Source organism: Lagenorhynchus albirostris, chromosome 4 (genome assembly GCF_949774975.1).
Source record: "Lagenorhynchus albirostris chromosome 4, mLagAlb1.1, whole genome shotgun sequence".
Classification (NCBI taxonomy): Eukaryota; Metazoa; Chordata; class Mammalia; order Artiodactyla; family Delphinidae; genus Lagenorhynchus; species Lagenorhynchus albirostris.
The window spans coordinates 21,145,603-21,722,318 of NC_083098.1; the positions used below are offsets into that span (position 1 = coordinate 21,145,603).

General features: G+C 43.0%; 3 protein-coding genes and 1 pseudogene across 5 annotated transcripts; 2 read left to right on the top strand and 2 right to left on the bottom strand.

The window, feature by feature from the left end:
- The first annotated feature begins 7,905 nt into the window (after positions 1-7,905).
- MGST2 (microsomal glutathione S-transferase 2) lies at positions 7,906-57,210 on the top strand. Of its 3 annotated transcripts, none has more exons than XM_060147675.1 (5): positions 7,906-8,024; positions 12,347-12,446; positions 35,826-35,896; positions 37,772-37,874; positions 38,355-38,484. In XM_060147675.1, exons 1-5 carry the CDS (start codon positions 7,988-7,990, stop codon positions 38,482-38,484), a joined length of 441 nt encoding a protein of 146 aa, XP_060003658.1. In that variant the 5' UTR covers positions 7,906-7,987. The 3 variants fall into 3 exon arrangements, 1 of the variants encoding a protein (XP_060003658.1); XR_009540239.1 differs by lacking the exons at positions 7,906-8,024; positions 12,347-12,446; positions 35,826-35,896 and adding exons at positions 46,436-46,505; positions 51,946-52,108; positions 54,513-57,210 and having other exon boundaries at positions 37,845-37,854; positions 38,355-38,474; XR_009540240.1 differs by lacking the exons at positions 7,906-8,024; positions 12,347-12,446; positions 35,826-35,896 and adding exons at positions 46,436-46,505; positions 51,951-52,108; positions 54,513-57,210 and having other exon boundaries at positions 37,845-37,854; positions 38,355-38,474.
- Positions 10,969-11,329, bottom strand: LOC132519198 (ribosomal biogenesis factor-like; annotated as a pseudogene).
- Positions 44,534-477,193, bottom strand: MAML3 (mastermind like transcriptional coactivator 3). The gene is made up of 5 exons (XM_060147673.1): positions 475,941-477,193; positions 225,083-226,591; positions 54,866-55,105; positions 50,545-50,629; positions 44,534-46,065 (listed from the first exon to the last, which is right to left on the bottom strand). Exons 1-5 carry the CDS (start codon positions 476,418-476,420, stop codon positions 45,071-45,073), a joined length of 3,309 nt encoding a protein of 1,102 aa, XP_060003656.1. The 5' UTR covers positions 476,421-477,193; the 3' UTR covers positions 44,534-45,070.
- Positions 259,117-260,593, top strand: LOC132519199 (Golgi apparatus membrane protein TVP23 homolog B-like). Its single transcript, XM_060147115.1, has one exon. It carries the CDS (start codon positions 259,117-259,119, stop codon positions 259,699-259,701), a length of 585 nt encoding a protein of 194 aa, XP_060003098.1. The 3' UTR covers positions 259,702-260,593.
- Positions 477,194-576,716: the final 99,523 nt, after the last annotated feature.

Below are 576,716 nucleotides of genomic sequence, written 5' to 3' on the forward strand. Positions count from 1 at the left end.
AGTGGACTGTTCTAGGGTGCAGTTATTCCAGCCCATCCAAAGATATCCTGGGTGGCTGGCTGGGTGCCTGTTCAGTGACTAGCTGTGTCTCATCACAGCTCATCTGGAGCAGTGGTCTGGGTGGAAACGCACTGCTTCCCGTCATTCTGCCTTACTTCCCTTTCCCTCGCTCTTGCCCTGGTACCGTGCTGTCCAAGTAAAGCACCAGCCTTTAAGCCTTGCCTCGGGCTTTGCTGCTTTCAAGAGCATGGGCTAAGATACTCACCACAACCAATCTGTCACCCAATCCCACTGATTTATTCTTTTAAGTATCTTTCTTATCCATTCACTTTTCTCCATTCACACCGACATTCCCCAAGGCTGGGCCACACCTCCTCTTGCCGGACCACAATAGATCTTCCCAACAGATCGCTTTAGATCTACACTAATAGTTCTCTCCCATCAGTCCACACTGAAGTTAGAGTGATCTTTTTGAAATAAATCTCATCGCCAAACCTCCCAGCCTAAAACCCCTGCGTGGTTCCTGATTCTCATTCTAAACTAGGGCTTTTCCTCTGCAGCATCGTTGACATCTTGAGTGGGAGAATTCTTTGCTGTGGGGCTGCCCTGTGCAGTGTAGGATATCTACTCCCCAGATGCCAGTAGCAGCCTACTCCCAGTTGTGACAAGTAAAAATGTCCCTGGAGGGGAGGGAGGCAAAATCGTCTCGGTCGAGAAGCTCTGGTCTCAAGTAAGCATTCCTGACATCCCCCTGCGTGGACTGGCCCTGGCTCACCAGATGCCACCCTCTCCCAGGTCTTTATGTAACAGCCAAGGCTAGACTTCTCTCAGCATCCTCTGAACCATGCCAGGGCCTTTCCCTATTCAGGCCTTCTTACTGCTGTTCCTCAGCCTGGAACGTTCCCTTTTCTCCTGCCTATCCACCCTCGACACACACACCTGCGCAGCACTCATCTGGCTCACCCTTTATCATCAGTCCTCGGCTAAAACGTCACTTTTGTGAAGGCTCCTCTGGCCTCCCAGACTAGGTTAGTCCGGTGATGCATGCTCTCATGGCATCAGCGACTACGCACTTAACAGCATTCATCACAGTGATGGTGAATTAATTAGCCTTGGGAAGCCCTGTTAATGCTTTCCTCAAGCCTCTGTAACCTCCACCAGAGCGTGATGCTGTCATCTTGCTCAGCCCTGTATCTCAGTACTTAGCACAGAGCTTGGCGAGTGGTAGGTGCTCAGCGCATTTGGGAATGAATGAATGAATGAACGGACAAATACTACTTACGTGTATTCTTGAGAATCTTCACATTCCTTTCTTTCCTTGCTTTAGATTTTCCTCTGTCACTATGAAGCGGGACTCTCACTGCATGTGTGGGTGAAAGCCCCGTTCTCTGATGTTTTATCAGCCAAACTCTCTGACTGATCCTGAGAATCTTTCCAGACCCTGCTCAGCTCTTTGACCTGCTCCTCTACAAAGAATTTATGTAAAGTACTTTGCAGAGTACTTTTAAATTTTACTAAACTATTCTAGAAGCCAGAGGTACATTGAAGGATCAAAGTCCAAGATGTGGTATTTGATTCCTCAACATATTTACCGAAAGATGGAATCTCCGGCTTCCCTGGTGGCTCAGTGGTTGAGAGTCCGCCTGCCGATGCAGGGGACACGGGTTCGTGCCCCGGTCCGGGAAGATCCCACATGCCGCGGAGTGGCTGGGCCCATGAGCCATGGCCGCTGAGCCTGTGTGTCCGGAGCCTGTGCTCCGCAACGGGAGAGGCCACAACAGTGAGAGGCCCGCGTACCACACAAAAAAAAAATAAATAAAATAAAATAAAAATAAAAAGATGGAATCTCCTCTCTTGGCTGCTTGTCCACCAAATGGGACTTCTTTTGTCTTTTCTCACCTCTCATTCCTGACTACCTCCTGCAGGGATGCCAAATGTGACGTGTTGCATCCTGTTTTGGACCGTTTCTCAATGGAATGTAAGCCTTTAGGGCAGAGTCTGTGTTTGGCTTGTGTCTAGTTTTAACCAGGACTAAGGGTTAAATTCTGGTCATTTTACATTTAAGCACCAGTGGGTTTTGTTCCTATCACAAGCTCTTGCTGGGAGGTGTCAATATGCTGATTTCTGAAAACCTGGCATTTTTTAGGGCATCCTTTAGAAATGATTCTGGAAAACACTGTCTGTTAACTGACTTGTTCCAGTTTTGCTGATGTGCATTCTCAGGGCATGTGGAAAGCTGGAGGAGGAAGTTTAACTGAGCCGGGAGGCTGGCCCATGGTGACGCTCCAGCTTCCTCCCAAGGTTGCTGAATCCCTGATTTCTGGCAACCCTGGGATTTACTCCCCCTAGTGGTTTGACGAAATATAACTTCTCTCGATGGAAACGACAAACTTTCAGCTATGACTCCCAGCTCTGAATGTGTGGCGGCTCAGAATCTTCCGAATGCAAATCAGGGATGAAAAGAGATGATAAGCCGATGGGTCCTCTGAGAAGGGGATGGGAAATCGGATCATGGAGGTGGGAGACGCAGAGAGCAGAGGAAGCTGTTTTGTCTAAAATTCTGGTCCCAGAAACTGCCAGAGACTGAAATCCCGAGGATGCTTTGCTAACGAAGTCCCAGCAACAAAGGCGAGAACCAAACACAATCTAAGGTAAAGCAGGAGGGATAAACAAGAAGAAAGAAAGGAAGAGAAAAGGAAAGTGAAAACCAGGCATCCAATCTTTGAAATTCCTTATCCTCTTGCTAAGGTAGCAGAGCAAAGCAGTCATAGGCCTTCATGCCTAGGTTCGTGTCACGCTAGGGTTTTCCTCTTTGGGGGTGATCCACTAGCATGTGGGACCCTGTGGCAGCTGACTACTGTGAGAGATGTCTTTCTCTCCCGTTATAGTGATAATATCCTGTTAACCTCAGCGTCTCTTCTTTCTAGTTTAAAAGTAGCAACCCCATGCTTGTGGCTCATCTGACTGCATGGCGATGGCTGTTGAATACAGGCGAAACACAAGACCTGGATTATCTACAAAATACAAGCCTACCCCTCACCCATCACTCCTAAACAATGATAGACACAGGCTTTAGGGATATTAACTCGGGGACAGGCTTGTGAATTGGACGTGGCCAGTTACCCAGAAATATGTATACTATATATATGTATGTAGGTATGTGTGTGTGTGTGTGTGTGTGTGTGTGTGTGTGTGTATATATATATATATTCTTTTTCAGATTCTTTTCCATTATAGGTTATTACAAGGTATTGAATATAGTTCCCTGTGCTATACAGTAGGTCCTTGTCATTTATCTATTTTATATATAGTAGTGTGTGTCTTTTAATCCCAAGCTCCTAATTTATTTTGTTATATTTCTTCTTCTGCAGGACATGACTGGGCCTTTGATCTGATAGATGGGTGTCTTGTGAGTCATGTTGGCCCAGGCTGGGCTGTGAGGCAATTACCATGGTTTGGCGTGTCAGCCCCGTGGCAGATTTAGTGCCACATTTCAAAGGCCGAGCTGCTTTTAACTGTTTGCTCTTAATCTGCGACCTTTTGTGTTTTCTCATCGAGAGGGGGAATAGCTGCCCTTTCCTAGGCTTTAACAAGCCCCAGAGAGACAGGAGGGGAAGCCACAGTCCCCCCTTTTTCTGAAGTAGCCCAATCACACTGCACCCTCTGCATGCTAGATTTCTGTCCCACCTACATAGGATAGGATGCCTAGTGAAGGGACCGGGCAACGCACGAGAGACGAACTAACATTTACGCCTTAAGGACAAGCCAAAGAGAAACGTCGTGTTTTAGTTCAGAGGAGGCGAGCTCTCTTCCTTTCGTGTGTAGAAATCTCAGTAAGTTTTCGGAGGCAGTAGCTGGCCGTGCTGATGTCACAAAATCCAAGAGATTTCTCAGTTAAATTCGTGTCTATTTCAAAAGCGCCTTTGGTGATTCTAAAGTGAGAACTGCCAAGTCTCGATGGACATCAAAACCAGTTAGCGGGCAAGTACTGGTGGATCTGATGAGGAATTAGCTGGGACACCGGCTCCAGCCAGACTGCTCTCTACTGAGACCTCGGAGCACCCCTTCTCCCCCACCTCAGCCTCGATTTCTCTCCTGTGTCTGTCTTTTCCTCCTTCCTCCACCCAGGCACCCCCAAAGTCCTGCTGTGGAAATCTCCCTCCATTTCTCCCGGGCTGCACCCTGAGGCCCCCAGGATCCCGTTCCTCCCACCCTCACCTCTTCCCTCCTGCCACTGCAGAACCTGCCATACCCGTTCCTCTTCCTTCCTGGGCTCCAAGGACACCCACTTTGGCTTCCACCAGCTGCTTCATTCCCCCAACCGCACCCCAAGATGGTGTGTGATCGTTCCTCTTTGGGAAGCAGTGAGATGGTGCGACTAGACCAGCTTCCCAAAGCTCTCTGGGTCGCAGTGTCCTTACCTATAAACTGAGAATAATTTACAACCTCAGAGCAGTGTTGTGTGAGTTATATGAGCCTGTGGATGCTTAACCAACATGAAACTGATGTTCAAAAACGGATCCCGAATGAGGCCTAGCAATCTGCGTGTTTATATCACCTCAGGTGATGGTGGCAGGTGGTGAGGACCTCACTGAGAGACACTGGTTAAGACGGTGGTTCTCTACCTTGACTGTGCACTAGAATCATCTGGGGAGTTTTTAAACAGTTCAGGTGCCTGGGTCGAACCTGAGATCAATTAAATCAGAATTGCTTTTGGTGGGGAAAGCTAAGCGCCAGTATTTTTAGTGAGCCCCGGGTGATTTCAGTGTACAGCCAAAGTTAAGCACAAGGGCTTTGGGAGCAGCAGGGCTGGGCTATACTGACCTTGGGCCAGTCACTAACCCCTGAGCCTCCGTTTCTCCATCTGAACAATGGGAATAAAACATTTGCTTCATTGTTGATTAGGCAGATTAGTTGAGACATTTCTGCATGGGGCCTGGCACAGTGCTCGAAACTTCCCTTCTGTCGAGTGGAATTGGGAGCTGGGGTGGTGGACATCAGAGCCCCTGTCAGACTGAGGTCCGTCCAGGGTGTCTCAGCCCTCTGGGCCCAGGGTCCTCCTGCCTTTTGCTGCTGTGGTCCCAGAAAGTATATATGAATCCAGCTCTGAGCATGGCCCACAGGGAGCCTGGCTTCTCTCCATGGGGGTGTGGGCAGGGAGTTTTTGCCAACAGCCCTCTTTTAAAAGTGCTTCATTTCAAATACTATTTGGTTTAAAAAAATTTACTAATGATTAAGCGAAGAGGCAAATGAAGTGTTAATTCCTCTCGTTCAACTGCCAATATGCAGCATGTTACCTCACTTATGGGTTACAATTTTCTTTACCGTGAAGCCACCTGAGAACATGGCCACCATTTATAATGTTATTTTTGTAAGAATATGTGCCTTGAGATCCAAACATTCAGTTTACAAATCCCCTTTGGAGACATGAGGGTAGAATGTGTGTGTGTGTGTGTGTGTGTGTGTGTGTGTGTGTGTGTGTGTGTGTGTGTGTGTGTGTGTGTGTGTGTGTGTGTGTGTGTGTGTGTGTGTGTGTGTGTGTGTGTGTGTGTGTGTCTGCGTGGGCTGGGGCTTGTCAACAAGAATTTCTAATTCCCCTCCCCGGTCCCTAGATCCTGCTTTACTTTATCCTCTCCCAAGCCTTATGTACACTTAAGACAACTCAGGTTCAGACCTATTACCGTCAAGAGCCATTCTGAAGCAATTCAAGTGCTCTGTTTCCATTCTGGGAAATTATAACGGCATCCTGTGATCATTGCTGCTTTGTACCGGGCCCTTCCGTACAAATAGATCTTGTCTCTTCTGCGTCCACCAGGCCTGAGGGCATGGAGGGGGCGGCAGAGAGACCTCGTGGACGCCCTGCCACGTGCCCCGTTCTGTGCTGTTTGCATCTCGCGTGTTATTTCATTGTCATCAGACGGACCCTGTGTGGTTGGTCCTATTATTTCCCTTTGAGAAAACAGGTCAGGGGATGTTTAGCGACTCGCCAACACCATACAGGGACGTGAGCCTAGATCACTAGCTCAAAGCTTGTGCTCTTCTCACTACACTACCCTGGGGACTCATCTTTAGTTTCCTCTCCTTTCTGCTCCCCTTTTGTCTCTGCCTTTGAGCCTGGATGGGACATTCCTGGTGTTGGATGGCTGTCAGTTTCTGCCCGAGGCTTGGTGTAACCTGTAATACTCTGCCCTGTGCCCTGCCCATCCCAGGGCAAAGGGCTCTCCAATGTAGGAAATGCCTTAGCACTCTGTAGCTTAATTTCCACACCCAGGGTCACAGAGCAAAGTGCTCCAGCTTCTGAAGGGGGAGAAAATGTTCTGCAGGACCGCTGCAATTCCCTGAATTTTTGCAACATGTAGGCTGGGGCATACTTTCTCAAGTTTGGTTAATCTGAGCTTTGTTTGCTGCGTCGTTAAGGTGTTTTCAATTGGTCAGGACTTCCAGCAAGAGAATGAAATAAACACTAGGCACGTGGAAACCCTTTTCTGGGCTAGTTTTCAATCAGGAGTATTATGGTCCTTGATAATTGTGATCACTGACGGTTTCTGGGCATCCTCGGGCAGGTGGTGTGTTTTCTGTCTCTCTGTGGCCAGGCCTGTTGGCAGCAGAGACGGCTTGCCGTAGTACCAGTGGAAACCAGGACAACAAGCTGTCGTTTTTTGGAGGGACAGGGATAGAACACAGAGGGTGAAGTCAGGGAATAATTGGGGGGGATGCAACTGGTCTGAGAGAACATGTCTATAGTTATATATCTTTTCATCTATCACCAAAATTATTCAGAAATAGTTACATTTAGAGTTTACATTTCATAACAACAGTTCTTTCACATGGTTTGGGGTTGTTTTTATATTACCAAACTTTTCTCTGGTTTGCCTTATCCAGAGTATAATTTTGGTAACAAACACTGATTAACTAATAAGCTAAACTCTCACAAACTCTTGTAGTTGTTTTGAGTTTATATAGGGAATATAAACCTTTTAAAAACATTTTACTAGGGCTTCCCTGGTGGCACAGTGGTTGAGAGTCCACCTGCCGATGCAGAGGACACGGGTTCGTGCCCCAGTCCGGGAAGATCCCACATGCAACGGAGCAGCTGGGCCCATGAGCCGTGGCCGCTGAGCCTGCGCATCCGGAGCCTGTGCTCCACAGCGGGAGAGGCCACAGCAGTGAGAGGCCCGCGTACCACACACAAAAAAAAGTTCTCAGCACAAGAAAAAAACTGTAATTATGTGAGGTGATGGGTGTTAACCTAAACTTATTGTGGTGCTCATTTTGCAATATATACATATATCAAGCCATTATGTTGTACATCTGAAACTAAAACAATGCTATATATCAATTATATCTCAACTAAAAAAAATTATGGTCACCACGATGATGGGAGAGTTGGGGTGACAGTGGGAGGAAGCCTGGCAGGGGGCTTAGGGCATTGTTGGAATATGCTGGACACGGGTTCAAATCCTAGATCTTCCATTTACTAGGGAATAAAGTTAGAATCGGCTTAAATTAGCATGTTAATCTCTGTGGGGTTAAATAAAATCTTCCATCGCCTCTCTTTTCCCATGGGAGGTGGGAAAGGTCTCATCAAGGCCTTGGAGCCAGGCAGGGGACTAAGGAGTCCAGACTTTGGAAGAGAAGGAGAGGGAATTGTTTTTGAGCTGGCTGAGACGGGTTAGCCGCAGGTGCTGAGGCTGGAGGGCTAACCCCGCAGGTCAGGTCGGAGCTTGAGATCTGAAGCGGGTCGGGGAAGCTGTGCCCAATCCAGGTGAAGATCTTTGACAGACAGCCTGGACCCGCCTGCCTCTCTGATTCCTGTTCCAGGGCAAAGGTCACACAGCCGCTTGAACCTCCCTTTTTTTCTCTCTCTCCTTTCTCAGCTCTGTTCGCCTTATAAGGAAGGTCAGCCTTGCCAAGTCGAAAGTGCCTTTGTTATCTTCCCCTCGATTTCTGCGAATAGTCCCGTGAACCAGAACTTTGCACATGAAAGATGGCTGCTCTCTCTGTCCTCTCTGCCTGTCAGCAAAGTAAGCGTCCCGGGGGTGTGTGTGTGTGTGTGTGTGTGTGTGTGTGTGTGTGTGTGTGTGTGTGTCACAGAGGGAGCGTTTTGGGGTTTCTACTCACTTGCTGGTGGTCCGTGGGCTTTGCAGAGCACGCTGTGCTCAGGGTCATCGGTGCCCCCTTCCCTGGGGACAGGCAGAGATTTGGAACATTCCAGGGATTAGTTCTTCCAGTGGGGATGCTGTGGGCCTTTGAGCCCAGAGATTCTGCATCATCTGTAGTTACAACCCACAGCCCAGTTCGAGTGAGCATTAGAAATGCGGTAACCTGGGGGAAGTGGGCTATAAATATTAATCTGGAGTGTTCCAAAGGTAACATTGTACCTGCTTATAAATCATGGCTGTGATTTCTTGAACCCCGATCTTTTAATTACTGTGTGTTTCTTAATAAGCTGGGTATGGCAGGTATGATTATCAAGTTAAAAAAAAAATCTCCTGCAAAAATATGAGCTTCAGATTAAGTAATTCATTCTAAATTTTAAAGTGCCTTCCCACTAGGATTATTCAGTATCCTGATTGCCTGGTTAAATAGAGGCGGCTTCTCCTCTGGGGTCACTTTTGCTCAATTCATATTATCTTAGGCATGTGCTTCCTTAACATGCAAAATGGGAAAAAGGGTCTGAGCCTTGGTGAGCACGACTTATGAAGAACACGTGTTTCTTTATTTTCCCAGTGTGCTTGTACCAGGAAACGGGGCAGAGCAGCGGACGTCTCAGCCCAAGCACGGGGCACCACGGTTTAGGATAGATAAAGAGTCTGCACACACACTCAATGGCAGACTTGCTAGCCAGTCTGTTTTGTGAGTTTATGAAAACATTATACCTTAAAACACATGTTTTGTGGTTTGATTTACCGTCTTTTCTGGAGTGAAGCAGGATGCTTATAGCCAACTAAAGCAGCACTTGGGTCTGAAACGCCTTGTGTTGACCCTCTACACGTAGGCACGGTCCACCCGGTGTGTGCCCACGTCCTGGCCCTGCAGAGAGCACAGGGGCAGCTCCACGGTTGCCCCAGGCTGGCATAGCCTCTGCCATCCCCACAGAGAGGTTCTGTTTGCTGGTGGGTGCAAGGGATGGTGTGAATTGCAGTCTGAAGTTCAGGCAGCTGAGTTGGGAAGGGGAGACGGGGCCAATGGTGGTTGGTGATAGATAGGGGAGAGAGAGAGAGGGAGGGAGTTGGCATTAAGAACCAGAATTCGCTGCTTTAGCGAAAGTCTGGTGTTTACAGAGGTGAGACGCCCTGTGCTATATAGTAGAAGCAACTCAAGGCTTGAAAACAGACTTGTATCTTCTGGTCCAACCACTTACAAGCCGGGTGCCCTTGGCCGGGAAAATCTGTCCTTCGGTGTCCTCATCAAAGAGGGTTAAACAGGACACTGGGTAGGAAGTGCCCACCATGGTGCCTGGCCCAGGGTTGGTGTTCAACACAGTCACTTCCAGTCCTTGGCTGCTTCCCCACAGAGAGAAGCTTCTGGTGGATTGAGAGGCAGCCTTGCGGTGAAGAAGCCCAGCTGTGGCTGGGCTGAGAGTGGGGGCAGGATGAGGGGTCTTGATTCACTTTCCCCAGCACACGTGTCCCGCTGAGGCCCCTGACCTGAGACTCCTTGGAACTGGAGCTGATGCAACTGAGTCCTCCTTCCTGGGGCTGGAGGTGGTCGGGGTCTTCCATTTACTGAAGCTCATTCCTCACATTTGCTGCTGCTCCAGACAGATGCCGACCAGGTGCAATGAACAACCAGAAAAAGCCAGCCCTGCAAAGCTTTCACGTATTCGCCTGAATTTTGAAGCTCTAGGTTCTGGCGCCGTTGCCAATAGAAAGATCTAGGAGCACACGTCTTTCATCGTTTCCATTTTATCGTGAAAACCAGAAGCCTTGCCCGGTGTGCTCTCTGAGGCTGCGGAGCACGTCAGAAGCAGTGGTAGCAGCAGGGTCCAGTGTGGCCAAGCCCCACTTTTCCCCTCCATAGATAGACCTCCTCTTTGGCTCCAGCTGAGGCCGTGAGCCACTGGCCTCTCCAGCTTTATGCTGCCTTGAAAAGACTTAGCCCAGGGTTGGAAACCGTCAGTGCCTAATCCCACACTTATCTTCAGTCTACTCTCCCAGACTTCAGTGATATGACTACAGTTTGAACGAGAAAGAGGCCAGTCCACACTTAGATGTTCAGCTGTAGCTTCTAAATCAGGACCAACACTTTATTTGCAGCAGAGGGGAATGAAGGGGAAGGAAAGTAGCCGGCTGTGAGAGGCTTACTCGACCAGGTTCAGTATTTACTGACTTCTTGTTGGAGGGGAGATAGTACCATGATTCAGGAGGAAACACATGGCCCCTAATACTGTCACACAGTGAGAGACTGAAGCTGCAAACTTGGTGTGGAAAAGGAAATTATTTGTAAAACATTAGCAAGTAGGAAATGGATATCAAGGTACTAAAATAAGGGAGACCAGAACAGTGTTGGAGAGAAACTGTGAGAAACTGAAACTGGAAGAAATAATCTGAAGGGAAATAATAGACCCCAGAAGTTAACTACGGGGTAAAACGAGGGAGATAAGGACAGGAGGTGAGAACTATTTACAGAGGAGGAGGTGTGGGTCTGAAAGTGAAAGAGGGTCACAGAACTGATGATCAGAGGCAGGTGATCCCAGGCATTGGGGTTTCATAATCTAATGTATTTTCCATGCAGCAAATGCAGAAGAAAGTCATAATCATTTCATAATAGGGAAGCTGAGTCCTGCAGGGAGCCATCATCCCCAAGTTTTCTTGTGATCCCCCCTTCCTGTCCTTCCTCACCTCCAGGCAACTACTGATCTACTTTATGTCACTGTAGATTAACTTGCATTTCTGAGAATTTTATACAAATAAACTTATACAGTAATACTTTTTGGCGGGTCTTGCCTCTTTCATTTAGCATAAATTTTTGTATAAAACATTTAATTTATTGGTCTTTTGGGGGAATTCAGTGCATCACCAGTGTATTACTACTGAGCCATTCATCTTGTAGCTTCATCAACATTAACTGGTTCGTTTTCATGACACTGCTGAGGAATCAGCTGTTTCTGCAGAGGTTCAAGAGAAAGGCCTTTTGAGAAGTGTGCACGTTCCTTTTGTATATCTACGAAAGCTTTATTCACTCAGTTATCTTTTTCATCATTCACAATGTTTATCTTAAGATGAGTGGTAACTGGTTTTGCTTTATTTTTAACCTTAAAGCTTTTTTGGCTGGCTATGTGGAATACATTCCTGGACTTCTGCCCTCTTAGTTTGTCCTTGGCCATTGTCAGACCTCCGATACCCCTCGTGCAGCTGCTCAAGTTCCAGGTGACACCATCTACACACACCTCATTCTGCATAATTATTCTGAGATTCATCCATGTTGTTTCATTTATTAATAGTTCATTCCTTTTTACTGTTGAATAGTATCCTGTTGTATGGACAAAGCACAAATTATTTATCCACTCACTGTTGATAGACATTTGTGTTAGTCGGCATTCTCCAGAGAAACAGAACCAATAGGATACACACACACACACACATACACACTCTCACATATCTATTTTAAGAAATTGGCTCATATAATAGTTGGGGCTGGTGAGTCTGACATTTGCAGGGTGGATTGCAAGACTGGAAATTCCAACAAGAATTGATGTTGCAGTCTTGGGTCCAAAGGGAGGCAAAAATCTCTTCCTCTTTGGGGGACCTCAGACTTTTTTCTTAAGGCCTTCAGCTGATTGGGTGAGGCCCACCCACAATATGGAGGATCATCTGCTTTACTCAAAGTCTACTGATGGAAATGTTAATCATCTCTAAAAAATACCTTCACAGCAACATCTAGACTGGTGTTTGACCAAACAGCTGGGCACCATGGATAGCCTAGTTGACACATAATCTTAACCATCAGGGAGTTGTTCCTAATTTTTGGTTATTACAAATAAAGCTGTTGTAAACATTTGTGGACGGGGTTTTTATGGATGTATGACTTAATTTCTCATGGGAAAATTCTAGTTGTGGAATGACTGAATCATATGGTCAATGTATGTGTAACTAAAAAATTCCTTCCAAATGGTTTTCCAAAGCAGTTGTATCATTTTACATTCCCACCAGCAGTGTGTGAGAATTCCAGTTGATTTTGTATCTTCACTTGTCCGTCTGTCTTTTCTAGTTGGTATGATCTGTCTTTTTAATTTTAGACATTTTAATAGGTATGTAGTGTATCTAACTGTGGTTTAAACTTGCATTTTACTAATGAATAATGATGTGCCACATGTTTAATATTCGCTCCTCTTTACTTGCAGGTTATTTCGCTTTGCAGGCAGGAAAGGCGAGATCAAAATACAAAGTCACACCCCCAGCAGTCTCTGGGTCACCAGAGTTTGAGAGAATATTTCATGCACAGTGAGTAATGCTTTTCCCTTCAGGGGTATGGATCTGCCACATACACACAATTCCTAATTAGGGGAAAGATACGCAGAGAAGATATGCCATTATAACAAACCACTCTTCGTGGCCAAGACCCTTCTCATGATCCTTGAGGTTTGAAGTAGGCAGTGCATGGAGTTTCTACCCACCTATATTACAAATTCAGAGGATACATTTACAGAAAAGGCTGGGATCTTAGGGGGGATTGCTATATGTCTCTAAGTGTGGCAGTTTGGTCCAAGAGCCTGGAAGGGGCTCCCTGAGAGTTCAGTAGCCTCATGTTGGAATAGTTATGCTATCAATTTTCTATCTGAAATCTTTACTTCTTCCTCTCCACTTCAAAACAGAGGTAGGTCAGTGTTATCCTCTGCCAATAACCCATTTCCTAAAATCAGAAACCTATAATAATGAGAAAGCTTTCTATTTCATGTGTATTCATAGTTTTTTTTTTTTTAACATCTTGTGCTCCTTGCCTTTTCAGATCCACACAGAATATTCCACTATAAACACCATGAATTTGCCTGATGCAAGATGCTAGGGCTCCCTTTACATTTAATCCCCCAAACCCGGTGCTTTTAAAAACATTGCACATATCACCATTTATACATTGCTTGGTTCTTTTGTTAATAGTTCGGGATTTTTCATGTTTGTTCATGAGTGAGGTTGGACTATAATTTTTCTTTTTTTGTTTGGTCCTTGCTCATTTTGATATCAAGATTATGTTAGCCTCACAGAATGAATTAGAGAATTATTTTCTCAGAGTTTTAATAAGATTGGAAGAGTGTGTTCCTTCAAAGTTGTTAGAATTTACCTATAAAATGATCTAGACCAGATGTTTTTCTTGTGAAAAAAAATTAAGCTATGAGATTTGATTTCTTTAATGATTATGGAATTACTCAGTTTTTTTTATTATGTCTTGAATTAGTTTGGGTCAGACATGGCCCTTGAACTGTGAACATTGGTCTCTTGTCCATCTAATTGCTCCAAGGAGGATGGCACACACTATTTCCCTAGGCTTGAAAGTGTGATGAACTCCACTGGTAGTACAAGAGATAACTTTAAGAGGTGCATAGGCATGTTTCAACATTTTTAAAATGTGGTAAGAATGTGTAACTTGAGCTCTACCCTGTTAACAAAATGTTGAGGGTATAATATATTACTGTTGACTAGAGGTACAACGTTGTACAACAGATCTCTAGAGCTTATTCATCTAACTTGGCTGAAACTTTATGCCCAAGGTATGATTTTATTTTTTTAATTAAAAAGTTTTTGTTTATTTATTTTGGGTTGCATTTGGTCTTTGTTGCTGTGCGCGGGCTTTCTCTAGTTGTAGAGAGCAGGGGCTACTCTTCTTTGCAGTGTGCGGACTTCTCATTGCAGTGGCTTCTCTTGTTGTGGAGCACAAGCTCTAGGTGCGAGGGCTTCAGTAGTTGTGGCACACGGGCTTAGTAGTTGGGGCCTGCGGGCTCTAGAGTGCAGGCTCAGTTGTTGTGGCACGTGGGCTTAGTTGCTCTGCAGCATGTGGGATCTTCCTGGGCCAGGTCTCAAACCCGTGTCCCCCTGCATTGGCAGGCGGATTCTTAACCACTGTGCCACCAGGGAAGTCCCCCAAGGTATGATTTTAAATAACATTGGACCACATGATGAGAAAGTCATTTCCACTGTCTTTGAATCTTTGTGTTATATCAAGTGGAAAGTATTGATTTGGTGCTGGTATGTCCCACATCCCCAAATATTTATTTTTATCAGGGTAATACATGTATGTAGTCTGAAAATAAAGTGAGGTTACAAGCCTTATAACAACAAGTAATTCTCCTTATCCCCAATCCATCCCCAGAGACAGCCATTGGCACTCCTTTTGACTACTACTTTTGGTATTTATTTCCATATTTCTAAATACTATGTGTTCACTGCTATTTATTGATTCACAAATTTTAGACATTATCAATTGACTTCCTTTTATGGCAGAAAAAATTTCATGCTCCTCTGTTTCCTCTTTTCCTCACTTCATCCTTCCAGAAAAGTTATATCACTTCGTTGAGTTAAATCAATGTTTATGTTGTTGTGATTAAGTAAATAATGTTCAAAGCTGAATCAAGTAGTATACTATGGTTACATTTCCTTCTTGTGTAGTTTTTTGCTTTACATGGGGTTAATAATTGCCTCTTTGTTTGTTTGCTTAGTTTCATCTCTGAATCTTCAGCAGAACTGAAAATTTCCTCTCAGTACATTTAAATACATTAAGTAAGCTAGTAATACCACTTGTTTTTTCCTTGGAGTCATTTGTGCTTTAGTCTTCCATATTTCTTCTCCAATCTGGAGGTTGCACTTTAGATCTGTTACGTAGCTGTCATCCCACAACTTCCTGTCATCATCCTAGGAATTTCCCTTATACCCTACTGATTTGGATCACCTGTTTCCTGGATTTCATATTATCCTATGTATTGGTTTTTCTCTCTCGTTTTGGTGGAGCACATCCTCCAGACAGTTCCTGAGAGAAGGGGAATGGTAGGTCTTGACACTTCTGAATATGCCTCTGTTTCTTTGTTAAAATCCTTACCCTCAGAATTTCGAAAACATTGTATTCATTATTATCTAATTTCCACTGCTATTGTTGAGGTGTTCTGTGCTGTTCTGATGCTTTGTTTGGAAACTGTAGAAGCTTTAGGGTCTTCCCCTGATCCCCGGCCTGAGGTGTTACAGTGCTGTGCTTGCTCAGAGGCATTTTTCTTCACTATGCTGAACCCTAGAGGAGTTTTTTTCACAGCCTGAAAACTCATACCCTTTTGTTCTAGAATATTTTAAAATATTGTTTACCCCTAAATTTTGTCTTCTTATTTTCTCTGTTCTTTTATTCTTTTTAAAAATATTTATTTATTTGGCTGCACCGGATCTTAGTTGCAGCACGTGGGATCTTCGCTGTGGCCTGTAGGATCTTTTATTTATTTTATTTTATTTATTTATTTAAAAATATTTATTTACTTATTTATTTGGTTGTGCTGGGTCTTAGTTGCGGCAGGTGGGCTACTTAGTTGCAGCTCGCCAGCTCCTTAGTTGCGGCATTTGAACTCTTAGTTGCAGCATGCATATGGGATCTAGTTCCCTGACCAGGGATCGAACCAGGGCCCGCTGCACTGGGAGTGGGAGTCTTAACAACTGGACCACCAGGGAAGTCCCTCATTCTTTTTTTTAAAAATAGATTTATTTATTTATTTATTTTTGGCTATGTTGGATCTTCATTGCTGCGCACGGGCTTTCTCTAGTTGCAGTGAGTGAGGGCTACTGTTCATTGCAGTGCGCGGGCTTCTCATTGTGGTGGCTTCTCTTGTTGCGGAGCACAGGCCCTAGATGTGTGGGCTTCAGTAGCTGCAGCATGCAGGCTCAGTAGTTGTGGCTCACGGGCTCTAGAGTGCAGGCTCAGTAGTTGTGGCACACGGGCTTTGTTGCTCTGTGGCATGTGGGATCTTCCCGGACCAGGGCTCAAACCCATTTCCCCTGCACTGGCAGGCAGATCCTTAACCACTGAGCCACCAGGGAAGCCCTGTCCCTCATTCTTAAAATATATGTTAGTCGTAAGTTGACCTCCTGGACTGATCTTTAGTTTTCTTTCATCTTGAGTTTTTCATCTTCTTGGACTTTTGTTCTTTCAGGGAATTTCTTGAACTTCCAACTTTTTACTGATTTTTTAAAAAATTCAAATATGAATTTAATTCCTAAGAATTAATTTTTATTCTTTGATTGTTGTTTAGTTCTTGTTGCTGCTGCTGTTATATCATTCATTTCTTGTCTCATAGATGCAGTTTATTCTCTTCTGAGGATTTTAATGATTTTTTAAAAAAAATCTTCCTTTATCATTTCTGTTTCTTCCAAGTTCCTTCTTACTTTACTATTTTGGCCTTTGCCTTTAATTTTTATTTGTTATTCACCTGTTAAGTATTTTTTGAGCACCTCTATGTATTAGGCACTGTTGGGAGATAGTAGTGAACAACTCCAACAAAGATCCTTGCCCTCTTGAAGTTTATCTTATAGCCAAGGAAGACAGAAGATACACAATAAGCAGATAATACCGTAAGAAAATAAGATATTGTGTAAGAGGGTGGTGTTAAGCTATACAACAAAAACGACAGCATTACACAGGGACGTGGGGGAGGGCTGCTGGGGGGTGAGCTAGAGTGGGTTGCAGTTTAAACAGAGTGGTCAGTGTAGTCCCCACTGTGAAGGTGGCACTTGAACAAAGACTTGAAGCAGGTGAAGGAATTAGCCATGTGGCCATGTAGGGAAGATGCTCTTGAGATAGAGGAAGTAGCCAATGCAAGGACTTTAAGTGGAAATGTGACTGGTGGGTTAGCAAAGAAGTTAGTGTAGCTGAGAGAGGAAGCTGGCAGAGAGTGGTAGGAGGGAAAGTCAGAAAGGTAATGGATGACCAGACCAGGCAGGGCCTTGAAGGCCATTGTAAGGACTTTGGCTTTTTCTCTAAGTGAAATGGAAAGTCGTTACAGGGTTTTAAGCAGAGGAGTAACATGATCTTGTATTTTAAAAGGATCACTTTGTCTGTTTTGCAGAGAATAGACTGGGCGCATTGGTAGAAGCAGAAAATTCAGTTAGGAAGCTACTGCAAAAATTCGGGTGAGGGATAATGGCGACTTGAACCAGGAAGATAGCAGATGACATATGAGATACGGCAGATTCTGTATATATTTTGAGGGTAGAGCCAATAGGATTTCAACAAATATGGAGTGTGAGAAGAGTCAGGAACAGCTTTCAGATTTTTGGCCTGAGCATCCTGAAGGATGGAATTGTGATTAACTGAGTCAGAGAGGGCTGCAGGAAGAGCAGTTTTGGGGGGAAGACCAGGAGATGGGACTTAACGCTACAGCTAAGGAGAGGCTTTAGACACTGTGCTCTACTAAGCTATTTGGATCGTTTGTTATTGCATCATAAACTGGCTAATATGTTGTTGCTTACACATCCAAGCAGAGATAGAGAGTAGACAGTTGGATATACCAGTCTGCATTTTAGCAGGGAGATCTGAACTGGAAATATAAATTCAGGAGTCATTGGCACATGAAAACCATTTAAAGCCAGGACACTGGATGACATATTTAAGGGCGTGGGTATAGGTCAAAAAGAGGAGAGGACCAAGGACTGAACCTAGAGCCCTCCAGCCTGATGAGGCCAAGAAAACAAGGGTCCAGCAAAGAGATCTGAGCAAAAGAGACCCTAGAGGCTTTACTCAAATGTCAGGTCATTCTTGATTGGCTATCTGTGCAATTTAAGAAAGAGGCACTAGGGAGAGAACTGGGGGCTCTGTGTGCAGAGATGGGGCTTACTGAGAAGGCAGCTTCACTGAAGGGTGATGGATCAGGAGGCAGCCTTCTTCTGGGGGGACCCCAGGTGTTGGCATCTGTAGGTCATCTTTATGGGACCGTTAACTTCCTCTAGGAAAAAAACCTTTAACTCCCCTGTGAGGGAGGAGGGAGTGAAGGGTGAGGGAGGAGGGTGGGTATATTAGGCCTGCCTTCTAGTAGTCTGACAGTGTGGTGGGTGAAGGAAGGAAGCTTCTTCCACTCTGCAGTATGTGAATTCGCACTATGATCGGTACAGAATTTTACCCTCACGCTCCATTGTTCTTGGAGCCCCCAGAGATTCTCTGGTTCAGTTTCTCCAGACAATAATCCTCCCATCTCCTCTGATGGAGGAGTAGGGTGGGGCTCAGAGGTGGAGCAGAGCCAAAGGCCTCCTTCTACAGTCTTTCAACTAGTTCTTCTGTTTCAGCCTTTGGCCTCCAAGGGACCTGGGCCCTAATTGCTGAGCCTCTTGGGTTCTGAGATAAGGATTGTCTCAGTCTTTTTTTTAATTTGCCGTGCCACGTGGCTTGTGGGATATAAGTTCCCCCACAAGGGACTGAACCCGGACCCTCGCCAGTGACAGTGCGGAGTGCTAGCCACTGTGCTGCCGGGGAATTCCTTGTCTCAGTCTTCACTGCTTCTTCCTCCTACAGGCACGTAGCTTCAGCTTTCCGCACTCTGCCAACTCAGCTATGGTTCCCCTTGTGCTGGTTTTCCTTCAGAAATTTGCTACCATCTCTCTTCCACTGCTGTGTCTGCTCCCGTTCTCTCTGTTCTTGAAGACTTTCTATCTATTTTTTATTCCTTTACTGGCATTTTAGTGAGGTTTCAGGAGGGAGAAGAAACAAACACGGGTTCAATCTGCCATGTTTAGCAGGAAGTCCTTGGGATGTGTTCTCGACACCATCTGGACACCCATTTCCCCCCATTCAGCAGAGGAAGGGTCTCATGCTCAGAGTCTCCAGCAATCAATAGCATCTAATAAGAATCTGACAACTTTCTGTTTTCATGGCATTTATTTTTATACTTATCTTTTATTTAGAAAGTTACACTCTTACATCACTACCGCAAGTGGGAACAATTTCATTTTTCCGAATTTGTCTGAGTCAAAAAGAAGTTGATTAATACAAAAATAATAAGCTAAATTTTTGACAGTAATATATTAATGTTTGGAGTTTGGGAGATACCATACTATTCATACAAATGATCACAGGAGGAAATTCTGCATCTTCTCACTTTGTCTTTCATGTTCTGAGACTTTGTTGGGGAGTGTTGGATTTCCAGCAGGCTAGATTCTTGGGTCACTTCTGGTTCTATGTTCACATAGTTTTCACAGATTTGATTTTCTTTCGAGTTACTGCTCTCTCCTTCCTTTTCTGCATCTGGACGCCTCTTGTCCTGGAAATAAAGGTGGACACCATTTCCAAATATTTCTCTTAAGTTGCTGTTTATAAGTATCCAAATCCAATTTCCTTGTTAGATGTGTTTTGTTTGATTACTCATGGCAGAACAGAGAGGGGTTAAAAAATAATAGCCAATATTAGAGTGGGGTGGGGGATTTGGAGCCATAAAATACCTTTAAGGTCACAGTATAGTTGTCCTGGGTTCTCTCTGAAGGGTGGATGGGAATGGTCCTACTCCCTTCTCTGAATTTCTTCTTGGATATTCCAGGGCACTAGCCCAGTTCTTGCCTTAGGTTCGAAGGTTTACGATGAACTTGGCCAGATCAGAGAAGATTCGTGGCTGATGAAGCCATTTCGACTTTATCTGAGGTAGTTAGGGCAGGAGCCCCTGGGATAACCGGTTTATTCCAAAGCCTACTCGGCTACCTATTCTCTTTTTCAGGGAAGGCTCCCTTGGGCTCTGCAAATCCCCAAGAGGGAATACACTTTCTTTTCTGGCTCTTCTGCACCAAAGCATTGAGTCCCTTCAGCCTCCCTTGAAGATCTTATGGCCTCATGAGTAACAGAAACGCTGCCTCTTCCCCTACTCTTGCTCCTGCTGCTTTGCCCTAAGTGTAGTCAAGAAGCCCGCTGTTATGACTAATTCTTTCTTTGAGCGGAATTTGACATCTCATAGCAACCACTTCAAGATCCCTCTGACCACCCCTGAAGTCCCTGTTTCCTGTCCGAGGGTCGCCTCAAGTTGGATACTTACCTGTCAAGCAGCGAGGATTATTACGGAGCCAGCTTACCCGAGTTACTAGCCCAGGGCCCCTTCTCTAGAGGCCCCATTCACTTCCTCTTCCCTTCCTCCAGGGAGGGCATTAGAGGTGACTCTTTCTAGAGTTTTGCAGTCTTTTGCCAGAATACACTCTTTGAAATTATGAAAATAGCAGCTATAATTTCACGGAGGGCCATTTCTTCATGGTATTGCTAAGGTTAGAAAATTCTATCTAGTCTAATTTGAGCACTTTGATCCCTTTAGATTAAAGGCTTTTATAAATTTAAAAAGTAGATCCAAGTAATAAATTGATCTTGTTGTAATTTAAATATATTTCCTCTGATTCTGTCCTCACCGGAAGAGAAGAATAGCTGCTGATGACCTCACTCTTTTTCATACACTTGAGGACCATTATTAAATGTCTTTCATCTGCTGTATTTTGAGGCTAGGTAGCAGAAATTCAGCTTCTTTTTTCAATCATTAAAAAATTTGGTTGTTCTCTTCAGACTAAAATTGTTCATATTATTTCTAAACCTGGAGCCTAGAAATGTACCTAGTACCCCAACAATGGTTCCATCAGTTCTGGGTGAGGTAGAAGAATTGCCTCTTACTTCTTTCTTGTATGTACTCTATTTGCTTAATGCGGAATCATTAAGTTCCTGTTCCAGAATTAACCTGCCACAAGGCACAAGTAAACCCAATCGTCATGAATCTGAGAACTCTTTAGAAATGTTAGCCTTTTCTTACTCTACTAGAGTTCTTCTTTTTCTTCTTCCTTTTTTTTTTTTTTTGCCATTTACTAACTCCTTATAGTCACTTTGAATCCTGAAATTAAAACTGTTGACCATAATACATGCCTAAAACCTATGGAGAAAAGGAAAATTCACAATAGAGTAATTTTTCAAATATTCTGCAGCACCAGGATTATAGTAATGTGAGTCACCTACTTTTGTAGTAAGTACAAAGATGATAAATAATAGAGAGACAATAAACACATCTCCATTCTTATTACAAGTGTACTGATCTTAGGCATTAGCTGAAATCCCAAGATGTACTTTTTCACTGAGTTATAAAGGGCTTGGGTTCTCCAAGATGAGAGAGTGACTAAACGATGAGTCTTCACACTCCACCCTCCTCTAAAGCCCACCTTGTATCAGTCACCTGGGGCCACTGAAACAAAATGCCATAGACTGGGTGGCTTCAATGACAGATATTTATTTTTCACAGTTTTGGAGGCTGCAAGTCTAAGATCAAGGTTCTGGCTGATTCTATTTCTGGTGAGAGCTTTCTTCTCTTGCCTTAATGTGTCCTCACATGGCCTTTCCTTGGTGGAGGGGTGGGAGAGGGAGAGAGGGAGAGGAGAGAGAGAGAGAGGGAGGGAGAGAGTCAGTCAGTCTGGCAGGTGTCAGAGAGCTCTCTGGTGTTTCTTCTTATAAGGGCACCAATCCTATTGGATCAGGGCTCCACACTTCTGATCTCATGTAACCTTAATTACTTCCTCACTCCAAATACAGCCTCACTGAGGGGTTAGGGCTTCAGCATGTAAGTTTTGGAGAGACAAACATTTAGTCCACACCACCCCCAAACAGCTTCTGTCACACAAGCTGGGTGATTCTCAGGTAGTCAGGGGACGAGAGGCAGCTAGAATTGGGATGAGCTGCAAGCCTCACTCCCTCATCTCCCCATCCTGTTCCTTATCAGCAGTACCACTGAAGTGCTAGTTAGATTTCATGCCCTCCTGCCATTAGCAGCAGCCTCCCTCCTGTGTCCCAGAGGGTTACTTGACAAGGGACAATTTAGCTAGTTACAGGTCTATATAAAAGGATTAGCTCCAGCAACCTCTCATCCCCAAGCCTTTTCTGAGCATATTAACCTGTTGCTCTGACCCTCCAGCCAATGTAATAATCCAAAACACTTCTTAGGGTCAAAAGCCAGCAGACCAAGTCTGGGTCTCTGTTAATAGTGCAAGTAGCTCATGGAGGTGTGCAACCTACTGGTGGTGTTTCAGAACAAGTCACCAAAACAAAAGAAGAAAAAGGAGCAGCAAAAATCTTGAACGAGGGAAACCTCCTTTAAGTTGCCTTGTCTGCTTTTTATTTTTAAAAGTTGTCATACTCTAAGCATGGCATTAGAGGTGTCCTCCGGCTGTCCAGGTTTTCCTCTATGGGAAATGGTTCAGATTTTCTATGAACGTGATTGTCATAAGCAAAGTTTCATGTTGAGTGCTTACGAGAAATCTATCAAATGGCAGAAATATTCAGAAGTGTTTTAAGGCCAAAGATTTCCCAAGTGATGTGTACACATTGAGGGGCACACTAAGGACTCTGCTGTGGGAGTGAGGAAAACATTGGAGCTCCTATTTATATTTACTCTTAAAATATCATCTTTTAATTTCTAGTTTGTGTTTGTTTTATAATGTACATGATACTCTTTTCCAGTCGAATGTATCAACTGTGCTAATGGATCAGTCCCATATTCCCAGTGGTTTAATGTAACGGAAGTTTACCGTTTTTCTTGCTCACGTCAAGTCCTACATGGGTGCTCCTGGTTAGGTGCCCTTTCACATGGTCATTTAGGGGCCAAGGCTTTTTCCATCTAAGGGTTTTGTCCCCATCCGGGTCCTCAGCATTCTCTCCATGCAACCAGTGCGTGGGGTGAAGGGAGCTTGGCACACCAGCTGCTTAGCCATCTGGCTCAGAAGTGACGTATTTCATTTCACTTACTTTCCATTGGCAAGAAGTAGCCCCACTAAGATCCCAGGAGGCGGGGAAGTGTATCCCTGACTGGGCAGCTACTGCACAGCACCAACTTCACACCACCCCTGTTGTCAGCCAGCCGCCTCTGCTATAGTAGGACGTGCAGATATTTTTTATTGGGGTTGTACAATTAAAAAAAGTCAGAGACTAGGGTTTTAGGCACTGCCAGAACACAATATGATTCTTTCTTTTCCAGTATGGGCTGCGCTTTATAGTACATACACTTAATGACAGAGATAGGGCCCAAGCAGTACTTAGTTTAGAACTACCTTCACTGCTCCCAGCCTTCGGGTCCAGACAGGGATCTGCAGTGGTCACATGTCCTGAGCCCCCAGGCCCAGGCTCCCTTGGAGTTGGGGACGGACGATGGGGGCTTTCAGTGGCTTTAAATATTCAATCTCCATTGGCTCCACTGGCCCATCTTCTAGGGTGACCCACTCTTGCCAGTTTGCCTGGAACTTTCCCAGTTTTAGCACTCCGATTTCTGTGTCCCAGGAAATGCCTCTGTTCCAGGCAAAGCCCGGATTGTCCTGGTTTAAAAAATCAAAGTCCCCTGTTCTGAAAACCTGTTCAGTCCAGGGCAAACCAGGATGGCTGGTTGCCCCACTGTTCTTCCAGTAAAGATTCTTTCTGTTATTACCCCTGGGTGGAACTTGAGGCCCATGGTGACATCTGCCTATAACAAAAGAGAAGCTTCTCCCTTATCTTTTTATGGGAAGCTTAAATATCAAAGAGCACAGGATTATAGTGCAAAGAGGGCTCTCACAAGGGAATGAGTAGACAGACTCATTTTCCCTCAGCGCGGACACGCAGGAAATGGGGCGATCCAGCGATGGTCAGAACCAACATTACCCTCTGTTCCCACGCAAAGGGAAACTGACACAGCTGCTGCCAGCTGATTTCTGTCCCATTTCTGTCCCCTAGATTTCTCCTGAGGATCTCCTATAATATAATCTGCCTTCATGTCCAAAAAGAGATCATCAGTTATTTTCACTTTGGTTTTCCTGGCGAAGTGACTGTAATTAGTCACTGCTAGGATTGTGCAGGACACATTTTCAGTGTTTGGTCCCCTTGAGTTAAACAATGTCTGTGGACAGCTCACTGTGAACAAGCTGCTCTGGAGCACATCCGGGCGTGGACCACTTAACGGTGCTGTGGGGTCTGCAGGGACCCGAAAGTGCTGGTGGTGGAAGGACATGGTCACGTGGTGGAGGAGGTGCGGGAGGTCAGACTGAGCAGCCGGAATGGGATTCCAGTTATTTTAAGGCCAAGCAATACCTGGTGTCTTCAGCAGGCAGCAGCAGGGAAGACCGTTAGCAATAGCAGGGCCCCAGGCTGGCTGTCAGAGAATTATTTTCAATCTCTGAAAGGTGATAGTGGGACACATCTTCAGGGCTTAAGGCGGGTCGGTAAACAAGGGACCAGGAGAAAAGTACAACGAGTGCAGCTGGGACAGGAGGTCAGGGTGAGACCAACAGTGACTAACGGCTTATAGGGGACAAAGAGTCTCATTTCTTAGGAGAGGAGGGTGCAGAGATATGGTACTAAACTGCCCACATCCACCAGGCTGTGCCCTCTGGGAGCGCAAATGCAGTTACACTCACATCCCTGCCTGAGTCTCCGTGACTTCTAACCGCTCCCCCGGGACCTCGGCACCCCTTTCCTCCATCTTCTCAGTTACTTCCTGGAGCCCCTGGGCACGTGGGCAGGGACAGCTCTGCTGCCTAGCAATTGAAGTGGGGAGCCATGCCACTGCCGTGCTCCAGTCCTCCGGTCCTGTGAGTTCGGGATCCCTCCCCAGGTCCTGGAGTCTTCCGTGACTGCTCTCCGGCTGCTCTTTGGTCTGTGGCAGAGGGAGGTGAGGGCTGTGGCTCTCTGCAGCTGTTTGGCACTTCTGTCTGAGGCATAGCACTGCAGGCATCTGGAGTTTCACCAGTCCTTTCATGAAGACCGTCCTTCAGCTTTCAGCCTGGTCTCCACTCAGGTGTGAAACCCGTACCCTGGCTTGGGCAGGGGTGGGAAAGACCCCAGAACATCCCTCCGTTTTCCTCATTTCCTCTTTCCTCACTCTTGCTTGCCCAGAGGACTTCTTCCTCTTGCAAATAAGAGACACAAAAGCGCACCTGCATCTCAGTGTGTGTGGACGGATGCCCACAGGGGCCACAGACCCAAGGTTCTGCCTCTGCCGCTCAGTTTGGGCTTGGCTGGGATGCTTTTATATAATATCATCTGCCCCACATGCCTAGCCAAGGCTGCTAGTACAGTGGGGAGAAAAAACCTTCTAAATAGTTAGTCTTTATGAAAAATAATACGGACTGGTTTTGAGGGTGATTTTTAAAAATTGTTTTATTTCTTTCTTTTGGCTGCGTTGGGTCTTTGTTGCTGCGTGTGGGCTTTCTCTAGTTACAGCGGGAGGGGGCTGCTCTTCGTTGAGGTGCGGTGGTTTCTCTTGTTGTGGAGCACAGGCTCTAGGCACGTGGGCTTCAGTAGTTGCAGCATGTGGGCTCAGTTGTTGCAGCATGTGGGCTCAGTTGTTGTGGCACGGGCTCTAGGGCGCGCAGGCTTTGGTAGTTTTGGCCCGCGGGCTCAATAGTTGTGGCTCGCGGGCTGTGGAGCGCAGCCTCAGTATAGTTGTGGCGTATGGGCTTAGTTGCTCTCTGGCATGTGGGATCCTCCTGGACCAGGGACCGTGTCCCCTGCATTGGCAGGAGGATTCCCAACCACTGCGCCACCAGGGAAGTCCGAGGGTGATTTTTTATTTTTATTTTTTTCGAGGGTGATTTTTAAAAAAAATCTCATCATGGATAATTTTGTGTCGTGCTGTGGAAGAACTTACCCCTTAAATTTTGGGATAATTTAAGGTGTTTTACAAGACTAGATAGAAGATGGGACAATTGTGTTTTGTTTCCAAAAAGGATAAAACTCATAGAAGAAGACAAAGGGGATAATATCCTTGACATTGGGTGTGGAAAATAGAGCAACCTTCTGCTCCTGTTCTCTTTTACTTCATGGAAAACAGGTCCATGGATTTAGCCGAGGAAAAGGAAATGTTTTTTAACATAGCTGTAATTATTCTGACTGTTCGCATTTGTAAAGTATCTTTTCACTTAAGCTACCATAGGAACTCACAAACTTTAAAAGACGTTGGTAAAAAGGCAACCATCAGAAACAAAATAATGCCAAGGACAGGAAATGGCAGAAAGACAACACTCAGTTATTTCCCTAAGAATGAGAAAGTTGTGGCTATGGTTTGTGAGGTATCAGTGTCAGGCCCTGGACAAGATATTCCTTAGGTCATTCCAGTGGCCTTTCAGGCCTTAAAGGCAACAGTAAAAAAAAATGAAGAGGAAAGCATTTGGCATTCGTATTCTGCATTTCTGGTGTGCCAGGGGTCTGATGGTCGCTCTTCTGGCTCTTAGAGAGCTGAGTGGGTGACGTTACCGTTGTCATTACCGGCTCAGGGTTAGAAAGGTCCACCCGTGCTTCTGACTCTGCACCAGCTGTGGTCTATATATGAGCGCTGAGTTATGCAGTTAGTTATGAAGCTTCCTTACCCAGCTTTAAGAGATGGCTGAATGATTAGCAGGGAGTTTTTTCTAATGTAGTTGAGTCAGAAACTAATAAGGTTGGGTTAACCCATCCACAATTTCCTGTAGATTTATGGAGAATGAGGAAAGAATTATGCTTTGTAATTAGGCTTTCTTCTCCTTTTTTTGAGTTAGAGATTTTTTTCAGATTTATTGAGGTATAATTGACAAATAAAATTGTAAGATATTTAAAGTGTACAACATGATGTTTTGATAAACGTATAATTTGTGGAAGGGTTTCCCCCACTGAGTTAATTAATACATCCCTTACCTTACATATTTACCCTTTACATATTTAGTCTTTTTTTTTTTTCTTTTTTTTGGTGAGGGCACTTAAGTTCTACTCTCTTAGCATATTTCAATTATACAATAAAGTGTTATGAACTATAGTCACCATGTTATATATTAGATCCTCAGACCTCATTCCTTTAATAACTGAAAGTTTGTACCCTTTTACTAGGCTCTCCCTATTTTGCTCACCCTCAGGCCATGACACCTACCATTCTACTCTCTGTTTCTGTGAGTTCACCTTTTTTTTTTTTTAAAGATTCTACATGTAAGTGATACCATGCACTATGATACCATGCACTATTTGTCTTTCTTTATCTGGCTTATTTCACTTAGCATAAGGCCCTGCTGGTTCATCCAGTTTGTCGCAAATGGCAGGATTTCCTTCTTTTTAAACGTTGAATAATATTTCATTACATATAGGTATATCACATTTTCTTTATCCATTCATCCACAGTTGGATACTTAGGTTGTTTCCATATCTTGGCTACTGTGAATAACACTGTAATCAAGATGAGAATACAGATATCTCTTCAAAATGGTGATTTCATTTCCGTTGGATATATACACAGGAGTGGGATTGCTGGATCATATGGTAGTTCTAGTTTTAATTTTTTGAGGACCCTCCATACTGTTTCCATAGTGGTCGCATCAGTTTACACTCCCATCAGTGGTGTATAAGGTTCCCTTTTCTCCAAGTTATTGCCAGCACTTGCTCCTTGTCTTTTTGATAATAGCCATTTTAACAAGTGTGAGGTGATATCTCACTGTGGTTTTGATTTGCATTCCGCTGATGATTAGAGATGTTGAGCACCTTTTCAGATACCTGTTGATCATTTATGTCTTTGGAAAAATGTCTTTTCAGGTTCTCTGCCTGTTTTTTAATTGGGTTATTTGGTTTTCTCTGCTGTTGAGTTGTATGTGTTCTTTGTGTATTTTGGGTAGTAACCCCCTATCAAATGCGTGGTTTGCAAATACTTTTTCCCATTCCATAGATTGCCTTTTCATTTTGTTGGCAGTTTCCTTTGCTGTGAAGAAGCTTTTTAGTTTGATGTAGTCCCACTTGTTTTTTGTTTGTTTGTTTGTTTTTGCGGTACACGGGCCTCTCACTGTTGTGGCCTCTCCCGTTGCGGAGCACAGGCTCTGGATGCGCAGGCTCAGTGGCCATGGCTCACGGGCCCAGCTGCTCTGCGGCATGTGGGATCTTCCCGGACCAGGGCATGAACCCATGTCCCCTGCATCGGCAGGCAGACGCTCAACCACTGCGCCACCAGGGAAGCCCTATTTTTGTTGCCTTTGCTTTTAGTGCCAAATCCAAAAAATCATTGCCAAGGCCAATGTCAAGAATATTTTCCCCTATGTCTTCTTTTATGAGTTTTATGGTTTCAGGTCTTATGTTCAAGTCTTTAATCCATTTAGAGTTGATTTTTGTGTGTGGTGTAAGACAGGGGTACAGTTTCATTCTTTTGCATTTGGCTGTCTGGTGTTCTCAACACCATTTACTGAAGAGACTATCCTTTCCCCATTGTATATTCTTGGCTCCTTTGTAAAAACTAATTGACCACATATGCATGGGTTTACTTCTGGCTCTCTATTCTGTTCTATTAATCTATGTGTCTGTTTTTTATGCCAATACTATACTGTTTCAATTACTACAGCTTTGTAATATAATTTGAAATCAGGAAGTGCAATGCCTCCAGCTTTGTTCTTGTGTCTCAAGATTCCTTTAGCTATTCATGTTCTTTTTTGGGTTCCACATGAAATTTAGGAGTTTTTTCTATTTCTGTGAAAAATGCCACTGGAATTTTGATAGGAATTGCATTGAATCTGTAGATTGCTTTGAGTATTATGGACATTTTAACAATCTTAATGCTTCCAACTTATGACCATGGAATACCTTTTCATTTATTTGTGTCTTCTTCAATTTCTTTCATCAAGGTTTTGTAGTTTTCACTTTACAGGTCTTTACCTCCCTGATTAAATTTATTCCCAAATATTTTATTCATTTTGATGCAATTGTAAATGGGATTGTTTTCTTAATTTATCTTTCTGATAGTTCGTTGTTGGTGTATACATACACAAATGATTTTGTTTGTTGATTTTTTAAAAAATTTATTTATTTATTTATGGCTGCATTGGGTCTTTGTTGTTGGGTCTTCGTTGCTGCGTGCAGGCTTTCGCTAGTTGTGGTGAGCGGGGGCTTCTCTTCGTTGTGGTACGCAGGCTTCTCATTGTGGTGGCATCTCTTGTTTCGGAGCTCGGGCTCTAGGCACACAGGCTTCAGTAGTTGTGGCACATGGGCTCAGTAGTTGTGGCTCATGGGTTCTAGAGCACAGGTTCAGTAGTGTGGCACACGGGCTTAGTTGCTTCGCGGCATGTGGGATCTTCCTGGACCAGGGCTCGAACCCATTTCCCTGCATTGGCAGGTGGATTCTTAACCACTGCTCCACCAGGGAAGTTCCTGTGTGTTGATTTTCTATCCTGCAACTTTACTGAACTTATTAGTTCTAACAGTTTTTTGGTGGAATCTTTAGGGGTTTTTATATATAATGTCATCTGCAGAGACAATTTTACTTTTTCCTTTCTGATTTGGTTGCCTTTTATTTCTTTTTCTTGCTTAATTGCTAAGATTTCCAGTACTGTGTTGAATAGGAGTGATGAGAGTAGGCACCCTTGTCTTGTTCTTGAGTTTAGAGGAAAAGTTTTCAGCTTTTTATTGTTGAGTATGATGTTAGCTGTGGGCTTGTCATACATGGCCTTTATTATGTTGAAGTGTGTTCCTTTTATACGCAGTTTATTGAGAGTTTTTATCATAAAGGATGTTGAATTTTTGTTTTGTTTTGTTTTTTTGTTTGTTTTTTGCAGTACGCAGACCTCTCACTGTTGTGGCCTCTCCCGTTGCGGAGCACAGGCTCCGGACACGCAGGCTCAGCGGCCATGGCGCACGGTCCCAGCTGCTCCGCAGCATGTGGGATCTTCCCAGATGGGGCACGAACCCGTGTCCCCTGCATCGGCAGGCAGACTCTTAACCACTGCACCACCAGGGAAGCCCAAGGATGTTGAATTTTGTCAAATGCATTCTCTGCATCTATTGAGATGGTCATGTGATTTTTATCCTTCATTTTGTCAATGTGGTGTATCACATTGACTGATTTGTGTATGTTGAATCATCCTCGCATACCTGGGATGAATTCTGCTCAGTCGTGGTGTATGATCCTTTTAATATATTGTTGAATTCAGTTTGCTAAAATTTTGTTGAGAATTTTTGCATCTATGTTCATCAGGGATATTGACCTATAATTTTCTTTTCTTGTAATGCCCTTGTCTGGCTTTGGTGTCACAGTAATGCTGGCCTCACAAAATGAATTTGAAAGTGTTCTCTCCTCTTGTATTTTTTGGAAGGATTTGAGAAGGAATGGTATTAACTGTTGTTTCAGTGTTTGGTAGAACTCACCAGTTGTGGTCCTGGTCTTTTCTTTGTCAGGATGTTTTTGATTACTGATTCAATCTCCTTACTAGTAATTGGTCAATTCAGATTTTCTGTTTCTTCATGTTTCAGACTTTGTAGGTTGTATATTTCTAGGAATTATCAATTTCTTTTAGGTTGTCTACTTTGTTGGTATATAATTGGTCATAATAGTTTCTTATGATCCTTAGTATTTCTGTGTGATCAATTGCAGTGTCTCCTCTTTCATTTCTGATTTTATTTATTTGAGTCTTCTTTTTTTTCTTCTTGGTCTAGCTAAAGTTTTGTAAATTTTGCTTACCTTTTCAAAATATCAGTTTTTAGTTTCATTGATTTTTGTCTTTTTAGTCTCTATTTCATATTTTTTCTCTAACCTTTGCTTTTTCCTTTCTTCTACTAAGTTTGGGCTCAGTTTGTTCTTCTTTTTCTAGTTCCTTGAAATGTAAATTTAGATTGTTTATTTGAGATCTTTCTTTTTTTCTTAATGTAGGTATTTGTCACTGTAAACTTCCCTCTAGAACTGCTTTTGCTGTACTCCATAAGTTTTTGTATATTGTGTCCCCATTTTCATTTGTTTCAAGATATTTTTTGATTTCCCTTTTGATGTTTTTCTTTGACTCGTGTTCAAGAGCATGTTTTTAAATCTCCACATATATATGAATTTTCCAGTTTTCTTCTTGTAATTAATTTCTTGTTTCATACAATTGTGGTCAGAGAAGATGCTTGATATGATTTCAATATTCTTGAGTTTATTTATTTTTTGATCTATCCTATTCCATATGCACTTGAGAAGAAATGTCTGTTTTGCTGTTGTTAACTGGAATGTTCTGAATATGTCTGTTAGGTCTACTGGTCTAATGTGTAGTTTAAGCCCAATGTTTCCTTATTGATTTTCCATCTGGATGGTCTATTCATTGTTGAAAGTGGGGTATTGAAGTCTCCTACTCTTATTGTATTGCTGTCTGTTTCTCCCTTCAGATCTGTTAATATTTGCTTTATATATTTAGGTGCCCTAATGTTGGGTGCATAAATATTTACACTTGTCATATCTTCTTGATGAATTGATCCCTTTGTCATTATGTAATGACCATCTCTATATCTTGTTAAAGTGTTTGACTTAAAGTCTGTTTTATCTGAATCTCTTTTAGGCAGCATATAGTTGGGTCTTATATTGTTTTATCCATTTAGCCACTGTGTGTTTTTTTGATTGGAGACTTTAGTTCATTTACATTTAAAGTCATTATTGATAGGTGTGAACTTACTATTGACATCTTGTTAATTGTTTTCTGGCTGTTTTGTAATTCCTTTGTTCCTTTCTTGCTCTCTTCCTTTGTGATATGATGATTTTCTATAGTGCTATGCTTTGATTCCTTTTTCATTATCTTTTGTATATCTACTATAGACTTTTTTTTTTTTACTATAAACTTTTGCTTTGTGGTTACCAAGAAGCTTACATAAAACATCTTATATTTATACAGTCCATCTTAAGCAGATAGCAACTTAACTTTGAATGCATTCAAAAGCTCTATATTTTTACAGTCCTTCCCCATTTTATGTTTTTGATGTCACAAATTGATATTTTTCAATATTGTATAGCTATTAATAAATTATTATTGTTTTGTTTTTAATACTCTTGTCTTTTAACCTTTATCCTAGAGTTGTAAGTGACTTACCCACCATCACTGCAATATGAGAGAATTCTGAATTAAATTATATATTTACCTTTACTGGTGAGTTTTATACTTTCATATATTTTCATATTAGTAATTAGCATTCTTTCATTTCAACTTGAGGACCTATATTTTTTACATATGTCAGTATTTTTATTAATTTTTAAATAAAAATTTCAAAGGTTACTTTCCATTTACAGTTGTTACAGAATATTGGCTATATGCCCCATGTTGTACAATACATCCTTGAGCCTATCTTACACCCAGTAGTTTGTACTTCCCACTCCCTGACTCCTCTATTGCCCCCTCCCACACTGGTAATCACTAGTTTGTTCTCTATATCTCTGAGACTGCTTCTTTTTTTGTTATATTCACTAGTTTGTTGTAAATTTTTAGATTCCACATGTAAGTGATATCATACAGTATTTGTTTTTCTCTGAAGACCTCGCTTTAACATTTCTTATATCAAGTCTAGTGGTGATGAACTCCTTCAGATTTTGTTTCTAAAATTCTTCATCTCTTCAGTTTTGAAGGACAACTTTGCAGGGTAGAGTATTCTTCGTTGGCAGTTTTTTCTTTCAGCGCTTTGAGTATATCTTCCCACTCCCTTCTGGCTTGCAAAGTTTAAAATTGCTTCTTTGTTTGCTATGGTCCTGTGACTTGTGAGTGCAAGCTTCGTTGGCTCTCAGAGCTAGGTGATTTGGAGGCCGGTCCCTCAGAGAGAAGCTGCAAAAGCTGGGGTGCCAGATGTGTGTACAGACTCCTTCCAGACAGATGCTGGCGATCTGGTTTTATCAGTGGAGCAAACTGAAGGAAGTAGGCAAGAGAAGTGCCCATGAGCTCCCCTGGGCTCCAGAGAGGATCTCAGCTAGCCCTTGGATATGTGCTAAACTAGAAGCTGGGTCTCCAGGCATCAGCTTGTAAAGTATGCAGTCAAACCCTTTCTAGAGAAGGACTGGAGACAGGAGTTTTTGCCTGCTCCCTCTGCACTGAGCCCTGGAGGCTTAGCTGTACTGAGTGTTCATGTGCTCCGTTAAGAATTGCTTCTTTGTTTGCTGTAGTCCTGTGGGTCTCATGGATGCAAGCCCCACTGGCTTGCAGAACTAGGTGTTTTGGGGACCCAGCTCTCAGGTGGAAGTCTTAAAAGTTGGAGTGCTAGATATGCAATCTAAGCCCTTTGCTTCTCCCCCAGGGAGAAGCTGGGGGTTGAGGATTTTCTCCTGAATGTATTGTGCTGTGCCAGGGGTGGTGTTTATGATGAGAGTGTGTCTCAGCTTCTCCTGCTTATTTCAGTGTGGCTACTATTTATTTATTTATTTTTTGGCCATGCCACACGGCTTGCAGGATCTCAATTCCCTGATCAGAGATTGAACCTGGGCCACAACAGTGAAAGTCTGGAATCCTAACCACTAGGCCACCAGGGAACTGGCAGTGTGGCTATTTTCTTATTCGCCTGATGTGTAGGAGTCATTCAGCTGACTTCTGGATTTCTTGCCGAGGGAATTGCTCTGTGTGTATCTGTACATTCAGTGCATCTGTGGGAGGAGGGAAGTTTAAGAGCCTTCATGTCACCATCTTGGTCACAAAAGAAAAGAAAACAAAACACCTTTTTTTTCCATTAAGAAAGAAAAGAGAAAAAAAAAAGGGAAGAAAAGAAGGAAGAATCATTCATGGTGACCTGGGTTAGAAGACTCAGCCTTCAAGAACCAGAATCAACTGTTTCTGGGTCAATTGCCTCATAACCTTACATACTTAAGCTGTACGGCTTAAGGAAGCATGTAGGATCATTTCTAATCCTGTAGACTATGACTCTTCCACCAGGATCAACTCAAAACCTCATTATGAATTACATTAAAGTTTTTTTTTCTGGTTGTGATATTGTCAGGAAAGAGCTCAGCCAACCTAACCAAGATCACTTGGGGGTGTAGCACAGGAAGGAAGATGAATATAGTTCATCTTTTTTCCTTTTGCTAGGTGCAGATGAATTAATTATAGTTCCCAGAGAAGCATTCCCTTTCGCTTAAAATAGTGTCAAATTTTCCATCCAAGTCTTCTATGAATAGAAGCTATTTGACTTGACATTAGGACAGAGCTTTGGAATCTGGAGATGACACAGACTACCTCTGTTTCTCTGCAAGGCATCCATCAGCTTGGGTTCTCAGTCTTTAGTTTTTTTTTCCTCCATAAAATGGGAATGAAATACACTCATTCATTTATTTCAGGAGGCTTTAGGGGAATTATTTAAAAACCATTTTTAATGTGCTGAGTAACTCAAATGGAAGGCAGTAGATGCAAGGGAATTCTGGGGAAGAAATCCATTTCATATGAATTGAGTTATTTTTCTGGGTTCTTTAGATAAGATACAGAATGATCGTTAGGCTCGGAATCAGGACCATCTCCAGGCCTGTCTTTTGGAAAAGAGCTACACTTCATTTCTATTGCTGGCAACTTACATGTAGGAGAGTGATTCTTAGCCCTGCTCTGAGGTTTAAAAAATGTTTGAGTCCCACCTTGAAAGACTAATTTTACCTGTAAGGACATTTATGCTCTTTAGGTTAATTCTTATAATTATTTTTGTAAGAAGAGGGTGCACATGTACCTATAGATGAAAACTCACTGCTTTGGTTTATAGTTTTTTTCATAAAGTAACCCACGTCTTTATTTTCTTCCTGCAGACAAAACTGTGTGGAGTTTTACCCAGTATTTATGATTACATTGTGGATGGCTGGATGGTATTTCAACTAAGGTAAGTTTAATGACGACTATGGTCCTTACAACTATTAAACAGCAGATACGCAACCAGACATCTACTGATCCTGGAAGTTGTTTTAAACAAAATAAGCACTGTCTGTTTGCATCCAAGGACACTGTGCTGCAGATAGGCTAACTTTGGCGTCATTGCAATTTAATTCAGTGATTTTTTAAAAACTTGGAACAAACTGTACGTGGGGGAATCCAGAATGAATATGACATGCGATTTTGTCTTCAAATCTAATATGCTAAATTCTAATTTATTTGCAAGAACAGAACACAGAATTAACAGTTCACCCTAATAATTATAGCTAATATTTATTGAATACTTACTTTGTGCCAGGTACAGTTTTTTTTTTTTTTTTCCTTGCGGTACGCGGGCCTCTCACTGCTGTGGCCTCTCCCGTTGCAGAGCACAGGCTCCGGACGCGCAGGCTCAGCGGCCATGGCTCACGGGCCCAGCCTCTCCGCGGCATATGGGATCCTCCCGGACCGGGGCACGAACCCGTGTCTCCTGCATCGGCAGGCGGACTCTCAACCACTGCGCCACCAGGGAAGCCCCAGGTACAGTTTTTAAGTGTCATGCATGTATTATCTCATATGTAGGATTTACCTTCCTCTGTGGCAGTGTCTGTAATTCATTCCTGCTTTACAGGTGAGGAAACTGAAGTACAGAGAGGTTAAGTCGTTTGTCCAACTTAACATTCCCCAATGTAGGAGAAAAGTAGCTTTCGAGTACAGAGCAGGGTTTATAGGTATTTGACCCAACAACCCATGTACTTTTTGTTAAAAGTTTCCAAGGATGTAGTGCTGCTACTACTGTATGTGGAAACTCTATAAACATCTGCTTTCCATTTGAATGGGGTATCCTTGGCGAGCTGAGGGCTTTACCCAAACTCTGCCCGCCCCTTTCACGGGAGCTCAGACTAGCATCAGCTACCTTATTTGGAGAAATTCAATCCCTTTTTCTTTCTAATAACTCTCGTGGCCTCATTTGGGTTTGACACTTGATTGCTACGATTTAAATAACCCCCAATCTAGCTGGTTTTTAAAGGCAACCCTATCACCTCCCCTCCTGTAATTTTTACTGTCAACTGAGAAATTTCAGCTAAAATGTCCTCTAGAGAATGACTTAACTTTTTTCTAACTTACATTTTTATCCCTTACGGGCAAGAATGAAGGCGGCAGGCCCTTGTCAGGTGAGACCACATTCACAACTAATAACAAAAGTGCCTTTTGATAATGGGGCTCGGCCTCTGCCATTTGAACCTTTGGATTTCACTGTGATGGGCTGAATGAGGCTGACCGCCCATTTTCTTCCTGCAGACAAAACTGTGTGGAGTTTTACCCAATATTTATGATTACATTGTGGATGGCTGGATGGTATTTCAACCAAGGTAAGTTTAATGACGACTATGGTCCTTACAACTATTAAACAGCAGATACGCAACCAGGCATTAAAACGCTAGCGTTTCCAAAATAGTAGGGGAGAAGACACGACAGCCTCTTGCATCCCAAATAGCTGGGCTAAATACCAGGACATCTACTGATCCTGGAAGTTGTTTTATACAAAATAAGCACTGTCTGTTTGCGTCCAAGGACACTGTGCTGCAGATAGGCTAACTCTGGCGTCAAAGGATATCTTGGGTATCTTGTTGTAATTTGCACTCTTTCTTATCCAGAGTAGGTTGCCTATTAACTGCCTTGAACAGTTCTCATTGGATTTCTGGGAGTAATGGATTAGATAGGGAGTTTCTAAACCGCAGCGTGCTCAGAACCTCTCCCCTTCCTCAGAGGCCAGGTGGCCCTTCCACCCTTTCTCCTCCTGTTCTCATCCTTCGGGGCCCAGCACAAGCGTCACCCCCTCAGAGGGGCCTTCCCTGACCCTTCCTAAAGGTGGCCTCCTCCAGTTTGTGGCGGCCCATCCTCCTTCATTACCTTCACAGCACGTTCAAGTCTATTTTTCTTCTTGTTTTCCCCTTTGTTGTCTGTCTTTGATGATAAACTCCATAAGGGCAGGGAGCTTGTATCCTTTTCACAGCTAACTCCAGTCCTTAGAATAATACCTGGTATATAGTAGAAGCCAAAAAAAATGTTTATGACCTAATAAAATAAAGAACTTCATTTTATCCAGCATATCGGAGTCCCACAGACAGACTTCTAGTGTTTCTAAGAGGGCTCTGGTAATTTACATCTGTGAAGTGCCGAGGAAGACAGAGGGACCCTAGTGTAGGGAAGATATTGAGAGTTTTCATTGGACTGGATGGCAGAATACAACCCCACATTTTACCTTTCTTTTAGGTAAAATTTGTATTTAGTGAAATGCACAGATCTTAAGTGTACCATCCGATGAGTTTTGACAAGTGTATACACCTGTGTCACTCAAATCCCTATCAAGATATGGAACGTGACAACCACTCAGAAAGTTTCCTCAGGTCCTTCCCAGTCCCCTTCAGAGGCAGACAATGCTCTGAATTTTTAAAATCATAGTTTAGTTTTGTCCATTCTAGAACTTTCTATAATTGGAATCATAGTATGTACTCTTGTATAATGCTTCATTCACTCAGCAAAATATCTTTGAGATTCACCATGCTGTTTGTTTCACCAAGTTGTCTGTTTCTTTTCCTCGCCAGTGGGCCTCTGTTGTATGGTTATCACAGTTTGGTTATCCATTCTCCTGTGGATAGATTTCCAGGCTGTTCTCAGTGTTTGGCTATTATGAATAAAGCTGCAGTGACCATTCTGTACAAGTCTTTGGACATGTGCTTTCATTTCTCTTGAGTAAATACACAGGAAAGGAAGGAATTGCTGGATCAGAAAGTAATGTTTAGTTTTATAATTCACTACCAGAACTTTTCCCAAAGTGGCTGTATCATTTTGCATTCCCACCAATAATGTATGAGATTCCAACACCCCCAATATTTTATGCTTCAGTCTATTTAAAATTTCGCCCTTCTGGTGGGTGTGCAAGTGGTGTCACCTCGTTGTGGTTTTAAATTGCAGTTTTGCTGATATTGAATGATGTTGAATAATGTTGAAAAAATTTTCATGTGCGTATTGGTACATTTGTTTATCTTGCTATGTGAATTTTCTATTCAAATATTTTGCCCATTAAAAACATTAAGTTGTTTTTCTTTCCTTATTGAATTGCCAGAGCTCTGCACACAAGTCTTTTGTCAGATACACGTTCTGTGACTGTTGTCAATTTTCACACCGCGTTTTGAGAGGCTGCCATCATGTTCTGTGTCTTTTCTTTTTTTTCTCTCTATAGTTTTTTGATACTTGTCTAAGTCTGATGTACATATATGTCCATCACCAGTATTTCTGCGGATACTCAGAAGCTGCTAAAAAAAAGGTAAGGAACACCCAAGAATTGTGTGTTTAGACAAAAAGTAGCAGGATGGAGTCTATATATTAGCTTCCTGTTCCTGAGAGTAATACAGCACTGATGGCTATGACGGCAGAAGTGATCTACGTTGCCTGAGGCCAAGTCTCATCAGGTCCTCCACAACTAGGTGTGAGACAGGAAATTGCAAGGATAAAACTATACACTAAGTGTGCACTCTTTTGACCACCACACTTTAAATCCTTGCAAACATTTTGCACCATCTCCCAAATTTACCAAGGAAATAATCCCTCCCAGCCTTGATAGTCCTTTGAGTGTTTAAAAGGAGCCACTTGACCTCTGTGGCTAGGCATCCTCTTTAATTTATCTGATGAATCAAAATTGTCAACTGGCAAAAACATGGAAGTTCTGGGCAGTGTCCACAATGAGAGTTCTGCCCCAGGCTCCCCAGCTTCATCCCTGTAGCCCAGTTTATTTATCACCTCTCTCTCTCTCACATCCGCCTGCAGGATCACTGGCTTCCAGTTGAGTCTGGGGGTTTTGGCCTTGTTGACTGTCCTAAGCACCGTGGGGATTGCAAACAGCTTTCTGGATGAATACCTGGACTTCAATGTTGCCGAGAAACTGAGGTACTTCTAACGTTCCCCCCCTCCCTTTGCTCAAACGCTTGCAGAAGATGTTTCCACTCTGAAGGTTAGATGGTGCCACTTGTTCAATTAAAAGAAGTAAGTCTCCTTTCTTTTTGAAATGCTTTGTAGAAACATCCCCTTTAGATTTTCCTGTTAGTTTAACGACTGAAGTTTGCTCTGAGGGGGGAGGATCCGTAGCATCAGTGGAAGTGTGTTGAGCCGTGGTTTTAGAAGCACATGCCAAAGTCATGACTGCCGGTGTAGGGAGAAAGCAGCCTGACCTGTCTGTGTCTAGGGCTTTCCGTGGACCACTGCCATCACTCACCTCTAAGACTGCTTCTCTCTTGATGGGACGTTCCAGATAGATGCCGATAAGGCAGCTGAGCCCACTTCATTAGTTGCAGGAATGCAACAGTTGGTGAGGGAAGTCAGGCAAACACATCAAGTAGCCAGAGAAGAGAGTCATCAACTAACAGCACAAAACACATCTGGCTGTGAAAATGGACTTTGTAACGAACAAAGGAAAAAAAGGGTCTGTCATTTTTAAGAAACCATCCAGAGAAGTGTGCTCAGGGAATATCTTGCCCCTGGGCAGGGGAAGGAGGGTCATGGTCATGGCTGGAGAGCCTAGGCTGGGTTCCACTGCACTTCCCGTGCCACGCGGGGCTGGGGGCCTGCTGCTGTTGGACCCTGATGTGCAGTCACTGTCTGGCACAAGGCAAATGACCCTTCTTCACTTTCTTCATCTGTAAAATGGGAATGAGTCTTCAGGGACCTTAGCAGAATGGAATTATGAGCATATATAACTTTTTAGCATCAGGAAAAGCGCTCTCTGTAATTTTTCTAAAGAAAGTGTGACAGCCTTGAATCTGGTGTAGGCATCTCCAAGAAACTTTTTATTGGGCCTTTTTTGGTGTGTGGGTACAAAGGCAGTTACAGAGGCTATGAATAATAGAGAAAAATAAAGGCATTAAAACACTAGCGTTTCCAAAATAGTAGGGGAGAAGACACGACAGCCTCTTGCATCCCAAATAGCTGGGCTAAATACCCTGGAGTACACTGAGAACGACCAGTCTGGGAATGGGGTATCCGGATATCAGCCCAGTTCCCCCACTCACTGGCTCTTTGACTCTGGATAAGGCAGCTCACCATAGAGGTTGTGCAGCAAAAGAAGTGTAGACTCCAGGGCCACTCAGCATGAATCCTGTTCTACCATTCGCTGGCTATGCTACCACAGCCGTGTAGCTCTCTGCCTCAGTTTTCTTCTCAGGTAAAATGGGGCTAATATTTTAAAATGCTATGATTCTCTGGTCTTTTTACTTTTTAGTATTTCAGTCAGTTATAGTGACTCGTATTGTGACATTTTAGTTGTTTTACACATTGAAGACAATAAAGGAAGAGAAAGTGCAATTTTTTTTTTTTATTTTCATGGAGAACTTAAATTTAATGTGTCCCGCCAGGGGGTAAAGTGCAAATTTTTGACCATAAAGCATAATTACTGCAAACTCATTATCCTTTGGAAGTGGGAAAAAACCCACAACTTTCCAAATCTTACACTTGAGAATTTTTAAACAATTTCTATCTTGCATTTAAATTGGAACTATTTAAAGATGTAAACTATAAACACATACACACACACACACAAAGACACACTCACAGAGTTTGGTTAAACAACATGTGGAAAAAAGAAGATGGTCCCACCCGCATATCAAAGCTTTTTATCTTTAAAAATATCTGAACTATAGAATTTATTTCCTTTGTTCCAATTCTATTGTCACCAAGGCAACCTCTTGACGATTTAAATTCCTATAATTTGGTTACAGGGAGCAAACGTGTTGGCTAGGGAGATGTGGGCTTCTGATCTGACATACATTTTTTTTATATATTAGTAAATTGACTGATTTTACAGGGAGCAGACGTGTTGGCCAGGGAGATGTGAGTTTCTGATCTGACATACATATCTTTTACATATTAGTAAATTGACTGATTTTATTTTTAGAAATCAGATTCCTTGCTTCAAAAAGTCAATGTTATAAACAAAGGGATGGAGAAGAACTTTTCTGCATTAAAAGATACCCTTAAGAGTCATAAAACCCAAATGGCAATGTGGGATCCTTGATCAAATCCTGGTTAGAAAAAAACAGCTATGGGAGACATTTGGCACAATTTGAATAAGGAGTGAGAATCAGATATTAGGGAATTAATTGTGTTAGGTGTGATAATGATGTTGTGTCTAGGAAAGAAAATGCCCTAATTCTTTGGTGAGGTATGCTGGGAGGTTGAGGGGTAAAGTGACTGGGCATGTACAGCTTACTTTGAAATGGTTCCACAAAATATGTATGTGAAGCCTATACGGTGAAGTGTTAACAAGTATCAGATCAAGTTGGTAAGTGTATAGTTATTCATTGTACTATTCTTTTTTTCTGATTGTGTGAAAATGATTGTCATACAAGTTTAAATATCTGAGGCAAAGTTAAAAGCTAAAGTCAGGTTCTCAGTAGCTCTGAAGAGTTTTATGTTGAGTGCTGCATCCTTGACTTGGGATCTGAGGTAGGGATAGAACCATAGCATTAGCTCTGGCCCAGCAGCTGTCCTAGACGTGGCAGGGACGCTTGGGGCCCAAGTGTGTGAATGTTGCCCTAATTACCTCCGCTTGTTATGAAATGAAACAGGTGTCTGTAGTAACTTGTCCAGAGAACACCAGCATGGAAATATAGTGTCCTTAGAACTTAAAATGAAAAATAAGTTAGAAAGATAAAGGACTGATTACACAAACAAGCAGCCCTGCTCTCTTCCAAGGTATTTTTCCTCTCGCACTTTGCAGGATTGGAAGTAGAGGAGGTGTGGCCAAAAAAGTCTTTAATAAGGAAAAATATCAGGTCATTTGTTTTTTATCCTTTTTCTCTAGATACAACCTTCCTTGAAAAGAATGGTTAAAGGCAGAAATAGCTCCTTTAATGCTTTTGAATGTGCCTTAACTTTCAGTGATAAAATACCTCCTCCTTACGGGGCAAGTGCCTAGTGACTTCTTGGAAAGCTGTTTATTCTCCTTCTTCCTCCGTTATACACTTGCTGCGCTGGGACTTTATAAAGGTCAACACGATTATAAATAAGAAACCATTTTGAAGGAGAATGGTACTCCATCCATCCAGTGCAGTAAATAGAAATATGTGGTTTTGCCTCATCAGGACGAGGAGCCCTTCTCAGACTTCATGTTTTTATTCTGTTGTCAGCCTTCCCATCCCCACCCGCGAATCAGTTCATTTTTGATCTCATGTCACTGAGCCCATATCACTGGGACAAAGCCCAGTGTCACATTGTTTTCTACATGGTGTTATTTGTCAGCGCGTCTGGAACCACAGCCCACCATGGGTAGGGCTGGCCTCTTCTTCCATAGTCAAGTTCATTCTTTCTCTTGGTTTGTACGTATCAAAACTCACCTTTGCTTTGGATCTATTTTTGATGATGACCTTATTCTATTCTTGTGGCCTCTTTTTCTGCTTCACCCAGACAGTTTTGAACCGTGTTGCTTTACCATGCTTTTTAAAGTTTGACGGGAAGACTTAGGTCAGGTCTTCTAGAAGTGGAGTGCATTCACATGTGTGTGATTTGTCACCGAAGGGCTCCCAGGAGGGGAAACTGAGGGAGTGGGGGAAACAGGGCAGAAAAAGGCAGGAAGCCAAGCAAGGGGGCACCTTCTGGCAAAGTCCCAGCCTCTGCCTGATCCTGCAGGGGACCTTGGGACAGAAATGCTATCTCAGGGTTTGTCCAGGCAAGTTAACTGGGCTCTCATGCTCCTGGCAGGTCATTGGCTAACGTCGGTCTGGAGGGCTGTAAACTTCTAAGCACATTCAACTCTCTGTGGGTGGTGCTGGCCAGACTCTCTTCTTTTACCTTTGCCACATCTCCTGGAGTGCAAATTTAGAACATTTTAGTGGTGTGGTGGAATTAAAAAGGCTGGGAATGATTGATCTCCACTGTTACTTAAATGTTTAAATAATGATATAAAAATTTTGAGACAAGAACTGCAGTTAATCAGTTAAAACCCAGGCATAATCCATCTGCTTAACTAAGGCTGGCGCTCCAGTGACAGTCCTAAAATACACTCAGCTTTGGATTGGTTCAGATAATGATCTTTTATTTGTTTTTTTCCTTAAAAGTGGTATGTCAACATCACTTCATTTCTACATTTCAGAGTTCTGTACATTTCTTAAAAGGAAATAAGCAATGCTCAATGTACAAAGTAAAAACAGAAAACTAGAAAAATCTGAATCAAATGGAGGAAGTTGCCCGAGGTCATACAGTACAAATTAGTAATATGATGTCATCTGAAGTGCAATACCACTGCTGGGATGATGAGTTAAGGAATGAAATAAAAATACTCTATTTTAAACAAACAGTATATATATATTTATATGTATATTTTTTACAGATAGTAGACCCAGTGATATCTGTCATATTGTAAAAACTTATTTACAAATAACTTTTTTTTAGACATTACATATACATCAGCACCGTAGTAAAAACAAAAACAAAACAAAACCACCTTGTTAAAATCTACCTCTCTATGTAGTTGGTCCCAGTACTGAGCATTCGGAGGAAGCTTTAAAAAGAGCATGGAGTGGCCCTCCCCCTCCATCACCACCTCCAGTTTCTCATCGTTTCTTATACATTTCTTTCCTGTACCTTTCAGAAAAAGGTAATTATATATTCTGTGTCTTCTCATTTGTTTACTTTCTTCTGTTTGTTTTTGGTTTTCATCTGTTTCCACTCAAGAGTTTCCCTGGCAGTGTCCCTCCCCACACAGGGAGTTCACAGTCAGCCTGCCCCCCACCACCTCTTCCCAGGGGTGGCCCACTTGTTCTCCATCCTGCCCCTGGCTGAGTAGGGCTATGACCTTGGTACTTGGCGAGCAAGCCAGGGGCAGTGTTTGCCTGCCTGCCGCCTTTCTGTATCCTCTGCCCCAGCTCTTCATTCGAACCCCCTTCCTTCCCAGGACCCGCCGCCAGTGCAGCCAGTCCGGCTCCCATGGCTGGGCCGGGGCTCTGATGTGGCGAGTTACATGTGAGTGCGCAGAAGCGAGCCTGCCTTTTGGACGCGGAGGGAGGGGGTGGCGGGAGGAAAGCTCCCGCCACTCCCACTCCCTTAGGACAATGGTTATGCCACGCAGCCTCCAGAACGTGAGTGGGATGGGAGGAAAGACAGATGAGATCAGCTTTATGACAGTGGAGGTTGTGGATCCCTTCAGACAGACTTCAGTTAGGGCAGATTTGAGTGAATTACCAAGAGAACGACCGTACAGAACTTCAGGAGTGGATCGCTTTGCCCACAGGAAAGGAACCATACCTGCTTGCTTTCCATTATCAAAAATGTGTGAAGTGGAGCAACTGATTTTTCAGTTCCTCAGTTTTCAGGGTGTGAGATTTGTCTTTCTGGTGAGTAGGGATGAAGGGCCAGGCTGACTTTAGAGCATCACCCCTAGGCTTTTCCCAAAGGGAGCCAGAGCCAGCGATGTCCAGGCCAGTCCTCCCTGGTATCCCAGAAGCATAGAGTGGCCCACTTAGTTCCAGGCAGAGAAAGGAAACTCCAGTGTCACCTTTGCATTTCAGGCATTGTCTAAGTTCTTCTTGCACCTATTTCCCCTCTGCCCGGGCTCCCTAAAGACAAAAACTTCATTTCTTCTTGGCTACTCTGCAAGGAAGAGCAAGTGCAGGCTGGGGTAGAGGCGAGGAGGAATAAGGGCAGGGACTGGGGAGAAAGGCAGCCGTGCTAGCGGACACAGAGTGTCCAGCCGGGGCCTCTCCATCCTCGGCCTCCAGGAGTAGATGGGAACTGCCAAGATGCGTTGGGTCCTGTCGGGTCCTCAGGAGGCTCCAGCTCAACGCCCCAGAGTGACGGCCACCCTGGTCACCAGCAGAGGGCTGCCCGCCCGGGACTGCCAGGACCCTTCTCCAAGCTCACCCTGTGAGGCAGTCGCTCTAAAATTCCTGAGGGTCATCACGGGCAGGAGACAGGCCTGCAGGATCCTGTGTCTTCCTGTGACATCTTCCTGTGACCCAATAGCATGTCTTGAAGCCTGACGTCTCTTTGTAGCCGGAGTTCAGCGCCTTTCTGACATGTGCTCTTGGCTTGTGCCACCACCCAGCAGGCTCCGTGGGACTCTCAGTCCCGCGCTCTCTCTCCTTTGTGTCTCCAAAGCTACAGCCTCTGGACCAGGGCCAGGAGGGGCTGATGGCCACCTCGGGTCAGGCAGCAGTCTGTCTTGGCCAGAGCGGCTCTTGCTGGGCCGGACAATCGCAGGGAGGGCCGAGCAGAGGGGCTACGGAATCATCTTCCCCACCTGTCTATGGTGCGCCCCCCTCTTTCGCAGCGGGATTCGCAGAGCGTCTGTCTTGATTGCTGTGTGAAAATCAGGTGAAATGAGGCCCGGCGGGGCTGTGGATTGGCACCTGGATCTTCCACTGTCAGCCGGCTGCAGTTTTGCTCAGATTACGCAGGTCAAATAAACAAAAAAACAAGGATGATGCAACATCCTGTTTCTCTTTCACGGCTGAAGCTTTAACCACTAGAGTTGTGGCTGCTGGGGCCCCTCTTGACTAGGGGTTTCCGAACAATTCATCGAGCTCCTGCATCCACTCGTCCCCTGGCCCACCTTTGATGATGGCGTCCACGAGGTCGGCACTGTCCGAGAGGCTGGGGAAGGACGCCCCGGCTGCGTCGCCACTGTAACTGTATGACAGGTCCTGAGGGGGGTTCCGCTCATAGCCTTGGCCCTGGCTGCTCGAGGCAAAGCTGCCACTGGACATCTGCTGCTGTGCCGGGGGCTGGCTGAACGCTGGCATGCTGGGAACGCCCTGGCTTAGGCCAGACATGACCATTGGCCTGGCCTGGCTGGTGCCTTGCTGCCCCGGGAGCGGTGGCATCATCTGCCGACCCATGGCAGCTGGGTTGAGGGTTCTCACCGTGCCGGTGTTCGCATCCACCACCTGGCTCAGTCCCTGTGGGAAGTGTTGCTTGGTCAGCCTCGGTTGGCCAGCTTGCAGTGGGTAGCTGGCGCCGTTGTTGAATGATGCTAATTCTCCACTAGTCCTCCCAGGCATCCCCTGTAAGCTCCTCTGTTGCCAGCTCTGTGTTCCCTGCTGGACCGTTCCCATAATGCTTTGCAGCCTCGGCGGGCCCTGGGGCCTGGGCAAGGCCTGGCCTACCGGCCCCTTCATTTGCTGGTGCTGCTGGGTGATGGCCGAGTTCACCAGCATGCTCTGACCAAAACCACTCACCATCCCAACCCCTTGCCCCGGGGTGGGCTGCCGCGGCCCCGGGGCTTGGTTGTGTGGGATACTCATGCCGCTTTGGTTTGGGTGCTGCAGCAGCTGGGTCATTCCTGTGCTCGTACTGTACATTCCCGGTTGGCTGGTAGGTGGGGTGCTATAAGGCGCCAGCCCCATCTCCGACTGGGCTGCTGCAGCCATTGTCCCTGGGTTCTGGGAGGGTCCCAGTCCCATCATGCCTGCGTTCTGTGCCATCAGCCGTGAAGTTCGCATGCTCTGGAGGGCTGTCTGGCTTCTCACGGCTGCTAAGTCCTGGGGAGACCCTGCAGGGAGAAAAGGACAGACCCGTTCACTCGTCTCTACAAGCAATGTATGGTAGGTAACAAGTTGTTGGACTTTTCTTTGGGACTGACAAAATTCTTTTAGATGAAAGGAGCTACTCATAATAAATCCTTAAAAATACCAGAGTATTATTTTTCTGACTGTAACATATGCTGATTGTAAAAAATTTGGAAAATAGTGAAAAGCATAAAGATGAAAATTAAGGTCATTCCCATCGTCCAGAGATGACCACCGCTAACTTACATTAATATATAAACAGACACATGAAAACTGGGACCATGAAGTACATAGGCTTTTGTAGTTGACTTTTCTATTTGATATACCCTGATATTATTTTTGTTCACATTTCAGAAACAAATCGTTTCTCACCCGTCTTGATAATGATGCCATCCTCAACCAATAAGATACCATCTTTTTGGAGGTGAGAGGAAATTCACCTCCTGGGCTAAATTAGGCAGAAATGGCTGATCACTTTGCATATCCTATTTGTGAAGTGGAATATGGTTCAGCAGAGAATACTATCAGTAAAGGCCATTAGGCTAATTTCCCCTAAGACTTGAGTAGGATTTGAGAGGTTAAAGGCTATCGCTTCTGCTAAGAAGCTATTTCGACAGATGGGACATTTCTTGGAACCACTCTGTAGACTTCCACATGCTCCAGATTCTCTGAATCATAATATGTCGGTGCGAACTGGCCAGCTTCCTGAGTTAGAAAAAGAAACCATCCTCCTACTTGCTACTTGGCAATGAACTTTATGCATTTCTCCAACAAAGGCCACTCCTTCAAATCAGCAATGACCACTAAGGCAGTTTTAATGACGCTGCTTAAAAGTTGACCAGAATATCAATGCCAAGTCACTCAACCCTAACTAGACATTTGAGTGAGTCCTTCTTTACACGTTTCCGGGAAATTTCTAAACCAGTCAAGAGAATAGAAATGTCACCCTTAGAACCCGTCAGTGTTGTCAAGGGCTAGGAGGTGCACAGAAATGGATTTTTCTGTGTCCCTGCTAATGATTAAGTCTATGAAAAAAAGAAAAATAGTTTTTTTCCTGGACATTTAAAAAAGGTGCAGCATGGGAGCCAATCGATACTATAAGCAAATTTGATCCTACCTGGAACCTGGATGAGAAACCAGATGAGAATAGTGTAACCTTATTAAGCCTGGCACCTTGGCAGATAACTGAAGTGTGTTTTTGTCTTCCTGATTGGGTTATTGATTTCTGGGCAGCAAATATGTCTCCATATTTTCTTTCTTTCTTTAAGAAAGAAAATTATGAGAATTTTGATTATGACAAGTTTTTGTGGCTTGAGATCAATATCATGCTGAATTGAAAAATGAAATGGTTACTGTGGGGAAAGCAGAAAGATCTGGGGGGAGATCCCTAGAAACGTTTCAATTTTTTGTTTTGAGCTTAATTGTATCTAAGTGGAGTTTTAAAAAAAAGTTCCTGATTAAACACTGGATGGTGGTATATATTGCAACTTGCAATCTTGTTATGAAGCTTTGTGACCTTAACAACTAAATTTGTATTGACTACATGGCCAATCTGATCAACTGTGGTGAAATGGGTTATTGAGTTGCTTATAAAAAAATTTAAGGGAAAAATATTGCTGACTCAGAGATTGATTGGATAGACCCACTTTACATAAAACAGGCTGCTGGAAACAGATGAAAGGACTTTCATATTTCGGACATTTTTGTTGTAACTTAGAATAAATATGTTGAGGGATTAGATATTGACTGGACTAATTTTGTGAATGAGAAATAGTTTCCTTTCTTTAGAGGGCAAAAATGCTGCAGTGCCTCTTAAGAAGTATTGAACCATTAATCCAAGCCAACCTTTATTTTTACTTGGTGTCCATGACTACACTATCCAGATGTAGTTCTTATTAAAAAAAAAAAAAAGGACCTTTTAATATCAGCAGTCAGCACCATATTTTCAACCTAAGAAAAACAAAAAAACCTCATATTAATCTGGTTTTATGAACTTGGGTGATTTTAAATATACAAAGGAAAAAATTCAAATGCCTTCAAAGAATTAACGTGTCTTTATCTGACAACTACATATGTTAAACAATGGACTACTTTTTCTTCTTTTTTATTTTTGTCTAAAACAGATATTACTGTGAGATACTGTAGTCAAATTAATTTTCTTGTCTGTTGGTTAACATCACAACGTCAAAGAAAATTTTCCATATTCAAACAGAGACAGTAACGTGCAATTGTTTCCCTAAAAGGGTCTGTGTTCTATTTTCACTCACAAGAAGTCTATATTTATGTAAAATAAGCTTTTCCCCTAGGCATGTAACATTGCCCAGAGACACAGAACTCAGCAAGAGAAAGTGCGTCTTTAAAACCTTTGAAAACTGTAGTGGTCAGTGGACCTGTAGGTCTCAGACAAATTATTCCTAACAGAACTTCTCTCCAAGGACAATATTTTTTATCTATCAATCAATTTGCTGTTTTCCCAGATACATAACATTATGATATCTAGGATGTCAGTAAAATTACATGAAAATACAGAAGAAAAATTTAAAAGTTATCATATCAACCAGCTTAGGAAACCTAAAATGTCGCTGGTTGTTTGGCCTAAGTGGAGCTAAGTTTTCTAGGTTGATTACCTGTGATTTGGGGTTTTAGAAAAGTTCAAAGAGTAGAACTTTTAAATTGGACCCAAACCATTCAGAATAACTCATAACATAGAGGAGTTACTAAATTTTGGTGGGCCCCTGTATTCCAAAAAATAATATATGGGTTATGAACCTAGAAAACTCAAGGGACACAATACCAGGTTTATCAGATTTAATGGTTTAAATTAGTTCATAATACAAAGCACCAGTTCCCAAAGTATGGCCCCGGGCCAGTAGCAACAGCAACTGTGGGGAAACTGTTAGAGATGCAAATTCTCAGGCCCTGCTCCAGACCTACTGAATCAGAGACTCTGGGGGTGAGGGCGGGCTTCTGTTTTGAACCAGCTGTGCTGGTGATCTGATGCAGGCTCAAGTCTGAGAGCCACAGGTACAAAAGAGGGCTCCGGGTCTGCAACAAAAACTACGCATGTAACAATGACTATTTCCCACTCCTCCCCACCACTGACCAAGTGAGAAACAGAATTCTTCAAAGAATATTGGCACTAATTTAGTGCACAGAACAAACTCCCTTTGTCTTTCCCTGTGTCGAGTCCAAAGGGATCTGAAGTGATATAAATGTCCCAGGGATGGGAGGGGGTGATAGCGGCTCAAGCCCCAGGGGGTCCATAGGCAATCTTCAGGGAGATCTGGCCGTGAACATCAGTGGCTTTCAGACTCCTTAAGCCATAACTCACAGTACATACACATGTGGGTTTAGGACAGAAACAAAAGTTGCCCTAATTATGATACACTCCAATCATTTCTATTATTTCGTTAAAAAATGTTGGTTGTGGCCAATCATCTTCACAACCTACTTGAGTGTTGCAACCCAAAGACTGAAAAAGGCTACCCTAGATCACAGAATTTTCACCCACAGTCTATGGAAAAGGGTAACACTTGTGAAATGATCCACAAAGTTTGTATTTATTTATATATATGGATATTTCTGTGCAAGGGGCTTCATAGCTTCTGGCAGATTGTCAAAGCGATAGGTAACATTTGAGAAATTAGGATGCATTGATCTAGGTCTTCAAAAAGGACAGAGGACAGGAATGAGGATTTCTGCTGCTTCATGACCCCTGTGGCCCCCTGAAAACTGTGGATGAGATTGGGAAGGGTCCTCAGGCTCATCCTCCACCCCATACAAGACCCACAGGGGCTCCCATCTCTAGATGGGAGCGATTGATATTTGAGTGGACCTTCTACTTTACAGAGAAATGGCAACGCCACACAAACAGTGCACCCATTGCTCCTGGGGCCATGATTCAGGATTTGTGCAAAGGGCGGCAGGATCAAGAAAGTCCAATCAAACTCAAGTCCCTATTTGTCTTCTATGTTCAGCAGAGATTAGTGGTTGCCGAAAGCCAGATTCTTTTACCTAGGTTGCTGGAAGTGAGGGCTTTGGTCAGCTGACCTGCTGGGATTAGCAAGAAAGATGTGACACGGGATTCCCCCCACTCCTCCCCATGGCCACTGAGATGACGACCCAGACGTAAACAGGGCTGATACTAGGTCAGTCGGCACCAGTATGTCTTTGCTGGTTGTTAAACCACCGAAATACTTCCGTACCTTTGGTAAAGAACAGCTGCTCCAGTCCCAGTCCCACCGCCACCCCGCCCCCCCCCCGGGCCCACCAGGACCTCTCTGGGGCCCAGCGACCCAAAGGTTAACGCCTGGGATTCTGATTGGTTGGCATCATCAGTTCTTAAATATTTTTAATATTACCTGGACACAAACACAGCAGCCGTGGCATTGTCACTGGCTCTACATTCACTTACACTTGCCCACTGGAAGGGATACAATGGCAGAGGTGTGCACCGGCCTCACCTTGAAACTGGGCGACCTGCTGCACTGGGTACGGGTTGCGTGGCCGCTGGAGGTGCTGCCGGGGTAACTGTGGCGGCTGCAGCTGCTGAAACGATAGGACAAGGGGGGCCGGGGGGGCGGGGCGGGAGGAGGCGCACAGTTAGATCTCCTGGCTGTTCTGAGGAAGGGGTTTTCAAAAACTGAACTCTGTACTGAAGAATAACACGCATACAGGTCAGGGCACAAGCGTGCAGCATCCGTGCCCCGTGCGACGGACTTTCACAAAGGAACACGCTCGTGGGTCGAGATGCAGAATGCTGCTAGAAGCCCCTCCTGCCCGTTCCCAGCCACTGCCCTTCACCTGACCCGTGGGCACGCTATCCCAGCCTAGCAACAGGTTAGTTATATCTGCTTCTGTGCTTCAGAGAAGTGGCCTGAGACAATGTACTTGAGCCTGTTTTCTGGGGGACTGGCTTCTTGCGTTCGTCGCGTTTGGGAGCTCCATCCACGGTGATGCCTGCAGTGGGGTCCATTCATTCTCACTGTCGAGTAGTATTCCCCCCATAAGAACATCCCACGATGTCTTTGCCCGTGCTACTAGGGGTGGCTGCTTAGGCTGCTTCTGGCTTTCGGCTGTCAGAGGCCCCTCTGCTGCAAACGTCCTCGGTGAACATCTGTGGCCTTTCTGCTGTGTGGACCTGATGGCTTATGAGGGAGGTGTAGCCAGGGAGGCAGTTCTGACTTTGCTTTTCCGACGTCAGCCTGCGTGCTTTCCTCAGCACGGTGGGTACCGAGCTCAAACGGACAAGCAGCTAACTTTTAAGGACCTAAAATAGATGCTTCGGGTATAGGAAGATGGGATTCTCAGGGCCTATAAAAAAAAAGGCTCATTTTATTCCCAGGAAGCCACCCTGCCTGCAAAACACATCTCCACAAGTCAAACATACAGCATTTACTGCCTTGAGGAAACCGCGTGGGGTTCCACGTACACCAGGAGCCAGGAGGCCCGCGTTTTAGTTTTTCTTCTTCCAGTCACGAGGCTTCTGCACTGCCGGCACTGTTACCAATATACAGGGAAGGCTATTATGATCATTATCGTGCTGTATGTGAAAAGGGAGAGAAAATAAGAGTGAGGTGGAAGGAGCAAAGAAAGGGGTTTTCGTTCTGGGTCTGCCATCAAGTAGCTGTGTGACCTTCGGCATGTCATCTGGCCTCCTCTGCAGCTGTGGAATGTGCATCAAGCACCTCTCATCTGCGAGGGCTAGGAAAGCAGACAGCGAGGGCCCCGCTCTTTACAGTGTTCATTATAAAAATAACACACATTGACCACTTCTTAACCCATGTGTTTATCTCTATTTTTTCCTCTTGTTTTTGTTCCTGGGCAGCTCTATAATTTTCTTTTTCTTTCTTTTTCTTGACAAGGCCAGCCAGCACGGGCAACCAAAGAAAAGAAGGGCCTCTGTTCACCCCATCCTGCGGTGTTTTGCACGAAACCGTTGCAATGAATTAATTGTATAGACACAGCGTAGACAAGAAACCATGCTAATCTTTTAGGCAGCAATCTAAGAACATTCCTGAGAGTAAGGTGAGCATTTAAAAGCTTCTCAGAAGTCAAACTTCCCATATTACGTAAGAATTTAACTGTCCCACTTAAAACTGGGCATCAGCCCTGGGGTAGCCTGGGGGAGTCAGGGGGCCCAGGTGCCAGTCCTGGCTCTGCCCCTCTCTAGCTCTGCGATCTCTGAAAAAAATCATGTAAGCTCCCTGGCTTCGGTCTCCTCGTGTGTAAAATAAAGGGACTCCATGATCCTCAATGTTTCTTTCAGATCCAAAATTCCAGATTCCGTTGAACCTTTGTGAATGGGTGGGATTTGACACGCTCTGTGCGCTTGAGAATAACGCATTAAATGTTAATTCACACCTGCTTTCAACTTGCTCTGTTCTGATTTCTAAGTCCACTGAGAACCATTTGAAAGTTTCCAAAGATACGCAAGATATCCCCAGTCTTTCTGTTTTCCCTCACATGTCCTTTCCGGAAACCCAAGTGTTCCCAGTACGCTGTTGGCAAAATTGAAAGTGTTAGGATGCTTTCACTGCCGCTGCAGGGACCAAGGAAATCAGCTTGGCGTTGATATGGCCACATTCAACCTCAAAAGTGTAGGCATCAATAAGCACTTTCCCCAGGTGCAGGTGAGATGCTCCATCCCTCTGACCTACTTCTGGGCTAGTCCCACAGGATGGCCGGCACGTGCGGCTGCAGCTCGTACACTACCTTCTGTGACCCCAGGGTCAAGTGGCAGATCCACACCTTGTGCAGTTTCCGAAGGGTTTTACACGCATTACTCATGCTGAGCATCAGGAGGAAGGCTGGGAGATCAGGAAAACCTTATGTGGCAGATGAGGAGACAGGTTAGGTGGCTTTTCCAAAATCATACCATAAGCAAAGGATGTGACCCAGAGTGAACTGTTCTCTCCTTGGTCCCTCTTCAGCTCCCGGAACACACAGTCGTTAAGGAATTATACTCTTTTTTTTTTTTTTTTTTGCGGTACGCGGGCCTCTCACTGTTGTGGCCTCTCCCATTGCGGAGCACAGGCTCCGGACGCGCAGGCTCAGCGGCCATGGCTCACGGGCCCAGCCGCTCCGCGGCATGTGGGATCCTCCCGGACCAGGGCACGAACCCGTGTCCCCTGCATCGGCAGGCGGACTCTCAACCACTGCGCCACCAGGGAAGCCCTATACTCATTTTTTTTGCAGTTTCCCATTTCCTCATCTCTTCTGAGGAGCCCTATGTCTGTCTTTCCGTGTCCCGGGTTCTGAGGGGTCCCGCACTCTCTCACCTCATGGTCTGTGGGCACCATCCTGTGAAAGCAATGCTCCCGGTCTCCCGCCTTCCCCCTCATTCCCGGGGCTGGCTGACCTTTCCAAGTGAGGACACCCCTGGGCTGGCACAGCTGAGTTTGGCCTGGTTACCCCGACTCCCCTTTGGGTCTTGGTCACAGCACAGACATCGAAGACCATCCCTCCAAGTATCAGGCACACCTGAAATTTCCTGGGATTGGCTGAGGGGCGGATCTGCAAAGCCCAGCTTCCCCTCGGCAGCTCCATTTATCACTGTCTGAGAGATACGAGCATGGCTCCTTGTCACACACCTTATGCAGGGTGAGAGGGATAGAGGTTTGTTTGTACAAGAGCTGCCGGGAAGCTGACTGACCTCAGTAAAAAGGGAGATAATTACACAGCTGTTCAAGAACAAAAGCGAACAAGGGAACATAAGTGAACTGTGCTCAACAGTACAATTTTTCTATTTGGGGGATGACTGGTGTTACTTTGAACTGCTGCCCTTGGTTACTAAGGACCTCGACGTGTCTCGTGTCCTACACAACCTCTCCTATAGATATGGTGGAGGATGCTTAATACATTTCCAAAATTCTGATCCTATTAGAAACATTCTAGAAGGGTAATTGTGGGCCTTGAGCCTTAGATGACAGCCTCACGTCTCCTATAATAGAAGGGTGAGACGTGCTGGATAGGCCCCCACGGGAGGCATCCAGGGACTCCTGGGGAAGTCCTCAGGCCTTTCCCGAGATAACACGAAATCAGGCACGGGCAGCTCGAAAAACAAAACACACTGGAACTGAGAAGAGTAGCCCGCATGGAAGGCTTTCTTTCAAAGCTGGAGGAATTATATATGTCAAGGGTTGTCAAAGACGCCTAAGGCAAAGCTTTCTCTGTGTTAGGCCTTTAACTCAAACATTTCCTGAGCTGTGTTCAAAGCTGCTGGGAATTTTCTCAAGTTTGCACCCTTTCTGTGACCCCGAGTTCAGGTTTCCAGGTAGTTCTGTGGGCCCTATTATTCTGCTATTGTTCCTGTTCCATTGTTCATGACCAATTCTGTAAGAATTCTTCTCAATCCCTCCTTCTGACACTTTCCTCCAAGAAGCAAAGTTCTCTGAATTATTTTCTTTTTTCTTCATGCTGGAAATGCCAGAATTTACGAAGCACGTGAGCCAGCCCCCTTCCACCCTCGCCCCCCATGCTGATTCTACAGACCCCTGTACCAGAAGCCACGAGAAAAGAGCCAGACTTGAACTGAAGAACGGTCTCTGGCAATTGGGTCTTCAAATGGATGGCGGAAGCCTGTCTTTTCGGAACAAACTAATTCATTCGAAGAAAAAGCCTAACTAACGGAAAGGTCTACATTCTGCAGGTTCTTCTGTGATCTCAGGAAATGCTGGCCTGTGAATTTCTTGATGAAGGACATGAACTGAGACTCCCTCACAGACACCAGGCACTGAATAAGCGTTTGCCGAACGAATGGATCACACCACGGGCGTGAGTTACCTGCTCCGCCAGAATCTGCTGCTGCTGCTGCCTCTGCTCCCGCAGGAACTGTTGCTTCTGCTGCCCCATCAGCTGGGCCCGCTGATCAATGAGCATCTGCTTCATGAGGGCTGCCTGGGGCTGGCTGCCCAGGAAGCTGGGCCCTGCTGGACCAGCTCCGGAGACCATGCCGCCAGAGCCCGGGGGTACGGAGGACTGCATGGGGCCCGTGGTCCGGGGAAGCCCGACCGGATGCTGCTCCTGGAAGGACAGGAAGAGAAGAGAATGCAGCCACTCCACCTCTGAAGGAAAGCACAGGGGTTAGGGGGATGGGGTAGGGCCCGGCTTAGGGACCTACGGGATCCCGAGAGGCACACATTACATTTCCATAAAAAGAACCCAGTGGTCCTCAAACCTGGCCTTACCACAGGTGGGATTGGAGAGGCTACAGGGCAACAGTAATAGAGCACGGCTCTGGGAAAATCTGAGACCCGGTCCAGTCTGTTTCTGATGGGACTGGCTAAGGAACAAGAACCGCATTTTCAGCTAGCAATCTGTAAGTCTGGAATGAGGCATCCTCACCTTACCTCTTCATCCTTACTGCCTGCCTGGCTAAACTGCGCTTCTTAGCTAGTAGGAGAGACGTTCACAGAAGACTGCTGGAAGTGATTCATCAGCAGATTGCTATTTGATGAAATTCTAATTAATTGTGACATTTGAAAGCTTTAACATGTGTAAAAAAAAATCCTGCTAGTGAGAATTGTTGATGGTGAGAAGTAGGAGTGTGTTACCCTGACCAAAGATACGAAATCTCCCAACATCTTTAAAGACAGAATTGGGTCTCAGGTGTCTGGGATAACTTAAACGCGGGGGGTTGAATTGGGTCTCTTGATTCTATAATTATGTGTCCGTCAGTCAAATCAAATGATGGCAACTTTTAAGGACTGGTCCTTAAGGAACAGGAGGTAAAGTGTTAGAGAACTCCTCACACACAGCCCAAGCCACTACTCGGAGACTGTACTCAGAGGGGAAGTAACAGCCCGACGGTGTAGACCATTGGGGAAAAGCAGCTGATGGGAAAAGTAGGTTTGTGACCGTAAGATGTACTTTCTCGATGCTTTCTTTCCTGTTCGCTCTATCAAGCATAGCTGGTAATGGCAAAGTATTGTCTGAACATTTCACAGAAAGGTTTCTTTTAATTCACTGAAGTTTCAAGTAATTAGTCTGAACAAAGAGAAGCTGCTGAGAGGTACACAAGTTAAATGGGTATACGTGTAAGGACATACACAGTCATATCATGAGGCACAATTATGAGACTTAGATCATGAGAAACGAATGTGAATAACTCTACAGTATTTACATTTTTGTATCCAGTTAAACTGGATTAAAAAAATTTCCTCATTGTAAAATCTAGATATTCATTCTTTTTTTCCACACTGGTTATTATTTCCAGTTATATGGGGTGAAGGGAATTAAGACTACACTGATGTCTACAGGCAAGTGACTACCTTAAATGGATGTGTATAGTTATCACATTTTATTTGCAATGGTATTTCCATCATTATTAATGCATTCCTTCATTAATGCATGCCACTAGCCTGCTCTGTGAACAACATGAATTTTATCCACCTCTTCTGAGCCATCCTATATGAAAAACAGGGTGCAGTCAAACTGGATTTTAATATTTGTCCTCTTTTTGCTTTGCTACCTCTTCAGTGTTGGTACAGTCAGTCACGTGGGCAGTTTCCTTTCAAAACAGAGAGTCGTGTTTGACACAACTCCTAGAGACGCAGCCCTGCATTGCAGCCCCCATAGCCTGGGCTTGTTGGACCCCCCTTCCCGCTACTGTGTGGAGCTCAGCCATTCACGTCCTTCTTTCCAGGTACACCGAAACCCACATCTTCGGTGTACTCTTCGTCCCTCCCATCAGCACCCAAAGAAAACAAAACAAGCAAAACAAACAAAAAAACCAAACAAAACCCCTTTACTCCTCTCATCTGGGAAACAACAGCTCAAGAAGTTTTGGTTAATCAGTGCGGTGGCCCAGGTCACACAGTTAGCAAATGGAAGAACCAGAACTTGCAGAACTGGAACACTGACTTTGAGTCTAAATTCAGTATTCCTTCCACAAGCATAGGCCTTTCCCAGACGACGGGTCCACGGTGCCAAGCATGTGCCTAAGAATTGCCTGTAGACTAAATATATAGTATGTCTCCCATAAATATACTGTGTTCTATTTTTCAAATGGTAAGTGTGGTGTTACTGAAATTAAAACTTCTTGTCTTTGTGTATTTTCTCTGTACATAGACAATTATTAGGTAGAGAGCTATGAGATATTAATAATAAAAAGACCTTATACTCAGCAATGCCTGGAACTTTAGGCCACCAAAAAGTTTACTTTATGACTGACCCCTGCAGAGGTCAAGATATTTCACTCTTTCCTTTTCCCCCCAAACTTGCCACCTGTTTTCCAAACCCTTCCTTCCAATGGGATGAAGCTGTTTCTTGCCACCTTTGGAGACAAATGGCTGACTGACTTAACACTTTAACAAACGAATTCACACGGAAGTGCAGATAGTTGACCAATCAGTGAAAATACAGATATACAGTTTTTTCTGTGTATTTCAGAATATTTGATATTTTCCAATTTTGATAATGAGGAGGGAGTTGGAAAGAAAATGAGACCCAAGGGAAGATCAAGTTCTCTTTGGCTTGGTTTTATGAGAGGACTGGTCTGGGCTGGCCCCGTTTATCTTTGTACACTTTGAGATATTCTTGTCCTGTGAGACTAGCCCTCAAGTACCTGGTGAGCTTGCCCAGGAGCCATAAGTAGTGATGGGTTGCTCTCCCAGCCTTCTCTCCACCCAGAAAGAAAGGGAGAGGCAAATGAGGTGAGGATGTAGATTCATCTAAGCATATCTAGTCCCTGTCTTCCTAGACCAAAAAGAAATACAAGTCCGCCACTTTTCAAGAGTTCAGTTTACGCCACTCCCCTTTTATGAAACACCTACACTAGTATCTGTTTTTAGTAACTGGAAGAAATCTGAAGAGGATTTTCGCTTTTACAAAAGAAGGTGAAAATGTAAGACAGCATTCAGTGTTTGTTTTGCAGAGTGACTGTAGAGACAGCAGGCTCCTCCAGTAACAAGCGTGGCAACACCAAGCTCCTTCCCCAGGAGCCACGCTCAGCAGCTCAGCACCAAGCTGCCGTAGCTTTGAACTGTGTGAGCATCTGTGCTCTCTCTCTATTTACTTCGCACATTCTTAGCAAGATGTGTCCTAAGGTGCTTGCTCTTCACTGTAAGCCATTTCGGCTTAGGAAAGGTTTCATAGGAACGCTCTGCTTTCAGATGGGGCGGGGTGTTGCTGAACTTCTAAAGCCAGTGCGTAAAACCCTTCCCAAAGGGATAGTCTGATTATTACCTCCCAGGGTTATATATGTCCCCCAATGGTTCCCTCTCAAAGATTTTGCCTTCAGGTTTCTCACCAAAGACCTGAAGACCGAGAGGCAGGAGGGCTATGTGCACTTTTGCAGGACTGCCCTCCCTATGAAACATTTGTGAGCCTAGGTTGAGCTCTGCTGCATTCAACCGCGGGTGAGTGACACCCAGAGCCCCAGCCTCAGGTGTGTGTGCCAAGTGTGAAGACGTGCCGAGTGACACCTTACAAATGGAGCTGGCTGAGGCCATTAGCTGATGCACATGACATGGTGGATTTTAACCCCCCCCCCCCCCCCCCGTCTGAGAGGGCTTAATGAGCATTAGTCTGTCGAATTTCAGAATTTCAAGCCCCCGCTCTTGTTTCTAAGGAGGACACACACTGTGCGTGCAATCAGAGAAAACCAGGCTGGGCTTTCGTCACCAGAAATGTAATGCCTTGAAGCCAAATGATGCAGTATTTTTAGTTTTAATTACTAGCTTGTTCTCCACTCCACCCCCTGCCCAACGACCTCTCTTGCCTTCTACCCAGAATCTTAATTCAGCCTCTTCCTCTCAGAAATCCAGTTGACTACATAGATCTTCATTACTCCCCAAACCTCTCACTCTTTAGTAAAATAAAGGGAGGGGGAAAAAAATCAAAACCAACGAACCTATTTTACATATCTTCTCTTCTAGGGAAAAGATCTGAGCAATTTTCTAAGGGCTGGAGATAGGTCAGAGGTGTAAAAAACACCCTACTTCCCTCAAAGAGGCAGTTTTTACTTCAAAAAGCAGCTGTGGTAAAAATCTCTCAAGAGTAGCCATCTGTTTATTTATAAATCTGTGCGTAAGGAAGCTTTATTTTCTCTTACGTGTTTTCAAGAACATGCCTCGTGTTTGGGTAAGAGGGGCCGGGGTTGCTGGCGGTGGACCAAAGACTGCTGGCTCCTTGGAGGGGGGAATTGCAAGAGGCTTCCGGCGGTGACTGGGACTGGGGTGCAGGGGCTTAGTGGAGAACTGGCTGGAGGATGCTCGGGGCTTCGGCGTTTTTTCAGGTGCTTGCGTCGGGGGAAACAAGGAACAGCTGCTGTTCCTCCTCGGCCCCAGCAGATGGTGGTGTCAGCCCGGTCCTCGCCGCCAGCCCGCCCGCTCGCCCGCGCGGCGTGTCCCCCCCGCCCCCTCTCCCAGCCTGCAGATGGCTTAATCAGGACTCGCCTTCCTCCCCCACCCGGTCCCCCCGGCCCCGCGCGTCTGGGCTAACGCTACGAGCGTGGAGCCAGGCAGTCAAGTGTTACTGCGTATAGCAGGTAGCCTGGCAACTGAGAGCATAATACCGAGCAGATGGTGTGCGCACGGCGTGATGGACATCACACACGACAGCCTGAGACAATCCAGGAATTCCCTGGTGACTCGAGGCCCTCTTTACACAAAATGAGTTCTCTCTCCATTGCCGTGTATCTCTGGGGTTATCTCCCTCCTCTCTCCGACTGACACTGAACTGGTTTCTTATTACCGACCTTGCTGCCAGCCCGAGGGGAGGGAGATTTCTCGTGTGGGTGGGGGAGGCCGTGGAAGGAAACGGAAGGGCCGGGAGATGGAGGAGGTGATGGGGGCGTTGGCGACCCAAGAGGGGAGGGACAGTGGCGTACCCCAGACCCAGGGGCGGAGTGTCCGAGAGGGTCAGCGTTCTCCGTAACCCGGGCTGCACAAAGCCTGCGCGGTGAGGGCCGCGCCGGGGGGCGAGCCTGGGCTTAGTGTCTTTGCCATCGCATGGCTTACGAACAGCCTTAATGAAATTTAGGATTTTACTTAAAAAGCCCCCTGGGGCGTAATTTAGCCTCTCGACTCGAGCGTATATGCTTACAAGTCCTTAGGGGGCTCTAAGAAGTCAGGAGTGAGGCCCGTGCGCCCCTGCCGGGGCCGAAGATGCGTCTCCGCGCAGGCGTCCTTAACAAAGAAACCGACTAGGCGGTCTGGGCGCGGGCAGGGGCAGCGGAGGGAGGGCGTGCGGCGGCCGAGCCGCTCAGGGGCCCCGAGATCCTCGGCCTGCGCGCTGCTCCGCAACCTGGGAGGCCGCTGCGCGCTCCCCGGGGCGCATTTCACCTCCCCCTCCCCGCCACGTCGTGTGGGCCGGTCGCCGGCAAGGAAGTGGGAGCCGGAGGGCACTGGGGGGAGACAGGAGGGTAGTTCACGGTAGGAAGAAGTAAAATTAATACATAAACAAAAAGCATGTCCCAGAAGACAGACCTGTGCTATTCACACACACTGAAGTGGATCAATTAAAAAAAAAAAAATCCAGCCCCAGTGGAATTTTGCCTAGATTCTATACAACAAGCCACTTCTCTGTCCAACCTCTCACCACTGTCAGGGGTCTTCTCCTGCAAAGGTACTGTTCAAGTTTTAAGTTTCAGAAGGAGGAAGTCTTTTCAAAGGTGGAAGCTGACGTTTCACGCAGCACCTCACACTTGTTGGGAAGTTCAGTACATTCATGTCAGAGAATCCGACACCCACTGCAGAGCCGGCTGGAGGCATCCGGCTGTGACAACCTGGGGCTCAGGGTGGTGAACTGGCTTCCTGAGGCTCAGGGGGCCATCTGACCTCTGGGTCTCAGTCCCCACCTCTTCAAACGGAAATCCTATCCATAGGACTCCTCCCTCGACAACGGAAACTTTGGAGATAAATAAGCTATAGAGGGAAAATGGCTAAGAAGGTGCTAAAACTTCTTCCAATTTAAGTGTGGGCTGTTGGGGAACCATGAGGGCTACATCAGGGGTTCTCAAAGCGTGGCTCCAGGACCAGCACCTGGGAGCTTGTTAGAAATGCAAATTCTCAGGCTCTGCTCCAAGCCTCCTGAACCAGAGTCTTTAGGAGCAATTTAACATGCCCTTCGATAATTACCATGCCCCACGTTTTGAGACTCACTGGGCAAATAATCCTGGTTTATGGGCACTGACTGCAACCTGGGGTATCAGCGCTCTCTGTGATTAGATTGCAAACCCTGCACTTTCAAAAGCAAGTTAGAGTGCTGAGTTACGTAAGTTTCTATTGCCAATTCTTCTGCATTTGGAACAGAACTAATTTTCAGAGGGCTGTGCAAGCAATGTAAACTCAAGAATTCCGAAAGGAGCCTATGCCATGATTCTTCCAGAAAGGTCGGTGCTCCTGTAGCTCTGCTCCGGAGGCACAGCCAAGAGCAAGGAAGGGGTGAAGCCAGTTAAACTCCCTCCCTTACTCAGGGAGGAAGCATCAAACATCACTAGACTTCCTGTCCCCTGGTCCGCTATAAGGTAGGAAAGCTATGATTTGAGCAAAGTCCCCTCCTCAAACAAGAAGAAGACCAGAAGCAACAGTGGAAGAAGGCAAGTGACACTTATGGGGCACCTACTGTATGCAAAACACTCAGCTCAGTGTTTTCTCCGGTGTACTTAAAACTCATTTTGCTGATTAAAAAGAATCCGAGTCTCTTGAGAGGTTAAATAACTTGCCTGATGTCCCACAGCTGATGGTGGTCTTTGGGATTCTGACTTTTCCACTGACCAGAACATGCATCTGGTCTAAATTGAGCAGACCACCCAAGAGGACTCTGGAGTAATGAGAAATGGGAAGGGGTGGGGGGGAGAGGAATGGGCATAGAATAAAAAGGTAGACACTCTATTGGGATCAAAGGATGAAGCTGAAAGAGCACAAAAATATACATCATTTTTTATATGTTGCCTGATACCCCAAATTAGGATGCCTCTGTGGTATCAACTTTGACATTTAAAGAAAGGGCATAAGATTAGACCGTTCAACCAGAAATGGAAGGAAGAAACAAAATAAAACAAAACCTTAGAATTCTCTTTGAAGTTGATCAAGTGTCAGGGCAGAAACTTGGTTTCAGGATGGTGGCTGCTTTTACAGACTTTCTTTGTGCTTGTCCAGGATAATTTTTCAATGTGGGTTTGGAGAGTTGCTTGTAATAAATTCATAGCAGAGCCCCAATAGGCCCACCTCAAGATAATCTGCTTCTTCAGCAGATTATTGAAGAAATTTGGATTAAAAAAAAGTGTTTTATGATGTGTAGTGGCTGTGTTGCCAAGACAGTTGAGGTTTGAGGCAGTTTACCGATTTAGGAAGCTTATCACAGACAGGGCAGTAACTTGGGGCCCAGTGCTAAGCCTGCTAAGTGGGTTCAGAAGAGATCTTTGTTCGGCTTCTAAGAAGGAGCAGTTTACATTGGGGGAAGCCAACAGGCTTGGGTAGAGACTCAGCTCCATCGAGGGTCCAGTGACTGGCACGTAACACATAGCTTGTTATCACTATTATTGCTATAACCTCTTGATTATGCAGCTTTAGAAAGTCAGGGGGAAGGAAGTGCTATGGCTCTGCTTCTAGCTTAATTCCTAAGATAATGAGGTCTAAGACTTTAAACTTGGTTTTCTTTCTAGATTCTCAGTGAGCAGGATGGATGGCATTCCTACCCAGACTGTTGTGGCCTCTCCCGTTGCGGAGCACAGGTTCCAGATGCGCAGGCTCAGCGGCTGTGGCTCACGGGCACAGCCGCTCCGCGGCATGTGGGATCCTCCCGGACCAGGGCACGAACCCGTGTCCACTGCATCGGCAGGCGGACTCTCAACCACTGCGCCACCAGGGAAGCCCTCTACCCAGACTTTTGACTCTTTAACAAATGCATGTTTTGCTGACTTTGCCCCCGATCACGGGGAAAATTTAAAAATATTCTCTAAAAGTATTTTAAAAAGGCAACATTCATTTTTAACACTCACAGGCAGCCATGTTAATATTCTGATGTGTCTCTGTGTTTCTTCTCAGCTCCCTACCCAGTGCAGTAATATATTTTCCATGCTCATGATCATGGTATATACATGAGTGTACCACTATTTCTTACTAAGTAACATAGGAGAGGTAGAAAGTTCCAGCTTTCCAAATGCTTCTAAGCAGTAATTTTCTGGTAGGATATTACCTTATGGCAACATTCCTGCAAGGTCTTTAGGTTTCTGTTATGAGGCTCCCAGCATCAGCACAGAGCTAGGTCCACGGTTGCAACAGAATAAATATTTGCTGAACTGAACTAATGGTCTATGATGAATTGTAGCTTAGACCAAGATCAGGAATGACCAGAGAGAAAAGATAACCCTTGTAATGGACTGCTTCTCCAAGCTACCAGAGCTTCTGCTGAAGATGAAAGAAAGGGTTAAAGTTGCTGGTCCAGAGTAAGATGGGAGAGTGCCATCAGCCACAGGAAGGTCAGTTTTTCAAGGACTTACTTGGAGGTAAAAACAACAAAAATACCATTTGTCCTTATCAGTGCTTTGAACATAGTTACCATAGGTTCCTCCAGTGGAAACACAACTTTGAGAGTTATGCTTTTCCTCTGCCTTTGATGTAAATTATAGAGTCCTTCTGATCCCTTTGTTGTGATTAATTCCACCACCAAAGCAACTCTAAACTGGTTAGAAGTTCATTAGTGTGCAACAATAGGAGCTTGATTAAATAAATTATGGTACATCCATACCATGAATGCTAGGCAGCCAATAAAAATCATGCCTTTCAGATTATCTAATCAAAAAAAAGCTTACAATATACAGTGAAGAGGGGAAGAAAAAGCAGTTATTAGAATAGTAGCCATAGAACAATCATGTTAGGGGAGGATTTTAAGTGATTTTTATTTTCATACTCTTTCAAATTTTCTATTATGAACATATTACTTCAAATAAATATTAAGTCTCATGCTCTAAAACTCTAAAGTCTTTAGATTGACAAAAAAAAGAAAGAAAAGAAAAAGGGCCTATTTACTTGGTTTCAAGGAGTCCACAGTTCTGATGTGGAGTGAGGATCCCTTAGTTCCTGAGCAGCTCATGGCATCTTTGAAGGGGACACATCTCTGGGCCTTCCACCAGGAAGCACCTGACTGTGCCTGGGGAGGGGACTGAAGGCTTCCCAGAGGAAGCGATGTCTCGGAATGGCTCAGGTAACCAAGAGGGGAAGGGGTTCCAGGGTGGAGGGGCAGAATGATCAAAGACTTGAGTACATCATACCCTGAAATTCCATTTCTAAGGACTCGTCTCCTGGAAATATTCATAGCTTTGTGCAAAGATTTATCTTGAATAGTGTGCATGGTTTTGAGTAGCAAAAAAAAGAAACAACCTAAATGGCCAACATTTAGAGGATTCATTAAACTGTAATACAACCTCCCTGCCTCCCCGAAAAAACCCCCCAAACCTCATTAAGATTATTTAGGCTCAACAGACCAGGAATGGAACGTAGCAAGTTTGAGAGGGGCTCAGGCTGTACCCGGGATCTGGACTATTTCCACCACTCACACTGTGGAGTGTGCCACAGACATCCTTAATGGGGTAGTTCTCCTGTCAAGACCTGGACATGGCATGAATGTGAACAAACTGGGTTTGGCTCCAGATTCAGTAACTAGGCTAGCTTTTCGTTGCTTCAACACAGAGCCCCCAAGTGCCAGAGAAGGCTCCGAGGGGACTGACATCTTCCAAGAATCCTTTGGGCCTCACCCTGCTCTCTGGGGTTTTTCTCCATTCTAGACTCGAAATCACAGAGCAGGGGCAGAACCAGCCCAGCCTTTAGAGTTTAAGAACCTGCGAGATGAGTGAAGACCGCTGTTGACCTGTATAGGCAGCCTCCTCCACAGGGCTTAAGAAAGCCCAGCCCAGGGGCTTGAAACCTGCCCCACAGAGGTGGATACCGCATCTGCCCGCATCCAAGTGACCACTGTCCCGACACGACTGCAAGTGGTTTGTCAGTGGCTCCAGGAACTAGGCTTTTTACCCAGACGCCTGCTGCCTTTGTTTCCCCCTTGATTTAAAAATCGAGAGGGGGAAGAAGGAGTCTCAGCTGTCTTCAGCCGAGCTGCTGGGAAATCTTCCCTCCCGAGCTACTGTTCCCCCATGCTGTACCTTTCTCTTTCATGGCCCCTTCCCCCCCTCCCCTTTCTGATGAAGTCATCACAGCCAAGACTGCATAACTGCTGCAGAGACCTGTCTTGTGTTACACTGGGAGTCAGGCCAATGTTTCCGTTTACAGCCAAGAGCACCACCATGCTGGCCGAATGGCGCTCTCTGCTGCGGCCACTACAAGACAGGAAGAAGGGAAGGAAGGCTTGGAGCTGGAGGGCCTGCTGTGCAGAGAAGGCTTGGGCACATCCTCCATGCTGTCCATCAGCCTTGGGAGCGTGGCTCAGGGATGCTCCATCTGAATGCCTGGGAAGAGCCACTTCCCACAGAGTGGTCCCCCTATTGCCCCTGGCCCCCAGGAGACGCTGCCGGAGGGAGGGTCCGTGTCAGCCTGCTCTGCTGGTTTTCTCACGGTTGAACCTGTCTGTGGGCAAACAAGGTGTGATCACAGCGAGGCTCTGGAGGAGGACAGCCCCCACCACAGCCCCGAGAGCAGAGCTAAGCCAGCTGTCGTGGTGGAGTTACGGGAGGCCATGAGGAAGGAGAAAAAAGAGGAGGAACATTTAGAAATCTGGGGTTGGTGCTTTACACACTTAGAGATTTGGGCTGAGAACCAGGTTCTTAGAGTAAGCAAGTCTAGGACAGGGGCTCACACTGGGTCAGGGAGGGCCAATGGGCACGTGGCGATGGGGGGCCACTGACCCCTAGGCCTTACATCCACGATGGTCTTCCAGTTCAGATCATCAGATATATTCTTTTTTTTTTTTTTCTTTTGGCTGCTGCGTGCAGCATGTGAGATCTTACTTCCCAGATCAGGGATCCAACCTGTGCCCCCTGCAGTGGAAGCATGGAGTCTTAACTACTGGACCACCAGGGAAGTGCCCAAGATCCTTAGATATATTCTTCACACAAGGTTTTACAGGGGGTCACTGAGAAACCCTGATATGATTGAAAGGTACCTCCTATTTTATGGCGTAAGTTGTGTCCTGTAACTAGATCACACTGCTCTAAGTACATTATGAATTAATATTCTTTGTTAAGTCCTGTGTTTATCTTGTGAATGATATAATTACACCAGACTGCGTTTTTTTTTAAAATAAACTTTGCTTTCTTTTTTTTTTTAAATAACTTTTTTTTAAAAAAAAAGATACAAAAGACACCAAATAGCCAAAGGGTCTAGAGGGAAAAAAACAGAGCTGGAGGAATCAGACTCCCTGACTTCAGACTATATTACAAAGCTACAGTAATCAAGACAATATGGTACTGGCACAAAAACAGAAATATAGATCAGTGTAACAGGATAGAAAGCCCAGAGGTAAACCCACGCACCTATGGTCAACTAATCTATGACAAAGGAGGCAAGGATATACAATAGAGAAAAGACAGTCTCTTCAATAAGTGGTGCTGGGAAAACTGGACAGCTACATGTAAAAGAATGAAATTAGAACACTCCCTAACACCATACACAAAAATAAACTCAAAATGGATTAGAGACCTAAATGTAAGACCGGACACTATAAAACTGTTAGAGGAAAACATAGGAAGAACACTCTTTGCCATAAATCACACACAGCAAGATCTTTTTTGATCCACCTCCTAGAGTAATGGAAATAAAAACAAAAATAAACAAATGGGACCTAATTAAACTTCAAAGCTTTTGCAAAGCAAAGGAAACTGCAAACAAGATGAAAAGACACCCCTAAGAATGGGAGAAAATATTTGCAAATGAATGAACGGACAAAGGATTAATCTCCAAAATATATAAACAGCTCATGCAGCTCAATATTAAAAAAACAAACAACCCAATCCAAAAATGGGCAGAAGACCTAAATAGACATTTCCAAAGAAGACATACAGATGGCCAAGAGGCACATGAAAAGCTGCTCAACATCACTAATTATTAGAGAAATGCAAATCAAAACTACAATGAGGTATCACCTCACACCAGTTAGAATGGGCATCATCAGAAAATCTACAAACAACACATGCTGGAGAGGGTGTGGAGAAAAGGGAACCCTCTTGCACTGTTGGTGGGAATGTAAATTGATACAGCCACTGTAGAGAACAGTATGGGGGTTCCTTAAAAAACTAAAAATAGAATTACCATATCACCCAGCAATCCCACTACTGGGAATATACCCAGAGAAAACCATAATTCAAAAGGACACATGCACCCTAATGTTCACTGCAGCACTATTTACAATAGCCAGGTCATGGAAGCAACCTAAATGCCCACTGACAGACGAATGGATAAAGAAGATGTGGTACATATATACAATGGAATATTACTCAGCCACAAAAAGGAACGAAATTGGGTCATTTGTTGAGACGTGGATGGATCTCGAGACTGTCATACAGAGTGAAGTAAGTCAGAAAGAGAACAACAAATACCGTATATTAACGCTTATACGTGGAACTTAGAAAAATGGTACAGATGAACCGGTTTGCAGGACAGAAATTGAAACACAGATGTAGAGAACAAATGTATAGACAGCAAGGGGGGAAAGTGGTGGTGGGATGAATTGAGAGATTGGGATTGACATGTATACACTGATGTGTATAAAATGGATGACTAATAAGAACCTGCTGTATAAAAAAATAAAATTCAAAAATTCAAAAAAAAAAAAAGAAAACATTTGAGATGCCTCTGCTGCTGTAAAAAAAAAAACCTTATTGGCATTTCTTCCGTTTGTAAATACACCTGGTGACTTCAAAAAACAAAAGTGGTCCAGGTCTTTTGTTAACTTTGAGAAGAGTTGGGGACAAACTGGGATAAAAATAGCCTTAGAAGAAGTATGGGCCTCAAAGGGACTTTCCTCCATCACAGTGGACACAGCTACACACACACACACACACACACACACACACACACACACACACACACACACACACACACACACACACACACACACACACACACACACACAGTAACCTAGATAAAGGAAGCTGGAAGCAATTAGAAACCATCCTTTCCACAGATCTTAAACTTTTCACTCATTTTACCAAAACTTCTCTCAGGTAGCGTGATTCAGCAGTGCTTGGCATATAGCAAGTGCTCACAAATGTTTGCAATCATTATCATCAATATTAATAATAATGAGGAATTAGAAACTTTAGGCCGGGCCTATATGTTCAGCTCATATTCTGTTCTTTCTTAATGGTCAGATCAGTTCCTCACCCTTCCGGAGAAAAAAAATCCCTGTTCACAAATGACCACCTTTCGCTTAGGATAAAAATTAAGTTGGTAACTAAATATGGAACTAGACCCTGGAATGAGGGTGAAGTTCACGAGAAACTTTCATTTTCGTGAGGAATAAATCCATTCGTGTCGGCAACAGCAATAGAGGCCTTCTAAGATGGGGGTTATGGGCCACATATCTTTTGCCCCACATCCACTCTAAAAGCCTAAGTATTTTTGCTTAAACATCTGGAAGGTATCACCAGTTTCCTATTCCTTTCTACCAGAAGCTAAAGCCTGGTCTGACCCCCTTACCATAATGTCATCACAAATGCCCACCCCTCCCCACTTTCCCCCAAAGTTTCTTGTGTTAATTCTTCCTCTAGTTTAGCCAGCTTAATACCCCCTCTGTTCTGCTTCCCAGATCCGGTCGCCTCCTTTACAACGTACAAGCGATTCATGTACACACTTCACCTAAACCTGCACAGCTCCTTTAAGAGCTTCCACAACTGCATCTTCTCTCCAAGTTGACTGCTCCTAGGAGATTACAATCAGAACAGGAGGGTCAGGCTGATTGATGCTGGAGTAGGACCAGCAGATCTAACCTGCTGCTCAGGGTATCTATCAACCTGGGAAAGCTTCCCCAAGCCTTGAGGAGCCTATTTCTGCACTTACTTTTTACCTTTTGACCATTTCTCTAATACACACTTAGTTCTTTTACGTTGGTCCAACTAATTTGCTTTACTTCCTCCTCTTTATCCTCCCCCTGTCTTCATAGAGAATTTCTCAATCAGAAATGATGAAATCCTTCCAAGTCAACCAAACCTTTTCTGGAAGCTGAGATGGAGTATAAATGGCTGGAAGCCTTTATATACAGGGGTGGGGATGACGAACCTCTGAATTCAACTTTAAGTCTGTCTCACGTCCCCATCATGTGACACACAGGAAACGCCAGCGAGAGTAAGATTTCCTTCTTTATTTACCTTAGGTTCTCATTACTGAAGTTTACTTTTTATGTAAGGCCCAGTGAACACTACCTCTTAATTCATATTTAGAAGCATGTAAAACAGGCTGACAAGGCCAATCTTTCATTCCTTTTTGGATATAGTCGTAGAGAATTTCCCAGCAAAGAAGGAAGCCACTGAGTCCCCATTAGCCAGTAAACATAAGTCCTCAGGAGTGGATGTCCATGTACAGTCCTCCCTGTGTATCTTCAGGGGGTACCGGGACCCCGCTGCGGATACCCATATCCACGGATCCTCAAGTCCCTTATATAAAATGGTGTATTTGCATATAACCTATGCACACCCTCCTGTGTACTTTAAATCATCTCTAGATGACTTATAATACCTAATACAATGTAAATGCTATGTAAATAGTTGTAAATACAATGTAAGTACTATGTCAATAGTCGTCAGGCACAGCAAATTCAGGTTTTGCTTTTTGGAATTTCTGGAATTTTTTTTCTGAATATTTCTGATCTGTGGTTGGTTGAATCTGCAGATTCGGACCCCGTGGATTTGGAGGGCTGACTATACAGAATGCTGAAAGATATCTCACAACATGGAGGGGTCATCCCCTGCCACAGGGCCCAGCCACGTCACCACGGAAACACCTGGGGCTGTTGCCGGGTCCCCCTCGCTCTTAGCATGACCCAGAGGCTCACTGGGGACAGGGCCCCAATATATTCCATAGTCAGATGCACAAACACCCTGGGTAGGAAGCTAGAGAGGTCTGGAATACTCTGATTCACTTTCTGCTAAGGGACTCAGATACGGAAGGGTGACGAGGTAAGATATATTGCCAAGGCTGCTAAACTAACGGAAGTTCAGGGATCTGGTTCAAGAACGTGGAGCCTTATGCCTGTCACTGGACAGCATGGCACAACCCGGAGTCCCATTTTCAGTTCAATTCCCAGGTCTCAGAATTGATTAGTCCTAGAGAATCCTCGGCCACAGGTAAAACCAACAAACCAACCAACAGAACAAAAACGCAAACAACTGACTTGTTTAATCAAATACCAAAAATCCATGGGCACGGGTTGTGTTTACAACTTCACTTTGATTTTATGTGCAGTAGAATACCACAGTTCCATGGCCAAAATGGAAACCCACCCAGAAAACAAGCATACACCACAAACCCTCCACCCGTAGCTGGAGCTCTGGAACATCATGTGCGGGATGTATAATTTGCCATTAAAGTTTTCTTTCAATTCAGATATAAGATCCCACTTTTAAAAAAGTTTTGATTGCTCCAGGAGTCCACAGGGCCCTCCAGCACCCCAGCACAATGGCAGGTGTTATGGGTGGAATCTAAGAGAAGGGCAGCCGTGGCCTCGGTGCTGGAGGGATACTAAAGTCCCAGAGGAGAGACAAAGTTCCCCTTCATTGAAAAGCTCAAGGATGATCCCAGCCTGTCGAGGGTTAGACTGTGGCTGTGCCCTGGTTCCACAGGATTTCCACAAAGCCCTCCTGGTCAGACCTGGGATGGTCAATTACACAGTGGAAAGGGGGTGGAAGGGGACACAGGACACAGGGGTTCTAGGGATTGTTTGACCCAGGGAAAGTCACTGAACATCTCTGAGCTTCATATTCTCCTTTATCAAATGAGGACACCTGCTCAGGTGAGCTCTCAGGGTCTATCTGCCCTAAAATTCTCTGGGAGGAGCTTTAAGGATAAGGGGGGGACTTGACTGGGAGCCTCGATGTTAGTGTAGATTTGGATTTGAGGGAGCAGAGAAGGAGGGAGGAATAGCCACGGGCAAGGAGGGAGGTGGCCGTACTCAGGCCCCAGCCAGCCGAGGTGTGTGCTGGGACGTGAGGGAGAAAAGCCTCGAGGGGCAGGGTGGGTCTGACCACGGACAGGTCTGAGTGCCGCACAGACATGTGACCCAACAAACAGCCAGGTGCCACAGTAGGCTCTTAGAGGAACTAAAACGATAAAATCAGGTAAGGCAGAGATTAGAATGGGGCTGGATCAGAAGGAAGAAAGTGGGGAGGCAGGCTTGGGAGAAATCCATCCAGGACCTGAAGGGGAGGCGGCCGAGAGAGACTTTGTTACTGACAGTGGGAACTGAAGAGTAAAGAGTCAAGTTTAACTGCAAGGTCTATTTCGACAAGAATAAGAATTCACACGCTCTTTGCTGAATGCAGATGTCTGGGGTCACTCCCTGGTCCACTGGCTCCCACCTCCTCCTGTTCACTCCCTGACCTTTCTCTCACTTGGCCCTCATGTGGCTACTGGAAATCTGGCAGAGATAGAGATCCCTGCTTAAAATTTGAGTGGCTGTATCAATTTACATTCCCACCAACAATGCATGAGGATTCCCTTTTCTCCACACCCTCTCCAGCATTTACTGTTTGTAGATTTTTTGATGATGGCCATTCTGACCAGTGTGAGGGAAATTGATAACAGCCACTATGGAGAACAGTATGCAGATTCCTTAAAAAACTGAAAACAGAACTACCGTATGACCCAGCAATCCCACTATTGGGCATATACCCAAAGAAAACCATAATTCAAAAAGACACATGCACCCCAATGTTCGTTGCGGCACTATTTACGATAGCCGGGACATGGAAGCAACCTAAATGTCCATCAACAGAGGAATAGATAAAGAAGATGTGGTACATATATATACAATGGAATATTACTCAGCCATAAAAAGGAACAAAATTGGGTCATTTGTAGAGACATGGATGGACCTAGAGACTGTCATACAGAGTGAAGTAAGTCAGAAAGAGAAAAACAAATATCGTATATTAACGCATATATGTGGAACCTAGAAAAATGGTATAGATAAACTGGTTTGCAGGGCAGATATTGAAACACAGATGTAGAGAATAAACATATGGACGCCAAGGGGGGAAAGTGGTGGTGGGATGAATTGGGAGATTGGGGTTGACATGTATACACTGATGTGTATAAAATGGATGACTAATAAGAACCTGTTGTATAAAAAAATAAAAATCTATTTAAAAACAAAACTGAATGTAAATCATTCCACAAGGAACATTCACTTCCTTGTTCTCCCGACTTTTTAAAAACTGACTTTATTTACATCTGGATTCAGTACAGGATATTTTAAACACAGCACCTGGCTTTTAACCAGGAGTAGGATGGTAGGTGTATACCTTCAATATTTTCAAAGCCCTGACAATATATCCTGGGGATGAAAATGCCAAACAATAACAGGAAATATGCCCAAAACTACTTGGAGAAGAAGAAACCTTTTCATTTTTGTGCTTCCTTACCTGGTTCCCCCAACTTTCTATTTCCTGCTAAGTGTTTCACTTAACTTTTTTAAGAAGGCCTGATGAAGAATAATGAACGTTAGAATAATAATGAAATGATAATAATGAAACCCAATTTCATTAACCCAATTAAAGGGTTTTAATGACAAGTAGAATTCGTAACAAATATGATAACTAAGTATTTCCACCAAGGCTGTTAGTGGGTTTATGCTCTCTGATGGATTTTTAATTTTTATTTATTTTTTATTTTTTTGGCTGTGCCACACAGCTTGAGGGATATTAGTTCCCCAATCAGGGATCGAACCCAGGCACCAGCAGTGAAAGCGCTGAGTCCTAACCACTGGACCGCCAGAGAAGTCCCTCTAACAGATTTTTTGAGAAGTCAGCAAATCACTCTGAGTGTTCATGCTAACCGTTGTTTGCAACACAAGTGGTGTGATATATTTTCAGAAGATAGTTAATGTTTTATCTATCCCACTGATCTTTTAAATCTCAACTGGAGATGGGAGTAAAAATAATTTCTAATAACATAGTTAATCTCTAAGAACCCAGTCAGGCCATTGCAAATTTATGATTGAAGAATACGTTCGTGGCTCCAGGTGAAAACATGCTTTATTCTCAGCGACTTGGAAACTAGGTGTCTCCTCTGAACAAATGAAAAATCTCCTTCTTGAACAGCTTCCTCCCCGGTATTGAGAGAACGCTGAGGAGAAGCAGGCGCTCTGGTCTACAGCGCTCTGAAGTCTCCACGGGGCTCTGGAAAACGCACTGCTGCTACCTATTTGTTCTGTCTTCTAATCTGAGGGCGGGGCCGCAGATCTCCCCAGCTGCCTCTCCTGCTCGCTCTCGCTGGGCCCCTCGTTGCCGTGGTCTTTCCCACAGTGTCTGAAGGAACAAGATTCCTCTGACGCCTGACACCGGACCTCTGCAAGCAGCCAATTTGTTTTTCTCTCGCCTGCCCCTCCCCCTGCCCTCTCCCTTTCTATTATAGCAGATTCTTTCTGTGCATCCACCAAAAGTAATGTGTCAAACTATGATTATGTTTTCTTTCATTAAACAACTAGAAGAGAGACAGATTGCTTTCCTTCCTTTGACCAAGTAAAGGTAATAAAAGGCCCAGGGAGAGCAGAGGTGGGAGGGGCCTGCTGTGGTCTGCGGTCCCAGGCTAGGCCAGCTCTTGTCGGGAGTTCATCTGAAGGAATTCTGGGCCACCCGTTCCCTATTTTACTCAGTGGCCAAAGGCCAGCTGCAGCAGGCGCTCACGGTGTCTGCATTCTGAACGGCTGAGTCTGTGCAGCCTGCAGCCCTCTCGGCTTCTGTTCTGGGGAGAAGCAAAAGGGGTGAAAATAGAGGGAGGCCCTGCCCTCCAGATGTGCAGGGAAATCACTACTTAAAATATTGTTTCTGGGGCTTCCCTGGTGGTGCAGTGGTTGAGAGTCCGCCTGCCGATGCAGGGGACATGGGTTCGTGCCCCGGTCCGGGAAGATCCCACATGCCCCGGAGCGGCTGGGCCCGTGAGCCATAGCCGCTGAGCCTGCGTGTCCGGAGCTTGTGCTCCGCAACGGGGGAGGCCACAACAGTGAGAGGCCCAAGTACAGCAAAAAAAAAAAAAAAATATTGTTTCTGTATGATGGGTTGCTTTTGAAGGGAGTTAGTAGGTGGGGAAAAAAAAATCCATTGAAACCCTTAACACTTACTACCAGATCCATACTATCTACGCTGCTGAGAAAGGAAATATAACTTGGGAATGTGTGTGTTGAGGAGAAGGGTAGAGAGCTTAGGGAAATTCTCTCTCCTTTTACACAGGGATTTTTCCTTCAAGTGTCTCTATCCCTTCAGAATTAGAGAATGATTTGGGGGGGGAAGAACTTTAAAAATTCTGGTAGGCTAGTTATTCCCTGCAGACATGATTTTACCATGACACCTGTTAGGTGCACCAGGAATGCACGTGTAGAGCTTGGTGGGCCTCCAACAAGGACTCACAGTAACACCGGCCTTCAGTGCCTCGGCTTCCCTCCACTCATGGGCTCTCTGTAAGAGTGCCTCCGGCCCTTTATTTTTTTAATTTTATTTTATTTTTTGCGGTACGCAGGCCTCTCACTGTTGTGGCCTCTCCCGTTGCGGAGCACAGGCTCCGGACGCGCAGGCTCAGCGGCCACGGCTCACGGGCCCAGCCGCTCCGTGGCATGTGGGATCTTCCCGGACCGGGGCACGAACCCGTGTCCCCTGCATCGGCAGGCGGACTCTCAACCACTGCGCCACCAGGGAAGCCCCTCCAGCCCTTTAACTTGTCAGGGGGCTCATTGAGAGGGAGTCCTTGGGAATTGAGACTCAGATCACTTGGGCCACTTCCTAGGTTGGGGTTCTGGTGCTGGTCACCACGAGTCTCTCTGTCAATTACTTGATCACTTTCCTTTTAGGAGCTCCGGAGAAACAGGACCACCCCTCAAAACAGAGGCACTAAAGCCTTCAATACCAGGAGGAGGGGCTAGAAGCCGAGAGGAATGGAAGTCAGGTCAAAAACCACTGGAGAAAAGGATATCTGGGACTGAACTGCAAAAACAGGCAAAATGCATCAATGCAAATGATTGCAATTGAGGGAGCAAGATGCAGTCGGAGAAGAAATCAGGCTGAGAAAAGTCCAAGAACAGACCCTGGCTGGCAGACAATTCCATCTCCGTCCCCAAAAGCAGGACGAGGTTTGGTTTGGAGAAATTCTTATCCAAAGCTGTGCTTTCTGGTGCCTATACCTTTGCGGGTTAAAGCCTGAAAGCACTATTGGGGTGACATTTCTTATTTTTCCTTTACTCCCAATGCAAGTAGCTTTGGAGAGCCAAGCAATTTCGAGCAAATGCTTCGGAGGTTTTAGAGAGTGGAAGGGCAGGGGAAAAGTCAGGAAGGTCTTAGCCTGACCAGATATTTTGTCGACAGCCGTTTTCAAGGCCTGCAAGCTCACCCCAGCTTTGTGTTGCTGGCCTCAGAAGATAGCTTGTCTTGGGGGCCTCCCTTTGTGTGAGCACCGTTTAGAAGATCGTGTGTCACTGGCCAGCAGAGTATGGGCATGATTTGTGGCTGCTTGAGCCCTGGAAGCCCCAGAGGGTACCTCCTCCTTCCCGTCTGGGCCCTCCAAACTGTCATCAAAAAACCCCAACAGTTCTAAACAGAGCTCAAATGGAACAAATAATTTCTTCTTCAGGAAAGATTAGGAATTTCTTCATATTGGGGAAAAACAAAGAATGGTTTATAAATGTACAGGTACTATATTTACAATGATATGATTCACCCTGATTATATAAAATGAAAGCAAAGTTCATATTTGACCTGACACTTCTGCTTTTTGGGTATCTTTGCCTTAATACCAAATTTTAAAATATGAAACATACATTCATGCTAGAATACTAAAAAAGGTTTCCACTAAGACAAATGGCTACTCAAGCACCATGGGGCCAGGGTATAGCTTTGGTGGCTTTAACATAGATATTTGCATGTATTCCCTTCCTAATCTGTTTTCTCACAGTGAAAACCTGATTTTTTTGTTGTTGTTGTTTGTTTGTTTTGAGGCAAAAGCCCAGCCGCAGGAGCAGCTCGTAAAGTTCACCACAGACACAGTACTCGTGGCAACAGGAGCTGTTTCTTTTGGCTTCTGAGCTCTGGTAACTGTCAAGGGTGGGGGTCACCGATCAGAGAAATCTGGAAAGACACGAGTCTGTCAGAACACGTGAAAGCACTTGACACGGAGGCCACATTCGTGTTGCACAATTTGCATGAACACTTCTGAACAAATTCTGTTTTCACATGCAATTCACAGACCCGCAGCGGCAGGGCTAATTGGTGAGGTTGCCACTCAAGTGTGGTACTGAACAGGGGCTCTCACTACACGGATGAATAATACAGAGTTTTGAGCAACTCGGTAATTATTTTACAGTTATTTTGCATCACCAGCATTCCATTACCTCTTTGTCCCATTCCCCCCACCAGAGTGGAGTTGAATAAGAGAATCCACCCCCCTCCCCCCAAAAAAGTGAGACTCATGTTATTTGAAATCAGCTTAAGAATAGGAAAAGACATGGCAAGGAACAGCTATCATTTCATTAATATGGACGGATTATTCATGTCACTAGAGTGACAGTGAATCTGATTTTACCCTGAAGTGCCAATAGGATGCCAAACACAGCCGTGAAAAAAAACACTAGAAACTCTGGACGGTAGCATGCTTTGGAATTCATCTGCGAGAATTCCAGTCCTCCTAGATAAGGTAGCTCCTGGCCCACGTGATATTTCAGTGCTAAGTGGGAAGGAAGAGAGGGTTAAGATTCCCTGGGTGCACCCCTCGCCCCCCTATACGAGAAAGAGAAGGGAAGGTAACAATTCCCCAGCCCCTTCCTAGGTGGCATTAGAAGCTTGAGAAACTTAACCCGGGCAGGCCCTCTCCTGTGGTTTACTCTCCACCTCCAATAAAATCAATGGATTCGGAGGGAAGGAGAGGCCGTCCTGCTGGAGGGTCACTAGTTCTCCTTCTGCAGACCATCCAGCATTTGCTGCCTCTGCACTAAATGCAAACCAGGCTGCCTGTAGAAATAGTCTTTGGTGCAGTTTTGGGCTTTCTTCCCCTTTGTTCCTCGGAGATATTAAGCCCTATATCCTCTTTGACTCTGAGTTACTGATGGGGCTGTGTCTAAACCATGTTGCATCACGTGGTGAAATCTGACACACTGGGTTCCCCCTCCTCCATTGTTCACTCTGTCTGACCTCAGTGCAGAGCCTACCCTGGTGCAGCTGAGAAAAACAGACATTTAAAGAGGCAGTTAGGCTCTCTTTGGGCTCAATTCGCTTCTTTTTCTTTTTCACCTAAAAATGGTCTAAGACTACTGTAGTTTTTTTTTTTTAACAGTTCACTGAATGAATAAACTTTTTTTTTAAGTTTACTTAATTTATTTATTTATTTTTGGCTGCGTTGGGTCTTCGTTGCTGCGCGCGGCCTTTAGTGGCGGCGAGCGGGGGCTACTCTTGATTGCAGTGCATGGGCTTCTCCTTGCGGTGGCTTCTCTTGTTGCCGAGCACGGGCTCTAGGCGCGCAGGCTCAGTAGTTGTGGCACGTGGGCTCAGTAGTTGTGGCTCCCAGGCTCTAGAACACAGGCACAGTAGTTGTGGCACACGGGCTTAGCTTCTCCGTGGCATGTGGGAATCTTCCCGGACCAGGGCTTGAACCCATGTCCCTTGCACTGGCAGGTGGATTCTTAACCACTGTGCCACCATGGAAGCCCTGCTGTAGTTTGAATTTCAAAAGTCAGTGATACATTTTCATCCTGGCATTTCCCATCAGCCAATCTCATCACTACCACCACTACCCCCTATCTTTTTTTTTTTTTTAATGGAGGTGAGAGGAGGTTTGGGAAGAAGGGTTTTTGTTTTGCTCTCACATTTCTGATTTCAGCCTTAGTTGAAAATGATTATCCTTTTGTGGGCAGTAGGAGCAGAAGTGTCGCCTCCTGGTTGGGACAGCTAGCAAGCTGTCTCCTGTGATCCAGTCATTCCTTTTGCCATGTTAAAGACTTTCAGACCTGAAAATCAGCCCAAGTTTCAGCCTCTAAGTCTGGATCTGGCATGGAGTGTAGGCAAAGGACGAGTCTTAAGTGGAGGTAGGGTGGGTAGTTACCCGTAGATATGATTTGTCAGATAACAAAATGCCTCTTAAAGATCTCTCTTCCAGGTCTCAATCTCAGTGTAACATTTTCATCTATGTGTTTAGGTTTTCTAGAAGATTGCGATGATACTTAACATATTACTGAGAGCGATATATATATAACCCACACAGCCCCTAACTCTAGAGAGTTAGGTTCTAAGGGGTGACACACAGGACTGGTAGGTTCAATGAACCCCGGGGTGCCAGGGGACAGGACCTTGCGCCTGGCAGGAGGGAAGGAAAGGACACTGAAATAAACCCAGCCCAGTTAGCCGTTTTGCCCACAGCAAGTCACAGAGTTACAATGACATCTGTGACCTCTAATCCACAAAGGATCCATTCTTACTTTTTGTAGTGCCTACATGCAAGGTTATAGCCCCTTTGTTAAAGAAAGGTACACATTCAAGCAGAGACTTCCACGGAGCCCGCATGAGAAAGGAGGCCTGTACTGCATTTATTACTACTGCGCTCTGGGTCCAGCAGTAGAAATCTGAGGCTCACAATAATTAGCCTGACTCTGAAACACAGACTTGTCTCCTCCCTTGCCCATGACTCAGAGATTCCAATTCTAACTTTCCTTGCAGGTAGGGATTGCAGCAATTTCTACAAAATGGTGTAGATGGCTATCTTTAGGTTCTCCCTAATATGTCGTATTTCATCAACTCTAAGACTCATAAACTTTAAGGCACACGTTATGTTTTTGGTTTTTTGGGGTTTTTTTGCAGTACGCGGGCCCCTCACTGTTGTGGCCTCTCCCGTTTCGGGGCACAGGCTCCGGACACACGGGCTAAGCGGCCATGGCCCACGGGCCCAGCCGCTCCGCGGCACGTGGGATCTTCCCGGATCGGGGCATGAACCCGCGTCCCCTGCGTCGGCATGCGGACTCTCAACCACTGCGCCACCAGGGAAGCCCGGCACACGTTACGTACTGCTAGAAAGAAAGAAGAAAAGGTACGTACGAAACTATGGCAGGTCACCAAGTGTAAGGTGCATCCTGATTTCAGAGATGTAAAAATGTGTATCTCAGGCTCAAGGGGAGATGGTACTTAGGCCCACAGGTTACGTGGGCCCAGACTTGGGCCTAGGCTCCTGTAGAACCAGTAGGACCAGAGTGGTGGTCACTCCTCCACCCACGAGTGGCGTCCACCCTGGACTTAGCCATGCTCTCTCTGTGCTCACGGCCCCGTCTCTGAAAAAGGGTGAATGACGACACCCACCCCCATCCTGTTCTGTGGGAACGAGGGGGGAGAGTGGCCGCGGGGTCACCAGAGCTTCGGCCGCCAGTGTTTCCCTCTCACGGCTTCATTCAGAGCAAGACTTGGAACAAACACCTTCTGTATTTTTCTAAATGATAGTTAAAAAAAAAATCTTTACCACAATGCATTGCACATATTTCTTCCAAGAGAGCATGTGTATAGATAAGAGGTAGCACGGCCAGTCAAATAAACCCAGGGCTAGCACCGAAATAATTTTAGTTCGATTCTAGAAGAAAAACGCTAGGGGAGGGTAATAATTTTAAAGGAAAAAAATGAGCCCCTACATTTAGAACCATAGTTCTTCATCCTGCTAATGCTTATGGCCAGCCGTGGCTTCCTTGTGGTGACAGCGGGATGAGCTAAAAGGAAGAAAGAAAATGGAGCAGCAAAGCTTTTGCAGGCTGGAGTGATTTTTTTATTTTGGACCTATCTGCTAGGTCAAGATAATAGGATACAAGACAAACCTGAGGAATTTATTCTTCCTGTCTTCAAAAAGACTTACTGCAGTCTTGAATCGTATTCAGGAAAGGGCTCAACTAGTAAAAAACAGATTTATAGAAGGACTGGGTGCCACACGACTCAATTTCTAGTTTCCTTCCTTCCTTCCTTCTCTCTTTTCTTCCTCCCTTCATTTGTTAATTGTGGTAATACTCGATACTCCTTCATGTATCATTTCAATCATTTAAAAATGTACAATGCAGTGGCTTTAAGTACAGTCACAACACTCGTAACCGTCACACTATTTCCAGAATTTTTTCATCATGCCAAGGAGAATCTGTGTACCCATTAAACAGCCTTCCTTTCTTCTCTGTTTATTTTTGCTACGATCATTTTCACTGCTATTATGGGTATTGATACAAATTTGGAAAGGAATGTGACAAAGGCAAAATGGGAAAAGTCCCGATCAAAAAGTTTTAGAAGCTGGTAAGAGAACTGTTATAAACAGGGCTTTATAACCCAGGGTCTAAAACTTACTGTGAAATTAAATGCCGATTTTACCAAATGACTAAAGGGGAAGAATCCGTATTGGGGCAATTGCAGGCCTTTTATGCTACTGACCTACACACTTCCCTGAGGCTGAGGTCAGAAGCAGTATGTTTGCATGGCTCCTCAAGCCGGACAGATACTAAACCATCAAATCCTAGCCCTGTTCACTTCTGTCCGTACATCGTCCGTCTCTCCTTCGTTTCACGTGTCCAGCTTTAGTGAGCAGGTGTGATACAGGTACCAGATCCAGTGCTAGGCATTGTGGCTAGAGACACACAGGCGCTGGCCCACCCCCAAGTAACTCCTACATCAGAAGGGAGATGATTATGGAAACAAAGAATTATGTAATGAGCAAAACACAGATGAGGGAATGAATAATTCTGTCCTTGGACTGGGGTGCAGGCAGGAGGTGGGATTGAAAATCCTCGTCACCCAAGGCAAACTTAACATACCTCCTGTGTGATTGTACATTAATATTTGATACTGTTACACAGTTATAAATATGGATGTATAGGCTATGTATATAATATGTTCAACTATAACGTTAGTTGAAAAGCAGACTATAAAATAGCATACGCCCAATGACTGCTACTGTGTTAAAACTTAAACACGTGTATAATGTGAAACGCATAAATATGTCGTGTTAGGTTGATGAACTTCGGGTGTTTTTTTTTTTAAATTTAGAAATGTAAACATCCTCTTATATTAATATAACATTCATTTCCTTAAAATTGTTTTTCTTTTTGATTATTAATTTATCCACCATAGAAAAACTGGACAACCCAGAAAAATATAAAACAAGAAAGCAAAAGCATTGGTAATCTTTATCAAAAAATGATAATCACTTGGTAATTTTCCTTCCAAAGTATTCAGTCAAATAAAATAAGGATCATATTATTTCATTGTATGGCTGTGTTATCATTTATTTCACCAACTGTCTACTGTTGGACATTCAAATCATTTTCAGTTTTTCACCATTTTAATGCATGCTGAAATGAACACTCTTGTCCATAAACATTTGTGCATATCTCTGATTATTTCCTTGGGATAGCTTCCTAGAGGTACAAGTCCTGTGTCAAAGGGCATGAATATTTTTAAGGCTCCTGTTTTAGAACATATTCCCAAACTGCTTTCTGGAAAGATTTAAACTATTTACACTTGCATCAGGAATACACAAAGGGTCTCTGTATTACACATTACATTCAATTTTTTAAAATGACCAATTGCTCCAGGGCAATTATGATTCTACGTGTTTCCTCCCTAAGGAGTACAATGGAAGATGCTGCAAATAAGGTTAATTTATAGCATGTTATCATCTCAGCTCTTCCCTCAGTTTCTTTGCCTCTACCCAAAGCCTGGGGAGTAGGCCTGGTCAGGCTTTGCTTTCGTCAATCAGCATGCTGACAGCAGACGCCTTCTGCCCGGCCTCTTCAGGGTGGTAAATGCCTGGGTGCCACAAACACTATTCCTGGGGGCTGTCACCCGAGATTCTTCAGTTGTCTGCTCAGAGCCAAGGCCCCCGTGTATCAGAGTGAAAAGGCACGTCTTTTTTCCTGGAGTTGGCTCGGCCAGCTGGCCAGCACCGATTCTTATGAATGACAGCTGGTCTGCTGTTCCATGTTTCAACAGCCCTAAGCCAGGATAACACCTGTAGGCTCTGAGAATGAAAAGTGCCTGGAATGACACTGGAGAAAGGCTGCTTTTGTTATCTGGCTTGGACATCACACTACTTTAGCATCTTGGATCAAAGATAACTGTGCCAATAATGAGGGCAACCGATCAAGTTAGAATCTACTGCTCGGTTACAACTGCAATTGATTTGATTCAGGGTTTCAAATAACTTTTTTGGTTCCCCATATGTGGTTCACTACAATAATGAAAAAAAGAAAGAGAGAGAGTAAGGTTTTGTCTGTCAGTACCCGATAAACATCGATGCACATAACAAAGAGACACTGGGTACTTCTGATGAAACTATTAGAGGCTAGGAAGTTCTACCGAAATTTCTGGTTGTCTGAAGTTCAGGCAGTGCATCAGGATATGACAATAATTAAAATAGCAAAAAAAAAAAAAACAACCCCAAACTCTTAGCTCTGTAATTTCCAAGTCAATGTATTTAATGGACATTGTGGGGTCCAAAGCTGGTTGAGAACAGTTTTTGCAAGTTTGAAGTTAAATTTCTATTTCTTTAGAACTTACGTTGGGATACTTTTGGTGGTCTGAGAATAGATACAAGTGTGAGAATGAGAAATGGAAAGTTAACTTAAAAGTTATTTGTTCATCTACATAATTCATCAGAAAAGCTGCACATAAAAGACGAAAAAAAAAAGCAGCTTTCTGTAGACTATTGAAGCATGTGGGTTTGTCTCCGGAAGAACGTTCTTTGAGCTTTCTAATCCCAATTTATTCGCTGTTTTAGTATGTTTTAAAAGTAACACTCCCCCATCGTGAAAAAGTTGATGATTTTGAAAAATATGATGTGTGTTGATAAAGGGTTGTTCACTTTAAAGTCTACCATGGTGTTGAATGAAATGGATCTCTAATTTTGAGAAGATTTTTATTATGCCCCTCAATACAAACTAAAGCCAGAAGTATGTGGGTCTATGTAAAAGAATCACATTTGGCTGAAAGATGGCCTTAAAAAGTCGTCCCTCAACATTCCCATAGAGTAGCCCACAGACTATACCTGGGAGTAAAGCACTCCAAGCCTAGATCTCAAATAGACCCAGACGTACCAGCTAAATCTAACCTCAAAGGGAAGCTGCCTTGGAGAAGGTGGGCTGCAAATTCAAGCTACTGGTAATAAAATATTCCTGGAGATGACTTGGATGCATCTAAGCAGTTAGGCTGTGCTGAGCCGGTTTAGGTTCCTGCCCGCATGGACCAGCTCTTTGCTCACTGTACACCCCTTCCCCACCTGCAACTTTTCGTCTGGACTCCGTCAGCGTCTGACAGCTTGGCACCCGTGAAACAGCTGTGACTAGGAATATCAACATACAATATTCTTGAGAACCAAAGTAATTCTGAGAACCAGGTAACTCAGAAACAAACAATTCCCTCAGGAAACATCCAGGTTTTTGCAAAGCCCGAATCCCCTGCCCTTCTCCCCAAGGTTTTTTTTTTCTGGGGCAGGCTTTCTAGCTTTGCAGGACCTGATATGAATGCGTGACTAAGTCTCCTGCCAGTACGGCTCTACCACCAGCAGCTTGGAAGCAAATTCTCACGGCAAAGCGATACTCACAGCGGGACGATAATGAAATCAGCTACCCTATGTCCCCCTGCCCCTTGCACTCCAGCCTTAGACTCATGCCCCTGAGGATGGTGCTGCCATCTTGCTAGCCTGATGTCTGGCCCAGGGGGTCATCCTAGACTCTTCCTTTCCCCTCTCATTCTCCAGGTCTACTCCGTTAAAGAATCTGGTAGCTTCTATCTCCTTTATATCATCCCACCTGCTATTTCACTGGTCCATGTCATCAACACTTCCCTCGGGTCACTCTGTTAGTCTCCTCATTGGTTTTCCATTTTTCTCTCTTGTTGCCCTCCAGCATACCCTCCAGCTACCCAGCCACGAGGCGAATCTCTCTGATGATGCTTGTACTACTCTTCATCCCGCCCCCAGCCCTTAACTGCACGCAGGGTAACAATCATATTCTTCAGCAGGGTGTGCTTCGCGACCTAGCTCTCCAGCCCCATCTGTTGACGGCCCCCATCCTACCACCCCGCAATGCTAACTCTGGCCTTACCAAACTACTTCTATTTGGCTGAATGTGTCTTGCGCTCTCCGATCTGTGTCCTCTGCGCCAACCCCCCTCCTTTCATTCTTCACCTGGCTAACTCCTTCTCATCCTTGAACGCTGAATTCTAATACCACGCGCGAGAAGCATTCCCTGTCATCAGCTCGGCTGGCTGCTTCCTCTGTGAGCATCCAAAGCACCCTCTGCTTTTTCTCCGTTGGCCTCCTCATTGCCTGGGTTAGGATCATGCACTCACCTGTCCATCTCCCCTGTTAGGCTACGAGTCCCTTGCCAGCCTGCACCTTTGTACTCACCTGCCTCTTGCAGTGCCCATCACACGGCAGGCACTCAATGAGTGAGTGAATGAATGAATGACAGAAAATAGGTCTGTGATTAGCTCCTTCATATAACCTTCTAAATTCCCTCTCAACCCCTCCTCAGGTCAACTCTGGATAATAACCTTTTTTTTTCGTCTTGGGAGAGAGCCGTCCGCTCCTATCTAAACTATAGCTCTCAGCATCTACGGAAGAGAAGGTGTTTTCCTACCTGGCAAATGCCTGTGTACAGATTACTGTATAAAAGAAAAGAACTGAGGAGGCACTGTGGGACCTAAATACATCTTCTAAGGTTTTTTTTTTTGACAATATTGTAAGACGTGCCCACTACAGCTGATGGCTATCTATCTGTGTGTGCAAAAGTGGCCAGAAAGACTGACGTGTTCCCAACTGTTCATTTGCTACCAGACACATAATTTGATCTGCGTCTGAAACCTCCACTTGTATGACCTGCTGTTGCCTTTTGAGGTTAAGTTCTTGACATAATGGTTACTTCCATGTTCCTTTATCCTCTCCTGCCATGTATGACTGCAGGATTAGGCTGGGGTGTCATCAAACACTTCTTCTGGCCCTTTCTTGTTTTCCTCCTTTATTTTCTATCAGCAACTTTCCCAGGACAGGCTTTTCCACATTCTTACCTATGCCATCTGATGACTAGCTTGTCTCTTCCCCAAGTTCCTCTAGACAACTCATATTTCCTTGAGGCTTTCCCTAGACCATAATGAATTTTCATGAAGATTGCCAGCCACTGACAAATATACCAACTGATATCCCTGTTTCCAAAATATCAATCACACATTCAAAGAATCACTGAGCTGGAAGGGACCTCTAGGCAGCGCTGCACCTGAACTTCTCTTGATGAGAATCTATAAGACATTTTGTTAGATGTTTGTCCATCCATCCATCTGTGAAAAATCACAGTGATTGATTGAGAGATTGGTTCTAAACTGAACCTAATGTATTTGGAGACAGATGTCCAACATATCACAGTCACCCAGAGGGAACCTTCTCGCCCATATGATTCCTCTTCTAAACTCTGATGTTCAAACTGACGTTTGAGGGGAAGAGAGAAATGTGTCCAGATAGAACTCTCAAGCTGGATAGTAGGGGGCACTGCAGTTATGACAGAAAGAGGAAAACCACAGCTGGAGAGCAGCCAAGTAATTCCTCTGGGGAAACAATATCAAGAGGTTTGGGGACTACCGTGTGCTGCCTTGAGCATCAGCAGAAACAACACACACTTGGTTGAACAGGGAGATGCCCTGGGGGTCCCACCATACATCCCTCTCTTCCTGGGGGCCCAGTCTTCTTCCTCACCTTGCACCAGCAGCATTTCTGCCCAATTCTCCTTTTTTTTTTTTTTTTAAGATTTATTATTTACTTATTTATTTTGTTTATTTTTGGCTGCGTCCGGTCTTAGTTGTGGTATGCGGGATCTTCGTTGAGGCATGCGGGATCTTTTGTTACGGCACGCGGGCTTCTCTCTACTCTAGTTGTGGTGCGTGGGATCCAGAGCATGTGGGCTCTGTAGTTTGCGGCACACGGGCTCTAGTTGAGGCGTGCGAGCTCAGTAGTTGTGGCGCGTGGGCTTAGTTGTGGTGGTGCGCGGGCTTAGTTGCCCTGAGGCATGTGGGATCTTAGTTCTCTGAGCAGGGATCAAACCCGAGTCCCCTCCATTGTTAGGCGGATTCTTTACCACTGGACCACCAGGGAAGTCCCTCCCTAATTTTCTAGCTACAGCCTAAGGGCTGTAGCTCCTGTTCTAGGTGTGGGAAATCAAACCTAGGTCTTGCCATAAATTATGTTAGCACATAGGCAAATTGCCTTCTAGATTATAAAAAGAATTAGGAGATGTCAGAGGCTATCTCTAGGATTATTGGACCATTTTATTTTGTGTTTTCTTTACCTATATTTGTACTTGCCATATTTTCATAAGAAGTATACATTATTTTAATATTTGGGGAAAAGAAAAACGATGAAAGTTAAAACTTTTTTTTTTTTTTTTGCTTCTGTGGTGGTAGAAACACTGCTGATGTTGAAATGAATGAATGAATAATGTGAGACTAGAATGAATAATGAAGCCTAGAGTCAAGGCGATAGCTCACTTTCGCACGGGGAGTAAAGGTGAACATGCTATTGATGTCTGGCAAAACTTTTGGACAAAAGATTAAACACTTAATTTGTGAAAATAAATTAAACAAAGAATCCACCTTCTGCATTATTTCTTACTGTTGTTAATCTGTTAGAGTGGAGGCATGCCACGTATATAACGTACCTCAAACCAATGTGATATATAACGGTGTCTCTCATGATGACTTTTGGACAAAAGAGAAAAAGGGGCAGAGAATTCAAAGGTAGGTTGCTTGGAAGCTGATGGAAATCCTGGGTCCTACTGGTGCCCAGATGGTGTCAACCCAGAAGGAGTTCTCTAATGGGGAGCTATAAGGCATTGCCGTTGATCTGGAACACAGGTATGATGGAAGCTGAGCAGATGAGCTCAAAACTCTACCCGTGGAGTTTCTGAGATGCTGGAAACTTGAGGAGAAACTCAGCTCAAACTTAACAGAGCTAACTGTGGCAATGAGGTGAAAAAAATCAGCTACACAAGTTCAGGATGGGAGGTAGGGCAGTGGGTTAAATAGAATGTGAGCTTTGGACAGTCTGCTGAGTTCAAATCCCAGGACTTTGGATAAATGACTTAACCTCACTCAGCCTCAGTGTAGATGGGAGAATTAAGGAAAGTAGTGATGGTACAGCGATCCACAAGGTGCCTGGCTCATGGGCACAGGATGTGCTCAATAACCGGCAGCTGCTATTAGCACAATTATTAAACATGGTCTGAGGAGTCTGTCGTATGCAGAACACGAAGGAGTTTCACTGCCCACAAGAGTAGTGAGAACTGACAAAGTGACGAGGCTGTAAAGCAAGGGAATTCGACATCATACCACTATAGCCCATACTGATCAGAAGCCCTCTGGAACATACTGTTCAGCTCAGGACACCATGTCTTTAAGAGAGACATCAGGAGGCTGTAGGGTGTCCAGTTGTGTGACATGATAGGGAGAAATAGCTGAAGGCACTAGAATGATTTCGTAAGGAAAAACGAATCTGACATGGGTCACGATAACGCCCTTCTGATACTTGAAGTGTTCTTATATAGAAGAGTCAAGTTACCCTGCTGTTCTAGAAGACAAAGCTCTGAAAATCGTCAGCAGCGTTTGCTTAACAAAAGGGAGAACTTTTCAACAGATGTGACAGAGGAACAGATTGCCCGGTGAAGCAGCAAGTTCTCGGTCACTGCAACTGTTCAGAGAGAGTCTGGGTGGGCGTCCCTTAAAGGGAGATGAGAGGGTTTCACAACGGCTCCCCTTCTTCCCCTGCTCTCCTCCAGCAGCAACTGCCTCTATTACTCCCCCCACCTGGCTCCCTTTTGTCCCATTAATTACTACCAGGTAAATGGAGAGTCTCCCGATTCCCAACTTTTTCCACTAGGGCAGAGAAGGGACATTCTCATGTCCAGATGCATATTCACCCCACAAGTGTTCATTGGTAGCCGCCTGCAGGTCAGGACCTGTGCTACTTGACAAAGGCAACAAAGAATGGAGCCAGCATGCGCCCAGGGAGCACGCAGGCTGGTGAGAAAACAGACCCCTCAACAGATGCCCGGGAAGGGGTGAGGCCCAGTGCAGTGATACAGATCAGCACAAGGGGCCCCGGAGGCACAAAGGCAGTTCAACTAACCCAGCCAGACTGGGGCAAAAAGGGTCAAGGAGGGTTTTCTGGGGGGGGTAGACACTGGAAGCGGTGCAGAGATTGGTCAAGGAAAGTAACAGAGGCAGCGGGAAAAGAAGAGCAGAGGGAAGGAGGTAAGATACAACATCTCCTGTGTCGCTGGACTGGGAAGTACAGAGCATGGGACAGGAGGAAACGGGGCTGGAGAGTTGAGCCCAGACAGTCCCCCATGGGTTTCTTTTCTAAAAAATTTTATTTATTTTTGGTTGCACTGGGTCTTTGTTGCTGTGCGCAGGCTTTCTCTAGTTGCGGTGCGGGGGCTTCTCATTGCGGTGGCTTCTCTTGTTGCCGAGCACGGGCTCTAGGCGCGTGGGCTTCAGTTGTTGCAGCACGCGGGCTCAGTAGTTGTGGCTCGCGGGCTTAGTTGCTCCGCGGCATGTGGGATCTTTCCAGACCAGGGATCAAACCCCTGTCGCCTGCATTGGCAGGTGGATTCTTAACCACTGCGCCACCAGGGAAGTCCCCACCATGGGTTTCTAAGGGCTCGCAAGCCACATGCACAAACTTGCACCACACACAGGACTCCTCCTCAAGCTGCAGAGTCCCAGCTGGTCCCTGCCCTCTAGGAATTATTGTGCAATTGTTTGTTTCACACCCTTAGGTCTGCTCTGCTCCCTGCGGGCAAAAGCCTTGTTTACCTCCTTCACTGTTATATTCCCAGTGCCTAGCCCAGGTACCTGGCACATAGTAGGTGCCCAATAAATATGTTTTCACTGAAAGATTGGGAAAAGAAAGGATGCAACCTCACAGGATTGTTGTGAGGTTTCTCCACGTTACTATGTATATCTTGTTTTGAGCAGCCCCTGGCCCTAATACTAATAAGGGAGAGCTGTTATTATTATGACTGTTACTCATTAGTGTTTCCTTTTCTCCTGTCTGGTTGGCTTTGCAAGCCCACTGCTTAGTACCTTTGCTTTTGTGGCCACCCGTGCTGAATACATTTTGATGAGCAATGGACTTTGCCAAACGATAAGAGCCCAAAAAGAAATCCTCAAAGAACAGAGAGTTACGGAAATATTTAGTATCATAAACACAAAATGACATGTGAAGGAGACAGTTGAGAGATTGGTTTCCTCCATGGGATCCTCAGGCCTATCTTTGCATTTCTTGGAGAGAAGGTGCACGCGTCAGACAAGGCTCCTCGGCCAGGCTGATGGCTAAAATGTGTGCCCCCAAAGTGGCCTCTGGGTAAGAGGCAGGTGGAACACTGGGAATAGACAGGCTCTGTAGACCCCACTGACTCTAACAAACGTCTGAAGGGAGTCTGATCTGGTGGGGTGAGGGCAGGCACGACCCCATAGCCTCCATAAGGAGGGCAGGAGTTGGGGGGAGGTGCTTATTTGGTGGTCCAAGGCCAAAATCCAGGCTTCCTCACATTCCTCTGGCTTCTCTGGAGGTAGAGTCTTCCTGGTCTGTGGATGGCCTGGGATTGGCTGATCTTAGTTATAGGGAAACTGAGCAAGGGTGTTTGGTGTACACTACTGCTTCTGAAGATTCATGGGAAACATAACTTTCTCTGAGAATCCAAGGCCTTATCCAGGAACCACGATTTAACTGTTTAGGGTCTGGTAGAAAGGTCAGTGCATCCCCTGTGGACACGAACTTAACTCCAGAGGGGAAATTTTTCCTTTCACAGGTCTCCTGTGAGCCCGGGAAAGAATTTAACATTCTTCTCCTTTCTCAAGTCTCAAAAGGATACGTTCCTTAAAGAAAATCCTGGATCCCTCTCCTCCCCTCAATGACTAAGGCCCTAGGCAAGGTTGTAGAAGAGTCTGGATTCTGTGAGAACATGTACGGAGCTGCCCTGAGTCTGTTGCTGTGTGGCCGTCTGTTTAACCAGGTACAAGTATGGGGCTAAGAGGCGCACGGAATTAAAACATACCTGGTATAGGTCCCTGTACCTGAGCTTCTGGTCGGATGTTGAATCAGGAGAGAAAATGAAGCCTGGTGTTCAAAGCTCGGGTAGGTGGAATAACTTGGACTGCCCAAGTCACCACAATTAATTAATCTAACTGAAAAAACCTGTTCAGTACTGGCTTTAAGAAAATCATGTTGATGCTGCCCCTGTTTATTTGCTGAGTGCTGGGCGGAGGGGGTATATTTAGCCGCAGTGTGCTTTTGCAGTATTGCATCTTGCAGCTCAACAGGAAGTATCTGGAGTCACCGCTAAAGATATCGCTGCATGTTCAGAAATTTACAGGCAGCTGTAAAAGTGGAGCTCTGGTGGTCAGAGGGCTGGAACAGGCCCCCTTTCAAATGAGAGAGGCTGCGGAATTGAACACTTGAATATACCAAGTTCATGGCAGGCGGAGGGCACCTGACAGGCTAAAAATACCCAAGGTGGCAGCACTTCTGTTGCTAAAATAATACTGAACTGATATACTCCTTTTCTAAACCTACAAAGAAATGGGTGAGGGGGGAGAGGGTGGGCTCTGAGATTCCCAAAAGGGGGTGAGAAACCATGCCAAAGTGAAGGAAGTAATCTCCTACCTTTGCCACTTTTCAAAAATAAATAGCTTCCCTAAGTAAACTGAAGCGGCAGTAATCAATACGTTATTTTTTAATAACGCAGGACAGAAATGGTAGCACGAAAAAGACATCGCGTACCTGGATCTGTAGTCCTGCTGAGAAGCCACCCTGCTGACAAGCTAACCCTTTCCGTCTTGGTCAGAAACCATTTACTTTTAAACGTCATTTTGCCGGACTCCCTCATCAGCAACCCTACGTCCTGCTCACTAATGCCCGGCTGGAAAGGTCCCAGCTTACTCGTGTCCCGTGCCTGGCAGAGCTACTTGCTTGAGTACGGACAAGGGTGAGTATGTGTGACAGAGCAGGCCACTACCCCTTTCCAGAATGCCCAGTGGATCCAAGCACAAGTTCACATTCATTCTTTCAAGAACTTCATTCCTAGGACGTGGCTTCACCTCCCCAAGTCTCAATTTTTTTTAAATTAATTTTTACTGGAGTATAGTTGTTCTACCATGTTGTGTTAGTTTCCGCTGTACGGCAAAGTGAATCAGCTATACATATACATAGATCTCCTCCCCTCTTTTGTGGATTTCCTTCCCATTTAGGTCACCACAGAGCACTGAGTAGAGTTCCCTGTGCTATACAGTAGGTTTCCAAGTCTCAATTTCTCTTTCCTAGAATGTGGAGCTCAAACAGCACCCTGATGACCTACTAAGGTTGTCGTGGAGATAGAACAAGCTAATGCAGGCGAGAGCATTTTGTGAATCTCAAAAGCTGGAAGCTGGATGGAGGATGTGTTTGCTGTTGTGATTGGGCATTTACTGGAAAGGCAGGGAAGGAACAGCAACGTCTCGTGTGATTAGAAAGCGCCGTGCACACAGACTGTGTTCTCCTGTGGGATGGGGCCATCTCAAGCAGGTAAAAGCAATGCCCACATCCCAGCTCAGAGCAGCAGAGGGCACAGGATATTTTCTGCTTGCTTTCAACCTCGACTTGCTTCCTCGTCATAATCGCTGGCTCTACTCTTGTTTCAGGAGCTGCTCCTGGGTGGCTCGCAAAGCAGGGCTGGGCCTGGAGTCATTGGGAAGCAGGGACCGAAGCAGATGTGGGCCCAGCCTTGATGTGAATGGAGCTAGGTTATCCCCAGGGCCTCCCCGGGACTGGTCCCCCAGGCTGGTTAGCTCTAGCTGGGAGGACGAGAGATACCCATCTTCTCTGAGGCAGCCCCGCTAACAGCTGCTGTTTAGACATCACCTAACCGAGGTGACTGAAAAATATACAGGGGTGTTGTCTAAATCTGGGAGGGAATATTAAAAACTGAAATTACTTGTGGTGTTAGGATGGTGGGATGATGAATGCTTCCTTTGCCTCTTTCCCACACTATCTTTTCCTTTTCCTGGCTGCACCAGACAGCATGTGGGATCTTAGTTCCCTGACCAGGGATCGAACCCGCACCCTCTGCACTGGGAGCACAGAGTCTTAACCGCTGGATGGCCAGAGAAGTCCCTTTCTCACACTATCTTAATGTTGTTAGTCTTTAAAATAAAGAAGGAAAGGAACTGTAATTGGAGTTGTAACATTTTATAAAATGGCATCTGGTTACCCTGATTTTGCCTTTACTGGGCTTGAAAGTGCAAAGTTAAAGAAATGCCACATAGGCTAAAGTATTTCAATGTAATCATTATATTTTCACCCTCTAAAATATTTTAAGGGTGGCCTCCTTCACTTCAAGGTACTTTTTGGAGTATGCAGTAAATGGCAAAGGGAGTGAGAGGTTTAAAAATTGGAAATCATATCATAGCTTTTTAATTTGGAAAATGCTTTGACATCTATAATCTTTTCAATTAATGAAGGAAGGATGAACTGTTTATTGAGAACCTACTATGGGCTGAACATCGGGCTGAGTGTCGTGTATTTCCTCTTCGTGCATCTTTTTCCCTATTCTCCTACCCCAAAGGGATCATCACTGGTTGCTTTGTAAGGCACTCAGCAGTGACCTTGCTTCATGCATGATTTTTTTTAAGCTGTAGGTGCCAAAATAACGGCAGTGGGGGGAACTTCTAATAACTTGGGGTTCCTCCAACGAACAACAATAAACCATTACAAAATAAAGCCTGGCACCTTAGGGCAGACCTTAGCTGTTTTTCCAGGGGACAACAATAAAGGGGCAACTTCTCAATCCCTCTGATTTTTCTGCACACCATTTCCTCTAGCTTGATTTCAGAAATCATTCACTCTATTTGACAAGGAGGTACATGGAGATAAGGTGAGGTGAAGGTTCCGGTTGCAGGGCACCCAGCAGAAGAGGAGAAGAATGGAGGAAACAACCAAGGTTTGCTGGTACACTGTCTCCCTGGACCCTGGCTCTATAACCAGTGGAGCTGGTGAGCTTCACAAGATTTTATGTGTGAGGCTGACCTAGTTACTTACTTTCTGTACTTCAGAACAGTAAGTCCCCTACATACAAACCTTGAAGTTGCGAAATTTCAAAGATGCGAACGTGCGTTCCATCAACGACAGTCATGAGTGAAATTGCAGCTTGCCTTGCATCTCCTGTTGCTGACGAGCCTTCAGCTCTACCGTCTCCCACCTCCTCTCCCTCCTCCAGTCATAACTCTTCTTGCCTGTTCACTCGATGCCAGCCCCTGAATGCCAGCTGTGGTACTGTACTGCTGTACTTTTCAAGGTACTGTACTGTACGATTAAAAATGTTTTCTTTATTTTTTATGTTTGTTTCTTTTTATGTATTGTTTGTGCGAAAAGTATTATAAACCTATTACAGTACAGTACTATATAGCCGATTGTGTTAGTTGGGTACCTAGGCTAACTTTGTTGGACTTGCAAACAAACTGGACTTACAAACGTGCTCTCGGAACAGAACTCGTTTGTATGTAGGGGACTTACTTGTATACATATGAAACACTGGACGTAATGATACACGGTCCTCCCTCCCTCGCAAAAATGTCTTGGGTACACAAATGTCTTGGGTACACATAACAAGTGTACACATCACCGTGATTGCCCATTTCATTAGCATACAGATTTGGTCACTTACATAAACCAATTTATCTCTTTGCCTCCCAAAGAAACAAACACACAAACAATAAGACATCAGCTCCGCAACTTTCCAGTTGGTGCAGGTGATTAATTCTAACCTAAAAACTCCACTCTGGGTCAGGCCCCCCATCCATCCGTTCAGCTCAGCACTGAATCTCTTTTGGAGGCACCAAGGGACAAGTTGAGGGACATGTGAAGGAAGATGGCTGTCAATGTTGATGTCAACCTCAGATGGTTAGGGCCATGCACCAAACCATTGAGTTTTCTCTAACATCCCTCATCATAGACCTATCATCCATGAAATTGGTTTAAGCCATTTTAAAAATAGCTTTGAAATAGCCCTGGTGGCGCAGTGGTGAAGAATCCGCCTGCCAATGCAGGAGACATGGGCTCGAGTCCTGTCCTGGAAGATTCCCACATGCCGCGGAGCAACTAAGCCTGTGCGCCACAACTACTGAGGCTGTGTGCCACAACTACTGAAGCCCGCGTGCCTAGAGCCCATGCTCCACAACAAGAGAAGCCACCGCAATGAGAAGCCCCTGCACTGCAACAAAGAGTAGCCCCCACTCACTGCAACTAAAGAAAAGCCCGGGCGCAGCAACGAAGACCCAACGCAGCCAAAAGTAAATAAATAAATTTATTTTTTTAAAAAAAAGCTATTTGTAATTCTGGCCTTACCACATCTTAAAGTTAATGAAATTAGGGACTTCCCTGGTGGCACAGCGGTTAAGAATCCTCCTGCCAATGCAGGGGAAACGGGTTTGATCTCTGGTCTGGGAAGATCCCACATGCCGCAGAGCAACTAAGCCCGTGGTGCCACAACTACTGAGCCTGTGCTCTAGAGCCCCTGAGCCACAACTACTGAGCACGCATGCTGCAACTACTGAAGCCCACGCACCTAGAGCCTCTGCTCTGCAACAAGAGAAGGCACTGCAACGAGAAGCCCGCGCACTGCAATGAAGAGTAGCCACCGCTCACCACAACTAGAGAAAGCCCGCGCGCAGCAACAAAGACCCAATGCAGCCAAAAATAAATAAATAAATACTTTTAAAAAGTGCTGCTTAAAAAAAAAGTCAATGAAACTTCATAATCTTATGAAACCTGCCATGTAAATCAGTGATGCTATTTTTTTTTCTTTTTGAATTTGCCTCTTTCAAACTTCAGGGTGGTCCTCCTGATTTGTCTTATTACATCAGGATTTGGTGAAAATGTCCGTGTTGGCACTCATCACACACTTGGTAATTTAAAAAAAGAATCTGATTACATACAGCTTCTCTCAGTCTTTCTGTACTGAGACAGAAGAATCCAAACTTTAACATTTATTCTCACATAGTATTTTTTAAACCAAAGTTTCTTAACATTGGTCTGAGTACCGCAAGTCAGCCACAGATGGGCGTGACATGGCATGCAAAGTTGTGTGTGCACATGCTTGCTGTTCTCTCTGAGATTCTCAAAGGCTTCTGTGACTCCAAAAAGCTTACGGACCACCACCTTTGATCACTTGTTCCTTTCTGAAGCTTCTTTAGTTCTGGTTAGCTATTTCTTGAAATACAGTAGCCAGAATGGCATGTAAGGTTCTAGATGAGGACTGTCAAAATTCTGAACAAGCTTATTTTGTTATATATTTGTAATCCTTCACCAGATAATGTCTGTTATTTTGGTGGGTTTTTCTGGCCGGAGTAGCTGCCCCTGTATCCATGTCTTCAGACAATGGTACAGAAGGACTCTCGTGTGTTTTCTGAACGGAATCCCATATCTTGGGATATTATCATACCATTAGTGCAACCTAATTTGGATCATTTTCCCTAGATACACTGCTTTCCGTTTCTCCACACTGAGTTTCATCTGCTGCTTATCTACTTCTCAGCTGTAGAACCAACAGATCTTCTGGAATTTATATAATGTGGGTTTGAGTTTTGGTTGTGATAAAGTGTCCTCTGCAGACCTGCATATTCTCCTGTGTACTAAATCACTTTAAAATAAGTAACCAAGTCCATGTGGCAGAAAGAACTTACTGCCCCCCAAACACTGTGCTCCTCTGTCCACAGTGAAGAGTCACAACTGGGAAGGGGGCAGCCTGGCAGAGACCACAGTTTCCAGAATGCCTTGTGTTTAGCTAGGGCCAAAAAACTGGTTCTGGCCAGTGGGATGTAATTGGAAGTGAATGGTGTCCCTTTGGCCAGAGTTGTTTAAGAAAGGGGGTGCCTTCTCCATCACCTCCCTCCCTCCACTTGCCAACGGGATACAGAGGACTCTGGGAACTTGCTGAGGACAGAGGCCCAAGAGGGAACAAACTTGTGTTCCTGTGTCACCATGTGAAGAAGAGCTACCCTGGTGATCAAGGACACCCACATCAGACTGTTAGGTGAGAAATGAACATCTGTTGCTCCACTGAAATGTAGGGGGTTTGTTTATGACAGCAGATAATATTCAGATAGGCCACCACTCAGACTATTTCCATCCGTGGAAAGTTCCATCTCTCTCTCTCCTGTATTCAAAGGTGTCTATATCATTTCCCCAACCACAAGAAAAAGGTCCTCTTGTAAAATCCTAGTGTGTAAAACATTGTAATAGGTTTTGCAAGATACCATATCAAAGGTATTTTTTTAAATAAATTTATTTATTTATTTTTAATTTTGGCTGCGTTGGGTCTTTCTCTAGTTGCGGCGAGCGGGGGCTACTTTCTCTTTTGCTGCGTTGGGTCTTTCTCTAGTTGCGGCGAGCGGGGGCTACTCTGCGATGCGGTGCTTGGGCTTCTCATTGCGGTGGCTTCCCCTGCCACGGAGCATGGGCTCAGGCACGCGGGCCTCAGCAGTCTTGGCACGCGGGCTCCAGAGCACAGGCTCAGCAGCTCCGCGGCATGTGGGATCCTCCCGGACCAGGGATAGAACCTGTGTCCCCTGCACTGGCAGGCGGACTCCCAACCACTGCGCCACCAGGGACACCCCAAAGGTATATTTTTTGATAGTCTTATGCCACAGGTTTAAGTGATTTGCCTGAATCCAGGTTCTAGTAAAAGGTAACATATCTGAAAAGTATTTTTGATTCTCTGAAAACAAGTTGCTTTATACTTCCCACATGTCAGTATTTATTATTGCTCAGATTAATCTGGCCTTAACAATATAACAGTGAGCGCTGTGCCAGTCAAGTATAAACACCCGGTTGTATTTACATGTATAAGTACCTCCTTATGAATGGTAAGTAACACCAGATCTTTAGGGCTCCCTGGTGGCGCAGTGGTTGAGAGTCCGCCTGCCGATGCAGGGGACGTGGGTTCGTGCCCCGGTCCGGGAGGATCCCACATGCCGCGGAGCGGCTGGGCCCGTGAGCCATGGCCGCTGAGCCTGCGCGTCCGGAGCCTGTGCTCCACAAAGGGAGAGGCCACAACAGCGAGAGGCCCGCGTACCGCGAAAAAAAAAAAAGAAACAGATCCTTAAACTGTTCTACCAATGCTTATGAAATACAGCAATATCAGTGTGAATTCTGATCCTACTCTTAGTACCACTATGAGAGAGAGAAGGTGGCCTTGGTGGCCAAGGTGGAAACCAGCTCTGCTGTGGTGTGACTCGGTCCTGGCAGATGGATGGGTTTGGGTCGAGAAAATCAGGGCCGGAGAGCTACTGCGGTGCCTTTGGACCACCAAGCTGGACAATCTCCCTTCAACAACCTCTTTCCCCTCAGGTCAACAGTGTGTTTCCCCCCTCTTTTCTCCCAGGTGGTAATATAGGGCAAGAGGGTTTACATTCACCTGGCCTCTGTCAGCATTGACACAAGTGTTCATGACTATGGGAGTGGAAGAAGGGGAGACCCGGGTTGTGGTTAGGCCCAGTCCCGGCTGTGGCTGCTTTGGTAAGAGTGTGGTTTCAGGAAGAATATTCCAGTCTTTTTCCGAAGCTCACCTCCTGATGAATTCACTAAAGGAATTCCAAGTCCCAGCAGAAGCAAAGGCCCTACCATTAGCAAAGGCTTGGAGAACTCCGAGGTTGGAAGAGAGCCCTTGGGTTCTGAGGACTCGGCCAGGAGCTGGGGGCAGGCGGGTGGGGGTGGCTGCTGAGCTGCATGGGGGCAGCCCTTCTCTCACAGAGGGTGGGCACCTCCCTCACACTGGAGGGGCTCTGAGGCCCCTGAATCCTGATGTAGCAGCAGGTGAGGTAAGTTGAAACACGCTCTGGAGGACACATCTCAGGAACATGGAACACAAAAAATGCTGCTTTCATTAAGTGTACTTTCCTGTGCACGTTGTGCCGTAATCCATGGGAGAAGGCCATCTGCACGACAGTGACACTCTAGTTGACTGAAACGAGACTTTTCTAGGAAACCCATTTTGAGTGGTGTATCTTACACGAGGTGAATATATTAACAGTATAATCACCAGGAAAATTTACATGTATATATGATGCTTATCAACGGTCAAGAAAATCTGAGTGCTGAAGACCTTCCACGTCAAGGCTCCTTTTCTCAGGAGGATTCAGAGACATCCTGAGAAATATTTTCATTATCTCTGAATATGAATAAAGTAAATAATGGTACTGGGGAAAAATCTTTGGACCCTTCTGGCTTCAACGGGCTTAGGGTGGAAGCTCTCAGAGTCTAGCAGTTATTCCTACGGATGAGGAAGGAAAAGACCGTCCCCACTTTAGTACTTAACTCACTAAGGACTATCTGTTCGTGTCCCTGGTAACAAGCCCCTTCCGAGGTCCTAAGGGACCCGATATAGAGGGTGGAGGAAGAGAGACTGGTCATGGTTGGGATGAAGGACGGGATAGGATCCTGATGTCAGAAGGCCAGGCAGGCACTCAGTTGAAAAGTTGCTCTTTGTTGCATATCTAACAAACAGAAGGGCCGCAACCCCTCTCCTTTAAAGAGGCTCTATTTGGGGAAGGTTTTGGGCAGCCGTCATCTAGACCGATTACGCGCTGTGATGGGTCCAAGAATCACTTTCGCTCTTCGAAGGTTGAGCCTCATGTGCTGGGCTGATAGGCCTGTGTATAAAGAGCTCTCACAATCCAAAGGGACTCTTTTTGCAGAGTCCGTCCTAACGATTCCATTGTGCAGCCAATTTAAGACCAAATGCATAAACAGAATGTCAAACAGTGAAGAAGACCTTCCCTTCCCTGGAAGAGGAAAAGGATTCTGTGAGCATTGGTGCCCATGCTCCAGTACATTCTGCCCGTCAGCGGACACTGGGAAGAAGATTCACTCAAACCCAAATCATTATTTCCTGTATCAGTAGCTGGGGCTATAGGATGTGAAATGATGAGTAAAATCACTAGTTAATCTACATACTGTGCCTCCAGAGTTCAGCTGTTGGGAATAATTTTCTGGTTGAGGAAACAGAAGATGTAAAAGATTTCTCGGGGGCTCCTTAGTTTTATCAGAGTCCAAATTTCCCAGCCTAGGCCAGAGTGTCTTCATTAGGTGGTTCAGAGAGACCATGGGTACCAGAATCAGCTGTAGGTGCTTTGGAGATTCCAGGCTTGGATCACAGACATCGGGCCCGAGAATCTTCACTGTGAGCAAGCTCCCTCACCTGCTGATCCTTTTGCACACTGAGGTTTAGGAATCACTGCTATGTCTTTAACTTCCCCTTGCTCTTTAAAACAAGCAAACAAATGAAAAAAAGGACATTACAGTTCTTCAGGTATAGTTCCTGCTCAGCCAATTCACAGACATTTTAAAGAAGTTAGCGTAACATTATTGGCCTGCCATTAACTTTTTTTGTTGTTGTTGTTGTTGTTGTACGCGGGCCTCTCACTGTTGTGGCCTCTCCCGTTGTGGAGCACAGGCTCCAGACGCGCAGGCTCAGTGGCCATGGCTCACGGGCCCAGCCGCTCCACGGCATGTGGGATCTTCCCGGACCGGGGCACGAACCCGCGTCCCCTGCATTGGCAGGCGGACTCCCAACCACTGCGCCACAAGGGAAGCCCCCTCCATTAACTTTTACATGTATTATAGCAGGCCTTAAAGAATAAGCTGTCCCAAAATGGAATGGGTTAGTGAATTTTCCATCACTGGAGGTGTTCAAGTAGAGGTTGGAGAACCACTTAGCAAGGATACTGTAGAAAGGATTCAAGTGTCAGTAGAGGGTCCCAGTCCTGAAGTAATGTATTACATTTCCTCCAGCTCTATAATCCTATGATAATATTACAACAAAACCAGCTTTAATATATCAAATACTATATTTTCAAAAGTCTAAGTGTACACTCAGAAATTTTACTGGTAGCTTGTAAAAGCAGCAAGAAAACCAGTCTATAAATCTGAAGTCCAGAAGCTGAGGACAGAACCAACAACAAACATGGGGATTCTTAGCTTTAATTCTAGCTCTGAAACTTACTGGCTGGCAGGGTGCTCATGATGACAAACAGATAAAGGACAAAGAGTCCGTCATCCTCACAATGGTCTACACATCCCAAGCATCCCGATATCTGATGTCACGGAAATGACTGCTGAGCCTTTTCACCCTTCATCTTGGTGTTCATCAGATCATAGACCTTAAATCCCTCCCAATGCTTTAGGTTCTTCAACCCTAGAGAAGGCTATCACTAAAGGACCAGGGAATCACAATCCTCGCGAGGATAAATGCCTGCCCGTGCTGGTGGATGGAGCGGTTTTCTACCACCCTAGCGTTTATTCTTCACTGTTCAGGAATGTGTATGTGTGCGATCATTGCTACTACACAAGAAGAATGCCGGCAGAGGTGGGGGTGAGGGTGGGGTTACAGTTAGCATATTACCCAAAGGCTCAGTGTAATGGGAACAGAAGTAGGCTTGTGCCAAACAGAATAAGAGGGGGACCCTGAGGTTCCCCAATTAATAACACCAGCGATTCATATGAAGCGCAGAGTGCCTTGGTGGAGCCGGAATGATTTGCTAAAACCATTTACAGGTATCCTCTTGATGAAATGACTGCCAAAGCGCCCACCCTTCAATCCACGTCGTATGGACTGTACACAAGCACCTTGACAGATGTGGACCTCAGACGTGAAAAGACCACCTTGAGGTGATGGCTAAGAAGAGGAACGTTCAGCTTGATAGAAATTACGATGACAGGACCACTGTGAAGCCACATATATGGATTCTTTCCAATCGTGCCCTTTACTTCTGAAACGCTTTTCAAGTTTTGGAATTTAAAACAAACGGAATCCAAAACCGCACCTGGCCATCCTAGCACTGTGGTTGGTACCCAGTAGGCGTTCAATCCATAGCTGTGAAAAGGATGAAAAGAGCGAGTGAATGAATGAATAAGTGAATGGATGAATAAGTGAACAAATGAATGGAGAGACAATAGTAGATTCCAAAAGTAATTAGGGCTCAATCCTGTAGCCCACTTCTAAGAATGACAGCCTTTTAGAAGATGCTGGTATTTTAGCTTCAGAGATTGCTAAGTATAATTTTGTGACGTATGAAACAGGATTTCAATTCTGCTTTGTTCCTGAATGATCAAGACAGAAAGACTCCTAAGAAGGGAAAAGAGGCAAGGGAGGGGAGGATGGCAGGAGGAAAGTCATGCTGAAGAGCTAATTGAAGATTTCTACTAGTAATTTTTAAATCTTAAGAGATGAACTGCCTAAGCCATGATAACTGAATTCAGTGCAAATGCTGGTTGTAGGATGGCTTGAACTGCTACGTGATATTTTATTGAATCTTCACACTGCAAATTTTGGGGAAATTAAGCTGTTTGTAACTTACTTTGGAGGAAAGAGAAATAATGTGCATGTAAACGTTAGCCAGGTCGATGACCTGTCTTTTGGTGCAATTTGATAGCTCCACCTGGGATACTAGCCAAACTCTCTTTGGGGAAAGACCTACTTTTAGAATACCAGCAATCTCCAAATCCATAATGGTGAATTACACGGGTCTGAGAATAAGAGGAAAAGCCACCATGACTAGAATGAAAGGATAATGCAGGGGGACTTGGGCTTCTCCGGGCTGCATGGTAGATGATTCTTTGGGTTTTATACTGCTCCTTCCTCGGCCCTGAGAACTCTTAATCCTATTTTCATTGCCCTAGTAAACCGGTAAATATTTTCCCCTCCTAGACTGCAGTTACTCACACAATAAACAGGTAATAAACATTTTACTGCCCTAAGCAAACTTCTGCTAGGCAGGCAGTCAGAAGAGAAAAGCCTGTGCAGAGAGTAACCCCCTACAGGATAAACTGCGGGGGGCCAAAGGATGTGAGTAACCCTTTTAATGTCCTACACCCTCTCTGGGCTCCAGGAGAGTGACTAGGAGCTGCTGGGGTACATTAGCCGGCCCCCGGGGTCTGGATTCCTCTCTGCTTGATGCCAGTAGGGAAGATCTGATTTCACCAAAAGGTAATTTAGTTGCCATTTCAAAGCTCTGTCTAGCTAAATTAAGGATGAGGAATGAAACTGGAGTTTACAATCTCCCAGGTGAAACCATGGGCGGTGAGGCTGGAAAACCAAAGAAGTGACAGTTAGCAGCTGACTGAAGTAGTTCTGGCAAGAGAATGATTCTGTTCAATTTCTGCTTGATCTCCAGTTTGCATGCTATTTTCCAACACATCCTGGTTTCATTGTGACTGTTTACATCCTCCCCCGATATCAAATCAAATAGTTGTTAACATGTGTTGACTCTGTGAAAGGCACCGTGGACATCCTTTGGCATCCTGTTTTTCCACTGTACTTAGGGTTCCCTCAAAAGCCCGTTACCTTCAGCTTAGTTGAGAGCATCTTATAGTTCCAACTGCATAGGAAATATTTCAGTTTCCTTTAACCTTGAAGGTATAGCTTGCAGCTATTAGAAGACTCGGCACCTTTCCCCATCTCAGGGAAATAAGGGCAGAGCCAAGGAGAATATGAGAAGCTCTGTTTCTTCCTCTACCATTTAACTTATTTATGGGAGATGAAAATCTTACTTACATAAATATTTTCCACCAAATAGCATGCCAAATGTGAATGTATTAACCCAAGGCAAAATGATAAACGGATCTGCATAAACAATTTTCCAATTCATCTAGGTTGAAAGAATGATTATTTCGTAAATCAACAGTTCTTTGATATCATTTGCAGTTAATTTATGGTATTTTGCTCTAATTTTATTTTGGAATATTCATTTTTGTTGTATTTTATGGCAGAAGTGTTGCGATTTGTCTAGCAAGAACTAAAACATGCTGACATGTCTAAAGAGATCTATTTGAGGTCAGATCACATCCAGAGTGGCTGCTGTCTTGCCTACAGGACCCTAGAAACCCCACACCCACTTCTGCTTTTGTTTTTCTTTTGAACCTTTCTTGAGAGGGTCAAGGAAATGACTCAGCAGATAACAGATTAGAAAGCACTTTGAAGATGCACATTGATAAATAAAAGAAAAATAAAGAAGCTACTGGCCACTACTGGAAAAAGTGCAGGGTGCTGCCAGGCTACCAGCCATTCTGGCAGAGGTTTTCCAGTAGAGTCTTTCCCTGAATTGTGCTTGAATGACTCCTACAAAAGCAGGATGGAAATACACCCAAAGCAGATATCTGCAAAGTGGAGCCCTTAAATCCCCAAACAAAAGGCACAAACACTGGATGGCAAAGCATAGGTATAGTCAGAAGCAAAGGGGAAGAGATCACAGGTGGACCAAGGATCCAAGTCAAGGGGTTTGTGGAAAAAAGGGGTGGGGTGGCTAAAAAAGCGACTAACAAAGAGCAGGAAACAATCCTTCTGTTTGATCGGCATTAGGCTGATATTCTGTGTCCTACTTTGGTTCTGGCATTTACAGAATGACATGGAGAAAACTGGTGAGGACCCAGAGACCAGCAACAGCCATGATTCAAAGGATAGAAAAAGGGGCCTCAAAGTGAGATGAAAGGAATTGGGTTGTTTATCCTGGAGCAAAAAAGGTTAAGAGGTGACAGAAACAGTATTCAAATACAGGAAGGGTTTTGGAGGGGGACTGACCAGCTTCTCCACGTGCAGGGAGACTGATGAGAGGTAACAAGGGGCTTAAAAAGAAAGTTGGGATAGCTTCATCCACCAGAGGCCAGACAGCAGAAGCAAGAAGAACTACAATCCTGCAGCCTGTGGAACAAAAACCACATTCACAGAAAGACAAACAAGATGAAAAGGCAGAGAACTATGTACCAGATGAAGGAACAAGATAAAACCCCAGAAAAATAACTAAATGAAGTGGAGATAGGCAACCTTCCAGAAAAAGAATTCAGAATAATGCTAGTGAAGATGATCCAGGACCTCGGAAAAAGAATGGAGGCAAAGATTGAGAAGATGCAAGAAATGTTTAACAAAGACCTAGAAGAATTAAAGAACAAATACCTAGAAGAATTAAAGAACAAACAAACAGAGATGAACAATATAGTAACTGAAATGAAAAAGACACTAGAAGGAATCAATAGCTGAATAACTGAGACAGAAGAACACATAAGTGACCTGGAAGACAGAATGGTGGAATTCACTGCCGTGGATCAGAATAAAGAGAAAAGAATGAAAAGAAATGAAGACAGCCTAAGAGACCTCTGGGACGACATTAAACGCAACAACATTCGCATTATAGGGGTCCCAGAAGGAGAAGAGAGAGAAAAAGACCCGAGAAAATATTTGAAGAGATTATAGTTGAAAACTTCCCTAACATGGGAAAGGAAATAGCCACCCAAGTCCACGAAGCACAGCAAGTCCCATAAAGGATAAACCCAAGGAGAAACATGCCAAGACACATAGTAATCAAATTGACAAAAATTAAAGACGAAGAAAAATTATTAAAAGTAACGAGGGAAAAACAACAAATAACATACAAGGGAACTTCTATAAGGTTAACAGCTAATTTCTCAGCAGAAACTCTACAAGCCAGAAGGGAGGGGCATGATATATTTACAGTGACGAAAGAGAAGAACCTACAACCAAGATTACTCTACCTGGCAAGGATCTCATTCAGATTCGACAGAGAAATCAAAAGCTTTACAGACAAGCAAAAGCTAAGAGGATTCAGCACCACCAAACCAGCTCTACAACAAATGCTAAAGGAACTTCTCTAAGTGGGAAACACAAGAGAAGAAAAGGACCTACAAAAATAAACCCCAAACAATTAAGAAAATGGTAATAGGATCATACATATTGATAATTACCTTAAACATGAATGGATTAAATGCTCCAACCAAAAGACACAGGCTTGCTGAACGGATACAAAAACAAGACCCATATATATGCTGTCTACAAGAGACCCACTTCAGACCTAGGAACACATACAGACTGAAAGTGAGGGGATGGAAAAAGATATTCCATGCAAATCAGAATCAAAAGAAAGCTGGAGTAGCTATACTCATATCAGATAAAATAGACTTTAAAATAAAGAATGTTACAAGAGACAAAGAAGGACACTACATAATGATCAATCCAAGAAGATGTAACAATTATAAATATATATGCACCCAACATAGGAGCAACCTCGATACATAAGGCAACTGCTAACAGCTATAAAAAAGGAAATCGACAGTAACACAATAGTAGTGGGGGACTTTAACACCTCACTTACACCAATGGACAGATCATCCAGACAGAAAATTAATAAGGAAACACAAGTTTTAAATGACACAATAGACCAGATAGATTTAATTGATATTTATAGGACATTCCATCCAAAAACAGCAGATGACACTTTCTTCTCAAGTGCCCACGGAACATTCTCCAGGATAGATCACATCTTGGGTCACAAATCAAGCCTTGGTAAATTTAAGAAAACTGAAATCATATCAAGCATCTTTTCCAACCACAATGCTATGAGATTAGAAATAAATTACAGGGAAAAAAATGTAAAAAAACACAAACACATACAGGCTAAACAATACGTTACTAAATAACCAAGAGATCACTGAAGAAATCCAAGAGGAAATCAAAAAATACCTAGAGACAAATGACAATGAAAACACGATGATCCAAAACCTATGGGATGCAGCAAAAGCAGTTCTAAGAGGGAAGTTTATAGCAATACAATCCTACCTCAAGAAAGAAGAAAAATCTCAAATAAACAATCTAACCTTACACCTAAAGGAACTAGAGAAAGAAGAACAAACAAAAACACAAAGTTAGTAGAAGTCAAGAAATCATAAAGATCAGAGCAGAAATAACTGAAATAGAAACAAAGAAAACAATAGCAAAGATCAATAAAACTAAAAGCTGGTTCTTTGAGAAGATAAATGAAATTGATAAACCTTTAGCCAGACTCATCAAAAGAAAGAGGGAGAGGAAGGACTCAAGTCAATAAAATTAGAATAGAGGAAAAAAAAAAGTTGGAGCATGTTCAGTTGTTTAGAAGGAAGAATTCAGGGAAAGGCAGGATAAGTACTATATGCAGGCTAATATGGACCTTGGACTTAACATGTCCAGAACAGAATTTCTGTTCTTTTTCCCCCCAACTCCTGACACTCATGACGTCTCCTCTATTTCAGTAGACAATACCAACACCGACCCTGTTGGCCAAGGAAAAGTTCTAGGAATCATTCACATGTCCTTCTTTCCCTACCCACCCCAATCCAGTCCTTCAGCAGATCTTGTCAGCTCAACCTCCAGAACAAAGTCTGAATTGGCCCACTTTTCAAACTGCACCACTATCTTCCCCATCCAAGCCATTAGCATCACTTGCTTGGACTCAAGCCGGGAGGATCCTTATATCCTCCTTCAATCCATTCTCCATAGGGCTGCTTTTTAGAGCATAAATCAGACCATGTTGCTCCCCTGCTCAGCACCGTCCAAAGACTTCCCATCACACTTAGAATAACTCATCCTCTTTACCATGGCCTTCAAGGCTCTGCATCACCTGGCTCCTGTCTACTGCCGGGGCCTCATCACCTCCTCCATCCCTGTCTTCCTGCTGCTCACTTTAGCCACACTGACTTCCTTGATGTTCCTCAACAAGCCAGCCTCGTTCCATCTTTGCACCCGCTGCTTCCTCAGCCTGGAACACTCTTGTCTGACCTCTTCACTCAGCTGGCTCCTTTTTGTCAATCAGGCCTCAGCTCAAGTGTCACCTCTGCAGGCCTCCTCCAGCCACTAGCCATGCATAGTCTGAGGGTGGGGACTTTATCTTTTTCCCAATGGTGTCCTCAAGCCTCAAACAGGTACCTGACGCATTGCAAGTAATGCAATAAATATTGGTTTAATAAAGGATAGGTTGACTATAAAAGGAGGTTGTTATATCCCAAGAGAGCTGGAGATGAGAAAAAGAAACTGCTGTGAATGGACTAGATGATGTTTTGGTCAGAGATTCACAGGGCTGTGTATCTTTGAAGTGGGGAGGGGGCCTAGCCTACTCCATTGAGGTCCTAGAGAAGAGTAAAACCAGTGGGGCATCATCCTTACTAGGGTCAGGGAATTTTAGGAGAGTTTCCCTGAGCAAAGGAAAAAGCACTGAGGGCTGACCTTGGGTCTTGGAGGACAGTCACGGTGGAAGGAGAGAAGGATGGGGATGTAAGATCCACTACCCCACTCAAAAACCATTGAGCTGGATCACCCGTTAGGATGAATTGAGATGTCTATTTCCTTTTTACTTCATAAAGAGTCATGAGAGGCTCAGCTGCTCCCTTACTCTTCCTGAAAGTGAGTCCACAGCTCTGCTTCCATAACATTTATAAGGCCCTAGTGATTTTAAGTTACCATAGGAAATGCTGTGAGTCATCATAAATCTACGTCACATCGTCTACTTTTTAAAAAAAATTTTTATTGGAGTAGAGTCGACTTACAATGTTGTGTTAGTTTCTGCTGTACAGCAAAGTGAACCAGCTATATATATTATATATATATATATATATATATCCACTCTTTTTTAGATTTTTTTTCCATATATGTCATTACAGAGTATTGAGTAGAGTTCCCTGTAATACCGTAGGTCCTTATTAGTTATCTATTTTATATATAGTAGTGTATATATGTCAATCCCAATCTCCCAATTTATCCCTCCACATCTCTGATTCAGAATTGGACTAAGGAGGGATGGGAAGGACCACTGGAAGACATGGTTGCAAGATTTCTGTAGGCCTTGCATGCAATGACTTTCCATTGCCCCAGCCAGTTAGCCAAGGCTTTAAGATCAGGGTCAATAGTTTCAATTTTATTTTTGCTCTTAATGTCCCGGAAAAGCTGAGGGCAGCCTTTGACGGGGGTGGGCGGGGGAGGGGGAGCTGTGTAAATGTTAATGATTGATTGACTCATAGACCTCACAGAATGCAGACTCTCGCAGGTTTCTAGTAGGCTTTGCTGCCCTTCAGTTCAAAATTTCAAAGTGTTATAATCAGGTGGCTGATAATAATTGAAGATAACTGAAGTAAATTTAGAAATTTAATTTAAAGAATACTTTATGACACCCCCCCCAAAAAAAAACCCTCCAAGTGGTCACAATTTTAATTTTGTTTTTTAAGGCTTATAGCCCTGATTGTTTCTATTTAACATTGTTTCTAAAATGTTTAAGAAAGGCCAGTGAAATCTCCTTAAATTTAGAAATACGAGTTAATATCTGCTGTCTATTTCAAGAAGTATTTCTTGGGCTATATCCGTATCCTGGGATCTGCTAGCAATACATATAAGCATAGGATATGATGACAGACTGGAACATGGGCTGGATTCTTTATAAATCAATAACTGGAGGAGGGACGAGGGACTGTCTGCTTTGGTGATTTCATTTTTAGCCACAGCTGGCCGGATTGCTTATTGGAAAATAAAAGTCCTGGCAGATTGAGCTTGACAATAACCAGGCTTGACTACATTGGCCCCTTCTCCACTCTCTGCAATTAGAATGAGTGGAGGAGGGGAGGCCGACAGGGAGAGACTTCTCCCCTCCTCTGTCACAGATCCGTCTTAGTTTATTTTGGAGGGCACAGGCCATATGTCGCCCATGTAAAGTGCTGTCCCCTGTCAGCTCGTGGACTCTGCTGTTTTTGTGCCTCCAGGCCAGCTGAGGTGCTGCTGTTTCAGACTTCCAAGCTTCTTAAGAAGCACATGAAAATCGGGAGCCAGGCTATCCAAAGCAGTGTCACTATCTGCATTTAAGTAAAATTAAATAAAAAATTCAGTTCCTCAGCGGTACTAGCCACTTTTCGAGCGTTCATAACCACATGTGGCTAGTGGCGACTGCCTGGGACCATGCAGATAAAGGACATCTTTTATATCCCAGAAAGTTGTATCACATGGCCCTGATCCAGAAAACTCACTTGGTGCCAAGAGGCCCCTTCCTTCCTCTGTTCACAGCTACTGAAATCTTCACACCTTCGTGGTGATGAAGAGAATTGGGTCTCTTAGAAGTTGAGAATTTTCTGGGTGCCATGCATCTATGTAAAATGTGGGTACCACAAATCTGTGACATAGCTCAAGGAACCTCAAACCAAGGACTCTGAACGAACCTCAGATTTCTCAGTGGAAGCCTACCCTGTGCTTTTATTCTACCAGACTGAGAAGGCACATGGAACGCTTTACCCTGTGTTTGCTACCTTTTCATTGTTCATCACCTGTGATCCCTGACAGAGATGCATTTCATCCTCTGTGGGGCTCTGCATGTGTCTCCCTTTTCTGATGACGAAGAACTACGGAGGCTCTGAGAATTAACCTGTGCTTCTAGGGCAGTCACTGAAATCATAACTTCGATGCTCAGCAATCACTACAACTGGTTCCACTAACTTCTTACCCATAATGCCTTAGTCTCTGAATGCTGCTTGCATTGCATATTATGAATTCTAAGTTCTTAATTTACTTACTGCCCTCAAAATGCGTTGTACATCATCATCAAAAAATAAAGTTGCAGAAGAAAACCTAGAAACACCCTAGGACTTCCCTGGTGGTGCAGTGGTTAAGAATCCACCTGCCAATGCAGGGGACAAGGGTTTGAGCCCTGGTCCGGGAAGATCCCACATGCCACAGAGCAACTAAGCCCATGCGTCACAACTACTGAGCCCGCGTGCCGCAACTACTGAAGCCTGCGCACCTAGAGCCCATGCTCTGCAACAAGAGAAGCCACCACAATGAGAAGCCCGCGCACCACAACGAAGAGTAGGCCCTGCTCGCCGCAGCTAGAGAAAGCCCGCGCACAGCAACGAAGACCCAACGCAGCTAAAAATAAATAAATAAATTAATTAAAAAAAATTTAGAGACATCCTAAAACATGAAGCAATATAACACACTCTTTCCAACTTGGATCAGAATTTATTCTGTACAACTCAGTTGCTGAACTTTTGGGGTGTGAACAGTAAATGGGAAAGCCCTTTATACTCACAAATTGATATAAAACTGGGGAGTTCTACATTTTGCAAGGTTGAGGTGGGGTGAATAAATTTGGTAAACTTCAGGGTCTTGACATCTGATAAACCTCAAAGTCCCAATTCTACTACTAGATTGGATTTATGGTAAGAGCTTGATTCTAATGATTTTGAAGCACTCATCCATAGAAGCTGCGTTGCACACCCATTATGGCTATTTTCTCTGCACAGGCCTCATTTGTTCCCCTGCATTAGGCAGGATTAGCTATTATTGTTCTAATGTCATAGGTGGGCACACCGAGGGAAAAGACTCACGCCACCCCACAGGCAGTGAAGTTTGGTTTTACTTCCAGGACACGGAACACAAGGCAAGCTTATTTCATGTCTAGACCACGTGGTATGGTGATGCTGCCTTTTCTGCAAAACTTGAGAAAATATCTGGCCCCCAAAGGTCAAGGCAATTGCGTACAACGAACAGCAGAAAACGGTAACGATGACAAAATCCCTTCACAGCATTTCCCCCACGTGGCAGCACCCCGTTTATGTCATTTGATTAGATAATATATTCGATTATCCCTTTGGTCCAACGGAAGCTGAACCTGACTGGAGGCGGGAGGATGCTGAGTCCCAGGGAGAACCGCACTGCAGAACACGAACATTGAGATCATGTGGTGGGATGTGGGAGGGAGAGGGAAAATGATGACACTCCAAATTAAGGCTAGATCCATATGCCCAATTCATAAATCAGCTTTAAAAAATAATCAGGCAAAACATTTTTTGGAAGAATTTAAGTGACTTGCAGGCCAACCTGGCATAGTGAAATTTAGAGGGCACGTTTTGAGGGCAGTAAGTAAATGAAGAACTTAGAATTCATCATACGCAATGCAAGCAGCATTCAGAGACTAAGGCATTATGGGTAAGAAGTTAGTGGGAACAGTTGTAGTGATTGCTGAGCATCGAAATTATGATTTCAATGACTGCCCTAGAAGCAAAGGTTAATTCACGTGGACACAGAAACAAGTGTTGGCTCACATACCTCTGTAGAAAAGACTTGGACGGCTCTCCCCATCTTAACAGGCTCTCAGGAAGGGCGGTACACAGGCTAAGTGGAGGTGAGCCTTCCTCACGCCTCTTTCAGTCAGTCTGTACCGGCACAGTCCAGCCCAGGAGCACCTGTGGGCTGCCCTCTTTTATTGTGGAGGAGGTGGCCAGGGCCCAGTGGTGTGTGTGCCTGGAACCCACAGCATCTGGGGGAGAGGCTTCACTTTAAACAGAGGTCTCTGCTGTCAACCCCTCAGCTGTTCGTGGCTGGAACATGTCCGGGGCTCAATTCTGAATCATTTCTTACCTAAAAGCAGTCTTCCCCTCTAACTTTCAGATGGGGATTTGCGACATCCCAAGTAGGGCCTTACAGTTTTATTTGCTGCTCTTCCCTAGGCTCCAAATTTGGCTGTAGGCTGCCTATTTCCAGTGTCTGGGAACCTCAAGAAGGGAGCAATGCATAAAACCTCCAGCTAATAAGAATCCTTCCCCAGGGCTTGGCATTTAGCTGCAGCTCCATCAGGCATTTAGAATTGGGGGGGGGGGGGAAAGGCACATGCAGCCTCCCTGAGTCCAGGGGCCTTAAAGACAATGTGTTCCTTATAAGCCCGTTTGTGCTCCGACTAGCTGTGGCACAGGACAATGGACACGTGTAGCCTGTTGTTCCTATGTAAATGCCACGTCCAGGGCAGTCTGCATCCGGCAGATGGCTAATTTCTCTGCTCTAACCTCATTTCTCCAGTGTTCCTGTGTTGGTGTGATGTTCTGCCCCTGGAGTCAGGTCCTAATGGCTGTCAAATGTTCAGAGACAAAAGTGGCGTCTACACATCATTCCTGCAAAGGCCGCGACTGGCTGGGAACTGTGGCGGCGGCGGGGGCAGCGGCTGTAGCCCAAGCTGCGTGGTGGGCGGCACCTGCCAGTGCCGGGCTGCTCAGGGCTGGCTTTTCTGCATCTAAGTGTCAAGTGCAACACTTTCTTTTGTTATCGCCTGCAGCCCCTGGACCCCAGCGTGCTGAAAGCCCTGTGTCTTTCCGTTGGGATCAACAGCCACTTCCTTAACTGCTCCTTGCTAGCTCACACGGCCTCTTGGCATCCGTCTGATCGTGCACATTTGGGCAGGGCCAGGAGAGGGCTCACTGGCCTCGTCACAGATTGGGGGGTGGCGGTGTGAACCCGTGGCCCCTCGGAAGCCCCGCTGCAGCGAGCAGACAGGTAATCCTCCTAGCCGGGGACCCTGCCCGTCAGCGGTGGATGCGCATTCATCTTCAAATTATGTTGTGTGACAGCCTGGGCTGCTAAACACCATTTTAACATGCAGATTGACTCCTCTGAGCCTCTTCATTATGCATGTAGCGGTCTGTTTTCAGACTAACCAGCATGTCAGAGAGGCCCGCATCCTTTTTCCACCTGGGGGGAGGAAACAGCTCACTGACTGTCGGCGGGGGGGGGGGGGGGGGGGGGGGAGCCATGGATATTAAAATGCATATGTTTACATTCCTGAGCATCCGCACACAACCGCTCTCCCTGATGCAAGAGAAGCCGGAGAAGAAAAGACAGGACTCTTGATTCTGCCATTCTAGGGCAATGGCCATGCAGAACAAGGTGCCTGTGTTGCAGACAGGAGCCAGCTAGGCAAGGCCAACCCGATGCCCACTAGCCCGCCTGGGTACATCCACACAAGACCTCCCCTTATCGACACAGACCCCCTCCCCGTTCTCACACACACAGCCTGAAGTATTTTAAGCAGCACACTTGCAATTTCCTGTTTCTAAAACCGTCCTGCATCTCCAACGGCATTCCAAAGGATCTTGGCGAGTGACAGGATGAGCCGATTAAGAGCGCACGAGCACAGGGCCTGGTTAGGAGGCTCCGGGGTTACCTAGGAGGCTTGGGGACCCCCTTACCACCCCTTCCCTCTACTCTACCTGGTGCGATTCACTTCCACTTGCTAAGGATACTTCCCTATGGCCCTAGGCTGCTACTGCATGAACACTGATGTTTTCCTGTGTGTGTGTGTGTGTGTGTGTGTGTGTGTGTGTGTGTGTGTGTGTGTGTGTGTGAGAGAGAGAGTGTGTGTATCTCCTTTCTCAAGGATCTCTTTCCCTTCCTTAAAAAGGAATCACGTTTGCATTGCTTTGTAAAATCCTACCTGTTCCTATTCAGTCCCCTGGTGTGGTATTTTGTCCATTTTTCTAGGGTCTTACGCCTTCACCCGGGTATGCCCTGGCCAAGGCAGCAGCCCCCTTCTTTCACCTCCGATCAGCAGGGGCTTCCAAAACTGGGGATTAAGGGGCTCCCCTGCTTCATTTCTTTGTTGCCACCAGAGACAGATCCTGGACAGGCTTAGAAGGCTAGCTTGGACACAAAAGCTTACGAGCCCAGGGCTGACACCTGGCTTCCTAAATGACAGCCACCCTGCCACATGCCTTCGGGGTGGGGGGGAACGGAACCCATTGTCTGAACTCCATCCTGCCCCTTAGCTTCTGGGTCCTCCCAGGCATTGCCAGATCCTGATATCAAGAGCATGGATGAAGTTTTGCTATTTACATGTTTAAAATATTAAACAGCAGAGTTCATTTTAGTAGGGCTCTGGGCAGAAAATAAAACTGACAGCAGAGCCGTATTCCGAATTCCCTTGGAAAGGTTGTGAGTAGGAAGAAAATGGTTACCGATGAGTGCCCTGGGCAGTAAATGCGGCTTTTTATTTTTGTACGGAATACGGTGATCCCCACTGACAAGAACAGGTTGCATGTGGTTGCTGGGCTGTTGCTCGGCTGGTGTCACACTGTACAGCATTGTTTGGAAAGACATCCCCAGCAAGAACAATATGGCTACCCAGCGCCTGAGGTGATGTGTACAGAGATCTGTGCCCTTGTTCACATACCACCTCCCTAAAATTTTTTTTTTCCTGTGATAAAGCAAATGGATTTCCTGAATTTAAAATGCTACTGAGGGTTTTTGGTCCTGGAACTACGCTGGGTTTTAAGAAAGCCCCTTGACTGACAAATGAGCACGTGCCAACTTGTGCTCTGCAAGCTTCTCGTACCTGTGAGAAGGAGGGTTGTGAATCTCAATTCCCATAGTTACTTGCCAGGTGGACCTGGGAAAGTCACTAAATCTTGAATTTTAAGTTGGTGGTGGTGCAATGGGTAAAATGCATGGTGTCCCCCACCAAATTCATATGTTGAGGTCCTAACCCCTAGGACCTCAGAATGTGACTGTGTTTGACATAGGGCCTTTAAAGAGGTAATTAAGGTTACATGAGACCATTAGGGTGGGTCCTAATCCCGTATGACCGGTATCCTTGTAAGAAAAGGAGTTAGGACACAGACACACACAGAGGGAGGATCTTGTGAAGACAGTGGAAGAAGACAGCCATCTACAAGTGAAGGAGAATGTCTCTCAGAAGAAATGAACCCTGCCAACACCTTGGACTTCCAGCCTCCAGAACTACGAGGAAATAAATTCTCTCGTTTGAGCCACTCAGTCTGTGGTCCACTGTTACTGCATCCCAAGCAAACTAACACAGGGGCGATGAGTACTAATGTACCTCAAGGATGTGAGAAACAATAGAAGGGGAAAAGGGGCATTTAACAGTATTTTGGGGATTTCAAGCATCATTTTAGCTGATCTATTTTAAGAAGCCCCGTAAATCTCAGCCCAGATGCTACTTTCACAGAGATTAGGTGGAAATTGGGTTGTTTTCTGTTGGCAAAATACCTGCAAAAGACTGGCCGCTCTTTGGCTTCCTGTTCTTAAGGCAGAACTGACATCTTGAACTGAGAAAATGCTGTGAAGGACCTCGCTGGCCCTTCAAATAAATCTCTAGATTTTTGTTTGAACCAATCAATCGGTTCTCCAAGGTATCAGCTGGTAACAAACACATCTGTCAATACGACAGTCTTGCGGTCCCTGGGCAGGTTGTGTTCCCAGCAGGAAGCACGGCTCAGCAGTTACTTATATTTGGAAAATGGATAACCGAGGATTATGTGTTTCAAGAGGTGAGGCTGAAGTGGGGTCCAGGTTAATGCTAGTACAGTTTCCACTGGAGAAAGAGAGCACCGTCTATTGATTTCAGGGAAATGATACGTGTTCCCAGCCTTGCTTTCCAATATCCTCCTTCTCATCTGTGTGGGGCCATCCTCCGGCAGCGTCTGAACACCCTCTGCCTTCCAGAAGCACCCCTGCCAACTGTTGCTGTAGGAAGTGCTGAATCATGAGAGCACGGTCGGAGCAAAAAGAAATATTCTACGTCTAAGAGAAACACGGACATGACTTAATTGGGTTTGCTGAGTTTTCTCTCCCGGGCTACAGGCACCACTCAGCTGAGCCCTCCCCATTCTGTATCCCCACTCAGGCCAGTATCCCGCAGGGAGTTTCCTTACACTTCACTTACTCATTCTCAGCCGAACAGACACAAATGTTAATGTAATTCTGTGTCCCTTAATCAAATACAAGTCCCCTCCTGGAACAGGGAGACCTACAATTTAAAGGAACACTGGTTAAAGATCATCTGATATCTTTGTTTAATATTCTTTTTTGTTGAATTCACTGAGTGTAGCCTTTTCATATCATAAGACACCAGAACCAAGGAGGAAGCACCCCTTTCTAAATTGTTCTTCCTCTTCTCTGTATTACACCTCCTCTTCTTTCTTCCAAAATGCCATTTTCCAAGTCAGTAAGCTTATATAAATCCCAAGTCACACTACTTTTCTAAACTATTTTCAAGTCCCTTTTCTGGGATTTAATATCTCCTATGATAACCAAAAGTAGACACAGAATAGCATTAATGTTTTCCATGTTATTTTAAGTTTTCTATATTATTTTTTCTTTTAACCCCCAAGCATCCTATTGGCTTTTTAAATTGCTGCTGGATAGCAGACAGATATTTTCCCCAAGTTATCAGCCATGACTCTTAAATTATTTTACTATGAGTTCAGAGCCTATCAGAGATGATGAGAAGTTGAAATTATTTTCCCCAAAGTGCATTATTTGACACTTAACCAAAATGGATTTCATCTGCTGTCACACTACCCAGTCCCCTAGTTTGCTTAGCTTTGCCTGAAGTGTTTCATAGCAATCCTTAATTTTTTATTAACTGTGCCAATTCAAAGCTTCCTACTTAACTCTCTGCTTCAGAGCTTTTGCCCTCCACTCTCTTCACACTTTTGGAAATCAGTGCCTTTTAAAAGGTGTGGAATGAAGCACTATTTGGGTAGATGCTATGCTAAGGGATACATAAAAGATCCCAACAAATTAATGACAACACACCTGAAGGTCAGGCTCCAGAGTAAAATTCAACCTCAAGAAGCACCTTCATTCCTATGCTGAGAAGAAATGATCCTAAAATGTTTCCCCTTTCATTGGGATATTAAATTAAAAACTCAGATGGGGGGACTTCCCTGGTGGTCCAGTGGTAAAGAATCCACCTTACAATGCAGAGGATGCGGGTTCGATCCCTGGTCAGGGAACTAAGATCCCCACATGCCGCAGGGCAACTAAGCCCACGGGCCACAGCTACTGAGCTCGCACACCTCAACTAGAGAGCCCACGTGCCGCAACTAAGACCCAACGCAGCCTAAAATAAATAAAAAATAAATCTTAAAAAAAAACCCAAAACCTCAGATAGGAATCCTAGCAGGGAGCTAATTTTCCTGTATAGCCACCCTCTCTTCTGTCCTCCTTTGTGGTGGCAGCCGGGGGCCTGCCGAACACTTGTCTTCCTATCCCACTTCACAGCTCTTACTTCTTTTAACTGAATAGAAACTAGGATCAGTGAGTTCATTAGATGCTCTTCCATGGTTATTTCCTGGTTTCTTTTCTCAGATATTAAGAGAACGATAAATATGTTGCATCTTGTCACCAATTCTTTACTCCAAGTTGTCTCTAATCCTTTCCGCTACACAACCAGAAGAGGAACTAATAAAATGAAATCCTCCAACTTCAAAATGACCATTAAGAATATTGCTCTTGGGCTTCCCTGGTGGCGCAGTGGTTGAGAATCTGCCTGCTAATGCAGGGGACACGGGTTCGAGCCCTGGTCTGAGAGGATCCCACATGCCGCGGAGCAACTAGGCCCGTGAGCCACAACTACTGAGCCTGCGCATCTGGAGCCTGTGCTCCGCAACAAGAGAGGCCGCGATGAAGAGTGGCCCCCGCTTGCCACAACTAGAGAAAGCCCTCGCACAGAAACGAAGACCCAACACAGCAAAAATAAATTAATTAATTAATAAACTCCTACCCCCAACATCTAAAAAAAAAAAAAAAAGAATATTGCTCTTAAACTGGACTTCCCTAGCGGTCCAGTGGGTAAGACTTTGCCTTCCAATGCAGGGGGTGCAGGTTCGATCCCTGGTTGGGGAGCCTAAGGTCTCACATGCCTTGCGGCCAAAAATCCAAAACATAAAAAGGAAGCGATATTGTAACAAAATTCAACAAAGACTTTAAAAAATGGTTCACATCAAAAAAATCTTTGGAAAAAAAAAGAATATTGCTCTTATGGAAACAACCAGAGTGTCCATCAATGGACAAATGGATAAAGATGTGGTATATGGAATATTGTTCAGCCATGAGAGAGGAGGAAATCTGGCTGTTTGCAACAACTCAGACATACCCAGAGGGCACTATGCTAAGTGAAAGAGGTCAGACAGAGAAAGACAAATATTGTATGATCTCACTTATATGTGGAATCTAAAAAAGCTCAACTTGGAGAAACAGAGTAGAATGGTGGGCAGTGAGGAAATGGGGAGTTATTGGTCAAAGGGTACAAACTTCCAGTTATAAGATTAACAAGTTCTGTGGATCTAATGAACAGCTTGGCAATTATAGGTAATAATGCTGTATTATATACTTGAAAGTTGCTAAGAGAGTAGATCTTAAACATCCTCACCATAAAAGAGAAATGGTAATCACCTGAGGTGACAACAGTGTTAGCTAATACTATGGTGGTAACCATTGTGCAATATATAAATGGATCAAATCAACACGTTGTACACCTTCAACTTACACAATGTTATCTGTCAATTATGTCTCAATAAAGCTGGAAAAAAAAGAATGGGGCTGAGACTACTAGTTGCCTGTCAAGTATCCATTTCCCCCATTTTTAACTGGTCCCTCTGCTATCCAGCTAAAAGACATAATATCCAATCTCCCTTGCAGATAAAAAGTGGCCAAGAAACTAAAAGTGATGTAAGTGATGCAAGTAAGTAAGATGTAAGTGAGTTTGGGGAGATCTTCTTGGAGATTTCCTTCAAAGAGGGCATGCATTCTTCTGTCCCTGGAAGTTCTGCCTGGAACTCTCATGTGATGGCTGGAGCTCTAGAAGCCGTTATAGACCATGAGGGTCACAAGTTAGGAATGGAAGAGTAGAGAGTTGGAAGAAACCTGAGTTTTTGATGGCTTTGTGGAGCTGCCATACTAGCCCTGGACTGCATACTCCTGTACTTCCTATATAAGAAAGAAAAATAAACTTTGCTATTTTTTAAGCCACTATTTTGGGAGTGGGGAGGTGAGGGTGAGGGTGGGGGTGGGGAACCTCTGTTTTTGCAGCTGTATCTAATTTTTACCGATTCAGAAAGAGTTGGCTTAGGTTTATTTCATATAACCAAGACCTTTTAATGCTAGAGTGTGGCCTTAGAGATCATCATGTAAAATCCTTTTAAATACAGCCAATTTATTTCATTTGTTGAGTCTACTATGTGAAAGTCAGTAGACTAAGTGCCATAGAGGAGGCAAAATGCTGTGAAATATGGTTTTCCTTTAAAGGAGCTTTCATCACACAATTGAAAATAGTATAAGGCAGAATATGTCAAACATCGTAAGATAGGAACGCACAGTGTACTGCAGAAACATTGGGAGAATTACAATTGATGAGGAGGCAGGATGAGTGGTCCTGAACCAGGGAAGGCTTCACAAAAGGTGTTTGAACTGAGCCTTGAAGAGGGGTAGCATTTCACAGCAAGGGTGGACAGAGGGAAATACAATCTAGACAGAGGGAGCCGTGTGAGCTAAGAAAGGTGAAGAGCAGGTGAATCCAGTCTGGGTAGGAATTGTTGGTGTCCTGGTGTGAGCAGATACAGGAGGATGTAAAGATGCAGCAGGGGTAAGGCCTGGATGGGAGCTTGGAATCTGAGTCTTGATTATCATGTCAGTTTTTATTTTAGTCTGTAAGTACTGGGAAGCCATCAAAGTTTTCTGCCCAGAGAAGTGATATATCATCAGTTTTTTAAGGGAGTCTTGGAAACAGGAAATATTGGAAATGAGAGAGGAGGTTACTCCAAAGATATTTTACAACCTCAACGAGGGCAACGTTGTTCAGAAAGGAAGGGGGTGATGCAAAGGGCATGGAAGGATCTGGATCTCGGGGCTGACGCTGACTGAACGTGGGTGACTGAAAGGCTTTGAAGCTATTAACCAGACTTCGAGGAGGCCAAGCTTGAGGCACCAGAATGATATTCTCAGGAGAAGTCCAGCCGACTGCGGGAACGCAGGCACATGGGACATTCAGACCTTGTTTGGAAGCTCAAGTGGAAAACTAATTATTCAGACTCTCAACTAACGCGCCCTGAAGAGGCTGGAGGCAGGCAGGGCGCAGTGTGGGATGAAGGGCCACCCACCTAGCCTGAGCCATTAGTTGACTCTACTCTAGTGACCAATGGAGAGAGAGAAGGTCCACATCTGGAATGAAGCAGAGGGCTCGGGGTACAGAAGGAAACCTAGAAGGCACGAGTCCCAAAGAGACGACTGAACACACACGTCAGCAGGTGATGGAGTAAGTGAAGCGTGGGAAGAAAAGCGAACGGCAGGCAGGCCTCTGGCGAACTCACCATTTCATTTATGGTTTATGGGGTAGGTAGAACAGGAAGAGGTCAATGAGGGAGACCAAGGGCAAGTGGCCGGAGCGGCAGGAAGAGAACGAGGAAATGCAGTGAAGACGGCTTCCTTACAGAAACCGCGGGGGCTGTTAGAGAGGGTCTGGGCCATGGACTCAGGGGAGCTTGGTGTGGACCCCGGATCCACCCTTTCATGCCCGGGTGACCTCAGGGAATTTAGGTGAACTCTGCAAATCTCAGTTTTATCACGTGTAAAACCGGGGCACTGAAAAATACTAACTTCTCAAGGTGTGGTGAGAATTATAAAAGGCTTAGTAAGAGAATTATGGTAACAACTTGAGGAATACAAGTCAAGGAGAACAAACTAATAATAATAAAGAAAACCTCAACAATATATTCTACTCCACCACCTTTTAAAATTTTCACAGTAATTGTTGTTTTCTTGATGTGTAGATAAAACCACTTTTTTAAATTGTGGAAAATATACACAACAAAATTCATCATTTGAACCATTTTTAAGCATACAGGTCAGATCAGTGGCATTAGCACATTGACAATGTTGTGCAACTATCACCACTTTCCATTTCTAGAACATTTTCGTCATCCCAAATGGAAACTCGTTACCCATTAAACTACCTGCTTACTCTCCCCAGTCACTGGGAACCACTATTCTACTTTCTGGCTCATGAATTTGCCTATCCTGGGTACCTCATATCAATGGAATTGTACAATATTTGTTCTTTTGTGTCTGACTTATTTCATGTAGTATCATGTTTTCAAAGTTTTCATCCATGCTGTGGCATATATAAGAATTTTATTGTTTTTTAAGGCTGAGTAGTAATTCCATCATATACCATTTGGGTTATCCACTTATCTGCTGATGGACATTTGGGCTGTTACCATCTTTCGGCTATTGTGAATAACATTGTATCTGAGTAATTTTTTAAAAATTTAATTTAATTTTTTTTAATACAGCAGGTTATTAGTTATCTATTTTATACATATTAGTGTATACATGTCAATGTACCTGAGTAATCTTAAATTAAAATCTTCTTAATCAATCAGCTTTTGACTAAGTCCCCACAGCAACAGGGAGAAACCTGAAAAATTTTCTAGTGTCCCCTCTTTTTTTGTTCTGGGATTTTGGCAAAGGAGGTTATGTCATTTTAAATCACCATATTGATGAACATTAAACAGAATTTTTGAATAGAAAACAAAGCTGACATCAAGACATTAAATCAAGCTTAAAGACAGTTCTGCTAGAAATTTTGCTTACATTTCTTCTTAACTCTTAATATGTACTGAATTTCAAAAGTTTTGTAATAGAACTATCCTTATTGTTACATAAATCTTTAGTCTTATCCACTGTCCTCAAAGATAAAGGTATCCTTTAACCCAAACAGACTATGTCATTGACTTACAAAGTTATAGATAAATTTTCTCTAAAGTTGCATGATATAAGTGTTCCCTTCAGTGCATTTATTTATCTTTTAACACTATTAATTTCAAGATGAGAGTCAAGGCAACTTGCTCATAATACAGGGATATTCACCTCCTGAAGGTAGCCATTGAGCTGTTTGGCCACAAGGCACATTATTCCAAAACCAGTATTATTCCCAGAACCCTGAGCATATATTACAGCGTTTCTAGTGCATTGTGTTCTAGCCACATGTTCTGTATTGCTTCTTCACCAACTTAAGCTACTGTTAACAGCCAGCTCCCTGGATTGTTATAGAAGGTGTTCCTTCCCACAGCAGCCACTGGAGACAGATGGCCACAGCGATTACGGAGGCTCTCTCTGCTGGAGAGTGCTGGATACGCTCTGGAAAGCTCTGAACTTAGAGCTTTTCAGTATTTGGGCCAATGCATGTTATAGGCTAGAGAAGCATTAATACAGACAGTGCTACATAAGCTTTTGCTGCTTTGAACAAATGAATTCAATTCGGTCATTTATTGAGGACTTGCTAAGTTTCAGGCACCGTGACAAAGGCCAAGCATTCAATTCTCATGGCGATAAGGAGACAGCAGAACAAAAACTGTCACATACAAAAGGCGGAGACTCAGGCGAATAGTATATGAAATCTGAAAGCGACCTAAGAGGTCATCGACTCAAAGTCCTCCCTTAACAAGGAGCATATTTAAAACAGTATAGATGATTTTGGAACAGAGATTTAAGCTGATGTCTTAACGCCAATTCAGTTTTTTAATACTTAAGAAAGAAATTTTGTTTGACATTTATTTATTTATGTCCTTTATAAACTAATATGCTCTGAATTACAAACATTCTACAATAAATACTCTCTCACAACTCTACAGAGTTTAAGTGAATTAACCAAGATCATACAAGCTTTTCTGTTCTGGTCTGTATTTTCAGATAGAAAGCATTAAAAATGTCACATACTTTGTATGTGTAAGTCACCCAGACAGCAGTAAGACGAATGCAATGTACTCAGTGCCAGACTATGCCAAAAACTCTTCTTTTTCTGTTTACAAGATTTTTAGAAGCTACGCACACTATTAACGTTGCTTTGGATGGTGGAATTGTTGCTCTGGTAGAACAGTTTTCTTTAAGAATGCTAATAAGGATGAGTGGCATTACCTCACTGGTAGAATCCATTCTTATTTATCCAAAGAAAGGATATGCATTTATTCACATAAAAGCTACCTCTTATACTATATGCTCTTGGGTCATCCCTTCCACCAGCCCACCTGACCTAAACTGAAGAGTTATAGATTCATGGAAAAAGCACTAACCCCACCTGCTCGTATCAGAGATGTGAACATGAAGACACGAGTGGCTGTGGGACCTCTCAGTAGAGGACCCTTACTGATGCTAGTTTCCCTATTCTCCCTTTTGGTATCGGTACCCCAATTTCCTCTTGGGGAGCCATCTCCACTAATGCCTGTGGAACCACCAGGCAGGTGCCCTGTTCTCCTCTTACCAAGGTGTCTGCATATGATCCACTGGCCATACAGACACTCTCTCCTAAGTCTCTGAGACTCAAGCAAATGGATACAAGGATGGAAAACACCTGGAGTTGACTCATTCTGGCAGCGGCATCCTAAAAGCCTAAATACCACTTCCTGTGAAAAGAGCCCTGGAGTTGCCCTTCTTCTCATGCTTTTCCATGGTTCTCCAGCATTCTGGAATCTGTGAGCTACCTAACAGCTTTCCAATCTTTTTTTCGGCTCTGGTTCACATGAGTTGATTTCTACTGCCTTCTCTACTGGAGAATCCAACTTACATACTGAGTTCAGAAATGCTGATCTTCAGCCCCAGAGGGTATTGTACACATTCTTCTACAATTTATTTACGTGTTATCAGCGAGCATCTACAGGTGCGTGTTGCATGTTCCAACTATAGTGTCCACCGGTGGGGGTACAACCAGTAATAGAAGACTAGTACTATAGCTGTGCAGTGAGAATACATTACTTTTCTAATTAGAAGGAAGAAGAAAAAACAAATAGCGCTGCACACCTTGGCTACTCATCTTTTAACGTTAGCCAGAACTTCCTGTCGGAAAGTGCTCATGTACCTAAGGCACAGTCCTACCTGGGTGACTGATTTGTGCCTATGAGCCCTGGGCTCTATTATGGTCCCAAAGTAACACGTAAATCGTTACCAAGTAAAGATTACATCGTACTTCCTTCATTTAATGTAATGTATTTTCTGGGAAAATTAACAACATTCATGATCCCTATTCAAGTTACTTCAATAAGATGAATCAGAACACCATGTTTCCTTCAAATGCCAGATAACAGACAAAGGCATCACATATCTTTGGCCAAAGAAGGATGCTCTACCTGGGAAGGCTGTCCTTCTTTCTGACTTGGTGTGTAGTACCACACCAAGGGTCACGTGCAGAATGGTGCAGAGGCTAGTAAGCTGGCTGGATCAGCAAAATCAACCCAGACAACAAATGGGGTGGCTGGTGTGTCCTCACACTCAAGTTGACTGTGCACTGAACGCCCGGGTGCCTTACTCGCCTCTCTCTGTTCCTGGCCCTGCCTATATGTCTATTCACAAGGCTTTGTGTAAGCATCCCGTCATTTCTAACCACTTCCATCTCCATGTTGGCAATTCCTTGGCTCTATAATGTGAACCCCAATGACTTACTGAGATGGCCTCCAAATTTGCGCTTCTACTTGGTCTGAAAAGCTCTCTTCCAGTTTTCGAAAGGACCTATTGGAAAAACGCTAGCCTCTCTGATCCCAGTTTTGTGGCAAAAATGTAGCTTGAGGGAGCACATCTGGATTCTATGCGGGAGGAGCACATCTGGATTCTATGCGGGAGGAGCACATCTGGATTCTATGCGGGAGGAGCACATCTGGATTCTATGCGGGAGGAGCACATCTGGATTCTATGCGGGAGGAGCACATCTGGATTCTATGCGGGAGGAGCACATCTGGATTCTATGCGGGAGGAGCACATCTGGATTCTATGCGGGAGGAGCACATCTGGATTCTATGCGGGAGGAGCACATCTGGATTCTATGCGGGAGGAGCACATCTGGATTCTATGCGGGAGGAGCACATCTGGATTCTATGCGGGAGGAGCACATCTGGATTCTATGCGGGAGGAGCACATCTGGATTCTATGCGGGAGGAGCACATCTGGATTCTATGCGGGAGGAGCACATCTGGATTCTATGCGGGAGGAGCACATCTGGATTCTATGCGGGAGGAGCACATCTGGATTCTATGCGGGAGGAGCACATCTGGATTCTATGCGGGAGGAGCACATCTGGATTCTATGCGGGAGGAGCACATCTGGATTCTATGCGGGAGGAGCACATCTGGATTCTATGCGGGAGGAGCACATCTGGATTCTATGCGGGAGGAGCACATCTGGATTCTATGCGGGAGGAGCACATCTGGATTCTATGCGGGAGGAGCACATCTGGATTCTATGCGGGAGGAGCACATCTGGATTCTATGCGGGAGGAGCACATCTGGATTCTATGCGGGAGGAGCACATCTGGATTCTATGCGGGAGGAGCACATCTGGATTCTATGCGGGAGGAGCACATCTGGATTCTATGCGGGAGGAGCACATCTGGATTCTATGCGGGAGGAGCACATCTGGATTCTATGCGGGAGGAGCACATCTGGATTCTATGCGGGAGGAGCACATCTGGATTCTATGCGGGAGGAGCACATCTGGATTCTATGCGGGAGGAGCACATCTGGATTCTATGCGGGAGGAGCACATCTGGATTCTATGCGGGAGGAGCACATCTGGATTCTATGCGGGAGGAGCACATCTGGATTCTATGCGGGAGGAGCACATCTGGATTCTATGCGGGAGGAGCACATCTGGATTCTATGCGGGAGGAGCACATCTGGATTCTATGCGGGAGGAGCACATCTGGATTCTATGCGGGAGGAGCACATCTGGATTCTATGCGGGAGGAGCACATCTGGATTCTATGCGGGAGGAGCACATCTGGATTCTATGCGGGAGGAGCACATCTGGATTCTATGCGGGAGGAGCACATCTGGATTCTATGCGGGAGGAGCACATCTGGATTCTATGCGGGAGGAGCACATCTGGATTCTATGCGGGAGGAGCACATCTGGATTCTATGCGGGAGGAGCACATCTGGATTCTATGCGGGAGGAGCACATCTGGATTCTATGCGGGAGGAGCACATCTGGATTCTATGCGGGAGGAGCACATCTGGATTCTATGCGGGAGGAGCACATCTGGATTCTATGCGGGAGGAGCACATCTGGATTCTATGCGGGAGGAGCACATCTGGATTCTATGCGGGAGGAGCACATCTGGATTCTATGCGGGAGGAGCACATCTGGATTCTATGCGGGAGGAGCACATCTGGATTCTATGCGGGAGGAGCACATCTGGATTCTATGCGGGAGGAGCACATCTGGATTCTATGCGGGAGGAGCACATCTGGGTTCTATGCGGGAGGAGCACATCTGGATTCTATGCGGGAGGAGCACATCTGGATTCCGACTCCTGCTGCTGGCACCGCCAACAGCCTTTACTCCTCAGTGGAGCCGGCCAAGATTTCCTGTCCTCACGCTGCTTAATAGACTGGGGTCAGGTGCCAAGAGGTTGCCTGCCCCGAAGACTTCTTTTCTGAAAGAAGGTAAGAATTGGTGGCAATAGATGATCTTATTTGCAAAGCAGAAATCGAGACACAGATGTAGAGAACAAATGTATGTGTACCAAGGGGGAAAGGGGAGGGGGTGGGAGGAATTGGGAGGTTGGGATTGACATATATACACTATTGATACAATGTATAAAATGGACAACTAATGAGAACCTACTGTATAGCACAGGGAACTCTACTTAATGCACTGTGGTGACCAAAATGTGACGGAAAGTCCAAAAGGAAGGGATATAGGTACACGTATAACTGATTCATTTTGCTGTACAGTAGAAACTAACACAACATTGTAAAGCGACTATACTCCAAGAAAAATTAATTTTAAAAAAGAAAAGAAATAAACAGCATAAGATTAAAAAAAATTGGTGGCAATGACACCTAGAAACTCCCCAATAGCTGAATTTTTCAAGGGAAACAATCACTCTGCCTTACCAATGTAGTTATCTCTCTTAGAAAGTGACTGAGACTGAAGTTATATTGCTTCTTCCCCAGGGTTTAGAAAGGGCAGCTCCACAAAGTTAGGTGAGAAAGCACAGGGGAATCAATGGAAGTTCTGCTTCATACCTGTCAGGTATGTCAATAATCCATCCTGAAATTCAGGAAAGCCTGAAAGACCGTCTCAATGGAAATGTCATTAATAGTAGTAATAAAAAAAAAAGACTAACCCAGCCACAGCCCTATCACAATGCTGAGTTTCAGAGACATTTTACTGAAGAGGAAAACAAGCAAGTAAATTTGGATGCCCCTTAAAATGTAGACTTCTGGCTGTCGTTTTGTAAAAACAAAACTATATAAGGATGTTGACTAAATTTGAATTCAGTGGAATGGGTCATGCTTTGTGTGTCATGCATCTTATACACGAAATGTCTTTGAATGCATTTTAGCGAGTGTTAAGGGTGAAATTAGAATGGTTTACAAATCGGAGGCAATTTCCTGTTAAACTGTCAAAGCTATTTTGTTCTAGGAGCTTCTCGGGAATGTTTAAGGCACTACAGTTCTTGTGCTCTCAAGAAACCGAAAAGTGGAAGAAAGATTCAAAGTCACAGTTTCCAGGAAGGAATGGACTCTGTTTTTTTTTTTCTCCATGCTACAGACTTCTAGGCGTCAGGTTGACAAATCTTCCTACCACAAAGATGCAGTGTCTTGAAAGCTGCAGGCCAGCAAGGAGCTTCCGTCCTTTTAGCAGACCCTCTTGAATGAAGTTTCAAGCTGATACCACTTATGACATGTGGTAGTGTTGCTGTCGGGATGTAAAACGCTTCTGGAGGATCCTAAATTACTCCAGGAGAGAGTGGTCCACTGTGTTCCCACGTTTGTAAGTGCTCAGAAAGGCACCCACAAATACATTCTCTCCTTCTGTCTTCCACAGGCAGACACACCCACTTCACGCACCTACCTACCTGCCCCCATCATAAGTAGGACTGTAACTTCTTCAGCACAGGTGTATACAATGCCGGCATTTCGTAGGGTAAGATTTAGGTACCACTGGAAATTTCTTCCCTGAGATTGGAAACTAGTTTCTTTTGGGCAGGCAGTTTGAGGTGAGGGTTCATCAGACGTAGAAATGTAGGGGCTTTTGTTTTTTGTTCTACAATGCCTTTTCTATAAATTTTTTTTTACAAACAAAGGATAAGATCCGTCTGTGACATTCAGTCAGATTTGTTGCGCATTATAATCCTTGGTTTACAGACGTGACGGACTATTACGACGCTTTAGGAAGTGCTGCTATCTGCTGGGGCTCTAGAGAGAGGAAAAACTTTGAAAAAAGAAGATACTTTACGCTTCACATGTCTGACGAGGGTGTGTGCGGCCAATTTACAGCAGGGGCTTAATATATTTTTGATGAACATTGCTGCAATGTGGCACCCAGGTTAAAGAGAAAACAGCTATTTTGTAATGACAGCAGTAGATTCTGAAGTGTAGCCCAGCTGGCACAAAGATCCTACGTGGGTTTTAAGAGATGCTACCGTCTTCTCAGGCTTTTCAGAGGCAGTTAGAAGTCCTCCAGGCTAGAGGACCCTATCAGAGTTTTCTGTGGGTGTGAACTCTGTGGCTGCAACCTCTAGAGGAATTAGTCCATTATGATGGAAAACCTAGGTATATGAATGTGTTAAAGAAACAAACAAACCATCATGGATTTACAGGCCATGGTTTAGCTCACCCTTCCAGAAAATACAGCAAATACTTCATATTAGAATAATGAGACTTAAGGCAGCGGGTAGTTCCATAATGCTCTATAGCAATTATAAAAAGGTTACAATATATATGTTTTAAAGTGATCACACATCAAAAGAGGGAGATAAATTAAGAATATGAGATTAAGAGATACACACTACTATATAGAAAATAGGTAAGTAACAAGGATTTACTGTATAACACAGGGAACAATATTCAATACCTTGTAATAACCTATAGTGAAAAATAATCTTAAAAAAAAACGGAATCACTTAGATGTATACCTGAAACTAACACAGCATTATGAATCAACTATACTTCAATAAAAAACAAATCAGAAGAAGGGTATTCACCAAAGCCAAGCATAATGCCTGGGACATAGCAAGAACGAATGACTAAACGAATAAATCTGAATGAATGAACGAATGAATGAATGGCGATTAGCACAAAGACTCAGTAGTTAGGTTTCACAGATCTTATTTTACACCTAAGCACTGGACTTGGACCCAGAAAACCTTAGGTAGATTATTTAATTTCCCTTATACGCTATTTCCTCATCTGTAAAATGAGGTTAGTAATTCACAGGATTGTTGAGATGCCTAAAAGTGTAATGTCCAAGGGCCCGGCCCCTGCATGTGTTCCAGATGAGATTGCTTACTGAAACTGAAGCTTTCAATTTGTTCTTGTCATTGAAGAAAATAATATCTATGTCATGTGAAACTTTATAGTTTACTTCAACTAAAGTTTGTATTATTTTAAAATCATAAAACCCACGATAAGATATACACACATAGACATGCTGATGTTTATAATTAGAGTCCACGTAAGGGGTGGTGCTGGCCCTCTGGGCTATGAACAGGTCAGCAGGATCATGGTGTGGGAGCGGTCCTGGGGTCAGGAAAGCGGGGTGAGGGGCCATGGCTAGGCTCACTTAAAGCTAACAACTTCCTGTGGCGGTGAAGAGATAAATCTAGAATGTGACACTGGACAACTGACCCAGGTTCTTCAAGTCAAGGGGGTATAATAAAAAGGAGGCAGGGGGATATACGGCTCCAGGTTTATAAAAAGGAGACTTAGACCAAATACCCCATTCTTGGTGGCAAGGAGCACCCTCCCATTCTTGGCAGCAAGGGCACTGCTGGCTGGCCAGCAACTGTGCGGAGAGGTAGAGATTGAATTCAGGTGGATTTGGAATTTGCTTTAAAAATACTTCAGCAGCAGGGCTTCCCTGGTGGCGCAGTGGTTGAGAGTCCGCCTGCCGATGCAGGGGACACGGGTTCGTGCCCCGGTCTGGGAAGATCCCACATGCCGCGGAGCGGCTGGGCCCGTGAGCTGTGGCCGCTGAGCCTGCGCGTCCGGAGCCTCTGCTCCGCAACGGGAGAGGCCGCAACAGTGAGAAGCCCGCATACCGCAAAACAAAACAAAACAAAAAATTCAGCAGGAGGAACAAAAGAATAAATGAAATAAATGTGCTCCCCCCACCCCCGCCAAGAAAGAGACTTAAAGATTTAACACCCAAATCCCACGGGTGGACTCTGGATCATGACCAACCATAAAACCAACCATAATAAAATTCAAAAAAGCACACAAAAAACAACCAACCATAAAAGACATTTTTGAGACCATGTTCATATAGACCAAGCAATGATTGATAATTTTAAGTGTGATAATGACATTGTGGTCACCTAAATATTCATATTTTAGACATGAATATGTATATATACAGTGTAGGGCAAAGTGACCTCAGGTCTAGGACTTACTTTAAAATACTTCAGCACAGGGGACCTCCCTGGTGGTCCAGTGGTTAAGACTCCGTGCTTCCAATGCAGGGGGTGCAGGTTTGATCCCTGGTCGGGGAACTAAGATCCCACATGCTGCATGGTATGCCCCAAAATAAAATAAAATAAATAAACTACTTGAGCACAAAGAAAGTGTGCAGGGATTAGTGAAGGAATTGTGGCAATATCTTGAAAATTGAATTGGGGTGGCATATATGTGGGAGTTCATTGTGGTAGTCCCTCAACTCTTGTTTCATTTAAAACTTTTCATAATGAAATATGAAAAAAATAATTTACCCTTTTTGGGACTTGGTCAAAATATTTAGAGTGAGTGGTATGCATTAGGTCGATTCATATGAAATTACCAGTTTTGTAGATCAGAAACCACTGTACATCAGCAACTTCATATGGTCCAACCCAACCCAATCCACAGACTCCCAAAGCACCTTTCATCTCTGACAGTCTATCCCTAATCTTAGACAGATCGAAACTCTGCACACAGCTCAGTATCCAAAGGTGTTGGAAATTACAGGGATGGGCAAAAAAGTTAGACAGTTTGCTAACCACCTTCAATAACTGCTTCTATTACAACTGTATTGCATTTGTTCGTATTGAAAGGCACGGGCCCAACTAGACCTGGGACGAAGCTTTGGAATTTTCCTTAGTTCCCTTACATGGCAAGAACTTACCTGCCTACAGGAGCCTCTGCATCTACCTTTAAAATGTGGATAACAATGCTACTTTGCTCACAAATTAATTCAAGCTATAATGATGTGTTTAAAGGGGCCAGTTAAAAATTTCTCTTTTAAACCTCTCAGAAATACTGAACACAGGGTATGAAATATAAGTAAAAAACCAAAAATTTCCTTGTCTTTTGTACCATACGTCTTCTTATCGTAAAGTGGAAGGGAAAGATAAAGTCAGCACAAAGGCCGTAGCTGTTACCTGCCTTGGCTCCTTATGGTTGGGCCTGCTAACCACTGGTCATGGTGTGCTTTCCTGATGCTATTTACCCCAAGTAGCCCCCTAGTACAAGTTATCACATCACTCATAGTCTATGAGATAAGACAGATGAGGGCCGGTCCCACCAAAATACTGCTTCCTCCGAGTATAGAAAGTGGAAGCCCTCAGAGACTGACATTCTGCCGATTTCTAAATTTAGTCCAGGTCTCACCTCCAAAATTAAAGAAAGTAACAAAACTACTTTTGGTAATGTACTTTAAAATAGGGAAAGTTCTCCAATTTAACTAGGATGTATAAGTATTCCGTTTAAATCCTGATCTACCGGGCCCATTTGTGACTTTCACCCATTACATTTTGTAATTTTTTAATATCTAATAAATTTATCTCTTTATCTGAACTGGGCAGATTAAAGGCAGCTGAATCTCTTGGCCTATAAGTCATCAGCTTAGGCAGTTAAAGTTTTGAGTTTCTTTCCCCGGCTTTCTTCTCTGTACCATGGATAATAAGAGCATTCTGACCCCAGCCAGCCTTACTGCAACCCTGCTCTCCAAGGTTTAAGGATTGGGTGAGAACATTCAAAAGCATGACCTTTAGTGTTCGTAGTGGAGTAGGGTCATTTTTGTGTGTGTGAAGTAATAATTAAACGACCCACTGCTTCTAAAGTGAGTCACTTCCATGAGTTATAACCATTTCTCTTTGTTTGGGATCAACAATTCCTCAAGTGATTCTTGCAAGGAAACCGCCGCCCTGGATGCTATACATCAACCTAATGCTACAAATTGTCTAATGATCAAGGTGGCTCTTCTACTTACAAGGTTAAAGCAACTCAACTCAGAAAATAACTGGACAAATTTTCACAGATAAAGTGTGCGTGTGCGTGCGTGTGCGTGCGTGTGTGTGTGTGTGTGTGTTAAGGAAACAGATGGTTAATTTAAACCCTGGGCAGTGGGAGGGAAACTCAAAAATCCAAGGAAGGCAGTTAACTGAACTCTTTTTGTCCTCATATGACAATATATTATCATGTTCATGTAAGGAAACTGGAAATGAAGCTTATAAACCAGAAGTAGGATGAGACTGGGGTGGGGGAAGGGAAGGAAGGCAGGAAGCAGTTTGAGTCTCATCTTTTCTCCAGGTTGAAGGGATCCACGTCTTCTGTTCTCTAGAAACAAAAAGACTGGACTTCTGAATCAGGCAGTCCCCTGCTGCATCAATGAGGACCAAGCACAGCTACAGCTGATATCAATTGTGGTACTTTACAATTATTTTTCCAGAGGGAGGGCTCCCAGTAAGCCCTGTGACTCATATTTAAACAGAAGCAAATGTACTTCAATATTTACCCTCTCAAGTTTCAGGAGGAATAAGGGAAACAGGAGAAAAGCGGGAATATGAGACCAAATATTTATACTACCAAGGAAAACGTGTAAATCTTTGTATAAAACATAACTGCACTGTAAAAGATTGTATTACTTCTTCCACCATATTAAGGAACATATATTATTATAGTATTAAACCTATGCCAAACATTATTTTCATTTTGGAAAAGAGTAGCCGGGCTAGTTCGTTCAGACTTTAACAGCTTGTACTTTCTTTTTAAAATGTTACATGCACCACCCACAGTAAATATTCTTAAATGTTTCCTGATGCAGGTTGATGAGTACAGTGTTTTTTGCTTTGTTTTTTTTTTTTTGCAGTACGCGGGCCTCTCACTGTTGTGGCCTCTCCCGTTGCGGAGCACAGTCTCCGGACGGACGTGCAGGCTCAGCGGCCATGGCTCACGGGCCCAGCCGCCCCGCGGCATGTGGGATCTTTCCGGACCGGGGCACGAACCCGTGTCCCCTGCATCGGCAGGCGGACTCTCAACCACTGCGCCACCAGGGAAGCCCGAGTGCAGTGTTTTAAGAGTCGTCAGAACTGGAAGAAGGCCATTTCTATGTCTAGGTTTGCTTAATGATCATCTGTGCCATCTTCCTTGAAAAGGCAGAGTCCCAGAGTACCCAGAGAAGAGTCACACAGAAGCTGACACTGCGTGGTCCCAGTAAAGGCAAATTTATAAAGATGTGGCTTTTCCAGGGTCTCAACTCTAGTATACGGGAATACCTACGTACTTAGTATTCGATTTGATGACGAGAAGAAAGAAAGATGAAATGGACAACGAGGTACATAACTCACTGAAAATTATAAAGCTTCTTGCTCAAAGTTTTATGGATCAGAGAGATTTTAAAAAGCGAAGAAAAAAAGAAGTGCTGCACCCCTTCAGTTGGACCTTAGTAACAAAGGAGGCCTCCTTCACAGAAGACTGCGCACCTAAGACAAAGCAGAAAGAATCCCAGAGGCCTCTGATTTGTTTTTATTTGAAAACTCAAAGTCTGCTTTAATTTTTGAAAGGAATGGAAGATAATGACCCCAAATATGGTAGACTAGTTTTACAAACAGGCATTTGCCCAAAATGAATAATAATTTTTCATGATGAGTTGTAAACAGCCCTGATTTCATTTATTTTGCAACCAGTAATCCTGTTGAGGAGAGACAGGGCTGGCAAATTGTTTGAATTATGTGCAATGTTTTTGGCCCTTACTTGGAAAGTTGGAGGAAATCCTGGCTGAGAGAAAAAATAAGATGACATTTGCATGCTTGTAAAGAGCTGCTTCCAGGTGGGAAGATTTATTTTCAGGGATCTGGTTTGGTGCTTACGGGGTTTCGGATGTGCCTGGGCCTGACGGACAGATCAAGTGGAATCTGCTTAGTTCCTAGAAATAAGCAGGCTTCTAAGGGACCTAGGAGCCCGCTATGGGATAGGCCAGTTTCCATGGCAAAGTCCACCTTTAGCACACGGCTCTGACCATCACCAGACCTCTCCCTGGGAGGGCACTGAGCATTCTCCTGAGGAGAGCTGCCGGATAAAATACAGGACACCCAGTTAACTTTGAATTTCAGACAAACAACTTATACTAACACAAATACATACTAAAATTTGTTTGTTTATCTGAAATTCAGATTTAACCGGGCTTCCTGTTTTTTGTTTGTTTTCTAAATCTGGCAACCCTACTCCCCAAATAAGGTACTTTGCCACAGGGCAGGGTTCAGCAGCACTGCTTCTGGGAGTGTTGAAGCCAGAGGCGGGAGCAGGGGCAGATGTCACAGGCTCAGCAACAGTGGACTTTCCTCCTTGGAAAGGAAGGCCATGATCTGTCAGAGTGAAGACGGTAAACGTGAGGATAGATTTTGACTTGGGTCAGCATCCAAAGGAGGCCCAAGTGTAAGAGAGCAGGAACAGGGTGTGTGTGTACACATGTGGGCACACATGTCTGTGCATGTCCACATCTTGGGAAATTCCAGGCAGCAGCGATGCTTAGTAACAGGAGCAGAGCAGATAACTAAAGTGGGAAAGTTGTTCAATGAGAAGAAAAGATGTGAAATAGGAAGGAGTACAGTCTTGTAAAGAGTCAATTCCCAAGTATAGGCAGGTTGCAGCTGGTCTAGGCTCCCCAGACGCCCAAGTGACCTGGGCAGAAGGGGGCCAGATGAACAGACAGACTGCCCTCTTCAGGATGGCGCTGGGGGTGTGGTTCAGGGTGCTGTGGTCTGGCTATTTATTTTTTATAAATTTATTTCTTTATTTGTTTTTGTTTTTGGCTGTGTTGGGTCTTTGTTGCTGCGCACGGGCTTTCTCTAGCTGCGGCGAGGGGGGGCTACTCTTCGTGCAGCGTGCAGGCTTCTCATTGTCGTGGCTTCTCTTGCTGGGGAGCACGGGCTCTAGGCATGCAGACTTCAGTAGTTGTGGCATGCGGGCTCAATAGTTGTGGTGCACAGGCTTAGATGCTCTGCAGCATGTGGGATCTTCCCGGACCAGGGATCGAACCCGTGTCCCCTGCATTGGCAGGTGGATTCTTAACCACTGTGACACCAGGGAAGCCCGGTCTGGCTATTTCTTTTTTTTTTTTTTTTTTTTTTTGCAGTACGCGGGCCTCTCACTGTTGTGGCCTCTCCCATTGCGGAGCACAGGCTCCGGACGCGCAGGCTCAGCGGCCATGGCTCACGGGCCCAGCCGCTCCACGGCATGTGGGATCTTCCCGGACCGGGGCTCGAACCCGTGTCCCCTGCATCGGCAGGCAGACTCTCAACCACTGCGCCACCAGGGAAGCCCCGGTCTGGCTATTTCTAAACACCAAGTTTCTCTTTTGCTAAACAACAAGTTTCAATCTTAGGTCTCAGATCAGCATCACACTACTTCCAAATCCCAGCTACCAGTGATGGGGAGAGCTCTAACTCTAGCCCACTGGGATCCAGCTGGTCCTGGATGGGGTGGGTAGAGCGCAGGACAGAGAAGCCTCAAGATATCCTACAACTGGGAACATTTGGAATGAGCTGGTTGGTTCTTAGCTGACTAGAACCTCCTACTGGAAGATCACACAGTTGGCTCTCTGTATCTGAGGGATCCACATCTGTGGATTCAACCACCTTTGGATCTCTGTGGTTGGTTGAATCTGCAGATGGGGAACCCAGGGATACGGAGGGCCAACAGTACCTTGTCATTTTATAGAAGGGACTTGAGCATCCGAGGACTTTGGCATCCGTGGGGGGTCTTGGAACCAGTCCCCCGAGGATACTGAGGGATGACTGTATACATCTTTTATTGTGAATCTTTCCCCCTGCATCTTTCCCCCCAGAGTGCCTGGATACAGCTGGGTCCGTGTCTGTCATAGTGTTTCTTTCTCTCTCCTTGATTCCCTATCTCTCCTATCCAGAGTTTACTGTTGAGTTTGTTCACTATTTTCCCATGAACAACTCAATTCTTTTTGCCCTCTGCTATGCCTGTCTTCCCCTCATTACCTTAGCTTTGGCTTACTGGTTTTCCTTTTGTTCATTCATTCTCTGAATAGTTTTCTATATTTCCCTTGACTCAAAATATTGGGATAATACAAATTGCAAAAAAATATATATTCTTTTAGAAAATCAAATTGAGTATAATTGTTTGTTATAGGACCAGAGTCTTCCAGGTGGGGCTGTCTTATAACCTCTGAGAGATGGATGGAAGTCAGAAGAGTGGGGTCCAGTCCCAGGTCTGCTGATGGCTCAGTGTGGGTCTCCAGTCAGTCAACCTCCATTCCTTCATTTTAAAAATGAAGATAGGGCTTCCCTGGTGGCGCAGTGGTTGAGAATCCACCTGCCGATGCAGGGGACACGGGTTCGTGCCCAGGTCTGGGAAGAGCCCACATGCCGCGGAGCGTCTGGGCCCGTGAGCCATGGCCGCTGAGCCTGTACGTCTGGAGCCTGTGCTCCGCAACGGGAGAGGACACAGCAGTGAGAGGCCCGCGTACCAAAAAAAAAAACAACAACAAAAAACTGAGGATAATCATTCCTCCTTAACAGGACTGTTGAGAGTATTAAATAAAATGCATGTTTATACATTAAATATAAGCACTTGTAAAAGTGCTTTGGAAACTGAATAGCACTTTTCAAATGTAACGTATTATTATCTAAATGACAAAAATGTCTTATGTCTCATTGTACTCTACAGCAAGCAGTGTTAAATGAATATATATTATAGTACTTAGAAATTATACAAGTACCCTTCATAAATATTCCCCTCTCAAATAGCCAGATTTGTGGCTTTTCCAAGATACTTAATAATATGAACTGGTGAGTGCTCTATGAAGTTTAGGGACCAATTTAAAATGCAGTGCTGCCAGAGAGTTTCCAAAAAAAAGTTTCCAAAAGAAATGTTTTTTTTTCTTAAACCGTAGTTTACCATACTCCTTCAAATGTTATATAGCTTACCTTTTTTTTTTTTGGAAAAAAATAAAGATTTTATAAAGCAAAACAAAATAAAAACAGAAGCCCTATTATGAAGTTCTAAGAGTTGTACGTTCTTTTTCCTAGGCCTATCATCATAAAGAGAATTGTTGTCAGCAGGTGTTTGGGAGATGTGTAAGTTAATGACTGTGTTTCGCTATCAAAGCAGTGGAGAGGGCTAATTAGTATTGGGAGTCTGGCTCTGGTGGAGGTTGAGATGTTTGGTGTATACGAGGTGGCAGCTGAATGTCACCAACGCTGCCACATGTGTCCACTGTGCCTCCTTTACTGCAGTTCCCCCAGAGCCATGATGAAAATAACAGCTAACCCTCTAAGCACTTTACAGGTTATAAAGTACTTAGGTATATATGGGCACACACATATCATCCCATTATATCCTCTCTAAATTCCGTGAGTAGGTCTTACTCCTCACAATTTCATAGAAGAGGAAACAGAGGCCAGCACTGAATACCTTGCTCAGGGTCACACAACTGGTGAGTCCAGGGCCAAATCTCAACTTGGGGCCTGGGCTCCAAATTCGACACTGGTTCCACTGCACCCAGGTCACGTGACGTAGGTACACAGGGTGTGTGGGGATATGATAGAATCTCCATACGCAGCGTGCAGAAAAGTGTCGCAGAAAAAGCTGGGGATCAGGATACCTGACGTCCTGCCTCGGCCCTGGCCCAGAAGAGCTGTGTGCCCAAGGGTAGGTCTCCTCAACAAGTTGGGCCTTTGCTTTCTCTTCTGACGAATGAGAGGTTTAGAGCAGCGCAGTCATTCTCAACTGTTTGTAGGGTCTTGGAGAGTTGGCAAGCACATGAAATTCAGCTATAGACTCTCCCCTCAGAAAAATGCACAAACACAAACTCGCTGACAATTTCAGGGCATTCATGGATCCCAAGAAGACTAGATGGCTTTTGGCTAGTTGATTTTTAAGGTCTGTTTGTGCTCTAGAATTCTGTAACATATCCTCTTTCTACAAACATGGTAATTTAGGTATGCATTATGGTCTCGTCCGTGTGTGTAAGTTTAAATGGTGCTACACTAACATGTTTACTTTTGTCCTGGAAAAATGTATGCTTTTGGAAATCAAGTTTTACTGAGGTAAGGCCTGAGATTTGACTTAGGAAGAAGTGTGACTTTAGAAGTAGGGAATAATGGGTCTAGAACATTGTTATTTAGTAATGATAAACAGCAATGTGTTTAAAAACAAATTTATTATAGATGTGAAGTTCATTTATTTCTCACTTACTTATTGACTTACTTATTGACTTACTTTATTTCTCACTTACTTATTGACAATTCAAATGTTGATTTGAATTGTATTCAATCCATAGAATAATTCGGGAAGAATTGACTTCTTCACAATATACAGTATTTCCATTCAGGAATATGAAATTTATCTCCATTCATTCAAGTCTTCTTTTATGATTCTCTAATTTTCTTCATATAGTTCCTATTCATTTCTTATTAAGTTTATTCCTGGGTAACTCAAGTGTTTAATTATTTCTGTTTCTGAAATCACTGCAAAGTGGCCTTTTTAAAAGGAGGGTCCTGATTAGCTAAATTGGGGTTAGACTATGAGAACACCCAACAGAACTTGACAAGCTAGAAGTCATTAGTAATTAAATAATTTCCATCTAAAAACTAATTGGATTAAATTAACCCATTTTAAGGTATTATTTCTCAGACAAGAAATGTCCAACTGCTATTCTTTTTTTTTTTTTGCGGTACGCGGGCCTCTCACTGTTGTGGCCTCTCCCGTTGCGGAGCACAGGCTCCAGACGCACAGGCTCAGTGGCCATGGCTCATGGGCCCAGCCGCTCTGCGGCATGTGGGATCTTCCCGGACTGGGGCACGAACCCGTGTCCCCTGCATCGGCAGGCAGACTCTCAACCACTGTGCCACCAGGGAAGCCCTAACTGCTATTCTTATATTACCATCAATGACTATCCCTAAGATAGTCATTTCTCACTTACTTATTGACTTACTTATTGACTTACTTATTGACTAAGTCTTCCAGGTGGGGCTGTCTTATAACCTCTGAGAGATGGATGGAAGTCAGAAGAGTGGGGTCCAGTCCCAGGTCTGCTGATGGTTCAGTGTGGGTCTCCAGTCAGTCAACCTCCATTCCTTCATTTTAAAAATGAAGATAGGGCTTCCCTGGTGGCGCAGTGGTTAAGAATCCTCCTGCCAGTGCAGTGGACACGGGTTCGAGCCCTGGTCCGGGAAGATCCCACATGCCACAGAGGAACTAAGCCCGTGCGCCACAACTACTGAGTCTGAACTCTAGAGCCCGAGCCACAACTACTGAGCCCGCACACCACAACTACTGAAGCCCGAGCGCCTAGAGCCCGTGCTCTGCAACAAAGAAAAGCCACCACAATGAGAAGCCCGTGCACTGCAACAAAGAGTAGCCCCCGCTTGCCGCAACTAGAGAAAGCCTGCGCGCAGCAACGAAGACCCAATGCGGCCATAAATAAATAAATAAACAAATTTATTTTAAAAGAAGCGTTAAAAAAAATATGCGGAAAAGAAAGATCATTAAATAGATAAGTGTTGGGAAAAAAATTTGAAGGTAGATCTGGACTCACAACTACACCAAAATACATGTTCTGGAAAGCATATAATTAACTGTAAAAAATGAACTGTAAAAAATGTTTAAAAAGTCAATATTTAATGATTTTGGCATTGAGTCTAGGTATAAAAATAACTAGAAGTTACAAAAGAATAGGTTAATAGTTTTCTTTACATAAATATTTTAAAACTTTAAAAAATAAGAGGCAGATTAAAAACTGGGATAAAATATTTACAAAAAATGCAAATTTTAATATGAAAGTTTTTTTTTTTTTTCTTTTCGGTACGCGGGCCTCTCACTGTTGTGGCCGCTCCCGTTGCGGGGCACAGGCTCTGGACGTGCAGGCTCAGCGGCCATGGCTCACGGGCCCAGCCGCTCCGCGGCATGTGGGATCCTCCTGGACCGGGGCACGAACCCGTGTCCCCTACATCGGCAGGCAGACTCTCAACCACTGCGCCACCAGGGAAGCCCAATATGTAAGTTTTGAAAAACAAGAAATATCTCATTTTAAAAATGAGGAACAGGTATGAATAGAAGACAATTTATGAATGAAAAATATAATTTAGCCAATAACTCTTAACAAAGATGTTTAATCTCATTAATGATTATACAAATGCAAATAAAAATATCAAAATATATTTTTTACTATTATATTGCCAAAATTTTTTAATATTCATAATTCTTAAAGCTGGAAAGAGTATGGAGAGAGCTCACTCAGATCGCTGGTATATATTGATAAAATCTTTCTGAAAACCAATTATGCAACACATGTCAAGATCCCAAAAAGTTGTTAATAACTTCCAACCCAGCAATTCTTCTTCTAGGAATCTATACTATAAAAATAATCAGAAATTCCACTGAAGATTTGTTTATAAGGATGTTCGTAAACAAAAACGGTAAATAAATAAAATGTTCAACAATCAGAGACGGATTAAATTTTAAATAATTTATGGTATAGTCATACCAGAGGAAATTATACAGGCATTAAAAATCATGTTTTATAAATAATGTTTAATGACAAAGAAAAAAGTTCTCAATAAGCAAAAAAAGTAAGATGTAAAGCCGAACGCTGCCTGATTTAATGCTGAATATATCAAAGCCTTATATTAGTCATATGTGTGTAGAAATGACTAGAATGAATTGCTTCAAATGATGTCAGAGAGACCATCTTGGATGGTACAATTATGCATGATTTTTAAAACACTTCATGTGTATATTTTTTAAAAATTTCTAAAATAAACATCTTTTTAGCATTAAAATATAATGTAAAAAGTAATTTGCTAAAATTTGCCACAATAATTTAGAAAGACAATATATGCTCAATGACAAATGAAACTATATGTTTCATCAGCTGCTTCCATAGCTGTTTCTGCCACTTATTTGCTCTATGACCCTAAATAAGTCACTTATCTCCCTCTAAGCTTTGGTTTCTTCAGGCTAAAAATAGCTACCAACAAGACCTTCCATATGGAAAACTGCCTTGCCAACTGTAAACCAACACACACATAGAAGCTATTATTACTAGTTGTGTGTGTGTGCGTGTGTGTATGTGTGTGTGTGTGTGTGTGTGTGTGTGTGTGTGTGTGTGTGTGTGACTGAATTTAGAACTCCAACCTAAACGGACCTTGCGGATTAAAGCAAAAATGTACTAACCTATACGTGAGAAGCCTCGGTCGAGAAAAATCTTAAAATGAAATGTACATACTTGTGTTCTCATACGCAGGAGCCATCTTTGGTCTCGTGTACAAGCACATGCTGACCTGTAACTACTGGCTTCGTAGCCAGGAGAGGAGTGATTGATCACTTCAAGGGTTATGGGTGGAGAAGATAAGAGAAGGATCCAACCCAGGAAGGGCTGAGCTCAGACTCCACAGGATACATCACCCTAAAACACCTGGCGCCTTCATGACAGAAGTGACTTGGGGTGGAGCACACCTAGTGTTCAGCCTGGGGTACAGCAGGTGGAACACAGTCTGTGGCCCACACTCCACTCTCCTTTCGAAGTGAGTAACTTGGTGTCAAATAAATTGGGAAATAAATACAGAGGGTTGATTTTATTATTAGCTTGACAAAGGAAAAAGGGCTCTGGGCATGAAGGATGCGTTCCAAGTTTGATATTTTTTCTTAACAAACGAAACACATGACCGTGAATTTTAGCCTAGCAGTTTCCATGTTCGTGGTGAGGGTAGACAGGTCTGATTCACAGCTTGGGTTAGGAGACAGTCAGGATTGAAGGGCAGTAGGTAGAAACGTATGCTTCTCCACTCACGTCCAGCAATTCCTTTCCCTCACTTTCTCCTCTGTCCACAGGCACAAAGCTGAGGAGAGCTACAACGTACGGTGTGTGGAGAGGGACAAGTCGTCCATCTGTCACAGAGACTGTGCAATTTTCCCTGCTTTTCAAGCTGTGTTCATAGCACAACGCTGAACTCTACTCATCCATCATTCATTCATCCAACTATCCATTCATGTATTTATTTATCCATCCATTCATTCTTCAAACAGCTGTGTGTGCCTGCAGGCCCCTCCCCCCTCCAATCTCTGGTGGCCTCAATATTTTCAATGAACATACATCAGGGTACAAGGGAAGGGTGTATATCACCGGCCTGTGGCCAACCGCTGTAGGCACCACACCACTTCTAAGCCCTGTTATTTGATTATCACCATCTTTATTGGCCACAGAGGGGAAGGGATATTACAGCTCTGTGGCTTTTGAGAGTTCGGTCCTGAGTGAACTGCCAAGCCTCAGCAGCAGCTCCCAGATCACAGTGCGGAGGATTTTTATGACCGCATCTCAGTTCTCACCAGAAAAGGCAAAAAGGAGGAAGCAGGTGACACATCACAGGATACACAGCAACAGAGAAGCCCAACAAAGCCAAATGCTAACCATCCCCCTCTTACCTTTGTGTTCTCTCCCTCCCACTTTCCCTGTCAACCCTCCCGATATCCCCTCCCAAACTGTACTCCAGAAGAATTTAAATTGGCTCGAGCTCAAAGAGAAGGAAACAGAAAACTGAGTATTCACTATATTCCGTGCCATGCTTTTTTTTTGTCAACATGGATCGCTGAGGCCACCCTGGTGTGAGCAACTCCTGAGCAGAGGGGGTGTGCATATGGGTGAAAGTACGTGTGTGTGGGATGAGCCAGAGGCAAAGGCACAATGTGTGTGTGTGTGTGTGCGCGCGCGTGTGCGAGAGAGAGAGAGAGAGAGAGAGAGAGAGAGAGAGAGAGAGAGAGAGAGAGAGAGAGAGAGAGAGAGAGGGAGAGAAATAGAATGTCGGTGTGTGATTCCCCCCCTTTCTAACCATGGAGCCTGAGAGGCACTCCTCTCTCAGAGCAATTACTACAAATGATTTATGTGGCCAGTCAAGAGGGCCTGCCAGGGTTCTTATTTCATCTCCAGAAAAAGGAACTCTGCTGGAATGTTATCAGGGAGCTTGGGATTAAACTGACAGCTGCCTTTTGTTTTCCCTGTGAAACAGCTTCTCCTTTGGACTCTGGCGTTTGGCTTCTACACTGACAGCCAGAACTCAGTGGAGGCAAAGCCCAGCTAGAGAAGGGCCTCGAGGGAAGGGCACCATTTTTAAATGGGAGAGGCTTCTCTCTCTCCCTTACGGTATTTATCTTGAGAGGATGTGTTTGTAGCTGCTGCTTTTAGGAGGCAGTCTGGCTCATGGGGATTGGAATAGGGCTTCCTTTTCACTGTACGGAAATATCCACAGCACTAAACCCCTCTCCTCTGTTTCCAGTGCTCATTTAGCCGGAGAGGAAAACAAAGGTCCCTTCCAATTTAAGTTATTACATGTGACCCTGGTCCCTGTCCTCTGCTAGGGTGGAGCACGGTGACAGGGCCTGGGGTGTGACAGGTGATAGGGCATGAGGTGTAAAACAAGGCAGGACTCAAAGCACTCAAAGTACATACAGGCAGGAAGATTCTACGGACAAAAAGAGGACAGAAGCCGTATGTGTTCTCACCCTCTGGCTCCCAAACTTGAACAGACCACTGCAGTTTTCATAAATCCTCAGTTGTGGCTTGGTTGGCCACAGTCCCCCTCTCACATTAGCTTCCCCACCTCCTCGACTCAACCTGGTTTATAAGGTCTTCACACGGCTTTGCTGGGTGAAGGGAGCAAAGGGGCAGTCAGTCACTGGGGCCAGTTAAAGAAACACACACACACACACACACACACACACACACACACACACAGAGTGATGGTCCAATGACTGCATAATAAAGCTTTGTAGATAAATAATAGTAAATACAAATTAAGGAAACTCTTAAGACATCAAGGGAAGAGTGTGGTAAAAAGAGGTTGATGGGGGCGGGGGGTGAGAGCTATAAAGAGAAGGGATATAAAGGAAGATTAAGGATTATAATAAAAGACATGGACTGTAAAATCATCTTTATAATCTTATATTCCGCTGTGTCTTTATATGCAGTTATTCTATGCTAAAAATACGCTTTTTGACTTGTGATCCCCAGATCTCATTTTTACTAAATGTTCTGCCAACAGGTACTGTGTAATGCTCAAAACAAACTTAATTTTTATCAAATAATATACATCTGTATAGGTCTTCACAGCATATGCTAACAGCGTGGTGTGTTCGGAGATCAGAGTGGATCACAGGGAAGGGAACTAACATTTATGGAGGGCATATTATGTGTCTGGTATGGTGCTATGTTTTCTTCTAAATATTTCCTCCTTTATTTTTCACTGCAAGTCTGTGAGGTAGGTATATTTATTCTCACTTTACAAATAAGGTTATAGGTGCCAAGGGAGATTAAATAACTCGCTCAAGGATATACACCTAGTGTGGCAGACACTATTAGCTGCCCAGCTAATATTCCTTTTACTTTCTTCGTTAAAATACTGATTGTATTTGAGGAGGGACTTCCAAGCTTCCCTTGCAGCTAGGGTGGTTATGTAATGCAGTTCTGGCCAATGAGATGCATGGAGAGGATGTTGGGAATTTGTGATTGCCGCCCCCCCCCACCCCTTGTCCCTTTCTTCTTTTTCCTCAGCTTCCAGAGTGCAGGCGTCAGGCTGGTGGTAGAGATACTATCTTGTGACTTGAAATAACAAGTATTAGGATAAAAGCCACAGACTTGGGGTGGAAAGAGAGAAGGAGGTGGGAAATATCTGACATCACAGATCAGTTGCATTTCCTCTCATCTGGCTTCTTATTACATGAGGAAAATGAAACACCTTTTTTCTTTTTTTTATATTAACCTAGTGCTTCTTGCACATAGACAACTGTGATCCAAGGGGCAAAGCTAGCATTAGAACCTAAATCAAATCTCCCTAAGGACATTGGTCATATTATGATACTATGATAACACCATCATACTATGATACACTGTGTTTCCAGAGTGCCCACGGTCTAGAAAAGCCTAGGACAAGGGGATGGCTGGATTTCTTCAGTTTGTAAGGAGTCTCATAGCTTAGGTACTTCTAGTTCCTTAGGCTCCTCTTGAGTTTGGGCCTGGATCTCTCTCATCTTCCGTAAACCAGGGAAATCTGATTTATGTTACCTGGGATAGCTCTAAATCTCACTGCATTTCTTAAGAGTATTCTGATGCACACCCACATCACTATGGCAGCCCCAAGTGGAAATACTCCAGGACGTGGGCCTTGCCAAGTAACCCTGACAGTTTTATTTTGATGCGTATAGAAACGGTGTATTCCTTAGAAACAAAGGGTCACTCATGAATTGCAGTTAAGCGTGGCAGGTTGAATACATGTTTATTTCCACTCCTTTTCTACCATACCTCCTTACACTCCATAAAAATGACAAAAAAGAGATGTTTTTTGAAAGAGCAAAACTCTGCATAGAGTGGATAGGGAAGGAGCCAAAAGCAGACATGAGATGTCAACATAATTTTGGAAACTGGAAAGCAGATGAATGAGTGGTAACTAATTTAGCAGAGCAGAAAGAGCCGTAATCTAAACTTTCAATGGGGGAAGCTAAGGAGAGGGAAGCCAATGTATGTTAAGAACCTTAAAAAGCTCAGGAATTGGAGGCACCAGATAGTTCTGATGATGGGGTGTAAATGGGGCTAAAAACAGGAGGGTTGGTTGAAAGTCTGTATAAGAAGCATGAGACTCTGAGACCCTTTTCCTACTGCACATGGCCATGTGACTGTTTCTTCTCCAGCCTGAAAGGGTTGGTGGCTTCCTCTATGAAGCAGCAGAGGCAGAGGGGTCTGGCACTTGGACACAAAGCACAGTTGAAGGTGGGGTTGCTGTACTGGAAATAAGGTAATTAAGTGGAAACTTCCACGTCACTGGTGAGATAAGCTTCCCCAACTCCAAACCCTTCCTCCACTTGCCTTCAAGAACCCTGGCAGCATCCTTAAAAAGTCTACAAATAACAAATGCTGGAGAGGGTGTGAGAAAAGGGAATCCTCCTACGCTGCTGGTGGGAATGTAAGTTGGTGCAGCCACTATGGAGAACAGTACGGAGGCTCCTCAGAAAACTAAAAACAGAGCTACCATATGATCCAGCAATCCCACTCCTGGGCACATACCCAGACAAAACTATAATTCAAAAAGATACCTGCACCCCTATGTTCATAGCAGCACTATTCACAATAGCCAAGAAATGGAAGCAACCTAAATGTCCACCAACAGATGAATGGATAAAGAAGATGTGGTACATGTATACAGTGGAATACTACTCAGCCATAAAAAGGAACTAATGCCATTTGCAGCAACATGGATGCAACTAGAGATTATCATACTAAGTGTAGAAAGTCAGAAAGAGAAAGACAAATACCGTATATCACTTAAATGTGAAATCTAAAATATGGCACAAATGAATCTACCTACAAAACAGAAACAGACTCATAGACACAGAGAACAGACTTGTGGTTGCCAAGGGGAAGGGGGGAGGGAGAGGGATGGACTGGGGGTTTGGGGTTGGTTGATGCAAACTGTTACATTTAGAATGGATAAACAAGGTCCTAATGTATAGCACAGGGAACTATATTCAATATCTTGTGATAAACTGTAACGGGACAGAATATAAAAAAAGAATGTATATATGTGTGTAACTGAGTCCCTTTGCTGTACAGCAGAAATTAACACAATATTGTAAATCAACTATACTTCAATAAAAATAAATAAATAAAAATTAAAAAAAAAAAAGAACCCTGGCAGCCAGTCTTACATCTCCTAGACAGAAGGTCAGCATAGTCTTCTCTAGGGAAATTAACCAGCCTAGGAGAAATGACTGATAGATCTTGGATGCCCCATGGCTGGGTTCCAGGCCAATCATCACCACTTGAAAGTCTTCACATATAAACACAGGACTCCCAGTTAGACTGTTAATACTTTCCTCATAACAATGAATATATAGGCAAGAATAACCACACATTTGAGGAAAACCTCTGACACAAAATCCAGACTCCAAATAAACAAATGAAAAAGAGAAAATAAAAGCAAAAAAGAGAACATTTAAAAAACTATTAATATATTCTCAAGAAAAATGCATTGAACCTATGAATTAAGAACAGGATGGGGCTTCCCTGGTGGCGCAGTGGTTGAGAGTCCGCCTGCCGATGCAGGGGACACGGGTTCGTGCCCCGGTCCGGGAAGATCCCACATGCCGCGGAGCGGCTGGGCCCGTGAGCCATGGCCGCTGGGCCTGCGCGTCCGGAGCCTGTGCTCCGCAACGGGAGAGGCCACAACGGTGAGAGGCCCGCGTACCGCAAAAAAAAAAAAAAAAAAAAAAAGAACAGGATGGTATAAGAATAAGCATTTAGAAAATTAAAACAGAATTTCTATAAATTAAAAACATGGTAGCAGAAATAATATCAAAGTAAAGTGTGGAGAGATAAGTTAAAAAAAACTTTTGAAAAGTAAAACAAAAGTCAAAGAGATGGAAAACAGAAGAAAAAAGATACGAAAATAGGGGCTCAGTCCAGAAGGTACAACATCCAAATAGTAAGTCCAGAAAGGAAGAGGAGAAAACAGAGTGGGGGAAATTATCAATGAAATCATACAAGAAAATTTCCCAGAACTGAAGGACATGAGTTTCCATACTAAAAGGGCCTAGAAAATTCCCTGAACAATGAATACAAAGAGAGCCATAGTAGGGTACATCACTGTGAAATTTCAGAAAGCCATGAATTTTTAAAAATGCTCTAAGTGTCCAAAGAGTGGGAATTAGAATGGCAATGGACATTTTGACAGTGATCTTGGAAGCCAGGAAAAAATTCATTAAGTGCTCCAAAATTCTTCCTGAGAGTTATTTATAGCCTAGAATCCTATATCCGGTCAGATATGAGAGAAGAATAAAGCTGTTTTCATATATGCAAGGCCTCAAAAATTTACCTCTCATGTAAATTCGTGAGTTCTTAGGCAGTGATTAGAGGATACACTACACTAAAATGAGGACAAAGCCAAGCTAGAGAAGACTTGGGATCTATGAACACTGGATCCAACACAGGAGCAAGGTGAAACGAAGCGGGGAGATGCCAGCTCTGCAGCAGCCTCAGCACCAATCCAGGTGGGGGCGGAAGGATGCAGACCTCCAAGAGGAATGACTCCATGAAGAAGTGGATTGGTTTCCTGATGTTTACAGATGTATCAAGAGGAGATCTACACTGCTGATGAAGGGTCTATGAATGATTTAAGGACAGGAACATAAGAAAACTAAGCAAGCAAATAAAGCAATAGAGCCAATAACTGCAGGAAAAACAAGAGATGTACGAGATAAAAGTGTGATCAAAGTCCACCATTTGGCTCAGCTGTGAATGACATTTATCGAGCCATAACACACACACACAATACTGGTTTCACCAAAAGTTGTGACACAATGGTCGTTAGGAAGGGTGAGGAAGATGGAGCATGTTTGAGAGGTTGAAGGAGTAAGTGAGATAAATCCATATTTCCCATGGTAAGGTGTCAACAGGTAATAACTAAAACACAATAATCAAGAGATAACTGTACAAACATGTCATTTAAAAACACAGAGGTTCAGGACTTCCCTGGTGGCACAGTGGTTAAGAATCCGCCTGCCAATTCAGGGGACACGGTTCGAGCCCTGGTCCGGGAAGATCCCACATGCCGCAGAGCAACTAAGCCCATGCGCCACAACTACTGAGCCTGCTAGCCACAACTACTGAGCCTGTGTGCCACAACTACTGAAGCCCGAGTGTCTAGAGCCTGTGCTCTGCAACAAGAGAAACCACCGCAATGAGAAGCCCACGCACCGCAAAGAAGAGTAGCCCCCGCCTGCCGCAACTAGAGAAAGCCCGGGTGCAGCAATGAAGGCCCAACGCAGCCAAATTAATTAATTAATTTTTAAAAAACCACAGAGGTTCATACCAGCAGAAACAGCTAGAATATGTTAAAACTTGGGGGAACAGCCATCAGGAAGGGAAGAGGGGTAGGGTAGGGCTACTGCTTTCCATCATAGCAGCTGTACAGAGCTATGTGACCTCTCAAATTATGAATCCATGTTATCGCGATAAAGATACTACTGAAAAACAAAAGAGCTGACTAGTTATCACCGAACACTTAAACACAATGAAGGTGACTGAGTGTGTCTAATTCCCTCAGGCTTTGGAAGCCATCCTGAGGGTTTTTCTTGTCCCAGGGGAACATTTCAATGCTAGTAGCACTGCTTCCTACAAACCGGTGCCTAAGCTTCTCTGAGTCCTGGCTTGTGGCTGCTGTGTAGATATGACCGCACTGCAATGAACTGTGCTTCACATCATTTTCGATATGGCTCTGAAAGCTGAAAGGTGGGTGGTGCGGCTCCCCCTAGATTTGGCAAGCCAGAGTAATAATGTAGTGCTCGGGGGGCTCTCAGACCTGCTGGGAGTTTCCTGAGGACCTTTTGGATCCCAACTGATCTGAACTCCACGACCCTCCATTGGACTGTTGCCAAATGAGGCCAGCGGCTGGCCTTCCCTCCCCCCTCCAGTCAAGGAAGGGGTCAGGGCCGGAAGTGATCTAGGGACTGGAAGACAAAGGGAGAACTTCTACAGAGAGTCTTCTATGTGATTCCCGTGGCTCTGTTATTGAAAATGAAAGAGTATCATTAGGGTTTAGAGTCTAATGAGGCAGCATTAGATAAGCCAAGGAAAAGTCATTGCATGTAAAATATGATTACTTGGAGAAGAAATGCACTTGGATTTGGACCACATGAGAGCCAAAACCTAATTCTGATGAAGTGAGAATAAAATTCTGGCTATAAGCAAGGCAGACTGGAAAGCTGGAAGGCTCTACTTTTCAATGAAAGACAACGAGGTCTATTCTATAACTTTGCGCCCACTTAAGTGTCCATAAGATGGTTGGCTTGTAAATTCAGAAGTAAGGGACGGTAAAATCCCAAGGTGCACTGTGCTTGCGAAAGAAAACTCTTTAAGGACCCAACCACTCATCTTAAGACAGGTAAAGACAGCCTGTTGAGTAATAATAGGCAACATAATTATTGAGCGCTTATAAGGTGCTAGACTCTGTTTTAAGCACTTTATAAATATTTGCTTATTTAATTCTCAGGACAGTTCTATGAGATGTGTACTATGATGTATGTATGCGAGGAAAGAAGTTTCCATTTTATAGAAGGGAAAATTACAAAGAAATTAAGTAACTAGCCTAAGATTACAGGTAGTAAGTGGCAGAGTGGAATTCAAACCCAGACTCTTAATTTACATCATCTCTAGAAATGGTCACACTGAATGATAATGATAAAGAAATGCTAAAATGGTAGGAAAAGCTATTTTGCGTTAATGGTGCCTCCTTTACAGGTAATATTTTTTTACAGGCCACGTTCTCTTTATATGGATCCCAGCTCAAGCTGCCAGAATTCCACCAGGATAAAGTTAAGTTTCACTTCAACACTGCACTTTTCTCTAAAGATGAGTTTCAGAAATCAGCTCTGGGCTCCCTCCCTTGCCTACAATTCATCTTAGACTTCAGAGATAAACAGTAGCTTAAGCAGCAAGACTGCACCAGTAAGGATGACATAATAAATAATACTTATAACATTTGAACCCCTGTGTCACTAGAAAAAAAACACACTCTTTATCGAACGGTAGAAATATATCTGTGCATATGTTCACCTCAGCCCCAATATAATTCTTTTAAGTCTGCCAAGCTCTGAGACCTAGAAATGGTGAGTCATTCGGGAGGGAGGGAAGAAAGGTGGGGGGGAGCAAAGATAAAAATAGAGATGTTGATTGCATTGTTCCTAATTCCCTTTAGCTCAAACAGCCCCAGCCTGGGGAGTCAACGGCAGGGACAAGAGGACACGAGAAAGCAAGAGGCACGACGCTCTACGGGCAGAGCAGAGGACGTGCAGGCGGATGCAGACGGCCACATCAGTAACTTCACGTCACAACCAGACCAACAGCATCGAGGCTGTGGTGTGAGTTCAAAAACAAACAAGTGGAAAGTGCCGAGGGATAAAATGGGCTCAAATCGATGAGCGGCAGTGTCGCTGACCCTCTGGTAAAAGGCTGCCTTTTGTAAGAAGCCCCTGATTGGGGGGAATGGGGCCTGCAGACCGCGAGCCTCAGAGGCCAACTTACAGCGTTCAAACAAAGTATTGTTTCCTCCGGGGTATAAGGCTTACTGTGATTCCAGACATGTCGCCATGGCAGCAGTGGGGGAGGGAGGGAGAGAGGAAGGAACAGATGGGGGTCACCAAGGTCCCAATTCTCATGCAAGGGCCCCATGCTCTCCCCTTTCCCCTTAGGGGGTCCAGTGTGGAGCTGCGTCTTCTCTCAGTACTCCACGGACGTCAGTGCAATTCCATTTAAGAGATCTTTTTGAGGGCCTACTATGTGTAGGTCTTTCAATTCTAATTAATATTAGCTCCGCTGAAAACACCCTACCTCTACTTGATTATGGAAAACTGAAACGGGAAAAAGGCCTAGTTTCCACACCCTCAAAGTTTGTCTTTTCCTATTCCCAAACTTATAAGGAGACATAGGTTAACAATACACAGTCATATACATGGAATATAATGAATGAACGTATATGAATTTGATTGTGGTCCCCAAATGCTAACCTTATATTTCAATCAGAAAGAATGAGGTAGTCCTTTAGCATCCTTAGAGTTACTGTGATGGTCTTCCTCTAGTTTCTTGACTGCAGGTGACACTGCTAGGTCCATCTTCTCAAAACATACCTACCTACGTGATGTAACCCTGACTACCTTCAGTGATGATCCAAAATTATTAGCTTGGAATTCAAGATCTGCTATAGCTGGTCCCCATCCTACCTACTAATTTTCCTCTGTCTCAAATGTTTCCATGTTCTTGGAAGGGCGTAATAGGTAGAATGAATAAATAAGTGAATGAATACATAAAAAAGAATAAAATAGGGAAGCAAACCTCACAAAACTCATTTCCATCTCAATCCTTTGGCTCATGCGGTTACCAGAGCTCCCCATCAACATTATGTTTTCCTGGCTTTCATCCATCCAATTTCCACCAAGGTCTAGTTCATATCTCAAAGGGTCCTTAAACTTAACATGATCCAGATAAAACACGTGATCTCCATCCTCTGTATCTCAGTGACTGGAGCCTTCATGATCAATCTAGTTCAGAAACCTAGGCTCCGTCTGAGAGAAGCATCTTTCTCTCTCAATCCCCATTTCAAAATACTGCCAAATCCTTCCACTGTCACCTCCTGAATACATCTCAACCCCATTCACTTCCCTTTGTCTCAATATCCAATCACTCCATCACTTCTATCAGTCTTCAAATTAGAGAATTTAAGTCTACTGGCTCTATCAGTTCTCTTGTGGTCAGAGGGATGTTTTCAAAATGCAAGTGTGATATCACACTCTTGCTTAACGCTCCTCAGTGGCTTTTATGGCTCTTAGGACAGTGGGTAGAATCCATACAACGGGCCCTGAAGCAACGTGACCCCGGCCTATCTCCCAGCCTCATGCCACCCCATTATCCTCTCTGTGGGGCCTCCTGGCAGCTCCACTTCTCGCCATCTTGCCACCAGCTTGGACTTCACTACTCTATCTCTCCCAGAGGAAATGCTCTGCCCTCCGTCACACTCCGCCCCACCTCATCTGCTGGCGCAGTGGTTCTCACACTTCGGGGCCCATCACAATCACCTGGAGGGCTGGCCAAAACCCGGAATGCTGGGCCCCACTCCCAGTTTTTGATTCAGTGGGTCTGGGGTGGGACCCGATCATCTGCATTTCTAACAAGTCTCCAGGTAAGGCTTTTGCTGCTGGTCCTGGAACTACATGTTGAGAATCACTGCCCTAGTTACCTCCTACTGGTTTTCTAGATCTCTGAGAAATCTCCCTTGTCTGTTTTGCCCTTCACTAGGCTATACATGTTCACGGCCATCTATACATTTCCTTCCCAGCGCTGGCCTTCCTCCTGGGCTTTAATTATGTGTCTGTGTGATCATCTCACTAATGTCTACCTTTGTATTGGACTCCTGTGCATGGGGTTAGGGACCATGTCTGTATTGTTCAGCGTCCTGTCCCCAGCGGCTACTGAGTACCTGCACATAGTGTGTACTCCACAAGTATTTGCTAAATGTAGACTAATCTCTTCTATGACGTTTCCTTTAGTTAACTGAGGTCATACTGCCGTTCCTTCTTGTGCTGCTTAATTTTATGTGTTGAACTGACTGGCCTAAGGGACTCCCGGATAGCTGATAAAACATTATTTCTGGGTGTGTCTGTGAAGGTGTTTCGGGAAGAGATCAGCATTTGAAACAGACTAAGTAAAGAAGATCCCTCTTACCAATGTGGGTGGGCATCATCCAGTCCACTGATGGTCAGAATAGAACAAAAAAGTGGAGAAGGGGCCAATTCACTCTCTTTACCTTGGCTGGGACGTCCCTCTCTCCTGCCCTTGGACTTTGACCCTCCTGCTTCTCGGGTCTTAGATTCCGACTGGGACTTAGACCATCAGCCCCCCCGATTCTCAGGCCTTGCGACGGGGACTAAATTATACCACCAGCTTTCCTGGTTCTCCAGTCTGCAGATGGTATATTGTGGGGCTTCTCGGACTCCATGATCATGTGAGGCAATTCCTATAATAAATCTCCTCTTACATATGTATCAAAATCTATATCCTCTTGTTTCTTTTCTCCGGAGAACCCTAATATACTTCCTATGCATGACGATTTTACTTATAAGAAGCCCACCTCACTTCAGAGTTGACATACTCTAGAGCTTCCCTAGAGTAGGAAAATCATCAAATACTGTCGAATAATACCTGATACCAATGTCAGAAGCAGAGAAGCTGCTTACAAAACATACTAATGCCTGTTGTGAGGCCCACTTTGAGATTGAATTAGGCAGATACCCAGATATACTGCATGAATGACAGCCATCAACTCCCACCACGGCCTCCTCCAAGGCCAGAGAGAGAGACATCCTGCAGAGAAAGAGGCAGACTTGGTGTCTATGCAGTGCCCTTTGGTTTCTTGCCTAAGAGGCTCCTCCAGTCTTGGTTTCTTATCAGCAAAATGGGGATAATAATAGTACTTAAGCCTCATAAGATTGTTGGAATAATCAAATGGGATGTTATATGGAAAGAACTTAGTGTAGTGCTTAGAATGTAGCAAATACTCAAAACTGTTAGCTGTTATTATGGGTTGGTATTACAGCAGCTTTGGCAATCTGGGTCTTTTAGGACTAGTCTAATTTCAAATATTCTGTCCCAAGGTCACATTTCTTGACATTTTTGGTCTGGAAAACATGGTTGCACGTATCTTCATATTCATATACTATCTTGTATTTGACTGAATTCAGCAAACATGTATTAAGCGACTACTGTATGAGGTCATCTGGCTTGGCATCCATCAGAGGTATTCACAGACGAGTAACAATCTGATGGGGGAGGAAACATAAATCACCGGCTAAAATGTAAGGCAGAGTGAAATAGACATGAGATGGAGGTACCTATAAAAGTGTACAGGTATGGAAAGGAAGGTCAGATCATTTCTGACTGAGGTGGTATCTGATTGGACCTGAAAAGTAGACAGTGATCCTGATGAGCAAAGAAGCAGAGCGTTTGGGGCCATTCTGGGCCAGTGGAACATCATTAGCTGAGGCTCCGACACCCTGAAGTGCATGGCTCACTCAGGGGAAAGAGAAAAGAACAGTGCGCCTGCAGAGATGAGAGACATAGGGAGAGGGAGAGAAAGTTGGAAAGATATTTGGGGTCAGAATGTATATAATGTTGTTGTTTTTTTTTTAATTTTATTGAAGTATAGTTGATTTATAATGTGTTAATTTCTGCTATACAGCAAAGTGATTCAGTTATACCTACATACATATACATGTGTGTGTATATGTATATATACACACACATATATTCTTTTTCGTATTCTTTTCCATCATGGTTTATCACAGGATATTGAATATAGTCCCCTGTCAGATTATATATAATCTTGAACATAATGCTAAGAAGCTAGTATTTTGTTCCATGGGTAACAAGGTTCCAACTGCCTCATCTATATGACTCTTCCTTCATGTGTTACGTTTTTTCTCAGGTTTGGCTTACGGTAGACCGGTGTGATGTCTACAATCCTTTGATTGGCTAGATTTGCAAGGCTAACCGCCCATTTGCCTTCTGGGGCATTTGGGGTATTTTCTTTCGATTGGGCTATACTGCCAACTGGTAAGTGGTCATGGCTTTATTTTCTAAACGCCCAAAGGTTCTCAGAGATATAATAAATTGTGAAAGCCAGATGAGCCCAAATATCTAGATATAATTAGGTAGCTTTCTTACAAATTCTTGACTCGGATTTCTCTCCACTCTAACCCTACCGAGATGCAAAGCCTTTCTTCAACTGGTTCTGAGTGTTTACATTTTACACTTTGTCAGAGCTGGGGGACACAGAGAGTCCTCCTCTAGAGCTGTCTTCTCACGTGTTGAAGAACCTGTTCATTTTCTTCTGTTCTGACATGTCTGATAAGATAGGATTTTGATGCCTTGGGCTTTCTCACTTGGTCAATGTTACTGTGCTCAGTACTCCAATACTCAAACTTTCTCCCTCTCTTTCACCCCTAGAATAACAGAGAAATTGCCTTCTTTCCATCCGTATGACTGCCACACGAGAGGAAGGCGGGTATGATGAGTGCTGCCATGTCAGCAATGCAAATCTCCCACCTGCCATTTTTCTGATCAGGAAAACGTTTGTCAGACACTTCACCAACTTTGAAGAACTTGGCAATAAAGCAACTGTTACACAAACGGCACAGAGAGCTCTGCTTTTCTTTGAAAGAGACTGCTTTTGAAGGAACATGAAACTGCAAAAATATCAGCTTTGATGAAATATAACTTCAAGTTAAATGTGTTTTAAAGAAAAGAAAAAAACTTAAGAGGAACATAAAGTAGTTTTAAGACTGATGTTGAGCTATCCTATCACTCATTTTACTGGGAATTTATAAGAGAAAGTATTTCTTCCAAAGTCACAATTTTCTCCAGGTTATTTCTTCGAACATTTACTCCAGATTTAGTTATTGGGAAAAAATTCCTCATACTTATCCTCTATTTCATTAAACCAAAAATCCAATCTCAAGTTGTTCTCATTCTCACTCTTCTTAAAATATTGGGATCATAGGTAGTTTTATATTCTACCTTATTTCATTTATTATATCAGGGCCACTTCCCCATGTTATTAAACACTCTTCTAAAATAACAGTTTTGAAATATTCTTTCAGTTGAATGTATCATAATGTATTCAATGAACCCCCTACTTTTGGTCATACAGTGCTTTTTTTCCCAACTTTCACCACTATAAATAATGCTGCAGTGAACATCCTTATATATACAGAAGTAGAATTGCTGGTTCAGGGGATAGGAGTACTTTTGAGGACTTCTCTGCATACTGCTTAACTGTTCTATGCCCATCTCCCATGTGGAAAATGTTTGGTGACACCGCTTGAAGGTTCCTATGAGAAAACCCATTGTCAAATCAACTGGATGCAACAACTTCTATTATCAAAGTAAATCTACTGCTATCATTATAGGAATGCATTATTTTGTATGCTTGCCCGGAGCTGATCACTGAGTTTCAGTTTCGTCAATTAGATGTACTATCTATTGCAAAGGTTGTCAGACACATGTATTAGGCTATAAGATAATCTAAGTAAGCAGGGCCCAGCTGCCGGGCCTGTCCTTCTACCACCAATCAGAACAGAAGAGTCAGGGAACCTAGTCTGGCTGTTAGAACCCACCCTTTCTGAGTTCAAAGCCTGACTCTGTGCTGGTAGCTGGATAACTAAACCAGGCTCATTTTCCTCCTCCATGTAAAGAGGAGAATAGATAATCCAAAGGTAGAGGATTCATTAAATAAATTATGATACATTCAACTGAAAGAATGTTGCAAATAATAGTGCCTAAATTCAAAAGAACGCATGAGGATTAAGTGGGATAAAACACTTAGCACGGTACCAGCTGAATGGTAAGCATCCAGGAAGTACTTATTTTTCAAAATTATTAATTCCACGCTCACAATTACCTACGGAACTTCAGTATTTGGAGAGTAGATGAAACCAGAAATAAACTGTCTATTTGGGATCCGAAGTTTCTAAATTGCACACAGCTTCCTTAGTCCTGTGTGTGGCTAAGGCAACTGAAAGTCAGATCATCATCACGGTGGCAAACGAGGGAGTTGGGGCCCTAGAGACAGACGGAAAGGGCTGCGGCTGGCCATGCCTCCCACTCTGTGCTCATCGTTGAGTTTCTAGTGTGAGTTCTTGGCCCCAGGCCTCCTGCCGGTCCCACTCTGGCTCTCTGGGCAACAGGTTTACTGGAGGAAGAATCAGGCCTCATGCTTCTCAGTCTCAGGAGTCTCCTTATTGGCCCCAGGCATACATACAGGCAGAGCGTTTCTGCCGGGGTAAATGTTCTCCACACCTAAGCACAGTATCTGCTCCGTCAGAGGCAGGGCTTCCTTTGAGTCCATTCCTTCGTTTTGCTGACCACAAACAAAAAGGAAGCAGCTGCAAAAGTACACACAGACATCAGGATTTCGGCAGGACGGCTGCCTGCGCTGGGGAGTGCGGACCCACTTCAGTGATCTGCTCCACAGTCCAAGCCCTAATCAGGCAGGAAGCCAGGAGTCCTAATTTCAGTCCCAGTGAAGGAGTGGAAAAGAATCAATCAGAACTCTATCTGCTTTGCTTTTGAACTAAATCAATGCCATCACACACCATCTTTACAGTGATGCAGGAAGCACAGCACTGATTCTGAAGAACAGAAGAAATGATGGTCTATTACCTCTCCCTGAAGTGCTCTGAAATCAGGCAGGGTGATGGGTGTGGGCATATTCGCCTTGATCCTTCCTATTTAGCTGCAGGTGTAGAACACGTGCAGGGAGGGAAAGAAACCATAGTTTTTAAATGAATGAAATGGACCAAACACAGGGGAACACTTGGACATTTTGTAGTTTTGTCTTTGGGTGTTAAGGAACTCTTAATACTGGCTTAGTCCTTCTTAGAACATCAATAAATAATTCCTCATCATTCAAGTCAGCCACATTTTAATAACTGTACTTTGTGATTCTATGAACATGACAGTTGTCAGGAAAAGATTAAGTTTGACGCAGCAGGTTACGTAATGAACCACTGGCAAAGCAGAAAAGGAACCCAGAACTCTAGCTGGGAATCCTGAGATGAACTGGGACTGCTAAGGCCACCCCTCCACCCCAAAGGGAGGGCCTTAACCATTTCGCCCACCCTCTAACCCTGAACTCTTTCATAGACACACACACACACATACATACACACACACACACACACACACACACACACAGTGTACCACTGGCCATGGCAGCCCTGGCAGGTACAATTAAGATATCCAACCACGTCTGCCGCCGCCGAAGTCACACCTCTCTTGGGTCTTCAGTTTCATGTGTCTGTGTGTGAGGGTTGGCCTCCCCTGTCCTTGGCGTTTGGTGTGGGCGGCTCGTAAACCCATGGCCCAGGCAGGACCTTCACTCTACCCTGTGTTCAATTAATTAAACAATGAGACCACTGGATTGAGGTGTTCTGATACCTTAGCAGCCTCTGTAAGCAAGCAAACAGATACCTAAGCCTGTGATGCCTCAAGGTTAAGAAATCAAAACCTAAGGACAACCAATTACAGCCAACCGGGCTTTCCCAACTAAGACGGACGTAGAAGCTATAGCCAGTCAAAGAATTTCCTTCTTTTGCCTCCGCCTTTTCTCTATAAAAGTCTCTCCCCAGCTCCTGTCGGTGCAGCCCGCCTCACAACTTCTGGTTTGGTGCGTCCTGATTCGAATCCATTTCTGCTCAAATAAACTCTGAGACATTTTAATATGCCTCAGTTTTAACACCTCCTTTACCCTGCTCTACTTCTTATTTTTCCACAGCATTTACAACATTTACAACTAACATACTATATAATTTACAGTCATTTATTATGTTTAATGTCTGCTAGAACATAAGCTGCGTAAGGGCAGGAATCTTTATCTTTTTCATACACAGATATGTTTCAAGCACCTAGAAGAGTGGTTGGTACACAGCAGGGACTCGATAAACATTTGTTTAATGAATGAATGTTTATTTGCCATTAGAATCTAATTAGAATTTACATCCTAGTTAAACAATTGCTAAGTTTGCAGCCCAAGACCTGTTCATCTCTTTGAAATATTTACCCCCAGCCTCCATCCCTCAGGCTCAAAGCTGCTCCTGGCGTCCACAAAGCACTGAGCTCTGACACTGCCAAACAGTCACTGTCACTCGGTGAAACTGAGGAGGAAGTAAAATATTTACGCAAGCAGAAACTCGGGGTGGGGGGGTGGGGCGGCAGAAGTCTGGGTTGTTTTCACTTAACTAAGGATGCCTGTTGACTTCCCACCCCCATCTTGGTATTTATTTCAGAAGCAAAACAAGCCACTGTAGGACTTTGATCTGTGATTCAAGAATATTCTGGGTTTTTGTTAAATCTGCAAATTGCTTACATTGCTACTAACTCAAATGAGAAAAGATTCTTGCTTAAATGGCTCTCCATCCTCAGAAGGTCTCACACCTTTGTTTTCAGTAAATGTTTGAGAATGACCTTGAAAGTATGCAAGAGAACAGACGATAAAAAATAAACGCATACTGAAGCTGGGTATCTTTCAGGTTCTCCCAGTCGCTGAGAGGTATAATTAGGGCAAATAGATAATTTTTTGCCCGAACCAGAAGTGGCATCAACAGGACTTCTTGGGCAGATTCTAAATATGGTTTATCTTAGGTACAAGCAGCTTCTGTCACTACAGAGGATGGGAAAGGGCCAGCAACGATTAGTGCCTCTGAAAAGGTCAAAAGCATTGTGGTTTGCATCCCATTCCGTTTGAATTCAAGGGTCAGCGGATCAAAATATTCATATCGCCAATTTACGCTAATTTCACTAGTTTGTAAGTATTAGGCAAGACTGTTCAATCAATGACCTAGCAAATTAATCTATTTCCCCCCATTAGTTTCTGACTCTCCAGCATGACAATATCAGATACCCTGTTAAAGCAAAGGCCCCTCAAGCTGTGCAACTGACGCCTTCTGATTCCTCCTCCGAGGCCCATCTCTCTCCTAACCGTCCCTCCCAGCACGATGCCCCCTCCTCCGCTCCAACCAGGCCCCTGTTTTCCCGTTCTTTCAGTACAATCAGAATAAGTGAAAGAGGACCCTGATGTTCCAGAGGGACCAGGCAGTCTGAAAAGGTACGTCTTCAACATCATTAGCAGTTCATCTTCTAAAACCTCAGGGCAGCCCCTAGGCAGCCCCTCCTGCAATCCCCCTCCCCCCTCTCCCCCGCCACCCCTCTCTTTTGGTGTCGGCTTATCAAATTAATGAAGCCTATCTAGACGGGAGGAAGTTGGGGTAGAAGACCAGTGGCTTAAGAGCAATTCAATGCAAGCCCCTCCCCCCTTAAAAAAATAATGGGGGAAAAATCAGAATAGCTTTCTCAGAATGGGAGGAGGAAAGGGGAATGCAGCTGGGCGTGGGGTAGGAGGTTGCCACGACGGTCTCCGAGTTCCCTGGAGGAGGAGATGTCTATTTACTCTCCCCGATGAACATTTGCATGTTAAAAAAGCGCAGTTCCTTTGTGGGCAGGATTTATCTGGGCCGCGTTTCCGACTTGACAGCAGAGTGGAGGGTGAGGACGCCAGGTAAAGGATAAAGCAACTTCCCTCTCACCTTTTTATAAGACAGTCCCCTCTCTCACACAGAGGTTCAGGGAGGCCAGGGTGAGATTTCTGCGACCCTCCGCAGCGGCTTGGCGGGCGGCAGAGGGCAGATCCCACCCTCCGGTCGCGGGCAGCGTGGGCTGCGGGCTCCGGGCGCAGGCTGTGCCATCAGCGCCTCACCTGCCCTCAGATCCGGGGAGGAAGCATCTCTCAGCGCGAGGTACAAAACACATCAACATCCCTCATCACGTCACTGACCTAAATATAGACAATGACTTCAAGGGGAAAAAAAAAGTTGCACATTCTTCTATACCTGCAAACGCTGCAGAGCTCTTCAAACAAGCCCTGGCAATGAGGAACAATAGATAACCAGTCAGATGTGAAGGGAGAAGGGGAGAGATGGGTGTTCTAGAACGATTGCTGTGATAAGGCCATTAGAGTTGCTCAGCTCAACATCAATCCTCATTTGTAACCCGGGGTCCCGATATCACTCTGGGAGTGGTTTTGTGTCCCTGGCAGCTTCTCCACCGGGAGCCCTGCTGGAGGAAGGGGGCATGTGCCATGGGTCTGCCTGGCTAAGCGAGGCTGGTCTTTTCACTGTGTAAGGCAGGTCTCTGATTCAAAGAAAAAAGGCCACTTGAATGAGAAGTGTTTCCTTCCCATTGGGGAAGAGCACGTGGTGTCAGTTTCTTTGTCGTTCTTGAGCAGCCTTCCCCAGAAGCCACTTTTAGCCATCCCCAATCCCAGCCTCCACTTTAGCATCCCAAGTCGATGCCCTCTTCCACATCATTTTTTTTTTAAGTTTATTTATTTATTTAATTTTGGCCGCACCGTGTGGCAAATGGAGCTTCCCCGACCAGGGATCGAACCCGTGCCTTCTGCATTGGAAGTGCGGAGTTCCAACCACTGGAACACCAGGGAAGCCTTTCCACATCATTTTAGGCAAAACCTTACTAAGGACTTGGGAAAGCTGGCATGGGCTAGCTCACTTTTTACACCACGAGGGGTGTCAGGAAAGATTACTTTTCCCTCACGGTATGAACCTGCATTGGGTAGAGTCTTTTAATGCCATGTTGATAAGAGTGCTTGCCTTTTTATTAACTTGGGGATTATTCACTGGCTGGGTGAACAGAAGGGCCATAGTAGAAGCTTTTATGAACACGAATCCCATAACTAGGGACCTTGGGAAAGATATCTGAACAAATGTTAAGTATGGATGGAACAGTGTCATCAGCAGTTAGGACACAATTGTGGGCAATCAATCGCTAAGGAGAAGTCACATGTCTCTCACATATTTCTGTTCCCTCAGTCAACTATCTGCATAAGAACAGCCTGCGTGGAGGCTTCCCAAGTGTAACATAATTGCCTGCTGTTAGAGAACCAGCAAGCCACTTCAGGCTTAAGCCGTTCACAACTCCGGTATTTCTGCTGAAACACAAACTCCTGCTCTTTCGTGTTAGCAAAATGTCCACACGTAAAGCCATCAGTTTGTTTCTTCAGAGAACACATCCATGTGTTCTTGATAGGAACATATTATACCATCATAAAAAGAGCTGTATCCCTTGGAAAAATAATAATGGGAAATAAAACACATCTCATACAAGATAATATAAGGATGCTAAAGACACCACTACAAATGAAATAAAATAAAAACAGTGGAAGAATCCTAACAAGAGTTGAGAACAAAAAGAAAGTAAACCAGAAGCTCTAATTTAAAACAGCAACGATGAAGAAAAGGTCTTGGCAACAGCAGACCTGTATTTGCCCAAGGTTAGTACAATCTCTGTGCATGACAGTCTGGGTACCAACATCTCTGTGGTTTCCCTAGCACAGTGAATATTCCGGTGCTCACCGCTCTTCTAAAAGATGAGGCTGAACCAGAGCAAGGAAAATAGGGGAGCTACACGTTCTCAGAATGAAAGGTACCCGGAGGGTGATGGAAAAAAATGGCTCTGGATTTCAAATACCAGTTTTAGGTCACCACAACCAGAACAGGAATCTAGCTGTTTTATGATGTGTAACAGATTCCCAGCAATGTCCTTCAGGAACAAAGACTGACCGCTGATGGTTTCTAAAAAGGAACTGGGGACCGGGTTCAGGTGAAGGTGCTGGGAGATCCTGACACAGTAACAGGGAAGTCTTCAGAAAATTTGCCTCTACTGGGTTTTGGCTTCCCTACATAGACCCTTGGAAATACACTCTCTCGGATAAGTGCATGCAATTAAAAATTACCAAGGACTAGAGGGAAAAAAATAGATAATAATTTGGTCAAGAAGAAATATGCCCAGAGTCATTTTTTTCCAATCCAATATCTTTGTTAATTAAGCATTTTCCAACCTCTGCTGAGAATACTAATAGTAATCTAATACTATGCTACTCATTACTAATAAAACATATTTATGAAATGGAAATATAATGTGCCTATTTCCAAACTGTGCTTCTAAATGACTTACTCTAAGCCACAATTTAAAATGGTTTGAGAAATGAGTCTTTAATAAAGAATTGATGAGGATGATGACTGCTGATAATAATTCTATTTGGTGAGATTACGTGGTTTGCTATGGCAATGTGAGCTGAGTTACTGCAAGGAACTAATATAGGGACATTTAATTGATGATAAATATAGTGGTGGTACGTCAACTCTTGAAAAAGTGAGCATGTAATTGAAGAATCCAGCATCATCTTGTCTGCTGATTACGCTGCCATTACAGGGCTGTCAGAATGTTATTTGTCTGACATATCTGCACACAGTAGGGATATAAGAGGTGAGAGAATAAGCACCTATAATTATCCCTCAATGTGGGATCCTATATGCAATTATAGTTAATCATAAACCCAATAACATTTAGGAAAAAACAATTATAGTATGGCTCAGGATAGAGCCATCATGGTGTTTGTAATCATCAGTAAAGTGGATGTTCAGCATGGTTAGAAAGCCTTGACACTAGGGCACGAGCATATAGCCTGAGCTTTTTAAAGGGAGCGAAGAAAACGAACCACTGAAGCTCACTCCTTCGTTAATGATATTACTCCACCAATAGGTCAGGGTGTCTTGACTTGAGCAAAGCATCGGATGTAACTTCTTTCCCCATCCCTTTGAACAAAGAGTAAAGTATAGGAGCAGAACTGTAGAATATTGTATTCACATATAATCTTACTAAACACCAGACACTGTCTGAGACAGTGGAAAGCCACAAAAAACAAAACACTCTCTATCAAGGAGTTGAAAGTCTAGAGGGGCCAAAAAATGAACAAGCAGTTAAAGCCAACATAATCAGTGATAAATGTTGCAGTAGCTGTGTGAAAACAGGTGCTTCACGGAGATGAAAGGTTGAAAGTGGGCCAGAGAAGGCTTTGCAGAAGAGGCATTTCTCTTTTTTTAAAAAAAGTTTATCTTAATTGTTGATGAATTATGGTCTTTATTTATAATGTCAAAATAAAACAAAACAGATGTTGGCTTCAAGGGTTAGCTGTGGGGTGGAAACCTCTGGTGTGCCCCCAGCTCCATGATCCCAACAGAGCTTAAGAGGTGATTCTTTTTACTTTTTTACCAGAAATACTTTTATTTTTGTTTTTACTCTTCTTAACTCTGTTCATTTGTGCAGCATTTTTCTTTTTTCCTTCCAGTTTTATTGAGATATAATTGGTATACAGCACTGTATGAGATTATTATATAGCAGAATGATTTGACTTACATATATTGCGCAAATGGTTACCATAAAAAGTTTAGTTAACATCTGTCATCTCATATGGATACAAAACAAGAAAAAAGAAAAAAGTTTTTTTCCTTGTGATGAGAACTCTTGGGATCTACTCTCTTGACTTTCAAATTACCATACAGCAGTGTTAAGTATAAGTCCTCATAATAATGCTATTTGCAGCAACATGGATGGACCTAGAGATTGTCATACTGAGTGAAGTAAGTCAGAGAAAGACAAATATCATATGATATCGCTTATATGTGGAATCTAAAAAAATGGTACAAATGACCTATTTACAAAACAGAAATAGAGTCACAGATGTAGAAAACAAACTTATGCCTACCAAGGGGGAAAGGGGGGGAGGGATAAATTGGGAGATTGGAATTGACACATACACGCTACTATATATAAAATAGATAACTAATAAGAACCTGCTGTATAGCACGGGGAACTATACTCAACACTCTGCAATGACCTATATGGGAATAGAATCTAAAAGAGAGTGGATATATGTATATGTATAACTGATTCACTTTGCTGTACAGCAGAAACCAACACAACACTGTAAATCAACTATGCTCCAATAAAAATTTAAAAAAATTTTTAAATAAAAAAGAAATCTTTCTGAAAAACCGTATAGCCATTACGTTGTACGTTACATCGCTAGTTCTCATGGATCTTATAACGGGAAGTTTGTACCTTTTGACCACCTTCGTCCAATCCTCCCCGACCCCTGAGACCTCGCATCCACCTCTGGTAACCACAAGTCTGTCCTAAGAGGTGATTCTTGAGTTAAGCATTAAAGGAGGAGTAGAAGTTTATGAGTCACAGAAAACATGGCCAAAGCCTCCCAGGCAGAGAACCAGCATGTGTGAAGACAGGAAGAACATGTGTGCTTTGAGGAACTGCAGCAGCGGGTCTCAGAGGATGTTTTGGGGGGATGGGGATGTTTGGAGATGAGGCTGCCAAGGTTGACAGGGGGCAGATGATGGAGTTGGAGGATGTACCCTGGGGGGTCTAGATTCTCCTGCGTGGTGATGGACAACCACCCCTGAAGGAATTTTGCTCTCTGTTTACATTAGTGATTTGTGTAACAAGCAGGAAGGATGACAACTACAAGGAAAAAGAATGAATTTTACCAGGTCACAAAAGGTAAGTATTAATACTTGAACACACAGATTCATAAACACTAATTTCTCTTGTACTGCATTAGGAAAATCTTGTCTAAATGTGGTTTCTATGAAATTTTTAATTGATGCATGCACCTTTAGGCTGCAGACAAGGTGTGATAATTTTTACTGAACTCTGTGTTGGTCAAATGACATCTGGGGTTTTGTATACAGATCTGGGAATCTCATTTTTAAAAAGATAGCACATCAGGGGCTTCCCTGGTGGCGCAGTGGTTGAGAGTCCGCCTGCTGATGCAGGGGACAAGGATTCGTGCCCCGGTCCGGGAGGATCCCGCATGCCGCGGAGCGGCTGGGCCCGTGAGCCATGGCCGCTGAACCTGCGCGTCCGGAGCCTGTGCTCCGCAACGGGAGAGGCCACAACAGTGAGAGGCCCGCGTACCGCCAAAAAAAAAAAAAAAAAAAAGATAGCACATCAGAAAGAGGACAGGCTTGGTGACAAAGGGTCAGATAATCATGCTAATATAAGGAATAGTGGAAGGAACTGGGAATCCAAGTTGGGAAAAAGAAGATAGAGAAATATGAAAGCTTTTTGTTAGTTCTCTAAAGGTTGCATATGAAAAGAAGGGTAGGTTTACCCTGTGTCAACAGAAAAACAAGGTGGTGGTTATGTGGAGATAGATTGCAGCTGAATGCAAGGAAGGACTTTCAGATCATTCCATATCCAAAAAATGAAAATGGATGACAAGCCAGGACTCAACAGTTATCCTGACAAAGAAGAGTTTTAGAGGAGATTCCTGCTCTTGGCCAGAGGCTGAGCTGGATGACCTTGACCAAAATTTTGATGCATAGATTCTGTAAAATGGCAATACATCCCGGCTCTCTCAGATATCTGTAATTTCAAAATAACTAATGATCCCATGCCATTTACATCTCTGGAAATCTAGTTCATGTTAGAATAATTACCAACTGTTTTTGCACATTGCGCCAGTTTTTGAGGAGGGTAAAAAAAAGAAGACATGATCCTATCACCTCTTCTGTCCTCAAGGAGGCACGCAACATGATTCTATGCACAGTCACTGACCTTTTATGAAACTGGGGCTTGATCCCAACTTGTCACTAATTTGGCAGCAGAAATCATTCAGAACTAGTTTTATTAGCAATGGAGCTTATAATGGCAACTTGAAGATATGAAGGGCTCCCTTGAGTTATAAAAAAACAAAACTATAAAAGTGATATTGAAAGAGTGTTTAGAGCGTATCAGGCACTCCACATTCTGGCTGGTACGCAATAAGGAGACTATCAAAAAACAGAGAAGTTTTCTTTTCCAAATTTGTGCTGAGGACACAATGATGATCACCCAAATCCCTCAGAGACTAGGGGGAGGTTTCAACTTTCATAAGCAAGGGGCCATCAATGAGGTCATGGTGAGAAGGTTTCCAATTACTTGCTGCTAAACCAGTAGAAGTATCAATTTCATACACCAGAGATCCATTTCCACCTATTATTTATTATAAACTCCTCAGGGTAAAAATTAACTTGAGACTGCTGTTTTAAATTTTTAAATGATTTTTAAAAGCCCAAATGAAGGTCTTTGATTCCACTGGGGGGAAAAATAATCAACATTTAAAATCTTAAAATGAAAAATTTGAATGAACCAAACATTTTAAGATGTATTGACACCAGGTTCCAAACCCAAACCCAAGGTCCTGATTAGAGCGTTTAGAATTATTGGCTTCCGTCTCACTGTGGTCAGTTTTCCTGTATGATAAATACACTACTCCCTGCTTATTAATAAAGGCATGTTACATAGCAACTTCTTCTATCACTGACCAAGAGGCTGTGGCCTTCCTGATTCCAGTGACCAAGGTGACAACCAGAACAGTACTTCTCACCTGACAAAGGTACCAGATACATGTACACACTGGAGAGTAGCCTTAGACCCAAGCCCAGGATCGCCCTCTCCTGTGTGTGGCCAAAGCCGGGATTCTGAGCATGTGGCCAGGAGACAAAAATCAATCAAACCGAACATGATATCCTGAGGAACAAAGGCCAGCACCGTCCTGGGGACTTGATTTCCCCACATATTTTAAACAGGATTGTTTTCCTCCAAATGTGCAGGAGGCTTGAGGGAGGAGGTGCATGTAGTTTACTGTCTGTACCTCTCATCCCCCTAGAGAGAGAAGAGACAGTAAATACAGCAGGAATTTCGCCTGGTACCTTTTTATGAAATCTACAGCCCCAAAAGGAAGGATGTGCAAAAGGTATTACTTAAAAATAATTTTTTTATAAAAAAGAGAAGACCTTCAGATTAAAGTGAAACACATAGAAAAGCAGAGGTCCACGTGATCCCATAGTCTGTGGAAACAAATGATTTTAAAGGTTATGTGGCAGTAAGTTTAAGTATCTGATATTTGGATGTATCATCCTTCCGTGACCAGCATGGGTTCTTCCTCTTAAATTTTAAAAAATAACCTTGGAAGAAAGGAGACACGTCTCCCTTATTTCTAGTTAAGAAAAACAACAACAGGTCAGAGAGTATAACAGTAATTTATGATTTTGCTGGTGTATTATCCAGTAATAAGTGCAACTTGAAACTGCCAATTATCTCATGAGAGGGGTATTACCTTCCCGTTCTCAATGACTCCTTCAATAAACGAAGGTTCAGCGCACTCACTCTTCCTCATGTCACCAGCAGCTTTTTAGCCGCAGAAATATGCCAGGGCAGCACAGAGGGGGAAAAATCCAAAACAATCAAGACACAGACACTCAAGTCAGCCCAGCCTCTGGCTCGGGAAGCCAGAGAGGGGCCGGAGGAAGGCAGAGAAGGCCAGGGGGAGGGGGGCTGCGGGGAATCGCCTGGAGCGGTCGGTAGGTCACACACATGCGGTGCTCGGCAGCAAACTCGGTTTACAAAGAGACATCTGTTCCATTACTCCAATGCATTGTGGCTAATTACATCCTGGCCCGTCTGTGAAATGACAGCCACTTATTCTCCAGTGAACCGTAAAATCTGTACATGTTCGATTTGGGGAGTGAGAGCGGCGTGTGGAGGCTGGAGTGCGAGGCGAGAGAAAAGAGGAGAAAACCCAAGAAATAAGGTTTTCTGGCAAGACGATCCCGGTGGAAAGAAGACGAGGAGAAACAGAGTGTTTCGACGCCCCAGGTTTAAGAGGGAAGAATTTGCTTTCGCGGCTGTTGCTTTTCCTTCCTATTCAAGGACGGCAGGGCCCAGGGCTGGTGGGGAGAGTCCTCCATCACCGTTGCCCGGGGTTGCGGCTTGGGGACAAACCCACTTGCCCTTTTGCTTGTGTCCCCAGGGGCAGACCCAAGAGACGCAGCTGGTCGTAAGCAGGGTGAGGCTGCTGATGGGGTCAGGTTGGGGGTCCTTCTAGAAGCTCTTGAGAAAAGGGAAGAGCTGTATCCATTCTCACTCAGGGAACCTCCACATGCACCCCCTGAGAAGAAAGGGTCTTTGATACACTGTGGGTGGGGCTCGGTTCCCTGAAGAGTGGGAAGAAATCTACACGAGGATTTTTAAGAGGAAAAATCAGTGAAAGAAGCTGGGGGGGAAAAAAAAAAGATGCTCCCTCGTGCTTTTGGTTGACATAAAAAACTTTACCCTAACAAAGATCTCAAATTACTTGGGTAACTTGGTGACAGGTACAAGGGAAACAAATGGAAAGTACAGCACAGTGCCATTTTGGAATCAGGCTTCAATCCACTGTGGGTTTTAATAGGAAATTTACCTCCATTCCCACACGAAAGCCTTCTGCCAGAGGATTTACACACTTCTTTGGGAATCTGTATTCAACAACTGACGATAGGGGTTTCTAGTGTGGTTAAACATCGATCTTTTCTTCCGCTTGGAACAATACTATCTTCTGTGGATCACAGCTGCCGGCTTGAGAGATCTGGTAGTTCTCTGGAGGGGAGGGTTGCCCTAGAGCCTCTGCTTGCTGCCACCACTAGACGCAGCCTGGTCCTACTCTTGAAAACCCAAATTGCCGCCCTGCTACGAGGCCTGGGGGATCCCGTGTGCCATCTGTACAACAGTGCTCTTCGAGCTTGGAGGTGCACAGCAATCATGGGACTGTGGTGAAATGCAGATTGAATTCAGTAGGTCCTCAGTGGGGCCTGAGCTCCTGCATTTCTAAAAAGTTCCAAAGGGAAGCTGATGCTGCTAGCTTTCTGGAGAGCAGCAAAGCCCTAAAATTACTACCCTGCGCCCCCCAATTCTGCCCAATACTAGTCGGGCCCGCGTCTGGGAACGGTGGAATAAAGGAGAATTTCTTGAACGTGAAGCACTGCGTAGAATTGCTCTGGAAATTTTACTAATTTTGAGTCAAAGGAATTTCAACAACTCTGGATGGACTACAGAGATCATGAAAGGGGGACCACCCCTTCCCGGGACAGAGGGGAGGGGAGTTAAGAATAGTTAGAGAGAGGGTATGAAACATGAAGCAGGCCCTGTTCTTCTTCTTACCCCCAGAAGTGAATATTGTTCAGTTCTCAAGGGAAAAGTCAGCTTAAAGGAGTCCTGGGCTTTTATTCACTTTCCACCAATACATTTCCGGTTGGATGCAAACGGCTCTGGCAAAGATTCCAGTTACAGGGACAGGGGTATGGGACACGGGGAGCTCCCTTCTTCTGATACGTGTTCTCGCATAGCGATTTGGATTTAACGGAAGTTAACTACGGTAAATGTTTTCGTTAAGAGCGGGGGCGGAGGGAGAGCGGTGACCCCTTCATCCCAGCTCAGAGATGGCCCCGTGTGTCCAACATCCTGTACAGGTACCCTTGGCTGTGTGCACGTGTGTATTTCTGTCCTGTGTTGGTAGTGAATGAGTTTTAGCTCAGGCGCCTCAGGACACCTTATATTATGCTGCAAGTCTAAGTGTTCAGTGAACGTTGCTGATCAATTAAGACGCGTGAGTTCAGCTTTCATTTATTATTTGAGGTATCCTAACACTGATTTCATTTCGGTTCTTGCCATATTCCTTCCAGACACTGAGCCTATAGGTTTCCGTGAACCAGAAAGCCTGTGGTTGGGTTTACAAGTCCGTCCAGCAGTGAGTAAAACATACAGATACCAAGGATAACATTACACGTTCCCAGACTGAAAAACTAGTTTTTTAAGGCTGAAAGGAGGCTAGAAATGACCTAATTCGACCTCCCCATTTTACCAGTAGGGACTGTCCCCATTTTCACTGGATGACCTGTAGTCACTGAGGGAAAATGAGTGACTAGGTCGTGTCAGCACTTGGACTTGAACCCAACCTTCTTAATTCTCATTGGGAGTTTTTTCTATCACATCCTGATGCCTCTCACCCAAAGTTTAAGATAACTTTTCCAAAGAGGTCCTTCATTTCCTTTGTACAATAACAGAAGAATCCAATATTATTTTCATGAAGAAGGAATTTACTGTGGCTCAAAAGAAGCAAATCTAAATGCAAAGATTATAAGTGAAATTCCACTTACGTAATAAAAAAGAATAACTTTATAATTCAGGGAACTGATATTCAGGAACATGTTTTTAATGCTTATCCTTAAAGGTAAAGGAGCCCCGAGTGAGGGGCTCTGGGGGCTGCACCAGAGGGTGCAGATGACACAGAACCTTATCAGGGAAGCCAGTGAAGGTGGTGGCTCATGTGGCCCTCAGCTCTCTAGGCCTGGAATGCCAGTAAGAAGATGTTAAGACTCAACATTCTGTCTCTGTACGTCCATAACAGTTTCCATACAGAAACCACATTATAAAGTGCACCAAAACAGAACATACATAAATAAACATAAATACTAATAGGAGCAGGAGAGTGTTACAGAGACCAGATGAACATCTGCATTTCAGCCAATCAATTTCTCTGCTTTACACGCCTACTGTCTGCCAACTGGTCAGTAAAAGAAAAGAATCTGGAAAGGGCAGTTGAGAGAAATGCATCAATAACAATAAAAATCACAGACCTATACAGTATAAGATTCCATGAGCAGGAGTTAGCTTGGTGATAGGAAATACCCTCAGAGGGTTGTTATCAGAACTATTTCCAATGTAAAACAACGAGGACGATCAACTTTATTCAATTATCAACTTCTGCTGTCTTAAGGCCATGTTTAGGGGTGGTCAGATTACCAATTAAAAATGGATACCACAGTTCCAGCAAGCAAGCCCCAGGGGCTTAGTAAAGTGCTGGAGCCCTCCTTTGATGGGGGGCTGGGGCCCTTCTCAGCTGCCTGAACCCATGCATTTCTCCAAAGGCCAAGGAATGCTGCAAAGCATGGACAACTGTACTCTTGATGGAATACATCATTACTCCCACTTACAAACCAATACTGTCTTTATTATGATTCGACTATTTTCCCAAGAAGCTATGGCAAGCTTACAGATCACCTTTAATTTGCTGGAGAGTTACTAACCCCAGTACTAACCCCCAAACCATCCCTTTCCCAGTCGCTTTTCCCACAAGAGCACAGTTCAGTTCTCTCAGATTGGGTAAGAGAAGGTACTTTTCCCACCATTTTTTATAATACATTATTTTATATAATAGTCATCTATATTATATTAATTATATGTATACTCCAACAATTATTTTATAATACTATTAGTTGTAAGGATAATAAAAACTATTTTGGCCGAATAAATAAAAAACATACGGTACCGCCTGCATTAGATGAAAAGGATAGAAGATGGGCTAGTTGGGAGACCTGTCCGTGCTAGATTATACTCCCAATAAGTGAACAGTCTGCATCAGCAGAGACTGGGTTTGGGATGCGTTTTCCTAGGTCATCATGATTGGGATAACACAAGGTGTTAGAGGCTGCCCTGTACATGCCACTCTACCAAATCTCCCTCAGGTAATAAAGGATGTCTTCTTTTGGTTCCAAAGCTAATACTGGTATTAGCATGTATGTGAATCTACTACTAATTCTCAACCAGGCACTAGATTTTTAACTTTTTTGGGGGTGGTTACTTCTGAAAAAAATACTGCACTTCAGCAGTACTTCCTTACCTTACAGATATTTACCTGCCCTATAGGTATTCCCTCCTGTCTAGTATCATTTCATGTCTAATTTTGGGGGAGGAATACTATCCTCTAGATATTGTCCAATCCATCTTTTTCTTCACCCCTGAGCACTCCTGCTTTGTCCACTGAACTAGTTTGGGGAAACCAAGATGTCTTTCTTAGAAACAGGAATCCTAAGGTTAGAAAATGCATTTCTGAGAAAAGGAAATTCTGGAAGTGTTGCTGTTGAGGTCCCTGAATCAAAAATGTTTATTCTTGGTTCTTCTACGCATTTGCTTTTTGCATCTCTTTCTCTTGTAAAATGGGTGAACTGTGTAAATTTCCTGTAGGAAAATGGTGTTGTTCTGTTTAGGACAAGATGCAGTTTTGCACATTCTAGCCCCTTTCACCCTGGAGCAGAAAACCCATTATCATGATGACTCACTAATTGTCACTTTCAAAGCCTCCCTGTAGAATCAAGGTATGGTATGTGCACCTCCCTTTCTCGGCTTGAAATGGTGAGGTTAATGATGGCACAGTGGCCTGTGTGGCACTTGACACAGTGTCAGTGACATAGCACTAGATTTCCGAGGTCTTCGCTTCTGATCCGTGGCTGACGTCACTTGAAAACATTCAACCTAGAACATTCAGGTGGGCTAAGTGCGAGCCTTAGCCACATTCTCAATAAAGCGGAAAAGCTGTTTCAGGGAGCAGATCTCTGGGAGCCAGGTGGCTTGCACATTTGCAGGTCTGGCTTGAGGACACCATTTGCCATCAAGAACCTGCTGGCATAGCTTCTCGTCAGAGCAGCTTACTACCCCCCACGTGCCCCTCCCCACTCCTCGTGGGCACCGAGGCATCTGATGCTCAGGTGGCATTGAAAGTCCATAGCTGTCCACCGTCACACAAATCAGATCCTACAAGAGCAAGGGGTCGAGGCTTAAGCACTCTTGGGACACCTGCTTTACCAGGATGGGGGCTAAGAATCAATCGCTTTCGGCATGTTACCCACACTTTCCAAATACAAACCACGATGACCCAGCTCAACTTCCGCTACAGGGTACCCCATCGTAGCACACGGCTCCATTCTTTTTTTTTTTTTTTTTGCGGTACGCGGGCCTCTCACTGCTGTGGCCTCTCCCGTTGCGGAGAACAGGCTCTGGACGCACAGGCTCAGCGGCCACGGTTCACGGGCCCAGCTGCTCCGCGGCATGTGGGATCTTCCCGGACCGGGGCACGAACCTGTGTTCCCTGCATCGGCAGGCGGACTCTCAACCACTGCGCCACCAGGGAAGCCCTCCATTCTTTTTTAAAATGGAAGGCACTTCTGTTGACATGCCTTTTACACCTCCCTCAAGAGGAACTGCGTTTGGGAGCAGAGATGCAGCCCGTGTGTACCCCCAGCATGTGTTTTCTCGTTCCCACCCTACATTGTTTGTTGAAATAAATATGGAAATAAGGCTGAGCAAGACAGCCAAGCCAGCCAAACTGAAATAAATTCATCACTCATGGGCTCTCAAGGGAAGGAAACCGTGCATTTTTTTCTAAATGATTATTTCTGAAGCACTGAAGGAATGGCTGTATCACTAATGAGGCCTGTACGCCATGACTGCTGATTATAAATGACCCGCAGAGAGCCAAGGAGATGGTGGGGATGAAGGGGAGACCGTGGGAAGGGGGGGGTGGGGGCTGCTGCTGGGGACAGGTGGTGGACACGGTACCTGAAATCAACTCCCCCTGCTTTTCTGACCCAGCACTAATCCCCCAGCAGAGCACGTGACTTACTCTGAGCCAGCACAGGTGAATGGGAAGGTATCAAAACCCCCCAAAGACAGAAAAGCATCTTGTGTAGAAGTACTTGTGCCACTACAAACACCTCTCTCCTCCTGCGCGTGGAAGTCCTGGGCAGCATCCCAGCACCTGGGATGCAGGCAGCAATGACGTACAATCCAGGCTACGCCACTAAATGGCGCCAAGGCCCCTGGGATCCCACCTTGGTGGCTGTGTACTGGGCATATAGGAAAAGAAGGTGCAGATATAAATACAGTTCATGGGATGGGATCTCTCCCCAGAAGAGCTGGTGAATTCCAAGCCAGGCTGACAACAATGGTCTTGCAGACCGGGTATCATAATGTTTGGACAGAGAAAGCCACGACAGATCCTGATAACACTTCTCAGAGCTTCGTGATTCAGTGGCACTATGACGTCATACGACGCACTTTAGGAAAATGCCCAGACGTCTCCTGGCATGACCTAATACGAATCATTCAGACAGAAGAACCCGCTGCGCTGTGTTAGCAGCAGCGGCTAGAAGAAAGGCCTGGCAAGGGATATTCTTGACAGATGCAGTGATCCAGTCTCCGAGGGCAAGGGCAGAATGATATGGCATTGCTTTTTAAAATGGGTGTATTATTTAACCCAAGGAAATGCATTAATTATCCTTATATCCTTACGGAAAGGTAGAGGTGGAAAGGAGCTTCTGCTGCCTGTCAAACAAAGAAGCTGTGACAGGGCGTGAGATATGTTTGCAACGTGTAGTAATGCCAGAGGTCCCTGAACTCACAGAGGATGGCTGCCCTGCCTGCCCTTTGCAGCCAGCATGCTCTCACGCAACACTGATGGCGCTGCAAGGCAGCTTCTCATGGGTCACGTGCATCCTTCTGCACGTGGATTCCTGGATTGAGACTCATGTGGTGAGAGTGAAGGCTGCTCTTCAACTCTTGATGCAATGAACACTCTAGCTGTACTAGGTTACCAGCAGCTTGTCTGCTATCGGGATTGCAAAATGAACTGAGGATTCTGGAATAGACCCTCCATTTCCTATGTGTCCAAAAGGATAACAAGCCTGGAAGCAAAAGATAAATGGCTTCAAGCATTATAAAGGCAGTCTGGTCCCCAAATCTGTCCAGGGGATGCTCATAAAATTGAGAGGAAAAAGGAGGAAACAAAGGATGAAGGATAAAGTTCCGCTCCATTTACTTCTGCTTTTCAGCCTTGTTTGCTGGGGTAAGAAAGACACATGCATTTTACTCCCTCTCTGCAGCTCTCCTGGGCAACAAAAAGCCACATGTTGGCAAAGATTAGAGCAACACACGGAGGGTCCCAGCGTTCCTCTGCTTCATCACGGGGGGTGGGGTGGGGTGTGAGTGCTATTCCCAGACCTTTCTTTCTCTCTCATCTTCTCCGTGGATGGTTAGAGAATAAACAGGGGTTCTCAAACAATCATAACAAAGAAAAGAATTAAAAGCCACCCTTTCCAAGATTCGGTCTCCTTGCTTTGCTGCTCCCTACAGAGGAGCAGAGAGAGTCCTGCCGGATGCCGCCTCCCAGCGCTGACGCTCTAATGAATCTGACCCCTGGCTGCAGCTCTAAAAGGGTGCAGCAGTGTGTCAATGTAAACAGCTAAACCTAGTGTCATGTCAAGTGGTAACAAGGCCACTGCTGGTTTTTTACAAGCGCTGTGCACTTAGCAGATAAAAATGAGCATGCTATCGCCGGCCTCCACAAGTCACACTTATCAACAGTGAAAAGAAACAATGCTTTGTTCGATAGGTGTTGCTTGGTGCCAGTGACAGGAAGTCAAATTTCTTACGGGCTACCCATTAGCACGATGAAAGGGCGAGTAACAGCCCGCATTAACGAAATCTTTTTGCGTGTGTCCACGGTGACCAGCCCAGAGATCCTGATGTTCCCTCCAATTAAGAGAACTAATTACCCTCCACAATGCCACCTGGGCTTGAGACAACCAGTGACAGGAAAGGGCTTTGACAAACACATTTATTTGTCCAGGACCAAGTCCAGGGCCAGCAACCTCCATTCTTCCTGGTATCACAGTGGAGCCAGATGCACAAAAGATCAATAAAAGGTCCCGGGTTCACAGCGGGCTGGGGGCAGGACCTGCAGACAAGGGATCCCCTGGGAGGCCGTGGGCTTCCAGCCATGGCAGCCACGATGCACGCACGCCCAGTGCAGAGAGCAGCCCTGCAAGTGCACCTCGACTGGGCTCAGGGTGAAGTTCTCCTTTAAAGACAGCCAAGAGGTTTGAAAGATGTCAGACAAAGAAGGGGAGTTGAAAAGAAGGGAGAGTTGTTTTACTGATGCTCAGGTGGTTACTCTTTTTTTTTTTTTAAGATTTTTAGAAATTTCATATAATGTCTGAAACATTTATATTAACATATTTCCATACAAATAACCCAATGAAAGTTTAGTATTACTTGTTTTGTTTGTTTGTTTATACTGCAGGTTATTAGTCATCAACTTTATACACATCAGTGTATACATGTCAATCCCAATTGCCCAATTAAGCACACCACCATCCCCACCCCACCGCGGTTTTCCCCCATTGGTGTCCATACTTCTGTTCTCTACAACTGTGTCACAACTTCTGCCCTGCAAACTGGCTCATCTGTACCATTTTTCTAGGTTCCACATACATGCGTTAACATACGATATTTGTTTTTCTCTTTCTGACTTACTTCACTTTGTATGACAGTCTCTAGATCCATCCACGTCTCAACAAATGACTTAATTTTGTTCCTTTTTATGGCTGAGTAATATTCCATTGTATACATGTACCACATCTTCTTTATCCATTCGTCTGTCGATGGGCATTTAGGTTGCTTCCATGACCTGGCTATTGTAAATAGAGCTGCAATGAACATTGGGGTGCATGTGTCTTTTTGAATTATGGTTCTCTCTGGGTATATGCCCAGTAGTGGGATTGCTGGATCATATGGTAAATCTATTTCTGGTTTTGTTTTGTTTTGTTTTTTTACAGTACGCGGGCCTCTCACTGTTCTGGCCTCTCCTGTTGCGGAGCACAGGCTCCAGACATGCAGGCTCAGCAGCCATGTCTCATGGGCCCAGCTGCTCCGCGGCATGTGAGATCTTCCCGGACCGGGACACGAACCCATGTCCCCTGCATCCGCAGGCAGACTCTCAACCACTGCGCCACCAGGGAAGCCCCCATTTTTAGTTTTTAAGGAACCTCCATACTGTTCGCCATAGTGGCTGTATCAATTTACATTCCCACCAACAGTGCAAGAGGGTTCCCTTTTCTCCACACCCTCTCCAGCATTTGTTGTTTGTAGATTTTCTGATGATGCCCATTCTAACTGGTGTGAGGTGATACCTTATAGTAGTAGTTGTTTTTTTTTTTTTCGGTACGCAGGCCTCTCACTGTTGTGGCCTCTCCCGTTGTGGAGCACAGGCTCCGGACGCGCAGGCTCAGCAGCCATGGCTCACGGGCCCAGCTGCTCCGCGGCATGTGGGATCTTCCCAGACCAGGGCACGAACCCATGTCCCCTGCATTGGCAGGCGGACTCTCAACCACTGCGCTACTAGGGAAGAAGCCCTCTCATTGTAGTTTTGATTTCCATTTCTCTAACAATTAGTGATGTTGACCAGATTTTCATGTGCTTCTTGTCCATCTGTATGTCTTCTTTGGAGAAACGTCTATTTAGGTCTTCTCCCCATTTTTGGATTGGGTTGTTTGTTTCTTTAATATTGACCTGCATGAGCTGTTTATATATTTTGGAGATTAATCCTTTGTCCATTGATTCGTTTGCAAATATTTTCTCCCATTCTGAGGGTTGTCTTTTCGTCTTGTTTATGGTTTCCTTTGCTGTGCAAAAGATTTGAAGTTTCATTCGGTCCCATTTGTTTATTTTTGTTTTTATTTCCATTACTCTAGGAGGTGGATCAAAAAAGATCTTGCTGTGATTTATGTCAAAGAGTGTTCTTCCTATGTTTTCCTCTAACAGTTTTATAGTGTCCGGTCTTACATTTAGGTCCTGAATCCATTTTGAGTTTATTTTTGTATATGGTGTTAGGGAGTGTTCTAATTTCATTCTTTTATATGTAGCTGTCCAGTTTTCCCAGCACCACTTACTGAAGAGACTGTCTTTTCTCCATTGTATATCTTTGCCTCCTTTGTCATAGATTAGTTGACCATAGGTGCATGGGTTTATCTCTGGGCTTTCTATACTGTTCTATTGATCTATATTTCTGTTTTTGTGCCATACCATGTTGTCTTGATTACTGTAGCTTTGTAATATAGTCTGAAGTCAGGGAGTCTGATTCCTCCAGCTCTGTTTTTTTCCGTCAAGACTGCTTTGGCTATTCAGGGTCTTTTGTGTCTCCATACAAATTTTAAGATGATTTGTTCTAGTTCTGTAAAAAATGCCATTGGTAATTTGATAGGGATTGCACTGAATCTGTAGATTGCTTTGGGTAGTATAGTCATTTTCACAATATTGATTCTTCCAATCCAAGAACATGGCATATCTCTCCATCTGTTGGTATCATCTTTAATTTCTTTCATCAGTGTCTTACAGTTTTCTGCATAAAGGTCTTTTGTCTCCCTAGGTAGGTTTATTCCTAGGTATTTTATTCTTTGTGTTGCAATGGTAAATGGGAGTGTTTCCATAATTTCTCTTTCAGATTTTTCATCATTAGTGCATAGGAATGCAAGAGATTTCTGTGCATTAATTTTGTATCCTGCTACTTTACCAAATTCATTGATTAGCTCTAGTAGTTTTCTGGTGGATTTTTAGGATTCTCTATGTATAGTATCATGTCATCTGCAAACAGTGACAGTTTTACTTCTTCTTTTCCAATTTGTATTCCTTTTATTTCTTTTTCTTCTCTGATTGCCGTGGCTAGGACTTCCAAAACTATGTTGAATAATAGTGGTGAGAGTGGACATCCTTGTCTTCGTTCCTGATCTTAGAGGAAATGCTTTCAGTTTTTCACCATTGAGAATGATGTTTGTTGTGGGTTTGTCGTATATGGCCTTTATTATGTTGAGGGAGGTTCCCTCTATGCCCACTTTCTGGAGAGTTTTTATCATAAATGGGTGTTGATAAAGCTTTTTGTCAAAAGCTTTTTCTCATCTCTATTGAGATGATCATATGGTTTTTATTCTTCAATTTGTTAATATGGTGTATCACATTGATTGATTTGCGTATACTGAAAATCCTTGCATCCCTGGGATAAATGCCACTTGATCGTGGTGTATGATCCTTTTAATGTATTGTTGGATTCTGTTTGCTAGTATTTTGTTGAGGATTTTTACATCTATATTCATCAGTGATACTGGTCTGTAATTTTCTTTTTTTGTAGTATCTTTGTCTGGTTTTGGTATCAGGGTGATAGTGGCCTCACAGAATGAGTCTGGGAGTGTTCCTTCCTCTGCAATTTTTTGGAAGAGTTTGAGAAGGATGGGTGTTAGCTCTTCTCTAAATGTTTGACAGAATTCACCTGTGAAGCCATCTGGTCCCAGACTTTTGTTTGTTGGAAGATTTTTAATCACAGTTTCAATTTCATTACTTGTGTTTGGTGTGTTCATATTTTCTGTTTCTTCCTGGTTCAGTCTTGGAAGGTTATACCTTTCTAAGAATTTGTCCATTTCTTCCAGGTTGTCCATTTTATTGGCATAGAGTTGCTTGCAGTAGTCTCTTCGGATGCTTTGTATTTCTGTGGTGTCTGTTGTAACTTCTCCTTTTTCATTTCTAATTTTATTGATTTGAGTCCTCTCCCTCTTTTTCTTGATGAGTCTGGCTAATGGTTTATCAATTTTGTTCATCTTCTCAAAGAACCTGCTTTTAGTTTATTGATCTTTCCTATTGTATTCTTTGTTTCTATTTCATTTTTTTCTGCTCTGATCTTTATGATTTCCTTCCTTCTGCTAACTTTGGGTTTTGTTTGTTCTTCTTTCTCTAGTTGCTTTAGGTGTAATGTTAGATTGTTTACTTGAGATTTTTCTGGTTTCTTGAGGTAGGCTTGTATAGCTATGAACTTCCCTCTTAAAACTGCTTTTGTTGCATCCCATACGTTTTGGATCGTTGTGTTTTCATTGTCATTTGTCTCTAGGTATTTTTTGATTTCCTCTTGGATTTCTTTAGTGATCTCTTGATTATTTAGTAACATATTGTTTAGCCTGTATGTGTTTGTGTTTTTTACGTCTTTTTCCCTGTAATTCATTTCTAATCTCATTAGCGTTGTGGTCCGAAAAGATGCTTGATATGATTTCAATTTTCTTAAATTTACCAAGGCTTGATTTGTGACCCAAGATGTGATCTATCCTGGAGAATGTTCCGTGGGCACTTGAGAAGAAAGTGTCATCTGCTGTTTTTGGATGGAATGTCCTATAAATAGCAATTAAATCTATCTGGTCTATTGTGTCATTTAAAGCTTCTGTTTCCTTATTTATTTTCATTTTGGATGATCTGTCCATTGGTGTAAATGAGGTGTTAAAGTCCCCCACTCTTATTGTGTTACTGTCAATTTCCTCTTTTATAGCTGTTAGCAGTTGCCTTATGTATTGAGGGGCTCCTATGTTGGGTGCATATATATTTATAGTTGTTATATCTTCTTCTTGGATTGATCCCTTGATCATTATGTAGTGTCCTTCTTTGTCTCTTGTAACATTCTTTATTTTAAAGTCTATTTTATCTGATATGAGTATAGCTACTCCAGCTTTCTTTTGATTTCGATTTGCATGGAATATCTTTTTCCATCCCCTCACTTTCAGTCTGTATGTGTTCCTAGGTCTGAAGTGGGTCTCTTGTAGACAGCATATATATGGGTCTTGTTTTTGTATCCATTCAGCAAGCCTGTGTCTTTTGGTTGGATCATTTAATCCATTCACGTTCAAGGTAATTATTGATATGTAGGTTCCTATGACCATCTTCTTAATTGTTCTGGTTTGTTTTTGTAGGTCCTTTTCTTCTCTTGTGTTTCCCACTTAGAGAAGTTCCTTTAGCATTTGTTGTAGAGCTGGTTTGGTGGTGCTGAATTCTCTTAGCTTTTGCTTGTCTGTAAAGCTTTTGATTTCTCCATCGAATCTGAATGAGATCCTTGCCGGGCAGAGTAATCTTGGTTGTAGGTTCTTACCTTTCATCACTTTAAGTATATCATGCCACTCCCTTCTTGTAGAGTTTCTGCTGAGAAATCAGATGTTAACCTTATGGGAGTTCCCTTGTATGTTATTTGTCATTTTTCCCTTGCTGCTTTCAATAATATTCCTTTGTCTTTAAGTTCCGCCAATTTGATTACTGTGTATTGGCATGTTTCTCCTTGGGTTTATCCTTTATGGGACTTGCTGTGCTTCCTGGACTTGGGTGGCTACTTCCTTTCCCATGTTAGGGAAGTTTTCGACTATAATCTCTTCAAATATTTTCTCTGGTCCTTTCTCTCTCTCTTCTCCTTCTGGGACCCCTATAATGCGAAAGTTGTTGCATTTAATGTTGTCCCAGAGGTCTCTTAGGCTGTCTTCATTACTTTTCATTCTTTTTTCTTTAGTCTGTTCTGCAGCAGTGAATTCCACCAGTCTGTCTTCCAGGTCACTTATCCGTTCTTCTACCTCAGTTATTCTGCTATTGATTCCTTCTAGTGTATTTTTCATTTCAGTTATTGTATCGCTCATCTGTTTGTTTGTTCTTTAATTCTTCTAGGTCTTTGTCAAACATTTCTTGCATCTTCTCGATCTTTGCCTCCATTCTTTTTCCGAGGTCCTGGATCATCTTCTCTATCATTATTCTGAATTCTTTTTCTGGAAGGTTGCCTATTTCCACTTCATTTAGTTGTTTTTCTGGGGTTTTATCTTGTTCCTTCATCTGGTATATAGCCCTCTGCCTTTTCTTCTTGTCTGTCTTTCTGTGAAAGTGGATTTTGTTCCACAGGCTGCAGGACTGTAGTTCTTCTTGCTTCTGCTGTGTGCCCTCTGGTGGATGAGGTTATCTAAGAGGCTTGATGGGAGGGACTGGTGGTGGGTAGAGCTAACTGTTGCTCTGGTGGGCAGAGCTCAGTAAAACTTTAATCCACTTGACTGTTGATGGTTGGGGCTGGGTTCCCTCCCTGTTGGTTGTTTGGCCTGAGGCAGCCCAACACTGGAGCTTACCTGGGCTCTTTGGTGGGGCTAATGACTGACTCTGGGAGGGCTCACGCCAAGGAGTACTTCCCAGAACTTCTGCTGCCAGTGTCCTTGTCCCCATGGTGAAAGAGAGCCACCCCCCCACCCCCCCACCTCTGCAGGAGACCTTCCAACAGTAGCAGGTAGGTCTGGTTCAGTTTCACCTGGGGTCACTGCTCCTTCCTCTGGGTCCCGATGCACACACTACTTTGTATGTGCCCTCTAAGAGTGGAGTCTCTGTTTCCTCCAGTCCTGTGGAAGTCCTGCAATCAATTCCTGCTAGGCTTCAAAGTCTGATTCTCTAGCAATTCCTCCTCTCGTTGCCGGACCCCCAGGTTGGGAAGCCTGACGTGGGGCTCAGAACCTTCACTCCAGTGGGTGGACTTCTGTGGTATTAAGTGTTCGCCAGTCTGTGAGCCACCCACCCACCAGTTATGGGATTTGATTTTACTGTGATTGTGCCCCTCCTACCGTCTCATTGTGGCTTCTCCTTTGTCTTTAGATGTGGGGTATATATTTTGGTGAGTTCCAGTGTCTTCCTGTCAATGATTGTCCAGCAGCTAGTTGTGATTCTGGTGTTCGCGCAAGAGGGAGTGGTAGTTAGTTACTCTTTAATAGAAGAATTTTAAGCAGATCCACATATGCTGACATTACTATCCCTCGTTTCATATACAAGGAAACTAGAGTACAGAAGAGGTCAGTGACTGCATCGCACATCCAAAAAAAGGAAGAGAACTCGCATTTTCTGAGTACCTACTGGGTATCAGTCATTTTCAGATACATTTTCTAGTTGAATCACTTCCACCGTCCTAAGAGGTAGGACTTCCAGACACACTCACACAGAGACACACACACTCACCCCTGAGGAAACTGAAGCTGAAGGAGATTCATCAACTTGCTCAAAATCACTCTCCTAGGGCTGATTCACACTTTGATCCTTCTGACTTTAAAGCCCTTCTCATCCACTCCAAGCTGCTCAAGGTCGTTTTGGCTCTCAGCCCGTGCGCAAGAAGCCAGGTGATCTGATTTTTAGAGTTATTCGAGTACTTTTGAAAGCCACAGGGGCCTTTAGGAAGCGTTCTGTCTGTCTGTGGCCCTGTTCCATCAACGAGGCTTTAAGACAGTAAACAAGGAAAACAAGCATGGCTCCTTTTGTTAGTTACAGATGCTTTCTTCAACTCCTTCTCCCTCTAAAGGAAAGGTAGGACTAAAACTATAACTCACGACCTCTGTTCTTCCCCGAAGCTCTACGTGTATCCATTTGATAATGGAGCTCTGGAAATTACCTAGTTTCCCCAACCCAACTCCTCAATCTACTGTAGAGCTTAGCATTCAACAGAAGGAATATGCCTATCTTTTGCCCGAAGGTGAGTATGGTACTAAGACACATCACCTTTCTGGATCACGTGGGTCACACTTAAAAACACACCAGATAATAACTTGATATGTCGCAATTTTAGATTTACTACCCAGTCCCAAGTACACAGAAATAGAGGGTATGAACTAAAATGCCAACTTACTGGCAGGTCTTAATTACCCATGTTTGAAGACAAAGCAAAAATAAAAACAAAAACCTGTTCGTTAACATTCATGATAATTTAATCTAGCCCATATTTTTGGATCTTCCTCAGCTCATCAAGTCTTTTTTTGGAAAAAAATTTATAGACTCCCTGTTCATAGATATAAGTAATTACATACAGTTTGGGTTTTTCTAGAAATTACTCCTAAAGTACCTTAATTACTCCTAAACTAAAGTCCCTTAATTCATTTTGCGTCTTCTAATGAAATGGCTACTATCCTCAGTTTAAGATCCAGAACTCTCCTGCTTGGTCTGGTCCTATCCTAGTCCTGGTCCTGACTGTTCATGGAAGGAACATCCCCTGATTTCCGGAGCCCTCACTCAAAGGCCTGATGAGGTGACCTCCTACGGGCGGCATTATGGCCATGGCGAAAACCCCACCCACCCAAGGAAAGACCTCTGCCCACAGGGCCCCTGGGAGTTGCCATTTTCGTCTTCTATTGCACTGCGCTGACATTTTAAAATTATAATGACTCCATATCCCAAATGGGTCCTAAGAACATTCCAAATCAGCTAATTAATAAATCAATTGCTCTTGAGGATGGCGTTTATCAAATTCACAACTAACATGTGAGGTGGGGTAAGAGCAGGAGTCTGCAGCTGCTACACCGCTGGCTCTAGCAGGCGCCACTTACGAAGGACCCAGCTTGTTCCCAGACCTTCGCCACTCTCTGGCTATAAGCTAACGTGCACCTTCAAGCAGCTGTGCGTACTATTTGAGTCCACTGGGGCACAATTTCATCGACAGAGACAGCAACTTACAGATTAATGAGTGGTCGCTTGAAAGAATGAAGAACGGGGGCATCCCTACTAATCAGACACTTGGTGTCCCATATGGTGATAGTAATTGAAACATCCTTCTGGTCACACTGTTGACCTAAGATTAAAATCAATTAGGTGCCACCGTTTAAACATTGGTGGCATTCTAGTGTCTTTATCTTGTTCATTAGGCACAGATTTGCTGTGGGAGTAACAGTACCAAGCTGGGCATACTCCTTGGCAAAGAGTAGACCATTGGTAATCTCTTCAATCTCTGAAGACTGTATACTTTTTCTAGCAGGCTTCAGAATCACTGCCAACACATCTGAACTTGGTCATGACAATTAGGCTGTCAGAGCAGCTTGTACTGCTCTTAATCCTCTGCTTGGTACCTTGTGAAATCTCCATTTCTCAACCACAGGCTGTACCCTCCCCATCATCCAGCCACTGCTTTGCTTCACACGTTGTTAAGGGGCTGGAATTGACAGTGTGGGTGAGAGAAAGGAACTACGGGGAAACTGCCCAAGTGTGCAGGCCACCAGTAGCAGAATGACATGGAGTCGGACTAGAAGACAAGGCAGCAGAGAGCCTGGGGACTTGGTGAGCAGAGAGGCAGAGAACCACTGCTCAGAGGCCAGAGGGCTGGAAAAAGCCTATCACTGGTTTAGTCTGAATCTGGCCCATACTATTCACCCTCCTTTCCTTCTTTATAGTGTCAATGTGGTTTTTGCAAGGTTTTTCTCCTGGAGGGGACTTTTCTTTTTTAGAAGAGATAATGGGTGTTGACTTCTCAGTCAAATAGTCACTAAAGCTTAATGGCTCCCAGAATTGAATTCTGAGGGCAGACATCAAGGAGAGAGCGTGTGTGTGTGTGTGTGTGTGTGTGTGTGTGTGTGTGTGTGTCAGAAATGGCACAATGTCCAACAGAGAGGACACACCAAAGAAGTAAGAAGATGGAAGTAATATCTTTTTTGATCCACCTTCTAGAATAATGAAAATGAAAAATAAACAAATGGGACCTAATTAAACTTAAAAGCTTCTGTACAGCAAAGGAAACCAACAACAAAATGAAAAGATAACCCACAGAATAGGAGAAATATTTGCAAGTGAAGCGACCAACAAGGAATTAACCTCCAAAATATACAAACAGTTCATGAAGCTCTACATCAGAAAAACAAATAACCCAATCAAAAAAATGGGCAGAAGATCTAAACAGACATTTGTCCAAAGAAGACATACAGATGGCTAAAAAGCACATGAAAAGCTGCTCAACATTACTAATTATCAGAGAAATGCAAATCAGAACTACAATGAGGGGACTTCCCTGGTGGTCCAGTGGTTAAGAATCTGCCTTGCAATGCAGGGGATGTGGGTTTGATCCCTGGTCAGGGAACTAAGATCCCACATGCCGCAGGGCAACTAAGCCTGCATGCCGCAACTACTGAGCCAGTGCGCTCTGGAGCCCACGTCTCACAACTAGAGAGAAGTCCGTGTGCCACACCAAAAGATCCCGCATGCCGCAACCAAGGTCGCTTGTGCCTCAACTAAGACCCGACTCAGCCAAATAAATAAATAAATACTAAAACCCCCCACAAAACTACAGTGAGGTATCACCTCACACCGGTCAGAATGGCTGTCATCAAAAAGTCTACAAACGATAAATGCTGGAGAGGGTGTGGAGAAAAGGGAACCCTCCTACACTGTTGGTGGGAATGTAAATTGGTACAACCACTATGGAGAACAGTATGGAAGTTCCTTAAAAAATTTAAAATAGAACTACCATACGACCCATCCAGCAATCCCACTCCTGGTCATATATCTGGAGAAAACCATAATCCAAAAGGATACATGCACCCCAATGTTCATTGCAGCACTATTTACAATAGCCAAGACATGGAAGCAACTTAAATGTCCATCAACAGAGGAATGGATAAAGATGTGGTACATATAGACAATGGAATACTATTAAGCCATAAAAAAGAATGAAATAATGCCATTTGTAGCAACATGGATGGACCTAGACATTATCACACCAAGTGAAGTAAGTCAGACAAAGAAAGACAAATATCATATGATATCAATCATATGTGGAATCTAATTTTTAAAAAAAGATACAAATGAACTTATTTATAAAACAGAAACAGTCTTACAGATATTGAAAACAAACTTATGGTTACCAAAGGGGAAGCATGGCGGGGGAGGGGGATAAATCAGGAGCTTGGGATGAACAGACACACACTACTATATATAAGATAGATAACCAGCAAGGACCTACTGTATGGCAAAGGGAACTCTACTCAATATTCTGTGATAACCTACATGAGAAAAGAATCTAAAAAAGAATAAATATATGTATATGTAAAACTGAATCACTTTGCTGGACACCTGAAACTAACACAACATTGTAAATCAACTATACTCCAATAAAATTAAAATATAAAGAACAAAGAAGTTAAGAAGATGGAAGGGGAGAAGTGGGGAGGGTGAGAAATGGAGAAGGAATTGGACATATGGCTGTATGAGACAGAGTACATACATACAGGGGTACGCCAACACAGAAATGGGAAAAGACATAAATTAAGAATGAGTGTCTTCTTTTTGAAGTATAGTTGATTTACAATGTTGTGTTAGTTTCAGGTGTACAGCAAAGCGATTCAGTTATACATACATACATATATATATATATATATATATATATATGTTCTTTTTCAGATTCTTTTCCCTTATAGGTTATTACAAAATATTGAGCATAGTTCCCTGTGCTATACAGTAGGTCCTTGTTGTTTGTCTATTTTATATATAGTAGTGTGTATATGTGAATCCCAAACTCCTCATTTATCCCTTCTGCCAAGAGGGAGTGTCTTTATCCAAGGTCGAGGTGTCTGAATCAGGTCAAATAGGCAGAAATACCCAGATAGGAACTGAAGTTAGAAAAACTAAATAAGAGCAAAGAAATCACATTCTGCTGCATGGCAAGTTCATTTCTGAAGACAGAGACATCAGAAAGTTTCAATTTATGTCTATATCCTCTTCATGACTGCACCAAGGTCTCACAGAGTAAGTGATATCAGCAATTAGACTGGCTTGAGACCGAAAGGAAGCAGGAAACCACTTTGACTACAATTTTACTTAACTCAGTGTTTTTGGATTTGAAGTAGATGCTCATCTGAACGAAAGCATTTGTGATGTGATTTCTTATTTTCACATACGCTGTGATTTCTTATTTTCTCTTTTGTAGTCCCATTTCTAAAAAAACTATGGTAAGTGGTATATAATAGTTTCATTGACACCACCATCTCCTATGCCCAACATTATCATTCTAAAATGCAAACTGAATAAATACATAGGTAGGTCATTCTGAAAGTGATTTTTATTTGCTCAACAGATTGAATCCGGGCAGTAGTAAAATTACAGTTGGTTAAGTAAATCTTGAGTCAGAGTAAGGTTTATCAGGGTAATGCTGATCTCTAACCCTTAAGTCTAGAATATATCTTTAGGAGTGGGAGGAAATCCTAACATCCCTATAAACAGAGAATTCAGAGTCTGAAATGCCCCAAGCAGACTTTTTTGCAGTTATTTGTGACAGCTTGACAGTGACAAAAAAAAAATCAGCAGCTGAATTGGGAGACTGGGATTGACATATATACACTAATACGTATAAAATGGATAACTAATAAGAACTGTATAAAAAAATAAATAAAATACAATTCAAAAACAAAAATCAGGAGCTGGAATGCTTTCTCCCCAACTTTGTGGCTGAATTTTTATGCAATCTTCCCTGGATTATTTTGTGCCTTAATTTCCCTTCCTGCAGATTGCTGGAAGCTATAGATTATAAGCTATCGCTAAGCTATCGATGATAACAAGCTAGCACTGCACCTTATTTTTATTTTACTAGCCAGATTCTCTCACCAAACTAAGCATTTCTGTCTATGAGGGGAAGAGTTTAAGAAATAAATGATCTGTGCATAATAGTTTAAGTATTATTTTATATTCAAAGATGTACTTTCAAAGAGTCATTCGTTGATGACTTTTGGCGGCAGACAGAGCTTTTGTCTAGAGTTACAGTCCTTAAAACAGCTCCATTTTAAACATTTTTGCTTCTTCCCTATACTTAAAAATACCTTTTGCGTGGCTTTCTCAGGATATCCTGTAATTTAGAAAATCAAGGTGATTCATTTTGATATTCTGGAGGAAAACTGTGTGGTTTCCCTGGGAAGCTACTGATCCATGTAACAGCTCTTTGAGAGCAAAGCGGCAGTGCGGAGGGAGCCCAGAACAGTATCATGAGACTGGATAGATCTGCTTTTTCTCACATCATTCAATAAGATTTTTTCACAGTTCACACCTAGTATTTTCTGAATCTAGGCAGGCCAGCCATAGGGAAATGGGACTTCCCTCTCTCTTCTCTTTCTCAGTCTCCTTTCTCCATTGTTCAGGTTGTGTAAAATTAGAACATTAAAAAACCACACATACTGCCCTTTTCTTCTGGGTTAAGCACAGGTCACGGTTAGTCCGGGTGAGTGTGGGAAGTTGGGAAGCTGAGGGCAGTGTGCAAAGAACACGATCACTCATTGATTCAATCTGTGGAGCAAATCATAAAAACATTTTTAAAGTGGTTCCTGCAAGAGTCATAAGGAATTTCAGAACGCTTGTTTTAAATGTGTTTCCACGCATACCTGATCCTGTCATTTTCTCTCAAGGACTTCTGACAGCTCAGGTTATAAGGAAGTGTTTGGTAAGCTAGAACACTTTTTCTGGGCCTCTCTACGAAGCTTTCTAAATCTGATTTAAAGAATTGGGAATGATTAAAAAAAAAGTGCTGTGGCTATCGCTAGCAAGTGGACAGTACTGGTGAACTGTTCAAATTAAGCACAGAAAATAGAATCTTCAAAAATACTTTCCAGGGCTTCCCTGGTGGCGCAGTGGTTGAGAGTCCGCCTGCCGATGCAGGGGACAGGGGTTCGTGCCCCGGTCCAGGAAGATCCCACAGGCCGCGGGGCCGCTGGGCCCGTGAGCCATGGCCGCTGAGCCTGCGCGTCGGGAGCCTGTGCTCCTCAACGGGAGAGGCCACAACAGTGGGAGGCCCGCGTACCGCAAAAAAAAAAACAAAAAAACTTTCCAATCATGCCTAGTCGCTGATCACCAAGCCCCCGGTAATGAAAGAAAACAGACTTCACCTGATTATTGTAACAACGGAATACACTGCTGCTTCTATTGTTGTGAAAGACTCGCTTGAAAAGGAAAGTTAATCTGGAGGTATGAATGAGCAAAGTGCCAAACCTAGGTTACCAAGCCCAGGGGCCCTCATAAGCAGAAACTTCTGTCTACGTGGGACTCAGGAAGAAACAGAATTGGGAATATTTGTTTGTTTGTTTGTATGTTTGATTTGGACAGAAGACTATTTTAGGGATCTCCAGTTTCATCCGTTTGAGTTATTTTTCTCTTAAGCATGTGCGCTTAGTGAATTATATATTGTTAGCGACCCTGGGGTGTGCAATCCCATCTCTTTTAATACACTTCTCCATTCTGACAAGGAGCTTCAGTGGCTTGGAATAATCTCCTTCAATTGACAAAAGCAGCCCCCAATTTCTAAGTTTTTAAACCATTAGTGGCTGATCAGTTGCAACAAATACGCTGCCGCCGCTGCTGCTGCACCTAATGATTAAATTTTAAATATTCATGATGGATGGATGTCTGTGTGTGTGCACAGAAATGACACGTCGACGGCTGCTTCTCACCAGGGCACCGTTAAAGCTAAGCAGAAGCTGCATATGTCAGGTATTTTCTGGTTAAATATTCCAGTCATTAAAAAAATTATTCTATAGATGCAGCAGCACTAATGTGTGAGATACACACGTCTGCAAATATACAGTGTTGAAATGGGTAGAATCCTTCCCTCAAAAATAGCCCTTTAATCATTAAAAAACAAAACAACAACAACAAAAACACCGCTGAACACACCAGCAATTTTGATAGTGGTTATTTTGGGTCATGGTGATTTTTCAGTGATTTAAATTTTCTTATTTCTGCTTGTCTGTATTTTTCGAAAACATTTTCTACAATAAACACAAATTATTTTTTTAATAAGACAAAAGAGAACTTAAAAATCCCATGCTAAGAAACATAACAAGATTATAATAAAATTTTGACCAATGAAAAAAATTCTTCATGGAGAAATATGCACTTATAGGTTACAAAAATAAACACAAAAGAAGAGAAGAGAGTAAGTTTTGTCTAAGTTTTAGCTATGAAATAAGTGGGAAATAAGACCTAATTTTCCTCTAAGTATAGAGAAAATGCAAGTCAATTTTTAGAGGAAATTCAATAGAGAGGATACAGCGATCTGGAGGGACACATTTTCTGAGATGAAATTAAATCAAATGTATTCTTTGGCCATTGTTTGTGGCTGAGACTACAAACAACTGAGAAAAATTAGCTGAACTGAAAAATGCCCGTGGTTTCAATCTGCTAGGATGAACCCCTGTTTCTTTCTTATGTCTCTCTTCTTCCTGTTCAGCAATATCTCCGCTCCCTTTTTACTGTTTTCCTTTTCTGGAAATCTTCCTCACATACATATTTAAACACCATTAAATCTCATTGTTTCTTGCACTGTACATGCATACCATCTTTTTCCAAATGGACACCCATTTGATAGCATAGATGACTATCCTGATCACAGGAAAAGGGAAAAATAATGAACAAACACAGGAATCGGAGACGACAAAACCAGACACGCTTGACCTGCTCTGTGTATGCGAGCAAATACTCAGGCTTGTCATTCTGTAATAGGATTCCATTAGCTCTCAGACCAGTGACTAACTGGTTAAAAGGAAGACTGTATCAACCGCTTGGCTCTGATTGGTCCCTAGAAACTTCCTGTAGAAAAGAATTAGAGCAAATACATTGAAAGGAGGGCCCAGATCCTGCGCCTACAAGAAACATGGGGGAAAAAAAAGACAAGGTCTGACCTCACTGTTGATAGGTGGGTTAAACTGTATACCTGTGTCCGGCTCCCCCCAGTTAAGAGGTTAAACAAGGATTTTAACCAGAAGAAGAAGGAGAAGCAGCAGGGATGGGAAACGGTGAAGGCAAAACCAGCGTCACTGGAAAGAGTAGTTTAAAATTTTGAGTCTGAAAATCACTTGCGTCCTAACAATACTGAGCTTGGTGGCAACAAAATCATGAAGTACAGACTAGTTACCAACCCAAATGAGATCCACTGTCACTTAACCGCTCAGCTTTTAATGTGTCATGTTTGTTCCATCCTATCAAAATATCCCTTTACAGTCTGTTTGCGGTTCAGTTCGTTTCTTTGAAATTTTAAATAAAATTCTGAAAAGTTATTTTTCTATAATTGTTAATATTTTAAATAAGTATTTGTTACTTAGAGAAGTTATAGAGGAAACCATCTCATAGGAAAACATGGTTCAGGATGCTTACTAGAAACAAAATTACACATGGACATTTTCACTATATAAAAAACCTCGTGTTCCATGACTTCTATGAGGTTTACAGGGGAACAGAACTCCTGGTTTTGTAGACCGTATCTTTTCAGTTTGCTTAAAATTCTCACTTGACTAAAATCTAATTTATTTAGAATCACTGGCTTTTTTCGTTTTTGTTTTCTTTCTAGACCTTGTGCATTTGTAGCTAGTTGACCTGTAGCTGTATCAGAACAAAAGAAACAAGAGCGAGTAGTATTTTATGAAATCTAAGCTTCTATATGATTCTATGTAAAAGAAAACATTTAAACAATGGCAAGACAAAATCCTAAAAGATAGTTTCAAGCCGTCATTACTGTCTTAGCCCTCTCTCCTCTTCCAGTTAACCTGACCATGCAAAATTACGATGATGGTATTTCCTGATTTGCTCAGGACCTCTCTGGCTTACAGCATTGTCCTGGTGACCCGTTTGGTGACTGCCCCTTTTCACTCTCAAAAGTGTCCTAGTTTGGATGAAAAATTAGATGGAATTGCCCAGGGTTTTCCACGAGCCCACAAGATAATCTAGGTTGTGTTGTCAACATCTAGCTTTGGTGCAAACCTCAACCACATACATTTTCTTTGCTTCCAAAAGGACTGTTGAATAAAGCTCTTGCTGTACATATACACCCGTGTTAAGACAGACAGGACTACTTGCAGGATGAAAGGAAGTAAAGAGAGAGCATTCTACCAAAATGTAGACAATGGTCGACCCTAGAAGGTTGCTCATCTTTTGAGAGCCTCTTGCCAGAAAAGTGGCAAATTATGGTAGTTTTAGATGAAATTTCTTTGGATTTTTAACATTCACTCTTTGAATGACTTAAGTTCCAGAACTTTCTCTAATTACATTCTCCTTTCAGATACCGTACTCTTAGGTGCCTTCTTTCTGAAGGTACCAATGGCTCTATAACCTTGCAGACTACCCAGTGGGGTTCTGATAGCTAACCAGAACCGGAAACTGAAGGCCAACCTCTTCTCAGATACAGAGCATCACAATTATGGCAATCCAACTTTTGGGGATGCTGTTTATGTATGGTCTAGGTCTGCTATTGGCTGGCATGTTTCGTTTCACAGACTTAATATGGACTCCTTTCTTCTTCTCCAGGGCTTTCTGAGACTCCTCAAAAGAAAGACAACTTCCTTTCACTCTGAAAATACGATTTATATTGCCAGTGCCCAAGGCTGTAAATGCTGGAGCTTGGGGAGAAATATGGAAGAGAAAGAGCAATGAAAGGGCGACCAAATTGTTTTAGAGTATAGAATACCTTCAGGCTTTTTCTCTTCTCAACTGCTGACCGCCTATATATAAATAGTTCATTATTCCCTTTTTCCATATAGAGGGCCCACGTTCATTCTGGGCAATATGGGGCTGATAGAAAGAATAACTGAACTAAGTTGGGTGGGCAGACCGACCCAGGCCCTTATGCAGAAAGTGGATTTTGAGTATGTGGCTTCAGGACTTCTCTTGAGAGTGCAAAGGAAAATAGGAAAGCATGGTCAGGTTTGTAGACTGTGATCATTTCGGTCATGTTTGTTGACTGCTCATTTCGGCTTTCTCACGTTAAAACAATGGCTACTTGTGAACAGCTGATCATGCGAGGAGGGTGAAGGGCCGCTCCTGTGTGAAACTGACCTTACGACTTCTTGAGTGAATAGCTGAGGAGTCGCTAGTAGGAAGTAGAGAAGTGAAAGCCACCCTTCTAAGTCTGTACCTGGTCTCTCCCTAACAAAGAAAGGGGTTCTAAGAGCCTGATGACCTCAGGACTCGAATTGTGAGCTGGGCTGGCAACATAGCAATCTTCATCCTGGTTCCACCAGCTACATCACAGGCTATACTAACTATAGCAAGTAAGAGATTCATAGATTCACCACCTATGGGAATCAGGCTCAAAGGAGGTGCAAGTTTTGGAATTATTGAAAGCACATTTTGGGACACTTGTTGTGTACTGCTAAAGATCATTTAATCAAGTATATCATCCCTGTGTTATTGAACAAAGCTTGATGAAAACTTCGTAAGGCATAATTAGTTTTAGGGGGAAGTTTCAAGCTTTTTTTTTAACTTCTCTGCAAATCAACCTGTGCCCGTGTCATAGTCACAGAGTAAACCATAAAAGATATAGAAACCATCCCGGGTCTAAAGATGTGTGAAACCTATCATCAACAGCTTGATTTTATTCCCAGTGTTCACGAAGATTCAGAGGCTATGTACCTTTAGTTGAATGGCACTCTTCCCGGCTCTGGACTTGTAGTGATCCATTCCCGGAACTTCACCTTTGCCAAAGTGCATGAGAAGCATTCTGGTTAATTGTCTCTGCCTTTCGTACAGACTTGGCTATTGTGAAATAGAAAGAGCACATGAGGTTTGCCTCCCGGCTCTGCTCTTTACGAGTTGGATGATCTTGGCCAAGTCTTGAACCCTCTATGGGCCTCAGTTTCCTTATTTATAAAATACTTGTCCTTGCAGGTCAGAATTAAGAGAAGTAACATATGTGAAAATAACCTGTAAGTGGGAACGCACAGTACACACATTATCACTGTCTTCTTGTGTTACAGATGAAGAATTGACGGCACTGGAAGACTAGGACAAAAAACTGCCCAGAAGCACGAAGCAATTCCATTACAGCCCTGCACTCAGCCAGCACCTATGCATCAGGGCACTGTGCGCCCTCATTTCTGCTTCTACCTATGCACACAGACGAAGGACAGGCTTCTAATCCACTTAAAGTTTCATCAATTTCAAATGGTACCATCAAAAAAGTTCCTTCTTTCTTTATAATAACAGTATGTTCCCCCTTTGAAAATGGTAAAGAATAAACCAACAAACCTTGCCAAGGATGCCCGTATATTCCAGATCCAGAATACATAGTCTTTACATTCTTGAATAAACAGAGTGAAAGAGGAGCAGGTGGGGGCCTGCAGGTGTATTTGCTGAGTGTGATGAGGGAGCAAAGCTGGAAGGATGCTTTGGGCATTATGGGGGCGGCTTGGAGGTCACCAGGGGGTAGGGTTTTAAAGACTGGGTGACAGGAACACAAAAGGCTCTTCAGAAGGCAAATGATCTCTGATCACCTCTGTGCCGAGGAGAGCAGCGAAGCTGGTGATAAACCCCTCAGTGTTAACTCCCTTGCTAAGGTCTTTAGACACCCTAGTCAGAAAACTGGAGGATGTGAAAGGGGGAAGAAACTTCAGTACCCCCCAAGGTTAAGGGAGCTGGACGTGGTTCAAATACCCTCTCTGCCTGTTACCAGCTATGAGACCCTGGGTAAGTTCCTTATCCCTTCCATGTCCTCACTTAAAAATGGAGGAAAATAGGGCTTCCCTGGTGGCGCAGTGGTTGGGAGTCCGCCTGCCAATGCAGGGGACACGGGTTCAAGCCCTGGTCCAGGAAGATCCCACATGCCACGGAGCACCTAAGCCCGTGCGCCACAACTACTAAGCCTGCGCTCTAGGGCCCGCGAACCACAACTACTGAAGCCCATGCACCTAGAGCCCGTGTTCCGCAACAAGAGAAGCCTGCACACCGCAACTGGAGAAAAGCCCACGCGGCAACAAAGACCCAACGCAGCCAAAAATAAATAAAATAAATAAATTTAAAAATGGAGGAAAATAATCTCATGGGTTGTTTGAGAATTAACTCTGTTGTCTATAAAGCGTTCACCTCAGTGCCTGGCAAATCGTAAGTGTTCTAAAAATGTCAGCTGTTTTTGCTACGAATTCAGCTTCTTCAGTTCCCAGCAAGAAAACTGAGGGCCGGAGACGTATAGTGGCTTGCCCAAATTCACAAGGTTCAGATTAATGGCAAAATATGGACTACACACCAAATCCTTTTGCTGATGTTCCAGTACATTTTCCTCCACATCCTATGTTGATTCTGAGGTCCACTGTGCCCCAGGGATGGTCATCTGTTGATGGGTTCTGAGGGCCCTTCTAGGTCTATAGAATCGATGATGTTAAATGGCAGAGTAGCACACACAGCATTTCTCAATGTTCTGTGTTTCACGGATGACCCCAGGCTGCAGATGATCCACTCAATGCTGATTCGGATTTGGTGGCAACAACAGAGAGCAAAGCCATGGTCTCCAGGGCAGGGGAATCTCTTTTTTTTTTTTTTTTTTTTCATCTTTACTGGAGTATAATTGCTTTACAATGTTGTGTTAGTTTCTGCTTTATAACAAAGTGAATCCGTTATACATATACATATGTTCCCATATCTCTTTCCTCTCGCGTCTCCCTCCCTCCCACCCTCCCTATCCCACCCCTCCAGGCGGTCACAAAGCCCCTAGCGCAGGGGATCTCTTGATCCAGGCTCAAGATCATCTCTCAGAGCCTAGTGCTGTTTAGGGATTGAGGCTGGCCCTTTGCTGCAGGACATGATGTCGGGCACTCTGGTCATCTAGGGCTCTCAGCACAGTAGCTGTCAGACCAACTCCACTGGAGGGATGACCTCCTCTGTTGATGGCCTCAGCCTGGTTCTGGAATCTGAACCTTAGATACCCGTCGTAAGGCTCACTCTGAAGCTTCTCAATCTCCCCTCCCAGCTTCCCTCCATTTTCTAAATCATCTATGTGCTCTCACCCTGGAGAAAGGGAAATCAAGCTTGTTTAATCACTAACCTCTGTCTACTTTCAACGCCCAGTCAACGGACTTGGTCCTGAGGGTTACTCTGTGTCTTAAACTCTGTCTCTTATCCCTAGAGTTGGATCTGTTTAGATGTCTGAGGTTTCTAGAAGATTCACCAGAGGATGAATGGGGTGTCAATGGAGCAGTTGTCATATGGTAAGCAATCCTGTTCTCACCCTATTTGAATGTGAACTTCGTCTTGTGCTACATGCTGGTGGCTCATAAATCTCGGGGTCTGACACCTTTGGAGGTCTGAGGGAATGAAGCCGCCGCAAGATAAAAAAAAGTTTCATGCAAAGAGATGAACCAGTATCAGAATAAAAAGTTTATCAATGTATATGTTAGAGAAAAAAGAAATTGTCCAAATAAAATGGCTTCAGGGATGTGTACGGTTGAAGCAACTGTAAAAAGCAGCAGCCCTCTATCTTTCTCCATGTTTTTCAACACATGTACTAGACTTATCACCCTAGTGGCATAGCCACATTGCATAATGTTCTTTGCTTCCTATTTCCAAAGGATTTCAGTTCTTCAGATTTAAAATCACCAGGGAATTTATAAGGAGTGGAAAATAGTCCAAAAAGGTTGTTTGATAATCCTAAATGGAAAACCTTACATTGTTATAGCTCCCTTTACTTTATGAAATGCTTTTCTATACATTATCTCATCTTTATTACGGGCATCAGAGGTTTGATACTGTTTGGAGAGCATGAGACTAGTTCAGGTCTGTGGAGACTGTATTACAAACCCCTTCTTTCTAAGTTTTAATTTTCACAGGGCAGCAAAACATTTCATAAGTCTACAGGAGAACAAAATAAACTCATTATGGGGAAACCATTACAGGCTTCCTCATAAAAATTCCTTAGAAAAATTGTTCTGTTCCAAATGTTGGCTCTGAAAAACTCCCACTCCCCTTGAAAACTGATAAGGTCTCACTTCTTTCAGGGCACCTGGCTCACACACTGACTCCTTCGCCTTTGTCTAGATGTGCATCCTTCCTCCGACTCCACATGCACCTGCCTTTGCCAGTACCCCAGCTTATTCACGCTACACTGCAACCAACTATCTCCCCTCCTATGTACCACAAGCTCCTTGAGGGCATGCCAATGTTTTTTATCTCCCCTGTTCTTACAGAGTGAGACACTTGGGAGGGATTCAATATATATGGAATGAATGGAGAGAAAAGCCCATAGGGAACAGATAGATACCTTATGGAAAGTGTGAGCGTGAACTGGGTACCTGCCTGTGTAGTCAAAGAATATTCTGAAGCAAAAGGAGGAATACAGCTTTTACAACTTATGAAGTCAAAGTCAAATGGGGCAGAGGACAGCGGTCAGGAGAAAGATTCCCCTGTTGGAAAAAGGACAGTTACGAGGACCTGCAACGTAGGGGGACTGGATGGATACAAGCAGTGACTGACCTTAACTCTCTCTTCCAGCTTCCAGAAGTTCTCTGGATAGAATGATATGGGGGAAGCAGAATGAGCAGGCAGTGCTCAGAGTCAAATGCCAGGTATCAGAACGCAAATGAATGGCTTCATCCTGATGTCTTTATACCCAGGCATTTGAGGCTGGAGTAAAGCCTCTTGTCAAAGTTCCATGAAGTGCTGGAGTCTGAACTCAGGCTACACATAAGTCAGGAGAAGCCTGTACCTTTAAGAAAAATGGCCATCTTTCACCTTTAAACTGTGCGATTCTGGGAAGAGTACTGGGGAGCGCTGGTGGCCCATCCCCTTCACCAAAAGAAAGTAAATCAACTATTATAACCTTTGCTATTATTGAAGAACATTACTTGTAGCTCTCAGGAGACTGTGACTAATGAACTGTATGTATATGCTATTTTGTAACAGTAACAGGTCTTCAAGACAATAATATATATACACCAAGGGGAGGCAAAACTGTCTATGAGTACCCATGTGGTTCCAAATTTTAAATTCGAGTAGTGGAAATAGGAAGGAAAATCCAAATAGGAAAAAGTCATGAAAATACGACATAAAAAAAGATAATTAATTAGCACAGCCATAATGAAGTTTTGTAATTTTAAACAATAAAGTGAACCCAAAGCAAACAGGAAACACAATTATCAGTGACATTAAACACCAAAAAGAAAGAGGAGTGGGAGTCGACTTAACCTCTGGGATGGGTTTACTGCTGGCTGAGGCAGGAAGAGGTTTAAAGGAGATTAAGAAAGATAAACAGGGGGCTTCCCTGGTGGCGCAGTGGTTGAGAGTCCGCCTGCCGATGCACGGGACACGGGTTCGTGCCCCGGTCTGGGAGGATCCCACATGCCGCGGAGCGGCTGGGCCCGTGAGCCATGGCCGCTGAGCCTGCGCGTCCGGAGCCTGTGCTCCGCAACGGGAGAGGCCACAACAGTGAGAGGCCCGCGTACCGCAAAAAAAAAAAAAAAAGAAAGATAAACAGTAAGCAGTCTGTTGTGCTACTCTTTATTTGGCTGCATGCGTCCAGCCAAGGGGAAGGTCTGTTTTTGAGCTAGTGGGCTCATGTACAGCCAACAAAGCCAGGAGGACAGGCGAGGCGGGAGTGCTCGCTCTGGAACACGATGGAGGTTCCAGACCTCACTGCCCCCAGCCCTCCCCCATCCAGTGAGCATGAAAGGAGAATTGCCACCATCAGATGCCGATCTGATGGTCTTGGAGCTTCTCCTTTGGCGTACAAAAAAAATCAATATCTTGATGATAATTTTTCTGGTCTATTGTCTTGACTAAAATAGCCCTGTTTATTCTCAAAATCACAGAATTTCAGAGATCGGACATTACAGGTCACCAAGTCCACCCATCAAGTGGCCATCTGGCCTATCATCGCCTCTCGTGACAAGGACCTCATTTCTTCCTGAAGCAGTTCTTACCCTCCTCGAGCAGCTCTGATTATTAGCAAATTCTTCCTTAGATTGAGCTAAAATTTGTCTTTCTGAAATATCTACCTTTGGCCCCTGGGGAGAGAATAAATCTCAACCATCTACAATATGAGAACCTTTCAAATATTAGAAAATGCTATTATGTACTACTCAAGCCTTCTCTGCTACAGGCTAAATATACTTTGTTCTTTTAACCTTTTGTCTTATGACTTTAAACTTTCTCACTACTGTTGCTACTTTTCTCTGAACTCAATCCACTTTTTCTATCTCCTTCTTATTGACTGGACATATGTCACATAATATGGTTTGACAAGCACCAGTGACAGTGAAACATCCCCACCATTTTTGGGGCTACCATACACTCCCATCAGGCAGCTGCAGACCAAAAGGAGTATTCATCACATGTACTGAGCATCTATGATGGGACAGGCATGGTAAGCACTTTACATGCATTGAGTTCAATTCTGAAAATGAGCCTATGTGTAGGGGCTGCCATACTTCCTATTTTACACCTAAGGGCCCAAAGACGTAGAGAGGTTGCATAACTTGTTTAAAGTCACACGGTAACTGGCAAGCCTTCCATTGATTCCTGATATACTTTGATAGATTCTGTCCAACTTTCCAAATTGTGAAGCTCTTTTTAGACCTCCATTCTTTCCTTCAGTGTTCTGTATTCATCATTTCTCCCAGCCCATGCCATGTCCAACTCGATAAACGTGCCCTTTATAACTTTATCCAAGTCATTCATAAAATTTTGACCAGGACAGAACAATGGCTGGGCTGCCTAATGACTCTTGGCTCCTTTTTTTTTTTTGCAGTGCCAGTGGAAATTATTCCATTTGGTCAAATGAGACTTTATTTAAAAAATGAATTCATTGTAAGCTCCTTGAATGCTTGTCACATATTTCTTTGCATCCCACACAGCTAGTTTAATACTCAGTAGAAATCGTTGAAAGAAGTACTGTGTTCTGAAATATGAAGCCCGAGGAAAGGTTCAAGGGGGTGGCATATGGACTGCCTGCAGTTCTAGGATAATAGGCAAACAGTTTCTCTACCACTGACTGTTCTGACATCATTCCAGCCTTGTTCTGTTGGCTATTCTGTGCTTTTCACAAGCCAGAAACAGTGGTGAACAGATCCAGGATATAATGCTTTGGAGAAAGGGGATCTAACGGGACACTGAGAATTTTAGAAGATGAACCACATTTACGATTGAATTTATCACACTGGATCAGAAGTCATGTCATCTGTAATAAAGCCATAATGAGAAGTTATCTGTCCACCATGACAAGAGGGGAATCTAGGAGCTAGAGTAAAAATAAAGAGAAGTTTGAGGCATACCCCTCACCTCTGAGGATGCCGTCATGCATTATTCTTACCCCAGCTCTCAAAACATAATAGCACCACGATATCAGAGGGCAGCCCGAGACCTTACAAACCACCATCCATCTCAGCGTGCCATGGATCTGCTAATACGGTAGGCCAAATCAGGTCCCCAGATCTGCACTCACAGGAAGAACAGCTCGGATTTTATCTTGAAAAGTCTTGTCTCCTGACGTCAACGTTATCAGAGTTTCTACTCTATATTATATAAACTACCTTGAAGTTCATTGGAATAAAGAGCCCTGAGAATAGTGTTAACTTCCAAAATAATAACAAGCAATTGGTACTTAATAAGTGTCAGGAACAGTGTTAACTGATTGACATGCACTCTCTCATTTAATGGTCACAAGAACTTTATGAAAAATATAGTAAAATGATTCCCGATTTACAGATAAGTAAACTGAGGCAGAGAGATGTTAATTACCTTGCTTATAATTAGCAGAGCCCTAAAGCTTGACTCCAGCATTGTTGAACACTTATCCTCTTAAATACACTGTGCGTTGGTCCAGGTCTTCCAAGAAGTAGACACCAAGACAGTAGTAAAGGTGCCAAGATCTCTCTTTTTTTTTTTAGAAGGAAAACACTCGTGTGAGAGAAAATGGAAAGAGAGGCTGTCAGATCGTGCTGCGAGGCTACCCCAAGGGAAGGCGAGAGGGGGACGGTCAGTGGGTGGGGTCTTAGCCCCGCCTTCTGGGGAGCCCCCGAGCCAAAGTCAGAGGAGCCCCGGGTCGCCCTGGGCGGGGCTGCCTTAGTCCCCGGTTGGCTGGGAGCCAGCGGCCGTGGCAGCGCGGCCTCTGCAGACAAGCAGCGGTGGAGCCGGAGAGCAGCGCCCAGAGTTCAAGGTCAGCCAGGCACAGGTTCACGGCCGCACGCTGCCTCCACAAGGCCTCCGGAGAGAGGCCCTCAGTCTGTTCTTAAGGTGTAAAATGGACGTCTCATCAGGAGGATTTTCCTTTGTCAACGAAGACGTTTCAACACCCACGGCCTGAGTTGCTGGAACCACTAATTCTCAGGCCGCAGAAGCGGAGGGTCGTTGCCGGTGGGAGTCTGAGCGGGTCCCCGGCGCCTGAGAAAGGAGGATGGACTCGTTTCCTACCAGCATCAGGAACAGACTCGCTTCAGGTTTATCCCTCTGCTTCCAAAGAATGTTCTTCTGCAGATGGTTTCGTGGATTCTCTGAAAAGCATCTGGGAGAGGGGTTTCTCGTGGCCATATTCCAGAAAGTTCCCAAAGAGGATTTCCTATGCGTGGATCTCATGGAAACAAGCAGGGAATTTCCAAGGACGAATCCTGGCTGAGCAGATGCTGCTAACACACGGTCCTTTAATCTTCCCTTTCTTGTCTTTTTCTCGGGTCCTAATCAAACCAACCATTGCTCTCCCACAAAATAAAGTGTGACAGATCCACTGCCTTTATCTTGTTGAAACCCGAGGAGAGCCAGGCTCATTTGTTCACTCTGGCCGCTGTCCTGCACCCACTCCATCGGGACTGGGTCAGGTACCACTTCATCCATCTTCTGAGCTCTGGCTCCAGCTCAGGCTGTGAGCACAGATCACACACACAGGGCATCCAATTATGCCTTGTGAACGTGCCTACACATATATACCTACCTATACATACAGAAACACACAGAATATACATATATGTGTAAAAAACTGTCGGAACTAAAGACGAAGCCCCACTGATCCCCGGCAGACTTGGGAGCACCGTGCAGTTCATCTGTCCTTTTCCAGCCATTGACCTCCTGACCTCTCTGTAGTGTTGCCTGGTGGCCACCCTCAACCCCACGACATCACTCCTGCCTGGCTGTCCTCACAGCTCCCAGACTCCCAGCTACTTCTTTCTCTTTTCCTCCTTTTGTTTCCTCCTTACTTGCCTAATCCTTAAATACTGGTGTTCCCAAAGGCTTATTCCCGGCTGGTTCTCCTGTCCCTGGGTGCTTTCTCGCTGTAGGATTTTCTGCACTCTCCCATGCTAGAAACCTTAGGCAGCCTTGGCTTCTCCTTACAGATCTTCCTCCTGTCCCTTCAGCTTTTTCCTACCATCAAAATTCCAACCAACCTATCACAAAATAGCCTCGCCATCACTATTCCACTGGGTTAAGGGTACTAATATGTATGAATGTCTGTCCAATGTCACACAATCTGTCAGGTGTTTTACATATATATTATTTCACAAGCCTTACAACAATCAAGCAAAAAAGAGCCTCTAAATTCCTATTCCAGATAGGGAAGCTGAACTCAAAGAGTTTTAGTTCATAGACTAAAATTTAAATTTGGTCACGAAGGGTCTTTACTTTGAATCAAGGTCTTAAACTCCAAAGGGCAGGCTCCCCCTTCAGCCCACCATCAGGCCCCTGCACACTTGCTTCTCCTGCCGGATGGTGGCCTCCAGACACTCCCTGCTTGGGGCACTCTGGGTGTGGACAGAATTACTTTTTCCAGAAATGAGTATGATCATGTTTCTTCCACAAGCCCCTGTTGATGTACTCCAGGATTAAGTCCTTCCTAGCTTGTTTGGCCAGTGGTTACCAGGCTTGTCTGAACATTGGAATCACCTGGGGAGCTTTGACAACTACTGATGCCTGCATCCCACCCCCAGAAACTGTGAGTTCACTGGTCTGGAATGTGGCCTGATTTTGACATTTCATAAAATCCCAGGTCATTCTAATGGACAAGCAAGTTTGGAAACCACTAAGTTAGGCACCAATGTCCCTCCCATTTTGACTCTTCCCTATCTCTTCAGCAAATATGATCTCCCCAGCTCCAAACCCTACTGTGGATTAAACCATCCAGTTCCCTGTCCTGGAGTCCTTTCTCTCTTTGACCAACTTCTACATCCTTTGATATTCAGCTCAAATGTGCCTTTGAGTTTCTCTGGCCTGACCACCCCATGCTGCCCTTTGTGTTTACTTCCTAATATCTGGGCCTTCTTCCACCTTCTGTGATATCATCAGAGCAAACATTTTTCTTGTACACTGTACCACAAACTCTTGACACGTAAGGGGAATACATCCAGAAACATCCTTACATCCAAATTTGCAAATACTACTAGAGTGGATACATTTCCCCAGAAAATACAACCAACTATAACTGAATATTTCATTAGGGTCACACCTTCAGATCCACAGTGATTTGACCAATATGGGACCAAAGGAATTTTTAAAGCTTTTAAAATAATATCTGCTGCAAAAAAAAACTGCCCACCATAGGTGTCAGTGACATCACTATTATCATAATGCCAGACATGAACTTAACCAAATTTGTAAAAATCTAAACAGTACTGATGGATAATAACAAATTCTCATCTCATGAGCAGTACTTTGAGGTAGATGACAGGCAGAAACACAGAGAGGGAAAGAAAATCCAGACCCTGGGCCATCCTGGGCCACTGTGGGCTCGTTCACAAACTCTGACTTGCTTACTCCTTGTACTGGTGTCAAATTCATACTCCAGTATAATTATTAATTACCTATACCATGGTTCTTTGCCTTTACTTGCGATGAATAAAAATCTTGAATGATAAATTTCTGAATACTGGAAGTCAACCATGTTCACTTACTTTTTCCCTACAGTTGCCATCAACGTGTTTTGGGGCCAAGGGACAATGCTAGGTGGGGTTAAAGGACCCAAGGCCTCTCAAATTCCCTGCCCGATTAGAAATAAAGCTAAGTATGGATAAAAATACTTCTAGGAAATAGTAATACAAAGTTGCATCTTGATTTTTTTTTTTTTTTTGCTACAAAGCTTAACTTGTTACTCATTTTCTTCCCTCCTCAATCATTCAAATATTTTATTCATAGAACAAAAAAAGAATTTGGGCTTCCCTGGTGGTGCAGTGGTTGAGAGTCTGCCTGCCGATGCTGGGGACACAGGTTCGTGCCCCAGTCCGGGAAGATCCCACATGCCGCAGAGCGGCTGGGCCCGTGAGCCATGGCCGCTGAGCCTGCGCATCCAGAGCCTGTGCTCCGCAACGGGAGAGGCCACAACAGTGAGAGGCCCGTGTACCACACACACACACACAAAAAAGAATTTGTGATATGGAGATAAATGATAAGTATCATTAGAACTTTCTCCAATTCCACAAAGTATATTTCTTCAAAATATCTTTTCCTCTTTAATTCTGCAAATAGTGCAGTTTCAAATACAGCAACTATCCTCTCTTTGTCTAGCTAAATCTTCAATATTTATAGTCAATAATCTCCATAAGTTATTTTTCAGTATTCTAAAAAGTAATTTTTTTCTCCTTGGGGAATCAAAATTAACCCTCAATTTCGTTCTCTTCTGGGGAGTACAATATGGTGGAATGCTTCATTCTGAAAGGGTTCAGGGGCCAGTATACAGCAGGCAGATGGCACAAAGTGCAGGAGGAAGATGGGGCCAGGGGCCTTGAGGAGAAATCATTCCCAGTCTCTGCTCTTAGCTCCAAAACCATCATTCCTTTTTTTTTTTTTTTTGTGGCACGCAGGCCTCTCACTGTTGTGGCTTCTCCCGTTGTGGAGCACAGGCTCCGGACACGCAGGCTCAGAGGCCATGGCTCACGGGCCCAGCCGCTCCGCAGCATGTGGGATCCTCCCGGACTGGGGCACGAACCCGTGTCCCCTGCATCGGAAGGCAGACTCTCAACCACTGCGCCACCAGGGAAGCCCCCATCATTCTTTTTGCCTTTCATATCTCTTGTCACTGAATTATAGAGCCCTTTGGCTTCTGGAAAAGAAGATTTTTTCATTCTCTAACTAAACACGATAATAAATGGAGTCCCTGTCTTTGTTAGAGGTGGTCCAGGTCTGGCCTTCTCTCTTCTTTCCATCAACCTCTCTTCCAGCTGTTTGGCTGCTCCCAACTTACCACCCACCCTGCCCCCGAATGAACTGAGCAGCCTTAATGACTGTGACTTAAACACATGCCTCCCTAAGTCTTCCTCCTTCTCTTCAGTCTTGCCCTTTGACACAGGCATTGAGGGGCCCCTGCCCTGACCCCCAGGTTTAGAGGGCCCAATCAGATCTTCCTCCAGCCACCCCTCCCTACCAGGGCAGGTAGTCAGCAGGGCCAAGGCGAGAGGAGCCCATGTCTTCCCTTCTAGACTGTGTTCTGGATACCTGGAATCCCCACATACCCCATACCCTGCCCAGAGAGCCTCAAGCCTGCTTTCCGAGCTCTTTGCTCTGGAAGGTGGACACACAGCTGTGTCCACTTCCAGGCCCCAAAGTGGACAAGGCGGGTGTGCATGGGGCTGTGGGCTAGAAGGTCCCAGAAGTGTGGGAAGCCCCCCGGTACAGCACAGAGCCAAGGAAGGGAAGAGAACTAGATGGTCCAGGGAACCCACGCTGCAGTACCGATTCTGCATTCAAACCTGGCCTTCCCAGTTGCTATGAAGTTACAGTTGTCAAAGTCAGATGACAGAACGTATTTTACTTAACCGTTAGCTAGAACTAATACATATGAAGCATATGGTATGTAGGTCTACCTGTGTACTCTTGTCTTGGGCCCATAAATGTTAGGGGCAGGCCTCTTTCTCATCACCCAACAATTCTCTTGCAGATCTTCTCCCATGCCCAAGGCCCATGCCATCTCAGCTGTGACGACTATCAAAGTCTGGAACCTCAACGTGTTTATTTCCCTTCCTGCCGGACAGGCCTTCTTCCTTGCACTATTCCTCTCCTCTTCAGATTCAGTCCCTGACAGAAGACCCTGCAGTTCATTTGTAAACGGGGAAGGGAAGCTGTCGTGTGTCCCACTGAGAGGTTTTCGCGAAGCCTGGGTCCTCCTGGGTCAGCCCCTTTCCAACATGGAAGCTGCGTGCAATGGTAACCACAGACAGACAGGTGACCCCTTTTTTCTTTGCGGATCTTCCTCCCTTCCTCAGTGTGTTATTTCATCCCCTCATTTCTAAAACGTGTTTCAGACACAGAGGGAGCGGCTGTGATGGAAGTCGGCCAAGTAAAGATACGGGGCGGGGGAGCAGTGGGCAACTCCAGTTTGACGCTAATGATTTGTGTACAATGCAAGGTCAGAGAATGATATGCGAGGCTTGTGCGCCCACCCACACAAGCACACACAATTTAGTGCTTGATTATATCAGCATATAGCGCTAATACAGCTCACGCAGCCTTGTTCACTTGCCTCTCCAATTAGAAGGAAACGCTGAGGGCAGGGGACCACATGTTAAGCTGCCTTTGTTCCCCATAACACCCACCACCTTATTAGGCACATAATAGGCATTTGACAAATACGTTTTGTTAAAAGAAGCTTGTCTCCGTTAATGAAATGTGTGTTCTTGAAATGTTCTGAATCAAGTGAGTTTTTTGGTAAACAATTCCATTTTAGCGATACTGGGAAAGTTGCGACGGGAATACTAGGATACTAAGCGATCACTATTCCATTTGGATTGTCATACATTTTTAAACTCTTGGGTCTGAACTGGAGAATCTTATTCTGGGGGCGGCGGGTGAGTGCCTATGAATCCCCTGTAATTGTATCCACATTTGTTTGGGGAATGTGTATTTTTCTGGTGATACTGCTGTAGCTTTCATTGTACGTGCTACTTAAAAAAGAAAAAAAAAAAGTTAAAATCCATGAGCCTGGAAGGTACTCAGGAAGTTGGTCTAAGCTTCTAGGGAAATAGTTCAGCAGCTTTGGTACGCAGAAAACACTAATCAGAGCCAACATCTGCTGAGCCTCTGCTCCACGCCAAACATTTGACATTCACCATAGTTAATTTTCCCTGCAAGGTAGGCATTATCATCTCATTTTGCAGATGAAGAAACTGAAGAGACCTGCCCCAGACCCACAGTTATTAACCATCCAATGTGAGGTCTGAATCAGGATCTGTTGGATTCTGAATTAGGAAGCTTTTCATGAAAACTGTCTGTCTCTCTCTGATGCCCTACCTAAAATAATGATAATAAAAAATAAATTAACCTTGGGTAGATTATTATTATCCCCACTTCACAGATGGGAAAACTGAAGTTAAGAAATATATATGAAATTCAAATATACATGATACCTTGAGGAAGACCCCACGGCTGGTAAGCGAAGGGGCCAGTGTTCAAACTAAGGTCCGTCCACTTCCTGGGCCCACTGTTCCTCACTGCCTTTCACAGCCCCCTGTGGGGATGGCCTGGCCTCCCCGTGACTCTTACACAAAAATCATGTATAAGAGTCCCCATGACTCTTATACCAAAAAAATGGTTCCTGGTTTCAATATACCATAATACTGTTTAACCAGAATTTTGGACACTGTTTCTCATACATGATGGTACTTAGGGCTCTTTAGGAAAACGGTGGCTGGGCCCTCAGTGGAGCAGCTGTAATGGTCCCTCTTCAAATTTCAAGGAATACTACCCTCCACATTTATAAGGACCTCAGAGACAGTACTGTTGATACTGGATATAGACGGAAGGTTGGCTATAGGATCATTCAAGATTCATCCGATATTATGAATTCATTCCACTTAGCTACTCAGCTTGATATGAGCAGAGTAGATTAATATGTGAAAGTGCTGTTAGCTCTTTGAGAGAAAATAATATTGAAATTCAGGTTTAACTGGAAGGCAGTTTTACACAGTAGTTAAGCAAAGCCTGGGCCCTGAATTCAAAGAGATCTGAGTTCAAATCTCCACTCTCCCCTTGACTAGCTACATACCCTTAGGAAAAAAAAAATCACTTGACCTTTCTAAGCCTCAGTCTTCTCACATGTAAATGGAGATAATAATATGATTATGACAAGCTTCGTGAAGATTAAAGGAAGACACATAGGTAGGCTGTGTAGAACAATGCTTGAAACATTGTATTCACTAAAAAAAAAAGGTAGTATTTTGGTTTTTTGACTTCAGGTCTAAAGAAATCAGATAAGGAATTTGTAAGATTTCTCCCTCAAAATCAAAACAGGATAAAGGATACAAATAAATTCTCCTTCTCCTTGAGTGACAGCACTGGTATTAAAAAGAAACTCAATCCTGACCAAAAAAAAAAAAGTTCAGAGGAAAAGATTCTAAAATAAGTCTTTTCCTGTGCATAGGTTTATCCAAATTTCCTTCCTAATTATATTTATTACTGTTGACATTTTATTACTTAAAATAATCTTGTGTGATCCAGAGAGAGTCACAGAAATGGGTGGGGCACACCGAACTGTGCTATGGTCTTTCTGTACATGTCACTGTTAGAACTAATTACAGAGTATCTGTGGGTTGGTTCCACATCTGCGGAGTCAACCAACTGTGGATCAAAAATACTTGAAAAGAAATTCCAGAAAGTTCCCCAAAGCAAAAGAATTTGCCACGCAGCAACTATTTACATAGCATTTACATTGTAGTAGGTATTATAAGTAACCCAGAGTTGATTTAAAGTGTAAGAGAGGATGTGGGTAGGTTACATACAGATACTATGCCATTTTATGTAAGGAACTTGAGACATCCTCAGATTTTGGTATCCATGGGGGGTACTGGAAACATTCCCCTTGGATACCAAGGGATGACTGTATTTCAATCCCATGTTGGTGTGGGAAACATGGCAAAGTGAAGACAGATTGAAGAGCCTGATTGATACTTTCCAATTCTTGTTTCTATAGTAATTTAGTATATGTAAGACAAAAGCCTTTAAAAATACAAGTTTTCGGGCTTCCCAGGTGGCGCAGTGGTTGAGAATCCTCCTGCCGATGCAGGGGACACGGGTTCGTGCCCCGGTCCAGGAGGATCCCACATGCCGCGGAGCGGCTGGGCCCGTGAACCATGGCCACTGAGCCTGCGCGTCCGGAGCCTGTGCTCCGCAACGGGAGAGGCCACAACAGTGTGAGGCCCGCGTACCAAAAAAAAAAAAAAAAAAAAAAAAAAGTACATCAAAGCACACGGCTGATGTCTTTCAAAACAAAAGAAAAAACTAGAACATGAACAAGTTATCCTTCTGCTTATATTTCAGCTACTAGTTGTAGCTAATTGTGTATTACATTAATAGGGTGTACAGATTATTCATAAATGCTTGCTTTATTTTGGTTTCAAAAACACATTTTTCATCAGATTGGGTGGAATGTATTTACAATACTAGAAAGTCAACCCCACTGAATGACTTTCTTGTAGCAGTATTTCTCATCAATGTACATGCATTTACTTAATCCAAAAGATAGCTAGTTTTCTCTATTAAAAGGTATACAAAAGAATAACCTTTGAATTTCATCACTGTAACTTGGACAACATGTCACTCTATTGAATATAAATAGGAATCTGTATGCTGTTATTACTTAAATTTTTTTTTTTTTTAAATCCAGCTTTTACTAGAGGATAAACTTCTTAAGGGCAGGAACCGTGCCTTTTACATCCTTTGTGATGTTCACAGTAACGGGAATATAGCTTCGTTCGTGTGCAATTGGTCCTCAGGAAATGTTGCTAGGTGATTCATATTTGAAGGGGAAATGGAAAGAAAAGCCCGAAGGACTTAAAGGATTTGCATGCACACATCTTGCTGTGAATAATACAAATGTGGAGAGAGATGACTAAGTGGACAGCATGGGGCACTGTGGGCTTTGGCCCCTGTAATATGCAATAATAGGAAACTAAAACGTGACTAACGGCAGCACCCAGGTGATAAGATGGAAGATGGAGGAACCGAAGGATGTACTGGAGGAACTCTGAGGTGCCGTGGAACTGCAGCATCAGCACGAAATGGCTTTCAGGGAGAGATACTTCAGTAGGAAACACAGCACAGAGGACGAGGGCAAGGATAGAAGCCATAGGATAGAAAGCCACAGAACAGAAACAATAAATGCCTTCAAGTGAAAAGATGAGGGAAAGAATTCTTAAAGCAGAAGTGAAAAAATCACGTAACTAACAAGGTTGGGTTTGGCGTCAACGAGATACTAGCTCAGATGCTAGGTCTTCTAAAATTGTATTGCCTGCTTTAAATAAAAGCAAAGGCTTCTTCGCACTGGACCTCAGAATTCTACATTAATTCTCTGCCACAAGGCATATTTGATATTAGGACCAGGGCTGCAAAATAAAGAGAAGCAAATTTCTGGCGTGTTGGAGCCTATGATTTCCGGCCTCCCTCCCCTCCCCTCCCCGACTCTGGACACCACGCCCACCCACATACCCACCAGATGAGTCTGCTCACCTTTGCCAGCTCAGTTTTCCCCACCCTAAGCATCTCTGTGCCAATACCACCACTTAAGCACCTTATGAAATGTCAAAAGCCTTTCATGGTAATTATGGTGTCCACAAATATGTCCACAAATTTGTGACACTCCATTCAGAGGGTAGAACTAATTCCCCTCCTCGAGAAGGTGACTGGACTTACTGACCTGCCTCAAAGAAATAGAATAATGAAGAGGCAAAGGTCTGTGACTTCAACGCGATGTCATGCAATGTATGGTGACTTCCTCCTTGCTTTTTCCTGAATCACTCACTCGGGGGAAGCCAGCTGCCATGTTATGAGAACACTCAAGCAGCCCTGCGGAGAGATCCATGTAGTGAGGAACTGAGGTCTCCGGTCAGCTGCCATGGGAGGGAGTCCCCGGGGGGCAGATCCTCCAGCCCTCGTCCAGCCTTCAGATGACTGCGGTCCAGCTGACAATGGGACTGCGACCTTATAAGAGATCTTGAGTCACAGCCACCCAGCTCAGCTGCTCCTGGATTTCCTCAGAACTGCTTGTTCTTTTAAGCTGCTGAATTGCTGGTGTAATGTGTTACATATAGATAGAGAACTAATATAGTAAAATTTCCAATAGAGCTCTTATTTATTTTGGAGTTAAGTTTTAAACTTAAGTTTTACTAAAATGCCTGTTTTACTCTAACCAACTCCCCAGAGAGAGAGAGAAAAAGAGAAAGAAAAAAGCAGTTTTAAAGTAATAATAGTTTTCATTATTTGGGGAATACTTGTTTACCTGCTCCTAATACACAAGAAGGTTAGATGTTCTAAGTGTTCCTTTGAATTAAATCCCATCTCCTTTTACGCTTCTGATTTTGACAAAGACAAATGATTTTTGCCATACAGTAAGATTCTAGAAATAATCAGGCCTCAAATAGTCTAAGAGACTTCTAAAGTAAGGGATGGGGAAGTGGCTAGATTTTCTGTTGAGGAGTTTTTGCTCATTTAACAGAAATGAACAAAAAGTATACATATTCATATTGTATGTTAAAATATGACAAGTAATTTTAATTTCAAACAGAGGTAATTGCAGGAGGAACAATCTTGTCAAAAAAGCCAGGATGAAAGAAAACTCTTTTTATCAGCACTTAAAACTTGCTAATAGTGGGTTTTTAAAAGAGAATATTAATACACTTTTGCCATTTTGTTTGCAGTCCCTGTCCACATAATTTTCACATATATGATAATATGTTTCTCCCAGAATCTTTCCATCTTTGTATGCCCAATATCTAGATATTTCAGGTATATAATCAATGCCTACTGAATGAATGAATGAAGTTAGCTTAGAGGAAAACTGAAACACAGTTATACTCTCCTAGAGGATTAAAAAGGTATGAAAAGCTTATGATATGATTAATGTTTTACATTAAAGAAAATGCATATAGTACATATTATGGGTCTGATACTATTCTAAATGCTATACATAAATTAAGACATAGAATCGGCATAACAATCCTATTATTATAGTCCCCATTTTCTAGATGGAAAAACTAAAGCTCAGAGAGAGCTTATGTAATCTGCCCAAGATCCTACAGGTAACGAAGAGGTGAGCAGGATGTGAATATCCCTCCTAGCTCCAGAGTCCACTCTCTTTTTCTTTTTTTTTTAACATCTTTATTGGAGTATAATTGCTTTACGATGGTGTGTTAGTTTCTGCTTTATAAAAAAGTGAATCAGTTATACATAAACATATGTCCCCATATCTCTTCCCTCTTGCGTCTCCTCTTGACCTGCCAGGGCAGCGCCCTAACTGATCTCACGTGAGCTCACACCTGGCCGGTTCTCAAGTCCAGAGAAGGTGCAGGTGGCCGGCGAGAGAACTGTACCTGCTTTGTGGCGTTCGGGGGAATTGTGGTTATTCACGAGTTTCTCTCACTAGACCACCAATTTAACACTCTGTCAACTGTCCAATTATTCACGTTTGCGTGGAGCTAAGTGGGTTCTTCTCCAGCTGCACACCTTTTTTTCTCAACATAATTAATGAAGCTCATCAAAACCCTAGAAAACAAGCCCAGAGCACCAGCCACTCTCATTGACATGTTAATAGGAGGTCAGGCGCTCCTGACCCACCGCAGGATGTTTATATGGCCCCAAGGCTGCTGCTCGCAAATGTTATATGTTGACAATAGGGTTTGAATGAATAAGGGAAGCCCCGGGTAACAAACGAAGGCCGTGGGCCACGCAGAGCAGGTGAATTCGAATGACAAGGACACAGAGCCTGCTGTGTGTGGCTCTCAGGATGTCGGGAGGGCAATGGGAGGCACCAGTCTATTCTGTCCAGTCTACGCTGTCCAGTTTAGGGTCACAGAGCTGTTAAGAGTTGACATAAAGAATCAGCGGCTCTGAAACAGCCAAAACATTTTCATCCTGCTTCACCTCTGGTCCTGCCGATCGCCTTTCTGATCACACAGCAGACTTTTGCTATTGTTGTTTCAGACCTGCCCTGTCCAACACCTGGCCACTAGCCACGTGTGGCTATTGAACACCCAAAACGTGGCCTCTGCAAACTGAGTTGTGCTGTAAGTGTAAAAGACACACCCGATGTCAAAGACTTGGTATGAAGAAAACAATGTCAAGTATCTCATTAACAATTTTTATATTCTTCGACATCATATTTTCATATATTGGGCTAAATAAAAATAGATTAAGGGGATTCCCTGGCGGTCCAGTGGTTAGAGCTCCCCGCTTCCACTGTAGGGGGCACGGGTTCCATCCCTGGTTGAGGAACGAAGATCCCATATGCTGTGTGGCACCGACAAAAAATAAAAATAAAAGCCTGGCTTAAATAGTCAATTCATTTGCTTTTTTAAAAATACACATATATATATATATATATAAAAAAATTAATTTTATCCGTTTCTTTGGGCCTTTTGTGACGTGGCCAATAGAAATTTTTAAATTCCATGGTTTGTATTTGTGGTTTGTACGGTATTTCTATTGGCAGTTCCGCTCTCGAGTTTGGTACACCTACACCCGTCACAGCTCTGAGAGGCCAAATGATTTTCTCGGGGCTTTTCTGCCACAGCAAGGAAAATCTTAGTAAGAAGTGATATTGAAACTAGCATTGTCTGTCCTGAAGGCTGCTCAACAGTCAGATGTGAACCACCCTGCATTCCAGGGCCTTTGGTCACCCTTCAACCTGATGGTTTCACATTCCAGGCCCCTCGGGGACAGCACAGCATGGTACCTCGTGGCACACGGTACTTGGATTCTTACTGCACGGACCTGAGAAGCTGACACTCTGCTCTGCGCTTTAGCGGCTTTTAGGGAATGAGCAGGTGTACCAGAGCCCCAGCCTGTGGTTGTGCAATTCATGAATAGCACAACAGTGTCCAGTGGAGGGTGCAAGGGGGCTGCAGCTTCAGTCCATCTTCTCAGAGGGGGTGACCATTTCCCGATTCTCACCCAGGCACTAGAAACACTAGCAGTGGCCTCAGGTGCACTGCTGTCTCCACCCACAGATGACCTTTTTCCTTGTACCACTGTCTCCCTTCAGCTTGGCACTGCAAGCATTGGTGGCCTAGCAAGCTCATTAAAGTCCTTTGTATGAACTGGCTGGAGCCCAGTGCAGAAAAGAAGCCCAAACACACTTTCAAATGTGTCGGATGCAAAAGCAATTAGGGAATGCAGGTATGTTGATAAAACGTCTTCTAGGAAATCATAATATTAATACATGAGAGTTATCAGTTTGGATACTATATGGAGTCAATACTTACTCTTTAGTAAATGAAAATGTATAGATAAGCTGCATAAGCTCATGAATCATATTAACTAATCATGACAATGTATTAGAAATGTAACTAACTCAGGAAAGGTATTTTGATTCTTTACGCACTGGGTCAGAGGCAAACCATTTGGTATCATAAAACAGATGAATTCCATAGAAACTTGCTCAGAAACCAAGATATAATAGACTATTGTTGTATAGGAAAACAGCATTTTGTTTTTCAAAGAAAAGTCCAGAGTTGCCATGAGTAGTTAATGAGTGATGACGTACTATGTTTGAAAGCTTGGAATCCTGCGCCTCTGATATTCTCGCATGATTGGCTATCTTTAGACAGGACTTTCGAGTAATAGGTAAGATGTGACCAAGTAAATCCTTATGATAGAAATATTAAGCAAAAGGAACATATAATAGTCTATTACTACTCTAATGAAAACAACTATTTTCATAATAATAGGAATTTATTGAAAACTAAACCCTTGTAAAAACAAAAAGCCCAACTACAAAACACAGGAGAAGCTATTTGTGGCTCAATTTAACACAAACTTTTAAAAAAGTGCTACGTGCTAGCTTCACCCTGTTGCAGAGCATGGAACCTGTACCTTGGCCAATGAGAGAAACAAATCAGCAGAATAAGATAAATAATAACAACTGTTTGAGTTGCTTTTAAATACAAATAAGTTTTGATATTTCGATGTATATATGACACACTTATCATCTTTCAGAAACTATTATACTACCCTAAAATTTAACCTTATGGTCATAAATATTTGATTCATTTCCCTTTCATCTCATCATATATTCAATCACCAGGTTCTGTTATTCCTTTCCTCTAAATGCTGCTGTGTCTGTTTCTCCTTCAAATTTAAATGCCACATCCGGATCGAGATTCTTACTCTCTCCTACTTCAAATAGTAGGTCCACTAGCTGTTCACCCATGCCTTTCGCTTCACTATTCTCCAAGGGTAACCTTCCCTCCAGACTGGCCAGAATCTGTATCATCTCTTAAGGAACAACCCCTTGCCTGCGCCAGAATGTCTTTCCACCACCTTCCACGCATCCAACTCCTACTTATTCTTGGTCTGCCTCAAGGCTTACTTCCCCCTTGGAGGCTTCTCCTTTCCAGTCCCGGCAGTCCTGACCCTCGCCTCTCTCTGCCCATGAGCCTTAACGTAGAATTTAGTAAGATGGCACTTAACCACTTGTTGCCTTGTATTTACTTGTTTCATAAGCCTTCTCATCTCCCCAACGAGACTGCCAGACACTGTAGATGATATATATATATTTTTTTTCACAGCCATGGCCGCTGAGCCTGCGCGTCCGGAGCCTGTGCTCCGCAACGGGAGAGGCCACAACAGTGAGAGGCCCATGTACCGCAAAAAAAAAAAAAAAAAAAATCACTCTATCCTAAAAAAGAAAAAGAAATCCAGGAAGCGCAGAGTACCCTAACTTTTCCATCTTACTTCAAACGATACAAGTCGGAGACCTTGCAGAATTTATAGTTCCACGGACAATTTAAGCACATGCAAATACTGAGCAGTGAAATAAACATAGGTTGCTTTAACTGTAGTTCCAGTTATCTTATGTACTATTTCTCCAATAGAAAATGGTGATGGATTGCTTATTAACATCCACCTTCCCAAGCCTCGTCGTAGATCTACTGATAGTGCATCTTTGGCAGTGGAATCTGATCCCCTGTATCTTGAACGATTTCTCCAGGTGATTCTTAGGCCCACAAAAGTTTCAGAACCACTGTCTGACGGGTTGTAAGCTCCCTCAGTAAATAAGAATATTCTCATCCCACAAAACGTTTAAAGAGTATTCTCATAAGGGGCTAATTAAAACCTCTTTCTTCCACAGTACTATTATAAAATGAATTCCTTTCCTAAAACTTTTCTTTTTCTGCTGTTTACTCCTAGCCTCATATTTCTAAGACTCTGACAGAATATCAATCAGGATTTTCAAAATATGCCAGTATGTGGATGGAAATGACCTATTATGCCCATGAATTGGAACATTTCATTTATTATCTGGAATTTGGTAGTGCTTCTGCCCACGGGTTGCCCCTCAGCTGGGAGGCCCTGGATTAAGTCAGTGATGAGGGTTCTGTCAATATTTTACCTTGCATCTGAGTTGCCAGATGCTATTGGCTTAGTCAGGGTCATGGAACTTAAATTGTTTCTATAGTCCTTGAAGTAATTCAATATTTTCAAGATTCTAAAAACTACTCAATGGTTATAACCACCAGATCTTATTCTAAAATAGCATGATGGTCATGTTGACACTGCTGTCTTTCTGAACACATGTATTTGACATGTACATTTTATGTCAAGAGAGCACTTTAGCATTCATGAAATCAGCTCTATTAAAGCCCAAAATGTTAGAAGCAATCATGTGAAATATGCTGTAACATATAAATTTCAATATTGGACAGTATTCGATATTCAGATAGAAAGGTGTTGAAAGTCGCCAAGGAAGCCTCTGGTAGACTGAACATCCACATTTGTCTTGGATTTTCCAACTCCCTGGTATAGTGACAATGAAGTAATAAAAATGACATAAGCATCCAAAAACAAAGAGGGTGGGGGATGGAAATAGCCATCCAGGGTGTCAACAAAATTCTGGAAGATGAAAATCAGATGTCTGAGTGGTGAACGACTGAGCTGTTTAGGGAAAGCTAAATCTAATCCGGCAGTGGGGGAAGCCAGAAATAAAGCAAGATGGGTCAAGTTAAAGGATGTTGTAAAATCTCAGGAGTCAGAAGCACCTCTGAATGCCAGGGTGGGAGGTGGGAGGTGTGGGGTGCACACAAAAGGAAAATTGGCTAAAGTTCTGTTTCATGAAGAGGTGGACCAGATACACAACCCCAGACTGGAAGGAGTCGGGAGAGGTGAAGCCACAAAGCTCTGGAATCCTGCATCCCAGCCCTGGCTGAGGGTGGGCTGAGGAGCCATACAAAACAGGGAAATTAAGTGAAAGTCTACAAAGTATTTACTGAGATACCCCTCACCATCACCGCCACCTGCCGATTCCCTTCCTCTGCTCAGCTCCTGAAAGCCGGCCTCTAGATTTACAACTCTCTGTAACGAGGTTGAGGGAGTCTTTTCTGACTGGCCCTGGGGGGGGAAATCTGTAGACGCTAGCCCAGTGAAGTGGCTGGGTTCTAGCTCAATCCCCCTACAGTGAGGCTCCGCATTTGACAAGCCCTATCTAAGCGCACAGAGCAACTAGTTAGCTTTACCGTGCCTCACCCTTTAAATAAACAAACGTGTGAGAAAAGCTTTCAGTGTGAAAGAAAGAAAAATAAAATGAGCATACGGAAAAATGGTGCTTAGGAGAAACAGAGACAAAGCAGGGAGTACAAGAAAACTTAGTTTTAAAATGATAATTAATAGCTTTAGATCGAAAAAGGGTAAATCAGAGAACAAGGAAGAACTTATGGAAATTAAAAATGTGATAAATAAAATAAAATGTTTAATTTTAGAGTTGGAGCATAAAGTTAAGAAGATCTCACGGAATGTAGAACGGAAGGACCGAGATATGGAAAATTGAAAAGATACGAAAATTAGAGAACAATCCAGGAGGTCTGATACATGATGAATAAAAGTTCCAGAAAGTTAAAAAAAAGAGAAAAGGGAAGGGAGAAATGATCAAAAAATAATACAAGAACTTATCTTAAGGACACAGTTCCAAATTAAAAAAAAAAAAAGTCATAGTACCAGACATAGTGAATGGAAAAGGGCTATATTAAAGCATATCATCAAGAAATTTTAGGGATAAAAGAAGATGTGAAAAGCTCTCAGAGGGAAAAAACAGGTTACACACGTAGAGTAGGAGATCCAAATGTCACTGGACTTAGCAGTATGAAAGCCACAGGATGGTGAAGAAATGCCTTTACAATTTGGACGGAATATGTTTTCTTGACTATAATTCTACACCTGGCAAACTATGAGTCAAATGTTAGGATAAAGACATTTTCAAAAATCATTTTCATAAAAACAGTCTCCTGTGCACCATTTCTTAAGAAGCTCTGAGGATGTGCTCCACCAATTTAAGGGACTAAGCTGAGAAAGAAGAGGAGAAGGGATCAAGAAAAACAGATAATGCAACACAGAAGGGGGTGAAATATTCCAAGAATGATGGTGAAGGGCAGTTGTATGACTTCAGTTAAGCGGCAGACCAAGAAAATGTAGGACAGAAGAATATTGGCACAAAAGCATATAAGCCTTCAGGAGAGACACCGAAGGAAAGAAAGAGAGTGAGAGAGAGAGAGAGAGAGAGAGAAGGAGAAAGAGAGAGGGAAGTAGGAGGTGGGAGGAGAGGGAGGGAAGGAGAGAAAGAGGGAGAGAGAGAAAAAAAGAAAATAATAAAAAATAGAATATTTGATGTACTTGATCATAGTGAAAGTTGTAAACGGTCAGAAGGGTTGAGGATAGACTGAAAGTAGGTACAGAGATAACATCAATTAAAAAAAGAGGCAGTTAGGGCTTCCCTGGTGGCGCAGTGGTTGAGAGTCTGCCTGCTGAGGCATGGGGACATGGGTTCATGCCCCGGTCCGGGAAGATCCCACATGCCGCGGAGCGGCTGGGCCCGTGAGTCATGGCCACTGGGCCTGCACGTCTGGAGCCTGTGCTCCGCAATGGGAGAGGCCACAACAGTGAGAGGCCCGCGTAATGCAAAAAAAAAAAAAAAAAAAAAGAGGCAGTTATAAATTCCAGGGAAAACAGAAGGTTATACAAGAAAGGAAATATAACCATAGTATACTACGTAGCTAAACTGTGAGGCACTACGCAAAAGTCAGCCATGTAAATATGCAATAACTTCAAAATCATAATTTGTGATATATTGAGTTCTACTGAGAGTATGCGAAGAGAAAAAGAGAGGCGGTGTGTGGAGGGGGGTGTTTGTGAGGAGGCAGTGTGAGTTAAATCCTCGTCTTTTATAGAATCGAACAATTGAAATATTGAGGAACAGCAGTTTATGGAGATAAATAAGAGAAAACAACTTCATGAACTGAAGCAACTGCCTTTGGGAAGCAGAAATTAGAATGGAGGGGAGGAAGCGGGGGGCTGCTGCTTCCCCTGATAAGCCTTATAGTACTATTTGATTTTCTGAACTAGGTCGTGTATTATTTGGATCAAACAAACAATACAGAATTTACAAAAACTAAACAAAGAGGCAGCAAGTTTAAGAAAAATGTATCTTCAAAGAGATTTCCATGATGTCTGTGAATGTTGGAGCTCTGGTCCTTCCGCGGAGATTTTTACGGCTCCAAAGCTTATGATAATATACCTCACAGGAGACCCAACAGATTTTGGTAAAATAAAATTGAAAGGGGAAAACATTCTGTAAAATATAAGCATATAGGGACTCATTATGATAGACCCAGCCACACACAGAAAACACACATATGAAGAATAAAGTAGCAAAGTGTCCATGATTTATCTAGTCCTATCATTGCAACTAGTAAAAATTAACATCACATTTTGGAAATCATTCACTTTCCACTCTTCCCCGTAGGAATTATTCTTGGGCTCTGGGTATCCCTGTACCCTTCCTTGACCAGAAAGTAGTTATTTGCTTTTGCTTTACTTCTTTCATAGTTGCTCCATTGTTTTTTCACTTGTGGGACACAGAGACAGAGTTTGCCATCCCAGCAATCTCATTGTTGTTCCACTGGTTCAAGATAACCACCTACTATCAAAGGATTGTTTTTAGACTTGCCTTTCCAGTTCTTCTATTTGATCTCAATGGCAGCTCTGTGTTATCTGTGCTAACGCTCTCCCCATTGGAGCTGATAATCAACTGTGAGCATATTTTTGGTCCAAACTTTGATCATTGCCGTCAAATGAAACATCCTTATGTTTAAGACACGGCGTTCTGTACTATACAAAAATTAGTAAAAACAGAGAGAGAGAGAGAGAGAGAGAGAGAGACAGACAGAGGGAGAGAGGTCCTGTCTTTGAGAAACAAGATCAGGAAAAGATAATAGACACAAACCAAAGTAAGTTCTGGTTATTTCACCACAGAAACACATATTTTAAAAATTAGAGAGCAATTCATAAGGTCCAATACATGATGAAGAGAAGTTCTAGAAAGTGGAAAACAAGAAAAGGGAAGGGAGAAATGATCAAAGAAATAATAACAAGAGCATAACTCAGAGAAGAGTTGAAAGCTTATAATGGTGGAAATTTTATTAATATTTTCATTGTCACTATTTTAGCTGATTTTCATATGAATTAAGAGAAGATTGTAAGGAACGACAGGCGATGTGGAGAGAGAAAGGAAAAGAGAGTGAAGTGTGGGGAGAAGGGGTTTGAACTATCTCCTAGAGCAGGGATTCACAACTCATATATGTAAATGAATAGAAAGTAATGATGTCACCTCCATCCTACTGGCAAATTGGATAACTAAGGATTTTTTGAAAAAAAATCAGTAGAATGTAAACATTTAAAATATAGGGTATTTTCCTTCCTTAAAAACATTTTTTTCCTAGTGGTAGAATTAAACATACATGTATGATGAAACATTAAAAAACTAAGTGAAGTATAAAGAGGATTGCTCAAAAAGATACATGTACCACAATGTTCACTGCAGCACTATTTACAATAGCCAGGACACGGAAGCAACCTAAATGTCCATCAACAGATGAATGGATAAATAATATGTGGCACATATATACAGTGGAATACTACTCAGCCATAAAAAGGAACGAAACTGGGTTATTTGTAATGAGGTGGATGGACCTAGAGTCTGTCATACAGAGTGAAGTGAGTCAGAGAAAAACAAATAGCGTATGCTAAAGCATATATATAGAATCTAAAAAACCAGCACTGATGAACCTAGTGGCAGGACAGGAATAAAGATGCAGACATAGAGAAGGGACTTGGGGACACAGAGCAGGGAAAGAGAAGCTGGGACGAAGTGAGAGAGTAGCACTGACAGATATACACCACCAAATGTAAAATAGGTAGCTAGTGGGAAGCAGCTGCATAGCACAGGGAGATCAGCTGGGCACTTTGCGACCACCCTGAGGGGTGGGATAGGGAGGGTGGGAGGGAGGCTCAAGAGGGAGGGGATATGGGAATATACGTATACATATAGCTGATTCACTTTGTTGTACAGCAGAAACTAACACAACATTGTAAATTAATTATACTCCAATAAAGATGAAAAGAAAAACACAATAAATACTCAAATAAATGAAAGAAAAGTATAAAAAGGAAAACAATAATCGCTCATAATTTTACCATTCTTAATACCATTAATACCATTAATACTTCTCTCTTAACACTTAATACCAGAAATACCATTCTTAATATTTTAGCTATTCAGTATTTTTCTATACCTATTAAAAAACATAATTTGGATTGTGACATACAAGCTGTTATTTGATCTGCTCTTTTCACTCATACTTTGTGCATTTCCATGTGATTAATCATTCATTAATAGCATGATTTTCATGTACATTATTCATTTTTCCAAAATGCTTATTTTGGTCCTAATTTTCACAATCATAAGTAAAACCATGAGCATAACCTTTGTACATAAATCTTTGTTCAATTCTCTAATTATAAGGAATAATATTTAAATTCTGAGAAGTGGAACTATCAGATAAAACATATTCAAAATTTTGAAATAAGTTGTTGTTTTTTTTTTTCTCTATTTTTGGCTCCCTCTTTCTCAAAACCTCCAAGAACAGAGTGAATTTCTATCTGTTCCCGAGAGAAATGGCTTTTGCTGCAAATGTCCCAAATAAGTAAACATCTGTATAAGAAAATTATCTTGAAATAAATGTTCTAGTGTTATTGGCTTCAGTGCTCAAGTTACTCATTAAAACTAAGTGTTCATCATGGTCCTTGTGGCCAAGAAAGAGTAAAGTGAATTTTCACTAGCAACAGCAGAAAACAAATTTGAACTATACCTATGTATAATTATACTTTATATCTTGCCTGTAATTCACGCTTGTATTTGTGCAATGTACTCCCCTAGAGTGTAATTAACTATTCCAAGAGCTGTGTCAATACTTCTCCACAATCAGATAAAAGCATGAAATAAATGGTATATTTGCAAAAAGATAGTCACATGTTTATATATGTATGTCAAAGCCTGTTTCAAACAGTGGTGAGTTAATATTTCATTAAAAAGCATGCTTTGCTTGATGGTCCTTTATGAGGTTAAGAAATGATTATTCTAATAAGGAAGATTCTGTCCATCCTGAAAGCACCTCGTGAGATGGAAGGAGGAAAGGAGGAGCTCACGGGTTTAATCTAGAAAACCATCACTTTTGTTTCTTCATCACTTGACTGAGCCCTTTCTCAACATGACCTCTGCAGCTCAAGGCTTTGGTTACTCATAGCCAGGCAAGCATAAGGACCTGAAACAAGCACCTTCAAAATTCATGTTCCAGCAAAGACAGGAGCTTCGTCCCAAGCTGGCAAATTTCAAAAGACATTTAAGTGAGGGTGGGGAGTGAGGCTGGCTTACGTTGCACCCACATGTCTGCAGAGTTGGAACCACTGGTCTGGTTTGGAGGAAGGACTCTACCGTAGCTGGTGTGAAAAACAGCAGACGTAGAAGCACGAGATGCCTTAAGATTAAGAGCAGACCATTCTGACAGCCTGCCATCTCATAAACCTCTGGGCTACAACAAACATCCTTGTGTATTGCCTATATTCTTGCCTGCTTCAGAACTTAATATTGAAATGTGTAAAATGCTGCCTTTTTCCAATGGTATATAGGGTTTCAATGAAGCCAAGATAAGACATACAAGTTCCCATTTCAATGATGTTTTTCTACCAGCGACTGATTGCCGTTGATGTCAACCAAGCTATAGTTTTATTTCTCCAGGCAGAATTTCTCTAGAGCTGGTCAGCATGTGCAGACAAGAAACCACTATGAGGTTCTGGGGTTGGAAGGGCTGTGAAGGACAAGCATCAAGCCACAGAGCTCAGGCCTGTCTCTGCAGGCCAGCACCGCCTCCAGCCCTGCAGCCTCCCTCAGGCTTGGGGAGGTGGGGTGGGGGGCTGGGGGAGGGCGCACACAGGGAGACGCAGATGCAAACAGTGCCTGGTGATGCAAGATCTGCCTGCCTTTCTTCCCAGCGCTCCCAGTGCATCCCCCTGTGGGTGCATATCCAAGCACTAGTCTGGACCCGTTTGCACAAGGGCCCCTAAAGCAAAGACTTTCCTGCAAAGTCTCCAACTGCAATGCAAATGTGGGCGTCCAGGGAGGACTGAGGCCCAGAATTGTGCCTACACAACTGACAGCAGGTGGCAATAAAATGATGGCTCATGAATTCACCCATGTCGGGGTAAGATCAGTAGAACCGCGGATCTCCCTTCGCGCCCTGCCAGGTAGATGACGTGCTAAATTAAAGGAGGGTTGGCCGCTTGCTACACTGGTCAGGGTGAGGAGAGCCAATGCTTGTCAATGAGAGTCCACTCCCCAATGGCTGCCACTCATTTTTACCATGGATCCCTGAGAGCTCTACACCCCGATACCAGGATGTCATGAAGAAAGTGGGAAAGAGGAGACCTAATAGAGCACTAAGAGACGGTCATCATCAAATCCTCCCGAATCAGAGCTGAACGAATTACAGAGGTTTTACTAAACTCTCAAGTCACGAGGTTGAAACAGCTTCTAATGGTGCTAGTACATCAACAAATGTTAAAACGTTACACGGTCCTACAAAAATCTATCCTCCACTTCCCTTTGCAAACACAGAAAACTCTCCCACCTTTGAACGTCAAGAATCCAAATTTCCATGATTCATAATTCAGTGAGACAGGCCAAGGTCATTCAGAACCTTCTCAGACGGTTGTAGAGATCCCTAAACGCTCTGGCCTTCCCGCCATCCCCAGTCCTGGACCGCATGACCCGGGAGAGAAGCTACAGGAGGAGAACCACGTTCTGTCATGGGACCTCGACAGCCTGCTTTCTTCCTAGTGAGCACGTTATGTCATTTTCGCTTTCTTATCTGCTCTCCAGAATAAAAGAAGTTCGATTCCCAGGCATTCAAATACAGGCAAGCATCCTGTGCCGCCTTTCCCCATCTCTTAGGAAAAAGAGGAAAAAACCGCTCAAACAAACGTGCTAACTACATGAGGCGATGTAGGAAGGATTTCCACAGGCGATTAACCCCCTACCACTGAAGCACGGGGAGCATCGCACGTCGACAGTCTGCAACGCACGCCGAGAGCACCTCCAAGCGCGTCCCACTTTCACACTTACCTGACCGTGGGATGGAAGCGCCGGGTAAGCCATGGGCTGATTCATCACTCCCTTCTGCTTGATGAGAAGCATGCGTTTCTGGTCCTCACTCAGGTGTGCCCTGGGGGCCTGGAGCTGCGGCTGCGGCTGCGGGGGCTGCTGCTGGATGTAGGGCATCAGAGGGTTTTTGCCGGGGTTGGCCATCGGGGGCGTCATCCTCTGACTCAAGTCTGCATTAAAATGCGTCAGAGGCTTAGTGTTGCCGTAAGTAAGAATACTGTGCTGTTTGTTTGAGGAGTTTGTACCCAGGTTATTTGGCTGTTGATTGATCATATTCATGTGATTCTGAGGGAGGTAGTTATTCATGGTCGTCTTCTGCAGGTTGTTGGCCATCGGAGGCACTATAGGATTTTGGTTGTTAAAGGCTTGGGGGTACATCATTGGGCTATTTGGTTTTTCCGCAGTGAAAGCTGCCCCGTAGGGACTGGATGGAGGCCCTAAAGGAGACCAACTTGCAGTCTGATTTGCGTGTTGCTGCTGCTTCTGCTGCATGAGTTTGGCCCTTTGCTGTTGCTGGGCCGCCATCTGCTTGAGCTGCTCAGCCGGAGACAGCTCAGAGCCGGGCACAGCCCCAGGCCCCGACCCTGAACCAGCCACTGGCACGGTGGCCGGATTAAGGAGATAACCATTCCCAGGCCGAGGGGGAGCCTGGCCTGGAGTGTGGGCTTGGTTTGGAGTTTGAGGGGACTGGACAGCACAGTTTGCTGGGGAGCCGGCAGGGTTGGGGGCCGCGGGAGTGCTGGCCACGGAAGGTAAACTGGTGGCCGTGGAGACAGTAGAAAAGGGAGGGCCAGAAGAAGAAGGCCGGGCCTGGGGAGAGCCCATGGAGACGTGTGCAAAAGGAGAGTGAGATGATGGGTCACTCTTCGCGCTGGAGCTCTCCTGGGAGACGGGGGTCTCTGTGGCCGGCTGCGAGAACTCTGGTTCCTTCTTCTCTTCAAAGTCTTCGTTGAACAGGTCCTGTATGTCATCTTCAGGAACTGTGTTGGCCAGTTCATCTATTAATTCTTGCCACTCCTGATCATTCAGGTTAATGTCTGAGAACAGCTTGTTCTGATTCGAAAGAGACGTTTCTGATGTGTCTATGCAAGTAGGGTCATCTAGAGGTTCTTGTTTGAGGTCCTTGCTCTGCAAGATGGTGAAGCTGTCCTCCAGGTCACTGCAACCATTCACAGGAATTTTAAGTTCTGGGAGTCTCCCATTCTTACTCAGATCTTCCAGAAGCCCAGGAGTGTGAGTCCCACTGTTCTGCAAGGGCAAAGAAGGCTTCAGGTCAAGTTGGTGAAGAGGAGAAGCCGAAGACAGTGGCATATTGTTGGGCAAATTGTTGATGGCTTCCATCCCTGTAGGAATGTCCTTTCGTATTCGCTTGCTAGTTGGAGAAAAACTCCCGTCACAAGCACCATTCTGCTGGTCTCCATTAAGGGGTGATCGGGCTCCTTCCAACTTCCTTTTCACAGTCTCTTGGAGCTGGAAAAGAAACAGGAAAGAGAATGACTAAATCTCCAAGTCATGGTTTACTTACTCATTAAGCATGGTGGTATGCATTGCGACGAACTCATTTTTAAATGGTTTAGAACACATCAGAAAGATGTTATACTTCTAATTTCAAAATTGGCCAGGCTTCAATTCAAATTCTACGGGAAAAGGTTTTGCCCAAAAGCAGCGCTCACACGGCTAAGAGACAGAAAGCAAACTGAAGACTGGAGGGTGGAACAAAAGGAAAGAAAGAGTTAAGGCAATAACTCTCCTATTGGGAAGCATCGTCATATTATTATTTTCCAAATGAATGCTACGTGTGAGACTTGGACCAAAATGTGTCATGCTCTAGAAAGGTGCTAAAACCTATCTTAAGTTCTTGTCGCATCTGACTTGAGAACGTTAAGGAATTAAATCAACAATACTTTAAAGAACACTGAAAATCCTCTAAGATTACGGAATTTAACACATTTACTGAATAACACAGAAATGAAGATTAATGGTTAACATAACCAGAAACTTCGTTTTGGTTCTTATTTTACTTGACCTCCCAGCACTTTGTGACACAGTAGCCTGCTCTGTTCTAAAAGTGTGCTTCCATGGGTTTCCACGATACCACACTTTTCTGGATTTCCTTCGTTCTTTCCATCTGTGCTTTCTCAGTCTCTTATGTATTCTTCTTTCGCTCTCCTAAGTGCTGGGATTCTTCATTGTTTGGTCTTAAGCTTCCTTCTGCTTCCAAGGCACAGTACATGTTGTTTTCTTTTCTTGGAACATACTTCTCCCCTTCCCCTGGTAACAGCCACTCATCTTCCAGGTTGTAGCTTAGATTTCACTTCCTCTAGGAAATCTTCTCTCACATCCCTTCACCCCAACTACAATAGGTACCTCCTTTGACCCACCTGCACTGGGTTGGAAATCCTGGAATACGTTTTTCCAAGCAACCTCTACTTCCCCATCATAGCTTCTACCATACTTTGGGGCAATTGCTTAAGTGTCTGTTTAGTGAGCTCCAAGAAGAAGGACTACGGCTGACTTGCTTACTGTGTATCTGTGGGGCTGCAGGTAGTGTTCAGTTCAAGTTCATAGCAGTGGTTAATAGTGGCAAAAATGAATGATTCTATTGTTTAATTCACAGGGGCTGAAGGAGGTGAGCTTGGATCAGAGCAGGAGGCAACTCCATTGACATTAAAGAATGCTTGACTTTGAGCTTCTACATTCCTGGTAATGGAATCTCTCACCCCGGAGAGTGCTGTGTCCATTTAACTGGACTCCTTTGAAAAGCCCGGGGGAAACGCTTGGTGGATGACGACAAAGGGAAGGCAAACTGGGTTAGACAGAGGTTTCAGTAACTTTGCAGAGCTGAAGGTACAAGGCAGAGTGACCTGGGGAAGGAGGGAAGAGGCAGAAGAGCCCCCCTTGGGCACTCTCCTATCCTTGCCAGAGGGGTTGCGTATCACAGGAGCAAGGGGGGAGAGGGGCAGGCTCCCCTCTGACGCTGCACTCACACATGGAACTGGGAAGGCTCCCCAGGCGCCACCTGTAGAATAAAACCCTTCCGGAGACAATCTGGGGGATTCTAAGAAGTGCTACTGTATTGCCTTTCTCTCATAAGTAGAGAATTCCATTTTAAAAGGAAACAAAAGAGGTTCTTAAGTAAAAATCCAGTGGAACCCTTGCTCCTAAACTTTCTATTTTTAATCACCAAACATTCTGTAGTTGCTTGGTAGGTGTTCCTGAATTTCCGAAAACAAGGCCCCAACTGGGACACACTGGGATTTGACTTCAAACAAGATCTGGCTCAATCCATCATCTTAGGTAGAACCTGCTAGAAAATTACGTTATTTATTATTATTATTATTTTTGAAAATTACGTTATTTATTGAACAAACCAGGAAACCGTGGTTCTGATCGTAGATATGGCAGATACTTGAATGTAGCTCCAACACACAGTGGCAAGTTCAGATAAGACAGCTTCAGGGTCTAAAGGAAGTAAAGCTCGGGGCCCTCGGCACCTCCTGCAGGGATATTAACCTTAAAAAAACAGGCACTTGTCTTAAAAATGAACCTGACTTTATTTTTAAAACTACAGGTCCACGATTCTGTTCTAGGCCATGAAATGGACGGGGCAGGATGGAGAAATAAAGGCAAATGCTCTGTTTGTTCCGCTGGAAAACAGTGGTGGCCGAGACCATGGAGACAGACAGGTCTGGCTGGGAACACCAAGCCTCACCTCTTATCAGCAGAGCAGGCCCAGGTGGGTGAGTCACAATAGGGCAGTAGCACAGGGAGATCAGCTCGGTGCTCTGTGACCACCTAGAGGGGTGGGATAGGGAGGGTGGGAGGGAGACGCAAGAGGGAGGAGATATGGGATATATGTATATGTATAGCTGATTCACTTTGTTATACAGCAGAAACTAACACACCATTGTAAAGCAATTATACTCCAATAAAGATGTTAAAAAAAAAAAAGGAATAGTAACACAGAACAGTAATAGTAACAGTAACACAGAAACAGCCCTACTGGCCCTGGAGTTAGAAAGCCTGGCTTCAAACCCAAGAACCCCTACCTAAGAGTTAATACATATAAATATTGTCTGGTACTTCATAAATGTTAGCTACGATACCCTCCATTAGAAAGTGAGTTACATGAAGGTAGGGATTTTTCTGCGTTACTCCACTACTGGGCCCCTAGTAGCTCAAAGTAGATAATAAATACATGTTGAATGAATGAATCCTGGAAAACTTATTTAAACTCTCCTAAGCTTTGGATGCCTTATCTGTAAAATGGGTTAATAATATCTAGCTCCTATAGTTACTGTGAGGATGAACTTAAATGAAGTAATATGGAAAGCACTTAGCTTCATGTCTGGTATCGTGTAAGCACCCACTAAGCCTCAGCTATTACTATTTTAAAAACACAATTAAAATTTTTTAAAATGCAGTGATATCAATAGTCACAACTGCAGCTGAGATAGATTAGTTTCTGGATCTCTAAAAACAAATAGGTAAAATGATAATACTTCTGTTCCCTAGCCTGCAAAAGCCTAACGTTTTCCAAGCACCTTGTATAGCTTTTTAAATATGAACAACAAAAGATCAAATTTGCAATTCAAGCCTGAGTCCAAGTGCTAATGTATTTGTGTCCTAGATTGTGGAACAGCACTGGATGGTTGAGGTTCAAATCAAATACATTTCCAGGATGCAACCTGAATGGAGCTACTGAGTATTTCCTTTTCCTTCAGGGCCTAGAGTTCTCCACTGCTGGCCCCTTTAACCCAAATCTTGACATATATTTCCTGTACCAGCGTTGGAAATATAAGAAAGACATCATGGAAGATATACTGAAACCATGTTATAGTTTTTAGTTGTATCCAAAATAGCAGAGCCATCTAAGCATCCCTCCTGTGTCTCATCATCCTTTGCTAGTCTAACTCTCTTCTCATTCTCTCTTGGGAGATAGATGGAGAGTGGGCAGGAGGAGATAGGACCTGCGGGCTGAGGAACTTGCAAGCACTGTGCTCAGTGAGCATGAGAACGGGGCAATGTCCTGGGGACGCCCCATCCCCGCAAGGATTCAGGTCAGGGTCTCATCCCGAAGAGCCTTATCTCAGGAAGTCCCTGGCCCTTCTGCCTCCCAAAGCTGGAAGCCTCCTTAGTACAATCTGTGCTCTTGTGGAAGGATCACGGGAACTCTCGACCGACTTCAGCTTCCTTGTGCCGGTATTCTTGTATTATTACATACACATGGTTTCTCCCATTAAGGGAGGCTGTGGTGCCAGGAGCTGAAGTTGCTGTTCATCCCCTGCCCAGTACAATGGGGGCCGCTCTCATGTGCCAATTACTCTAAGGGAAACCATTCCTCCTCCACAGCGGCTCCACCACGAGTCTCTCGCCTATAGTGGGGCTTGATGGCTTGTGTTTCTGTCAAACTGTGTGTGTGTGTGTGTGTGTGTGTGTGTGTGTGTGTGTGAGAGAGAGAGAGAGAGACAGAGAGACAGAGAGAGACAGAGAGAGAGACTTAGAGGCAGGGAGATACAGAATGGGTTTGGGAGTGGTGATATGACACCCAGACCAGTAGTAATAAGAACAGCTGTGCCTTTGGGGTTCTAAAGCACTTTTACATAGGATCGTATATTATCCTCATAGCAGATCTTTGGGGCGGGTCATGTGCTGGTCTGATGGTTCAACAGAGAAAAGGGCAGTGTTTCGGAGGAGGTGGAATGGGGAGGGTGGATGGCACCCAGAACGAGGAGCCACATGGCTAAGATAGCTAGGCCTCTGCGGACATTCCCAGCAGATTCTAACGGGTCCCCTGGGCCAGTGTGTCCATGATGAAGATATTCTTTCTTCCTTTAGACTCTTAGCAGTGCTAGTAAGTTAAAAAACAACAACAACAACAAAACTCTCATTGACTTGTCCCAGACTCTGAATGAAATTGGGGAGAATCACGGAGCTTGGGAAGAAAAATGATGGTCCTACTATTAACATAATGAAGATTTTAGGATAGACGATATTGGGGCTAACTATCAGATTCCTGTCTCTTACTCCTAATGATTCTAAAAGGTGGGTAGGATTTATTAGAACCACTTACAGAGGAGAAACTTTAGGTACAGTGAGATTAAGCACTGTGTCCCAGATTACAGAGCTGCGGGTTGGGGGGAAGGGCGGGTGCTCAACCTGGATTCAAATTCAGACTCAGGTGTGACTGCACGGCCCACACTCCTGATTCATGCAGGCGGTGAAGCACAGTCATGCCTTCGTCAATGGCCCTGGGCTCCCATGCTAATCGTGATAAAGTTCTTTCAGACGGTTTTCAGGACTCATCCTTACTTGATTCCACCCTCTCCCCACCATCCCAAACCAGTTACACTTTGAGGACTATCTGTTCTTATCCTTATCCTTATCTTATCGATTTTTATTCTCATTTTCCACCCCCGATGCCACTACCTTGGTTCCGATCATCAACACTGCTCTCATGATTTCTGTAGCAGCTCTTGACTAGCCTCTCTGCTCCAGTCTTGCCTCTTCTCTAACCGATTCTCTGTGTTGTGGCTGTGATTTTCTTTATAAAATGTGGACCCAGGGCTTCCCTGGTGGTGAAGTGGTCAAGAGTCTGCCTGCCGATGCAGGGGACGCAAGTTTGTGACCCGGTCCGGGAAGATCCCACATGCCGCGGAGCGGCTGGGCCCATGAGCCATGGCCGCTGAGCGTGCGCGTCCAGAGCCTGTGCTCCGCAGCGGGAGAGGCCACAGCGGTGAGAGGCCCGCGTACCGCAAAAAAAAAAAAATGTGGACCCATTCTTCACTTGCAGCTCCTCTGGAGCTGTCTGCTGTCGTCAGCATCATCTAAGGCTCACACACCGACCCTCCACAACTTGATCCTCACTCCCTGCTTGCCTCTCCAGTCTCAGCTGTCACCTCCAACCTTCTTCCCCTCCACTGGCCCTCCAACACCAAGCAACTCTAAACCTTCAGTTATACTTAATGATTTGCCATAGTCGGGATGCATGGCATTTGTTCTCTGTCTCTCCGAGTCTTTGTATATGTTATACTCTCACCCAACTTCTTCACCCGACCAGTTCTATTCGTCCATCAGCATTCAGTTTAGACATTACGTTCTATACAGTCTCTCTTGACAGCCCCTCCCCACACCTTCAAATCTTGGAGACCCTCTATGTGCTCCCAAGGCATCCTCGTACACATCATACCATAACGGCTTGCCTTTTCCTTCATAAGATTGTACGAATGAATGAAAACTAAAAAGATTTCACAAACAACCACACTCAGTTTGTGTAACAAGATCCCTAAAGCAGGCATTTGAAAATGTTGGCCTGTATGGTGTTTAATGACAATTGAATAAATGTACAATTTATTTTGGTTATTTTAAAATGCCGGAGATGGCTCATAGACTGTCCCTTCCGTAAGATTTTTGAGGACTCTAAGGGTCCAGGAAACATATGCTGAGACCAACTCAAGAGCATATGAAGAGCATCGTGGAAAGGAAAAGTGAACCTGAAACCCAGAGACTTTATATAACATTACCAAGGTCAAGTGTTTTGACATGGATGTGAACTCAAAATGCTGGATATTTTCATAGTTGAATTGTAAATTTCCTTACAAAGGTTTCAAGTGGTTTTCACCTGCCAAAGCACCCCCTCCAACCAAAAGTGTGAGTGAACTTCCTTCACCAAATATTAGAGACACAAGTATTTCCCAAGAATTAAAGATCCATTGGAATCTCAGCCTGCAGATGCTATAACTAATTTAGAGGCTCCAAGAGAACATTCTGGTCATTCTGATCTGCTCTGGTCAAACCAAAAGATGATCTGGTTTAACCATATCAATTTTCATATGGTTATTTTCTTCTCATTCAACCAGCAGATAATAAGCATATGAAGACACAGATAATTTTTTTAACATCTTTATTGGAGTATAATTGCTTTACAATGGTGTGTTAGTTTCTGCTTTACAACAAAATGAATCAGTTCTATATATACATATCTTCCCATATCTCTTCCCTCCCACCCTCCCTATCCCACCCCTCCAGGCGGTCACAAAGCACCGAGCTGATCTCCCTGTGCTATGCGGCTGCTTCCCACTAGCTATCTACCTTACGTTTGGTAGTGTATATATGTCCATGCCTCTCCCTTGCTTTGTCACACCTTACCCTTCCCCCTCCCCATATCTTCAAGTCCATTCTCTAGAAGGTCTGTGTCTTTATTCCTGTCTTACCCCTAGGTTCTTCATGACATTTTTCCCCTTAAATTCCATATATATGTGTTAGCATACGGTATTTGTCTTTTTCTTTCTGACTTACTTCACTCTGTATGACAGACTCTAGGTTTATCCACCTCATTACTAATAGTTCAATTTCGTTCCTTTTTATGGCTGAGTAATATTCCATTGTATATATGTACCACATCTTCTTTATCCATTCATCCGATGATGGACACTTAGGTTGCTTCCATCTCCGGGCTATTGTAAATAGAGCTGCAATGAACATTTTGGTAAATGACTCTTTTTGAATTATGGTTTTCTCAGGGTACATGCCCAGTAGTGGGATTGCTGAGTCATATGGTAGTTCTATTTGTAGTTTAAGGAACCTCCATACCGTTCTCCACAGTGGCTGTATCAATTTACCTTCCTACAAACAGTACAAGAGGGTTCCCTTTTCTCCACACCCTCTCCAGCATTTATTGTTTGTAGATTTTTTGATGATGGTCATTCTGACTGGTGTGAGATGATATCTCATTGTAGTTTTGATTTGCATTTCTCTAATGATTAGTGATGTTGAGCATTCTTTCATGTGTTTGTTGGCAGTCTGTATATCTTCTTCGGAGAAATGTCTATTTAGGTCTTCTGCTCATTTCTGGATTGGATTGTTTGTTTTTTTGTTATTAAGCTGCATGAGCTGCTTATAAATTTTGAAGATTAATCCTTTGTCAGTTGCTTCATTTGCAAATATTTTCTCCCATTCTGAGGGTTGTATTTTGGCCTTGTTTATGGTTTCCTTTGCTGTGCAAAGCTTTGAACTTTCATTAGGTCCCATTTGTTTATTTTTGTTTTTATTTCCATTTCTCTAGGAGGTGGGTCAAAAAGGATCTTGCTGTGATTTATGTTATAGAGTGTCCTGCCTATATTTTCCTCTAAGAGTTTGAGAGTTTCTGGCCTTACATTTAGGTTTTTAATCCATTTTGAGCTTATTTTTGTGTATGGTGTTAGGGAGTGATCTAATCTCATACTTTTACATGTAGCTGTCCAGTTTTCCCAGCACCACTTATTGAAGAGGCTGTCCTTTCTCCTGCCTCCTTTATCAAAGATAAGGTGACCATATGTGCGTGGGTTTATCTCTGGGCTTTCTATCCTGTTCCATTGATCTATCTTTCTCTTTTTGTGCCAGTACCATACTGTCTTGATTACTGTAGCTTTGTAGTATTGTCTGAAGTCAGGAAGCCTGATTCCTCCAGCTTCGTTTTTTGTTCTCAAGATTGCTTTGGCTATTCGGGGTCTTTTGTGTTTCCATACAAATTGTGAAATTTTTTGTTCTAGTTCTGTGAAAAATGCCAGTGGTAGTTTCATAGGGATTGCATTGAATCTGTAGATTGCTTTGGGTAGTAGAGTCATTTTCACAATGTTGATTCTTCCAATCCAAGAACATGGTATATCTCTCTATCTATTTGTATCACCTTTAATTTCTTTCATCAGTGTCTTATAATTTTCTGCATACAGGTCTTTTGTCTCCTTAGGTAGGTTTATTCCTAGATATTTTATTCTTTTTGTTGCAATGGTAAATGGGAGTGTTTTCTTGATTTCACTTTCAGATTTTTCATCATTAGTGTATAGGAATGCCAGAGATTCCTGTGCATTAATTTTCTATCCTGCTACTTTACCAAATTCATTGATTAGCTCTAGTAGTTTTCTGGTAGCATCTTTAGGATTCTCTATGTATAGTATCATGTCATCTGCAAACAGTAACAGCTTTACTTCTTTTCCGATTTGGATTCCTTTTACTTCCTTTTCTTCTCTGATTGCTGTGGCTAAAACTTCCAAAATTATGTTGAATAAGAGTGGTGAGAGTGGGCAACCTTGCCTTGTTCCTGATCTTAGTGGAAATGCTTTCAGTTTTTCACCACTGAGGACGATGTTGGCTGTGGGTTTGTCATATATGGCCTTTACTATGTTGAGGAAAGTTCCCTCTATGCCTACTTTCTGCATGGTTTTTATCATAAATGGGTGTTGAATTTTGTTGAAAGCTTTCTCTGCATCTATTGAGATGATCATATGGTTTTTCTCCTTCAATTTGTTAATATGGTGTATCACGTTGATTGATTTGCATATATTGAAGAATTCTTGCATTCCTGGAATAAACCCCACTTGATCATGGTGTATGATCCGTTTAATGTGCTGTTGGATTCTGTTTGCTAGTATTTTGTTGAGGATTTTTGCATCTATGTTCATCAGTGATATTGGCCTGTTGTTTTCTTTCTTTGTGACATCCTTGTCTGGTTTTGGTATCAGGGTAATGGTGGCCTCGTAGAATGAGTTTGGAAGTGTTCCTCCCTCTGCTATATTTTGGAAGAGTTTGAGAAGGATAGGTGTTAGCTCTTCTCTAAATGTTTGATAGAATTCGCCTGTGAAGCCATCTGGTCGTGGGCTTTTGTTTGTTGGAAGATTTTTAATCACAGTTTCAATTTCAGTGCTTGTGATTGGTCTGTTCATATTTTCTATTTCTTCCTCATTCAGTCTTGGCAGGTTGTGCATTTCTAAGAATTTGTCCATTTCTTCCAGGTTGTCCATTTTAGTGGCACAGAGTTGCTTGTAGTAATCTCTCATGATCTTTTGTATTTCTGCAGTGTCAGTTGTTACTTCTCCTTTTTCATTTCTAATTCTATTGAATTGAGTCTTCTCCCTTTTTTCCTTGATGAGTCTGGCTAATGGTTTATCAATTTTGTTTATCTTCTCAAAGAATCAGCTTTTAGTTTTATTGATCTTTGCTATCATTTCCTTCATTTCTTTTTCATTTATTCCTGATCTGATCTTTACAATTTCTTTCCTTCTGCTAACTTTGGGTTCTTTTTGTTCTTCTTTCTCTAATTGATTTAGGTGCAAGGTTAGGTTGTTTATTCGAGATGTTTCCTGTTTCTTAAGGTAGGATTGTATTGCTATAAACTTCCTCTTAGAACTGCTTTTGCTGCATCCCATAGATTTTGGGTTGTCGTGTCTCCATTGTCATTTGTTTCTAGGTATTTTTTGATTTCCTCTTTGATTTCTTCAGTGATCACTTCGTTATTAAGTAGTGTATTGTTTAGCCTCCATGTGTTTGTATTTTTTACAGATCTTTTCCTGTAATTGATATCTAGTCTCATAGCGCTGTGGTCGGAAAAGATATTTGATACAATTTCAATTTTCTTAAATTTACCAAGGCTTGATTTGTGACCCAAGATATGATCTATCCTGGAGAATGTTCCATGAGCACTTGAGAAAAATGAGTATTCTGTTGTTTTTGGATGGAATGTCATACAAATATCAATTAAGTCCATCTTGTTTAATGTATCATTTAAAGCTTGGGTTTCCTTATTTATTTTCATTTTGGATGATCTGTCCATTGGTGAAAGTGGGGTGTTAAAGTCCCCTACGATGAATGTGTTACTGTCGATTTCCCCTTTCATGGCTGTTAGCCTTTGCCTTATGTATTGAGGTGCTCCTATGTTGGGTGCATAAATATTTACAATTGTTATATCTTCTTCTTGGATCGATCCCTTGATCATTACGTAGTGTCCTTCTTTGTCTCTTCTAATAGTCTTTATTTTAAAGTCTATTTTCTCTGATATGAGAATTGCCACTCCAGCTTTCTTTTGGTTTCCATTTGCATGAAATAGCTTTTTCCATCCCCTTACTTTCAGTCTGTATGTGTCCCTAGGTCTGAAGTGGGTCTCTTGTAGACAGCAAATATATGGGTCTTGTTTTTGTATCCATTCAGCCAATCTGTGTCTTTTGGTGGGAGCATTTAGTCCATTTACATTTAAGATAATTATCGATATGTATGTTCCTATTCCCATTTTCTTAATTGCTTTGGGTTCGTTATTGTAGGTCTTTTCCTTCTCTTGTGTTTCTTGCCTAGAGAAGTTCCTTTAGCAGTTGTTGTAGAGCTGGTTTGGTGGTGCTGAACTCTCTCAGATTTTGCTTGTCTGTAAAGGTTTTAATTTCTCCATCAAATCTGAATGAGATCCTTGCTGGGTAGAGTAATCTTGGTTGTAGGATTTTCACCTTCATCACTTTAAATATGTCCTGCCACTGCCTTCTGGCTTGCAGAGTTTCTGCTGAAAGATCAGCTGTTAACCTTATGGGGGTTCCCTTGTGTGTTATTTGTTGTTTTTCCCTTGCTGCTTTTAATATGCTTTCTTTGTATTTAATTTTTGACAGTTTGATTAATATGTGTCTTTGCATGTTTCTACTTGGATTTATCCTGTATGGGACTCTCTGTGCTTCCTGGACTTGATTAACTATTTCCTTTCCCATATTAGGAAAGTTTTCAACTATAATCTCTTCCAATATTTTCTCAGTCCCTTTCTTTTTCTCTTCTTCTTCTGGAACCCCTATAATTTGAATGTTGGTGCATTTAATGTCCCAGAGGTCTCTGAGACTGTCCTCAGTTCTTTTCATTCTTTTTGCTTTATTCTGCTCTGCAGTAATTATTTCCACTATTTTATCTTCCAGGTCACTTATCCGTTCTTCTGCCTCACTTATTCTGCTATTGATCCCATCTAGAGTATTTTTAATTTCATTTATTGTGTTGTTCATCGTTGTTTGTTTCATCTTTAGTTCTTCTAGGTCCTTGTTAAATGTTTCTTGCATTTTGTCTATTCTATTTCCAAGATTTTGGATCATCTTTACTATCATTATTCTAAATTCTTTTTCAGGTAGACTGCCTATTTCTTCCTCATTTGTTAGGTCTGGTGGGTTTTTATCTTGCTCCTTCATCTGCTGTGTGTTTTTCTGTCTTCTCATTTTGCTTATCTTACTGTGTTTGGGGTCTCTTTTTTGCAGGCTGCAGGTTCGTAGTTCCCGTTGTTTTTGGTGTCTGTCCCCAGTGGCTAAGGTTGGTTCAGTGGGTTCTGTAGGCTTCCTGGTGGAGGGGACTAGTGCCTGTGTTCTGGTGGATGAGGCTGGATCTTGTCTTTCTGGTGGGCAGGTCCACGTCTGGTGGTGTGTTTTGGGGTGTCTGTGGACTTATGATTTTAGGCAGCCTCTCTGCTAACGGGTGGCGTTGTGTTCCTGTCTTGCTAGTTGTTTGGCGTAGGATGTCCAGCACTGTAGCTTGCTGGTCGTTGGGTGAAGCTGGGTGCTGGTGTTGAGATGGAGATCTCTGGGAGATTTTCGCTGTTTGATATTATGTGGAGCTGGGAGGTCTCTTGTGGACCAGTGTCCTGAAGTTGGCTCTCCCTCCACAGAGGCACAGCACTGACTCCTGGCTGCAGCACCAAGAGCCTTTCATCCACACTCCTTAATCTGGGATGATTCGTTGTCTATTCATGTATTCCACAGATGCAGGGTACACCAAGTTGTTTGTGGAGCTTTAATCCGCTGCTCCTGAGGCTGCTGGGAGAGATTTCCCTTTCTCTTCTTTGTTCTCACAGCCCTCAGGGTTCAGCTTTGGATTTGGACCTGCCTCTGCGAGTAGGTCGCTGGAGGGCGTCTGTTCTTCGCTCAGACAGGACGGGGTTAAACGAGCCGCTGATTTGGCGGCTCTGGCTCACTCAGGCCGGGGCGTGGGGGGGGGGCCACGGAGTGCGGGGGGGAGGGGCACGGAGTGCCGGGGGGGAGGGGCAGGGGGGAGGGGCACGGAGTGCGGGGCGGCCGACGCCTGCATGACGTTGCACCGGCCTGAGGCGCGCCGTGCGTTCTCCCGGGGGAGTTGTCCCTGGATCCCGGGACCCTGGCAGTGGCGGGCTGCACAGGCTCCCCGGAAGGGGGTTGTGGAGAGTGACCTGTGCTCGCACACAGGCCCCTTGGTGGCGGCAGCAGCAGCCTTAGCGTCTTATGCCCTCCTCTGGGGTCAGCGCTGTTAGCCGCAGCTCGCGCCCGTCTCTGGAGCTCCTTTAAGCGGCGCTCTTAATCCCCTCTTCTCGCGCACCACGAAACAAAGAGGGAAGAAAATGTCTCCTGCCTCTTCGGCAGGTCCAGGCTTTTCCCCGGACTCCCTCCCGGCTAGCCGTGGCGCACTAACCCCCTGCAGTGTTCACGCCACCAACCCCAGTCCTCTCCCAGCGCTCCGACCGAAGCCCGAGCCTCAGCTCGCAGCCCCGCCCGCCCCGGCGGGTGAGCAGACAAGCCTCTCGGCCTAGTGAGTGTCGGTCGGCTCTGAACCTCTGTGCGGGAATCTCCCCGCTTTGCCCTCCGCACCCCTGTTGCTGTGCTCTCCTCCGCGGCTCCGAAGCTTCCCCCTCCGCCACCCGCAGTCTCTGCCCTCGAAGGGGCTCCTAGTGTGTTGAAACCTTTCCTCCTTCCCAGCTCCCTCCCACTGGTGCCGGTCCCGTCCCTATCCTTTTGTCTCTGTTTATTCTTTTTTCTTTTGCCCTACCCAGGTATGTGGGGGGTTTCTTGCCTTTTGGGAGGTCTGAGGTCTTCTGCCAGCGTTCAGTGGGTGCTCTGCAGGAGTTGCTCCACGTGTAGATGTATTTCTGGTGTATCTGTGGGGAGGAAGGCGATCTCCGTGCCCTACTCCTCCGCCATCTTCCCAGAAGCCCCTCCTCCACCCAGATAAATTTGATTTGCTTGTTTAATATATTTGATGAGTGACCCAGAATACTCATGTGTTAGGTATTTTAATTAGTAGAATATGAATAGTGTGCGAAACATTTCCCGAAGTGTCTTCTAGATTTAAGTGTCCTTATAAAGGATCTTCGGAGGTGTATTTAGAGGTTCAATCTTCTAGACCAGTGATTATCCGACTTTAAAGTGACTTGAGAGGCTGTTAAAAATGCAGGTTTCTTGGTGCCACTTTCTCAGTTTGATTTAGTTGCCCAAGGTAGGGCCCAGATTGGGACACACGCTGGCAGCACAGGCATCTAAAGAAATATAATAAAACCCTCTGATTTCTCTAAGGTAGTTGGTCTAGCATCCCCAGTTTTTAGAAATTCTGATCTAGAAGAACAATTCTGTCGGAGTCCTGAAATTCTGAAGTTGTTTGTTTGATTAAAAAAATATACACACACACAAACCCAACGTCAATATCAAATGTTCCTGAGTTGATTGGTGATACTCTGGGACAGCTCATCAACAGGACTAAGAAACAAAGCTCTAGATGGAGATATTTCAAAGCGCAGAGGATCTTGAATACTGCAGGAGCTCGCTGCATTTCTACAAGACTTTGCATGAAAACGTTTATTTTTTATCTTTTCATTCCTCATGAACTGAGGGTGTGCTGTATGCCTGTGTGGCAGGTGCAAAGGAATGGATTCATTCCCCAAACAGAGACCACATCAGAAAGTGAACACATGTCAGCTATATATTGACAAAAGTTGAGTATGTTTGTTTAAAGGGGATCTACATGAAGGGTAGCACAACACACACAAAAAAGAGATCTCTTATCACAAATCCTGAAATACACCTTGTCAGCCTTATATACTCCTAAGAGAGAAAACAACTTTATTACATAATAAAAGTCATATGAATTTAAATACACACACACACACACACACACACACACACACACAATTTTCCTGAGAGCCAAGAGTTTAAAACCTCTGCTTGTGACCATCCCAGGATAGATACAGCTTCTCTGGACCTAGTCAGTAGGAAATGACGGGTCTCCGGAGCGGATGTCAGTTAAAAACCTCTGTTCTTGGGACTTCCCTGGTTGTCCAGTGGTTAGGACTCAGCGCTTTCACAGCCGTGTCCCCAGGTTCAATCCCTGGTCAGGGAACTAAGATACCACAAGCCTCGCGGCAGGGCCAAAACAAAACAAAACAAACAAACAAAAAACAACAACAACAAAACTCTCTTCTGAAATGCTCCAGGAAGAAAAGGATCATCGCAGAAGGGGCCTTGCCCTCCTGGAAAGCATCTGAAACCTCAACTACAGAGGCCCAAGGGAATGCTGGGGTACTGCTGAACCCCCAGCCCAAGGGGAACAGGACCTTGAGTTTATTTTTATAAATGACCATGATCGTTTTCCTTTTTGCTATGAGCCAGATTTAAAACTCTGTTCCTAAGCAGTTTTAGGTATGTACACACAAGAGTGGTCATACCTCTTTTCAGTGTTTGGAACATGGATGCCCACCCAATTCCAGCTGCGAGCTGCCAAGGTAAGAGACTCTTTAAAAGCATTTTAAATCTTTTGTGCGTGGCTGAATTCTTAGGGACGCTTTTATCCTTCAGTTATGCCTAAATTGAACCAACTTTATCCACAACAACACATTGAGAATGGATCATAAAACAACAGGAGCAGTGGCAATGAAGGTCCTTGACACTGAGAAACACTAAGTCCCAAGATCTCCTCAAATCTCCATATTTCCAAATACATGAATGTTCATAGAGGCTCTTGGCTTTCTCTCAGTTGAATGAATAAAGTATATGTTCATCACAAGTTACATGAATTCTGTGTACTCTTTATATCTGAACTAATGAGGTTTTTCACATGCTCCATACATGTAGTCCAAACTGGTGTTTCAATGAATTTATTAGCTACTCATTAAAACCGAGACTGTTATCTCTGCAAATGCCAAGGTTATATGACTTTCAAATCTCCGCACATAGTTATCAGTAGAAAGCTCTAAACTTCGAAGTTTTTATTAGAGACTTTGGTTCACTGCTTACTAAATATTTCAAGATTGGCATTTAATATTGTAATTGGCTGAGAACTTCTAAAGTACCAGACATCACGCTAAAGGCTTTACCTGTATTACCTTGGTTAATCCTCACCATACCCCTATGACGAATGAGGAATGGGCTCAGAGAGGATGGTCATTTGTCCCAGGACACACAGCAGAGGCTTACTTGGTTCCATCTACCTCTCAAATATGCGTTCTCACCTACTGTGCTATTCTGCATCTGATGACTCCTGTTCTGATCAAACACGAGCAAACCTTGCTGAGAAATTCTGGGAAAGTGTTTTGGACACCTGTGTCGTGACGGCCCTTAGGAGGATGTGTTCATGTTTTTGAGTCAGAGCTGCCCGATTCACAGGAAAGTGTTGTGTCCCTCTACAAAGAAGGATGTTGCTCTGTAAATTTAGCATGTGTTTGAGAAGTGATGATAGCTGAAAACTTCAGGAGGGAGCAGATGTGTGCATCCCGGTGGCAGCTCCCTTTATTCAGTAGCTTTCGGTAGGAAAAACTCCGCTGAGATCTGCAGTTGCCAGTCGCTATCAGAATACAACAATCTGACACTGAACTGCTCTGTCTTTTCAGATACATAAACACACGCACACACACACACATTACACTACATTTATTTTTAAGGACAAGAAACAATTTCCTTAGGAATATCTCCTACTAGAAGTCACGCATACTTTATCTACTCAAACATGCCTGTATGCGTGACCTTGTATTACAATCTGAAATTCCTAATGGCATTTTATTTAGAGCTGTAAAGAAATGACAGCGAAGGAGGTCAGGGAAGAAGAAGGGAAAACCATAGGGAGGAAGAGGGCAAATGAAAAGATCAGATCTTATCTACATCCTTCACAGCTGGAGACTTACACCGACAGCTCAGACCAAAGAACAGGCATATTGGGAGGAAGCATAAGGTTTCAATCTGTTTATTTTCTGGGAGGAGGGAGGCGGGAGGAGAAATACTTCAGGAAGGCCTAGTACTTTTCTCTCCCTTGGGTAGGAATCAAGAATATTTTTATTTCAGTGTTTACTCAACATGTCCCTTCTTTTTCAACGAGAAATTCTCCTTTTTGTTTTCAGCCCTTTCCAGGAGTGCCTCCATGGCACTGAAGTCCCACACCAGTTCAGGGGATGCAAATAGCCCACTGTGCCTCGTCCTGACACAGCTGTTGAATACAATCCCAGCACTTGCTATCTCCCTTTGGAAACAAAAGTATCGAAATAAGATCTCCTAGTCTATAAAAAGCCTCTTGTTTCCCTCAAAGAGGCAGGCGCTGTGCTTCCTCGGGCAGTTGAAGTTCACAGAAAGCAAAGGTAAGAGCTACCCTCCTGGAAGAGAATTCTCCATCTCTCTCTCCCTTTCACACAGGTGCAAACACATGCAGGCGCGAACACATGCACGCACACACACACACACCATCTTAATGAGCAAACAGGACATTTTTCTTATTTCTGGATGGCATCTGACTCCCACACCTCCATTTCTTAGTAGGTTTTTACCCCAAGGCTGAAAGCTAAGGGACTTGCCTTCATTTGCCAGCAAAGGGATCGCCGTTATTTACATCTTTGGAGTAACTTTGTTCACAAATAGGAAACAAGGCTGGAGGAGAGGATTTTTGTCTCTAGGATGAATCCTCCGTGGGTGACGAGGCCCACGTGTAGAGAGGCGCTTTCTCACATTCAGGCAAACACGGGTATGATTTAACTGGCTCTGAGAATGTTCCAGTGGGCAGAGGCAGGCAGGGCACCACGCACTCAACCCATAAACAGCTGGGCTCCTAAGACTGTCGGCCGAGCTTTCATCTGTGGGGAGAAGCTGCTTGGCTTCATCCCACCAGCTGAAATTCATCTTTCAAAAGAAATTAGACGGAGGTACTGTTGTTATAGCAACAGTCAAAGTCACTTACACAGCCTCTTCCCCACAGCCTCACTATGGCCAGTGATTTCAGTTACGCACAGGGAGTGACCGAGGCTGAGCCCGGGTGGACCCTTTCTTTGCCCTTTAAAGAGTGGAAGCCTAGATCTCCTATGTCCAATCTGAAGCCAGAAGACCAGATTCTTATGGTCCACAGAGTTCTCCCAGTCCTGAAAGTCGACGAGCAGAGAAGCTCAGAGAAAAACCTTTGCATCTGATGTTTTCATCTCTTGGGTAGGAACTGGACACGTGACCACTGAATTTCCTGGGGTTAACCATGTACTAGCGGTTTCAGAATGGGAATTTCCAGTGAGTTTGGTAATGTTGGCCATCACCACCACATTCTCAACTTTCGTCCTCCAGGAGTTTATTCTTGGGGGTGTGGAACTCCCAAAATAATAGCCTAGTCCAAGCCCCAGAAACAACAGTCAATTCCAAAATGCCCCTTTCTTGACAAAAATATACGCCTATTACCCAACCTTTCTAGCAAATAACCTTCCCAGGCAGATGGCAACGTAACAGTCCACATTCACCCCAGAGGTACCCCAAGGTGGTAAAAATCTATGAAGCCAGCGCTCACGATGAACGTGAACTGTGTCTTCCCCAAATTTGTATGTTAAAGCTCTAACCCCCAACAGCTCAGAACATGAGGGCGTCTGGAGATAGGATCTTTAATGAGGTCCTATGGGGGGCCCTCATCCAGTCTGATGGGTGTCCTTATAAAAAGAGGAAATTAGGACACAGATACCCACAGAAAGAAGACCATGTGAAGATACAGGGAGAAGACGGCCATGGACAAGCCAAAGAGAGAGTTCTCAGAAGAAACCAACCCTGCCGACACCTTGATCTTGGACTTCTATTCTCCGACCTGTAAAGAAATGCATTCCTTAAGTTTCAGCCACCTAGCCTGTGTGCTACTTTGTTTTGGCAAGCCCAACTAATAATCTGATTTAGACATATCTCTGTCTTCTCAGTATCTTACACAGGTTAAGCACTCCATAACTATTTTAAAGGAAAATCTTGCACGGATGTGTTCACGCTGTGATTCAACTAACGGAACACCTACTGTGTGCCAAGTTCTAGATCAGGCACTAGGGTCTCGAGAGTGAACAAGATTCAGTCTCTGACCTCAGGAGCCTTCAGAGTGGAGGGGAAAGAAGCGGATGAACAAGGACAAGATAATTGGACATAGATGCCTGTGCTGTGGAAGCCCAAAAGAAGGGCGTGTTACTCAGTCCAGATGAGGTAAGGCTTCCTGGGGGGACTGGTATGTAAGCTGAGACTTGGAGGATTCATAGTGAGGAGAAGAAAGCATGGCCTCTAAGTGAAACTCAAGTGGTAGCGTCTGGCTTGAGCCAGAGTGCAAGGGGGAGGCTGGAGAAGGGAGAGCTATACAGATCATGGAGGGCTTGTCTGCCATGTTAAGAAGTTTGGACTTTATCCAGACGCTCTGAGAGACACTGGAGGAAAAGGGGTCACTTGCAATGCTAACTTCTGATTTCACAGTGAGAGACACTGGTTGCAAAAGGTAAGGCATTTGAAGTGATCTGTATTAGTTTGCTAGGGCTGTCATAACAAAATACCACAGACTGGGAGCCTTAAACAACAGAAATGTTATTTTCTCACAGTTCTGGAGGTGGAGGTCCAAGATCAAGGAGTTGGCGCGTTGGGTTTCTCCTGAGGCCTCTCTCCTGGGCTTGCAGACAGCCACCTTCTCACTGTGTCCTCACATGGCCTTTCCTCCTGTGGGTGTGCATCCCTGATGTCCTTTTATGTGTCCAAATTTTCTCTTCTCAGAAGGACACCAGTCAGATTGGATGAAGGCCTACCCTAACAGCCTCATTTTAACTTCATCACCTCTTAAAAGGCCCTATCTCCAGATACAGTCCCATTCTGAGGGCTTCAACATATGAATTTTGGGAGAAGACACTATTTCAGCCCATAACATGATCCAACATCATTCCCTGCATGGCTGATTAAGCCAATGGCTAAAGTCATCCTTTTTTTAAAAAAAATTTACTTATTTTATTTATTTATTTTTGGCTGCGTTGGGTCTTTGTTGCTGCGCGCGAGCTTTCTCTAGTTGCGGCGAGCGGGGGCTACTCTTTGTTGCAGTGCGCGGGCTTCTCACTGCGGTGGCTTCTCCTGTTGCTGAGCACGGGCTGTAGGTGCGCAGGCTACAGTAGTTGTGGCTTGCGGGCTCTAGAGCACAGGCTCAGTAGTTGTGGCGCACGGGCTTAGTTGCTCCGCGGCATGTGGGATCGTCCCGGACCAGGGCTCGAACCTATGTCCCCTGCACTGGCAGGCGGATTCTTAACCACTGCGCCACCAGGGAAGTCCCTAAAGTCATCCTTAACTTATAAATCAATACAGCACACACTTGGTCTTGAAGCAAGTAGCTCAACAAATGCTATTTGGTACAGAGCGTAACAGCATATTTTTTAAAAAAGTGTTTGTCTCCCAATTTTAACCCCAAATTCAAAAGACACTTCATATCTGCCCCTGAACTATTAGCGAAGAAGTGTAGTCAGAGATGACTCCAAGCAAAGCCTCAGAAGTAGCCCGTCATGATTTAGAAGGCTCTGAAAAATGACCAGTTGTTCCCTTAACTTTAGTAAATGTTACTTTACACTGATAATTCATGTGACCTCAGAGAGACACAGAGGGAAAACCGAGGCACTGAGAGACTAGGGCTACAACCTAACTCAGAAAGCACAAGGAATGATAGAATTTCCTGCTCCAGCCCGATGCCCCGTGCAATAAATCACTTTGCCTGTAACAGATTCAGAGTTTGTCAACTTTCTGTTCAAATTGTGGTGCACTGTAAATGTACTGTAACTGTGTAGAGTCGCAAGTGTGTATTTCAGTGGTTTTATCTTTCTTACCTAGCCATCCAGATATTATTTATGCGGTTTCCATCATAACGCTACAGTTAAGTTTGCATAATATTTTCTGTAACCACCTACTTTTGCATGGTTATGGCTCTCTAAAGTCCCCTGGGACAGATTTTTTTCCACCTCGGTCTCAGTTCTGAAGTAAATTTTTTTGGTAACAACAAATGATGACTTTGGGGATATTTTGAAGTTATGTGAATGTAAAAAAAAAAGAAAGGAGGATTTTTTTACTTCAATGAATATTTTGTTACCTTTTGTCCAATCGAACACCACAAATCAAAAAGAGCTGAACATAATAAAGGCATCAAGGAAGGCAGTGTAATGGATTTCACTGAAGACTGCCCACACTGGCAGATTTAACTAAATGAGTTTGCATTCACATGCTTATCAGTATTTAAAAATACCCTGAGTTCACACAACCGAAAACGTCAGGAAGTTGAAAAGCAAAACTGTGCGTGTGGTGTTTTCCAGCTCTCACTGAAGCACAGCAATTAAACAAACTTAATTATGTGATCCGGCAGCAGTGCCTTAACCTCTCTGGACCTCCGTTTCCTCAATTGTAAAAGGAGAGGGCTGGACTACCAGATCGCCAAGGCTTGCTCCAGCTCTATTTAGACTCTGGATTCAAATCAGTGACTCACTTTCAGAATCACCCTGGAAGGCACTGTTAACTCAGAAGTGCAGCTGTATTTGGCAGGTAGTTACTGAGTAACTAAGAGCCTCATTTTAAGTCAGAGAGCAAGAATCCATTACACCCTTCTGCAAATGTTTCCTGGCTTTAGTCAATTAGAAACAAAAATTACACTAAATATTAAATCAGAGATCTTTTAAAAAAGCAGAAACCCAAGGGTGTAAATCACATGGTTCATTTAAAAGAATTTCTCACTTTATGATGGTCTGCTTGGTATCAGGTGCTGAGCTGGGTGCAGGAACAGGAAAGATGCAGAGGATCCTTGCTTTTAAAGAAATTCAGAGCCTGTTGCCATTTTCCCTTTGCTCCTAAGTATCTATTGGATACTTTCAGGAAATGCTCCTGTTGTGCTCGGTCGTTTGTCCGGACATAGACAACAGTGATGTTTCCATTCTGGTGACCAAAACTTGGTTAACTTTGCTAATTTACAGGATAATGCAAAGCTGCTTCTTCATTTCCACCATGAGTGATTTTTGAATAAATGATCTTAAATTACATGAAGAGTCAGTGGGTAACTGGATACTGCACCAGGTTACAGGGAGAAGCTGTCCACATTTTCTGGGCGTGGATCATCGCGTATTTCAGCTAGAAGATGCAGATGGGTGTGGGTCTAATCATAGGCTTAGAGTCACGGGCCCTGGGTCCTAGAATCACTTCTCTCATGACCAAGCTGTGTGTTCTGTGGAAATCAGGTGACTATTCTCCACCTCCATTCTTTCCTGGACAAAATACTCTCTAAAAATCCCCTATAGATCTAACAGCCTAGAATTTTAATCTTTCTAGGTCAAGTTGGATATAGTTGGAAGATGAGCCAACTGACATTTTAGGTTTCTTTTTAACCTTGTGGTTCTTTTCTAAAATATGTAACTAATTCCTAGATTTGAAAGAATGAAAAAGTTTGTGACTATCGCTGTTTCTAAATACATTGTGTAGTAAAACCTAATTCAATTCCTGCTAACTTTGCCTTTAGCTGTAACTTGGCTAAGGACCAACCTGATATTTATCCTTATGTAAAAAAAAAAAGAGCTCACTATATAAAAGAATAGGTATAATAAAGATTATAAGGGGACTGCTTAAGCTACTTAAGACAGAAATGGGTTTCATGGACTCAAGGACTCAGGAGACTCAAATTTAAATAAACGATTGATACAGGTATTATGATTCCTTTTCATATATTAATTAAAGTAGTTCCCGAGGATGCTTGTTTACTAACAGTTTGATGGTCTAGTTTGAATTGCAGCTGTTACTTTTAAATATATCACAGGTAGTATATATTTACTACTTCAGTTCTTCTCAATTTGGGCAACAGTTTGCCCAAATTAGTTTAAATTAGGGAGAGTCGATTGTATTCATAAACTCCTCATCTAAATGGCAGAAATGATGACTATAAAATTCATCTTAGCTTTGTTGGAATTCTGAAGCTTACCATTTAGTCTGAGACTCGTTAAGAATGAACATGGAATGATTAATGGCCATTGTTGAGTTCCTACAGCTGTAACTTATCAGAATATGTATACTCTAACACTGTACCCATGGTAATTATCTCATTACTATGAAGTGTCACAGAAATGCATTATGCGAAGTACACGTTGAATCCCATTTAGCAATTTCTTTCTATGTTTAAAACCCCGAAGCTTAGTGTTCGCTAACAGTTGGAGCTTTGTATGCAAGTTGGGGGCTTATGCAAGAGAGTTGGGGGCTTTGCAGGGAATTGGGGGCTTAGCATGGGAGTCACGCACGTGAGCTGCAGATCCCAGGCAGAACCATCACCGGCTCTGTGCGTCTGGTCTCTCTTTGAAACTTTTCTGCACCTTAATTTCTCATTTGAAAATGGGCATATTCATGCATGACCCCTACTATACCTCATGGAAAGGATTAAGCAGATTAAGTCTATAAAACAGTGGGTCACTAGGAGGAAAGGCATTAACGAAATTACTCAGCACACTGCAGTGGTGACTTCTCCAACTGCATGAATATTTAATAAGCAGGTACACATAACACTTGACATTTCTGTGGAGCTTTTCATGCGAGCATCTTAACATCACTTAAGGAAAAAGAAATGCATGGCAACAATGATCAGAGATCTGAGAAGTGTCAGCTCATTGGCCAGAGAGGGTAGAGACACAGAAGCTTTGTTTCTAACACCAGAGTGTTCAAAAGGAGTAGGGCATCCAGATCCAGTTATCACATAAACCTGAAGATAGGGCCTTAGAAATAAGGCGATGTTTATTTGAGTCACCCATCCATACATCTGAGGTGGCCTGAACAACGTGAGAGCAAAAATTCCCAAAGAAAGTGAACACGTGGTTGGAGATGGGCCCTCTTTTTTAAATTAATTAATTAATTAATTTTTTGGCTTTGTTGGGTCTTTGTTGCTGAGTGTGGGCTTTTCTCTGGTTGTGGCGAGCGGGGGCTACTCTTCGTTGTGGCACGCGGGCTTCTCACTGTGGTGGCTTCTCGTTGCAGAGCATGGGCTCTAGGCACACGGGCTTCAGTAGCTGTGGCTCACAGGCTCTAGAGCGCAGGCTCAGTAGTTGTGGCACACGGGCTTAGTTGCTCCGCGGCACATGGGATCTTCCTGGACCAGGGCTTGAACCTGTGTCCCCTGCATTGGCAGGCGGATTCTTAACAGTGCGCCTCCAGGGAAGCCCCGGGCCCTCTTAATTAGATGAGAGCAGTCAGCAAAGAGACAAAGAAACAGTATCAGTGAGAGATTAAAATAAAACAGCAGGAAAGTAGGACAGAGCAAAGAAGAACAATTTGTGGTCAGATTTGTCATATCAGTTGCAGCTTTGAAATGAGACCTAAGAGACCATTAAATTAGTACCAGAGTAATTCAGTGGGAATCTAAGAAAGGGTTCCTCCAGGACACCCAGCAGCATCAATATCACCAGGGAACTTGATGGAGATGCAAATTCTCGGCTAGTTCCCCAGACTTCTGATCAGAAACTCGGAAGGCGGGGCCCACAGTCTGTTTCAATCAGCCCTCCAAGTGATTCTCCTGGGCTGAGAATCCTTGTTCAAGAACAGTGCAGCCTGTCCAGCAGAACTTGCTGAGAGGATGGAGATGTTCCGTATCTACGTTCTCCAATACATTAGTCTCAAGCTGCATGTGGCTGTTGTGTACTTGAAATGTGGCTAGTGCTACTGAGGAACCAGTTTTTAAATTTTGTTCATTTTAATTAAATTTAAAAGAGCTGGGCTTCCCTGGTGGCACAGTGGTTGAGAATCTGCCTGCCAATGCAGGGGACACGGGTTCGAGCCCTGGTCCGGGAAGATCCCACATGCCACAGAGCAACTAAACCTGGGCGTCACAACTACTGAGCTTGTGCTCTAGAGCCCGCGAGCCACAACTACTGAGCCTGTGAGCCACAACTACTGAAGCCCATGTGCCTAGAGCCCGTGCTCTGCAGCAAGAGAAGCCACCGCAGTGAGAAGCCTGCACGCCGCAACGAAGAGTAGCCCCCTCTTGCCACAACTAGAGAAAGCCCACGTGTAGCAACAAAGACCCAACGCAGCCAAAAACAAATAAATTAATTAATTTAAAAAAAAAGCTGCATGCAACTAGGGGCTACTTTATTGGATAGCAAAGTTCTAGAACGCTGCTGTGAATGAATGCCAGGTTTTTGGTCAGTAAGAGAAGCAAATGGTGAAGAATGGAGATGCTGTCTGTGACCCTTCTACAGAAGAAATCTCATTTGGAAAAGTTGGAGGGAAAGAGGCATCATGGCTTGTATGTCAGGAGGTGAAGTCAAGGTTTTTCAGGAAAAGGAAATCCTGAGTGGGTTCAAAGGTGAAGAAAATCAGAGGGCAGGAGAGGTGGACATTAAGAAAGGAGGGACACATGAAAAATTGTGTTGCAAATGTCTAATTGTGCTAAAATACCATAATATAAAATTTACCATCTTAACCATTTTTAAGGGTACAGTTGAGTGGTATTAAGTCCTTTTACACTGTTGTACAACCGTCTCCACCATCCGCCTCCAGAACTCTTTTCTCTTGCAAAACTGAAACTCTATACCCATTAAACAATAACTCCTTATACCCCCTCCTCAGGCCCTGGCAACCAGCATTCTGCTTTCTGTCTCTATGAATGCAACTACTCTAGATAGCTCATAAAAGTAGAATCATAGAGTATTGTCTTTTTGTGACTGGACTATTTCATTTAGTATAATATTCTCAATGTTCATCCATGTTGTAGCGTGTGTCAGAATTTCCTTCCTTTTTAAGGCTGAATAATATTCCATTACATGTATATACTTATCTGTCCATAGATGTTTGGGGTGCTTCCACCTTTGGCTGTTGTGAATAGTGCCTCTGTGGAGATGGGTTCATAAGTATCTCGAGACCTTGCTTTCAATTCCTTTGGGTAAGTACCCAGAAATGGAATTGTTGGATCATATGGTAGTTCTATTTTTAATTTTTTTGAGGAACCACCATATTGTTTCCCATAGAGCTATACTATTTTACATTCCCATCGAGATATTTGCTTTTGAACCAATGAAGAATGGCACATCGGAGCCATCAAAAGACAGCTCTAAAGACAAGCGTGGGGAAGAGGTATGTTGAGATGGAAGTGTTGGGGCGGAGGGGCGTGTGGACAAGGCTGCTCGGCTCTAATGGTTTCAATTTTTTCACTGAAGTTGATGCAAGGACCTCACCTCCAAGGAAGAACACTGCTAAGGAAAAACCAAGGGCTTGAGGAAAGAAGTGAATGAAGGTGTGTAAAGTTAGTCCTTCATAAGAGAATAACAGGATGAATGGATAAAGAAGATGTTGTATGTGTGTGTATGTATATATATATACATACACACACATACATACACGACAGAATACTACTCAGCCATAAAAGATAATAAAAGAACGCCATTTGCAGCAACATGTATGAACTTAGAGATGATCATACTAAGTGAAGTAAGTCAGACAGAGAAAGACAAATATCATGTGATATCACTTATATGTGGAATCTAAAAACTGATACAAATGAACTTACTTACAAAACAGAAACGGACTCACAGACATAGAAAACAAACTAATGGTTACCAAAGGGGAAGGGCGGGTAGGGATAAATTAGGAATTTGGGATTAACAGATACAAACTACTATACATAAAATAGATAAACAACAAGGACCTACTGTATAGAACAAGGAATTACATTCAGTACCTTGTAATAACCTATAATGGAAAAGAATCTGAAAAAGAATACACATATATATATATATATATATATATAAAACTGAATCACTTTGCTGTACACCTGAAACATTATAAATCAACTAAACTTCAATAAAAAAAAATTAAAAAGAGCAGAACAGGGAAACTTTCCCAGGGCTCTGAAGCAGAGGTATAGCCAGGACTGTTACAGGACTGAATTGTGCTTCCAACCAAAAGATATGTTGAAGTCCTACCCACAGGACCTCAGAATGTGACTTTATTTGGAAACAGAGTCACTGCAGATGTAATTCGTTAAGATGAGGTCATACTGGAGTAGACTGGGTTCCTCGTCCAACAGGAGTGGTATCATTCTTATAAGAAGATGAAAATGTGAAGGCGTGGAGACACACAGGGAGAATGCGACGTGATGACAGAGGCAGAGGTTGGAATTATGTCGCTGCAAGCCAAGGAATGCCAAAGAATGCTAGCAAACCATGAGAAGCTAGGAAGAGGCAAGGAAAGATTCCATGCAGAGTCTCAGAGGGCCTGCTGACACCTTGATTCTGGACTTCCAGGCTCCAGGGCTGTGAGACAATAAATCTCTGGTGCTTTCAGCCACCTAGTCTGTAGTACTTCATCATGGCAGCCCTAGGAACTAATACAGCTGCAGAGTATGAATCTGCAATAGGCCAAGGTCATCCCACGCCAAGGTCAAAATGAGTACCTCCAAATTACTTTGCGTCCCACCTACCAGCAATATGCTTTCTGATATACTGCAGTAATACAGGTCATCAGTCAATGTAACATATATTTTGAATCACAGTCCTCGCTAAAAGATTTTCTTTCTGTCAGGAACAAATGGTGCCTGCAGATAAATTGTATGCTTCTAAGAACCAAGGGAGGAAAGAAATCCCAGAATCTTAGGGGAGAAGCACGTGGAGTAGATGTGTACAAGCAGTACCTCGGGGCTGTCATTACCTGGAATTCTTCTTGAATTAATTAATTCAGACAAGCTTGTTAAAACAATTAGAGGCTTGCAAACTTTACAGGGAGGTGGGGAGATAAGGAAAGCATCCTTATCTCTTGCTCAGTGGTACATACCATTACAGCCAGCAATGGCCGCATCAGCACAGCACACGCATGGGCTTTGGGTTTAGACTAACAGCTGTCCTTCCAGCTCCCTCACTAACTGTCCAATTTTGCACAAATCACTGAATCTCAGTGAGCTTGTCTCCTTATATAAAATGTAGATAACACATGGGACTGCTTTGAGATCATGTCTTTGAAAGTACCTAACAAAGTGCCTGGCCCCCTAATAATAGGTTCTCATTCCCTTGCTGTCCCTAGTTATGCTGTCCAAGAAGGCAGCCCTGAGACACCTGTGGTTACTGAGCACTTGAAATGCAGCTACTGCAAAGATGAAATTGAAATTTTAATTAAATTTAATTTTAATTAATTTAGATTTAAATGTAAAAACTGAAGCAGTGTAAAATTTTTCTGGTAAATACAACTTTAGCATAATGGTAGGAATACACTTCACTTGGATTACGGCATCGCATAGGATACAGTATTACTATTATGTGTGTGTATCAGGCACCAGCATCATTTCTAATGCTGCACATAAACGCTGTCACTGATCCAGCCAGTGGACATCCTGATTCATTTCCCCTGAATTTTTTTTCTGGGCTATAAGTCTTAGTATGGCTCTTGCTTCATCTGTAAAAATCAAAGACTTTTCTAATTTTTTAAAATTCTTAAGTTTGTCTGCTTTTGCTGACTTTGGTCTTTAAATGCCAATGATTTGGGGAAAACAGTAGTACAATTATTTTCCTACTTTTACACTCGAGTTTTATGGCAAAAGTCAGCATTAAGGTGACGAGTGCCTAGAGATTAAGCCATTTAAGAAAAAGTTGCCTGATATATCCAGACAAAACTATAATTCAAAAAGATACATGCACCCCTATGTTCATAGCACTACTATTCACAATAGCCAAGACATGGAAACAACCTAAATGTCCATTGACAGATGAATGGATAAAGAAGATGTGGTATACATACACAATGAAATACTACTCAGCCATAAAAAAGAATGAAATACTGCCATTTGCAGCAACATGGATGCAACTAGAATATTATCATACTAAGTGAAGTAAGTCAGAAAGAGAAGGACAAACACTATATGATATCATTTATATGTGGAATCTAAAATATGACACAAATGAACCTATCTACAAAGCAGAAACAGACTCACAGACATAGAGAACAGACTTGTGGTTGCCAAGGAGGAGGTGGGTGGGGAGGGATGGCGTGGGAGTTTGGGGTTAGTGGATGTAAGCTATTATATACAGCATGGATAAACGAGGTCCTACTGTATAGCACAGGGAACTCTCTATTCAATATCCTGTAATAAACCATAATGGAAAAGAATATTTAAAAAAAAGAATATAGGGCTTCCCTGGTGGCGCAGTGGTTGAGAGTCCGCCTCCCAATGCAGGGGACACGGGTTCGTGCCCCGGTCCGGGAAGATCCCACATGCCGCGGAGCGGCTGGGCCCGTGAGCCATGGCCACTGAGCCTGCGCGTCCGGAGCCTGTGCTCCGCAACGGGAGAAGCCACAACAGTGAGAGGCCCGCGTACCGAAAAAAAAAAAAGAATATATATATGTATAACTGAATCACTTTGCTGTACAGCAGAAATTAGTACAACATTGTAAATCAACTATACTTCAATTCAAAAAAAAAAAAAGCTGCTTTATTATGAATCCTGGGTGAGTCTATGCCAGAGGCAGATGTACGGTGGTTATGAGAGCTGACGGGTGTAGGGTCAGCACTGCCACTGACTGCAGCACAAGACAAGGGTTGAAATCCTTCAAATGTCCTACCAGAAGAGTCTGTCTGGCGCACCTTGTAAGGGGAGCTCGGCCATGGCTGACATGGAAGCGATGTGGGTTATTTGGTTGAGTAGGATAACCCTGAGTGTTTGCCAAGTCAAGACACAAGTCCTAAAAACAAAGTCTTTCCCTTGCTGCCCACTTGTCCTCCTCCCTTGAAAACATACCTCTTGCTTTTGTTAAAAATCACCTACATCCAGTAAAAGATGAAGAGCTATGAACTGCAGTTATAAAGAAAAAAAATCCAGAAACATCTCAAGTTTTAAATTTCTTGACAAGAAATGTATCCAGTTAACAAACTCCCTCCTGTCTTGGCTCCCTTCCACAGCCCCTCACATTAAGAAAAAAAAAAAAAAAAGCAATTAGACTCTGGCTTGTCGTGAAATGCACACAGTAAAAGTATCACTGTTCCAAAATTCCAAAGCAATTTCACAATCCTAATGAAATGAGGGAGGAAATGGTTTTTTCTTGAAGTGTTGAAAACAATCACCCCGTTGCTATGTGGAGTATCTTTATAAACTGTAAAGGGATTTGCAAAAATTAGGTTGTTCCTTCAACACACACTCATTGAGCATCATTTATGCACCAGGCGCCACACGAGAAGCTGGGGATACAAAGATGAACAGGACGTGAGCGGTCTGGAAGAGCTGACAGCAGAGGGAGAGAGTCATGATTATTACCCATTATAACGTGGCCAGGCTTCCCATGCCCTCTTCCTACCTCTAGCTCCAGGAACCTTGATTTTAATTCACAAAGAACCATACTGTGGAGAGAGGGGAAAAAAGAAAAAGAAAATGACCACAGTAATGCCTGTAAAGGTGGCAGGTCTCTCTAGAAATATAGCTACTCTGTGAGCTTAGACCTCCTTTAAACGAAGGGTGAGGAAAGAACACAGCGAAACGCCTAAGCAAACTGTACCAGGCCCAACCACAACAGACACCTAGGGCTAGACGAGAGGAATTCAAAACAAATTGGGAAAGAAAATCATATACTGTGTAAAAATCAGTTAAAAAGGAAAACGAAACAACCCGGAATAGAGTGAAAAACATCTTTCTCTCCTTGTCCTTTGCAGAATTGCCCCAGAGTCACATCCGAAGAAAGACATTACCTTCAGCTCCACTGGAAACATGAGGTTTCACAAAGTAATCCAAGTTTGGAATTGATAACCCAATTTCTACGTATTTTGGTTTTAACTCAGATGAAACAACTCAAATATCCAAACTCAGGTTTTCCTGATGTGATTTTATGCCTGCTTAGAATCAGAGGCTATGGAGAAAAGTATATACACAATAAATCTAAAATCATTCAATTACCTTAAGTCAATTGGGAGGCTTATACTTACTGAGAATAGGCATTTGACTCCCACAGTACAAAGACAAGCAAATGGCTCCCATGTTGCAAAATCATTCTAAGTAGGTTATTACTCTGTGCTCGGTTGTTCAAGGGGCAAGGAGAAAGGCCTGGGAGCTTGATCAGGAAAATGCTACATCTGTCAGCTGGCAGCAACAGCGCGCCGACACAGCCTCTTGAATGGACTGCCGAATGAGCATCAGCTCACAGGAAGGGAAGAATTCAGCCCCTCTTGGGAAACAGATTCATGCTGCAAAATGAGTCAAGTTAATTTCCTTCAGTTAATTAAGCCGGTTTCCTTATTAGCAAAGGGAGATGACCAAGTCTAGTTCACATCTAATGACTCACAGAATGATGAGGTTAGCTAGCCCCATCTCTATATTTAAAATTGACTTTTAGATAGCATCTCAGAGAACTTCCATAAGCAGTACTAGCCCTACCCAGTATTTAGTTCTGCTTTTACTACTGTGGAACCAAGTATGTGCTCAGAAATGTCCACGTGAACTACCACGGAGGTCTGCTAACTGCGAAAATTCACATACTGCTTCATCTCAGAGATGTGTATGTGTGTGCGTGCGCGCACGTGTGTGTGTGTGCACACCCAAGGTACCACGACATCTGGTATCCTTGAGAGGCTGGGGACTAAGTAGTATTGGGGTGTCCTCTAAACGCCCCTGTGACATGACACCTCACATGGAGGATGGGTCTATGGTGAACACTTCCTCTTTATCTTAAGCAAAATCTTGACAGTGATGAGGGGTGGGTATGGGGACAGGAATTCCTCTGGAATGGCTCAGGGATCCAGGTCCAAACCAGGGTAAGTCTGATGGTATTGCTGAACCAAATCTACTGTTACCCAGACGGGCCCCAACAATTTAAGCCCTCCTCCAAGTTACCAGCAAGTAGCAAACATTCATCGTGTATCCATTCTATGCCAGCCAAATCCCAAATCTTTTCTCTCAATTCCCACATCGACCCTGCAAGGTAATAAACATCATTTACACAAATGAGGAAACTAGGGCTCCCGGAGATGAAACAGACTGCCCAGGGTCACACAGCTCATGTGAGACTTGAATTCCAAAGCCTATGCTTTCCGTTAGTTACATGCCTCTGCGCTTGTGAATGGAATGTGTTTCTTATTTCCAAACGATTCTGAAATGAGTGTGGCTCTCAAATGAAATAGGGAAGGAGGGGAGGCATCTTCAGAACTGTTCTTTCTATGCAGTGGGTGGCTGGCACATAAGGAAGTACTCTCTGAAAGGGGATTTCCTGTAAGGGCTGCAGTTCTTTCAGATGTTCTCAGAACAGTTCTGCAGCTGTCTGAGTTGCTCAGGTAGAGATACATACTGGCCACTAACCCAACCCCAGTCTGATCCTAAAGAGCATGGCATGCCGCCCATGTAGGCCACGGGAATGGCCAATCACATTGACGACCACCCTCCAGGGACATCTCTACAAAGGCACCAACACAAGGACGCATTTCCCAGGAAACCAAACTTGCTCATCCACCATGGTTCATCTCTGGAGCTGTAAAAACTCACACTATACTGGCACTGCCTTCACCTGGATCTCTGTAATTCTATGTTTCTTTATTAATTCCTTCACTTCAATTTCACTTTCCTCATAGACAGGGCTAATATTCTGTAGTTCAGAAGACGACTGTATACACTAAATGAGGTAACATAAGCAATGTATCCAACAATGCCACGTGACTTCCTGTAACTCTCCTCTTCCATTAACGGTTCCGTAGTGACCTGTAGGGATTTCCAAGTGGGTGTTCCTCATCCCCCTGTTCAATATTGTTATCAAGTATAAAGATAATGCAAATATACAGTTTTCGATGATGGATCCAGGGTTCCACAACATGAATACTGCTGATTTTTTTTTTTTTTTTTTTTTGCCGTACGCGGGCCTCTCACTGCTGTGGCCTCTCCCGCCACGGAGCACAGGCTCCGGACGCGCAGGCTCAGCGGCCATGGCTCACGGGCCCAGCCGCTCCGCGGCATGTGGGATCTTCCCGGACCGGGGCACGAACCCGCGTCCCCTGCATCGGGAGGTGGACTCTCAACCACTGCGCCACCAGGGAAGCCGAATACTGCTGATTTGTTAACTTGAGGTCTACATAAAAATGGATTTTAGGATCTCTAAGAATCTCCAAGAATTGTATGCAGAATTTTGTGGTTATATGCCCCTTTTTTTCAGGAGAGAGGATCTAAAGCTTTCATCAGATTCTCAGTGTGGTTCGTGATCCTCCAAAAGTGTAACAACAGGCTGGCGCGGGCCGCCATGTTGCAGCAGGACAGTAATGATGACATTGAAGATGTTTCACTGTTTGATGCAGAAGAGGAGACAACTAGTAGACCAGAAAAATCCCAAATCAGTCACCCAGTGGCATCATTTTTCCATTTATTCTTTCGAGTCGGTGCAATTAGAGTCTATCTTCCCTGTGAATGGTTCAGCACCAGCTTTATTGCCTGTATGGTGACAATTATCTTGTTGTTGTCATGTGACTTCGGGGCAGTCAAGAATGTCACAGGTAGACTAATGGCTGGCCTGCGCTGGTGGAATCACACTGATGAAGATGGAAAAAGCCATTGGGTGTCTGAGTCCAGGAAGGCCTTTTCTCAAGACAGTAAAACTGTTCCAGAGGCTGAATCAAGAATCTCCTGGTTAGGACTCATCGCCTGTCTGGTGCTGTGGGTAATATTTGCCTTTAGTGCCCTCTTCTCCTTCAGAGTGAAGTGGCTGGCGGTGGTTATCATGGGTGTGGTGCTGCAAGGGGCCAACCTGTATGGCTACATCAGGTGCAAAGTGGGCAGCAGGAAGAATTTAACCAGCATGGCTACATCGTACCTTGGAAAGCAGTTTTGAAGACAAACCACTGGAGACGATCAGACCTCCTGAAGACAGTGAGGGAGCCTGCGTGTTCTTTCCATTGGGAACAACTGAAGGGGGTCTTGACTCTGAACCTTTAGAACTCAGTACCTATTGCAAAGAGGAGTGTTGGGTTTGTTTTTCCATTTTAAAGTTTACTTAAAAAAAAAAAAGGAAAACTAGTTTTCATATTAAGTTTTTACTTTCTAGCATATGGGGCTTGAAGGTGTGGTGTAGCTAGAAACATTGTTAACATTTGGTTCACGGTGTACATATGTGTATGCACATAGTCGTGTAAGATCCATGGGTTAAGTTAACACAAGTGTTTGTGTTCATGCCCATATGGAATGGAGACCTTTGCATTTTGATCCACAGAACAAGAAGGATGTTCCTAGTCTATCTCAAAACTCTCTGTGTTTACATACTATTTCTGTAGATTATTTTAGGTTTTGCTTCCATGGTAAGAGTGAGCACTTTGGCTTATATATAGAGTTAGAAATAATTGTTAATTTTACATTTAATATATACTTCATGATGAAACTTCTTATCCTAGGCATTTAGAGGCAGGTAAAAACCAAATTTGGGCTATTGGTGTTAACTAGTTTCTAAAATTTTGTTTATTTTTATTTGTAATGAGTCACGTACTTAAGGCCCAGTTAATATAAAAGGAATTTTCATAGTTTATGTTCATGGGATACGTAGGCATTGCTGCTGTTCTATTTATTTTGGGGGAAAGATAGCCAGATTTTACTTTGGAACCTTCCAGAAGCTCTTCAGTGGTCCTTGGCCTAATAAAGTCTATCTTTTACCACTAAAAGAGTATTATTCTTATGTCATAGTGAGAATAATCGTTTCAATACTTGGCATTGTAAATGCCTAAAAGACGTTTTATTTTGCCAATCTATTTTTTTTCTTGCTATAATGGGGATATTGTAAATCATGTACTTGTATTAATGGTATTTCTTAAAACAATATATGTAACAATCTGCAAACTATCGTAGGCATCTGTAAATTCTGTTGTAGGTACTGTAAATTTTGTTTTAATCGGCAGATTGATTATTTCGTGATTGTATTTTTACACTGTTAAAAAATTTTTGAAGATGTTTTGTCTAATTGAATGTATCTTATTGGCATGATAGCTTTAAAGGTGCATGACTTTATATTTGTATAAAACTCTACCACTTACAAAGCAAAAAAAAAAGTGTAACAACAGCTCTCCTACTGGTTAGCAGTAACAGATCACGTTGGGTGGAACCTGTTTTATAAGCAGCCCTGATTTCCTCAAAGTTCAAAGCCATGTGCTTTTGTAATTCCAGGTTACAGTAATGAAGGTACATTCTCCAGATCCAGGGGGACTGTGTATGTTCGACACTCATGGCAGCTGGAAGGCTGGGCTTGGTTCTATGTCTTCATTCTCATCAGGCAGCAAGAGGGTATAACCAGGGCACAGAAGACCCCAGAAGCCATATCACGTGAGAAACAGATGAAGAAGCCAAGTATGTTTTGCTGGAGAAAGAGAAGAACTGGGGAGTAGGAATGCCAGAGCTCGTCTTTCAATAGCTGACCATTGCTATGTAGGAAATGGATTCGATTTAATCTAATGTAGCTCCAGAATATGGAACTAAGATCAAGGGTTGGAAATTATGGGGAGAAATTTTCCAGCCTCTCTATAAGGAGGAAATTTGAAAATAGAAAGGGCTTCACTGTGAGGCTATTGAGCTTCCTGTCCCTTGAGTTTTCATACCAAGCTGCACGTTCATCTGCCGGGGATTTGTAAAAGGGATTCTTTAGTGGGTGGAGGTAGGGGAAAATGACCTCTACGATTCCTTCGAATTCCATGATCTGTCTATTAAGATTTTATATCTCTTATTAAAAGTTATAGTCAAAGACACATACACACGTTCCTTCCCTTACTTCATTTCATAAAGGGGATAATTACTTCTTTAAAACTTTTGATTTCTATGTATTCTGTTGCCTTAAAATGGAGCAAACCTATGCCTGGATGCAGCGTCTGTGTTTTCAGCACACCCTCCGCCCATCTACCTCCTTGTCTGAGTCTCCCCCGCCCCCAACAGCCTTCACCCCACCCTCACCTCTCCCCGGGTCTCTTGTGCTCTCCACCTAACCGGTTAACATTGCTTCTCATCCTACGGTCTCGCCAATCTATTCTCCACGAGCAACCAGAGGAATCGCTTAAAACCATTCATCAGAGCATGTCTTGCTGCCTAAGGTCCTTCTATAGATTCCCATTCTCTTAAAGTCACCCTCATGGCCTGGAATCGCTGGATGACATGGTGTCTCCAAGCCCATGTCAGGCCAGGCTCCCTCCTCCACTGCGCTCTGGCCACCCGGGCCTCTCCTCCTGCCTCTGCACCTGCTTCCCCTCTGCCTTGAACCTGCCCCTCCTACCTCCTGGTCACCCTTCAGGTTTCAGCGCAAGTATCAACTTCCTGGCCATGCTGTCTCAGTTAGCCTCACCCCACCCATGCTTGAGCACATCGCTGTTTTATTTCCCTCACGCCCCTTATCACAATTTATAACCATTATGCTTCTTACTTTTGACTTGGTATTCTTCCCCCATCCAAGTGTAGCTCACTGGTGATAAGGACCTAGTCCACGTTGTTGACTGATGTGTTGGTGCCCAGTGTCTAACACAGGGACTGGCCCATGGTTGAGGTCAGTAGGTATTTCCCGAATGAAAGAATGAATGAGCGAGTGAGTGAGTGCATGAACAAGTCTGTCCAGTACAAATGGTCAGCTCTGAAGCTGTGCGTGACCTTGTTCTCCTCTTAGACTGAAATGAATACACTTCCTTGCTACCCATCGTCCTCTTATCTAGGACAGGGCCGTGTAAACAGCAGGCCCTCCAGAGGATTTTCCATGGGCCCCCAAGAAGCTCACTAATATAAAGCTAAAGATTAGAGAAAAACAACCTTTGTTACTGAAGAAAGACATTACCCATGCCTCGGAGTGTCCACTGAGGGGTAAAATCCTAGAGAGGACTAGCCCAAGTCCCTAAACCTGGGACAGCGTATCTCTTCTTCCTCCGAGGGCTCTCAGAAAACAAGTATTCTGGCTGAGAGGAACAAGAGCTGCTGGAATGGGTTGCTGAGGAGGTGGTAGGATCTCCCTTTCTGGAGATCTTTAAAAATAGCACAGCCATCTGGGATGATGTAGATACGGTCTCCATTGAGGAAGGGGGATGAAAAGGGAAGGAAACATCTCTTTAGGTTCCATCTCATCCTTGATTTTCTGATATTTCACTTTAAGTTTTGATTCATGGCAGAAGCCTGAAAGGAGCTAGGAATTCACTTTTTCTTTTTAATGGAAATGGAAGTCCCATTTTACTCTGAACTGTAATTCTGCTGCATGACTCTCCTTCTCGCCTCAAATGGGCAATTTGGATGTCATGATTTTTTGGTTAGGTAGAAAGTTTGGATGATACTTAACTTCCATTCTCTCTCCTAGAAAGGAAAGCAGAAGAATCGAAGATGGAAAAGGTCAGATGCTGGGAAATGACAGGGTGAAGAACACAAATCTGTGAGGGTCCTGCTCAGGCCACTGAAAAGGATCGAGGGACAGAGCAGCCCAGGAAAAACAGGCAAATTTTTTTTAAGTGTTTAATGCTTATTCTACTTTTTTTTTAATTTATTTTTTTCATGGAAAGGCATTTTATTTTAAATATAGCCGTGTGTACATATCAATCCCAAACTCCCAGTCTATCCCTCCCCCCTCCCCTCACCCAAGGTAACCATCAGTTCATTCTCTTAAGTTTGTGAGTCTAAAACAGGCAAGATCTTGTGGGATGTCATACATCCCACAATAGGGACCTGCCATGGTTACATACAGAAGTTAAGTCTAGAAATAGTCTACTGTTTGTAACAATTCTTCATTTTTTGTCCTGCTTTATTTTTTAATGGAATCAAGCTTGGGAAAGTCAACATGTAAACAGCATAAGGCATATTTTTTCTTATATATGGCTATGAAAGTATAGCAATTGAACTATTTCCTGGCTCTGTTCTTATGACTCTTGCTTGATTTGTCAAAGCTGCATAGTCGAAAGAATAATAGATTTTAATACACAGAGCTTGAATTTGACTATTTTGACTATAGAGGCCACACTGTAAAAAGCCTTGTTTAATGTTCCTCAGAAGCATTTGTAGCCATAACTGTATTTCTAACCTAAGTAAACCTGGTTGTGATGATCAAATACATTTATCTTTAGATGTTCATTACAGGCACCGTTGTACGTAACAAGCTACTGGCCAACGGGAATCTAGTTTTGTTTTCTCTTTTTTTCCAAAAGGAATACAAATGGCTTTCAGTGATGAAATTAACTCTTTTGCCTTCCTGTAAGTTAATGGATAATCCATATTTTTATGGAATATTGTGTTAAGTCAGAACGAAGTGTGACCATAAAGGTCTTCACAAACCATACTTGAAAGACGGCCCTGTCACTTCATAGGACATCCATCAAGGCTACGTCCTCCTTCATCTGCCCACTGCTTCCAGAACGTGGGCTGAATGTCCATGGGCGACGTCCCTGTGGACCTCTGGGTGTGTCCGTGTCCACTTATGCTAGAAACAGAACCCGAATGCTGGACGTTCACAGAAAGAAAATTCTAAGGTAGAAATAAGAACAAAACAAACAAAACGAAAAGGCAGAAATGGGATATTCTCAAAGGGCTGGAACATGAATTACCTTAAGGGGCCTTCATGATATAAAATCCACACACCATTGTGTTTTGGTCCATTCTGTTGTGTAACTCTTTGCTAGAGTGGCTACCACCCACCTTTCGCTTCTGGATAGAGGACACATAAGGGTTCAGGGCAGAGAGAAACACCTGATCCTTTAACAGCGCAGGATTAAGTGTCTGCAGGAAAGTTGTAGTTTCTACAGAACATGGCTCCAACTTTTCCTCCCATGAGGACGCTGTCTCAGTGCTGGAGCCCCTGGGGTTACTGCCGGGGGTGAGTGAGTGAGGCGCTGGGTCCAGCTCCGGCCAGAGCTACAGAGCTACGGCACTCGGGGATTTAATCCCTGGGGTGAAGCCTGGAAGGGTTTGGGCCCAGCCAGGTCGGATCTGAAGAAAGCAAAACCTCCTCTTCCCGCACCGCCCCCCGCCCCCCACATGCACACACAGAACCTTCTATCTGCTTTATCACCTTCCCTTTGCTCCACCCACACTAATAAGGGCAGGTGGCGCAGCTGAGAATACAGCCTCCCACATCCCACAGGCTGAATCCCCCTGCCCTCTTTTCTTCTCGTTAGTCCTCATTTGTCTCCTCTCTGCCTTATGCTAGCTTGGTTGATCCCGGGGAGCCCTGGGCAAACTCAGGGGACAAGTGCCACACTCTCTGGGACGCCTGAGTCTAAACCTGGAGCATGTCTATCTACCACTGCACACACCCAGGCTCCAGGATGGCTCATGCTTCAGACCCACTGTCTCCCTTTCCTGGCTTCCGGTCAACGCTCCTCCCTCTGCATCACTTGCCGGCACCTTGGCAAGCTGGTCACTTCGTTATTTACAAACTACAGTTTTCCGTCTCAGTTCACTGTACTGCATTGGTCCCTACCGCTCCTTAGGGGTTTGCTCGCAGCCTTCCCTCACAAATTCAACACCACCACTCCCTCGGTGCAAAGCAAGTGTGTGGAGCTTGCTGGGGCTTGCAAAAAAAAGCGGGGGGGGGCGGTCAGTGCTGCTTTCCCACAGCTCTTCCTCTGGCACCACAAATGTTAACGCCTGTCTGCGGGGAGATTGCAGTTCTAACATAATGAGGTATTAATGAGCTTTGCACATGTCCCCAGCCACATTTCCCTCCCCCCCTCCGACCCCGCACCCTCCTCTTCCGCAGAGAATCTGCTCCTTTTCTGACACTGCAATTCCTCCGCCTCCCCTCCCCGCCTGCCCTCTCCCGCTCCAGCGGCCCGGCTGCCCTGCGCACCTCAAGCTGCCAGCACTACAGAGCATCAAATGGGCTGGCCCCGCCTTGTTTCCTGGCCTAATGGATGCTTGTTTAAACACTGGGGCTGTTTGCATTGCTGCGGCTCACTGCATGTTAAACACAGTCCTCTGAAACCCTATGCCAATCCAATAAAGGTATCAGCAGTTCAGTGCGGGGAGGCAATTACTAGATGGTCCCAAGTGTGCCTTCGAAGCTCTAGGAAGGAAAATTTGATCGAACAACTAAAAGGAAAATCTGATTCGGCTCAGCATCACGTGGAGGACACAAGGCTTAACTGCAGCCAGGTCTTTGGAGGGCAGAGGGAAATCAATGAGGGGCCGGAGGCGCACGTACGCAACGTTACAGGGCCGTGAGCCAGCCTGTTAGGAACCCCGGCTCCTGCCTCCGCCGAGAGACACCTGCCTGTCCTCCCACTTGGGTTCCCTTTATCTTCCTTTCTTCTTTTTCTATTCCACGGGGTATACTTATTTATTTTTTAATGAGAAACTGCTATCCTTCTTAACACCCTCCACCTCTCACTCACCTTTAATTCCTTAAGCACTCATATTAAGGAAAAAAAAAGGCTTTTCTTGTGCAAGAGCATTACCATATCAAAGGCAATAGAGAGCACGAGCGCAAAAATGATAGAGGGGTAATATAGCAGCAGAGAGAAGGCAGGCCTGCTTCAGAGACGACGGTGGGTCCCTAACCTCAGGCTAGCGATCCCAGTCGATAAGGCAATGGATTGGTTTTCTGCCTCAGCTAAGTCGGAAAGATCAGGGGAATCACACACAAGATTTAAATTTATTTCTCACTCAAGAAGCAAAAGTTTTGGGAAACCCTCTATTTTTAAGTTCTGGGCTTCGGTTTCTTTTACTTTTCTCTGTTTTTCACTTTAAAATCTGCCCCGCAATGGCCCTTGTTTCCCGAGGTAGCGGGAGAAGGCAGCGGTGGATGTCTGGCAACGCTAAGAAACGCTACGCACGGCGCTCACTGGGGCGCCGTCCATTTGCCAAGAGTTTTGCCAAATCCCTGTCTCCTCCCCGAGGTTCCTGGCACAAGGGATACAGCCAAGATGGAGCAGAGCTGCTGTCAGCGTTAGACTGCAGCAGCCCCCCGATCCAGTGGGCGTAAGGAAAAAGCTCTCCCTTCAAGGAGGATGGCGCTGGAGTGCGAAGGCGGTCTGCGGCCCGTGTGAGCTCTGCCCACGATAGGGTTCCAGAAAGGTAATTAACACGCTGAAAAGTAGTCAATCTGCAAGCATGTTCGTGGAGCCTCCAGACCAGCATACACTGAGTCCCCAGAACAACAGAGGACCTGGCCTTGCACCCCTGACTTGCCATTTTGTTACTCGCTGCACCTGCTGTAGAAAAAACTCCGGCTCCCACACCCCAGGCACCGGGTGGTGGGGAACCGGGCAGTGAAGCCCCACCGGGCCAGCAGCGTGGCTGCACGGCCCCGCCTGCAGGGAGGCACGCACTCCCGTACCTCCGCCTGTCTGGGAACAGTCATGGCAACTCACGAGGACAGTAGCTTTCAGGGTCCATAACTGCTGACGTCAGGTCAAGTACTACTGTTTACATAAGCAAGGAATGGTGTATTTGGTTCATTTGTGTTCTCCGTGGTTTCCTGACTTAACATTCACGGAATTGCCTCATCATCTCAGGCCTGGAAATACCGGTGAGTGCACTATGGTAAAACCCTTCTGAAAATTATAGTAAGTGCCTTGCTTATCCTGTACTTCGGGGAATGAAGTATTTCATTTAAGATACACACACGCACACTGAGGCTACATCTTTTGAGTGCCAAAATAATTTTTAAAGATTTGAAACATTTATGATGAAAAGCTTTCTAAAACTATTTAGATGCTTCCCTAGTTTATTAAAACGTAGGTAATTTTTTTGAAACTCATAGGGTCCTAAGTTACTGACCCTGTTGTTGGTTATAGGTCAGCTGCTTAGTTTGGCATGGTAGTTGATTACTACCTCCCTTTATTAGGAAAGAAGAACCCTGCAAAAGATGATAGACCAATATATTTAGGAGACTCGCTTATAACCCTGTCTTGAGACACCACCTTGCTATATTTCCAGAATCTAATGTCTCTAGGAATGCTAGATCTGTTTCTCAACAAGACATGAACTCTCTCCCATCCCCACTCAGCAGAAACATTACATTTTAATTTATTTTTTCTTCTTAGTGTTTGAATATCACCATGGAATCAAAAAAACGTGATACCGACCCCAGACGACTTCAACTTACTCTCTTTATCTCTCTCCAGACACAGAAACTCACAAAATCTCTGGGCTCCCATAATGTCACTCTCATCCAGAGATAGCAGCGGAATTATACTAAAATCTCAGAAAGAAATTCTACTGCAAAGATGGAGAAGTAGGGTAAAAGAGAACATGCTGTTAATAGCAAGTCTAGATGATCAAAGTAGACGCAACAGTCACAGGTGGACAGATATTCCTCTTCTTTTGATTACTTCTTTGTGTGCACATAAAGAGGCTATTTTAACTTAAAATACATAAAGATCCATCTCTGAGATCTCTACTTTTATGTTATTTACATCAAAATGTTTTCACTTTTTTTTCTAATTTGTAACACATACAATTTTCTCTCCATGTAAGCATCTTGAATTCTGTTATCCTGAACCAAGAAATGGCATTCCTTCTCACCACCATGAAATAAAAATCATACCCTATTGTAAAATTTTTAGATGACTATGAAAATCACTGAAGTCAGTTATCGCAAAGTATACTTTCATCATCTGGCAGGTTTCACTCCCAAATACTACTTCTCTCAAAGAGGTGTGGCTTTCACGCTTTGGTATCCTACTTGGATACAGATGTGAAAATCTCTCTTACCCTCAGGAAATGAGCATCTTATTCATCTCATTTCAGTATCCATTTAGATCATCACTTTCCGATGACCAAAAATTGCTGGAATGCTTTGTTAGGAATAAAACCTGGGATTCCTAAACCTGAATTACTGATGATGGAAAAACCCAGATTAGCAACTGGAAGAACTCTGGTTTGGTGACCTTTCATTACCCTTTTTCCTTCAGGGTTTAGTCACACAATCAGCAAAACACGATTTCAGCTTCTGTTACAAGGATCAGACTTTAGAGCAAAAAATGTCTTTAAGATTAGAGTAAAAGCATAAATTAAATTTGGGCCCCTAAGCAAACGTTTAAAGAGGTCCCTCTTTCATTAGGCACCACAGAAATGACCTCAATCTGCATTGTGCAAAGGGGTGGGAGAGTGGACTTCGGGGAACCCTCACTGGAGCAGTTGCTCCTACTGATAAGATAAAGTGGCCAAGAAACAAGGCATTGTCCCTAAACTATGAGTATAAAAATAAGTATGAATGAAGTGTAAGAACTGGGGCCAGTGCTGTCACCTTCATCCTCAGCATGCGGAATACAGACCATTGATGACCCTTGGAAATGGTACCTGTCTGGTGACAAACAAGTTCACAAAGGGTTTATTATAGTCTCTCTATTTTTCTGTATGTTTGAACATTTCCAAAATAAAACGTTTTGAAAAAAAAGTATGTCGACTGGTTCACTGGAAAAGGAGAAGGCACAGAGGGCAAAGGAGGTGAATATTGTACCAGTCCAGTCATCTTAGGACTGGCGCCATCTTGAGCACTCCACCAAGTCCCGATGCAAGAAGACACAGGAGGATGGAGAAAAGCACAGGAACAAAGACGGCAGCCTCTGCTCTTGCTAAAGAACTTCCCAGGGTGATGGGAAGGTCCAGGCAAAGGAGAAAATGCTGCTGTTTGCATCACATTGTCAGAAGAGATTTCAGACAGAGCCCCGGTCAGCTGGGAAACCCAAACATCCACATACAGGGATGGCATATGTTCTGTAGTTTCTGACCAGAAGGAAAGAGCTTTTGTGCACAGGCTGTTAGACCCACATATCTAGAAGCAAGTGGAAACAAGAGATGTAAGACATGGAAAAGAATGATGACTAGAAAGAATACAAAGGATGTTTGACTGCTGAACTTCCTTTAAAGGTAGTTTGGATCCTCTCTGGATTAAAGAAATGTTTACAATATTAATCACTAATAGCCTTCCTTTAAAAAGTTTTTTTTTTAAATTTTGAACTATTTTTTGACCTACAGAAAAGTTGCAAAAATAGTACAAAGCCCTTCGTATCCTTTACGTTGCTCTCCTTAATGTTCATGTCTTACTTAACCATAGCAGAATGATCAGGAACAGGAAATTAACATCCATACCATATTGCTAATTAAACTACAGACCTTATTAGAATTTCACCATTTCTTACACTAATATCCTTTTGCCGTTGCAGCATCCTATCCAAGATGATTCCACATTGCATCCAGTTGTTATCTCTCCTTAGTCTTTTCCAGTTTGTAACAATTCCTCCATCTTCCCATGTCTTTCTTGGCCTTGACACTTTTGAAGAGTACTGAACAGTTATTCTGTGGAAGTTCCCTCAGTTCGGGTTTGCCTAATGTATTGTCATGACTCGAATGAACTTATGCCTTTTTAGCAAGCATACTACAAAAATGACGTTGTGTTCTTCTCAGTGCATCGTATCAAGGGGGTCATTATGATGTCATCATGGCTTATCACTGGTGGTATTTGCCTTGATCACTTGGTTAGAACAGTGCCTGCTTGTTTTTCCACTGTAAAGTTTCACTATCTTTCCCTGTGTAGTAACAAAGTATCTTGAGGGGGATATGCTGACACTATACGAATCCTGTTTCTCCTCAAATGTTACCCACTAATTTTAGCATCCATCTGTGGTTCCTGCCTGAAATAATCGTTACTGTGGTGTTTGCCTAAGGGTGATTCTGTTTCCCAATTTCCTTCCACATTTATTATCTGGAATTCTACTTAAGGAAGAGCTGTCACTTCTCCCATGTTTTTTGTTTTTTAATCAGCATGGACTCCTGGATATTTATTTTATTCTACAGGTTAAAATTCAGTACTGTCTTTAGTTTTTTGCCCAAGCTGTACCAGCTTTGGTCACTAGGAACACATTTACATCGACTCCTGTGTTCTTTTGACAAGCCCTTGTCTTTTGAGGGGAGTGTTTCCTTATTTGCTGGCACTGTTAAGATGTTCCAGGTTCATTTTGTATTTCCCCTGCCTGAGGCCTGAAAAACAACTGCTTCTGCAAGGAGATTTGGTTCCTTTTATTGGAGAATGGTGTTTAGAAACAAGATATGGGTGCTGAGTGAGCTTCTTGTTTCTCAGCAGATAGAGCTAGGTAATATATGTATGCATATTAACCCATTTATATACATATATGTATATTTCTGTATCTCTCTGTGTACATTGAGAGTAGTTTATGCTACTACTCTGGTCCTGACCCAACACCATAGGGTTCATTTTAGCCTTCCTCTCTCCTTATTGATACCTTTTTTCTCCATCAGTGTGATGCCCATAATAACTTTCTTTTAACTTAAAACATAGTTTCACTTAATAATCAACTCCAAAGCCATTCGTTGATTAGACTGGAAACGAAGTTATTGATTTAGCAAATATTCATTGACAAGTACCGTATTTGTTTAAGGCTCCATACAAAGCTCTCTGGATGGAACAGGGATGACTCTTAGACCCTGCCTTCAGGTAGTTTATGGGCTACTAGGAAATATATAAAAATAATACAGAAAGTAAGGAGTGTTAGGAGAAACAAATAAATGGCGATGGGCGTGAAGAGGAAGGAGAAATGCATTCCTGTTGGAGGGATAAGGGAAGGCTTCCTGAAGAAGCTATGGAGCTTTAAGGATGGGCAGGGTGGGATCTGTAAAGATTAGGGGGAAGCACTCCAGGAAGAGGAAACAGCTTGAACGAAAGCACTGGACGGAGGCTGTGGAGGCAAGGCGTAGAAAAAGAACAGCCGTAGAAAAAGAACAGTGTCACGGGGGACCAGGCCAGTGAAGGCAGCATGGCGGCTGGAGCTGGATCACAGAGCACCGTCGACAACTGGCTATGGTGGAATCTGGGCTCTGTCCGCGGGCGATGGAGAGCTCCTGAGACTTTGCGAGCAAGCAGTGACCAGCTAGGAGTGACATAGTGGGACTCAGAAGGGAGGGGGGGATCTGTGGACCAGAGAAGATCAGTGCAGGAGAGAAAGCAGTTTGTAAGCTACTGATATAGGTTAGGGGACCAGGGATGGTCTGAACTGCAGCAAGAATGGCAGGTACGGAGAAGAGGCAACGTATGTGAGGACACAGTCAACAACACCTGACAACAGATTAGATGAGGAGAGTAAGGAAAGAGTCAAAGGCAACTTCCGGATTTCAAGGAGGTATATTAAAAAACTATTCGAGTTAGAGACTACGACGTAAGCAAGATAATGGGAAACTGTCCAACGGCCCCCAAAACGCAGGGTTGAGGTAGATCACTTCCCATGTGATCATTTTGGTGCTTTGTTATGAGTGGACAGGAAAGGAGAGAAAAATCAAATGTTATATCAAGCAGTGTTGTTCCTTTCTAGCAGCAATGCTAAAGATCCAGTACAGTAAAAAAACTGCATTAAAAAGCAAGATGAAATTTCTAGATGATAATGAAATTTCATTTGCCCATAATGCTGGTTAGCCATTGGCATTGCTAAATCACCACAAAGGGATATTTTCTTTGAAGTTGGATAGTGAGCACTCTCTAGACTAGAAATTGCCCACATTTTATCCATCATGACTTGGAGGCTAGTAAAACAGAGCCATTAGAACTCTAGTCACCAGGGAGTTCTAGAACACTGAAGTTAGAATGAAACCATCACAGCTCCTCTATTAATGTTGTATCACTATTCAGATGTGATAGTTTATCTCAGGGAACAGCTGAAACTCAAATACACTAGCATCTATACAACCATGACAGCACTTATTAGTATATAATATACAGGCATAGGCTGTGTTTGCTGGAGTATATTTGGCTTTCAGGCACAAGAAGCAACTACAAGTCAACTGTTGTTATGCCACAGTCTCGGTTGATTGTGTTCTTTTTAAGGAAGAAAGGAAAGAGCTACATTTGTTCATTTGTTTTGCAAGATGCTAGACACTTAATCATGCTATAGGGCAACAGAGAAGACAGAAGTGGAGGAAGAGAGCATGTACTTTTTCTGCTATTAGATCTGATGAAGTTTGGAACTGCAGACCCATTGGCTGTAGGGAAGTCTGGCGTGGATGCCCAGCCTGGCCCCAGCCAGGTGACCACGTGGGGATGGGCCAGCATCCACTGTCCACTATAGCCTGCCCCTCCTTCCCCTGGCTGTAGAGGTGAAAGGTCTTCAAGCCTTGTCTTAGACAAGGTGTCTCTCTCCTACACTAAGGGCTCTCACAGAGTAAAGCTGCTGGAATGGTTTCTACAACAGACGTTCTTCTGGTAGAAATGGAGATCCTTTTAATCAGGTGGAAGACAGAGGCCTACTATTCTTCTTAAGTGGAATCAAAGGAGTCACACTGAAGGAGAGAAGCCCATGTTGTCCCGTCCCATGAAAAGCTCTGTGACCAAAAGAGTTGTCCCACCAGAACACATTTCCAGGCAGAGTCTGTGGACCCGAATTCATACCCTGAGTTGACAGAGGGGTTGAGGAAGATCCTGCACTGGACCTTCACTAGTACAAAGACGGACTGAGGACGCAAGGGAGGAGAGGCCAGTCTCGCCATTTTGAAGATACGCAACAGCCATTCCCGCAGGGATTAAGCTCCCTCCTTACGAAATTGCCATATTTAAAGACATCGTTATCAATTAAGGCAAGCAGGGCTGGCAGGACTGGAGGGTCAATTACAAGTACTCAAACACAGCAGCAAGGAAGAGTTAAAGGCAAAAACTGCAATGCGGTGGAGACACGTCATTGTGCGCTGTCCCCGTCCCCCCACCGTAACCTCCTCCCCTTCATGTCACTTTCCCTTTTCTCTGTCCTTCTAAGTCCCTTTTTCTGCTTAAATGGCGAGTAATGGGACACTAGACCTTTACACTGTTCATTGATTAACCACACATTAGTATGTTCATTGCTTAGGTTATCATATTACTAATTGATTCCATGTTTTTTTTTATTTCTAATTATGAAATTGAAGGCTTTGTCAGTGCTGTAGGAATTTTCAAGGCTTGCCCAGTTGTAGGCTGTGTGAACAGAGCAGTCAGAAGGGCAACTACGGTACCATTTTTAGATCTCTAAAGAAGAAGTGAGGTGACAGAGTTGGAAGATGAGTCCATGCTTCCTCTGTTATCCTGGAATCACTTAGGTTATGGTTCTTGTGTCCCAAGATGCTGTGAAGGAGCCTCCAGTTCCAGTGAGACCGACTCTGCCACTTGTAGGACCCAGTGCTAAATGAAAATGCAGGACCCCTTGATTCAAAAATGAAGACTCTCAAGCTGGTGACAGCAGAGCATCAACCCAGACGCCCCAAGTTCCAGGAGCCATGAAGCCCGGCTGTTCTGCCTTCATGTGCCTCTTCCCTGAGCAAGCCTGTCGTTCTTGGCACTAAAATTCACCAACAGGCTAAGACACTACTTGATCGTGACTGGGTTTCATCTGCCATTTCTTCTTTGGACCTTGTACCACCTAGAACTGCAGAGACATATTAAAATGTTTTCCACTTCGTGTTTTGCTATTTTATGCGCTATTTAATTACATTATCACTTTGAATGCGATGTTCTGAGCACGTCCCCACCTGCTCTAATTATTTTCTACCAAACTGAAGTTCCGGATATTTGTGTAGGTCAATGGAAGGCATTCTCTTCATCAGGGGCCTTTATCTTCCTCCTGCTTAAACATCTTCACAGTGTCAACAACCCTCCCATGTCATCTCCTTCAGTAATCCCTGTTTCTGGAATCACTTTCTGAAGAGTGAAAAGAACTTTAAAAAAGTACTTTAGAAACAACTTCCTGATTTGCTTAATTCTTTGAATAGCGCTTTTTTGACTGCCTTCCTTTGACCAAACTTAAGAAAAGTATCTTGTAAATAAAAGGCATTCTGTTCTTATTTCTCCGATCAGGACACTAATTTTCTCTTATGCTTGAATTTTTTTGTTTGATTAAAAAAATTTTTTTTTAATTTTATTTTTTTAGAGCAGTTTAAGGTTCAGAGCAAAATTGAGGGGGGAGGTACAGAGATTTCTCATATACCCTCTGTCCCTAGGGTTAAATTGTCATTGCTTAACTTATACAGTCATCCCTCGATATTCACAGGGGATTTGTCCAGAACTCCTGTGGATACCAAAATCCACAGATGCTCAAGTCCCTTAAATAAAATGGTGTAGTATTTGCATATAACTTACGTACATTCACCTGTACGCTTTTTTTAAAATTTATTTATTTGATTTATTTATTTTTGGCTGCGTTGGTTCTTTGTTGCTGCGCGCGGGCTTTCTCTAGTTGCGGTGAGCAGGGGCTACTCTTCATTGTGGTGCGCAGGCTTCTCATTGTGGTGGCTTCTCTTGTTGCAGAGCATGGGCTCTAGGGCACGAGGGCTTCAGTAGTTGTGGTGCACGGGCTTAGTTGCTCCACAGCATGTGGGATCCTCCCGGACCAGGGCTCGAACCTGTGTCCCCTGAATTGGCAGGCAGATTCTTAACCACTGCGCCACCAGATAAGCCCCTGCTGTATGCTTTAAGTCACCTCTAGATTACTTATAATACCTAATAGGTAAGTGCTATGGAAATACAGTAGACGCTTGAACAATGGGTTTGGACTGCTGAACTGCAGGAGTCCACTTATATGTGGATTTTTTTCCATAAGTACTACAGGACTACAGGATCCACTGCTGATTGAATCTGCGGACGCTGAACCACAGATATGGAGGGCCGAGACACTATTTTCCAAACAAGTCTCTGCTAGGCCAAGGAAATGTCAACCAAAAAGCTAAAGTCACCACAAATTCCAAGTAAGTATCGTCAACTAATAATCTTTATTTCTAGAAAAATGTTACCCAAAGTCCCTCTAAAAGTAGGTTTGCATGAGAGACAAACCATTGGAAAAGATACTGTGATACTCATAGACCTAATCTATTGATAGTTTCAAATACTTTCACCAGCAGTGTTGATCTCCCATATCTCCATTTTAAATGAAGCGACCAAATCCTACAAGAATTTGTAGCTTCATTGGTCATAGCTGATGGAACCAAGGAGGAACGCCTGATCCAAGGAAAGCCTGCTGTCTCCGTATGACACAGTCTGGCTTGAAAGATGAACTTGCTCCATCGGCTTCTGATTCTGGGAGATATATCGGGGAATGTAGAGAAAGAGATGCAGTTAGCAGTGCAGATTAGCAGAACCAAAAGGATAGCAACACAGAGAGAGGCCAGGAGCTGGGGTGAGCCACGTGGGAAGATCGGGTTGCAAAGAAATTACTTTGAGGAAATAGAGAGGTTGAGAGAGGAAAGAAGGAAAGAAGGGAGGGAGGGAGGAAAACAAATGAGAGAAAGAGATACGTATACAGACAGGACAGATGACAGACCACGTGACCCTTGAGGGCGTGGTTTGCCCCTAGAGATTTCCTTGTTGGCTTTTTCCACTCAGGCGCAGCCCATAAGCCTCCGTAGAGGAGCCTCTTTATCTTCTGAGGTAAAATGAATGTATCACTGTTCCTTATTCTGTAGCTTGCCGCCAGAGATTAACCAACACATGCCAAAACATCTTCCTAAAACGAGCAAAGTAAGGGGCCCTGGGGTGTGTGTTTGTGGCGGGGATGCAGGATGGAGAGACATCCAACACAGAATACATTTTACATTGAAGAGCCTTCCTTCTTATAAATGTGAATTTTTTGAAAATTTTTATTGTATATTGGAGTATAGTTGATTAACAATGTTGTGTTAGCTCCAGGTGTACAGCAAAGTGATTCAGTTATACGTATACATGTATCTATTCTTTTTCAAATTCTTTTCTCATTTAGGTTATTACAGAATACGTCATTATCTGTACAGAACCACAAGGGCTCTTTCTCTGGGATGGTAAAGGCCTGGGCCCTGCCTGTAAAAGCCAGCAGTAGCCGCTGTACTGTCGGGCCTGATGCCAGGGACGTTGGTGGAATCTGTCACAGTCCTTTGATGTTCCCAGACAGGACAGCTTCTGCCTGCTAAATATTTATTTAATTCAATTTGGCCAATCAAACTTCAGGTCTAATAAACAATCACAGTAACAGGCAACTCTTAACCCAGAGTCCTTCTACTTCCTGAGGTCATCCTGGGGCTTTGTTCAAAAACCAGGAGCTAGCAAAGCAGGGAGGGGGAAACCCAGAGAGAGAAAGTGAGAGAGAGAGTGTGTTGTGAACATGTTTGTGAGTGTGTGTGTGTGTGTGAATGTGTTGAGCGGGGGAGGGAGAAGGAAGGGAAGAAATGGAGAAAAACCAAAAAAGGAAATGGGAGGCTGTGTGAAAAGGCATGTAGAAATCCTCCTCTCTCAACTGAACATACAGATTAACATGTAAAAAAGTCAGCCGTGGACTGGGTGTTCAGCCTCCCTTAATCAGAAGGCAGACGCCCCTCACCTTCCTCCTCCTGGCCCATCATCCTCTAGGAAAGAGTGGGGAGGAGGTCAGCGGGGGCTCTTCGGCTCCTATTTCTACCTCCATCCAAAGGCAAGTATGAACCACGTGGCTCTCCCTACCCCTCACTTAAGAGCATGTGGAGAGAAGGGACCTCACCTTCCAAAGGGTTGGGGAAAACACCCAACTCAACTCTTGCCGCGTGCTTTCCTCTGTGGCGAGGAAATCTGGTGGGCTGCCACCGTTGTCTTTCTAAACCTCTTTTCCCTAACACCACTTTGGAACATAACATGGAGTGCAAGATTCTTTATCTGCAGAGAGAAGATAAACCCTGAGGCCTACAGCAATTTTCTGCTTGTTGAATCTTGTGCCTGGTTCATTTCAACAAAGCCCGGTTTCGTTAGCATCGCCTGGTTCACTATAGAACGGGCACTTCCATGCGGGTGTAACCGTGTTCAGCAAAAGCTCTCCGCTTTGCCAGACACTTAATGTCCTGGTCAATGTACTGCTGCCAATATCCACTCAATTAGAAGGTATTCATCATCCATTTTACTGCTCTCCCTACTGCCCATCACCCCCCTTCCTCAGCAAGACATGGGGCCCAGCAGTCCTCTCCTGTCATCCAGCCTTCCCGGCAGATGCAGTTACATGGCAACCACACAGACACTTCTTTTTTTTTTTTTTTTTTCCACGACTGATATTCTATGAATCCTTACAAATTTATTAGTTCTGACTCATAACAATCCATCAGCCATAAGTGCAATAAATGATGCTTGTAAGTTAATACCCACATTTCAGCAGAGGAGGTTTTACATATTAAATTATCTTTAAAGTTATAAATAAGTAACCTACGTGAAATAGATTGAAGCAACAGACATATCTCCACAAACAATACTCAGGAAGCTTCCTTTTCACCAAGCAAAAGCGATTTCAGCAATGTCTTGTTAATAGACGCCCCCTCTCCACATTCCCTGCCTTTCCTGTCTTCTCCTGTAACATCATAGATCCATCACATCCAATACCGGGGTTGTTCCTTTCGTAGGAAGAAGGGTGCTTCCTTTATCTAACACTCATTCTCAATGCTCCGGCTGGCTTACTGTTTTAAAAGAATAATTTAGAAAATTTCCAAGATATATTTACTTCCACGGCCTCCTGTTTACCTGTGCCCCCATCCCCCCAACAATGCCACTTGAATAGCCTTTTTAAAATCGCTGTCTTCATTTTTATATAACACTTTTATTACATGTGTATAGATCTATAAAAAACATGGTGTTCAGGTTTTTTCCTGTCCTTTATAATCAGTGTGTTGCAGGTAAGTAATAGTACACCAGATTTTATCTTTACTAAGTAATGAAGTTATGGCATTTGTGGTAATGAAGTATCGAGTCATGGAACACAGTTTCATTCAATAAATTGTTTTGTGTAAACATTTAGGTTCTTAGAGTTGAATGTTGGGTTTTGGATATGACCTGAAAAAACTATCCCAGAAGGATCCTTAAGACCTCATTCCCTACTGAAAATTCTCCTTCAAGTATCTGTTTCAGCATTTAGATTGGGCTTTACCACTGACCTATAGGCTTCTTCTACCTTAAGAACAGACATACTGAATTTGAAAGTACCTTGTCTCTTTCCCTATGTATCTATAAAGTTTTGCTTATCTTTGCAATTTATCAAAAGAGTATCATACTTTAAGTAGGGGGTTGATTTTTTTCACTCAATATTGTATTTCTAAGATTGAATAGCTTTGGGCTTCCCTGGTGGCGCCGTGGTTGAGAGTCTGCCTGCTGATGCAGGGGGCACGGGTTCGTGCCCCGGTCTGGGAAGATCCCACATGCCGCGGAGCAGCTGGGCCCGTGAGCCATGGCCGCTGAGCCTGCGCGTCCGGAGCCTGTGCTCCGCAACGGGAGAGGCCACAACAGTGAGAGGCCCGCATACCGCAAAAAAAAAAAAAAAAAAGATATAGATGATGTATTTTATATATATCAAAGATATACTTATTGTATCTATATTAAGTAATATATCTGTGTATATATGAATATATTCTAAAGGTATATATGTGTATAGCATGTATTGTAATTTAAAAAGTGAGACTAATTTTTTTTAATTAACTTATTTATTTTTGGCTGCATTGGGTCTTCGTTGCTGCGCGCAGGCTTTCTCTAGTTGCCGTGAGCGGGGGCTGCTCTTCATTGCAGTGCGCGGGCTTCTCATTGCGGTGGCTTCTCTTGCTGCGGAGCACGGGCTCTAGACGCGTGGGCTTCAGCAGTTGTGGCTCGCAGGCTCAGTAGTTGTGGCTCGTGGGCTCTACAGCACAGGCTCAGTAGTTGTGGCTCACGGGCTTAGTTGCTTGGCGGCATGTGGGATCTTCCCGGACCAGGGCTCGAACCTGTGTCCCCTGCATTGGCAGGCGGATTCTTAACCGCTACGCCACCAGGGAAGTCCTGAGATTAATTTTAATGTATGGCCAATGGTACTCACAGTGCAATCCAGTCCACAAACACTTTCGGATATACACAAACCCAATTACTATAACGTGTGGTACAGCTATTGTCTTTGCCAGACACAATATTCCTAGTCATCTTTTCTAACCTTGATGTACATATGACTAAAGAAGAGTCTGTCACTAGTAGTGCTTCCCGCACTGCAAACCATGAAGGCTGGCTTCTAATTTAAGTCTCTGTTCCATGAACAGCTTTACTTCCTCTACCTCCTGGAACACAGGATATCTTTACTCAGAAAGTCGCATGGCCACATCACTGATTCTTTGCTACTCTTCATTCTTCACATTCTGATGCTACCTCTTCAATGACTGTCCCTTGTATGTGTTTCTTCCTCTTTCACTGCCACAGACTTGGTTGAGGTTCCCTTACCTTTTATATAAACTATTCCTGTAAAAGTCTTGATTCTATCCTCATTTCTCTTCATTCTTGACAGAGGCATCAGAATGACCAGCCTGAAGCACAACTCCAGACATCATTCAGTTACTCAGAAATCTTCCATGGCTCCCTAAGGCTGAGTGAAGTCCAAACTTCTTGGCATGACCTCCCAGATGCTCCCGAAGATGGCTCAGTCTGGCTTACGACACTGACTCAATCCTCTAGGCATCTCCTGGTATTCCTATCAAGTTCCTACCGACCTCTGTTTGGAATGCCCTTTTCCCACACTTTTATCCCCACCCCAGGCTCTGTCACCACCAGCCAGAGCACTGTGTATCCTTCAAGGCCCATACTCAACAAATCCTTTCCCAAATCTCTCAGTTACAGTTTAGTCTCTTCTCTCCTGGGCTTCCACAGCACTCTGTTAATATCTCTAATGGTAGCTCTTAATACATTATTATATGTCTTTTTTCTCCATTCAACTATACATTTCCTGAGGGCTTTGCTACCTCCTATATGTCTGAACAAGGCACCAGTACAGAGCCTTCTGCACAGTACTTGAATTTGAATGTACCTCTACACGCCGAATCATTTGTTAGTGCTGTACTTTTCCGACCCGCTCTACCTCTTCTGCATTGTTTAACATTGTTTTTTAGGTGTACCTTTACACTTTCCCTTCCTCGCCCTTCCACTGCCCCAACCACTAATACTTCATTTAATCTGCCAGCAACCTCCTTCACTTGTATTTAGCAAACTTATTTTCTCCACATTTATTCCAATTAATCTACGTCATATCGGCACAGTATCTGTCTTAGTCCATTTGGGCTGCTGTAACAAAAATATCATAGACTGGGTGGCTTATAGACAACAGAAATTTATTTGTCACTGTCCTGGAGGTTGGAAGTCTGATATCAGGGTGCCAGAATGGTCAGGTGAGAACCCTCTTCCAGGTCAAAGACTTCTCCTTGTGTCCTCACATGGTGGAAGGGGCAAGGGAGCTTTCTTGGCCACTTTTACAAGGGCATTAATCCCACCTAATCATCTCCCAAAGGTCCCACCTCCTACTACCATCACCTTGGGGGTTAGGTTTCAACATATGAATTTGGGGGACACAAACATGCAGCCTACAGAAATATCTCAAGGTTTACTAGGGCATCTAAAGTAAAGGATGATAGGAATCTGCACCCCTTACTTCCTGTCTATATGACTTCAAGCAAAGTACTTAACTGCTCTGAGCCTTGGTTTCCTCACCTGTAGAGAAGGATGGCAATTCTTCAACTCCATGAGGACTACTGCAGTAGTAATATAGGGAAATCACCTGGCATAGAGGAGGCATCCAATAAATAGTATGTGGTAGAGTTTAGACCTGGCCAAAGAAAGTCGGCTGAGAAAGGAAGCAAATTGTTCCCCTAAGCCTGAGTTAGCTGCCTCAAGAATGAACCCCAAACTTGGCTCCCTCCTTGGGGGCCCACTTGGCTTCTCTCCAGCACAGTGGCTTTCTGAATTCCCTCACGTGGATGCCATTACTTATCTCTCTTCACATGTACAACACGATGCAATGCCCGGCACATGTCACCCTTCACTTTAAGAGCACAGTAGAGCTCAGTCTCCATTTCTGCCATGTCCCGGTACACAGAGATATAACACCAGGGGACTGATGTTCATTAAGATTTACTTACATAACTCAGGAGTTGGCTCAGTTCTCAGACTTTGTTATTAATGATATTGTCCGGTGATCCATGTTAAATATAGATCATGAGCGACGCTGATGAATGAGTTGGATGTCACATTTGTGTTAGTTCAGTTACAATCATACGTTAAAATGCTCTCCACCTCTACTATGGGGATTTGGTCTAGGGTTTCATTATGATGACATAATATTCCTTTCATTTTCATAAAGACATTTTTATTTTGTTTTCTATTTCTAGATTTAGCTGTACATTATTGACAACTTATGCTGCCCACATTACAGAATTTGGTAATAACTTATACTATCTTTGAAAATTCTTTTCAGGGTATAAGATATTCTAGTCTGGGGCTTCCCTGGTGGCGCAGTGGTTGAGAGTCCGCCTGCCGATGCAGGGGACGCGGGTTCGTGCCCCGGTCCGGGAAGATCCCACATGCCACGGAGCGGCTGGGCCCGTGAACCATGGCCGCTTGGCCTGCGCGTCCGGAGCCTGTGCTCCGCAACGGGAGAGGCCACAACAGTGAGAGGCCCGCGTACAGCAAAAAAAAAAAAAAAAAAAAAAAAAAAAGATATTCTAGTCTAAATTGTTTTATGTGTTTAATATTTGGTTTTCCTACCATATTGTAGATTCTGCGAAATAATCCATGGACTCGTGAATTTATCACTGTAAGTTTCTAAAACAAAGCCATCAACACACAGAGGTAGGTCGATGAATCAGGTCTAAAACTTTCAACCTGTACTATATTAAGAAGTTTTCTCCCCAAGTGTCATGCTGTAGCCTTCTTCCAATGCACAAAACTAGGGTAATCCTAATTTGCCATCACTGCTGATGGTGGTACTGGAGTCCTTTTTTCAGGGTTGGGGGAGAATTCTGGAGGCAGAAAGAATGATAATAATGACCAGACATCAACAAGGCATGTGCATATATGTGTGATAATGTGCATGTAGGTGTGTCAGCACGTGTTGTGTGCATGTGTGTATGTTTACAGAGTTGAGATACACGCTAAACCTCACTAGTTGCAGGATATGGAGAGAAAGTTAGCTTCTGGGCCCTTTGATCTAACATGCTCTCATATTTCAGGATGAAACATACACCTGAGTGAATTACTCAATCTCTTTTACTTCCCATTAGAAACCTTTAACACCAAACAAAGAGGCATAGCATCAAGGAGGACACAACCCAGAGGATTCCATTACCTTCCTTAATAGCCAAGCTAAGAGATTCAGGAGTCCATGCCCACTTAACCGTGGGCTGATGAACACAAACACAGGGCTGCAGCTTTGTTCCTTCCCATCCTCTGCCCTGCTACAAACAAGTTGTGGCCTGGAACACCGTGTGATTACTGAAGTCAGTTCTCTGTGATGAATCTGGTCATGACACTGACTGGAAGAAATGAACCAGACATCTCATCTGAGAGCCACTACTTTATGACCATGACATGAGGCCCTTGGGCCCCCATCACCTTAGGTTGTATCTTATTTAAATCACTCATCAGAAAGATGATTTAAAGCAAACTTCAAGAAGGTACAATTTCATGACTCTTTTTTCTTACTGAGGTATGCCCCCTGTTGTATATATTCCTACCATTGAGGAGAAAAAACTCAGGTTTCTGGTTCTCGCATGTAAAAAAGACACATAGTATATGTGTCTTAGAAACACACGTTGGAGTAGTTACATTAGAAAACTGACTTGTGATTTGGTTATTTTATTCCTCAGAGCTAAATAAAGCAGCTATCTATGAAGTTACAGTGAGGCAAAGCATTTTCAGCTTGACAGGTTAGTTTGGGCAACATTTTTTGCTCTGCTATATTAGAATAACGACCATCATAATTCCAAACAACTGATACTAAGTTTTCGCCAAGGTAAAATGTTTATATAAACATGTTTGTATTTTGATCTTTTTCTTCAACGAAACATATAACTTCATAACAAAAATATAAAATCAAAATTTATTTTACTGATACCTATGAAATGGGGTGCTGACAAAAATAAAAAAAGAATGTTTCAGGCTTCCCTGGTGGAGCAGCGGTTGAGAATCTGCCTGCTAATGCAGGGGACACGGGTTCGAGCCCTGGTCTGGGAGGATCCCACATGCCGCGGAGCGACTAGACCCGTGAGCCACAACTACTGAGCCTGCGCGTCTGGAGCCTGTGCTCCGCAACAAGAGAGGCCGCGATAGTGAGAGGCCCGCACACTGTGATGAAGAGTGGCCCCCACTTGCCACAACTAGAGAAAGCCCTCGCACAGAAACGAAGATGCAACACAGCAAAAATTAATTAATTAATTAATAAACTCCTACCCCCAACATCTTAAAAAAAAAGAATGTTTCACTTAAATAAAAAGATTCTTCCAAAATGAAACACTTAAAATATAAGATTGTTTTGAATAGCAACTTGTCCCTCCAATCATATAATATCAAAGAATAGAAAGCTTCTTCTATTAGAGGAAAAAAGTTTAGAATCTTTACAGCATATGGAGGTAAAAGAAGATACTGGAGAAACCAGGCATGATTGACAGGAAAAGAATAAAGAGGACCCACAATTGATGGGGCCTGGAAGGGCTCTAGAGAGGTCACAGATCGCCAGGGGCTGGAAAAGTAAAGTGTCCCTGCTTTGAAAATAGAGAAAAGAAGTAGAGAAGAAACAAACTGAACATCAGAGAAGAAGAAAAGGAATCCAGGGGAATTTGAGCCCCGGGGTGGGAGGTGGGTTCCGGGGGAATGGGCACAGGAGGATGTTTACGGTTTATTTAAGGAGATAAGCCCATTGCAGCAATCCTGGAATTCTAGGGAATGATCAGCTGTGGATCCACGTGATTATGTAGAGTATCATCTGGGCTAAAATGCAAATAGAAAGAACCGAGACCAAGCATGGATGTGTATCGAGTTAGATTTAATACCTACACTGAAGGTATGTGATTTACTTGTTTAGAATACGTTCAATGGAGATCTTCTTGCAGTAGCAGATTTTATATGCTAAATAGCTCCCTTCTGTTGATTATCTACAATCTGTTGATTATTCACTACAAAAAGTCTGAAATACAACATGGTACTAAATGTTAGGTTGCAGTCCAAAGGCAAAAGTTTAAAAAAACGGAGGATTCCCTCACCCCAAGTCCTAGGAAAGGATAAAGGCAAGTTCCAGGAACTTCTGATTTGAGGTCGTCTCTGCGCAGTTTCATTCACTCTCCCAGGCTTCTCTTTTTCCTTCTTATTTCCCTGGGCCATTAAGGGGAGTTTTGCTTCTCTGCTTTTTAAATTTCCATTTCTCAATTAAGACTAAATTATTCCAAGGCAAGTAACTCTTCCTATAGGGCACAGCATGGTGACTAAAGTTAATAATAGTCTATTGCATATCTGAAAGTGGCTAGGAGAGTAGACCTTAAAAATTCTCATCACAAGAAAAAGAAACTGTAATGTGTGGCAACGGATGTTAGTTAGACTTATTGTGGAGATCATTTCACAATATACACAAGTATCAAATCATTATGTTGCACATCTGAAATTAATATAATGTATGTCAATTATACCTCAATAAAAACATCTTAAGTATTTGCATATCATATCCTGAATTTATCAGAAGAATTTTTTTTAAGTTAAGCAAAAAATCATTTTATCTTAAATTTGAATTTAAAATATCAGTCTAAGTCCATGACAGTTTTTCTTAAAAAAAACACACACACAGTTCCTAGCTCTGTCAACTGAAAGGCCTAAGAGCAATGACAATGCTGTAGCAAGGAGCGCCCCTAGGGCCCAGTTTCTGGCCTCCAAAGACTATCTTCCACTAAAATGAAGAAGGGGTCCTTGGAGGAATGGCTGATTCCAGATTTTATTTTAAAGACTGAATTATTCCAAAGCAAAGAACTCTTTCTATTCCTGCAGATTATTTGAATTATCATTTTACTTGCTTCTGAAGAATTCAGATGTTTGAATGACTTCCAGCAATACACTGATGTGACTTTGTCAAAAACCTTGTAAAGAAACACTTAAAAAAAGATGTATCCTTGGGCTTCCCTGGTGGCGCAGTGGTTGAGAGTCCGCCTGCCGATGCAGGGGACGCGGGTTCGTGCCCCGGTCCGGGAAGATCCCACATGTCACGGAGTGGCTGGGCCCGTGAGCCATGGCCTCTGAGCCTGCGCGTCCGGAGCCTGTGCTCCGCAACGGGAGAGGCCACAGCAGTGAGAGGCCCGCGTACCGCAAAAAAAACCAAACAAACAAAAAAACCCGATATATCCTTAAGCCCGGAAGTTTCATACTTGGTATCATGGATTGATGATTGCTGGATGCCAATTCCTCTTTTTTAATAGTCAAACATTTATCCTTAATACTAAAACTAAACCACAGACAAGACAGCATTTTCCACAACACTCTTTCGGATACAATTTGAAGCCAAAGTTTTAACTGCATGGAGGTATTTTAAGGTTAACAAATCATCATATTAACTTTAGCTTCACCAACTTTGTTTCACTGAGTTTAGATAGCCTGATACTAGATAGATATTTAATAAATGTTTGTCCTAGGCAGATTTTCCCATACATTTTCTAAAACTAAATCAAAATTTTATATCAATTGTTAGAACGTTTCAATTCCTCTAGGTCATGGTTTTACCAGCACAGCTTCACCTACCTACCCATGTACATCATACCAAAGCATTTAAGCAGGCAGTGGTTTTTAACAAGCCACTGTATGAAACAAACAAAAAAAGCGGGGGAAAGTGTTGCCTGGGAGCTAACAGCTGTAATGAGGAGCCAGCGGATTGCTCCCTGGTAAGTTTATGCACTGCACATCTCCTCAGTCCTGATTGACTACATTCTATTTTAGCATCAGATATCTTTTTTTTTTTAAGACGTTGGGGGTAGGAGTTTATTAACTTATTTATTTATTTTTGCTTTGTTGGGTCTTCGTCCCGGCGCGAGGGCTTTCTCTAGCTGCGGCAAGCGGGGGCCACTCTTCATCGCGGTGCGCGGGCCCCTCACTATCGCGGCCTCTCTTGTTGCGGAGCACAGGCTCCAGACGCGCAGGCTCAGTAGCTGTGGCTCACGGGCCTAGTTGCTCCGCGGCATGTGGGATCCTCCCAGACCAAGGCTCGAACCCGTGTCCCCTGCATTAGCAGGCAGATTCTCAACCGCTGCGCTACCAGGGAAGCCCTCAGACATCTTCTAATGAGAAAATGTTAAGTTTCCCCAAATGGTATGATGGTAGAATCAGAATGGAAATTACCAATAAAACTTTGTGAACACTATATACCCCCCAGATGTGGGCTGGTTTCATCCTTCTTAGTTCCATCTTGATGTCTTTTGAATTAATCATTCAATATACACAATAGTGAAAACTTAAGTATGAGCAAAGTGTGACAAAATCTTAATGTTCAGAAGCTATAGATAATATATGTACCAGACTCACACTAAAGTCTTTAAAGGCAACGTGGTATTTATTATTCTTCTAGATAAACCATCCAGGCTGATTCTTTCAGACTCAGGGAATGTGGGTTTCAGCAAATTTTCATGGTTGATAGGAAGGACTTGTGGCCAGAATCAAGTACTTTTCAGTCTGTGAAATGAGCCTGACAATGTGAATAATCTCAATGCAGTAATTTTTTTTTTTGATGCTAAACACACAGGTATGTACAACCACAGAAAGGTAATTCCTGAATAGTCAAGAAATAACTAGACCAAACACATAGCTGCTAATTCTGGGGATAATATGATGAATAATTACAATTTTTTTTTAAAATGTAAGTTTCCGTGCTGGAAAAAAATTATTTCCAGTAGAATAATTAGTGCATTACTTAAGTAAAAATCAAAATGAAAGCCTTCCAAATAGCCTAAGTTGACATCCCTGGTTTTATTCAAGTAAACAAATATTAAGTGCTATGGTAAGAGCTACAAAAAGAGGAATAAAACATGCTTCCTGCCCTCAGGGAGCTTATCAATTCACTGAGAGTCAAGAAATAGCATATTTCTTAAAATACCATATATCGACTCCTACTGATGCTTAAAGGAAAACAAAAAAGCACCTGAACTTCTCCAGACACACATACACACACACACACACACACACACTCCCTTTACAAAGGCAAAGGTTGCAACATGCTATAATTAAGCTCACATCCTGGCAGTAAAAAATACAAAGTTTCATTCTAACTATAGAGGAAGACTCTCCACATTGCACAACCTCTCTGACTGTTGTTGTAAAACTTTCATCATTGACATGTCAGCATCACCGCTGCATAAAAGAATCACTCTTTCTGAAAATACACAGACAGTACACATGAAAATTGGACCACGTTAAATTTTCACTTGCAGTGGAGATTTTCTTAACATCTCGGGTAAATTTGATTCCTTCCTTGTCCCTCCTCTAGCTTTAAACTGCTATTTAAATGGCATTTTTCTTCTTGCTCCCAAGGTAGTGAAGTGCTGTTTGCCAAATGGACATGAGAGCTAGCCACAGCCCAAGGCTTAGGTCTCAGTCCCCAGATCTCCTCCAGGGATGAAACTGGTCCACAGCAGAGAACCTACACACACAGGCTGGCTGTCAGGCACCCAGGGAAAGTCCTGCTCAGTGAAACACCAACAACACTAGCGTGAAAATGACCACTTCCTAACACACCAGATTGGACTCAGTACTATTTAATAAAACAATTACAAACCTGAGAGCAGCTGAGCGCACACCTTGCAAAACACCCCCAAGCCCCTAGCAGAAGGTAGGGCTGATGTGAATTTACGGAACTTAAAGAACATTAGAGGATTGTGGTAAGTGTTTGAATTTACGGAACTTAAAGAACATTAGAGGATTGTGGTAAGTGTTTGAGCTTTTGTATTCCTGCCACCTGGAATTCAGCTACCCATGGTGAACCTGGAGCAAGGTAACCCCTCTAAGGGTTACCCCTTAGAGTAACCGCCCCGTTCCTTCAATGGAAAATAGTGATAATAATGGTACCTTCTTTGTTGGATTATTGTGAAGATTACACGTGATGATACATATAAAGCTTTCAGTATGGTGCTTGACGCACAGAAAATCTTAATAAAAGGTAACTAGTATTAGTTTGTAGGACAATAAAAGCCACTGCTCTACACCAAAAAGTTATACGTGGAAGTATACAAAACAAAACCCATGTTGAAAACCCAACAGTTTACAGAGATAAATTAGATGTATAGGAAGGAAACACACTCCCAAGTGCTGCTTCTACTCTGTGCTACACTTGGGAGTCTAAGAACAACTGACAGGCCTTTCGGGGAAAATATTTCAGCTTTCAAATAACTGCTTGGAAAAGGACTAAAACTATATTTAACTGCCTCTCGGGCAATTAGACCGTGGCCATTGCCACATCTGCTATTTGCTCATCAGGAAACTGCTTCCAAGACATTTAACATTCATAGCTGTATTAGCTCATTATTAATACCCCGGAAATTCGCCATGACACTATTAACTTCAGCGCAGAATTGGATACAAGGAGGCTCCACCTTGGTTTCAACTCACCTAAGGGGATTATGAGCGGAATTCCCTAAAGGACAACACCAGAAAGTAGTCTCAAACATGGACTGAATTAGAGCAAAGTTCTAATGCTTACTCTACTTCTAAAAACTTTTCTTCAACCATCTCCATCTTCTACTCAGACTTTATCTCTTCATATTCCCAGGAAGTAATCATTATAAGAGCAAACATTTATGCGTCGCTATGTGTCTGTAAGTGCAGACACTTACATATGTTAATACATTTAATCATCACAAGAGCCCTAAGAGGTAGAAACTATTAGTATCATCCCCATTATACATAGGAGGAAACTGAGGCACAGGAGGGTTAAACAACACACCAGTAGTGCCTGAGCTGGGATCTGAACCTGGGCAGTTTCATCGCAGGGTTCGCACTCTCCCCTCTAGCGATGCAGCCTCTGTGCCTTATCGACACGCTTCTCAACGTACAGAAGTGGTGGTAGAAATTACTCTCAGGCTCTAATCATAAGACAGAGGCGGGATCAGGAATTGAGCTCTCACTTTTTCAGTGCTCTGCGTTAGCCCATGTGCTATTCCTCTGACATCAAGGTAAAAAGAACTCTTTCCAATGAATGCCCATTAAGATCAGAGATTACACCAAGTATAATTTGTCACAAGGAAACCAGCAAGCATGTCAATGAGACAGCCTGACCTATAACATGTTTTACTCTAAAGAAATTTCTGCCATTTGACATATCCTCTGAATATAACGTCCCACTCCCAATGTACAAATTCTCCATGTGATGGCTGATTGTATGTGTCAACTTGACTAGGCTATGGTGCCCAGTTCTTTGGTTAAACTCCAGTCTAGATGGGGCTGTGAAGGTTGTTTCTTTAGATGTGATTAACATTTAAATCAGTAGACTTTGAGTAAAGCATTTCCCTCCTTAATGTGAGTGGGTATTATATATACACCCCTATATGTGTATATGTACATATATACCCGCACATTGTTGACATATAGGATATATGTGATATATATAATATATATGATGTATATATGTGTACATATATCTATCTCACATGTAAGGTGTGTGTATATATATATATATATCTTATCTTCATCTATATATATATTTACACACACACCCCTATTGGCATATATACCCTATTGGATACGTAGATATATGTATCTATATATCCTCAAATGCATATCATAGACATATATTTGTCCTCTTGGTTCCTTTTCTCTGGGGAACTGACTTATCCACCCCAGAACCCAGCCTCTATCACTTTTACATACAAGGCTCTCGATATACAGTCACGAATTGTTCTAGGTAGAGCCTCCTTCCTGATTTCCCATTGTAGTCCTTACAAGATAAGATGAACCTGGCTATCTTAAGCACAAGCGCACAGACTAACAAACTTTCTGCAGCTGGGTAACACACTCTTCCTGGTTTGACCATGGAAGATTCTAATCCACACGCCCTCTGTGAATGGTTGTGGTTTGACAGGCTACAAAGACACACACCCTGGCCTGTGGAAGTCCCCAGACAGGGCCCCAGAGACCCGCTGCCGCCCACCTCAGAATCCCGCCAAGTCCCGCCCCATGGGAAGGGCACCACCCACCATCGTGGCTTTGGGTGCCACCCTGGGCCAGCCCCCGAGGCTTGAAGAGGTGATTTGGTTGACAATGGTATTTTGGTAACCATTTCCTCCCAAGATCTGGCAAACTCCCTCAGGACTCCAATGGCTCCCAACTTCTATCTGCACGTGGGTTCGGTTGTCATCCTCTTACTTTGCTGGCTGGCAGTCCTCCCATTCATTCCAGCTGTCCGAATTCCTCTCCTGTCCCAGCTCCCGAAGAAAGGACCCCAGAGAAAACCAATATTTACTTCCTTAAGAAAAGATCTCAAAAGACCGATCTCCTTCTTTTTCCCCCTCCTTCTGTCTTTCTCCCCATGCCACCCAAACCACAGAGCCCTGGACTTGGTAAAGGGCCAGCGCTGGGAGCCGGGAATAAGTCACACCGAGAACATCCGCAGTTGCCCAGAGCTGTTTTCCTTGTGGCTTCTTCAGTAGCAGGCACGCTGCCTTCAGTGTTTACAGTCAGCAATTTCGAATGTGCTGACATGGAGAACCGTGACCACAGAGGCCACGCAGACCAGCAAGGAAGAGAAAACCCAGGCGGAAATGCCCAGGGGGACGCGAGGCCTCTTTCCTCCCCTGCCTGCCGGAGCTCCACCGGTGAGGCCACCGGTTCATACAGGCTGGGCTGGATGGTAGGGAAAAGATGCGGCTCACCTCCTTCTGCTTTTTCCTTCCATCACTGCTTCATCTCAAAGCTTCTATTCTGGGGGCTGACGCAGGCAGAGCTGTGGAGGAGGGAGCCATCCTCCACCACTGACAGGAGGTGGCGGGAGGGAGGTTAGGCTGCGATGTTCCCAGCATCTTCAGAACTTCTCCCTCTCCAACATTTAACTTACAAAAGTTCTTTATGTTGCTGATTTGTTTTTGCTCATTTTTTTCCCCTCTAGTAGCAAAGAAAGTTTTGTAAGTAAAAAAAAAAATTGAAAATCGCTGTGTAGCAAGCCTAGCAAGAGAGGAGGGCGTGGGGAGGGAACATTAAATTAAATCTTGAAAAGGACAATAAGAATATTGCTAGAATGTTTTATAGGTAGACTGGGATTTGGGGATGCTGGAATCCCTCTATTCTTGGCTCTATCTGGGTTAGATAATAGGGAAATCATTTAGTTTCAGGAGGTCAAATAGTGTTCAGCTGGGCAATGGATTTCCCTGTTCACAGACAGATGCAATGGGGCGGTTCTGGGACCTGGGCTCACGTACTAGCGGGGGCAAAAGCTGAACTTGATCTTTGGCCTCCTTTATAAAGTGGTCATTCTCAAACTCTCACAGGTCACATCTGTGGTATAAAAATCCCTTACCAACCTCCCTACTGTTCTCCCATATGCCAAGAGTCAAAAACCCCACTCACTGTAATTACAAAAAAAGCCAGGTACATTTGGGGATGAAAACTATGGCTAGCTGTCCACCCAAGATGTGTGCCCCCCTTCACCTGTATGGATTGGATACTGGTGATTGGCTGCCCAGTAAAGAACTACATTTCCCAGCTCTCCTTGCAGCTAGATGGAGATATTCGATTTAGTTCTTGCCAAAGGACTATGGGCAGAAATGATGTGTGCCATTTCCGGGGTGACCCATAAAAACCTCCAGCAAGAGTCCCCATGATCTTCTAGGCTCTCTCTTTTCCCCATCAGCTGGAAGCAAAAGGTTCCAAAACCCATGGACATACTTCAAGATGGAAGGAGCCGGTTGCTTGTCCACTGAATGCCCACATTGGCCTGTTGCACATGACACAAATGAACTTTTAGTGGCAAGCCACTGGGGATTTTAGCGTTCTCTATTACAAAAGCTACAGCACAAAATCAGTGCATCATCAGAGGAAAAGTATCAATTTAATTAGACACAGTGACATAGATGTTAAACATGGATACCATTTGGGTTAAAAAAAAATATTCGCTCACATATGCATATATATGCTTTGGATGTCACTAGAAGGAAACATAAGAAAATGGTAACGGTGGTTGCTTTTAGGAAACAGAACTGGGAGACAGGAAAACAAGGGGTGGAAAAGAGATTTATCTTCCACAACATACTGTTTTGAACATTTTGAATTTTGTACTTTGGGCATTCATTACCCAGTCAAAAGTTACATTTAAAAAACACAAATTCTGAAAGCACCCCATTTTTGACCACCTGGAGAATGCTTATAGACACGACTATTAGTCCCAAGGGCCTTTTCTGAAAACCCGTGGTATGAAGTGTTGACATTTGAAAATACATAAAACTGTACTTTTCTTGAAAATTCCAGGGATGGGCAGAAGTAGCTGCTATTCCCACAGTGCATCTGAATTCTTGGGGTAAACTTCCTCATCCTCTTAGAGACTTTCCTTTCCTTCCAGTGGTGACAGGATGCTGAAACGAGAGAGGAGTTGTCCCTTCTGCTGGATCAGGTTACTGCTAACTGTGTGTCGCACAAGTTATTCATAGTGCTTGGTAAAAAGAAGGATTCCTGGACCTCTTTCCTGAAAATTTGGATTCAGTAGTTCTGAGGTGCAGCCTGGGAACCATATTGTTAACAAGTGTCGGTGGACTCCCATGCCCAGGCACACTTGGGAAACCCCATTCTCATCTGTCTGTGTGTCCTGCCTGTCACCTCGGATGAGTTGCTTCACTTTCACATTTTATCTCCCTGGAATACAGAGAATGAAATTTCTGACCTATGAAACTCAGAAGTGTCTGTTGAGACTAAGGTGATGCCTGTGAAAAAGGCTGAACTCCCCACGTCATGAGATTTACATACAAATGCCAATGATGATGATAATTACTGTTGGCATGTGTGTTTTGGATTCCTATTTTATGTTTTAAAATCCACTTTATCAAAAAAATACTTCATTTTGGGGCTTCCCTGGTGGCGCAGTGGTTGAGAGTCTGCCTGCCAATGCAGGGGACACGGGTTCGTGCCCCGGTCCGGGAAGATCCCACATGCCGCGGAGCGGCTGGGCCCGTGAGCCATGGCCACTGAGCCTGTGCGTCCGGAGCCTGTGCTCCGCAACAGGAGAGGCCACAACAGTGAGAGGCCTGCGTACCGCCAAAAAAATATATATATATATTCATTTTGAAAGAGAAGGGTGGGGGTGAAAAACATGTCTCTGTTTCTGTGGAAAAGCTTTTCTAAGAATTTCTGCTGTGCTGATAGGTGTTCAGTAGGGAGCTCACACTGGGCCGATCCTCCACCCATGACAAGTACGGCTGCTTCCAGAATGCAGAGAGCAGGGTAGGAGCCACAGGGAAGCTCCGTAGGTGAGTCCACTGGCTGGAGGCGAGGGCAATTCAAACACAAGGATATTCAGGCAGCAACTGGTTCTGTGGCAGATTACCATATGGAACGGGGATGGATGCAAGAGATTCACTTTGCATGAGAACAATCTCACGCAGTCCCGCTGGCCCCGGACCATTTTATTTCCTGTTCAGCTCACAGGTCCCATCCTTATCTCTGAATATTCTAAAATGTTTCACACCAAAAGGCCATCCACAGCCACGCCCTCTATGCAGCTCAGAGTCGAGCTGGTTCATGTCCCTGATTGCAATTTTCCTGTACATCAATTATCCAAACATAGAGAGGACAAACCATGGAGATGCTTATTTCCTGGGAAATAACCTGAGTGGTTAATAAAACTTGTTTGGAATGACACGATGCGTTTTCTAAAATATCTTAAGAGTAAACCTTGATATTTCCTAAGGAATAACTTGAAGAGTTTTTTTTAATTTAAAAGTTTCTCTATAGAACAGAGGGGAGAGGAGGGAGAGAATCCGTACATTTAGATCACAAGTTTTCTGTTTACTTTTTGGAGAACATTCTAATTTTTTAACTATCAGGTCCAAAAAGAGAACAATATTTACCAAAAAAAAAAGAAGAAGAAGAAGAGATAAAGATGTGAAGTGATGGACATTAATTAACTAGATGGGGGGAATCCTTTCACAATGTATATGTATATCAAATCCTTTCACAATGTATACATATATCAAATACCTTACAATTTTATGTGTCACTTATACCTCAATAAGGCTAAAATTTAAAACAAACACAAAGGGAAATGTTAACATGACCTATTGTGAATACAAATTATTTCCCTTTTCTTTTTGGCAACTACCTCATACAACAGGTGCTGTTTAAATTGGTTTTATCTCTTTCCATTCTTCTCAAACAAATGAAAAAAAGTCCCTGTTACAATATTTATTATAAAGCATCCTTAATTCCAAATGGGCTCCCTGTACTGCAGAGTGTCTTTAAATGGACCACCTAAAAGCCTGCAGTAGAGACTTCCAGGCCTCATCAGAGCTGGCTGTCCTCCTTTTCTGAGTGTATGGGAGGATTTCCCAGGCTCCCATGTGGTTAATCTGGGGCCATGCAGCTAGTCTGGCCAATAGGCTATGAGCAGAGAAAGAGCCCCCGTGAATTCTCCACCTTTTCTTCTGCTGCTGCAGCAAACCTTGAGGTCACATATCGAGATGGCAGTGCCCAGAGATGGTGGAGCCTCTGTCAGCCTGGATCCCTGAGTGGCCAGGTGGAGCAGAGCCTCCGCACCCTTCTCCCACGAACATCGAGTTGGAAATGTGGCAGGAGCAACATTTGTTGTGTTAAGCCAGTGGGATGAGGGGGGCAGGTACAACTGGTTACTGCAAGATAATCTTGCCTTTTCTGATTCACCAAAGCTACTGGTCTAAAATCTCTGAGTCCCAGTCAGGACACTGGACTTCCCATCAACGTAATTAGTAGACAAGTCACCTAATCTTTCTGAGCTTAGGGTTTTTTGTTTATTGTTTGCTTTGTTTCGGTTTTTTAACTGTACAATGGGAATAACATATTCTGGCATGTTCACCAGCCAGGGATATGTGAGCATCAAATGAATTTTTCTGAAAGCATTTTGAAATCTGTAAATCACAACCCTGGATGTGAAGTGCTAGCCTTGCTGTGGTGGGTATATCTGGAGAACTAAAGGGGCTAAATTTGACTGCTTTTGGGGGGATCAGTTATTAGAATTCACGGCTTCATCATTCTTAAAAAGCCAAGCAATTCATTCCACTTATAGATCAGGATCATGAAAAGTCACATTCTGATACCACTTGGAGAATAATTTGTTATCTTAAAAATGTCAGGGCTAGCTGAATGGTTTCAGAAGCCTCACTTCCAGCAAAAGCAAACTCAACTATTTTGCCTTTGGCATAAAAAGAAAGGAAAAATAGAGGCCCCAAGTGAAAGGTTTGGCACAAAGCCCTTCATTCCTCCCACAGCCTGTCAGAGGGGAGGAGGGAGGGAGAACACAGGGGAGGAACAGAGAGCTTGGGCATTCCAGACTCCACCCCTGCACAGAGAGGCAGGGAGAGCCATGTATATGCAGGAGGGGTAGTACAAATCTATGCTTGTGTTACTCTCACAAAGAAGACAGATTTCTCCGTAGAGGAGAGGGGAAACGGAGGAGATGGGCTCCACACAGAGAAGATCTAGAAGCAGGGCCAGCGTCTGTGTGCCCTGCTGTCCCTGACAAAGGGTCAAGGCACTCTGCTTATAACCCAGGAGAAGGGCTTCCTGACCCTGACAGCAGATGACACCGATCCACAAACAGATCTGCGGAGGGCTGTTGTCACCCAGCTGCTTGGATTCTCAGATAATAACAGCTGCCTTTTTTTGAGCGCTTAATAAATGCCAAGCACTGACATTTTAAATACCGAGAAACTGAGTCACAGCAAGGCTAAGTAACTTGTCTGAGGTCACAGAACTGGGATATGGCAGAACCAGGACATGTATACACTGCTATATGTAAAATGGATAACCAACAAGGACCTACTGTATAGCACAGGGAACTCTGCTCAATATTCTGTAACAACCTAATTGAGAAAAGAATATGAAAAAGAATAGACACATGTATATGTATAACTGAATCACTTTGTTGTACACCTGAAACTAACACAACATTGTCAATCAACTGTACTCCAATACAAAATAAGAAGTTAAAAAATAAAATAAAATAGATAACCAAAAAAAAACCCACAAAAAACAACCACCCAGACAGTCTAGCTCTAGATGCTGCAGTCTTAACCACCACATTTATCACGGAGGGATAGAAAAAGGGAGGGAAAACAGGGGCAATCCTATCACCTGCTACGTGCCTTGCAACGGGCTTCAGACACTTTAACTCCCTTCATTTTCATATCTTTTCTAACAACTGGTATTCTTTCCCCATTTACAGGTGAAGAAACAGAGGCTCAGAGAGGTCAATTAAGTTGCCTAAAGTCACAGAGCCAAAAAGTGAAACGTCAGGAATCGAGTCCAACCTGACTATGCCAGATTAAAGTGGGAAGGTTTCTGGCTGAAAAATATGCCAGAGTTTGGGGAAGAAATCAAATACAATAATAAGGCAGAGAAAAGAAAGACTATGGAAGGTAGGTAGAAGCTGGTACTTCTGGGTTCTGAGAAATAGAACAGATCTAAATATAGGATAAAACCTATTGATAGAGTTCCCTTTATCACAGAGTCTTTTTGTCCTTAGGGTAAAAAAGATGGTGCATTGACTGTTTGGACCAAAGAAAGATAGTCCTGCACATCAAGCAAACCTTTTTTTTAACTCAGCAAATGGAGTTACTACGAAAGTAGCTGATCCCTTTTTTTGGGGGGGGGGCTGTCTTTACATCTACTCACACTAAATTGTTATGATCATATACTTCCACATTCCCTAAACTTATGAATCACTGAATATTTTTTAGTTGTTTTGTTGTTACTTTGCATCATTTGCATAACCCACAGCTAAAATGTTCTCCCAACCTCAAGCTAGAGAGGCGCAATGCAATTATGACACAGGAGCAAAAGAAGCTCATTAACATACCCATGACTGACACGGAAGATCATTAATTAGGCATTCTGAGCATAAGTATATATGTATAAATTAGCATCTATTCACCATTTAAACTGTAAGAGATTTTTCATATCTGAATATTAACTATGTTGGAAAATTATGAAGTTTTCCTGAGTGAATTCCACAAACAATACCCAACCCCGATCCCAGAAACAAAATGAAGAGAAAAGCTTCTGTGAGCAGACCAGACACAGTGGAAGGAGTCAAATGATGTTACGACTCTTCATCTGTCAGTGTCTTCATGTGTCTGTTTCCTCTAGTTCGTAGCTGTGCCTGTGGACCCTTTTCTGTCGACAGAGCTTAGATATGGCTCTACCACTCATAGTCTAGAGATGCTCTGCCTATTTCTGTATCCTGTCATTGCTCAACCATTCATTCTTTCACTACATATTTATTGGGTGTGATCTCTGTACCAAAGACAATGTGGAGAATACATACATGCATATGGCAGCATTTCTACTCTCAGGGACTTTATAGCGTAGCAGGAAAGGTGAGACATAAAGTGTACACACAGCTAAAATGTTAAGGGAGGGAACTACACTGCCAAAGAGTACCAACCTGACTCAAAGGAAGAGCAGACTTCTTCAGGCAGGGGGAGGACTGAGGAGTACTTCGTGGAAGAGACAGCACGTAAGCAGGACAAACAGGAAGAGTAGAGGAAGTGGATCTGACCAAGTATGGGCCATGTCAAGAGAGTCACCGGATGGCAGAACCATAGGTGAGTCAATGTCTGTCTATCATCACACTCAGGTCTGTGCTAGGTTTGTAGCCAGCAGGGCTCCTTCTCCATTTTTCCAACGTGGCTAAAGTACCTGTCCCCTTGGGGCTCTTGAAAACCAATAGTATCAGGAGCACAGTGATAATAACACTCTGTTGTCCTTCACGTATATGACAATGATACTAATTACTTTGTAGAGCTGTGCTTGCATTGTTTGTCTTGCAGTAGTGTTGGAGTCATGCCAGCACATCCATCATCCTCTATTGATTTCTCCTGGGACAGTGGCACACTTTTGTAAGATGGCTATCCTGCATGGGAGCTGGAATTCACAGTTCTTAGGCCATTTTTTTCCCTAGGTGGAGCTAACAAGTCTCTGTGGGGACTGAACGAAAGAGCTTGGTCTTTTGGGCACCAGACAATAACCATCTGAGCGCACCAACCACGTGTGTTTCACTGGTATGTCTTTTCCAACAGAACGAAAGCATTTTAACAAAATCGTCTATATGAAGAGAGGCAGCCAACTGGGTAGACTGTAAATAGGGTAAAATCTCAGAGTCTCCCCAGGTTTTGACATCTACCAGTACAAACCAGGTAGCCCAAAGATCGATGATGCCCAGAGCGTGGGCCTTCCTAGCCCTCTTGAGACTGCATCCAAGGGGATTCAGGTTGTGGGGCTGCTGCTTTCAGGCTGAAATCCTTCTTCTGAGGCCTCCATAGCAGGAATAGGATTCAAGACGTATCTCCTTCATATTGGGTACCACTCTACGGCAGAAAGGAAGGTGGCCATCATCAAGGTCGGAGTTCAAGTGTGCTCATGGAATTAAACAACTAAGTGGCCAGCAGTAGTTTTCATGATTGTCTGAGCCTTTTTGGCCTCAGCTATTGGCAGGTATTGAAGTTTCTGAGGCATTCTGGGTCCTGAAGGGAATGAACAGTTACTTGTAATGGACTCATCTGGCAAAACATTGACTGTCATTGAAGAAAAAACTAGGATGATGACTGCTGATTTCCTCCATGCTCCTAGGTAAATAGAAATCTATCTTCTGTTTGTAGGGCAGATATATGTACAGAAAGTATAAATATTCCATCTTTCTAATGGAAGAACTTTTTAAGGCCATTAGTACCCCTGATTAAAATGCTAAGAAAATCTTGACTTTTAGATCATTATAGTGGGTAATAATTACTTAATTGAAGCATCATTCACTGAGATGGTGTTATATATCTCACCCCACACCTGACAGGTAATGGACACATACAAAACGGAAAACAGAGACTATCATTTAGTTGGAGGGAACCACAGAGATCCGAGTTATGCTTGTCCTAGAAATTCAGAGGAAAAGAAAGCTCACAGTGGTCTGAGGTCACTTCAGGAGGCCTACGTGAGGGAAGGAAGATAAGAGGTTGGGTCCCACAGAAAATGAGAGTTACATGATCTTCTTGGTCAGAGTCACAGCTCTAATCTTGGAAGTACACGCACAAAGAATCTGAATCAGATGATGGCAGTAAAAATTTTCTCAAATTTCCTCATGTCAAAGAAGGAATATAAACATGTTGTCCTGTGGGCATCTGTTGAAATGCATCTGTTTTAAGAGATGACTGGCTGTAGCCAATGGGTATATTTACCCTCCTCGCCCACTACCTTCTAGAACTGGACAAAGCTCTTCCCAAGGTGGTCATCTGACAAAGACTGAATCCTGGATTTTTATGCTGAAATTCCTCTGCTGTATCAAGGGTAGTTTGTTAAAGCTTCACAGAAAGAGATGCTCTGAGCCCAGCCTACGGAGACATGTTCCAATTTAGGCTGTGGAATGAAAATTACAGGGCAGTCACAGAGGCAAGTTTAAAATTAGGACAGACTTCACTTTGGGCCTCTTCAGCCTCAAAGAGGTAGTAGAAGAGGCAAAGGAAAATGAAAAAAAAAGAAAAATTAACAGTAGGAACTTGAAAAGCCGAATCCTCAGCCGTCTGCCCCTTCCTATGGTCCTCCTGACACGCTAAGCTTTTGCACGTGTGAACATCGGCGCAAGCAGCTTGCTTAGTCCCTCAGCAGCTTCACGGAAGCCACGGCCTCTCAGGGCCTGTGAGGCAATGCTGGAGGCAAACAGATCAGGAAATCCTGGCTGGGGAAGAAGGAAGAGGAAAAGAAATGGGGGAGATATCCCCCCAGCCCAAACCCTTTTACTCAAGTCCCCGCGGCTCAGTCCACCAGTTACCTAGGAGTCACCCAGGAGACAGGTCTGTTGCAGACATGGAGCCTTCTTAGAGAGAGGCTAAGTCACTAAGCACAGTCCAGCAACAGAGCTGGAGTTGCAAGGTAACAGACAGAAGCTGTCACCTCTTCGTTGCCCTGCACCCTAACAATGGCCGTCCTCCCGAAAAGGGTCGTCTCTGGGAAAGTGACTGGGGGCCGCTAAGCTGGGTTTACTTCTTAGTCTGCAGTTTCATGCCTCTGTTTCTGAAAGTTAAGAAAACAACACTACCTACCTTTACCTTCTTTTGAGAATTTTGGCTGGGTCCTTTGTTGGTAAAGAGTTTGAATTCCTCTGAGGAATTCAATGATTACCAAATGGGAGAGGAATTATTTTTATTATTCCACAAAAAGCGTTCTTTTCACTTGAACTCGATTTTCAGAAAGCTCAAGGGTATACATACTTAGCAACCAACAGACAACCCTCCATTGGATTGTCCTGAAGCAGGTACTGAGTATTTGAACAGGGTGGGGAGGAACCAGTCAGATGTGATTGTCTTTGCAAGGTCCCCAGATGGGCCCATCCTGGGACCCCCTTTTTCAAAATCATTTGTTAGATTCACTTCCTGGTCTGGCTTCCTGGAAGTAGACTGTCTTTTTGGCTGCACTACATGGCTTGTGGGATCTTAGTTCCCTGACCAGTGATCGAACCCGGGCCCTCAGCAGTGAAAGCATGGATTCCTAACCACTGGACTGACAGGGAATTCCCTAGACTGTCTTTTATGTGCCTTAATTTCTGGTTCTACATTCCTAAGAACCAGAAAGTAGAAGTCAATAAAATGTGGAAGAATGGTTGCTGTCATGTTTGACTCTTACTGATGGTCTGAAATATACTAACCAAGTCTGTTAAAGGAAATGCCCATTTTTGCTGTCTCTTTGGGAAAAAGTTCTCAATAAATGGGAAACAGAATGAGTCTCCAAAGAAAGTGTAGATACACTCCTGACCTAATTCATCAAACTAAGAAGTCAGACATAGTAGAGAGTTGGTTATTGCTCATCTAAGGCAGCCATGTTAAACCTAAAACTTTCTTAGTTCAGAGAGTATTAATAACTCAAATCATCATAACAGAGGGCCTCTTCCAACAGCTGTTGCCTCTTAGGCTGCAAAGCTTACTTTGTCAGAGGGATTTCAGCTCGAGTTAGAGCACAACTAGTTATACAACTTGATCTCATTGAAATATTGGTGCCTGCTGATATGTTCAAACAAATTCACCAGATCTTGATTATGTTCTGGCAATTAAAGCTATTAAGTCAGTAGATAGACAGCAGGTTATTTCATTGCTGGTGGAAAAAGCCAGCTTTCTTTTCTCCCCTTTTTATGTGACAGCACTGTAATTAGCCTTAATCAAATACTATTTGTGTTAGGTGCTGCAACTTTGCTTCCCTAGCCAGGAAACTCTGCCAATCAGGGAGAAGTAAATACAACTCTGGTCAAAAATCAAGAGAGATGGATAAGCATGAGGTAAATGGGAACTCTCTGTACTATCTTTGCAACTTTTCTGTAAGTCTGAAACTGTTCTAAAATAAAGGCTTTAATTTAAAAAATTAAGAGAGAGGGAAGAAGAAGGAACGAGAAAGAGAACTGCTATTTAATGTGAGCCTTCAACTTTAGCAGGTTACCATGTAAAATCAAGGTTTAGAAATAAATAGTCCAAAAAATATGGTTCCCTTTAGAAATTCCAGGTTATTCTCTCTCTACACTGGGGATACGTCTGTGCTTCTTTTTTTTTTTTTTAACCTCTGCAAATAAGTTTGTAATGGGAGACTAGAGGCAGGTGAAGGGAAAGACAATACCATGAATAAAACTGATTCTTCAGCCATTTATCCAAACTTCCAGTTTGTTTCTCTCTGTGTCTTAAACCTACCATTTCTTTCAAAGAGCAAAGAGCGCCTCAGAGAATGAACGGATGAGGCAGCGTGTCCTAAAGTTTATGTTCATACAAATCACCTGGGGGTCTTGCACATCACATTCTGATTCGGTAGGTCTAGAATGGCCCCCAAGATTCTGCGTGTGTAGCAAGCTCCTGATTGGTGCCAAAGCTGCTGGTCCACGGACCATACTTTGAGTAGCAAGGGTGTAAGGAATAGTACTTGGGTGAGTAACTGCTCCCGGCCAGAAGCAATACCACAATATCTTGACTACACGACTGACAACGAGAAGTCTGCATGAAGCAGTTGCCAGCAAAACAGATACACGTTTTCTATTTTCCTTGGCCAATCATCCCTTGTGTCGAAAATTTGAAATACATCAGTAGAATGGCATTATACCAGGGGTCAGACTGTCCATTAGCTCAGAGAATCCCAATAATAGAAGTAACTCTTTATTCTTATTCAAAGTGCCCCAGCATCAGGGAACATGGGCAAGTGGCGGGGTGGAGGGGTGGTGTGCAGGGATCTGATTTTTATTATTTTGACTCAATGTCTCCTCACACTTCACATTCTACAATATATTTATAAGATACTAGCTATTAGAGCTATTAATATTTTGAGGTTAAGGAAAAAATGTCATGTAACTCTTAGAGCTTCCCCAGAAGCATCATATTATTTTCAGAGCTGGATCTTAGCTCTCTTCCACAAGGGGGGCTGTTGCAAGAGGAAGGACCCCCTGTCCTGTGGCTGATATTCACTTGATGAAGATATGATTCATGTTATTCCATCCAAAATGGTAAGACGAGGCCAGCAGCTACTTTGAATAACAGAAAAACATATTTCTTACAACTTGTGGAAAATATTGTGGTAACTGCCACAAATGCCACACTTCTGGTTCTCCTCCACTAGGCTGTTTACCCCTTTAATACATTTTTGAATTGCAAACCATGGTTCTACTTCTTTTGGATTTCTCCCATAACTTGATTTATGCAACTCAGGCTTTACATCCAGTGATATGCTGATAAATATTTAATAACCAGCTCTCCAGGAAAAGAAAAAAAAAAAAAAAAGCCCTGGTATGTAGCTTTTGCCAATGTTTATGGTGTAAATACAGCCACTGTGGCTGATTTCAAGTACCAACCTGACTTTACTGAACCAAAAAACTAGAAAGAATTGTGCAAAGTCACAAACCTATATGAATCAGCTCTGGTACACAATAACAAGTGACCCTGAAGACATAAAACACTGTTGTTTTCATAATTAAACTGTAATAATCTAAAAAGGACTAAAAATATTCCATCATTCCAAAATAGCTTGTTTCTTAAAGTGTTTTTACTTTGTTACTGAAGAAGTCCATAAGCCCTTGTGTCTCTATAAACCAAAAATAACTCCCTGCTAGTTTGTTTTTTTTTTAAATGACAATCTCGCAATCTGTATGATCACCACAAAATCTTACAAAGTAAGCCATTTGGATTTTAATGACACAAACATGCTGAAAGTTCAGAATTCTTCTATATGACCTCGTGAGTTTTTGTTTTAGGCTCATTCTAAGCTCCTCCTTTCATGAACTCTAAGGCACAGCTCAGTCGGCCTCTGTGGCCTAGGGATCTGCAGAAAAGGCTGAAATCACCATCACTGTGGTTTTTATTGTTCCCTACAGCTACTTCTGAGACTAAAGGCAGCTTAGTGTCTTTATTTCCTCCCCTATATCCGAAATGATTTGCTTCAAATTAAAAAACTATTTTATATTAAAAGGATACTGGAATGAGAAAACTGCATGTAAACAAAAAGTTATAACATAGGTGTGTTTTTTACATATTTAACGTATATAACTCTTTCTAACATATCATTCCTTCATTCCACCTTTAATCTACCTGAGATTCTTTATTTAACTATTTCATATTTTTACCCATGTACACCTGCTTATTGCCAGTGAGCTTCTTAGAAGAGCACAAAAGCAAAGAAGGCTTCAGCTCACAGGATGGGGGAAGGGAGGATACTGGCGAAAAATATCTGGCCAAGTAATGTCATTAAGTTGAAGAAAAACATTTGCATCAGGACTACACTCATGTCTTTTTGCATCAGCAAAAGCCCAAACCAAGCAAACAAAAAGCCACCACCCTGAGTGCAAATGATTTTCTCAGAGTAGCCGACATGAAAAAATACTGCTTGAAACAAATCAGCGGAAAAACACTGCTTCAAATCAAGTCTTCCTGCTTGCTCCCATCCTGCTTACTTTGTGTCTTTGGAATTGTGTACCCTGTGCACCTATTAACTCTTCGAAAATACATGTTGTCAAGTCTTCCTAATTCTTGAACTTTTAAAATTCTCTTTTTACTGAGTACCCCGTTTAGGATGAACGCACTAGGTTATAACGCATGCAAAACACAGCACAGTATACTCCCTGCCGTTTGCCAGATGTTAGCAACTAGAAACATGCAAGGATTTTTCATGTTAGAAAAATGGTGGAAGTCAGCCCATCAAAGGTAAAACAGGCAGAATCTGTCCCTGCCTCTCCTTTTCCTAAGATGCGTTTAAATTCACTAGGTTTGTCTCTAGTTTGACAGGATTATTAATGGGATGGGCTTACCACTCCTGTGGATGAATCTGTTAGCCATAGGAAAGCCTTTTACTATCCTGGATGTTTCTTACCAGTGCCTGATGACTGCCAGCAATTCTTCACATTAACTAGAGATTTCTGGCTGGTGATCAGTTTCTAACAGAGTCAGATGGGTAACCTTATTATCACTAAATTGGAGCCCGTTTTTTTTTTTTTAAACAGACATTTTTACATTAACCAGAAGACTGGCTAAGGCTTTAACAGTGACAAAATTATTCATCATGAAAGACAAAGTATTCACAATATCCAGTTTTCTTGAAAGATTTTGACAGAGACCTCTTGACTCGCCACTCATCAAGTGCACTAGCTCTGCTGCATGAAGACATTAAAAAAGAGACGTGAAGAATACAAGTTCTATCTGAGGGCTATGTATAGAATGAACATGGACATGGAAATAGATGTAGACATAGATCTATCTGGTAAACAAATGACTATTCATGCCATTTTTAACAACTGGGAATAATTATACTTAATTTAAGAGCAAAACCAAAAAAAAATCCTTATATTTTCCGTCAGAAAAAAAAACACACAAAATAGACAAAAATATACAGCAGCAATGGAAAAGAACTCTATTAGGGAACCTTCACAGATATTTGGGGATTCTTCTAGTGAGTAAGAGGTGAAGGGGAGAAGGAGATGGACAGGAGACACTTAGCGGTCTCAGTGAAAGCAGTCACCCCTGTTAAATACACAGTTCTTTCCCTGAGGTCACCTCTCTGTCTCTGTGTTTGTGCCCTTCCTGTTGGTAGCATTTGGGAAACAAAAGAAGGAAAAGGGATTGAGAAGTAAACTGGCATTTAAATAGTACAATCTTACTCTATCTTCCTGCAGAGCCTAGAGTACATGCCTCTTTAAACATAACATGAAAAAATATCAAGTTGGTTTCCTATGTAAGGGACACACACATGCGCGCGCACCCGCGCGCACACACACACACGGGCAATTCGTCATCCCCAGCAGTTTCCCGAATGAAATCTGCTGTCCTGAGGTTGCTTGCAGAAGACAGCAAGAGAGAGGCTGTCCCTGCCAGGTCTGAAGAGTTCTGGAGGGCACCTAAAACTGAAAGCTTTTAGCAAAACACAGATGCAAGCAAATGGCAAAATCACAGTGCTTGCAGGACTGAATTCTGGTCGGCACAGGTCTGGATATGATTTTTTCAAACACCTGGGCAAAGGGGAATGGAGCCTCCCTGCCTCTTGGCCGGCCCTGAACTGCATTCAGGGTTCACTGCTCTATTTATTTTCTTGCTATACTGTCATCTAAACTCAACTTCTCTTTCCCAGCGGACAAAACCCCACGGCTCCATCTGATTTTAGAGTCACATTAGGGTGTCTATGTTGCCTTAAGAATATGCAGAGGGTGGGCAGAGGCCCATGACAAGTTTATATGCATTTTAAGTCAAGCAATACTACGTACTCCACCTGACCTCCGTTAGCTAGCTGCCTCCGCCCACTGCCTCAGTCTCCTCTGGTCAAGAAGGCAGCTAATCCCTCTTAATAATTCATTTCAATTAGCATAAACTGAATTGTTGAGCAGCAGACAAAACCATTCTTACAGTAACAGTAGCTTGATATTTATATAGAGTTGATTATGGGCTAGACATTCTTCTAAGTGCTATATCTATGTTAACTTGCTTAATCCTCACAAATTCCCTATGAAGTGGGTTTTATTACCCCCATTTCACAGATGAGGACACTGAGGCACATAGAGGTCAAAGACCTGCCCCCGTGAGAGATAAAGGGGCTTGAAATCCTACAGTGCCACTTCAGAGGCCGGTGCTTAACTACTACCTCTTGTAGGAATTTTTCCACCAAAGATGACTGTTTAAATGCGCTCATTTTCAAATACGTTAGTGGTTGTGGGGATTACAGAAAACAAACCCTTTCTGTTGAAGAGTGGAGAACAAGAAGGCTACTGATGCTTTCATTTACCAGCATTTTCCTGTTCTGGGGAAGCAAGCCGACCAGTGTGTAGCCCCAGACCTGCCCAGTAGCATTCAGACAAGTGACTATAAACCAGACCAGATGGCAAGAGAAACAGGTAAAGGATGCTGGGTGGCCCGAGCCAGGGTGAGGAGGGAGAAGGAGGGAGCAGGGCCAGACAGCTGGTAAATGGAAGACCTCAGGTGAAAACCCATGAACCTGCAGCAAGGATCATGATAACATGGTAAAGGACTCGGATCCTTCCCTGACCAGCAGGGGAAGCTTGCAGAGTGTTAAGGGAGGGATGGTCTGCAATCCCCTTCCTCTTTCCAGACCTCCCACTGCGTTGGTAATGCTGGGTCGACCAGAAACGTGTACATAATTCCCACAGCACAGTTTAGATAGATAGATGGATAGATAGACAGACAGATAGATGAGAGAGATTGGTTTAAAATATCAAAGACTAAGGCAGTCACCCCTCACTTCACCTCTACTCCCTTCTGCTGTCCCACATTTTTGCACCAGAAAATTATACTTGGAAAAATGAACACACACACACATACACACAGTATCTCCTTTCAGCACATTCTTTTGTCAAGGACCTTTATAAGGATGAAGAATTTCCACATTTCATAATTTATAACAAACTTTTCATTTGAGTATTAAAATGTAGACATCTGAAAAGCTCCCTGACACCACTTCTCCCTACAATGGTAACATATTTATGTAAAAGAATTCACAATACAGATTTTATGTTAATATTCCTTAATCTTTACTTCTGGCATTTCAACTTAACTGCCCTCATAGGAAAGAGCTTTCAGACTCCCCTTCAAATACTCATAGGGTGTACAGTAGATGGGGAAATTATGCTCAACAGAAACACATCCATCCCGACTAACCCTCAACTGGGCTGCCCCTGAAATTTCAGGAGCCGTGACAACACTGGAGATTCTGCACCACGGACTCACAAAGAAGTTTCTGCAAGATGAAGCAACTGATGGAGTGGATATATGCTAGGTAATGTCTTGGAGTTCCTAAAATCTTGATAGAGATCAGATGAACCAGGTTTTTAGACTTGGATCTTCCACTTAACATCTGACCTTGGGCAATATTCAACAGCACTGGATGAGGGTTTATTTATTAACTCTGGGCTCTGAGGTCAACGGGTTATGAGGGATGCAGTCCCTGCCAAAGTCTTCCAGAGATTTAGAATTTAATGAAAGACCTAGAACTATCAACGCTAAGCATAATCAAAGCAGAATGCGACCGTTGTCCGAGAAGTTGTCTGCAAATGGGCATCGTGGAGACGCAAAGAATCAATAATTAAATTGAACCGGGAGAATCAGAGCAGGCTTCTTGGACCAGGTAGCATTTGAGCTGAGCTTTGAATGCATGCATTGTTTTTGATAGGTGGAAAGAAGCTGGGCAAGAAAGAACATGAGCAAAAGCTGGAAGCAGGAAACGCTGGCTGCGCGCTAAGGCAGGAGAGTGGGCAGTGTACTGGAGCTCAGTTCGTGGAGGAGCGTAGTGGGAAGAAAGGAAATCGTGGCTCTGAATCATGGCAGGGACTCTGGACTTAATCTGCAGGCAATAAAGATCCCCTCAGAGTTTTAAAAGGAAGACGGAGCAGTGGTTTTAAGAATGGACCAGAGAATCAAGAGATTAGTAAGCAGAAGGGAGATTAGGATGCCCAAGTAGTTTAGATGACAGATGACGAGGAAAGTCATTTAATTGCTCAGGGCCTTAGTATCATTTTTTTTCCTCCAAATGAGGGGAAAAGGTCAATCATGGGATAGATGAATCTAAGTATCAATATCTTGCGGTAGACTCATGGGCTTTTTCTCCCGGGTTCTAAGTGTGCCTGGTACCTATCTTCATGACAGCAAATTTCATGGAATTCTCGTGGTTCACATTCATGTCTGTCTTCTCACTATTAGAAGTGCCTTATGAGCAGAGCCTATGCCTTTTCATTCTATTTCCAGAGACCTAGAAGGGTACCTCGCACATAGTAGGCAGTCCAACATCTGAATTACTCTATTATTTCCAGTTCCCAGATAAAGACGTGGAATTTCCCATGATCATCGAGAACATAAGAATCTACATCTCGGGTTTACACTATTCACTAGAAACTGTTATACTAATGCTACGGCAGCCTTAGAATCTCTATTTATGTTTTAAAGACCTTGGGGTTAGTTTGCAATCTCTTCATATCCCAGTTTTCCTCTCTAGTTCGCAAAACGACAGCCATCAGCCTCCACCCCCTTTGAATGATCTCCCCCAGTTATGAACACTCCACCATCCTCTGAGCGATTTAAATGGCACTGCAGCTCCAACTCACCACAGCCTACTGGGCCTCTGTCGATCAACTACCAATCCAGTGATTGTACACTAATCTACTGAAAGTACCCAAAGGACTCTCTTCATCCCTAGTGCAACAGATTCTATTTCAAATGTCAACTTCCCCCATATTCTTGGACACACCAGATATAGCTATATTTAAGGATGCTGGTATCTAAACTAACACAACAGAGCCTACAGAAGAAAGCCTCAATCTTTATGAATCGCCGAATTCAGAAATACAATAGCATATAATTTGCCTTGCACTTCATACTAATATAAATATGACTGAAAATGTAAGGGGTCTCTTCGATCCCTATTGACTTGTTTCTCTCTTAAGGAATTATTTTTTGCATTAGCCCAATTGTTCTCTGAAATTATTTAATTTTTTTTCATAGAGTAAATTCATTAATGGCCGTCAACACCTCCATTCTACTGGTTAAGAAAGATTACTTTCTAGCCCTCTTCACTTCCATCTCCAATACTACTTTTAACTTTCTTTGGGGAGCTGTTTATCACAAAGACACCATGCTTCCATCACTCTATGAAAATTCCCTCATTCAGACTTGGAAGAGATCTTTACAATGGTCAGTGTTTTGCAGCTGGGGTGACTTGCAGGGGGCTTGGCTCACCCACTAGTGAACACACTTACTCTTGTACCCATCCAGCTCATAAAGTCGAGACTCAAACTTGTGCCTTAGCAGAATTACAAATTTCCTCCTGTCTCAGATCTTTTGGCTTTTTCAAAATACACAAAATGTTCAGGCTATAAATACCAGGGGCCTATTAAGGAAACAAATAAGTGTTGTTCTTCATAGTAGTGGCCACACTGGGAGACAATACCAGGGTTTATTACACAATATATCCAATCCATTGCTCAAAATGTTTGTGGAGCTCAACTTTGAGGCTGTCAGAACCAGGTTACAAGCCACATCAGAAAACAGATGCCATGATTGTATAGTCACATCTTGTTGATCTCCAGCCACTCAGCCACTGGACTTAGTTCCCTACGTTTTTCAATTCCTACAGAAGTCAAATCCACTAAAGTAGTTATCACCAAACAAAAGTAATGGTCAAAAACGTGCTAAAATGAGAGAACTTTGGGGAAAGATGAAAATGTTCTATATCATAATTGTGGTGGCAGTTACCCAAATATATACATTATCTAAACTCATAGAAATGTACACTAAAGAGTCATGCATTTTATTTTATGTAAATGATATCTCGATTCCAAAAATGGACACAAGTATGAACTCTAAGGAAAATTTCCAAAGAGGAATGGTCCATGTCCTAAGTATGGAAATAAACGGATGAAGCGTTTTACAACTCTAAAGGAACAACATTCAATTAGAGCACTTAGAGAACTATAAACGTCCAAGGAGATACCACAGAGGATATCTTCCCTCTAATATGCACAAAAGTACCAGATATTTAATTTCATTTTCCATATGAATACATATCTGGATTCTTTTTCAGTAAGACTATTTCTGATGCGTTCATCGAACCATTTACAATTTATCTTGGATTTGTGACCACCGATACTCATCTGTTAGACGGCTCCTTAGAGTAAGGGTCCGTTGGGCAGCCATCACTCAAGCTGCTTGGCTCCATCAGGAATCTCCTCCTTCCTCTTAGCATTACTGTCATCAACGATATGCTCAGCTAAGTTAACTGACCTAGTCGTAAAGTCGGACCATGGGTCACTAATACCGGGCTTTAAAAGCCAGAAGGATTTCTCCACAAGGTATTTCAAACCTCAGGAGCTTTACTCTGGCTGCCATGCCTGAAAAGCAATGGCAAATTGAGTTCGCTTTCCATACTTTTTCCAGTTGTTTTTATCATACGTAGGCCGAACTCAAAACAGTGCTGAATTTACTGGCAAAAACTGAAACGCTGGAAAATCATTATTGATTTGTGTGGGTGGGTCTAAAGGTTAAGTGTAAAGAGTCTATGTTCTGGACAACAGACTCTCGGAAACCACTTTGTTTTGTTGTGTACTTATTACTGGAACAGCGTCTTAGCATCACCCCCACGTTGGTGCTGTGTTTTCAAGAAAACCCTATGCTTCACAAGGACATCTCTGGGTCACAGGATGAATTAGGTCTCCTGAAATAGTCCTGATAGGCCGTCAACATCTGTACACATCGAGCGATCGTGTCTGCCATCAAAACCAATAATTCTCCAAAGAAACAGCTCAGAGGATGGGACTCAGCCATGACTGGTCTTTCCCTTTTGGACAAAGAATGATTAAAAAAATTTCAATTTCAATCCAAATTGCTTTGATAAATCTTATTGAAATATTGAAAATAGCTATATCATGTAGGGATGATAGAATTACCTTTTAGCATTTCATCAGAACAAATACCTACATGAAAGGCAACATGTTTCATTCTTTCATCTAACCACGTTCACAAGCAAGTCCCTAAAATCCAAAGCCAAATCACACACAAGTATTTTACTTGGCTTTCTGCATCAGAATATCTGTGAATTCAAGATGTGGCCGATGCATTAACAGGCTATAGTGTTCCTTTAAAAACAAACAGACAAACCAAAAAAATCAATTTACTTTTACATTTAACTGAGCTTAAAAAGCATCTGTTACATAAGTACTACGTTAGCTACTACTACAGGGGACTTTGGAGAAGTACAAGGCATGGTATCACACATTAATGAGCTTATAACGTCATTACGAAAGGCTATTTACTACTCATTAACCACTAGCTAAGTGGATCTGAGTAATGTCCTAAACTCTGCTGAGCCTCAGTTTCATTTGGAAGGTGGAGTCAGAACAGATGATTCCTGAGGCCCTTCCAGGTCTCAAATTCCACAGACCTTTTGGTATGATACCCATGAGACCTGCTTCCAAAACAGGGCAAGACGGTATATGATCAAGTCCAAGTGCATGTTTCACATAATCAATAAATATGATAAAAGCAGAGAGAAATCAATGTTGGGTACACAGGGTGGGTAGAATCTGAAGGGGATGGGGATTGTTCTTTTTACTGAGAGGGCAGAGGGCTTTTGCAGGACGAGTGGGAAAATTCTTGAGTAGGGGCCAAGAGGATGAGGTGATGTGGATAACGGGATTATATGCTGTCAAGTGGTGGGTTTAAGCAGGGGAAGTAATGACTTGAGGATATGATCCTATTAACCTGTAAGTCAGATCACACTACTTCTCAGGACCATCCAACAGCATCCCATCTCTCCAGATAAAGGCTGAAGTCCTTGCAATGCTCCTCAAGGCCCTGAATCATCTGTTCCTCCCCAGCCCCATTGACCCTCTCACCTGACCTCCACCTTCTCAGACCTTTCCTCAAACACCTGACATGCTTCAAGATTTTACAAATGCTTTTCCTCTGCCTGGACTGCTCTTTCCCTGGGGATCTACATGTTTGGCTACCTCTTCATGTATTTGCCTAAAAGTCACTTTCTCGGTGAAGCCTTCCCTGTCACCATATTTTAAATCAAGCCCACTCTTTCCCTACACACACACACACACACACACACACACACACACACACACACACACACACACACACACACACACCACTCCCTATTTCCCTTCTCCACTTTGTTTATCCATAGTATTTACCATATTCTACCCTACTCTATCATTTATTCATTTTGTAAAATGTCTGTCCATATACAACCCTCCCCCACTTGCCCTGAATGGAATGTAAACTCCATGAGGGCAGGGATTTTTTTTTTTTTTTTTTTGCGGTACGCGGGCCTCTCACTGTTGTGGCCTCTCCCGTTGCGGAGCACAGGCTCCGGACGCGCAGGCTTAGTGGCCATGGCTCACGGGCCCAGCCGCTCCGCGGCATATGGGATCTTCCCGGACCGGGGCACGAACCCGTGTCCCCTGCATCGGCGGGCGGACTCTCAACCACTGCACCACCAGGGAAGCCCGAGGGCAGGGATCTTTGTCTGCTTTATTCATGGCTGTATTTCCAGAGCCTAGAATGATGTCTGGCCCACGTGAATAAATGCACGAATATAATGAAAAAGGCTTGAAGCCAATGAATCTCACAAGTTGAACTGCAAGGGGGAGAGCCTCGAGGTTATTACCATCAGGGGAGTGTGAGGTTATGAAAGCTTGAGCTAAAGAAGGGCCATGGGAAGAGGGAAAGGGCTGACTTAGAGATCACATCAAGAAGTAAGAACCAAAAAGGACTGTTCATGAATTCAACATCCAGGCATGGATTAAAGGAAAGATATTCACCATGGGAGTTAGGAGAATGTTCAAGGGCAAAAGAGGAACTGGAAATGCACTGAAAATAAAATGGGGCATAGTTTTATAAACAAATGTCAGTTGGATTTAACTTCAGTTGTTTCTCAACATAATTGATTGCAATTTTCTTCCTGCTTACATTTCTGAGAATGGCTGAAAGGAAACTAAAAGAAAAGGAAGGGGGAAATATACAGCATGCCATGTTTTCCTTTTAAGGCAACTTCAGCCTGAATGACAGGGCAAACCTCACCCCCATTTCACAATTTCTTCTAAAGCAGCTCTTAGGAACACAAAACAGAATACAGGAAAGACAGATCTGGTTCTTCTGGGGTTTGGTTCTTTCCCTTTCTTCTCTTCATTGGGTTTTCTCCTCGCATAATATAGTAATCAATGCAGATGATAATAAATCTTTCGAACATCAGTTTTGGTGTAATTAAACACACTGGAACTGGAAAAAGCAAGAGAGTTTGTGACATAGTCTATCAGTATTTGCAGGCTGGAAGATTTGACTAGAGTCACAGCAAGAAAATACTATATATGTGAGGATGATGTCTTATTCATGCATTTCTTAAGAAGTGATTAAAACATGGTATGTTAACATTCAGTCATCCCATATTATTTGGAATCATATGTGATATCTTCAGAAGGAAAAAAGGTGGATGGTCCTCTTTCTTTTAATGATATCTCAGGTGCAACTGAGAAGGTACAGACGGTGGTATATATGTAGGAAAGGAGCTTTAAAAGAGAGTCCTACACTTCTGCTAACTCAGATTTTACTACTACCTCTTTGGTTAATTCCTCTGAATACTGAGAAATTCAGTATTTTTTCCCAGAGGCACACGCATAATTAAGTTTGCTTCTATATTTATTTTTCTGCCTTTCAAATACATACAACACATCAGCCTTCAATCAGTGGTTCTCAGTTGGGGGTGATTCCTCCCCCACGCCGGGGCCACATTTGGCAATGTTTAAAGACATGTTAGCTGTCACAAGTGCGGGAGGGGAGGGGCTGCTACTCGCATCTAGTAGATGGAGTCCAGGGATGCCGCTAACCGTCCTACAAATACACAGGACAAACACAACAAAGAATTATCTGACCCCAATGTCAACAGTGCTGAGAGTGAGAAACCCTGCCCTAAATCATCTCTGACAGAGATCACCAAATTATGAAAGAGTAACAACCTTTTTCGTCTAAGTGTGTCTTTCACATAAGACTAAGCAGAAAAAGTCAAAACTCACAACTTGCATTGTTTAAAACTGCAGTCCGACTCTGCTTTGGAACGTTCTGTCCCTATTGGTAATGCTAATTAAGAACATGTAGATTAAATCTCCAGATAAGCATTAAAAGGATATTCTATGCTCTCTTCTGTTCTTACACGGAAATTCAGGGAAATGTATCACCATGGAAGCGGGAGACACCAAAACTGAAAGGGCCGTTAGAGGTTATCAGGCGAACCCTCTCATCTTACTATGGGGGTAGGAGGCGGGGCGGCGAGCAATGCCCAGCGAGCTCAGGGCACTTGCTTCCCGACCCACGGCTGGTTAGTTTTACAGTTGGGACTGGAACTCACCTCATCCCCCATGTCTGTGCTCCTCCTACTTGAATGAGAAGCAGATGTGAAACATGGAGCCCAAGGAGATCACAAAGAAATCCTTGGACCACAGTCCACCTCTAGACGCCAGCCTCTAAGGCAATAAGCTACTAGAGAGCCGCAAGGCCTGCCGGGCTCTCCGTCCCTGGGAGTGGCGAGCTGCCTGAGCAGAGGAGGATTCAGCACCACGTCTGGCTGCAGACCTCTCCCCAGGCCCAGCTAGCACTAGCCGGGACCTCTAGAGGGGGCTTGTCCACGTGAGGACAGAACAAGCCCAACAGGTGGCAAGGGCGGCATCCCAGGTACCACTTCTCTCTGACGGGAAAGTCCTACCAAAACGGGAAGATCTGGAAACACTTTAAAAACGAGCAGCCTCGGATGGCCCCTCCGCTCTTTCTCTTCCCGGATCAGGGGCAGAGGCACCCCCACCACACCCTACAGGTGCTCCCCTTGACTTCCCAGCACAGCTGCATCCTAAGACGGGGAGAAGACACAAGCGCACTGGGCAGCTGTGACACCGTCTCTCCCAGGTCTCAACCCCGGCCCTGGGGGGTTGGTTGTCAAAGAACCCGGGGTCCTCTCTGCCTCTCCACCCCCCATCTGCTCTCCGTGGCTCTTCCACCCTCCCACGGATGACACGCCTCCCACAGACCTGGCAGGTCAGCCTGCCCCTTTCCAGCTGCCACCACCTGGCCTTTCCCTGCGGAACTGGCTGTAGAACAGGAAGCAGATTTGTCACTTCTCCATCTCCAGATGGCACTGAAACAAAGACACATTCTCCTTTCCCTTTCAAAGGGCTTTATAACTAGTTACTTTTAGAGAAACTGACAGAAACAAAAGCCACAAGCCTTCCTGTGTGGTATCAGTAAATCATAAGCTCAGCCACTGTTTATTAGGCATCTTGTATGTGTCTGGCCCTGTGTTAGGAGTCATTCCGACATTATCTCCATACCTTTCAATAACCCTGTAACGCAGGTATTTTTACTTTCATTTTAAAGGTGAAGGAACTAAGGGTTAGAATGATGTAAGATCACAGCGCCAGTAAATAAAATTTTAAAACATTTTAGTCTAAGCTGCCTTTTGCTTCAACATGATGTAAACAAGTCTAGACTTGCCTGGCTCATAGCTCCCTCCTTAAATCTTTTTCTTTTTAATTTTTTTTGGCTGCGTTGGGTCTTCGTTGCTGCGTGCAGACTTTCTCTAGTTGCCGCGAGCGGGGGCTGCTCTTCGTTGCAGTGAGCGGGCTTCTCCTTGTGGTGGCTTCTCTTGTTGCAGAGCACGGGCTCTAGGTGCACGGGCTTCAGTAGCTGGCGGCATGTGAGCTCAGTAGTTGTGGCGCACAGGCTTAGTTGCTCCACAGCATGTGGGATCTTCCCGGACCAGGGCTTGAACCCGTGTCCCCTGCATTGGCAGGCGGATTCTCAACCACTGCGCCACCAGGGAATCCCTCTCCTTAAATCTTTTTCATTGTGTTCACTTAAACCTGCCTTCTGACATCTTGTGCCTAGAGGTCAAGCTCTTCCATCCTCCCCTCTGTGGAGACCAGCATCTTCACCCAGCTGTCTGCCCCATCTGCCGGGCCCTTTCCACACTGCCCACAATGGTGTCCTCCATCTGCTGTCTCAGCTCTACCCAGGACCAGCTGCTAACAGCTGGACTATCCACCATTATTAGCACATGGGGTCTGAGACTATCCTATTGTCCCACGCAGGGTCTAGGTGGGTATGGACAGAGTCTCAGGGCCTGACTGAGCATTGAGCTGTTTCCCTGGACCATCCTGCTACCTGCTTGGCTGGCCTGCCACAGAGCTTCTGACATATGGTTCCCCACCCATTCAGTTTCCTGCAGAGACTAAGCCCAGCCCTGGACCTAGCTAGCTGTCTGGAGGCTCTCATTCCTACCAGTCTCTTTATCCTAGCACGGGAGCTTCATCTTGAAGGGCCTCTTTGGCTTTCAACACGTCTACACATAGATGACAAAGCCTGTGTCTGCCCTTAGCATCAGATGCCACCCTCCATCCTGCTCCCTTTGAGACTCCCTCTCCCCTGCCCACATACACACCTCCCTTGGCTGTTACCACTGCCTTATTTTTTTTTTTTTTGCGTTATGTGGGCCTCTCACTGTCGTGGCCTCTCTCGTTGCAGAGCACAGGCTCCGGACGTGCTGGCTCAGCGGCCATGGCTTATGGGCCTAGCCGCTCCGCGGCATGTGGGATCTTCCCGGACCGGGGCATGAACCCGTGTCCCCTGCATCGGCAGGTGGACTCTCAACCACTGCGCCACCAGGGAAGCCCCCACTGCCTTATTTTGACTTGATTCTGTCCCAGCCTCTGAGGCTTGATGAGGGCCTCTGGGAAGTCAGTATGCCCTGCCCTCCATTCCTGGTTCAGACTCAGGCTGCTTCTCAGACGGGAGAACATTTCAAAAATCAAATACCTTGGGCCACACGGTTTAGAGTCTGCCCACCCTCTAGATCCCAGCAACTTAGAAAGATGCATGGAAGTGCTTCTAGTCTAATAACAGCAGTGAGCAAGTAGTCCACATCAAGAGTTCCCCTACTCCAGGGGGATTCATTATCCATTCCGCAAATAATTATGGAGTGTCGACTATGCAGCCAGCACTGGTCCTGGTGTTTGGTGCTGGGGATTCAGCTGTGAAAGAGACAGCGAGGGTTCCTCCTCTCAAGGAAGTCATATTCTACTGCAGGAAGACTAGTGATAAATGAATTAACAAATGAGAAAAATAACCGTGGGTGGTAAGCTCCATGAGGGGACGTAAAATAGGGTAATGTGATGGTGTGGTCAGAGAAGGCTCCTCTGTGGGTGACCTTGAGCTGAGATCCGAATGAACAAGAAAATCCAGGCAAAGGTCCTGCGTTGGGTCTAGAAAGAATGCCAGTGTTTATTAAAAAATAAATGTATTGACTTATTTATTTATTTTTGGCCGCTTTTGGTTCTTCGTTGCTGTGCGCAGCTTTTCTCTAGTTGCGGCGAGCGGGGGCTACTCTTCATTGCAGGGCGCAGGCTTCTCATTGCGGTGGCTTCTCTTGTTGTGGAGCACGGGCTCCAGCTGCGAGGGCTTCAGTAGTTGTGGCTCTCGGGCTCTAGAGTGCAGGCTCAGTAGTTGTGGCGCACGATCTTAGTTGCTCTGAGGCATGTGGGATCTTCCCAGACCAGGGCTCGAACCCGTGTTCCCTGCATTGGCAGGCAGATTCTTAACCACTGTGCCACCAGGGAAGCCCCAGTGTTTTTTAAAATAACCTTTAATTTAGAATAGTGTACTAGTTTGCTAGGGCTGCTCTAACAAAATACCACAGCCTGAGTGGCTTAAACAACAGAAATTTTCTTCCAGGTCTAGAGGCTGGAGGTCCAAGATCAAGGTGTCAGCACTTGGGTTCTTCTGAAGCCTCTCTCCTTTGGCTTGCAGATGGCCATCCTCTTACAGTCTTTTCATACAGTCATCCCTTTATGCATGTGTACCCCTGGGTAGCTCTTCCTTTTCGTAGAAGGGCACCAGTCATACTAGGTTAGGGCCCCACCCTAATGGCCTCATTTTAACTCAGTCACTTCTTTAAAGACCTTGTCTCCAAATATGGTTATATTCTGAGGTACTGGGGGTTGGGACTTCGGCACATGAATTTAGGGTGGAGGGGGACACAATTTAGCCCATAACAAAGAGTTTTAAATTTATAGGATAGTTGCGAAGATAGTATAGAGAATTCCCATATACTCTATCCCCTATTATTAACATATTAGTATGGTATATCTGTCACAACTAATGAACCCATACTGACCCATTATCATTAACTGAAGTTCATACTTTATTCAAATTTCCTTAGTTCTACCTAATGTCACTTTTCTGTTCCAGGAGCCCATCCAGGACACTACAGTATTTCTAGTCATTATGTCTTCTCAAGCTCCTTCTGGCTTGGCTCGGGGATCATTTCTCAGACTTTCCTCGTTTTTGATAACCAGTTTGGAGAGGACTGATCCGCAATTTGGGATTTGTCTGCTGCTTTTCTCATGGCTACACGGGTGTTACAAGTTTTTGGGAGGGAGGCCACAGAGGTGCCATTTTCATCACATCTCATCAAGGGTGCATGATATCAACATGACTTATCACTGTCGATGTGAATCTTCCTCATCTGGCTGAGACAGTGTTTGCCAGATTTCCTCACTGGAAAGTCACTCTTTTTTCCCTCTTTCTTCTTCAGGGGGAGGTCACTGTGTGACTCTGTGACCGCTTCAGGGGGAGTGGGAGATTATGTTCCACCTCCTTGTCAGTGGACTAGTTCCATAAATGATTTGGAATACTTCTGTGCAGGGGATCTGTCTTTCTCCCCATTTATTTCCTTATTCAATCATTTATTTATATCAGTATGAACTCATGAATGTTTATTTTATACTTTGGGCTATAATCCAATGCTATTTTATTTATTTCGTTACTCTGATGGTTCCAGTGTTTACCACCGGGAGCTCTGTCAGTTGGCTCCTGTGTCCCTTTGGCATACCCCCATTATTGTGGGGGGTTCTTTAAAACACTTCCTTACTTCTTGACTTTACAAGATCTTCCAGGCTCATCTTCCTGCTCCAGCCCTACAATCAGTCATTTCTTCAGGAAGTCCTGGTTCCTTTCACTGGAGAATGGTATTAGAAACCAAGATCTGGGCACTAGATGGGTTTGTTGTTACGAGGGTGGAGCAAAGGAATGTATGTGTGTATAGTAACGTGTATATACACACATCTACAAATGTTTCTATTTGTATGCAAATGTACCTATATTAAGCCAAAGACAAAATCATACTAATGTCTCCAACTCTATTTATGAATCATTCTAGCCTCCTCTGCTTGCTTTGCTGTAACCCTCCACCTCAACAGTGAGACCCCTGCCTCCCACAATCCACCATTCATTTACTTAATTGTTCAATTCCAACATGCGTTACAGTTGTTTCAGAACTATTCATCTATACTTCCTATAGGGAAAAGCTATCAATTAGAGTACAGTGCTCATGTATAGCTCCTTTTGCCTTTAGTTTTGCGGGCTTCACTCATTTCTAAAGCTACTTAGGTCAGCACCTTTATCCTCCATTCCCTTCAGTGAAGTTATATCATATATATAGATTTTTTTGTCACAATCTACATTCTATCCTGGGATCCTCTGACTCCCTAAATATATATCTGTATATTTAATTTGTATACATTTAGCTTCACTTTTTGTGCTGAAAATTTCAGTAGGTCTTCACAAAGTCAGTGTTATGTATTCATCATTACAGTATCAGACAAAGAATAGTTCAGCACCCTAAAAACATCCCCTGTGCCTCAGCTAATCAACCGTCCCTTCCCCTCACATTCTTGCCAGCTGCTATTCTGTTTATCTCTATCGTTTTGCTTTTACAGAACTGTCATAAAAATAAAATCATACAGCATGCAGCCTTTTCAATCCAGTTTGAACACCAATGTTTTTATAGCGGGGTGATGGTTAAGTGTGTTAACTGTTGCTGAGTGGTAAATAAGTACAGAAGAGTGACAAGTATTAGCATAGCACAGGCTTGATCTAGAAGTTCCCAGCAACAGAGCTGAAATTACTGATTGCTATTTTAGTTCTCAGTGTCAGTGACTCAAGAATGAGAGGAAGACTATAACATCAGACTCCAGAGAAGGGAAATCTTGCCATGGAGCAGAGCTGTGGAGAAGGAAAGATCAAATCTCAAAGATCCTCAAGGATCAATACATCACATGTTAGATAATAAGCAGAAGATGAGCCAATACTTTGCAATAATTGAAGTCTCGTAGCGACAATAAAATGTCAGCGCTTTTAGATGTGTTTCATCTATTTATTTGAGCTAAAATGAATTGTGACCAACAGTGAAACATGCCTGTCTAACCTGGGAATTACTTACACCAGCTGTCCATGTCACTTAGCTAAGAGGCCCCGAATGAGGAATGACTATGTACAAGGATTAAGATTCTGTCCTCTCTAGAAATGACCGTGTGTAGGTAGGTGTCCTAAAAAGCGTCATCCAGGAACACTGCATGCACAGATTCGCCCTAGCTTGTGGGGAATTAGCAAGAATTCCACTGTGTGCTACAGATACCAAGGAGTGTTGAAAAAAACGAACAAAAAACACCAAAAGAGGCAACAAAGATCTCCACTGAGATCCTTACAACCGTTTCTATAAATCATAGAATACCAGCTCTTGAAGGGTCGCTATGGAAATAGACTGGATCTCTTTGCTGTCTCTAAGGTGACACCTCCTCATGTTCTTTCCAATCTCATTCCTGATGGCCTCCCAAGTTCACTGGTGGACCTAGTAACACCTCTCATGTTGTTTCTTCCAGCTCGACTGAAAGCAGTGTGAAGATGAGCAGAGCAGACCAACGTGTGCTTTCTACCATCCGTGGCTCTCGTTTTTTTTTTTCCTGTAGGCTGCTGAGTATAAACTGTGCTTTTTCTGATTTTGGTCATAGACAGTATTATCACTTGTCATCAGAGTACCATCACACATAACAGTCATTTCTTTATTCTTCTCCTCCCAGCTGACCCCCTCCCCCTCCTACTGTGTTTCCTTGGGTTGAGTACCGAAGTTTCTTAGTATATATCAGGGACAGGCAGATTTGCCAAGATCCAAGGATACAGCATCTTGGAAGGAAGCCAAGAAAATGGTGTAGCCACTGAATTTCTACTTCTTTTTATAACTACTTTTAGTCATTATCACTGGATTAAACACATGTGCACGCACAAAACTGATTAGTTCTGGTTGTTATTCATTATTCTCCCACTTCTTGTTTCTAAAAAAATCTGCATTACAAACAACCCTCCAGGATCTTACTCCAATCAACTTATCTCCAGTCTTACAATTAATATTAATAATACAGCCACTATGCTGTTCGACTTTTTTTTTTTTTTAAGCAACAAAACGGAGGCCAATGAATCACAAATCTCCATGAAAAGGAGGCCAGAGAGGTTAACCAGAGAGTAAACTTGACACTGCAGAGCAAGAACCACTCCCACCCCGCCCGTGTTTCCCTGCTCACTAAAGCTAGTGGTTTTGGTTAACACAGGAGACACAGTAAACACACAGTAAATTGTACACACAAAGCAGCCATCAGCAATTTGCCTGGTGGGGTCAGATAGCATGTGGCTGATAGGTCTCAGGAGATGAGGAACAAACAGCCATGATGTATTAACTGATTGCCATTGGCTGTGTGCTTGCCCTGCATTATTTCACCATGGACAGTAATCAATTGCTAGGGACCAGTCATGATACCAATCAAACGCACTTAGCACTTCTGCACTATCAACCTGAGGGCTGCCGACCTGCCAGTCTGAAAAGGCTTAAGGCTGTGTGAGAAGTGATATGTTCGCCTTTAGAGCAGCAGAAAGCAGGCTTCTTTCCCTTCACGTTGGAAAGATAAACGGATAAATTAGCCACTCACCTGCCCTACATTAAGGTTTTGTTGAAAACTTGCACTATTCTCCCTTTCTCTCTCTCTCTCTCTCTCAAGGGGATGACTGTTTATAAACATTTGGGCATAATTTGAGGTATCCTGGTCAGCAGTTTCATGTGAGCCAACAGCCTCAAAGAAAATGACTGCACAGGAGCTGTGGTCAAGCAAGAAAGACAGCCATCCTATTGCTTCTGGATCCCATCAGTCACCATAGAGCTCTGTGGCTATGATGCCACTCACTGTTCATTCTGTGATGGAAACACTACGCAACATCACTGTATGCCCAGAAGGCTCCTTCTGTTCTCTATGTTGTCCATGAGAAGCTGAAAAGGAAGCCAGCCTCTCTGTGTTCCTAGCATGTCAAAATATAAGTCAGTTCCATCTCTTCCTGGGCTTGGGGATCTTTTTTTCTCCTTTCACGGTCATCTTCATTTACAATATGGGAGTTCTCCGGAAGAAACACAGAGTTGTAAATTTACGGAGTCTTTCTTTTCCAACCCTCACCGGGCTTCTGGTGCCCCCTCTTCTGTGGCCTGTTTGTTTGGTGCCCGTCTTCTATGAAATAGTGGGCTGTCCCACAATGACTATTTGGATGGACGTTTGGGCTTGACAACAGTGGTAACTAATCAAAAGGGCAGGGAGCCTCAGAAGAGGTGTCCCACACTTAATTCTTAAGGTTTATTTTTGCTGCGTTTTAACAGTTTTTCCAGACAAGGATAAATTCCCTTTTCATGAGCTGGAGAGAACAGCAAAGTCTAAGTCCATTAAAGGCTTCCAGTAAACTGCTGTTTACAAATCACTTCAGTTCTTTAGCTGTCCCGGCTGAAACTTACACAAAACAAGGATGGGAAGGGGCAAGACAGAGCATTTTAGGATGGTGGAAATGGTGTATATCTTCGGTACCGTGGTGGTTACATGAATGTATACATTTGTCAAAGCTCAAACTGTACACTTAAAATTGGTGCATTGGTTCTATGTAAATTTTATCTGAAGAAAATTGAGTTTAAAAACTCTGGATGGCCAAGCAACTCCCAACTAAGGAGTCAGATCCTCAGATGGGGAAGTGAGATAAACATGTCCTTGTCTTACCCCCTATTCAACAAGAGGTTATCATTTTCAAACACTGCACATTCCTTGGAGAATCACCCAGCCCTGCTCTGCCCTCAGAGCAGCAGTGCAGGATCCAAGGCAGCGCTCACTGCTTGAACCTGCCCCTTCTCTGGCTGCGGCAGCTGCTGGGTACAGATGTACTAAGTTGCAAGTCGCCTCCACTGGCAGAACTCCCTCTTCCCGGGCATTTATGAACTCTGTCTATCCAAGAGCACAGCCCAGAGGAGGGCTCTGGCAGGGAGGGAAACAAGAATCGTGGCCAAGGACACAAATCTCCCAGGACCACCAAAGGCGTTGCCCTCCAACAAAAGAATGTTGGGAATGGATTCTTTGATATTCCATTACCAAGATTTTTCCTAATAGTATGTGCCACCTTACCTACGCCACAAGGGCACTGGGAGAATTAATGAAATAATGAACCCTCTGGAGCACTTTCCCAGAAAGAACGCCAGGCGAATCAGAACCATCAGCCTCCCACAAGCCAGCATTTAAGGACAAAATACTTTGATGGTTTTAACTGCCTTTTCCCTGTTCTTCGTCCCTATTATGGTAATTCTATGATGCAAACCTGGACAAAGATTTTGTTGAACATGTCACTGAATGTGTATAACTTTTCAGCTGAACTTTCTCTGGTTTGGGATGTTATTACATGTCCATGAGTCATGGAGCTCACAGGACTCACTCTGAAACCCAGAGATTCTACCTACTTCCTATCCCACCAGCCTCACCAAATGATTTGTGCTAAGCTTCCTCCTGCTACAAAGGATACATAATCTGATTGTCTTTCCACCCAAATGCTTTGGTCACGCTACACTTTGTCTCTGAAAACTAATGGCCCAAGGCCTTTAGAGGGCTGGATCACAGCAGGGAACATGTGAACACGTTAATGCTATAACTGTGACCCTGGTATTTTAATAATTTTGTTTATCTCGTTCCTGCACTTAGCATCACTGTTTCCGCCATGCGCACACACATACACACACACACACAAAGTATTTACTTCAAGAATAATTTAACTACCCAAAGCAATCTACAAATTCAAAACAATCTCTTTCAAAATTCCAATGGCATCTTTTAGTGATATAGAATCCTAAAATTCTTATGGAACCACAACAGACGCTGAATAGCCATATCAATTCTTTTTTTTTTTTTGCGGTACGCAGGCCTCTCACTGTTGTGGCCTCTCCCGTTGCAGAGTACAGGCTCCGGACGTGCAGGCTCAGCAGCCATGGCTCACGGGCCCAGTCACTCTGCGGCATGTGGGATCTTCCCGGACCGGGGCACGAACCCAAGTCCCTTGCATCGCAAGCAGACTCTCAACCACTGCGCCACCAGGGAAGCCCCAGCCATATCAATCTTGAGAAAGAAGAACAAAACTGGAGGCATCATACTTCCTCATTTCCAAATATATTACAAAGCTACAGTAATCAAAACAGTATGGTACTGGCATAAAGACAGACATACAGACCGATGGACAGAGAGCCTAGAAATAAATTCATGCATATACGGTCAACAACTGGTATTCAACGAAGGTGCCAAGAATACACAATGGGGAAGGGATAGTCTCTTCCAACAAATGGTGTTGACAAAATTGGATATCCACGTGCAAAAGAATGGAATTGGGCCTTTCTCTTATACCATACACAAAAATCAACTCAAAATGGATTAAAGACTTAAAGCCCTGAAACTATAAAACTTGTAAAAGAAAACATAGGGGAAAATCTTCATGACATTGGTCTTGGTAATGATTTCATGGATCTGACACCAAAAGAACAGGCAATGAAAGCAAACATAGACAAGTGGGACTACATGAAACTAAAAACCTTCTGCATAGCAAAAGAAACAATAAACAGAGTAAAAAGGCAACCTACATATTATGAGAAAATATTTGCAAACCATATATCTCATAAGGGGTTAATTTGCAAAATATACAAGGAACTCCTACAACTCAATAGCAAAAATACTAATAATCCAATTAAAAAGTGGACCTGAACACCTGAACAGACATTTCTCCATAGAAAACATACAAATAGCCAACAGATACATAAAAAGATGCTCAACATCACTAATCATCTGGACAACACAAACTCAAACCACAGTTGAGATATCACCTGCCTCCCACCAGGATGCCTCTTAACAAAAAACAAAAGACAACAAGTGTTGGCAACGATATGGAGAAACTGGAAATTTTGCACACTGTTGGTGGGATTAAAAATGGTGCAGCTGCTATGGAAAACAGTATGGAAGTTCCTCAAAAAATAAAAAATGGAACTATTGTATGACCAGCAAGCCCACTTCTGGATATTTATCCAAAAGAACTGAAATTAGGATCTTGGAGAGATATTAGCACTTTCATGTTCATGGCAGTACTATTCACAACAGGCAGGATGTGGAAACAACTTAAAGGTCCATCAGTGGGTATGTATAAAGGAAATGTGGTATATACGTACAATAGATTATTATTCAGCCTTTGAAAAGGAGGAAATTCTGCAATATGTGACAGTATGCATAAACCTTGAGGACCTTATGCTAAGTGAAATAAGCCAGTCACAGAAGGACAAATACTTCATAATTTCACTTATATGAGGTACCTAAAATAGCCAAATTTATAGAATAAAGAGTGGAATGATGGTTGTTAGGAACTGGGAGTGGGGAGGGATAGGGGGAGTTACTAATTAAAAGGGGTAAAGCTTCGGTTAAATAAGATGAATAAGTTCTACAGATCTGCTATACAACATTGTACTTATGGTTAACAGTACTGCATGGTACACTTAAAATTTTTTTAAGAGGGTAGATCTCATATTAAGTGTCCTTACCACAATAAAATAAAATTTTTTTAAAGTCATAATGGTGGTTACTTTTTTGGGGCATGTAGTAAGTACTGGAAGAGGGCATAAGGAGAGCTTTTGGGTTTCTTGATCTTGGTGCTGGTAACAGTGATGTGTTCATTTTGTGAAAATTCATCAAGGTAAAACTTAAGATCTGTGCACTTCTCTGTATGGATGCTTCGACAAAATGTTAAAAAACGAATAAATATTTTAAATACTAATTACTTTTAAAGTAAATTGGTAGGTAAAAGAAAAGAAAATCAGGACTGTAAGAAAATAAACAGGATAGAACTAGAAGATATTAATTATTTTGCTCTAACATGAAATAATTTAAAAATTTTTTCCCTTTTTTCAAACTTTTCAGAGTCTGATGTACTATTGATTACAACTTCTATAATTGTATGAGTAACTAATCCTACCACCCAGAAATCTTAGTATTTACTTACCTGGACAGACCTAAAAATCACATGTAATAAAATAAAATCTGATCATGACACTACTTCTAATGATTATGAATCACATGTGCTAAAAAGATATGTGTATAGTAAGAATAATATTTACTAGCTTTAAATGGCAATATTAATATCAATTAATACATTTACAATGTAAATCTTGTCCTTGAAAATAGTATTACTGGAGGTTTACGATGTAAGCATTTATTTCTGGATTCTCAATTCTGTTCCATCTGCACCAATATTGCATTTTCTTGAGTATTCTGACTTTACAGTACATTTTGAAATACTATATGGAGTAGAGTAAGTCCTCCAGCTTTGCTCATCTTTTTCAAAACAGTTTTAGCTATTACAGGTCCATTACATTTCCCTATAAATTTGAGACCCAGCTTGTCAATTTCTACAAAAAAAAAAAAAATCTAGCTGGGATTTTCATATAGGGGCTGCACTGAATTTATGGATCAATTTGGAAGAACTGCCATCTAGACAATATTTAGTCTCCCAGTGTATGAACTGGAATGTCTCTCCATTTATGAAGGTCTTTAATTTCTTTCAGGCATATTTTATAATTTTCACTGTTTAAGTTTTATACTTCTATTAACTGTATTTCTAAGACTTTCATTTTTCGATACTATTGGGAATGGTATCAATTAATTTAATTTTAAAATTGTTGCTTATAAGAGAAACTGAATGTTTTTTATATATGAATCTTGTATTCTGCAACCTTGTTAAACTCATTTATAAATTCTAATTGTTTGTGTGTGTGTGTGTGTGTGTATTCCTTGTATTTTTGTAGATTTTCTACATACAGGATCAAGTCATCTGCAAATAAACTTTCCATTCGTGATGCTTTTATTTTATTTTTGCCTTGTTGCATTGTCTAGAACTTCTAATATAATATTGAATAGAAGTGTTAAGAGCAAACATCCTTGCCTTGTTCCCTATCTTAGTGGGAAAGCATCTCATCTTTCACTATTCTGTACGATGTTATTAGCTGTAGGGTTTTTGTAGGTGCCCTTCATCAGGTGAAGAAATTCTTTTCCATTCCTAGTTTGTTGAGAGTTCTTATCACGGCTGGGTTCTGGGTTTCGTTGCTTTTTCTGCATCTATTGAGATGAAACGGTTTTTATCTTTTATTCTATTAATATGGTATATTACATTAATTAATTTTCAACTTTACATTAATGGAACACAATTTCTATGAACTGCTTTTATTCCTGAGTATAGGTCACACTCTCTTCTTTCTTTGCATATCCCACAATATTTTGTTGAAAATGGACATTAAAGATGGATATATTGTAGCAATTCTGGATTGTGATATTTTCCCCCTGAAGGTTTTTGTTTCTGTTTCTGTCTATTTCTTGAGTTGTTTAGTAATTTGCCTGGATTAATTCTGTGAAATCTATCACCTCTGTAGTGTGAGGTCACTGATGTCTCCTCTCTGTTTGGTTTTCTTTTTTAATCTTTGTTTTTATTTTTAATTCTTCTTTCCTAGTTGTCACCCCTGTGTCTGCATAGCTTAATGATGGGCCAATGATCTGACAGAACTGTGATCAAGCACCCTAAGCCAGTAAGACTTCCCATTCTCTGCTGATGGATCTGTCTGTAGATAGAGGAGCACCCTCAAACTGCAGGCCACTTTCAGGCAGATCTCAGCTTTGGCTCTTCACCAAGCCCTTCCTCATTTCCTCTGTGTACGTGCTCAGCCTCAGGATTGGCCAGGAGTGCATGGATAGCTCGACCCTCTGTTGTCTGCTGCATATGTCTGCTGCATATGTGGGCAGAAATACGCTTACCCAGCCACATCTGCAACCCCAAGATAACAGAGCCACTGGCCCTCCCCAATCCCTAGCCACCAAGTTCATTACATCCACCTCTGGTCATGAGTGTTGCCCACCATTCCAAACCAAGTGAGTCCTCTTTGAGAGCAGCAGCAACCCGCCAGTCCTTGGGGACTGTGGTCTCCTCACCCCTACAACCTCCCCAGTGACCGGGGCAAAGGGATGGGTGCAGCCGCAGGCAAGAATTCCATGAACTCCCACTATTCTGAACAGAAGTTTGGGGACTTCCCTGGTGGCACAGTGGTTAAGAATCCGCCTGCCAATGCAGGGGACACGGGTTCAAGCCCTGGTCCGGGAAGATCCCACATGCTGTGGAGCAGCTAAGCCCAGGCGCCACAGCTATGGAGCCTGTGCTCTGCAGCCCACAAGCTCACAGCTACTGAGCCCACATGCCACAACTAAAGCCCGCGTGCGCCTAGAGCCTGTGCTCTGCAACAAGAGGAGCCCCCACTCTCTGCAACTAGAGAAAGCCTGCACGCAGCAACGAAGATCCAACGCAGCCAAAGTTAAAAATAAATAAATAAATAAAGTTATTTAAAAAAAAAAAAAAAAAAGAAGTTCGGCACTTGTTCTAGTATGAACATTTCTCAGATTGTTTTTGTCCCTTTATTCAATTGCCGGAGCACTGAAATGATTGTTTTTGTTCATTTTGTCCAATTTTATATTTGCCTTTTTAAAGACAAGATTTGTTGACCTCCTTACGGCGCCAGAAGTCCCGCCCCAGGATTTATTTTTAAATGCTGTGGAGACTACATGGAAACTTGGTACTCCAAATTATTTATATCCCATCCAATATGATTTTTACAGTGTCAAATGTTATGTAGTTCTTTGTAGGTCTGATAAAACATTTATCTTTTCAAGTAAAGAAGGTCCGACTTGAAACTGTGGAATAAAAACACTATTGATAAATTAAAGATTTAAGTCAAACCATTTGGGGTCCCAGTTCTGGATACTCAGTAGAAACTCAGTCAATGACCCTTGCCTCATAGATGTGGATTACCACATATATTTTGAGAAGAAATGTGCTATTTCCCCCCATTTTTTTACAGTATTTCTGCCCACTATGTTTCATCAAGCATTTATAACAAATGCCATATGAAGGATATAATTAAGGATTACTTTAAAAAATACCTTCCCTAAAAACATCCAATCATAGCTACATTTTACTTTTTCATATGATCTTCCTCTTGCAAATCACAGTGGGTTTTCCATTTAATCTCAAGGAAGCATCTGATTGAGATGTTGTTAAACAGCAAAGCAGTTGATTAATGTATTAAAACTGTCAATAGTCATCTTCATTTACCTCAATAAAGAAGGTTCATTACTTTCAATGGTGCTTTATTGCTATAAGTCTGAAATTACGGGACAAAAAGAGCCAGCAAAGCAGCAGGAGATCCAGAACCTCTAGACCCTATCTCTGAAATTAAAAAACAACACAGCATTTCCCATGGCACAATTCAACCTGGGAATAAAAAGCGCTTTGCCAACATCAACTAAAACTCACCACAGCTGGTGAAGTTAAAATCAATACCAGCCCCTTTTAGGAACATAAACGTATCTGCCTGAGATCATGTAATAAATTGGTACAACAACCAGAAAAGTGGACCAGAATGCTTGTCCTTTCATCACCATATCCCAGTCTCCCTCTACTTACATCAAAACCAAACTATAGGACCAGTTACCCAAACCTTTATCCCAGCACCACTTCTGCTTGAGAGTTTTCCTAAACACAAAGAATGGTGGTGTGGAAGAGGACAGAGATTGGTTCAAGATCTGGTTCATGAATTGGTTCAAGAATCACTTAAAAAGCATCTTAATAGCACCCTCAATAGAGAAAGAACCAAGAATTAAGAAAAGATGTGGTCTTCTTTCCCTTCAAATGGATTGCAAGTATGATCGCAAAACCAAATCTCAAATAAACTAACAATACACAGGTGGATATTGCTGTTTCAGCTCAGAATGGAATAGATGTCTATTAAATTTGCAACATTCTTCTCTAGTTTTCCCCATGAGCAGCTGCAGTTTTAGGCACCATCAGTTTTTACCAGGTTAAAACACATTTTCAGAGCTTCTTCTCTATAATGAAACCACTTTGAAGGTTCCAAATTGCTTTCTCATGGGGGACATTATCCCATATATCCTGATTCCTGATAACTATTATAGTACTCATTTAAGAAAGGTAGGGAGCAGGTATTATAATTCCAGTGAAAGGAAAGCCAAGAGCTTAAAAGATGCCATGAGGTCTCAGAGTTCATAAATAGCAGAGTGACAAGTCAAAGTCGCTGAAGTTGGTACAGAGCTGTGTCTAAAAAACTGGGCTCACCCCTATCCTGAGTGCTTATAAGAAATGGGTCAAAATTACAGGTGGGGCTTCCCTGGTGGCGCAGTGGTTGAGAGTCCACCTGCCGATGCAGGGGACACGGGTTCGTGCCCCGGTCCGGGAAGATCCCACATGCCGCGGAGCGGCTGGGCCCGTGAGCCATGGCTGCTGAGCCTGCGCGTCCGGAGCCTGTGCTCCACAATGGGAGAGGCCACAACAGTGAAAGGCCCGCATACCACAAAAAAAAAAAAAAAAAAAAATTACAGGTGAATACAAAAGCCAGATGAATACTCTCACCTGTTTGCACATGCATACACATGTACACCTTGATTTATCAAAGGTATCATTTTGAGTATTAATTAACCCAACAGTGTTTCCCAATTTATCCAGATGATTCTACAAAAACCACAATGAGTCTTTCCCCATATACTATAACTTATTTGGATAATGAAATCTATGTTTGCCTCATAAAAGTTTATTACTATTTAATCACATCCTTGACTTAACAGATACTGTCCATCGACACTGGGGGACAATTTTCCTTTTCAAAAAAACCCAGCAAACCCAGATTCACACCTGGACTACGATGCCTTTTTCACAGCAGCATGGGAAGATGAAAACCACTCAAATGAACACTATTGATTTTTCTCTACCTGAAATCTGTTCTGTTGAACTTCTAATTACATTTGGAATAAGTTTAAAAATCTGAAGAGTTATTCCAGTTGAGGCCCCAAATGGGAAAACTTACATAGAAGTAGAAGCAGAAAACACAAATTAGGATTTTTAATGTCACAGTGGGAAAGAGTAAGATTAGTCAACTTCCTATCAAATTTATTTTCATGATACATTCGTAAATATTCAGAGGACAATACTGACTTCAAATTCCATCACACTAGGGGTGCTAAATACTAGACTTAAAATCAGAAGACCTGGAGCTTACTGTTATTACCATTAATCACTTATGAAGTAGCAGCCCAGCCCTAACGCTGTGTCATTACATGGCTGCCCATAGAGGCTTACACTTTGGTGTAGAATCAGAATATCCACACAACACAGAAAATAGAAATTACATGAACACTGCTACCCCATCACTTGATTTGTTTACCAGATATACACAAACCATTTGGCAGAGAAGAAACTTGTGTGTATTAGAATTCTTTTCCAATTACACAGCATCCCTTGCCATCCTCCTTCACCAGTAGCACCAGTCCCTTGAGCAAGCACTGGCAGACCCACGTGGAAATGCTCTGTGAAGGGCACCCAGAGAGCAGTGCGGGCACAGGGCACCCAGCTCCAGTGTGAGACTAAAGATCTGGGCGTCCAGGAACCTGAGCTTTTAATAACACAATCTGACTGGGTTGATGCTTCAGTTGACCAATTCTTTCCCAAAATTCCTCTCCGTAAATGTATATGAGGATTTAGGATTCTAGAGTCCACAGGAGTTAATACGTTTTCCTGAACTGGTACTAACCAGGACTTGATCTCCTGCCCCTGAGCCTGTCCTGTGTTGATCCTGCCACACCAGATTGGGGCACATTTGGAAATGATGCTAGCATTGCTTCTTGGGAACATGGGTTAGGCCTGGGTTACCTAAGAGAAAATTTTAGGAGGAGCTCTTGGACAGAGTTCCAGATATACTGGGAGGAAAGTACCTAGTGAAAGAAAAATGCAGGACACACGTTGGGTATAAGGAGAAAAGGCGCTAAGTGGTGTTGAGGGAGTGGATAGGTCAGGGAGAGGTGCAGGAAAGAAAGGCAGAAACAAGAGCTCTGGCGTGGCTGGGGCCAAGGGTCTTGTACCTGTAAGGCCAACACGATTAATCTCAGATAGCTCAGGAGGGCTGTGAGAAACACAGGGTCCTATCTCACTGGCTTTGCCATAGAGGGCTAACACCAGGCAATGCTCTCGTTCTGTGTTTAGGGATAATAACATTTTGCCAATGACATCTTTCAAAGGGGACTGAGATATTAGCATGTGCCTCTGAAGGAGTCTTGAAAGAGCACCAGATTCAAGCCCTCGTGTGGCCACACGTGGGCTCAGTGTCCTAGGAACCATCCTGAAGCATCCTCTAGGCTCAGTTTCCATATCTCTAACAATGAGGCTCCTTGAATTAAGTGTGTCCCAGCTATATGATTTCTTCACATGGAGTGCTTGAAGTGCCCCCAAGGAAAGTTTCTGTGTCAATTACAAATGGCTTTCAGAGGCTTGTCAACCCCACCTTTCTCCCCTGCTGTCCTCCTCCTCAGCACAAGCAAGAGAATCACTTAAAAAGCATTGTAAGCTACAAGTAACGGGCAGAAGAGAAGAGAGACTGTAAATGAGCTCTTCAGAGTGAAGCTCCACTAAGCCATTATTAATGCCTTATGCCAGCCAGAATGTGGATGCACGTGTTTATTTCAGAAGCCGCTCTCAACACGTACCTGGCCATTTAAATTCACAAGGCATTTGTCGTCACATTTCGCCTCTTGTTAACAATGGCACAGAAGCCAGGGCACACTGACAGTGCTCTCCATACCCCCGGAATACTGGGGGAGGGGGTGTTCCTCAGCAGCATCCCCCTTTACCTATTATTGGTGTGCTACTTAAGGACGAGCCCCAGCCCCCCATTCACGCCCCGTCCCCCCCCCCAGTATATACTGTCACTATAAACTGTTACATCAAGAACATATAACTCCCAAATCCACACAGGCACACTGTCCATTTTAAAGGCATCACGTCTTGTGTCTTTGCTTCTTTGAAGCTCATTAGAAGCTGGACCTTTTGAGCATTTACTTCACTAAAATCCTCTCCGATCACTTGAATCACAGAACCAGTAAAGGGCGGGGGACGGGAACGGGGTGTAGTGGGAATAGAAAGAAAGAAAATGGGATGAACAGAGGCTGAGGGAGACTGGCTACGGAGTGGAGTGTGTGACACGAGCTACCCACCGCAGACAAAGAACACCAGGCGACGGAAGGGAGACAATGAAGGCTCAGAGCAAACGCAGAGCACGCGGGGCTGGCAGGGAAGCCCCCCAGCAGCCCCCTCCCCAAATCCATGTCGCCTGGTGCCAGCTGACGGGCTCACAGCAGCTGCTCCACCGCGAGAGACTCACACAGTCATTTCCTGGCTAAAAGTATTTCTACCGTTTTAATTAGGTTTGCTTTTTTTTTTTTTTTAAGATAAGAAATAACACCTCCCCGTCCCCACATTCCCCAAACACAGCTGTATTTTCAACCATCCAAAGAACAAACAATGATTTCAGTTTCTTGAAGAGTTGAGAATTGCTTGTGAAATAAATAATTAAGAGGAAAAAAGAAGTTCAGCAAAGTAGTTCAAATCGGCGCTGGTTTGAAGAACACTGGTAGAAAAATTGGGGTCCTAAATGGAATGGGGGTTGGGAGACAGGGGCTGTTAATGTCGGTAAGTTAACCTTAACCTGATGGTATCAGCGCCCTTTGTCCTGTTTAGCTGTAGTGATAAGGCAATGCAGAGGAGTCGAATTTTTAATGTTTCATCTCTCTTCTTTCCCCAGAAAGATCTAGAACAGGTTAATTCACTCGTGAATCCTCATCATCCTTGACAGAAAAAGAATTGGGGATTTCACAAGTAATATGTGTAAAATCTTCCTTAACCTAGAAAACATCAGGGGAAAAAAATCAACTCAGAAGTGAGATCTAAAACTAAAACATGGAAAAGAGGCAAACTAACAGTTGCAGGGGCTAAACAGCCACGCTAGGCTGCTGAAAACATGGTCACCACACAACTAGATCTTTTAAAAACCACCGTCTGTTTACAAACAAAGAACTTACTAAATACTACCCCAGGTAATAGACGATGACAGGAATAGGGTTTGCTCTTTCAAATAACAACAGACTGGAAAAAAATATTTCAATTCCATCAGACAACAAATTAAAATGAAACATCCCTTCTAAACTGGAAGAATGCAGATCTCGCTGGGAAAATTGATTTCCACCCATCCTCCATTCTCCCGAAAGGAGATTAGAAAGAGAAAAAACTGAAAAACATACGTCCTGGAGATGAATTTTGGTAATGAGCTCTATAAACATTCATAGGGAGATAGGTTCCTATTTCACAGGTCTTTGAAAAAAAATATTTCAACATGCACACATTAGTCTGCAGTAAAATGCATTTAATGTTTGATTGTTTTTATACCCTGCAAGAGGGAGTTAAAGTCTTGTCACTCACCTGATGAAATCTGATCTCTCTCAAATCATCTCAGCCTAAGGTGTTAAAGATGTTACTGCTGTGACATAATTCAACCTCAAGACATCTTGTGGGAAACACGGGTCAGTTTTAAAGCACCAGGTGGGTGAACAGTCAGTATTTGAATATTCTCAGATTCAAGTATCCTGACCTTGAATTTTAGAGGTTGTATACTCATCTGTTGCTTAGGGGCTGCCACTTGACATCATGTGCCTTACAAGGGTTTTCCAAATTTAAGTGGGCTTTATAAAATAAGCTGATTCTTTTTTATCAGAACAAATGAGGCATCCAAAAAAAAATACTCTTCTGCCTTGTCCTTAACTCTAAGATGCCTTAGAGAGAAGGAGAATGGAAGGAGGAGGGACCTGCAGCCCTCCCCTCCCCAACTCATATTAGTGTGAACAAGACGTTAAGTTAGGGAACACTTCAAAAACCCTGAGCAAAATGGAGAAAAGGGTGGTTGGCACGTTTTCTCATTCAACGGAAGTAGTTCTGTTGACCTCTAATGGGCAAACCATTTCCGGGCCAACTTTGCATCCAACCATAGCTGACGACGAACTGAAATTGACACTCTATATTCTTCCATCAAATTAAAACAATAAAACAGGTAGTAATAATAACAGCAAATACTTACATATATCTTACCCTGTGTCAGACACTGTTTTAAGTGCTTTGCATGTATTAACTCATTTAAGCCTCCCAACAACCCCGAGGTAGGTACGGTATACACGTGAATATAAACTTGGTTATACCTGAGAAATAAAAAGCTTCATGATATTGGTGGTATAATGGGATACAGGTGGGTAATAATTTTGAAATCTCTGAAGACTACACATCCTATAACATAGGATATTGCCCTATATATTGCTGGGGGTAAATGTTACAAGAAGAAAACATATAGGGATCTTTTATTTGCATTTTGTTTAAATTTGCTCATAAATTTCCACTGAAGAGAAAACTAATCTCTGTCGAGAAAAAAGTAAGATTTTAAAAAGATTAGAAAAAGAAGAGGATATGTAATAAAGGGTGAAAAGACTTCAAAATAGCTAAAAAATCTACCATCAACTTGAGGAAAATTGTCTACACTCATTTCAAGAGCAGAAGAAAATCTCAGAAGACTGGGCTGGTCCTTCTTAGAAATCATAACCAGCTTTTACTTCCTAGGATTCTTCCTAATACCAATTCCTAGCAGCTAAAATAACAATAAGGATATGGAAAATGAAGCAAAGGGAGAATAGGAAATGTTTCTGTATTCTATTACATTTGTGGGCAGAGCGGGGAAGCCTCAGAGATCTAGAAAGAAAGAGGAAAAAGAAATAATTGAAAAAAGGATTCCTGTATCAGTTACTTTTGCCTTCTCACCCATTTTAAATTCAGCTCTTTGGAACAAAAAAAAGGGAAGGATGATCAGGTTATACTGCAAAGCCACCAGCCCAGGACAGCCTTGGAAGACCAGGTTGATCACACTCTTCCAACAACAGCTAACTGGGAAAGTTGGGGGAAAACACTAGTCTCACCAGACTCCAATTCTTGACCCTCTGTCTTTCCCATACCACCCTGGAGAAGCCACCGGCTTCCATCCACTAACACTGCTTCCCTGCTCTTTGACTAAACTCTCTGGGAAAGCCTTTCGGTGACATGGCCCTTTAGGCCACATTAATCCAAGAACTCACAGTCATTCAATTTGGCCCTACTGTCAAAGAGAATTTTTCATCAGTAAGAAATGGCATTGTTCGGTGTTGTTAAGTCACTCTCGACTGCTGAGAAAAGAGATTCCAATGTCTAGGATTAATATTTGTGATATTTACTCTAGAGTTAGAATATTTTTTAAATGTTTTCACATGGTGTTTACAGGTTGCTGACCTTTTAGAATCATATCACATGGTGAGGACCAAACATTTTCTGACCAAATATTTTCTCAAATAAAGTAGGTTTATTAGAAATACAGTTTACCACCTCTCATTCCCTTATGGCAGTGGTCCCTGAAGGAACTCCGAAGAGAAACTATGGGCCGATAAGAGATGAAAAAGCAAACGACAAATCTTACTCTTTTTTTTTCCTCACAAGTTAAAAGCCTGCCTTTATATTGATTTTCAGATACTGAATATACATAGTTCATCTTTCAGATAATCTCAATGTGTCTTACTCTAATAAACAAATAAAATTTATGAGAATGAAAAAAAGAGATGGATCTATATCTGTAAACAACTTTTATACACACACACACACACACACACACACACACACACACACGTTAACCTGATACGCAATTGACTCTTTGCCATAGAAACAAACTCTTTACCAATGGATTTGACAGAAAGGGGACAGTGAAGTTGCTCATAAATTATGATTTGTACATTTGGCTTAATCTTGAGTTCCTTGAATATCTAAAACGGTCATCTTTCCTGAAAATTCTAACACCTTCCAAACTGTGACTCGATGGTAGTTATTCCTGTGAGTTCGAGTTCTCACTATAATACCATGATCGATACCCAAAACACAGTCTGTGTGACACCACTGTACAGATATAGGCATCTCTCTGCTCAGGTCTGACAACAGCTAACCCTGGACAGAACGTCAGCCCGAGCCTGTTGTTAACATGTGATGTGCATTTCAGTCACTAGAATTTTGGTTTACTAACTGGGAATTGCCAGGAAGAAACAGACAGGGGTCAAAGTCAGGAACCAACAAGCCCCTGGTTCCCAGGCCTCATTCTGCAGCTTGAGCTCTCTCACTTTTCTTAGAATAAGCTTTCCCTCAGCCCTCCCATCACACGTGTTGCCGATCCTAACCCACTTCCCTAGTCCGGGCCACAGTTAAGTGCAGACAGAATGCATTCTCCCGGCCTCTTCCTCGGTCTCTTATTCTGGTTAACAAGACATCATTTCCTATAAAGTTTTTTGTCCTCAATGAACCATGCTGATCAATGTTTAAGAATCTTTACATGAGTGAATTCTCTTCTCAACTGTAACATGTATTATAATAATAATATATCTTAAACATCACTAAGAAGTTCTCCTTAAATCAAGGAAACTATTCTCAGTAATCCAGACACAAGGGTTGGTCGTTTATTTCACTCAACATAAATGTACTGAGTAACTGGAAAGGTCTAAAATCACTGGAATTTTATCAGTTTAAGCTAAATTCATTCGAGACAGAATGTATCTTAGCATAATACTGTTATTTAAACATCCTAAGGCTGGGCTTACCATTTGTTGAACAAATGGCTGGATACTATAGAAAATGAATGAACTTTTGGTTATTCAGAGAAATTGTTTTCAACTAAGATGGTGTGGAAATAGGCACTGCCTTTATTGGCTTCTTCCACATTCTAAAAATTTTGCTTCCCAGTGCAAAAGGTAACTTTACCCTCCTATGCATGAAAGTGACATTGAGTATACTAACTCAAGGGAAGGAGCATCAGAGAAACTTCATCCTTTTTTCTCCACCAGGCTCCACTTTTAAAAAATCATTCGTTAGCTACAAATACGAGGGCCCTGTTTAGAAGTTAGTTCTAGACCTCTCTAAAAATGGCTCATTTCACTTGATTCCAAACTGCGTATGTGGCATTCAGCAGGAGGAACAATTTTTTTTTTTTTTTTTTTGCTATATGCGGGCTTCTCACTGCTGTGGCCTCTCCCGTTGCGGAGCACAGGCTCCGGACGCGCAGGCTCAGCGGCCATGGCTCACGGGCCCAGCCACTCCGCGGCATGTGGGATCTTCCCGGAACGGGGCATGAACCCGTGTCCCTTGTATCCGTAGGCGGACTCTCAACCGCTGCGCCACCAGGGAAGCCCAAGAGGAACAAATTTAAATCAGATGTTTTGACTGGGGTGATTGGAAATTTGTACCACTGATAAGTACACCTATATATACACACACACCTATGTTTGTGCCATATGGTAGAAGTGTTTTCTAAATGTTAGCATTCATTCAAGCTGAATATGTAAATATATACTTATTTGCTAGTATAGTTGTATATGCTCTTCAATTCATTCACTTTGTAGGGGGAAGATCAGTCTGAACCATTTAAAAATTAGAACTAAGAATTTTTTATTTAAAGAAATGCTGTTTTCAAGCACATGACTAACTAGAACTAAATCAATAAAACATGTGTTGCCAAGCATTAAGTCCTTAAGGTACCTACTTGAATGCATTTTGTTGAGTATACTCACATATCCACAACAGTTTCATAAGATCGGTTCATGTTAGGAAAAATCCTTTAGGATCAGTCGAAACAAAATAAGTGTCAAAATATTTTGAACGGGGAACACACTTGATAAAAAATACGAAGCTGGGCTTCCCTGGTGGCGCAATGGTTGAGAGTCCGCCTGCCAATGCAGGGGACACGGGTTCGTGCCCCGGTCCGGGAAGATCCCACATGCCACGGAGTGGCTGGGCCCGTGAGCCATGGCCGCTGAGCCTGCGCGTCCGGAGCCTGTGCTCCGCAACGGGAGAGGCCACAACAATGAGAGGCCCGCGTACCGCAAAAAAACAAACAAACAAAAAAAAAGAGAAGCTATTTCCAATTTGAAATAAGGGAAATAAATGAAATAACGATCCCATTAAATAATGTATAAGAGATATATAGGCCCTAAACACTTTATTCTGATGACTTTACAAAGCAGAGAAAGGATATTCATTAGTTATACTCCAAGGAGGGTTTTTTTCCCCTTTTTGGGTCACATACACTAAGGGCCCTAATGATTTTTCTTAGCGCTTAACATTTGGCTATATACATCTAACCTCTCGTCCATCGGTAGACTGGCAAGTTTCTACATATGTGGAGAAGAGATGCTTTCATTAGCATATTACTCACTTTTCCAAAGAGCTATAAACAATTTATTCTCTTAGTCAACCCATCTTAAACATTCTACCTATGGAAAAAAAAAAAAAAAAAAGGAAAAGGGAGGAAAAGCTTTTTCATGGAGAATTACAATGAAAATTTCTTCTTGCCTAAATTATCGAAACTTCTGAATTAGTAAGTCTAAATTGATTTTTACATATATTAGAGAAGTAATATAAACCTCAAAAAAATATAATAAAAAGTAATAGAGTATAAAATATAAATATAAAAATATAGTATAAATATAGTATAAAAAATATAGTATAAATATAGTATAAAATATATATATAGTATATATATATAGTATATATAGTATAAAAAAAGTAATATAAACCTCAAAAAAAAAGTCTTACTGAGGTTTTAAGCATCATATTTTTGGTATCTACGTGCCTCTCCACAGTCCCCCAAAGAGATCCTTCCTTGACCATTATTTAATAACTCTTCAATCAGACAAGCTTTCTGGTAAGAAAGGGGCCTTAAAATGGAAAGTTTTGAAAAACAGAATTCCTGCAAGTTTGACAACCAAAACAAAATTTTACTTTGGAGCTAATTCAGTGAGGAAAAGAAGATGAAAGGAGTGCTGTTTAGATTCAAAAATGAGTTTTGCTTCTGAAATCTAAGCTTCCGTTTCCCTGATGTATGACAATCTATTATACTGTATTTGCCAGAAGACATAAACTGTGAGTGTTATAGGCTGTGGTGACAGACATACCTGGAAGGTCAATGTGATCTCCGTTGTCCCGCCTCACTCCCTCTTCCCAGCTTCCTCTGTATCATCAGCCATCCAGCACATCAGCTCTTTCTTTGCGTCGCCTGCAGCTCTCAGTTTCCTTCTAGCTGCTGTACTCCCATCCAAAGTCAGCATTTATGACCTTATACCTATATTTCTGAATTTACCGCCAAGGGAGCTCTCTGCCTTCGTTCACCCATGCCTTTCACCACCAAAAAAAATGCTCCTAAATTTCATCTTGGCACTTGTTTAACAGTCTTCCAAGAGACCTCTTTGATTAACAAATAAAATCCATACCTTTTTAACCAGTGAGTCAAGTCTCCCCAGGGTCTGGCTCTAACCTGCCTCTCCGGCTCTGGGTTCTACTGCCATCCTTCATCCTTCACTGGTTACGTAGACACCCAATGAGACAGCTGCCCTGGCACCATCCCATAGGGGGCACTGAAACACCACTAATAAATCGGAAATCCAATGCCAGTTAACTCGGGTTTCTACCCTCAAACTCCTTACTCACTAGTGAAATGTAAACCAGACCCACTCCCATCAAAGCAAACAATGCCTGGAGCAAAGAGACCACGTGTCTGTAACCATGTAGATTACCTCCATCCACGGTGGGTACAACTAACTGTATCCAATTTTGAGTGATTAAAGAAAATTAAAATGAAAGACAAGTCCAAATAAGTTAAAATGTCATGCTGCATTCAGAGCATGTAATAGACATCTTAATTTTTTTTAAATTTTTATTTACTTAGTTATTTCTGCTGTGCCGGGTCTTAGCTGCGGCAGGCATGCGGGATCAAGTTCCCCGAACAGGGATCGAACCCAGGGCCCCTGCATTGGGGAGCACAGAGTCTTACCCACTGGACCATCAGGGAAGTCCCTAGACATCTTATTTTGGACATATAGAAACAGGAAGAGAAAAGTACACTGATCTTATTGATAGAAAATCATTTCCCCCTTACTCTCCCACTAGGAAATGTTCAACAAATATTCAAGGGGCACCCACATAGCTCTTCACCCGTGCCTCCTGGTCTACCTACAACCCCACGAACACACCTTGCCATTCTTCCTCTTCCCGGACTCATGTCTTCCCTTTCTCTGGAATACCTCTCATATTTCTTTCTCAGCCACCTACAATTCCAACTGTCCTTTAAGACTCTACTTCCTTCTGTGGCATCTTCCTTAATCTCACTAGCCATACGCAATCCCTCTGCCCGCTGAAATTCTATATTATCTCTGACACAATGCCATACATCCTTCTGTGCCATTTTTCTTTTTTTAAGAAAAAATTTACACTTACCTCTTGCCAAGCCCTGTTCTAAGAGTCTTACATGCATTTTTTCTATTTATTTTTCAAAATAACCTTAAATAGTATCTTTATTCCATTTTACACATGAATAAACCAAGGTTTATTGAAGTTAGATAACCTTCTCAAAGCCATATATCCTGGAAGGGGCATGGCTTAAACCCAGATGTATCTAATTCTGCAGCCTGAGCTCTTACCACAGCACTTCAGTGTTGCCTCCCCAGCCATGGTTTAAGTTATTTGAGGGCAAGCATCATATTTTTGGTATCTACGTGCCTCTCCACAGTCCCCCAAAGAGATCCTTCCTTGACCATCAGGTATAGTCAATAAATATATGTTAACAATGATGCTGGGACTCCTTGCCTCTTCTGACAGAAGTGCTGTGCATATTCCACTACACCTTCAACTGTTCTGAAAACACTTCAGCGTGTGAGGAGACTTCCTCTGGCCATATGGGCAAAGCCAGTCTCTGTAGGAGCAGCACTGCAGAAGCTACACAATTTGCAACGACCCTTCCATGATCTTCTGCTAAATTAGTCTTACACGTTTTAGTTACAGGTTTTAAATCTTTCCTGGTCAACCTCTTTCTCAATTCTTCTAAAGAGCTCACCATCCAACACTGTTCTGACTTCCCAACACTGTAGTAGAACAGTGAAGTAATGCTATGTGCTCATTTGTTAAGAAGCTTGACATAAGTATCCAACCAAACAACCAGAGAGTGGAGTCATTAAAATGACAAGACACTATGCGGGATGTCTAAAAGTCTAATGAAGACATAACGCAATTTGAAGTGAGATGGTTCATCAAAGCAGGAGGGAGTACAAAGATTTAGTTATATGTCTATCATTGCAAAAATTGGGAACAGCCTAAATGTCCAACATAAAGGGACTGCTTAAATAAACAATGGTGTATCCAAACAATGGAATACTACATAGCCATCAGAAATTATTCAGTCATTCAACAAATGCAAATGAATGCCTCATTTGAATGAGCTAAGTAAGAAAGAAATGACACCTGCCTTCATGGTGCTTAGAGTCTAGATGATGATATAGAAGAATATGTAAGGAAAAACATTTTTATATTGTTGAGTGACACAGTGGGTTACAATGGAATATAATTTATATGAATTAACTTTTTGTTGTTGCTTTTTTTTATAACTTGAAGATATACTTGTTCTGTGTTCATAGCCTGCCTTGAAGAAATAGATATCTTCATGGGTAGGTCTGGCAATATTTAATTTTATAGGATAAAGTAAAGCTGCACATTCTAAAACAAAATTTCAAGTGAAAAGGAGGCAAGTATAAATCAAATAAAGATTAATTTGAATCTCAACTGAAACTAATTTTAGGATAGCTTTTTGAAATATTTTTATATACTCATTATAAATATATATTATTTTGAAGTGTGAATTAAAAGACTTCCATTAGTCAATTATGATGCAAAGGTATTGTCTATTGATGTGTTAAAAAAAACAGAAAGAGAAAGGAATCAAAGTCAAATATAAAAAGCAAAAAGAAATTTTAAACCTCTTATGAAATGGCAATAAAAAGGACATCTACCTCTCTGGGTTGTCCTGTTTTGCGTAAGTCCTGAAGATATATCCAACTAGCAAGAAGATAAACTCTATAAGAATATCTTAAGCCAAACAATAATAACCTATAAGATTTATAATATTCAAACCTCTTTACTCTTTCAAATTCTTAATTTTTAGGAATAGAGGGAAACTTCTCCAAATTGATAAAGAGCATCTATAAAATACCATATACTTAATGTTGAAAGACTGAGTACTTTCTCTCTTAAAATCAGGAACAAAGAAAGAATGTCTGCTCTCACCACTGTTAGTCAACAAAGTATTAGAAGTACTGATCAGGGCAATAAGGCAGGAAAAAGAAATGGAAGGTATACAGATGAAAAAGGATCTGTTCCTGTTTGCAGAGGACATGGTTGGCTAGGTAGAAAACTGTAAGGAAGGTACAAAAAAAGTTCCTAGAACTTGTGAGACCAGCAAGGTAGCAAGATATAAGATTAACATACAAAAATACAGTTATATTTTTACATACCAGCAAAAAATGTGGGCACCAAAATTAAAACTATAATGCCATTTAGAATCACTAAAAATGAAAAAGATGTATATCTAACAAAACATGTAAGGACTTATATGCTGAAAACTAAAAACAATGATAAATGAAATCAGTGAAGTTCTAAACAAATGGAGAAGCTTGCTGAATTCATGGATTGGAACATTCAACATAGTAAAAAATGTCAATTTCATCAAATTGATATAGAAGTTTAATACAATTTCTATCAAAATCTCAGCAAGATTTCTTGTAATGACAAGCATATTCTAAAATTTATATAAATACACAAAGAAACTGAAATAGCTAAAATTCTTTCTAAAAAGAAGAATAAAGTGGAAGGAATCAGTCTACCTAATTCCAAGACTTAACAGTAATCAAGACTGCAGTACCAGTATGAGAGATAGACAGTAGATCAATGGAACAGAATAAAAGACCCCCAAATACATCCATACAACATAAATATGTTCAAATGATTTTTTACAAAGGTTCAAAAGCAATTTCATGGAGGAAGGATAACTTTTTCAACAAACGGGTTGGAGCAACTAAACATTCATACTTTGGGGGGGGACAAAAAGAACTTTGAGCCAAACCTCACACCTTACACAAAAATTAACTCAAAATGAGTCACAGACTTCAATGTAAAATGTCAAACTAAATCTTAGAGCATAACGAATGAAAAAACCTTTGGGATCCAGAGCCAGACAGAAAGTTGTTAAACTTTCTACCAAAAGTAGAATGAGCAAAAGAAAAATGAATAAATCAGACTTCACCAAACTAAAATCGTTTGCTCTGTGAAAGACTCTTAAAAGAGAGGTTGAAAAGACAAATTACAGATTGGGAGAAAATAATTGCAAACCACCTATCTGACAAAAGACTTGTATCTAGAATATATAAAAAATTCTCAAAACATAGCAGTAAGAATTCTCAAAACACAGCTAGCAAAGATACAGGAAAACCGGCTCGATCGCACATTGCTGGTGGGGAGGCGAAGTAATACAGCGGCCACAAAAAATAGTTCGGCAGCTTCTTTTAAAAAACTAAACATGCAACTACCATACGATCAAGCGATTGTAATATCCTGGGCATTTATCCCAGAGAAATGAAAATTATGACAGCAGAAAAACCTGTACCTGATTGTCCATAGTACCTTTATTCACAATCTGGAAATAACTCAAATGTTCTTCAAGAAATAAGGGGTTAAAAAAACCTGTGGTATTTCCATACCATGGAGTACTACTCAGCAATAAAAAGGAATGAACTATTGATACATACAACAACTTGGACAAATCTCCAGAGATTTACACCGAGTAAAAAAAGCCAATCCCAAAAGGTTACAGAGTGCATGAGTCCATTTATATAACATTCTTGAAGTGACAATATTATAGAAATGGGGAACAGGTCAGTGGTTGCTAGGGTTAAAAAAGGTGTAGCTATAATAAGACAATGTGAGGGATGCTGGTGGTGATGGAAATGTTCCCTATCTTGACTGTATCAGTGTCAATATATTGGTTGTGATATTGTACTACAGGGCTAAGGATAAATGGGATCTCTCTGAATCATGTCTTATAACTACATGTGAATCTACAATCATCTCAAAATTAAAAGTTTAACTTGAAAAATCAAAAGAGAAATGAAGATCAGTGCTAGTCAGGGTCAGCTAACATTCTACCAAATCTAAGAGGCTGTCTACACACAAGTGCTGGTATAGATATCCCAAGTTCAAGTAACCTAAAATTTTAATTTAAGAACTAACCCTGATTCTAATTTAAAACCTCTACATGTCCCTTTCCCCCATGTAGCCACTTCTGCTGATATATGTACTGAACAAAAACCAAACAAATGTATAAGACACCATAAAAAAATTAAAACTCTTCACACATAGTGTTAAAGTGGAAAATGAATTAATTCCACATATCTACTTGTGGAATATGATAAATAAGTCAAACAATATTGTTGTAGCAGTGACAAAGTAAATGTTCTAAATAAGGAAAACAATCTTGTTTCTCTTAATATATTAATTTCACTAAATGAAAAGGAATAGAAAAAAGCATAGGACAATTATTTGACCCTGAATTACTAATTTCAAATATTACATTCATCAAAATAGTTTTGTCCAATTTCATGCAATTCTTTTTCTGCAGTTAATTTTTTTTTGTGAAAGGGAATATCCAACAGCCTCTTGAGGCCATGTTTCCCCTTTCATTTGTTAAGGTGTCCACAAGCATTTTTGAGAGTCTGTTATCACGTACTGAGGGAGGCAAGAAGATGAATTAGAAGTGGTCTCTGCTACTCATGTTTTAATAACTTTTAAAAATGGGTTGGAAAATGAATAACTCCTCAAACCTTTCTTACAATTTTTTCCTCATTGTAAATAGTGTTTTTTAGTTTGCTGCCAGTTTATGTAACTAATCCCCTGATGTTGGGCATTTATATGTTTTCTCAACTTTTCATGATTGTAATTAACAAAGAGCAGTAATAACTGACAATAAACTAAAAATTTTAAAAGACAAAAAAACTAAAAGATGAAAAATTATTTAAAGAAAGATGAAATCTTAACCTCTCAGCTTAAATTGTTAATATGGAAAATTATTAATTGGAGGATGATTTTTTTTCTCTTCCAAATTGTTTAAACCTCAGCTTCTTGACCAACTTGGGTTCCAACTGGTTTCTGTTGACCCATTTTTAAGTTACCCTTGAACTCTATCCTCCAGCCATGCTGAACTACTTTCAGTTCCTCTAACCAGCTATGTTCTTTTCCAGGGATTTGGTGTGTTTTCTCAGTCTTGAAAACTACTCTACCCAACATTTTGATTATCTCCTACTAAATCTTTGGGTTTCAAAGACAATTTTTTTGTGAAATCTTCCCAGATCGCTCAGAAGGCTGGACGAAGCATACCTCATGTGTTCTGTAATTGTTTCACCATATTGTAATTACCCCTTCACTTGTCTGCCTGCCCCGATGGACCTAAAACTCTTTGAGGCAGGGATGATATTTTGTTCACTATTTTATCGCCAGCATTGAGAAAATGGCCTGATCCATAGCAGATGCTCAGTGAATAACTAAGAGTTATGAAAGAATGAGAATGAATGAATGAACGAACAGTTTCTTAAACCTCTGGCATAGGAAAATGGGCAACTCCTTGGTCACCCCGATAACTGATTCTCACTTATGAACATGGTCAACAGGATGAGCAACCTCCCTGGAGATGCCCCAAATCTATCTTAGAGCTTCATCTTTCCATTGCTATACAATCAGAAGCTTAAGCATCTTTGCAGAAAACACCACCTATTCTAACAGGTGTCTCCAGTGAGCTACTCTTGGAAGTACCAAAGTCCTTTACAGCAAACACTTCAAGGTCCTCAAAAAGATACATCACGTAGCTTCAGTGCGCAATGGGCAGCTAGGAGTGTCCCCAGAGAAGCTGGCATAAAAGGCTGCCTGCAATGTAATATTTAGGTAGGTTAACCTGACTGCTTCATTTTCCTGGAGAAATATTAAGGACCCGGGTATTTTAAAGTGAGGATTTCCTGGTACTAAGAGTCTGCCACTAAGTTGCCATCTTTCTCAGTACTGAGACTGCCTTAAACAGCAGTTCTGAGAGAGCTCGGCAGTACTCCCAGGGACAAAGGCCTTAAGACACAGGATGTATGCCAGCCTCTTGTTTTCTCACCTATCATTTCAGAGAGTTCTTCCCACTGCAAACAGCAGTGCTATTTTTTTTCCTCCTGACCTTTGTCAACTGTGTTGCTGTACTGCATTTGGAAGTATTAACAATGGTCATTACCTGCCCTGTTTATTCAGTGTTAAGTATTAACAAGGCCTGTGCTATCTTAGCTGCTGCCATATTTCTCCAGGAAAGACGTGCCTATGTAAATGCCCTAATGCAAACAGGAGCCTTGTCTTTTGCTAGGTAGGGACAGGGAGGAGACGTGGAAACAACTGAAAGGCTAGAACAAAACAGTAGCCATGATAAAAACATCATTTTCAGATACACATAAAATAATTGCACCATGTGGGCTTCCCCAGTGGTGCAGTGGTTGAGAGTCCGCCTGCCAATGCAGGGGACACGGGTTCGTGCCCCGGTCTGGGAAGATCCCACATGACGCAGAGTGGCTGGGCTCGTGAGCCATGGCCGCTGAGCCTGTGCGTCCGGAGCCTGTGCTCCGCAACAGGAGAGGCCGCAACAGCGAAAGGCCCGTGTACCGCAAAAAGTAATAATAATAATAATTTCACCATGAAATCTTGTTCATGGCTGATTTTTGTCTGTGCATTTGGCCACTTGAGGTTTTTGCTAATATAGGAGATACAAAGCACCTATTTCTGGGTTTGCTTATAATGGCTTCAAACAGTTTGCTATTGAATAAACAGTGTATAAATATTTCACAGAATAGAGAGAAAAGAAATAAGCCTTGGCACTGGACTCTCTTTGCTTAGGATTTGCGTGCTTGGTTTCTTGTGTGGAACAGCTATGTGGGAGTGGGAGGGAGCCTGTTTCTGAGGGGATGGAAGAAAACTGATCATATTTACTTGAGCACTAAGAAAGGTGAAGGGTTTGATTAAAACTCCTATCAGCTACTGCTTGTTAGACAGTGAAATTGCAAAACTTGCAAACAAGAGGGCCAAACACCACACAGACAAGATGAAATACAAATAAAAAACTGACTTGGGGTGGGGGGGAACCTTTCACTGGAGTCAGCTTTTCTGTAAAAACTGGCTCACTCTCATTAATTTACCTAAGTTTATTAGGCTTGGGTCAGGTGACAGGGCAAAATTCCATCTTCGGAGAATTGCTGGGAACATAACTGCCAGTGAAACAAACTGAAGCCAGACACATATTTCCTGGACAAAATTTGATGCATGGAAAGCAAAGATGGGGGTCACCTTTTCATTTTTAAAGTGCCCAAGCAGTTACACAGAAATAAAACAGACAACGTATGGAAAACAGAATACTGTTTCTTTTCTGTGTGTAGAGCCTTAAGAAATGAAACAGTCATACTATTTCCCTTGGGATTTACAAATTTATGTGTTGTTTAAGAGCAAGAGCTTTGGAATTACACTTGCAAGCTTCGAATCCCAATTTAACCATTCTGTAGCTGTGATCTTGGACAAATTAACTTTTTGATTTTCTATTTTTCAAAAGTGAGCATGGATTACTAATATAAGAGAGATGAAATAGGGATGAATAAATAAAGACTGATTGCCTGGAATTACTTTAGCAACATAACCTTTACATGAGAATAATTGCTACTATTTATTGACCGTCTCCTATGAACCAGGCATTTCAGACACATCATTCTAAACTTTATACAGCCCTGCAAGGTTAATACTATTATTCTCAGTTTATAAAATAAGAAAACTCATGTTCAAAGTAGCTAAGGAATTAGACTTGGTCTCAAAGCTGAAAAATGGCAAAACCATCTACCTACATCATTTTTTTTCTCATTTTTAAAAAATGACCCAAGAATTTTCCTTCCCTTTCTGAGTCCTTTTTTTCCTAATGCTATTCCAAGTCACAACTACTTTGAGAGTCTTTCTTCCTTCTTTCCCTTCTTTGGCCAGTTTCACTTTCCTAAAATCACGTACCTACTTCCTGGTACCACTGACCCTAGTACTTCTACTTAATTCGGTTTGGTTTGAGCCCCGTCCTCAACCCCACTACTCCTATTAGATCCATCTCCACCATTTGCACCATCATTATGATGATAGCAGACACTTATTTAGCACTTTTCTATGTACTGGATACCTTATGAGATAGTTACCTTACCATCATTGTCCCCATTTTAGAGATGTGGAAACTGAGTCACTGAAAAGGCAAGTAGCCTACCTATCAGGGGCCCAGACTTCAGCAATCTGGCTCCAGAGTTCTTCATCTAATCCTACACTACACTGCTTCCACGACCCTGGAGAAACCCGAAGTAAGTCACTGATTCCAGCAAGTAAGTCGGAGCAGGAGAGAGGAGTACCTGTTTAAAAAGTGTGTGAATACATTTTATGATGATTGAAATAAAATTGCTTCCTTTTTGTTGTAAATGTGCATTTTAAGAAATCACTATGGGGACTTCCCTGGTGGTCCAGTGGTAAAGAATCCGCCTTCCAACGCAGGGGACGCGGGTTCCAACTAAGCCCACGCGCCACAACTACTGAGTTCACGCACCTCAGTGAGAGAGCCCGCATGCTGCAAACTACAGAGCCCACGCGCCCTGGACCCCGTGCACCACAATGAAGAGCCCACGCCACAAGGAGAGATCCCGTATGCCTCAACGAAGATCCCGCATACCGCAACTAAGACCCAACGCAGCCAAAAAAATAATAAACTAACTACATAAATAAATAGTTTTTAAAAAGGCAACAAGAAATTCTTGATAATTTTTTAAAAAGTCCCTATGGATAAAATTATTTTATACTGGGCTAGCCTAGGAACATTGTTTTCATGGGAACATAAGTTCTGAGTTTTCAAAAAAGAAAAAATCAAAACAAAACCAAAAACTATTGGAACAGCCTGCTCATAAATTGAAGGCTTCCTTTATTTTCATTTGGGATAAAGTTAGGGAAACAGGAAAAAGAGGGGAAAGGAGACACTTCCAATTCCTTGTAGATATGATTCAGAATGCGATCTGGATTATACATCCCAGCTTTCTAAGTGCACTAAAAATAAACATAAATGGCTCGTTAGAGCTAATTTGGCAGCTAAAAGTGAATATTAATAACATAGAAGATCAATAAGATGCCTAGCAAAGAACAATGGATTCACTTGGTTCTAGAAATAGCAAAATTGGTGTAGGCCAGGAAGGAAGGCATGAGACAAGAGGTGGAGTCAGAAGAAAAATTCACCTCTTCCTGGTATGATTCAAGGAATTGAAAATAGACAATAAAATATGGCCATCTCTTCTTAGCTCTACCCACTAAATAAGCAGTTTAATCAATTTTTACCTTTCCTTCCCCATCTTCATCTGCCACCGCTAGCTCAATAGGAGAATGTATAACCCCTAGTTCAAATACAGGTCAGGATGACTATTATAAATACTACGAGCTTATGCTATTACTTTCTCCCTCTATTCTTGTGTTGTGTACTCTATTTAAGAAAAGGACTGCATGAGGGAGTTTTTATTAGCCAAAGCATATTCAGTACAATAGGGGTTCCATGTTCAAATAAATCTGAGAAATGCTGCATGATTACCCCCCTTTTAAGAGATTGAGGGCTCAGAGTCTTTCAGCAAAGACACTTGCTTAACATAGGTAACCCAGTGTTTCCCAGGCCTTTTGGCCATATCATCCTTTTTTCTTAACCCCTATAAACATCTCTGTGCAGAATGAAGGTGAGAACTCTGGACCAGGAGGAGGTCAAACTGAGTTCCCATCTTTCCTTCCTGTGAGACCTGAGTCACTTGACTTCCAGGACTTCAGTCTGTTTAGCCACGAGGTTCTAAGAGTATGTTCAACTCGTCAGCTTAAGTGGCCTTGGTCAGCAGCATGGCAGCCGGGCTCTGAGGAGGCACTGTGGACCAGCTAGCTCCTCCTTGCTGGGCCCACACCTCCGAGGTCCTCACATCACCCAGGAGCAGCCTAGACAATGGGTTCTTTTACACCCTTCACATTTGGCCCTTTATGCCCAGGCCTGAGCGCTAGTATTGCAAAGGCTGCTTTGGGGGGATAAGTGGCGGGAGGGAAATTTGTAGAGAATTGTTAAAACAAGCTTATGTTTGTTCTTTGAAACATTTGCTGGCATTCAGACATGACTGTTAAAATAGTTTCTTGTGCTTTTTCATTTAATTATGCAAGTTTAATAAACATTATTCATCCAAAACAGAGAAATGAGGCAAACTCTTACAACTGATTTTTAGGCCTATGTTCTTAGTCTCTATTCTAAGCTGATTTCACTTGAAATGCTGTTAACCCTGACATTTCAACTTTTCTGGGGAAAAAATGATCACGATCCAGAGAATGGTTCCTGATACTGAAAACAGAACTTTTATACAGTTTCACAAATTATTCACCGTTTCCTTTTATTTACATGTTTTTCTTCTTGAAAACCATCTAAAGAAAACTAAGGGTTATCTATCTACAAGTTGAGGTTGATTGACTTTCTTGTTTTTACAACAAGGACATATTAATGCTATAACAGCAATAACTAACACATATAAGTGCCTAGTATGTGACACACTTTATTCTAAGCAATGTGTGTATGTGTGCCGTAATCTCAACAACAACCCTATAAGATGGGTACTGTTGTTATCCCAATTTTACAGATGTGGAAACTGAGGTGCCAAGAGGGTAAGTGATTTTCCAAAGCCACATACCTCTAGGAAGTGGCAGAGTTGAGATCTGAATCCAGCAATCTGTGTTCTTAATCACCAGGCTATATGGATCTCTTGCTTAAATTTGTAAAACAATAGAACCATCACCATAAAAATAAATAAATCACTGAGGGACACAGGTGGGGTTACATGAACTCCATAATATAACTGAAGACCCCTTGGTTCTACTGAAGTCAGATCAAGGGGGAAAGGCCTGACCTATATTAGGAAGGATACTCATTAGATATAAGAAAACACGTCTGTCTTTTCAATGATATGAGACTGGCTTAGCTAAGGAGGCTGAGAAATCTCTTCCCAAAATGCTTAACAATAAAAGTGAGAGAACCATCTGAAATATTCTGGCAAAATTCTCACAGAAATTGAAATGGGCCAAGTTAACTGTCCTCAACCTTGTTATTCCAAGCCCTTCCTGAGAGTACTCCATGATTATTTTTCCAAGTCATTAAAAGAATGTTCTTTAACATGTTAATGGGGATGGGAGGGTGACGAAGGAGGAGAGGAAGCAGGGACTGAGATTTAAAAGATTTAAGAGCCAGAACAGCCAGTGTAATGTGTGGACTTTGTCTCCATCCTGATTGACATACACCAACTAGGAAAAGGCTATTTTGAGATAATCAAGAAAATCTCATTATGGACTGGGTATCAGATGATACCAAGGAGTTACTGTTCATTGCATTAGGTCTGATAAGAGCATTGTGGTTATCTGAAAGATCTCCATAATTTGGAGAGGAGTGTCCTGAAGTAAATAAGGGTGAAACAACACGACGGCTGAGATCTTTACTTTGACCAAAAAAAAAAAAAAAAAAAAAAAGAGGGGGCTGGATGTAGCAAGTGTGGCAATTCTTGGTAACTGTTGAACCTGTTGGCATACAAAGGGTCATCGTACTGTTCCTCTGCTTCTGCACGTTTGACAATTTTCAAGATAAAATATGTTGATAAAGAATATGGAAGGGTTTTTCCCTCCTGAGGGAAAATACTTTGAAAACAAATACACTGAAAACAAACTACTCTAGCAATGGCCAGATGTGTACCTAGGCCAGAAAAGGAAGTAAGAATGGAAGGGAAGAGCATGGAGTGACTATGGAATAGAGAGAGACAGGAAGGAAAAAGCACAATTCCATCATTTCAGGGAGATTTTTGAGGACTAGCCTGATTCTAATAGCTTAGACTATTAGAATCTAATAGTCTAAGTCTAATAGCTAAGTCTAATAGCTTAAATCTAAGTCTAATAGCTTAGACTTCCTTTAGGAATGTGCTTCTCACCCAGTATTCTCAACTACTTGGAAAAACAGTAAATAAAATGAGCCTGGTATCCCTGTTCACCTTGGGTGGTTGGTGTTTATAATCTCACCCACCGACTGGCTCTCAGTCCTTAGGACCAACTGGCGTAATCATTGAGGGTAGGTGGGTGTTTGTGTGTGTGAGGAGCCTCTCCATTATCGTGTTGGTTATAATGTACATCCTTGTCTTTTACCCATTGAATTACAGCTTTATTATAAGACCAAAAGCCATGTTTCCATTTGGTATTCCAGGCGTGCTTACTAAACATCCATCTTCAGGAGAGCTGATACCTCTCAATAGTTAGGAAGTCAGTCTTTTTTTCCAAAGAAAAACCACACAGCTAAAACACTATACTTTCCCTAAGTACCTTTACTAGAGGCTCATCAAAACATATTAAAATACAAATAAAAACCTTTAGAGACAGGAATAAACACACGGAACAAATTAGTTGGTCAGACTCAACAAACACTACATTTTATAGCATCCTCTTCCCCCCTGACGAAAACAACCACTGATATATTTTGTTTCTAAGCATACACTAGCTTTTTGTTTTTAATTACACTCTATGGTAAATTTTCCATTCTAGTTTTCTCACCTAACATTAAAAGATGAATATTTTCCTCTTCTAATTCTTCATAAACACCCATGAGTGGCTGGAGAATATCCATATCCTCACAAGGGAAGACAGGAAACTTAAATTTTTCCCAACTACTGGATGTCAGGGGGTTGCCATTGGTTAATATTATAAATAATACTCTAATGAACATCTTTATGTGCAATACTTTCTTACATAATTATATGTATTGCCACAGAATTGATCCTCAGAGTAAAATTAAAACATGAAACGAAGAATAGTATCTAGTAATGTATCGTAACACAAGAAGGAAAAGAATAATTTAAAAAAAGGTCCCACTGAGAGGTGAGTTTGCACTAGACGAGCCCTGATGTCCTGACTCCAAAATCTGTGGCTCATACTGTGTGCCTGAAGAAGAATGTCGCTCTGTCTTGGTACTTCCTGGTTGCACACGCGGTTAACCTTGACCTAACCCTAGTCACTTCCCCTAAATGCTTCTTGCTCCCCTGTTTTTCTTACAGTGTAACAACATGAATCTGCAGTCCTGGCTGTTCTGTTCAGAGTTTCATCATCCTCCTTTGCTCCCACAGCAGTTTGCTCCACCTCCAATGTTGCACTTCCTTCATTCTACCTCATCCTGTAGTCCGTTGTTTTCATTATCTGTCTGGTGAGTCTCTTGAACTCATCCCTAAAGCTCCAACAGTGCCTGGGACTGTGCCCTGCAGAGTAAACACTGCCGGAACATTAGTTGATTTCAATCCAATTATTAGCATCATTCTGTTCCTGAGCACGTTGGTTCCCTTTTTACTGTCCTCAGCCCCACCCAGTGTTTAGAATTCCTCTCTATTTAGCTTCTTCTATAGGTTTAATGAATGGCTGTTTACATCCTTTCTTGGATAATTAATGAAGATGTTCAGTAAGATCTTGCTGAACATAGATTCCCACCCTCACCTAGACTCGATGCATTGCCATTTATCATTACACTTTCAGTCCTTTAGGCAATTTTCAATCAATTTGACACCTTTGAGTCAATTTGAATTCATTTTCCCAACTAGATTTTATAACACCTGGTATCAACTCTTCCATTCACATCTGGATGTATGTAGAAATAATAATATATTCAGTGCATTCTTTTCTGTCCACTTGTTTTCAGATTTTCCAAAGCAATAATCAGCTAAGTTGCTCTAACATAAAAAGCTTGATAAATCTATGCCAGTTGTGGCTCATGGCTCTAATATCCCCTAGATGTTCATATATTTACCCATTCAAATACTCTATTTGTTAGCAATGTAGTTTTCCTAATTCATTTATTTATTCCACAACTGCCTATGGAATACAGTTGACCCTTGACAGTTGACCCTTGACCCCTGAGCATCACGGGTTTGAACCGCCTGGGTCCACTTACACATGGCAGATTTTCAATAAACATACAGTACTACAGGATATGTGGTTGTGGAACTGCAGATACTGAGGGCCAACTATGGGACTTGAGCATCCACGGATTTTGGTGTCCCTGGCAGGTCCTGGAACCAATGCCCTGTGGATACTGAGGGATGACCGTACTTACCATGGGCAGGTACTGTGCTTGGAACAGGTTTAAAACTAATTCTATTTAGAAATGAATTATTCAGGGCCTCTTGTTCTGTGAAATATACAGGACAGTGCTCTCTTAAACTGTTATTTTTACTATACATTAGCAACACTGTATCATAGATGGGGCAGGAAGAAGAGACAAAACTGAGTTTGGAGTCTTATTGGAAGGTATGATAAACAGGTTCCTGGGGTAAGAATTCTGAAAAAAAAGAAATAGGAAAAGAGAATGGATCTGTGCTTTACCTGTGCTATCTCTGCCAACAACTGAATATTCATTCTTGGACACTGGATAACCATGCAGTGTCAGTCTCTCTCTCTCTCTCTCTCTCTCTCTCTCTCTCTCTCTCTCTCTACCCCCCCCCCCATTATCCTTCGTGATTTCCAAAGAAGAGCAGCCATATTTTGATGAATTCATGATTACTTCCATTAACACTGGTTAACACATCATCCAAGACCTTGCCTATTCATTTGTTTTCTTCTTCTTCTTTTTTTTTCATGAAACAGGTCTTCATTGCTGTTTAATTATCCTTATTTATCTTCTTAAAGGCCAGTCTTAAAAAGCAGTTCAGCAGCTCAGCCATTTTGCCATCAATAGCTCAGTCATTTGAGCATAATCATTATACTTATCTCCCTATTCATTTAACATGAGGCCTCCTTTATCTCTGGCATGCCTTCCTTTCTCTTCTTTATTATGTTTGTATTATTACCCTTTGCACCACTGATTGCCCTACATACTTCTTGGTTGTAACTCTGGAACCTCTTTGATGATTCATGCTCTCCTGTGAGAGTCCTACAGACAGACTTCATCTACTTGCAGGTTTCTCCGTTTTCTTCCCCTATTTTTGCACAGTTGTCACTGTCACTTGGATATTTCTTCTGTTTTCCCAATGACCTCTGGCCCTTGTGGTGAAACCACTGACCCGAGTTGAAGCCCCGTCCCAATGTTACAGGGTGAGAAATGCCACAGAACCATGGGAGCAAGCTCACGGGTCAGAGGCCGCTTAGATACACACTCTCCTGCCCCCATGGGACAGATTCAATCTCCTCAGCAAAACCAAACTCCGCTCAGCACAGTGGAGCTGATTCAACTGCAGAAAAGGGAGATGATCCCTATTTGTGAATCTCCCACCTCAAAAGAGCAGACTGGGCCACTTCCAGCCACAGTCCCTTTCTTCAAAACTGGTACTGCCATTAGGACAATTAACTACCTTCCCTCATTTATCAATTATGCCTCAAAGACCACAAACTAAGAGAAATACTAAATTATCTTTCTTTTCTGGGTAATATCCATGCTTATATTTGACTTTAAATATTCACTCTCTTTTTTATCCCATTGTTATTCGTGCGCTACCTGAATTTGTGACTGTTAATTGCTAGGCTAGATTAATTTCCAACTGGCTTTCACCCTGTATTACAGCACAAAAAATTATGTTTTTTAAAAATAGGGAAATTTTAAGAAAAAGATTCATTTTAAAGAGTCCAACTAGGAAGAAATCACAAGCTAAAGAAAAAGAGGGTCTATAACTATATTAGTAAGTATAATACTATTTGCAAATATTACATCTATCACTTCAATTATATGCTTCTTTTTAAAAGACTGAAATAAGATACCCCTAATTATTACATAAATGCCAGCTTAGCAAATGTGTGCATTTTTGTTTCAAAACCAAAAAAAGTAAAGGTGTCAATTTATCATGTTCTTTAAAATTCACACCAAATTAATCAATCTAAATTTTTTGGTCCCAAACCTGTATTTTTAACTAGTTATCATGGATAGTTTAAAGAGGGCTCTTTGCTTGGTTTGGCAAAATAAGACGATGGAGACAAAATGAGTTGATTTTTTTCCTCCTCTTTCTGAGCGACAGCTAGTCAAACACTCACACTCTTTTCATTTGGGAGTGCATATAGCATGTCCATGAGGAAGAAAAAATGAATAAAGTGAAGTACGGATCTTTTTTTCCCACCACATCTTTCTCTTTGCCCATCCTGGTTTCTCTGTGTCCATCTGGCCCCCAACTTACTTCCCCCACAATTCTTTTCTCCTCCTTTAATTCTGGCACTGATCCTGTCCACAGTTCACTCCACCCCTCCCCTCCCATTTTTAGGATAATTGCATTCTTCATCTTTAAATGCCACACCAAACACACAGCAGTAACCTTGTGGCAGCTTCTTTGGAAACAGCGGATTAAATTATTCTAAAATTACCACCATTTATTGATAAACTACCACACATAAGACGCTGGACAACAAACACCAGCTTTGGCAACTGGTCCGCCCTAAATTGTCCACACACATGCGAGGGGAAAGACTGTCTCCGGGGGGTGAAGATATGACACAGGAAGGTAAAATCCGCTTTTCCTAACAGGTCCAATGAAAACAAGGGCCAGGCTCGGATCGGCTTATTCCAAGGCATGTCATCCTCATCCCATCCACCTCCTCCCATCCTTTCCTTTTCTTCTAATTTATTTTTCTTTCCTATCCATTTCTGCTTCTGTATTTCCTTAAAGCCACAGGTTCCTTTACCGCATCGCAGCCTCTTCCCCTTCAACTCTCAAGCATCTAACCCCCCCCGCCAAGGCCCCCCTCCCGCCACTGCTGCTCCCCAATCCCTTGCTGGCTCTCCATCCTAGTCTCCCAGCTTGCTGAGACACAAATGCAGGCTTCCAACACTGCCAGCTAAGTGCTTCAGGAGGAGAGAGTTCTGAAGTTACCCGCTGCTACTGGGCCAGCCTCATAACAGAGAAGACAGTTTAAACCCCAGGGATGGTAAAAATCATCATCATTATTACGTCTCCAGGCACTGCAGCGCTAGACAGAGATTAAGGCTGCCACCTTTGATAATGAGAAACTCAAATTACATAGGTTGGTTACACAGCATCAGCATATAATACCATCTGAAAAACTCAAGCTCTAGTTATCTCACAATAGGCAACGACAGCAGAGATGAAAATCCAACGAGAAAACAGCTGCAGAATCTAGCGATACTGAGCTTCTGCACTAAATTACCCTTTCCTTCAATAGTGCCACTAGTTGGGATTCTTCTCTCTGGTCTGTTACATCAGAAAATTTAAAAGTTGTGCATTTAAAACAAACTGGAGCACAAATAGATTAACAAAAGAGAAAACTTGCCCACTATTCTTCCAAGGCTTATTCATTCTATGGTTTAAATATTTATTCCTCAAATATAGCCAGTGAGTGTCCATGTGAAATCATCAGAACACTGGACCTTCAGCTCTCCTCTGAGGGTCAAAGCTGAGGTCGTGTGTATGTAATATTATTATAGAAAGAATAAATATTTAACAGTGAACTAATCTTTTTTTCTTGTAGACTACCGTGGAGAACAAAAAGTTTCACGTTGGTTCAAACTCTGAGGAAGTTTGTGACTGTATGTGAGGGAACAGTAAAGTTACTAGGGTATAGACAACAAACCCGTTGAGCCTGTCACAATGCTTTCACTGAAATTTTGTTATATTAAATTTTGATTCAAATAAGTAATCTATTGGCAAAGGCTTCACAATATTGGTTATACAAATATTCTCAACAAATGACAATGTTGAAGTGGAATTTAACTTGAATTTTATAATAATCCCGTAGTAGTGGCATGGAAACTTTTCTCCACAAATTTTAATCTTTCATAGAGTTAGTAAACATGGTGTTTTGGAAATGACAAGATTCGTTGAAACGGCCTTCCGCCATCTTTACTTGCCAAGCTGTATCTGAAAAATTTCTCCTTTCATAAAGATTTTCCTTCTCTCCCAATAGGTGATCTCTCCAACCTCTGAACTACACTCAAATTCTCTTACGGGTCTATTTCCAGCCTTGCTTTATCCCCAAGCCTGAATGGAAGCGATTGTTGTATCAGTAACTGTAACTGACTCTGCAGCCTCTGCCTTGGCTGACTGGCCCGGTGTCTTCTGTAGCGAGTACTAAATAAATAAAAACTGTCCAGTGAAAATGTGGAATTTTGTAGTCTAACCCTAGCTCGGTCTCAGATTTGCCTCAGCTTTTAACTAGACAGGTCTCATTTTCCCACCCACCCAACAGTACTCCCATAACTCCAGGAGTTTCCATATCGATTTGATCTATGGTTCTAAGAGAATCATCCATGGAGATGGTTCTAGATATAATTTAGTTCAACCCACTCATTTTCAAAGATAAGGCAAGGGAAGCTCAAAGAGGTTAAGTGCCCCTTTTACCAGAGTTGGTGGTAAACTTCAGACAAAACTGAAAGGGTTGCTCTGCAGCAGATGACCTGGTCTTGGAACTGGTTAGACCCCTAGCACTGAATGCAGAGTGAGTTTAATCTGAATGAAAATTTCAGACTGGAAATTATTCTGTTCTCAAGGAGACTGAAATTGTTAATTAGTTATAGTTAAACCAGAGATTTAAAATCATCTCACTTCTCCATTCAGTTCCTCACCAAGCCTCAGCAGGCTCAAAGTCCTCTGAATATAAAAACTGTTAGTTATTTGAGAATAATGTCTATGGCACCTTACATAAAAGTAAGAGTACTGGACTCACACACACATTGCTGGTACAAGTAGGTAAATGGGCACCATCTTACTGAAGGGTATTTAGCCAGAGGTTATAAAAGATTTTACCATGTGAATCCTCTTCAACCTGTCAGTGTCACCTCTAAAAATTTATTTTAAGGAAAACTCACTAGAGATCTAGGAATATGATCAATTTTTCTTTTTCTTTCTTTGCACTTTTGGAGACATTCCAAGGTTTCTTACAATGAATTTGTCAGTTCTGCCACTGGAAAAAACAAAAAACAAAAACCCTCTCGTTGTAAAGAATGAGGGGATAGAACAGGTTGCTGACCCTCCAAGGTCCCTTTTAGCTCTCATGCTCTGCTTGATGTTTTCTTTTCTTCTGGTCAAAGGTTATAGAAAGGGAAAAACTGTGTTTTCTGGAAGAGGTCACCAACTTGTAACTGTGAGAACAGCTGTTCAGAACATTAGTTGGTGTCTGAAATTTTTTTTTTTTTCTTTTCGGTACGCGGGCCTCTCACTGTTGTGGCCTCTCCCGTTGCAGAGCACAGGCTCCGGACGCGCAGGCTCAGCGGCCATGGCTCACGGGCCCAGCCGCTCCGCGGCATGTGGGATCTTTCCGGACCAGGGCACGAAGCCGCGTACCCTGCATCGGCAGACGGACTCTCCACCACTGCGCCACCAGGGAAGCCCTAGTCTGAAGTTTTGAAAAGCTACAGAAGAACAAGGATCCGGCTGAACCTCTTCTGTGCATATGGATTTCACATAATCAATAGACCTAAAAATACTCATTGAACACAGCCTATGACCGGCATGGCACTGAGAGCTCTGCAGAAACACATCTCAGCAGCATTTCCTCGCCCTTCATGACTATTTCTGCCCTGTAGCAATGACATAAGCCCGTGAAAAGATGACCGGGAATGAGAGGTATAATTAATTTCCAAATACAAAAGGTAGGCATTTAGAGAAGGGAGAAGCTCAGGCTTCATGATGCTGAAAGGCTTTGCAGAACAGGAAGGATTCAAGACTCGAAAAAGAGATGGAGGCAGAGTCTGGGAAAGGGCCGACCTGGGAGGGGCAGTGGAGTAAATAAAGGTATACGGGAAACAAACATATGGATACCAAATGGGAGAGGGAGGGAAGGAGGGCCAAGTTAGGAGTATGGGGTTAACAGATACACACTACTATACATAAAATAGATATGCAACAAGGATTTACTGTAGAACAGGGAATTATATTCCATATTTTATAATAACCTATAATGGAATATAATCTGAAAATATATATATATGACTGAATCACTTTGCTGTATGCCTGAAACGAACATGATATTGTAAATGACCTATACTTCAATTAAAAAAAAAAAGGTTTGCAGGGCCTCATGTTCATGAGACATTTCAAATGTTTCACCTACAGGATGAGGTTAAAACCGATGGCACACGGAGCCCTTCCCAATCTCACCCAGACCTCTAGCTTCAGTTCTCCCTGCTGTTCTGAACTACCTTCCAGTTCCTCATTCCTGGCCTTAGCACAGGCTGTTCCCTCTGTTCTTCCTTATTTCTTCACCTGAAAATTCCTTCATATTTTAAAGTCCAGCCCAAATGTCACCCGCCCCATGAAGCCTTCCCCTAAGTGTCCACACATTTTGTGACACCCTCATGCTTTGATTATTGCTTCTTTCTATAAAACATAATTACTCTGCTTATGATTCTGCCCCCCACCTTCTGACCATGAACTCCACAGGAACGGGGGCCATGTAGTACTTTGTTTTCTTTCCCAGACTTTGTATTATTAATCGTGAGGAGTGCATCAAAAGAATTGTTGCCAAAAGAATAAGTGAATGAATGAATGAATGTAAGTAAAAGTGAAAACTGGACGACAGGGTGAAGAAAGGTTTTTCTGGTTTTGAGTGGGAGAATACTGAGAAACAAGTCAGAGGGAAAGGCTGACTGGGCCCAGCCTGAAGGGCACCTTGAGTCTCTAACGACATTTATTGTATTTTATTTTTATTTATTTATTTATTTATTTTTATGCGGGCCTCCCACTGTTGTGGCCTCTCCCATTGCGGAGCACAGGCTCCGGACGCACAGGCTCAGCGGCCATGGCTCACGGGCCCAGCTGCTCCGCGGCATGTGGGATCTTCCCGGACCGGGGCACGAACCCATGTCCCCTGCATCGGCAGGCGGATTCTCAACCACTGCGCCACCAGGAAAGCCCTAACTTCTTATTTTAAATTGGAGTATAGTTGATAAACAATGTTGTGTAAGTTTCAGGTGTACAACAAAGTGATTCAGTTATACATATACCTGTATCTATTGTTCTTCAAATTCTTTTCCCCTTTAGGTTATTACAAAATATTGAGTAGAGGTCCCTGTAATATACAGTAGGTCCTTGTTTGGTTATCCATTTTAAATATAGCAGTGTGTACATGTCAATCCCAAACTCCCTAACTGTCCCTCCCCCTCCCCCTTCCCCCCTGGTAACCATAAGTTCATTCTCTAAGTCTGTTTCTGTTTTGTAAATAAGTTCATTTGTATCATTTTTTTTTAGATTCTGCATATAAGCGGTATCATACAATATTTGTCTTTCTCTGTCTGACTTACTTCATTCAGTATGACAATCTCTAGGTCCATCCATGTTGCTGCAAATGGCATTATTTCACTCTTTTTAATGGCTGAGTAATTTTCCATTGTATATATGTACCACATCTTCTTTATCCATTCTTCTGTCAATAGACATTTAGGTTGCTAATGGCATTTGACCAAACACTCACTGGGGGTCTATTTTGGGCCAGATGCTACATGAGACATACAGTGCAGTGGTGAAAAGCACTGAGTAGCTGGATTCAAAACAGCTCTGATGCTTACCAGCTCTGTGATCTTGGACCAGTCACCTCATCTCTCTAGGTCTCAGTTTCCAGGTGTGTAAAATGGGTATCAAGACAGCGCCCATCACACAGGGTTGTCAGGAGGATTCAATCATTTATTGGTGAGAACAGTGTAAATGGTGGCACACTGGCAAGGCACTGAGCATAAAATGGAATGACGTCTGCCTGCGTTAAGCAGCGGAATGAGACTTTGAAACTTTCTTCAATTCTTATTTTTAAATCATCATAAGATATATTAAATAATTTGCCTGCTTTTGAAAATACAACTGCCTGCACATAAATGGTTTTTTGTTGTTGTTGTTGTTGCTTGTGGTACGCGGGCCTCTCACTGTTGTGACCTCTCCCATTGTGGAGCACAGGCTCCGGACGCGCAGGCTCAGCGGCCATGGCTCACGGGCCCAGCAGCTCCATGGCATGTGGGATCTTCCTGGACCAGGGCACGACCCGTGTCCCCTGCATCGGCAGGGGGACTCTCAACCACTGCGCCACCAGGGAAGCCCATAAATTGTTTTTTGATGACTAATCATCTTGCAATGGGTCTCAGAGTCATCGTTACACACGGCTCTTCTCACAGTGTAGACTAATAATAATAAAAATAACAATAACGACAACAACAACAACAGCTTTGTATAGCACCCAGGTGTTTACCAAAGGCTTCTATAGCTTTCACAAGAACCCTGTGAGGTAAGCCAGCCAAGTATCATGATGGAGGCCAAGCTAGGACCCAGAGTTTCCATGTACCTGGCAGGGGTCCTACTGCCTACCAAGTGACATCATGGAAGAGAGGGGGCTAAATACAACCTGATCCCTTGTCCCAACCTGAAAGTTGATTCCTTATAAATGAACATCTGATGTGTGGTAATTTGGTTGTGATTTGACTTTGGCAGAAATTTTTGACCAAAAAAAGGAAACCCTTAATAATTTGTTGAGGTTTTACTGTCCAGTGTTCATATATCTATAAATTCAACTATTCAGTAACTGAGCAGTAACTTGAAGGGGGGTAATAAAGAAGGCATTTCTATTATTTGATTGTATGTGACTCCCTGCTTGTCTAATTCCAGCAAATTCCACTTAATGATATATAACCAAATCAAATCATGCATTGGTGGGAGTTATATATGGGTAAAATCAGACAGAGTAATGTTTACAAACCCTACCGGAAGGCAATTTACCAGACGCAGGTCAAAATGTCTTTAGTTGTCCAACAATATGAGTCTAGGAAGACCTAAGGTTAAACCCTCAAAGATAGAATGTCCATGTTCCAAATGACTGAGATCAATACAGTCCTTTTCAGAACTGATGTTTGAACTCAAGACCAGGTTTTCCTCCCTGTTTTTATCCAATACCACAATCAATGGAATCATCACTTAATAAAATACAGGTTTTAAGAGACAAACCATGTCTTTACCTCTAGGGAAAATATGTAAGTCTTTCCCCTAAAATGTTCATAGAACAATAAAGTTTAACACCAAATTGCTCCATCTAAGGTTGAGAGGTAAAGCTTTAGTTTATTTCCTTTCAGAACTTACTGTTTACTTCCCCCCCACCATCCTCCCCGCTTTTATTTTTAAATTTTTTTTTTTTTGCAGTACGCAGGCCTCTCACTGTTGTGGCCTCTCCCGTTGCGGAGCACAGGCTCCGGACGCGCAGGCTTAGCGGCCATGGCTCACGGGCCCAGCCGCTCCGCGGCACGAACCCGTGTCCCCTGCATCGGCAGGCAGACTCTCAACCACTGCGCCACCATGGAAGCCCCTATTTTTAATTTTTAAAATTGAATTATAGTTGAATTGCAACATTGTGTTAGTTTCAGGTGTACAGCTAAGTGATTCAGTTTTACATGTATATATATATTTTTTCTGATTCTTTTCCATTATAGGTTATTACAAGGTACTGAATATAGTTTCTTATGCTATACAGTAGGTCCCTGTTGTATCTATTTTATATGTAAAAGTGTGTATTTGTTAATCCCAAACTGCTAACTTATCCCTCCATCCCCTTCCCCTTTGGTAACCATAACTTTGTTTTCTATGTCTAAGTTGTTTACTTTTTTGTTAGAGGTTTTTCCCACTGTATTTCTTATGGAGGAGCTCACAGAAGATGAAGCAGCAGAGCTGGGAATGGCTTAAGATGAACTCAAACCAGAAACAAAGCATATCTCCAACAGGGAATGGCTCGTACAGTAAAGTAAGGGTCGGGACATATTTCTTTTCTAAATGGCTTGTCGTTGTATCACAGCCTTATGCTCTTCATAGTATTCCTGCTTACATACCCTGCCGGTCAAGGTTTTCTCTAAATACCAAGCATGTGTGTTTTTCTAATGCATCTGAGGCCCATTCTGACAAAGTATTGCTAATGTGAGGCAAGAGGAGAAGGTACCAATTGCCCAGGTTGCAGCCTGCACTGCCGCAGCCGGTGGATACGGCAGTCGGGGAGCGGGATGCAGAGACCTCAGTCACCCAACACGCAGGAACATGCGTGTTTACCGACTGCATCTGCACTGTCAGTGAGCGCTACACGGAGGATGAAAGAGCTACAGTCATCTCAAACCTACCCCTCTTGAAACGGCCATGCCACTGCTGTGCTGCACAACGACCCTTTCAAGTCGGCACCTGGGCCTCTAGCCCTCTCACTGCTCAGTGCAGACGGCATGGTGCGGCCACAGCTCCCTGCACAGCTACAGTAGCAGGATCTCCTTGGGCAGAAGGAACAGAGATGCTGAGAAGGAACAGGTCCCGTTTCCCGCCTCAAACACACTTCCAGTCTTCCTTTTCCCACTCCAAGGGAAATGTCCTTTCTTCCTCTTTCTACTTAATAGTCACACAAGGATAATTTACTTAAAAGTTGTTAGGTCACAAAAATAATCATGCTCTCTTTCATTTCTTTTCCCAGCAGTTGGTCCCCTAGAGCTGATCTCAAGCATCAAATTCTTGGTGTGTATTTTAGAACATCTTGAAATGGGGAGAGGAACATGGGGAAGGTCTGGTGAAAGGCTACAGAGTTTCAGGATGCAAGATAAGTAAGTTCTGGAGACTGTACAACGTGGGGCCTACAATGAACTGAATTGTATACTTAGGTAAATCTGCAGGAGGGTAGATCTTATGTTAAGTGTTCTTACCACAGAAGGAAAAAAAATTAATCTTCTAAAAAATAAAATAGAGGGGGCAGAAGGAAACTTTTGGAGGTGATGGCTATGTTTAAGGTCTTGATTGTGGTGATGGTCTCACGTCTGTATTCTTATCTCCAAACTCAGCAAGTTGCATTATATTAAATATGGACAGCTTTCAGTATGTCAATCAGACCACAATAAAGTGGTTTTAAAGAAAAAAAGCAGGGCTTCCCTGGTGGCGCAGTGGTTGAGAGTCCGCCTGCCGATGCAAGGGACACGGGTTCCTGCCCCGGTCTGGGAAGATCCCACGTGCCGCGGAGCGGCTGGGCCCGTGAGCCATGGCCGCTGAGCCTGCGCGTCCGGAGCCTGTGCTCCGCAACGGGAGAGGCCACAGTAGTGAGAGGCCCGCGTACCGCAAAAAAAAAAAAAAAAAGCAAAGAAGAGCCCTTGAAGGTGACAAGGCTCAGGAGCACAACACGCTACACGCTGCGATCACAGCCCTTCTCCTGGGCTCCCACGTCTCCCTCGCCAACACGGACTGAAACTGCCTTCAGCCGTAAGAGTTTACGTCATACCGATACTGGTACAAGTTCCAAGGATCCCAAGCATAAGCTGACATCACTGTGGCCCTGCTTGGGGGTGACAGAAGCGACGGAAGTAGAAGACATATTATTTCACTGGCATCTCTCACTCTGCTGCTGATTGTGTTACACAATTCAGTAGATTACCGGGAAAGTGAGGCACTAAGAACCCTGATTTTTCTTTCCCGGAATATCCCCAAAATTAAGGCTGTTTACAGTGAAGCACTATAAATGCCTTCTGACCCTCTGCTTAAAAAATAAAAATAAAAAATAAAGACTAAGACGTGAACGAGAAGTTCCCTGACTTAGATTTTCACGTAAATCCTTACCACGTGAGGATCTTTCCACTCTAAAACAAGAGTTTGCACTTTAAACAGAGATTTCAATAAATTAATGCATTAGCTATAAAGAAATGGCCTCAACTGAAATGACTAAGCAAGTGACCTCAATATTATTTCCTCTCAACAGCCTAAGCAACATAAAAAGAAACTGAATCCAAAAAGGAATCTGAGTAATGCCCTATGTCTACAAGATTGCATCTGAGGAAGAGCACGTCTCCGTGTGACATGCTTGTGGGAGGGCTTCAGTTCTGCAGCTTCAGTTCTGAACAAACTGCTGTCTCTGTTTCACTCCGCACAAAGCTAACTAGGTATCCCAGCTATCCAGGTTTGAAACATAACCAGAAATGTCCTCTACTCCTTCAGTAAGACAAGGCCCAGTGAGCTTAGGGGTGACCCAAGACACATGTATTTCAAGGCATGTCAAACTGTACTTTTCAGAAAACCATTTCCTTTAACAAACTCTTGGCAGGCACCCTGACTAGACATCATCTATAAGGGCCTTTTGTCTCAGGCGGTGCTGCTCTGCTATATGGGACTCTCTTTGCAGGCATAATTGGTTTGGCTGTCCATTCTACCCATCAGGTGATAGAAAACTATCAATCAGGCTAAATGCAATTGAGAGAAGTCTCTTTAGCCAATTAGTCAGTAATGAGAACATTAGCCACGATATCTTCTGCAGAGGGCACCTTAGCCATTCCACTCGAGTCTGAGAAGAGGACAGTCTCTGTGTGATTAATAAAGATCACAGGCTGCTTCAGAATTTCTGCATGGGGGAAGAAGAAAATCAGAGAGTGATGCAATCGGAAGCGCTAGACGTTTTCAGTGTCATGAGTGCTCTACACAAAAACACAAAAAACACAGAACCAGAAGACTTCAGAGCTGGAAGCAACCTTGAAGATAATTTGATCCAGCTCCTTCATTTTACAGATAAGGCAGGGAACAAAATGACTCGTCCAAGGTCACACAGCTGGCTGGCAGAGGTGCACCTCTCATTACTCGAAGTAAAAAATTTAAAGCTCGCAAGAGGGAAGAGATATGGGAACATATGTATATGTATAACTGATTCACTTTGTTATAAAGCAGAAACTAACATACCAAAAAAAAAAATTTTAAGCTGTTGAAAACAAACAAAGAAACCAAAGGCAACACAGCCTACACAAGGCTTCTGATTTTTTTTTTTTAATTTTAGCCGACCCTCCCCCAGGTCATACAGAGGTGCAGGTGTGTCGTCCTTGCTGTCCTCCCCATTCCATCTGGGTGATCCAGGTAGAGCGCACCTCCCCCCCACCACCAAACATCCTCCCCAGTGTCGTAGGATGTCCTACCCCAGACAACACTGATATTTTTTAATGCGTCTTTTGCCTCTTCTCAGGGCAAGGATCTTGCATCTTACTTCCCAGAATTCCTAAGGGAAGCACAATGACTGCATATGGTATCTTGAGGAAGCACTGTTTGTATTTAGAGCAATGACTTCTAAGCCGTACAGTCTGAGTCCATAATGCCAGTTCCGCCACTGACTAGATGTGTGGCCTCGAGCAAACAGTGCACTCCTTGTATCTCAGTTTTGCCGTCCATAAAATGGGGATAATAAGAATACCTACCCCTCAGGGTTGTTACCAGGATTAAAGGAATTCATCTACACCAGCTCCCCAGTAGGGTCACCTGGACACAGGAGGGGGAAATCTGTGTGCCCACTCACTCCTGCAGCCCACCAGCCAAGGGGCCCTGCTTCAGGTGCCTTCGCTTGGCCACTCAGCCCGAGTGGTCTGAGAGCCCAACACAGCTTGGTCAGAAACATCCCCATTCTTGGAGTCTCCTCGTGTGACAGATCCAGGTGACGTCACCTCTTCCATAAGGCTTCCCTCACCTGTTCCCCCCATTGGCCCCTTGCCCTGTCACTGCTGGTTTACTTGTATGACTCCCCCACTCATTCCAGTTCTGAATTTCCTACTCCCCAGGAGTGCTTCCTGAACTCAAGGTCAGGCAAGAGCTTGACAAAAGGGCCCCTTTGGTGGACTGTCCCTGTGCCACACGCACCAAACAACATAGAGCTACTCTGATATGGGGTGCTAATGCACTGGCAGAAGATGCCTCTGAGACTTTGCTCTTTTATCTTTTAAGAACAAATACACTCTTCTATCACCTCTAGCAACCATCCCCCCGCAAAGAAAAAGAAGACACACATGAGAGCAGAGGCAAACTCCTCTGCCACTGCTGGGGCAGGGGGACAAACACACTCAAACACTCACAGAAGCTAAACAAGAGGATGTGGGAAAGGGAGCACAGGGAGACACGGGTGGACACACGCGTGAGACCACAAGGCACTTGAGACCTGAGCATTTAGTGTAGAAAAGGAAAAGGGGAGGGATGCTGCCTGACTTCCGGCTCTTTCCCTTTATATAGTATGAATATCGAGTCTCATATGAGAAAAACAGAGGGAGAGGGAGAGGAAGGGAGACGCGAGGGAGAGCGGGAAAGAGGGAGAGGAAAAGGGGAGGAGAGAGGGATGCCTTCTCATTCTCACTTCTGCTCCATCACAGTGTTGAGGGTGTCTCCAATCATCTGAATGAATGAACTGATATTTGGATAGGAGACAAAGAAATATATCTTGAACTTAGGAGACGCCTCTCAAAAGTTGTCAGAACTCCCAAGAGCAAGGTGCTCCTCGTGTGGTTCTCAACCACTATGTAGAATTCACAAAGGGAATTCATCTCTAGGCAGAAGACGATGAATGTGCACAATTAATGCGACCCTCTCTCTCCCATACAAGGTTAATACAGCTGCCATCCACTAATGTGTCCATCCCTCCTTCCTCTAACCCTTGGGTACCACATTACATCTAACATGATGTTAAACAGAAATTAGAAACTCCAATGCACACCACCTCAAAAAAAAAAAAAAATCAACAATACACAGGGTAAAGTGCTTAACAAAAGGACAACCTAATTTTGTGAAAAATGCAAATGTTAAATTACACACAGAGTAATTGCCATCTTTATGTCTTTCATGCTGACCTCATCTTGCCGAAGTATGGGAATCAGCGTCAGGAATGAACCTGTTACTGATTTCAATAGGATTCAAATGTATATATTATGCATAATAATAGTCTTTTTCCACTATTACATAAACATAAAATATTACCCTCCTTCCATTCTGGAGACTTTATGACAATCTGAGCTAATACGCTTAATTCAACTCAAGTTCCCGAGAGAACAGAACTACAGTTACTGTTCAGCCAAGTGCTGGATCCATTCTGCTTGTCTGTGAAATGCATTCTATGAAACTTGCGTGGAATCACTGTGTTGTATGACACACCGTGAATATATTTTAAACTTTTATAGTCCTGACATTTAAAATAAGACTTTATTTTCTTTAGATAAGAGTTATTTAACGTCCAAAAATATGCAAGCATTTCTACACAGATGCATATTGAGCTATCTTAATTTTAGAGAGGCAAATTACACTGTTTTGGGAGAAAGTCTTGAAGCCCCAACTATGAATGAGCGTGGTATACACCACCGGCTGGATACTACACCCTCGCTAGCCCAGGCTCCGTGGAGTAGGGCAGAGGTAGGACGATGACAAAGAAAGGCAGGAAGAAAGAGAATAGAAGAAATAGAAGAGAAGAGGGGGCGAGGCAGAAGCATAACTACTCAAAACTGGGGAAAGAGAATTAATTCCATCCCCCCTGCCCTCCCCGCCAGCAAACAATCAAAGGCGTGAACTCACCTCCAGCACTGTTTAAGATGGGAGAACACTTTTTTTTTTTAATGATTCAGACAAGGAGAGATGCAAAGAGAAACCAAACTAGGATTTAAAGGGAATGTTGCAATTCCATCATCCAGAGAGGGTGGGTATTTCACGAGAGACCTCTAACTGGAGGAGATCCTCGTGGGACTAGGTGGGTAGCCATCTCTCGTTCGTGAGATAGAATAGAACAGTTAACCTCTACTAAGGTCTTACTAAGTGTAAGGTGCTGTTCGGAGCACATATTAACTCACCGAATCCTCACAAAGCTCTGGGGAAGTGGGAACTATTATTATCCACGTTTTACTAGTAAAACGTAAGGAGTGCACCCAAATCACACAGCTGGGAAATGGCAGAGCTGGGGAGTCAAACCCAGCTGTCTGACTACAGACCCAGCACTATTAACCATTTCATTAGGGAGTGAGTGAGTGAATGAATGAATGAATGCAAAAGTTATGCTGATTGTTTCTAACTTGTGGCTTTAAAGACTGCTGGCAGAGCTTGTCCCTACCACAAAGAATTGCCTTATAAATGTGGGTCACCAAAACCATGCCTCATGCACACCCCTATCCGCACTGCACCCTCATCCTGACCTGGTCCTCTCTTTTCAAAGGGGCAGAGTCAGAAGTAAGGCTGATGTCTCCTTTGTCTGACCCTGTCACATCGGGACCATGCAACAAGGCAGTGCTGCACACAAGAGTGACTGCGGGGCTTCCTCTGGGGCCCACGGCACTTCCTGCTGGAGGAGAGAGATGGGTCCTGGTGCCCTGGCAACGTTCCAAGTGGGCACACACTTTACATGAAGTTTGAAGTTTCAGTTAGTGGCAGGATCTCCACTTCCTGTTCCAAGCTGTTGAGTAACAGTCGTGCACCTCACAGCCCTGAAGTGTCTCTGCTTGCGTGGTAAAGACCTGAGAGGCTCATAGAGAAGGTCTCCCCTATGGGGCCAAAGAGATAAAGTCTTCAAATTCATCAGAACTGCCCCAAGATGCACCACAGCACTAAACATATGACAATTTGAACATGACATGCATGTTTTACAATGTATTTTCCCCTTCCCCTCTGCTTCTCACCCTTCTTCCCTTTATTTCTCGAGTCTTCACTTATAGAGGCAGAATAGGAGACATTTCTAGACTCATTTACCTCAAGTTCTGTTCCACTCTCAGATCCCAAACAGCATGCTTTTCCTCACCCAGCTTCGATTTTGTTTCCCTACCTTTGAGAAATGTGCTGTTTCAAAAGCCCTGATTTTTAGCTTATAAGAATGCGGAGGAAGAGGCCCCCCAGAAGGCAATACTGTAACATTTTCCAAGCAGTCATCTGGGGGATTCACGACCTTACAAAAAGTTCTGGTGGTTTTTGACATCCAACTTCCTTCCCTTCCCCAAACTCTCTCCCTCTCCCCACACGCTGCCACATGTTTTGGGGCAAGTATTTGGATGAGTGAAGAATTAAAAACTGAGAAAAGTGAAAACATCCAACAGTCACAATGATTTTTTTTTCTTTTAAAATTGCAGCATTGTAGCTGGAACAGTTTCACAAGTATGCACCATATATTTTAATCATATCAACTGTGCCCACCTAGATTCAGCTCTTGGGAAAATTCTAACAAAGACAACACTCTCCATCAGTTTAAAATAGTCTATTGTGACAGGAAAGTACCTTGAAAATTGGTGAAGACTCACACGTAGAACCAATTTCCCCTCTAGGGAAAATCAGTGACTATAAATTCATTAGGGCAGTTAATTCCACCACGTAAGCAGTTCCTGACATCACTGTTAATACTTGGAAAAATAAGCAGCCTTTTCAAATGAACAGATTGTAAACCCTAAAGTGAAGATGGCGGAGTCCTAATTATGCTCCCTTATAAATCGTAATACATGTTCTTTTTCCAGGGGGATGTCTTAAGAATAAATAAGACAAACAGGTAAAAATATTGGATTGGCCCAAAAGGTCATCATTTTCTGTAAGATGTTACAGAAAAACCCGAACGAACATATTGGCCAACCCAATACTTTTAGCTCTTGTGGGTAAGGCACTACCTAATCCCAAGATAGTTCTATAAGAAAAAAAAAAAAGATTGGTGTGTTCTCTGAAGTTGTTCTCTGAAGTTTCAATGAGGGCTATGGGCCCAAAATGTTTTAAAAGCAGAAAACTGTTAACACTGGAGATACTGTCAAAATACATTTCCTTCTGGTTAAGAAAAGGAGGGAGGACTAAAAGGGTGGAGTGGAAAGGAATTGTCATCAAAGCATTGTTAATATGAACTGAATTATATTACAATGACGATACTTCAACATGGGGAATGAAAATTGTCCCGTATTATTGTGGATTGACAATATGACAATCGTTCATTGAGAGTGGATGACAGCTGTAGCATTAGAGCTCGGTGAACAACACAGGATGAATGAGTGTTACAAGTTCTTCCAGAATGGGCCCCTATTTCACAGGAGTTTGTATCAACCCAGAATAAATACATGCCAGTTTTTCACTATCTCAGCAAATTTAGCATCTCTTGACAAACCCCTGTGCTACCAGCGGCCTCAAAGTGCCAGTGGCATGTCCCTGCTTAGTGGATTTGCAACAGCTGTGAAATGTCAAGTCAAAATGCCACGAAAGATCTATACAGCGCCTCAGCAAAAGAAAGGGCAAGAAATGGTAACATGCCTACGCCCGGACAAGTGTGAACTGACATCGAGCTGTCTCCTGATTCACGGGAACACTGCTTCTACACCTCTGCCTCGGCACCAGCTTTGTTCCACCAAGCAGGAGAGTCATTTGCATGCCTCTTATTCATGTAAAAGAACGAACACCAGGTATGCTACTTGAAATTAGCACAGACGCCAGAGATATTTACATTACCTCTTTATACGCTATACAAGTCATTCCTGCTTACCTAAGAAAAGCAAGGGAAAAAGCACAAAAACCACTCATAATATTACCACAGAAAGATGAGCCCTGGTCATATTCACATTTTTCTTTCCAGTTATAATGAGTTTTTATATTCGTATTTTTCTTTCCAGTTATATGCATTTTTAAAAAGCAGAATCGGCTCTTCGTTCTGTTCTAGTGCCTGCTTTTAAAAAATTTAGCAATCAATATATTGTGAACATTTTTCCAATCTCATTAAATATTCCTCTAAAATATAATTTGAATGGCGACACATGCTCCATTTTCTACATATACCATAATTAACACAGTTAATCTGCTATCGTTGGACATTTAGGCTGTTTCCAACTTTTTTACTATGAAATATAATGCAGCCAGTATGTAACATGTGTATACTCTCTAATCTCTTGGAATAAATTTATAAAAACTCATACTGATTTTCTACGATCCTGACTGTGACAACACTAAGTGAACCTGGGAAGGCAGTCCTTGGATAGGTGTCTAGAGCATAATTTACCCATCATAAGAGCCTCTGAAGTATTGGTGAGAGTAGTTGAAGAGGTATAAACAATGGGCAAGTTCTTCACTTCATACTTCGAGAAAACAGAACCACTTATCCCTTAATTGCCGAGGCCAAGTCTTCTAGAGCCAAGCAAAGCAATCTGTCTTGGTGGGTGAGGGAAAGAAGACGGTATGTAAAGGGAGAGGAATTATGTGAACATTCTCTACACTTCCAAGCTCAGTATTAAATAGAAACTTCCTCTAAAAGCCTCTGAGTGAATAATAAAATGTGGGAGTTATTTTATGCTATTTTCCAAATATTTCTAACTTGCTATCTTCCAGGCACACAGCAGAACTGCACTTCCTGGCCCTCCTGTGGTCAGATGGGATCATGTGACCAGCTCTGATGAATAAAGTGTGAGCAGAGTGCCAGGTACCATTTCTGGGCTGGAACATTAAATTGCTGACGTTAGACCCTCCCAAGAGCTCTCTTTCCTTTAGCTCAGCCACTGGTGTGAGATAGCGGCCAGTTTCATCAAGCGTGAGTCCCTGAGTGCTGATGATAAGCAGAGTCCCCCTTCCCCCTGGCCGACCCACAATAAACATGAGCAAGAATGAGAGTTTTGTTGCTTCAAACCACTAAGATTTGGGGGCTGTTTGTTACTATATCATCACTTACCCTCTCTTGATGGATAAATACGATAATATTTCACGGACCTTTGCTGTCTCATGATCTGATTAAAATATTTACATAAAAGTCCATCCTTCTCTACACATATAATTTGAAAACCTGGAGCGTTACAGACCTAATCTTTAAGGTCTCCTGGGCTTTATGATGTGATCATTCAATGGGTATTTCCAGTGCCTTCCGGGTGCCAGGAACTTGCGTTACATGCTTCGGGAAATATGGAGACACAGCTGCGGCCCCGAGAAGCTTAAAATAAAGTGGGGAGGATACAGTTTCAGAATTTCTATAAAGGAGGAATTTAGGGTTAGCAATTGGGATGCAAAGGGCACTTGGGAGACTATCTTGAAGCTGTGTTTGCACAGCAAGCGCAGTCGGTGTGTAATTATATATTTATTTGAAGTGGCTTTGCAGGGAGGCTGATGGGGAATATTGTAGTGTTGAATGCTCTCCTCTGAGCTGCCCTTAGCACCACCAGGGATACAACAAATACAACTCAAAGCAGATTGCAGAGAGCTTCTAAAGAAAGAGGCTGTGGTGTTCAGAGGACTGGAAGACGCGGTCTGAGTGGGAGAGACTGAGAGAAAACGTTCACTGAGGAAACCGAATCTGAGATGGGATTTGGGGGGCCAGATTGCCACAGGGAGAGACTGGAGGAAGAGAAGCCATCTGGAAGGAAGGCCCAGTTTAAGCAAAGACACAGAGAAGAGAAAACAGAGGACATATCTAGAAAGGTATCCAGGGCAAAGGTATCCTAGACTAATGTCTAGGAAGTTCGTTAGACAAGTGCAAATTTGGGTAGAGAGTGCTGAGGGGCTTAGAGGGATTTGTGCTTGAATAGCTGAGTCACGGAATTCAGGGCAGCAGAGGGAGGCAGGATGCAGGGGTTTGAAGGAAGAGAATGGTCAACTCATTCTCTTCCTTCAGCAGGCAGAGCTGGTCCTGGCAGGTTGACGTGGCTGAAGCATGGCGCCTGTGTCCGAACAATGAAGGTGATAGAACCGAGAGGGCTGCAACCCAGAGAGGGAGGTACCAAGGCAGACCTGGCTTGCACTGTGTTTCTAGCTCAAAACTTTCAGCACAGGACTGAACATAAAATAGGTGAGTGGTAAATGAATAACTGCTAACAGTACTACCCCACTGACCGACTGAGGGGCAAGGCAGTTCTACAGGACCGGCTTGCCAGTCCCCTCACCTCCTTTTAGCTTCTTTGCCCACTTTCGGAGTTTTATTTTGTCATTGTGTCTCCCTTCCAAAAATGGGCACAGCAGAAGATGAAGGTATCACTCAGATCTGAGCAGTGGGCTACCTGCAAATAGTTCTGATTTAACCTGGAAGAGCCTGAAAGTGAGTGAAATGATGTCTGTAGATTATCTAGGAATTGTAGCTTTAAATGGTATATGTGAGAACTGTATTGCCTGGTTTTTACCTCATGATAATAAGAGAAAGATAAATTCTTAAAAAGGAAAACATTCCAGGTACTCAGCATCTGCGAAGGTTTTTCACTGGTAATTCCCTTTTGGTTAATCTGATCCCCCATGCTTCCCTTTATAAAACCATTTTAGCTTTGGTTCAAAAAAAAAAAAAAAGAAAGGATGACAAAAATTAGTCTAAAGGCTGGAAAAAAGCAGGTGGAGTGGGAGAATAATGATCACTTTTCTGTATGATACTGAGTAAGTAGATTGGACTTCTGACCCAGGAGTACGATAGTATTTCAAGTATGAAAGGAACATTTCTTGAGGGAAATGGACAGTTTAACCACGAGTAGTGTCCTTTTGATATCCCACCAAAACACAGCAAATCCAAGAATAGGTTACAGGAAACCACAACTCTCTTGACTGAGAAGCAAACACAGGTTATTTTTTCCAAAGGCACATGAACGCCCAAATAATAAGCCACCTCCAGAAGGTCAGAAGAAATTTATTGGGAAACTATTGGACACAGAACCAAAGAAAACCTCCCTGTAATTGGACTTCACCTGGTTGCAAAAGCAGTGGATGCCTTTGCTACTTTTATGGCCAAAGATAGCAAACATTTTCCGTGGAGAACTTAAGTGGAATCTGTTTTGTTCTAAGGTCAGATCTACAAAGCCGTAATCACCCAGGTAACTTGGGTCTGATGCTGCCCAAAATATCCCGGTCATTATAGGAGAAAGGTCATTTTCTCTGTATAATCGCAACTATACCACTGGCTGTCTACACTGGCACTTATCCAGTTAAGAACTGCCTTTCATTTCACTTTGTGCTTGCACAGACCTTGCCAAAGACAATGACATTCTTAACAGGGGATTTTTTTTTAATTGCCTTTATAAATATTCCTCCTCTCTTGTTCGTCCCCTAGGATAACCTGATGACTTCCTCCACAGGACAAGATACAAAATATCCTCCGCTAATTTGTACGTTCTTTCCGGACTGGGAGAATACTGTGAGACAGAAAGGAAATGGAGAGGTGAAGAGGAAGAATCAACAGAGGGTGCCAAGATCTGCAAAATTGGGGGGATGAAAAGATTCGTAGCTATGGAGAGAGAGAGAGAGAGAGAAAGAGAGGAGAAGGAAGCAAAGCAGATGTGCAGGTCGACAGACGTCTTATTCAGAGTTTGAGCAGTTTGGGGGCAGAAAGCAGCACTTGTGCCCGCCTGTGACTGCTCAAGAGAAGCGCCCATTCCTTTTCTTCACAAAGAAAAAATGGCATTTATCTCAAGTACAGCGAGGCGTACGAGACTTCACCTCCCCCACCCTCTTTCTTCGCTCTTCCTCCTGCCGGCTCCCTCCCCGCCTCCCCTTCCTGTTGGAAAAGAAAAGGTGGGAGGGGAGAGGCGGGGGGAGGACCCACCGGCCACAGACAACGCGCGGTGGGAGTCTCTTTTCTTCGGCTTTTACCAGCCTATGGGGGTCAGGATGCGATTGGTTCAGCTTTATGTGTGATCTGGTGCCTCTCACTTAGCAACAGCGAGCAGGGAAGGCAGGAAGCGACGCCACCTGCCTCTGGCGAGGGTGCGGATGGCTTAAAACGCGCCACTCGCTCCGAGGGAGACAGAAGCGGGGCGGGGCGGGGCCGGGGAGGGGGGCAGTCTGAGCTTCGCGTATTGTATCGCTGAGAGCAGGGCTGAATCAGGGTGTTAACTACAACTAACCAGCAGGCTAGGGGAGGAAGAGCGGAGACTGGACAGGAGCTATTTTTAATGAGCATCTGGGTATAAATCATATACAGAAAGCCTTCATGTATTTCTTGTTTGTTTTGTTTAAAGGACAGACGACACCGTGCTGCCTGGGTGGTGCGTGGGGAGAGAGGTGGGTTCTCTAGGCAAAAAAATAAGAGAGAAGAGGAATCTGAAACTGTCCAGTGGGTTTACTCCGTTTTATTTTGTTTTCAAACCAGGGTGCTACTAGGAAAGGAAAAGTAAAAGTGGGTGTACTTGAAAAAGCAGTTGGCTGTGTAATCCCAGGATAGGATTTTTTTTTTTAATTAGTCAACACAGTAGCTGTTTCTAAATCCTGAGTTCCATTTTAGCGTTTGAGAATTAACTTTCTGGAGTGGAAAGTGGCAAAAGAGAAGTACATCTCTGCTAGAGAGAGATTTTTTAATTTCTGAGGAGGATGCCGACAGAAGTTCTGATAGCTCACACAGCCTGAATATAACAGGGCCCAGGGCCAATAACAACAAGGAAATGTATTCCGCTATTCCATCTTCTTTCATTTCTCTTAATAGAATTTTCCCTTCCCCTCCATCCCAGGTCCCCCACCAGACTTTAGAAGGATTATCTCACCTATTTACCCACCTCAACTCAACCCACCCCATCACATCAAACAGCCTAGTCTCAGACTCTAAACTATAGATGGGAGAGTATCTTTCTTCCCTTCTTAGAGAAAAAGGGTGCCTTTCAGCATGGACTGGAGCCTTTCATTGGTATCAACTGGGGCCCTAGAGACAAAGACAAGCAGCCCGGAGGGCACAGATGGACCTCTATCTGCCCAAATAAACCAGACCCAATTAACCCCTTCAACTCTGAGCAGTAAAAGCCACTGACTACAGTGACACCTACTGCCCGGGGCGCAGCTATACAATCCGGTATCACCTACCAGGTTCTCACAATTTGCTCCACTGGTGTGGGCTCCACTGAATACATTTCTCTCTACTAACAGCTGAATGAGGACACTTTTAGCCTCTGACTCTTGGGCCAGCCTCACCACCTGTAACTCAGGACCTCCTCAGGGGCCAGGGGTCCTCACCCCTGGGGGTACAAAAACTCCCATGTATTGAATATAAACTGACTCCCTCTGGCAGTGATTCTACACGTGAGGGAGAGAAAACATAGTTTCATAAGAGCCCACACCCCGTTCAGAATCACTACTAAGGTGAAATCACTTTTATCAACAATCCTCTTTGACACCTGATTAAATTATCCTGATTAAACTTCCACGGAAGTTTCCAGTATCCACAGAATGGTACTCTGCAGGGAAAAATATGACAGTGAAGGGCTAGTACAATGGAGATATTTAGAAACTCCACTTCCATAGTTTATATAATAGCATGTTAATCAATCCACATTTCTTTTACTCTATGTGCTTAGTCAGATCCCAGAAATTCCCTCCCGTTGAAAAGAGAAAATCCATGTCATTATGAAAGTTAAAGTTATACTTTTCTGAAAGCACAGCAAAAATGCCATGTTAATGACAAAACTATCCACAAGTCTTATGATTCTTTTTTACAATAAGGACAAGAAACAATGTCGCTAACAGAATCCATGATTTCTCCCAAAATAGGCACTAAGTTTAAAACCATATTAAAGGTGCCAGGATGATTATAAAAGTAATGGGTCAGGAGGTACAGCTTGATTCATTTTTGGCAAAAAATATCTAATGAGTCTTCACCAAGATAAGTACACATTGAACAGAACACTAGCAATGCTGAAAATTCAAACGTCACTCATCTTTAAGGATGCTCAAAAGTGCTTGCAAATATTCTGCTTTTTATTCCCAACTTCCCACTTGGAATGTTAAGTTGTGATACTCTCATTTCCCAACTGGCAAACAGAGGAGTCTTGCAGCTTACCCAAGGTCACAAAGCGAGCCAGTGGAGGTGCTGAAATCAGAACAGGCTTCCTGATTTCAAGCTCAGGGCCTAGCCTTTAGGCCGCTAGAACCAGGCCATTCTCTGAATCACAATGAGGTCTCCCTCATACACTTACGGATACCTCATCCCTGTGTGTTAAATTTCTGCTACTGTCTCAGAGTTGAGATGTCATTCTACTTAACGTTTCTTATTTTGTGATGTCATTTATCAGGTGCTTTCACCAAATGGGTTATTAAGGAAAAAAATTAGTATGTGGGAGGCTTGAGTAAAACCTACAAAAAACCCCAGAAATGGCTCACACACATGTCAAATGAAAGGCTAAACGTACCCACTTCCAACTACCAACTGTCTAGCATTTTAACATCAAAATGAGTATTAAGTGAGGATACTCTGAAAAGCAGTTGTAGGGACTCACCACTAAGATACAATCCACAAGGTGGAGCTGCTCTGGGGCATCCGGCTACATGGTCTAATTATAGCACAACAGGGAAACTTTCATTCTTTTTCACAGAAGTTCACACCGACAGAACATACCTGGAACACAAACCCATATTGTGTGTGCACAGTAAAGCTCTACCTACCACTATGCCACAAATCACACAACCCTATGTGCAGAAATCTGGTCAGTGGGGTGAAGGTGGTAGAAATGGCATCCACAAATGTCCCTCAAAAATCTCACATACTTTTTATAACGAGAGGCTCCTTCCCTCAAAATATTCTTAAACTTAAAACTACTTCCCCATAATAGGGAAATAAATGGTGATCCATCTGTCCCCATGATTCCTTTCCGGACGCTGTTTTTTTTTTTTTTTTTTTTTTTTTTTTTTTTTTTTTTTTGCGGTACGCGGGCCTCTCACTGTTGTGGCCTCTCCCGTTGCGGAGCACAGGCTCTGGATGCGCAGGCCCAGCGGCCATGGCTCACGGGCCCAGCCGCTCCGCGGCATGTGGGATCTTCCCGGAACGGGGCACGAATCCGTGTCCCCTGCATCGGAAGTAGGACTCTCAACCACTGTGCCACCAGGGAAGCCCCAGACGCTGTTTTAACATGAACCCAAACATCCAGCATTAACCTAATGGACATCACTTACGAGTTGTATACGAATAGCCATAAACAGGCACCGAGAACTCCCCTCATTCAAAATGTGAAAGTTGTATCTTTTCAAATCAATCGTGCAAGATGCACTCGCACAGTTTTGAGGGGTTACACATTCTTCAGACGGTAACATGAACTGTCGGCACCAACAACCAGTGTTCCTGGTTAGAGTTGGATGGACCGCTTCAAAGTCAGCAAGTCTGATGCTTGCCTCTCCAAAAAGTCCCCTTCGGGGGACACGGGTTCGTGCCCCGGTCCGGGAAGATCCCACATGCCGCGGAGCGGCTGGGCCCGTGAGCCATGGCCGCTGAGCCTGCGCGTCCAGAGCCTGTGCTCCGCAACGGGAGAGGCCACAACAGTGAGAGGCCCGCGTACCGCAAAAAAAAAAAAAAGTCCCCTTCAACAACATTCTTCACGTCTTCCACAGCACTAACCTGGAGGCGGGGGCACCTCTGACTGCTCCCCACCTCGTCTCCTTCAGTGACTTAACCCCTTGGACTATTCTTCTGGAACATCTCACATCTGGCTCCCATTCCCATCTGAATTCAGGTAACCCAGATTGGGAGCACATCACTTTACACCTGTATCACTGCAGGGACCACACTCCCGGATCCTGGATCCTTGGGTTTCTCCTCTGGGCCATGTAGCTTCGAGACACTGTCTGCCCTTTGCCCTCACAACCAACAGTGGTTCTTATTTATTTAATTGTTTCAGATCTAAAGAGATTTGCTGTAAATGGCTCCTACATTTCCACTTTTATAAACAAAATAGAACACCATAAACATGCATGTGTGTGTATATCTATAAAATTTTTTTTGAAAGCATAGACCAGGGCCAGCAAAGGGCCACTTAGTAAACAGTTTAGGTTTGGCGGACCAAAAGGCAAAACTGAGGATTTTATGTAGATACATAACGAGAGAGAAAAATTCCCACAAACTTCTTATTGACAAAATTCAATACTTTATTGGTGGACACAGTTGAATTTCATACAATTTTCATATCTCATGAAATATCCTTCTTGTGAATGCTTTTTAACCATTTAAATATGTAAAAATCATTCTTAGCCTGTGGGCCACCCGAAAACAGGTGGGGTGGGGACGTTTTGGCTCACGGGCCATAGTTTTACAAGTCCTAGAATATACACCAAGTGGTGAAAACTGTGGTTAGGTTGAGGGAATGGGCAGGAGAGCAAAGAGATAAGTCCTTTTTTTCACTTTTTAATTAAGACATTTCTGTATTATTTACCTTTTCATTACAGGCATGGATTATTGTACTTTTATGATTTGAAAAACAGTCATGGAAGACGTGATGTGACTGATTAATTAAAGACTTCTTCAGAGCTTTCAAATGCCTCCATATCCTTCTTATTTAACTTAATTTCCATTACTATTCTCTGTGTCTCTTCATTATTTGCCTAAAACCCTATGCCCGCCTCTTGTTTTCACACCTTTGCTGCCTGGGAACATCGTAGTCGTATTTCAAGGCTTACTTCCTAGTCTTAACTTCCTTAAGACTCCCACATACCCAGGAGAGTAAAGGGAAAGCTTCAGTTCTCTGATCACTTGTCAGTTAATTTAGCGTGTGTTTGTCTTGAGTTCCCCACAGGCAGGGACCACCTTGGAACCTTCGGCAGCACCAACCACTAAGAAATCTCCACTTAGGTGTTCGACAAACATTTGACAGCTTTTTGGTCACCCTATGCTAAAATACAATTGTAGAATAGCTAATAAATAGTCTAGGATCCGTGGATGGAAGTTAGAAGGATAGAAATGTTGGCTTGATATATGAAAATATTATTTTCTAACTTTCAAAACTGTCCAACAATGAAATACGCTGCCTCTTGAAATAACACATTTCCTGACACTAAAAAGTATTCAAAACACAAGTGGGTGACCATCTGTCAGGGATTCTATGGAAGGAATTCCTGTATTATTTAGGTCAGACCACATGGGCTCTCAAGTCCCTTCTCACTCAAGAATTTGTTATTCTTATCGATACTCTGCCCCTACCCCAAATATCTCATTTATTGTTAAAATTAAGTGATTTGAAGTAACAGGGGTGACACATTCACAACTCAGATCATCAAAAACTCTACTTTGCCATTTGTTGCAATTCTGTGGGTATGACAGGACGGTATTAATCAGCTTGCTCTAGGCAAGCTTAGTATATTTTTGATAAACCACCAATACTGACATGAAAGACCCCAGAGGCGTGAGGATTTTTGCCTCTTGTTTAGACAGCTCCCTGGGGATGGTTTTCTTATTGTTTTTTGTTTATCCATTTGTTTGTTGGTTCTTTTTTTTTAAAGGTTCTTGGGTTGCTGTCACAATCAGCTGTCTGAATGACGACATGTAAATCATAACCACACCTATATTTTGCTTATCTTGCATCCAGCTTTCTAGAGCCTTTAGAACTCTGGGAAAACCTCAGGTTCAAAAGGAACTTAGACACACATACCCCACAACCTCTTTGGAGGTAAAAAATATAACCTCTGAGCACTCTGTGACATGTAAACAAAGTTCCAAAATTACATGTCATGGGTTCTTTCATCATGTTGCTACTGAACACCCACCCTGGCCCAGGCAGTGCGCTAAGTACCGGGGACAGACCCTAACTCGAGGACTTACACTGTCACCTAGAAGGGCCAGTCGGTGTAAAAAAGGAAAGAAATACATCGACTGGCTTTCAGTGTCTATCAGAGACCAACCTTTTTATTGAAGAGCCTACAAATGGAGAGCTGGTAACAGGAGAGATAACAGGGGAGAAAGAAAGGCATAAAGGAGGAAAAAAAGGAAAAGAATGAGAATCAGTTGCAGCAACAAGGCCACGTGGCATTAGAAGTAAGGAGACGCTGATAGAGAGGAAAGGGGGCACCAGACGCTATGTAGAGCTTAATACTGAACCTTCCAGAAGTCACGGGGGCACCTACTCCAGGTGTCCACAGCCTCCAATGCCACATGGTGCCTTCACTTCAGCAAACTAAGCGGTGTTCATAATCAGGAATCACTTCTCTATACCTGCATGTCCCAAGGACTCTCTAAGGGTGTCCTGACATAAGTTCTAAAAAGCCTGGAACACACAGTACACCTTCAGCTAATGTTGGTTTCCTTTTCAAAGTCTCCTTGGGTCATTAAGAAAAGATTCTATCATGTTCCGGCTGTAAAAACAAATCAGGGAGTAATATTAAGAGCTTCTAATTATCGAGTGCTGACTGTGTGCAGGCACTAAGCTAAGCGCTTTAAATGGATTTTCCCAGTAGCCCTATTACATAAGACCCATTTTTTGGACGTAGAAACTGAGGATTAGAGAAGTTAGAAGCTTGCCCAGCATCATAAGGGTAGTAAGTAACAGAGCCAGGACTTAAACCCAAGTGATCTAACTCGAAATCTAGGACTCTTAAGCACTGAGTTAGAATGCAGCAAAATGCCTAAAATACCACACTGACTTGCCTTTTCAACTTCAGAGCCCTTCTCACCTTCAGGCCATGCAGGAGCTGTTTAATGTTTGAACGTCAGAGAATGAGACGGTAACAGTTTACTTGTTAATAAAAGTTTAAAAGTTCTTCTCTTTAGAAAAGAAACCACAATTAATAAAAACTATATCCTAGGAATCCAAAACAAAATTTGCCCCAAAAGATTGATCCAGACTCCAGGGAGTATTTGCCAGAAGGTATTTTTTTCTGAAATTATAGAAAGAGGAAAAATCAATGTATTGGCATTAAAACAAGAAGTCTAGGGAATTCCCTGGCGGTCCAGTGGTTAGGACTCCACGCTCTCACTGCCGAGGGCCCAGGTTCAATCCCTGGTCAGGGAACTAAGATTCCGCAAGCCGCACGGCACAGCCAAAAACAACCCCAAAAAGTCTAAGGAACAGCCTCTTGGTCAGCGAAAGAATGTTCTAAGGTGATGGCTAAGATAACACTTTATCTGGCTTTAAGAAAAATATGGCATTCCACATAGTTGAATTATCCAGAGAACAAAGTTTAGTCATTGAAGTAAAAAGCTATTTTGATGGAAATCTTTCTAAAACATGACATATTTATATTCATATATTCTTAAACAGAAACCATTTTCTTGATGATTTATTACAGGATCATCATTATGAATATTATTAGTAATAACAGGCTGCTATTCAATTACTTCTGGGGGGGGTGTTAAACCCAGTAGAGCTCTTTGCCCCTGCATTACATGACCTCACGACAGATGACCCCAAACTGCCATGCCTTCCAGGTCTCCAAGTCTGCCTTTTATATTTCTTTTTATCCTCCTCTCTGCACTTCTTCTTCTTTTTTTTTTTTGTGGGTTGTTTTTTTTTTTTTGAATTTTATTTTATTTATTTTTTTATACAGCAGGTTATTATTAGTCATCCATTTTATACACATCAGTGTATACATATCAATCCCAATTTCCCAATTCATCCCACCACCACCCCACCCCCCTGCGGCTTTCCCCCCTTGGTGTCCATACGTTTGTTCTCTACATCTGTGTCTCAATTTCTGCCCTGCAAACCAGTTCATCTGTACCATTTTTCTAGGTTCCACATATATGCGTTAATATACAATATTTGTTTTTCTCTTTCTGACTTACTTCACTCTGTATGACAGTCTCTAGATCCATCCACATCTCAACAAATGACCCAATTTCGTTCCTTTTTATGGCTGAGTAATATTCCATTGTATATATGTACCACATCTTCTTCATCCATTTGTCTGTCGATGGGCATTTAGGTTGCTTCCATGACCTGGCTATTGTAAATAGAGCTGCAATGAACATTGTGGTACATGACTCTTTTTGAATTATGGTTTTCTCTGGGTATATGCCCAGTAGTGGGATTGCTGGGTGATATGGTAATTCTATTTTTAGTTTTTTAAGGAACCTCCGTACTGTTCTCCATAGTGGCTGTGTCAATTTACATTCCCACCAACAGCTCTCTGCACTTCTTGCTTTCACGCTGCTTCTAGACTGCTTTCTTATTTTCCACATGGTTGGTTTGCTGAGGATCGCAGGGTGGCTCCGTACCCTCTCCAGGGTTAATTGTAAAAGGTTTCCCCCTGCTACCTCTCTCTGAGTTTTTTGTTTGTAATGTTTATTTTGGTTTTCTTTGAAACTCACTTCCCGGTTCCAGATGCTTGAGGTTGATGGAAGCCTAACCTCCAATCAAAGGTAGAATTACTCTAATTTTTTTCTTTAAAAAAAAAGTGTTTCTTCAAAACCAGAGTGTGGATTTCTGGAGAAGCTTTATTTTATTCACCTGAGAAATCAGGACCATACTCTTTTAAAATTAAATATCATCATACAATGGAACAGGAAGGGGAAAAAAGTGTGATTCTTTTAAAAAGTAAAATAGAATTTTGTTTTCCCTTAAACATTTCATTTGTTTTTGGTGATAGTCCTTCAAGTTTAGAGTATTTTTTTTAATTACGGATTTAAGTTACATTGGTGAGAAAAAGAAGCCAACATTTGATGTAATTCTTTCATTACATCATATATATAACCTTTCATATATATATGAAAGGTTATATATATATAACCTCTTTCATATATATAACCTTATATATATTATACATATACATATTTACAAACATATATATGGCATTATTGATACTATGTATGTTCACAGTATTTGTAGTCTGCCTGTCTCTGTTATGTTATTTCATGTTTCCATGTTTCAACAAAGTACCCAATCAGTATGTTATAGCTTTCTGAAATTCCCATTATTTTAGTTTCGCTATTCCCCTATTACTGAGCGTTTCATTTGTTTTTACAATTTTGTTGTTGTTTAAAAAAACATGACAATGAACGTTTTCATAGAAATTACTTGTTCCTCTGAATTAATCCTTTGGGTTTAAATATGGACCTTTGCTATTGACCCAGTAAAAAAAATCCAAGCACAGTTAGAAAAGAGAAACAGAAGAAAAAGCAAATGAGAACAGGTATGAGAGAAATGAAAGAAGAGTCTGGGGATGTGTTTTCTCCTGAGAAGGCTGCATCTTGTATGTAAAACGCTGGTTATATCATCTGTTCTACTGTGAATGCTGAACAACACTACAATTTGGGTGAAGATTGTTTTTCTCACTGTGATTTCACTTATGGCCTAGAAATTCTAAATGGAGAGCAGAAACAGGGTTCAGTGCTTTCTAGAACAACTGCCATTATTTCTACTTGAGGTTTACTTTCATTTGTAAAATTTGTCTAAATGGAGTTGGATACTACAAAGAAATAGTTATTTTATCAAAAGCTTTTAGGGTGACTTTAAGCTTGGAAGTGAAGAAAAACAACTTTCTTATTCGCTGTAGTATCCCTAGCACATTCACGGGAACACAGTAGGTAGCTGATAAGCACAGTCAAGGGAATAAAGTTAGGAGTGCAGTAAACACTTCCGGAGGGAATGATGGGTGGCAGGAAGTTGTTCCTTTCCCTGAAGGAAATCACTTTCCCCTACTCTACAGCATACTTATGGATGGAAAAGTCTTTAAAATCTGATCATGCATAGTTCCGAAGGAATGTGCTTTAGGAGCATTTGCTGACGGGGATGCAGGTCAAAGGAGAAAAGAAATGCTCTTACATTCTCATGATCTGGTTATTAAGGAAATAAAGTAAACCCTTATTATAGAATAAACACATAAAGAAATGGGGTGAATAATCAATACAGGGAATACTGCGTCTGAACCAGAAGACAGTCTGATACAGGTCAAATTTTATAAATTTGTGTTTGTATATTCCTCGCTGAAGGGAGTCAACTTTATAAAGAAGGCTGGGGTAAAAAACAGACCTTGGTGATTTTAAATATGTCTGTAAGAGTTAAAGATCAGCTTAAGAGATAGGAAAAAAATAAAAGGATTTGTTAGTTTTGCAGAAACTGTCAGGGTTTCTATGGCATTGCAATGGCAAAGTCAAATATACATCTTTTTCAAATAGAAAGGTAAGAGGCGTTTAAAACATAGGTAAAAATGCTTTTCTCTGACAAAATAGTTACTATATTTAGAACTCAAAAGAGCCTTAATTTTTGATATATGATGTGATCTATGAAGCAATATCAATTTTTATTTATATTAATGAAATCTGGAAGAGTCTAGCTGGGATTTGCAAGGGCTTCAAAGAAAAGGGAAAGGGAAGCTATTAGAAGTCACAGACATGATTAGCACAAGCTTGAAATCAAAGTAAAAACTGTGAACCAAGATGCGCTAACTTAACCCTCAGACCCTGCCTCTGATACAGCTTAATAACACAGATCCTAGAAAACATTATAAAGATTTCTTTGGACAGTGCATTAGATCAGTGCTAACATGGCCAGTCACAGTAAATGCACAGAAAGCCATTTCAAAGCCAGATACTAAATTAAAAGGAAAATTAAAGTCTCATTTTATGGATTTCCCCTACAGAGAGTGTCAGATCCTACATTAATGTTATAAAACACTTTTAAATAGCCATTGCCTGACTATCACTGTTATAAATGATATTCTGATGTTCTTAAATATCTAGAATCTATTTAAATACAGGTACTGAATATTTTGTACTGTTCATAACAGAAGCAAAGGGTTTGACCTATTCCTAATTACAGTATTAATGCAACGATCTGTGTGATCACATATAAATAGAAATCTAACTACACATGCCACTGGATTTCAGCCAGAGGGTCCAGGTTCTAGCTGAAATTCAATGACATCAGCAGAGAATAATCCACTCAGCTAAACAAGCAGGGAGAATAAGCAACTGTGGTCCCAGAGATTTTTGTTTTTTATTCCAAGTTACCATCAAGAAATATGATGGCTCAGATTTTGTATCATCAGTAGTGACAATGAGGCATGCACATCTGATGTGGATTTCTACGTGGCACTCACATGCAGAGATGGATTTTTCAAAGCTCTACTCATCTCCCCCTTTCTCCCCTACTCCCTCAGCCATCAGCACCAAACTCTAGAGCCATATTTCATTTCTCAGTGAACACCCTGGGAACAGCCATCACTTTTTCCCAGAACTGGACTCAAAAGAAAACACCATCCCTAAGTAAGTTAAACAGTTCAATGCACCGAGGAGATTTATCATAGAGAGAGATCTGCCTAATGAAAGTAATCCCCTAACCATGACACGGAAGACTGCTTTCTCTCTCTAGTTAAAAAACACACTGCCTCTGACAGAGAAGGAAGACAGCACTCAGGCACCTCTAATATTAGCAAGAAACAAAATGCTGCTCTTAGAAGGTCTGGTATTAGAAAATTCCGAACGATATCTGTAATCGGAAGAATGATCAACGTACACGACGATGCAAGCGTTCCAATATATCAATCCAAGGAAAGTAACAAGACTAAGTTTATACCCAGTTACTGAAATGCAACCATGGCCAATAATAATTTTTGCTCATATAGATCTCTGTTCCTCCTACTTAATGAAAAATTTTAAAAATCCGAGGTTCAGAATGGAAACGGGCCTCAGGAGGAAAGTGGCTGCCTCTTTCACAAATGGTCACCTTAGTCCAAGACTTCTTACTTAGACTTTATTTGGTGTTGGCAGAAATTGCCACTAACTGGCAAAAGGAACTAAGAAGAGAATGACAATATGGTGCCTGTATATTGCAACTGCCACAGAGCCCAGTGTTTTGACATTGTTACTGAAACACACTCAACTATTTATGAGAGCTAAGTTGAATCAAACAGTTGGTGTGGCAGAAAAAACATCTGTGAAGTCTTTTTGTCTAGAAAGTCACTAAGAAAAGGATGAGGAAACACAGCAATCACACAAACACAAATACCTCTAAAAATATCATAAATAGCGCTGTGAAGCGGGAACAGATACCTCCTACCCCCAACATTGTAACAATCCCCTGCAGGCGTGGCCACCCAGGATTCTCAGGCAGTGCATCACTGTGGATGGCCAGCTCTTCTGGAGAGATGAAAGTTCCCTCTTTATCCACGAAAAGTACTTTTTAAAATTAATTATTTTGAATATAATATCTTTCTGACTTAGACCGTCTTGGGGCCAAGCGATCTGTGTTTTAACAAGGTGAGTTTGACATAGGCTAGGGTTTACGGACCAGTGTCATCCACTAAATGGCTCTGAATTTCTGTGCTCTTAAGGGTTTTCTGTCTGCTTTCATTGGGTTTTTCTTTTATTTGTTATCGAGTTATTTCTGCCCACCATGCATCTGCCTCTATATTGGTCCTTCTCCCTTCCAATTTGCTCCTTTCCAATTTGCATCTAATCTGCTACAGACTTAGAAATCAGTTTTCACGGTAGTTAAAAATCATGTGTAAAATACAAATACATAGGATCAAAGGAGTCAAGAACTGCATTCAAAACTGGGAAAGCACCATGAGGGGAATGCGTGGTACTTGGACATAGATTTTTGAGGTCTATTTTGGCTATTTAGAGGCTTTTCTGCTTACTTCCTTAACTGTACAATATTTACTTGCTTTTATTCTGAGCAGTAGAGGAGGTTGCTGAATAACTGAGTTCCAGAAAATGAAATGTTTCTATGGTTTACAAGTGAGTCTCTACAACGTTCATCTTAATATTTTTAACAGGACTGTAGTGACTACCATTCATTAAATATTTGCTATGTGCCAGACACTGTGCTATATGCATTTTATGTACATTCTTTAATCGGATCCTCACAACAAGAAGTAGGTTATTATTATCATTCTAGATGAGGAAACAAGAGGCACAGAGCCATTCAGGAACCTGCCTAAGATCACAGGGCTATTAAGAAAAACAACCCAAATTCAGGTTAGCTGGATTCTAAAGCCACCTATTTTCTTCTTTTTTTTTCTTCTTCTCCTTCTTCCTTTCTTCTTCTCCTCCTTTTTAAAAAAAAAAAATATCACTGGGCTATGTAGCAAAGAGGCAGCCAGGTGGGGACTCAAAGCTTAGAAAAGGGGGTGGGAGCAGGGATGAATCTCAAGAGTTGGAAAGGACTGTGGTGAGTGGCCAATATTCAGAAAAGGACACAGAAGATGTGTTCTTCCCAGGGAGAAATCAAGGAAGACAGAAGATTGAAGTCATGCCATCCTACCTAGAAGGTCAAAACCTGCCAGTGTCCACAATAAGAGAGTCTCCTGATCTGTTTTCCACAGGGGTCCATATTCCCTTTTATACTCTACTCCGGGGCCCTTACAGTTATTATTTAAGCTTGTTTGAAGCATACATGATCTTTACATTTGTAAACATCATGAGGTCAGAATCTTCTGCCACATGGCTGAGATACTATAACTGATAATAATTGACCATACAGACTACTACAAATTGAAACATCCTCTTTACTTCTTACTTGGTTTGGAAAGGGATTTCCAGTTCTCTTTCTCTTAGCCTACGATTTTGCTAAACACACAGTAGCACTATATGCTGTTCAGTACTCTCTAAAATATTTAATGTACAAACAGATGCTATGCGTGGGTAATGGTAGAATAACACACATTGGGCATGTTGAAAAGAGAGCTCGCTTAAGAATGTGTGTCATGACCAGTCAGAATGACCATTGTTAAAAATCCACAAACAGTAAATGCTGGAGAGGGTGTGGAGAAAGGGGAACCCTCCTACATTGTTGGTGGGAATGTAAATTGGTGCAGCCACTATGGAGAACAGTATGGAGGTTCCTTGAAAAACTAAAAATACAGTTACCATATGATCCAGCAATCCTAGTCTTGGGCATATATCCAGACAAAGCTATAATTCAAAAAGATACCTGCACCCCTATGTTCATAGCAGCACTATTCACAATAGCCAAGACATGGAAGCAACCTAAGTGTCCATCGACAGATAAATAAAGAACATGTGGTATATATACAATGCAATACTACTCATCCATAAAAAGAATGAAAAAACACAATTTGCAGCAACATAATGGACCTAGAGATTATGATACTAAGTGAAGTAAGTCAGAAAGAGAAAGACAAATATCATATGATATCCCTCACATGCGGAATCTAGAATATGACACAAATGAACTTATTTACAAAACAAACGCACAGACATAGGAAACAAACTTATGGTTACCAATGGGGGAAAGGTCAGGGAGAGACAAATTAGGAGTTTGGGATTAGCAGATACAAACTACTATATATAAAACAGATAAACAACAAGGTCCTCCTGTATAGCACAAGGGACTATATTCAATATCTTGTAATAACCTATAAAGAAAAAGAATATATATATATGTATGTATAACTGAATCACTTTGCTGTACACCAGAAACTAATACGACATTGTAAATCAACTATACTTCAATTAGAAAAAAATTTTTTTAAGAAAAAAAGAATGTGTGTCACACAGCATCAAGGCAGACCTTGTGCTCCCCTCTCCTCCCTCCTTAGAGCTGCTGGGAAGACTCCATTTCTTATTAAAGAAATCAGAAACAAACTTCTTATTTCACCAACTGTATTATAATCCATATTTAATCACATAAATGGGTCTCTGCTTTCTAAATTACAAACAATCCACTTTGATTTGATTCCTCAAAGGATCTGATCTTTAAGGAGGTATTTCAGGGAAAAAATGCAACCAGTAAAGTACCTATGGGGTGACCAAATTGAGTGGGGAAATATCTAATTGTTTCACTAAGCGAGATATCTTAGCATTCTGTTTTAACACTCATGCCAGAGGAAATGGAAGAAACACATTATAAGCCTTTTGTGTTTTGATGAGGAAGACATTACATAAGACAAAAGGGGGAGCACAGTCTTACCCAAAGTTTACCAAATTGGTACCATCTAAGTGCTCTATCATAGGCTTTTACTGAACTGTACGTGTTTCTGTTGTTGACGGTTGGGCTAGAGGTGGCTTTTTGCCATTTCACACTTCAAGCATTAGTTTGTCCAGCTGACTCCTCAGGCAGAGGTGGAGGGTAGCCATCGAACTTGGGCCCTCTGGTTCCTGGCAGATCCATAACTGGAGCCCTTCTGACTCTGCTGTCTTTTTTGGAAGCCAATACAGTAAGTCCCCTACATACGAACGAGTTCCGTTCCGAGAGCGTGTTTGTAAGTCCAATTTGTTCGTTAAGTCCAACAAAGTTAGCCTAGGTACCCAACTAACACAATCGGCTATATAGTACTGTACTGTAATAGGTTTATAATACTTTTCACACAAATAATACATTAAAAAATACAAAAAATAAAGAAAACATTTTTACTCTTACAGTACAGTACCTTGAAAAGTACAGTAGTACAGTACAACAGCTGGCATACAGGGGCACGTTCGCATCTCTGAAAGTTCGCAACTTGAAGGTTCATATGTAAGGGACTTACTGTATTTCACAGTATCTTGTACTGATCAGCTCAGACTATCCAATGAGACCCACACAACTTCCTTCAGGTCTCCCTATCACAAAAACCATCACTTCCTTTCTCTCATGACCTTCATCCCTCCTCACCTTACCCAAAACCAACAGAACAGCTATGCCCTAATTATTACAGTGTGACTCTTGATCTTATTCTTTAAAGCTGTCTTCTAATTACCAGAAGGTTTTCTCAAGGCTCTTTTCAAATTGCTGAAAGGTTCCAATCACTCCAAACTTCCCATCTCCTTAAACTGAAATTTTTTTTCACCATTCCCTCTGACTTGAGGTTGTTTTTATCTTTTGTTGACATGTAAAGTCACTTACAGGGCAGAACTCCTATCCACGAAGGCATCTCCACCATCAAATGCCAAGACTTCATAAGGAAGTAGAAGGAAAAACGTGTTTTTCTACAGAGGATTTACAGCAAGATCCAAAAGCCACTTTGTGATGGGTACGTATATGGAAGTGAAAGTATGAACTGACATTAAATTCTCAGTTGTGGTTGGAGTTATGGTTTGCTTTGACTTACCTTTGTAAAATCCCATTAAAGTAGAATCCCATCTCTCTTTTTAAGTTTTTTTTTTCTGATACACATTGCTAGTATTTATTTTATTGAAGCAGAAGGAAAATAAATATAATAACTGCTCATATCAGTTGGCTCTACTGATGGTGCTATTTCTCATATAAAATGCAGCTGATTCCTTCTGCCTCCGGAAATCAGAAGCAGCCTTTCACCCACAGAGCTGTAACTTTTCAGAATCAATGGTTTTACCATCTTTGAGACCTTCTGGATTAAACTCAGTCCAGACAGTCTCTGCTGACCTTCACAAGTCATAAGCCTTGCAAAGCTAACAGAGTTTGCTGTGAGAGTGTGGGCCTTGACTCATCCATATTAAGATCTTTGAAACCTTTGGCAGAGCCCTGCCTTAATAGTCTCTGGTAGCCCACAGAGGCGTTGTAAGTTTCGCTCCCTCTTTAAAAAGTAATCTAACATGTGAAAATCCAAAACTATAGATCAACTGGATCCCTGTGACATTATTCTCATCATAAGACGGGCCCTCCTCTGCCCAGTCCCCTGGCACCATATTCCTGGCACCTCCACCAGACAGACGCTCCCTGTGGAAGCGTGCCACAGCTCAGCTCCTGGCATGGAGAAGCTGCTCGATCAGTGAATGGCATCCTCACTTCACAGAAGGATTTACTCAAGATCTTCCTCGTTGTGAGAGCTTAAAAGTCAGGCCTCTTAGTTAGCACACACTGTTAGCAATGACTGATTTACCAGCAATTTTCCAGGACACACCCATGTGTCTCATGCACCAGGCAGTCCAAAAAAGATGGGTGAAGATACGTAAATCAGATGTACGAAGCATCCCCGATTAGACCTTTGCTCTTCAAGACGGGTGTGTTAGAATCAGAATCCTGAAAGGGCACAGATTTGAGCAGCAAACAGACCTGAGTCTGAATCACAGCTTTGTTATTGGGCAGAACTGTAACTGCTCTGAGGCTGGATTTTCTAACAAGGGAAGTGGGCTTGCTACCTTTGAAGCTGCTGTGAGGAGTAAATGAACTATGAAAGTGCTAACACAGAAGACATGCAAGAAAGGCCAGCTCCTGACATGTGCTGGTTCCCTGAATAAAGTCTGCACCTCTCTGCTTCCTATCCAAAACAGAGGTTTTAGGAAGTATCATCCTTACACTTACAGAGTTCTCTCTCAAATATACACCTCTCAGACCACATAGATCGGTGGCTGGCCCAATGTGACATGTATGTGGATAGATGTGCCCTGGAATTAATCTGAGAGGAAGGAGTTCCACTTGAGTTCAGGATACAAGTATATCCATGAGAACAGGAGCAGGGGGGAAAAATCACATTGCTGGAAATGACTAACATGAAGTTTGGGGATTCAACGCTGAATAATTCCAAAATAATAAATGGTGTTAAGTGAATCCCAGCTGTATTCCCACTAAGGTCACCAGAGGCAGGGATTATATGTGACACCGGAGGCTTGTATAGGAGCTGCTGTAGAAAGCTACAGCCTGACCCGGTCTGGAATGGCCCAGCATTTGGCCAGCAGGGCCAGAACTGCCTCAGAGTCTCCCATCCTCCTAGCTGCCGCTTCCTTTTTTGGAGATCACATCCAATTTTTGATTAGTATCACTTTGAACCTAATAGCTTTAGATCAGTGTTGAGAGATGAACCACAACTCTTTTTATCAATCAATTATTCAGACACGGAAAGGGGTTTTATCCCACACAGGCTATTTTTAATCTCAAAGACTCTCAGTCTTTTATGTAAATGGGTTATAGGACCAGTATCCCTTCCACGAGCCGCTACAACAACGATGTGCACCAATGAATACCTGAGTGACCCTGAGAGGCATTTGGCATGCTTCTTCTCCAATCTCAAGGCTTTCTGGAATACTTTCACTAGTTTGGAAGCAGGGAGAGGGACTCAGGATAGTAAAGGAGGAAATCATGAAATATTACAACCCCAGTGGATCACAGGAAGTGTGTGTGCATGGGAGAGATTGAGAGAGAGAGAAGAGAATAAGAAAAAGGAGAAGAAAAAAGAAAAGGAACAGAGGAAAGGAGACCCAAGGCTCTCAGAAAGGGTTCAATTCCCTCTACTGCTCAGGTACATGACTTGAGTCCAGTTATCGAAATGGCCAAGAGTTTGCAAATCTCGTCAGGGGAGGGAGAAAGCATAAGTGGCATTTACTACAAAACTTGCTAACCATTTCTCTATGTTATTAAATTATAATGCCCCGGAATATAAAAGTCATTGGAGTGGGGAGGGGTGTGGTTGAAAGTATTAAATTCCTAAAACAGCACAGTTTTCTGTATTGTCTCTACTATTCTACAAAAAACATACTCAGCTACCAAGACCACGCAGCTATTCTATTCGTGATAATAAATGTAATACAACACTGAATTTTTCCTTGTATTTAAAATGTATACTTCGGGTAATACGTAAATGTCAATCTTATCCTGATTTTATCTGCTTTTAGTGAACAGAAAAGGAAGGATAAACTGAGGAATAAAGATCATACAATAACTAGAGTAAATACTGGTAATTTTTAAATGACTACAGAAACCACTACGTTTGGAATTTATGCCATCTCCAAATTAAGTGACCACTGTTATCACTGCAATATATTCAGATCATAAGCTACGATCCTTTCCAAGAAAATCAGTAAAAAATCATTAAACCACACAATATTTGGTATTAAAACTTGATTCATTCTTAAATTTTGTAGGCGGAGCTGATTCCTGTAGTTATAATAGCCATTCCTGAATCTCAGTGGCTTAGAACCACCATTTTGTTTCAGTGAGTCAGGAATTTGGGAAGGGCTCATTGCATCGTCAGATGGCTCCGACAGGCTGGCTACCCAACGTGGTCCATCCACACGGCAGGCAACTGACAGCAGCCGTTAGCTGGGAGTTCCACTGGAGCTGTCAAGCACAGCATCTACCAGCGGCCTCTCCAGCGTGGCAGTGTCAGGGTGGTCGGACTTATGTTGCGCTGGCATCTAGAGCAGAGGTCTTGGGAAAACTGGGTGAAAGCTACCATGGCATTTTCTGGCCTAGACTTGGACATCTTGGAAATCACAAAGCATCACTTCCATGTATTGTATTGGTCCAAGAAGTCAGATGCAGACCTCACCTCTCAATGGGAAGAGTGTCAGAAAGTTTGGGCGTCAGGTTTTACAATTGTCACAATGGTTCTGTCAGTCTTTGCGTTCTCTGTCATTCTTTGCAGATCGCTGAATGTATGTCCATGAACCTGAGCACACGCAGGCTTTGTACGTAGCATGTGTTCGATAGATGTTTGAAAGGCATATCAAGAGTACTTTTCTTAGAGGGAAAAGTAGGTCATGGCCAAGAACTTGAAGTCAACTCACAAAGGACTGTTCAAAAATCTGGGGTGTATCTGCGTGCTTAACCAAGGGTCTCTGCCTAGGCACTTTTCAGACTAATTGGGCCAGTTCTTAAATTTGTAAGAGAATGAAAACAAGCATGTTCAGTAAAGAGAGCTCAACCGAGAGCTTACGCTGTCAGCTTTCAAGTGAGAAAAATGTGGCGCTGAATCCTGACCCTATCACTTACACACTGGACCTTAAAACGCATGACTTTACCCTTCTAAAACCTTTATCTCATTTTTAAAACAATAACAAATAATACCACCTATCTCATAGTGCTGTTTTGAGGATTAAATGTGTAAATATCTATAAAAGGCTAAAACTATGGCCAGACACATAGTTGGCACTCAAAAAGTATGTGTGGTTTTTGTATCCTTATTACTATTCAAAAGTTCTTAGGCCACTCCATAGTACATGGTAAGCACTCCTTAAACGTTAACTTTTAATATAATTATAACCTCTAACCCTCATCTTGTTCAGTTTCTATCCCCCTCTCTACCTTCCCCCTACACCCAAACATTGAAGGGCTCACAAAATTCACAATTTGACAGATCAGACTTTCAGAACTTCTTACACTCCTGATTTATGATCTGAAAAATGTGAAAAAGAACAATGGAAATGCCCAAAGATGGGTAACTTTAAGAAAGTTCAGGCTTTGTAGGTTCCTTGAATATTCGGATAATCAATATGTGATTTTATCAGCTTGGACTTGACCTATGGAAAAAAATTTCCCCTTGAATGCTGCAACTTCAGAACGTTATTATCCTGTAGAAGGCGAAGTGTGGAGTCTTCTTCTTTTCACAAGGTTCCACTATAGCGTGGCTGCCTCTTTCTTCAGTAGAGGAGAGAGGACCAAGCAGCAAAATTCAGCTGCTAAGTTTAGAGGTATGATGCTAGGAAAAGAGGAGGAGGGATGACTTTTGTAGCAGAGGGCCTACAGAGTAGAATATATAGTTAAATCATTCTATAGAGAAAGATCACACTAGGGTTGGGTTTTTTTCTGTTTTGTAAATAAGTTCACTTGTATCATTTTTTTTTTAGATTCCACATATAAATAATATCATATGGCATTTGTCTTTCTCTGTCTGACTTAATTAACTTAGTATGATAATCTCTAGGTCCATCCATGTTGCCGCAAGTGGCATTATTTCATTCTTCTTTATGGCTAAGTAGTATTCCATTGTGTATATATACCACATCATCTTTAACCCTTTATCTGTCGATAGACATTTAGGTTGCTTCCATGTCTTGGCTATTGCAAATAGAGCTGCTAGTTTTTTGGGGGTTTTTTAATAGTAAACTAAAGACAAGATAGGCTCTTAAGTTCTGTGACGTCTGTCCAGTTCACTGTTGCATTTCTGAGACCCACTTCAGTATTTGGCACTAAGCAAAGGCTTCAGAAGTATTTGCTGAATGAGCTGCATAAATTCATGTTAAAATCAATGCCTGGGAAAGGACCCCTCTAGATGTTTTAACCTAAGTAAGTGCTTTGACTTGGAGGCCCACAGAGCATCTTATTTTAATCTGTTATAATCTTATTTTTCCATGATGAAAACATTTCTCCCTTTTGAAAGGGAGCTTACTTTTTCAGTGCACTGATGAAGATAATCAGAATAAAGTAGGACACACTCTGGAGGGGGGGGAAGGCAAAAGCAACAAAAGAGAACGCAGCATCCCCCCAAAAAGCAAACAAATGGCACAGCAGCTCTCAGTAGACACCCGGGAACCAAAATGAAATTGGCCTTTGCTTAGCAAAGCCTAAATTCGAATCTTGAAAAATAAATCCCTGAAATAAAAATGGCACCTCTGAGATGATGAACAACTTTTAAAGCCTCAACACAAAGGGGGCAAATGCCTGTAAATGAGCCCTTGAGAGAGGAGGGCACCTACCGAAGGCAGTCAGGCTTTGACTCATTGTTATCTGTTTCTGCACTTGACTGAGCCTCGTTGGTACACAAATGAGTTTTCCCCTTGCATCTGGTCAAGGTGGTCATCGTTTCAAATCGCTGGGAAGTAGAAATGCCCCCTTCCCTTTCCATGGGGGAACCTCCTTCATGCCAATAACCTCACAGCAGGGTCTGGCAGCCCAGTCTCCTTGCCAGCCCAGGGTCCTTGTGAGAACCGCCAAACTTCCCACAACAGACAAGAGTGTGCCGCGGAAACATGAGGGCGGCATTGTTCGGCCCCCAACTCCAGCTCCTGGGATCACTTGCTTAAGTCTCGTTTTCTGTAGCCTCCTTTGTCTCAGTTCCTGGGGGTTCGTACCATGCATTGTCATTGTTGGGGAGGACAAATACAACCGGCGGTTTCTCAACAGCTGTCTGCAGGAGCTGCCGCAGAGGACACACATGTGCGCGGGCACACACACACACACACACACACATCCCCTCCCTCCCTCAGAAACACCATCCACACAGGCTGCAGGCTGCTCTGAACTTGCCCCACCCAGTTGGCTCTGCCAGCCAGCCTTTTCCTGGACATACATTCCTGCGCCTCCAGGAAACCAGGTGGGAACCAATACTTGCTGGGCTTTCTCATTTTACAGCTTTTACACAGAGGTGAGACCCCCTCCCACATTCCCATTGCCCCCATGAGCTTTAAATGTTAACAACAGAGGGGTGAGGATGCCCACTTTTTGAACACTGAGAAATCCGAAGTGGCAGGCAATAAAGCTCAACACGTACACACTAGGCCAGGACTTTTTAAAAAAATCACATCATTTCTTAGACTCACAGCCTCACAGTAATCATAATTAAAAAAGAAAACCGCAATGAAAATGGATCAGCAGACATCCTCTTTCAGATTCAATGATAGAAATTGTTACATTTATAATTTTACAAGGACTGGGATTAAAAAAAAAAAAAAAGAGCATCTGCCTTATGGTCTCAGTGACCAGCTGGACAGATGGTGAAGAATATCATTAGTTAAGAAAGCTCTCATTCATTATCTGCAAGTCCCTTGGGCAGGCCGGGGTGGGGGGCAAGAATGTCCCAGAATGTAATATTTGAAGAATGTGTGTGTGTCTGAGATATGAGGCCAGGCGGTGGACATGGGGTCGGAACACACCGCCCGTTGTGATCCAAACAGCAACCATGAACACCTCAGCAGCGGCGTGTCGCACAGACGCTTCCAGCTTCCGTTCTACCCGCTCCCTCGACAGTATTAACAGAGAAGAAACCATTTAGAGGTCACCACAGCTGCCAACGATCCCTCCTTCTCTAGACGTAAGTACCTCTCCATCAGAAAAACATAAAGGGGCACAGAAGAGGAGATGCTGACTGAAACTGTCACTCCTCTGGCAACTCTTCTGGGTTCACATGGAAAATGACAAAAGAAACAGGGGGTCTGGTGTGTTCATCTCCACCACAGGGATTCCAGGGGAAAACGCCTCTAAATTTAAGTCACCTCTCCACCTGGGTAACAGAAAGTGTGTGTGTGTGTGTGTGTGTGTGTGTGTGTGTGTGTGTGTTTGCCGGGTTGGGGGGGGGAGTGGGGGCAGAGGATAACAACAGGCCCCAGTGAAAGTGATGGAAGGACCAGAAATCAACAGATCTGTGACTGTCCGGTTTTCTGTACCCATTTATATCTACCTTTTCAGCTTAATCTCACAAACTTCCATCAGAGAGACTCTGGTACTGAAAGGATAGATGAGTTCCTTGGCCCTTTGGATCTGTCTTTCCACCGGGCACTGAACACCTACTGGGTATGAGGTGCTCTGCTGGGAACCCACAGGAATACAAGAGAAGCAGAGGTATGGGGATCCCCGGCCTGCCATTGTGGGGTAGAGGGTGCGTATGAGTGGCCATCAATCAAAACTCATAGCTTCTGAAGCTGGAAAAACTAGTCTTCAAAGTCACTCGTATACTGCTTTTTGCCAACAACTCACATTGGTACTTTGGAGAAATCTAAGAAATTGGTGAGAAACTTTAAGGGTTAGGTAGGAACCAGGATCACCGAAGCCAAATGGGAGGCCTGGTTCAAAGAAGGGAGCAAAGAAATCAGAAAAAGAAGGATGATTACGATGAAGGACAGGGTCACTATTCTTCCCCAGCTGGCCCCAGCTTCTCTCTGTTTTCCTTCTATCTGCCAGCTCTCCCTGGTTCTTGGAAAACACCTCAGGCAGAATCCTCAGCTGCCACCACAATGACCTCTAGGGGGAGAAAACTAATAGCAATGACAATAACAATCATTTTTTCCCATGTTGAGTGCCGACCATAGGCTCAGCATCTGTTCAGTGCTTGAGATCTAGCACTTCACTTAATGCTCATAACATCTCTCGGAGGTTGGTATTATTGCCACTGTACAGATGAGAAAACTGAGACTTGGAGAGGTTAAGTGATTTGCCCAAGGTCACACGGCTAGCAGGTGACAGTGGCAGGAACCAGACCCAGGTATGTCCCCTTCCAGTATCAAGGCTCCTAGCCACTTCACTAGAGGGAGTCTTTCCTATACTCTGGCCAAGACATAGCTGGGATTTTCCAAAACTAACTTTACTGAAGAATTAAGAAAAAACTAAAATATAAATTCTTGGGGAAAAAAAAAAAACCAAGTTAAAACGCAAGTCTCTTGGGCTCTTTTTGTTTTTTGGCTGTGCCGTGCAGCATGTGGGATCTCAGTTCCTCAACCAGGGATCGAACCCAGGTCCCCTGCACTGGGAGCACAGAGTCTTAACCACTGGACTAGCAGGGAAGTCCCAGCCTCTTGTGCTCTTAACATCAAAAGCTAAATGTTTGTCAGTGAATAAATTTACCGGCCAATTTTCCTCCCAGGATGTTAGGAAGAATATATAACACATGTATACTTTAAATAGTTTAAACACAATATAAAAGCTATTTATTATTCATTCTTCCTAGGAATATTCCTTCTCTATCCCCCAACTCAAGGTCTGTGAGGATTAAATGAGATATTATGACTGAGGATTCTGTTTTAGATCTTTATGCGCAATCGAAAAATAAGGATATTTAACATTTAAACTTTGTATCTTTAAAATGAAAATATAGGCCTATTGCATTTATAAAGCAAACAACAGAAATAATAAAGCAAACTAGACTCCTTGACTGGTGGAGATCTTAGGATGAAGGGTACACATGAAAATGGGACACATGAGATTTCTGTGCTCAGATTCAGAAAAGTCTCCAGTCACTTTGTCTTGACTTTGCAGTTTTCTTCTCTGCCTCTTCAAGGTCTCAGGCTCCAGGCCCCCGGCAGTCCTGCCTTCACCTCTACCCCACTTCTCTCGTTGCCCTTTGGTTCCTCCGACTTTGTTGAGGCTGTTTCAAAAACTCTTTTCCTTTGCCCTTTATTCTGAGCTAGCATTTGGCCTCACTCATGGCCTCTGCACGGGGTCATCTTGACCTGAAACCTGCCTGCATCTTTTCTGTCCCTTCCAACCATCCACTGCAGTTTGTTCTTCCTGAAGGTGAGCTGTCACACACAAGTTGCTACTCCCTGACTGGGGCATGGCTCCCGCTCACAGGCAGACACAGAGACCACAACTCTTCCTCAGTAACTTCTTCAAGTACTTTCATTTGAAACATCCCAAAGAGTCTTCTGTTCATCTCTCCACGTCTAGAGCAGAAATCTTATCAATGTAGTTTTATAACACCAATGTTCCTAATTTATAGGAACCTGCCCAGTCGGTACTTCCCCGAAAGGTATTAGAACAGCATTAGAGGCTGTTCCCTCCACACCTAGCAAGATCTGGCGGCCCCATGTCAAAGGCAGCCCTGAAGCGTCTCTCCACTGTGGAGGCCAATGCTTTTAGGCATCGTAACACCCCTTCCCAATACGCTCCTGGGTTTTGAAGTCAAAGGGATTTGAATTCAAATTCCAAATCTCACAAAGCCCTGAGACATTAGGCAGGTCATTAAAACACTCCGAGCCTCGGTTTACTCATCCTCAAAGTGGGGTTGATGGTAAATAGCTATCTTATGGTTGCCATGGTATTTACGAGGGATGATGCATATCAAATCTTTGCACAGAGGACTAGTAGTGTTTATCAAGGGAGGCACTATCTCCTTCTGAGCAAAGCAGAGTTAAAAACAAGTCAGCTCCTTCTGTCCCCAAATACTTCTAGAAATGAATCAGTTGCAATCAACAGTCTTCTTTCCTAGAAGTGAGGGCTGTCCCTCCTTCCCTCTCACTCTTTCCAAGAGGCCTGAAAACAACAGGGATAAAGAATGTAGGCTAAGGACACGAAGGCACCACAGTGTCCACTGCAGCGCCAAGGAACAGAACTAGGATGATGGGTTTCATAAAATATCACCCACTCCCACACCAATCATTTGCAGCTTGATCAAACTGCTACTGCGAGCCTCGGGACCCCTAGTTTAGTTTAGAAATGGCAGAAGGACCCTAGAGAAAATGAGAACTCTTTTAATCATTACCATTTTTATTACATTTCTGTGCCTTGCACACAGTGCTCTGAGAAAACCTACAAGAGCTTGGGGCTGTTAATGGGACACCAGCTCTGCCATGGGGATGGGGTGGCCACTTAGAACTTTACTTTTAGAAGAATCCCACACTCTGCTCCTGAAGCCTGCCTGGACTTGATGAGCCATTTAGAAGAAAAATTTGAAGATGGAAAGTGAAAGATTCAAGGAAGAAGGGAGTAGGGCAAGAACAGACTAGAAGGGCATAAAAATGAAAAGGCAGCTATAGAGTCAAATACATTCAGCCTTGCCTCCAGCACCCACTGCCCAAAGACAGGAACCGCTTCGTGCTGGGCTCAAGGGTAGGGAAGCTCCCAACTCGGCACAGGTTCACCAGAGCCCATCCTGAAGACTGGAAAGGAAAAGAAACAGAGGGGGGATCCCAGCCCCTAGGTCCTGAAGACCATTGTCACTAGAAGAAAGACAGGCAGGAGAGAGAGAGAAAAGTCTGGGTGGGTGCCGTTACCAAACCATGTCCACGAGGGCACGTGAAAAACCCCAAGGGCTCTGCTTATCCAGACATGGGAGCTCTGTCTTCTAAATCCCCTTCTGGGGTCACTAAGAGAACTGGGCAAAATCGGGACCAGGAGCTCAGGGCCCTCTCTTTTCTAGGGCTCACCACTGGCCAGGAAAGCCCTGCCTCACTTTGCAGAAAGGAGGGCAGCCTCTCCAGCAAAATGGGCTTTTTTTGGCAGCACCACAGGGCTTGTGGGATCTTAGTTCCCCGACCAGGGATTGAACCAGGGCCCTCGGCAATGAGAGGGCGGAGTCCTAACCACTGGACCGCCAGAGAACTCCCAGGATGGGTTTTTAAAATAGAACAAACTGGGGGAATTTGAATTCATGAGTGAATGCAGTTCATGTAAGAAGCAAATGGTAGTTCTACATATCTGTATTTTTACTCCTTTCACTGGGAAACTAAAGAGTAAACAACTCCCATCTCCAAAAGAAAGTTTCCTCTAAATCCTAAAAAATGTTTAGTCAAGGTTAAGCCATATGTAAGAGTAACTGACATTTCCCAGATGTCCCGCAACCAAATACTGACTCTGCATTACTAATCCCAGGACTTTCTTATTTGCCGCCCTGTTTATACGCATTCAAAGCCAAAGACATGAAGTTAGCAGAATATTCATTTTTTAATTGTTATGTAAAAGTCTCAGACTGACCTGTAAAATGTTTGGAATCACAGAAGGTGTAATTCACTCCGAAATACATGTTTACAAGATGCAAGAAGGTTGTTTGGATTTATTTCAAAAGTATTTAAGAAAAAAAAAAATACGCTACTGCCTTACACAAAGAATACCAGAGTGTGTGGTAGTTAATTCGGGGAAAAAGAAGTGCATGTAATCATGTAGATTTTTGAAGTAAAAGTTAATCTGCAGGAAGCAGGAAGTTAAGACGTGTAATTAACCCCAAGGTACACAATATAAAGAATGGACGGCAAAGACTAACGAAGGAGCTAGAATGAGCTAGCACAGAAGTACGTGCAGAAATGACACACAGCTGAAATACCTCTTCTTTAGCTCTTTTCCTCCTTTAACCATCACAGACAGACGCTCTGGTCGTGGGTCAGAACGTGCCCGAAGACAGTGTTATTCAAAGCATGGTCTATGGACCCGGTACTCATTGCCAAACCGATAACGTTCCACACGCCCAAGATAAGTTCCAGCTTTGCGAGTGCGAAATAGCAGCTGTCACAGAGATCTGTAACTGAAGGAACATTCCAAGCAGGTGATCGTTTTTCTAGCAATTCATTTTTACTGGGTTTTCTCAATGTATCGGTCCACCATGGATTGGAAATGGAAGGAGAAGAAACCGGTCTTTCACCAGAGGCAGTCTGCAGAGCGCTGCTAAAAACCTAAAACCTAAAATTGTAGATGGTAAGCTCTCAACATCGAGTTAAGAAAACACAAGAAATTTTCCATTGTTCAGTTTTGACCTTTGATTTATGTTTCCCCGATGCAGAAGGCTGCAGGGCTGGTGCAGAAAATGATGAGAGAAGCAAGATGTGATGGCTACTTTAGCTGAAGACGCTGATTCCCCTCAACCCCACCCCCGCTTTTAAGCTGTTGATCTAGTCCACATAAGGCAAAACCCCACATAATCTTTCTGTTTGTTTGTATGTAAAAAAGGATTCTGAATGGAACGGTCTACTCCAGAGGAAAAGGAATTAAGAGTTTTAATGCTTAAGCACAGCCAAATATTTATACATCATTAAACGCAAAATACATGAACGGCTAGATGGGTGCATTTCTCTCCCATGCCTTACTGTAAAGGAATGTGTTACAATACCTGGACCGCTTTACATTCTCGACCTCTTCTTTATTTTTTGTTTTACTCTCTGTAGTTATAGCAATACGATTTTTATCTTCTAAAAATATTTGAGGCTTCCTCTGCCTAGATATCTTTTTCCCCTAGCAATCGGTTTATGAGGAGGTGTGGGCATAAAAGATGTCCCTGTCATAACATTAAGCACATCAAGAAAACCAAAATACACATTCACATTTGTACATGAGCACAAGTGTAAACACACATCTACAACCCACTCCTGAAGTCCCAGCAGCACAATCTTCCCTGACTCACTGTCTCATCACTGAGAAGAAAAACAGTATGCCTGGGGACCACGCGAGACAACACTCCCATTATTTACCAACAGTGAGTGTTTACTGAAATAAAACCTTTCAGCTATTGCCTTGGTGACAGTAAGTCAAGTTCAAGTTCAATATGTAAATGCTAATTGCACTAAATATGCAGGCACTGGTTGGCTGAAGAAGACAGGGGCTCTGAGACTGGGTGAGCCGGGGAGAAGTAGATGGGGAGGTGAAAACAAGTGAACAGGGACTCAATTTGAGAAATCCTGTTAGTAAACACTCAAGTCTCACTGGCATGATCTTATGAACAGCTTTAATATTCAGCCGCTCCCACAGACGCCGGGGGTCATCTACGGGGAAGGTAAGAAACAGACTTCACGCCCTACACCACTGAGGATGTGAACGGTGCAGACCTGCCCCTAGATCTTCATAAACAGGCCCCTTTTCCCATCAAAGGCCTTTGCGGAATGGAGCTGGAGTTGTTTATCCTGCTTTCTTTTTCTATGAGGTTTACTTTCCCGATGTTAAACCCTGTCAACTTTACTGCCCAGAAACCTGTCTTCAGAATAGGACTTTCTGCTTTGAAGACTCCTTTTAAGAAATGTGAAGGGGCAGTAAACATAAAATAGGATCCACGGCCCCACCAATGACAACAAAAACCGGGCCCAAGCTAATCAGTCTCGTCCATAAAACACAGGCTCTATCTCTCTCTCTCTCACACACAGTAGCAGCCCAATAAGATCTGTTGAGTGAATGTAAGCAACAGAGTAGGAAGCAGCTGAAGAGAAAGAATTCCTGCTGTGTTTTCCCCTTGCGCCTCCTTCCCAGTCAAAAGCATTCAAGAAAAGAATGTTTTATGGCGTACTGCTGTTCACCACTAGCAGTGCAAGTTTATTCTGCCCGGGGGGCCCAAGTGGGATGAGTTTGGTCATCTCCATATGTTCTCAAAGTGAAATTCTTCCCTTTCTTCCCTTTCATTTTGCAGGCCTGGTCTAATTTAAAACAAGCTATACAGAGACACAACACACTCCATGGTAAAGCAGCGATGCTCACTCTGAGAGGAGAGTTAGGCCTGCAGGATGGAACGGCCGCAAGAGAATGTGAGGAAGGGTTTCTTTCCATTGGTATCTCACGGCCTCCCTCCTTACCTGTAGCCTCTTGGGCCTCACATAGGGCTCTGCCCACAGTCAGTGCCGTTACCATGGCCAAAAGCCTGCATCAATGGAAGACCATCGGAGTCCTCTGCACGTGACATCTAATGTCACAAGCCAAGTCCATCTCAGCGACGGACGTCGGGAGGTGAAGGTTCAAATGAGGCAGTCACTGAAGCACCCACCGGGCTTTCCCCAGATCAGAACTAAAACCACTTAGGGAGTTTTTCAAAAGAAACTGAACTGGGAACTTCTCAAAACTGCTACAAATATACCCTGAAGTTGGAGACCAGAGTGAGACTCTTGGGCCCCACTGGGACTCAGCTCGTACCAACAGCCCTAAAATCAAAAGGAACCAGAAAAGGTTCTGTTTACAAGTCAGCTGTGCTCCTGAGGCTCCATCCAGCAGGAAATCTCCGAAAACAGGTGAGGCCAGCCAACAACTCCAGTAAAAGGGGTATGTTGTTATTATTACTTTTTTAATAACAGTCCTCTGACATGTGCGTATAGCGCTTAATGGTCTACTCTGCATTCTTTCTATGATCAGTTTCATTTCGTATTCACAACAAATCTAGCAGGGAGAAGGGTAGAAATGATTAGTCCCATCTTACGGAAAAGGAAACTAAGGCTCAGGATGGCCAAGTGATTTTCCCAAACAATCTGGGTAGTGAGTAAAAAACTGAAAAAAACCCTCAGGTCTCAGCTCTTTCCCCTGCCTCACAGCTCACCTTCAGAAAAAAGCCTTGCCTTTTTAGAAGCAGTAAAGGATTTCTCTTATTCTTCCCCATATTGCCCGTTCTCCTTAGGTATGGGAAGAAAATACCTCCTACATTTATCCATACAGCTGATACTCAGCAAATCATGTCTGAATCAATGGACACTCCCACCCCATCCCATTTCAATATACCTTCATGCTTCCTGCCCTGGGCCAGATTTAGAATATCTGTGTGCTGCATATGGAATCCTAATAGTCAGAAGAAAAAGAAGAAATCCAGACGAATATGCTCCTTGTTTGCACATAAAGGTCATCTGGGTTCCTCAGGCCTGACACTAAGACTTCCCTGAATCGTGTTCTTTTTCTCATATGCAGATCCATCTGGAAAAGTTATGCCACTAGGTCGCCATCCACCTCTCTGGAAACTCCAGTTATTCTTTAGTTTTACCAGAAGGTTCCCCTAAGTCTTCCCTGTTTTAACTAAGCCAAATGATGTATTGTTCATGGCAGGATTTGGGGGTTTGCTTTTGTTTTAAAATCATCTAGCCAGTCCCCGTCTGTCCCAAGCTGTTAACAGGCATTTGGTCCCCTCCAGACCCAATTTCTCTCCCACACACGGGCTCCTGCAGCCTTCAGAGGAGTCAACTGGCAAAAGAAAGACTCTAGGTTTTTTAAAAAACCAACCTGCTGACAGTGGACCTCAGCCCTAGGAATACCAGGTGCAATTCACTATTAACTCTGTTGCCAGCAGAGAATGGCCAAACCCATCTCCTCATTTCTGCAGATATGTCGCCAACACTCAGCAATCAGTAAGAATGGATGAATGAATGAATGAATGAATGACTACCATTATCCTGTAATATGCACTTAAGAGAAACTTTTCCAAACTCTTAGCGAAAATATAAATGACTGGACAAGCTAAGGATCAATGATCACTCAGATATTTATCCGTTAGCGGCATACACAACTTTAAAGCTCTGTTTATTTGTCTTGTTACAATCATTTCAATGTTGTACTTGTTTACAAAACTTTTCTCAACTATTTTTGATGATTTGCTGTCATATGAGCAACGTGATATGCGTGTATACGCCAGTAAAGTGCGTAAAGTTGGCACTCTCTTGTTCTAAAGATCAGACTCCTCAAAGACAACTGAAATATTGTTGATCTCACTACACACTGTTACTGGTAGATCAGCCATTTTGAAGTTTATTTCTTCCTAAATCCTCCAGCTTCCTGTATCTGAGTGTTTATGTCTCAGATTTCCCCCATCACCTCATTTCCCATCACTTTATTCCTAATATTCTGCTTTTCACTTCAAGTTACTATGACCTCAAACCAGCATTTATTTCCTGACCTCCAAAATGAAAAAGACTCATAAAGAAGAAAAAAGAGGAACTTTTTTAGCAACAATTTTTGGACCCCATAAACAAGTCTTATTTTTCCAGAGAGAGAGAATCCTTTAATCTACTTTGTGGACTAAATCATGCCTTGAACACATGAGATTCAAGGTTTTATCAAAAATGGGGAAAATACAAAGGTCTAATATTTAAAATGCTAAGATTTTTCCCCCTACAATTAACCACCTAGTCCAATAGTAACCTTAGAAAATATTATTTTTAAAAGGACAGTTCACACAGTTTGGTGTTGTGTGATTGCTACAGTTTCTGGGGCCGCAGTTGCTGAGTGATAATTTGCAAATGCTCCCTTTTTAAGTCCTCTCTAAAGCTTTCTGCATCTGAGGATCTGCTCCCAGAACCACAACCAAGCTGTTAGCAGGATGTGAACAAGTTCACAAAATCGAGGATTTGTTTACATTCCAGCCATAGTAGAGAGAAGCTGAAAGATCTAACTAGCTGCTGTCTAACCTGTTCTTGTCTTTGCTTATTTCTTCCCAAGCTCTTAACAAACAGGTAATGGGTAGTAGTTAAACATTTGGGACCAGTTATTCATCTTGCTTTGCAGATCACAGGGCTGGTCCCAGCAGAGCATCCAGTAACTTCAAAGGACACCCCTAGTTTGCATCAGTTTCACAGGGGACAGAGCCTGGGCCCAAGGGTGCCGTCCTAAAACTCAGAACCATTACTTCATTCCCCGCCCCTGGTTACCTGAGCCACTTGTACTCCCCAATCATAAGCCAAAAGGGCTCCCTACTCAGCGCTATTTGGCTCTCTCTGGAAAAGGAAAACAGAAGATGGGTCTCTGCCCTGGTCCCTCCCACTTCTTAATGACTCCCACTCTCTGTGCCCAGACACAAGCTACTTAGAAAAGTCGTGTTTTTAGAGCTACTTGGTCAAAGCAGGCGACACACTGTATGGAACTGGGAATTCTGAAAATACTTCCAATTTCTTTTCTTATCTCTCACCCAAGAGCATGCTTAGCCAACATGTACCTTGTAGTTTTAATTTACAGTACAGTTTCAAAATGAACAATGAGGCACCCAAGTTGTTTAGGAACACGCAAAACCCTACCTGTTGGGTAGAGCTACCTTCATTTAGAGTCACATTTTCCCAGAAACTCTAGCTCCAGGGGTACTGAAAACCATCATTTAAAATTATTTTACACCTGTGTCCATTTGTCCTACAGGCAGCTTCTTAGGCCTCTAATATTTTTGTCAATATTTATGCTTTCTCCTTTAACTACTACTGGTCTAAATTTACTTTACTAAAGGAAATTCTGGCCCTAACTAAACTCATATAAACTTTCCATTTCACCAGGATGCTTCCTCTTTTGGGATTCAGCATGTCTTTTCTGAATCTAAGTAACAGCTCTTAAAGGCCAGCCATGAATGTTTATTTTCCAATATAAGAGCATCTTTCTATACATACATAAAACATTAAAAGCTTCATGGAGGTGCCCAAAGTCGCTCTAAGTTGGGACTAGCTGATGTTCACAGAGGGTTCTAATGTCCCCATGTGGGCTCTGCCTCATAAGTGTGGCCCTAAGACCTTCCCCTCAGTATCCACTGCAACTTTTCTTTCTTTAATTCCACTTTGGTAAACATACATTTTCAGACTCAAAACTCTCACCAGTTCATCTCTAGTATCCATTTCTTTTATCTTCTTTTGTCTCACAATAGAGTTAAACAATATACTATTTAATTGTCAAGATGCTTCAAGTGATTTTACCTGTTTTATTTCAATGGTCTTCTACATCAGTGTGAGACAGAGAAGATCAGGAAATTTAAAATATCAAAAATTATGTGACTAGCTCCAGGTCATTCAGGTATGACAGAATCATAGCTGAAGTACCAGCTTTCAGACTCTCACTGATAGGGTTAATTTGTCCTACTACTCTGTCTGGAGAATATATAGTAAATATAAATGGAACTTGAACCACTTAAAAAGGGGAAGGAGGAGAGAGAGAGAGAAAAGAAGGGGGGAGGAGACAAAGTAATGAACAGTAAACTACTTCACTAGAAATTTTCTTCCTGTTTTTTGACTATGCCCCCATTTGACTCAGGAAAAAAATGAAAACACAAAACGGACTCTTCTACCAAGCCCTTCCCTGTATTACAAACTTCCATTTTTTTGTGTGACTAGATTCCTTTAGCAAGCATGCTCTCTGCTACTCAGCAGAGGGTCCATCTATCTTGTACATCTCGTCACTGAATATTATTTTAGGTACTCATGCCTGTCATAGCATCCCATTCTAAGCCAAATAAAATATCCTATTAAGCAACATTTGCCTTGACATTCTGTTATTTGGAGATTTGTACTGTTTTTAGTTCTTCACGGTTGTAAATAATGCTGCCACAAGAAACTCCACGCTTTACAAGTATTTGGGGTTTTCTAGAAGGCTATGAAAAGTCACATTTTAGCTCTTTTTTACTTAAAGCAAGATTTTTCTCTGCATATATCGTATTCATTTACAGAAATATCAACAAAGTGTAAGCAAAGATGGTTTCCCACATTTTGATCAACACTGGGTTTAAAACTTCTATTTACTTTTTCAGTCTTCTAGGCATGCAACTTCATCCTAAAGTTGTCTTAACATGTGTTCCTTTAATGCCTAACTAAGGGGTGCCCTTTTCAGAGTGATAATTTACAGTCTGTATTCCACCTATGTAAAAACTGTCTTCTTCACTACTCACACTGCCTGTTTTTAAGCAATGAATCATGCCATCAGTAGGAAAAGGGGTCAAAAATCATTGTCTGATCATAACTAACTATGCCATCAACTCTTGAGGACAAAAACTACAATTCTTAAGGAATTATGTTAAGGAAAATGGGAAATATTTAGTCTTCTAGAAATGAGTAACAGTCAATCATAAATACTTATTAACAGGTTGCCCCATATGCAAAATCATTCCCACAAAATTTTGTTGGCACAAAATTGACCTAGGAACAAAGGGAGAAAGCCTTTTCCCTTCCCTGCCTTACTATTCTCCACCATCCACTTACCACCCACCCCCTTCTCCCAGACACCCTAATTTGTCCATCACATCAGGACGGCCCCTCCAGTCACCCAGGGCACAATCTCATAATCTTTTTTGAATGCTCCTTCTTTCAACCAGTTCTTCGACCTCCAAAACACCTTTTCCTTTCCAATCCCACTGCCCCAGTGGGTTGGCTTTCCTCACTTCTGTTCAGACCGATGCATTTCCCAGCAAGCTTGCTTCCCAGCTTCCAGTCTCTGGCTCTCCATCCATCCCATGAGCTGCTACCAGATAAATCTCCTATAGCACAGACCTGACCTGTCCGTCCCTGGCACAAAATTCTGGGGGGCTTTATGCATCACTAAAACACATCGCAACTGGTTCCCAACCAAGAAACCACATTTCCAATAGCACTCTATTTGTATCTCTCTTTGGTACTTGTAAGCTTCTTGAGGAAAGGGAGTTTGCATTATCACCTTTACTTCTTCATAGTGCTTAGCAAGATTTTGAGCGTATTCAAAAGAACTAATTTGAATTAGAGTTTCTCGTGTACCCAGTTCTTAGTACCGATTCAAATGTAAGCTTCTTAAAAAACAGTGTCTTAATTATATCTCCCGTGGTTCAGTTCTTCTATGTAGTAGAATTTCCACAAGTAATTGTTTAACAAATGAATTAAGGAACTGATAGCTCTTAATTCCAACTTGGATCCGCTAGCTGCATGCTCCAGAAAAAGCCACCTAGAAACATATTGGTATTAAAAGGTCAACTGAGAGGAAGACAGCAATATTCAGGATACTCCTATAAATTAGAACATGCTGTAAACATCACATAAATAATAGGCCTTCAGGCTAAGCTCTATTACCAAATCATAATTAACACACTGATGTGCCACAGAAAGAAATGTGTTACTAAGAGACTAATCCATATACTTTCTAAAGAAATTACAACCCTTCGAAATCTACTTCTTCCAAAATTATCATAAATAAGGCTTACTTTGCTTGATCAGATCTTGACCAAAAATAAGAAGAAGAATGGATCTCCCCCCTGACATCAGCTACCCATTTTTCTTAATCCCAGCATGATTTAGCAGATGCTGCCTGGACTAATTGTAGGAAATTCCAAATTCATGCTCTTTCTTTAATTAGCTTCATGACCTTGGGCAAGTCACTTCACCCTAGGGGTCTGTTACTTCACCTGGGAAATAAGAGGGTTTGGCGCTGATCTTTAAGCTTGCATCCAGCTCTAAAATGCAATTCAATGATTTGTGAGTTAAAAATAAGCTTTTCGCTGATACCCACAACAGCACGAATGAATCTCAAATGCATTATGCTAAGTGAAGAAAGACTCAAAAGGCTACATACTCTATGATTACCTTCACATGACATTCTGGAAAAGGCAAAACTAGGAGTAGAGAACAGATCAGTGGTTGCTAGGGATTAAAGGTTGGGGGGTGAGGGTTTGACTACAAAAGGGTAGCATGAAGATATTTTCTTTGGAGGTATAGCAATGGAATTGTTCTGTGTCTTAATCGTGGTGGTTATGTGACGCTGTGCATTTGTCAAAATTCACAGAACAGTGCACCGAAACGAGTGAAGTTTGCTGTACGTGAATCACATGATTCAAGGTATTAAAAAACATATTTTTCCATATCCAATGCAATTTTCGACAACATAATGGACAGTTTCTCCCAAGAATAACACTGACCTTCTATATTTGCTGACACCATTTTGTTCCAAGACTGATGAACAAAGTTTGTATCCAAGTAATTTGCTGCTTGTTTTTGTGGTGCTATTGTTGTTTTTAACCTTTAGACAAACAGTCTACGGAATCCTTTCTGTGAAGCTAATTTTCCAGTGTGGCACACCTAACAATGAAAAAGTAAAATGAACCCAAGAGGGAATGATTCTTGGGCTGCCCAGGCCCCCCCATGGTGTTCACGGAATGTTAGAATGTTATTACTCTCGTGATTCATACCGAAGATATGAGGGACAGAACATGAATAATAACAACAACACAGCAGTAACAACAGCAGCTAACATTTAATTAGCACTTACTATGTTCCAGGCACTGTTGTAAGTGCTCACATGCAGCCTTACTAAATGCTACAGTAACTCATCTACTTTTCGGAACAATCCTGAAATGGGTTAATGCTATCCTCATTTGACAGTCGAGAAACTGAGAGATTAAACAGTTTCTCAAGGTCAGATGGCTAGTAGGTGGCTGAGTCAGAAGGCAAATCTAGATAGTCTAATTCTTACCACAACGCTAAGATCCTGTGTAGGAAAGTTTATTTAAAGGAGCAATCTATTCATCTTCTTGGACGGTCTTATTCATTAGCTACTACTAATGTGATTCCACAAATTCTCATCCAGGCTTTCTTCAGAAATTGAACAGAAAGCCTTTTCTAATTACACAAGCCAGTAGGTCTACCTCTGCCTGGTGAGTTCACGAAGAAGTGGGCATAGCAAAAAACCAGCTGTATCTTCCTAGTCTGCACTCAGGGCCTGCAACAAATCTGGCCTCAGCTGAGAGGCAAGCTTTTCTCGAGGCCTCCCAAGACTAGGCAAGAGAAGGACTGTGCTTCTACCTGCCACTAGGAAGGGTCTACGTTTTCCTGTAATCATTTTGCTGATTTTTGTAGGTTTGGGCCTCCAGGTAGAAACACGTCCCAAAGCAGACAAGTGCCTGTTCCTGAAATAACCAGTTCTCTGCACAAGGCAAAAGAAGCTTTCAACCAGAAGGGAATGGCTGGTAAAACCTAGGCTAGGCTGAAGGAAATCAACCCACCCAAAGTGACTAGTTCCTGCGTTTGTTTAGTCTGCTTACCTCTAGTCCAAGCTAATCATCTTAATGGTTGTTTATGACCAGAACAGGGTTGAAATGGCCTTTCAAAGAAAGCAGGGCAGGCCTAGCCCAGCCTACACTAGTTTGCAACTTCCTCTTTCCCCACTCCTTCTGCAGGACCCCAGACTTCTCCTTATTATGGATCTCCACTCCAAGTAAAACAACACATCATGGTTTTTGGTGGGTTTTTTCCTTTTTGGCTGCACCACACAGCATGTGGGATCTTAGTTCCCCAACAAGGGATCGAACCCACAAACCACGCATTGGGAGCACAGAGTCTTAACCACTGGACCACCAGGGAAGTCCCAACAGACCATAGTTTTATTTATGTCTTATCCTTCTCTTCAAACCAGACCATAAGCTCCCCAAAGGGCAGGGACCTTCTTTGTTGTTCATTGCTATATCTAGCTAATTGATCACTTTTGCAGTAAAACGTAAACAAAACAAACAAACAAATCAGAGCGTTAATGGACTTCTTGGAGGGAAAGAAAGCAACTTGGACTGATTTTAAGGCCCCGCTTTTCCCTGATGTAGACACCAGAATCTTGTGACCGAGAGTTAAACCTGTCCCTCCCGTAAGGGAGCTTTTAACAAAATCTTCACACTAAACCAACTACCGGTTTACCCGAATCCAGGGCAAAAATTTCCAAAATTCTAATCCGACTGGAGGTCGGGGGGCGGGGGGGTGGAGGCAGTCAGCACAGTCACCCTTCTCCAGGCCACCTATACTCCCCCTCCTCAAAGCAGAATCAGAGGAGAAACCGGGTGAGGCAACGTTAACCGGGACTCCCTCCTCCAATTAATGTGTTATTGCTCCTTTAAAACCGAGAACAAACGGCCGGCAGCTCGTGATCCCGGAGGCTGCAGTGCGGTAATTGTCACTTAGCCACTTAACTCCCCGCCGCACTGCTCGCTCTCTCGTCCTGGTTTCTCTCTCAGCCAATTACTGCCGTCATTTGCGTTTCAATGTGTGCCGTCAGGGGCCCGGCCCAGGCGACGACCACGGAACAGGAAACCCGGGCCGGACGTTGGCTGCCAGGCGCTGCTTTGTGGGAGCTGCAGGGGTATTCAGGAGAGGCCCACAGAACCGCTCCAGGGGGACCCCAGGCCACCCCGCCACACCCCGGTTTTGTTATGAGCCTGGTCTACACTGTGGCCGCCAGAAGGAGGGATGTCTGACCCTTAAGAGCCCCAAGTTGATAATAATGATGGTGATATTAACCATCACTAGAATTTTAGCTGCTGAGCGTGACAGCAGACCAGAGACAAGCAGGGGAAGTAGGAGGGACGACTGCAATGTATTATTGTGAAATCAAGGCAGGCACAGTCGCCAAACGTGAAGACAGCAAGATCTTAATTCAGTTCTCACTGCTCTTTTTGCACTCAGATTTCCACACAGGGGGGTTATGCATCTGTAATTGGACCCTAAAGTGTAGGGAACGTGAATCTTCCCAGGCAACCCTGAGCTGAAATATCTAAAAATTCTATTTGTAGCCTGCTGTCATCTTACAGGTTTGTGGTAGGTATGTTAATACTTTGTCCAAAAAAAATTGATTAAAAAAAATTCCTTAAAGGCATAACCAGATGTGAATTTTTATAATTAAATCGGGGGGGGGGGAGGCTTTGCCAGATGATGTGTCCAGATTTTCAATTTCTAAAAAAACGTCCTTTCTGGTTGTTCAGTAGGTCCTAACCACGAAAGTGAAGGCTAGTCTTTTCGAATATTTTATTTACTCTGCCTTCCTGGATCAAATCTATACCACTGTTCGCTGCATTAAGGCTTTTATCCCAGAAGGTTTAAACCTCCCGCTTGCAGAGAAAGCATCATAGTTGAAATGTATTAGCCTAGCTTGAGACATCCTTTGGAATACACTTGGTCTACTTGGGATACAAAACACGGGTTTTAAACCCTGACTACGGGAAGCAAAGGGGAAAGGATGAGAGGCTGAGGAACAGCCCGAGTCTTTTATAACCGGCTCCTGCCCGATGCACAGCGGTTAGCAGCCACTAGGAAGGCGGCATGTACCAGTGCGGAGGGCAGGATACCGGCTAGCTGGGTGGTAAGCGATCTCTGCGTTGCCAGCATCTTCCTTTTCCCAGCTGAAGAGCACTGAGCTTGTCCTGCTCACCCTGCCTTTAGCAGCAAGCTCCCTCTTAACAGTCCATCCTCTGAAGCCCCAGCAAGCGCGGGAGGAGGGCCGGCAGCTGAGGCTGGAAGAGACCTGTTCTAGCTGGATCCAGGGGGCCCAGTCTCTGGGTCTAAAATAAGACTCTTAACTTCTCTGCCAATGAGGTTCGCCGGGCCTGATGACGTAACAGGCGCCGGCCGTTCTATTTGCAGGCTAGGTCCGTGTACACCAGGATTTCATCCAGGTAAGGAGGAATTGGGGAGGGGGAGGGGGAGGGGGGCGAGGCGCGAGAGGATGAACCTGTCCTCCTGCTGTGTGTACAGCGAGGGGCTGAAAGGCCTGGTGAGCTGCCGAAGTAATTGTATACCTCATCTTGGGCTGTGCAAAGATGAGCTGGCCAGGCTCTAGCGAATCGCCATCCTCAGGCTACATGCTCCCAACTGAATAACAGAGAAGGGAATCTGTGCAGTGCCCAACAAAAAAACCCCACAAGTCATATAAAGCTAACCAGGAGCCCCCCCCCCACGTGCTGACCGTGGCAGCCACACTGGGGGAGACTCGGATTGCCCTCACTCGTCTCCTCTCGGCTCTTCTAATTAAGAAAACTTTAAACCTCAACCGGTTTGCTCCTTTGTTGCTCCTTTTCAGTCATCACCCTGACCCATCTCTGATGAGAGAGAAAGCACTTCAAAAGATGGAGAGCGTGGTCCCTGAGAGACCTAGGGGCCAGAGTGTGAATTTCCTAATTAAGGACCAGCACAAGAGTAACTTTCTCTTCCTTTCCGCTGTGTTTCAAGCTGAACAAACTATTCGGGTATCTTCCCCCTCCCTTCCTCCCTCTTTCCTCTGTCCGTCTGTGCCTCTCTGTTTCTCAGCTGATCCATAGCTTCTGAGTTATGAAGTGTGCAATAAACTGTTCTTTTTCTTTTGTCTCAAAGCCAGAAGTCACTTTGTAGAAAAACAAGTTCCTCTTCTCTGGCCCTACCCCCGGTGAGTGGCAGTCTCTTGGAGGTATGGATGGAAGCCTGCCACTGATGGCCCAGAACAAGACCCAGGCCAATCAGCAGGGCGGATCTGAGCCCGCGTCTGCAGAGGGGCTGCCTTGCCACAGGCTGGGCTGCTGCCACCCACCATCCCCAGAGCTGGGCCTGGGCTTGGGGGTGGGGCTCAGCTAGGAGCCCCACCTTCCTCAAAGTGTCACAGAGTCCCCTGCCATCAGGGTGCAACATACATTTCCCTCTTTTGTCAGGTTTAACTTTGGCTGAATGAGAAGAACCTTTGTTCCCACCTTATCTATTCCCAGCAATGCCAGCTGCTGTCTCCAACTTTCAAAGAGCAAATCCGTGGGACCCTCCAACCCCAGATTCTCCAAGGTCATACTGAGAACTCAGCCTGGACCACCAGTGCTTCCCTAGCCATCTTCACAAAGCTGAATCCATTATCTTCCTCGCCAGCGTGACCCTTCCATTTGTGACAGCACCTGCACTCGGGACCAGGGCTCATGCTTTACTGCGCCCCTCTCCTCACCGCCTACATCCATCAGCACGCTTTTTTTTAACACTTTATTGGAGTATAATTGCTTTACAGTGCGGTGTTAGTTTCTGCTTTATAACAAAGTGAATCAGCTATACATATACATATATCCCCATATCTCTTCCCTCTTGCGTCTCCCTCCCACCCTCCCTACCCCACCCCTCTAGGTGGACACAAAGCACCGAGCTGATCTCCCTGTGCTACGCGGCTGCTTCCCACTAGCTATCTATTTTACGTTTGGTAGTGTATATATGTCCATGCCACTCGCTCACTTTGTCACAGCTTACCCTTCCCCCTCCCCATATCCTCAAGTCCATTCTCTACATCTGCATCTTTATTCCTGTCCTGCCCCTAGGTTCTTCAGAACCTTTTTTTTTTCCTTAGATTCCATATATATGTGTTAGCATACGGTATTTATTTTTCTCTTTCTGACTTACTTCACTCTGTATGACAGACTCTAGGTCCATCCACCTCACTACAAGTAACTCAATTTCGTTTCTTTTTATGACCATCAGCAAACTTTTTGAATTTTATTTCACACACATTTCTCAAATCCAGCTCCCAGAATCTAGAGATGAGGCCACGACCCTAGTTCAAGCCCAAACCCCTCCTGCTCATAACTCCAGTGCCCCCAACACACACCCACAGGAAGGACCTAATCCGTAACTCCAGTGCCCCCCACACACGCCCACAGGAAGGACCTAATCCGTAACTCCAGTGCCCCCAACACATGCCCACAGGAAGGACCTAATCCGTAACTCCAGTGCCCCCCACACACGCCCACAGGAAGGACCTAATCCGTAACTCCAGTGCCCTTCTCCTCTGCCTGCTCGCCAGGCCCCTCGTCGTCACATGCAGAACCTGTGCTCCTGTCCACCGTCACTGCAGTCACTCCCTGATGCACAAACTGCACTCAGCACTGCCCCTCCAGGGTTCTTCCTGTCCCTCCTTCTAGCTCAGGCTCTCCTGAGAGCAGCCCCTCCCCCACTTCACCCAGCTAATAACGATGACTTTGCCCAGGCTTCATCTTTCTTTGACTTCTCCACCTCCTGAGTAGGTTACATGCAGCTCCTCTGGGCCCCCATCATGTTCACACACATTTCTCTGTGTGTGTGTGTAACATTTCTGCTTGTGGTCTCAGCACCCAGTTCACACAGTGGGCGTCTGCTACAGGCAGCAGGTTCTCAGCAATTGGGATGCCTCACTTGTGCTTTCAGATGGCTGGTTAAAGCCATCTATTACTGCAGGGCAATCAATACCTTGGTCCGAATTAGATCCATTTTTGTGTTATCTATTTAAAGAAGACAGACGCCAAGACACCAAGGACTGTATCTACGTAACATGTTTTGTCTGGCAACTTATCTACTTCAGGTACTTAATAACGTGATGAACTTGAAGGTAATGACGATGACAGTGACGTCAACCGTGGCAGGAAACTGGAGATGATTAGACATCCTTTTATTCTCGGAGGCTGGGTCGTTGCTTAAAACAGTACACGATGAGTCACAGGATGACAGCTCACTTGTCTTGAAACCTTAACTAACCAGAATACAGGCTGGAACCTCAGACACACTACAGAGATGCCAAGTATCAGAAAGTGCACAGGGCTTCCCTGGTGGCGCAGTGGTTGAGAATCTGCCTGCCAATGCAGGGGACACGGGTTCGAGCCCCGGTCCGGGAAGATCCCACATGCCGCGGAGCAACTAGGCCTGTGAGCCACAACTACTGAGCCTGTGTGTCTGGAGCTTGTGCTCCGCAACAAGAGAGGCCGCGATGGTGAGAGGCCCTGCGCACCGCGATGAAGAATGGCCCCCGCTCGCCGCAACTAGAGAAAGCCCTCGCACAGAAACGAAGACCCAACATAGCCATAAATAAATAAATAAATAAGAAAGTGCACAGAGTAGGACTTAAAGAGAGAACTTTCATGGGGGCGTCTGGTCTGCATTCACAGCCTATTTGTTCTCGCTTTAACTCCACCCTCCAATAATCTGCCATCTCATGCCCCGGGCACGGCAAGTTAGATGTAAAATATGAGGTGAGGTGCGGTGGAGAGGGGCTCCCAGGGGCCGATGCAGTGGTAGCGGTACAAGGGGTAACACGTGCAAAAGAGGAGACAAACTTTAAAAGAACAAAGAGCACACAGCAGTCTGGGGACACTGCACGTTTAGGGACAGTGAGTCCCACACGTATGAACAGACCCTAATGACACCATCACACAACGGAGGTGCAGTATTTACCCTCATAATGATGACTGAGATAGCAAGAGAGACTCGAATTCTGTCCGGTATTCTCTACTGGCAGAGAGAAGGAAATGTAAAATATTTTAAGAACGCTTTCTAGCAGTGTGTGGTTGGGTTTTTTGTTCTGTTTGTTTGCTTGTTTTAAGTTTTAGCACTCACTGGGGTAGATTGTGTTTATCTGGAAATTTTACACTGAGATACCCGACAAATGAACCATTACTCACCTTCACCAGATTGGAACTGTTAAGCAACCACGTCACAGGATTTGCCCACCAAGAGTGTGCGACCTACAACTTAACACCCTAGAGAATTCATCTGCACAGGCAGCTTTATTTTAAAACACAGTGAAACAGGAAACCCTATCTGCCAAAAAACTACCAAATATAGCATGTCCCACACCTCCACTTCCATGCAAAACACTCATGGACTTAGATTTAAATTCAGGTCAAGAGCACAAAAATGGATCTATCTCAAGGCAGGTCCCATTTCCAAAATAATTTTTTTTAGGTCTTGATATCAAGGTCCCTCTCCTCTCGTGATCATGGTATCTCCCCTGCAGGTAAATATCTCTCCCCTCCTCCCCTCTCTCCGACGCCTTTCCCCACCTTTTCTCAGACCCTCAAATGTACAGGAGCAGCTCAGATGAGGGAAAAGGCGGATACTAGGTTTTGTTCGTTTCAAGCCAGTCATGTGGGCCTCGTTTCTTCAGTGGTTCAGCCAGTACAACCCAGGTAAATCCAAAGAAGGGGAGGGCTGGGGATATCTGTTTATTTTTCCACAAAAGATAGGAGTTTGAAATGGGATTAAAAGAAAAGGCTGTCGGATTAAAAATATTAAAGGAGAAGCTCTTTTAGAAACAGGATATTGCAAGAAGGAATGTACCCCGGGGAAAGAGAGGATGGAGGCTGGCCAGAAAGAAGAAATGGGTTAATCCTACGAACAACATCAAAGAGTTAAGGGAATGATGGGAAAGAAGGTGAAGTTCGGCCACTCATCTGACCATTCCTGAAAAACCAGAAACTTCACAACTGCATCTCCCAGCTCACTGTTTCTTCCCTTCCTGGTGACAAGAGGGAGGTGATCACTCTTAGCAAGATGGGAGAAATTACTACAGTAGTCCCAATGTTGTGTTCCTACCAAATGTTTCCAAACCAGCACAGGATAGGAGGCATTGACCAGCTATCTCTGACTGGTTTGGCATTTTCTCAAACCCCCCGTGTTAAGAAACTAGTCTTAAAAATAACTTTTTTTGTTTTGTTTTTGTTTTTTGCGGTACGCGGGCCTCTCACTGTTGTGGCGTCTCCCGTTGCGGAGCACAGGCTCCGGACGTGCAGGCTCAGCGGCCATGGCTCACGGGCCCAGCCGCTCCGCAGCATGTGGAATCTTCCCGGACCGGGGCACGAACCCGCTTCCCCTGCATTGGCAGGCGGACTCTCAACCACTGTGCCACCAGGGAAGCCCAAAAATAACTTTTTGAAAGCTAAAAACCTTCAAGTCTTCCATATTTTTCTCCACAATAGTTAATGACAAAGTAGTAGACTAAAGAGAAAGAAGCACTAGTGATTCATTTAGTCAACATTCATTGAGCACCTACTATGTGCCTGGTCCAGTGAATTAGAGTTCTCACATTTTCAAACTGGGCTAACTTCTATTTTGCATGCGTGAAGTGTGTTGACTGATACCCAAACAATATTCTGGTAAAGAATGTAATAGAGTACACTCAAATGGGCAAAGGTTGAAGGGCTATATAAGTCCAGGTTCGAATTCCAGCCCTATTACATGCAAGGTGCTTGTCCTTGGGCAGGTAACTTCTCTAGGCATCAGTCTCTTCATTTGTTTAAAGAACGACCAGGTTTCATTGTTTTGTGAAGATCAAATGAAACATGGGATGTCAAGCACCAAGCAGAACCTGGCACCTGGCATTTAAGCAATCAGTGAATTCAGTGAATATTCACTGAGCACCTACTACATGCAGGCTCTGATCCAGCCATGGAGTCTCAGCAACAAAAAGGAGAAGAAATATCCCTCTTCTCCCCTCACCCTTTATATATCACCACCCGGACTCATCAGGGTTCTGAAAACCTGTGAATGTGAAACCAAGTGGATACCGTACCATTACTCCAGATGTCTTGATTTTCAATATCTCATTTTGATGTGCATCAAGAATTGCATTTTTAGGTGAGATTCTGCTTGCAGCCCTGAGTCCTGAGCACTCGGGCACAAAGCCTCTGTGGTTACTGGGCCGTGTCAGGCCATTCACCCCTGGCCTTCAGGGTTTAGGCAGAAATAGAACTTTAGAGACATAGATTGTTGTCCCTTTTGCTCTTAAAATGAGCAAGGTGACTTATTGGGGGGGGGCAGGTCTATACAGAGTTAGTTCCCAAATGAACTGCTACATTGTTTCCCTTACTCTCTGACTCATTTTTACTTTTCCTTCCCAGCTCTGTCTGTGGCACAATACTTTCTTTGTGTACAAGATTCTAATATACAATAAAAACAGTTACTAGACTCAGACTCACTTAGGCACAAAAAAGAGAGACAGTATCAGGTAAACTGACATGAACTGTGTCCTTTACTTTCTTATCTTACTTTTCTTTATTGATAGAATCGATAAATTGTTATCGCCCGTTATTTTCAGCAGGGCGAGGCAATGAGGTGTTGTGGAGAGTCAGAGATGGTTGGCTTTGAAGCTCAGCCCTCCTCATTTCTAGCTCTCGAATGTCAAGGAGGTTCTGAAATGTTTCTAAGCTTCAGTGACCTCATCTGAAAAATGGATTTTTGAGAGAAAGAAATTAGATAAGGGATATAAGCAGAGTGTCTGGACACAGTGAGGCATTCAGAAAAAAAAAGGTGTTCCACCACCCCAACCCCACCACACACCAATCTCAAAACCTTTCTCTTCCATTCAAATGCCCAGTGACCGCTCCTGGACGACTGCCCTCTGACTGGCTTCTTGGCCACCTGTCTGCAGTTCATCCAATCCATCCCAAACCTGCTGTGAGAAATGGCACTCAGAATCAGAGATCGGATCAGGGCACGCCCCTGCCACAAATCCCCGCGTGGCCATCACATTCAGAACCGCTCTGCGCTCAGAGCCCAGTCTGCATGTTCCCCACCCATCTGCTTGGCCTCACCACCCCACGCCAGCCCCACCTCTGCCCTCTGGACGACGGCAGCCCAGGCTCCCAGCCACTGTTTGCGGGTCACACCATCTGCTCTGCGCGCTCACTCTCCCTCCTCCCGGATGCCATCCCCCCTCCACCCCCTCCCATCTGTAGAGACCACTGTCCTTCTCAAGGCTCAGCTCAAATGCCGGCTCCCCTTTGAATTCCTCCCTGATTTCCCGGCTGACTCAGCACTTCACTCACACTGATGATATCTTTCCTAAATGTATTAAGTTTTGTGTTCTAAATTTACCCACATCCATGACAGTCCTTCTCCACTGCACTGTTAGTTCTGCCATGCTAGAGACCACAGGGTTTTTGGGGTTTTTTTTGCGGTACGCGGGCCTCTCACTGTTGTGGCGTCTCCCATTGCGGAGCACAGGCTCCGGACGCGCAGGCTCAGCGGCCATGGCTCACGGGCCCAGCCGCTCCGTGGCATGTGGGATCTTCCCGGACCGGGGCACGAACCCACGTCCCCTGCATCGGCAGGCGGACTCTCAACCACTGTGCCACCAGGGAAGCCCAGAGACCACATTTTATACACTTACAAAAAGAATCCTCAAGCTTTATCATTCCTTACATGAAGATAGAACCAAAGGTAAAAACAGGGCAAGACATTCCCAAGGTGCTTCAAATTCAGGCAAAAGAAAACTGAAATGCACTAGAAGTGAAATCTTGGGTGTATTCAGAAAAAAAGAAGAAGATTTTTAAAAACCCCAGCAGGGCTTCCCTGGTGGCGCAGTGGTTGGGAGTCCGCCTGCCGATTCAGGGGACAAGAGTTCGAGCCCCGGTCCGGGAGGATCTCACATGCCGCGGAGCGGCTGGGCCCGTGAGCCATGGCCGCTGAGCCTGCGTGTCCGGAGCCTGTGCTCCACAACGGGAGAGGCCACGACAGTGAGAGGCCCGCGTACCACAGAAAAAAAAAAAACAAACAAAACCCCAGCAAACCAAAGAGGTGTATGCCATCTGCGGTGGATTCAAGATGGCCACAAATTCTCTGATCCTTCTTCCACTGACAGGTGAGTCTATTTCCCTCCCATTGAATATGAACTGCCTGTAACCAGTTTGACCAATAAAGTGACATTCTTTCAAAGCCTAGCATTTCCTACGACTATCAGCTTTGGCCTTGGTCCCTTGGAACCCTGAGGCTCCCTGTGAGAAATCTGATTACCCTAGTGGAGAAACCTCATGGAGAGGCCCAGCGTCTATATGGAGAGGCAGAGGGACCCAGAGGAGATCAGCCTTCCTGGAACCCTTGCCAAGGTGCCAGGCAGGTGAGTGAAGCCATATGGGACCCTCCAGACCAGATCACTGAGTGACCTGTGATACACTACAGGGAACAGAAGGGTCACCTGGCTGATCCCTGCTCGAATTCATGATCAACAAAATCACAGATATAATTAAATGGGGGTTGTTTTAAGCCACCAAGTGTTGGTGTGGTTTGCCAGCAGCAAGAGGTAACTGGAACACCATCTTCATCAGTTTCGGCACAGCGTCCCAGCCTAACTACTAGAATACTTCTCCTCCAGAGGAAATACTTCTTTTTTTTTTTTTTTTTTTTTTTTTTTTGCGTAATGCGGGCCTCTCGCTGCTGTGGCCTCTCCCATTGCGGAGCACAGGCTCCGGACGCGCAGGCTCAGCGGCCATGGCTCACGGGCTCAGCCGCTCTGCGGCATGTGGGATCCTCCCAGACCGGGGCATGAACCCGTGTCCCCTGCATCGGCAGGCGGACTCTCAACCACTGCGCCACCAGGGAAGCCCCAATACTTCTCTTATTTATCAATAGATAGAATAGTTGGGGGGAACTGAATTTGTCTTAAAGAAATGTGCATTACACATAACGCACGTGTATGATAAGCCCAACTGTCCTAGAGCCGGGCAGAGCTCTCATCTCCTCAACTAGATAATCAGCAACGCGAGGACAGCACCCATGTCTCACAGGACACCTTTATCCCACAGGAGGAGTTACACAGCTAGTGCTCAATACTATTTGAGTCTGATTTATTGACTGCCAGCTTAGTAAAGAGCATCGTATTAGAAGCCCTGGAGGTACAGAGCCTAAACTCTGCTATTTACTGTGAAAAAGGAAAAGACAGACTTGTCCACTCATATTTGAACAGATGCAGTTCATAGAGAAATTTAGGAACAACCCAGTGGATCACAGCACAGGAAGCCAGGAGACTCTCCATCCAGTCCCTAACCAGCTCCACCTCTTATGCCTGTGAGGAAGAAAAGCTATGTGCCTTCATTTGTCTTACTCTCTGATGGGGAGAACCATATCCGATATCTCCTGGATCAGTATAAGTTAGAAGTGAAATGAGGTTAAGGATTGAAAACACCTTCAGTTCCTTGGCCAAACAATAGTGGGTAAACTCAAGCTTCTATCATTATTTTGCAGATATACGTGATTCTAGTATATAAAACAGCCTGAATTAATAGATGCAACTCCATGTGCTGGGTTGGCTGAGCATTTGTTTGACATTTACTACATTTCCCTTTTACTGTCTTTAAAGTAAATAAAACAACACCCAAACGTACAGGGAGAACTCAACTAACTTTTGAAGGAGATACATAACAGGTGTTGGAACCGAGAAGCATCATCTGTGCCCTAAGTCTGGGTCTTCCCTAAGACATCAGCCAGGCAAAATGCGGTGGGAAACTCCAGACTCACATGTGTAATGCTTTGTGTTGTTTTGTTGTAGTGCTTAGTGCTCAGCAAAAAGCCTGGGCCATTAGGAAATGAACGCTAGCCTGTGCTTGTGGGCATCCCTCCCTCCATATATGACGTGGCACCCATGATGCACTGTATCATTTATTCTCATACCAAAACCCTGTAACATGAGAATGATGTCTGACTCCACCTTAAATTTAGATGGGGAAATTGAAGCCTAGAGATTTTGTAACTCTCCTGTATTAGTGTCTATTGCTGTCATAACAAAATACCAGACTGAGTAGCTTAAGCGACAGAAATTTATTTTCTCCTAGCTCTGGAGGCTGGAGGTCCAAGATCAAGGTGCTGGCAGGTTTGGTTTCTCCAAAGGCCTCTCTCCTTGGCTTGCAGGCAGCTGCCCTCTCACTGTGTCCTCACGTGGTCTTTTCACCGTATACAGTCACTCCTGGTGTCTCACTCTTCTTACAAGGACACCATTCATACTGAATTAGGGGCCCCACCCTTTAACCTCATTTAACTTTACTTATCTCCCTAAAGGCACTATCTCCAAATACAATCACATTGGGGGGTTAGGGCTTCAACCTATGAATTTGCGGGGGGACATAACTGAGTCCATAACACCTGCCCAAAACACAAAGCTAGTCAGTTGTGGAGCCAAGGTGTACCTACTGGCTCCCTTCCTATGATCCACCCAATTGCTGTCTTTGCTGCTTTGCCATCCCACCAACGCCTCATTCTGTGTCCGGAATGAAAATGGCCCGTTACACAGTTATGGGAATGAAAGCCAGAGTATGGCCATGAAGAGAGAAAAGAAGTCGAAATGCCGAAAATCCAGAAAAACTGACTCTTTGCAAAACAGGAAATGCAGCTCACACCCAAACTTATTCTTCCGTGGCCAAGTGTCTCCTCGCACCCCCATGTTGCTGGCTTTGTTTTAACAGTAGGAAATTCCCTCATCCTCTCAGATGGTGAGGAAGGTCTTAGGGACCGGTGCTTGTTCTACTAAAAGCCATTGGACTGATATGACCCAATAATGTGCTTTTTCCAAAATTACAAGATAATATACAGTTTAACTCTTTTCATCATGTTTTTTGTAACCAAAAAAATTTCAAAGACCCTCTTTCAGTGCTATAGAGCTCATAAATGTAATTAATAAAGATTTTCTGATTAGCTAGAATATGTTAAATTCGAAAAAGCCAGACATGCTTTTCTCTTTCTCTCAGATAATGCAAGGAAGAATCTTATATTTATAAAAGCACAGGCTTTCAACTATATTGGATTTTCCTTTAAAAAGAACAATAATTTAAAGTGGTTGCTAGCAGAGAATTAGGTACATTTAAATGGGTATTCGTGCTCTGAAAATCTTAATTGAAACTCCTGTATTGTTGTTGTTTATGCGTGTGTTTGTTTTGGTTCTGAGGGACAGATGAGGTTCTTTTGTGCATTAGGAAGCCTTTCATCTGAAACTGGTTTCCTAAAAAATTAAGCCAGCCTATTGGAGATACAGCTTTATATAAAGCATAAAGACATGCTAAAAATATTGTTTTAAAAAGATATGAAAAATCAAAATGGTTCTTCTGTGTGAATCATTCTATAACAAATATGAGGCACAGCAGGACTGATGTAACTTGGAACGAGATGACATCTGTGTTGACCATTTACCTGTCCTCATGATACCACTTTCCTGGGCTCTGCAAGACGGTCCAGCCTTACCAGCTAGCCCCAGGAATGGCTAGTAAGGTAAAAATTCCGCCTCATCTTCAGTCTTGTTGGCTACTAGCACACTGACACCAAAGCAACACTGTCAGCTTCATCACGGCAGAGACCAAATTTTGGTTTATAGAGCAACCCATCCCACTGGTCAGGAAATGACTCAAACAATAATATTTCTCCACTATTTTTCTCCCAGTACAGTATGTACTGTTGTACACATCATATCAGTAACCTCTGTTCTCGAGCAGAGGTGCTCATCTGGTACTAAAACCCAGTAATACCACATCTTAAATAAAAGAATTAAGGCATCACTATGAAGGGGAGTGGGGGATTGGGAGTTTGAGATTAGCAGATGCAAACTATTATATATAGAATGGATAGATAACAAGGTCCTACTGTATAGCACAGGGGACTATATTCAATATCCTGTAATAAACCACAATGGAAAAGAATATGCAATAGAATATATATGTATGTGTGTGTATAAATGAATCACTTTGCTGTACACCAGAAACTAATACAACGCTGTAAATCAACTATACTTCAATAAAATAAACTTTTTAAAAAAGGAATTGAGGCATCATTATAAAACATTTTTTTACCAGCCAAAGGGATTTTAAATTACATATATATGTCATGTGTATATTTTAATAGTCTAATAGCGGCACTGTCCTTCATCTGAGATATTAATTCAACGCCCTCTCAGCTTCTCTCTCTAAACTTCCTGAATGGGTGTAGAGAGTCCAGAGTGCTTCTGTAAGGAGTAACAGATAATGCTATTATTTTTACTGGGATCCTCTGCTTAGCAGGAGTGTATCCCAGGATCCTTGTCCTGAAGCTCCTTGACTTGGCTGACCACAGAAAGCTTTCCACTCTCTTCAAAGCCACCACCACCAGCATGGAACTTCCTTAGGCCTTGTGTCCTATCACAAAAAAAGATGTTGCGTGGAATTCCCAGGTGGTCCAGTGGTTAGGACTCGTGCTTTCACTGCCAGGGAACCCTGGTCAAACCCTGGTCAGGGAACTAAGATATCGCAAGCCATGCGGCTAAAAAGAAAGAAAAAAAAAAAAGATGTTGTGTAAAATAAAGTCCTTTTTTGGGTACTTCATATTTTCGGATAAAGCATTTTATTCATAACTAGAGAAAAAGCCCTTTAAAATAGTGATCAAAATAATCATGACACTAGATTTAACCAGTGGTGGATCCAGAGGTTTCATGTGAAACTAGATTATCGTGGTCTTAGCCTGACACTCCACTTCAAATTCTCATCAAGTCTACATCTCCTGTTCTACTTTTTCAGAGCTAACTTAGGTGCAGTTTCGTGTCAAGGATCCCTACAGAACCTCTTAGTACTTTGTGCAATGAATAACAGGAATGAAACATGAAAAGACCCAAGAGGTCAGCCCAGCCTCTGTCTCACAAAACAGGGCATCTTCAAGTTAGAGCACATCTGTTTTTCTTGTTTACGAAGCCTACTATTGATAAAGTATAACAAACAGTTGCCTGTTTAAATAGCTTAATTGACAAATTAATAAGTGAGCATGTAACTCTAAGAAGCTGTTTGTGAGGAACACGGAGGAAAAACAATGACACCCTCTTCCACAGTCTGGTCAATATATCCACGACATACCAGTCGAGTGATGGAGATACTGGCCCACTGATGCTGAAATCCTGAGATCCTGATGTGCAAACACCCAAAGGAATAACTAGGGAAACATTTCTGTCCTTGAAGAAATTATAACTGAATATGATTCCAAATTCAATAAAAATTTTAAATGAGCTAGCATGGTTTTTCCACCTCAATGCTCCTAATCCCACTTTTTTTTGTTGTTGTTGTTGCGGTACGTGGGCCTCTCACTGTTGTGGCCTCCCCCGTTGCGGAGCACAGGCTCCGGACGCGCAGGCTCAGTGGCCATGGCTCATGGGCCCAGCCGCTCCGCGGCATGTGGGATCTTCCCGGACCGGGGCACAAACCCGCGTCCCCTGCATCGGCAGGCGGACTCTCAACCACTGCACCACCAGGGAAGCCCCCCACTTTTAAGATTCCTTACTAGCCCCATCACTCTGCATTATGCTATACCACTAGGGACAGTCATTCTAAAATGAACAAATCATTTGGCATCAATAGTTCAGTATATTTCTTTGTAAAAACTCACTTTTCTTAGGGGAAAAAAAAAAAAAAAGAACCACTCTAGAGACACGTGAAAAGACGCTAGGAGAGGAAGCTTAAATTAATTTTCCATTTCCTGCTGTTTCCAAAAATCTCCCTCTTTGATTAGACATTCCCTGCTTGGAGGCAAGGGTGGACTGACTAATCCTTCTCTTCAGCCCTGGGTATCACAAGAATATTCTTTTCCTTCCAAGTGTTCCTGAGTATCATAAGCCTCAGCTCTGGTCAATGGATTTATAGCACCGGGAGTAAATATCCTTACATAACACACTGTCACACTGCCATATGCACGAGTCTTGGGCATACCAATCCAACAGAAGTATATATTCGTGTGCATGCCCCACAGACGAGTGAGCTGTAAAAGTCAAGAAGAATCTTCCTCATGTGACTGGGACCTTAGACTCTGGTTTCTTTGAACAAAACAAAACCAAAAAATCGGTATTTCCAAATACCTCTAAAAGTAGCAGGATCTGAAATCTTATATTAACAAACTAGTTTAGTGTGGCATGGAGACTGATGTACACCAACACTCAAATTCCATCACTTTTTATGGCTTTAATGTTCACCTTTTTCTTAATCATTGGTACCATAATTGCCTGGACTGCTTGGAAATCACTGACAATCATAACTTGAGAAAAATTCATTATTTTTCTCTTTTGATCTAAAATAGACAACAAGGCTTTGGGAATCCCCTGGTGGTCTAGTGGTTAGGACTCCGTGCTTTCACTGCCGAGGGAGCGGGTTCAATCTCTAGTTGGGGAACTAAGACCCTGCAAGCCACGCATATAAAAAATTTTTTTAATTTAACAAATGAAAAAATATAAAAACAAATAAAACAGACAAGGCTTAACAAAATCATGAGATTAATTTCAGAATAAAATCTATTAATCAAGGAGTTAGGTTTAAAAGGAGCAGTGCCTTTATGAAAACAAGAACACAAAAAGCAGAGAATTTATGACCATTATTGAATGGAGGACTAAAAGCTCCATTATGTATATAAACTACATGATGAAAATATATTGGCCAGCAGTTAGTACAGAGACTAAATCTGAGTCTAGTTTTCCATCAGCTACTTGGGGCTTAAACCTGAAGAACCATCACCACCGAGTCCTTTGGATGTACAAATCTTCCTCATCATAATTATTTAAATTATTTCTCTGGACTGATGGCTGACCAGACTGTTTACCTCTTCTGCCTACTAGCTCCTTCTATTTAGGTTTCTTTAGGGAAACAAGAGAGCCCTCAACCAGAATGATGGGGAAAAAAGTGGGGTAAGCAAAAAATATTCTGAAAAAAGAGAAGGCACAGAGGGAAAAATAGAAATTAAACAGAATCTAGAGGGAACTATCATGCAAGTCAACAACCTCTAGCTTGTAAAGACTTAAAACAGCAACCACAATCTTTGGACCCCAAGACACACACACACACACACACACACACACACACACACACACACACACACACACGTATATATACTATGCTAACTCTAGAGAATCACTTTATACACCTTTCCCCCGCACCCATCCGTCAACCAACTAACTCAACACACGAGTGTACACACACACACACACACACACACACACACACACACACACACACACACACACACACACACACACACTTGCCATTCCAGAATATGTCATGGTCTCATTCTTTTGTGTCTTTACCCATGATGTCCTCTTAGCCTGGAATTCCCTTTTCTCTTCATCTACCTTCAAATGATTTACTCTTCCTGTAATAACCAGCTACAGCATGAACTCCTCTTGGGAGTCAGACGCCCCCTGCTTTGTACTCCTCAGTACGTATGTCTGTTATAGCACTTAACAATCCGTATTGTAATTACTAAATGTTTCCCTGCATCTCCAGTGAAACTGTGAGCTCCTTGAAGGCAAAGCACATCTCCTGAAACCACATGATAAGGAAAAAATACATGGAGTCTGGAGTCAGACATTTCAATCTTGATTTTGCCAAGGCTATTTTCTGCAAAATGATAATGATATATCAACTTTTTAAGAATACTGTGAGAATTAAAAAATTTAATTACTTTTCACATAGTAGGCCCTCAACAAATGTTAGAGCTACTTCCTTCTGAAGCCAAGTACAAGCAAAATACCTACTATTAAGTGCATGTCCAATACATGTGTGTGGATTAAACTGAATCCCTAGGACTCTGACTGGTCAGTTACATGCCAATGGCATACAAAGGTAATTTTACCTACTCTTGTTAACTTAGCTTTCAACACTGAAGAATATAGCAGAGAGGATATTTCAAATAAAATATCAGAAGCTGAGGCCACACTGTCTAACTCAGGGGCCCATCAGGAATGATCGACTGCCTCGTCTGTTATCCTGACTCACCAATGAACAGACTGAACCACCCAGGAATACTTCTTTTTAAACTCCACAGAACCTCTTTTTCCGCCAATATAACATGGAAATGGAAACATACATGATTTTCTTCTTCCTGTTTGCCAAGATAGCGTTATTAAATGAGAACTACAAAGCTAGTTTCAACTTCTTGAGACAAGGCACCACACACTTACACACACACACACACACACACACACACACAAGTTATATTCATTGTTGCTTAGCATTTGAGAGTTTCAGTTCAAAGCATTTATAAATGTTTAAGGAAAGACAGAAAGCACTGAGAACAGAAGAGATGAAGAGAGAAGAAGAAAAAATAAAAGAGGAAAAAATAGGTGTGGTAACAGTGCTTGACAAAGAGGAATCTCCCCACATTTGAATGTACCCTCCTACATTCAAACAGATTTAGTCCAATATGCACGGCTGAGTCTAACACTACACTCTACGGAATACTTAAAGCGCTGTATAAGAATTCCACAATACTGACTTCTTACTAACAAAATTTCAGTGAAGCTCTCCGGAAAAAGAAGGACGCAAACCTCTTGCAGTGTGCACAACTGGTTTCCCAGCCCCCCAGCAAAGCTTCTAGACCACACGGTGTCTCCTTCTCCTCTTCTGAAGCCACTACATTATCACATTAGCTCAAGGGGGAAGAAGAAAGGCATTGTGTTAATTACGTGCATGCAGACAGCAGTGCAACATCCAGAAAACAAATTTTTTCTTTTGATAGTCCACTTTCCTCTTATTAATAAAAAGTAAAAACTCTGATTTCTTCAGAAACACCTAGAGCTTTTAACGGAAATCTTCAACTCGGCTCACTTTTCTCCAGCTGATCCTATAAACACTGCTGGCAATTTTTTCCCCAATGCCTCTAACATATTTTCACTTAGCACCAGTTTGATGTATAAGATCTGACAGCCCGGCAGTTATAGGCCACCTGCATCACTGTTGCCATGACAACAGTGAAAGACAATCCATGATCCCATGCCCTGGTCACACGTTTCAATACAGCTTATCTGTCCAAAGCCACTGAGTCTAATGGAAGAGAGTAATTACCATCTTCCACTCATTGTCAAAATTCCCACCATATAATGCTCTTCAAAATTATTTTATTCCTCTCACATGGCTGCTTTGCAAAAACTAAAAGAAACCTTAAGTGGGAAGGGGGTTGTGGGTGGGAGAAAGGGGAGGCTGTGACTGGTATAAACGTAGCTGACTGTGTGTGAACTGTCCCTTTGCAGCGGAAGAAGGCACCAGCCAGCGAGAGGGATACAGAAACAGGTCGAGTTCGTTGGATACCATCTTAAGATGTTTAAAAATCTGAGTAAGGAAATTAGTAAAAATTCCCAATTTCGGCCTATGCTAAAGGCATTTCATTACTACCACTGCAACCCTTACACAGGTATCACGATCCCCTTACAGTACGTGGCAGTCACGGCAACAATGAACAGCTCACAAGGGTGGAAAGGAGGAAGAAGCAAAGGCCTTCAGTCTGGATCCTTCTCCTACAGTCGTTTTTTCCGGTACTCTTCAACCCCTCTCCTTCACACTCCAATAATAAAAATGAATGTGTGACTGTCTGATTTTTGAATTCAGTACTGCACATTCTCAGTGGTGGGTACAACAGTGTCTTTAAGAAAAGTCTCATTCTTACAGTATTAAAAAGCGAACTTCGACCAGCAAACACTTTTGTGGAAAAACCTTGTGAAGAAAAGCACTTACAGGAAAGAGTCATTAAACTGAAAGACAAAGTCAAAAGTCACATGGACTTGAAAAGCAAACTACGAAGAGCAAAAAATGGACAAAAGGGCAGAGAAAGGTGATCCCCAGATGCAGGCGCTCAACTCTTGGTAAGACTGCGCCACCCTTCTTTAACTTCAGTCATTTTCATAGAAATAAAATCATGCCCATCAACTACTCATTAACTCCAAAAAAAAGTTATAGGAAGCGGTACCTAGCTTCCTGGTTAACAAAAAATACTCCCATTAAGACAAACTAAGCAATTTCAAATGATGGAACAAATACCAATCCACAAAAGGACGAAAGTAATGTGATGTTTAAGTATAAAAAATTAATTGTTAAATTAGTATTGTACACCTGTCAGAATGAGCCTGAAATGTTTTATTTAGGCTAAATCCTAAAAACCACAGCCATAAAACATTTAACCAGTTGTCAAAACATTATAGTTATGAACTAACATAACCTACACTATGTATTAAACATGGCATTATGAAAATTATACAACAAACATGAAAAATCTGACTAGCCAAAGGTCTCTGCGACACAGGCCTTCTTAACTTCCCTTGAGCATCCTTTGGCTACATTGCTGTTCATTAGCAGTCCTCACTGGAGGCCAGAAAAAGATGGTCTGGGAGGAAACTGAGGCTGAGCCTCCTAATGGAAAAATTCAATAGCTTGTGTAATTTTCCATAGGACACCACAGATACAGATGCCAGCAAACACTGGGGTGTTGACTAAATCTCTAGTCAAAACAGCCAACCCATGACCAGAACATTCCAATCAAATCAGCCAACTTAAAACACTTGGATGAAACTTTTTTTTCGGGGGGTGGGGAGAGGTTAGTGGGGTGGTTAGCCATTTTATAGAGGGACTTTGGGGGAGGGTCTTAGGGCTCGGAGGTCAATGAGATCTGAGTCCTTCTCCCGGCCAGGATCTCCCCAGCTTCACAGTGGCTGAAAGGATGAAACATTTTTATATAATCGTTTGTGGATTTCACTTAGTCATCCTAGCTTTGTCCCCTCCTCCTTATGGTGGAATTTGAAAAACATCATTTAGATAACAAGAACCAGATAAATATAAAGGTATTGACAGAGTAGAGCCTGTAAACTCAAGTCACCATCAGCAAAGAATTTCCTATCTGTTACCCCCAACTGTGGGAGGAGATCCAACTTGTAAGAGCCTTCTCTGATGCCTTTTGCAATCCTCATTTAAAGGACCTTCCCTCCCACACCACCTCATCTGAAGAGCGAAGTCTGAAAACTGGTTCAGAAACCTGTTCGTGAGCAAGCCGGTAGCTGCCACCACCAACCCAAAGAGTAGAAGTATTTGTTCTGCCCTTTCCAACCTGTCCATTCCTGTGGTCCCTGCCCTTGACCTCCTCAGTAGTCCTCTGTCTTCTTGATCTTGACGTTTTTGAAGATTACAGGCCCATTCCTTTACAGAACGGAACGGGTATGTCTGATGGTTCCCCATGATTAGATTCAGGTAATTCTTTTTTAGAATAACACAGTGTATCCTCAGCGCATCATACCAAGAAGCAGGAGATGTTGGTTTGTCTCTATATTGTCAATGTTAACTTGGATCATTTGGTTAAAGTGATATCCCCTAGGTTTCTCTACTATAAAGTTACTCTATTTATCTTTGTAATTAACAAGAAATTTGTGGGGAGATACTCTGAGACTATGTAAATATCCTGTTCCTCACCAAACTTTCACCTACCAGTCTTACCATACTGTGGGCCATTTTGCAACTCCATCCTTCCTTTTATATTTAGTGGTTGGCCTTCTAAGTAAGGGTTTTACTCTCTCTCTCCCCACTCTATTTACTCAATTCCTGTATCAGTATGGACTTAAGGATTCTTATTTTACTCAATTAGTTATAACCCATTGCCGTATTTATTTTGACATTCATTTTTCTCCCAATTTGACCAGTGGGAGCCCATCAAGCAGGCTGTTCGAACCTTTTGATTCTCTGACCACTCCCCACTTCTTTCTGACTCAACAAGATTTTCCAGGTCCATGTTGTACTTTCCCTACCCCAGCCCAGGAAATGGCCTTTTCTCCGAGTCATGCTCCATATTTTTAAAGGTACTATGTTGACTTGATGGTTTCTAAGACTATAATGCAAATACATTAAAAGGAGCAATGTAAAAATGAAGGTTAGTCTGTTCAATATAGCACAGAAACATCTCTGGTCATGGAAACATCGCGGGTCCATCTAGAGATAGTAGCCTCGTGCACCTTTTTCATGTCCTCATTGCCAGCGATATCAGAACTGGCTTTGCATCTGGCTCTACACAGCTGGGCTATGAAAGCCATGGGGCAGCTGTAGGTCAGAGAGGAGAAAAGTGAGAACACAGAGATCAGTGCAGGACAGTGGACACAAGGCACGGCATGTAGTCTGCCCTGGGCAGGGCCAAACTCAGCAAAGATTCTTTGCTGGACCAGTAGCACCTACCCAGGGAGCCTACAAGGAGGAGACCCTTCCCTTCTCCCATCAGTACCAAATTAATTATCACATTTCACTTGCTCAGAAAATAGCTTCTGGTTCCATGTTACATACAATTGCTTAGTAATCTCTGACTGATTTGTGAGGGGGAAGATACTGTGATCTGTTCTTTTCAGAAAGGAAAAGTAAAGCAGAGAAGCTTCGAAAAAAATGCTCAGGAGCAAAAAGCAGTTTCAGGTTTTGTGGGGCCTGAGGCTTGCAATATTTAACTCTTTAATAGTGAAATTACTAATATAAAATAAAGCATGCCTGTATGAAAATTTCTCCCAGAACTCTGTGAAGGGCTGGGCAAGGGAGGGGACCTGACACTGAAGTTTCATTCACTTCATGGTAAAAATCCACCTCTGCTCAGAAGCCATTTTAGCTTCTTGCTGTGGACCCTAAGGTCTAGCAGCAGGAGAATAATTCTTCAAGGAGGCTGGTCAGACATCCCTCCTCTGGTCTGAGAGAATCGGAGCCTCTAGGATCTACTCCAGGAAACGGTACATCTACGACTTGGGCTTCAAACCCCACCAGTATGTTTCAGCATAAAGTAGGAACGCAACCGGAACTCCCACGAACGCATGAGAGCAACCTGTTTGGCAGAGCAGTGGAGAGTCTTGTTGGCTGTCTGTTAGCCAACTTCATCTGTACACAGATGCCAGTCTGTCTCCCCGAGTAAAGTGACACCGCAGCTAGAACCCCTTGATCAAACTCGGGTGACAAATCCTATCCAAAGTCATAGGTATAGCTTGAAACTGGACCTGGAAGTTCAGGCTAACAGGTCTAAGGGATGCTACTCTTCAGGCTGTGGGGAGAACTCACATTCTGGATCTGACTTTCATGTTCTGGTATCTGCCTTCTCCTCCACTGCACTCACCCCACTTCACCTGGCGCTTCATGTTCACCGAGCCTATTACCATTGGCTGAATTCATTCTCACCGCTCCGTGCTATCGATTGTGCTGCTTTCGATGCCTGCAAAAGCTTTTCCATCTTCTCTGCCTAGAAAAACCCTACTCATCCCCCTTAAGGCCCAGATCAGAGGCCAGCTCCCTGCACAGTCTTGCCTGACATGCTCCTTACCTACTCTCCTTGACCTACAAAAGTAGATTTAAATCATTCTAACCTTTGTGTTCCTATAATAGTTTTTTTATAAGTCTATTAGAGCCCTTATCACGTTATACTGGGGAATGACATGTAAAATTCTTACCAACTACATTAGTACAAGGCCCGTATCCATGTTCTTCTTTGAATTTCCAGCAATCTCTACAGTACCTGGTACAGTGGGGCTTTAAAACAATGTTTGCTGAATTAAAGACTGTTGCCAAAACTGCAAATGTTCTTTTCTTTTCTAAGCCTTATCTTAATTCAAATAAAACTACAGTATTATTGGGTTTTAAAATCATGTATCGGTAGTTGTATATATGTAGTTGTATAGAATTGCAACATAATCAAACTGCTGACATTTTTAGGCACCCCTTTCCCTCGAAACCCTCCTTAGTTACCTTTGACAAAGTATCAGTGTATTTCTACTGTATAAGTTCTATGTATGTGTGTGGCTTTTTCCATTTTTTAAATTTTTTATGATCAAAAATTTCAAACATACAAACACAGAATAATGTAATGAACCCCCACTGTCCAGCTTCAACCCTTGGCCTCTCCTGTTTCATCTACTCCTCACACCCAGTGCTCTGGTCTGAATGTTTGTTTCCCCCCTCAAAATTCATATTTTGAAATCCTAACCCCGAGAAGTGATGGTATTAGTTGGTGGGACCTTTGGGAGATGCTTACGTCGTGTGGTGAAGCCCTCATGAATGGGATCAGTGCCTTATCAAAGAGGGTCCAGAGAGAATCCCTAGCCCTTTCTGCCACGTGAGGGTATAAGAAGTCTGCAACCCAGAAGAGGACCCTTACCAGACCATGCTGGGACCCCGGTTTCAAACTTCCAGGTTCCAAAACTTTGAGCAGTAAGTTCCTACTGTTTATAAGCCACCTAGTCTGTGATAATTTGTTATAGCAGCTCAAACAGACTATGACACCTAGTTTCCCTTCCATATATATTAAAGCAAATCCCAGTCATCGTATCATATCTGTAAATATTTCAGAATGTACCTTTAAATGTTATTGCCTCTTTTTTCATAATACCCTTAACAAGTCTAAAAAGTACTCAATAATAATTCCTTAATATAATCAAATATTCAGTTAGTGTTAAAATGTTCAACTGTCTCAATCTTTTACACTAGATTTTTAACAGGGATAATATACTGTTACTTCATACAACTCATAAACAAGTTGCCCTGTTTAAATTAAGAAACCCCAACTTGTATCCTAACATTCTGTAACATTCCACAGGACAAGACTCATGAAGCCTCATTTCACTGCAATGTACTAATTGAGCTGCTGAATTTTGTTAAACATTTGTCCTATATAGACATGTAAAATAATTTGTTTTCAGTTCATTACATTTCTATCCAAAGATTTTATTCCACAAAGATTTCCACATGAGTTAGCACTAGTTTTGAGTTATTCATGGCCCACAACAATACATTTTATTTTTAAGTCTTAAAGCGCAAGTTCTTCCTCTTCCTGAAACTCAAGGGTTCACTCTTAATTAACACAAGTACTTTCAGTCTAAATTTTCACTTTTCAAATAAAACTATGGCCAGAAAAGAAATGCCCTCAAGAACAATTCAGAGGTAAAGTATGCAAACCTATAAACGATCTCATAATTTTTACTTGGACATGAACATTAATACAAAAAATGTTTACATCCATAATAACACAAATCAATGAGCACAAAAGACCAACACCAGGATAAATCTGGGAAGCAATCGGTCTCTTCAGGCAGAACCTAGGACTACGGGGATATTCAGAAGCAAGAGGGAGATTTAAGAACAGTTTCCTAAATTCGTTTCTTGATGACCCCAGACACATAGTATACATTCCTTGATTTGGAATCAGAAACTATGCATGAAGAGCACAATGTAAGTGCACTTAATTTATGCAACTGAAATGAAAAACTGAATGCAAATAACCAAACATTTATATGCAAAAGTCTTGCCATTAAATGAATACTAAGGCAGAGACTTTGAGAAATTAAGACTCTTTCCTATAATGTAAAAATCACCCTTTTTAAATTTAGGTTTTAATATAGAAGGCTTCCCACCAAAATCACAAAGTCACTAGAAACGCAGATATCAATTTAAATATAGAAAAAATGTATTAATTCACACTAACAGATGTTAAAGTGGTATGGACTAATAAAAAGTTAGGAATTACTTCAAAATAGATACAATGTTATATAGACTACGAATATGTGCTAAATACATGTCCTTTAAGATCCTCACTTTGGTGATTTTATTTGTAATTACTGCTTCCCCTGTTTAAAAAAACAGATGATTCTAAATAAAAGCAGTTTGTTTTATTTAATGGGTTAAATATCCTCCCCAATTTTTGTTTTATTTACTCAGTTAACTTGTTTACTGATACCCTTTTATATATGGTAAAAAGCCATATTACAATTACCACACGTTCTGAACATCCGGGTTCAACTTAATCAAGTCATACTGTATTCCTATATTCTTAATGTTTACTTTTTTTCATGTGTTCCAAACAACTCCATCCTATATCCAGGGTCCCCAGAGAATGGGCCCTTTTGTACTTTAAGATTCAGGGAGCTCCTTACCCATCGCTGGCCCGTAAGTGTTCTAGGGAAGACACTTACACACAGAACATTGCACTGGCGTGTTCAAGGCTATTGCCGGGCTTGGAAGTCAAGAGGGTGTCTATTCTACTTCAGTACAAGGACGGGGAGGCTGACAAAGAAACAAAACACAAGTCACGTGGAGCCAGCTGCCTTTTGGATGCCTTGAAGGATTCAATTCCTTCAGAAAGTCACTGAGAAACTGCCACTCTCACCGCGGGCGCCAAACCCCTGCTTCCAAAGTTGTTATTCCCTTCCATCCACCACGGCTAGGCCACTTCCAGATCCACCATGAGAGCTGATTAATACCCTACAGGGCAGGAAGGGAATCATGCTTTAGTCAACTGAAAGTGCAGCAGATTTTCAGGAAGCTCAACACAGACAACCAAATTGAATCAGTAACACTTATCTTGTAAAGCAGTGTCATGGGATTGTTATTGATGACAAAGGATTAGCACTTTGGATTTACATCTACCCTGGTAGATGAGACTTTTAAAAAGCATGGGGCACTTCACCCACAGATACAGAACCCAGCTCCTGAGGCCACCTCTGCAGTGTCAGTGCTCAGACTGCAATCGCTAACAACCGAGGCACGTCAACTCGTGCTGGAATCTCTCTACTCACAAAATAGGCCTAGTGCCTGCTGGGACTGTCTTTCCTCTTCCTCAGCAGAACAAAATAGTTCTACTTTTCATTCTCAAAATGCAGGCTTACTTCTCTCTTTTTTTTTTTTTTTTAACTTATAGTTGGTTTACAGATTTACAATGCCAGTGATTCAGCAAAGTGCTTCAGTCATACATACGTATGTTCTTTTTCATATTTTTTCCATTATGGTTTATTACAGGATATTGAATATAGTTCCCTGTGCTATACAATAGGACCTTGTTGTTGTCTCCTCTTTTATCTTTAGTGTGATTTGTGGTGATTTTTAGGGTCCTAACACAAATAAAATCCTAATTATAGGGAAGGCCATTATCTTATATCCTTTTTTACTATAATCCCAAGGTAAATGTTTGGGGCTCCTAATTATACTGATCCAAATATTTCCCTCATGTTTTCTTAAACACTCGTTATTGTCTCTCAAATAAGACTTTTAAAAGGTGTTTCCAATAAAGGGAACCTCTATAATTACACTTTTAGGGCTGCTGACCACATAAAAATCCAATCTCAAAAAATAAAGTTAAATTTGAATGCAACTTTATGTTTTTAATCATATGCTAAACATAAAATTTTAAAAGTATGATTTATAGAGTACTCATTTCCTTAAGAAAATTTCAAATGATCCATCAGTGACAAAGCAAGGTACTGCAAATCAGAAATCCTTTGAAAGATATAAAGTTTTTTTTTAATTCATGAAACACGTTAAAATAATAAGTAGAGAACAGAGAAATTGATCTAATCTGATGCCACCTTCTCAGGTTTCATTAAAATACAAATTAAAAGTTTCTAAATAACAGCTATATTCTTAATAAAATTACAAAAGCCTGAGATTATCCAAGGAGCAAAACATGTTCTCTAAGTATGTCAGACAATGGGAGAGGTCCACAGTTCAGATTAAAGGGATCATTTGATCTGGTAACTCTCTGAGCATTTTGTGTGTACATGTTTTTAAGGCTTCTCTGAGATAAACACACAAATATATATGTATATGCAAATATACAAAAGAAGTCAAACCCTAAACGAACACACTAAATTCATTTTTTTATAATGATCTAAAATAAGAATCATGACATCCACAGCAGGCATTTCTTCAGAGTCTATAGCTAGACATTTGCCACAAAAGATTTTCTGTCTGACACCATCTACAACCCATAAGGCAAAATAAATATGGGTTTTTCCTGTGGGGAAAAAAAAAAAGAAGAAAAAAAACTGTGTTCAGTCTTTTAAAAAATAATAGTCATGAGCACGGACTCTAGAAGCAGCCTGCCTGAGTTCAAACCACAGCTCTACCCTTACCAGTTGCCTGACCTTGGTCAAGTCTCTTAGCCTCTTTGTGCCTCAGCTTCTTCACATGTAAATACCCATACTTCATTGGTTGCTTTGAAGATTAAATGAACTAGTAAGTGTAAAATCTTAGCACAGTGTCTGGTATGTAGTAAGTACCATACAAGTATTATTAGTTAGTAAGAAAAATAATTATATATATATAGATATAGATATACAAAATATATTTTCGTGTAAGGATCTGGTAGTAGAACCATAGCCTTAACCTTCACTATCTTTGTAGGGCTTCTATACTCCAGTGTGAAAAAATATGAGTTCCGAACAAGACAGACGTACATAATGTTGAAAATATTTTGGACAGCCCTAATTTGTTCCTCTGGTCAATGTTTATATCGCAGCCCCCTGGAACTGAACAAGCTGTAGCAGCGGAAGAGAGCAGAACACTCACTCCAACTGCAAAAATAACATACACAAGAGCCGCTTCTGATCAACTGATCCAGGTGGATTCGATTCTATCCCTCCCGCCAAAGCCTCTGACGGCACAGGGGAGGGGCACAGGGGCCTACGTTCTAAATGCAGTCATCCAAGCCAACCAAATTATTTTTTGACAAGGGATTTGGAAATGAGCGTCGGCTTGTTCGCTAGAGGAATGGCAGCTAGAAGCAGCTTCTGTTCAAGGCAGCTTCCATAGACATTCTGAAGTCGAAGTCTATATGACAGCATTTCCCACAGAATTCAAGGCAAAAGTTCAGGGTGGTATGAGAGGGCTTTCAGAATTCACCCTGAGAAGGTCGAACTCAAGGTCTTGTCCTCAGCTCCAAGCTCATGTGATAGGAAAACCTACTCAGTTTTTCACTACATAACCCATTCTAAAACCATTGGGAAAGATGTTACTGTAAAATGAACGATTTTTAACAGATATGCCTGAAATGAAATTGTAAACATTTGTCTACTCATTTCAGACGACATGAAAAGACCTACCTTCAGCCATTAAAGTCTTATCATCTATAGAAATCAATTTAATTCAACTAATTCAATGGACACCCTTTTCTCACCTTCCTCACACCTCACAATCCACACCTGGGTATGAACTGGCAGTTCATTTAGGGCATGGCCATTACAGACTTCCTCAATACTTTCCCCTAAACGGACTCTGGGACACACAGTATTTATGCATTTCAAGACAGGCACCCTTCTGTGGTCAAACATCTCTAAACCTCACCATTTAGTCCACTGCTATTAGCTCTACCAGAGAAGCAAATTAATAATTACTGTGGACTGGAGAAAAAGACTTCCAATGACAATCCAGTTTGTCTCCTAAGGTTAAAAGCTAACCAAAGTGTGACGCCTACCCTGTGAATCTAAGTGCCTCTCCTGATGAGTAAGCAGCAGGCGGAAATTACAGGTTACTACCGATACGTTATACAAAAAGCAGCACATTTCAAGCTAGATGATGTCTTATAAAACTAGTTATTAACCAAAGAGTAATTAATGAAACCTTTGACTAAACTGATATTCTTGTTTCTCTATTTCCTTATTGATAACATGGAACTGTGTGAATGTCTAATGTAGATTAATATTTTAAATGTATCTAATCCTTAGGCCTCATGCTTCCACATTAATCTTTTGCATTTTGTTGCATATAATCCTTTTCCCACAGTTCTAATTTTAGATATAGTTAGTCCACTCGAATTAATCTTTTCCCATATAAAGACTGGTCACAGCTAAGATCTAATAGTTTCTCCTTAATCTTTTTTTTTTCCCCTCATGGAGAAACATATGGATTATGTTATTAACTCTTCCTTTTACTCTTTTTATTTTGAAATTACCAACCAACACGTAGGGAGAGGGTGTCCTTCACCTCTTGTTCCCAGACCTAAAGAATCACAGTAACATCCAGTTTGCAACTCAACAGCATCCTTAGTAATGGGTTATATCGTGGTGATCTTTATTATTTTTTTAAAACAGGGTGGTTTCAGGGAAAATGTATACTTCCAATATCAAAGCAAATCTTTCAGGCTAAAAACTCTGAATCTAGACTAAGGGACAGACTTAACGTTAAGCTTTTTTTTAAGCTTATTTTTCTTTTTTAAAATTAATTAATTTATTAATTTTGGCTGCACTGGGTCTTTGTTGCAGCACACGGGCTTGCTCTAGTTGTGGTGAGAGGGGGCTACTCCTGGTTGCGGTGGATGGGCTTCTCATTGCAGTGGCTTCTCTTGTTGCAGGGCACAGGCTTCAGTAGTTGTGGCACGTGGGCTCAGTAGTTGTGGCTCGCGGGCTCTAGAATGCAGGCTCAGTAGTTGTGGCACACGGGTTTAGTTGCTCCGCGGCATGTGGGATCTTCCCGGACCAGGGCTCGAACCCACGTCCCCTGCATTGGCAGGCGGATTCTTAACCACTGCACCACCTGGGAAGTCTCTAAGCTTTTAAAATAGCTTGCATTTTTCTAAGCTGGCAGAAGAGCTATTTTACGGAAAATTCTGCCACTGGATATGCTGTAGATAGAAACGTCAAAAGGCAAAGTCATTTTCACTTGGGTGCATAAACTGTGATGATCTCAGACCCAATTTCTTGGCTTCTTAAAGCTTTTGTTTGTTTTATTTTGCACGGTGGTCTCCGAAGCTAAGAAAGTTGTCTGTCTCTAGTTGTGTCAAATAGGCTCAAGTATTAATGTCTCAGTGGGACTTACCAGAGCCCAGGTACAATTTAAAATGTTAAAGACTCCTTATGTTTACATAAATAATCCGACCTTTAAAGCCTTAGAAACCTGGCTCCGCCACTTTACGACATAACACGTCTTTCCCTTGATTCTAGTGGTAAGTTCCAATATTCTTCTGAGATCAATCAGAAATATTCTTCAGCTGCTGATCATGACTAGTTTACCACTTCTAAAAGGAAAAAGTGGTGACAGGCTATGTAGACTCTGGAGGTGAAGGGAAAGCCTCTATTTTTATGTATTAGCCACTGCTTTACTTATGTTGATAGAGACTCAATACGGCAAAGCAAAAAGTAGAGTTTTCCAGATAGACTTTATGTAATGAATTGACTTTGTTTCCTCAAAGTGGCATCTAGACAAGTTTTATAAAACAAAACAAAATTTAGAAAATATACTAGAGGTATCTGTACTTAAAAGGTGCTGAGGCTGGGACTTCCCTAGTGGTGCAGTGGTTAAGAATCCACCTGCCAATGCAGGAGACACGGTTTCAAGCCCTGGTCCGGGAAGATCCCACAGGCCGTGGAGCAATTAAGCCCATGCGCCACAACTACTGAGCCTGCGAGCCACAACTACTGAAGCCTGTGCGCCTAGAGCCCATGCTGCACAACAAGAGAAGCCACCACAATGAGAAGCCCGTGCACTGCAACGAAGAGTAGCCCCCTCTCGCTGCAACTAGAGAAAGCCCACGTGCAGCAACGAAGACCCAACGCAGCCAAAAATAAATAAATTTATTTTTTAAAAAGGTACTGAAGCTAAAGATTTATCTAAAGAAAAACACTTTGGTGACAGGAATAATCAACCTTGAATCCATTTAGGAAAACCATTTGTAAAACTGAAAGCATCATCATTTCTTAAAGCACAGCAATATTTAACTACTAAGTAAATATCTACAAAGTACTTCAAGTGCTTAGAGTTTTGATCCCACTGATAAGGTCTGAGCTTTCCTGAAATACTTTTCTTCCTATCTCATCCTTGCACATACTTTCATATATTCTCTCTCTCTTATCTAACTTTCATTCAGTCTTCTGTTTCCTAGTTCCTAAGTCTGATGGGTTCGGAGGCCTCCCCTCTCTGGCCATGGACAAAAAAGCACAGCACAGTCCACCACATCAGATTCATGTTTGACAGCCAGTATTAGGCCTCATAATTTAGATCTGAGTGAGATGAAGCATTTACAGAGTAAAAAAATTTAAATTTAATTTCGTGGAGCAACATTGTTAAAGGATGGCTGATTTCTTTTTGTGGAGCCAGGCACTGCATAGACCCTCTGAATAATGAAATGAAGATGGGGAGAGAACTCACTTATAAATAAAAAAAGGGAGAAATGGACGGGAGGGGGAAGTCTTTGTAAGGTTTTTGGGATACAGCAATGTGAGGTCTTTTTTATTCAGCCTCAAGACAAACATTCGTTGTGTCACTTTTCACTGCAAACCCCAAAGTGAATAAGGTTTGAGATGCAAATCCCTAAGGTTTACTCCAGTTTTTAGGAAAAACCCTGTCCGATTTTCCTCCAACATTTCTGAACATTTACCAATAATTAACTATTCATTTTCTCTCTCTTCTCAAACTTCTAACTTGAGCAGTCAAAATGCTTTTCCTTCCAACAGACCACACTTTAACCCTTTCTCTGAGGTTTTTAACCATCACACTTTCTGTCTCTTCTCTCCAAAGTTTCTATGAGGCTTCCTGTACATCTAATCTTCATCCACCACTGTGCACACTGCCATGTATTGATACGTCAGCATATTGAACAGAGAGCTAAAAAAACGACTGCTACTCTGAAACAATGCTCAAGATCCTACCTTCTTGATTAGCCCCTAAATGTACCCAAGACCAAGCCCATAAAGATTTATTTTTACAGCTCCTCGCAGGTGCCGAGGGCAGCACTCTGTCCCTGATGCATGATGCAGCCCCCTTCAACTGCACTGACCAGGTCTGGTGGGAAAGTCTCTAGGAAGGAAAAACACTCAGACGTTTCCAAGTCTCTCTTAATCTGGAGACAAATAATAACCATTAGGAAGTGCTCTCTCAAAAGCCCTGGGGACCCTGCACAAGTTATCCCTGAGAAACACAATAAAATCCAGATGAAAGAACAGAAGCCAACAGCTATCACAAAACAGAAGCCCAGGCACTTGTTTAAAAAGGAGAGCAACCAGGAAGGTGGATTTAATGTTTAGACTATCAAGGCTACCAGGCCTATTTCCAACTCTAATTAGTCTTGAGCTGACCCTTCTTCATAGTCATCTAGCTGGTAAGCTCCTAGAGCATATAGATTACACCTTGTCCTTACTACAGAAAAGCCCATGATGCAGGCGGCAGAGCCTTGAGCAACCTGGAATTCCATGATTAGGGTCATGAACAGAGTAACTTTTGTCCGGCGTCCGAAAATCCCACAAAAGCCAAGTCTCATCAGGCTGATACCCAGTCTACAAATGCCCTACATCCAATGCAAACAGTCAAGAGTCTATAAGGCAGAAGAAGCAAATTCTTCCAAAAGAAATGATTCATAGAAACTAATCATTCTCTAATGTTCTTTAATTAAAGAAACTGGACAACGACTTTGGTTTTTTTAATTAAGCCCAACTTTAGCTTAATTTTTCAATATCCTGAAGTTTTGACGTTCAATTCGTATAGATTCTATTAAAAGACACTCCAACTCATATCAGAACAGAATATTAATATATATAAACTGATACATAATAAAAAGAACATTTTTTTTTACAAAATAAAAGCCATTAAATGTGTATTTTTAGAAACAATAAAGAATTCACCACGAAATATGTATCGGTAATCACGTGGCTTTATTTCCTCTTATTTGTCCTTCACAAGAATCCAAATTATATTATACATATGCACTTACTCATACACAAGGCAAACCAACTGATCATATCACTCCTATGAAGAGGAGAATGTATAAGTTTTAAAGAGGCAACACCATAATTCAATTTAATGTACCCTTTTAAAAATAATAATAATTAGACCATAATATGCATTGTCAAAACAACTACTACAAAATTACAAATAGTTAAGAAACCCTAATCTCCAATAGACTTACCAACTACTTAAAGGGGCCCCTCTCTTTAATGCGAGACCTCGTAGCCATCTCCCTACCTTCCCACGCATGCTGTCTTTTCCTGTCCAGCCAGCCTCTCCTCTTCCACACTTTTCATTCACCGCCTCTACACACACCATCCCACTGTAATGACTCTGACAAAAAGCCAGGAGCTTCCAGTTGCCAAATCCCAGGGCACTGCTTGGTCCTTATCCTGCTGCATGTGATACTACGCTCTCCTTAGTTTTCGATATACCACTCTCCTGGGAGTCCTCACCAACTGGACTATTCCTTCTTTATCTCTTTTGGAGGCTCTCCTCCTCTAAAAATACACTGAATGCTGTTTTCCAAGGTTCCTGACCTCCTTCTCTTTTTTCACATTATACACCCTTCGCCAATTTCATCCACTCTGGAGTTTTAGCCATCTTCAATGACTCTGCCTACAACTCAGAACTCTGGGCTAAATTCTAAGGCCTGTATATCCAAATGACTGCTGGACATCCCTTCAGGATGGACCATAATCTCTTTAAACTCTGCAAGTCCAAAGATGAACTGATCATCTTCTCTCCAAAACCTAAGGCATTTCGTATACTGGGTGACGATGCCATTAGCCAAGCCAGAAACCTAGAAGTCATCTCTATTGCTATCGATAATTCCTGTCTACTCAATGAATTACTTCCTCGATCTTTTTTTTTTTTTTTTTTGCGGTACGTGGGCCTCTCACTGCTGTGGCCTCTCCTGTTGTGGAGCACAGGCTCCGGACGCGCAGGCTCAGCGGCCATGGCTCATGGGCCCAGCCGCTCCGTGGCATGTGGGATCTTCCCGGACCAGGGCACGAACCCGTGTTCCCTGCATCGGCAGGTGGACTCTCAACCACTGTGCCACCAGGGAAGCCCTCTCGATCTTTTTTGAAAATGGTTTCATGCCTCCATCTCTGCCTAACACTCTCCTACTTCAAGCTCTTCAACATCTCCGGCTGGAGTATTCAAAAATCTCCTAACTGACCTCCCTGCCTCCAATCCTTGTCTCAAACCCACCCTTCACGTGGTGGACAGAATGCTTTATCTCAAGTTGGCTGGCCACGTCACTCCCTTGTTTACAACCCTTGAATGGTTTCTCTTCACCTGTATCATCGGATTTAAGCCCTTGAGCATGGCATTTAAGGCCCTCTGCCTCCTAATACCTGCCTATCTTACCAGCCTCCTCTCCCACCATTTTCTACCCTGAAACTTCCGTCTCAACAACACTAAGCAACTCGCAATTCTGTGCTGATGCCCTGTGTTTCACACCTCCATCCTTCATTCGCCCAAATACTCTTCAAGCTCCTCCAGGGCACGGGCGGTAGTTCAGTTATCACTTCAGTGCTTAGCCCAGCATCTGGCTCATTAAAGGTGCCCTGTGAATGGTCAGGGATAAATAATGAAAGACAGTGTATGGCAAGTCCAAAATGAAGGACACTGACAGAAAGTGTTGAAGGAATTTGGACTCATGTTGAAAATCACTGCAATGGGGTCTACACATGCTGAATACTTTCCACACAAGAAGCACAAGAGAGCCTGCAAAAGCTTAATTCCTCCTTACAACACCTACCACACACCTAGAGTCATGCTCTATTTTTTTTTTTTTTTAGAGAAAACGTGTTGGCTACTCTCTGAGCCTGCCATCACGAGGCACAGAAGTGGGCATCTTGGTGATGTGCTAATAATAACAGCTGACATTTATAGAATGTTTATTGTGTATCTCGAACTTTACTGAAAATTCTACATGAATTCTACCTCTCAGTCTTCACACCAGCACTATGAGGATGGAACTACTGTTATCCCGGCTTTACAGGTGGGGAAATTGAGGCCCAGATATTAAGTAACTTCATTCAAGGCACAGAGATTTACTATTAAGGATACTGTTCAGCAGAATGCAAGCCAAGCCTCCATATATATTTCACTTAGTTTTCAAAATTATATGTGTGTATCAACAGCTGACCCTGAATGAAAAGTCAAAAGAATCTATTGTGTCATCAACCCTTTGAGCCACTGCTCTCACCAAATAAAGTCACTTCACTAAATTACAGAATCATGCCTTCATCCAGTGCTTCGCAGACAGTGTCATCAGCACATCAAGACTTAAGTGACAAGAGAGACAGCTCCTCTTCTCCCCTTTCCCTGTGCCCTCTCTTTCGCCCCCTCATCTGTCCATATTCCTCTCTGGTTTGCTCCAAACTTCTCCTCCCACCTTTGATTATGGAAGCTGCATTAGAACATGTAAGAGGCAAGATCTCTTCTCCATAAAAACAGAACGCTCATCACCTCAGGAGGTACAGAAGCCAAAAATATTCATAAAGAAGGATTTAGATAAATTCATGGGTGAGAGAACTCTGGTGGTTTCTAAAAAGGGAAAGATGGAGAGGGAAGTATGGAACTCAGAGAGGAAACCTTATACCAAGGGACAGCCATGCTTGGCTCTGCAATTAATTAAGGTATATATGGAGCACCTACTCCGTCCAAAGCACTATTCTGGGCCCAGAAGACAGCAGGGAATAAAAGAGACAAAAATCCCTGCCTTTCTGGAGGTTCAAGCTCTGACCACTAGTTGTTCCTGTTAGGAAGCATCTGTGCACCTCAGCAACTGGGTCTGTGGAGCAGAGGCTGACCCTAACCTTGAGGACCTGGCGCTCTTGGAAAACCTTCTTTCCGTGTGCTGTCAAAAAAGGGGCATTTTCGGGCTTCCCTGGTGGCGCAGTGGTTGGGAGTCCGCCTGCCGATGCAGGGGACGCGGGTTCGTGCCCCGGTCCGGGAAGATCCCACATGCCGCAGAGCGGCTGGGACCGTAAGCCATGGCCGCTGAGCCTGCGCGTCCAGAGCCTGTGCTCTGCAACGGGAGAGGCCACAACAGTGAGAGGCCTGCGTACCCCCCCCCAAAAAAAAGAAAAAAAGGGGGCATTTTATACCTAATAGTTTGTGCAACTATACTTCAATAATAATAATAGTAATGTGCACACACAGGCTCTCATCAGGCACTGCTCCAAAGGCAGCTATGCTAGTCCTCTAGATTTGTGCTGAAGCCCAAATAAGGTTTTGACTTTGGCAATCTGGTAGAGGAACAAATTGATAAAAGTAGACGGTACATTTTGAGAACAGCCATGGCTATCAGGCCACACACAGGAGCCAGGCAGCCCAGAGCTGACCCCTAGCAACCCAGAACCGGCACCCTGCCCTTAAGGTCAGGCTGAGTGGAAAAAGCCGTCAGGGAATAAATGGTGAAGAGTAGCATCTGGGTGTGGACCTTCAAGATTTCCCTTCAACCATGTTCCACAGTACAAGTAAATAGTCTTCCAAAGTCCTAAACCCATCGTTCTCCTCCTAGGACCAACAATGAGAAGTAGTTAGACACCGTTGTTAGTCACACATACGCTGGAGGAATATTGTCTGGGTTTGAATCCCTGTCCTACCACTCATTAACCTTGGGAAGTAGTCAAAACCTGGGACTCAGCAGCCTCATCTTTTAAATGGAAATAACAATTACAACAGCCTCACAGGATGGTTGTGAAAATTAGAGAGATGATAACATGTAAAGCATTTAAAACAGTGTCTGGCATTCAGGAAATGCGAGCTGCTACTATTATTACTCTTTCCATCAATAGGATCATGGAGGCCCCCTTCCAGGTCATGGCAAATTCTGGAAGCTACGTAGTTGTTATATAAATGAACAGCTCAGAAGCATGAGCTGTTCCATTCTGAGGTAAAACAAAAATCCAACCAAATTTCTAAACACACACAAACACACATACACACACAATTCTTATGCATGCCTTCTTTCTCCAAGTGAGACAATTATTTTTTTTTTATCCTTCTTTCTTAATAACTGCCCCCGGCCCTCTGGAAGGACAGGCTGAGACTCTGTCTGCCAGAGAGCTGAAACAAATAAAAAAGAAAATGGAAACAAGAGCAGTTTTCAGGCTGATGGCCAATCAGTATAGCAACTAAAAGAGCCAAAGCATACGTGGTCATTTACAATCAACACACCCTAATATTTGTTACTATTCTAATGAATATGCAGTGATGGAAAGGTCACCAGTAATAAATCTAAGCCAGTGTTAGCTGAAGCACAGACACAAGAAATAGGTGAGAAAAAATTAACTTAGGAAAAAACCTGTCTGCAAACTTAAAACCAAGAAGGTTAAGGTTTTTGGTTTGTTTTAGGGATTTTTGTTTTGTTTTGTTTTGTTGCTTAATTGTGGCATGGGATAAGACGTTTATCAGTGTATCACAGCAATAGAATCACCCGTGTAAATCCCAAGCCTAAAACAAACATTAGACTCAACCAAGTTCATTTCTTGCCCTTTTAATTTGATTAGAGTGACTTTTATCTTTCACCTTGGAATTATAAAACAATATGAGTTGTTAGCAAAACAATCTGAATGTGACTTAATTCTGGGGCTTTCTCCTGGTTTTTTTCATATGCTTGTCAAAACTACTCAGACAGGGCTTCCCTGGTGGCGCAGTGGTTGAGAGTCCGCCTGCCAATGCAGGGGACACGGGTTCGTGCCCCGGTCCGGGAAGATCCCACATGCCGCGGAGTGGCTGGGCCCGTGAGCCATGGCCGCTGAGCCTGCGTGTCCGGTGCCTGTGCTCCGCAACGGGAGAGGCCATGACAGTGAGAGGCCCGCATACCGCAAAAAAAACAAAGAAAAAAAAAACAACTACTCAGACAGAACCAGAGAGAAAATATGCTTGCTTGCCCAAAGGAGAAGATGCAGAGGACAGAAAAATGGCTTTGTACCCAAGAATCTGCTAGATAGTGTATTCCACCTAAAAAGCTTTTTGTTATTTTTCTTGCTTTGTTGAGATGATCCAAGCGCTCTAATTTATGAAATTCTTTACTTAGAAAATGTGCTGGTAAACCTACTACAAAGTAAACATCTTAAGAACTGAAGAAACAATATCTACATTTACAGAATGTATCTTCCTTGTTTGCATAGTTTGAGTTGTATAAATTGGCCCACTGCTCATCCTCATAATTTTATCTGCCCAAATGCATATTTCTAAAGTAAACTCAGCTAAAATGCTGTAATACAGTGTTACATTGTTTGAGATAGTCTACTAGTAAGAAATTAAGAGTCTAAAAGAATCACCCTGAGGGTCACCTACACATACGTGCTACAAAGGCCTGTAAACTGAAGTTTGTACAATGACTTTCAAAAACTGATTAAGATCCCCGGGATATTATTTGGCCTTAGTAAAGGAAGGATAATAATTTGTAAATTTACAAATCATTAAGAAATGGTACAAAAAAGGACACATTGGTTTCGCTATTAGATGGCAGGTGGATACGTGCTGATTGAAAGATGAGAGAAAAATGGCTTCAACTAACTAGAAAAAAAAGTTGGGTTTTCCAGCCACATTTTAAGACTCCAGCCCTGAAGTTTAGGTCTTATGCCATAATTAATAAGGACGTGATGAAATATCTCAGCCAATATTACAGTTCAGGTCCATTCAAGAAATAGCTTTGGGGGCTTCCCTGGTGGCGCAGTGGTTGAGTCCGCCTGCCGATGCAGGGGACACGGGTTCGTGCCCTGGTCCGGGAGGATCCCACATGCCGCGGAGCGGCTGGGCCCGTGAGCCATGGCCGCTGAGCCTGCGCGTCCGGAGCCTGTGCTCCACAACGGGAGAGGCCACAACAGGGAGAGGCCTGCGTACCGCAAAAAAAAAAAAAAAAAAAAAAAAAAAGAAATAGCTTTGGAGTTCCTCCTATACAACAGGCTCAATCTCTGCTTTAAAGAAGGTCGTCACACAGTGTTGGCCACTCACCCATAAAAGCTGTACAGGACAAGAACCACTCATATATATGATGCTAGGAGAGCATGAGAGGGAAGGAGGGGCCCAGAGTTCTAAATAGAAAGGACCAGCAGAATTAGGAAACAATTCTTCACATCCTGCTGACTTGCCGAATACCATCTGTTAGACAAAACCCTTCAGTCAGTTCAGTGAACGTTGAGATCTCTTTTGTTTCTGTTTCTACCTGGTGGGAACCTCTAGGTAGCCTGAAAGAAGGACGCAGATACTCCTAGGCTTTCAGGTAGTACCAGCATGGCTACACAAAGTTACGAAACACTTGGATTTCAGAAATATTTCCTTCCTACTGTAAAGTGTCCTTACAAATCAATGGAATCAAACCATGAGTTTTGTGGTCCTAGGAGACTGAGTGATTTGCTCAAGGTTATATAGTTTGTTGGGGAAAAGCCTGAACTAGACCTGATTTCCCTGCTCTCCATGTAATGTTCTTTGAGCTAGAACAAACTGTACCCCAACCATGAGGATGGGAGCCAGAGACAGAGGGTAGTGGGAGCATTTGTTATATTTGATAATCAGAAATTCTGTCTGTATTATACCTAGAAGAGAGATTATACAGCCACCCAGAGGAAGTTACCGGCTTGGTGGGGTTTGAACCTGGGAACCCTACAGTGCAGGTCAGGAGAAAAACAAGGAAAACCCTGACAGCAGCAGACCTCCGCCGCTGAGACCAAAGGCTGGCGTGTTCACTTGCGCCCAGCACCCACCACCCAGACAGCACGGGGCAGAGCCCTCGTCAAGGGAAGGATGGGACTCCCTGGGTAAGGGGTTAGAGGGAGGAGACCCTCTCAAGAGGTGGCCTCGCTTCCCCCCCTGCAGAACCACAATCTGCAAGAAGGACCCAGTGCAGAGGCAGAAGGTGCCTGGGAATTTGTGCAGAACCAAAAAGATGTGTCAGTAGGGAACAAGCCACGAAGGAAAGTCAGAATGGGATTTCCACGAGGCTTCCCATGTATCTCCAAGACACGTGCAGAAACATTTCCTCTCACTATTTCAAAAAGCAATGAAGGGTCCACGTCCAAACGTCTCCTGGCGATCCCTGTACCTTCTTTACCTCTTTTCCCCCCTTTCTATCTAGCTCTCTTCCCAGAGCCCCTCTCCTCCACCTCCACTGGTGGTGACAGTGCGGCAAGAACATCTGCAGTCGCCCACTGCTCCCAGCACCAGGCCAGAGGCTGAGAAGCAGCAAAGGAGAAGGTTCTTTGGGTCATCTGCCTCCAGCCTCCTCTCAAGAACGAGACCTCTGGGTGTCCCCCAGTCTCCTGAATACATGAATGCTCTCTCCGATTTCTATGACATCAGAGATGTCACCACTTCCATATGCTTCTCTTAATAAGAAAGGTTAGGACTTCCGTGGCGGTCCACTGGTTAAGACTCCGTGCTTCCACTGCAGGGGGCACCGGTTCGATCCCTGGTCAGGGAACTAAGATCCCGCATGCTGTGCGGGGCGGCCAAACACAACAACAAACAAACAAAAATCTACTCTAAAAAAAAAAACAAAGGACCATCCTTCTAAAGGCACAGTGGTCATGAGACTGTTCAGCACTTGGGCAAAAGGGTTTTTGTTCACCTACCGTAAGGAGCGGCCAAGGTGGGTTCTACGCCAATGTAACCATCGCCCCTGGTCTCGGGCTTGTCCACACTCTGCAGCTTGTCCCTGACCTCTTAGCATCACGCATGCGTCACTAATAACAAGCTTAGGAAAGGGAAAAGGAGGAGAGCCGTATTCTCTACGAATGCCTGTGTTCCCTGGTCCTTCTCTCCCAGAAGAATAGAGTTAATCAAGCAAGAGACTCAGTAAAACTAAGAAAAAGAGACGTTCTTATTCATGTATTGACACTCGCCGCAAAGTCTGGCCTATCTCAACGCGTCACTTTCCTTTCGCATCCACCTGGTCCCCTCATAGGACCAAAAAAAAAAAAAAAAAAAAGGAAAAACAAAGGTGACTTCCAGTTAACGATGTTCCTCACAACTGTGTAGTCAAGGGGAGGAAAAACACCCTTTCTAACTTCCTCTGGCACTAACTGAAAACTCTGGACTTTGGGGAGGCTATTAGAAAAAGGTTAAATATGAGACTCGATAATGACATACCAGGGGACTCATGTCAGGGTTGTTTGAACACTACTCAGAAGCAATTGCTGTCGAGAGCTGGCGACCACTTTAAAGAGCTCTGGAAGAGAGGCGACGTCTGCAAGTAGATGCCTCCGTGGTGCCCTGAGAGGAGCAGGCTAAAGACTTCTTATTTTGCACGAACATCCTTGAAAATATTCATTCTCCGTTCTTTAATTCAAAGATTACTTGATACTCATATCCAGTAATTCTTTCCCATATGTGGCATATTTTCTTGTATTGTTCTTTGTTTAATTTTCGTTTTACAAAGACATAGCTTTATGTACGCACCAGTACCCTCCCCTTTCTTTCACTGCTATAGCGTTTCTGGTCCACATCTTTAGACTTCATATTTCATTTACGCTAAACAAATTTGTCGATTATTTAATATCATCCGCAAGCATTTACTTCAAAAGTCATATTGGTATAACTTAAAAATGAGTATGCAACCCTTTCCTGCCCCTAAAGCTAGATCATTCTCTCTTATAAAATTTGTAGTTTTACCCAAAGCTCTTTGTACTATCAATTACAGGGTTATGAACCACCAGCCACTAACGCTACCTGATTGGCTTACTGTCCCCTGGTGCTTTATAATGGTAACTAGGTAGTATATAATTACACAGTCCCCAGAAGATACTTATAATTGAATCACAGGGCATTTTGTGAATGTTTGGGACAACAATTAGAGGACCACAAAGCGACAGTATTTCTAACTCTCGCCAGCTGGAATGTAAATGAAGCACCCTAAAATTCAATTATAAGAGTCCTTTAGGTATTAAATAATTATAATACAAATCACGTTGGGGGGGCACGTTTTTTTTTTAATTGAACTCTCCCCATAACCCCTGAAGATTTTTATTTCCTAAGTATAAAACAACACAGCTGGATTTTCAGATTCACCGTTCTTCATCCAACCGGAAAAGCTGTACCAAATGTAGAAGGTCAATAGCCTGTTTCTACTTTTGCTTTGCCACCCACTCATTTGGTGACCTAGTAAGTGAGCTGAGTCTCACTGTAGCTCTACTTATCCCATAAGTGCACTGTGTAATTAGAATATCCAATATTATTGTGCAAATGTAAAATGGCCAAAAAGATATTTACAAATTTAATTCAATGGAAACAAGGATACTTCGTCTAGCCAAATGTTCACCTATTCTTTTTTTTTTTTTCGGTACGTGGGCCTCTCACTGCTGTGGCCTCTCCCGTTGCGGAGCACAGGCTCCGGACACGCAGGCTCAGCGGCCACGGCTCACGGGCCCAGCTGCTCCGCGGCATGTGGGATCCTCCCGGACCGGGGCACGAACCCGCGTCCCCTGCATCGGCAGGCGGACTCTCAACCACTGCGCCACCAGGGAAGCCCATTCACCTATTCTTAACACCCCAAAATGTCTTATCATTTCTTACCCTCACCTTCTTCCTCTTGTCTCCTGCTTTCCTTTCTAGCTCTTTCTTTTTCCCCTATTCGTCCCTTCCAACTTCTCTACCAGCTGCCCCTTGAGGGAGGCCGTGATAGTTGTAGCAAAACCTCCAGAGTAGCTGTGGGTAGCTCTACAGGTGCCCAGAACGAGGAAGAGGGAGAGTCAAGTGTAGGTCTTTTTTAGTCATTCTCTTCTTGCTTCCATATCTTAAAGGGAGACAAGGTTAAGACTGCTCCCCTAACTCAGGAAACTCAGGAAGGTAAAAGCCGAAATACCTCTCCCTTGACTATGACTTGTGAAAACACACCATTAAGGGAAGGTTGACAGAATGTTCACACCATCAAGGAGCTCCTACAACCAACCCAGCAAGTAAGCAGCAAACAGCACCTACTCATTCCTCGGGATGCTCTGCACACATCCAGGGCACAGGCATCCACTCTCCCAGGCCCCGAATGCGACGGCAAGTGCCTCTCCACTTATACCAGATTTCTGGCAGATTGATTTTCCTCCGTTTAGAAACATTTTTTTCAAGGCCAGTGAACACAAGTGTAAAACTAAAGGCCTGAAAAAATATCAGTTCCCCCAGAAGAGCATTCAGATGTAATCTCTGATTAGTCATTAGTAGAACATCACAGAAATAAATAAATATACATACACATACATATGTATATTTTTTTCCCAGTAGATTCGGCCTTGGAATGACATTTGTTCACGAGAAAAAGAAATTCACTCATTCCAGCTTCAGAATACAAGCTTTATGGGTGTTGTGCAAAAAAAAAAAAAAAAAAAAATCCATAGAGATCAAGAATATGGTGACATTTGGTGCTCCTCCATCGTCGTATCCCCCCACCCCACCCCCCGTTTTCTCCTTTCAGCTCCTGAAATAAAAATATTCTCAGGCAGGCAGCACAATAGCACAGGCTACCGCCCTTCCTCATGGAGTGTGATTCTCTCTGAGACTCGCCTTCTGCTATGTTTGCAGGAACCACTCTCCCAGGACCGTGCGGCCCTTCTGGGTCTCCCCTTGCGCTTTGGAGTCAAGAAGAGAGGAACCAGAATGAGTGACCCTGACTCCGTAGAGGCTGGCATCATAAAGGCTTCAAGGATGATGGCACGACTCCGGCCGACGTGGGGCACATTTGCGGGGCGGCCAAGGAGACCCCTCTGAGGAAAGTGAAGTTAATTAGTCTTTTTATGCGCACACACATGCCAGCTTCACACATTTAAAAAAAAGACCCATGCTAAGCAAAGGGCCTATTTTAGCAACGTCTTTTAAAAACTAGATAGACGGGCACACGCGCTCCCTGGGAGCAGCAACACACACTAGCCCTAACATACTTGCTGGCTTTAGCTATTCTAGCCTTTAGAATGAAGAGGGAATGTGCAAAGTGCATCTGAAAAGCACTAAACACAAAACAAAACAATGGTTACTCGGGAGAAGAAGTGAGCCCCCGGTGAAGTAATGCATCCCTAATAATTCACTGGCATTCCTGCAGAAAATTTTCCTTTGGTAATGGAGCCACTGGGCTGCCATGGAGAAAAAAGATCCCAGTTTCTCCTTGCGGAACAAATGATCTGATTAGTGACCAAAGGAAGGAGGCGTGAACGCTCCCCAAGCCTGAGCTTTTCCTCGTGGCCAGAGTCAGCCACCGTACAGCACGGCTGGCCTGGAGCCAAGAGCCCTCCTGCCAAGGAGACTAGAAGTTTCTGAAGAGCCACCACAGGCCCGGTGCTGGGAGAGTCACCCAGACAAAAGCGAGCCACCGAGTTCAACAACTGGCTTGCAAGGCACCATATGCTCCGCAATATTGTTCTGCTGCAGCACGGGGGCCTGTGAGCGGGGTTCCCGCGTGCTGTACAGCTGTCAGCCCAGGAGCTGTTTTATCATTATTTTCACTGTTTTATTACTTTTCTGGGAATTCAAATCAGTGTAACCGCGCTTGATGCACCGGGTGAAAAATGGTGTCTCCCTCCCCCTCCTCCTTCAACCTAATGAATTGCCTTTTTTCATATCAAAGAGTAATGAGCACCAAACCACATAATATTTATTCATGGAACAAAAGATAGAGGAATGGAGCGGTGGGGGAAGCAGAAGCAGCTCCTGGGTGTGGAGAGGAGAAAAGCTGCACATTTTAAAGGAGCTCTTCACACTGATCCCCAGTGAAGATTCCCTGCGCAGGGAAATGCACACCTTTCCACTCTCCCCACCCCCTCCTAGCCCACCTTCAAGCTAGTTCCGGGTCAATGCTTAGAGATCCTGCAGCTGAGAGCTGACAGTCACCTAACGGAACTCATCCCATAGACTGGACCGTGAACTGTCTCAACATTTTCTTTCTCAGTGAAACTCCCCTACAAAGCCTTCTCTCCGCTCCTATGAGCATTACACCAGTATATCTCAGAACGTTCTAGATAGATCCCTTTTTTCCATATCATCATAACCTCCACTGTGGAGGGCATGATTTGGCCCAGGGAGGAAGCTCTGTAGGAATAATGGCTACACGGGAGCCTCATTTGCTCATTTATCTTACTTAGATGTTGCGAATTTTACCCCGCCCCCTTCCCTTTTTGACATAGTCAACCTCTCACACTCCGTTCCACACATTTTCTTTTTAATCCAGAAAAGAGAAAATAATGTACGATAGTTGGAATAATTTAATCCAACCAATGAAAAAGAATACATATATTATTATATGCATATATATAACTGAATCACTGAAACTAACACAACATTGTAAATTAACTATACTTCAATTTAAAAGTGGTTAAAAAAAATGCTATGCTGGGATCACTAATCATTAGAGAAATGCAAATCAAAACTACAATGAGATATCACCTCACACCGGTCAGAATGGCCATCATGAAAAAATCTACAAACAATAAATGCTGGAGAGGGTGTGGAGAAAAGGGAACGCTCTTGCACTGTTCGTGGGAATGTAAATTGATACAGCCACTATGGAGAACAGTATGGAGGTTCCTTAAAAGACTGAAAATAGAATTACCATATGACCCAGCAATCCCACTACTGGGCATGTACCCTGAGAATACCAGAGTCATGTACCACAATGTTCATTGCAGCTCTATTGACAACAGCCAGGACATGGAAGCAACCTAAGTGTCCATCGACAGATGAATGGATAAAAAAGATGTGGCATATATATACAATGGAATATTACTCAGCCGTAAAAAGAAACGAAATTGAGTTACTTGCAGTGAGGTGGATGGACCTAGAGTCTGTCATACAGAGTGAAGTAAATCAGAAAGAGAAAAACAAATGCCGTATGCTAAAACATATATACGGAATCTAAAAAAAAAAAAAATGGTTCTGAAGAACCTAGGGGCAGGACAGGAATAAAGACGTAGATTTAGAGAATGGACTTGAGGACATGGGGAGGGGGAAGGGTAAGCTGGGACGAAGTGAGAGAGTGGCATGGACTTATATATACTACCATATGTAAAACAGATAGCTAGTGGGAAGCAGCTGCGTGGCACAGGGAGATCAGCTCAGTGCTTTGTGTCCACCTAGAGGAGTGGGATACGGAGGGTGGGAGGGAGACGCAAGAGGGAAGAGATATGAGAATATAGGTATATGTATAGCTGATTCACTTTGTTACACAGCAGAAACTAACACACCATTGTAAAGCAACTGTACTCCAATAAAGATGTTAAAAAATTTTATGTTGGGAATAAAAAAGTATTTTATAAACTATGAAAAATATTTAAATTCTTAAAAATCACACAATAATCCACTTCCTCTTATAACCCGGGCCACCCAGATGGTTGTGAATTTTAACACTGAAGCATTTATCTGGATAATTTCCCTCAAACCCAGTAATGGAATCCTTTGCTTAAGCAACCCTCTTGCTTCCTCCTTTTACAGTCTCAGTTCTGTAAGTCTGTCAAAGCTAATTATCTCTCCTCTCAAATTTATTGCTCTTCAGTGTATCATGAACACACAGATTACAAAAAGTTTAAGAAAACAAGTGAAGTGTGCATTACACTGTGAAGGAAAAGACAGACATAAATAATTACTCAGCATATCTACTCTCTGTTAATAGAGTAATGAAAATGGCATTAGGAAGAAAGGATGAGAATACCAAAGCCGGCCAATCCCCCTTCCCTCTTCCATATATGGTTGTCCCCGCCCCCATGAGCCAATACGAGAAACTCCAACACCATCACTTTAGGGTAGAGAGGAAAGCAAAATTCTTAGGCTGGCAGTCCTCTGACATTCCAGCCCACAGATAAACACGGAGCCTACCAAACCAGTAACACAGACAACCTGCACCTCAGCAGAGGGAACAAAGACACGATTCTCCCAGGCACACACTCTCATTAAGCTCCCTTCCTTGAAACTATTGTTACATATTTCCAAGTGTTCCATCTGGAATCTCAGACCACAAACTTCAGGTTAAGAAAAAGCCCTTGAATGATTCATATCAGTCCTTTCGATCTAAGACCAGGATCAAACACTGAAGAAAAAAAAAAAAAAAAAGCAACAGTCCATTTGAATTTCAATAGCCGGGATGCCAGATTTCCCAGATCCCCAAAGTACCAGTTTATCCTACTTTGCTACCCTGCAAGTTACCATGACATGGTCCAAGTTCATCGCGGGCTCCAGACCTATTCCACTCTAACATATACAACCTCCCCCCCAATTTTTTTTTTTTGATATGGTTATCCAATGTTATGACAAACAGCTTTTTCAAACAGTCCTTCAATAGGTTCCGAGAAGTGAGCAGCATGAAATCCAAATCTCAAGTCATTGTTTCCGTGCTTCATGGAAGAAAACGAACGTGTTTTGAACATGTTTTTAAAAATCCAATAACAGCTGCAAACCATTTAGGAATTCCCAGTTAAACTGCAAAAGACATTTTCAACCGTTTTAGCTGCAACAACTTCTAAACTGAGAAAGCTGCTTCTTTATATAAACCACCTCTGTTTACCCAACACCAGAGGATCTCGCAGGAAAGGGCTACTGCAGGATGTGAACAGTAAGAGAATGTTACAACCAGGGAGGTGCTGATCTGCACACACCACTGTGAGGAAATACCTGAGGTGATTAAAGATAAACACCACCTGCCTACTCTGCAAAGGCAGCCACTGCCGCAGCCACATTTCTTGTCAAGGAGGCCGGGAGGAAGGATGGACTGAAATGCCACAGTGGATTAGAACTGGGGAAGAAAGGAGCCCAGAATAGCGGATGGGAGTGGGCCTAAGGGATGTATGTTTTACCCCCGCTGGGAACTCACTTAGCCATTCTGCAGCCAAAACTCAAGAACCAACCGTTAAAGCAGTTTTATTTCTTTTACTTAGTATCCAGAAAGTTTTGTCCAGCTCTGACAAACTGTCCGATTTCTTTGCATAAATGCTAACGTTAACCTCCAGATATACCTCTGAATGAATTTATGTCCATAGTTATTGAACTCTCTTCAGAACAACAGGTCTGAAACACTTCCTTTTTGTAAGATATGTTTTTTAAAAACTCCATAAATAATGAGATAAGACTTGATTCTAAGCATTTATTACCTATTCCCAATCATCTCTGGACTCTTTCAAAGAGAAATAAAAAAATGCTTTTCAAAGGAATTAGCAATTAGAAGTTTACTGCAGCATAGCTGTAATCTCACCAGCCTTTGGAAAGCAGTTTTTATCTAATAACTATAATCAGATAGCTATGAAACAACTAATATTCAAAAGAGAGAAGCATTTATCTGTCTACAATCATGTAAAGGTAAAATGTTATACCTAGGGCAAAATGCAAGGCAGCTGTCCACCTTATACATATGTGGAAGTCATCCTTCAAAGAAGACATTCTAGTGCTAGAAATGAAAGAAACAGATCCAGGAAAAATCAGAAGCAAGCACAAAAAAAGTCAGATGACACTCCTCAGAGGGACAGTAGACTAGCAAAAACTAAACTCACTGTTTAAACTTGGCTGTCAGCAGAAGAGTCAAAGGTTGAAGTTGTATTGCGTGACCAGAGCAGCAACTTGAGGAACGTCTTCGTTGATCGTACTGGCTGGCCTAGTTGCAAGATTAGGAGCAAGGTTCTTATTTTATGTGCCCAACCAACTCTTGCTATGTAAGCTACTGAAGCAGAAGCTACCCAGCTGTCTTTAAACTGAAGCCCCCTCCCCTAAAGGCTGCACTGGGCACACAGCTGCATTTGCTTAGCAGGCCAAAGGGGTTTTTCCCACTAAGATGCTATGCAGTGCAGCTAAGTGGCAGAAAATGGCTGCCGCTACCCAGTATCTAGGTCATCAGTCGAAGCAGAGCGCTTGGTTTATTGGAATCACTTGGGAGAGAATGACCTCTGAAGTTGACACCAATCACCCACATCTCCACCCTCGGTTTACTTCTGTTGTTCACATCACTGCCACCTACCTTTCGTACAAGTTTCCAGGTCCTCCTGTCACTTGACGAAGGTAAAACATGAGACGGTGGTAAAGGAGACGAGGAAAGAGGGACACATGAGGCCAGAGGTATGTGAGGCCGAGAGACAGCAAAGGGGGGGATCCTCGTTAGAAAACAGCAGGGCCAGCCGAGGCAGCACTACCACGGATCTTCACGCGGGCTCCTGTTCAAACCGATCTTAAAACCTAAAGGAAGTTCAAATAGGTGAGGACTGCTCCTTGGGAGGTCATGGTTAGTTAGAGAAGGCAGCTGCTCACTCAACCTTTTCAAGAGAAAACCCTTCAGTCAGGTGAAGCCAGAATAATGTTGTAGAGCGTAAAGACAAAAAAAAAATGTAAAGAGCGTAGATCCTAGAGCCAAACTCCTCCGGCTCCGTAAAAATATAGACTCTAGTTCTTAGTATCTCGCGGTAGGGCTGCTTCCAGGCCAGAGGTAAATCAAAATGACCAAGAAGCCTGAAGGAGGGCGGTCTCGAGACCACTTCAGCACCTGTGTGTAATGAAAACTGATAGGACTCACCGTGGAAACAAACGCTGTAAGGCAACTGTGGAGGCAAGTCCATTTGGATGCATTTTCTACAGCTGGCCAGGTCAGCAGGTTGTTATTACCATGTTACACAGATGACTGGATTAGTCAGGGTAACTGAACCTGTAGGAAGTGGCAACTCACGGACCTGGGATTTTTATGACCACTCAAAGGCGCACCCACTGCCACCCCAGGTACTGTATCACCAATGGATACACATTTGACACTAAAGCCATGCAGGCCTGGGGAACGCAAAGCTCAGGAAAGGTAAAGAGAACTACAAACTTGTTCAAGACAGTGAGTTTCCCACTTTCACAGCATGAACAGGAGCTGTTAACTAGACTCCTACTCGCTTGGTCATTGGGACCAGATGAAAAGAAAGTCATTGGTGTAAGACGTGTGGCCAGATATACAGCCTTTAAAAATTCACAGTGTTCACACAGACTGCAAAGACACACACCAGTTGCTAGAGTTGATACTTTTTTTTTTAAGCCATATTTTTCAGGAGACACAATGATCATTTGCCCTAAAATAGGTTGTAATAAGATTCGAGGCCTATGTTAAAACAATATCAGATTAAGAGATTTTTTTGGCCAACTTCTTCTGTTTATACCTATTACATATACGGAAAAAAGTCCAAATCTGTGCTACAGAAATGCTCACATATACAAGGATATATGGATAAGGATGTTCATTGCAATTAAGTAAGGCTTAATTGGCAGAAAATGAGGAACTACCAGAGTCTCTCGAAATATGGGATCATTCAATAAATTATGGAACGTTTTATTATGGAATGCTATATAACAGTTTAAAAAATGAGTTGAAGATCTATGTGGATTGAATTGGACAGGTCTCCAAAATATATTATGTGGAAAAAGTAAATCTCAGAACCACATTTATAATATGATTCCATTCAAGTAGGAAAAAACTAACGTGTGGTGTGTGGTGATGTACACTTATAGTATATATGTGAGCAAAAAGAAGAAGGTCTGGAGAGAGATATTCTAAACCGTGATAACTTCTGGGGGCAGAGGGGAGACACTGAGGAAGAGGAATCAAGTCACTTAATCTACTCATTTTCATTGAGCAATTTATTCCACAAATATTTGGAGTTCCTCCCATGTACAGGTAGGTCTTTTTTGTTGTTGTTGCTTTTTTATTTTCTGGCCGCGCCACGTGGCTTGTGGGAACTTAGTTCCCTGACCAGGGATCGAACTCCGGCACTGGACCTCCAGGGAATTCCCAGTTAGATCTTTTTCTATCATGAGGATATAAAGAGCATTAAAGAGACAAAAGCCCTATCCTCTTTTCACTGGTATTTTATTTTTATATTGTTTTAAAGTTTTATAGTTTAAAAAAGATGTCATCTATTCTCCAACATTTCAGCTAATTGAACAACTTTTGCTGGCGCATTTTCGCTCGTCAACACAGCCCATTTCATCTGTGAACAGCTTCCATTTTCATATAATCGTTTTTTTAATATATTAAACCAAACCTTACTCCTAATAACCGCCAACCACTGATTCTAACTTTATCCCCTTGAGGCCATAAAGAGCACGCTAATCCTTTTTTCACATGACAGCCCTTCAAATATTTTAAGAAAGCAATCATATCATCCCTGAAATCAGACTAAACACCGCGAGGTCTCCCAACTGTTCTTCATGTGACATGGTTTCGAGTCCCTGCACCTTTCTGCTTGTTTCTTTCTAAATGCTCCCTCTCTTTGTCTAATTTCCTCTAAAAGCTTGATGTCAAGCGGTGATCATGGTGCTACAAGTGTTACCTAGTCCAGAAAAAGGAAAGAAAGATGATCACCAGCCTCGTTTTTAACAACCATCCTTTAATCTTATTCTCCACCACACCAACTAACCCTCTCCCCTCCACAAACTGATTTTATTTGAAAGACAGTGAAATAAATGTTGCTTTAGAAAGCAATGCAAGAAAGCTATAGAAAGCTTGCAAGAAGATACAAAGCATTTAGTATCCTTGGGATTTTCCTAAATGTTGGGTTATTAATGACTTCCATTAACACGTTCTCATAAAACCATAAAGACCATTTTATACAGCTAATCTGAAACATGAATGATGCTGTGCTGTCAGTCCAACCAGAGCAAGGACCCTGGTTCACTACTGTATCCCCAATGCCTAGAAATAGTGTCCAATATGTAGCAGTTGCTCAAGCCCTCACCATGAGACCTTGGCTTATGCCTTAGTGAAATACGCCCCAAATCACTCTAAGTCTGCACCTGGGTGGGAGGCAAGCAAATGAGTGATAGGACAGTAATTCATAAAAATAAGCCTAGCCTTCGTGTAGCACCATCAAGTCTTTGGGACTCTTAACATATATTAATTCATTTGAGCCGAACAATCGCTCCGGGAGGTAAAAAGAATGACTACTGTTCACCTTCCCAGCATGAAGTGAAAAGCCAGACTGTCCCATGGCCAGAGCTGAGATGCAACAGGGCGGCCGGCGTTTTGACTTCTTCCCGGGGACTCTCTACCTCCCAGCAGCATCCCCACCCCCTCCACCCGGTTAAGTAGTAAGAGTGTTTTTGAAAAGCTGTAAGGAAAGCCACACTCTGTACTTTCAACATTCTAGGGGAGCTCCTCGTTTAAGGCAGGGTTTCTCAAAAGCAGCAACATTGGTATTTTGGACAGGGTGACTCTTTGTTGTGGGTGCACTGTAGGATGTTTAACAGCATCCCCTGGCTTCTACCCACTAGACAGCAGTAGCACCCCTCCAGTTGTGACAACTGAAAAATGTGTCCCAACGTTGCCAAATGTTCAGGGCGGGGGCAAAATCTCCACCGATTGAGAATTTCTGACTTAAAGGAATCCTATGGTAAATCCATTTAAGTGGCAGAAGTAGTCATTTAAAGGAGCATGGAAATCTTTTAGGAAATGATTTTTTTTTCCAGATATTGCAATACAAACAACAATGCCATTAGCTCTGAAAAATACATATTTGAGTTTTAGTAAGGTCTGCAGGTTCAGAGTAGACTACTAAAAGCACATGTTATCGCCATAAACTCCCAAGGCGCCAGGATACTATCTGTTTACCCCAAATGAGCAAAACCAATCACCTCTTTTGCCACCCATTCCAGGAGATGCCTCCAAAATCCTCACCCCCTCTTGCCTCTCTTAACCTTACCACTAGAGCTCCTAAAGTCCTTTACTGGGTACCAGTCCCTTTAGATTCACTCTCAATCACTGAGTTACTTTCAGCATCTAACAAACAATCAAAGAAAGAAAAATAACCCACCACTGTGAGAATGAAGGGCACTAGTAGAGCTTGTCTTAGAGCTGTGCAATCCTTTTGAGTCACAGTTACGACCCAGGTTGAATCTGCACAAATAGACTCAGCACTTCAGCCTTTTCTTTTGAAGGGAAAGAAGCCCCGGCCCTGCCATGGGTTTTCTGGAGGTTGAGAAAGATCTTGCGAGAGGGAAGGAAAGAAATGATACAGTAATGTATCCTAAAAATCATCTTCGCACACATAAGCACAAGTGAAATGTGTTGAGGACTGAGAGTCCATAACGTGAAACGTTACAAAACCAGATTCTACCCAACAGAATGGAGACTTCAGGAGTTAGAAATTCTGGAGGTTGTTTAAATAGCTCGCTCAAGTTTTCTATGGTTGTTAAGCCATTGCTTAAGGTGGATAAATGTTAGTTATTCTTACTTTAAAAGATTCTACTTCAGCATAAAGGTCATTCCAACCAATGGAAGGTCCAATATAATTAAAAGAGGTGTCTAAATTATTCTTAGGAAATCACTTTCCTTATGTCAGAGGAAGTACTGAAGGCCTTTTGAGATTTTTATTAAATTCCCCCAAGAACAGAATGCACAGCTTGCCATAAAAAAAAAAAAAAAGCACTGAGCCATAGTAGTAATGGCTTTTTCTATGCACGTGTGTATGGTGGCCCTAAGGGAACACCGTGTTTCTTTCCCAAATGGAGTTGCTTATCCACAGCTCAAAAGCCCCTCAACTGTTTAACAGATGGAATAGCCAGGTATACTTTTAAAACAAAGTGTGCGCCTTCTCTGATCCACGGAATAGAACCCTATGATCTTTAAGTATTCATTATACGGCAGACCCTCAACTCCATTTTCTGAGTGATTTTATCCAGTCTTATTCTTTAGTTCTTTAAACTTTGTTAGATTTAAACAACAAGAAAAGGTTGGGGTTTTTTTTCCTAAGTTTTTGGTGATAGCTGATTTTCCAAAAGCTCCATTTCCATCTCACAAACATGAATAGTGAATTTTTGAATGTGTCTGTCTGAAAAGCATGCTGTATTTTTTAAATGAAAATTTGATTTGGGGGATCCAATAACTTTGGCGCAGACATCTGTAAATCAGCTTCTTTTGCAACATCAAATTAGTTTGAAACAACATGAAAGTAAGCATACTATTTTACTGAAAATGTCACAGGAAAGGGGAATAACTCAGCCAGAAACTGTTGAGAAGTCACTGACATCAAGTCTAATGCTGATTAAAAAACAAACACCTGTTATTCCCTTAAACCTAGCTTAAACAATACTGAAAATCTAAAAAGAACATACTACGCTGTCAAAGTCTTGGATGCAAGAGTGTGATTTAGCTTTTTCACTTCCATGAAGCACTACGGACTATGTACCAGAATCATTGAATGAATGAATGACATTTAAAAATCCAGTCTATTCTCTATGATTTTCACTAATGAAGAATAAATGGTATACTGAATCAAACCCATAATTATTCCAAAATAATTGGTATCTTATCCAATTGTTTCATTAGTTATAGAGGAGGAAGCACCAAAATTAAATTTCTCTTCTTATTGCTTCCTCCCACTCTTTGGTAAAAGTGCTAAAGATCAGTGAAGAGACCAAAAGGTTGGCAGTAGGAGGCGGAAAGAAAAACAAGGCAAACAGCTGGATCTGAAAACTCAATAATCAGCCTCTGAATAATAGAGTGAAAAATGCAAAGCTATTTGGGAGAATCAAAAGGCAGATATTATGAAAATCTTGGGACTGAGTTTTAACTATGTTCCTTTTTATGAGACTTTGATGTCTGATTTATTTCACAGTTCTCTATGATGGGTAATGTGGAAAGAGATGACGGAATTTAGCCATCTTAAGCTCAAGAATGTAGTACAGAAGTGCTAATTAATACACATGGAGCACTGATTGCAAGTAAAACTCTGTAAGCGACACTAAATAAACCCTAAGTACTTCAGACATATCCAAGAACTACTACGTAGTGTGCAGAATGGCTTATCATACTAGATTCCTCCTATAGTAGCAGCACGGATGAGAAAGAGGGAGAGATTCCCTCTTATCTCAACCAAATGGAAAAACCTTGTCAGGAAACCTTTTTAACAACAGTTGGCTATATTGGTCTCAGAGAGGTATTTAGAAAATAACTCTATGTAACTCCATTTTAAGGTTTAAAATCCTCATCCTTCTTACAGAAATGTCAGTACACCTTGTCTGGGGACTGTTCATTTTCCTCATATCAAGTGGCAGAAAACCTCCAAAGATTCTAAAGCTTGCCCTTATGATTCTAATGCAACTGGATAGAAAGTATCAAACATGCGATCTGCCTGAAAACTCAGCATTCCCTGGGAAAGGAACTCAGCCTGAAGAGCATTTTGTAGATCATGATGAATGATTAACTAACTCTGCCTGTACTTTTCTGATCGTTGGCTGCCCATTACTAAATAAAATGTACCACAACTAAAGTACATACATAACACAATTAAACATGTATTGTAGCGCTTTTTTTGTTCAATGCTTCTTGAGAATTAAAAGACAAACACTTGTTAAGCACAGGGAGATGAAATTTCAAAAAGTTTTTCACAAACTTAAGGCACACCCTGTGTGGGCTATGGAAGGTTTTTCAAGGGACACTATCAATCCTATCACCCAGGAAAGCAGAACAGGATAAGTCAAAGAAAAGGCTCATAGGAAAGATTTAGAAATGGTTTCACATTACAAGCTTGCCAAAAAACCTAGATACAAAGCCAGTAATTTACCTTCAACAGGATAGGAAATGGGAAACCGGATTCATTTATACGGAGTTTTAGCCCTGGACTAGTATGCTGACATTTCCTGGATCTCTTCCAGGAGTAGATGGGAACATTTTGGATAGGTTGCAGTTTTCTCTAATACTCAGCGTTTAATATGCTTATTATCAAATGAATTTTATGTGATAAACTCTTCAGAGCAGGAATCACATGGATTTATACAGTCTTTAAGCTGTGTATAAATTAAGCACACTCTGAAAGTTATGATGGCGCTATGAGGTAGAAAGGTTATCAAAACACGGAATTTATCCAGGTCAAGTAAGACTACCACCATTTTGAAATTCTGAAGACTGCATTGTCATGCTTTTTGGTATGCCTGAATGATTACACCTTTGTCAAGCCACTCTGTCTTTGGCTTGAGAATGAACCTGTCAGTTGGAAGTTATCTTAAAATTTTAACCAGGACTTCAGGTTTAAGTACAGAAAATGAACAATGTCTCATTCTGCTACCACAAATTAAAACTATTTTAGGAGAAGACACCTTTTCAACGAGATTCTCTAATAGGTGAAATCAATAGTTCTCACCAACGACTCTTCTGGAGGGGAGGAGGGGGAGACCCTTCTGAATAAAGAAAGTGTGTGCGGGGAGAGTCATTTGACTACATGTCCAGAAACTACCTTTCACCTGAAGTAATGTAGCTTCCAACCCAGGCCTGGGCTATCCACTCTCTAACAGGGCTATTACGGACCCACACAAAACTGAGGCCCCTCCCAGCAGCCTAAAGCCAAAGGAAGATTTCTATTTCACCTCACCCACCCTGCTTCGGGTTTGCTTGTTTGCTTTCCATGCCTATGCTTGTAAATGTATAAGAAAACAAATCAAAAGAGGTAAAGCCTTGTTTAGACTGCCTTCTTAATCCAAGCCAAGCAGAAAGAGAACTAATCAATATTTAGCACTTTGGACATACTGGCCCTCAGAAGGTAAACAATAGCAATAAAACAGAAAAGAATCCTATTCATCTTTATTTTTATCATCACCATCATTATTATTTGCCTCTGGTTGATTATGGCTTTCCTTTAGGGGTTTCCAAATAGCTCAATCTGAGAACTAATTATAATTGCTCTGTGCCCCGCCCCCCTCCCAGAGCCCAACTAAAATCCAACAGCGAATTCAAAAATGGAAGATTAACGTGGTTTTCTGCAACCTGTTCTCAAGATTTTATCTCACACACAGGCTAAGTGAAAATACTCTTTCATTTCAGGGGCCAATGTACAATTTTAAACTATTTTTAAAGGAAAAATAACTTGTAGAGGAGAACGTTAACTTTTTTCCTTTCTTTTTTGTGGTACCTAGAATTCACATGCAACTCTTTGCTTAAGGTTTAAGGCTGTTTAATTTCATTACACTCATCACACATACTTGGATCACTTATATCAATGGGAGATGCATATATGAAATACAGTTAAAGGTAGAACATACTCCTGTACATCGGTATAATCGATACGCTAAATTATTCTCACAAAATTGATAGAAAAATGTAATTGTCAGGCAATCATTTTTCAAGTCTGTTAACTTGCTGAACTGGGATTCACCATGAAATTTACTGCTTCGGTCTCATCCACTCAAGTAAGCACTATCTTTTTGCATTTTCAAAAGTAAGTTCTGGCTTGGGCTTGCTACCTCCTTCCAGGTAACTTCAGGACCCTGGGTTTGCTCCCACCTGCGGTTGTATCATAACCCAGGCGCGCGCACCCGGAGTGCCCCCACTACCCTCCCAGGGCCGACATGGCACCCTCGAGAGAACACAACCCAAACGCTAAAACTTTCCGGCCGCAAACTCTACTGCTCTCGCCCGCGATCAAAAGCGACCGGGCACCGGCTTTTTGTTCCAGCGCTGGTCAGCTGGCGAGGTAACGCCACAACAGTCCTCCATCCCCAAAGGTCGGGAGAGAGGCCGTGGGACTGAGATTTTTGGAGCCTCCCGAAAAGCCCATTCCTACGCAATCCGAGCGTGTGGGGCGTACAAACACAGGAAAAGAGGGCGTGGAGCAGGCAACGAAGATATTCTCAGCGCCTTTCAAATACTACTTGTCTCAGGTTCACGAAGTGAGTCTCCCCATCGGTGGCAGACCGCGAAGGGGGGGGCGGGGAATGGGAGACGGCGCGGACCCGGAGAGAAATAGGTACCAGCAGGGCATGCGAGATACAGTCAAGATGCAGGTCCGACCCCGCCTCCGGGTACAATCAGAAAAGCTACAGTGTGTCAGTGGCTTTCGGCTTCCTGTTTGTAAAGCGAGAACCTCCCTCCCTGACTCTATGACCGTCGTTCTCCCTCCCCACCGAGTCCGCCTCTTCTTCGCGCTCCGGGCTAGCTCGGAGGCGGGGGGCGGGGTGGGGGGGGAGTGCGGGCCCGCGGGGCGGGGGCGGCCGCGGGGGAGGGGCAGGGCCTCGGGGCGCAGCGCCCCTCCCTGCCGGGCGGCCTCCGGGGCGAGCCGGGCCGCGAGGCGGACAAAGCGCGTCCCGCTCCCTCCCCCACGGCCGCGTTCCAGAAGGGAGGGGGAAGGCGGGCTCGAGGAAGGTGGGAGGAGGAAAAGGAGTACGGAGGGGGGCGAGGAAGGGGAGGAGGGAAGGTGCTGCCGGCGGGACTGGGCAGGATCGCGCCGAGGAGGGAGGGGAGGGAGGAGGGGCTGGGCGGCCTCGGAGAGCAGGGAGGAGGGAAGGATTCTTGAAGCCCAAGATAAACAAATTGTTCCTCTTCACGTGCGGGGTGGGGGGAAGTGGGGAGGGTGGGGAGTGAGCGCGGCGGCCTCTCCTCTTCCCCTCCCCCAAGCCGGCTCTTTGTCACGGAACGCCCAGCGAAAGCCCGCGCCCGCACCCGCACCACCTCCGACGCCGACGACCCCCAGACCGGGGACGTGCGCGTGTTATAAGCCGCACAACGAGAGGGCCTCCCGCGCCGCCGATCGAGGTGCGGTCTGCAGGGGAAACGCGAGAAGGCGCGCGGCCCCGCTACGCTCCCGGATTCCCACCGCCCGCCCCACTGCGCACACGCGCGCAGCCCAAATCCGGGCCGTGCGGCGGTGGAGGGGGCTGCAGACACCTTTCTCAAGCTTCCGGCTCCCCCCCACGAAAGGAAAGCAAAAGAACCGGAGAGTGGAGATAGGAGAAAGGATTCTACCCTCAGGGTTAGGGGGTGGGAACTGCCCCTTCCTCCCGGAGAAGTTAAGCCATTGGCTGCTCCTCCTACCTCCAACCCACCCACCCAGCCATTTAAGCCTCTTTCACCTCCCCGCTACCTTCCACTCCTCCGGGCTTATCAGACTGGCCCGGAAAGTTGGCGGGGAGCGGGGCGGGAGAGCAGCGGAGAAAGCTCTGTGCAAGCAAGTTTAAGAGGAGGAGGGGAGAGAATGCCCGGCGAAGTTGCGTGGCGGGGACTCTCCGCGCAAGCCCAGGGCGTCGCTCTCCCCTCCAGCCCCGGCGAGTGCCGCGACCCTCGGAGCCGCTCCACCTGCCGGGCCGGCCCGGGGTCTCGAGCTGCGAGGGAGCGCATTCGCGCCCGCATCCGCGCGCGCTCTCGTGGACGCGCGCGCGCAGCCACCTTCGCTTGCTTCTCACCCACCTCAAAGTTCATTCACAAAACTCTCAGACTTTCTCAGCCCAAAGAGGGTGAGCTGGGGAGAGGAGGCGAGAGCATCTCCCTTCCTCCCCCTCCTCCTCCCCCCAGGTTCGAGGGCCTGGTGCCCGCCCAGAATCTGCGACAGCATCCATTTCTCCCTGCACTCGGCGGACGTGCTGAGAGGGGTGGGCGAAGGGGGACCGGTCTGGGGAGCCCAGGCGGCCAGGCGAGGGGTGGGGTGGGGAGCGGTGAAGAGGAGGAGCGAGGTTTCAACTCTGGGTTCACTCTTTCAAATCGGTATCTAAGAAAGGGAGAGGGGGGTAAAACTTTTCCAGGGCCTCACTCCGACGCTCCTCCAGGCTCCCTCCGCCCCTCGCAGTCGTGACTGGCTTCTCCCCCTCTCGCCCCCTCTTCCCCAAATCTGACAACCCTGACAGATGAACAGGTAGCGGCGACGGCAGCTTTTACCTCACAAAAGTTGACGTTAACCCTTCGGCTTCAGCCCACTTCGCCCGCCGTGCAAATCAGATCCCCGTGCCCCCCGTGTAAGAAGCTCCACGCCCCCCCCCCCACGCGCGCGCCCCGTGCCCGCTGCCAGCGCGCCCTCACCATGATCAGCGTGTGGTTCCTCTGCTCCGCCGAGGCAGCCTCCGCATCTTGCTGGGGTTTGCTCTGGTGCTGTTGCTTGCCCGTGCCGGCGCCCGATTTCTTGGCCCTCTGCTCCAGGGTCCGCTGGTAGAGGCTCACGGTGTCCCGGCGCTCCAGCTCCAGCTGCGCCACCTGAGCCTGCTGGTACCTGTTCTCGCAGTTGACGTGGTGCCGCCGGCAGCCCTCGATGCGCTGGCGGAGCCGCTCCACCACCGTGCTGTGCTTGGGGACGGCCGCCGAGCCGCCGCCGGGGCCCCCGGAGCCGCCGCCGCCGCCGCCGCCGCAGCCGGCAGCCGGGTGATTGCTAGTCGGAGCAGCGGGAGTACTATTGGGAGTATTATTCACACCGATCCCGGCCCCGCCGAGGCTGCTGTTCAGGCTACTGTTGATGCAAATACTACTGCCATTCGCGGCAGCAGCGGGGGCTGCGAAATCCCCCATCCTGCTCCCCGGGCACACTATTTTGGAAGAACTTTTTTTATCCACCCCCTATCAGCCTCCTCCTTGGGTCCAAGGATTAAAATAGTTTAAGTGGAACGCGGGGGAGACGCAAGCACATGGATGGAAACAGCGATCCCGACCGGGCGAAAAAAAGGGGGAGAGATTTTGGGGAGGTTTTTTTTTTGTTTCCTTTTTTTAAACTGTAAAGCTCGAGGGGAAAAAAGGGGGGTGTTATCAGAATACCATCAGACACCTATCAACAAAAAGAATCACAACAAACTGAGCCAGCAGCAAATCGGGTTGCAACTCAAGAGAAGATCCGTTCTTCGCCTGCCTTCTTTTTATAATCCATTATTTTCTAATAAATTCCAGGAGATTTCCGGTGGTTGGCAAGCATTTTCTCCCTACGTACCGAAAAACACACCCCATGTACACACACAAGCATATGCCTCCAGTGCGGACACGCGCGACACACACTCACTCCACACCGCATCGGAAAACGGCAAGCTTGCTTATTGCATTTTCCTTCCACAAAAAAAGTTTTGGTGTTTATGCCGCCCCGTGTTCTCAAAGTACTTTGGCTGCTCAGTTGCATTTCACAGGAACCTAGATATCGAATCCTCGGGCTGGGGGAAGTAAACACATGGACAGTCCGAGGCGACTGCAAAAGTAGATCGGTGAAGTCCTTTGCAAAACGCCGCGCGGAGAGCAGCCCCTAACGCTCGGCTGGGCTGCCGCTGCCGCCGCTGCTCCTGCCACCATCACAATGATCAACTGCTCGCCGCCGCCGCCGCCGCCTCCTCCTCCTCTCGCTCCTCCACCTCCTCCTCCTCCTCCATGCCAGCGGAGTGATATCAGGACGCGCGAGCTCAGTAAACACGGCAGCGGCGGCGGCTGGAGGCCGTGAGACAAGCCCGGGGACACGGCGCAAAACCCGGCGCGGACTCTCCGCCGGCAGGAGCGGGTGCGGCGCGCATCGGCACCCGGCTCCCGCCTCCCTCTGCTCGTCCTCCCCGCCCCTCCCACGCCCCCAACCTCACTGCCACCCGGACTGGGAAGCCGGCGCTGCCAGAAAAGAGAAAAAGAAAGATTCTGGGGGATCTCGGGAATGAATCAACTTTTGACGCGCGCGCGCGCGCGTGTGTGTGTGTGTGCGCGCGCGCGCGCGACTGTGTATATGTGTGTATGTGTGTGCGCGCGGACGACCGTGGGGACGCGCCTGGCTGGATTTAATTTCCTTATTCCAAAGGAGGTATCAAGTGATCCAAAGTTGTTGTTATACGTTTATACATTATATTGCAGAACTGTGCATGACCAGGCAGAAACATTGAAGCTTCGCAGCAGTTGTCTGTTACCCCTATCCATATGGAAAGAAGACAAATGAGTGGCTTGTTTTTAAAACCCAGGTAATAAGTCCTCGCTAGTAGTAACCCTGCTTGTGGACACTTGTTCAAACTCTAGGCCAGTCTTAACACACAAATGCCAAATTATGAACAAAAAGAAATAGGCAACAAAAAACTTGGAATATTATTTAATTGGCTGTACATAATGATTGTTGCTATTAGGGCAATTATTGTTTTACTTACCCTTGGAAAAAAATTAAAACAAAGCAAGCAGGGACTTGGAGGTGAGACGAACAGTACATTTTAACAGACTGTTTTGAACACTAGGTGCTAATGACAGCAGTAATTAAGGGTCCTTCGTAAATCAAGTGGAAAGATTGCAGATTTCATGGATTAGAACTATAGGAAAAACACAGTATTTCACAGTTTGTCATAACAAAAACAAGCAAATATGACAGGCATACTTTATTGCTAGATATATTTCTTTCTGTTTAAGTGAATTCACAATAAGTACAATTAAAATGGAAGAACAACCACAGAAAGTAATCTAAACTTTCTGTCATCTCCCCAGATATTGAGTATCCAAAAAAAAAAAAACCCCACTAACAACAACTAAGGATCAAATATAATATCCTTGAATCTGGACTTAACCCATTGCAAATACGTAATTTTGAAAAAATTAAAATGGACAAACTGTTTCTGTGATCATTAGTAGGACAAAAATCTTGATTGTGAGCTGTTAATAATAAGGCATTTTGTATTATCTCAATAAATCGTATAGAATTAGTTTTTTGGGTAAAAATACACCTCAGTTTTCTAAAATAGCCAGGAATAAAAGAACTTCAGATCTCATGCATTAGTCATGAGATCTGATTTAAACCATCTTCATTTCTTGGCATTGCAGATTAGCATAGGATGCTATTTCTAACCTCATAGTGTCAGCAATAAGAAGCTATATTTTTCTTCAATTAATCAGGTCTATATGGTGATCTATATCTTTAATATCCATTGAATTATCTGGTAAAATGGGCAGCAAAATCTTGATTGGCATGGTGTGAGGTTACCTCCAAGCAGTGAAACCAATGTGAAAGAGTATCTTTCACTGAAGTTGCCATACTTTTTCAGAGGGCTAGTTAGTTACCATACAACTTTGTGGATCATAACTAACTGCCCCTCCTTCAAGTCTGTTAGGAAATTAAACTGAGTTCTATAGCAAAAAGTCAGTTCTGATTCTAAAAACATAGAGAAAATTATAAGAAATCATAAGAAAAAGACATCACGAAGTGGCCTTTGTCTATTGCACATGTTCACTAAATAATATCTGTATTAATTCAGGAAACATATGGTTTCACTGCAGAGAGGAAGCTATGACTCTGCATTCACTCTCCTCTCTCTGCACTAGAGTCTAATTCTTATCCCTCCTCCCCCGTGGCACCTATATCACCCATACAAGACTGCAGTTTGATTTACAGAGGCAACAAGTTTGAGGGTCTTGAGCATTGAGTCTTCAGTCTGGAGACTTGGGTTCTAATTCTAGCTTTTTTCCTATGCCTCAGAGTTTAACTTTTCACTGAGAGTTTGTCATTCTGAAAAAAATATTCCAACGATAGCAGCAACGTGCATTCCCATTGAGCTGTTTACCTCTCCTATGATGAAAGGAAGCCAAAAATACACAAGAATTTGCATCCTTCCCTTTGAGGCACGAGCAGGTGGAGGATCACGTTTTGTGGCTTTACCCCAGAGCTCCCCGAAGACAAGTGGAGCTACTCTTGCACAGCCCCAGTATAGTTTGCTGCCCGAGTTTAGTGCATGAGTGGACTACAACACACACAAAAAGGCTGGCTGACTGTTCATGGGTATATGTACATACACACACACACACAAGGCATCAATCTTGTATCTCGTCAAGATAGTGGGAGTGGCAGCCATGAGCTCCAAGACCGAAATGCGGAGAAAAGAAGGACTGTGAAGCTGTGTGATGGCGAATGGGGGCGAGTCTTTGAGGAAATTGACCTGTGAAGTAAGTCTTCCACTGTGACACACTTGAGGTCGGAAACCCCATCCTAACTGTGCAGGACGATTAGAAGAAAAAAGCAGGAAGTGAACAAGACTGAAGTCTTGAGCAATATAGGCAAGTTACCCTGAATTAGAGATGTTCATCTACTCCAGTGACTTTAGAAGAAGCAAAGGCTTTTATACTGGCTACTTCTAGATTCTCATGATATCTTCTTCTAAGGTTGCCAGCTTTGCTGGTCACCATCGTAAAGTACTCCTTGAAAGTCATAGAGAAGTCCATGTTCTGGGGAAGCGATTTTAGTCCCTTCTCCCTACCAAGCACCCTGGTATCATGACCCTCTTTATCTTTTATGTGAGCCTGCTACAAAGCCAAACTGCCGGATGGGAGCTATTGGACACATCATGAGTGCTATTGCTCTAGAATGGTGAAGAAATCTGAGATGCCGTAGCAGTGACGAGAAAGAAATGACGTGGTTGTATCCCGAGACTTTGATGATATCTCCCTGGATGCCAAAGAGAAGAAGGGCTGGATGAAGAAGTACCCGTGCCAGGTTGTCCTGAGGCTCTGCCTCTAAGCCAAAGCTGGCAGTTCTAAGAAGTTGAACCAGATTCCCTGTTCTTTAGGTCAACTCTGCATCATTCTCCCATGTCCATCTGATAGGGCTCAGTGTCTCAGAGTCAAGAAGGAGGTCTCTGTGTAGAAACTCCAGTGTATGTGCCACTTCTGCAGCCCTATTAATGTGGATCAATAGCACTGGCTTCCTAATTGTCCCCTAAAGAATACCTGGTGACCAAGGGAGAATAGGAATCCCCTGTTGCCCACCTACGGGTAAGCAAACCTTTGTATGTGCCCACAGAGTGGGCCCAGGCAGTCCTGAATTACTAGCAGCAGTGGGGTGTGCCCTCAACCATCTGACGAGAGCTATCACTTCAGTAATTCCACAAATATAGTTATGGTCTGCTGTGTGCCAGGCACTGTGGTAGGCACTGGGGATGCAGCATGACAGTGTATAGAACACAGTCCCTATGAACCTGGAGATGATCACACTGAGTGCGGTAAGTCAGACAGAGAAAGACAAATATCATAGTATATCACTTTTCTGTGGAATCTAAAAAATAGTACAAATGAACTTATTTACAATACAAAGACAGACTCACAGACAGAAAACAAACTTATTGTAGAAAGCAAACTTATCGTTACCAAAGGGGCAGGAGAGGGGAAGGATAAATTGGGAGTATGAGATTAGCAGATGCACAGTAACCACATATAAAATAGGCAAACACAAGGACCTATTGTATATAGCACAGGGACTACATTCAATACCTTGTAATAAACTATAATGAAAAGAATTGAAAACAAGAATATAGATATATACATATATATGTATAACTGAATCACTTTGCTCTACACATGAAACTAACACAATATTGTAAATCAACTATACTTCAATAAAGAGAAAAAAAAGAAGAACACAGTCCCAACCTCAATGATGGCCAACTAGACTCAGGGCAGTAGATGCAGGGACTAATATGAAGTGGGTATGGGAACACGTAAAAGAAGCCTCAAATGCATGCTTGGAGGTCTAAGCAGGCTTCTCCAGAACTCATGCTCAAAACTGGGTAGACATGAGCCAAGCTAAGGTTGGTCGGGGGTATGAAGTGGGGAGCTAGGAAAGAGTGGAGCAAGGCTCTGAGACCTATTGTTTCAGCAAATCCACACTCGTTTCCTCTCACAGGAGCATGAGTGTGAGAGAGTGTGATTAGAAATGAGTCCAAGGCTGGGAGAAAAGCAAGAGCCAGACCGTGCAAGGCCATCCAGAAGCCTAGACTATATCCTTGGGACCAGGCTACCATTGAAAGGATTCAAGTTGATTACACTTTTTACTTTGGCAATGCAGCAGATGTATTAATAACACTGTTTTCTAGAGCGTGTTCTGAAGAACCTGGTCCTGTAAGATGTTTCACCAGAAAGGTTTCTGAGTCAAGTAAGTTTAGGAGATGATCTGTACGGCATCTCTCTCTCAAAGATTCATTACCATGGTGAAGGCCGCAAGAAATCTTTCAACAAAGCATGTTTAACTTTGTTTAGCCTAGCGGTGCCAAAGTCCTGTTATCTCCCACAGAATGAAACACACTCTAGAAAGCTCTGTGTAGGAGAGACTAAATATCGAAGGCAGTTGTAAATCTACTTAAGTTCACAATTGCCTGGGCAGGTAGTCTGTGACAGAGACCACACTCGCCTTACCATCTGCTTTTCCAGAATCACTAGCACCCAGGTTCAAGACCCTTCCCTAACCTTAACTGGATGTGTTGAATTCTGACCTTTAAGCAGTAGGGAAGCAGCAACACAAAGGCAAAAATCCCAGAAGGGGGAATTTGACTAGACTTTTTCAGCATTAGTACTTTGAGTGTCATGTTAATGTCTATCTCTGTATAATAAAACCTCCTTATTAGGGAGAAAGGTCAGTAGTTATTTAACTGAAAATCTTAACTATGTAATATCTTTAAAGATTTAGAGTTTTATAACTTTTGAGGCATGCACTCTGTCTAGTCTAACAATTACTGGCCTCTTGGAGCTACTTTAATGAGCTCCTTCTACCTAGTAAACCAATTGTATGTAGGTGACATCCCCATGGACAAGGGGTGTTTCAAAATTTTGTTTCCTTAAGTATTTAAATATTCCTAACAAGACCCTATTTACACAGACTTCCCTGGTGGCGCAGTGGTTAAGAATTCATCTGCCAATGCAAGGGACACGGGTTCAATCCCTGGTCCGGGAAGATCCCACATGCCGCAGAGCAACTAAACCCATATGCCACAACTACTGAGCCCGCGTGCTGCAACTACTGAAGCCTGTGCGCCTAGAGCCCGTGCTCCGCAACAAGAGAAGCCACCGCAATGAGAAGCCCACACACCACAACGAAGAGTAGCCCCTGCTCTCCACAACTACAGAAAGCCCGCCCGCGCCCAGCAACAAAGACCCAACTCAGCCAAAAAAAAAAAAAAAAAGACTTGTTTATGTGATTAATTTTCACTTTTTAATTACAAAAGGGTTTACTTAGCTCTAGACCAGGTCATAAATTTGAGAGGAATGTGAATTAATGGGGTTTATTTTCTTGTTCATGTATCTTAATATGTATATAATAGTTTTATGGTTATTAGGAGAAAGTTATCTAAAGTCCATGGCAGACAAATTTTTTAAAAGCCTTTCGTTCTATTTCACATGTGCCTCTATTCCCAGTGCTAAGTAGTTTGAGATAACAAGGCATCTGCCTTGAACAAGGTCTGGCTTCCATGTAAGACGTTGAAGACCTCTGAAATTTGGGGAAAATATTTATAAAATCTCTTATTTATTGAGGCCTATCAGCAGCCAGATTGTTAACTTCAAAAAAAATTATTTAACAAATAATCAAAGAACTGAAAAATTGTACTTTTTTGTAGTAAACATTTACTGGTGATCAGCAATGGCCTAGGATATAATTTTAATGGTCAACAGTCACTGAAAACTTGCTCTATTGCAGGTTCTGTTATTAGGCCCCCACTTCACTGGTGAAGAAACTGAGGCACAGAAAGCTTAAGGAACTTTCCCCAAACCAGAGATGAACAGTGGCAGAGTCTGAACTTGAATCCAGGCTCTCTGACCCCCAGAGCACACACACTATTGAAGAAACACGACATTAGAAGAAGGTCCCTAAGTTTCCTTCTAATTTTAAGGGTCTACATTTCTATGAAATTAAGATCACCGACTTTTACCCAGATCTCACTTTAACAGAAGGCTCTTGCTGCAATGCTTAGGAGGGTTTCAGCTAAGGAGAAATTCTTCCAGGAGGCTGTCTTTGGCCAGGCTTGCCTCAGCCCCAACTCTGGGTTAGTCACCTTCTTGGTGCTCTGAAAATGATGTGCAGTTCTCTGTCTTGGCACTTATACTATCACATTATATTATAATTGTCTATCTACTTGTCTGTCTCTTGCTTGTGTTCTATTAGTCTTTGGACCTAACACAGGGCCTGGCCGTGACAGAGCTCGGTAACTGCGTTAGAGAGCATGAGTAAATGAAAGAGTGAATGGTTCAGTTTACCAAAATTACAAAATGGGAAAGGGAGTTGTGACCAGTCCTCAACAGTAGTCCCGAGGAGAGGAAAACTGCACTACTGTAGAAACTATTTGAATGCAGTAGAAGAAAATCATAGTCAGGTGTGGCTTGTTTTTTCAAAATGCTGTTTCTCAGGGGTTTGGGGTAATCTATAAATTGGCTTAGAGAGGTGCAGGGGTGGAAGAAAGGCAAATGGAGTAGAGCCAGCCTCTTACAGATTCTCTCAGAGCATCAGCTGTCTGTCAGCAAGGGGAATGGCTCATGTTTATTGTACACCCATGGCCATGGTCAGATATTAGGCAAGGCTTTTCCTGTGTTAACCAATGTAATAATCCCAACAACCCTAGGAGGTATGTAAACTAGAATTGGCCCAAATGTACTCTAACATGAGTTCAACTACATGCTCTCAGTTTTGTGTGTATATGTATATTCCATCTCTTTCTTCTGTGCTCAGAAATGAAAAAGGGAGGGAGGGAAGTTGCTCAGAATCAGTGGAGGAATGTAATACACCATGTATATTTATTTCACTTCATGGATGGTGTAAGGGTTTTAAGGTGATTACAACTACACGCCTGAGAAAGATGTAACTCCACCATCTTTTTTTTTTTTAATAATTTAAATTTACTTATTTATTTTTGGCTGTGTTGGGTCTTCGTTTCTGTGCAAGGGCTTTCTCCAGTTGCGGCAGGCGGGGGCCACTCTTCATCGTTGTGCGCGGGCCTCTCACTATTGCGGCCTCTCTTGTTGCAGAGCATAAACTCCAGACGCGCAGGCTCAGTAGTTGTGGCTCGCGGGCCTAGTTGCTCCGCGGCATGTGGGATCCTCCCAGACCAGGGCTTGAACCCGTGTCCCCTGCATTGGCAGGCAGATTCTCAACCACTGCGCCACCAGGGAAGCCCCTCCACCATCTTATTATCCCCATTTTACAGATGAGAAAATGAAGGCTTAAAGAGTTTACATAACTTGTATCCAAATCATCGCCAAAGCCTCTGTCTTATGCACCTGTCTGAATTCAGCTTTGTGTTTTGGTGGTGGTGGTGGTGGTGTCTTGGAGCCCTTCTGTTGCTGCTGTTGTCACCCATCCAGCAAATATTTATTGACTATTGACAAGTCCTATATTAGGTGCAAGGTATGCATACTTGAACAGAAACGTTTTCCTCCCCAGGGGAGCTTAATAATCTAGTGGAGAGAAGGAAAGATAAATCATACAACAGGCTAACATAATTGTAGTCAGCTCTTGATTGACCAGAGTTTGAAGGAGTCATAGGAATGGGTTTGTCACAGTTAAGACAAAACCTGTGAGAAGGGGATTGGAAAGAAAAAATTAACCTAAGCTTAGTTAGAATGACAGCCAATATTAAGGGAAGGTTTACCGTTCTGCACATGCCATTCAAAAGGTAAAAAATAATAAGATACAACAGTTTAAGTATACAAAGCATCACTTTCATTGTCTGATGAAAAATCGCCCAAAGCTATCTGCTTAATGGTTTAATATTGCCTGTTCCTCAGCTGAACACTCCCTTTTTAACACTGGAACAAAGCCTAAGCAACATCAGTTTGTCTTTGAGCAAAGTGCATTCTTCTCTGTCACTCTAGTAGACAGTCTAGGTCAGCAGTTTTTAAGCCACTTTGAGCCCTAAGAATTCCCTGGGAGGGGCCTCAGGGGCTGGGCATGGTGGGGAGAGGAGTTGGTTGGTTCTTAGCTGCTCTTCAACTCAACTCAAATTGGAGTTAAGATTGCCTTTGAAGAAAGGGTTCCACAGCTACAAAGTGTTTGAAAATAGTTTTTTGTTTTGCGGGCAAACTCTCCTTCTCTCCCCAACCCAATCTTCGTCCTCCATCACACACATATTATCATTTCACTCTTCTTGATGTCACCAAATTCTGGTTCACACTGGCTCCGAATTGGTTAACTTTGGCTCCAAAATTTAGTGATCCACTTGTTAATGTCCGCTTCCTCAAATTTCTCTTCTTTTCTCTGAGCTGGGCAGGTATAAGGATGACCCAACTAAGTGTGCGCTGAGGTGGAGAAAACCATACTGTCTAGAAATACATTGGGGGAGCAGTGTGCATGTTTGGAAGGCATGCTAGCATCGTCTGCCTGGTGTAGTGGTGGGGTGGGGTTTGCGAGACCCTAGAGTCACGCGTCACCCTAAGATCTGCCTGCTAAGAAGGGTATGTCCTGGTACCACAAGGGTTTTGTCTTACTGAGTGGGGTATACAAATTTGGGACTACGGAGGGGGAACAGCTACTAAGGATGGAACTTCTTCTGCTACCCCCACTTTCTTCTTTGAGTAAATGCCAAACAAAGTGATTTCAAGGTCCACCAAATGATTAACCTATCCAGGCATCCACATACCTTGGTCCAGTCATGCCTCTGGTTATACTTTGGCTTCTGGGGAAGCCAGAAAATCATCGAATGGGAAATGTGACCATTTTAGGATCAGTGTATTAGTTAGCGCCTGTGAGATTTAAAACAAAGGTCTCAGCTTTGGCTGCCACGCTTTTCATTTCTTCTGCATCCCCTCCTGCCAATTCTCTGTTAAAGAAAATCTTCAGCATGGGAAAAGGAAAAAGCCTGTAATACCTCAGGTGCCATAAGGAACAGACGAGGCACAAGGATGAAGCGATGGCTGCTCAGACAGGGGAAGTTTATTGACCCAGTTCTGCTCATCATCGGTAGATTAGTAACTGACAGATGTTGCAAAAAGACAAGAAGAAAAGGCTGATTGGCAAGGGTCAGTGTCACCCAACCTTAAAGTAGAAGCAATACGGCATCTGTTGGTTAAAATGAAGTTCCAGCCATGGAAATTATACAGATCTGTAGTCATTAAAAACTTTGGGGTTTTTTTGACACAAGCACTGGTGTTTTTTTTAAACTATGTTAATCTCCTTAAGTATTGTTGCTTTTGGCTTCTCAATTACCATGCACATGTCATCTGGTAACAGAACACCTTTATAGCATTTCAAACCCTCCTACCTACATTCTCAGCCCATGAACTTAGCAGTGGGGCGGGGAGACTGAACGTTCCCTGGTTGCAGGGGCATGGTGGTCACCCAGATCACCTTCCTCTTGACCACAGTGATTGATGCAAAGATGGACGTGTGACTCGGACTGGTCCAATTAAAGCTCTCTCTGGGAATTTTGCTGGAAATGCCAGAAAAGGAACATTTTTCTCCTCCAGGAATCATGGAAGTTAAGGACGGTAAATGCCTGGAGCTGCCTGGGGCCAGCTTTGATATAGCAAAGACAAAGCCTATTTGAAAATAAAGCCAACTCAGAGGAAAACAGAGCCAAGAAATGGAGAGTCCTCGTGACACCATTTCTGTCCTGAATCCAGGTGGGCCTACGGCCAAGATGCCCTAGAAGTTTCAATTATATAATTATATAAGTTTCAATTATATAAGCCAATAATTTTAATTTTCCTCCCTCCCTTCCTTCTTTCCTTCCTTCCTTCCTTCCATTCTTTCAACTGTGTGTGTGTGTGTGTGTGTGTGTGTGTGTGTGTTATAATTGAAATATACATCAATTAGGGACTGGCTAAATAAATTATATAATATCCAAACAATGAATTATATGCAATAATTTAAAGGATTCATATATTATTGCACACATGAATTATCGCATTACTTATCATAGCAAAAAGAAAGTGAAAACCACTATTGGGGGATGGGAAAACTATATTATATCCATACACGCAAATAAGCAACTGTTAAAAATGAGTCATATTCAGCTATATTGATTGACATTTAAAAATCTTTATGACATATAATTGATTTTCAAAAGCAGTTTATAAAAATGCTCTTATTTTATAAAATTATGTAATTTTGTGTATATAAATCTAGCAAACTCTAGAAAGCTAGTTATTCATCATTATTTTGGGATTTTAGCTGCTTTCTACTATCATTTATTCTTTTCTTTATTGCTTTAATTGTATGCTTATATAATAAAGAGAGAAAATGAAAACTTTCTATTTTCTAGAAAGAAAGAACAATAGAGAAAGGAAAGGAAGGAGAATCTGAAGAGAAGGAAGAATGGGAGTGTCTGTAGTCTGAAGTTTGCCTAAATGATTTAGGAAAAGATTCAAGGAATAGGTGATATCATCTCATGAATCTTTAAAAAATATTTTCCAGATGGACAGATGAGGAAAGGGCATCCAGAAAGATGAAACAGCAAAGGTGAAGGGGTTCAGAAAAATGAGAAACCATGATGTCTTAAGAAATACGTTTTCTGATATAGCTAAATCAGTGTTGGTAAATTAGCATTTAATCTTAATAACTAGGGCAGTGAGATCAATTAAAGTCGATGTTAATACAAGGAATTTCATATCAGGATTGCATATGGGATGCACAAGGGAAAAGAAAAGCACTCCATTTCAAGGACACTGGTCTATGCACCCAGTTGCTTGAGTACATCTCTCCTTTGAGGTCTAATAATATCTCCAACTTAACATGTCCAAAGCAAAACTCTTATTTCCTCTCCAAATCTGCTTCTGCTCCATAGTAGTAAATTTTATGTGTCAACTTGATAGGGCCACAGGGTACCTGGATATTTGGTCAAACATTATTCTGGGTGTTTCTGTGAGAGTGTTTTTGGATGAGATTAACATTTAAATCAATAGTAAAGCAGATTGCCCTCCCTAATGTGGGTGGGCCTTGTTCAATCAGTTGAAGGCCTGAGCAGAACAACAAGGCTGACCCTACTGCAAATAATAGAGAATTCTTGCCTGACTGCCTTCAAACTGGGACACTGGATTTCTCCTGCCTTCACACTGGAACTGAAACACATTGGCTTTTCCTAGGTCGTGAGCCTGCTGGCCTTGGGACTGGAACTGCACCATCCGCTCTCCTGGACCTGCAGCTTGCCAACTCACCTTGCAGATCTTGGGAACTGTCAGCCTCCATAATCACATGGACCAGCTCCTAATAATAAATCTCTCTCTCTCTCTCTCTCTCTCTCTCTCTATATATATATATATATATAGAGAGAGAGAGAGAGAGAGAGAGAGAGAGAGAGATTTATTATATATATATATACACATATATATACACACGTGCTATTGGTTCTGTTTCTCTGGAGACTCCTAATATAGTCTTCCTTTCCAGTGTCCCAGTAACAGAAGAAATGGCAAAATCAATCTACCAGTGCCTTGGTAATAAAAACCTTGGGGTCATCCTTGACTGTCCCCCTCTCAAACCTAAGATTCAGCCCAAAGCAAACCATGTCAGCGCCACATTTAAAATATATCCAGAATCTGACCACTACTTATTTTCCTCCTGTTACCATCATGGGCTAAACCTCTGTCTTCCCTCACCTGGACAAGTGCAATAGTGTCCTAACTGGTCTTCCTGCTTCTGCCCCTGCCCCTTTACAGACAAGTATCCACACAGCAGCCTGACTGTTCCTTTTCAAATATGTCAGTCAAATATTCTCATTTGGGGTGAAATCCAAAGTCCGCACCATGGCCTGCAAGCTCCTGCAGGGTCTGGCTGCTGCTTCTACCTCCCTGGCTCTGTCTTCTGCCACTCCTTCTTCACTCTGCTTTCTGGCCTCCTTGCCTTTTCCCTTTTTCTTCTTTGCTGTAATAAGCCAGAAATTCCCTCTCTTGAAATGCTCTATTCCCAGGTATCCATAGGGTCTTGCTAACTCCCTTCAGGTGTGTCCCTCAGAGACCTTCCTAGCCAACCTGTGTGAAATAATCCTCCTCCACCATCTTATCCTTTTTTGAGTCATGTGTTGCCACCAGGCACACAGTACATCTTATTTTATTTATCTTCCGTGTCCCCTTCTGGGATGTGAGGCCCGTGAAAGCAGACAATTACTTTGTTTCTCTATCTTCTGCACGTGGAGCAGAGGCTGGCACCTGGGGGGCACTCAATACCTGTTTGTTGATGAATGAATGAGGTTTCCTTCCATACACTGAAGGAAACAAGATACTTTTGATGTAGTAATAGCTAACATTTATAGATCGCGTACTATATATCGGGCACTAGGCCACGCTTCTGATATAAATTAACTCATTTTTTCCCCACAACTCTAGCATTTTCTGAATGAGGAAGCTGAGGCAGAGGTAACTCTACCAATGTCACACAGCTGATAAGGGATGGAGCCTGGCTTCCAGCCCAGGCCAACTCAAGAGGCCATGCTTAACCATTCAGAATATACTTCTTGCAAATTCATTAAGAGACACTGGAGAACAGCAAGGATTGAAAAAAGGCGTATTCCCTAAATTTATTTTCCAGGGATAAAAATATTTCCTGCCACATAGTATCTTCACCAGTTTACAACTAAACAGCACAGCGTGCTGAGAGTAAATAGACAGTAGAAAGCTTTGGACCCTTGCAGTTTACACTGTGACAGCTTTGAAGCAATTTGGGAGAGACTAACAAAGTAACAGCAAAGACTTGTTTGAAAACCTTTCTTGGGTCAAGCATACCTTGTAAATTTGGTAGAGCTTTACAAACCCACTTGAAGATGCTGGCAGTCCTTTTTACCCTCGTGAGTTTATCCTTTTGTGTATCTGGCCAATATTTACTAAGTACCATTAGGTGTCAGGCACAGTTCTAGGCACAGGGGGTACAGAAATACCTTCTTTCATAAACCCTCATTTCCACCTGTAACAAAATGGAGCTTATAGTGATTTGGAGCTAAACTCTGCAGTCAGAGACACATGGGTACAAATCCCAGCCCTGCTGTTACTGGCTACGTGACCTCTGGCCAGTCATATAACTTGTCTAAATCTCAGTTTCTTTGTTTATACAATGGAGGCAATATCGATTATGAGATCTACCACACCAGTTTACTAGATGGATTAAATAAGATCGCTTGGGGACTTCCCTGGTGGCGCAGTGGTTAAGAATCTACCTGTTAATGCAAGGGACACGAGTTTGAGCCCTGGTCCAGGAAGATCCCACATGCCGCGGAGCAACTAAGCCCGTGTGCTGCAACTACTGAGCCCGCGTGCTGCAACTACTGAAGCCCGCACGCCTCGAGCCCGTGCTCTGCACCAAGAGAAGCCACCGCAATGAGAAGCCCACCCACTGCAACAAAGAGTAGCCCCCACTCACTGCAGCTAGAGAAAGCCCATGCGCAGCAACAAAGAGCCAATACAGCCCAAACAAAAAAAGATTGCTTGATACACACTAACTATTTGGAAATATACTACCTGTAATGGTGATCTCTGTGATTCTGAGTATGGTTTTGCACGAATGATGACCTCAGAGTTTTGTAGATGTCTCTTCATTGAAGGGACAAGAGTTTGACAGAATTTTAGTGTCTTGAAAGAGTGCAGATTTAGTCAAGATTTTCAACCAGAGTGCTAGACTTTGTGATGAAGTCATAGGGTCTTACACTCACAATTAGACATCATAAAAGAACTATTAAAAGAACTCTGATTCACTAATTTGTTCGTTCTTTTCTCCTTCTGGGGCTATCTGGGAAAGCTGCCCATTTGCAGAGAGCTCCTTTGGCTATCTTCCTTTGCCTTTCAAAGCCCTCAAAAAAAGTTCTTAAGTACCTCATAATGGGTCCAGGAGATTGTTGATTTTGTTTGTAACATGTCAGAAGTAACAATTTGTATACTACTAATAGACTCACTATGAAGTATAAGGGATATCTCAGGTGGTTTTTGAATGGACCAAATATTTGTATTTATTTATAGGCCCTTCTGCCTTCATGGACCTTAGACCGGGAGTTAGGAACCATAAGTTCTAATCCTAGACCTGATACTAGTTAACTGTTTGATCTTGACTTTACTGGTGCTTTGTTACCCTATCTATCTATATCAGAACGTTAGTGTCTACATCATCTTCCAAATCTAAAATTCTACAATCACCCATAAATAAAACTCATGAGCAAGAAATCTACCCTACTTGGTACTTGGAACTGAATATGAGAATATAAGGACTTATAAAGGAAACGATAAGCACAGGGGCTCTTGCATTTCATGTTGCAAACACTGCTACAGCCATACAACAGGATAGTAATAAGAGTTAAAATAATAATATACATCCTTTTTGTTTTAAGTATAAAGATATGCAATAGTTACATTCATTTCCTTGAAAAAAATCAGACGTTAAAAACTTATTTGAAAGCACAAATGCTAACATAGCTAATGCCATGTACAAAAAGTTGAAAACTAAAGCTTTCCTTGCCCATTGTTCAGTGACTCTAACCGACCCCACAGCATATTTAGTTAGAATCAATATTAGACATGAGATTCAGTCCAGACCAGCACTTCAGAGGAGGCTGATCTTCACATGAGGAGTTATCATCCAGCACATAACTTTTTGAAGGCTTTAGAGTGCTTTGAGATAAAAGGGACACTTTCAGGCTGAACCCCTGAAGAAACAGAATTAATAAAGTGTCCTAGCTTAAAACCATTTTACCCTTGGGAAACAGTAAAGCGCATCCAGGACACCTGGCTGTATTTTGCAGACTGAAAGGGGCCAGTGAGTAAACGCTTTGCTGCTAGTATTGTCTTGGCAAGGAGAATGTTTCCTAACATTCCTTCTGATTCACTGAAAAGTTGGACGCCTTTGCATAGAAGAATGAGTTTGCGGGGCTTTCCAAAGGGAGTTCGGAGACAGGTTGTCAAAATGGTGCCTAAGCCAGTAATGTTCTGAATCCATTGGGTTTCTAATTACTGTCCTCAGTGAGCCAGGCAAATTAACCTGGGCCCATTGCACTGCCTGAGAAGAAATAAGGGATCAGTTAAAAAAGGCGGGGGGGGGGCGGGTACTGTATTCTTGCATGCCTGTTACCCTTCAGTTTGATTTTCCTGGGAACGTGTGTGCAGTGTGAGTATTTTTGTTGCTGACACATTTTTGATTCCCTGAGCTTGATGAAATAGGTAGCTAAGTAGAAAATAAGACATTTTAAGAATCCTTGTCATTGCAGTAGAGTAATTTTTAAATAAAATAGGCACTTGGTTCGTGAAAATTATAGCTAAATAAAATAGAATGAATTTAAAGCATTCACCCTCCTGAAGATTTAGCTGGTCAAGGTCCTGAATTTTCCTTACCTCACTGCATGGCTTATTTACAGAAGTTTATTTACAGAAACTACCACCAACAATAATGAACATCCTCAAGAACAAGGAGATATGAAAAAGAACTGATTAGGAATTTTGGAAAAAGGCACTCTTTGAAATTAAAAATCTCAGTAGATGGGATAAAGTCTAGATTGAAATCAGCCAAAGAGAGAGTTGGTAAAAAGTGCGGAGAAATTCACACAGAATGCAGCACCTGGAGACAAAAACTACTTAAGAGAAGTTAAAGAGTCATGAATAATAGATGGAAAAGCTCCCAAACAAATATTTAGGAGTTCCAGGGGAAAATAGATGAAAGAGAAAGACAGGAACAACATTTGAAAAGATGAGACTTCAAAATTTCCAGGATTGAAGACATGTCCTCAGGCTGAAAGTTCACAGCATAAATAAAAATAAATCCATATTGTAGGAAAACTGTAAAAACATCAAGGGCAAATAGAACAATCCTAAAAGCTACCAGAGAAAAAAGACAGGTTGCCTACAGAAGAAGAGCAGCTGGGCTGGCAGCCCACTTCTCAACAGCATTGATAGATGAAATAATTATCCAGACTGCTGAAGGAAAATAATTTCCCATCTAGCTAGATTCTCATGCCAAAACTAAACTAGCATTCAAAAGAGAGACAAAATAAAGATATTTCACCCATGGGAAGTTTACCCCTCGTAGATCCATTAAAGGATTAACTTGAATTTAAAGAAAAGAGCCTAATAATAATAATTATAACAATATCTAACGCTTTACATGCATCAGCTATTTTTAATCCTCACAATAATAATATGAGGTAGATAAATTTTTAACCTCATTTTAAAGTGAGGAAACTGAGGTACAGAAATATTAATGCCTCCCAGCTAGTAAGAATGAGGATTTGAACTAGGTGGGCTGGGAAGATATTGGATGAAAGAAATAATAATAAGCAAAGAAATTGACAAAATAAGTGGAATATCTTAGTTAACCACTGACTGTAATAATTAACTGTTTTACTTAGAAAAAGAGGAAAAACTAAAAATATATAATAATAATTTCAGGAGTTGTTCTGTAAGTGGCTAAATCTTGCCAAGACCCTCAGTGTGTTTAGGAGAATGGTGGTAAAGAATAACTTAAAACTTTTAATGGAAATTTATTGTTACATAGTTAAAAATATAGGGGTAAAAACAGCAAGGATAGAAATGTAATTTATAGTTTCAAAATAAGCAGAAGAATATTTAATGGAATAAAGGCATTTACCAATTCAGCAGAAAACAAGAAGAAAAATTATAAAAAGAGAAAGAAAACAAAGACAGTAGTAAAGATATGTTCAAATATATCACTAATCACAATAAACAATTATGAAATGAAATTTAATTGTTAAAAGAATTTACTAATGTATTATATTTTTTTAATTAGCAAAAAAATTCTGTTATCCAAGTTTTGCATCTGCCTCCTATAGATTAGTATCATTTTAATCGATGATATATTGAGAACATTCAAGAGGTGTATCCTGCATTATTTATTTTAAAAACCCATATTTAAAAACCGAGATGTGTGTTTACATACCCATTATGATAAGGGAAATTATAACCCAAACAGATGGATATTTATAAAAACTTATATTTCAGGAAAGGACTTGAAGTAAGAAGTCCTTTCCAACTCCTTCTTTAATGGGAGAACAATTATTTCAGAACTACATGTTTTCCTAATGGTAGTCCAGAGTAAGTCAAAGGGAAAACATTTAGCAATCTTAAATCTTTTACCTCCTAAAATTTTAGAAGGATAGCTATCAGAATGATTTTCCAATCAACATTATAGGAAATCTTCTAGTTGATAAAAGGCCACATGTCTACATCCTTCTTAAAAGTTGAATGACTTTTTAATGTATCCAGATGAGATCCAACATTTCACATATTGAATCAGAAGGAATAATTTTTATTGTCCATATACTGTATGAATATGAAATTAAACTGTAATTCTCCTTGATCAATACTGTAGATTCCATGTCATGATTAATTCCAAGAAAACAAATTTCTGCATCTTCTGTGGAAACTACTTTTCAATTGTAACAACATTCTCAGAAAGTTTTCAGGTTGTCATTATCTTTCCTTTTGGATGGCAAAGTGCAAAAGATTCCTGAACAAACAGCCTGCACAGAGAGAGCTTCCTGGAACTACCACCACAATCAAGAGAGAAAACTGGACCATCACCACAAGGCTCCCTACTGCTACCCACCCATCCCTAACCCCTGGCAACCACTAATCTTTTCTCTATCTCTATAATTTTGTTATTTCAAGAGTGTTATGTAAATGCAATCACTCAGTATGTAACCTTTTTTTTCACTCATCATTATTCCCCTGAGTTTCATCCAAGTTGTTGCGTCTATTGATATTTTATTCCTTCTATTGCTGAGTACTTTCTTTGGCATGGATATACCAGTTTGCTTATCCATTCACCCATCGAAAGAAAACTGGATAGATTCCAGGTTTGGGCTATTATGAATCAAGCTGCTATGAACAGTCATGTACAAGTTTCTGCATGAACATAAGTTTTCATTTCTCTGTGGTAAATGCTCAGGACTACAGCTGCTGAGTCATATGGTAAGTACACGTTTACTTTTAAAAGAAACTACCAAACGATTTTCCAGAGTGGCTATACCATTTAACATTCCTACCAGCATTGTATGAGTGAACCAGTTTTTCTGCATTCTTGTCAGCATTTGGTGTAGTCACCATTTTTAATTTTAGCCATACAGATAGGTGTTAGTGATAACTCAATTGTGGTTTTAATTTACATTTCCTTAAGGGCTGATGAAGTTGAACATCATTTAACGGGCTTACTTGCCATCTCTGTACGTTCTCTCTGAGTGTTGGTTCATGTCTTTGGCCCATTTTTCTAACTTGATTGTTTACTTACTATTGTGCTTTAAGAATTCTTCATGTTTTCTAGACACAAATCATTTGGCCAGTATGTGTTTTGCAAATATTTTCTCCCGAGTTGTAATTTTTCTTTTCAGCCTTTTAAGAGAGTCTTTCCCAGAAATACAGTTTTTACTTTTAATGAAGTCCAAATTATTAGCTTTTCCCTTAGGGATTTGTGCTTTTGGTATCAAATTTAAGAACTCTGCCTAACTGTACGTCACAAAGATTTTCTCTTCTGTTTTTTCTAAACATTTATAGTTTCGCATTTTACACTTAAGTCTATCATTCACCTTGAGCCAATTTAGTTAATTTTTGTATACAGTGTTAGGTTTAGGTGGGTTTTGCTCTTTTGTTTGTTTTGTTTTGTTTGCTCATGGATATCCAGTTGGTTCAGCCCATTTGTTGGAAAGGCTATCCTTCCTTTGCTGAATTGTTTTTGCACCTTTGTCAAAAATAAGTTGAGCATATTTGTGTGGGTCCCTTTCTGGGTTCTCTATTCTGCTCCACTGATCTGTGTGTCTGTTCCTCTATATATGCCACAATAGTCTTGATTACTGTAGTAACATATGTCTTGAAATCAGGTACACTGACTCTGCCTACTTTATTCTTTTTCAAAATTGTTTTAGCTATTCTAGTTCCTTTGCCATTTCACATAAATTTTAGAATAATCTTAACTATGTCTACAAAAAAATCTTATAGATACTTTCATAGGAATTGCATTAAATTTATTTATCAATTTGGAAAATTGACATCTTTATTATGTTGAGTCTTCCAATCCATGAACACAGTAATGTTTCTTCATTTATTTAGATCACCTTTGACTTCTTTCATCAGCATCTGGTAATTTTCATCATACAGATTCCATACATTTTTGTTAGATTTATACTGGAATATTTAATATTCTTTGGAGCAACTGTAAATGGTTTGCATTTAAAAAAATTTTTGTTTCCACTGGTTTGCTGTTAGCATATAAAAATGCAGTTGATTTTAGCTTGTTGATCTTATGTCCTGTGAACCTGCTGAACTCACTTATGAGTTCTCAGAGGGTTTTTATGGTTGATGGTGGTAGAATCCTCTAAATTTTCTAGGTATACAATCCTGTTACTTGAAAATAGAGACAATTTTATCTCTTTTAAAAGTTCTATTTTTTAAAAGTTAAGCTCTTTGCTTCTTTCAAGATATATGGCTTAAAAAGATCCTGAAAATTTGAAAACAAAGAATGAAACAAGATACACCAGGCAAAGACACACACAAACACACACACACACATATACACAACAGATGGTAGAGACTTAATAATATCAGAAAAATTAGAATATAAGCATTAATAAAGATAAAAATAGGACACTACATAATATAAGTATCGATCCACCAAGAATACATAATTATCATGAACTTCTGTGCAGCTAACAACATGGTCTTGATATTAGTTAAGTAAAAACTGACAATTATAAAGACAATTTTGCAAAATATAGTGGGTAATTTGAACACACTTATATTAAAAATGAATTGATCAACCAGAACAAGATTACAAGAAAATAGAAATTTGAAAAATAAAGTTATCAAGTTTGAGTTAATATATGTGCATAAACAAACACATATTATATCCAACTAATAGAATAAAGCTTTTAATTTCAAGTACTAGTGGAACTTGTAAAAAACAGACCATCCAAATGAGGTTACAAATTTCAAAGTAAAGTGTCCATATAAACCACAATCCCTTGTCATGGTACACTTAAATTAGAGACCAACAGTAAAAAGGAAACCTAAAAGGTACATGTGTTTGAAATATTAAAGATACACTTAAGTAATTCAATGATTAAGTAGGAAATCACAATGGAAATAATAAAATATTTAGAAATAAAAACTATGAAATTACCACCTGTCAAAAACTGAGATAGGCTAAAATGGTATTTTAAAGATGAATTGTAGCCTTAAAATTCCTTTATTAAAAAGGTATGAAAACTGAAAATAAGTGAGCTACAGGAACAGAGTAAACCTGGATAGAGTAAAAAGGTAGGAAATAATAATAATAAAGCAGAAGTTATAAAATATCAATAGAAAACAGAAATAAGAGAAAGGCAGGCAAATCCAAAATCTGCTCTTTTGCTATTTTTTTTATTTATTGATTTTTGGCTGCGTTGGGTCTTCATCGCTGTGTGAGGGCTTTTCTCTAGTTGCGGCACGTGGGCTTCTCATTGCGGTGGATTCTCTTGTTGCGGAGCACAGTCTTCTCATTGCGGTGGCTTCTCTTGTTGCAGAGCACGGGCTCTAGGCGCCCGGGCTTCAGTAGTTGTAGCTCATGGGCTCTAGAGCACAGGCTCAGTAGTTGTGGCCCACGGGCTTAGTTGTTCCGCGGCATGTGGGATCTTCCTGGACCAGGGCTCGAACCCGTGTCCCCTGCACTGGCAGGCAGATTCTTAACCACTGCTCCACCAGGGAAGCCCTCTTTTGCTATTTTAAATTAGAAGAATCATTCATATTGTTCAAAATTTTAAATGTATGAACTAGTATGTAATTAAAACCTTACTTTCCATTTCTTTTACTTTGCCATCCAATTTCCCTCCCACAGACAACAAGTATTGTCTTCTTTCTTATCTTTCCAGTGATAACTTTTGTACAGGAAGCCAGTATACGTAGATAGCAGCCCCTTCCTTTTTTTAGCTCTGGTAAACTGGATGTATTTTTCAGATCTTTAGCAAGACTGACATAAGAGAGAGAGAGAAGAGACAAACAGTATTGGGAATGAAAAAGAGGACATAACTATGTATATGGTAGAGATTCTAAACATCCTAATTAAATAATATGCCAATCACTTTTCATATGTATGCCAATAAAGTAGAAAACTCAAATGAAACAGATGATTTTTCAGAAAAATATAAACTACCTGGATCAGTCAGTATTCAGTCATGAAAACAGAGCCTCTCCAGGTAGGCCAATAAAAGGGATATATTACAGGAGATTCGCTTCAAAAGGAAAACTTCAAAGTGAAACAGCAGGTGGTGAGCCAACACTGAAATTAGTCCCATCAGGAAGTTATTACTACCGCTAAGGCTGGAGGGACAAGTGGGGCAGTTGGTATTCCTGGGGGGTAAGACCCAGAGTCACCAGTGGGAGCTGGATTAGTGACAGGGGGCTGCGAGGGAGCTGGACCATGGGGAAAAAGTGGGAGCTGGAACCCCAGGAGAGACAGACACTGCCGGAGGCGGAGAGAGAATGGGAAAAACGCCTGGGCTTCCCTCTTCCTCTGCCCGGTAGTCCTCTGTTAGTGCTCACTATTGACCAAAACTAGCTAATTGCGTAGGAAATCTCAGTCATGTGGTTTGCAGCAGGAAGACAGAGAAATGATCTGAGAGCAAATAGGAAAGAAATGACAGTCTTAAAATGGACTCAAGAAGAAAAAAACCCCCAGCAACAGTAAACCTGCAACCATCTGCAAGTAAAATATTCTCTCTACCCTCCCTAACCTCCTAACCTCCAAAGACCTTGGACCCAGACAGTCTGATAGGAATTAAAATAGATAATCCTAATATTATAGAAATATTTTGAAAAACTGAAGGAGTGGAAAAGTTACCCAAGTCATTTTATGAAGCTAGTATAAGTTTGCAATTACATCTAGAAAGGGAGAGCATAAGAAAAGATAATCATAAAAACAACTGTATCTCACGTATAAACATAGGAAAATCCTACGTAAAATAAGAACAAAAATTGAATTTTACATATATATGATACATCATAATTAAATGGAATTTCCCCATAATGCAAGGATGTTTCAACATCATAAAATATATGAACGCAATCAGCATTGTCAGATTGAAAAAGCAAAGTCATTCCCAACAGGTGCAAAAAAATGTTGGGGATGAAATTAAACATTTAAGATTTTAAAAATCTTAGTAAATTATAAATAGAAGGGAATTCCCTTCATCTTATTTCTAGATTCACTGTTTCCACTCTATCACCTAATATTTTCTCCTCAACCCAACGAAATCAGTCTATAACTATCACCATTTTCACCACCAAGTTTAATGGAAAATTATTATTTTGGTCTCTCAGCAGCTTTTGACACAAAGGATCTCTCCCTCCTTCTTGCAATACTCTCCTCCCTTGGCTGCAATGACCCTATGGTCCTGATTTTCCTCCTGGGTCAGTGGTCATCCATTCTCATTCTTATTCACTGGTGACATCGTATCTTTCTGGTACGTACATTTTAAAGTTCCCTGGAGTTCAGCCCTCCATCCTCTTTGTTTTCCCTCCTGTCTTTACACTTGCCATCCTGATAATCTAATTCATTCCTGTGACTTTAAATACCATGTGTTCACTGATATGCCCAAAGGCATATCCAGCTCCAGCTCCCCGGTTGACATTCATTGTAACATAAGTATCTCAAACCTAACTTGTCCAAAGCAGAACTCTTGGTTTCCTTTTCTTTTACCAACGCACAACCTTTTCCTCTCCAGGGACTTCTTAACTCTGTAAAGGCACTTCATTTACTGTTGCTCAGGCCAGATATGTAGGGTCATCCTTGACTGTTCTCCTTCCATCTACCATACATCCAGCCTCTCATTACACCTTGCTGGTTTCATCTTCAAATAAATCCTTAATCCAAGCAGTTCTTACTATCTTCACAGCTATCAACACAGTGAAAGCCAGCATAATCTCTTACACAATTGATTGTAACTGTCTCTCAGCTTCCACTCTTATTCCCTGTAGTCACTTCTGCCAACAGCAGCCAGAGAGAACTTCTTAAAATGTAATCCCGTTCAACTTGTGTCCCTTCTTATGACTTCTCAAAGCCTCCTGTTGGTACTCAGGGTAAATTCCAGTCTTCTTGCCATCAGCTACGTGGCCTGATGATGCTACCTCAGTGACTCATCTCCCACTGCTATTCTCCCTGTTTGTCTCCTTCTGGTTACACTGCTCTTCATCTGCTTCTTAGACATACTAGGCTCCTGCTTAACTCGGGCATTTCTTTCATTGCCCACTGCATGGACTGCCTTTCTTCCAGATAATCACATGGCTTCTGATGCTCAGCCAGATTCCCTTCAGAGGGTTTCGCTACCTCAGCTTCTAGAATCTCAGTGGACAGCCTGCAGTGGATGGCCTCTTCCACCTTAGCTGAAGAAAGCCACCCTGTTCATGGTCATACTACTTCCTGGGATAGCGGCATCTAACATCTGATCCTTGCAAGGTTGTAAAGGCGAAGTTCCCTTGCCCCTACTTATTCTACCCCTTGGATGGGGTCATGGTAGCTTAGAGCCCCCTATTGAAATGGGCAAGCCTGTTACTGGACCTGCACTGCAGCTCCGCTTCTCCCTCTGCCCACTCTTCTCTCCTTCCCCTCCCTTCCTAATACACACTCCGGGTGCTGAATTCCACCTCAGAGCCTGCAACACACAGCCCAACTCACTTATTCAGTTCTCTGCTCACGTGTTAATTTCTCAGAGAGGCCTTCTCTGAATACCCTATCTAAAATAACCATTCCCCTATAACTCTTTATTTTTCTACATAGCATGTATCAATTCCTGAATGTGTGTGTGTGTGTGTGTGTGTGCGCGTGCGTGCGTGTGTGTGTTTCCCTCTCTATCTTGTAAGCTCCATGAAGGACTTTGTCATATTCACCACTCTGTCCCCATCACTTAGAAAAGTTCCTGGCACAGAGTAAGCTCTGAATAAAAATGTGCTGAATGAAAGTCTCCGTAAACCTGATGATAGACATCAAATAGAAAAAGCAATAGAAGCCATTTTCTTAACTGTGCAATCTTAGAACTTTAAAGTAAGGAGAAAAACACGGATACCTAATACTACCCCACTCTTCAACAATAAGATGAAAATAATGATTAGAGGAACAAGAACTGGAAAGAAAGAGACAAAATTATCTTTATAGGTAAACTATATGATTGTCTCTCAAAGAAATACAAAAAAACGTGCTCAGACAATTGGTTACAACTAATAGGAGAATTTGGCTTACGTTAGTAAGATCAAAGTACAGCTCTACGGCATTTCTATAAACAAGTAATAATTAATCTGAAAACATAATAAATGAAAGAATTTATAAGAGTAATAAAAACTATAACTACTTAAGAATAAGTCTAATAAAAGTGTATAAGACTTTTTGAAAATTTTTTCAAAAAATTTATCGATGAACACGCAAGAAGACTTGAAAAAATGGAGTGAAATGCTATGATCATGGATAAGAAGACTTAATAGATTAAGAAGAAGTCGACTGACTCTAAATTAAACTACAAGGTAAATACAACTCCAGTGAAAACCACACTGGAGTTTTTCACAGAACTTGACAAACTAATCCTAAAATTCATTTGGTAAAGGGCAAAAATTAGCCAATATTTTTTGAAACAGAAAAAATGGGTATAATTCTGACTTAATATCAGATGGGAATATTTAAGACAGTGTGACTTTAGAGCAAGGAGAAACAAATCAATGACACAAAACATGAAAACATAGAAACTGGACTATGGAAAACTTGGGGTAAGACAGAGGTCACATCACAAATCAATATCAATATTAGTAAGTAGTGCTAAAACAAACTGTATGGAAAAGAAATGAGCCCTACCTCACACCACACCAAAAAGTTCAGATGGATTACAGAATCAAATGTGAAAAACAAAATTTTTAAAAGAAAATATAATTTTAATCATAACAAATCAGTGTAGGGAAGAATTTATTAGATAAAATATGATATCCCAAACCATAAAGAAATAGTGATAAATGTGATGACATCATAATCTTAAAATTCAGCATCAAGAGCAAGATCAACCACATGACAATAATAACCAAACCCCCAAACATGTAAAAAGATAAGCTACAGGGCTTCCCTGGTGGCGCAGTGGTTGAGAGTCTGCCTGCCGATGCAGGGGACACGGGTTCGTGCCCCGGTCCGGGAAGATCCCACATGCTGTGGAGCGGCTGGGCCCGTGAGCCATGGCCGCTGAACCTGTACGTCCGGAGCCTGTGCTCCGCAACGGGAGAGACCACAACAGTGAGAGGCCCTCATACCACAAAAAAAAAAAAAAAAAAAGATAAGCTACAGACTAGAAGACATTTTGCTATGTGTTGAACTCACAAAGGATTAGTAAGACATACAATCCAATAGCCAAATGAACAAAAGATATAAATAGACAATTTATAGAAGGAAACTGAATGGTCAATAAGCATGCTAAGATGGTCAGACTTACTAATAATCAGGGAAGTAAAAATAAAAATGAGATACCACTTCATACCTATTGGATTGGAAAGACTAAAAAGCCTGACTCTAACAGGGACTTTGGTGTGCTAACGCTGGGGATACAAATTGGTAGAACAACTTTGGAGGACAATTCAAATAGCAAAATTAAGATGCTTATACTTTTTACCATCCAGTTATTCCATTTCTAGGAAGTATTCTCTACTCAAGATAAACTCTTACACAAGGAGTAGAATATTCACAGCTGTGTAATTTGTAGTAGCAAAATATTAGAAATTACCTAAATGCCCTTCAATATAGAGGAATGACTGTATGAATTGTCAAATACAGTCATATAGTGAAATACTGTGCAGCTGTGAAAATGAATGACCTAAAGCTATGTTTCCATGTGAATAAAAGTTAAAAAAAAATAATGCTGAAAAAAGTAAGTTGGAGAATATATAGAGTATAATAATAATATTTATTTACAGTTTAAAAACAAAAATACAATGCTATCTGTTGTTTATGGATATATTATGCACTTACAGATACAATCCATATAAAACCATTCATGGGAATGCTACACAACAATTTCCCTTTAGGGAAGGAATGGAGCGAATATGACTGGGAAGGGGTACACAGGAGGCTTTAGTGACATGTATGTTGTTTTATTTCTTTTAAAAAAAGATTTGACCTAACTATGACAAATTGCTGGGATTTGTTAAAACTCAGTGCTAGGCATAGAAGTGTTTATTAGATTAGTATTTGCACTGCATGTAGGTTTGAAATATTTTATCTAAAACATTTAAAATTTAAGGTATTTTATTTTAAAATCAAGAAAAATTATCAAAATATCCAGTTTCTTCAAAATCACCTAAATGCCCATGAATAGGAAACTAGTTAAACAAATGTTAGTACATAATGAATTACTATGCAAATATTTTAAATGATGCTTTATATTTATACAATAGGGAAAGATATTGAAACATTCTGCTGAATGAAAAAGGTTATAAAATATTATACACAGTATATATATATATATATACAGTATATATGGACATAATGTCCATATATATATCAGAAATGTTAAATAAAAATTTCTAAATGATTGTCTCGGGTTATATCTAGGGAGTAGATGCTTTTTGCTGTTGTTCTCTATTCCTTAATGCTCATGTGTATTTTTATAAACATAATAAAACTACTGAAATAGTTCTTCAGAAGTCACCTACCATAGAACTGTAAATTATAATAGAAAAGAATGACAGGAAAGTGGCAGGGCCCAGTGAGAAAAGGTTTGGGAGCCAGCAGACCTGGGTTCTAGGCCCAGCTCTGCCCTTACTTGCTGTGTGAACCCAGACAAGTTCTTCTCCCTCTCTGGGCTTCAGGAGCCTCATAAACAAGTTAAGGAGGCTAAAATGAAAAAGAAATGCCCATTTTCACTTAATTAAATTTTCACTGATTTTTTTTCAATTTATAATATTGAGTGCTGGCAAGGCTGCAAGTAAATTTCACCCTCAATTTCTGACGTTACCTGTGTGAATCAGTATCACATTTTCTGAAAAGTAATTTGGTAATATGGAATAAGACAATAGGGAATTATCCCAAGGAAATTATCAACCATGCACACAAGAATGAACAGCAAGGATGTTTTAGTTAACAATACTACTTAGAGCATTAACGAACTGGAAACAACATAGTTGTCCAACAACAGGGGATGGCTCAATAGATGACAGCACAAACAGGAAAATACTATGTTGCCAATCAAAAGCATATTTTTGAGGAATACCTAATAAGATGAAATATGCCCACAAATAAAAGATATACTTCAAATTTTGTCGTATATGTATTTTAAACGACCAGGAAGAAACACACCAAAATTTACCAGTGTTTATCTCTAAAGGTTAGATGATCAGTGACTTTTACTTTTTAATCTGTTTCTGTATTTTCTAAATCATATAACAAACAGAAATTTTCTGAGCTGAAAAAGCTACTTTTTAATAAAGAAAATAACCCTCATCTCTGCCCCTTCCTGTTTCAGCACTTCATCTCCTTCTCCAGTCCAACTGGCACTAGACCACAGAGCACATAGAGATCCCTGGGTTACAATCCACTGCAGGGAATTACAAGTCACCATTATAAATTGCCCCCTTGTCCAGACTCTCTTGTCAAAAATGTAAGCAGGATTAGATGCTTGTGCAGGTCAACAAATGAGAAAAGTTAGTGAAGGTTCAACATTTTATTCCCCAATCTTGCCCAAGTATATAAATATTCCTTAGTATCTATTGCTCCTGGTTTAATAGCCATTCCGTCGCCCTGAACTGGTTTGTGACGTGACCTGATACCATTTGTTGCCCCAGGGGAAGTGTTAAACTATGAGAAAAGAGGGGTGGATTAAACGAGGAAGAAAAACTATCTCTACATCATAAAACATACATGCTATTTCTCATTTATTCCTGTTCAGTTGAAGCAACATACCTAATGTGTTACTAACATTTCTGGTAATATAGTATCATTGCTCCCTTTAATAATGTGGAAGTGTCTGTAACTCTCATTTGGATTTGGTGAATTACTGTTTTATTTAATGAAAAAAAAGATAAATTGTACTCGATTTGTATTTATTAATTTCTATGAATTTGGTATATGACATTTATGAAAGCTTAGGCACATAATTTCTCCTTTCTTTAATTTAAAGCTGGGGAACCATTTAAATATAATTTTAAATGGTGCACAAAATGCTTCCTGACATGTTTGTCTTCTGAATTTCCAACACCCTTATTTGCCATTTCTATATGATGAACAAACATTTTCTCAAATTGTGGTGAAAGAAAAATGTTACCTGTTTAGTATTCCTTTATTAAATCTGCGCTCTTGTATTTTGAGTTTTCTTGAGGTTGATAAGATGAGTTGCAATTGCAATCTGGTTCATGCTTAACTCAATTTGATAGGTAAGGCTTTGCAGGTGTAGCAATCATCAATCTGGTGCAAAACCTCAGAACAAAATCTAAAAATAGATGTCATTTTGATAGTCTTTTGGGGTGCTAGGAGAAGTAAGTAATAGACAAAGTACATTTCTTAAAGAAAATTATTATTTCTCTAATTATTTCCTAAGCATAAAATAGCTTTTCCAACAAAAGAGGTATTTTTCTTCATATTTAATTTCTTTAAAATGATTCTATTTTTCCTATTCTGTATTTTGGTCAAGTTAATTTGTAACTCCTCTGAAAAGCTATATAGGTATTGTTCAGATAGGGTTCACTTATTCTGAAATTTCAATTTTTGAATTTTTAAATACATGCAAGCTTTACATAGTATTTTTTTTCTTCAGAATAAGAATCAAGTATTTATTTGGCCTTATTTTTAATCAGAACATACTTGAAAAGAAAAATCACTGACTCTTTTATGAGAAATCAGTGAATAAAAAAATGGAAAGGCTCAAAGTACTGCTGTTCTACTGACTTCTGTCATTAAAACAGATGTTCTCTATAACCTTGACCAAACCACTCCATCCTCTAATCAGAAAGGAGCAGACTTGTTCGTGGATTTATGATAGATGTCTGTGCCAGAGCTGGGAAGACTGTCTAGGACTGTGGGCTCTTTATAGACTGGTTTTTGTGCTGAAATTTGGCTTGTAATTCTTATTTTAATTCGTCTTATATACTTTCACCCAAACATGGTTTGCTTTCTTTTTTTAAAAAAAGGTCTTATTAATTGGATAGTTCAGATGTATTCATCGCAATTATGAGTCGCTATGGCTTTAAATATATGAATGACTTGCTGATGTCAGCAGCTAAAAACTAATGCTGCTGATATCAGCTGACAGGACACTAATTACTAGTTATGTGGCTATTGCCTGCTCAAGGAGCTATTCAGTGAGTTATGATTTAGAAAAGCTGGAGAGCACAGGGCTGATTTGTGCAGAGATATCTCATAGGAAAATACAACCGAAGTTCTCAGATGGATCCTCATGACAGAGATCTATCTAATTAGGAAGCGTCTATTTTAATACAGAACCACAGAGAAAGCCCAGCTGGAAGAGAAGAATTTACAGGAAGACACAGAGCCATCACTGGTCCAGCTGACAGCACATGCAATCTAAGCACGTTTCTCAGCGTTTAATCAATAGTGGCTCTAGGACAATTACTCGCTCACAGACGATCCATCTCGTCATCTCGAGAGGGAGGGTCTTCACAGGTGATCTGGATGGAGAGCCCCCGTTCAACCCCGCTTGTCTTACCTTCAGAACTGAGGCCTGTCCAGGAGCTAGACACTCACTAAATTATCACTGAGAAGGTGAGGCATGACAATGGGGAGAGTGCAGACTTCTAGTTCCATAGAAGGATTAGGTTGGTCAATTCTGCTGAGAGACCCTAATGTTTCTGAGGACAAGAACTTGTTGCTAAATTCATATTCTATGTGTGCTCAATAAAGACTGATGGACTGACCATAGAGAGATCTTTGGGTAAAAGAAAAACAAAAACAAAAACTATAGCTTTCCTCTGAGGCTAAAAAAAAACAACAAAAAATCTGGTCTTATTTGCCAAATATGAGAGGACACCAAACCTTCAGAGATCTGTCTTTCTCTGTGGAGTTCTTCAGGCTACGTCCATGCAACAGCTTAAGACCATGTTTGCGGGAGTGAAGCCAGGCACAGAGATGCAGGCATTGGCCTTTACACCCTAGCCGGCTTCCGTCTTCTCTCGCCTCTCTGTCTGTGTTGTCAGTTGTCTTCGGAGAGTTTTACAAACATCTGCTGAGCAGGCTGTTAATGAGTCATACCCGCTCCCTGTCTTAACTTTGGCACGGCCTCAGTCTCTACGAAGGGAGACAGGACAGAGGAGGAAAAATTGTTTTGAAAACACTTGCTTATGTTGATACATGTTTTATCGTTGCTGATCTATCCATGGAATAGGTAGTAGGAAATCATCAGAGGTTATTCCAGAAAGATCAACAAATTGATTCCACATATTCTAGAGTCTTTAATCCAGAATATGAACCCCTGGCCTGGGCCACAGTGTAGGATGGAAGCAGGAAGGCTGTGAGGCCAAAGAGAACAGTGAGTGTTCAGCATCCAGCTTACCAGCTGAGCAGGTAAGCAAGTTATACATCATCCTGTGCTTCAGATTATCATCAGTGAAGTAACTCCCTATATCCTATGGCTGCGGAGAGATGAAATAAGATCATGCCTATAACAATCTTACTATGATGCCAGGCACTGTAGGCATTCTGTCACCAATACTTGCCTTCGTCCTTTGTCTTATTTGGGGGTCCCCCCACAGCAGACCCTGAGAAGAGGTGTCCAGGGCATGGATGCTCCAGAGCCGTGGAGAAGTGAGACAGGGACCAGGGAGCAGCCAACAGGATATGTTATTAAGATGGATACCCGTGTGGGTGACTGGAACTTAATCCCACAGAGAAACAGTGCAACACAGAACCTCAGTGTACCCCGCCGGAGGGAGGAGAGTGCTGGGGTATTTATACACCTAGTCCCAAGACTCATTGGCTGAAAACTACTGGGAGGGAAGTAGATTATATGCCAGGCAATTCCAGTTTGCTCTGTGCCTTCTGCTGTTCTGGGGGGAAAGCTCTCAGCACAGACATGCAATTCTGGAAGCTGGATGTCAGCTGAAGCACTCTGAAATTTCTTAGGGATGCGGGTGAGGCAATGACAGACCCAGTGGGGGAATACCTAGACATCTAAGACACAGTAGTTTCCATCAAGAAGCCACCAATCAAATAAGGAAGATAGGACTGTTGAAACTTCAAAGGAAAAGGTTTGTGATGCCAAGATGTCTGTAGATCGCAGGTGATATCAGCACCTGGATCTCCCCAGGGCAGCACTCACTACATCGGGTCCCCTGGCTCTTAGCCCAGCATTTGATCTGTCAGCATCCAGAGAGTGCATTCAGACAAGCTATCAGACTCACGTTAACCAAGACCCACAGAGTCTGAGCAAAAAACTCAAATGCCATGTGTAGATCTGCATTTTCTCTCTGTAGGCTGATCTCCATGAAATACCACATTATAATCTTAAAGTGGATTTTAAAATGGAGATTCAGAAAAATGGATGCTGTTAGGAATGGCTCCTTAATTGAGACAGTCGGAGGAACTCTTCTCCACCAAAGGGATGGCTTTGCCCATAGGGATAGAGGCAAACAGTCTATCCTCAAGTCCCCAACTGGCTCTGCCAAGGGTGGACCCTAGCTCTCCTATTTGCGGCTTCCAGACAAACAAGGTACACCGTGGTTAAGAGCAGAGTCTGGAGTCAGGACCTGGTTCAAATCGTGTACTACTGTTGTATTAGCTGGGTGACCCTGGCAGCTACTTCAACTCTCTGTGCCTCGGGTTTCTCATCTATAACAATACCTATTTTATAGAGTTGTGAGGATGATATGTAATACATCTAATATAATACATATAAAGAGTCCAGAATAGTTTTTGATACCAAGTGAAGCGTTAGTTATCATGACAGCTGCTATTGAGACCACCCCTCTCCTCCAACCTTTAAGCTGACGCAGTCTTTCTTTAGGTATAGTAATAGCTTTCAGCAAGTTTGACTCTCTTCTTAGAACCAGTTTATCTCACTAAGGTGTCCTTGCTTATTGTCCTAAAAGGTCTGTCATTTGTGGGTTGGGGAGGGGGATGGCTTTGTTTTCCTCCCATTTTCCTTGCTATGCATATAAATAAACAACTCAATTGCAGCACAACTTGGGCAGAGCTCAGGAGACCGTCACAAAGTGCACCGAGGTTCAGAGGCCAGAGGGCTCCCTGAGGTATGGGACAGGAGCGGCGCAACCGCATTGGGCTGATGGCTGAACAAGCAGCGAGTCTAGAATTTTAGGTTAGGACAGTGTTTTCAAATGTTGCACAATGGAGAACATCTTTAAGTATTTGGCCCTGGAATGTGCTCTGGGATCCTGCCAAGCGTGTCTCTCTTACAACTTGGGGCCAAAGCAACAAATCAAAGCCACTGTCAGATTTAGCCCTGATAAGTGAAGTATGTTCCTTGATGGAACCAAAGATTTCAAACCATCCAGGAGAACAACAGGACTCCTTGAAAAGGGAATGGAAGGCCTCAGTAAAGAATGCATGCAAGTCAAGCAAGTCAGACAGAGAAAGACAAGTAGCGCATGAGATCACTTATCTGTGGAATCTAAAAAACACCGTACAAATGAACTTATTTACAAAACAGAAATAGACTCACAGTCATAGAAAACAAACTCCTGGTTACCAAAAGGGAAAGGGAGGGGGAGAAATTAGGAGTTTGGGACTAACCCTTACACATTACTGTATATAAAATAAACAACAAGGACCTACTGTACAGTACAGTGAGCTATACTCAATATCTTGTAATAACCTATATGAGAAAAGAATCTAACAAAGAATGAATACATGTATATGTATAACTGAATCACTTTGCTGTACACCTGAATCTAACACAACATTGTAAGTCAACTATACTGCAATAAAATTAAAATATTAAAAAAAAATAACCTATAATGGAAAAGAATCTGGAAAATATATATGTGTATATATGTGTATAACTGAATCACTTTGCTGTACACTTGAAACTAACACAACATTGTAAATTAATTACACTTAAATTTAAAAAAAGAATGCATGCATTGAAAGAACTGTTAGAAAACCTATCAGCTACAAGTGTGTTGGAAAAGATGCTGGACTTACAGGCCCTGCACAGTCCAGGAGAAGAAAAGGATTCCTTGAAAAGTGAATTGAAAGTATCACTGCAGAATGTGGACATTGAAAGAATTGTAAGGGAGCAGAGCAGGAGCAAGAGTGTAGAGAGGATATTAGAACCAGAGTGAGAAGCTCAGGTTCTATTTCAAATGGGTTGCTAATTGGCTGTGAGACTTTAGGAAGGTCATTCAGCCTTTCTGGACTTTCTCTAACAAATGAAAGGTTTGGTTAGTTGTTCTGTAAGATGCATTCCAAGTCTAACACTACTCTGTGATTCAAAATATTGACAGAGATGGAAGAGTGGTCGAGCTGTTTCAGTTGAAAAACAAAAATTACAGTGTTCCTTCAGACTTTCCCCCCATCAATCCACAGTCCCTGGCAAGAAACCTAAGTGTGCTAAAATGAAGCCAATTAACATTCCTTACTACTGCTCTGTCATCAATCATCGTTAACTCAGAGAAGGCAGATGGGTAAGTAGCTATACGACATATTCTTGTAGATTGGTTTGTTCATATCCCACACATTTAATTTCATCAAACCAGAACCTCATTCCATTCTTCAGAAGCACAGTGTACTGTGGACTCTCCAGGCAAACACAGAGAGAAAAGGTGCTGATAGAGCCGTTAGATGAGGACCATGCACTGTCCACTGGAGCTGAGCTACGTGGAGTCATTGGTGACTTGAAAAGTTTTGGTGGAGTGGTGGTGGAGAGAGCCTGATCAGCGTGGGCTTCAGGGAGAATAGGAGAAGAGAAACTGCAAACAGTGGGAACAGACAGTCCTTAAGTTCTGCTGTCAAGGGAAAGAGATAAATGGGATGCAGTAGTCAAGAGGGTTTTTTTTTTTTTCAAATGGGAAAATAACAACATGGTTGTCGATAATGAGACTTCTCCAGTAGAGAAGGAACCCTCGATGATACTGGAGGAGAAAGGGGACACTTGCTGAGGCAACATCCTTGAGTAGGTCAGAGAGGATGGGACCCAAAGGTAGAGTATATGGGCACAGGGAGGTAGTGGTTGAATGTAGGTATTGGGAGAATCGCTTCTGTTTTCTCAGTGAAATTGGAAGCAACACCATCAGCTGAGAGCAAAGATGGGGGAGGAGGTGTTGGAGGTTTGAAGAGACAGCAGACATGAACTGGTCACCTAGGAACATGACAAAGTGATGGAACCAGGATGAGTTCCAGGCAATATCTAGGACCACCTGAGGTTAGTGACCATGAATTTAAAGTGAAATCACTCAGCATGTTTGGGTGTTTATCTGGCCATGCTGGGAGGGTAGAAGCAGGCAGAGGTGAAATTTAACTAGGGTTTCGGTTTAGTCAAGCCAGTACAAGGGAGAGAGGGGCAACGGAGTCGAGTCTGTATACCAAGGGATGATTAGAAAGATAGACTGTGGAATTTAAACTGGGTGGGGAGGAGAGGGGATGGCAAGGGGGTGTAACAGTGAGAAGGTGATAGGAGCATTGGGTTAAAGTCCTGGTACAGAAGAATTGTCTATGTTGGGGTATGAGATCGAAAGATAATAGGCAGTGGTAAGAGAGTAGGATGCCTGAAATTAGGATTTTAAGGGTGTTGAATGTATTAAGATGAAATGGTCCAAGGTATAGCCATAGAAGTGAGTACCAGAGATTGAAGAGAGAATGAGGCCATTGGAGAATGGAGATGAAAAACTGAAAAACTGAAAGAATATCTGGTTATTGAAATTACATGAGTAATAATCAGACTGATTTTGAAGACAGTGATAGCGTGTCAGTTGCTAAAATCTTCAAGGAGTGAAGGGTAGTGGCCTAGGGATCAGCAAGATGCTGAAACTAGTGGATGGGAACATCTGATGAGTGAGATTCAAAGCTGAGTGTTTTTAGGAAGGAGAGAGGGAGCACGGTCTCAAAGCAACACAGTAGAACCTGGAGAACACCTGTTCCACCCGGGCTCCATCTTATGAAGAGGAAATAACTACCAGACCACCTGAGAGGGTTAAAGGGAAGACATGTCCACAGGGAGAGCCAGGTGTCAGCCAGAGGAAGGTCAAGAAACATTCTTCTTCAAAGAAGCTGAGAATATAGGGCAGGTGTCAGCAAACTATAGCCTGTGGGGCCCCCTGTTTCTGTAACAGTCCTACGGAGAGGTGTGGGGGGCAGCAAGTGAGTGAGGGGGGCTCTCCCTTGGGCCCTGCTGCTGCTCACGTGTAGGGTGAGGCTAACTCTGAGTGCACGCTCCTTCTCTTCACCTGTGCTGACCAGTCTCCAGGCCAGCAGAGGGGCTGATGATCCTGGTGAGAACACATCATTACCAAATGTAGCCTTAGCCTTGATTCATTCCTCTTCTTAGACTGGGCATTGCTTGCCAGAGTCTCCAACACAAAAGGTACTCATTCCAATTGAATATTAATGCTTCACTAAATTGGAGGACTTACAGCCTGACCTTCAGTAAGGTTAGCTTGATTCTGCTTTACGACCAATGGTACCAAACACCATTCGTGCGCAATAACATTAAAGAATTAAGTTAAACATTCAAAGCAGATGACTTAGAATACACTTGCTTTTCTTTGTCATCTTCCTGCTGCACACCCCAAAACTAGTGATCCGACTTAGACCCTTGCACAAGTGATGAGACCAGAGAAGAAACTGTGACACACACAGATTTGCTTTCTTTCTTGTTTTATTGACAAAGGAATAAAATAAAAGGGCTCTCTAATAGCTGCAAATTGGAATTGAAGCCACACGTCCATAAACATTTCCCAGCCTGAGTCACATCTTGCTCAAATGACCTAAACTTGAGGATTGCCACGTTGACCAGGAAGTGCTTTGCCCTGATGGCAGGGATTAGCTCGTTGGTTTGCCTCTCTGTGAATCCCTTCCAATGCAGTGAGCACTTTCCAGCTGCCTCTACATCACACCCGGAAGGAGCACAGAACAGAGGTGATCCATTGGCGTGCATTCCCCAACATTACCTGTTTATTTGGATAAATTCATTTAAGCTGTCTAGAAGGTTTAGGTGGATAATAGTTTTCTTTTTTTTTCTCATTTGCTCATTTGTGCATTCATTCATTAAATGTTTATTAAGCAACTGCTTTTTATTTTTCAGAATACTACTCAGCAAAGAAGAAACCAAGCCAAAGTAAGATATGGTCCCTACTCTCGTTTTCAAAAAGGGGTGAGGGCAAGGTGAGAATGGATTCTGGAAATTAACAGGCTTACTGATGGTTTCTGACAAGGTTTTAGAAGACACTATTGAGCAGATGTTTTGTGAGCACTTAGACCAGAGGGCAGTGATGATCGGGCGTCAGTGTGCGTCCACCAGAGATGCACGGTACCTAACATAATTTTCTCTTCTGGTAGGGTTACGAGACTACTGGACCCAGGAAATAATATAAACCAGGTGGCTTAAGTAGCATTTCAGGGTCTTCACTTTTTCCTTGTGGACTTACAGGAAGATGAATATTAAAACAGTGGATGGATTTCATTCATTCTTTTATTTATTCATTCATTCAGCAAATGTTTATGGTGCCAAGTAAACAGAGTGTAAGGTACTCTGTTAGGTGATGGGACGATTAGATGATCCCTGCTTTTACGGAACTTACCATCTATGGCAGGAATGAGACAGCGACCATGCAAAATATACACACTGAAACGGGTAACCCATAGGGGACTCGCCAAGAATATTGATTAATTCATTAGTGTAAGCCCAAAAGGAAGCTTCTAGTGGTTTGGGTGGCAGCCTTGGCTCTGAACTTTCCCAAAGTTTTATCGGTAAATTGGATGATAATACAGAAAATATTATAATATTTGGGAGGAGAATTAATGTATGCCCATATGTTAAAGAACATGCAAAATCATTCTCAAATAGATTAAAAGTGCTAAGTAATTCAAAATTATATGAAAGTCTGGCAGAAAATAGACTAAGATGTTTGTAGATCTGTAGAGAAATGGTAATATTCTCAGCTCTAAAGAAACATAAACCATGTAAATAGAAGAGACTGACAAACGATGGGTTTAAATAAGCAGACTTTTAAAATATCTATACAATGCAGAATAACATCACTAATATTAAAAGGAAGAAAAACCAGCCTGTTAAAAAGATCTGCATCAAGTATGACAGAATAATATCTATAATACCAAAAAAACTGGATTTAAATTTATAAGAAAAAAACATGATGAATAGAAATAATAATTCACCGAAGAGGAAATACACAACATATTTAAAAGACACATTCACAGGAAGAAAGTTCACACTTTGCAGAGCAACAGAGTCTCAGAATCTCTGGGTATCACTGTCTAACTGAAGGTCTGGCTTAATGATGGACATAGGGGTCTCGGCAGAGAAACCCCACCAACAGAAGAGGTGATCACCTCCCTGACATCCTTTGTGCTCCCATAGTATCCTTTGTGTATTTCTCTGGTTGTGCTTGTTACTTTCTGTTCTAAATACTACATGCCCATGGGCTAAATCTCCCTGAGTGAAAGAACCACAACATGTATCTTTGTATTCCCAGCAGCATGATAGGCGCTGATACTTGCTAATTATGAAATAAGTAGCATGTACATTCTTGATCAAGAGACAATGGGTCATGGAAGGACATGGGGCAACTGGACACAGCAAATTAAAGAGTGGGTGACAATATGACCATGCCCCTACACCTCCATGCTGTGAGTCTAAGAATAGCTCTTGGATCTCCTGTACTCAGGAAAACACTGGCTCTCCCTGGATATATCCTCATCCTTAGGAAGAGTTAAGAGGTGGCACAAGAACTTTGCCCACTCCTGGAAAGACCCTCACCCTTCTTTCTAACCCCTCTAAACACTGGCTGCCTCAGTATTTGCCTTGAGACCATCTGGACCAATCCCATCATAGTGTTTATTCCTGTCTACTTCAGTCATCATAGGATGCCCAGGATACCCTTCATCCCCAGGAGTCTTACTCACATGGGCAGTAATGCTGCCACTGTGTCTCCAACTCCTGCCTCCATAAAGAGGATCTTTTGTTCTATGGCCTCTGATTGGATTCAGCTAATGGAGGCTGGGGCAGGATACCACGGGCAGGAGGAAAGTGAGCTTAGGTATGTATTCTCCTGACGTGCTCTTGGTTGGGTTACGAGGGATTGCCTGCATCCCTCTTCCCAAGGTCCTAGATTCTGCCAGGCAGCCCTCTCTATCAAGCTACTCTCTCTGAGTTTCTGTAACCACTCTCTTCCTGTCCTTTTAGGTGGCAATAGCTCCTGTTTGTTGCTAGCCCCTGGGCGCTACATCAGCCTTGGTTGGCTTCCTTAACCCCTGCCCATATTTGCAAATAATCCCTTTATTAAACTCTTTTCAGTTGCCCAGTACGACTGTGCCATCTGTCTCCTGCTGGGATTTCGACGAATACACTGCTGAATAATTAGTTGTTGGATGTATGCATGGCTTTGAATCTCTGTAAGAAAACTGAGATCACCGGGAAGCATTCTTTGCAGCAAGGGTAAGTGGCTGTGGGGATGGTGGGAATTTTCATTTCGGTAGGTAAACTGATCCTGGAAGCACAGAAGGGAGGAGTGGCTACTTAGCCAACAAGGCAGAGGATGGAGGAGGAAGGGCACTCATGGATCGGAGGAAGGCGCAAAGACCCAGGCCCTGAGACATGGAGCCGACCGGAAGCAGCCGTCGACAGGAGCCACAGCAAAGGAGATGCTACTGGTGGAGCTCCGCAGGAGTCCCAAGGAAGGAGCAGAGCAGTATGTCAGGCTGTGGTTTCACAATCCTAGACATGGAGGCTGGGCCAGAGAAATAATGCCTCCCCTCTCACTTCTTCCTACTGCCCCACCCACTGCTTCCTTATAGCCTCCATGGGCACGGGCAAGCGGCCGTTGTCAAAGGCATGAAAATGAAACAACCTGGGTCATATTACCTCTGCAGAATCAGCACTTATATAACTGGTGAAACTAATATACTCATGGACTTCGGTAACATTATAAGTCAAGGCAACTCTTTCAGAAAGCTCTATGGCAATATGCATTGCATTTTAAATAAAATGTTGTATCTTGTGACTCTAATCCCATTCTTTAATGGGCACCCTAAAGAAAATTTGTAAAGACACATTTGCAATATGGCATTATCCCTAGTGTCGAACACTGTGTAATATACAATATTCAGTGGAAAGAATCAAATGTAGAAGTGTATGAGGCAAGAATATACAGTGGAGAAAAGACAGTCTCTTCAGCAAGTGGTGCTGGGAAAGTTGGACAGCTGCATGTAAATCAATGAAGTTAGAACACACCCTCACACCATACACAAAAGTAACTCGAAATGCCTTAAAGACTTAAATATAAGACATGACATCATAAGACTCCTAGAAGAGGGCATAGGCAAAACATTCTCTGACATAAATCATACCAATGTTTTCTTAGGTCAGTCTCCCAAGGCAATAGAAATAAAAGCAAAAATAAACAAATGGGACCTTATCAAACTTACAAGCTTTTGTACAGCAAAGGAAACCATAAACAAAATGAAAAGACAACCTAGAGGCTGGGAGAAAATATTTGTGACCGACAAGGGCTTAATTTCCAAAATATACAAACAGCCCAGACACCTCAACAACAAAAAAACAAACTACCCAACAGAAAAATGGGCAGAAGACCTAAACAGACATTTCTCCAAAGAAGACATACATGGCCAACAGGCACATGAAAAGATGCTCAGCATCACTAATTATTAGAGAAATGCAAATCAAAACTACAATGAGGCATCACCTCATACCAGTCAGAATGGCCATCATTCAGAAGTCTACAAATAATAAATGCTTCAGAGGGTGTGGAGAAAAGGTAGCCCCCCTACACTGTTGGTGGGAATGTAAATTGATGCAGCCACTATGGAAAACAGTATGGAGCTTCCGCAAATAACTAAAAATAGAGTTGCCATATGATCCAGCAATCCCACTCCTGGGCATATATCCAGACAAAACTATAATCAAAAAGATACATGCACTCCTATGTTCATTGCAGCACTATTCACAATAGCCAAGACATGGAAACAACCTAAATGTCCATTAACAGATGAATGGATAAAGATGTGATATATATCGGGTTCGATCCCTGGTCGGGGAAGATCCCACATGCTGCAGAGCAACTAAGCCCGTGCACCACACCTACTGAGCCCGCGCGACGCAACCACTGAAGTCCGTGTGCTCTAGGGCCTGCGTGCTGCAAAGCCCACGCACCTAGGGCCTGTGCTCTGCAACAAGAGAAGGCACCACAATGAGAAGCCCGCACATTGCAATGAAGAGTAGCCCCGGCTCACCGCAGCTAGAGAATGCCCGCACGCAGCAACGAAGACCCAACACAGCCAAAAAAAAAAAAAGGTAAATGTACGATGGGCAGAGATATAAAAGTAGGTATACATAGAGGCAAAATGTGAAGAAAATAGGCAGCAATGAAAATAGTATCAACAGAATAAAATTTTTCTTTTTATTTTGGCTGTGCCACACAACTTGCGGGATCTCAGTTCTCCGACCAGGGATTGAACCCGGGCCTCTGCAGTGAAAGTGTCAAATCCTAACCACTGGACCACCAGGGAATTCCCCTAGAATGAAATTTTAAATTATTTTTTCCTGAAATTCTTCAATGTTGCTGTAACATTTTTACAATCTAATGTAAAAAAATGCTTTCTAAATTTTAAGTGAACACCACCAGGAGGGGTCACATCACTTCCCTTTCTATAACCTTCCAATATTCCAATGATTTCCTTGTGCAATAAAAATACCATGCAAATCTCCTTCTGTGGTGTTTAAGGTTGTATCTGTCGGGCCTCTGACACCTCCTGGATCTCATCTGTTGACTCTCCTTCCCTTGTCCACTATGTTCCAGCCCTCCAGGGACGTTATGTGCCTTGGAAACACCAACCTTATTCCTGTTTTAATCTCTGCTCCTCCTGTTTTCTTGGTCTAGAATGCATTTTCTTCAGGTCTTCACACGGCTGCCTTTTCCCATCCTTCAGCTATCACTTCAAATGTCACCTTTTTAGAGAGGCTGTGGAGACACTGTCTATTATCTGCCCAACAACTGAACATCTCTAGCTCCCACCAGGAAACTCTTAAGGGTCGGGTCTTCTTTTACCTTCCTTGAGGAAGCTAAGACCTGGGCACATGGCTCAAATGCAGCCAATCATTTCCTGTTCCTACATTTCAAAGTTGAAGAGCGTGATGATGCATAGGGACAGGGATAGTTGCAGTTTCCTTGGTGGCTCTGGTGCCATGGAGAGTCCAGTAGAATCCTAATAATAGCTAAAGTTGGTGGTGTTCATCACAGTGATGGTTTAGTCCAGTGGTGGTGCTCTTAGCAGTGGCCATGGCTGGTTGGTGTTGAGCCGATGTGCAGACTACCATGTGATTTTTTCTTGGTTGTATCTTGCCTCCCTTGGGTCCTACTGAAGCTGGGTTCTGCAGTCTATGTATCGATGCTATTAGTTACCTGAAACTCTTCCCCAAAATGTCTTTTCTGCTTAAGTTAAGCAGAGCTGTTTTCTATTGTTTGCAACCACGAACCTATACAAAGAACTTCCCTGAAAGCCTAAGCTAAAGCAGCCAGTTCCCTGTATCCTGGTTGTTCTCTGTGACAGTATTCAGTTTTTCACAACATGTACCACTATCTGAAGTAATTATTTTGTGTATCTGTTTTTATTTGTTTAGTTCGTTTATTTATTTTATTGTAAAATTAATTAATTTAACTTAATTAATTTTATTTATTTTATTGTAAAATTAATTAATAATTAATTTAAAATTAATGAATATAAATATTCATTTCATAAATGACATAGAGAGTAGAATGGATGCTAGAAACAGGATTCCAAGAGACATAAGGACCAAAATTAATATGAAGAAATCTAATAGAATAAATATGAGAGCTGACTTTAGGTCGATCAATCAATCGCACAAGTACAAGATTGGGGAGACCTTACTTTTTAGGAATTTGAGTGCTAAAAATGAAAAACCTATAGGTTGTGATAGACTGCAAGCTCAGTAAGACTTGACTTCTAAAAAGGGTGCAAGCAATCTTAGGGTATTCTAACAGGAATACATAAGGGATTTCTGCTTCCAGCCAAGGTGAATTAACAAGGACCAGATTTACCTTCTCGCCTTAAATAACTAAAAACATGGGACAAAACATGTGAAACAATGTTTTTTTTCAGACACTGGACCACAAGCAGCCAGGAGAGTGATTACTGAGAGAGGGCATACGAACAGATGATCTTTACAATTGCCCAGTGTACTGCCTGGATAATGTTTTCAGGCCACAGCACAGGGAGGGGGAACCCAGGCAGAGCCAGGCAATCCCCTTAAATTGAGGAGATGGGGCTGGGATTTCAAGGACGTCAAGATAGCTGAAGTTCAATGGTCAGTGTATCAGAAAGAAGAGAGCTGCACAGGGAGAGAATCCCAGAGAACGGCAGAGTGTGCCCCTTAGTCATCAGCTAAATGCTCATTGGCGCATGTGAGTGAGAAAATAACCCATTCCACTCCTAGATATTTACCCAATAGAAATGAAGGATTTGTATGCGAATGCTTATAGCAGCTTTATCTGTAAGAGCCAAAACCTGGAAACAAACAACTTGTCCATCAACAGATGAATAGATACACAAAAAGTCCTATATCCATATAATGGAATATCATTCAGCAGTAGAAAGAACAAAATATTGATACACGCAATAATATGGATGAATCGCAAAATAATTATACTGAATTTATAAAGTCAGACAAAAAAATGCATACATTTGATTCCATCTGTGTAAAATTCTAGAAGAGGCAAACTGACCTATGGTGATTGAAAGCAGATCAGTGGCTTCCTAGGGATGGGATGGAGGACTGGGGTGGGGGGAATAAGGAGGGAGGGAATATGTATCAAGGGGCATGAGGGAACTTTCGGGAATGATGAATACGTTCATTATTCTGATTGTGAACATTTCATAGATTTATACATATGTAAAAGCTAATCAAATTATACAATTAAAAATGTGCAGTGCATTGTACACTAATTATACCTCAATAGAACAGGAAAAAAAAAAAGAAATACAGCACGCAAGCAAGATATTTGATAGTGTCATGGTACCCCTCACCCAGAATCCTCACCCAGTCCTTCTCACGTGTGCTTTAGCATAGAGGACAGTAAGGCTGGTCTCCTACGCAGATGATTGAAAATCAGCTAGACTCACTCAGGAATGATTCCTACACAAACGTCAACTAAGTATTTGTTGAATGAATGTATAGATGGATAAATGAATGTATTCCTCCACCGAAGCCTATAGGATTCAAATTTGTGCCTCCAGAAAAAATCTGGCCACACAAAATTTCACACAAATGAAACGTCACACAAATTCTGAAAACTGAAAATTTTAAATCCTCACAGGCTAAGGGCCTACGCCTCTATTCTGGGGACTGTAATTTAAGAGCTTGATGTCTGTAAGAGAAAAGAAACAGATGAGAAGTCTGATGTTTAGCTGGAAGAAGTTTTAAAAGATACCTGAAAATTTTCTTCAACACACAGGAGGAAGATAAATTAAACACATTTTGTGTAACTAAAACCGAGGAGTTGATGGCTGAGAGATGGATTTTATTTTATTTTTTATTATTAATTTTTGGCTGTGCCATGCAACTTGGGGGATCTTAGTGCCCCAGCCAGGGATCAAACCCAGGCCCCAGCAGTGGAAGCACAGAGCCCTAACCACTGGACCACCAGGGAATTCCCTTGGATGTGGATTTTAATCCCAAAGTCAATCCTGAAGCTGGACGAGGTGCCCCTCCTCTCCTTTCCCACACGTCCATAACACACTGTACATAGGCCACTCTAACACTACTATACCCTATTGTGATTATTACTTTTTAAAAATGTTTTCCTGGCTAAATTGTGTACTTTTTGGTTTTAGATAGCAAGACAAAATAGGATAAAGATGTCAATTATTTCTAAATTCATCTACAATCTCACTACAATCCCATTTAAAATGTAAATAAGTTTTCCTCTTCCATCCTCTTATTGTTTTGAACTTGAAAAAATAAATGTGTCTGAAATCAATTTGGAAGAAAAGATGTGAAAATTGTCAAGAAAATTCTAAAAATAAAGGGGAAGAATAATGCTGTCGCATTAAACTCTATCTACAGTAACTAAAATACTTTGATTCTGATGTCCAAATAGGCAGATCAATGGAAAATAGTGGTGTCTAGATGAATCAATGTAAAAGAATAAAATGCATCAATAAGTAGTGAGGTGGGAAAATGTTTGAGATACCCAGTTACACACAGCATTTATATTTGCGGGGAAAACTACACAAATAAAAAAAAGTGTGTGTGTGCGTGTGTGTAGACTAGGGTGGGATTCATTCAAGAAAACTTTGTGAGTGATTTACTTTCATTGAGAACCAGGGTGGGGCAGACCTGGGGTTAGGAAGTGAAAATGGACGAGATGGGCACTGTTCTTTTCACTTTATTCACTTCTGTATTTTTGGAAATATTTTTATATATTGCATGGATGGTTTTTAATAAATTACAGAGGAAAAAGAGGAAAGGGGAGAAAGGAGAGAAAAGGGCACAGAAATCACAGAGAATGGAAGAAACTAAGGATGGGCTTTGAAGTCATAATGACAGGTAACCTCTAAGCCTCAGTTTTTTTCCTATAAGATTGGTATCATAACAGGGTCCCCTTCACAGAGTAGTTTTAAGCATTTAATGAAATAACTTATGTAAAGGGCTTAGCCCATCATAATCAAGCATTATACAACATCTATAATAATTATTATCTGCTACTACTAGTTACTATTATTTATAGTCCAAGAAATGTGCAGCTGGAAAGTTATAAGAACACCCCAAATTCCTTCACAATAACCTGGAGGTTAAGCTCGGGGAAGAAGGTGGCTATGAGATTATAACCAGGAAAGCCTTTAATCTAATCAACTGCATTGTGCTCTGTCTGAAGAAAGAATGTGTTAACTGAAGTAGGAATATGATCTATATGGAAAACACAAAAGTATCTGTTAGGAGAAATGAGAGAGGGTTTCATCTGTTGGGAGATGGATGCTGATTAAAACAACCCTGGGATTAAATCTTAACTCCCTGAATAGATTTTGCTATAAAGCAAGAGTACTACTCTGACTAATCAACACACTGGCTCTTACATGGATTATTTTGGTGTAGACATCAGCCTCTCTTGAGTTCAGTTTGTGTGCGGATCCTTGACAGTCTGATCTCATCTAGGCCGACAGAAGACAATTTTTGGATCTAAAAGCTGAAGTCCAAACCCTAGAACTTTATGATCTCCTACAAACAAGCTTTTGTGCTATGGGCCTGATATGAATGAAGGGAAAGCAGTTTTCTGTTTTGGAGAATTAAAACTTCAGCATGAATGAACAAGTGGATGGATGAATGAATACATGAGTACTGGAAGGAGTTGTCATATAGAAGTGTAAACTCTGTAATCACTGTGTTATTTTTACACGTGGGACTGCTTCTCCCTTGTTTCTAGTTGACCGTGCTATCCAGACGATCAACCACCCCTGCAGTAGCTGATCGCTGTCAACCTCTTCATCTTCTTCTTGCCACTTTCCCTCACCCACTGCACTCCAGCCTGCCTGACCTTCCCCATTCCTGAATGCAATGCCGCTGGCTCTCTGCCTGGCTCTCGCCTTCCCCTTACTTTACGTCCCAACTCAGCGGTCACTTCCTTAGAGCCTGGGATCAGTCTCCCCAGTGCCTCTCCCAGTTTCTCTATGTAAAGTAATCACCTTCCCACTCCCAGCACCACCACATTATTTTCCATCACAGCATTCAGCATCCTATATATTTTATGGAATATTTTAGTTCTTACCTGCTGAGAAGCAGATGCCTAGATGGGATTAAACGTACAAGAGATTTACTGGGAGAATTGCCTGTGATGGATAAAGGGAGAGGGAGAGAGAGGAAGTGAGGAGAGCCACCAGCTACAGGTCTGACAGCCCTGAAAGGGAGAGTGAAGGAAGGAGGGATGGGTAGGAAGGGTCATGAAGCGCAGCACAGTTCAGAGAAAGTTTTAGCCAGGACTGTGGGAAATCTTCCAACCAAAGTCACCTGTTGGGGGAATCCTAGCTCTTGAAGGAACAGGCTTTCATCAGCACCCGCCACTATGCCCAGTTATGGGTTGGGAGCCCACAGGTTAGGCCCTGGTGCAAGCCCAATGGTGGGCCCAGAATGGCAGCAGCTGGGACCACCAGTCACACTCCCTGTGGTTAATCATTTGAGAAGTGCATTTTCATGGTTGTCAGATTCTCTGAACTGAATGTTTGTGTCCCTCCCAAACTCATATGTTAAAGTCCTAACCCCCATTCTGATGAAATTCGGAGGTAGGACCTTTGGGAAGTATTAGGTTTAGATGATGTCTTGAGAGTAGAACCCCATGATGGGATTCACCCTTATAAGAAGAGGAAGAGACCAGAGCACTCTCTGTCTCTCTCCCTCTTTCACTCCGTCTCTCCATTATGTGAGGATACAGCAAGAAGTCTACCCTCTGTAAACTAAGAAGTGGGCTCTCACGAGACCCTGAATCTCCTGGCACCTAGATGTTGCACTTCCCAGCCTCCAGAACTGTGAGAAATAAATGTTTGTTGTTGAAGCTGCCCAGGTTCTTCTAGGATAGGGGGGTCCCAATGTAGCTGACATGCCACCAAATGGCCTTCTACTCGAGGAATATTCCATATTGGAGCTCAGCATTGGTCTCTATTGCTGACGGGTTGGACATTCACAGGCAACAAAAGCTAGTTTGGCCTTGATAAACAGTGAGTCCTCTGGGCCCTCCAACACAACATATATAACATATCCATCCATTCCATCATGCCCACTTCCCTCAGTCTTCTTATTCCTTCCTCGACCACCTGCCAGGGTAACTCAGGCATTGCACCTTGCTTGGCATTGTCCAGCAATTTCTCCAGGCTTCTAAGAAACCACCCTGTTCCCCAGGGTCCTCGCTAAGGTTTTAAAGCAGTGTCCTGAGAAAATGTCTCTAAAGCAATAAATTCCTGTTTATCCTGCCTTTCATTTGACCCTATTGATCAAGCACCATCAAAATTCAATTCCAGGGGTACTCCCCTGGCTTCTGCTGGTACATGCTGGCTAATTCTTGCAACACCTTTAGTAAATAATCTCTTTCTTCCCTTGTCAGGCACAGCACATCCGTAGCCAGGTCTGCTAGGGAAGTAACCCTAGTTATGAGTTTGGCAAGCAGAGAGGAGGTGGGGCAGCTCCTGAGGAGGGCACTTGTGGCCCCTGAGAATGAAGCACTGCAGGGAAAGTGCTGGTCCTTCTTAGATATATTAGTCTTTTATCACTGCCTAATAACTTGCCACACACTGGTAGCTTAAAACAGCACACATGTATTATCTCACAGTCCCCGTGGGTAGGGAGTCTTTGCACCACTTAGCTGGGTCCTCTACTCAGTGATTCACCAGGCAGCAATCAAGGTGTTGGCCGGGCTGTGTTCTTTTCCGGAGCTCAGGATCCTCTTCTAAGCTCACGTGGTTTTTGGCAGAATTTGGTTCCTTGCGGCTGTAGGACAGAGGTACTCATTTTCATGCTGGCCTTAAAAATGTCAGCCAGGGGCCATTCTCAGCTCCTAGAGGTGCCCCCAAGTTCCAGGCCACACGTGCCTCTCATGAGCCCTTTCACAACCAGGCAGCTTCCTTCTTCAGACCCTCCAGAGAACTCTCTTATCTCCAGGAGGATCCAAGGCCCTCTTTTAAGGGTTCTCACCTGATTAAATCAGGCCTAACCAGGATAATCTCCCTCTTGATTAAGTCAAAGTCAATGGATTTGGGAAATGAATTACATCTGCAAAATCCCTTCACCTTTGCTATATTCTATTTCCTGCAAGCTAGCCACAAGTTCTGCCTGCACTCAAGAGAGGAAATATCCACAAAGGCATGACTCACTGGGGTAGCGTTAAGGTGTGTCTGCACATTAGGGAGGTGAGGGTCACCACAGGAGCATGGTGTTGGGCCCAGAGGAGCAGCAGCTGGATCTTTTGTCAATTATGGTCCCTGCAGAGGGAGACCTGAGCAGAACATTTTCATGGCTATTATCACAATAATCATTATGGTATTAACTCAATCAGAAACTCATGAATTTGATAATGTATTATATGTTTATTTTCTTCTCTACTGGACTATTAGTTCTTGCAGGGGTAAGGACTAAATCTATCCTTTACTCTTCTATCATTGCCTAGCCCTCTCATGGCCTAGCACAATGCTTTTGTACATAGCAGATGCTCAAAATATTTGTTAAATGAATAAATAGCTTCAGTAGCAGCAGCCATTTTATTCTGACACTGTCCCCTGACCAGATTTAACTCATCTAAGTGTGACATCCTGACCCAAGCTAAGCCAATGAGGCTCTTCCCTAAAATCTTGAGTTGAGGCTGACAGATGATTGGGCTAGCTGCGCTCTGGGTGGCTGAACAGTAACTGATAATTTTCTCCAGAATGTCTTCTGCCTTGTGGACCAAGGAGCAGTGGCTGCCAGTCTGAGGCATGGAGGACATGTTGCAGATGCGCCAACAGAAATAGAGAGAAAGGAACCCTGCAGCTACATGTTTCTCCTAGGACCTCTTCCCTGACCATCAAGAGGTTCCACGGTGTTCTTCCAAATTTCCCTGTTTTGCTTAAAGTAGTTGGAGCTGGATTTGGCGTCCTATGTAATATACTCTGGAGGTTAGAACATAGGTCAGCTAGCGCTCCCCACAGCCTTAGTTCGTGAAGCTGTGATGTGGGGAAGGGGGGTGGTGTTAAGGAATGAGAGGGGCCTTTTATTTTGTATACGAACCATTCTTTAATCAAATTTTATATATGCTGATGGCCTGTTCAATGGTAAGAACTTTTTGTTTGTTTGTTTGTTTTTGGTAAGAACTTTTATACAGTGAATAGTAACACCTCATGGCCCGCCCCCGCCCCCAGGGATTTGTTCTGGAAACTTAAAGTTTCTGCTATACTGTGTGCTGGAGTAGAAGTTGCATTCTAATAGGGCCACATGGGCTTTCTGATGAGAATATCTCTTCTTTGGTAACACTCTACTGAATTTGGGGAGTCAGAGCCTTCGGCACCTGGCTTTGTTCAATGCCTTCTTCCTGCTGTAGCGCCTATTTGGAGGCCCTGTATTTCTTGGCAGCTGTGCTGTTCTGACATCATTTTAAGTCAATTAAAATTATTAGTGTCGTTTTTTTTAAAATTTTTTAAAACATCTTTATTGGAGTATAATTGCTTCACAATGTTGCATTAGTTTCTGCTGTATAACAAAGTGAATCAGCTGTACATATACATATATCCCCATATCCCCTCCCTCTTGCATCTCCCTCCTACCCTCCCTGTCGCATCTCTCTAGGTGGTCACAAAGCACTGAGATGATCCCCCTGTGCTATGCGCTGCTTCCCACTAGCTATCTAGTTTACGTTTGGTAGTGTATATATGTCCATGCCACTCTCTCACTTTGTCCCAGCTTACCCTTCCCCCTCCTGTGTCCTCACATCCATTCTCTATAACTGTGTCTTTATTCCTGTCCTGCCCCTAGGTTCTTCAGAACCTTTTTTTTTTTTAGATTCCATATATATGTGTTAGCATACAGTATTTGTTTTTCTCTTTCTGATTTATTTCACTCCGTATGACAGACTCTAGGTCCATCCACCTCACTACAAATAACTCAATTTCATTTCTTTTTATGGCTGAGTAATATTCCATTGTATATATGTGCCACATCTTCTTTATCCATTCATCTGTCGATGGACACTTAGGTTGCTTCCGTGTCCTGGCTATTGTAAATAGTGCTGCAGTGAACATTGTGGTACATGACTCTTTTTGAATTATGGTTTTCTCAGGGTATGTGCCCAGTAGTGGGATTGCTGGGTCATATGGTAGTTCTATATTTAGTTTTTTAAGGAACCTCCATATTGTTCTCCACAGTGGCTGTATCAATTTACATTCCCACCAACAGTGTAAGAGGGTTCCCTTTCTGCCACACCCTCTCCAGCATTTATTGTTTGAAGATTTTTTGATGATGGTCATTCTGACCGGTGTGAGGTGATACCTCACTGCAGTTTTGATTTACATTTCTCTGATGATTAGAGATGTTGAGCATCCTTCCATGTGTTTGTTGGCAATCTGTATATCTTCTTTGGAGAAATGTCAATTTAGGTCTTCTGCCCATTTTTGCACTGGGTTGTTTGTTTTTTTGATATTGAGCTGCGTGAGCTGCTTGTATGTTTTGGTGATTAATCCTTTGTCAGTTTCTTTGTTTGCAAATATTTTCTCCCATTCTGAGGGTTGTCTTTTCGTCTTGTTTATGATTTCCTTTGCTGTGCAAAAGCTTTTAAGTTTCATTAGGTCCCATTTATTTATTTTTGTTTTTATTTCCATTTCTCTAGGAGGTGGGTCAAAAAGGATCTCGCTGTGATTTATGTCACAGAGTGTTCTGCCTATGTTTGAGAGGAGCCTTTTAGAAACAGCTAAACCTTGCTCTCCAGCAATGAGGCTGGTTACAAAGGACAGAGGCTGGGGATTCTGCCCCAAAGAGGAGCTCGCTGGAGCCCCTCAGGAGCCCCTCAGCAGCAGGAGCTAATGTACAGAGTGTGAAGCAGCCACTTTGGGGAAACTGGAAGTATTGTTACCACTCCAAGTTGCGTGGCTCAACCCACGCCATCCAGTCAGGCAGAGAGATTAGCCGGTCATGGGAGGGGTCAAGTACTCTTTCCACTGAAGTCTCCTTGGGACACCACCTAAGTCAATGGATGCAAATGGACATTTGCAGGTTATTCTGTAATATATTCATTTATACTTTAGTAATCACTGTTAATGTGAAATAAAGGTGGTTCCAATGCAAGGAAGAGGGTCTGGATGCTGATGAGCATAAAAACTGACTGAGGGTTGTTGCAGAGGACAGGAGACAAGAGGAGTAGAATGGGGCAGAAACAGGAGAATTCTGTAGAATAGAATGATGAATGCGAGAATAGAAAATTTTGGCAAAGTTTTAGGAGGTGTAAGTGGATAACCAATGATAGGAGGAAAGATGAAAGGGATAGAAAGATATTCTATTTATTCCCGTGGGAAAGAGGATAGAGAAACAGGTATTTATTTAATCATTCATATTTTTTCAGCAAGAATCCATGGGCACCTACTCTGTGCCAGCCACTTTTCAGATACTGATGACACAGTGGCAAATAAGAGCAGCAGAGTCCTTCCCTTCACAGAGTTAACTTTCTTGCGGCTCTACTTGGACAGAGCATCGCTCGTCACCACTCTTTCTCCATGGTTAGGGAAGGACTGACTTTATTAGCACTCGGGTGGGCACACAGATCTCTCCCCCAACCCCTGATGCCATCCTTAGAAAAGTACTGAGTGTGGAGTGAGGGCTGGGATGAGGAGACCCTGCAGCATACTAAAGGCTCAATAATGAGGAGACAAGCAAGAGAAGGAAGGAGAACGGCCCTTACATTGGGATCAGGCCCACTGTGGCAGACATGGCGGGCTGACCACTGCAATTCACACTTCCCTCAAAGCAGAGACGCAGCTGCTCAGCCAGAGACTACAGTTCCCTTTGTATATAAATGTGGCCGTTGGAATGGTTGCCACAGGAATAGGAAGACCAGTGATGTATGTTACTTCCAGGCCAGGACTTTCTAAAACATCATAGACTCAACTTTCATATTTTAACATTCTACATACTCTTATTTGATAATCCCCAACTATACGACACCAGGTTCATTCCATTATTATTTATATATGATGATGTAATAAAACATTTCAAATAATTTTTCATACCTTTACTATATTAAATTTTATTATGAAATATAGCATGTGTATATTTTTAAATTACTACTAATAACTTTCAAAAAGAATATGTATATACTCATTCCTTAACCAACAAAGATGCATGGGATTCCAACAAAAAGCAAACAACAATCTCCACTGAAGATAAACTCACACACAAAAATTACAAATCACACACAGGCAGCAATCTGCTGTGAAAAGAGAGCCAGCAGAAACATCAAACAGGGACATGAGGGCTTCCCTGGTGGCGCAGTGGTTGAGAGTCCGCCTGCCGATGCAGGGGACACAGGTTCGTGCCCCGGTCCGGGAAGATCCCACATACCACGGAGCAGCTAGGCCTGTGAGCCATGGCCACTGAGCCTGTGCATCCGGAGCCTGTGCTCCACAATGGGAGAGGCCACAACAGTGAGAGGCCCGCGTATCACAAAAAAAAAAAAAAAAAAAAAAAAAAAAAACAGGGACGTGAGATAATGCAGCATATCGAAAGAGGTAATAAATCAGCTACATTTAAAATTATGAAAGAGATAAGATATGGAATAAAAACCATGAGGAAAAAAAAAGAATCTGTGGGAGGGGGGAACACAAAGAATTAGTGGGAGGGAGAACATGGAGAGAGGAGGGGACCATTTTAGTTAGGTAATTAACTAATTCGAAAAGGACCAGGTTCGGTGCAGATAGAAAAGTAAACGAGACCTAAGAAGACAGGAAGAATCAACAAGTAAAGAGGGTGAAGGGATGAGGAAGATGGGAAGAGAAAACTTAGCACCGAGTTTCTTAGCAGCAAAGGCAAAGCGGCAAACACATTGTACGTGTTGCCCAAAAGTCAACAAATATAACAGTTCACCCAGGTAGATGAAGTGTTTCTGGCCCTGAGATGTTAGAAAAACGTATTCTGAAAGCATCTTTACATAAAGTGACTTGAGTGCCACTGTGAACTCTGTCTCCAACAGTAGATTTACCAAAAATGCAGAGGGTTCACATCTGGCTTTTCATTGGTCAGCCCTTAATGAAAGGGGAGGACATAACTTAAATCATAAAAGAAATTCTCCGGAAAGTAAGAATGATAATCATTTGGTGTTGGGATGACAAAACTTACCAAAGGAAAAAAAAAGAAAACCTAAACATAATGACATTATGTAATCATGTATATACAGGTTTATCACATTTTGGTAGTTCTCGACATATCTGAAACTTTTTCATTATTATTATATTTGTTATGGTGATCTGTGATCAACAATCCTTGACGTTACTACTATGACTCTCTGAAGGCTCAGACGATGGTTAGCATATTTTAGCAATAAAGTATTTTTAATTAAGGTATAAATATTGTTTTTTAGACATAATGCTATTGCACACTTAATAGGTTACAGTAGAGTGTAAACATAACTTTTATATGCACTGGGAAACCAAAAATTTTGTGTCACTCACTTTATTGTGATACTCATTTTATCATGGTGCTCTGGAACTGAGCCCACAATATCTCTGAGCTATGCCTGTATTTAAAAATGTCATAAAATTTTGGAACAATAGAGAAAATATTACTCTAATCCTGAGTTTCTCAACCTTGGCACTACTGACATTTTGTACTGGACAATTATTTGTTATAGGGAGCTTCCCTAAGCACTGTAGGAGGATGAGCAGTGTCTCCGGCCTCTGCCCAGTAGATGCATTAGCATCCCCTCCCCCCCAACCCATACACTCCCTCTGGCCAGTTGCAACAACCAAAAATATCTCTAAGTATTGCCAAAAGTCCCCAGGGGAAAAAAGCAACTCTAGCTGGGAACCACTGTTCTAATTATACCAAGTAAATACCATTACTTTCATATATGCAATCTTTTTCATATGTTATACATATATGTATACGTATATTGAAAGTTTCATTCAAAGAATGTTACAGATGGCTAGAGCAGACTCCTGGTGTTTGAGAAGGATACCCAAGACCTTTGCAAATCCCCAAGTCGGCAAATACCACTTTAGCACATAACATCTCCCATAATTGTGCTTGAGAATGGAAAGAAAACAGTGAAACTGCTCCCAGACTCAGATCACGAGCAGCTGACCAGCTTCTTTCAGTAGCCAAAGTATCTGGGTGTCTACTCTCCAACCTTACAGCTCATTTTAATCAAATTTGCCTCAGCTAAACTACAAATCAGTACAGGTCAAGGGTCTCCTGGGTCTCTCTGGAGTAATTCAAGCAGTGAATCTAAACTCTTTAAATGCCAAGGGACTACATGGAGCTCAGGGCCTGTGCTGCAGATGCGTGACAGTCCTTGGACTGTCAGGCTGGAGGTCCAGGTGCTATTGCAGTGTTAAAGCCTAGTAGGGCATTCATTTATGCAAGAAAAGACCACGAGACCTAAGTGTTTTAAAAGTGGTTTGTTTTGTGGATAAACATATTTCAAAACATAGGCAATGGTAGAAGGGTGATGATTAAAAAAATAATACAGATGAAAATTTAGAGTTTGGTGTACAAGCTGGACGCCAATACCTGATGTTTCACATCATCTCCAAGGCCCGAAAAGCTTTTCTTGTGATGACCCAGCCCTGGGACTACAGAACCAGCCTGGGAAATTCGCCTTCTGCACAGAGGAGCCCATGGCAAATAGTTTCTGCGCAAGGATGAGCTCGGTGGTCTGCTTAGATTCAGGACCTCGGAGACAATCTGAACATAACCTCAGGCAGTGCCACAACTGAAAGTCCTCTCGGGTATAGACAGAGCATTCGAGAGTGGAGAAGAAAACTGGATCAGGAGTGAGAAGATCTTTGCTCCTGATCACCTTGCCTCCCTGAACATGGCCAAGTGCAAGTTTGCCATGCAGCCAATACCATTTGTGAGGGCTACTGGGTTATGAGAAATTAATGAAAATAAGCTTTGAAAGCTTTAGATGGCAAGGCATTTGTGGCAAATTTGTCTCATCACTGAACACTGCAATGCACCCCAAAGTTATAGAGAGTATAGAGAGTAGGTTCTGAACGTATCTTTTCACGTGGTCAATTCTTGGTCAGTGTAGGCTGTGATGTTGCTTTTCTCTAAAATCTTAGAAGGCCAGGAGCAAGAGTGAGTTTAAGACTTGGGAGTTAAATCAGAATGGATTTGTCTTTGTACTCACACCTAGAGGTTAAAATGAGATGAGCTATCAGGAAAAATTGTTCACAAAGTTTTCAAATCATTCAAGTCTTTAGTCCTGCCTTGTTCCCACTTCACGTGGCCCAGTTTGGTGGTGCAGAGGAGAGAGGAAAACACTGGATTTTGTACCTCACTGCCACATAAAGGGGCCACTCACCAAGTCAGCTAATCTCTCTAGACCTCAGTTCCCTCACTTGTCAAACTGGAAATTTGGGGCATGCCTACCTCCTACGGTTGTGGTGAGGTTTAAATGCAATGATGTGCTTGCACAGCTAAAGTACAAAGCCTTTTGAAAATATCAGGTAATATCCGGCAAATGTATTGCTCATTATCAGTTTCATTGCTACTTACTATCGACATATATACACTACCGAATGTGAAATAGTTAACTAGTGGGAAGCAGCTGCATAGCACAGGGAGATCAGCTCGGTGCTTTGTGACCACCTAGAGGGGTGGGATAGGGAGGGTGGGAGGGAGGCTCAAGAGGAAGGGGATATGGGGATATACGTGTGCATATGGCTGATTCACTTTGTTGTACAACAGAAACTAACACAGTATTGTGAAGCAATTATACTTCAATAAAGATCTATTTAAAAAAAAAAGGATGGGTGAGGAAGGTCAGAGATACTGATGAATAAAAAGAAATCTGAGGGCTTCCCTGCTGGCGCGGTGGTTGGGAGTCCGCCTGCCGATGCAGGGGACACGGGTTCGTGCCCCGGTCCGGGAGGATCCCACATGCCGCGGAGCGGTTGCGCCCGTGAGCCATGGCCGCTGAGCCTGCGCGTCCGGAGCCTGTGCTCCACAACGGGAGAGGCCACAACAGTGAGAGGCCCACGTACCGCAAAAAAAAAAAAAAAAAAGAATATATGTATCAGTACCTATATGTATATATACACAGACACCATATAGTATAGATACACATATTTTATATACATACGTACACTCAGTGTATATGATATACAGAATAAAATATTAAGATTCTCCATGCCTCTAAAATCATATTCTAATAAAATCTTGTTGACATAAGATTTTTTTCCTCAGTTTTTTGTTCATGGGTCAACATGGAACATCAGTAAGCCTCATCTGGAACCAGTTTCCTCCACCCTACTCATGTCCCACCCATTATGGACATCGCAGTTTTGCCAGTTTCTCATGGTTGCCCTGCATTTCTCAGGCACTTTGCACCTGCTGTTCCTCTGCCAAAGGGGCTCCCTCCCCAGTCTCGCATCCTTTAGGTCTCAGCTTATTCATCATTTCTTTTAGGAAGTCTTTCTGTCTCCTCTGACGAGGTTAGGTTCTCCTGTGACATGCTTCTAGAGTATCCTGCATATGTCCTTCCCAATACTCATCACACTGGTAAATACTTAATTTCTGTCTTCCCAACAGACAATAAACCCTAGAAGAGCAACGCCCATCTGTTTGGCTTACTGCTGAATCACTAGTGCCTAGCGAGGGCATCCAGTGAGCGTGCCACAATATGTGTTGAATGAATGGTGAGTGAATGGATGATGAATGGAGGGAGGATGGATGGGTGGATGGATGGACAGATGAAGGGATAGATGGCAAAACCCATGGATTCCCCGGCACGTATGAATATGAGATTATAAAATAAATTTTATCGGCTACATTTTGGGCATTGCTTCCTCTACTATTTTCTAAGAGCTTGATGAACAATTAGCACCAGCTCTAAACAGCTGAAAGAGTTGTCACTGAGATTTACCTTTACTATATTAATCTGGCCCAGCAATTGCTTCTTACTGACTGTAAGAAGTTTTGATTGGCATAGTGGTGTCACTTTAAATGCCTCGATGAGGTCTTTCTTTCACTGCTCTGTAAGAAAAAGGACAGGTTCCTCTCCGAGAGAGGAACGGGATAACGCATTATCTGAGTTATCACTGTTCAGTCAAAAAATGCATGAAGGAGCCACATAATTCATCTAGACAGCAATCACCATGGAGTTATGCAGGCCTCTCGTGTAGGTGATGAAACAGCCAAGTTCCCTGACAGTGGTGAATTACTCCTGTGTCGCTAAACAGCGATGCCAAAAGAAGTGTCAAGGCCACAGACGTGCAGGATGGGGGGGGCTCTTCAAACTGCACGAGTAAGACTTTGATATGTTTTATTGCTTTCTTTTCATCTTGATCGTTGAGGTTTTAAAATGAAATTACAGGGATGCTAAGCCTAGCCAATGGGCAGGGTGATTCATTTCTACTTGGCAGTGGTGTGAATATGGTGGCTTCAGTCCAGGCCAGGCCTGGGCTGGGGCCCCTGTGCCTCACTGTCCCACCACCACCCCCGTGGCTCAGCTGGCACCTCAAACCCTAACAAAGCGTCCATGGCATATGGTAGTTTTTCCTTTTTCATCTATAGTCAAACAATTCAGCAAATACATCTTTTTTTCTTGTGGCTAAAATACTGACCTGATGTAATAAACCTCTGACTTTTAAAAGCCTTGCAGTATGAGAGACAGGCTAACATCGGAGTTTGAAATCTGGTGATTACAAAGTGTTTTGAATGGCCTTGAGAACTGCAGGTAAAACATTAAATTATACTAATATTCTTGTTTAGTTAAACTTTTTAATATTTTAAAAAGCCCTTCACAATATTGTGGATAAGTAAATTCTTGGGCCCAATTCCAATTTGAGCCAAATTCCAACTAATAATGTTACACCCATAACCCTTCTCCTTAACAGCCCATAACATTAAACTGAAAACAGGATTCTTAAAACACACTCTTATGCTGCCTACCCATGAAATAAGCATTACAGACTTTTACCAGATGTCTTTAATAGACATTGTTATTGAAAAGAATATTACATAAAATAAATTTAGACCGTTAGTCTAGCACAATTGCTAAGGGAATATTGCTGCATGTTCAGGTAATCACATCTACACTTAATTGAGGGGGAAAAAAAACTGTGGCCATGACGATCTTTTGGTGGTGGTCAGGGACTCATTTATCCATCCAGCTCATTATCCCAGATTAGGACTTGTTAGTGCCTTATCCATATCATAAGCCCCAACTTTCAGAAAATTAAAAGTTGGTCAGAAAAAAGAGCTTCAGTTAAGAAGCATCAGCCTAAGAGCAAATCCCTTATAAAAATCTTAGGGAAAAAAATTCAGCTCTTTTTCAGTTATGAGTGCCAAAAAAAAAAAAAAAAGTTTTGTGGTTTCAGGCGCTTTTAAATTTTATAATTTGAAAATAAGTTAGAATTGAAGCAGAAAAAAGAAAGCTCTAAATCCATAACATGGACTTAATGCCTGTGGTATGTTTTGAAGACAACACAAAGCTAGCAAAAACAACCGAGCTAGGCAGGGGAGGCGGCAGATGAACTGGGAGATTGGGATTGACATATATACACTAATATGTATAAAATAGATAACTAATTTAAAAAAAAGAAAGAAATATGCAAAAAAAAAAAAAAGAAAAAGTGGAGAGAGAGAAAAAAAAACAACAACCAAACTATTTGTTGGGAAATATGTTGTCTTGTGCCTGAATATTTCAAAAAATACCACTACTTGTGACAGAATTGAATTTTGTTGTCTGCCTCAGGCCTACAATATAAAAAATATTATGCACTGTTGCCAATTAGGTAATAACTGGAATATATCTGACATTTCTCATTCTAGGGTATTGAACCAAGTACGGGGGGAAAGACCCACTTTTCTGGTCAATGGTCTGTCCTTGTGATAGCAAGCTCCGATGGAGATAAATCAGGGGCAAACGGCCATTAAGACAGGCCTGATATTTTCATTTCCTGTTTACAGAGAAAGAATGTGAAGGAGGGTCTTAACCAAGATGACTCAGCAAATCAAAGCTGAAGTTCACGTCTTTCCCAGGTGAAGCTATATTTGCAGCCTGTTAGGCTGTGGCTTCATCCTTTTTATTTAGATACTCTGCATTTGGGCAGGTCTGGGAGAACAGGATGGATCAGCATTTATTACTGGGGCGGTCCGGCCCGTAGCTGAGCCTGCGCAGAAGAGCAGGGGCCAGCATGGGTTTTGGATCAGACAAACCTCCATCTGATCCTTGTTCTGTAACTTACTGGTTAAGTGACTTTGGAAAGTTATGTGAGCCTCTGTCTATTCATCTGTAAAATGACGCTAAAAGAAATATATACCTCTTGGGTAGTTTCAGGCGTTGCATAAGGAAGAGATTTTTGGCAAGTAGTAACAGTAAATGTTAGCTATTATTGTTCTTCTCAAATTCCAAAACTTGCTTCCCAATTACCAGTAAGTTACATTCTGTAGATGTGGTACTATCTAATAGGATAGATCTTACTACTTTATATATGTAGGAAATAGCAGGCTATGATCATCTCCTTTTATACATATTTTGGAAATCTGACCATAGAGTTAGTTAAAGAAGCAGCAATGAGAAAACAGCTGATGCAGGATTCAGAAGACCTGGTTTGTGACCCAGCTCCACAATTTACCACTTAAGCAAGTTGCTTAAGCCTCTCTGAGCCTCAGTTGTTTTTTTTGTTTTGTTTTTTCAATCTGTAAAACTGAATGATAAATCTTACCTACCTCATATAGTTCCTGTGACGATTGAATGGGAAGATAGATGTGAAAGCGTTTTGGAAACTATAAAGCACTTAGTTGAAATACATTAGAGTATTTTTTACAATTTTTATTAGGCTTAAAGTCACTTATGACGACAGATTTCTTTCTCCATAATTTTTTTTCCTTGAAAGTGTATTCTTATTGGGAATGATTGTTAGTTATGACTCATTTATTAATAGGCATAAAATATAGTTTTTATGACAGCCTTTTGCTAACAGTAAACCAAAAATGGATTCATGATTTTGTAGTGCTGTCCGGCTTTTCTCCTTTTTAGAAGTGGAGCCTTCACAACTTGTTGGAGCAAAGAAAAGGGCTGTATTGCTTAATAACTGTTCTACTAAAGTTCACCAAATTGTACTTGATGTTCTGACATTTATTGCTTACACAGAATATGTGTTTTCTACCTGGCCTTGTTAAGCGCATACACACACAAAAAAAACTTGCTTTGACCAAAGGAGTCATACTAGTATGGTTAGAATAACTAGAGAAATTCAATTTGTCTGAAACTTCAGGGCTTCAAGAGCTAATTTCAAGTGACAAGAGTTAATGAGAAATTTTGACCAAGAGAAGACGCTTACTTTCGGAAAAGGACAAACATTTTGTATAAACACACCGACTCCTTCCTCTGGCAAGGTTGTTTATGCTTAGTCATTGGGAAAGTTTCAGCTGATCTTTGATCCACGTGGGCTCAGTAATTACCAAGACGTTGACTACCTACAGCCTAGAGAGAAAAGGGAAAGCCTGGCCTACTTGTAGCCTGGATACCTGAAAGAATAACTCAAGTTAACGAAATGCTTTCCTTGGAGATGCCATCTCTTTATTTTACGGTCACACCTGGTATAGTCGTCTGATACCAGGTCTGCTCTGCCCAAGGAAGAAGGAACTTTGAAGTAGGAGAGAATCATGATTCACATCTCCAAGCGTTATTCAACGCCATTCAGACTTACGTGTCTTTAGTACACTTACTGTCTGCTCATCTTTAAGGAAGCAAACACTGCACACTAAAGTGTGATGACCTCTCGGTTAGGCAATCATTGTCCCTCAGCTCCACACCCACCCTTGTATACTTGGCTTTCCAAGGCTGGAGCTGGAGTCAGCAAACCATGATTTTCCTTTGCCAGCAGCTCCAATCTGAGAACTGTGGTTATTAGAGGGAGCCTGCAAAGCTGGAGGAGGAGAAGGGACTAACTCCTTCCCATGTGCCCACTACTGTCTCGACGTCTGTGAGCAGTCCCCCAGCCAGACTTCTTCACTCAGCAGAAGCAGTTCTTTCCCACAGCAGCGAGTGAATCCCGTGTTTAGTTTGCCCAGCATTTGCAGAACCAGCGACGTTGTGCATCCCTAGTCACCAGGGCCAGCCAAGTATCACCCCAGGGGTCTGAGTTTTAGCTCCATACAGTATCTCCAAGCTCCTAGATTTTGATAATTCCATCTTCTTCCCTTTTTCCCCCAACCCTAGTAGTATCTTACTATCCTCTTTTTATACTTTTAGTTACCTTGTTAACGTTGTACCTAGTTATGCATTCCTTATATTAAATTCTCTCTATTAAAATAACTAGGGCAGTTTCTGTCTCCTGACTGGACCCTGACTGATACACAGCTGACAACCTGGATTCATGTGTTAACACTCCCACAATATTGTCTGTTCTACAGTAGCTTGTAGTCAGCATCTATTGCATTTGTCTGCCCAGAAAGCAATCTTTTTATTTTGGCAAGCCTCCCTCAACTCACTCTCTGTCCCTGTAGTTTAGGTAGGACTGTCTCTACCCCTTGCTCCATGGGAAGGCTTGTGACCCAAGTCCAACAAATGAAATTTTGTGTGTCACAGCCAGAGTGATTGCTTTAGTGGGTGGACATGTGCTCCCGATGGACTTGAAGTCAACGTCACCTCCTTAAACTTCCAAGTTACATAAGCCAAGAAGTTCTCATGCCTTAAGAAAGCTAGCTTGAGTTGTGTGTTTGCCACTGACAAGCTCTTAAACAAAAGGGATGAAACTTTAACAGTAGTACTTAAGTAGAAATTTGGTGGATGTGTGGGTGACAGGTAATTCTCCATGGCCTTCAAAACATATCTCCCCAATGGAGCTGGTAGTGGCAGGTAGGTGTACACCTCACTTGGTCCTCCTCCAGCCTGCAGCCTGGCTGGGACTCTTGTTGCCCACTTCCCCACAGGGCTGATTCCACATGACCAGGGCTGGTAAGTAGAGAAAAGAGTCTTCAGGGCAGTGGCTTGGTGCTCTGGCGTCCACAATGTGAGATGAATGTAACTTTGTAGATGCACATTCTAATTGACGATTTAGCTTAATTACCTTACACGGTGATGGAGACGGGACAGAAATACTTCCTCCTATTATCTTCTAAACATGACCTACCTGAAACTGATATCTAAGCTAAGATCAGAATAGGAAGAGAATTGGCACTTCCTGAATACCCTTTTAGATAGAGATTGGGCTAAGCATTTTCTTTTCACAACCAACCCAGGAAATATATATCTCATATATATATATATATCATATATATCAAATATATATCATATATACCCACTTTTCAAAGCTGAGAAAAGTGAGGCTTAGAAAGGACCCTAACCCTAAGCAACTTGTTCAAGGTCACAAGCTAATAGATTCAAATCCAGTCCCCTTTGACATTGAAATCCATTCTCTCTCACCACTTCAGGTGATGGCTTCCCTGAGGAAGTCAGCAGATAGTTCAAAGAGAAAAGATGATCACCGAAAACACCTTGTCTCTTACTTTTCTCCTTGTTTTTCCACATCTAAAGCCCCAAAGCAGAAACGTGGCTGGAAATTTGTCCTAAAGGCTGGAATTTATCCTGTATATGGGGGAAGCAAATCCAAAAGCAATAGTACTTGGAATGTTAGAAAAGTCTTAGGCTGTTTCTAGTTCAGCCACAAATAAACAGAGGTTTATATGTGTGGAGTGATTTACTATCATTCATTAGTGTATTTTATACTTCGCTGAATTTAGATAGGCAAATTATATAAACTCTTTATATATAAGCCGAACATGTCAGATGTCAGGACTCAAAATATGTGTTCAATTAAAAAAATACATCTCTTAAAACCAAAGCCCTGAATACATATTAAGTGATACCCTAATCTGAAGGTAAATGAGATATGCCACCTAACAGATATTAAGTGACCTACATTCAGTACAACCTCCATTAATGAGGCAAATGCATTCCAGTGGCACACTTTAGTGTCAGAAACTTCATTATCCAATGAGGCAATAACACAGAAATCATAAGGACCCCTCCAAGGAGGACAGAGAAGAAGTGGGTACAGTTTAAAATTATTAAATATGAACCAAAAGAATATAAATAGGTTGCCCGAAAACAAGACTCTGGAAGCTCTAAATTAGAGAGAGGAGATTAAGGGGAATGGGACCCTCAGAGCTAATCTGTGCTCCTCCAGAGAAGTGGGGAAAAGGTTTGGAGGAGAAGCCTGCAGGAGTGGCCTGGATTGGAGCAGAATGGACCCCACCTGACTTGGTCACTCCAGCAACCCCAGACCAGGCCTGGAGGGGCTGGAACTGAGCCTGGCCAGACAAGCCTCTGAAAGGACACGGCTATCCAGAGCAGAGAGACAGCACCTCTGACGCCACAGGGGCCCCCAAACGCACCAAGGGCATGCTCAGCATTGGAGTTACACAATTTCATTGCATCCCATGTCATCCCATCCATCTGCAAGTCCTTTCACAAGGGGGACGTCTGTCATTATTCCATTAGAATGAAAAGACCGAGTCCATTTACCGGGTGGAGGTTCCACATTGACTAAAACTCTCTTAGACTAAGTGTTGCTCACTGACCAATCTGACAATCAGTACATGACAGTGATCCCGATGACACCCTTCTCTTCCTTAACAAAAGCAAGGAAGTGGGGAAGTGGGTTGACACAGGGCAGCAGAAGGCACAGAGGAGGCAGCCAAAGGGTTATGAGACTCAAGAGGCCGGGGAACCCCTGCACTTTTGCTGATTTCGTATTTATACCGTAAACCATGCAGGACAAACATGCTCTATTCACCGAGGTATTTTTGTCCCGTGCAGCTGTGTGGCTTAGCGGGAGCTTTGCTGCCGAGCCATATGACTCATGCCAACCCTGGCGCACATGATTTATGAAGACTTAAAGAAAAAGAAAACAGCCAGCTTCATTATGGAGGGTCTTCGCTTTCAGAGGATTTGTTCCTCAAGGATTAAGGTGCCATTTCTTGCTCTCTGGGTGAAACAGTGGGGCTGCCTCAGTCAGCAACGGGCTGGAGGACAGCTTCCAGCTTCACCCCTCCCCCTCCCCCCGCCCTAGCCCCAGCTAAATGAGGATGCCTCTAGTGTAAGAAGAGAACAGAGTCGTAGCCTGAGGATGTGTGGCCAACCGCCCTATCAGAGGTGTTGCTTACACCTGGTGCTGCTTCCCTCCCAGACAGGGTCTGCAGCCCAGGACATGGGAGAAGGCTGAAAAGGGACCAGGTTTTGCTGGTACCCAGGCTGGCAGTATCTGTCAGACTGTCTCCCTGCCTCACTGATCGGGAGAGAGAAGCTTCAACAGGACTCCTTTCCCCAGTCCCACTTACACTCCCCACGGCGGGTCAGAAAGAAAGGTCTGGGATCTCTTGCTCGAATACATTTCTAACTCCTACCTTCTAGAACTTTCCAAACTGGACTGACAAGCCTTGGCTCTTTCCTACTCTCCCTCCCTGTTTCAGCTTTCACTTTCAATCACAGCCAGGTCCACATTTACTCCTTGAAAAATGGGAAAATCAGGCCAGTTGGTAGCCCAGGTTTGTGGCTATAATCCTCACAGCTGCTTTGTGACAAAGTAGCTTGGACTAAGAAAGCGACTTTGGTGATATCCTGTTTATCTGCTTCCAGGAACGCGCTGTCACCCACCCATACCCTCACCACAATGGAGCAGAATAAAAGTTCATGAGAATTTGTGAATAATAACATGGTCATGGAGCCTGCACCTTGGATACTTTTACCTTCAGTTAAATTGGGGGAGACTCAGGATAGTCTATATTCATGCTGACTTGTTCATCAGATGCTAAGTGTATCATTCCTATGCAAGATGAGAAGAAAACAGATTGGGAAATTTTGCAAAACAAGAACTGAAATGACAGATTTTTAAATATTAAAAGGATCTACCAGTTGCCAACAAGGTTCTATTCTAAGTCAGAAAATAAAACAAATTAAAAGTTTGGGTGGAATTTTTAACCTTCCAGCAAAAGTGTTCAATTAAATAGCTTATCCTTTGTTTCCTTTGGTTGCAGTTAGTTTGGGGAGAGTGCTTCCAGTGTAGCTTTCGGTTTATTTGTTTACTTTTTGTGTGGTCCAGTCCCTACCCCCACCAACACACACACAAAGGACCTGAACAACTAGTTACAGGTAGTTGCCATAATCTCTCCCCGTGGAAGCTTTGAAGGTGCTTCCAGCTGCATCAAAGTGCTTCATTGCTCTGTGCATCTCCGCCCACTTCAAAGCCCGGCTGCCAGGAACTTGTCGTGTGGTCTACCTTGTAGTTCTAAAGGAGCTATACTCTCTATTTATTGTGCAAATTTTTATGGAGATGCCCTGGTATCTTTCTTGACTCACAGCTTAGCCTCCTAGTAGCTTCTTCTAGCTGGGATTAGGACTGTCTAGGAAAATTATCTACAGGAATATGTAAGGGTCAGGACTGCCTGAGACTAATCCTGCTGACTTGAGGTCCTTTCAATGTCTACAATGTCACATGCTGTTCAACTATTTGACAAGGTTCTATTAGCACAGTAGCTGGGGAACTTTCCCTCAGGAACCTAAAGGGAGCTCATTAGTTTTGATTTAAGTTGTCGTTAAAGAAAAAAAAAACAGTTTCACCTTTGTAAAAATTATTATTATTATTATTTTTGGCGGTACGCGAGCCTTCCACCGCCGCGGCCTCCCCCGCCGCGGAGCACAGGCTCCGGAGGCGCAGGCTCAGCGGCCATGGCTCACGGGCCTAGCCGCTCCGCGGCATGTGGGATCTTCCCGGACCCGGACACGAACCGCGTTCCCCGCAACGGCAGGCGGACTCCCAACCACTGCGCCACCAGGGAAGCCCCTGTAAAAATTATTGGTAGAGGACTGTGAAAGGAACAGGAATCCTAAGATACACGAGAAAATAGATGCTCCAGGACAGGCTGTCTGATAGAACTTTCTGCAATGATGGAAATGTTTTGTAACTCCGTGCTGTCCAATACAGTAACTCCCAGCCCCATGTGGCTGCAGAGCACTTGAAATATTCCTAGAATGACTGAAGAACTGAATTTTCTATTTAATTTTAATTAATTTAAATTGCCGTCAATGGCTAGCGGCTACTGAATTGACCGGCATGGCTCTAGGAATTAACTGTGTGTGTGTGTGTGTGTGTGTGTGTGTGTTTAGAAAATGTATAACCTCATGTGGAAGAAAGAGAAGGAAAAGGAAGAAAAAATATTGCCTACTTGGATTCTACTAGAAAAATTCTTTCCACCCGTCACCATAATACCTCCACCCAGGCAATAAGGAGATTCTAGTCATCAGGCCCAAAGAGCATAGTGTCATCATGCATTTCCATTGCTCACGTGGGAACAAGACCGCAATGCCCACGCACAGGCTGGCACTTCTCTGCATTCACACCTTCTGGTTGATAGCATTTCCAGCCATCGTGTGCAAGGCAATGGACAAGGGGGAAAGGTAATGAAATGGACTCCTCGTTGACCAGCCCAAGCCCATCATGTGTCATTGCGTGGGGCTGTCACTTTTATACATCAAGGGTGCCCGTTACCAGGTAAGGCACCTGCCCTTTTAAAGCGACTTAAATCAGGAGCTGTACGAGTGGAGAGGGGTCATCAAGAGGCCACAGGAATCTCAGGCCTGTCCGCTGGTCTGATGTGGGCCTTGAAATTGTTCCCTGAGCTGGCAAAAACCGGATTCTGAGTACTTTGCGGGGGACTCCCAAGCCGTGTGGATGCTGTAGGCAACCTCCCGACGGACCAGAGGAAGGAAGCGCAGAGAGACATGGGTGGGAGTGTCTGTATGTGTGACGGGAGGTTCTTGCTGATGTGAGGCTGGGCTCCAGACACAGCGGCAGGAAGGCAGTCCTCCACCCCTGTGTCCCACCCCGTCCCCTATGTTCATTTCCCAGCTACGTTCTAATTAGGAAACACTGAAGAAATCTTGGAAAGTATAAAGAACGAGACACTAACGAGTTTTTCTCCATCCAGGAGGGAAAAAAGAAAAAACCAACTTGTTCATTAACCCACATTTCACTTCTGTAAAGTTGTCCTTTTTTCTTTCCCGCCTGATGTCCATATCTGGGCACAGCATTTAGCCTGGTACTGAAATGTTTTAACTGCTGCTGTGGCTGCCGTACTTTCTAGCCGGGAGAGATTTGCCTTCTTCATCATGAATTCTTTTGTTTTTCCCTGTGGCCAGCTGCTACAAAGATGCAGTCAATTTAGTTTAAACAGGCTGAGGAGTGCTATTTGATATGTCAGCCAGGCCCACTTCTCGAAATCCAGTGCTCAGCAGGTACAGCTTTCAAAAAAAAAAAAGTCTGGGGGCTGCTTCCAGAAGGGCACAGACTTTGGTCGCAAGTCTGGGGATAAGAGCAGGGCTCCCCGGAGCGCAGACACGGGTCTCTCCAGGTTCAGCCCCGGCAGCAGTGGGAACAGCTTGCGCCATTTCTTTCTGCCTGTCTTCACCCTCGTCCTACTCCTTCCCTTCCCTTGCTGCCACCGGCTTCTATCCCTATTGTTCCCTTAAGCCCAGCAGCCAGTGTGCAGCCAGGCCCAACACACGCTCCTGTTCCCGCAGCCAGCAACTTCCTCTGAAGCTGCAATGCATAATTACAACCAGCTGCCACGGCTGCTGGCCGGCCAGCTCTGCAAACAAGCATCCTGATACCCCGAGTTCCAGGGAGGCAACAGCCTGCTCTTGGCAGCAGCAAATCCTCCAGAGGAAGTGCCCACACCCTTGGAAGACGAGAGAGCGCAGCCCTTGTCTCTCTTGTCGCTCCCGGAGGCCAGCTGTATCCTCTCTCCTCCGTGTCCAGAGAGGGTCGTTTTTACTGTTCATAGGAAGGTAAGCACCTTCCTTCTGTCACCTGAGGCTGCCCTTGCCCTGATGGCCTATTGTCTGTGCCGGTGTCACGAAGAAAGAGGTTGTGTCCTAGGCCTCACTCAGCGGGGGAAGGAGCACGAAGGAGCCTGGCTTCCAGTGAGCATGTCAGCTGAGTCGAACATGCACAGCGAGATGGGGGTGGGAAATGCGCACTGCCCTCAGCTAGAAAGAGGCAAGGAGACAACTGATGTTGCTTTAAAAAAAACCATTAAATTAAAAAACATCAAAAAAGTTTTTCATTTAAAGTGAAAATCCAAACAAGCCTGACTTAGCCTCTCGAACTAAGGACAGCAGCAAGTGGGCACGAGAGCTGAGGACTCGTCCAGGACCCGCCTCAGAGCTGTGGGTTCATTTGGGGGCCTCGATGATCTTTCGGGCTTGGCTACAAGTATGACTCTGATCCAAAATTAGGTTTTGAATGTGTAACACGAGGCTCCCTGCCCCACCGCCGCCTCTCTCTGCCCTCCGCCGTTTCTTCAGAGCCTGGCTCCGGGCCAGATCTGGCCCTCTGGCTCCTGGGGGATGGGCCGGCCGCAGGGTTCTGTTTTGTTCTGTTTCCAGGCAGGGTTTCAGGATGGGTGAAGGTGCACGGGCTATTCAGGAAGAAGAGGGGAAACTGATAACGCTTGGGAAGGGCATCCGACCCTCAAATCACTCACCCCATCAACCCAAAGCTGGAGGAGACCGTGCAGGTAGGAGGGCAGGCGTGCCACCCAGGGCTGCCCACGTGGCTTCTGCCCACCTGTGCTTTCCAGCTTGGAAAATAGGTCCCAATAGGTTTTCAGCAGCGAAAGGCGAGCCAGGCTGGGCCGGCTGCTCTGTCATGTCCAATGGCAGCCACGGAGGTGGGGAGCCGCTGGGAGGCTGCTGTCGAAAAGGAGCTGCTCATTTTACAGGACAGTTTCCCAGGGATGCTGGCCCTGGCAGGAGCAGCTCAAGCAGGGCAGACAGGAGCATCTTCAGAAGGGCTCGTCCTCTCTGTCTGAGCTTCAGCAGCAGGACCATGGGCGGCCACAGCGGGCTAGCTGGCTGTCATGTTGGGGTTCCCGTTCACAGCCTTCTTTTTCTCACTGCTTAAAACCCTCAGTAGAACTTTTTTGCAGAGTGGTACCAGGCAGGGGGTGCTTCCTTGGAAGGAATTTCAAAGCAACCTGGATTGGCAAAGGGCATGCAGAGAGCTAGTCACTCTTGAATGTGAGTAAACAATGGGGTTAGTGCCTCATCCGCTGTGGCTTTTCTGTGTCTCTTCATCAGTCTCTGATGATCTTTGCAATTGAATTCCCCACAGGGAAAAAAAAAAACAAAACCATTTAAAGTGATCTTTTGGTGTTTATCCCACACTTTCCCTTTGGATTTTTAAGTCAGGATACACTTTAGAAGCACATACAAAGCAAACGCGTGTCTGTGAGAGCATCACGACGCAGCTGTTTCAGCCTGATTATGACTTGGTGCAGCTTGGCGCTCCCCCACTGAGAGCAGCGGAGAGGTCCCAGCGACTGGGTAATGTGATTTGGGGCAGGTTTTTCTTCGGGCTGGCAATGAAGAACAAGCTTAACAAGCAGTCATGTCTGAGCTCTCACTTTACCGCAAACCTTGCTTAACATCAGGCTTTAAAGGGCCCCGTTCCCAGAGAAGAAGCATGAGAAGGCACCTACAGCCCTGTTATATCGATAAGTGGAGAACAAAAGATGTGTAAGAACAGGAAGAGAAAAAAGTTCAGAATTATCAAAAATGAGATTGAGAGGGATAAGCGCCAGATTTTGAGACAGGAGACTTAGATGATTTTCCTAACTGTGCCCCTAATTATCCTTGTGGACTTGGCCATCTATTTACTTCTCCTGGTTTAAGTTTTCTCATCTATAAAATGGGGGTGATGATACTATCTCGCTGTTAATCTACCATGGCTGTGTGTGTGTGTGTGTGTGTGTGTGTATGGTGAAAACAAGCACACTAAGAATGTGAAAAGTAGTTGAAATGCATTTTGTCATAGGAAAGTAAACTAGTATAAATATTAGCAGCCGTATGTGCATCTTGTATATGCTTAGGCTTATTTGTTTATTTTTTAAACAAACATTTAGGCCCTGTCATTGAAATGGGTGGGTTTCATGGTACGCCACCCACTGATAAAGAAATGCAAGTACTTTTTCAGGTATAAGATCGTCTGCTTATTTAAAAAATATACCTGGTCTGTAATTTTTCGCCCATCAGATGGGATTTTACTTGACCAAGTAAAGGGAAGCATGAAGTCTTTCAGGGCCTTTAGAGCATCTCTCAGTGCTTTACAAAGATGTTCCTGACACTCTGAGAGCCAGGTATCGTGTATCACTCTTTCCACCAACAGATGGAGAAACTGAAGCATGAAGAGGTGAAGCGAGGTCATCGAGGGAGCAGGTGATGGACTGGCTTCTGGTGTCCTGCTCCAAGCCCTCCTCCACTTTGTCTCTCTCATAAACAGCCATCAATAACTTCATCTCCAGGCCAAACACTGCAAACCAGGACCAACAGTGTACAAAGCATCTAAGTGCAAACGGGATCTCCACCAACCTGGGCAGAGCCAGGGTCTGAGCAGAAACGAAGGAAAGACAAGTGTTACCACCGGGGGCAGAGACTCACGGTGATGTGCCAGGAACAAGGAAGTGATGAGTGAAAGCTCCACCTGATTGGTCCATCCAGCACTAACAGATCAAGATCATATCAACCTAATGGCAAGACCTCCTCAATGTTTACTTTATTTAATAACAGATTTTTGACACTATACTTAGAGATTTTCCTTCCTTAATATCATAACTGGCTGATGACAGAATAATTAAAATTTCATGGGAGTGTTCATATGTTGTGATAATGCATAATCACGTATAAGTCAACCAAACCTTAGGCTGACTGAACATTTCTACTTAAAAACTAAGGTTGTGACCCATTTTCCTTTTACATATTATGTACCCAAATACATGCCTTATCTCTGTAGGTTTTCAGCCTGGCTCCACCACTTTGTGACCTCAGAGCAAAAGCTCTGAGCCTCAGATTTCTCCCCTATAAATGGGGTAATCAGGCCTATCTCAGATTTTTTTTTGTTAAGACTAACTGACTTCATGTTTGTAAAAGTATCCAACACAACCCTTGGTCCATGGACAGTGCCTAGTAAACGCTATTTCCTTCTTCCCCATCTTTGAATATATTCTTCATAAAGCACTTTAATTGTTGGAAGTACTTTCATGTATACTGTGAGCAATTCAATAAGGCAGCTAAGGGGCGTGTAATTATCCCTTCCAAATATGTGAGAAAACTCTGTCCCTGAGAGGTTAAGTAATGTACTCAGAGTCACACAGCAAATTGGTGCAAAACTGGAAGCCTGGCACCTAGTCCTGTGATTCTCTGGACCTGTGATCCTTCCAGAAACTTCCATCCATGGCCACCATTGCCTCTACCTGAATAGAATCCCCTCACTTGCCATCTACCCCAAACCAAGTCCAATTCTCAGGAGAATTGGTGCCTCTTCCTGGTCTTCCCTGCACTGCCCCAGCTTCAGTCCCATCCCATTCCTCAGGAAAGTCCCTCTACCTCCACCCGGAGCTGGATGGTCAGGGACGAATCCACGTGGCGTATAAATCAAAACGAATTGGGAAGGAATGTTCTTTTAAACAAAAGAAGTTGAATTAGATACCACCATACACATTATGTTGTTCAATATCTACAGCGTGATAAAATCATCCCAAATGTCACCAATCCCTGGGGTATTTTATTAATAATTAAGTATTTTTAGTTCACTTAGGAATTCAGATTCCATTTAACAGAGAATATACACCAAATATGTCTGTTATACTGCAGCTTGCAACAGAACATGTTAGAGATCTCAGCTGGGTTTCTCCAGGACAGATGACAAAGTTAATGAAGGTGTCAGTCTTTCCTAAAGGCAGCATAGGAGCCAAACGTAGCATCCTGGATTTGTGTTTATTAGGAGTGTTTATTAGAATGACTAATAATGGAAGACAGACGACTTGGCAAGACAGCTGAGAGAAGCCGAAAGGAAATGGGATGATCTCGCAGTATACAGGGCAGAGCAGAGACCCAGTGTCTGAGGTAGAGTAAATCATTTGTCCTCACACTAATTTTTAAGGTTTTTAAAGACTGAAATAGGTAAAGAAGGCCTTGTTCTATGTGCCTCTTAATGCAAAGACTGCTCACAATTAGCTTACTCCAAAATGATACATGGCCCTGGACGCATACACACACACACACACACACACACACACACACACACACACGCGCGCGTGCACATACCACAGACTTTTCTTTAAAAAAGCAGTTTTCTTTATTTGCTTTGTTTTGTTTAAAATGTTATCTGATTCTCTTCTTCTCCATTTCCTGGGCAAAGTCAGAATGCTGAATATCTTGAAAGAAAGAAAGGGAAGCTAGCAGACAGATTGCCGATCATCTTTACGTCTTTCAGAGATTTACTGTTTTTTCCTAGGCCCACAAAAGAAGATTCCTTTTGAAGATGATCAAGGAGAGAGAGAGAGAGAGAGAGAGAGAGAGAGAGAGAGAAAGAGAGAGAGAGAGAGGGGTAAGACCTGGGGAAATCAGTTGACCCCATCCTCGGCCCTGGGGCTCTCCTAACTAGCTTTGTAATGTGTGATCTTTTGGGCCTGTTATTTAACCTCTCTGTCTCTAGACCCCTTCCCCTACCAGTAGAAGTTTTCATGATCTAGAAATCCCTTCTAGCCTTAAGGTACCAGAAATCTAGGCTTGAAGCAGGGAGAAGTTTTCTTCTCAATGGTGGCTGAAGAATTTTGCAAGCTTTTAGCAGAAAATGACTGTGGATAAATTCTTCCACTTCCTTGTTTCCTGAACTGAAACTATGTGCAAATCAGGCCACTTCTTTCCTCCCTCACTTAAATCACCTGCCAACCTAATAAAAGAGCCATAAATTTGGTCATAATGGCCCCAAGAAAGGAGAAGGATCCTCTCCTAACCAGGGAGGTTGGTGGGACAAGCTGTCACCAGGAAGCAGAAACTGCAGGGAAGATGGTTCTTGTGTCTACTGTAACCAACCTGGGTGCCAGAGGACTCTGCAAAGCCATGAAGCAGCAGGACTTACTACGGAAAGTGGACTTGGTTTGCTTTATAGCCTATTCACTTTCATCCTGATGTTATTAGGGGTCAAGGTCCAGCTAGTACTGCCTCTAGGGACTTCTGGTCTGAGAAAGGTGTGTGTGTGTGTGTGTGTGTGTGTGTGTGTGTGTGTGTGTGTGTGTGTGTGTAGGAATCACTCCCTAAGTGTCTCTAAAACTAGTACTTCTTGCTGTTAGACACAGGGTCCAGACAAGTGGCCTTGAGTAGAGATTCCCACCCTTCTCTCAGGAAAGAATCGACATGGCTAGAGAGGAATGTGAGAAGAAATGGTGGATGGGGGAGGGGGAGAGAGCAGAGAGAGCTATTTATCACATAGCAGCCTTGGGAAAGGAGCAGAGGAGGAGGGGCCGAGTTTCAAAACAACCTGTGGACACAGAGACTCTAAGTATGATGGAGGAAAGATGATTTAAAGTCAGATAGATTAATAAACTCAATTATCCTGGATGGCTTTCTTTAACTGCTGGTTTTCCTGTTCTGAATGTCACTGTTGTTTTTTTCCTGCTAATACCAGCTCATCCCAGGTGACAACTGTGCGTATTCTATTTCACCATTTTTGGAAGCAGGTGGTGAGGTTTCTTACTTTGCCTTCACAGACACAACCACCACTGCCCTGAAAGTTTGAGGAATTACTGTCTCTTTAAAAAAAAAAAAAAAATCTAGACCACTCTTCGGGTATTGTCAAGGCTAATCAGTTGGAACTATGCTTATAACCAAGTGGAGTCCTATCACCTACTGTTCACAAGTAGATGCTTCAGATGGACACTGAGAAGTTACGCCACAGGGCATGGACTTCATCTTCAGCAGATTAAAATTAAGTGTATGTGCGTGAGTTGGGGCAAGGGGTTGTTATCTGGCTTAGCTGCTATAATTTCTCATGCTTTTGGCTCCTGGTAAAGAAAAGCATCTCTGCGATTTCTAGGGCTCTGAGCATAAACATAGATTTTCCCCACTTGTAGGAGTAGGGTGCAACCGATTCACTGCACCGATGATTAAATTGTGGCCCAGAGAAGTGAGCCAGATTAAGTGTGGTCACTCAGCTGGTTAGCCACAGAGCCAGAGAAGGAAAATGGGCCTCCAGGTTCCTTGTTCTGAGCTCCTTCTACCCAGGTGGATTCTAGGAGATCTGTTTTGCAGAACTTCCTTTCCAGTTTGTATTCAGCTGGAGACAAGAAATCATATTATGGGTTTATATATCCAAAGTGTTTACCAGTCAGACATTCCCCAGCACTCTCCACTCTCACCCACACTGTTGGAAGGCTGTATATCTGCAAAAAGATATGGCAGGAGCACATATAGGCACAGCACAAATGTTCTTTTTTAATCAAAGTCCTTCGTCTTTGCCCCAAGGTTAATTTCCCTTTGGCCTCGACTTCTTTTTTATCCCTGTCTATTCACTTATATTAGTTTGTATGCTAACACTTAAATACACCACCTTTAAATCTGGGAGACACTAAACATAGCTAAATGCGACCCGTAGCACCTAAAAAATAATCTAAGTTTGTGTGATATTTCTTACGTTCACCCCTTGGTGATCACTTGATGGGTGGGAGCTTTGAAGTCATGTCAGTATCAACTCTCTCCTTCTGAAGATGAGGTTAAGTGACTTGCCCAAGAATAACAGGCAGAGCTGGAATGAGACGGTCCCCATAGACCCACTGACTTTTCTTCTTTCTATCATGCCACACTACCGACCTGCCAAAGTCGGGTTTTGTATCCTCTCTTCATTCTTGTCCAACCCTGATACAGATAGATACTGATGGGCAACGAGATGGACATGATTTGGGCACAGACAGGAGGAGCATATGGGGAGGACAGAACGAGGCCTGAACCACCCAGCCTGCACTGCTCAATACACTAGCCACAAGCCATATGTGGATATTTAAAAAATTAATAACAATGAAATAAAATTAGAAGTTTAGTTCTTCAGTTCTTCACCTTTCAAGTGCCCAACAGCCACAAGCGGCTCGTGGCTGCCGTACTGGGCAATGCGCACATGGAGCATTTCTCCCATCACAGAAGCTTCTACAGCACAGCTCTGCTCTACCAGACCATCAGGTCCTAATAAGAATAACTATCGTTTATTGAGCCTCAACAGCATACAGGCCTTACTGTTGGTGTTTTATGCCTATTATTTCATTAATCTTCACAAAACCCATGAAGTAGTATCATTCGCATTTGATAGAGCAAGGAACTGATATTAAAAATTCTTAGTAATTTGACCTTTAGGTTTAGTAGTAAATGGCAGAAACACGAACACGGACCTGTTAATAGCAAACTATAATATGAGCTCTAGTTTCCTGTGAGGAGCCATAAAGACTGATAATGTAACTAAAATTTATTGAGCACAGACTGTGTGCCAGGCACTGTTCTAACAGGTAACACATACAATCATTGAATCCTCTATAAGGTAGGCAAGATCATTATTCCTATAAAGAAATGAACTTAGAGAGGTTAAGAAACTGTCCTAATGTCAACCAGCTAGTAAATGATGGAGTGAGGATTTAAACTCAGGCAGTCTGAGTCTAGAAGCTGGATGCCAAACCACTACACCATACTGATGACCAACTGGCTGCTGCTTCTATGTTTGTTGTATAAAAGGCAAGGACCAACCTGTGGCTTATGAGTCCAATTCTTGTTCACAAGGGTCAGTCACTCTTTCCAGATGGGCTCTTTCATGGAGCCAGCTGTCATATGCCTCTGCTCAGAAGGATCGGCTCCATTTCTCCTTGCTTCTGGCCAGCAAGGTCTGTTGCTCTCTCTGCCACGGCTAGAAGTCGTCACAGAAGTCACGCTTGAGCGGTTCTCGAAAGCAGTCCTTTGGCTTAGTCCTTGGAGGTGTCCCACCTTAGCTCACCACAGGACATCTTCACGAGCATCCTGTTGACATTCCTTCTTGACATTTGGTCGACCCAGCTGACATCCCTTCAGTCCTGGTGGACTGGCTGCGTTCCAGGCATGTTGGTGAATCTGTCTTACACTTTAAATTAAATTTCTAGCAGTAGACAATCCTCATGAGCTGACTCAAGAAGTTGGCTGTGATATTTATGGCACTGGTCTGTAGATTTTTTTTTTTTTTTTTGCGGTACGTGGGTCTCTCACTGTTGTGGCCTCTCCCGTTGCGGAGCACAGGCTCCGGACGCGCAGGCTCAGCGGCCATGGCTCACGGGCCCAGCCGCTCTGCGGCACGTGGGATCTTCCCAGACCGGGGCACGAACCCGTATCCCCTGCATCGGCAGGAGGACTTAACCACTGCACCACCAGGGAAGCCCAGGTCTGTAGATTTTTATTTACTCTTGTCTAGAACCAGGTGCCAAGTGGGTACCATACTCCACCTGCCAGCCTCATCAAGATATCCTGATTGCTTTTCTCTTAATTTTTCTATTGCTTTGATACTTTTAGAGCATTACTGCTATCTGAGAAGAAAAATTCAATGGAGGATTTTTTCTTGTATTTCGGTAGTGAACTTCTTTTGGCTACTAATGGGATTTTCATTGCATGGGTTAGCATTTAATCATGGTCAGCTTTTGCCTTCTCACACCTTTAGCAGTATTATAACTTTGCAAGATGGTCCAAAATCGTTTGGAGGCTGTTTCAAGTAGGGTGGCTGCTTAGTAGTCACCACATAACAGCTCATGAATGGCTTTAACAGAGAATGGCCTGTGGGTGGTGAACTTGGAAGCACCTCCCTAAGACCTTGGAACTTAGCTTTCTTGATGTACTTTGGAACAAATAAATACTCAAGCCAGTCTCAAACTGTCAGTGGTGTGAACTGGCTGTAGGGAACACCAGTAAATACCTGGCGGAATCTTCACGGAATCCCATTGAGCTTCTTTAGTCAAGTCAATAACAGATCTTGTGTAAGTCAACTTGCATTATCAAAGGCCTTTGTAAAATTGGTGGATACACTGCACTTCCTCTACTTGATGCACCACAAATACCACAGGAAAGTCACTCCCACCTCACCACTGCAGCCCAAATACACGGCTGTCTTTCAAGGGTACAACTGACCTTATTGTGCAATCACTGGTTTGCCAGGATGCTGACATGAATTTTGCTACAATAGAAAAACTGTTGAAAGTTTGTGAGAGCTGTTTGAACATTCTCATATATTTTTCTTCTCAAAAAAGTGATGAACTTGAAATCCTGCTGTGTGTTCTTGGCACTCTACATAACAAAGAATGGTAAATACAGCGATCTAAGTAGCTTCTTCCATTTCAACTTGAAAATTTCCTCAGATGCACGTCCGTGATCATAATTCATGATTCCAGCTTCCTGGTTGGAACAAACTCATATTTTTAAACTAAACCAGCATGGGTGCTTCAAGAGGTAGAACATTCCTTCTTGTGAAGAGACTCAAACGCAAGGTGATTGGGATGTCCCTGGCGGTCCAGTGGTTAAGACTCTTCCAATGCAGGGGACACAGGTTTGATCCCTGGTCAGGGAAGTAAGATCCTAAGATCCCACATGCCACGTGGTGTGGCCAAAAAGTTAAAAAAAAAAAAGGCAATTGGCTATTTAGAGGGTGAATCGTGAAGGGGATTTAAGAACTGGTCGGGTGGCCAGACTAAATTACCCAATCAAACCCTGACAGGCTATGATTTAGCATGTTTTCTAGTCTGCAAAGTTCTATATTCACAACGTTCTACTTTTTGAACACATCACACTTTTTCCTTCTCAGGGTCGTTGCCCACCTGGTATTTTTTCCCTGGAATGTCAACACATGGCTAAGGTTGACCTTTTTTATTGTTCAGATGTTGATTTAAATTTTTTCTTCTTAGGCCATTTCTAATGCCTGTATCTGTAGAGGCAGAGTACGTTATTTTCTATCGCTGAATCCATTTAATTTTCCCACCAGATGTATGCAGTTTGTGGGCATATCTACATTTGTTTGTGGGTCGGTTGTCTGTAGACTGTAAGGGGGGATACATTTCTGTTTTATCCATTAATGTTACGTCTATACTCAGCACATAACAGGCATTAAGTAATTATTGAGGGACTTCCCTGGTGGTCTAGTGGTAAAGAATCTGCCTTCCAATACAGGGGACAAGGGTTCAATCCCCGGTCGGGGAACTAAGATCCCACATGCCGTGGGGCAACTAAGCCCATGTGCCACAACTACTGAGCCCGAGTGCCTCAACTATAGAGTCCGCGTGCCGCAAACCACAGAGCCCACGTACCACAACTACAGAGCCCACATGCTCTGGAGCCTGCACGACACAACTAGAGAGAGAAAATCCGCACGCCAAAACTAGATAGAAGCCCACGCGCTGCAGTGAAGAGCCCACGAACCTCAACCAAAAGATCCCACATGCCACAACGAAGACCCGACGCAGCCAAAAATGAAAACAAATAAATAATTGTTGAATGACTAAATGAATGAATATTAAAATCAGATTAAAGGCATTTATAGAATCCAAGCTGCAGGACTTTTGAGATGGAAGACATGTTCAGAGAAATCTATGCCATTGTTTACCAGTGACGTATAAATATCCTCAGTTTCTTCTTTTCTACAAGGTTCATGGTTGAGCTATGGAAATTTCTAAGCACTATATAGCTATCTTTGATTAGACTGCACGTTGGAACTTGTGTACTGTACCATCAGAAATCCCAACAATAGAAAAAAAAAGGGGGGGTTGTTTTGTTTGTTTTTAAACAATATCCCGGGCTTGGATATATCTCGATAGTCCATCAGTTCCTTCCCAGATGGTCTGGAATCACCTGATCGTCCTTCAGCCTCCACATATCTGCGGCTTGTCTGAACGCAGTGGGTGTGTCCTTGAGGTCTTCCTCTGGTCCTGTGGGTGAGACAATAACCCTGACCGTGGGACTGGTCACCATGGTGAACTCTCCAGGTGGGGACACGTCACACTGACTATGATAGGACCAAAGGAGAAGGCACCAATGACCAGATGCATTAGGAACAAAGAGGGAGGGAAGCAGGGTCTTGAAAATAGAAATCACATCAAAAAATGGATGACGAGTTGATAATACCTTGAGGCCTTTGTTCAGGAACACTCTGGTACTATAGAGGGAAAAATGACAGTGTCATATTCTTCTGTGAAGTGTGAGTTGGTTTTTCTTCAAGAGTTCTTCCCAAAGAAGGCCTTGTGGGCTGTGGCTAACTCCATTTTCCATTTTTACTGAGATTTGTTCTTTAATGCAAAATGTTATTCTCTTGCCAAGGATTGCTGTATCATCACATTAGCAATAAGATAAACAAACTTGACAAAAATTCACTGAAAACAATAAGTGTGGTAATTGCATATTCTTGTCCTAGGTATTCCCTTTTTGTTCTCAATTAAAAAGCAGGCCCAGCAGTTGTGTACGCTGTATCATTTGTTCACCTTAAATAAATACTTTTGAATCTAAAAATATAGCAGAAATAAAACTTTCTGAAAAAAATAAAAAACTGAAAGTCAGAATCACATCAAAAATAAGAAATGGATTTTTAGGGGATCAGGATGGTCTTTAAAAAAAGGTTGAGGTTTCCTGACAAGCCAACTCTGTTATGACCCTAGATCCGTGGGGATCTAAGGGTCTATATAAGACAGGCAGCCCCAGACATCTAGCTGAATGGTACAGACACCCAGGAGAATATTTTGGATTTGCTTAGACTTAATAGAACTATGAGTTGACTACACTCATTGGCAGATATTTCAGGAAAGAACAGGATTTCAAGTAGCATTTGGTCAGCTCAAGACTATTATCTACTAATTCATTTTAATTAACTCTGCTTGAATTCAACACATGATTCTTGACTGTGACTAGCAGTGAACACGTGTGAGACCCCTGCTAGGGGTGGTGTACAAGTGTGAGTTTGCTACTTTTAGGGGCATGGGCTCAGCTGCATACTTTTCTCTCCAGATCACCGATGAAAATGGCCAGGAAAACTTCGGGAAGAAGCAAAGTGACTGAGCACTCTAGCTTCCACATCTGATCCGTGGAGTAGTCCGGCTCTGAGCCCTTCAGGACATGGTAACCTGTCTCTACCCGCCTGACCTACAGGCTTTTCAGCAGCCAGCTCCTAACATGGAGAGAGAAAGATCTGACACAGCCTCCTTTGCTGTGCTCACACTTCCACCATGACGTGCTCAAACCAGCACATCAGAACAGACACACTCATAATAAGACCAAAAAGCAGTGGCAGGGCTGGCAATCTTGTACCTGGGACAAGTGCCAGGACTGGCTCAGGGGGAGAGGTACAGGGAGTGGAGGAATGCCCTGCTCTCAACCCTTGGCGAAAACAAAGGTTAGGGCTACTATTAACTCAGTGCTGCTGGCAGACTGTAGCTTCGAGTTTTTTCCCAGAACCTTTGGAGGTGGGGCCTTCAACTGAGGTCAAAAGGGGGACTTTCAGACCCCAGACATGTACTGGTATATGGAGCCAGCAGAGGTGACCAGGCGAATGGGCAGGACCCTCACTACCAGCCCCACTTTGGCCAGCGGAAGCCCCCTGGCTCTTTTGAGTGTTGCTAAATTAGTCATGTACACAGTATCCGTACACCTAAAACAGGCCTCTTTTTTATCTCACAGTTTTTCTGTGAGTCAGGAATTCAGGGATGGCTTAAGGGTGTGTTTCTGGTTCAGGGTCTCTCATGACGTCAAGATGTCAGGCTGGGCTGTAGTCATCTGAAGGTTTGACTGGGGGTAGAGGACCCATTTCATCCAAGATGGCTCACACACAGGGCTGGGAAGTCAGTGCTGGCTGATGGCAGAGGCCTCAGTTCCTTGACATGTGGACCACTCCATACAGCTGCTTGAGTGTTTTCACAGCATTGGTGGTCAGCTTTCTCCACGGTGAGTGATAGGGGAGACAGCAAAATGGAAGTCACAATGTCTTTTATGTGCTGGCCTTGGAAGTCACACACTGTGATTCTGTAATATACACTTGGTTACACAGGTCATCTCTGCTTAACAGGGAGGGGACTACACTAGGACATGCATATCGGGAGGGAAGGGTCATTGGGGGCCATCTTGGAGGCTGGCTACCAAGACTGTCTAGTGGCCCAACCTCTGCCCAAGGGACATGGTCTTCTCCCAAGAGCTATACAAATCCCTAAGCTCCTCCCAAGAGCTATACAAATCTGATGCTCGTGGAAATGCCCAAGTGTCCTTCTGGAGAAGGGGCAACAGTTCCTGACCTCCTGCCTGCCTCAGGTAGGGGGTGGGTCAGTGTCACTCCCCAGCCACACCCCTGCTTGGGCAGCAGCACACATGTGATGAATGCTGACAGTCACCAAGTCACTGACTATCCAGGCACACACCATGGCTTAGAATGCAACTTTAAAGCGAGGCCCACCCCCAGAGAAACTTCCAGATGGAGTACTGCTCTAAAATGGGCATTTGGTGGCCCAATTTAATAAGCCTATTTAAGTGTCTGAGTTATACCCATGAGGCTCTGGGGAGAATGTACCCTCACTGGATTTCTGCTCTTTTCCTGGAGGGGAAATAAAGCTTGCTGACTCAGAAAGGAGTAAAGAAACTCACGGTTAGTAGTTTTGGGGGTTCAGCTTTGGTGGATGTCTGCAGAAACTCCAGTGATTGTTCATTATCTTTTGCAAGATTATCTAACCTAATTTCAACTGTAAACTTAAAAATTTACTGAACAGATAGTATTGGGTTGGCCACAAAGTTCATTTGCCAACTCAATACATGAATGAATTTTTTTGCCAGCCCAATACATGCCTAGCAGTTTAGAAACGTTATCTCCTTTAATCTTCACAGGAACTCTTAGGTAGGTATTGTGACCACCATTTCATAAAGCAGCAGACTGAAGCTCCACCCAGCTAGCAAATGCGGAAGTCAGAATTCCAACCTGAGTGTGTCTGACTCCAAAGCCCACGTCATACACTGTCTGTCTCAGAACTTTCCACCTGAGCAGGGAGAATGTATATCCAAGGGAGAGTAAGGAGAGGAGCAGGGCCTAACACAGCCTCGGGACAGGAAGAGGGACAGCATATGAGGGCTGCAGAGCGACAGACAGATGGCATCTTCTGTTGGGAGTGACCACTCTGAGGATGTGCCTCGGCTCTCCTCTTGGCCCCCTTCTCCTCAGTCTAGGCAACAGTGATGCCAGATTTGTTTCAAGGGCAGCAAACTGTGTATCTCCCTCCCCCTCCGAGGAGAGTCAGGTTGTTAATAATAACAGTTACTCTAGCCTGGCCTCCTGCTAAGTTAAGCACCGCTTTTGAAAAACCCTCACAACATTCTTATGAGGTATTACTGCCGCTTTTAATAGCTGGGGAGATGGAGGATTGGGGAGTTCAGGAACATCCCCAAAGGTTACAAAGCCCCAGGTGTCAATGCTCACGTTTCAACCCAGGCTTCTGACTTTAGGGCCATCAAGCATCGTTAACCCCATGTCCTACTAGACAAGAGGTTGGGGGTCGGACGACCGTGTGGCCCGTTCATCGTCAACTGACAGCGCCAGCCCGCGACACGGAAGGGGCAGGCTCGGTCAGACTCCTCCTGGAAGGAGGCTTGCTGATGGCGCCAGCCGGGCCCAGGCAGACACATGGGACCCTGCTGCTCTGGGGCTCGGCGGACCCTGCTGCTTGGGGACCTGAACCGCCGCCGATCCTGTCCCTGGTCTTGGCCTTGCCTGAGGCGGAAGGCAGCCCTGCACGCGGCTGGAGAGCATTTGGGGTGGCCTTGGGCTCCGATGCCTGGGATGCGTGAGCTGGGGAGGGAGGTGTCCGGGCTCAGGCGGGCACCAAGGACCGGGGCGTGGGGCTCTGCACCCAGATCACCAACCCCACCGTGCTCCCCACCCCCATTCCCGCTGCCAGTGGCCTGTGTGCTCCTCTGGCCGGAGCCCTGGCCGGGCGCGGGAAGGCGGTGAAGGGTGACGGTGGGGAGGGGGGGCGCCCTGCTCCCGGGCCGCCCAGACCCCGGAGGCTTTGTGCGTTCGGAACCGGATTCCCCGCCTCCCATTCCCGCTTTCTTTTCCCCTAACCGAAGTCCCAGTAGAGTATCCAGCAATTAGCACGCGAGAGGGGGTGGAGGGCGGCGGCTGGCGGGCGGGCGGGCGTGTGGGCGACGAGAACCGCCCCCCGCGCCGGGACCGGTCCCGCGCTCCCGCCTGCGCTGCCTTCGTGCGCCACCTACCGGCTGCTCGCGGCCGCTGCGAGCCTGCCAGCGCTGTTCCTAGGCAGATCTTGATCTCCATGGACAATAGACAATGGGATTTTTTTTTTTTAACAATGATTTACTTTGGGGGGTGGGGATAAGGAGAAAGGAGGGAGGGAGGAAGCGGCAGTGTGTTTGTCATCGCTTTAGAAAAAAATCTCTGTTCTATCATTGTTTCTGCATATCCATTATATTGAGGACAAAAGAATCCCGTTCTGGAACAACAAAGCCAAGGGAAATGTTTTCTGTGGCTGACATTTCATTGTGTGCGCAAGGTGCTATATTATCACGGGGAGAGATTGTAAAGAGGATAGGGCAGAGCTTCGGTTCAAACGCCTGACTTTTCTGCGTTAAGGTGTGGGCTTTCTTGTATGAGCCCCGTTTTATATGGCCTCATAGGTCTCTAGAACACACAATTCCATGTTTCTATGTAGTTGCTCAGCCCATCACAAGGATTCCTTGTGGATTATTTTCGCACCACCTCCAAGGTCTATTCTCTTACAGCCAACAGGGATAATTACGCTTCAGTTTCACAACCTCCCTACACATCCCTTCCTAATTTTTAAGAGCTGTTAGAGCCCTGGAGAACACTTAGTCCAACACCACCACCTACACACGCCCCCCTGCCGGCTGTACACGTGAAGGAGGTAGAACACCTTGTCCGAAGTCACACAAATAATTAGAGATGGAGCCAGGACCAGACCCTTGTGTCCCGAGAGCCCTGGTTTCTATTAATGACCTGCTGTTTGAGGTCCTGATGCCCAGCACCCCATGACTCACTCACCCTCATGGCCTCCCTTATGGCTGGAGAAACCCCTGCACGGTGAGCTGTGTGCACAAGGATGGGCCATAACTCTGGATGGGGGTGGGCTGACATGTAAGCTGTCTTGATTGGCGGCAGCCCTTTCATTCCCTTTCCACCCCTTCCCCTCTGTACAGAGCGAGAATCAGGGGGCTGGTGGGGGGGCTACAATATGGACGTCATCTTCATTAATTTTTATTATTTTGCTGTGATACGTTAATATGTGAAACCTATGCAGTTATCCACAACTCTCTAGAAAATGCTTCTCCTGAGATGCAGGGCTTGAGCAACCCCCCATCCTGCACCCCTCAGTACTAACCCAGCTGCTGGGAACACAGAAGTCGTGTCCTCCATCTTTGGAAATCGTTTTCAGTGGTCTCTTGACAAAGATGGTTTGCCCTTGGGAACTTGACTAAGATTTCCTACTTAGGTTCATGAAAAATCCTTGGGGAGATGCAGATAGCTGCTCATATTGTAGAACAGAGACATTTTTCTTCTGCCACCTTCCAAAACATGCTACAACAGACGGTGCTCCCCTTTCAACTCTTAACTGTGTCATACTAACTGAGACAGAAGGATTTTCAAGTCTTAGATGAGAAATTCAGTGAGCATCTTTGCACATCCAAAATAAGTCAACCCGTCATAGAAGTCTGCTTATTTTAAAGGTTGTTCAGTCTGTTTAAAGCAAATAGACCAATCTCACAATCTGCAGACAAATAGACAACAAGCCGAGGAGGTTTCAAAACAAAAGGCCAGAACATTCCCTAACTCTCTTTAAACTGTCTTCTAAAAGCATAGAGAAGAAGAAAACACACTTGGATTGCAAGCAATTCCTAAACCTTTCTGCTGAGTTTTGGCACTTTATGAGCTTTGGTTTATACAGGGGCCATGTGACATGTTAGCAGGGAGTTTAGATCTCTAAGTCTAGTTTTCATCTGTGCCATTTTTCCTACCCAGCAGTGATTCATCCTGTCTCTACAAAAAGACCCCCAGTTCAATGATATTTTGATATGACAACCACACACCTACAAACAGCTTGCCTCATGGATTTTATGAGAATCAAATGTGATCAAATGAGATGATGTAGGTGAAAGTGCTTTAAAAACCTAAAGTACTCTTCTGATGTGAGGAATTATTCCCATGTATTTGAAGTTTTGAAAGTACTGAAATCATTCATTGGAGCTATGCCATAACTCTTCTGTAAAGTTGTGATTCAGCCCATTTTTCAGACAGGAGCTTAAGGTTACACATCAGGGGTAAGGTTTAATGTAAATTTTAGAATATCCAGATCTCATCTTAAAGAATACCCTCACATCATCTTGGAATCTGGTAGATGCTAGAACACTGGTGACTCACTGCTTCCCCAATGTCCTTATTTGGTCGTATGCAAATAAAAATGATTATTTTCAGATTTAGGTTTTCTCAAATCGTGGTGCAAGCAGCTATTTTTGCTTTTGCTTTAGTCACCATTCTCTGTAGTAGAAAGTGTACTTAGAGTTGTAAAAACTGTTTTTTCATTTGCAGCCTAAATTTAGATATGGAATGCAGCAATTAAAGTACTCTCTTGGTCAGATACAGGAGTCACCATAATTCAATCCAGTATCTCTGGCACATGGCCCTCATTTCTACACACGGAAGGACTCCACATCACTAACTTCACAAGTTCATGCTTCATAACACTATCTACATAGCGCCTATTTACATAGTATCTCTCTTCAGGACACCTCAAGTGACTGGCAGATGTTCTGCAACTGTCTCCCTTAATATCCGTATTGGAGAGATACGGATCCATTGAGATGACACTCAATTTGTGGAAAGTGAAAGCTCACCCAGTCGTCTGGCTTCTGTATAACAGGCCCATGAGGTGTAGAGCCCTGTACTGGCTCCTCAAGAAGAAATGACAGATGTTACCAAAGGACGAACGAATCTTAGGACCCCAACTTCCCCAATAGTTGTTGTCCTATCTTACTAAGACCAGCCCTGCTATCAAGTTTCTCCAGAGGTCAATGCCTAAATACCTCTTGCCCATGAGGTCGGCTGCTGGGTCAGGGAAGTTTTGGACCCATTACCTGATTCAACCCCAGGCCTTTACAAATCCTGCATCCCGGACCTGACTCAGCAAACTCAGCCGTGACTAACTTCCTGTGACTGGACCTTCAGTTGTGAATGTTGACGATGTCCCTTCTAGGATAACCAGTCTAGACTGGCCAGCTGCAAGAATGATTCCAAAGCGGTTTCAGTTAAACCACATTCTGGTGTCTATTTCCTTTCTCTTTTGTAAAGCTTCCCATGGTTCCTTGGGGCCAAGTTGGTGGCTCTAACTTCTTGGAAGCTTCTGTTTATGGGGCTTTGTGTTTACGAGGCAGGCAGATGAGTGTCAGCTGGGTCTCTTTGTGCCTCCTTGACTGTCTTGTCCTTTCAGGATCGAGATTGTGTGGTAGATCTGAATCTGACACCAAATCCTGATGAAACATGGGACAGGGTATTGCCACTGCAGCTGCCCTAAGAGCAGGTGGCTGGACCAGGAGATAGAGAGGATGCTGGCAGGTGTGGTGCCTTAAGTGACCGGGTGTGCTCTCCATGCCTAAAGTCACCTGCCTTATATCCATCCACCTCAGACCGGGGCTTGGTCAGTGCAGGTTCTCTCTCCCCTCCAGCTCTACCATCTGTACTGTGGACTTCTGCTCCTATAAATTCTTGCAGTGTAGGGAATGCCTAGCGGAAATGCAAAAATAATAATGTCATCTTTCACACATTTATGGTATTTTGGCAATGTTTCTAATAGCCACTAAGGGGCAAGAGTTTATCTTGCTATCTTACATCTCATAAATCTTTTCCTTTTTTGTTCATCACTAGCGTAAATTGTGCTTAGTCCAATAACAAGGTTAAAATTATAGTGCTCTTCATCATTACACAGATGCTCTTGCCTCTGATGGGGACGATGGCTACACTGGAAGCTTAGCAAATTTACTTTTTCCCTTTGCCTGCATCAGGGGGTCATCTGGAAGATAAGCAAAGGTTTTCACTTAGCTGCACACAGGCATTGTTCAAGGCCTCTGTGAGTGTAAACATTTACGGGAGAGGTCTGTAGCCTAGGGGACAGTCAGTTAATCTGTGCCTCTGCTCTTCCTGTGAGTTTGTTTTTCAGACAAATAAAGGGAGAATCGTCTGAGGTATCTCGCAGTGTTGAGGAACCCAGGCTGTGTAAATACAGACAAGTTATTAAACTTCTCTGTGCCTCAGTCTCCTCATTTGGGGATGATAATAATAAGGTCTCATCAGTTTATTTGGAGGGTTTAAAGCAATCGAAAGTGCAAAGAGCTTAGTACAATGCCTGGCACATAACAAGCTCTCAGCGTCTGCCGGCATCCTTCTCCTCACTGTTTCCATCCTCCTGTTTCCATGTGAGGGCCTTCTGCCCTGGCAGGTCCCTAGAGCTGCCAGAAGAATCCATGTACCTCTGGCTATGGTGCTGGGACTTCCCATATTAACCTCTGCTCCTTGGGCAGGGGACACGCCCAGGCAGAAGTGGTGACAAGCTGGTGAAAACTCGCATCGCAGGCGGGAATGGCGCCCTGGGGTCCTGGGACAGTACTGCCTCTCCTTTCTACTGCTGGTGGCCACTGCTCTTCCCGCAGGTGGTCATGGGGCTCTCAGCCTTCCAGACCCACACCACACAGGGGCTTTCACCCAGGCAGTCTGCGGAGATGCTCTTTCTCTACCCTCTGCCGAGCACTCTGCCAGCTCTGTAGATTCTTTCCCTCTGCCCACACAGCTCCGGAAGGCCCAGATGTGGAAATTACCCCCATTTTCTGGCTGCGATGTTTATTAACAATTTCTCCCCACCTTTTACTCATATCTGAACTGAGGTTGCATCTTGTCCCTTTTTCTGGAGTTACACCCTCATTGACCACTTTTTGCGGTATTCTGTGCATATTCCTCCATCCCCATGTCCATCAAACATCTAGTTTTCGATTGAGGGTTAGGTTAGGACATTTTCTGCCTCTCTCCAGATAAGACACAGTCCGTATAATCAGGCTGTCCTCACCTGAGGCATTGGCCCTTCCCTCTGGAATAGCAGGCCTGTGCCATGCAAGGCTCTCTCATTTATTCTCATTATTTCAAGTTCCTTATTTACAGACTTGGTCAGACACTCATTCATTGTAGAAGCAGAAGATCCCCTTTCGATGGTTTGTGAGTTGGAGCACAGCTCTCCCTCAGGGGATTCTGGGTCTGCTTTCTCTTCTCTTTCTGAGCTATTAAGTAAGCCCCAAGAATAGCTTGCACCTTCTTCTCTTAGGAGCCAAACACGCTGTGGAAACTAGAGTTCAGGTCCAGTTTTTTGAAATGCTGGCACATCATATGGGCTGACCATTTCCTCCTAATGATAATTCTTTTGTCTATCATCTATCTATCTACCTACCTACCTACCTATCTATCTATCTATCTATCTATCATCATCTTTGGTTTTTTGCTAGTTACTTCCTTATATCTGACCCAGTGTACTTTCACTGAAAGGCAGATATGCCAAGATATGACTGATCCCTGATACAATGGCCTGGTTTTTGTCAGACTCTCAGTTTGCTCTCAACAAGTGGAACTGGTAACATCTCACATTGGAATGCAATAGAGAAATGCCTGGAAATGCACACAGACAGGATTATTACTGAAGCTGATATAAGTCAATGGAAAAACGCATTGGCAAGGCTCAGACACAGAGGAAACATCTTGCCTATGAAAGGTTGACCAGTGACCAATACTTCTCCAATGAAAAAGGGTGCCCATTTTGATTCCTCTTTCTCCTATGCAGCCCTGTCTCCCATTGGTCACTGAGTTCTGTTGTCCTTTCTTACTTCACAATATCTCTCCAAATCATTTCTTTCTTTTCATTCCTACCACACTCTAATCTTGGTGAAAGTCTTCTGACCTTGTTTCTGGTCCATTACAACAGCATTCCAGCTGGTCTATCGACTTCACATCTTTTCTCTTTAAATATCATCTTAAAACTGCCATCTGATTAATCTTTGTAAAATACTACTTTCTCCAAACTGCATGGCCCACAATGCTTCAGTTTCCCTACAGAAAAATGTCCAAAATACTGATGCTATGGCATTAGAAACCCCCATACACACAAAGCCACTCTCCAACCTAGTCATCTATTTACCACTTTTATTACACCTCCACCTCTAGCAAACGATTTTTACCCCTTCTCATCCAAAATGTGCTCATGTCATTCCAGTTCCTGGATACACCCTTCCCTTTTCCTTCCTGCCTTTCCAAATCTTCTCCCACTCGTAGAGATTGGGATCAAAAGCACTTTCAGGTTGAAATGATTGCTCTCCTCGGAACCCTCTGAGGCGTTATCATTTACAGTATATGATTAATTTCACGTACTCAACAAACACTAACTCATGACCTTTCTTATAGTGTTTTGAGTTGCTCTCTAACTTTCATATGCTTACCTCATCTCTCATGTCCTGGGTGGTGAGTTCCTCACAGATGGTTGATTCATATCCTAAGTTTCATTGGAAGTATCTTGCCCAAACCTTGCACTAAGTAGTCACTGAGGAACGTTGCATTGAGTTAGCAGACGAAAAAGCAACTGAAAAAGAAAATGAACCAGTCAAGCCATTTTCATCACCAACGCAGAATGACAGGTCCAGAGTTTTGTTCCTGTGCATGTTAAACTTGGGGGGATGATAGAGAATGTGTTTTTCATAGTGTTACATATCTAGGAAGGATCTTGTGAGGCCATCTTGTCCAATTTCCTGGCTCTAAGCCATCTAAGACAAAATGAGATCTGTCATATGCTTAAAGAACTCAGAAATAGAATTCCTTGGATCTTTTGGATAACTGAGTTTCAGAGTTGCGTCAACTTTCCCCTTAAGCCCATGACAGTTCTCTCACTGGTCACTCTAGGTCAATGTCCTGAAATTTTAGTTTACCTTGGCAACTCCTATAGTGCATGTTTAAAATGTAAGTTCCCAGGCTCACCCCAAAGAATAACATTCAGTGTGGGCACAAGAATCTGAGATATATATATTATATATATATATATATATATATATATATATATAAAATATATATATGTACATATAATACATCACCAGTAATTATGATACAAGTGGTCTAGAGGACACACTGTGAGAGTAAAAACCATTCTGATTTAATATTTTAAAAAATGTTAGTTCAGGCATATTGATCTAGGACCAATTTTTGTGAATATTAACAAACAGCTGATTAATAGTTTTTCTTAGTAATTATGTGTCCTTGCATGAGCATTTTTAACCCATCTTTATGAAGCTCTAAGAAACATTTGGTCTTCCACACATACTTGTTGAGCACCAATGTGCCGGTGTCAGAGTTATAAAGATGAATGAATTAAATACTAAGGTAGATAGAGCCTCATTTTTAGGAAGCTCACAGCAGAGCAGGAAAATGATGATGACGGTGCTGACCTATAACCTTTCATCTGAAGTTTGCAGACATTATGTAAGTTCGTGGCAGTCCAGCAGGGGCAGGGACTTGGGGTCCATGGCTCATGACACTAGGTAGAAAGCGGGTATAACGTGTCCCCCTAACTTTGTGCCTGTGGAGATAGTGAAAAGAAAATGCCATCGCTCCAACAGCCTTGCAGAAGAGATGAGCATAGTCAGTCGGTCAATCATGCCTCATTGAATATTTGGGATGACTAGTAGTCGGTAAGGCATTTAGAGAGGACATTGTGCCCCCTTCCCCCTGCCCTAGACTTTGCCATAACAGTGTTACAGCCCTTCCCCATCCGTCCGAGTCCCTTTGATTTCACTGCAACCCATACTCAAAGCTGAGTACCCTCTTCATTCATGAAATAAACCGTGAGTAGTCCAATGTGCAAGGCACTTGCTAAATGATGTGATGAATATAAAGATGAATCAGGTACAGGTCCTACTCTTAGGGAACTTACATCTAGTGTAGAGATAGATACATCTTGTATATAAATACCTTGTCACAAAGTCAAATATATGCAAATACACAGTGGGCTTACTTTCAGCCAGGGTTGGGGTCAAGGGGGCTGGAAGTATGGGAGGGGTGAGGAGGGACAGAGTGGTGCCTATGGGGGGGCAAGTTCAGATGTGTCAAGGTGAAGGTGTTGAGGACCTCCTGGTGAAGACGGTCAAGGAGCAGTTAGAAAATGTGTGACCAGAGCTTGGAAAGCGGTAAAGGCAAGAGACACCAGTGGCATATGAAGCTGCAAGACTAGGTTTTATTGTCCAAAGAATCTAGCTGGCAGAAAAGGGAAACTGACACTCAGGAGAGGTGACTCAGACATACAAGATTTTCTTCTTCAGCAGCACTGTAGTGACTGAGAGATGGAACTTGTAAAGTCTGAAAGATGAGTTAAAATGTTTTATTTACGAATATAACTAATACAGTACATTTTATTTGTTCCCTTTGCTTTTTTTGGAGAGGAGCTTAAAATGTTTCCATGTAGCCTGACCAGTGTCTCTCTAGACCTCTGAGAGAGAGACGTTTTAGTATCAGATGAATCCCTCTGTGTTTGTTTCATTCAGGAGGAAGTGGAGGAAGGAGAGACAGCAGAAAGGAAAGAAGAGAAAGAGAACAGGATCTCTTTTTCATGGTGCCTACATTTGTTGACACTGAGGAAAACACATAGTCTGACTGTGACTTGCTTGGGATGATACTCATTTTGGAAGGCTGGCTTATTGTCAGGGTCTCAAATCGTTCAAAGTTGAAGACCCCCCTCTCTTTCGCCTTTTGGGTTAAAGCCGTAACCTCCAAAACTCAGCCCCACAGTCCTCTTGTGCTTTGCTTTCTCTCTCTTCTTGTCTTTTTATATCTTCCTCTCTCCTCATTTCTGAAAGAGAGTGTTGGGTTCAATGATTTGGGCTGCTTGCATAGGAGCAGAGAAAGCGGGGAAGAAGAAATAGCCATAAGAGAATAACATCGAAGTGTTGATTTGAAAATTCCCTTAGAGTAACCGTTAGAGGCACGTGCAAATAAAATCATGGGCATAATCCTGTTCCAATGCATTTATGTCTCTTGAAAAATCACATGCAGCTGGATGCTATCCTTGGAGGAGGGCCTAGTGGAGATTCCTGCCAGAGTAACTACAGTTGACCCTTGAACATGGGGTTCAGAAGTGCCAAAGGCTGCACCGTCGAAAATCTCCATGTAACTTTTGACTCCCCCAAAACGTAACTATTGATACTAATAGCCTACAGTTGACTGGCGACCTTACTGATAACATAAATTGTTGAGTGACACATATTTTGTGTGCTATATGTATATATTATATACTGTATTCCTACAGTAAATTAAGCTAGAGAGGGACTTCTCTGGCAGTTCAGTGGTTGAGACTATGCTTCCACAGCTGGTAGGCCTGGGTTCCGTCCCTGGTCGGGGAACTAGGATCTCTCATGCCACATGGTGCGGCCAAAAAAAAAAAAAAAAAAAAAACTAAGCTAGAGAAAAGAAAAACTGATTGAGAAAATCGATTTACAGTACGTATATACATTTATTGAAAAAAATCCACGTATAAGTGGACCCGCACAGTTCAAACCTGTGTTGTTCAAAGGTCAAGTGAAGTAGATTATCGAAGACCTAGCGACTTACTTAACATCAAGTTCCCTGGAGGAAATTGAGACCTTGTCTTCCACGACTTCATTCTGGACCATCAGTGTTGCAGAGCCTATAACCCACCTGCACAGAGGCCAATGAGAACGTGCTAACACACAGCTAATGGCGGGCTGGCAGGGAGCAGGCCCTCTGCCTTCTAGAGCTGCTCTCAGAAGCTCTTGCTGAGCCGCCCTGGTTGAGAGGTGAGCTAATTGCCTCTGAAACACCCCATCTGGGAAGCAGCCTTTGTTTGAATGTCTCCGGAAATAAGAGCAGGTTATCAATGCTATACCCAGTGGTCTGACAGAGCAAACGGAAGAGCTCCGTGAGATGAGGAGAGGTGAGGAGAAGATTAGTGGGGCTCAGATGGGATCACTGGAAAAGCAGAGGGAAGGCAGTAAATTAGGCCTCTTTTTTTTCTTGGTTGGTTATCATATCGCAAGAATGGATGAAATAGGTCAGCGACCCAGGGCTGTAAAGCAAGATCAGGGGGGTCCGGGGGGTGAGCTGAGGACTGAGGCATGTCTGAGAGCGAGCTGAGATGCTGTTGTTGGAGGCTCACGCTTAGAAAGAGAAACAGGAAGGAGTAAGTAAACATCTCCCTGTGATTATCTGGAGGTCATACTATCAGAGCCTAGACCTGCCAGTAGGGAACAGGCTGGGGGAAAAAAGTCTCATGAATGGAGATGCAAATAAAGAAAGGGAGTGGTAATGGTTCCTGCGGTTCCGGATTGCTTAATGCCTGACTTCCACGCTGACTGCCTTCTCGTTCTGTGACCTTGGGAAGTTACTTAGCCTTTGTGTGCCTCTGTTTCCTCACGTGTGAGAAGGAAATAATAATTGTACTGATAACTTCACACATATAAAGCTCTTAGAACTGTTGCTAACACTTAGAAAACACTCATAAAGGCTAGCTTTAACAATTTAGAACATATTTTTCAACGCCCCTGCAATTTCTCTGTAGTATGCAGTGCCATTTGAGAGCATTTTACTCACAGTAGAACTTCTTACAAAATTGGAGTCAGTCCCGGACCTTCCCTGGGGGTCCAGAGGTTAGGACTCCGCACTTCCACTGCAGGGGGCACGGGTTCGATCCCTGATTGGAACTAAGGTCCCAACCGCCTGCCGCGTGGTGTTGCCAAAAAACAAAAAAATGGAGACAGTCTTCTTAAATCCTACCACTGCTGTAGCAACTAAGTTTATGTCATATTCTAAATCTTGTGTTGTCATTCCAACGATCTTCACAGCATCTCCACCCAGAATAGATTCCATCTCAAAAAAACAATTCCTCATTTGTTAAAATTGTCTCATGAGATTGCAGCAATTCAGGCATCTGCAGGCTCCACCTCTAATTCCACTTCTCTTGCTATTTCCACCACATCTGCAGTTCCTTCCTTCACTGACACCTTGAACCCCTCAAAGTCATCCATGAGGGGCGGAATCAATTTCTTCCAAACTCCTGTTATTACTGATATTTTGACCTCTTCCCATGAATCACAAAAGTTCTTAATGGCATCTAGAATGATGAATTCTTTCCAGAAGCTTTTCAATTTACTTTGTCCAGATCCATCAGAGGAATCACTGTCTATGGCAGCTATAGCCTTACAAAATGTATTTCTTAAATAATAAAACTTGAAAATTGAAATGACTCCTTGATCCATGGGCTGCGGAATAGATGCTGTGTTAGCAGGCATGAAAACAACATTAATCTTGCTGTAAATACATCTTCATGAGAGCTCTTGGGTGACCAGGTGCACCATCAGTGAGCAGTAATATTTTGAAAGGAATCTTTTTTTTTTTTTTCTGAGCAGTAGGTCTCAACAGTGGGCTTAAAATATTCAGTAAACCATGCTGTAAACAGACGTGCTGTCATCCAGGCTTTGTTGTTCCATTTATAGAGCACAGACATATTTCTTAAGAGCCCTAGGATTTTTGGTAAATCAGTACTGGCTTCAATTTAAAGTCACCAGCTACATTAGCCCCTAATGAGAGAGTCAGTCTGTCCTTTGAAGTTCTGAAGCCAGGCACTGACTTCTCCTCTCTAGCTATGAAAATCCTAGATGACATCATCTTCCAATAGGAGGATTTTTGTCTATATTGAAAATGTGTTGTTTAGTGTAGCCACCTTCATTAATTATCTTAACTAGGTCTTCTGGATAACTTGCTGCAGCTTCTACATCAGCACTTGCTGCTTCACCTTGCACTTTGATGTTATGGAGACGGCTTCATTCCTTAGACCTCAGGAACCAACCTCTGCTGGCTTCAGACTTTTTTTCTGCAGCTTCCTCTCCACTCTTGCCTTCATAGAGTTGAAGAGAGTTAGGACCTTGCTCTGGATTAGGCTTTGGCTTAAGGGAATGTTGTGGCTGGTTTGATCTTCTATCCAGACCACTAAAATTTTCTCCATTTCAGCAATAGGGCTGTTTCACTTCCTTATCATTTGTATGTTCAGTGGAAGAGCACATTTAATTTCTTTCAAGAACTCTTCCTTTGCATTCACAATTTGGCTAACTGTCTGGTACAAGAGGCCTAGCTTTCAGCCTAGCTCAGCTTTCACCATACTTTCACCATACTTTCCTCACTAAGCTTAATCATTTCTAGCTTTTGATTTAAAGTGAGAGACATGTGATGCTTCCTATCATTTGAACACTTGGAGGCCACTGTAGGGTTATTAATTGGCCTAATTTCAATACTGTTGTGTCCCAGGGAATAGGGCAGCCCAAAGAGAGGGAGAGAAATAGGGCAACGGCTGGTCGGTGGAACAGTCAGAACACACACATTTATCGATTTAGTTCCCTGTCTTATATGGGCACAATTCATGGCACCCCAAAACAATTACAATAGTAACATCAAAGATCACTGGTCACAGATCACCATGACAAATATAATAATAATGAAAAAGTCTGAAATATTGCGAGAATTACCAAAATGTGGCACAGAGACATGAAGTGAGCAAATGCTATTGGAAAAATGGCCCTGTTAGACTTTCTTGATGCAGGGTTGCTACAAGCCTTCAATTTGTGAAAAATGCAATAACTGCAAAGCACAATAAAGCAAAGTGCAATAAAACAAGGTGCCCTGTATTGTCAAGAGTCATTCACCATTTCAGAAAATCACATCACGGATGGCAATACAACCACCTGTATAGGCTGCATTGTGACTATTATGTTCCTGGGGTCTCTCCACGGCGGGGAAAGCTCAGGACATCACTGTGAATTCTAGGTTCACAATGCACAGTCCCAGAGCATTTACATATTGAAATGACAATTATTTTATTATAAATAATGTGTCTTAATATCAGTTAAGGTATGGTGTTGATTTATTTTTGAAATGTGTGAAGATGTGACACTTATTAATTTCATCAGGAGATTAAAGGAACATTGCAAAACACTTGTTATAACAGCTTAGTTAGCTCTCATAGGTTTGAAAACCACAGGTTTTTAGAGCCAAGCTCAGTACAGTCATAACCGTTGTAGTTCCCAGATATTGCCCCTGAGACAGGGGAATCAGAACCCAAAGAGAGAGTGTTTCATTTGGTCTAAATTAGCTTCTGTCCTCTCTTTGTTAGGTATTTAAATGCTTGTTTGCTGGTCAGGGTATTTTGGTGTATAGCCTGCACCTGCCCTCAAGGATCTTGATGTCTAGTTCATGATTAAGACAGAGTGATCTGACAAGTTTCTATAGAATACGTAACTTCAAGGGGAAAGACCATCTTTTCTTTTCCTCATGTGATTGCTTCTCTCTCTCCCCATGGGAGCTAGATCACCCCAGGAAAACCCCTTCCTGTCCTCCTTCCTTGTGAAAAGACCAAGGCACGCAGGCAGGAAGGACTGGAGGACCCCCTTTCACTGGTGGAGAGCTATCTCCTCACCAGAACTGCAGTCTGGGGGCACCCACTCCCAGCTGGGTAGATATGGCAGAATTAATTCTGAGGCCCCATCTCCAGCTTGATCGCTGTAAGTCTTTTCATAAGGGGATCTGTTTACCCCCTGACATGGGTAAAGAAAAAATAGGAACAGTTGCAGAGAAATGCTGTGGTTGAGAAGGTCTTATACACCTAGACAACAGCTACGTCACCTGACAGTCGTGGGGAAGTTAGCAAGTGGAGTCAGTGTTCTGGGGGTAGGTCCTGATTTCAGTTTCTTCCTATTAGTATATTAGAATAAGTTAATAGTGAAGATGTTAGAGCCTAGTCTGGCAAAATCAAGAAACAGTAAAGAACCATTAAATCTTAATCTAGGATTAAGCTGTATGCAGAGATGTACTGTTTCCCAAAGATTAAGTCTTACTGTCTCTAGGAATTACAAGAAAATAAAAAGGAAGGGAGGGAGGGAGGGAGAGACAGAAGGTGGGAGAATAGTTTGAGAAAAACTACTCATTAAGATTGAGGAGATCTATAAAGGTTCTGCCAGGGACTCATCGTATTTTCAAAGTTAGTCACAGCAATATTTCCCATCCCATAAGCTCTCCTGCAAAGAAGAGGTGTCCAACTCCCTTCCCCCTTGAAGGAGATCCATGATGAGAGCAGAATACCACCTTGTGCTGGACAAGAGAAAACGTGAGGCTATTTCTATGGATGATTTAATACCAAACCCAGGCCATGTCTGTTGGAGCTGAGGATGAGCTTACAAAAGGATCACTGACAAAGCCACGCTGCTAAAGAGCTGGCGAGTCAGTGAGAGTCAGTGAGCTAGAAAGTAGCGAGCAGGGAAGAGGCAGGAAGAAGAGGCCCCGGCTGGGAGGCAGGAAGAGCAGGTTGACCAAAGCTGGAGATGCGACCAGGGTGGAGCCTTAACGAGAAAGACTGTTATTGGACAAGGTTACATCAGTGTAGTCAGAATAAATGCCATTGGCTGAGACCTTTGAGCAGCTGACAATGACCTTAGGCTGAAGTATAGATGTGTGCAGGATCCTGGCTGAGTGAGAATGGCTTCGCGGGCTTACTGCAGTGCACGCCCTGGCTCTTGCCCCTGGGTCTGTTTCTTGCCCTTTCTCTACCCTGTTCTGAATCAAAGGGTCTGACCCTTGCCGGTTGCTTTTCCCAGACTGGAGGATGGGAGGCACTGATGGGTGAACGGAGGGTGGGGTAGGGAGGGAGAAGCAGGTATCCTCCGCAGCTGCGAAACCTCCCTGGCTCCAGTGGTTGCCAGGCAGGTCTGTCCACTGTGGTTCCAGCCTGCATCTGGTGACAAGCCGCCCCCCCCCCCACCGAGCTCTGGAATCCCCTCCCCTCTGTCCTCTGCCCTGCAGCAGTGTCAGCTTCCGACATTTGCAGTCTCTGGATGCCTCCCTGCCCCCCGGCTGGACTCTGGGCTCTTCCATCCTCTGTGTAATCAATCCCTGTAGTCAAGATCTCTGTTTCAAATTATCTGGTGGTTTCTTGTTTCCTGGTTAGATCCTGACTGATATCCTGCTCTGGTCCCAGGAGCAGGTCAGCTCTGATGCAGGGGGAAAGCTGCTAAGGCCCAGCATGGGAACACCTTGCGAGGACAGATTTATTGGAAAGCACAAGGTCTTTGGGACAGCTGGGTGTGTGCTTGCCTACTCCCATTCTCTCCACAACCACAGCAGCTGTGGCCTTAATGGAGGGACTTTACCAGAGAAATAAGCAGAAGAGGACACTAGCTAAAGAATTCACTAAAACGGTGCCACCAAGGACCCCAGAGACAGGATACAGCTTATATCAACTCGGTTTAGAAATAACCAAGGTACTCTGGTCGGGGTTCATGAGTCGCTGAATTATCACGGCATTCTTGGTCCCATGGAATATTTGCAGCCTGTGTCTGGTTTCGAATAAAACAGAGAATAGTGTTGAGTGCCTCTAATTTAATATTCCAATAATATTTCCACCACATCAAATTCCCACTAGGGCAAATGTATACCAAATGAATCATTATCATTTTTCCCCTTACCCCAGCCAAGCCGTTCGGGCCTCTGCTAAGAAATGTTGATAAAAGTGATGAAAACAAAACAAAGCATACATTATAATGTGATTTAAAAAAATAAAAGATTTCCAGGAGATCCTTTGTTGTACTGGAGCACAAGCTTCATGTTTAAATGACTTTTTGTTTTCCCTTTTGGATAATCACAGAGAGTAATGCAACCAGAGTAATCCTTGGCTGCTGGTGAGCTCATTGCTGAGCTCCTGCTGACGTATGGGATCGGTCAGAAAGCCCAGGATCTCGGAGGAAGCACCGCCCTGGAGACATGAGAGGGGGCGTCACTCAGGCCTCCCGTGCTTCCTTTCAGAGACAACGGGAGCATCACGTTTGAACTGGCTGCACACGACCCCACAGCCTTACTTGGGGACAGCGACAGGCACAGACCTCTCACAGGCACTGTAGACTACAATGGGAGAGAGAAACACCGTCTGGGATTGTGTCCTTGCGGGATGTGATTTTTCATGCTGGGTAATGAACCTGCAACAGGGAAGGGCGTTTCACTGTGGGTTTTACTGCACCAGGCGATTCTGACAGGTATATGGACACTTATTCCCCCTCCCAATCATAAGGTGAAAAACAATAGTGCGGAAGCTGCTTGGCTTGCAATGATATATTTGGGGAGAGGAGTTAACATCAGAAATTCAGAACAGACAATAACAGAATAAAATTAGAAAGTCTGAGGGTCATCTGCTTATTTGTTCCACTCACTTCACTAGCAAAAGAGCTGCAACCAAACATGTGGTAGTTTAAAAACACAGCCAACAAGTTCTGTGACACTCCTCCCCTTAAAATGAGGGATCCTTA

Coding starts and splice junctions, on each gene's coding strand:
- LOC132519199 (XM_060147115.1), top strand. CDS start 259,117: ATGTTGCAGCAGGACAGTAATGATGACATTGAAGATGTTTCACTGTTT.
- MGST2 (XM_060147675.1), top strand. CDS start 7,988: ATGGCTGCTCTCTCTGTCCTCTCTGCCTGTCAGCAAA. Junction 8,025..12,346: donor CCTCTCTGCCTGTCAGCAAA/GTAAGCGTCCCG, acceptor CTTTACTTGCAG/GTTATTTCGCTTTGCAGGCA. Junction 12,447..35,825: donor GAGAGAATATTTCATGCACA/GTGAGTAATGCT, acceptor TTCTTCCTGCAG/ACAAAACTGTGTGGAGTTTT.
- MAML3 (XM_060147673.1), bottom strand. CDS start 476,420: ATGGGGGATTTCGCAGCCCCCGCTGCTGCCGCGAATGGCAGTAGTATT. Junction 55,106..225,082: donor CGCTTCCATCCCACGGTCAG/GTAAGTGTGAAA, acceptor CTGTCCTTCCAG/GAGCAGCATCCGGTCGGGCT. Junction 50,630..54,865: donor AGCAGATTCTGGCGGAGCAG/GTAACTCACGCC, acceptor CTATCGTTTCAG/CAGCTGCAGCCGCCACAGTT.